The sequence below is a fragment of the Cyprinus carpio genome, chromosome A6, assembly GCF_018340385.1.
Source record: "Cyprinus carpio isolate SPL01 chromosome A6, ASM1834038v1, whole genome shotgun sequence".
In the NCBI taxonomy this organism is placed as follows: Eukaryota; Metazoa; Chordata; class Actinopteri; order Cypriniformes; family Cyprinidae; genus Cyprinus; species Cyprinus carpio.
Genome location: NC_056577.1, coordinates 19733821 through 20221407, shown reverse-complemented (window position 1 = coordinate 20221407; position 487587 = coordinate 19733821). Strand labels below are relative to the sequence as shown.

The window sequence follows — 487587 nt, the reverse complement described above, 5'->3', positions numbered from 1 at the left end:
CATTGCTAACGCAATGCGTCACCACTGAGCCACAGGAACCTGTTTCAGTTTCAGTACATTATTTTTTATTTTCCAGTAAAGAGAACTTCCTATTAAGGAAAAAATAATATATTTGACTATAGAATTAAACCTTTTATATAGATATTACAGTGAAATCAGTCACAACAATTATAAGTTGGGAAAGACCACATCTGGATTCTCTTTACAGCAGCAGCTGAGAAATTCTTTGTTGTTTTTAGGTTGGCTCTCTGTATCTTCATGTCATGTCTTTCTTTTTAAACCATGTATTGAAAACAAGGTCAAGTGACTTGGTAAGTTGGTATAACAAGGCAGCAAAGATACAGTTGTAAAAATGAAAGTAAAAACAATATTTGGAAGAAAAACCTGACATTTTATTGTGTTTGTCCTAGTTTAATTTTCGGGTAATTGAACTGAATTTTATTATTATTATTATTATTTATTTTTTAAATTATTTTATTATTATTATTATATTACATTTTTCTGTTTAGGTGTTAAATAATATTTTTGACTTGATTAAAACCAGTTATTTAGATGTTGTGCTTATTTTTAACACCATTATGGTAAGTCAAAATTTGGAAAGACCACATCTGGATTCTCCCACTGCAGCAGCTGTACATAAGAGATTCTTTGTTGTTTTTAGGTTGGCCTTCTGTATGTTTGCATGCATGCATTCAAACCACATATTTAGAATCTAAAAGAGTGGAATTACTCATTCGGGTGCATGTAAGTATATGTAAGTATAGCATTTACTATTATGCCCGGTTTGTCTCTTATAATTCAGCAGCTCAAAAAAAAAAAATGCTCCGTAGGCATTACCTGGTACGCATTTGAATATTTAAATGATAGTAGGACTAAACGGAGACTGATGCATGGTGATGTAAGAGTGATGAGTCATGCCTCAGGGTCGAGTGAGCAGTTGTTGCAGTGACAGCCTCTGATTTGGGTGGGAGGCTGTACTGTGGCTGCTCACGCCTCTTCCATTAGATGAGTAACACCACCCCACTGGGTGAATAGTACTGATGCTCAAGTACAACTGCTTCAGCAGATGCCAAGAAGTTCTAGTGAAGTAAACCTACTCTCATCAGTAATGCAGTCCTCAGAGTTAAAATCCAAAATGAAGAAGATTTAATAAAAAGACACTGAAGGTCACCTCCTGGCATTAGGCAAGTGTGTGTTTATACAGAATGTGTGTGTGTGTGTGGGACCAAATGCAAACAGTCCCCACAAGGCAAACAACTTAAAGTGATAGTTCACCAAAAAACAAAATTCTGTCATAATTTACTCACCTAAATGTTGTTCCAACCTATGACCTGTCTTCTGTGGAACACAATAAGGATATTTTGTTTTGCCCAGTCAATGGGGTCGCAAACAACAGTGCCTGACTTTCTTTCAGGAAAAACATGCATGCACCTGCATTTTTTGTACCTATGTACAGTACCTCATTTATCATACTGCATGATTTGTCAACTAATACATTTGGACATTTGCATTGCATAATCATCTTTATAAGTATGGCTTTTCTGACATCGTAAACTTGCTCAGTAGCTCACCTCATATAGTATTGCACTTGAGTCACAATTAGAGCTCAGGCTTGTAGTGGCATGATTGCTTTAAAAAGCATTTTTAACTCACATTTGTTTCTGTTAACACTATTGGTTACATTTAAGAAAGGTTTTAGTTTAGGTGGTATGTTATTTTTTTATGTGATAGAGCATTTAGTACCACTCACAGATTTCCAATCTGCTGTAATAAAATTACCAACCTAATAAAATGTTGCCACATTCATGGTCACCTGTTTTGGATAAAATTGCTTTAAATGCCACTCATTGGACATTTCACTTTGGAAGTGACATGAAAAGTGCATGAAACAACATATTATTTTGCAGAAAGGTCACCGCCGGCATGTTTTTTTTTGTTCTTCCAGTGAGTCTGGGTTGGACCTCCTTTTGGAGATGTCCTCATTTTTTATTATTATTATTATTATTTTTTTTTTTTTTTATGGTAAAGGTGTAGAAGGTTTTATGTTTAGGTTTAGGGTATGGGTTAGGGTTAGATTAAAGAATTTATAACTAGATGTATATAAAAACAATAGAAGTCTATGATGAATGTCCCATTTAGCCAAGTATGTGTGTGTATTTCAGGAACGTTTTCATCACTTCTATAGGCAGAAATTATGTTTTCCTTCTTTACTTTTCAGAAAGATTTAAGAAATGCATCTGTATTTTTCTGTGACCTACAGTATGTTCTTCTGCTATTCCAGTGAACTCTGTAAACACATGTAAAAAACAAATCTTGATTTCTAATCTAAACAAGGCCTCTGTGGGGGTGATTAATCGCTAGGCTAATTGCTGGTTGGTTACTAACTGTGTGTAATTGTGTCCTCTGGGACCCTGATATCCTCCTGCTTTGTCTAGAGTTAATATGATGTGTCTGAGAAATCTAATGCTGTCTTATTTGTCAAGCTCCATCTGTCTACAATGTCAGTGTGCCACGGGGTGAGAAGATTTCTAAATAGATGTTCTTGTCCACAAACATTTATAAAGTACTTTTAAAGTGGACTAGAAGTTTAGATGGACAATACACAAAATATCATAAATAGTACCTATAAAGCATTTTCTCATTGGAACTAAAATGCTTTAGTAAAATGTGGGCCGTAAATGTTTATGCATGAAAGCTTGACCATATTAAACATCTGTGTGCCCGTTTTGTCACCTGAGTTTTGAATCAATGTGTGTGCATGAGAGAAAGAGTGCGCATGTGAAAAACCAGACACAGGATAACAGATGGTCTTGTTTCTTAATCATGGTCATGGTGCTTAAGCACTAAATCCTCAGTGGAACAATACAACCAGGGTTTAGCTTTAGGCTTTGCCTGACCACCTCAAACACCCGCCTTTAGTTACTGACACATTCCCTGGCCTTGTCCTAATTCCCTGAGTGGTCACCCCAACCTTGTCTTCTTCAGCCGTTATTGGGGATTTCCTGCCATCAGTAGTCTGAGCATCTAATCATTGCTTTATTGCTAAGTAGTTATTCCAAAGCCGATTATGGAAATGATCAGTGAAAAACACTCATAAAGGTTTAACCACCTTGAAGTTACTGTGTGCTTTCAACATCTGGAAGATTCCTTAGTGTCTTGTCAGCCAAATTAAACTCTCAAGATGAAACTTCTAATGCATAACCTTGCATATTTGAATAATAGACTGATAATCATGTGGATCTTTCAGCTGTTCATTTATTTCGTCATCAGCATTGAAAACTATCCAGTGTTTCATCTGTATATTTTAGATTTGTAGACATTTAAATCTATCTAATAATATGTCATTGCATGGTGTATAGTTTAAGATGACTGTTCAAAACAATAAATGTCATTGTTAGATATTTTATGTCCATGTACATTAGCCTTATTGGATATTCACAAGTGAAAGAACTCAAACTTTAACCAACTTTATGTACTTTAGTTTATTTGTGTGACTTTAGAGCTCCCTACAGTTAAACCGGGAAATTAACGTTGTAAATAAATCACTGTTGTAATTGCAGTGGATAGATTTAAATGTGCATTTGTTGCTGCCTTAAAGCAATTACTTACCCGCTTACTAAACTTTACATACTCCAAGAACAGATGTTTACGGGCAAGCATGGGAAAGAAATAGAAGTCATTATCCTTATTCATCATTTGTCAGTGTAATATCAAAACATGGTTTTAAAACTGGCATTTAATAAAAAATACCTACAGTTGCTGTAATAATAGGTAATGTACCAGCCAACAACCAACATATAAATAGAAGACTTCCCATAGTAATGTGTGAAAACAACAATGAGTTTGTGAGGTGAGATGAGGTAAATTAAACACTGCAGTTAGGGTTAAATAATTTAGACAATTATGGGAACGATGTAATTATGTCAGCCTGACAGTTAGTTTGTAAAGGGCCACTTAAAATCTATGGCTTGTAATTGAACATCCATAAAAAAAAAAAAAAATAATAATAATAAGATTAGACATTGTACTATTTTATGACATCCAGCTGAATCAACAGACACTTGCTCACAGCAGTATGAAAACGGACATCCTCTTTACATCGTGTGGTGCATCATTGTCTTTTTGACCATGTGTGTGAGTACAGTATATTCAACAGAGTGTCCGTTTCTGCAAAGTTCCTTTATAAAAGCACTTGGAAAAATTGTGACAAGACAAACACTGCTCATCATATGACTCTGAATCGGGGCTAGCTTTCACATAGGGAAATGTGTCACAAGGATGGCCTGAGTAAAGGTTTTAAGTCAAAAGTCCAAACTTGTTTTTTTTTCTAGTGTTGTTTAAAATCAACATATTTTCACTATATTTGTTTTCTTTCTTTACTTCTTTATATATATATATATATATATATATATATATATATATATATATATATATATATATATATATATATATTCTTTTTTTTCTAGTTCTGTTTAGTTTTCTAGGTAAAAAGTGAACAACATAATGCACACTGGCACACATTCATGTAAAGTCAACTGTATAACGAAGGTTATTGTTAATCAGAAATCTGAACCATGTTCTCAAGACAAGTATTTTTTGGATGGGGAGTCGTCACAATTATCATATAATTATAATATAATATAATATAATATAATATAATATAATATAATATAATATAATATAATATAATATAATATAATATAATTTAATAAAACATTTTTGTAGGCCAAAATTTTTGTTCTTTATAATTGTTATAATTAACCAGTAAGGTTGGAAATGTTAAGGAAAGAGGTTTTTTTTTTTTTTTTTTTGCAGCCAATGCTTAAATGTATCCACTATCCACCGATAATATAGGTTAATGGACTTTCAGAAACAACCCACCCTAAAAAAAATCACTGTCGTTAAAAAAAGGTGACAACTTGCCCCAATTTCCACCATGGCTTTCATCAGTCTAAATGACTCATGCAGGAATGGACAAATGCTCTATTTGAACCAATGCATGGAGACGAACATAAAATAAATGCAGTAAATTGAGCATTCATCCTCATATCCAGTGACTTAATCACACGTATCCCACGTCTCAGTGTTTATAAGCGCTCTTGTATTGGAGATCCTCCTCTGCTTTGACAGGCACAGTGAACACAGCCTCGAGAACGAAAGCGCGTGAAAACCGCCTGCGTCTCGCCAAAGAGAGAGCGAAACCGAATCCCAGCATCTTTTTAATGTAGTTGGAGAGCTCGTTGTTTCTGCACGGACTCCGTGAACCAGTTCAGACTGTCTGAGAGCAGCAGTGTTGAAGGACAGAAGCGGAGCGGGTTTCTATACCGGGACAGAAGATGCTCCACCTCATGGGTTATACACACAAACACGAAAACACAACGGCACAACACTCGTGTTCTTGATCACGAGTTTAAAACGGGATCTTTTTGTGCCTCTTTTGTCTAACACGTGCAAGAAAGTGGATCCGTATTTGAGGTGAGAATATGATTCTCAGATACTTGTTCCAGCTTTTGTTCTATTGTTTACACTGTTGCCGTTGTTTCTGATATCAGAGTATTCTGTTTTGATGCGGGAGTGTGTGTTTGCATCTCCGGATTCTCAGTTGGGATGCTGAGGGGCTGTTCATCAGAATTAGCCTATTCAGTGATGTCTGATTAAGTTGCTTTTTTTAGATTTGATACCACCACGCATGGCATAGGGTTTTATTGACCATTAAGAAAAAGTAGGCTACTATGAACGAGATGGGTAGTTTTTGAGTAGGCCTACTGTTTTTTCTATGACTCTGTCTCCGTTTGTACAGCAGCATAACAATGTAGTCTATTGTAAGCAAGTGTTCGTTCGGAATCAAAAGAGTTAATTAAAATAATGCAAAGGCAGCTATGACACGGGGAATTCAAATAAAGAAGACCACAAGATAGCCGTTATGGAAGGAAATATTTCAATTGAATTCATTTGTAAATTCGGTATTTTCTCATATGAACGGAAACGGAGTTGTTGGTTTTGTCTGCTGCAAGGAGCGGGTTTTTCGAAAGTCGGGGCGTCGGTGTTTTTCATTCTACGAACACTCTTTCTTTCGCTCGTTCACGGAACGTGGAAAACCTGGGGTGGAATTGGATCCGGATGGTTACAGAGAGAGATGTGAAATCTCTGTGGTTCCGGTCCATTCATAAAACTGTAAACTGATTACAGTATAAAGTATACTGTAAGTATACTGATCTGTATACTGTAGATTGAAACAGAGAGTGGCTTTAAGTTTGTTTCTTAATATGCATTCTTATGCAATCTTGTGTTTTCATTTTACATCATCATCAACTGTTGAAGTTCAATTCTGATATTCAAGAATGAAAGTATAGAGGATGCATGAAAGTAGGCAACCCAAATGTGTTCTTGATATCAATGATGCAGGGAATGCAGACTTGAGAGAATCAAACCATTAGAAATCCCAGGACTCATTGCGGGAATGACGTACTGAAGCCTGTAAGTTTTAAACTTCAAGCTTAAACTTCTCACTGCAAGTTTGCAAATACGTGGTGGCTTGTAAAAGTAAACTTTTGTCATTTTGTTTGATATAGTACTAATAAAGTGATAAAGACCTGGAGAAATCCTGCCGTTTTTATTAGCTTTTTAAAAATAATCTTAACACTGACCAAGCACAAGTATTATTACATTACATGTACACAGGCCTACTCATTTATGCGAATACATGCAGTAAAATAAAAAGATCGGATGGTCAGCTTCCCAAAAATGTGTTCTGTGTCCTTGTGTCCTTCCAAATTTGTTCTTTCAAGGTAGTCTGCCAAGACCAGTCTCCACGAGAAAGCAAGTCGGTTTTTCTGTTTTTCTGTTTTTTTTTGCGAAACTAAATAACTGGCTAATGTATGTCTGAAATGTAAATTAATCAGTATTTAATGTAATATTATTGACCAGTTACTTATTATCACTTAATAATTATTGAACTGTTATTAAAGCAATATCACACATGCAACTGTGTTTTACTGAATATCAGCATGTCTGATTATCTGAGGTTGCATTACATGCTGATCTTGTTCATGACAAACCATTATAAAAAGAAAATGAGCTATTTTTATTTCAACATCTTCGGTGTGATTATGCTTTATTATGATGGCTTTATTACCAATTAAAGCGAAAGGACACATTGTAGCTGAATGGAAGTTTCCTATATGTAAATGGATTTAAACAGAACACAACCATTAAAACATTACGTGCTTGAATAGGTACAGTAAATGACTGTTATGGGAAGAATCACTCCTTTCATACAAATTTGTCTAATTCTAGTGTATTTATTCCCTCAGTATTTAATCTAATGCACCAGAAATATTTATCTGTCAGATTTAGCTTTTCAGTCTGTTGCATGCATTCAGTATCCAGTTGTACTTGCTTTCAGTTTGACTTATTTATCCATGCAAAATGTTTGTTTAAAGTCAGTGCAATTATCCTTGCAATAAAATGATGATAGTAGAAAGAAGTAAGCATTTGTTAAACCCTGTTTTGCTCGTTTGAAGTCGTCACTGCTCGGCCAACAACAGCAAAAGTGAAGTGCTGTCAGCTGGCAAGGCAGTGAGCCCAGGGAAATAATCCCCATCTATCTCTGCATAACCACATTAGATTTCCATCTTTGTTTTCTCTGTAATAAATTGGTGTGTGGTTTTCTAATATGACCACATTAGACTGTTTGTGTCTTGAATAGTTCTACTTTCCCCCTTCCATCCTGTCACATTTATGTCACACATTATCTGCACCTTGTATTGTTGTCAATATACATCTCATTTCGACACAAGTAAGATCTGTATTGCTGACACATAAAATATTTACTTATCTGCTGGCCAAACATATTAAAAAAGCCCTTCAGTTCAGCAGTGTTAGGGCAATTTCTCAAACAGAATTGAAGCAGAAGTGGCAAACAAGTCTGATAGATTCTTATCATGGCATCTCTATATGGTGTTCCACAAGGAGCTGTTATGGGTTCTCATTGTAGTTTCCTTAACCAGCTAAAATAATATATAAACATATTAAGTTCCTTCAGTAGTTAATCCAGATGAAATAATCACATTTCCATATAATTATTATCACTGTTCACATGACAGTCCAGAGGCTCCTTCTTAATATTACACATATAATTTCTTGGTCCTAATCATCACAACCTTTGCAACTTTCATTTAGTAATTTTAGTAAGAGTGTATATGACAGAGATCATATGTGATTTAGTTTGCCCTCCTAATGCTACTCGGCTTTTCTCCTATTCTGAGGCTTTCCTCATAATTACTTGCTCTGTTGAGAGAAGCATGTCTGCTGCCATCATCTCATGGACAATCAATCAGACCTTGGTTGAACAGATGGACACTCAGTGACACAGGATAAAGGGTTTGCCTGATGAATTTCATACCAGAATAACACATTCACTGCTTGGCTTTCAGGAATGTGTATATTTTTATGTGTGAGTGTGGGGGATTGCTGTCACACTCAACTGAATGCGTGCTGTGAACATGTGTGTGTGTGTTATGAGGTCTGTGTGTAACAGACTTGGTGAATTTGAATGTGTTGCTTTCCTAAGAAGATACCCAAGGTCTTTTCTTGTAGTTTGTACTGTGTGCTTTGATTTCTCATGTATAATTGTTGGTGCAGAACCTACACTACCTCATCTGTTAGACCTCAGCACATGGCAGCTGTCATCAATCTCCCTGATTGTTTGTTCACTTTGGCTAATGAAAACCATACATTGCATTACTTCGGTCCATTGTCGGAAATATTATCTAGAATACAGAATAAACCTCTTTATTCTTCAAATATGTATTCGTTTCTTTGTTTATTTTGTGGTAGGGATTGAAGAGGGACACAATGAGATTGGCAGTTTCATGCCTTCTATTTGGCAAAAAATAAAATAAAATACAAATATAAAGGCAGAAAGTCTCTTGAGGGTGGCTATAAAGACTCAAACAGAAGTCAGGCATGATGACCTCCAATATGCAGATGGAATGGTTTTGTTGTTGGTCCAGAGTGGCAGGGTCAGGTGGTCATTGGTTAAGTGGTTTCCCAGTTATATTGTGCTGTTTTGGACCTCAAGGACAAGTTCTTCGTGCACAGAATCGGCATGATATCCACACTGCCTTTAGCCCAATATAGTTAGTTAAGAGTAGGTTTAGGGTCTTGTCAGCTCAGGGCACCTTCCACCACTGAGCCAGAACTGGTGCTGAGATTGAGGGGTTTTTGCAGTGGTGTCACAGTGCAATAAGCAGCAGGTGCATCTCATTACACTCTGCCAGCAGCACTCATGCACCTCCTCATTGCCACAGACTCCTGTTGTGAGGTTGGCCATGGGCTGGTGAGGGGAGGGTCAGGGTGACATTAATTATAGGGTTTGCTTCTCTGTCTGTTTGCATATGCATGAATATGTAGATAAAGGTCGTCCTCAAATTTTCCAGAGATGGGACTTTGTCTGTATTTACTAGCTTTGTATTCACATTTAACATAGAAAAGTGATATTAGGGCTGCATCTAACATAAATTGTTGTAACCTCTGGCAGTTTAAAATATTACATTTAATTTATTAGTCTCCTTTTCCTTATAACATCTCTGCTGTAGCTTCATTTTTATTGGGCATTAAATGCATGACTGACATTTAGAGGAACTGTAAAATGAATGGTTTGTGATTAGGGAACCTAAAAGGCCATATAAATTAACTAGGTCACATGTTTTTGCATAATTTTATGAATTACAAAAAAAGCTAATTGTTAGACTTGTCTTGAAGGTATGCAGATATTTGTAATATTAAAAGTCAAAATCAAATAGAACCCAAATCAAGCTGACTGTCTACACTGGATACAGACAGTAGACAGATGTCCATTGAATTTCTGATGTGCGCAGTCCACACATTTGAGCTACTCCTGACAACAGGACTGAGAGTAAAGAGTAAAGGAACGTTTTCTTTGACACGTCTGGTCTAAACAGCAGCCTTCAGCGTCGGTTTAACAAATAATTTAATAAAATCATGTCAGAGGATTATATTGTTTGCAGATTGTTGGAGGGTTTGCAAAGAATTTTTTTTTGAAAGATGACACAGTGGCCACTGTATTAGATCTGACAGCAGTTACAGTACTTCGCAATTCATAAGTAAAGCCAAAACTGTCAATGACACTTTTGCAATAGCTGAGGGTGTTGATACTTTTTTTTTTTTTACTATACATTTATGTTAGGTAATCAAAAACCGTTTACTGACAGGCCTTAAAATGGATCAGAATTTGCAAATTTATTACTTTTTTGTGCAAAAATTAATTAACATGAATGTTTTTATTAATGAGTTCTCATGCAGACAAGTTTAGATTGCAAATGAAATCGAGCAAAACAGCCTGACAGGCCACTGGGAAGGAAGAACACACAAACTGCTGATGTTGTGCAAAGTTGCATGGTTGTGGTTGCAAGCATGTTGGTTTTAGAGCTTAACTGAAATGGGGATGACACAACAATCTTTTTTCATCTGCCTTAAGTTGCATTAAAGATAACAATGACAAAATAACCATTTCCTCTTACAAGAAATGACCACACATGCAAACACTGTTCTCTGTAGATTGGAGATTCTTGCATCAGTACAATACTTAATGGTCTTTAGAAAACATAACAGTTTCTAGTTGCCATTATGTGTCCTGTAGGTGTTTTTTGAGGAAAGACCCTAAGAACATTGTCTTATGATGCCATGTCATTGTAATTGTTTTATTTAGCCTATTTATGTGCTAAACCAAGTGATGTGTCCTTTGCACGAAACCTTGGGAACACAGCACATATTAGCCAGGAAATATTTGTCAGCACTGGTGATGGTCTACTCAGTTATTTTAATTACTTATTTAATACAGTTCAGTAAATTTATAAAGGTAACAAAGGCTGAGTTTTATTCACTTTTGATGAGATAAGTAGATGCTTTTTATCAGCTGTGAATTTGCCTCTGTTTGAGTGGCATTTTCATTAGTTTACTCTAGACAGAATTATTGGATCATTCTTCACATCAAGATTAATCTATTTTATTTTCCTACTGGAAGTCTTACGCAATCATATCTTTTGGGCAATATTCAGCTCATTTAAAATTTAGTTTTGGCAGGTAATGTTATAAATGCAGAATCTTTATAGCTTACGATTGTATTTTTTATGGTCTATGTGTATGTGTTTAGAGTATTTGCATGTATTAGTAAGTTAGTCAGGGTGGTTGGCTCTCAAACAGAGAGAAGCCAGATAGAGTATGAGCACATGATGGTTGATCTGTGTCTGTGTGCCTTTGGCTTTCACCATTCACATGAAAAAAATCCCTGTTTGGTATGCTGTCACATTATGTCTCAAAATGCATGTTAGCTCATACTGAAGAATGTTTTGCATCATTGACTGACATTTACGTGTTATGTGAATTTCTATGGTACTGTTTGAAATTACAAATTTTAAAAATACATTCACGTATATTTGCTGAGAATGATTTTTTATTTTATTTTATTTATTTCCATGTACATGTTAAGCAGCCATCATAAATCACCCCTGTAAGCCCAGAAATGCAGCCAAGATTTACAGCAAGGTTTAACTCAATAAAAACAATGTGCTTCATTGTTATTGATTAAAGGAGCTTTTAACTGAGAGTCACTGAGCTTAGTGTTTGTGTTGAATGTACATGACAATTGAATCCGATCAACTGACAGTTTTCTTTTGTAGCAGCACAGTGCACAGTTCCGGCCTGACCTGATTCACTGTGGTTTTAACAGTGACAGTGATTTGAAAAGCTGCTGCTGAGATGATTTGTCTTGATCTGAGCTTCAGACGCATGGAGAGTCAGATTATCTCTTTAGATTTTAATGCATGGAAGTATATTAACAAGAAAAAAAATATGTATTTACTGTGGTTTGGCAGCCTCTGAATTAGGACCCCAATTATTCAGATTAAAAATTTTAATAAAACCCTAGGTTCACAGTTTGGCTTAAATCATCTTTGTTAGAAAATGATAAATGCAGAGGGAAGCAGAGACTGGATGTGCAGAATTAAGCTAAAGCCAAAGAAAATCCAATCCGTGGCCCTGACAGTATTATGAAACCAAAAGGAACAAGGTGGATGTTAAAAATTTTTTTTACAGTCAAATGGCATCATTGATTGGATTCTAAAGGGCATGCTTTGTTTTCACTGAACGTCTATAGTTAAATCAATCAAGGTGGATGTTAAAAAATTTTTTTACAGTCAAATGGCATCATGTGGAAGGCCAGAGGAGGAGTCTCCGATAGTTAAATCAATCAGGTCTTTAGGAGACTGCATGATGTAAATAGAAAACAGTATATTCCATTAAAGCTTCAGATCCTGCATGTGGATAATTAACTGAATCCAAAATCCATCCACTTAGCTTTTAAATCATACAGAAAATGGAGGAGGGCACATAATGTGGTGTGTAGTGGCTGGGTCATGTTTTACTCTGTGACGAGTTATAGGCTTGTGTGTGTGTGTGTGTGGAGAGGAAACCTGTTTTTTCCACAGGGTGTCTGGAAGGAGCAAATACATCATGATGAGGCTGGCCAAGCTGCTCCATTTGATGCCTGCATGTGTGACCTTTGAGAATTTATCTGGTTTCAGCTCTGCTGTTATAACCTTTAATTGATTATTAAATAAGAAAGCTGCTCCGAGATGGTTTATTGGGGAATTGTGATAGTAAATATGTGATTGTACTATTTTCTTCATAATACATAGGCTGTGGATGGCCACAAGCATCAAGTCATATAATAATGTATACTAAATGAATGCGTTCAAACTGATTGGCAACCTTCCGGTCTCTCTTGTGAAGCCAACAAGGACCTATGTACTATTTTCTTCGAGGCTGGCTCCAAAAAGTCAATTTCCCCATGTTACTTACAGCAGAAAAAAATTTTTCTGGGTCCAAATTTACAGCTTGTACAAAAAGTGGTTTTGGTCTATATAGCTAATTTTGCCCTTCATGACAACTGTGAGGGGGGTGAATTTTTTTATAACTCATCCATTTAAATTATATTGAGCCTTAAAGTTCTGCATAATTAAGGGCGAGCCACTTGAGTTACCACTGTCGAACTAGGTGGGCGTGGTTTCCGCAAACAGCCCCTGCCTCTTTGCCCATTTTCGATTAACCGGGAGTGACGCGTGGTGAAGCGCTGCCAAGATGGTGACGGCCCGCTTCGCCCACTTTGAGCTTCAAAAACGCTCTTCAGGAATCTACTGGTGACATCACGGACACTACGTCCATGTTTTTATACAGTCTATGGTTCAAACACACACACAACAAATAAACACATTACCATTCAAATGTTTGATGTTGATAAGTCTCTTAAGCTCAACAAGGCTGCATTTATTTGATCAAAAATACAGCAAAAATAGTAATATTGTGAAATGAAATAAAATACAAAAAATACTTTTTTGATGAATAGGAAGTACAAAAGAACAGCATTTAGTTGAAACAGAAATCTTTTGTAGCATTATAAATGTCCTGTCACATTTGATCAATTTAATGCTATGTTGCTGAATAAAAGTATACATATATATTAGTCCTCATGTTTCTAGCAAGTTTTGCCTATAGGGTAGTAAAAATTGTGTTGAATATTGAGATGTCGATTATGATGATATTTTGATGAATAAAATTATACATATTTATTGGTGCTTTTAATGCCATCTAGTAAAAATTGTGTCGACTATGCAGAACATCCCAAACCTAAACTGACAAATCGGCCGCAAACTCTATTCCTATTGTGATCACAAACTAAATGCTGGATTTAATGGGATTTTTTGAAATTTTTTTTTGTTTTTTTTATGGATTGTTTTGTTGGTCTTTTTTTTTGTTGTTTTTCATTTTTTTTTTTTTTTTTTTTTTTTTTTTAAATTTTCTGGTTGAAATGTTTGAATGTGTGCCTGAACCTAAAGCATTTGTTCCTGTGAGAGTCTGCCCAAAGTCCAGCCAATGCTGCTCAGGTTCTGCTGGGCCAGATGTTGAATGCTTCTCTGCCAGCCATTTCACTATACCACAATGTCAAATGCTGGCAAGAGAAAACAGCTTGGCATGTTGCTCCCAGGTGTACCTAGAGTGTCATTCTGAGATGTCAGTGGAAATTGTGCCCTAGTTGTGTTGAATATTTCATGTTGTTGTCTGGCGGTGGTTTTGGATTTTCATATAGTGGTGTAAATGTTTTTTTTTTTTTTTTAATAGAGAGACTGATCGGGAATAGGGTGTCTGTTACATACTGTGTAAAAGCTAGATTTTTCAATCTACCATAAAATATCATATACTAAAATATCATATAATAAAAATATAAATTTTACATTAATTATTCTCGAAGTACAGGATCATATACTTCAGTTTAACTTTAGCTTTATTATTAGCTTTATTATCCAGACCCCTTGTGGTACCGTCACAGACCCCCTGGTATGATGGAACAAGAATTTCTAAGTGTTGAATTAAATTTGTCTGTTTTCATACTGTCCGATTTGCCAACTTGCACCATCTGGTGTTCACCAGTACATGAGATGAAACGTCAGTAAGTTTAATAGAAAACAGGATTAGAAAAGCACATGTGAAGAAAGGGACAGAAATACTTGCGGTAGATTTAAAAGAGCTGGTAGGAGGCAGTAAAATGCATGGATGACAGACAATTCCACTTGGGAGGATTTTCAGAAAACACCTTGTAATTAGTTGGAAAGCGCAGTTTCAAAGCACCTTGTCCTCTTCCCAGCCACCGGTGACTTCAAATTGGTGCAGCAGCTGGCTCAAAGGTAATGATCTCAGAATATTTGTTGCAGAACATGCGCTGCTCCAGGGACCTTCTGTTTGCCGTGTCTCTGCTTTTACGTTTCTCCATACACGTTCTGAGCAAATAATGAGAGAAGGTGACGGATGGAAAAGGAGTGGGAGGATAAAAGAGGGAAATTGGGCTAGAAACAATGGAAACAAGTGGGAGAGATTGCACAAAATGGCCAGACAAAAAGAAAACTGCTTGTGTTTTTCACAGAAATGTAAGAAGACAGTGTATAACAGAAGTTGGGAGAGAATGAAAAAGATAATGGAATCACTGACAGAAAGGTTTCCACAGTGGTGTGTAAACCCCAGAAATGATCTCCTTTGGGATATTGTCTGACTATTTTCTTAGCAGCAGAATGCCTGTCTGTGGTTTCTAACAACATTCATCAGTTTTTTTTTTTTGTGCTATCTATGGTACATAGGGCTGGTCAAGATTGTGTATATTCACAGTAAGTACTAGCAATATGTGAATATCACAATGGATTTTTTTTTTTTTTGGTGATTGAAGGGGGATAGTACACCCATAGTACACCCATAAATGAAAACTGTTATTATTTACTCATTCTTATGGCCATCTAAACCTGTACGATTTTATTTCTAGCTATGGTTCAGAAAGACATTTTGAAAAATTCTTTATAATTTTTTTTTTGTCCATGCAAAGTCAATGGGCTTCAACATTCTTCAGAATGTCTTCTGTTGTGTGCAGTTACAGAAAAATACATATTATTAATCTACATTATCTATTAAATCATATTATAGTTAAAAAAATAAAAATACAATTATAGTTGACTGAAAAAAAGCTTTTTAAGCTACACATTCATAAATATAGATATCAAACGTCATAAAAAAGACTGAGATATAATATTTTAACTCCCAGCCCTACATATTTACTTATTAGGCTCAAATAAATAAAAATAAAATGAAAAGGTTTTGTTCTGATTTTGAATTAATGCCTGCCTTATTCTTCCATTCATCTTAATAATCCTCAGTGTTATTTTTTCTCTTGTGAGAAACCTATTTTAACGCTGTTGAATCCTGTAACAATCACCCATGAATCTTCAGTTTATTGTTGCTGGCCAGCTAAGCCTCATTGCTGAATAGAAAGATTTTACATAGACAAAACTAGCAAGTCAACATTATTTTCTTCGCTAATTGACAGCAGACCACAGATGGCATTGATAGAGCTTGACTTGTGTTTAACTATGTTTTTTTACAATATTTTCAGCCTAAATAGGGATTTATTTTCATTGTATTTATTTCAGTGTAAATGTGAGAGTAGCTATTCTGTCACACCATATGCTCATAATGATGTTCATTTAAAAATTCTGGACATTTAAATAACCATGCCCTGTCAACCGCCCACAAACACATGCCCACACAAACATGCACATAAATATATGCACACACAAAGAAAAGTATTTATAATATATGCGTTTCTCAACATGTAATCTTAGTTGTGGATGAGGTGGCACTGGCCTTTTTGAAATGAGCTTATGACAGCAGCCATAATTCTTCTACTCAGCTTGGCAGCTTGGTTCTGTTTCAACTTGTAAAACTAACTAAAGCTTTGTCCTTTGAAATCAACCTTCCCTTCAGCTGCAACCGCTGTACATTTACATGAAAATGCAGTGGAAGCAGGCTATCTTTAAATAGTCTTTAAATAGATTCTTTTTCTTATCCAAATTGCTCTATATTTTTGTTTAGGAGCAATTATATTTCCAAGTTACAATTGATGGCTAAAATAAACAAGCCTTATACAATACAATGAACTTGATGACTTGAAGACTATTGTAATGATAACTCAGATAAAGGCTATGTGATTTTATTTATTTATTTAATGTTTTTCAGGCAGCAAGCATTTTCTAGCATTCTGGATGTTCAGAGCAATTTTTACAAACTTATTTTAATGTTCGTTTGAAGTTTCATCTGCCTCAGCAAATACTGTATATATGCACAAATACTGTAGCTGCTAATAACAGCTGTAATATGCAGAGAAACTATGATTCAGAAATACAATTAAGTACAGCCCTAAAGGCATTACTTGCATGACTAAATGTCAGTAAACAAGTTGGTGTCATTTGGGGGCAGAGGCTACATCAGCTTTGCATCTGCTGTTGAAGTTTAGCCTCTGGATGTTTAATCTTAGGATCAGAGAGTGATCTATAGATTGTGTGCAAAGTCATTCTTAATGCCTGGTCTTCCATTAAGTAATCTGCACTTCATGTTCTTGGCACTTTTCAGTGGGTGGCATATTCAAGTTTAAATATATATATATGTGCATACTAATTACTTCATCATTAACCCTTAGAGACCAAGTTGTTTAGTGATTTAACATTATTTTTAAATAAATAAATTAAAAGAAAGAAAGAAAGAAAGAAAGAAAGAAAGAAAGAAAGAAAGAAAGAAAAAGAAAGAAAAATGTATCAGTTTTGGCAGGATAATATTTACAGTTTCTATCGGCCACACAATGTGGTCACTGCCAAGTAGTGGTCAATGCCAGTGGTCACCATTGGTGACTGTTATGAATCAAATTTATGTGGGGGAAAAACTATGTATTTGAGTTTCATTTTATTAAATTTATAATTAAATAAAATTTTCAGAGTTCATAGATATTGCATGTTATGTGATATTGCATTTGAAGGGATACTCCACCCCAAAATGAAAATTTTGTCATTAATCACTTACCCCCATGTTGTTCCAAACCCGTAAAAGCTCTGTTCGTCTTCGGAACACAATTTAAGATATTTTGGATATGGATGTGGAGGCTTGTAGGCTTGAGACTGTCCCATAGACTGCCAAATAAATAACAGTGTCAAGGTCCATTATGGGTGTGGTAGTCATAGTAATAATTCTGCATTTGGTGTTGTGGTTTGGGTTACATGAAGCGATGGGAACACTTTTTGTAGTGTGCGTGACACTTTTTGAACTGAGATTTTATGGGTTTGGAACTACATGGGGGTAAGTGATTAATGACAAAATTTTCATAGTAACCCTTTAATTCAATCATGGATATTGCGAAGTCTAACAGAGAGTTGCTCTGAACTTTCACCCTTCTAACTTACTGGAAACAACTGCAACTCTAAATAAGTTTTTTCAGGTTTTATACCATAGGTCAGTGAGGTGTGGAAATGTCCAAAGATCAGGAAACCCTAGAGAGTGTCAGAGGCCTGGTGTGAGTTGAACTTACTTAACCTTCAGCTTTCTAGCTTACTGAGAGGACCATTATAAAGGTTAAAGCTTCTGCTGTAGGCCTCTGTCTAAACATGCGTTTTCAGTGTGTTTTACAGTGGGGGCAGAAATCTGGAGGAATATTTCACTGTCATGAAAATATCCAAATTTAAGCCCCTTAATTTGCTGAAAAAAAATATTCTTAATATTAATAAAGAATTTGATATCATTTTTGGATTTGTAATTTTAAGAAGTGATTTTAGGTTTTAAGATTTAATGAAAAAAAATATTCTTTAACAATATAAGGGTTAAATCTCATAAAAGATGTGTCTGTGCTTACCATTCGCTCACAATGTCTGCCAGTACCACTTGCTAGGATATAACTAGAAAATGTTTAGATGAAAATTGATTGATTGATTCAGTCATCACTTCTGCTAAACTGTATTTCTGGATGGGTTTTCATGTCAGTCGTAATGGTCTTTAAGGTACATTGCAGAACCTGACCTGATTCGTGTTTGACTGCATTCAACAGAACATGCTGCATTCATGTTTAAATAAATAGCATGCTATCAACATGTAGCTGTGAATGCTGCAAGTTGAATGGGTTGAAAATAAGTTTCTTTTTATCTCATATCACCTACTATCACAGTCAGTCACAGCAATTTGCTAGTGCTGTATATTTTCATTTGGAAGTTTATAATAAATAATCATTTAAATAATCACACATAATAAAAATGCTAATTAACACTTAGGATTAATGTTTAATATCTATAATTTGGTCTGCCCATTAACAGCATCATTTGATTACATTGATGATGTAAGTAATTCAGTCTCATTGCACTGTTATCAGGCTCAGTTCTGTTGACCCTCCTCCTTATGCAGGGTTATGTTACGGTGGAACTAATTGTCAAATATCCAGTCCTACACGAGTATGTGATGTGTAATTAGGTTAATTACAATCTTCACTCTATTATGAGCCAGAAATTGGAGGTTAAGTATCTAGAATAATAACAAAGAGATGAGTAAATCTCTAGCCAACCTGCATATTCACATTGAAGAGGCACAGCTACACAGAAAAAGATAATTGATACACACATCAATTTAATTTAGAGAATTTCTAATAGAATGAGAGGATTTGGTTAAAAGAGTAAGCATATAACATAAAAGTCACTGTATGATAGTATATTCTTGTGTGACAGAAAAATTAACCAGTTTTGCATTTTTAAAAATTCTCCAAACATCACTGTTTTTAGGTTCAAGCACTCTGTACTAATATAATGTACACTCACGTATAATACTACTAAAATATCATGATGCTAACCTTTATCACCATACCAAAATCTCCTCTGGCCAGAAAATGATTCATCTTTTTTGAATCACTTTGAGGTCAGAGACTGCAGAGTACACTATTTTTTAAAAGGTTTTTAAGTGATCATAAGTGACTGTTTTTTTATTTATTTTTTTTTTTTTTTTTGCTGGAGAAATCCAGTCATTTCAATAGGTATCTAAACAGCAGTGACTTCTGTGTTAGGACAGAAGATATTAGAATGCATTTAAGTTGGTCAAATGGATTTGCTGCATTGACCAACAGAAAGTAGCTTGGTTTGAAAGTGACTTCTGTGAGCAGTATATATATTGCTGCACTATTGACAATAGACAATGGACATTTTTGTTTGATAAATTAAAAAGAAAATGTGACCACACATTCATTTGTTCAAACTCACAGTTTGCTTTATGTACTACCAACATTTTTTTTAGATTGTAGGTATAAAGATATTATATTAATGAATAGTTTTCATAAATTTTAATTCAGATTTCAAAGTTATTTGGGTATATTACAACCCAAAATTATAATTGGGTTAATATAATTATTCTGATTACTTGTGCATTATTATGTCCTAACAATGAATGCCTGACTCAGAGGTATGAGTTTCACTTTAGTGCAACATTCTGTATTTTGCTTGCAACAAAAAAAAACAAAAAAAACAAAAACAAAAAAAATGGGAAAAGATGCTTTTTAGTTCCAAATGGTATAGTTTTACCATCTGCTAGAGGCTAACATTGTCTGTTTGAAAAGGTTATGATTTTGTAGTCCTTGAACAAAAAATAGTTTTGATTGCATTCTGTTGGCAAAAGCTCAGATTTAATAGTAATTGGTTTTGATTTAGTTTTGATTGCATTAAAAAAAATAAAAAATGATAGCATGTGTCTAATTACATTACCTGATTCCGAAGATAGCTGTAGTGGTGTTTTTTATTGAGAACCATGTCCCATCTGAGAGCAGAATGCCAGTGTGACTGGTATCTACTGGTGAGATTACGTCAACTGGGAATCGATTGCACGCAACACATTAGATTTAACAAACAGGAAATTTCCATGGTACTGTACCTTCATATGCATTGATTCCTGTGTTCTTCTGACGTCCAGGAACTTGTTTCTACCCTATAGGGAAGACTTAAAAAGACATAGATGTACAATCACCAGACCTGCTGGGTGCAGTAAGTCTATCATTAACTTTTTAACAAATCAGATGATGACACCTTAAAAACTGGATAAACTTTAGATACGCTCTGGAACTGCTTTCACAAACTTATTTCCCCCTGAGTCCTGGAGCCCTTGTTTGTGTGTTTAACAAGCTCCTGTGCTGTTTAATTTTTGCTGCTGGTGTTCTGTAATTGATGCCTCCTGTGTTTAGGTATTGAGTTTGCAGACTGTTGAGTGACAAACAAGTTCTGCCTTTCCAATCCTTGTCACTTATTTTTTTAAAAAGTCTTTACTTTTCTAATGATACGTTTTGCTCATACAACAGTACAGCATCTGTTCCTTGCTTCTGCTTGTTTGTTCTTTGATTTGGCGTTGGCACACTGCTTACACTGTGTGATGAAAAGCATTCGCTACAAGCATATTTTGCAGACTGGAGTTTCTGATGTCAGGGTTTCTTTGAGGGATGTTATCTGTGCTCGGTTAAATGAAACTGTGGTGCATGGCTGACCATCAACCACACTTTAAATCTAAGCAAGCCGCAAAACGAAATAGTACCTTTGACCGAAAGAGCCTTTCTAATCGGGAAGTTTGAGCTGTATGATGTAGTTTTTTCAAAGAAACATTCTCATTTGCTTTCATTAAAAGAACTAGAAGTCAGCCATATGTAGAAAACAAGCACAGTACTGTGCAAATGTTTTATGGTCCAAATGAGGATGTTTTTTTTTTTTTACATATTATTATATTTCAGTTTAAGGTTTAGTTCAGTTTTAGTTTTTATTTACTGTATTTCCATTTAATACAGGGTGGCCGCGGGTCCTTAAAAAGTCTTAAAATGTCTTAAAGTTTTCCTAATAAAAGGCCTTAAAAAGTCTTAAAATGTTTATTCTGCTTCAGAATAAATTTTACACAACCAGAAATTTCGGTGATGCTGTGCTTTTGTGGGGTTATTTTGTATGGGATATTGTCTGCAGATATGAAAAGTTTGCTGTATATCTTAATAATAAATATCATTTCTGACAGCAGTATATATACCTTTTTACATTTGACAAATTAAATATTACATTATACAGTACGTACGTAAAATAATATGTGTGATTTCCATCAGAGGTTTGGTCTTAAATTTCATATCAGGTGGTATTAAAAAGTCTTAAATTTAACTTGTTCATATCTGTAGACATTTTTTCTCGCTTGCTTTAGTGTCTTCATGTAATTCCAAGCTGACTCTATGAGGTTGAGATCAGGGCTCTGTGTGGATCATACCATCTGTTGCAGGATTTGCTCATACAAAATCTCACCAGATTATGAGAGTATTTGGAAAATAAAGGTTTGAAAATTTATTTTTTTCTTCTGAAACTCTAAACCAAAATAATGTTTTTGTTTGTTTGTTTGTGTTTTTTTTTGTGTGTGTGTGTGAAGCAGTCATCTACTATTCTTAAACTGTGGTTCATTGTCACTCATGTTCTTAGCATTCATGTCTAATGAAACCTAATGATACCCCTTGGCCCTGTCTGTGTTTTCTATGTGTATCTTATACCAGTTCAGAAGAACCACTGGTTTGCTTCTCTCTGGAGGTATTGTGTTCTCTTTACCAACTGTCCCGGTAATAATTGAGCGGAGGTGATTCCAATTAACTTGTGTTGCCGTGTCCAATTTTTTAAAACAAATTTGGGCTTATTTTCCTCAAAAAGTCACTTTTAATATGGGAAGTAATGGCTGTCTCTTTATATCTCTGTGTTACCTCTTAGTTTTAAAGCTCAACAGAAATGCCGACATTCCCTGATACACGTAAGCCATTTCTCCTCTTACACTCTGGATTATTGCTTGCTATACTCACTGGAGAAATGGAGAAGAAATTCCCTGCTACAAACAGGTTATTAAGGAAACCTAAATTGCCTCACTGGAGGGGAGAGCAGCTCAGTGACTATGAAGTCATTTTCACTGAGTCTAGATTATTAGGACAGATTAAACACTAAAGACCCATTATCCCACCGTAATCATTAACTCTTTGGTTTGATGTCCAAATGGATGTGCGTGACTCTCACTAAGCATTCCCATGGGAATTTTCCCTATTCTAAAAAAATACACAAAGCAACAAGGAAGTATAGCATAGCAACAAAATATTTCTATGAGTTTGTGATTATACCATGACACAAGGATTTCTGCTCCAGTAGTTTTTCATTATTTGTCAAAGGCTATGCTATATCATCAATTTTCTCTACTCAAGTCCAAACGTTTTAACCCTCATCTGGTCTGGGAAGTATATTTAGGTTTCCTCAATGAACGTTCGCACAATGACTGGCCAACTGTTAGTGACTCACAAAACTGCAGTTTAGAAACAGTTCAGCTTGGCAGTGCCCCTAAATCAAATATAAAATAAAGAACATCCAGCTGGCATTTAATTGTGGTAAATACCTTTACAAAACTACTAATCGAGCACAAGTATAAAAGCCAAACTCACTTCCAAATCCAAGATTATTGGAACAATGAAGGAAAGTTTAGATAACCAAAAAGATTTTTATATTTGTATAAGGAGTTTTGTCAATACATTTTCAAATAATAATACTTTTGGATGGATGATGCCAGAAAAATCTGATGATAACTGCCATGAATGAATATTTAAAAAGTAGTGTGTGTGGATTACTGTACTCCATTGCTCAAAGAGAGAGAGAAGAAGCAGCAATAATATTTATCTTTCTAAAACAATGCTTTGTCTCATAGAAACATAGTTTTTTTTTTCAATGTTGTCGCTAGCTCCGCTTCATTCAAACAGACTGTAACTAATTGTGTTTAACCACTGAAACATAGAGTATGTATGTTTGCTTGAAGGGGCATTATACATGCTGCCTGTCATATGTCAAAACATCTGGCAAAAGAAGAGCTTTAGTCACAGTAATTATTTTCAGGATGTCAGAGCCTTTCATAGAAGAACGACAAAACGACAGCAGTGGGACCAGATTGTTCTGTTGTTCAAAGGCTAATGAGAATAGACTCATCAGTGTATATCAGGCTGGTTTAAAGCTCAATGTTGTTGGAAAGTGAGCAAAGCAAGCGAAGCACAAAACAACACACTTGACCTTTATGTCAAAGAAAAAAACTAATCATATTTAGAATTCCATTAAATTTATTTGTGAAGTGCTTCTTGCGATACTTGTTATTCCAATGCAGCTTTACAAAAAACAGTGGCAAGAGAAAAACTCCCTCAGATGTTTGAGAAGATGAAAAAATATATACAGCCACATACAATTATTGATAATATTAAATAGTATGATGCTTAATTGAATATTAAAACAATGACTAATACAATACGAATCCATGCAAAATGCAAATATTTGCAATATCCAGATAACAAACAAGTGTGGAATTGAGTAAAACGTCTATGTGAGAACATAAAATGTAAGGAAAGACAGGATATGAGATTCCCAGATGCTGACATATTTGTTCTGCATCTGTACAAAACTTGTTCTGCATCTGTACAAAACGCTGATTAGCAGGGGGACGTACTGTATATGGATTCAATGTGGATGGTAATTTACTGGCAGTGACTCACCTCCATTTCTTTTGTAGGCTGGTGATTGGGCAGATTGCAGCAGCTACAGTATTATGTTAGAACACATTTATCATTCATTTACTCTTTGAATGGGTAGAGGTGAATAGGTAAATAGGTAATTGGGGCCTGGAGTATCTGTGAAGCTGATGTTTTTCCTGATGCTGCTGTGCATGTGTGCATCCATTCTTTAAATGGATAAGAGAGGTTTGTGAGACTCCTGGGCTGTGATAACAGAGTTGAAATGTAGACTACAGACCACTTTGAACCTCTCAGCTAAAAGGGTGTTTTTTTTCAATTTTATTTTCATTTTTTTTTTCAGCTTTAACTTTAAGTTTTAACTTCTTGGCTTTCATTCAGCCAGACAACTTCTTAAATCTCATTTTGTGATTTTTACATCTCACAATGTCATTTCTGTCATGAAAAGTCTCTGAGAGTTTGGCATGGTAATGTACAAGACAATGTTGATGTGTTTGGTCTTGGTGGAATAGATCTGCTACGCTGCTGCTGCGGCAGAGCAAGTAACGAGACTCGCTACAGCCAATACATCCACAGATATGCTGCTGAGCATGTGAGAAATATTGCTGCTGCACATATAACATACATGAAATCACCCCATAGCAGATCTATACAGGTGGAGCTGGGGAAGGTGGAGGGTTTCTGAAGCGCTACAGCAAGCGCTAGCCAAATACATGAATGTTGAGCAGCAAGCTCATTGGCTGCTGATACGAATAGAAACCAATCAGCTGTACCCTGTGAATAATGATATCATTATGTCAGACTGAGTTAGAACATATCGTACTGCGCTATCTAGAGATTTATGGCAGAACTTTGGATTTTATTTGTCTTAAAAATGGGACTTCATGTGTAACAATTGCAATTTTATATCTATATATTTTTTCTTATTTTATATCTCTCAGTTGCCAGTTTTACTTTTTACCCTGAGGCAAAAAATGTGTTTCCGTAGTTGTAAGTATTTTTTTTTTTATGTAATTTTTTTGCACTGATAATGAACAATTCACAGATTTCAGAATCACAATGAAATATTGAGGGCAAGTGATTGGTTGTTATAAAATGTACATTTCCACTTTGAAAACCACCTGAAATGTCCTCAAAAACCCTTTTTGGGGCTCACTGAAAAAAATAATAATGGACTTCCCCTTTGTAAGTTTCTAAAGATGAGTGACTGTCATATAAATACACACATGGCGCCAGACTCCTTTACTCGCTGCATGAATTCAGTGACATTGGCAATATTTAAAGCAAGCTCTTATTTTCCATTAGACTCGACAGGCCATCTAACTCCTTCTCTAGTTAATGTCAGTATGGCCAGGCCGCGGGGAGCACACTGACAGGGTAAGAAAGCAGAGGTCAAATCAATAGAAAGTGGTTATGGAATCATGTTTTTAAGGCTTTCAGCTGTTGAGAGACAGCTGCCATATTCCCAGTTCCCCACGGCCTGGACTGTCCGTTGCATTGAGTGGCTGTGGATTGAGCTAGGCACATAAGTGGCTGATGGATTGACAAGAGAAAACAAACTTAAAGAGATACTGAAGAGAGAACCTTGGCAGTGGCTGCAGACAGATGCGGCATAAAAAACAAGATGTTCAGTCAAGTTCATTAATGTTTACTTGGGGGAAAACACTTCTTAAGCCACTACTTTTGAATTATTATTATTGTTGTTGTTGTGTTTCTTGATGTTTTTTTTTTATTTTGCCAATAGAATAAAAAAAATTGACAAGAAGAAAAGAGAGAGGAATGAGACTGGCAGGCCGGAGTTGAGCTGAGTGTAAACTACTGTAGAGAACATGCCGAACAAACGTGTATTTCTTTTATAAATCTAATGCATTCTGACCTGTGATGTGCTTTCATTCAGACAGTGTTCTTGCTGGGGTTTTTTTTCTTCCTCCATAGAATCTTCCTCAAATTTAATTTTCAAAAGCACTTGGTGTCTCTACAGTTGAGCAACTCCAATTTACAGCAACAGCACATTGTCAATTTATTATTTTCCTGCTGGTTAATGCTGATTTTTGAAAATCACATTCAAACTTGTTTGCAATATTTCATACATTTAGAATCACATATTTGCTCAGCTAAAACCAGCTCATCTTTATGATAATTCTCATTCAGTACACAACCATAGGAGAGCAGGATCCTCTAAACAACCCTTTACTTGTACAGTTTTCAGAAAGACCCATCCCAGAACATCTCAATTATAGACTTGTGTAAATAGCATGATTCGGTAAAATGTACTTATACAGCAGTAAAAAATGATTGGAAATTATTAATATGTGGGATGGAATAAATAATGATATTGCAAAGCATTTTTATCTATCATTTTTTTGTTTGAAAGAAACACAGTATAACATACATCTAACTTAAGACATTCAAAATTAGGGCAACATCTTTCCACTAGTAAATTAAAAGAGATTGTGATTACAATAACATTAGTGTAAAAAAAATCTACAATGCACTTTGAACTATTTTTCTTATTATTTTCATTTTTCATTTTAGGGATGTGAAAGTGCTTCCATAACAGTCTCTGTACTGGGATCTCATCTTAAGATAATTTTTGCAAGTCAGTTTAGACAGGCTGGAAAAAAATAATAAGTGCAAGAGCTGATAAAGAGGTGACTGTTAGGGTTTAAGAGATGCTTGTCACTGTCGGACTGCAGACAAACTGTGCTACTCTCTTTATCACTCTTATTGAGAATAGCATAAGGCTTTCCATCTTAACATTACCCTGAGGCATCTCTCTCACAAGCAAGCAAGGTCAGATGTTTTTTTCTTTCCTCTGTTCTTTCTGTCTTTGCTGCAAAAGGTGACTGTGTGGGTTTGTGTTGATGTTTTGTGCAGGAGTGTCAGCAGAGCAGGCCTGTGCAAGACAGGGAGAGGAAAACTTCACAGAAGATGAGGAAAAGCCAGAGCGTTCTGACTGTGTCACCTAATGAGGTGAGTATAGCTGTACAGAATCATGTATTTCCAAAAACTACTAGCTGATTGACTAATGTGTGTCAGTTTTTGATTCTGATTGGTCAAGCGTTGACATTGAGCAGCCAGGCATTTTGTAATTATCTAATTGGTTTTGTAAAATGAATATTTTTTTGTATATTTTTTTTCCCCCCACAGCTCTGGTTCTTGAATTTGATTTAGTTTAGATTAGTTTAGTTGTTTACAGGGGAAATACACATTAATAAACATGGCTGTAAATGTGCCAGAATAAGCCAAAAAGGCTATATTTCATCTGAAGTCCCTTGACAGAATGTTATAAAGTTACCCTAAAAAAAAAAAACCTAGTATACAAATACACACACAAGAAGAAGAAAAAACATGATGAAATACTAAAAAAAAAAAATTACATGATTCCGCGTGGAAATCAAATTAATATACAATAATAGGCAGTTATCTAAAACAAAATATTGTGCCTAATATGAGGTACGAGAGATAGTGACAGGAGAAAGCAAATTAATACAAAGTCGTCTTAAATCAAAATATGAATATAACGTATTAATGTTGAGTTGTAACCATTTTTTAACCTTTTCACTGGTGAGTTTAAAATATTCTAGCTGTCCCCCCAGCGTGAGTTTTTTTTAGGTTACCGTTATTTTAGAACGTTTCCCCATATGTTTCCATGGCGACGCGTCATGCTTGTCACGTGATACACCGCAGCCACGAAAACACTTTATGACAGATGGATCCCTTTTATTTAGTTTTTCCTTTTTTATTCAAAATATTCACACATTTGCTTATCTTATATTCCGATTAACAAATATGTGTAAGTGAGTGGGTTGTGTCGTTTAAAAAACATCATAAATGAGCTTGATCGTGATCTATAATGTAAGAGGGGCGCCGCCATGTTTGTTCGCTCTGCAGTTCAAAGAGTCCTGTCAGATGCATTTACAACACGTGAATTCATCAATTTCTCCCAAAATACATGCAAGTAAGCGGCTGGTCCATAGACATCCGTGTGTATTTTATAAACTCTAAATGTATTGTTTTACTGGTACTTATGTGTTTTTAAATGTCTGAAACCTAAAATAAACATTATGTGGTTAAAAGCAAAGGTGTATGACAAGTGCAGAGCGTGTCTCAGCGCCAGCCAAAGCGCAAAAGCAGTTTGAATTTGGCAGTTATGTGATGTCACTGAACATTCTAAATCCCATATGTGAGACCGTATTCCCAGGGGCACAGAAATAAAAATCCCACATGTGTGACCGTACCACTCAAAGGGTTAAAATCAAACTGAAAAGAACTGTATGTATCTAGTCTTCTAATTGTTGATGGGATGGAGTTCCATTCCCTTGCGGCTTTGACGGAAAATACAGACTGACTAAATTTAGAATAATACAGTCCCCTCTTTCTCCACTCCTTGTGGACAGATGTGCATTTGTTTTAATATTCACATACAACCAAGGATTTTGTTAATTCGAGGAAGTTCATTTGCGACTTTTGACACACTGCTTTCATGTTTATAAATAATAGTGTCATCCGCATACATTTGGATGTTAGTGTTGGGACAAACGGATGGAAGATCATTGTTATTTAACGTCAAAAGCAATGGGCCAAGAATAGATCCTTGGGGAACACCTGTGGATATACTTAAGGGGGCTGATTTACAATTCTGTTTTCTGACGTATTGTGTAATTGGCTGTACGCTGCACCAAGAAGGCTGATTTTTAGTCCACTGTGACTTGTATCACTCTGCTTGTCTGTATTTCCATGTTCCAGAAAACTGTCAATCTGTGCATTAGTGTTGGGGATTTTTCAATGACCCTTTATTAAGGTTACATCGTTACACCACTTTAGGTGGCAACAAGTAACTGTCTTTATGAGTAGAGTTAATAGTTCTGTCTCAAATGACAAATTATACATTATGCACTTGACATTTACTGTTGCTCAACAAATTATTCAACAAAAAACAACTTACCTCACCTTTTGGCCATGAAATTTCAACTAATGTGACCACATCATTATGCAGTGATTTTGTTATCCAGCTTTAAAGTCTGATGGCTCCTCTTCAGCTAAAAGGGATAGTTCACCCTAAAATGAAAAATTGATGTTTATCTGAGGGCATCCAAGATGTAGGTGACTTGTTTCTTCTGTAGAACACAAATTATGATTTTTAGCTTCAGGCGTTGCAGTCTCTCAGTCATACAATGCTTGGCAATGGTAAAATAATCTATGAGAGAGAAAAAAACATGCACAGAAAAATCCAAATTAAACCCTGTGGCTCGTGATGATACATTGATGTGTAAAGACACAAAACGATCAGTCTGTTCAAGAAACTGAACAGTATTTATATAGTTTTATTTATTTTTTTTTACCTCTGAGACATCATCTTCTTCTTGCTTGCTTTATGGCAGATCGCAGACTTATAAGTGCATTACCGCCATCTATCCCTCAAATGGCCCATTAACACTCTATCTACAATCTCAATTAGGAGTGTTACTGGTCCACTTCAGAGATAGGTTGCGGTAATGCCCTTATAAGTTATAATTATCTCTTTAGATATGATGGTTATTGCCTAAAATGGCTTTATAATGGTTGTTGCAAGCATATGTAAAGACAAGGATGTCAAGAAGTGGATATATATCCCTGAGGTAGGGAAGAAAATGACGTGGGAAGGAATGGGGAAAGTTAAAAGGAACCTAGAGGAGATGGAGAGGTGCAGGGAAATTGTCCTTAGATAAGAGCTGATCCAGTGATCAAACCATACAAAATGTTCCTTGACAATCAGACTGTCGGAAGTTGTGTGTCTGTAAAGATAAACAGTGGAGATATACATACAGCATTTCCTTCATCTCTTACTCAACCCCTAACTTGTTAAGTACTCTATTTGACTGTGCAGATCTCTTTATCATCTCTGGCTTCCTCTTGGTTTGCATGCTGCCTGACTTCCTGTATGTGTCTTGTAGTGTTTTCAGCAGCTTTTGTCTTTGTGGTCTTTTGTGTCATGTCAGTTGACCTTGCAAAACACCATCCTTATTACAGAGGATGTAACCAAATATTCAAGATTAATCAAATGTACATGTTTAATTAATAACAATCATTTTAAATTACACTAACCACTATTTACTATATTAGAATATTAGAACTATAAGGCCCTCATTATTACTAACCTTGAGCTAACAAACATTTCCATCTTACAAAGCAGTACACAGTAGCTGGTGAATATCAATGCCTGGTGAAATTTGGAAGCAGTGTTTGAGGATTATTTAAGGAAATAAACCAAAGGTCTCTTTTTGACACATGAAGATTAAAGATTTTAGTAGGATGTTTGTGTTAGCAGGATACTTTTCAAGGAAATCATGACATTCATCTTACTCTCACATTCACTCATAGACAAATGGGTACTGTCATCACACTTTAAAGACATTTTGTTGTTGTTGATTTATTGCAGAAAGAAACATGAAGTTCAAAGAGAAAATTTGGGATTTTTTTATTTTTTAATTACTAATACTACTGCTAATACTACTAACCTAGCTAGAATAAAAGTGTACAAATAGTAATATGTAACAATGTTATATAAGGCATGAATTCACCAGAAACTCAAATTTTAAAACGTTTATGACTGATGACACTATCAAAACTATTAGCTACTGGCCAGCGTTTTTCACATCTCATTTGCATAACATTGAACGTTTCTCAACTTTTTTACACTTTCCTTGCTTTCTCTGCTTTTTTATCTCTCACACAATTCCTGTGGGAGTCTGTCACTCCCTTAGAGGATAAATTGAAAAGGCTCTGCACACTCCATCCTAGTAGATATAACACATACTTTTTCTATCAGCACATGGTAAGTATAAAGCTGATCCTTTATCAGCACTCTGATTTAACTCTGCACCTGAACTTTCTTCAGTCTATTTTCTTTGATGAGATTGTTCTTTATGTGCTGCAGTCTGGTCTGTGGCCTTGGACCCATTACATTGAGCTCACAGAGCTGTTTAAAAATTGATAGAGGCTGTTGCCAATGGCTGACATGATTAAGATTTGAAACGCAATTGATTGATTGTGTAACCACAAGGCCCATTCAGATTGAATATTGAATAAACTGTAAACCGCAGAGCACTATCAGACTCAATATTTGTGAATTTATATTGCAGAGAATTCTGGTTGTGGAGTATTTGAGTGTGTAAACATATGTTTATGCTGTATTTTAAGGCATCGTGGACGCAAATGCTGATCTAATATCCAAGTATTTTAATTTTGCTGCCACCTAAAATACCCAGTTTTCCAAATTTAAAGGCAGCGTGGCATGCATCCTTCACATAAAATGCAGTTCTATTAAACATTGAGATGAGTTTTGTGGAAAAATACATCTAAAATGGCAGGCAAGGCAAAAGATATTATCAGTGGAAAACTTCTAATCAGTTGAACTGAGTCTTAACTTGAGTGACTGTTTTAAAATATCATAAATGCATTGAGAACACAGCAAAATAAAAAATAAAAAATTCAATGCATAATCTATTATATCATGAAATTATTAAAGATTAAAGATTTTAAAGAACCTTATAGAAAAGTCCACCCAACTTTTAATAAACTAAAAGACTGAACGGAATCGAGATAAGTTTATGTTTTGAAATAGTATGATATAAGCCTCGTTTTCTGAAATCACGTGACATGGTCAGTTTGATACACACTGTGAAGCAATGATTTGAAACGAAAAATTTGATAAGCGTTCGATTCAGGTTATCGTGATCATCAGCAAAAACTGAATTGGCTTGAATGGCTTTACTGCAGAGCAATTACTGTATGCAATTAAATATGTCACTGTAATTTGATGGTGGATGTGTTGAATAAGCTGCCAGCGATCAAAATATTGATTGTGAAGTCCCTAAAAAATGGTAATTTTGAGAATATGTTTGAGATCGCGAACATGAGCCAGATGCTGAATGTGCTGGGGAAGTGCGTTCTGAGGTTGACAGGCAGGGACAGTGATAGAAAAATCATCTGCTCAAATTGAACCCTTCTAAGCTTCAAAAGGTAACCAATTTTTTTTTGCCATTGCAGCAGTTAGAGATCCATCCGTGTTGGATATATTGGTCCAGGTCGTTAAAGACCCGAATATGTAATAATGATTGGCTAAACATCCATGCATTTAAGGGTTAAAGGTCAGCTGATCATCAAGGATCACCCCAAGATTCCTGACAAACTCGATGGGATTATCTTTGATGAGCCCAGTTTTGTGTTAAAGTGTTGGTGTAATGATTGGGTGTATATGTAGATGTAAAGTTCTGTTTTTTGGTGGTTGGGTTGTGTGTTGTTGTGTTTGATGGAAAGATAGATGTCCGTCAGGCAATCTGAGATCCAAGCAGGTACCATCATGTGGTTGAAATGAAAGGTAGAGCTGCGTGTCATCAGCATAGCAATGCATGGAAAAACCATACACCTGAATGACGGGTTCCAGTGATGTAGTGTATATAGAGAAGAGGAGGGGCCCAAAAACTGATCCCTGAGGAACCCCAGTGACCAGTTGATGTGATTTGGATACACCCCCCCCCCCAAGCCACCCAAAAGGACCTACCTGTGAGGTAAGACTCAAACCAGTGGAGTGTAGTTCCGTTGATGCCCAGGAATGAGAGGGTGGACAGAAGGATTTGATGATTAACAGAGTTGAATGCAGCAGATAGATCTAGGAGAATGAGAACTGAAGATTTGGGCTCAGTCCTTGCACTCTGTAGCACTTCAGTGACTGACATCAAGGCGGTTTCAGTTGAATGTCCACTTTTAAATCCAGATTGGTTATTGTCCAGCAGGTTGTTCTGTGAGAGGAAGGAAGATACTTGGTTGAAAACAATGTGTTCAAGTGATTTTGCTGTGAAAGGGAGGAGAGACAAGGGCCTGTAGCTTTCAACAAGTGAGATGTCTATTGTAGGTTTTTTTAAGCAGTGGGGTTACCCGAGCCTGCTTGAATGCGGTGGGAAAAATGCCTGTGAGAAGAGATGTGTTGATGATATGTGTGAGTGAAGGCAGAAGTGCAAGGGAAATAGCTTGTAGGAGATGTGAGGAGAATGGGTCTAGAGGAGAATAGGAGGGTGGATGGAGAGAATAAGTTTAGAGACTTCATCTTCTGTAAGAGGAGAGAAGATGGTCAGCTGTGTGAGTGTTTGCTGAGAGATCCTGGCTGAGTCGAGCTGAGAACTGACTGCTGATGGATGTGGTTTTGTTTGTGAAGTGATTAGCAAAATTGTCAGCAGTTAAAGAGGTGATGGGAGGTGGCGGAGGGGGACAAAGGAAAGTACTGAATGTTTTGAAGAGTTTGCATGTGTCTGATGCGCTGTTGATCTTGTTATGAGGAAAGTCAAGAAGGAGATTGGTGGTGCGGAAGAAGGTAGATGTAGATTAAAAGTAATAAAGAAATGATCCGAGACATGCAAGGGTTTGACCAAGATGTTATCTGTGATACAAGTGTAAAGATGAGGTTGAATTGGTTACCTGATTTATGGGTACCTGTGGTGATGAGCCGCCGAAGGTCTAAAGAGGCTAGGAGTGAAAGGTAAGTACAATAAGTGAATGATACTACTGTGTCTTGTTGGTGTCTTTGCTCGGTTGAGTCGCGCAGGTAGAGTCGCAGGTCTTTACCTCATCAGTCTTCACACGAGGGCTGACACTTCCATGCCAGTGCACTGACTTCACTTAATTACACAGCTTAACCCACTTGAGTGAATACAGCTGTCCATGCCTTTTGTAGATTCTAATTAAAGCTAACAGCAAACAACATGTACAATCAGCATAAAGTTGTAAATAAAATAAGCTGTAAATGAATTAATCCTCCCTACTAGCAGATATGTATTCTAAATGACAGAAACAGAAATCTGGTATTAAGCAAAACACTTGCACACTCTTGCCGTGTCCACTGACAAATCGCTTTGATGCACATGATAAAGAAATATGCAAGAATGAGAAATTAAATCGCAGGACGTGCTTGATGTTAAAAAGAGTTATTCAGTGTAATAAGTTGTGAAAAAGAACTTGATGCGATACTCACAAACTGATTGACGCAACGCCCCCCCCACGCAACCCCCCCCCCCCCCCCCGAAGATGCACATTTTTCAACAACAAAAAAAAATTAATGAACATTTTAAAGGCAAAAATCACATTAAAAACATGTATGCTGTGTATTTTTATGCTTATTAGACTATCACTCCCATGTGCCATGCTATTTGTATTGTGCAAGGATTGCTGCCTATGTAGAGCTTGCCAAATTAGTCACTTGTGAGGTTTGGTTAGGATGCTGCCAGAAAGAACTGCCTATTGTGTATTGTGTCTGGTATTCCTGGTTTCCTGCTCAGCCATGAGATGGATAGGCACAGATCCAGCTAGAGTGCTCTACTCTTGATCTGCTGAGCCTTCCTCTGTGCTCTCTGCTTTCCTTGCCTCTTGCTTCTGCATTTTCTCTGTGCTTGTCACACATTGATGCTTGACAAACCCTCTTGTTAGCAGCAGGATATGTGATAAAATACATGTGTTTGTGCAATCTTGTGTCGGGCTCATCTGATAAAGCCACAGAAACAGTGACATAAATATCAAGCAGCAGCAGGATTCTTTTTAGTAAAAGGAAGCTTACATTGGCAAATTATTAGTAACATTGTATGCAATGTATGCCAGTGTTTTCCAAAGAATTCTGTGTTTTGCATTGAATATTTATGACAGTTACTTCTGGTCCTTAAATTTGACTGACAGAGTGGTGTACCAAGACAAAAAGAGTGCAACAGCTGGGTTCTGGAAGTAAAAACTCTATAGGTAAATTGATTTTTAATGATAATTTATAGACATTTAAAGACAGACCTGTAATTTTTAAGATGTTAATTAAAGGTATATATTTCTATTGAAGCCATTTGTTTGCATTATTTCAACTTAGTTTTTAAATAAAAGCTGAATTTGTGGTAAAAACTACATTAACCATTACGCTGTATTCCACCAATCAGAGAGTGATTTTTTCTGCTTTGGCTTTATTTGTGACATTCATTGGTGGAATAAAAATAATAGTAGCTTGAAAATTAAGTCAGTCAGATGTTGATTTAGTAACCACTCTTTGCAATTCAGTTTATTTTAATGATTTGCCAGACTGAATCTTGTGAATTCATGAGTCTTTTAGAATAATTCATAAAAAGAACCCAAGTCAGTTGCTTGTCAATCGAACTACACTGTCACATGTATTTTTGAATTCTGCATGCAGCCCTCAAGGACAACTCCATAAAAAGTCAAGTTTTTTGTCATTATTATGCAGTACAGTCTCATTTTTGTCTCGTCATTTTTAATTCAGACTGCAAACTCATTCATAGCTCAGGTAAATATTATTTATTTTACTTGGTTCTGGAGATTCAGCAGCATCGGTTGCAGTGAAAGTACTGCAGGAAACACAGGTATGTCCAAACATACAACGCCATATAATAATAACAGTAATAAAAGTAACAATGGTGAACGGTAATAGGGATGGGCATTTTAAGTATTCGCTGCATTTACAGCCAGCAAAGCAACATGTAGTAAAATTTGAAAAGTGTTTTTATTTTTCATATTATAATTACAGATCAAATATTAAAATATTTTATTATTTGTGCACACCCCTAAACGGTAACTGGGTATACTAACTAATTTATTAATTTTGTAATTCACAAATAAGAAACACTGTGGCAGGTGTCGATTTAAAAGTAGGGCTGTTGCCAGGAAATGGCAAACTAATGGAACAATAAAAATCCTCCCTTTGACTAGTTTTCTCAAGCATGTTGCCAAATAACGTGTACCTTGAACGTACTTTGTCTAACTATACCAAAAATGTATGAAAAAAGGTTTTTAGTGCATATCAAAATTTGCTCAAGAAATCATGAAAATATACAGTTACAATGTTTTCTTTCAATTGATTTGAGTCAGTTTGGCATCAAATGTAATGTGATTTTCGGTAATCAAATTCTGGCAGCAGCAGTATAGTTTTCCACTTGGGCAAACAATTCATGGATAGCTTTTCTTGAGCATGAAATCATCCACAGGCCAACAAACCAATGAGAATGTGCAACAATAATGACGAGTCATAGCATTAAATGGATGCAGAAGATCTGAATCCCTCTGTTAGCTTTGCAGAAAATGTCCATTGTTTGGCAAATAAATATACAGATTTATGGACAGTTACATACGTATTCCCAATATTAATATTGATTAGGCAGTCTGCAAACTCATTCTCACGAAGGGCTTGGCTATACAGAACAGTAACAATATGTGTATGCTTGACTTTTAAAAAAACATTTCGAAACATTAATGTCTGTTGTATATTGTTGATGTCGTTTTATAGTTGGTAGCCTTTGCTGGTTGCCCTTTTGTCATGTCAGGGCTTCACATAGCTTGCAGCTGGGGTTAGCTTGCTGGAGTTTCACCTTGCATGCCTGAGAGTTTGTCTTTGTGTGCTTTTGGATGAAAATCTTTGGGGTGGGCTGTGAAATGAATTGTCCCTAGTCTGTGTGTAGTTCAAACATTAGGTCAAAAAGTGCACTTCTGTTTCCACTTCATTTATGTGCAGTGGGGACACAGTCTGGATTCTTTCATGTCTGTCCCTGTCTGCATGTATCTTTGGATAATTTTCTTAGTCACTCTGTTCAAATGTTCTGCCAGTTTGCACTCTTCGTTTGGGGATAGATAGCCTTTTCATTTACTGTGTTGTGATGTTGCTTCTGTCCAATGTTTGAGGTATTTCTCTTGTTTGTGTTTCAGTAATTTGGCTTGCTCAACTTAGTTTTCATTAATAAGTCATGTCTTTGACTAAGTCCTTGAAAGCTTAAAACTTTGTGATGGAAGGTTTGTTTGTCACTATTTTTAAGTGCATATGGAATGGCTATTTTAACTGTTAGATATTAGTGGATACAGTTCTTATTCTGTTACAGGCATTATTTAGAATTCTGCCTGCAGAGTCTCTTTTGGGTCTGTCCAATTGATTGAACTCTTGGTTTATGAGATGAACCCCTGAACTCACATCCATAGTGTGATGTGTCTCTTCTGTCTCTCCAGTCACATTTAATGATTCTCTTTATCTGCTTCTGCATAATGGGACTAATAGTCATTCACAAAGGTACTAAACATAGTTAAGCTACTTACCTCATTATACAGGATTTGTTATAGGATTACATATAATTAGTTATGAAAGTATGTCTTCTTTACACTTGGGTTTTGCATATAGAATCATTTTACTGTAGACATATGCTAGGAATTTCAAAAGTTGATTAAAAAAAGTAACAATAGCAGTCTTCATACAGTGCAGTACAGACTTAGTTCTTCTTGCTCAAAATGCTCATCTTGGTGAGGTGGTAATGTATATATTATTATTGGTATTAAATGACAGTATTAATAATAATTGTCATTATTCAATATTAACTTTAGCATTAATATGGAAAATACTTGAAAACTGCTTTTTATTATTATTATTATTGTTACTTTAAATAAAACATTTTAGTATTAAACAACAAAATAAATAATGGTTGTCATTATTCAGTATTAATATTGAACAAAAAAACGAATAATAATGCAATAACTAATAGTAATAATAATAATAATACCAACAGTAATAATAATAATTACTTACTGGAAAATACTTAAACTACATTGAATTATTTTTAATGTAATGCTTATTAATAACATTATTATTATTATTATTATTATTATTATTTATTACATAACATATTAAATATAGGAGATAGGGTTCAGTAACATTAGTTTTTTTGTTCTCGTGTTGAAAACTATACCATTATTGTTATCAACTGCAGCAGTGGTTAATTTTGTAGAATTTTATTGAACTCCATGAACTGAACTAAATGTGTCAGATAAAAGAGACTTAGAAAATGTGCAGAGTGGTGGGTCACCAGCACTGGAAATGAGAACTGCTGCACTACTGAAATTTTTATATTTTGGCAATCATATCTTGTGCTGTTTAGTCCATAAACGTTCTGTGTGTGATGAAGCACTTTTCTCTTAAGTTTTTTTTCTTTCAAACAAAGTCAAAGAGAGTCAAGCACCATATGGTCGAAGGTATTTTGTTTGAGTGCCTGTGCTTTGGGTAATTTTAGTTTGAAGGAGAAAAGGTTGTCCGTAGAGCACGGTGCTGTTTTATAGCTTAAAGCGACGCTGCATTAGTCTAATGAATTAAAAAAGAACGTGGTCTCGGGTGACTGCAGGCGTTGACTGGGAGCTGACCGCAGAGTGTTCCAGACACAGGGAATCTCAGGAGGTCACCTTGGTCATCCCTGGTCTGGCTGATTGCTCCGTCGTGCTCCTGTGCTCTCCCTCTGAGATCATTTGGGGACAAAACACTGTAATTCTAATGTACACACTCAGAAAAAAGGTACAAAAGCTGTCACTGGGGCGGTACAGTACCTTTTCAAAAGGTACACTTTTGTACCTTTTAGGTACTAATATGTACTTTTAAGGTACCAATATGGACTCTTTAGGTAAAAAGGTGTGCCTTTTGAAAAGGTACCGCCCCAGTGACAACTTTTGTACCTTTTTTTCTGAGAGTGCAAAGACAGGTCTGGGCCAATGGGCTGGATAACATCAACTTAGAAGGACGCTGTCCAATCACAACATGATACGTTTACCATGAGCTAATGTTTGGATCAATCAAATACAGATTATGTCCTTTGCCAGACGACATGAGCTCATATAGATGCATCTAAATCTGCAAAATATCTTCATATTTGACCTTGACTGGAGGGGAAACTCAAAACTGTGTCTAAAGGACACAGTAATATTTCACCCCAAAATGAAAATTTGTTGCTGTTTTGAATACAGCTACAAGTAAATCCTACGATTTTAAGCCTAAATACACATGAACACAAGAGCATCATAGGGTATCATAGAAGTGGTCAAAATGTACTATATTCCGAGTCATCTGTAGCCATAACATTATTAACTGAAAATCTTCCCTTGCTGTGAGCTGTTAGTCTGATTAGCACTACCACTGCACAACTGAATTTATGAATTAATCAGAATGAATCAGTATGATTGATGTTGTGCTCTGACTCAATTCATTCACATAACGAAGAGCACTTCTTGTACCCTCTCAAAGGAGAGACAGACCAGTGAATAACAGGTTAAAATCAGCATGAAACAGAAGTTGTGATCATCTTTTCTATTGTGAGTTATATCTGAGTGAAATGGCTTCTCAAATGAGAAAAAAAATATAGTGTGGGAATTGATCGCTGTTAAAAGTAGGGTGGGAATTTGTTAAAATTTGATTGGATTGTTTCTGTTTGCTATTACTGCAATCTAATCACTAAGGTGTGAGTGACCCGAAGGGTTAATATCATTAACTAAAACTATTAAACAAATATTACTTGACAAAAAAAAAAACAGAATAGTCCATTTTGAATAGTCAATTTTGATTTCATGGTGACTTAATTTTGTCTTTCACATAAACCTATTCTATGGCATCAGGAATATAGTACATAGGTTACACAGATCACTTTTATATTGGTTTTATGGTGCTTTTGACTCCATGTTAGCCTCTGTAACATCTGTATTTCTAGTCACCGCTAGTCAGGGCATGTTTTGTTAGAAATTACATGTCTAAGGAATGGAGAATATCCCTATATGTGTGTTTGGAAAGTTCTGAACTTTTCTGGAGCGTCCATTTCAGAGTATTTTGAAATATTGAAATCAACTCTGAGACTCTTAGCATGATTCATCCACAAAGATAGCAAATTGTTCCCAGCATTCAAAGTGAGCATTGCATTTAAGGACAAAAACAGCAAAGTGAAGTACATGAAAGTCCCTGTTAAAGGAGCCACATTAAGAGGAAAAAAGTCTTGAAGGATAAAAAAATGGGATATATGGGGTTGTGGAGTGGATGACTTATACAGGTATTTCTACAATTTGGCGACGTATGGAGATCTGATCTGTAATGCATTTTCTATTAGGTTAGGGCATCATTTTGCCTCAACCTGCACTGTTTTCAAAGGAAACCCTCCCCTTGAATTGGCTCTAAAGAGGGGTGTTGGAGTGTTTTCTTGTCTTGGCATCCAGAGCTCTGCATCTTTGTCTGTTTAGATGAGCTTTTTAACAACTCTGGTCAACAGTGTTCTTCTTCATAACATAGAGCTCTGTTCACTTCTGAGAGTTTTCTCTTGTGGTCCCTGATAGATGATGCAGAAAAACTTTTTTCTGCATCAGTTTCTTTTGCTTTCCAGCCAGTGTTGGTCTGCTATCAAACATCTTCAGCTGGCCACATATCATGCTCACTACCACAGTGTTGGACAGCACAGCGCACAGCATAGTGTGAATGGTTTTACATGCACAAAGCTTAAATATTGGATGTTGTGTATAAGTAAATTAGAAATTAATAAATACATACATTATTGTTGTTGTTATTATAATTGTTATTATGTATTTTTATTTATTTTTCTAGTAATGCAATTTTCCAACCATCTGGGTATCACAGTGTTAGCACTAATTTAAATTACTTTTCTAGTCTAGCTCTAATTTTTAGAGCTTTAAAAATAGAATTATTATAGTTATAAAAAAATATGAAATATTATACATGTATATTAATAAAATCTAAAATCAAATATAAAAAATGACTTAAAACTTTGATTAATTTACACTACTTTTTGAGGTCTAAAAATCATACTTTTTTAAATAGCCTCACACAGTATATCCAGGTTTTCACTGGTTCATAATTAAAAAAGATGTGCTTTGTCTTATTTTAAATCATTTTAAATCATTTGGAGGCTCCCTTCAGTAGTGTGCTGAGGCCCTCTTGTGGGCCCTGGCCCTGTGGTTAAGAACCCATGGTCTATCTATGTGCATGTGTCTCTTTGCTGGTATAATGAAATGCTTTTACATTCTTTATACATCTTTGCTTTACTCTCAGAAAAAAAGGTACAAAGCTGTCACTGGGCTGGTAGATGCAAAAGCTAAAAGGTACATCTTTGTACCTCACTTATCCCTAAATGGCACATATTAGTACATTAAGTGTACATATTAGTACCTTTTGACAGTTATGTACTTTGTTTTTGAAAGCATATGGTGTCTTAGAGGTTAGCTGTTTACATGTTTGTGTGTGATAAAGAAAGATAAAATATTCCAGTCGCATAACCTCAGTTAAGAATTCAAATTGAACTTGAACCAGCAAATATGAGTCATTTGTTGGTGAATCTGACTACTGGTTGTGTTTATATATTTTATGTATGTGTGTGTGTGCACCTCATGAGGATGACTAAATCGAAAGAAGTCTCTGCTTGTCATGGTTTTTCAGTACACACAAATGAACAGCGTGTACGTTGGAACAGAGCGATAAAGGAACATTTATTAGAGCGACTACAACATGTATCAATCAATGCAGTGTTTCTCATATCTCAGTTCTGTGGGGGAGTTTTTAGTCTTTCCCTTTCCTTACAAAATGTACAATGGAAGTATAATGGTAATACATTGGCTTTTAGGTGGTAGTACTTTTGCTAAGCAGTATTTTAATATTCATCTAAAAAAAAAAAAATATCACACACAAAAAACACAACTGTACCATATCACATTTTTGTGCTTGTTTTTAGTATTTGACTGTGAAGATTTACCTGACACGTCTAATCCAAATATTTGAAATATTTATTAGAGCTATTTTCTGCTTTATTGCATTTAGAGCTTTTGTTTGTACAACAGACTTCTATTAAATGCCATTTTATGTATTTTTAAGAAACAGAAGTTGAATGTTGAGTGAAAGGCGCTGGCACCCTCTAGTGGTTTGAAATTCTTTACAATGTCTTCAATTGTCTTATTCATTAAAATTCTTTAGTCCACTGAAAGCAGTTCCCCTTTTTACCCTCTTGTTTCTCTTTCTTTCTCACTTTTTATTTATTTTTTTATATTTATTGTATTTATACAGCTCCTGTTTAACTGGTAGAACATGTACAATACAGCCATCAAAATAGCCTTAGCTGCTGACATGGCATCTACCTACCTCTTTTTCTCACTCCAGGACAGTAAAGAGCCTCCGGACTGCAGACTAAGTGAATCTTTCACCTCTTCGGGTTGCACGCTGGGAGTGGACCTGCGGCGAGGGCGGCGCCGTTTCTCCGGTAACCTACAGTTGCCTCCTTTATCATGGCGGCAGACGGAGAGGTCCCGCAGTCCAGATGACGAGATCATGGCAAGACCAACCACACTGCCCTTTATTACACCCCCTCGCATTGACATCACACCTGTGGACAATGAGTGGTGAGTCCATGTCAATCAGCTCCTTTCACTGCTCTTCCACTTTCATTTCAGAAATCTAATATCTTAAAAATTATGTGTGTAAATTGTTTGATGTTAAGGAAGGGTTAGTAAGCATTTTGTACGTTTTAGTTGTTGTTGTTTTTGTTTTTTTTGTCTTGAAGAGTGTAAACACTATGGTTCTGTGGTTCATTAATAGTATTGTTGGACCTTAAACAAAACTATTTGGAAACCATTCATTTTGCAAATCTTTGTGGGTAGGTTATAAAAGTTTTATATTATATGAAAATAGGCTATATAATACACTTCCATTCAATATTTTGGGGTTGGTAAGATTTCTTGTTTTTGAAGTTTTAGAAGTCTCTTATGCTCACCAAAGCTGCATTTATTCGCATTATTACATTTGTAAATAACTGTTTTCTGTTCTAATATATTTTAAAATGAAATTTATTTCTGTGATGGCAAAGCAGAATTTTCAGAAGCCATTACTCCAGTCTTTATAGTTGTTCATAAATCATTCGTATACGCTTGGTGCTCATTTGTTGCTCAATAAACATTTCTTCTTATTATCAATGTTGAAAATATTTTTGCTGCTTAATATTTTAAGCGGTGATCTTTTTTTAAAGATCTTTTTGTGTGTGTGTGTGTGTGTGTGTGTGTGTGTGTGTGTGTGTGTGTGTGTTTGTTTATGTGTGTGTGTGTATGTATGTGTGTTCAGCAGAAAAAAGAAACTAATACAGGTTTTGAAGGTGAGCAAATGATGACAGAATTGAAATTTTTGGGTGAACAATTTCTTTAAATGTTTTTTTTCTAATGTACTTATGTCTTAGGATCTTCAATATATTACATATTACATATATATGGACATCCCAAATAGCTGCACGATGAGAGATGAAATATATTAGTGTTGCTTCCAGCACTGGTGATTTAAGCTGCAGCTGCTCAGTCTTGTTGCCATGAGGAGAGGGAAAGCTGTCTGGTTGTGGTTGGCAATACAGCAACAGTTGGTTTGTAATCATCAATCAATCATTCATCCTTCAGTGTGTCTGGTAAAAAGATGTGATTTGACTTGCAATTACTTGACTTGCAAAGATGTGAGTTGCAATTAGTGAGTTACAATAGCTTGATGGGCCACAGCAAATGCACCAATAAGACCAGAATACATTTGTGCTTGGATACTTATGATACTTGATAAGTGTAACCATAAATTAGATTTTTTGTTTTATCTGCCTGAAAATAAACAGGTCTGATTTTCAATATTTCAACTTTAGAGCATGTCAGTTTGATGTGTTTGCTAAATGTTTGCTAAATGTATTGAGTTGGTAGTTGTTTGCCAGTGGAGGGCAGCATTGTGACTAAAATACATCATGGTTCCTGTTCTCAGATGTTTCTGTGTGTGATACCTCTGGTTTAGTAAACCTCATGAGCATTCATCAGTTTGGCCCCTAAAAACACACCCGACCCACATTTGTCATAAAATGTATTAAAATAGGCAATTTCATTTGGATGTTAGTCTCATTATGTTTATTTAAAGGAATAGTTCACCCAGAAACATAGATCTAGGTGAATGTCACGGCCACTCTTTTCCATAAAATGGACTGTCAAGCACAAAATGACAAAAAGAAAGTGTCATAAAAGTTAATCACACCACCCTATACCAGGTCTTCTAAGAGAAACAGACCAAGATTATATCAGTTTTCACTGAAATTTTTGACATCTCACTGAAAAAGGCAAATTACCAGTGAAAATAGTCTTAAATTTCAGTCTGTTTGTCACAAAAGCTGTAGTATGACTTCATTTCAGGTAGAATGCTGGATATAGAATAAAGAATATGTGTATTAATAAAAAAGGTACAATGCTACTTATACTTTATTTTGGAGCTTAACAGCCCCAGTCATCCTTCATTTCCATTATATGGTAAAGAATGATTCTGGCCATCACATTTTGTGTTTCAAATTAAATCGATTTTATAACAACTTGAGGTTGAGTAAATAATGAAATAATTACAGAATTTCCATCACTTTAAATATACTGGTTCCTTTTTTACTTCTACACAGGTTCGCATATATACATTACAAATTTACACACACACACACACACACACACACACACACAAATTTACACACACACACACACACACACACACACACACATATATATAATTATTTGCCATATCTGTGTGTGTGTGTGTGTGTGTGTGTGTGTGTGTGTGTGTATATATATATATATATATATATATAGCATTTATTATTTGTCCTGCTATCTCACACTCTTTCATTTCTGCTCTTGTGGAGCTGTCCATTTGATGTGTGTGTCAGGAGAATCAGGAGACAAGGTTTAGGGAAAGTGCTTTATTTGGAGCACAATTGTTTTCCTGCTGATGTGACTCCATTGCAGATTGATTTGGGAGCTCCCAGGTGGCTTTATGGGCCAGGCATAAGCAATGATGCTGGAGGACAGATACTACAGGGCACTGAGCTCTCTGCCAAGCGAATTCATCAGTGACTTTACCCACTTTCTTGGAACTGAGCACTCAATTGTATGTGTGTGATCGTGAGAGAGAAAGAGAAATTTCTGACATCAAGTCATGCAGACAGTGTGAGGCAGATTCATTCAGAAGTGCCATTGCACAAGACCCCAGGGCAAGAGACCTCCTCACACTCTTGTGTCCGGGTCAGATCGAGGTCTATTTAGTCCTAATCTGTCACTTCCTGTAGGATGAATGGCTGTATGGTGTAAGAACATGTTCTGCCTCTGTGACTTTTAGTCATCAACATCTCTTAGAAATATTAATGTACCATCCTGAAATCTGCATGACTTTGTTTTCTGAGGAACACAAAAAGAGAAGTTCAGCAGAAGGTTGTAGCTTCTGTTTTCTTTTCAACAAGGCATGAAAGGACCAGTATACCATATTTTGAAGGTCAGATTTTCACTCAGAAGTGAGCTACTTTACTTAGTAAATCTGACAAATCCTCCTTTTGGGGACATCCTCATTTGTTAAAAAGATACAAAATACATTTTCTTTTATTTTCTCTTTTTGTAAAACTGAAGAAAGTGTTAAATTAGGGTTAAGTCTATGGAATGTTTCCATTTATACAGCTAAGTTAAATCGCTCTCTCTCTCTGTGTGTGTGTGTGTGTGTGTGTGTGTGTGTGTGTGTATGTTCTTTCCCAGTCTGTGTTATTTTCTCATTACTTGTGGCCTTTCTTGTGGAAGATTAGAATCAACTTTCTTAAAGGCTTTTGATTTTGTCAGTTGATGGTGTCCTTCAAAGCTCTTAGTGGACGATTTTAAGACATCTCCTTTCATATGACCCTTCACCTGAAAATGCCAGAGGAGCCATCAGACAAGAGTGAAGATGAAGGATGGCTGGGTCTCACACACACACACACACACACACACACACACACGCACCGACTGTACCATTAGAATGTGATCGCACTGTGGACTGTGGTCATAGTCAGACATATTGTGTGTGTGTAAACAATTTTGAAGCTTTTGACTTTCTAAGTTCGATTTGTGTTTAGAGACCAAGTAATGGAGGTTCTTAAATGTATAAACAGCGTATTAGTTTACAAAAACTAGAAAGCGATTAGACTAGATATTAAATGATTTGGGCTGAATAAATGGCAGAAAATTGAATTTCCAAGCACTGTAACTATATCCAGCTTTCTAAAAGATGTCTTTTCGGTGCTGTAAAAATAGATCCATTTAATCTCCTTGTAGCTTGATACATTATTTAATATGAAAGGCAGAAATCACAACTGATGCACTCAGTGTTTGGAGTGAATCTTCCTGGGCTTACAGATTCACAAAATACTTAGCAGCACTGTGCAGGGTGAGAAATGTTGGGAGACGTTTACGAGACAGCTTCTCACAAATTGTAATCCTGTGAAATGATTTAAAATTTAAGTCTGCAGGGGTTGTATTTGCCCTCGTTCTCATTCTGTCACTAAAACTCATTTTCCCTCTCATCTTAGCTTTCTATTTTTCCTCATAATGTCCCTGTTGGTGCCCAGAATCTCTTATCCTTTTTACTATATGAGCTAGCATTGGGAGCCATATGAGTTCCCTCATCGCAGCAGTCAGCAGTAAGGAAATGTCTTTATGTAAGACCTTCAGTTATGTAAGACCTCTTCACTAAGACTCCATCAGTGAATAGGCTCACATCTCAGAAAGGTCAGTCAGAGTGACTTGATCACACTTCTCGTCATTGAACTCGGTGCTAGACTTACATTACTACACAAAACACAAGGTTTGGATTTCACAATAGTAAAAACCCCTACAAAGAATAGTAGTAGTGGTAGTAGAATAATAGTGAATGTGGGATGGTAACCCAAAGTTTATATGTTCAAACCCTAGCAGCAGTGACTCATGAACTGTCACCATTTAGCAAGCCACTTTACTCAAGGTTGATCCCAGAGGACTGTCTGTTGGATAAGGAAGTGTTTGCTAAATGGAAGACCCATCACCTGCAGGGTCCTCAAAATACAGTTTACAGATTTGCACTGTAGTTTTGTACTATGGCATTAGCTCCCTACAGGGTAGTTTATATGTCAATAAATAGAATAGGAGTCCCAGTTTCCCCTCTGTGGGAGTCCATTTACCACAGTGGGGCAAGATCTTTACACTGCAAAAACTGCACTGAAGCCATGTTATTCCCGTCTTTAGAAGATGATCCAGTCAAAAGTATGCTTCCTTTGTCCACATTATATTCGTGTAACACTTTTCATCATCAGCACAGTCCGTTGACGTCTACATACACTTTGCATGGACTCGAGAACATACAACAGCACATGTGCGAGTGATTTGAGTGCTCCAGAAAACAAAGGTCCACTGGGTAGTGCATGAGTTCTGAACATGTCCAACAGCACTCATGCTTCATGTACTGTAGTATATGGCTGATACTATAATTTATTTTATTTTATTTTAATATTTTATTTTATATATGCTGAACTGTGTGCTAGATGGAACAGAACATGAAAATGAAGTGTACCCAGGCTCTAAGGTTTTCTGAAGAGGAGGATGTTTAAGATTTATCAGCTAGCCACTGAGGTGCCTCAAGGTTCAGTTCTTGGGCCCTTCCACTTTTTGACTTACACAACCTCATTTGATATACACAACCTCAATCATAGTGTCTCAGGTGACCAGTGAATTTTTATGATGTCCCTGTTTAAAGTAAATGCAGTAGAATATCAGAATCTCAATCCAGTTTAAACCCAGATCTTTACTTGCTAAACAAATGGAATTTAAGTTATATATCATAGGTCCTCTGTGTTGAAAGATCCGTCAAAACAGCTAATAAAATATAGGATTTCACCATCTGTTCCAACTTTTTTGTTTATCCTTTCATTCATGATTTTTTCCTGGTCTCATTACTTTCTCCTCTCCTTCGTCTCCATGGTGAAGTCCTGGCTGCCAGCAGGTGTTGACTGGCAGGTTGATAGCTGGCTAACATACTTCTATTCTTCAGCATGTCTCTATGAGAGCCAGAGATAATCCTGCTGTGTTGCTGTCACACAGGGTGAGCGGTATGCTGTTTCACGTTCAAATGCGCTTTGAAAGGTATTCTACAATTCATCTCCAGAAATTACATCACGGTTCTGTGATTTGTTTCATTAGGTGTTTATTGGTGTGTATGTCTCTAGGTGTTTATTGCCTTTTGACTGAACATCTGAACACAAGTCACATGAAATGTTCTTTAAAGGAGCTTATGTATTGACTTTCATGGGTGGTTGATGAAGTTCAGCATGTTCAGTTAAAGGAATGTTCATTGAAGGAATTCACATATCATTTTTTTCTGTATTTTTCCTCTCTGTTTTAAATTGCTTTTGATTTCTTTCTATATGTATGTTCCATTTAAATCATTTTCTCTTTCTAGCTATATTTATGTCCCCAGACACTGCTAAATCTTGGCTTAAATTGCTTTTGATTTTTTTTCTTTTATCAGTGTCTTGAACGCCTCTGAGCTGTGAAAGGGCAGAAGCCCTCATCAGAATTCAGCCAGAGACACCCATCAAACTAAGCACAGCTCAGCCAATCAGTTGCAGGGAGGGGCGGAGCTTTTGCAGTCACTATGCACATTCTCTTAGGGCTTTTTTTTTTTTTTTTAATCCAAGGATCTCAAAGCTATTCCATTTATTTTCAAAGCAGGCAGCACCTGGGGTAGCAGTATTAGGTGCGCTCGGTCGTTTTCCTTCCTCCAGGTTTCCTCCCTGCATCAAGTGAAGCTCTGCCTGGTAGTTCCTGAAGAGAGGAGCCACTGATGGGAGAGAAGACCTGCTCTTGCCCACTGTTGAATAATTTAAGCTGGAGTTTCCTGGAGCTGAGTGAAGTAAGTGAAAGTCTGAGGAGCTGCAAAAACAGAGCAGGAGGACTGAGTGGAAGAAAGACATCTAAATAAAAGAACGAACAGTGGACATCCAAAGCAGTTATGTCTGTATAGGAGACATATAGGTCTTTTTTCTCTCGTTTTGCCTAAAAAGAGAGAGACAGAGAGAGGTTTGCTTATAGAAAAAGAGAGAGAGAGAGAGTGTTTTTCTTTTTCTTTTTTTCTTGTTCTCACAGGAAGGAGGTGTGACTACACTGACGGGGACTGCTCTCAGTGTGTCAGTGGAACTGAACAAGGCAGGATTATTCTACTGCATTGCCGAAAGCCTAAGCTGACAGAGGAAGCGAGAGAATAGAGCAGCTCAAGCGCACACATTTATTCCTGTCTGACACACGAAACATCCGCCTGCATGGCATAACCTCTAGTTGACTGAGAGAAACGGAGGGAATAGTTGGTAGTGTGACCCAGAAAGAGCGAAACAAGGCTGTTTCGAACCGCAACATCACCATGTCATCCAATGAGCTGAGTGCTCCGGAATTGGACCCCTGCATTCGTACCTTTAAGGAGCACATGCATTTGGAGCTGGAGCCTCCGAGATTGGGTGCCGGCAACAAGCGCATCACCTCCCCCAAAATATCTCCCCGCAGCTCCCCGCGCCTCTTTCGCAAGCTCATGGTTAACAAGGGTGGCCGCCACAGGCGCCGATTCACCGTCGCACACACCTGGTAAGCATGTCTGGGGTATGATGGGTAAAGAGTGGCGGATCGCAAGAGGAAGGGTGAATGGCGAGGGTTTCAGTACTACATTTTTTGAGTTTTTGTCATGAATGACACTGAATTAGTTTGGGTAAATGTTAATATGGGTCATGGAGGAGTGATGGCACTGCAGGTGTGATTATTGCAGTGCTATGACCAAAATTAGATCTTAATGAGAAAAGAAACTAGTGAATGACAAGTGATGTGTCGACTGCCAGAAAAGAGGAAACAACAGGGTAATTCTGTCAATGTGAAATGACATATTGTGATGCTCTCTTGCAACCATTGCAATCTCCTTTCAGGAACGAGTTAAGACTGTTAACTCTTTCTCTGCAAACTGCTTTATAGATTTTTTAGGCATTTTATGCTAAAATGGCAGACATGAATTTTATAGGCTGTTGGCAATGTCAACATAATAGCCTAAATAAACATAACCTAGTCAAACCTGAAGTCTTTCAAAAAATGCTGTGTGTATACATAATATGTATTATATGTTCAGATAATTTTGCATTGATTTCTTAATATATAGCCCAATGTAAATATATAATATATAAATATGAATACATATAATGTTTATATACTGTATGTGTATAATGTTATTTTTTTTTCTGATTTTGTGTTAATCTACATGTTTCAAAATGGATATATGTGTTTGTGTATCTATATTTGTATATCAATATCTTAATATCTAGTTCAAGATGAAATATTATATTTATAAAAATATATTATAATTTTACAAATGTAATGTATTTTGGCATTGGACTGCAGTGGATGCTAAGTAATTGATGTTGATGCAAAATAAACTCTCCTCCATATTAATTATTTGAAACATTCATTTAGAAAATGAGTTGCTATTCTTGTCATTTCTTGTAAAAGTGTGGCCGTTCAAAGCATCAGCTTTAAAAGAAGGTTTTGCATCACTCATAATAATAACATAGCAAGAGTAATATCCACTCTTATCGCTTACTGTAACAAAATGAAAGCTTTGTGTCGTGAGATGCTTCCTGTCTATTGGAGAGATTGGATCAGTGTTAGGAGGATGTGGGCAGGATATGATGTGACACGGAAGGTTTTTATCCTTTAGTAAATAGAACATTTGTCATCCTGTCTAGACTCTTGCTACAGTTATGTTTTTACTACAATGGAACGGTGAGTTGCTTTTTATGAGAGATCTTATTGAATCCTCTGAAAAGTGGTCACCGTGTGCAAGAATATTTCAGATTTATATTCTAGAATGCAAGGTAATTGGTTTCGTTTGCAAGATAAGCATTAAACTTGTGATGTAGGTGAACTGGATAAGGCTTTGTGCTTGTTTTAGTGCCCAGAATTTAAACCAGTAAGACATGTTATTCTTGGAACTGAGTCTTGGATGTTCCCCACACATGTACCTCTATGGGAGGACTGTCTAAAAGGTGTCCCTTCTTCTGCTTAGTTAGCTAGGCAGAGTGTGTTTAAGGTTTAATTTGTCGGGTACAATACACACTGTGACTGGATTACACCGTGAAACATGCACAGCCACCAGCATGCATTACTCATCCAGACAACCATTAGACACAGACGGAAGAGCATTTAATAGAGGGAGTTTAATGGTGCAGACTGCAATAACTGCAGTGATTTGTATGATTATAGTGGTTGAGACTTTTAGCACCTGCTGCGCACAGCGTCAATGTAAGCGCACACTTTCAATCTCAACCATTCCTAAATTAAACCAAAAATGGAATCAGAGTGATTTGAAATGTCATAGCAGGTCTCTAAAGGAATACTGTAGCCTTGAGTTATGGTTCTCATCCTTTCAACTTGTCTTAATCTAACAGATTCAAAACTGTGTATAGAGAAGTGGTTTTCTTGACCTAGATGTAACGTCTAAATGCAACCTGAATGTCCTCAAATGATCGGATGTAAACTTTTGCAACTCATCAAACATCTTATCGCAAATGTGCATTGTGTGCATGGTGGTTTCACATCTTGTGCAAAAGAGTATCTGAATTACTGTGAGTGGAGGTTCGTGTCATAGTTCTGTTTGTGTTTGGTCCTCCTTGCCATGTTAGGTAACACACACCAGGAATGGAGAGAGGGGGCAGGGCTGTCTTGAGGGAATGAGCTGGTGCATGAACATGGAGGTGGAGAAAAGACAAGTGCAGTCGTGTGGAAAGTCACTGAAGAGAGTCTCATCCCTTAAGGAGAAAATGGAAGGATAATCTCTGATTAACCTTAAGTGTGTCTGAATGTGTTTTTGTTCATATTAGCCTCTCTGTCAAATATAGATATATTTGAGAGTAGCAGGAAATTATTGGGGGAGAGAGTGGCAATGGGGTTGGGACATGAGCACCACTCAATGTCTTTAATATGTGCCATAATCGCTGTGTCATGTCTAGTAATTATTATACCATATTCTAATTGGCATGACAAGCAATGAGCACAAGATTATGTAAAACTGAGGTTCTGTCTTAATCAGCTGTGACAATTAACATGACGTTTTGTTGATTGTTTTTTCTTGATCGATTTTTATTTTTGATCCGCTGAGTAGCCCCACCCACACTGACATCACATTGGCCCAAATTTCAGCCATTACTCCAGTCTTTGGTGTTGCATGATCCTTCAGAAATCATTCTGAAATGCTGATTTGGTGCTCAAGAAACATTTCTTATTATCATCGCAAAATTGTGCAGAGACCTGTTACTTTTTTTTTCTTTTCTTTTTTTATGAGTGTAAAAGAACAGCATTTATTTTTAAATATACTTTTTTTGCAACATTATAAATCTCTTTACTCTCACTTCTGATCAGTTTGATGTGTCCTTGCTGAATAAAAGTATTAATATCTTCAAAAAAAGAAGAAAAAGGTTTTATATGTGTTAGGTGTGAAAGACAGTTTTATGGACCAATGCGAATGAACACTTAATTTCCCAGAATGCCTTCGCTTAGACAGTTAAATTTCTTTGAAATGCAATTCATTGCAAATTCTATTTTCTGTCATTTCAATTCAAATTCCAATTCAACTTCTTGTGGCATGTAGCCAATTTAATTCAAATTCATGAACTTGAAGAGAGCCAGTTCTTTAATTCAGCTCTGCTTATTGAATCACGTGATTCACATCAGTGTGAACAGACAAATAACTTGTTGCTTGGTCATGACACGGTGAATTAAGAGATGGTTAGACAATTTTCTTCAGGTTTTGAATTTGAATCTGAAGATTATCAAACACACATTTCAAAAAGGAAGACTGCAAGGCAGATGTTACTAAATATATAACGATAACATTCCCTCGGCTATACTGTATCTAAAACGAGAAAAATCAACATCCTCCCCTTTTTCATATAATCTGCTTTCTTTTTATCTAATGAGATATTCTTTCATTCTGCCTCCCCAGGGCCTAATATTTGGATCTGTTCCCTCTCTCTGTGGTAGACATCATAATGCATTAGCATACATAAACATCCAAAGCATCCTAAAAATGTTTGGTACGGTCTATTAAAAGTTAAGCAAACAACTCCTTTCCGTTACTCAGTTCCGTTACTGTGGCTTTGGTGCAAAACCGAGTCTTAAAGGGTTTTATTCACATGCCATTTTTGGCAAATGCAAATGTCTCTGCATCACTTTAAACTTGGCTCAGTGTTTGCATGAGGAAATCTGATTTTAAACCTAACGCTGCGCTTATAAGATTCTTTATTTGGACACATCAGTGACTTGCATTTTAAATGGGCCAGTTGTGCTAATTATGTTGGCGTGTCTTGTATTTTGTGTTGTAAACTAGCCTTCCTGTCCCCAGTCATTCTAAAAGTGCTTGTTTACTCTGTGTTGTGCAGCGTGTCAGTGTTTATCAGGCCGCTGGACTGGAATGGTTGATATTCAGAACAGTAGGAGAAAAGGAGAGATTTGTGCACACACACACACACACACACACACACACACACACACACACACACACACACACACACACACCCACACGTGCAGAGCCTCATACATATTTGCTTTCTTTAATATGACAGGCCTGAATCAGATTCCATGGGGTTACATCTCAGCTCTTGACATGTATCAAGAATGTGTGCCTTTTAGTGTGAAATTATATTTTGTGTTAAGCCAAGCAGATTTTCAGATTTTATCTCTTTTTAGTGGTGCATGTACATTTTATCTTTTTGTGTCATTATTATTAACTGTTAAAGGAAATATACTGTATTGTGCTAAAGGTGCTGTTATGCAGTTTGGTTTGAATTTCATAACTTGTACAAAATGAATATGCTTGTGTTGTGCTTGGATTTTTACATCAAGTACATTTATATATAAGGCTGCATTTACACTGCAGGTCTTGATGCCCAAATCCGATTTTCTGACTGTATCCGATTTTTTTACATCATCTTTTAAAAGTGACCCGTATCCGATTTTTGCATTTACACTATACACTGCTGAAACTACCAAACGTAGACGTTCTGACCTGGAAAATGAAGTAAAACAGCACGAAATACAATGGATGCAGATGCAAATAAAATTATACAGTGTTTTGCTTTCCACAATATTTTGAAAAGTCAACAAAAAAAAATCAGCAAAACATTGGTCTCGTACGGCGGAGAGAAAAAAGCGCGCTTAAACCGTGCCTCCCCATATCTCGTGACATGTCTTCAAACACAGATTTATTTTCGTAACAACCCTGCATTTTTGCCTGCACTGTCTCTTCGCCCCAAAGACTTAAAAGACATGAAACCTCCGCATTGCTCCACTGTGTGTATCCTTCGTCCTCCATCGCGCCTATAATCAGTCGTGTGATCTCAGTTGGTGGTGTCCACCTGAGTTGACGTCACTTTTTTAATGACGTACAACTCGCATTTACTGGGGAATATCCGATTTGTCTGCTTACATGGCACACGCAAATGCACGTATCCGATTCATATCCGATTTATTACCACATATGAATGAGGCCTGAATCCGATCTGAGAAAATCGGAATCCATGCGTTTTTTTCCTGCTTACACGTTCACCGGTCATATCCGATCTGTGCCACATTAGAGGAAAAAAATCGGAATTGGGTCACTTGAACCATGCAGTGTAAATGGGGCCTAACTTGAATTTCTCACTAATACTACTTGATCGATTTGCTGTTGATTTTCCACCAATGATGTCACTTCCTGGAAGAGATGTCATTAAACAACTGGTATTTGTTAGTTAAGGGGATATTTACAAGTCTAACTGCCAGTCTAGTTTGCATGCATAGCACCTGACATGGAGATAAGGGCAAAAGCAGTGAAATTATTTTAAATGTACCCATATTGTGATATTCTGATGAAGAAATACTATCTAATATGATTCCGTCTTTAAAAATTGTGAGTTTAATACTTTATACATTATAAGAAGACATTTGATGGGGACATGAACATGTAGAGAAACAACAGTTAGGAAAGCAGCATGGTCGATAGGCATATTGATGACTTGCTTTTAGCACAAAAAGGGGGAGGGTGGTGTGGTCTTTTAACAAGGTGCTGAGTAACAGGATAAATAGAACTACAGCACAGCAACACTCTCACTAGACATATACAAGGTCAAATGCCAATTGCTTTTAGAACCGTAGCGACAGTTTACCAGAAGCATGGGCTAAGTTAAATTAAGTGCACAAGTGAAAGGGTTTCAGCATCTCCTCTTCTCATACTATTGATGTTGCAGTTATGTTGGGTTAAGAGTTCAAGATAATTTGCTGATAAACAAGTTTGCTAACAGCTTTACCACAGAGCCGATCCAGTGTTGCACACACTTTAGATTGAATTAGTGATTTCTGTCCTCACATTCTATATTGCCATCAATAATGCTGATGCAAACACACACACACACACACACACACACGCATGAACGCACACATGCACACACACACACAGTTCCTCTGTTAGGCTTTCAGTACATTTAATTAAAGTTGTGAAAAAGTGTGTGTGTGTGTGTGTGTGTGTGTGTGTGTGTGTGTGTGTGTGTGTGTGTGTGTGTGCATCAGCATTATTGATGGCAATATAGAATGTGAGGACAGAAATCACTAATTCAATCTAAAGTGTGTGCAACACTGGATCGGCTCTGTGGTAAAGCTGTTGGCAAACTTGTTTATCAGCAAATTATCTTGAGCTCTTATCCCAACATAACTGCAACATCAGTCGCATCAGAGTCATTTTATTTAAGTGGGGCTCAAAAATTTGATACCACTAGTGAAAATGCTTCTAGTTTCTAGTATAGTCATTTGCTTGAGCTCTTTTCACCTTATAATTATGACTTTTGAACCCAGCTGTTGGGAAGAAAATGTTTTGCCAACTTTGTAAGAATAGCTAGGTGACCTTTTCACTTGCCAGTTGTTGTTAATGCACCTCGTTCTCTGGATCAGACATTTTCAGGCTGGTAGACTCACTTTTTGCCAGTGAGTTAATCAGTCTCCAGGGCTGAAGTATCTGGAACCATAATTATAATGCTATCTTTCACAAGAACGTTGGTCAAGGCCCACATAAAAAAAAAAAAAAAAAAAAAAAAAAAAAAAAAAAACTACAGTTGTAGTTTAGGGTTTGAGAAGATGTTTCTTTCAATTGATGTTACCAAACAGACCATATCCTTAAAAAGGAGTTTTGAAATGACCTGCAAAAAATACTCTCTCTCTTTCACTTTACTGAAGTAACAACGTAGTAGACACAGTCAGGTCTGTTTTCTGTACAATTTCATGTTATTATATGTCATTGTTACTGTTTGCAATGCATACAGGCTTTAAAAACTGTACTAAACATTGATGATTATAAGACTGTTAAAATTATCTGCTCAAATTATCTCCTCAAATGAGTGATTACTGTTTACTGACACCCATTGCCAGCCTCCATCCCTCCACCCATTTATTTTGCTGTCTTCTAGATCTTTAATCAATCAAATGTGTCTCAGACAGAAAGTAAACACTTGTGACATTCATTTTTGTCAAAGCCGTGATTAGGATATCAAAGTGGGCTCAGCAGGCTGGACAAGAAAAGGCTGTGAAATGTAGAACTGCACAGGAAGAGCTATTATAAATTTAAATGCTGACGTTGATGATGCTGATGTCATGCTTGCCCTGGAATGATAATCTTTCATTGGCTGCATGGATTTTGTGAGATAATAGCAGATATATGATTTGATGCTAGACTTATGGTGTCCACTATGTTGTATGCAAACTAACCTTCTTTTACAGTAACTGCCATAATTGTTCCTGATTTTTTTTTCTTTTTAGATGATTAATTAATTTTGTTCTTAAACATGGTAAGCACACACAAGAAAGATTAACTCAGGACTAGTTTGTGATCTGAATGTAGTTGTCTTATCGACTCACCTGACTTCCTTTACCATGACAGCAACTCCAAGGAGAGTTGCCCTCACACTGTAGTGTGGGACCATTGCAGCATCTGCCATTGCAGTGGTTCTGACATGAATAAACCAAAAGCCAAACACACTCTCTGCTCTTACTTTTGGTACATGTGTGTTTGTGTACCAGAGGGACACATTAACTAATGGTCTGCTCTAATTTACTTGAGACATCACGGCGCTGTTTACTCTTTCTATTTTGAAGTTCAAGCAAACACTTCTCTCTGTTTCTCTCTCTCCATCAAGATCTCCCAAGCTAGCCAGAAATGTATTGTTATTGCACACTTTTGCACACTTGTATTTTTATCTTCTCTATGTGGAACTGTGTGCGGGGGGAAAAAAATCATCAATTAGGATGAATAGGAATGCCTAGCTTTCTTCAGGTACACTACTGTTCAAGCATTTAGGATCAGTAGAATTATTATTAATACGATTATTAATTTTTTTTCTTTTTTAAAGAAATTAACACTTTTGTTCAGCAAGGATGCATTACATTGATCAAAGGTAACAGTAAAGACTTTTACAATACTGTATATAAAAAAAAACATTTTTCTAATAATTTTTTCAACTTTCTAATAATAAAAAAATCCTGAAAAAATTATTTAATCAATAATTTTTTGACATTTTAATTTTTTTTAAAACATTTAATTATAAGAAGCATATTAAATGATTTCTGTACGATCATGAAACACTGAAGAATGGAGTAATGGCTGCTGAAAATTCAGCATGGCAATCACAATAATAAATTATATTTAAAAATATATTCAAATAGAAAACAGTTATTTTATATTGTTATAATATTTCCCAATATTGCTGTATTTTTTATCCAGTGAATACGGCCTTGGAGAGCATAGACTTCTTTAAAACATTTTACCGACCTTAACTTTTAAACAGTAGCCTGTCATAGACCTCCTTGGTTTACTAATCAAAATAGGACCCGTAAAGAGACTGTTTCTTGCATTTTATGTGTCCTTGCATTTCCAGAATGACAGGTGGACTTTGAGTCATTGGATGTCAGCTGTAACGCCAGATCAGTTTGTCATCCTCTCCAGATTGCCAATGTGAATGCCAAGAGATTTATTAGGGGCTTTATCTGGTCTTTGATTCAAAAGCTGTCACTAAATATGCGCATGTATCCTTTTATTTGATATATGTTCTCTTTTAATCACTACAGACTGATGGTACATGGTACGGTGCAGTTTTCTAGTGCCTCGTTAGTTGCTGCAAGATCCAATTTTGCTTCTTAAGAAAGTCCACCCACTCCCTCAAGAAACTCTTAGCGCTCATTAACAGCCTATTCATTATGGAGTACTTACTGAACATATGCACACACCACAGGTGACCACTCTATAATGTACTCCCAAATCACAACTATAATTAGAGCAGGGAGCTGAATTTGGTTTTGTTTTTTATCTTGCTTTCATTCCCTGTGCCCACCACAGCACAGACACAGAGCTGTCTGACACTCTTGTGGGAATGTGTTTCCGCATTTGTGGAACTGAAAGTCTAAATTTATGCAACAAACTGCATCATATACTTGTTTAAAGCAAAATTGAACACTAGAGTGCCACTGTGGTCATTTCGTAAATTTTTAGCAGTCATTATTCCAGTCTTAAGTGTCACATGATCCTTCAGAAATCATGTAATATTCTATAAATTAAGTTAGTTATTCTATAAATTGTTAGTTTTTAAGTGCTTTGAGGTGATGACATATCTATTGTGCAAGAAACCACACTTGATTAGCGGCACAGTTGAATATTAATTAATAATCGATTGTCTGATAAACATAATTTGCATGAAAAGGAATAAATGTTGTTGGTGTTTTACTACCGGTTCATTTCAGCTGAAACTTGCAGTGAATTGTATATATACAATAGGTATATTTTTGGAGTTTTGCAATGTTTGTAGATTCCAGTGAACCAGGGTTGGCAAATTTTCACTTTTTCTTGCAGCTTTCTCATTTTGAAAAATCCCACAGCCAGGGACTTGAATTGGTGTGTTTTTTCAATATAATGTCTTTTCTGAAAAATTTCATAATATTAAGCCTAATGTACATGGAAAGAAGGCATTTTTACTCTGTAAAGTACAATGACCTTGTTAAATAGCGTATGCATGACACAGAGCTAGACTGTCATAGAAAGAAGTTTAAACTGGTTTACGGGTGTTTGGTTTACCCAGGTTTTTGCATTGCTTAATGAATTTGCAAGTCGTTTTTCTCCATTGATAATCACAATGTAGCTTTCCATTCCACAATAACATGGACAAGTAAGGAGCCACATTGCTCTTTCTGAGCATGTGTGCTTGTATGTGTGTTCCATGTGTATGTGTTAGCCTCCTACACTCAGCAAAATCTGTTTATTGCTCTCCAACCTTTGTCCTTGAGTCATGCATGTGTATTTATGTCTCCATACCTTTGCTTGTCATGCGGATGGATTGTTTCTTCTCAGTATATAAGACCTAATTCCTAGGAACCGAGAGGAAACCAATGTAAGTCCCACACTCAGTTGCTGTAGCTGAAGCATCGGAATGCACGGGATGGCAACACACACGTCATTTAAAGGTCATCGTTTCACATTTCTCTGGTGGAATGCTGTGATACCAAAAAGGTTTTCCGTCCTCCTGACTGGTGTACAATGCAAGTTTGGGTAATGGTATTAAAATTTCTGAGAAAAATGTTGAGTGGAATGAGATTTGCATTCTTTGGTGGATATACAAGTCCTTGCAAGAGAGCAAATTAGAATTTCTTTTAAATACCTGAAATGCTGCGTGACACTCACTACACTCATGGCACTCAGCAAACCTTACCATTTAAAAATGTAAAGGCAGCTATAGAAGAAGTCTCTTATGCTCGATATACAGTATTTATTTGATCGAAAATACAATAAATGATTACAATTTAATATTGTAAATGTTATTAAATATTCATATTACATTTTCTTTAGTTTATTAATATTATATTATTACACTTTAAAATATTTTTTTTCTTTCTTTCAGAAATCATTCTAATGTGCTTATTTGTCTATACACAATAAATAGTTTTATATTGTGATATGTAACTGTGATGCTGCCAAAAAACTAAATTACAGTGTGCATTTGTAGGGAAAAAAAACACTTGTTTAGACAATCATAATATATATATAATAATATATATATCATAATTAATCATTCTAGGGTGTATACTTTTTTTTTAAATATTAAGTTTACGGAAACAAAAATAGCACACTTAAGGATGAAATCTCCAAAACAACTTTAAATAGAGTCTCTCCAAAAATGTTGTTTAAAAGTCTCAATTAGAAGAGACAAGTAACAGCAGGGTATAACTTTGGAAAAGTCATGTTTGGAACATATATAGCATATACTGTATAGCCGTATTATTCTAATTGTGTCCTCCATTTCATTTAATATTAATAACATATTGTTTACAATATTAATAGTAACATATTAAGTAATATTAGAAAGAGGAAAACATCATGTTTTCATTTCTAATTAGATTACACAGTGGACTAGCTTTTCATGTTGAATATATGCCATAAATCAGAATAAACAAACACACACACATATTAGAGTATGAGTCATAGAGTTGAGAAAGAAAAACACATTTCAGGAATGTGTTTACATGCTTCCTCAAGCGGCTGATCGTCTGTGTCCAGCATCTGATTTAATGAGCGTATATGAGAATCCCTCAAAGAGGTTAATATGCACACACTATATAACATATGTAAAAAAATGAAGAAATATGTAAAATGTAGAGAAACACTCTCAGTGGCAATACGAGAGAAAAAAACGAAGCTTTTTAGATTAAAGTCTTCATAACTAACAGTTGAGGTAAAATAGTATCTCTGAGCTATAAAGTATGTTTTTTACTGGCCTATTCTTTTCAGGGATGTCCAACACACACAAATATAGACCCTCAGTATGGTATTGGACAGGTCATCATGACACTAGGGGAGGTTGATGGCTTCATTCACCACATGCTGAAGCTCCTGCCATCCTGCTACAGTTTGTAGAGTTAAGTACATTCTTGTCTCATTATGCTCTTTGTGTGTAGGTGGATCATCAGGATAAATGAGGTGCTTCACTTACTTTTCGACAACAACATGCAGTTACAGGTGTTCAGCTGAAACATAGACACACTAATTTGGAGGTGTAATGTGTGTGTGTTGCCGTGTTCACGAGGTAGCTGTATTGGGAGGCAGCTTTTAGCTGGATGATTTATTGGGCCTGTTACGTTTCAAATGAATGCAATTGAGAATCAGTCGATAGCAGCGGCTGCTGTGTCACGCATTCTCGCTTGAACCTGTTACCCAGAGTTCAGCTTAAATATGATTCAGCTCCTTTGGGAGCGCAGGAAGTGAGAACAATGAGAGAAACACAGATACTGAAGAATAGTGGGAGTGGATAAAATAGATTTCAGATACACACCGAAATGGCCCTTGTTGGTTTCCGTTTAGTTTCTGTAAATCAAAAACAAGTTTCCTTTTTATTGCATCACATGGAATACAATAGATACAAAGGAACCAATAGCAATAGAAGATTTGCTTTGTCCTCTTTTCTGTCTTCCACAACACTGGCTAAATCAAACATTTAGTTTGAGCACAGCTGGATGCATGTTTTGTTGATGAGAAGTGTTTGCTCATGATTGCTGTTTGATGGAATCTTAGCTCAGATTGCCAGCACATGTCTGGTGGATTAGGTCACAATGTTAGGTTCATTATTAATTTGGGATGATTATTAGGTAATTATGTCTAAATTAACTGGCTTTAAGTGAAAAATGGTTTAATATTAAAGATGAGTTTGAATAAATGGGTTACACCTATTATAATCAGGGTCAGATCAGTTAGAAGTAGCTTGTTAAAGGGATTTTCACACAAAAATTTACTCACAATTATGTTGAAATCAGTGAGGTTTTTGTTTTTTCTGGATCCCACTGAGACAAAAACAATTTTTTTTTTCCGCAGAAGAAAGAATGTAAGACAGATTTGAAATGACATGAGGGTGAGTTGATGATTTGTATTTTTGGATAAACTTTTTTTTTTTTTTTTTAAGGTAACTTATGCACATTTATTTTTAAACAGTGTACAACAGGTTACATATGCCTGCAACATTGAGAACACGTGTAATAAAAAATCTAATAAAAATATTTACAGCGTATTTAAGTCCTTTGCTTGCTTGCCAGAGAATGTTTCATGATGAAGTCATAAAAAGGCCTGTTTGAAAGCTTACTTTTATAGTGAAAAAACATGATAGGTCAGTTTAGTTTTTTACATGTTGAGCCATGCATTTTAATGTGATTAATGTGAGAGGTTAATGAATACTGTCTTTTATCAAGAAGAAAACCACCACAATTGCTATGTGGGATATTTATTAGAGGGATTGAACATTTACGGATGGAAAATGCTGAAAAAACATTTGTTTTTGTTTTTTTGCCTTAGAAGAAGCTGCTGAACAGTGGCAATTTTTAGACTCATGAAAAGTGAGGTCTTTTAGTTGGATAGCCTGTCATATTATCAATTCAGACTTGGTGACATTTCAGCAAAAAAGTTCTTTGCCCACAACATTTTTTTTTTTTCAACCTTTTATTTTATTTTATTTATTTTTTGACACCAAAGATATTGATGTATTTCTGTGTTTTATAGTGAACCATAAGTAAGCACACCATAATTTGGTGACAATTTGAAAGTTATTAAGATTTTCTTTATTTTTACTATATTTAGGAAACCATGAAATGAACTGACAAGTGCAGTTTTCCTTCACAGTTTTTCCCCCTGTTGAAACAGGAAGACAGGATTATTTTTTGGTCACTATAATTTTTGGTCCATTTTCCCAGAAGAGCATAAATCTGCTTAAAATGCATAAATCTGCTAAAGGTGTCAACGAGTAAATTAGCATTTAGACAGTCTACAAATTTATAGACATTGACCAAAAGCTAAGGCAGAACTCACTTCACTTGACCTCCAAAAGACCTTCAGCGATTTTATCATGCTTCCTGTTTGAACAAAAACTGCTTCACCACAAAGCATCCAAACCTTGCCGTAAGTTTGACTAATGTTTAAGCACTAAAATTCCCCTGTGCTCTGTTAACACACCATTTGATTAACAAAGAAACAAACAAATGTTTAAAATCCCTTCACTAGCTACTCTATCCATGTTTAAGACCCAAGGCACATAAAAAATCATATCACATCAGACATTCATTTTGAGAGACAAATCACTTTAAGATGCGCCTGTGTTTACACTTACTCACTCACTCACTCACTCACTCTAGCAGGTTGTGTATCTGGCTGACCGCTGGTATCTCTCCTCTTTACCTTAATTTCTTCTCTCAGGAACTGTACTCCATAAACCTGTTGTCATCGCTGCCCTTCTGTTACAAAGGTTTTCCTGACTCAGGGATGTGAGCCAATCGGTTGATCTCTCATTGGTGTGGGTCATTCAGTCTGAGCCCCTTTTGTCATCCATTTTCTTGCTGAAGCTTTTGCACATCCTGTAACAAGTGTTCTGTAACAAGCTCAGTGGCTCGAGTCCCTGCCCCTTTAATCACTGCTGCTAAAGTTAGATCTTGGTGCCCCTGGACCTCGATTTCTACCGAGAGGCATGTCTTCTACCATTCTTCTTCATATAATTATATAAATAAAATGTAGACCTAAATTGCCATTCAAAAGTCTGTGGTTGGTAAGATTTTTTTAATGTGTTGAAAGTCACTTATGTTCACCAGAGTTGCATTTATATGGTTAAATACAGAAAATAACAACAAATATTGTCAAATATTATTATAATTTAAAACATGTTTTCTTTTTCATATATTTCAATATGAAATGCATGCATGAAATGCATATGATTGCAAAGCTGAATTTTCAGCAGCCATTATTCCAGTCTTCAGTGTCACATGATTTCAGAAATGTGCTGATTTGGTGATCATGAAATTTCTTATTATCAATGTTAAAAACAGATGTGGAAACGGTGATACATTTATTCAGGATTCTTTGATGAATAGAAAGTCCAAAAGAAAAACATTAATTTGAAATAATTATTTTGTAACAATCTTAAAAGTCTTTCATAAAAAAAACCCAAATGCTTTGTAAGACATAGGCTAACAATTTTGATTATAAATAATGAGCAGTTTACCCATAACGTACCTAATTATTTCATATTTTAAAGTAGATAAAAAATATTTCTTTCAAACTATTTTTTTTCTTAAAAGTGGCTGTTTTCTCATTTAAGTATCCAGACAGAATATTTTCATTACATCAGTGCCTATGACCTTCCAGCTTTGTCCTTGCTAATATCATAAATATATGGTGTGTGATGACAGTGTTCATTACATTAAGTGCTCAGCTTAAATAATATGAACAAGTAATATTATATAAACGGACATTGATTTTAATACAGTTAATTTTATCAGAGCATATCTGAGCCATTGCCCACAGGGGGATCAATTAGTATCAGCCAAAATATTTTTAAACTGGTGTGCAAGCTGAAATTTTGCTGATCACAGCGTCAGTTTCTCAAGAAAATTGCATTTTAGTTTAGTGTAGAGTCGTGACTGACTGTGGCCATAAATAATTCAACATACATGTCACTCTGTAGTTTGACTCATGCAAAGAGGAGCAAAGTCTAGGCCCCAGAGAAACAGGTGGAACAGGTTGAACAGCAATCTATTTATGCCTCTATTAATATGTGGGGCAGGCCATTCCATGCCCCTCTCGGCCCTAATGTTCCTCGCTGCTGGGTAAAGTTGCTGAACCCTGTTCACAGACGGCACCAGCTCGGCCAACTGCTGCCATCTGTGCCACCACATTTGCAGTGTTCCTGAACAGAGAGGGAGAGAGAGGCAGGCGGGAACGGGGGCGTTTGGCAGCAAGAAGAACAGTGGCATAACAGACCCATTGACGGCACATGTGGTGATAGATGTAGTGATGGATATTACTGCAGAGAATCGTTTGAATGATGGTGATGATGATGATGATGATATTCATGATGATGAATATACAAAATTTTTTCATAGACATGTTACAGTTACTATTACATTATCCTACTGGGATCTGCCTGTCTGTCTGTCTCTTATTTTAGTAGTTTATATGCTGTTGTAGTATTTATAAATTATTTAGAATTATTTTACTAATTAGCTTTTATTTTTATATTTTCAGTTTTTATTTGGAATTTTTGTGTAAGTTTTAATCAATTTATGTGCTTTTGCCATTTTTATTCTTTATAAAGAAATATTTCTATTTAGCTAATAGCAAAATTTCAAATTTTAGTCTTTTTGTAAATTATTTATATATGTTTTATGTATTTTTCATGGGGGGGGGGCAATTAATGAAAACAAATAAGTAAAATTAAATAATTGCTTAATTAGCTGTTATTTTTATGCTTTCCGTTTTTATTTTTATTTTAATATAAATTTTAGTTATTTTGCGACTAGACACATCTATCTATCTATCTATCTATCTATCTATCTATCTGTCTATCTGTCTATCTGTCTATCTATCTATCTATCTATCTGTCTATCTGTCTATCTATCTATCTATCTATCTATCTATCTATCTATCTATCTATCTCTGCCATAGTTGTGAAAGTCATTTGATATTAAATTATCTTTAATTATAGATCCATCTGTTAATGTCATGTAAAAGTGATTGCTGTTCAAGTCTGTGTTTTCATTTAATTATCACACAAATGTTTTTTTTTTCTTTTTCATGCCTCTGATCGGGGATTAGGTTAGTGCCCACGTCTTCTAACTCTCTACAACTTGTTGTCTTGTTCTCCGTGTCTTTCTCTCTTTCTTTGAGCTATTAGTGAGTGAGATCCAACTCTTACATAAGAGGAGGTGAAGTTAATGAGATGGGAGTTATACACTCTTACCTCTGGCATCATATATCACTCTGCAATAACACTACTGAGGAATTGGCATGGTGTGGCCGCTATTACTTATGCAGAATCTATTTCACTGCTGCCGTCAAAGTGAGGCAATAAGCCTTTTAATTACAGGCTGCTAATACCACCTTCTAGAAATTACCATCTACTTTTGTTGCACAAGCAGCTTCTTGGGGCCACTCAGCTTTGTTTCTCTTGTCCCTGTTCAGTAACATAACATTTAAGTTTTTAATGTGTCTCATAAAAAACCTTTAAGGGGGGGAAAACACGGACATGTTTTGGAGTTGTATAGAAGTCGTATTATTAGCACAATTTCATCAGCGGCTGCTACTTTGTATAAAGATCCACAGAGCCAATTTCTTGTTCACTTTTTATCATTGCAAATGTGTATCTAATGTATTTTTAGCTATAGGGTTTTTGTTAAGTTCCACTGAATTGCATTCTTCTTTGGGTGTTCCAATTCTGTGGCCTTTACTTAATGTCTTCCATTTCATTTGCCACAACTAATCAAATTGAACAACTCTGTTTTCCACTAACAGTGTCAGGGACTTTTGCGGTGAAATAGCCATTGGGGAGGAGAGATAGGAAACATTGTGGGTGCAGAGGTGCAAACAAATCAAATCTAACGTTGCAGGTTCAAGCTCACCAAGCCCATTTCTAGCCACTGATCAATATTGTATGGCAGGTGTAGGTACCGGAAAGTGGTACTAGGGATGGCCGTAAGGGTTACCCTGGAAACAAGCTCCATGGCATTTGCGTCCTATAACCAACCAGACTGTTCACCCAGAGGTTAATTGTCTCTTGTCAATACTGGAAATGGCAAAATGGATAGTGTTTGATTTCACTGGCATTTACAATGTGTAAAGACTCTTATGTTTAATTTGATTCTATATTCTATCATGATAATGAATGTTAACATGTCTAATGTATTGAAACCTGATATACAGTTTAGTGATTCAGAGAAGGAGTTTTCTTTGTGCAGCGCTATAGAATTCGTTTTTTTGATATTATTTTGTGGATTACTGTTTTTTATATCCCATCGCATTCCATATACAGTATATATATATATATATATATATATATATATATATATATATATATATATATATATATATATATATATATATATATATATATATATATATATATATATATATATATGGATTTTCTTGTGTTTATCTCTTTGTTATCTTTAAGCTGCTTTGACAGTCTGTATTCTATAAGCCTCTACAGAAATAAAGGTGACTTGAATTCTTGGAGAGAGATATAGTGAAATTAATACTTTTATTCAGCAAGGATTAAATTTATCAAAAAAAAAAAAAAGGACAGTAAAGACATTTGTAATATTATATTACAAATATTTCTGTTCAAAATAAATGCTGTTCTATTTTTAAAAAAAGTATCAGTTTTCACAAAAATATGTTATTTGAGCACCAGTATTAATCTTATATTAGTATTTTTTTCTGTATTTTTAACGAATAAATGCAGACTTGGTGAGTATAAAAGACTTTCAAAAACATACAAAATCTTACCAGCCCCAAAATTTTGAATGGTAGTGTAGGTAGGTAGAGTAACTAAGGTGTTCCACTGTTGTCTAATGGCCTTCTCATTAGCCCTATCTTCTTCATGTTTGTGCAAAAATATTATAATTCAGACTTAATCGTACATTACAGAAGAACCATGCAAAATATTGCCATGTGTTGCAGGTACTGGAATTTGCTATCATATGCTAGGTGTGATTGACAGCCGCATACTTTGATTGTTTTCCCTTCCCTCTGTTCTTCACCTTTGATCCAGTTTGTCTCTATTTGGCAGGCATTTCCTGAGATTTATGAGGCCATTTTTAATATCCATTCACCGACTTACTCCACTCAGTAATCTTTCAAGTTTTACTACGTGTTCTTTTAAGAAAATTGCTCATGAAATGAATCTTATAAATCCCTTCAAGGCAGTACTTATCAAAGGCTACCATTTATAGTCACGTATACACTGTCTACACAGACACAGACTTCAAATGTTCGTCCACTTCTATTCACCCAAACAGCTACATTTGGCACTGTAGCCTATTTTTTAGAACTTCTGGTTTGCATTAGTTTGCTTTCTTCAAGTACCACTCACAGAAGTGTGGTGATGGCTCTCTTTGTTTTCTTAAAGGCATAGTTCACCTAAAAAGGAAAATTCTGTCATTGTTTACTCACACAAATGGAGTTTGACAGCCTCTGGTCACCATTCACTTTCATTGCAAGGAAAAGAGCAGTGTCAACATTTTGCTAAATTTATCTTTTTGTGTTCTATGGAAGAAAAGTAATACAAGTTTGGTAAACAAATGATAAAAGCATTTAAATTTTTGTGAGCACTGTTCCTTAAAAGTGGATGATGTGAGAGCTTTTAGAAAACAGTAAAGTGCCCTTTCTTTTGAATCTTTTAAACATGGCCATTCTTTCCATTTTCGTAATTTGCTGAATTTCTCAATGCCTTTTGCAGCATAATGATTCTTTGAGAAAGAAGAAAAGCCTTAAGTTTGTTAAAGCTCATTTCAGTTCTCTACTCATTCAAAGGTCTGCACTCCTGCCTGTACAAAGAAAAGGGTTTTCGGGTGTGGTATTAATCATTGGTTCTTGCACAGAAAGATCAGTGAAGTTGGCTTTACTTTAGCATTGTGTAATAGGTTATAGTTTCTGTGGCGCTGGAGACTCCAGGAGATGTGATGTGACATCTCCTGTATGTGGAGGGGGTGTAACACTGGTCCACCTGGGGGTATCAGACAACAATGGCATGTGGAAAAAGGAGCCTTTACACACACAGTCTTCACAAAAGAACCATCGTCACTGATGATGTCATTCCATCACTGAAAGCTTTCCTGGGTAGTGCTGGCACAGATTACGATGGGATATTTTGTCACAGCACTTCCAGCCAACATATTTTATAGTTAACTGGTACTGTTCCATTTCAGCTAACAATGCTTTTCTATTCCAGAAGGTATTTTGAGATGAAATCACATGCATGCTTGCTGAGAATGCATTATTTTTTTTGACGGTGAATTAGAATTACATTGGCCATATGCCACAGGAATTGAATTAGAATTGCAGTTTAAAGTACAGTTTTTTTTTTTTCAAAAGTAACAGATTTTTTATGTAATTTTACAACAAAAAAAAAAACTATTTCAAATAAACAATGTTTGTTCGAACTTTTTATTCAACATTTACAATAATAGTTAAAAAAAATAAAAGTATTTATAATAATAAGAAATCTTTCTTGAAGCACCAAATCACCATATTAAAATGATTTCTGAAGGATCATGGGACACGGAAGACTAGAAATGGCTGCTGCATCACAGGAATAAATTACATTTTAAAATATATTCAAATAGAAAAGTCATTTTAAATTGCAGTTATATTTGTAATAAAAAAAAAAAAATTATAATAATCTTGCTTACCGCAAAATTTTAATATTTTGTTCTGGAAAATGAAGAGTTTTTCCAGCTTTTTTTTTTTTTTAATGTAATGAAATATAGAAACTAAAAAAGTAAGTGTCTGTCTGTCTAATTGTAGTTCTGTATCCTGCTTGTTACCAGCAAATTCAGGAATCAAATTCAGTTCTGAACAACGGCTAATCCTGCTACAAAAACCATCACACGTCCGACTTTAAAATCATAGAATTCATGTAACCAGATAGAATATCATTTTTAACCACCATCATCTTTAAAATGGGTCATTTAGACCTCTAAAGGGAATTAGTTTGCACTTATCGTGATATTTGCAGTGGTTTAATTCTAACATGAGAAGCGTTTGGAGCAGTGGCAGTTCTCGTGTGCTCTGAAGTGATTGTTCCTCTGAAGATACATCACGCTGAGATGAGTGTTGCTGAGTGCACGCTTCACTCTTCTTGGAACGACCCACATTTTCCGCTTATACACACAGCACTCTGCACTTGTAAAATGTATTTCGAATTGATTAGGAGAATATCAAGAGTGATTTAGCATAGTATTTTATTATTGTAATAAATATTATTGCAAAGAATGTAATTGCATTTAATGATAAAGTTTTATTAATCATTTAATTCAATGAAGGATTTTAGAAGAATCTGTTAAATGCTGTCCTTGTGTATGTGATTGTTACACAGTTTTCTCAAGTATAAGAGGAAGTACAGGGGAATTTTCTGAAGGGGCGATCTGTCCAGATGAGAGATAGAAAGGAGAAAGAGCAACATATCAGTCATCTGATGCCTTAGAGTCATGGCAACGGAAAGATCTTTTGTTTAGCTTGCGTCATGCCCAGTGACTCGAAAGGGCCCAATTCATCACAGACTTGCAAATTAGCAAGCACATATGCATGTCTGTTTCTGTTTGTTGGGTTTGAAGTTAAATCTACGGCCTTTTGTCTGCAAACAGGTCAAATCCCATTTTGTTGAACAGATTTTATACACATAGAAAGCCTACCAGGCACACATCATACATCTGATGCAGGTCGTCCTGTGCATTTAGCCAGTAAGAATCATCTCAAATTGCCACTAAGAGACATTCATTGTGAAGTAGATTGTTTAATCTATCTTTGAGTGATGGTGATCATTCTATTCTGCATATTGTTTTCAGTGTATTGGTTTGTAAGTGTGAGTCATATGCTTATTAAATAAGTACTCCACAGTACTCCATTTTATATATTATATATATATATATATATATATATATATATATATATATATATATATATATAAATATTAATAAAGCATAATGCATTTGTCTTCATGAAATCATTTCCATTTATAATATAAGTTAGATTTATATTGGTTAAGGTTTAAAATGCTTTATTTACTAAAGACCCACTAGTGCTCACCAAGCATTTATTTGAAAAAAACTGTAACATTATTATAATATAATTAATTGTAATAATTGTTTTCTATATTAATACAATTTAAAATGTTTTTTCTTCCTTGTGATGGCATGGCTGAATATTCTTCAGTGTCCTTCAGAAATGTTTCTAATGTACTGATTCTGAGCCCGAGAAACATTTCTTATTATTTTTCAATTCGAAAACAGTCGTGGTGCTTGATAGAGAAAAGGTGATACTTTTTCCATGATACTTCAATGAACAGAAAGTTTTAAAGCACTATAGTGCATGATAAATCTGCCTCTGAGTTACATTAATTTGCAACTTGCATGTCCATAAAAACATGCATCTAAAAAAGACAGTACTCTAAATATACTATATTCAGTATTACACTATTTATTATAGATTAAGATTACGTGTTGTTATCCATGCAAACCCTCAGGAAATCAGATCCTTAGTCATGTAGCCAAATGTGTAATAAATTTCATGACGATGAGCTAATGTTTCATCTTCTGGGAAAACATTGCCTCTATTTGGTTGTATCACTATTTAGCACTAGTTCTGGGTCCAGAGGTCATTTCAGAATCACCATCAAATGATTCCCGTGGGTTTGACGCAGCCTTTGTTTGTGAGTTGGCACTTGCACCTCTTTTATGTAGGCTAGTTTATTGGACGGGTGTGCTATCTTGGCCTTGTTTCGCAGTAATCTGTTAACCCAGCCAATTAGTGTGGCAACAGCACACCATCCACATTTGTCATCCACACACATGCACACACACAGAGACCATATACCTGGGTCAGATTCTTGCAACATTGCCAATATCTGTACTGGTGTAAAGCACAATCCAGTTATCACCTCTAACCACAGAGGAGTACATGCTAAATACATAGTAATGAAATTGCATGTTTGGTATATTGCAAACAATTCTTATAGTAATGTCAATTGGTCTGTATAGCAATTTGACCTACTCTACTGGAAGCCACTGGATGTTGTAAATATGTGTTATCCACGTGTTACGGATATTAACACATGCAAGACACACTAGGTGAAGATTTGCTTTGGGAGGGGCAAAGTCACAAACCTGGTTGCCATGGAAACAAAGGCAAAACATTAAAGGTAGTAAGCGACGAGGTTGCGTGATCGTGAGCATGAATACCACGTCATTGAAGTGTGGTGACGTTGTTTGCACTTCATCATGAATGCTGTGGATCCGCTGCATCCAGAGGATCCAAGTTTTGCTAGTGATTCATAGTGCAGCATGTGTGAATCATCTTTTATTTGCTGAACAAAGCCACAGATGACGCTTGAAATGACAGGATTTTGACTGGCTGGATGGATGGTTGTGTGTGCGAGTTTGACATGAATGTGAGAAAAACTTCAGCATTCTGCAGATAATGCTGAGTAAACCTCGATTGTGTTTAATGTTAAGGTTTTTAGTTGCAGCATTAATATGGGTACTTTGACTCAGAAAAACACAACTTACAGCAATAGGATGACCAGGTTTAGAACAATATGAGAGCGAGCTCTTTAAAAACAGGATAGTGTTGTACACAGCAGAGTTAATCCTGTCAACAAAATTACTGATAGAAATGTTTCATGTTGAAGGTTTTTTTTTCTATTTGTCAGTGTTAACGAAGAAGAGATGAAAAATTATTTTAGTATTTAATCACAAAACAAATTATATTTTATTCATTACCATTCAAGTTTGTAGTACAGTAGTAAGATCTTTCAGTGTTTTTAAAAGGAGTCTCTTCTTACTGCATTTATTTGATCAAATACAGTAAAAACTGTAATATTGTGAAATAGTATTACAATCTCAAATAACTAATTTGTATTTGAATATATTTTAAAATATAATTTATTCATGTGATAATCCTTATTCTAATATGCTGATTTGGTGCTCAAGAAACATTTCTTCTTCTTCTTCTTCTTCTTCTTCTTCTTCTTCTTCTTCTTCTTCTTGTTATTATTATTATTATTATTATATTGAAACCAACTGAAACCGTGATACTTTTTTTTCAGGATTCGTCTATGAATATAAAGTTGAAAAGAACAGCATTTATTTGAAACAGAAATATTTGTAACAATTGAAAAGTCTTTACTGTTAATTCAATGCATTCTTGCTGAAATAAAAGTATTAATTTCTTTACAAAATAAGAATCTTCCTGACCCAAAACTTTTCAACTGAACTGTATATATATATATGATATATTTTTGGTAATATAATTGACAAACATGAATTGACAATGAACAATCGTGCATTTAAATAAATTAAGCTTAATTAATAAATATTGAGGGGGAAAAATATGTTAATTGTTAGTTTAATATCAAGTCAAACCTAATGCATTAACTAATGTTAATTAATTTAACCTTATTTTTAAATTTGACATTATTTTAATCATTGTTTTTACAATGTTTGACAAATTATTTTTTTAAATAATATTTTACAATATATATTTTTTTCTTTTAGTCTGACTCCTAATAATCTGTTAACTCTTTGTTTAATGTGATGAATTCCTGCTGACATGCAGGTTTGTGCATTATGCTTGGATGGAGAGTGATCTTGAAATGAGAGAAAACACAGACGCTCCAACAAAAACCTCTTCTTGTTCCAGCCATAATCATGCAGCTTTGCTCCCCGCTCCACTTTCACTGCACACTGCTCACATACCATACTCTGGATGTATGGACACATGGTAGAAAAGATCAAAATGAGATCCTCTGCCAGAATGGGGTGACTGGACATTTTGTTGATTCAGGAACACCTGAATCATTTTATATGGCCATTGTTCAATTCCTCCTCCAAAATTGGTTCTCTGACCTAATCAAATGTCATTACCTTGGTAGCAGCGTATCATTCTCAAACAAATTGCTTGTCTGATGGGCATATTTCTATGGTAGTTTGATTTTAGTTTTTTCAAAAATTGTCTAATGATGCCTCGGAGACAAATTCATGCGCATGAAGCACAGTCACCTTGACAACTTAAGCCAAATTCAGAGTGAGTTCAAAAGCACAGTTGTACAAATCTGATTGGAGACTGATGGACCATTATGTCTGACGACCGATTGCTTTTGTCCTTGCGTCAAAGCCTAGCTGAAGAAACTAAAGACAAGTCCAAACAGAATATGGAATAGACGTTGCCAACAGGATAGGCCTTTGGCAAATTTGAGTGCACTCAGCTTTCATTCCTTGAGTACATATGTGCAACAGCTGTGTTTCATGTTCCAGCCTTTTGATAGCCAAGTCTGTCTCTAAGATGAATTTCCAGCATGACTTTCTGTGTCCGAAACAGGTATCATCTCAAGGGGTTTTCTCAGCATCTAGGCATTTTGATGTCCTCTTCTCCAACAACAAGAAATTAACAAAACCAATATGCAATTTTGATCTAACACCTGCATTTTGCTGTTAAAACGATTTCCTTTTATGACAGACTAAGGTAACTCAAAAAACAGAAAAAATGTTACAACTGGGGCTGTCGACTAATTATATCAGTTTTATTTTTTATTTTTAATAATAATAAAAAAGCGTCATTCAGTCTAGTATGATTAATAATCAGGCACTCCAATGTGAACCAGTTAAAAAAATAAGTAATGCATAATCAACTTACAAAACCTCTCAGCCTAGAGGTTTTTTTTTTTTTTCATTATGCTAAATATGTAAGTATATGTGACCTAGGGCTGTCACAATATCAGATTTTCACTACACGAATATTGTGGCCAATTAATTCAAAATAATGATATTATTGCAATATCTATAGAAATTTTCCAAAATAAATGAAAAATAATGCTATCAATCAATCAATCAAATCTTTACATTTATTTTGGGTTTTCTCTTTTTATCCAGTGAATTTCAAAATATGAGTGTAGGGAGGCAGAGAGAGTTTGTAACCATAACCCTACAAAATCATACAGTACAACAAAAAAAAAACTCACTGTTGATCAGCACTTCCTGCAGACTTCCTTCTCCTTTTTTCTGTTTTATGGCTGGTGGCCATCAGCATTAAGGTACCATTATGTTTTAACATGATTTTCATTATTTTTTAAATATCACAGTTAGCTGTGTTCTGGACTGAGTCTCAAACCTCCCAGTCACCATGTAAAAATAGCTAGCTAATGCTGCTGATGTTGTGTGCTTTAAATGATTTATGGCAGCTAACACTGTGTAGCTGTTTGGTCAGCTGTGCTCCGTACTGAGCCATTTTGAGCTGGTAACCATGAAATAGCTTCAGATATGATTGACAGGTGCAGTTTTACTCCATTTTAATTCACAGACCTGTTTCTTTAAAATAATCATCTCTTATTCTTCTCTTAAATATCATTTTGGTCACACAGATACTGATAATTCCTGATATCTTGAGCCAACAATTGTTCACACATTCAAACATATATTGTAATTGTTTCATATACTTTTCCTTTTTGACGTATTTGTTTTATGTCTAACATCTTTGGAATGTGCTTTTGTTTTCACAGCTGTCTTTCAGACTGACAACTTGTGAAATTGTGGTAGTTATTTGAATAATTCACAGATCAATTCACAAGCTAATTGGAAGGCAATTATATTTTTGTAATATGCAATCGTTTTCTGTCTGTGTATAATTCTGAAACGCAAGGACTAAATATTTAAACAGCTGTTAAAGGGGGTGTCTAATGATATTTTCTGACTTATTTACATTGCTAAAGAGTTGGATTCTCATGCTAAACATGACCAAAGTCTCAAAAAATGAGTTGGATGTATGAGTGAGTATATTCTGTAGCAAATACACTCCTTCAGGGTCCGTATAAGTTTCAGAAATTTTTTTTTTTTTTTTTTTGAGTATGGCCCTGTACATAATAAAGGGCAAAATTCCTTGTATGGGCACTTTTCCACATCAACCAGAGTGAAAGCAAGAGCATGCACATCAACGTGCTTCAATCAGGAAGTTATCGGGATCTGATTCTGGATCGAATATATATGGCCGGATCTGATTTTTAGCCATAGTTAATTTAAGTGAGTAAACTATTTGTTCCTGTTTTATGTCGATGTCACAGCTTGCAGACGATCTCTATAAAAAAGCTTTGCATGCCCGTGGTTGACCTCATACAACGACGGGTTAATTACAGGTTTTAGGATGTTTTTTGTGTGAGTGTATATTTATGTATCTTTATTTTAAATCTGATTATTTTGTTCTATGTTCGGATGGATGCAATACTACTCTATAGGTATTCGTGGTTAGCAGGAGATTGGCAGATACTGTGTGTTACGTCCACTTTAAAGGGGTCCTATGATGGTGCTAAAAAGAACATTATGTTGTGTATTTGGTGTAATGCAATATGTTAATGTGGTTTAAGGTTCAAAAAACATTATTTTCCACATACAGTACATTATTGTTTCTCCTCTATGCCCCATCTTTCTGAAACGTATACATTTTTACAAAGCTCATCGTTCTGAAAAGCGAGGTGTATGCTGATTGGCCTGCTATCTAGTGCGTTGTTGATTGCCCGAATGCCTCAAGCGTGTGTTGGAAATGTTACGCCCCTCACCGTACTGTAATGCTGTGTCCTGGCGCGATGAGACAAAACCAATAAAACCCATTACAAATGAGGCATTTGTTGCATCCAGTGGGGACATAATTACTGATTATAATGACTTATACTGTGTTTTTACGCGTTGTGTTGCGTATCGCGCCACGTAAACATAAAACCATGTCTGCATTTGTGATTGGAGAAACTACAAACAACAAGCGCTACTCTACACTGCTCAAAACTCACATTTGAATCATCACTGGCAAATCGTTATGCAAATCTTCCCCCATCGTGACATAGATATGTGGGGGCGTGTTAGAACGAGCCGTTTTAGGTAGGAGTGGTTGACTCTTAACTTTTATAAAGAATATCTCTTTGGATTTGAGACTTTAGTCTTTGCAACTTTAGAGATCTTCTTTATGCACCAAGAGTTTGTAACACTCCAAAAAGAAAGGAAAAGTTTAAATTGCATCATATGACCCCTTTAAGAATATTTTACTGTTGCAATAGGAGTCATGTTTTGAAGAAAAACTATTTGTTGAAAATTTCATCTCTTTGAACAGTATCTTTGAACAAATCTTAAGAACAAATCTTTGAACAAATCTTAAGTGAATGAATTGATCTGGTTCACTTCTCATTCATGCATCTCATTCTTTAACTGAATGAACTAGGGCACCTCATTCATGAATGAACTGGGACATCTTGATTTTGAAGAAACTGAATGAACTGGGGCATCTCGTTTGTGAACGCTGATCTGTTGAAAACTGTCGTTCTATTTGTTAGTCTCATTCACAACAAGGAGAGAAACAGACAGAAAATTAATAATGTGTCAAAAATGACTGATGCAGTACACAAAATGATATAACGATCTTATTGAAACCTGGTATTGAAATTTATTATGGCTATTATTCTTGTTTTTTATTCAATTCAATTAAATTCAAGTTTATTTGTATAGCGCTTTTTACAATATAAATTGTTGCAATGCCACATTACAGAAGTTTCTACAATATATACTTTTTATTCTTTAATAAAAAGTAATGCTGAGCAATTTTAGCAAATTTGTAGAGATTCACATTTTAATAATGAATAATAAATATTGTGAACGACTTGAGATTCACTCAGCTCACACAAAAAGTCACCGACTGACACAAAAAGTAGGCAACTGGTGTTTATACAGTATGTTACTTGCAGAAAGAGCCAAAGAAAAAATCAGCGAAAAAATGTGAATTGATCTTTTTTGTAAACAGACTCGCTGAGATGAGATGAGAATCAAAATCCCTACCATATCAGAACCTAAGGAGATTTTACCACAAGCTATTTTTAGATGAGGAATGTTTCTGAATAAAGAGATGACAGCTTGCACCACATATAATAATGAATAAACATTTGCAAGAAAGGAAGAAGTGCATTTACTTATCAACACATGTTGACACTTAGCTCAAAAGTAACAACAAACACAACATCAGTGCAAATAATGCAAATATCAGTAAACAATGAGGTGGTAATTAGCATGATTTCTTCATACTGTGGTGCATGCTCTGAAAAATAGTGGGAGAGAAATAGATGGTGAGGTAGGTCAGTAATTAACGAATAATTAAAAAATGCCACTTCATGTTGGAAAAGTTCAATGAGTACAGTACTGTTCAAGTTTGGGGCTGGGAAGGTTTCTTTAAAGGAAGACTCTTATGCCAATTAAGCATGCATTACGTTTTTTTAATCAAAAAATAGAGTAAAAACAGTAATAGAGTAAAAACAATAATATAACAGTAATATAATAGAGTACAAACAGTAATATAACTGTTTGCAGTTGTAATATATTCAAAAATGATAAAAATGAAAAAAATTTAGTCGTGCTGTAAAAGCTGAATTTTCAGCAGCCATTACTCCGGTTCTCAGTGTCACATGATCCCTCAGAGATCATTCAAATATGTTGATTTGTTGCTCTAGAAGCTTTTTTTTATTGTTATCAATATTAAAAACATATATAAATATATATATATATATTTCAGGATTCATTTGGAATGTTGTAAAATGTCAGTTTTGATAAATTGAATGCATCCTTGCTGAACAAAAGTATTATTTTGGATTATTATTATCATTATTCACATCTTACTGACCTCAAACTTTTAAACCGTAATGTAGTTCACTTATACCATAGCTTTGTATTAGAATGCACCCAAAAAAATAGGTTTCCAGAATCTAAATAAAGCTACAATAACAATTTAAAAAAAAAAAAAAAAGAGTCCTAAATATAGAACCGGAATAGGGCCAGAGATATACTAAATAAAGGGATCATCTGCAAATCTCTCTCCTTTAGAACAGAAAGATACAACTATAATGGATTTTGGATAAAGCATAAATCCTCTGAGACTGTCATCACCACAGAGATCAGCAGGGCATCTGGTTTTTCATTTTCTAGACTGTTACCATGTGTACAGTCTACTTCTTGATAAAATCCATCAGAGTAACATTTAAACTGTGGAAGAAAAGTAGGTACATGTCTTCTGTCTCTAAGTGTGACTGGAAACAAACTTACCCACTGTGTGATTTCCCCCCACACTCCGGATCTTCTTGTTTACTGCTGAGCAGAGACCACCGTCTTCCTGTTTTGAAAGTAAAGAGTAGCGGTACACTCAAGAGACACTGTTTCTGGCAGGTGTGAGTGGACCTATGATACTCAACCCCCTGAGGAGGTAGAAGCGTGACCGACTGACAATGCAACCAGAGACTCCCGCTAACAGATACAGTAACCCTCTCTCCTTTGCCCAGAGTCCCTCCAGCGTTTTTGACTTGTGGAAGGATGAGTTTAGAGTTCAAAAATCTTCCTTTGGACAACTCCTAAATCTGTTGGGAATTTAAATATGATGGATTTTAATCTGTCGGACAACAAGAGCTTTCTAAAGTCCTGTCTGAGTCTGGGTACCTACTCATACCGCCGGCACTCTTGGGTCTGGTAAGCTGGAATGTGGGTGTAAGGTTGTAACCACTGCAGCCACCTGTTCTTTTGTTTGGATTAGCTGACTTAGCTTGCGTAAATTGTAATGGCAAATCAAACTAATTTATGTTCTAGGTGCACAGTTGCACAATGTTTTGGGAGCAGAATTGGCTCTTAAACTTTGTGCCATCACAGTTTTAAGGATATCCATTCATTGTATTAGAGGCTTTTAAGGATTTTGAAAGCCTATGTGCCACCCTTTAACTCTAGCAGACCGAGATCCAGGTGGATGGGGTTTAATTTTATTCATGCAGAAGAGAGCGCTGCCTTGAAAGGATTTTTCTCCAGTAAGACTAAAAATGTCTTCGAAAAGAGAGTGATTTATTATTAAGTAGTCTTTTGTTGGTGTTTTATGTTTTTTTGCTATTTTCTGTTCACTCTCTTTTAGCTCAACATATTCTCATTGCTCTCTCTCTCATTGATGGCGAGGCTTAATGGAAGAGCCATGGTGCTTGAATGGGTTCAGTTCGTGGTCGATTTATTGTTTTTTCAGTATTTTTCAATACATTCAATTTAATATAGCAGTATATTCTATATACTGCAATATTCAGTATACTTGTCTCCTCTCTGGCCTACAAAGAACTAAATAGGAGGTGTTTCAAAATCATTTCTGAAGCTCACATGGTGATATTCCTTCTTTTTGTTTTGTCGGTTGTTATGAGAGTTGCCTTGGATGTTATACTTGGATGTTATACTGACAGCCGATCAATATTCAGTGAGCCTAAAATATAGGGGTTAGTTTGGTAATATGTGTCATTTTTGGCTGGTCATGTGATCTCAAAATGACTGCCCCCATGAGGGTGACCCTTTCCACCTAAAAGAAGAAATACCTTTAATTAGTGGATATTAATTGTGTTAATTCATTTCAGTTTAACAATTTAGTTGTAGATCAATTGTCGTAAGAGTGAGATAGACTGTTGCTAAATGCTTGTGTTGTGTTTGACAGGATTAGGTGCGCATGCTCCCCTCAAACCTTTTGTTTTAGAACTCATTTGTAAAAGTTGCACACTGGCACACAGAAGGCAGCTGTCATGCCTGCACAGCAGATCAGCTTACAGCATGCTCTGTGACAGGGTCATAGAATACTCTGCTCTGTGCATATCATGTCCAACAACAGCCCTGACCCCTTGAACGGTGTAATACAAGTGTCTGATATGGAAAAAGCTTTATTATATTGTTACAGCATACATTCAGAAAACAGTGACGGTCAGCGTAACTTGTGGATTGAACTAACCTTTGCTGTTAAAAAGAAGGAATCAACAAGGACTTACAGTTTCCATTCTAATTATTGCATTTAGGTAAGAAAATGTATATATGATAGTATTTGAATCATTCAGTACTATGGAATATATTTCCATCTAAAAGTACCTTTATTAATCGTGGGCAGGTTAGGGCCATAAACTCCAAGTTGTTGGATATGCAAAAAATAATTAGATAAATCTCATTCTGCTTTAGTGTGTCAAGGTTGTTTATTATATGATATTATATTTTTTTATTTAAATAAAATATGTATTCAATAAAATATAATTTACATTTATTTTAAAATAATGAAAAATAAAATATTTAGAATCTAATTTATGATTTTTTTTCTTCACCATATAAGAAGCAGGGTAACACACAGTCAGTCACTATGATAAACACACAAGAAAAAAGTAGTACAGCTTTTACTGGCCTGCTCATGGGATATCCCTTAAAGTACACATTTTACTCATAGTGAGCAATTTTATCAACTCTCTGACAAAGCATTGATATTTGACACATTTCTATTACCAGTTCAGCCACTTTTTTTTAAATCGACCCGAAATGTAATTCACAGCTCTGCATCCCTATATCTCCACTCTACCATCTCACCTCCAACCTAAGTGAGATTTGAAATCGACTGCATTACAGATGGAACTGATCCCAATGCTTTAATACAGTCTATTTGCTAAATTATGGAATACATTACGCATTAAGCAGCAGACACCTAATAGGGCCACATTACTCATGAAAATAAGAAGCAGTTATGGGTCATTTTCATGATCAGCAGGCAGGTTTCCTAGTAGCTGAAACGTCTCAGTTACGTATGGTAACCCTCGTTCCCTGAAGGAGGGAATGGAGACGTCACGTTGGTGACCCACGAATTGGGATATCACTTCGATAGACCAATCTACTTTGAGTGTAAACTAAACAAGCCAATGCACATTGGCATGCAGTTATTGCATCTAGCTGCCACTGATCACAGCGTGAGTATAATATGACAGTAGGTGCAATGCATTACAGGTTTTTGCTGAGGAGGCTAGCCGGTGACCTGGCGGCTCAGTGGTGGTACAGCAACCGTGGCGACGGGACGTGATGTCTCCGTTCCCTCCCTCAGGGAACGAGGGTTACCATATGTAACCGAGACGTTCCCTTTCAGTCGGTCACTCTCAACGTCATGTCGGTGACCGACGAATTGGGATCCCTACAAAAGCACCATGGGTGCTGCCCCTTCCAGTGCCCTGTGCGAGCCTCCTGAGCCCCTATTAGGTCGGGACTCGGAACAAGTAGTTCCACTCACCATTGTCAAAGCACTACCTCACTGGGTGAGATTGGATAACACTGGGAAAACTTAACCGTCCCGCTTGGAACAGGGACGCTGCGGAAGCCCCATCCTTCCCAAAGGAGTTTTCGGAAGCAAATACACATATAGCATCCGTTTAGGTGTATATGGAGAAATTTGAGGTGATTAAAACCCTCTCAGAAAGGCAGAAGTCTGCTGTGGAAACACGGGCTCCAAGGCTATACCGTGGCCTATACACATACGAGTACCGCTTAGGTCTCAATATGGAACCCAGCCTTCCATGGTTCTCACAGATTCATCATGAAGGATGTTCCACCGCTTCCAGCTGCCTAGGGTGATGGAGGATCTCAACAGGGTCTACAGTACGGACACTCTGGAGCTGTTTTAGCAAGCCGACACTAACTCTCGGTGCTACTACCCGTTTGAGGTTAGAACACTGGAGGATACCGGGTCTACACAAAGGCTATAGAACCACAGGGCACACCCTGTGCCTGATAAGCCAGGGTTATGGCATCCACAATCCAATGGACCATCCTCTGCTTAGAGATGGCATTCCCCTTCTGCCGGCCTCTGTAACAGACATAGAGCTGGTCTGAGGTCCTGAGGTTTTGTGTCTGGTCTACGTAGTGTTTCAATGCTCGGACAGGACAGAGCAAAGCCAGGGCTGGGTCTGCCTCCTCCAGGGGCAGCGCTTGCAGGTTCACCACTTGGTCTTTGAAGGGTGTAGTGGGAACCTTGGGCACGTAGCCGGGCCGGGGCCTCAGGATTACCTGGGAGTCAGCTGGCCCAAACTCCAGGAGTGGATCGTAGATCGAATATGCATGCAGGTCCCCTACCCTCTTGATGGAGGCCAGTGCAAGCATGAGTAGAGTTTTCGATGAAAGAAACTTTAGCTCAACTGAATGCAAAGGCTCGAATGGGCCCTGCTGTAGTGATTTTAGCTCTAGAGTCAGGTCCCAAAAGGGTATAGAGGGGGGCTGGGAAGGATTTAACCTCCTGGCCCCTCTAAGGAACCTGATGACAAGGTCATGCTTACCTAAAGACTTCCCATTCACGGGGTCATGGTACACAGCAATAGCGGCAACCTGGACTTTGAGGGTGGAGGGAGACAGCCTTCGCTCCAGCGCTTGCTGCAGAAAGGAAAGCATGACCGCAATCGGGCATCTTTGGGGGTCTTCTCAGCGAAAAGAACACCACTCGACGAACAGATTCCACTTCAAGGCGTAATCATGTCTCGTAGACGGTGCTCTTGACGAAGTGATGGTGTTCACTACCTCCTGGGGTAGGTCACCTAGAACTTTTGCATCCTGTCCAGGGACCAGACATGGAGTTTCCAAAGGTCTGAACGCGGGTGCCAAACGGTGCCCCGTCTCTGAGTGAGTAGATCCTTCCTTAGAGGAATAGGCCAAGAAGGGGCTGTGGCGAGGAGCACTAGTTCAGGGAACCAGGTCCGAGTGGGCCAATACGGCGCCACTAGCAAGACTTGCTCCTCGTTCTCCCAGACTTTGCACAGTGTCTGTGCGAGAAGGCTCACTGGGGGAAATCCATATTTGCGTAGGCCCTGTGGCCAGCTGTGTGCCAGTGCATCCGTGCCATGTTTCCCCTCGGTCAGGGAGTAGAACAACTGGCAGTGAGAGGTCTCTGGAGAAGCAAACAGGTCTACCTGAGTGGCTCCAAACCATCTCTAAATCAGCTGGACCGTCAGGAGATGGAGTCGCCATTCTCCCGGGAGCATTGCTCAAGACATATTGTCGGCTATACGGTTGAGCAGGCGTGGAATGTGAACAGCACGAAGTGACCTCAGAACCTTCTGACTCGAAAGGAGGAGGTGGCGGGTGAGTTGCGACATGCAACGGGAGACTTGTCGGTTGCTGTACGCAACGGTCGCTGCGTTGTCCGTTTCGGACCAGCACATGCTTGCCTTGTAAGTGACCTTTGAGGCGGTTCAGAGCAAGGCATACTGCTAACAACTCTAGGCAACTGATGTGCCAAAGCAGCTGCGGGCCCGTCCAAACCCCTGAGACTGCATGCCCATTGTACATGGCCCCCCAGCTGGTGGTGGAGGCATCCGTGTAAACCACAGCATGCCTGGAGATCTGTTCTAGGGGCACCCCTGCCTGGAGGAACATAAGATCTGACCATGGGGTGAGGGTTTGGCGACAGGCCGGTGTAACTTGGACCCGGTGAGTGCCGCGCTTCCACGCCCACCTTGCGTGGCGAGAGTTTGCTCTTTTCCCAATTAACCCAAAGGCCCAACAGGCTGAGATGCCAGAGCACCAGGTCCCTGTGCTTGCACAACTGATCCCGAGATTGTAAGAAGTTGAGAATGCGAAAACCCTGCTCTCTTAGGGGAGCAAGAGCCACGTCTGCGACTTTTCGTGAAGACACGGAGAGACAGGGACAGCCCGAAGGGCAGGACCTTGTACTGATAAGCTCGTCCTTCAATCCTTATCATGCAACCCTAGTTTTATATGAGGAACACACCATAAGTCATTACAGTGTGTTCTTCGTACAGAATTATCAAATGGTTTCAGATAAAGCAGGGTTTTCATTTCTGGGTGAACTGTCCCTTTAACTGTTCCTCTCTCTCTCTCTCTCTCTCTCTCTCTCTCTCTCTCTCTCTCTCTCCTTAGCTGTGCTCTGTCTCACACCTGTCAAAGGACATCACATCTGTGAATAAATCAAAGAGATGCATGAAGTTCCTATTGGACTTGTTAGATTAAATTAGACAGAGCAGGTAAACAAAGGTCTGTGCACTTTGATTAGAAGTGAGAGAGTGAGTGTGTCACATTAATCAGTGAAGTATCCCCTAGAGTGACAGGTATGTGATGTTATGCAATGATTCAGTGATTTTCAATTTAAGACATTTAAGATAAATATTTAGTTAATGGTTCTCTATCATTGTATGTATTATTTTAAGGTGGTTCTATTGATAAGTGCTCACACAGATTTTGTTCAGAAGTTCCTGTTTATTCATGTTTACAGTGGGAGGAAATTAGTGAGAGTCTAATCCTGTCAATAACAGATTTGGAGAAATTGGGCACTTGCTCAATGAGAGTTGATAAATACAATAATCACCACAACTCCATCAATTAATGCCTTGTCAAGTAAAAAGCTGAAACAAATCCATCAAGGCATTTTAATTTTTAAACCGTTGCTTCTGGCCAAGATACAAGTCAAGTCCATAATACATGCTAAATGACTAAATGTAATCCATAATAACACTTCCTCAAGTAAAAATGTCCATCCCTAGTTGTCGTCCCACATTAAAATCCACTGCCATATTTGTTTAGAACTGTTTTGGGCTGTCTTCACTTGTGAATGGTGGTCAGTGCATAATTCAGCTGAGATAACTTTTTCACTGAAGAAAGCAATAATATGAAAAGAGGACTCGTATGTTAGCCAGAAGCAACACATGCAGCCTTTTGCTTTACAAGACATTAATTGATGGACTGAAGTTGTGTGGATTACTTGTGGATTATTGTGATGCTTCAGTCAGCTTTTTGAACTTCTGACGGCACCCATTCACTTCAATAAATTTCTCCAAATATGTTCAGATGAAGAAACCAACTATCTATATCTTGAGGGTGATCTTAAATATTAAGCAAATTTTCAATTGTGGGTCAATTATGCTTTTAACTATATATCTGAGATATTTTGGGCACAAGAATCAAAAGCAACCATACAATATATCCCAAATACTGTTTCATATTGGTCATGATTCCCAGTCAGTGCCGCTCTTTGTATTTTGAGAGATTAGACTATTAATTTAGGTCATAAATTGATTAAGTCTGTGCATCAGTAATGAATCATTTGACATCATATGATATCACAGATATCATATTGAGACTCACAAACTCAGTTTGTTAAAATGCATTTAACTTACCTACTTTGATGTGACTTGATATAGATTTTAAGGCTATAACTATACTTCATAAAGAAAGAGTAATACTTCCATAAAAAAGAAACTTTAAATCCAAATATTGTTGACACCCTTATACATGTTTTCTGTTCCACAGTTCCTGTAGACTGCTTGAGGTGAAATTATAATCAAGGATAATTTGTAATCAGTTTACTTGTGCACCAATCAACCCCAGACACCGTCAGAGAAATGACATTAGAACTGAGAGCTGGTGTGCTGCTGTCCTCTCTTTGTCTCCCATCTGTCAGTGCTTCTCAGGTATCAGGGTGTCAATTATGGAGGTTAGTTGTAAGTACCGGCTCAAAGTAACCTAGTAGGTGAAGTCTGCTTAGTGATTCTGGACTGTTCTGATTCTCCTTAACCTGCTTGTAGAAATAGACGGTTAGTCAGCCTTCTGCTGCTGTTCATGCTGCCAGAGATGAGTGTCTTAGTGGGGTAGTTCAAACAAAAATTAACATTGTCAACATTTACTCATTCTCAAGTTGTTCTAAACCTGTATGAGTTTCTTTCTTCTGTTGAACACAACAGAAAACACTTTAACGAATGTTGGTAACCAAACAGATGACAGTAAGACGAGAGACAAAAAAGCTACAGAAGTCAATGGCTATTGTAAACTGTTTGGTTACTTACATTCTTTAAAGTGTTTTCTTTTGTGTTTAACTGAAAAAAAAAGAAACTCTTTCGGTTTTAGAACAAGTGAAGGGAGAGTAAATAGTACATTTTCATCTTTAGGTGAACTATGCCCCATTACATCTGTTGGATTAAATACAATATGTTATTTTAGTAATAATCAATTGTCAATTATATTAATGATCAATTACCTAACATAATCTGCAATACATCAAAATAAGTGCACAAGCTTACACTTCACACTTTATTATGTTATGGTTAATGTGTGAGAAATGTGTAAAGTGGGATTTTCTTATATATTTGAAGATGTAAAAAATATAAATGTTAATATTATGCTCTTGATATGATCTTAAATTTGGTTAAACATTTGAAAGACTTTGACTTAATTAAAGTAGACGGTTTTGATATTTTCTTGTGTGCCAAGTGATGAGAAAATGGCATAATTCATTGTAAATATCCTTTGTAAACATATATAATTTACAAAGAAGTATGCCATTTTCTACTTATATATGTTTGTCATTCTACAGTTACATGCAATGTTTGTTACATTGTTTAGTAAGTTAAATTTCAAAGAATGGGAGTTTTCATTTATTTAGATTCATTAAATGTAAAATACTGTAATAAGGGGCAGTATAGATCAAAATATTTTAAGAGGATTGCAGAAGCAATATTACTCAATATGAGTCATCAGTTTGAAGTTTGATCTGTTAATTCATTAATATTACTTAGTTGCTTATTATCTCTTCATAATTAAGTTAAAATAGCTCAAATTATCATAAAAGACTCAGCAGGCAAGGTATTCATTACATTTAAATTAAGACTTACTTGAGTCTTGATTTTCTTTATTTGTAAAGTTCTGCCATCTAGTGGGCAGTACAGTTTTGTCAGCATTAGTAGTATAGCATTCTAGGTTTCTGTGCACTAAAAACCCTTGAGCCCTTAACAGCCATGTCATTTTGGATGATTTTATAAAAAAAAATAAAAAAAATCATTAAAATAATTAAATTGATGACATTAAATACGAAAGCATATTAAATAACACATTTAAATTAGACTCATTTTGATGAATGACGTTTAATTGTTTCGTTTCGACAGGCAGTTTTGTTAAATTTTTTCACACTGAGTCAGCTCTGAATTCCCACTGTTTGACTCAGTCTTTTTTTCCCTATTATCATCAGTTTTAAGGCAGACAGATCTTCCCATGCACTGCCATTGTCTCCTCTGCTCCTCTGCTCAGCTCAGACTTCACACTTATAAATTGTTATGTCTTGTGTCAAAGTTTACTCTTTTTAGCTTCACGTGTCCCTTCATTTCCTCTCAGCAAACTCATGGACGAGTGAGCAACTTAGCATTGCACACAACGACGATCTTTAAAGGAATTGTATATGATGACTAAAGATCACATGAGATTTTCAAGGAACTCTTTAATCATGCAGCACGTCATCACACATAAAACAGTGACTTGTAAAGTAGGAAAGACTCGTAAGGGGGAATGATTGGAATGTTTTGTGATCCTATAATGCAAAACACACTTCTTCTCATTGATGAGAAGAATATTTCCTGGAGTGGATTTCTCTTTTCTTTTGGACTGTGTTTTACTATGCGTTACAAAACTCAATGTGCTTCATGTTCCACATGCTCATAAAAAAAAAATATAAATTTAAATTTTATAAAATATAATTGCATACAGTGTTGTTTCAGTTGTATCTTTATTTTCAGTAAAAAATAAATAAATAAAGCAGCGGTCTGTCAATCTATACTTGATGCTCTACTCACTTGCATTTATATGCATGTGAGGTAAAAACAAGACTAGAAACACAAGCTCATGCAGTTTTGTCTTCCGCTGTATACCAAAGTTCGGATTTGATAACCTCTGACCCGTGAATTCACTGAGACATTTGACCAATAGAGGTTGTAAGTATCTAAGTGTTTTGTTTCCGGTGATTGCAGCTTAAGAAACTTAACAATCAGTACATACAGTACATACAGACATACATAAATAATAATAATAAATCTAAAATACAAAAATAAATTTACCTTTAACTCTGTCTGAACCGAAGTTTATTAAATCTGTTAGCTGTCAGTCAAACCATTATGCGAATAGGCATATACGTAGTACAGACAGAACATACTAAATAATAAACAAAATTCTGATGCAATTAGCTGATAATTATTTGAATATTTTTGACTAAAATCAGTCGTTTTAGTGAATTTAGGCATCACAACATTATAATGTTCAATACACAGATTTTTATAATTTATTTTTTAATAATTACATTTAACAGTATTATTAGTATTATTAAATCTATTAAGATTTTTACAAATTAACTTTAAGTGGGCAAAGGTTAATAAAATGTAAAAAAAAGTGGACATGAATATGCCATTATCGACATACCAATATATATATATATATATATATATATATATATATTTTTTTTTTTTTTTTTTTTTAATGTCTGTTTCTCTATAGTTTATGCTTTAGCAATAATTATTAGTAATATAATTAGGTCAATACATACAAATTGCAGTGTAGTAAGTAACCCTCAGTGCTCCCACACAGTATTGGATGTACTTTGTGGTAAGTTCCTTGTCATTATAGCTCAGAAGTATCACCACAGTTCATCACTGAATTAGACAGCGTTTCATTTCAGAAGACGCAAATAACCCAAACTATTTTTACACTTCTTCAGAAGTATCCCTACCATGATTTGAGGCATTCAGAAAAAGATAAAACATATGAACAACCCTTCTGGAATGTTGTTTGTTCATCATTAAATCAGAACATGTGTTTTTTATTTTATTTATTTATTTATTTTTTTGTCTACAAATGCCATTTAGGAATGAAACTTCTCATTTGTTCAGACATTCCGACTCCTTGCTGAGAGCTCCGCTCCGGGTTTCATATGCGGCCGTGTTCTCTCTCAAAGAGCTGAGTTGAGTGGTAGCACAGCTGGACTTCAAAAGGAAGTGGCCATGCGGTGAAGTTGAGCTCTGTGGGAGGGCACTAAGTGTTAGGGGAGACTTGCAGGGGAGACGCTACTAGAGCGCGCTAACCAGCACAGCGGTGTGTCTCAGGGCCATGCTCCGCAGGTCACCCTGCCACAGAGGCAGGGTTCACTTTGACTTCAGTGAGGAGGTAGTGAAGAGGCTGCACACCACCACTTTAAGGTTAGAACTAACCTCTTTTTCTCTCTCTGTTATGTCTCAGACTCTGTCTGGTTCACATGCTTCCACACACTCTCTCTTCCTATCTATTTTTTTTCTGCTGGCTTATGTATGCAATTGCTGCAGCTACACATCCAAAGTACTACTTTAAATATGGGCCACGCTTTGTCCATCTCTCAGCCTGTCTATGTCATGAATTTCTGTCCCTTTCTTCAGGACCCTTGTCACACAGCGATCAGATGCCATGTCCTGTGCCATATCTTTTCTCATGAACCAGATCTTCATCTATAGTATCACTTTCTGTACTTTTTCTTATTCTCCCCCATTTTTCTGGGCTTATTTTTGAGTTCCTTGTGATGAATTGTTGTTTTTCAAGCAGTTTGTGAATGTTTGTAAGTAAACTGAGCTCTGTGTTTATATAAGAGTCAAATTGTTCACAGCTGTTGTACATTTTCCATCAGGTTATTGTGTGTATGCACTGGACCGCACGTTATACGCACTCTTTGCACCTCTACTGTAATTTCAAACCTGAGACCTGTTCTTGCTTAACTTTGTTTAGGTAAACATTACCACAGCTTTAGCTCAATTCCGATCTAAAATAAGCTTCCCGAATGATAACATTTTGCCCTAATTGGGCAGAAGATTGGTTTTAAGTACCCTTTCATGAGATGTTTGGAAATGGGTTTTGCATAGAAATCACTATTTTATTTTATTATTTTCAGTTCAGTGTTAATTTAGTATAATGGAAATACGTTTATGCTGTTATACTATTATACAATAATATACTATTACAGTTTTTTTTTATATTTTGAACTCTTTTTTTATTTTTATATTTTCCATTTTTATTTTAGGGTAAGGTTTCAGGATATATATATTTGTCATTTTGTTTATAAATTATTATTTCAGTTTTAATTTTAGTTATTTTAGTACATCAAGCTTAGCTAAATAAAAATAAGACGTGGCCTTTGCAACTTGCTGAAATAAAATAAACAGGTTATATATATAATTTTATTTTACTTTAGTTCATGCTTATTTCAAGTTATGCACTTTTAAATGGTCTTATTTTTTATATAATAACCTTGATTCAGTCATTCCGTAAACGTTCAGTGTTCAAACTTTTAATCAGTTCTGCTATTTGTTACATGCTTCAGTTTTTCCTTGTGTACTGTATGAGTGCACTGTTTCTTCAGTTATGAATATATCTTTGTGTCAATCTGTAATGCATGTTTATGTAAACTCTAATTGTCAAACAAATGAATCAATGAGTTTGTGAACATCTGTGTTTACACACAGCCTGCTCTGACGTCCGTCATTGGAGACCGTGTCCAAATGCCAACAAAGATAATCTCCACGTTTGGTGGATTTGTGGTATTAGGCAGAAATGTGTGGCTTGAAACTGGGCTTTTTGAGATACTTTTGCCTTTTAAGTGTTCAGTACAAAGATTTTGAACTGAACACTTCAAATATACTCATGCATATACAATATACAAAACATGTTACCGTATAAAATTATTTATAAATGATCTGACATTTACAAATGACTTTGTTTGGTTTAAACTTGTGTATTCTGGTTGATTAAGTCATATTAAATCGCTGTTAGTTTAATAAAAAATAAATTAAAAAAATGACAAACTTGTTGTAATGTATTTACTATGTCATACCTTTAATGTTACAGTATGTCTGTGTGGTTAATGATCTGAACATACTGTACAGGTTAGAAAAAAGCAAATATAAATTTGACAAGGCACCAGCAATTGCTCCAGGGGTGTTTCTCCTGCGATTGTCTACTAAAGTTGGCACAAACAAACATTCTCTTGCATACCAACTGATTTCTTCAAAACAACCACGTCATCTCAAATTATCCCCAGAGTTAGGCATCTGTTTGTTCTGAAATATGTCATGGAAAAACAGCATTCTGCATTTTTGAGTCTAATAGACAGCCATTTAAAGCAGTGTCCACAGCCTTGAATATTCTCAGAGACCGGATCATATGAACTTCCCTCCTCTGTCTTTGAGTTTCTGATGCCAGAGTAGAATCCATTGCAACTTGCCTTAGAAGTCTCTTCTTCCCCACAAACATGTGAGCAAATCCAGCATTACAAAAGATCTACATTGTGATGTCTGATAATGTAGTAATTTAGTTGCTCATATGTTACAGTGAATTCCATTTTGTAATTTTGTCAAACAGTTCCAGTAACAGACAGAGGAACTGAAAATGTATGTGAGGCAGAGAGACCTTTATGATTTGAAACCCATTATAATTTCTCATTGTATAAAGATAGACGATTGTTAGAGTGGAGGCGAAAACACTTAAAGCAAAGTAGACAAGAAAAGGATGTCTTTTGGAGCTGCTCTACGTAAACTATTTTTGTGTTGTATGTGCTACCAGACTGTGACTCAACAGCAGTCACAGGATACTTAGATGCTTACTGGAATCAACATCATCTCCTTTTTGTTTTATGGTGAGAATATAAACACTAAACATCTTTATTCTACTTAATCACTGAAAAACATTTTCATTAGCTTAAATCCATGTGATTATTCTGTCGCTGTGCAATTATTAAAAATCAAAACAAGTGAGGCAATCATGAACAAAAATGTCAGATCTTAACTTTAAAACAAGAGGATCTTTGATGAAAATGGTCAACTCTGATGTCAAGTATTATTGAGCTCAAAATTGTTGATGAGTAGTGTCGTTATAGTTGACTAAATCTAGAACTATTAAAAATAGTTATTTCAGTATCGCAATAAAGCTGCAATAAAATATATTTATTTAAATAACTCTAAATTATACTAAAATTAAAAATGTTTTCCTGGCAACGAAGTACTAAGTACTAAAATTACTAATACTAAAACTAAACTAAAAATTAATTAAAAAAACAAACAAACAAAAGCTCATAACAAAACTTAAGTTGAAAGTAAAAATTGCAAATATAAAATCAAAGTATATAAATAATATAATACTAATGTAATAGTATATAAATAATATTAAAATAACACGGCCATAGAGCGATAATGGAGAAGCTTTGGAGTATTTTGTGTCCTTTAGTCTCTTTTTGATTGTTCTTTGAGGCAGTCTATATGCTTGTGTTCTCCTAAACATAGACAGAATTAGCATTTAGCAGATATTTAGTTCTGATTTAAATATTACAATCTATTCTTTCTCTTCTTGGAAACAACTCAAATATATTTATGGCTCATCCTGCACTGTAGATTTTTGTCCAATCAGATGCCCTCTAGAATTAGAACATCCCTCCCCCAGAGCCTACCAAGAAGTAGCAAATCATGGTTAATGGTTGTGATGCAAATGAAGTTGGCAAATGCCTAAACTTCACATCATAAATCATCACATCATAGAAAACTGCACTCATCAGTGGATTTCATGGGGTCTTTAAGTTGTGAGATGTTAATTTGGCCGTGTTACAAATTTGGCCATTTTACAAGTGCTTAACTTGTTGTACTTAACTTATGATTGTTAATTTCCTGTTAATGTAAAGCTACTATCACACTTTACATGAACTCTGTAATTACAGTGTCATGGGAATCAGAGGTACTGGTTACAGCTGAGGTCAGAGGCTTTTTTTTCAGTCTTGACCTCTCTAGGGAGCTCAAATGACCCAGAGTGTATTCTGCTTTAGACACGAAAGCTACTTTATAAAAATGCCTGTCAGTCTGACATTGAAAATTTGTTACAAAGAATATCCATTTACCCTTGTGCGCTCCTCATTTGAGAGTCACACTCATGGTCTTCACAGTCAAAAGTGACCGGACACCTGAAATGTAATTTTTTTTTTCTTCAGTAAAATCAATCTAATACATTTTTGTTCAATAATATTTTTTTCTTTTGAGAACATTTCATGGTACTAAATAATATTTATGCAATAATAATGATCTTTTTTCCCATTGAAAATAGTACAACATTTTTTTCCCTAATTTTTTAAAATTATTTTTCAATTAATGCAGTATTTCAGATTAAAATAGAGACTAGGCCTTTGAAATCCAATTTCTTAAGGCAGAATAGCACCTCCTGGTGAGAGCAAAAAAAGAAAAACCTGTAATTTCATGGTGTGACCACTAGATTCCTGTATAGGACGCTATAGAGAGGCTTGTGAATTCCCTAATTGTTTTTATACATAATTGTTTACTTTTATTAGGTTGTGGATTTAAATATATATTAAGGCATTCTCAAAGACTACTTTTTGTCAAGATTTATATTTTTTGTTGTTTTAAATGTTGATTTGAAGTGTAGTTTTTTTTTTTCATTATTATTACTACATTCAAACCTGAACATAGAAAGCACTTTGTTACACAAAACATTAACATTCTATGAAAATGAAACAAAAATGAACAGGGATGATTTATCAGAGCTTCATCCTTCTGGGTCTGATCTGATTTTAACCTCTTATTTCAGTCTTCTGACTCATTTTGGCAATATGGTTATAGCCATACCAAATTATTTGAGTATGTATAATTCTGTATGTGTGTGTCTGGGAGTGTGTGTGAGTAAGTGTGTGTGAGTGGATGTATCCGTTTTACACTCTTGATGTTTAAGAGTGTAACCCCTTCCTTGCTGTCCACTTTTTTACTGTATTGTAGTCAAATTATTGATTTTATTTTGCATAGTTGCATTGCTACAGTCACATCAGTTCATAGGTGTGTATGTGTGTGTACAAGTGTGTGTGTGAGTTGGTGTGTTGATTTTGCACTCTAGATGTTTTAGAGTTTCACCCCTTCATTGCTGTGCAATTTTTTTCTGCATTGTGGGGTATTTGTAGAACGTACACATAAAAATGTTCCGTATTTTCAAATTTTTTCCCAATTCCCATTCATTTCCTATGGTCTGTCATTTTTGACCGAAGACCATGAGTGTGACTATTTTTTTACGACCACTTAGCTTTTTCGAATCATGCCCTCAATATTTTTTTTGTGTTCACATACCAAGCCACATAAAAGTCACCAAGTTGCGTACACTTCTGGTGAAGCTACGATTTTTAGAAATTCAGAAATGACCGAAGACCGCACAAGGGTTAAAGGATACTTAATAAAAAAAGTGCAATAAGAAATGCCACTCTGTGAATCATTTTCACAGTGAAAAAAACACAACTGCCAGTCAGTCAGTTTCCGTGCAAGTGTTTTTTCTAGCTTTGCATCAACTGATTAGGTTCAGTATTTGATGTTGAGTCAATGGCGGGTTTTGCTTTATATCATAAAGCCTTCTATACAGTGGAATTAATGATCAAGCAGGCTGAATGTACTGCATATCGTAGGGACAGAAATCACCAAAGTGTAAACCTGTTTCACAGAGTTTTTTGTAAGCAGTGTTGTTTACTGACTTGTCACGCCCTTCCTGGATGTTCACACTTAAGCAGTGTAACATAAGCAGTAAAGAACTAAGTTGTGTTATAACTATTTAATATTAATGAGTGTTATTAAAGACAATAATCAGTGTAGTAACAAAGAAATCACTTTATTTTCTGTATAGAGGCGCAGCAGCAGAAATGTTGCTGCTTCACTTACGTGTTGCTGGTGCATGCAGAGAGAAACGAGCATTGCGGACACATCAGAAAATCTCTTGTGGTTTTCCTTTTTCGTAGTGCAGTGTCTAGTGCAGTCATATCTGACTGATGATCTCATTTATCAAATAAGCATTTTGGTTTATTCTTTTCAGTTGTATTGTACTTTTGTGTAACAATAACAACAATATTGATAAAAAACTAAGTAGCATCTGAGGAAACTCAAGCATACTGTACTTCATAATGCATGACAAGAAACAACTGCAACTTAAACAAGAAGAACAAATACCAAAATGGGACAAGCTACACTGCAAACAGAAATACATATACAAAAGAAGGCACATACGGTGGCGAGAGAGCTCAACGCACTGCAAATGAAAAAGCACATGCAAATAGAAAAAAACCCCTGCAAATTAAGGAAACATCTTCATCAATTTAACAAAACACACGCACTGCAAATACTCACAACACAACCAAATATAATTGGTAATTGCACATTTCTTAATTTGAAGGTGTTTTTTAATTTGCAGCACATTGAGCTTTCTCGGCCATCGTAAACACAAGATAGAAACATTTGCAAAAAATGACGGATGAACTGATTGTAATCACAAGACAGAGGCAGAATACATAAACACTTCAATAGGACCAAGTAAACAGATGCTTTTATAACTGAGTTTTGAAGATGAAATTTCACAGAGATGCCATGGTCAGGGAATTCCAGTGTCTAGAGGCTGTGGTGCTTTGTCGATTTATTGTCCAGGAGGACAATCTAAACTTCTGAAATTACATACCTAGAGTATAAACCAGTTGTACAGGCTGTTATTTAAATATGTTATTTCCCAACAATTATCCATAAATTCAGATCCCATTTGTATCAAAACCTGGGTTAACATTCTTATTTACATATTTGAGGTGTCAGTGTTATTAACTGATTAAACACAGCACACAACCTGTTTATATTAACTGTTTTTCGCTCTTGCACATCACTTGCACTTATTCCTGACTGTACGATCTAATTTGTCTTGAATACATTTTCTCAGACCATGACTGCAAGAAATGTGCTTACCCTTTTTAAAAAATACAAGTGTGAAACATTCCTTTGCTGGGTTTAAAAAGGCGATAAACTGGGGTTAAGTGCAGTGTGAAAAGCACAAATGCTGTTGAAAATGCTGTTGATGGTTGTTGTTAGTGGCCGGCCAACAGGAAAAGGAGGCACAATAGGAGGATGTTGATTTAGTTTTAGCTGCTGGTTGTCAGACGCCGGACCTCTGCGTTGATCAGGACATTCAGCAACATCTCCATAACTCTCATTATCATTAGAGAAATATTCTAATAGCATTATCAAATTCATGCATGTACAGTATGTGTGGTGTGTGTGTTGTAGTCAATTTCCGTTTGTCAACAACAGCAAAACAAGGAACTGTTTTTCAATGGTTCTCCTATTCCCTAGTTTACTTCAAAACTTTTTTTTTTTTACTTTGAGACTCTCCAGTGTTTGGAGCAACAGTGAAAGGTCACCAAACCTCTGGCGCTCTGAGCGTAAAGACCATCGCTACTTCCTCTGAAATCACAAGCACATCTGAAACGAACTCAAGCGCCTTTTGAAACTGTTTATTTGACTTGAACGTAATGTGTTTCCCCTGCTTCTGTTCTTTTTGATGTGGGCTGAGACCATCTCCACTATGTTTCCTTATGGTTTGGAAAGATGAGAAGTGCTTCCGCCCCATGTGCTGGGAATCTTTGAGACTTTCCAGAGCTCTCCGGTCCCAGAGGACAGCTTGTGTATTTCTCCAGAAATTTACACTAAGCCATACATAACTTTGAATCTTAAGGATTGCCAAGGTGGATCAGTATTGACTTGTTTTTGGTTTCGAATGAACAGTCTTAGTCATCAGTAAGAGAAAAGTGTGTCAAGTAGTAGAGATAATATTGTGTATGTTAAAATGACAGCATTCCGAAACAATTAAACAGATGTATGTGTTCTTACCTAAATTTTAATGTTTTTTTTTTTTTTCTGTTTGCAGTTTTGATGTGGAAAATGGGCCGTCTGCAAGCTGTAGTCCTTTGGACCCCCAGGCCTCACCAGGTTCTGGCCTGGTTCTGCACGCAAACTTTCCCAGCCACAATCAGCGGCGAGAGTCCTTCCTCTACCGCTCAGACAGTGACTATGACCTCTCACCTAAGTCAATGTCTCGAAATTCTTCTATCGTCTCAGAACTGTAAGTAAAGTTGGTTTTTGTTGTTGTTTTAAATGTGTTAAGAGCTACCTTTTATGTATTGAACCTGTTGAAAACAACATCTTAAACCAGCCTAAAAGGGTTTGCTGGGCTTGTCTTCCAAACTGAACTGGTTTGCAGGCTCCTAGAGATGTTATATCAGCCAAGACCAGCAAACACTCATAGGCTGGTTTAAGCTTTTTTTAAGGGAACAACTGCATAAAACACTTTTTCTTTTGTACTTTTTCAAATAATAATTACTGAATCATCTTCACTAATGAGTCTTGGAAGCCACTGTAATTTATTTGTCACCATAACTAAACCATCCAGCATCTAGTAATCTGAGGACTGTTTAATATCCCTCTTTTTTCATCAACACTAATATTTCTGTTTCCAAACATTTCTGCGGGGTAAAGGTGGAGGCGGGGCTGATTAGTGGAGTTGATTTATGCGCTACTGCTTACGGCAGTGAGATTTGCATGCCAGAACATATCTCAATCAAGGCCTTATTTCTCAAGCCTTCTGGCAGCTACTGGCTGGAATTATACAAGAATGCATTTTCCAGAGAGTTAGATGCCAAATATCTGTTGAACCCTGAGGAATGTGTTGGATTGTTCTTGGAAACCCATTTTTTTGGTGCCATTTATGGCCCTGATAGTGAAAGGAACCTCATCTGACAATTGAGTCTGATGAGTGAAATATTACTGACTGAAACTAGATATTTACCATGACAAAATGCAAGACGGGAATTTAGCAAGACCGTATAAGAGTTTGCTAAGCCATCTGGTTGTTGGTTAGTGATGTCAGACGGAAAAGGAAAGTCATTTCAGAAAAAGAACCAGTCTTCTTTCCTGGATTAAAATTAACCAATGCATTATTCACAATGAGATCAAGAACATCTATTTAAAAAAAAAAAAAAAAAAAAAAATATATATATATATATATATATATATATATATATATATATATATATATATATATATATATAGGCTCAGTTTTGTTTTCATGTTGACTTTAAATGATAGTGTTTGCTTTGTTTGAGTGTCGACTTCTCTAGATGTTAATGTATTCTTACTTGATTACAGGCATGGGGATGACATGATAGTCACACCTTTTGCTCAGGTAAAAACATCAGTGTCATGTTTCTTTAAGGATTGCATTTCAGATGGACATGTGCTTGGTTTACCTCCCAGTTTTTTTATATTTCTGTCTTTTTCTAGGTTCTAGCAAGCCTTCGAAGTGTCAGAAACAACTTTACTGTCTTGACCAACGTTCAGTGCGCATCTAATAAGTGAGTATTATTGTAAACAGAATCTATATCTTTATCCAAATAGTCTTAATCCAATAGTCCATTCAAATACACTAAATTCAAACTTTTTTGTCTTTGAAAAATAGCAGATTTTTAAAGGATTGTTTTTTTTTTTTCGAAAATAATAATTAAATCTGTTCTGTTGATTACAGAAAAGTTTGCAAAATATTTTTGACTTGTCCCACAGTTAAAAAAGATTGGCTTACAATTAGTGTCTACTGGACAAGGCATTGCAATGTAATACAAATTCAAAATTAAAATACATATATTAGACATTACACCACAAAACTTTATACATGTTTACATGAGACTTGTGTAATAGAATTTCTTACTGTCCTTAAGAATAAAATCGCAGAAAGTTAAATCCGATCTTTTATCTCCTTTGACAATATATAAAGCTACCAAACCTTGTCACTTTCACATGATACATGCAATGAAACCAGAGAGGAATATGATGGAAGTTAACTAGCCACAAAATACTGTTTACATGAACCAAACTCCACCAACATGGATTACATCAGTAGCACAGACCAAATAAAAGCTTAGAACAGTTTTCTTAATGCTGCTAAAAGTCTTAAAAGCTCAAATAACACACTTGTATTGTATGAAGTGATTAATATAAGTTAAGCTTTATAAAATGTAGTTATATTAGTGTTAATTTAATGAAAAATATTTATAGTTATTATTATTTATATTTTTTAAATACAAATTAAATGTATATAGCCTTTTTATTTATTTATCTTTTTGACAGTCCATTCTGTTGTTTGTAAGAGCAACCACAAGAGGGGAGTCTTTCCAATCATTTGTTTTATGGACTCGGCCACCCATGCACACTGACATTTCACTAGAGCCATTTTCCACTTAACATGTCACCAGTTTTCAAGATTTCAAATCCTAGTCAAAAATCAGTTGTCTATGGAGAAGATTTCCACATGCCCGGAAATTCCATTTTTCCACCTGAGCCATGAGGTAAATGTGGAAAAACGTGTTTACTTGCTGTTATTTATGGAAGAACTATTTCGCCCTTCCAAATAACCATGAACCTACGTCAGGGCAATTATACCGCACTGTTAGAGGCTTTTATTGGGCTCTTCACTAGTCTGTACAAGAGCAACCCAGTTCAGATGAACTTGCAAAAATTCTAAGGAGGTATTTGTGGAAAAGAGGACACAGAAAAAAAAATATTGCAAAATGTACAGGCTTGAAAAGAGCTTCGTTCATTCTTCTTTAATGTGGAAATATGCTCTGTGCTTTGACATTATGCATCCTGTTACAGTTAAAGATGATGCAAAAGAATGGCACGCAGAAGTGTTTGAATTGCAGGGGTTTCCTGCTTGTGTCGTAATTGTTTGTTTGTATTTATTCAGCTGCATTTTCAGTAATTCTTCAACATTTCCTTTTGCAGGAGGTCCCCTGTGTCCAACCAGCCCCCCATCACCAGAGTGTGCCTACCTGGTAAGTCCTATAACTTAACACCTGTATAAATGTATTGAAAATAGAGTCCATTCAATCAACAATTACCCTCGCACACCTGTAGGAAATCAATAGTTGCATAGGATAAAAGACCAAAAACAGCTCAAACATCAAAACAAAAAAGAACGAATCCTGCAAACTATCCCTTCTTGTAAATGTATCAAAAATAGATGTATTCACAACGTTTCGATCCTGTGACCTTCATCAGGCATACACGACCCTGATGAAAGTCATAGGGATGAAACATTGTGAATTCATTTATTTTTGATGCATTTGCAAGTAGGGAAGTGTGCAGGATTTATTCCTTTTTCCTTTGAAAATGGGGTCCAAAATCATAGACCACTAGTTAAAATCCTTATACTTGGCTTTTTTTAAACTTATTTAAAGGAATATTAAAACGCCTTAGTGATGGATTTGTTTCAGCTTTTCGCTTCACAAGATGTTAATTGATAGACTTTTTCAATGTTTCAAAATTCTAAAAAAAATTATTTGTTTTCTGGGTTAAACGTGTCAAATCCTAGATATTTAGTATTTTCTCTTTAGATTAAAGGCATTTCCCATGCTATTAAAAATTACTACATCTTAAAGATCATGCGTTTGTGTGTGTGCCTGTAAACACGTTTTGTTGTGCTGTCTTTAAGTTTATTTTTAATGATAGAGAGACCTCTTGCCATGCTACGTGACTGCCCACGCCGTTGCCCTCTTGTATCCCTCATCATCACTCATCTCCTCCGCAGCTTCTGCTGATTGGCCCGGCAGTGTTGAAATGTTTAGTAGACTCACATACACACACATTCAAGCACGGTGCCCATATTAGTGGCTGTTTTGTCTAGTTGCACAGAACGTGTTAGACTATAGGAAAAGGCCATGGGTGCTACGTGTTGGTCTCTCACATGCATGCACACCTGCCAAATATAATAACACAACGGACAACAGGCCTACCTCAGCAGAAGGCTTTGTATAATGGGTGGGAAAATACCTCATAGCTCACTCTCTGTCCTTGAGGATGGCTCCCAGTGTGATATCAGAGAACACAGAACTCAGAGATTTCAGAAAAACTGTAATCTATGCTAACTAAACAGATCAAGGCCATTCACTGGAGCCTCTATTATACAGCCCAAACTGTTTTCTTAGAAATGTCAAGAAAACCTTGGCGGGGTGAGGTCTTTTCTGAAGAATAATAAAAGAGAGAGTGTTCACATTTAGAGAAGAAATAGAAGAAAGAGCGTTCATAAAAATGCAATCTTCAGCAGGTTCTGTTTAATAAAATGCAAGAATATTATGCAATTGACTGTATTCTTGTAACACAACCTTATGTATTAAATCATAACTCAAAAGCTATGAAACAAAATTAGCTTTGACAAAAGTTTGTGTAAGAGTACTGTATACTGTAAAAAGTATTTTTTGTCTTGTTTTTCTGTAAAATATCTAAACATTTTTAAATCAGGATACCCTACTTTACCCCATTGACGTGTATTTTTTCTTAAGTATAACATTATACTGTAAAACAAATCAATAAATAAATAAAACAGAAAAGAAAATATTTTTTGCAGTGTAAAAAAGTAATAAGATTAATAATAAGTCCTGATCACATTTTCTCTCCTCTACTATCTGTATAAATAAAAATAGCAAAAAGATTCAAAATAAAAAAAATGTTTAGTAACTTCAGAGAGCACTCTGGGGGGACATTTGTGTCATAGAAAGAAAAATATGCTCGAAAATGTATAGAAAAGGTCAAACTGTTAGTACAAAAACTATAGATTGCTGATATTTGACCTGTATACCCTTACGAAAAAGAAGTTTATTCAAGTGTGCTATTAGTATACTTCTTTTAAACTAAAAATAGGAAAGTATGCTTTTAGTTTACTTTTTATGTACTTCTCAGAAATGGGCTTTATGTACTTCTCAGAAATATACTTAAAATGACATTTAAGTATACTTGACTTATACTTACAAAAAGTCTAAATATACTTGAACTTTACTTAAGTATACTTAATAAAATAAACTTGAAGTATACTACTTTTTTTTTGGTGTGGTTTGTTTTGTTTGGTGTATTTAGTTTGGTTGATTCACAGTTGAAACAATATGTTTCTAGGAAAGATGGAAAAATCAAATAGAGTGGAAGAGAAGGGATATAGAATACTGTCTCTGTGTGTATCATTTATGTTCTCGTTCCAGTAGGAAAAATAAAGGGGACATGAGTTCAACTCCATGTAACACTGTGTAGATTCAGTAAAAGGCTGAAAATGCACTTGTAACATCAATAATGAACGTCAATAATCAGGCCATACTGCATTAAGTCTGGCCCACCGCAAAAGTGTAAATGGTTAAATCTTCAGTGCGTAATGTGGAAGAAAAGTGGAAAGTGGCATTCTACTGAAGCTAAGAGAATGAGAAATGCAGTCAGTGTGAGTTCCTGTCAGGTGCGGTTGGTTGTGATTGACGTCAGTCAGCTCGAATGCGGCTTTGTTGACTTCCTCTTAAACCAGTTGGACTGAGATTCACTTCCTGATTCTCTTCAGGCTTGATCGGTCTCTGATAAGTTCCTGCTATTATGCTGCCAGTTGAGTAAAACGTCATACATACTCACTTCTTAGTAAGCTGTTCTTTTTTAATTATGTTGAAAATATGCAATAGTCATGCACAAACAATGCAAAAAACCCTGCCATTGCAAAAGCATAGATACTTTCTCTTTTCCAAAATGTAGTGCGCTGCCCACAGAGATATATTTTAAGGGATCAAAATTGCTGTGAGGTTGATGTGAGGTTGTTCTAAATTAGGCTTCCTCCTAAAACACCTTGTTTAGCAAAATTCAAAGACAGCATCATACAGTATGTATTTTTAACAGATAAGGCAATCCTAAAAATGCATTGTAATGAGCAAAGTATATAAAAAAAGATTCAATATAAAAAAGTAGTGAAAAACAAAAATAAGAAAAAAAAAAAAAAATTATTTATTTTTGTATTTATTTATTTATTTACAATTTTTTGTGCTAAAAGTGCTATCAATGTTTTTATCATATATTTCATTAGCTGATAAAAATTGCTCTGAAAGTGATTCCAACAATATCGTTCCATTGTGTCATTATTATTATAGCCTTGGTGTGGACTACCCTTTTCTCATAGAATTTAAACGACTAATTCTTTATAATTATTGTTATAGTTATTATCCTTGGTGTGAATGGGCCTTTAGCATAGCAACATGCTAATGTCAAACTCCATTGAAATTAATACAGAGTCTGACTTTTTGTGGCTTTTTGTTCCTTCCTGTGTAGAAAGTTCCAAATAGCTTCTATGACTGTTAGAGGCAGTTCACACGGATCGTGTTTTATCATTTCTCTGCCCTGCTTCTATGTAAACATGAAGTAGATAGAGGTGTTAGCGTTCACACCTCTCATCTTATCTTGCATCTTGTAAAAAACATCATAGTAAAAAAGGAATTCAACTTAAAAAGTTGATCTTACAAGGTTTTATTTTAACTCCACTGCCCTGTGTCTTGTGTTTTTAAACACAAAAACGTGTCCTTTGAATCACCTTTTAGAAAGCAGCAAGGCAGTTGACTACATTTTGGAACAGAGAAAGTGTCTGTTTTGCAATGAAAAGGCTGTCTAGTTTTTATTTATTTATGTTTTTAAATGCAGATAGAGGGACTAATCTGAAAGATAACAATGACAGTAATCTCCCATTCACAATGTAATCCCCCAATGCATGCAGACCTGTAGTGATGTAACCATATCCGAGACAATGAGACTGAGCCATTGACTTACTGCCTGCACCTAAACTGCCTCCTGTGTGTCATACAAACAGGGTCATTGGGCAGGAAGGAGAGCGCAGATTTTTCCTGTTTTTCCCATACCGCTGGAATCCTCCGGAACCCAGGAGGTGTTTTTCAGTGAGCGAATGTTAATTCCTCACACACGCAGGTCGTGAGATGAACTTGTCTGTGGCTTAATGACCAAATGGAGAAAATAGGATGTAGACTGACAAATACCATTGTCTTCTCTTTCAACACAAACTGATATAGACACACACACGCTCATAATGACTGCTGGATCAGGTGCCTCTGATTTGTTTTGCTTTGTATATACAATGAGCTGAGAATTAAAAATTAATAGTGTGCATTCCTTTTGTGACTATAGCGTCCGCAGAATACTGTATAAACCAATGAGTTTTTCCAAATTAGTTTATATGTGTTTTAAAGGTTCATTTGTCCATGATTTGTGGTGTATGTGGAATTTGTTGTGATGGCCAGAATTTCTAGATCTCTCTGTCTCTGGCAATGGGAATGTTTTCAGTGTTTTTGTGAGCTCAGGAAAGTCACAGGTAAGACTGTGCTATTCTTCATGCTGAGGAGAGCAGACATGTTAATGACTGTGGCAGCTAATCTAGGGTTAGGACAAGACGAGGAGGAGATTTGGATCTTGAGAACTGATCATAGATCAACATCTAGAGTATTTACAGAGAAGGCAGATTAGCCCTGGAGTTTTTATCTTATGGCCTGTGAGAGATATGTTTCAGAGAAAAATACAGTAGCAGTGTCTGTTTGACTATAGTTTACTCTATGAGATTAAATCGTGGCTGACATTTCCGCACGTACATATTTCTTTACAGAAAACATCAACATTTATGAAGATTGCATCACTCGGGCAGAGCCAGTAGAAGGGTTCATGGCACATTATTGTTTAACAAACTATGAATTTATGCAAGGGAATCTATTAGGTTCCTTGTTCTCACCTTCCTTGATCTTGGTGCTCAGGGACTTTCCGATAAAACTTTTACTTGTTATAGAGCATAATTCAGGGTGTGGAAGCACACAGTGAACTTACATAGCATGCACACCTTACATGTGCCTGTAAATGTGCTTGCCTACAAAGGTTCACTCACATTTTATTAATACACCACATAATTTAAATTTTTTTTTTTTTTTCATTGAAACATTTACTGGTGTATTAACATTAAAAATAATCAGATAATCTGACAGATCCAATTCTAAATATCTAATATCTAAATATTTGCTTAAGTTCTGATTCTGGCAAATTATCAGTGCTGGTACTACTAGGTCTCAGTGCTGCGTTTGACACTGTTGATCATAACATACTACTAGAGAGACTGGAAAACTGGGTCAGGCTTTCTGGGATGGTAATCAAATGGTTTAGGTCATACTTAGAAGGGAGAGGTTATTATGTGAGTATAGGAGTGCATAAGTCTAAGTGGATGTCCATGACATGCGGAGTCCCACAAGGCTCAATTCTTGCACCGCTCTTGTTTAGCCTGTATATGCTCCCACTAAGTCAAATAATGAGAAAGGACCAAATTGCCTATCACAGCTATGCTGATGAAACCCAGATTTACCTAGCCTTATCGCCAAATGACTACAGCCCCATTGACTCCATCTGCCAATGCATTGATGAAATTAGCAGTTGGATGTGCCAGAACTTTCTTCAATTAAACAAGGAAAAAACTGAAGTCATTGCATTTGGAAACAAAGATGAAGTTTTCAAGGTGAATGCATACCTTGACTCTAGGGGTCTAACAACTAAAAATCAAGTCAGGAATCTTGGTGTAATTCAGGAGACAGACCTTAGTTTCAGTAGTCATGTCAAAGTAAAGGCCAATTTATACTTCTGCGTCGAGTGTACGCCGTAGTGTACGTTGTAGACTACGCACGTAGGCGACGCCGTCGTGAGCATTTATACTTCTGCGTATGTCTGTTTTGCTCTGCAGTTACACCGCCGAAACGCTAGTTGACGCGAGCGGGTTCCACTGTGTTTACAGTCCACGAATTCGCTGCCGTCTGGCAGTCTTTGTAATCTCCCGAAGAGGAGTCATACAGATGGCTGTATTTTCTCACTTCTTCAATTAATCGCTCGGTCACTTGGTCCATTTCCATGTTGGCTCTTCACTGAATTTCGGAATTTAAAAATGGCGGGCGGTCCAGAGTGCAGAAGATCATTCCGGAAATGCGTAGGAGGTAACGTGATACTACCAAGCCGACCAATCACAGATCTTGCAGTCCGCGTCGTCGCAACGCGTAGTTACATTTTTGAGGTGGTGCGCGTCAGGGTACGGCGAAGGGTACGACGTATGGTACACGTCAATGCGTATGCTACGCCGTACCTACTACGCGCACCCGACGCAGAAGTATAAATTGGCCTTAAGGGTGGACTACTGTAATGGTCTTCTCACCGGCCTTCCCAAAAAGACCATTAGACAGCTGCAGCTCATCCAGAACGCTGCTGCCAGAATTCTGACTAGAACCAGAAAATCTGAGCATTTTACACCAGTCCTCAGGTCCTTACACTGGCCTCCAGTTACATTTAGGATTGATTTTAAAGTACTTTTACTCATTTATAAATCATTTAATGGCCTAGGACCTAAATACATACAGTAGCAGATATGTTCACTGAATATAAACCTTACAGACCATTCAGATCATTAGGATTGAGTCAGTTAGAAATACCAAGGGTTCACACAAAACAAGGGGAGTCTGCTTTTAGTTATTATGCCGCACGCAGTTGGAACCAGCTTCCAGAAGAGATCAGATGTGCTAAAACATTAGTTACATTTAAATGCAGACTCAATCTGTTTAGCTCTGCATTTATTGAATGAGCACTGTGCAATGTCCGAACTGATTGCACTATATTCTATTCTTAACTGTTTTAAATTAATTTTAAGTCTTTTAAATCAAATTTTAAATCATTTTCAAAGTTTTAAAATTCCTTGTTTTATTGTTGTGATTATTTTTATTATTATTATTTTCTTTTCTTTTATGTAAAGCACTTTGAATTACCATTGTGTATGAAATGTGCTATATAAATAAACATGCCTTGCCTTGCCTTGCCTTGCCTACTCATCACGTCACTCAAAACATTTACTTTGCAACATTTATTGTAATATACTTATGCATATTCAGTACTTACAGGAATACATGAATTCATGAATACCTTCAAAAGTTAAACAAAGCACACGTGAAACACTTTTATGGGAACTTTTATGAAGTTTATGAGGGAGAATGTGTCATGACATTTTTAAGATGTCATTCATCCGAGCATTGTGTCAGTATAATGAAACGATTAACAGAGGGTAATGCGCAAATTAACTTCATGGCTGTTTCCTTATCATATCCTAGCTGGCTTGCGCATTCACACACATACAGTTATAAGGTAAGCTTACTGTTACAGAAACGTAAAACGTAAATATGTAAGATTATAGAGATGAGGAACTGTAACAATAAAAAAGTGCTGTCTGCAGCACGTAAGAAGCCACATGACTGACAGCTATAATGTGTTCACAGAGTACCTAGAGAAGGTCAGTGCAACGTTCTTATCAGCTGACTGGCCTAGTGTGGGATCAAGCTGGCTGACTCTCCTCACTTGATTAAAAAACAAGCACTTTAAAACATAAAATGCCATGTTTTTTTTATTTTTGAATGGGCAAACAGTCTACCCACGCTTCTCAATAGAAAATTATTTAATTACTCTTTACTTTACTTCAAAGTTGTCTCATCTGTCATAACCTGACAAAAGTGATTCTGTTTGTTTGCTTAGTCATTTTGGAATCCACGGCTTTCCCAGCAGCCAGATCCACCTAATACGGTGCCAGGAAGCTCTGGTCAAGGACACCTTGACCAGTGTGCAATTAATTTTAATCTGAAATGATACCAGTGTGAGAGATTCACCCTGAAAGAGCTACCAAACAATGTTGCTGTGGAGATAATTTCCTGCCATTGCTCCATGAGCTAGATATAGTGACACTTCCAGTCACAGGACTAGTCAGGGTGCACAATTTTAGGCTCTCCATATTTGTTTGTGCTAGACTTGCTGAGGAGTCACTCTTATGTCCAGTAACTATCCATTTCCTTTTCCCCAGGGGAAATTCTTTCTTTTCCATTATGCTATTTTCTGTCACTTTCAGTAATGGTTGTCGAGGTCTATATTTAGGTTGAATTTTTCATTGAACTGTCACCATTTCAGAACCAGTTACTCATACTGTAGTTGCCCCCACATTTTTGGACTGCATTGTCACTTTGAGTAATATTGTCTCTGTAAAAAACGTCTGCAACATGTTCCTGTTTATTATTTGTATGGTTTGTTTTTGTAGTAGGTCTGCCAGTTGCTGTTCACATTGTAGTAATGCATAATTTTATTGTATTTTTTGGGGAGTGTTACTTTTTGTGTCGTGCCTTTGTTTGTAAAGTCAGTAAAACTCAAATTTACAATGCAGAATATACTATAGAACAGTAAAGTATTTCTCACAGTAGCAGTCTTTTCTCCATCTTGCTGACACTTGATGACAGCTCATTTATATAGTTAGTCTTTTCATGTTTTTCCACAAATCAACAACTCTCATTAAATACTAATGGTCTCTGGTCATTTTCAACAGGCTTCAGATGTTTTGAGGGAGAAATGCCCTGGAAATGCTTTCTGGGAAATCCCTTCAAGTTCTCGCCTCAGCGCTCTTGTGTGCTTAAGTTATTGAATATGTATGCAGGTAGTTCACGTGCCACACGTCCAAGCTTGACCCACAAGTCAAGCTTTGATCCATAATGCTTACGTCAATAGCAGCCTATTCATGCTGATCCTGAATCAGTTTCATTTTTTGTGTTTTATAATAAAGTGGAAAAGATCAGAACGTGGCTCATCTAAATCTGATTTTGCGTCAGAGCTTGAGGAATGGCTTGCTTGTTTGGGCTTAATGGTTTAGATTAGGATTGACAGGGCAAAATGTGATCCTGATCAAAAATGTTGTAGGTAGCATTCCCTCTGAAATTATTTCCTTGGCAGGGGTTTTGTTGGCTAATGATTTTAGCGTTAATGGCTTTAGCTTCAACAAAACACTCAAACTCCTCATCTGGTATTATCTGGCAGGGGTGTTTTTGGAGGTTGTTTTCGCTGGATATCACAATGGTGGTCTTTATAGTGGTCCACCCAAGGGAGTGACAACCTGCGTCAGTGTCATCGTCACAGCTATTGGGGTCATGCTTCAGAATGGCACAAGAGGTAATGCCTCACATGTAAAACTGCAGGTTTAGCTTGCACATGATTGGAAATATTGTGAATTGAAATGGGACTTTGGAAACTGAGCAGCCACAAATGTTTTGGCTAATTCCTCTGTTAGTTGGAGACATGAGCTTAGATTTCCCTTCCGTATTAACAGAAATGAATGATGGTTTATGAGAGTATATTATTTTTTTTTATTTTTTTTGCCAACACTACATGAATAAAGTTCAGCTCGCAGCTTGATGGAAGACAAGAGAACCCAGGGTGAAGGAAGGTCTTTATTAGAGGTGAAGATTATGAAAAGCTCCAAACAATGAGCTTTGTATTTCCACTTGCTTGCTCATTTACCACAGGAAAGACCATAATAAAACATTTTATGATTATGACCAGGAAGAAAGACAGACTCTTCCTGTTTGTTTTGCACGGATATGCAAAAACACGCATACCTGGTTTGCGCTGTTGTTTTGCATCTCTTTAATACATAAAAAAGATGCAGAATCCATCCATTTGAATATGTGTCATTACTCATGTGATTGTGCATGATATTTGTTTAGTTGGTGGGTTGCAATATTGCTTGACACAATGGGGTCCAAATGTTTGAGATAAAATTGAAGATTTGTATTTATTTTTATTAGTTTATTTATCGTGGCAGTGTATATTAATAAACATCTGTAGTCCCTGGACAGAATCTGGAATGTACTTTAAATCTTAAAATAAAATGTTAAGATTTTTATTTTAAAAAAAAAATTGACATACTGTAAATGACTAAAAAACATTAAAGATTTTCCATAATTTATAGGTCACTAATAAACTAATTTTGTGAAATAAATAAATAGAAAGAAAGAAAGAAAAGTATATTTGTCTTTTGGACCCAGCAGTATAAATCAATGTATCTGCCAAAACGTCTCGGCCATATTCATTCCAGGAGAGGAACTACATACTTTATAGTAGAAACCTCTTGAAAACAACATGGTACCTCTGGTCAAATCATTTCCATTCATCATCTACCTTAGACTCGGGTGCCATAGCAACCGCTCTAGCAACAGCCCACCCAAACAGGCAGGGTCTGGCAATAAAGTGGGAAACGTCAACAGAATGGAAGCCTTTGAGGCTGGAAGACCATGGTGGGTCAGTGATATTTAAGTACACAACATCCTTACCCAGTAAGGGCCTTGTAATGTATCCTTGTGACCGTATCTTCATTTGTCTTCGGTATTTGACTACTAGCAGACTTAACTGATGTATTCGAGTGTGTTTGTGTGAAATGTGGACATGTCATCACAGCCTCTACTGCCTGACTGATGTCTAAAGTGTGTGTTGATTCTGTGTGTGAAAGTGTGGAATGCAACACTCTCTTCCCAAAGCCCAACTGGCTTCAGACCCCTAGAGACGGCGTGACTTCATCAATAATATTTTCAAACACCCCTGGTCTCCAGCAAGTGCGTCATGCACGTCTACATTATGTATTGATGCACCTTTTGCCCATCTGATATCCTGACAGATGGCATTTATAATAAATATATATATATATATATATATATATATATATATATATATATATATATATATATATATATATATATATATATATATATATATATATATATTATTATTATTATTATTATTTTTTTGGTTGTTAATAGCAGCTGGATTCACTCTGAACTCTTATAAGTCACCCCACATTGTTCCACTGTGTAATAATTATAGTATGGAAGATACGACCAAACCTCCTGCGATTGTCTAAAGACATTTTCAAATGCCTTAATAAATATTATATATGATACACCATTGACATCACCTTGGATTGTTCAGATGCTCGTACTGAAGCACTAAAATGGGTCTGTTGAGACACGGGCCTCCTAATCTGTTTTGCTGATATATTGCAATGGCGGCACAAACCCTTTTTCTCTCCGAGGAATATTTCACAACTCAACATTATCTCTCAATTTACATAACTCACCGTTCTCTTTCAGTTTTTTTTCTAATCAAATCTATTATACTTTTATAGAAATTTAAGGAATGTTTCTCACCAAATACAAGACACTTGGATCATTTCTTAGTATGTACATATATTTACAATTTAAATAGTCAGATAAATTTGAAATGTACATGAAATGTAGGGATATTATAATGTTCTAGTAGGCTATGCAAATATGATTTTGCAAATGTTCTTGTGTTTTGTGTGTTAGTAGCTAGAGATAATTATTGATTCCATTTGGATGCCAATTTGTAGATTTTGGCAAACATATGGTTAATTTGTTTTATTTGCAGTTTTATTTGTTCTGACTTTTCCCCTCTGACAGTTAGGTTTAGAGGTGGACCTTTGCTTTTTTCCAAATTTTTTTTTTTTTTTTCTATACAAATCACATTTTACAAATTCATATAAAATCACCTCCCAGAGGCGCAAAAAGGGGGTACGCAGTCCATAGGGGCGCCACTCGGAGGGGGCACCATCTTCCCAGAATCATTCTGTGAAAATCTTCTTTAATTAAATGTTATAAATAATCAAAATTTAGTTGTTAAAAATAATAATGTAATACAACATTTTTATTAAAGGGCTGTTTGGCATTGTAATGAGTTCAAAAATGTATTGATTATAATATTATTTATTATACATATCAACCGTTCAACTGAACTTTGATCGTACTTTATGCTACTTTTCATTATAAGTCATGAAGTCATTCAACAGTAAACATTGTTGTGATTAACGTTATAGGCCCAATATCAGTTCATTTCTTAGTATCTCTATTTCTCCAAAAATATTAAAAATAAAAACTTGCCATATGTTTGTGAATGAGCGTTTGATTTACATTTGAGAGAAACTGAGAAATTTGTTAACAAGGATGCAAACTAGTCAGCTTTTTTTTTAGTCAGCTTTCAAAAACTCTTGCTACTTCATTTTTCAGTACAAAGCAATGCTAAACTTTGACAGAAAAGTGATTTTAAATGTTATAATAGTGATTTTATAATGTGTAAATATAAACCAAAAGGCAAAACATTTGAAAAGAACTAAATTACAGGGTGGAAATGGTAAATGAGACAATGAGCGGTCCTCTGCAGCCATTTATTTGTTATAGTGGGAATATCATGGCAGTTTCATTTTAATAGTGTTTAATTTCCACCAAGAGGCAGAAATCTACCACTAAAGCATGTCAAATTATCTATGAATGATCTCTAAAAGTAAAAATGAAAAAATTCATGTGTTCTTTAAAGTGAATTTTATGTATAATTTTCTAATTTTATATAAAAATATACAATAATATGAATAACTTTGAGGCAAATGAATAATAATAATAAATTGCTTAACTGAAAGGTAAGCAATATTACGTGTTTGAAAATAAAGGTAAAAAAAATAATGTGTTCTCCTATCTTTTTTTTTTTTTTTTTTACATTTGTTTATTTTTGCTATGTTATTGAAAATGGGGGAGGGGAAGGGGATTCACAATTTTTTCACTCCTGATGAGTTTGTATCCTTCCATGCACAAGCTAGTTATTGGGTTTTTGGTCATTGAATTGCAGACAGTTTTCTGTGAGGGTTAGTGTTAGGGATTTATTGGGTTTTTGGTATTTGAGTTTGAGGCAGTTTTATGTGATGGTTATTGTTATGTTGTATGTTATAAAGTGGGGAGAGTGATTTTTGTTTAGCCATTTCAGAATCCACATCTTTCTCAGTAGGGATTTTCTATAGTATGGCGGCCTTTTTAGGACATTGGTTTATTGAACATTGCATGTCTTAAGATGAATGATTTGGCATGTGGATTTGTATTAAACCTCACCATCTGTTACCAGCCCTGAGCTGCTGATTCACATGTTAGCAAGAGTCAGTTTGTGAAATTGAATACAAAAGTGTTTTAAAACTGACTTTAAACTCCCTAACAGCCATTAAAATCAGTGATGCAGGAATTCAAGCTTGAGAATTCTCATTTCAGTTGCCTTTAACAATATGTCAGATTCATTTTGTTGCTGTAATTGCAAAGAGTTTCTCTTGCTTTTTATTAACTCTTTTTCTCAATGACTTTAGTGTCTCCACAAAGCTCACGCATAGTTAATCATGCCAGTAGGAGCAAGAGGTCTATTGCTCATAAACACTCTGCTATCTTTAACCACAGGGATAAAGGGGCATAGCTGGAAAAGCAGAGATATTATGGGTCAGTCAATCTGTCAAATGTTGGTGTCAGCTAGAAAGAGTCAAGTCTTTTGCTGTCAGTCTGTAGACCTAATTCTTTAAAGTCTCAAAACAAAAAGTGTGAAGTGTCAGTCAGGGATTAGCATCTTAGATAATCAATGCACTGACGTTTTCCTTTGTATATGAGCAGCCTTTATCTAGACAACAGTGTTGATTAATCTATAAGCAAATGTATACATTTTAAGATGAGAGGTATTCAATGAGAAGAACAGATGTGAGCTGAGACTGCTGTCTGAGGGAAGTCTGTCTCAGGTTTTAGCGTTGGCTCTGCTGTGGTGCAGCTTTTGAAAGCTGTGAGCATGCACCCTGCTAACTATTTGAGTTATGCCATTGACGTCAGCACAGCCATAAAGCAGACAAACTGCCCTTCCCCAACGAACAACCCTGCCAAATGGCCTGCATGTCTTCAAATAAGCTCAAAGAGAAAGAAAGAGAGAGAGAGAGAGAGAGAGAGAGAGAGAGAGTTAGGAGTAGATGCTTTTGTTTGGGTGTTTTAATCAGATTTAAATCTTCTATGGACAGCTAGGAAAAACAGTCTCCAGTTATTTAAGAGAACTAAGACAAAAAATGACATTAGTGGCTCAAAGTTTTATTTCCTTCTCAGAAAATCAGAACGAGGAAATAAATCACAAATACAAATATCTGTGAGTCAACTTATTGGAAGTTGTTTATGCCATTGCAGGTGAACTTACAGGTTTGTTAGTTATCTTTCATTAGAGAGGCCTTTTTAACATTCATTCCAACACAAGCATACTTTCCAGTTTTGAGAAACATTCACGTAATGCTTCACATTAGACAACACACTATTATACTATACCGACTTCTCACAAATTTTACTTAAAGGATTAGTTCATCCAAAAATGAAATGTTGTCATGGTTTATTCACACCCATATTATGTTGTCATGTGGTATGTTATGTGAAAACAAAATATATATTCTATACAACAAAAATCAATGACAATGGCTCCAAAAAGTAAATAATATATATATATTTTTTTATATTATTAAGTATATATAAAAAATGTCCATTAATGTTAGATTTGTTAGGGCATATGCTAATCCAGTGATCACTTGCTATCTCTGCTCTTGTGTTTTTGTATTCACTGCCATTACTTTGCCCCGCTGATGGTCATAAATTTGCCAGATGAGCAGATAAATTGTGTGACTGAAACAGATGAATAATTTAGAAAGAAAAGAAAAAACAGTGACGGAACGGAGTGGTGAGCATGATGACCGCAGGTTTGTTTTATTGCTGTGTATGCTGTAAAATAGTTTTTAGCTTTTAGTTGGTAATGACTTGTCTCCACCCAACTCCCCTCTGCCACCCTTTATTCCACCCTAGTTCTTTCATTCATATGGATTTCTTTATTGACCACAGATGAAGTTACACGTGAATCCAAATGGCATTTTTGCACCCTTTGTAGGGCACTGTGGGAAGGGCACTGCTACCCGCAGGGTTGTTTCAAAACATATTTGAGTTTTTTTTTTATCGATTTATTTGCTACATGAATCTTAACATCTATAAACATAATGTTTTGCATATAAATGCTAAACGAATAAAGTGTCAGTGACATGTAGTGACAAATACGCACATACAGTATGAGACAGTAACATACAGTATGAGACAGTAACACTCTGCCCTTGTGGGTAGGACATCATAATGTTTAATTCCAAATTGATTTCACCCATTATCTGGCTACGATTCCAAAGTCATTAAAAGTCCAGCTGGTATCCATTAAAACGTCCATCATGAATTTCTTCTAGCATTGCACATCATACTGTATGCTACTGACCCCAGATTCCCTTAGGAATCTTCGTTGGCTGTTCCAGTAATGGTATGAGTGAAAGAAAAACCAAACCTGACAAAAGTTAGAGCTAATTGGGTTATGTTGGCTTCCTAGTCTATGGTAATGGGGTTGGAATGGGTCAGCGAATTACTGACAACAGCCCTATTGAGGTCTGTCAATACTCTAGACTTTGGTGGCAGGGTTCAAGCCAGGTGAAAGGACAAAGCCTTCCCTGTGTGTGTATGTTCACTTTACCACCACCAGGACCTCGTGAATACAAGTTTGTATGATGTGTGGTCGCTTACCCCACGTCCCCTCACTGAACTGACTATTGACTCATGAAATGCTGCTCATCAATTCTGAATTTAATGGAACAAATGTGGAAATTTCCAAATGCCACTGTCAACAGAGTGATCTCATTCGGATTCTATGTGTTTGTACATAAAGTGAACAAACATACAGTTTGCTACCTTTGGACAGACACTGAAATGTAAACGATTAACACATTGACAATATCTAAAAAGAATTCTAAACAAAGTTTAGAGAGATACACAACTAGTGTCAAATCAAATGTTAACTTGTTTTATTAATTTCTGCTCAGTTATTATAAATACATTAAATCAACCAATCGGTTTCTACAAATCTAATATTCTGTGAAGCTTAAAGGATTCATAAACATACATATGTTTCAGTACAGGGGTAATAAAATGCTTTCAGAATATTACAATTGTATTGTAATTGTTTGTTGTCTTTTGTTAATAATGTAGCTATATATAAAGCACAGCTCACACATAAGACAGTTTAAAAACAAGGTGGTTTCTGTTGGGTAATACGGTGAATCTGCATGACCAACTTAAACCTGTTACAAAACCTTGTGCTAATCTTCCTCCTCACACAGAATTCTTGATCATGTGGTTTCCTATTAAAATGACCGGATTTCACAAACAGATATTTAAAAAAAAAATGCCAAATGTGACAGCACCTTCATAATGAAACTTTACATATATATACCTATTTATCAATACTAATGTAATAATATTGATTGCGAACATGAAAACCATTGTTTTCATAACTCCAAATATGGACTTATTGTTGATATCTATTGTTTTCTAGCTCTACCTGTGTTTACAAGTGATTTTTTTATGTCCTGCTATGCTTTTCATTGCCTTATTGGGCAAATGTGAGTTTTTTAGCCTGGAGATGTGTGAAGAGGTGATTCTGACCATAACTGAACAAATGGGTGTGAGGAATGAGGAGAAGGGTTTGGATCAAGACTGGGCAGGAGTTTTAGACCACTGTTGCTTGGTTCTTTGTGTGCCATGCCGTTTCCTATAGTTTTCCTCTTGGCAGTTATTTTAGCCAGTTTTAGTTCTTGATTCTGAAGCATACCCTTGTAAATGAGTTTGGAATATGTCTGGAATAGTTTTAGAGAGGCGGATGGACAGCTCCATGATGGAGAAAGAAGAACTGAGGGGGCTGTTTTACAACACTCAGGCCCTGTAATTTGGATGGATCTGGTCCCTGTCTCTCTCACACCCACACAAATGGAAATGGGGCCAAGTTTGTATCACAAACTGGAACAAAAAAATAAAACATTTTATGTTTTAACAATTTAACATTGAAATTATGAAACTGAATTATTTGTAACATATTCTAACCTTTAAATGAAAAAAAAAAATTGGCCCTCAGTAACTCATTGCTCACTGGCGGTCCTTTGCCATTTTCTCTTTTGAAAATATGGCTTCAAAGTCTCGTGTTTTGTGTGGTCTAACATGCCCAATTCAACAAGCACCCGTTTCAACTTCTGCGGAGGACTCCCATTCATGTGGTCGGGTCGTCTCACTGCGGTCTTTTCCAGCACTCTTCGTTTATTCAATGTGTCTGTTGTTGAAGTCCTCAGAGCCAAAACAGTGGCTTCTGCCTCTTAATGGAAAACATTTTTTTTTTAAACCAGTTTTATGCTTCTCAGAAAATTGGCATGTTGAAACCACCATAAAATGAACTCATGGAATGTCCCACATAGTTCTATGATGCTCCACTGTTGCATTTAAAAGAGCATAACATCTGTTGAGAGAGGTTGTTGCATCATAAATGAGTACAGTATCATTTTTGTGCACAGAATTGCCTTTCACATTCACTTTGAAAAATCAAGAACCTCTTGTGCTTCTTTGCCACACTAAAGGCTCAGAAATGAAGCTACTGAATCTGCTGTAAAATGTGTTGTCTGTATGGCTCTTTGGAGGTCAAAAAACATATGTCAGAAATTACTGACACATTCAGTCCTCACAATCCTACACATTGCTGCATGGACTGTTGAGCAATATTTTGCTGTGAGATCCACACCAGTGTGGGTGCATAGTGGCCACAAAGGGGGCGCTCTGGAGCATCCTCTGAAACCTACAGTACAGTACAATGGCAAATAAGACATCTTGTGTCAGGGGTGTCAAACTCAATTCCTGGAGGGCCAGAGCCCTGCAGAGTTTAGATTCAACCCTAATTAAACACACCTAATCCAACTAATCAAGTCCTTCAGGCTTATTTGAAAACTACATGGTATGTGTGTTCGAGCAGGGTTGGAACAAAACTCTGCAATTTGATTGAACTGAGTTCTATTTATTTTTTATAGCACTTATGACAACAAATATTCTTTCAAAGCAGCTTTACAGAGAATTTTACCAGTGAGCAAGATGACAATGTTGATGTTGAGAAGCTCCATAGAAAGATACTAGACAGACTATTCTTAAAAAGTATGTATGGAAGAAGATATGATCCTACATGTATTCTAAATTACCAGTACATATTTTTATAAAGGTTGATGATTTGTTTTAATAAATAAAAAAATAATATACTGACTTTTTTCTAAAGAGTCAATCTTCTGGTAAAGAGTCTCCAATCCCAAAAAAATCTATATATTTTTTTTATTTGAATAATATATAATGTGATTTAAATGATATTGTTTGTGTTCCTTAAATTCAGCAAGCCATTAGTTTTTCACTGCTGACAGAGAGAAACCCATTTGTTACACTCTTTCACAATGTCCTTTGGCTACAAAAAGCTTTTCCAGAATTTCCCCAACTCTTTCTTTCTTTTATATCTCTCTCTCGTCTTACAATCAGAACCAGAAGAAGTGCTTTCTTAGTAGGTCCATTGAGATTTGAGATGACGTCAGTGGTCATACTTCCTCTTTATTGGAATTGCTATAGTTTATGCTTCCACTGCTTGACTAAGCATTGAGACACTACCCATGAATTCAGGAGGGGCATAGATGAAGGAATGAGAGAAAGAGAAAGAAAGGAAGAATGACACATGGAAGCACATGCTTTCAAAAAACTTCTCAATGCACATCGGGGAAACAGACACACACACCACATCTGACAGCTCACACACATATGCACAGCACTCAGCCATGACTTTAACACCCTCAAACGACCAGAAGACATGATTTGATATTTGTGATCTGCAGTAACCTCAAATGACACATATGCAAACAGTTTGTGGCCGCAAAACCCAACCTCTCGGCATGCTGATACTTTTTCTTATAACACCACACCTACGCTTGTCCTTGAATGATGCAAGTCAAGTTCACACATATCAATCTATCATTTATTTATTATTTTTGTTTGTTTGTGGATCCGTAGTGGCAGCTTATTAGATGAGATCTGTCCTCTTTTGTCTGTAATTAAATGACCCCATGGTATGTGGGTTACTGCAGCATGGCCATATGTCCACATCTTTCCTGGGCCATTGCCTCCTTTTTCCGAATCTGCTAGGACCGTCGGAGCTTCTGTGTCTGTCTTTCCTGCAAGTCTCGAAGGAAGAAAACGGGGAAAAACCCTTCTTACGCACATGTGGCCAGACACCTCACTGGTCCTGTCAAACATGCTTTGCCTCATAATGACAGATTTCAGACCCAAGACTTGTGCGCACATCACCTTTTCAGAGTAGTGTATGTATAGAAATAAGAGGAGACAGAAATGCGAATTAAATAAAAAAAAAATATATAAACTTTACAACATAACTGTACTTTGCAATAACAAATAAAGTTAACTAAACCTTATACCATAATGTTTAAATCAAGTCAAAATCTATCTATCTATCTATCTATCTATCTATCTATCTATCTATCTATCTATCTATCTATCTATCTATCTATCTATCTATCTATCTATCTATCTATCTATCATTCTACTGTATCTATCGTTCTATCTATCATTATATATATCCATCACTTGATATATAATAGTATTATTTACAGCTGCTTTTGTATTGTCTTTATTTTTCTATTGAACATAATTCAGTAATAGTTTAGATTAATTTAGATTAGACTGTTTAAACCAATTCAAGTATTTCATGTAAATATTCTCTAAAGCTAAAACTGGATATAACTTTGGGACCTGAGTCTTATCTAGAGACAGGAATGTTAGAGACTTGAGGGTGGTCTTTTGACTTGGGTCAGTAAGCAACCACCTAGCGACCACCCAGAACACCCTAGCAACTATATACCAATGCACCACAAACCACTCAGAACACCTCAGCAACTGTATACCAATGCTCTGGCAGCCACACGCACACCCTAGCATCATGGCAGTTTTTCATGGGCATGCACTATTCACATTTCCTTTAGAAATATACAAATGTGGTTATGCTTAGCTGCTCTCTTTTAGGTATAAGGCTGGTTTTGTCTAGTTTTGTGAAAATGTAAACCCTTTTTCTAACTTTCCGACATTGCTTTGGTGTTGTAGTCTACAGGTACCTCTCCATATGCTAAAAAATAGAAAGAAAAAAAAAGAATGGCCCACATCAAAGAGCTTTTTTTCCCAGTGTTCAGAGAGCAAATATGCTTGTGTGGCTTTGAGCATGTGGAGATTAGAGAGAAGTATCATTCGACAGGGCCCTGCTAAAGTTCTACTGCTGTGTTGTTCTGCAACTAGGAGACCCACCACAGCAAAGTCAAAGGCACACAAGGGCTCGTCTGTGTCCCAAAGCCACAGGGCACCGATTCACCAAACTCCCCTCTACTGTAAACACATCTATGCTTCAACAAGATCCACACAAACACAGCTTACTCCGTTGCTTCATACATTTCTGGGGTGTGCAAGGAATGATGCAAACCCATTTACGTACATCTTGACATTAATTTAAGCGCATGATAAAATGTGGTGCTGTGTCATTTTTTGTGTCTGTGTAAATGTGCTTTTTGTTGCTTTTGTTTCTTTTGTTGGGTTGAACAGTATAGTACAGACTTTTGACACTATTTGATTTATCTCATAATTATTTAAAAAGGTATTTGTTTCCAAGTAGATTGAAAATGTTTAATATAAAAGCAAATATTGTAAAAATCTAATAAAAATGAAAAAAAATGTATTGTATACAAAGAAGAAAATTTCTTTCTTTCTTTCTTTTTTTAAAATATTTTTTATATGCACCAATATAACAAAAAAACAGCAATATTTCCCAAACACACTAGCGTTCAAAAGTTTGGGGTCGTTAAGAATTTTTAAAAGTTTTACAAAGAAGTTTCTTCTGCTGACCAACTCTGCATTTGCTTGATCAGAAATGCAGAAAAACAGTAATTTTGTAAAATATTAATTAAATGTAATAGCTCTATCTTAAAATATTTTGAAATGTAATTTTGTTTTGTTTTGTTTTGTTTTAGGAATGTTTGACTTTTAAAAAAATTGCAAGTTTTATGAAAACTTTTAAATACATGCAAAATGCAAAAATTCCATGCAGGGCAAAAGTGAGCAGTTTTGAGTGATGCAAATGAATCTGATTGACAGAAATTAATTAATCAAATTTACTGAAGTTTGAAATAAAGATGCTAATAAAATGTCTTCCAGAAAATTGGCATTTAGGAAACCTAAAAAATAAAAATTTTAAAAAATTTAAATAAGAATAAATGAAATCATTGAGATGCTGCTAAATTGTACATTTCCATTGAAATCACTGTGAATATACAGTGAATATTTGTGTCTTAAAATGTGCATGTATTTTTAATTTAAACATGCATTTTTGCAAGATTTCTGCAAGTGTTTTTCACAACAAGAACGTGTGTGTGTGTGTGTGTGTGTGTGTGTGTGTACAAGTTTATACAGCAAGCTTTGCAAAGTAACACCCTTTTTTTCTCTCTATTGACATCAGAGCATACAAAAGCCAGAAATGATAAAAAGGGGAACTGATGAGAGAGAGAGAGAGAGAGAGGGAGAGAGAGAGAGAGAGAGAGAGAGAGAGAGAGAGAGAGAGAGAGAGAGATGCCAAACGGGGCAGTGAAATGAGGAAGCACAGAGCCAAGAGGCTGCATCACCCCAACACAGCCAACTCTCAGACATGAGTGAGAGTGGCACGCAAAGAGAGGGTGACACTGAGAGAGTCAGGAGGGGGTGAGAGGAAGGGGCACGAAGCCAAAGAGGCAGTATCACCTAGCCACAAGGACCAGGCCAATGAGAGGGATCAAGCAGGGGGGGAAATCTCTCACAGCTAGCACTCAGAAGAACCCACTCTCACTCTCTCATACAGTCTGGGAGTGTGTGTGCGTGTGTGTGTGCGAGCCCAGGATGAAGGATAGTCTAGCGGGCTGTGCTGGAGTGGCCGTGCAGCAGGATTTTCACGGTGCCCCCCTTTCTGTGTGTCTCTGTCCAGACGAGTCCTACCAGAAGCTGGCCGTGGAGACCATGGAGGAGCTGGACTGGTGTCTGGATCAGCTGGAAACCATCCAAACATACCGCTCCGTCAGCGACATGGCCTCCAACAAGGTGAGAAGATGCAGCACATCACTTTTAAGAGCTCCTTTGGAAGTTGTAAAAACTGTCAGAGGATGCTTGTGCAGTAAAGCGCGTTCAAGAACTTCTTCCTGATAGTTTGTAATGCTTCTGTCAACGGCCGCTTTGTGAATGGGGCTATTGAGAGTCAGTCCTCATGCAAGTTAGTTTGCATTCAAAATTCAAGCTGCTGTTTTCTAGTTTGCTTTTGGAATCTATTTGAATATGCAGAATATACACTCGATTTTAAATTTTAAGGTTTATTTTGATTTAGTTGTGGTGCATTTTCCAAGGTATTTGAAGTACAAGGCCTTCGAGATGCCACATCACTTTATTATCATAACAGTCTCACACATTCTCTGTATAAATGTGTTAGCAAGTCTTCCGAGCTTATTGAACAGGTTATAGCATGTCTTTTTTACAGCACGTTTTTCCACACCCCTTTGTGTTGCTTTGGAAATGCAGTATACTGCGGTGTGCTCTGAAATTGATTTGATTGACAGCTTGTGGGCAAATTTTATTAACAGTGAGGTTTATCAAGTTAAATGTTAACTTTTTATTAGGAGATCTATTTTTTTCCCTCTTTTTAGACTTGAATACATGTACAGCACTTAATTGCATAATCAAAGCAATATGATATACAATATAAATAATTTTTTGAAACACAAATAGCCTATTTTCTCATAAAACCTCTGCTTATATGACAAGCACAATATTTATCAGTGTTACAAACTCGTATGTACATGTTTCAACTTATTTTGTTTATCATCCGTTTTTACTTACACTATGTGTTGTTTTCACATCTTTGTCAGTGTCATCTTATGTGATACACTGCATATCTCCACAGTGTGTGTGTGTGTGTGTGTGTGTGTATGTCCTGCAGCTGTGACTCAGGTTTCCTGTCTCCTTCCTAAGCACTAGCCGGGTCCAGACTACAATAGGAGTGAGTGCTGTATGGCATGGCAAGGCCGCACTCCCTGTTTGTTTCTCCCTCTGCTGACGTCAAACAAGCATACACTGCAGCATGGGGACTTTTACTGCAGACAATAGGGATGAATACATACACACTAACTCCCGCACACACATTCAATCATACAGATGCTTGTACTGGAATTCTCACTGTTAATAATTTTCATAATCATTCATTTTGGCCGGTTTTCCAGTAAAAGTATAAGCATTCTTAAAACATGAGCATTTCTTTTCATGGAAATATGCATGTTAATACTTTTTATTAAGAAGATTTAAGAAGATTATTATTAAAATGATTTTGACCGGGGGTTTTTTTCTTTTCTTTTTTAGGGCAGATGTATTTACTTATTTTTGCATAAGCCTCACTATATTTTGTCAGACTTATTCTTAAACAAGAAGAATTTAAAATAAGGTTTCTCAAAAACTTTTGTGCACAAATTTGCATATTAAGTAAAATGATCAGTCTAAGGATATAAATATATAATTTTACTGGAATATGTTCATGCATGCAGGCCAGCAATGAGATGCATGCAATAATATACAATATAATACATATGCAAGAAAATGGGACAATTACAAAGCCTGTGACTGTGTCATGATTGGCTCAAGACACGCTCATATGCTAGGAGCTTTTGTATGAGATTGTGGAAATAACACATAAAGATAGCCATCAGAATTGTACAGAGAATACCAGGACATCTGACCTTTTGCTACCCTTTTAGACGCCTGTCCCTGATATTTAGCTGTATGTGCATATGTGTGCATGTAAAATCTATACAGTATCAGCTCCAGGATCTCTCTGCCAACATACATACATATATATATATATATATATATATAATATATTGTTTCAGTCAACTGGACATTCCAGTCAAGATAGCAGAACTGCAGACTCACTCTTTTTGTTATAGTTGTTTAAATAGTCCATGGCCAAATGTAGTCACTGAATTGAAAAGTTATGAGAGAAAACATGGTTTATAATACATGAACATTTCCTTTTTGGACTATTTTGATAAAGTTCAGTCACATTTGATCATATGTTTATAATGAAATTCCTATGGAGAATTAAAAATAAACTTAATGTAATATAAACCTAACATCATGTTTATATTACATAAAATCTTTTTTTAAAATTGCAGACTTCCCAATCTTGTTAAATTTTTGAGATTTCTTTTAAAAGTAACATTAAGAGGGGACACTTATAAAGTCCCCAGGAGAAAGCTCAGGATACATAAAAGTTTCCACTTCCCTTCTATATGTAATCTCATGGTCTAGAAGAAGAAAATGAAACATTAAAGATTTCATTTGTGATTATCCTTTGGGTGCACCTTGTAAACGTTCTAAATTTTATAACTACCATTTTTCTTATTTGCAAGTCAGGACGTCCTATAGATCTGCATATGCGTGGCAGAATATATGTTTGCTCTGATGCCTTCAAGAGATTACATCAGTTTGCTTGACCTGATTCTAGAGCACACTATTTACCCTATAAACTGTTGCAATGTGGTTAGAGTTCCAGTGTATGTGTGTGTGTCAGAAGGAGGCGGTCCCTCTGTGAGAGGGGTAGTGTGTATACACTGATACACTCACACACTGAAGGATAGTCAGCGCTCACAGCTCAAAATTAGTCAGTAACGTTATTGCGTCTGTCAAACGCCAAACCTTGAGACTCAAGACAGCCAGGGTGACACAAACTCACAGCAAGCAGGACTTAGAAAACTTAACTCACTTAAAATGGGAGCTTGCTGCTTTGAGAGGAAAGAACAGAGAAAGATCGGAAAAGTTAACTGCTGGAAAAAGGTGAGCCTCTATTTTATACTTATAAGTTGTTAGTGGGCTGTTCATTTTTGTTGGAAGTTACTTGGTGGATTTTTCAAGGACATAACTATTGCCTAAAGTAACTTTTTTAAAATTTTTATTTCTGAATTCTCAGGATGTGTGTGCTTTATAGATGTGAAAGTGAATTCCTGAAAAGGCTTATTTTTTTTGCACAGGACTTGATTGTTTTGAGAAAAGTTACAAATGAGACAATGTGTGGTCATGTAAGCAGTGGTCTTTTAGTTATAACTTTAAAAAAAATGAGTTGTGCAGTCACATATTTATAATATAAGCCAGTCAGAGCCATGTAATATTGAACTAATGGTCTCAAGTCAAACTACTGTTAGTTTCTAAAGATCCTGCATAATTTGTTTGTTGTAGACTGAGAGCACCAGTATCAGCTTGCATGAAAATTGTTGTTAAATTATGTGTAAATGTTCAGTTTGTGCTTTTTTTTCTGATAATTGAAACACTACAAACTATCTTCATCAATTTTAAAGTTCCTTTCTAAACTTTAAGTTTTCCTGTCCCTGTTTTCTGTGTGGATATAATTGAGACTAAAGCAGCTTAAAGTATTTTAGCCTGTAATTTAATAACTAAACTGTGGCCATTTGTGGCTTTTGTACACACACACATTTGTGCACATTGAGAAATTCAGAGGAAGTGAAACGTTGCGCTTGTATCCTCAGGCATTGTTGGTTTGTCACACAAAGAGCTGTTGATTTCTTCAGGAGCTGTTGTGTCATTATTGATGTTACCGTATGAATATACCGGAGAACTCGTTTGTCATCTCAATGTGCGTCACAGTCCTTCAAAGTTTTCTTCCAGCGATCATCATATACAGTATCAGTGGTTGTTAAGAATTTGCAGATTTTGCAATTATGTGCTTCTCAAGTGACATCATTCAGTGCCGTAAAATTCCCACAATTTCTGACCAAGAAACAGATGGGGGGTTTCCCACTAGATGATATACACAAGACATTTCCTGTAAATAGATGTTATTAAAAAACATCAGTGTATACAAGTTTTATACAAGTTTGAATACAGAGAGAGATGTGAAAATAAGAATATAGACAATGGAAGAGCTGTGAAGAAGTGAAATGTATTTTGATGATTGATTGACTCGCCTGTCCTACATCAAACACATTGATACATTAGATAAGGTCATTATGGCAGTACAAATTAATTGAACATGCTGCCGGCGAACAGTGTGAGGTGACTGCACAAAGCAGTAGCTCACTTAATATCTGTGGGTATATACTGCCCACTAGTGGAGAAAATAAAATTGCATCTAATTGCTAATTATTCCATTCTAAAGAAATGCCCAAATGAAAACTTGCAACTACGTACATAGAAATTTTATATGCATATTTTCTGCCAATGGGTAGTTGACATGAAATACATTTGGGAAGCATGTCCTTTGGTGTCTCAAGCCATGCTCTATGAAACTATTTTAAAAAGCAATTTGCTTATTATTTTTTAATTATAATGTAGCTTTTATGAGGTAATGTTAACTGAGATACTGAAGGAAATGTGGAGAGAATATTTGTATTAAAAAAAATTATGACCGTGTAGGATCATTTAAATGAATTACTGATGTCGAAAAGGTACAAAAAAAAAGGGAATCGGTTACAGGACAGAAAAAATGTCAACAAAGTGTCAACTATGATTTCCTAAATAATTTTTTTTTTTTTGCCTCTAAATGCCTTACACGGGGAATCAATGTTAGGTGATAGAATCGGTTAGCTTTAATCAAGTGTTTGAAGGGTCTTTCTTTGAGAATAAAATTCCCTTCATTCACCCTTTACTCTTCTCAGAGCAGAAGTGAGTGCACATCCGCCCCACTACAGCCATGTTTCTCACAGGGCTTAGAGAGACACACTCACATGGATTTATTGATATGGATGATAAGAAGAAATGTGAGGCGTGGAAAGCAGCCCGTCTTTGATATGTCACAGTTGTTTACAGCTCTGACTAGACGTCTCGCGCATCGCTGAGGAACCCCCACTGCAGCATAATGCAGAGATTCTCGCTATTTTCCATTTTTCTCTTTCCCCCCTCTTTCCCTTTCTCCCTCCCACTCTCTTTTTCTCATGAAGGTGCACAAACACAGACACGCACACACATTTCACAGTTCGGAGAATCCAAAATCACTGCATGAATTCTTTTAGCTTCTCAAATCTGAGACCAACTTCTATGTGTTAAGGGGCGAAAACAGGCTCAGTTGCAAGTAAATAACAAATATACTGTTAAAAAAAAAAAAAATGATTATTAAATAAATCTAAGATTATTAGAGAGAAAAAGTAAACACTAGATACAATGTTAATTTCAATATTACTTGCTGTTTCTTTGTAATTATTAATGAAATTTACTAGCAATTTTTTGAGTGTAATTTGTTTCAATGTAAATCATTTGTGTAATTGTGCTTCTAGTATGGTTGAGAAATGCACCATTTTATCCATCATAGGTGAGTGTGATGAGGACAGCATGGTCTGGTCTGCTGTTTTTGGGCACTATAAAGATTGTCCATTTGGGAAAAATTATACAAACACCATATTCACTAAGGGTTTTCCCTGTCATTGGACTCTGCTCCCGGTGGCTTTATCAAGGACAGCTCATCGATTTTGGACATTTGCCTTCTCCCCATTCTGATGAATTGGGGGTTGATTTGGCAGATGTTATTGAGACGCAGTGGTGTCCTCGTGATTCCTGGGCAGCCATCTTTGGAGGCTGGGGAGGGAGGGAAACCTCAGCGGCAGCCCATGTCACATGATGCTGTTGCCATGGCGTTGGGATGTTGGTGTAATTGGTGTTTGGATGTAGACGGAGAGGCAGAGAGAAAGAGAGAGAGTCATGGGGGGTGTTGATGTCACCGAAAAAAGACAAAGAGAGGCAATTATCCAAGTCTCCTCTCCCACCATACTCTATGGTAAAAATAGCACAGAGCACCATGTGAAACATCATGCATTGTGGGAATGCAATAAAGAAGGCTGACCAAGCCTGAAAAAACCCAGACTCATCTTTGCAAGCGCTTAAAGTTATTCTCAATTAGGAATTCCTTAAAGTCTATAAATTGTTCCCAAAAAGCCAAGAGCGTCCTTAGATCTCCCTGTCTTTTTCTTCTCGCGCTTTCCCTACATAACAAAGCAGGGGCTCCCCCCCTCCTCTGCCATCTCTATGTCAAATCATATGTGCCTGTGGAGTGTGTTGCTGGGGCTGACAGACTCGAGACCGGGGGAGAGACGTGTGAGGGAGGGGGCGAGGCAGAAGGAGAGAGAGAAAGACAGAGCAAGATGATGAGAGAGTGCGAGCGTACTGCAGCAGCGGAGCGGCACTAATCCAGCAGAGGAAGACCCCCCTCCAGCCAGATGAGCATCCCAGCATTTTTTTTCCTCATCCCTCCCTCCCTCTGCTCCACTGCTCCTTCATCTCCTCCATAATTCACTGGCACTTCCAGACCCTCCGCTTCGCTTCCAGCTCCGGCCACCGCTCTCTGGATCATCCTCCAACCCAGGACGGGTGTTCCCATCCGTTGTCGGCCACCGCTCGTATCTGCAGCCATGGACAGTCAACGGCAGAGCGATTCGGCCGAGAGCTGCCATGAAGACAGCTTGTGTCTGCTTTTCAGCTACTAATCCATACCAAGCAGAGTAGGAGAGGAGAGAAGAGGGGATTTTTCGTTTTTCCCAACCAGAAGAATCCCTTTCATCTGCCTCTCTCTGGCTCTTTTCCTTTGTGGTATAGGAGTGCGCTGTTGTGGATTTCGGGAGATTAAATACGATCCAAAATGCCTGAGGCCAATTACCTTCTCTCTGTATCCTGGGGTTACATTAAGGTGTGTATGGTGGCTACTGAGCTGTTTTTTGGTCTGCTTAATGGAGGTTGGTTTTGGTTCGGTGATTGTTGGTGGTCTAGAGAGACACTGAGGAGGAAAACCTACAGCAAGTCTCGCTGTGTGGCATCCTGTCCTGGAATGTCTAGATCTGAGTTCCATTTTGAGCAGTTCTTTTCAAAACAATCTGTTGTATTTCGGATGAGATGTTAATTTGGATGTCATAAGCACAGTTATATAGGTTGTTTTTTGTGATTTATCCCCTTGAACTAATGAAGCTTAAAAATGAGATGTGGCGCAGGATATGGCTGCCGTTTTTTGACTTATTTAATTATATATGCATTTGTTTATTTATTTCTTGCCAACATTGCGTCTTTTGGAACCACATCAGTGCTTTTGGAACTTATAGTCATACATTATATGTGGGGAAAAAATGCTAAAGAAAAATATTACTTTAAACTTGGCAACAGTTTGAAAATCGCAATTTACAAATGAAATCTCAACCAGTGTCTTCCTTGTCTTTCATTATTTATGCATTTGCATTTTTTTACGCTTGGTATGATGTATAAGAGATTTATTTAGAAACAAGATAACTTAATGCATTCAAATTTATACATAAATATTTTTAAATGGAGATATCACGATTTAAATATATTAAATATTAAGATATTTGATACGATTTTTATAATATTTATATTTATTATATTATATATTTGGTAATATTTAACATTCTGTACCCCATAACAAATTGCGGTATTGTTTGTAAATGCATGTCTATATAAAGGAATTTTAAATATGCCATTTTGCAAGACTTTGGAAAATGTCTGCCTTACTCAATGTTGAACCTTTTTAATATTTTTGACTAATGATTCTCCCTCTCTATCTTTTCCAGTTCAAGAGAATGTTGAACAGGGAGCTGACGCACCTCTCTGAGATGAGCAGATCTGGCAATCAGGTGTCAGAGTTCATCTCCAACACCTTCCTAGGTAATCACACACATATTTACTCTTGCACTAAAACACCCGCAGTCATCGCTAAACATTGGCTATATACAGTATGCGCCATTGTGGATTGAATTTAGGCTGCGTCATTTCTAAAACTGTTTAGACTCACTGATGCTGTCTATCTAAAAGCTATAAAAACAAGGAAAAATAAATCCATTATTTGTGAAAGTGTTATACATTAAAAGATAAAACATGGAGTAGGCTACAAAGGCTCATTTTGTTCGTGGAATGCCATGAGATGGCATCAGACTTTTGTTTCTGCATGAGGAGAGAGATCCCCAATGCAGCATTTGGAAAAGAAGAAGGGGAGGGTGGAAAGGAGAGTAAAATTATGGGAGGTAGGAAGAGACGGAGGGGGATGGGATCCTGCTGTAAAGCAGTGCTGACGGTGGAACCCCACAGCACGGAACATCCAGGCAAGAGAACCTGTGACTCATGCAGCTCCTGTGCTCTCATCGAGACACCATCGCATACCCCGTCTAAACACACAAACACTCATGTACCTTGCCGCAGTCTGAGATCCCATTTAACTACAAAAAATAATTTCTTAATCATATTTTTTTCTTGCTTACTAATAAAATAGATTTTTTTTCTGATAAAAAGGCAAAAATGAAGATAACAAAAAAAAAATGTTTTTGCAGTTTAAAAAGGATTGAGATTTGAAATTTGATTATGAAATCTGCAAAAATATTGGTGTCCATTCTGATGGTGTACAACTTTGTGGCTGGATTATTTGGGACTAAAAGTGTTTTGATTTTTTAATCTGGGATTAAATGTTAGCTGTGAAACATCTGTGCGCTGCGTCACGTGTGGCTGCTTTCTTTATGCCTCTGTGATTTCGCTGCCTGCATCAAAACAGAGATGAGATTAAATCTGACCCGGACATAATGTCTCTTTACTTTTTTTCTTGCCTTTTCTGAAATCTTGGATCTGTGCCTACAGTCTGTACACGTGGCTTGCCTTTGGTTGTATGCTTTTTAAATGAGAAGGAGACATGGAGTGACATGTGACGGAGAATCCTGAAAGGAATGAGGCGGAGAGGCGAAAGGAAAAAAAGAGCTCTGATGGATGTTTATGAGAAAACAAGCAAATTGGCTATAATGAGCACTGCGAATGCTCCGTGGGATCAGATAAGAGGCATTTTCTCTTGATCAGGCATCTTTACCGCAGGAGAAGAAGAGAAAAACAGATAGAGGCTTTTGAGATGAAAGAGAAACAAGTGTTCCCTCATCCCCATCCCTTTCCGTTCCGTCATCGTAATAGGATGCCTCGTATTTCTTCACTCAGGATATAAGCCCATCTGAATGACTGCGGTGCTGATTTCGGCATGGGTTCATGTTTAACGGAGACATATGAGTGAAGAGGATAATGACTGTAATGAATTAACCAACCCTCATATTTCACCTCCTCTCATTCCCCATCAAGCCAGCGGCTATTACCAGGTGTTATCGCAGTCTTTCAGCTACATGCCAGAGCTTTATGGCAAGAGAGAACAACGTTATCTGCAGTAATTGAGAAACTGGAAATAAAAATTCAGTCCACTCGCAGCCTGTGGCTCCTTGAGACGGATTTGGATTAGCATTTCCACGAGGAATCCCTAACATGAAGGTTTATAGCATTATCAACTGCATTTTCACCCAAAGTTACGCCTTTCCTGTGTGCCCTTCGTTGTTTGTCAGCTGATATCTCCTGAGGGTTGACCTTTGGAGATGCCAAATGAGGCAGACACGGGCTCCCGTGCAGTTTGTTGACAGGTCTGTCACAGTGAAAATGGAGAGTGGAATTAGAGGAGAAGAAAAGGAGGGGCAAGCCCCGCTTGAATAGCTCAGTGGCAAAGTTGCTGTGAATTGGGTGTCTGTTCTGCCGTTCAAGGGCAACAGATCCTGAGAAGCACACGCACTGAGTGCAGATGTGAGCTATTCAGCTGTGGCACAGCACCTGGGCAAAAGGCGTCTGCTTACGTCACTAAGGGAAACACAATACATGGCTACCGGTTTCCCAACAATGGGCTTTTGTGTGGGCATGTATGTGTCTCGTCTGTGTGCAAACTACAATGAAAAGATTGAGTAATCTGGAATGCGATCTGCCAACAACTGACAGGGTTGTGCATGATCGGTATAGAAAGATTTGAGGACTATCACAGTTTCATGGTGACGAGTTAGTAAACGGTCGTTTTCCACATTGTCTGTGGAAATCTGAGTGCAAGGTTAGTTGCCACCAGGAAAGTGACCAAAATCGTTCTAATCATTTGGTTCTTGCTGTTCCTCACAGACAAACAGAATGATGTGGAGATTCCCTCGCCTACTCCTAAAGCCCGCGAGAAGAAGAAAAAACAGTTGATGACTCAGATCAGTGGTGTGAAGAAAGTATCCCACGGGCCCAGCCTCAACTGCGGCATCGCTCGCTTCGGCGTCAAAACTGACAAAGAGGATTTACTGTCAAAGGTAAGCAGAAGATTGAATGCTTGCTCTTTAGTGTGTTCGACTGAAAATTTCTGTTGATCTCATTCCACTTGTGTCTTCTCTTTCCAGGAATTAGAAGACCTGAATAAATGGGGCCTGAACATCTTTACAGTTTCAGAGTATTCTCACAACCGGCCTCTCACTTGCATTATGTACGCCATCTTCCAGGTCAGTTGTTCCTCCAGCCTTTCTTTTGCCTATGACTTCCAACATTTTGCAACAAAAATGTCACATGGTCCAAGATTGTAATAGTATTGCTTCTCTCTGTAACAGGAACGTGACTTGCTTAAGACATTTAAGATCCCGTCAGATACTTTTGTGACATATATGATGACCCTTGAAGATCATTACCACCAAGATGTGGCCTATCATAACAGTCTTCACGCTGCTGATGTGGCCCAGTCAACTCACATTCTGCTGTCCACACCTGCACTAGATGTAAGGACAATTTTTTCTTCAGGTGCAATTTTCAGAGTTTTCCCTCAAAGGATTTCATATATCTCACCATTTTCAATTTGTCCTAACAGGCTGTCTTCACGGATCTTGAGATCCTGGCAGCCATTTTTGCAGCAGCTATTCATGATGTGGACCATCCTGGAGTTTCAAACCAGTTCCTCATCAATACAAGTGAGTGTTCTCAATTCCCACCCTACTATCAGCATAAAGTTAATGGAGACACTTCATTTAATTCTGTATTTATTCATTTTAAACAGACTCCGAGTTAGCGCTCATGTACAACGATGAGTCCGTTTTGGAGAATCACCACTTAGCAGTGGGCTTTAAACTTCTCCAGGAGGACAATTGCGACATCTTCCAGAACCTCACTAAGAAACAGAGGCAGTCACTCCGAAAGATGGTCATCGACATGGTGAGGTTCTTCCCTTCTTTCTTTCTTTCCTTCCTTCCTTCTTTCCTTCCAGGCCACCTGCTTTCATTGACATTGCAGTGATTTATATGCTAACATATATTGTTCAATGTTTCCTGTTAACAGGTACTGGCCACAGACATGTCCAAACACATGAGCTTACTGGCCGATCTGAAGACCATGGTAGAGACGAAGAAAGTGACAAGCTCAGGAGTTTTACTCCTGGACAACTACACAGACAGGATACAGGTACAGGTCTTCCTGTTCTCCTTCCCTGTCAATGAATGATTCATATAAATTAGAGGAACGTAATGATTTGCATTCGTCTAAAATTGTGATGTTATTTCAGGTTTTGCGGAACATGGTTCACTGCGCCGATCTGAGCAATCCCACCAAGTCTCTAGAGTTGTACCGCCAGTGGACTGACCGCATCATGGACGAGTTCTTTCACCAGGGTGACAGAGAAAGGGAACGTGGCATGGAGATCAGCCCCATGTGTGACAAACACACTGCCTCGGTGGAGAAATCACAGGTTAGTTATTGTTTGATTCGTATGGTCTCTCCTGGAGTACCATATTTGAAGTACCTTGCAACATCTAATGCATTTTTCTCTCTTCAGGTGGGTTTCATTGACTACATCGTCCACCCGCTGTGGGAAACCTGGGCCGACTTGGTGCATCCAGATGCCCAGGATATCCTGGACACGCTGGAGGATAATCGGAACTGGTACCAAAGCATGATCCCCCAGAGCCCTTCCCCACCCTTCTACCAGCCCGACAAAGAAGGCAACGGTGGTGGTTCAGGGCCAGACAAGTTCCAGTTTGAGCTCACGCTAGAGGAAGAGGACTCAGAAGGCACGGAAAAAGACGAACAGAGCCAGGGTGATGAGGAAGAGGAGGTGGAAGAAGAAGACAGAGGGGAAGAAATGGAATCCACTACACACATCCAGATAGTTACCGAAGACGCATCACCTATCGACACATAGGACTCAGTGTCTCTTTATAGGCGATAGTTGTTTTTTCCCTTGCGAGAGGAGCAATCTTGCAGTTGATGCTTTTTAAAAAGCCCACATGGGGTGCTTTTTTAGGCCCTCATGGGAGGAGTATGTCTTGCCCTCCTTGCACTTACGTTTGGAGACAGTTTGGTAGGAGCTCTCAGGAAATAAATGCTGCAGACATTTTGGACCTGAACAATTGACAGGCGACTTTGATAAACATGAAGGATTGGGGCCAACGTGGACAGTGTGCTTGTTTGTTTACCTGCCGGTGAGGAGTAGACACTACTGAGAGGATTTCTCTTTTTTTTGTACCAACACAAACTTTTTGTAAAGCTATGGTTATGTGTTTTGGTCAAACACGAACTACTGAAGAACAAGTATTTGTAAAGAGAGAAACTGTTTACTTTTCTGTACCATTTGTCTAAAGACTGTGTGCCTTTTTACTATTGTCTTTTTAATAGTCTTTTATTTATTGAACACGTTTTAGTATAACTGTACGTTGAAATGTTTTCATTTTCTAAAGCAAACCAGACCGAACATGCAGAATTGTTTTTTATCTACGCTGGAGAGAGAACTTAGTGTCTTCCTTTATTTGGCAATATAACTTAATAATCCAAACATCTGACAAACTATATAGAAACAATGACAGAGGCACTCTCTGTTTATTCTATCTACATTTGTATCGGACTTTTTAAATATGAGCACAAACTCTGTTTATTTGGATCCGTGCATCATCCCATCCACATTAGGATAAAAAAAATCTGTGTTTGGTAAATGCATTGTTGCACAAAAAACTTTAAATGCCCTTAAATATGAAGACCCCATTTGCTTAGATCGTAAAACAAAATACAAGCACCCCCCAAAAAATCCAATCACTAGGGGTCTCATAATGTACTAAAATCAAAGGGAAGCCAAAGCTATATTCACTTAAACGTTAATTTGCATTCAATTCATCATAATTGTCTTCCTTACAGCAGCCATTTTTCATTCTTCCCATCATACCTCAGAAAGCAGTCTAAACTAGCTTTTGTAGCTTTTCTACACACTTTGATACAGTACATTTCCTCATTTATCTTCTGAATAAAACATCTTCTCTTGTGATTGGCTTAATTTTAAACATAGATGTCAACTGATTTCTTTCCCCATCTTGTAGAACACCAAGATATGATTAAATTTTTTTTAAAATTTACGTCTGCTGTAGTACTTCAACATTTACACTTGTCAGATTTCAACATGCCAGTTTTGTAATGAATCTATTGACGTTAGCATTGTTGTCTCATGCATTTTGTCACCAATAACGTTTATGTATACTTTGAGGTACTTTAACTACCTTACACTCAAAGTCTCAACAGTTAATGGCCAAAGTAGCATGCAAATGTACGTTAATGCGCACATATATATGTGTGTGTGTGTGTCTACACATTACTGTGTTTGTGTGTGCAAGCGTCCGTCAGGTCATTTTATCACCAGCCCACACTTTTCATGACTCCTTCCATTCACTTTGTTTCTATGCGCTCAGATTGGTCCTCTACTGTTTATAACAGTGTATTTATTACCGTTAACTGTACATAAGAAATAATGTTTCTTTGTAAATGGATTAATTTATATGCACTTGCATTACCGAAAATTGGTGGTGTTTCTTGTGTAGTGGGCTCTTGGACTGAGTCTGTTTTATTTAGTAATATTGTTTGTTTTAATATAAATAAATATATATTATATATACTGTGTATGAATATATTGCACAATTTTCAACTGCCCAGAACAGTAGCCTATGAGACACGCGACCCATTGGTAACGGGGAGAGTCTGTAGATAAGACATAAATGCATACTGTAGATGTCTGTCAGATATTAGAAGCTTTGTGTATCACTGTTTGCTGTAACATCGATAAATCAGTATCTCATGAGATTCTCACACAGAAAGTGGCCCTCAAATGTATACAACATTTTGAATGGAGATTGCTAAAAATGGCTCAGAAGTGGCCTGTAATGCACATTTACAGGAGATGAATTGGTCACTAACATCACAATCTCTGAACACCAATGTGAAATCGATATAATTACGAAAATGTGACCTTCTGTAATTATTTGTGCTAATGTGAACTATTTTTCTGACCTTGTTAGCAGTTTTAAAATTCAAATTGTCAGTATAACTTTGTTTATCTATGTTTGAGATCTTTTGGTCCGATTTGCGTCCAAAAGGATTCAACAGAATTAGTGCTATCTGCATGAGGGATGAGTTTTTATCGTCTGGTTATCCCACATTGTTGCAGGTGAATATTCAATGTTTCACACAATGTATGGTAATAATATTGTATATTGTGTTCAATAAAATCTGAAGCTACTTTTCTATGAAGTGATTAAAGACAAAGCATGAATATACTCTCTGTTTTAATGTCTTTCTTTATCGCTTTTATGTTAAATGAATTCTAGTTTATTTAAATCAATCTCCTTTTGAATTCACCCAGTTTATCCATTTGATTGATTCTAACTATATAATACAATATAACAGTAAAATAAATGAATAGACATAAAATATTATAATATTACATACAATATATACAATACCTTTTAATTATGACATAATATGTGCATCTTTCATTTAGGAAAATGCCATGATTTCAACAATAATAATTTTTTTAAAGAAATTAATTCTTTGATTAGGAATGGAAGCATTATATTGATAAAAATGACAGTAAATATATAAAAATTTCAAATAAATGCTGTTCTTTTAATCTTTCTATTAATCAAAGAATCCTTAAAAAAATGATCACAATTTCCACAAAAAAATTAAGCAGCACATCTATTTTCATTGATAATAAGCATGAATTATTTTAAATTATGTTATACATACATAATGCCATGATTTCAACAATAATAATTTTTTTAAAGAAATTAATTCTATGATTAGGAGTGGAAGCATTATATTGATAAAAATGACAGTAAATATATAAAAAATTCAAATAAATGCTGTTCTTTTAAACTTTCTATTAATCAAAGAATCCTGAAAAAAATTATCACATCTATTTTCATTGATAATAAGCATATATTATTTTAAATTATGTTACACACACACACACACACACACACACACACACACACATATATAAATACTGAACTAAACGAGGGAATAAATGAAACACACCTGAGATCAATGAACACAATCAAACACAAGGGAGAAACTGGGTCACAAGGAGCATGTGGAGAGAAAAAGACACACAGACAGTCCATAATACCAGCTTCATATATTAAATACAAATAAAACATACAGTATATTATGTGGAATCTTGATCTTAAATGAAGCCATCAGATTTGCATTTGAACCCTTTGTGTGGTCGCCTTGTTTGATGTTGAATCCAGCGTGACAGGTCACATTGCATCCCGTGAATATCAGTCCTGAGCTGTTCCTCCAGCTAAATCAGCCCTCAAATGACACAGGCCTGAGTAAAATCTCTGTGTGAATCATTTTGAGACCTTTTGCCCAGAATATCAAGAATTTATGTAAGGCAAGAAAGGAGAAAGTGAGATAGTCTGATGAACATAGGCCATTTCAGGCCAGGATCCTTCACATTTCATTTTCATTTTAAACATACACACATATATATACTGTGTGTGTGTATATATATATATATATATATATATATATATATATATATATATATATATAGATATATATATATAGCAAAAGTAAATTATGGAGGCATGATAAAAACTGGGACATAAAGGTGCTTAAAGCTGAAGAGTACACAAATCTTGACCTGTATGCATTTATTCTATTAAAGTATGTTTTCAGTGAATTCCGCATATTTATAGGAGAACCATAAGAAGAAGTGCCTGCCATAAAATAACTAAGTATAGACACATTTCTCTCTCTTGTTCAAGCATCAGTAATGAAGGTTATCGACAAATGTTATGACTTTCAATCTGTTACTGTTACTGATAAATGCATGAGGGAGTGCTGTATATACTGCAGGACCTCCATGTCAATCGATAACGATAAAGATTTGGAAACATCATGCAGAGTGCTCAAAGAAACCCCTGAGAGTGTGTTAGCCTTGTAAATGAAGGCTGTAAATCAGTCCCATGATGGCTAGCCAGAGCTATTTTTAACCTTCAACCAATTAGGAGAAGAGACTGGTGACAGTCTTTCTCCTTGTGAGTTGATGCTCAGTGTCAAGATGTCTCCCTCAGCATGCTCTCCAAAATCAATTGAAAATGAAATCCATAGTACACTCAAGCACACACCGACATAAATTAGTGCATTTATAAACAGACCCAAACACACACAAACATGAGGAATATTTGGGTGGTTTAGTCACAAAAATAAGCCTTAAATATTGCATATTATGAATTTCTGCATGGAATTAACATGCTATCATGGTAATTCATAACTATTTAACATTTTGGCAAATCAGAGGCCAATTCGCATGATTTTTTTCAGTCTCCTTCATACGTTTTAATATGATCTGCTTACACTCCAGTTAAGTTTAGGAGTGGACCTTAAAAACATGAGGCACAGCAAAACAGGGTGGACTCAAGATGTGATTTCTTGCTCAAGAGTTTCACCTCAGTCATTGTACTGAGGGTGGAAAAGAGCAGTGGTTATTCCCTCCCTCCATCTACAATTCCTGCCAGATCTGAGACTCGAACCCACAACTTTTGGGTTACAAGTCTGACTCTCAAACCATTGGGCCACAACTGCGTTTAGCTTGATACAGGAAAAACTGATGAGTCTAAAGATATAAAATTTCCATTCTTCTTGGAAATTTCCCATCTGGAGTCAGACAAGGGGCTTGGTGAGACCTCCTTGTTTTACTGTTTATTGTTGTGACAAATTTGGAAATCACCCCAGTGACAGGCCAAGAGTTCCAAAAATGGCCAGAAACGGCTGTGTCTTTTAAACTGGCCCATTTAGAATTGTGAATTCAAAAAGTCCTTACACAGAGAGAGTTTTCTTCAGTTCTGTCTGGACAGCAAAATTACATTGCTCCTCTTTCTTCATTTCTCCCTTCCTCGCTCCCTCACTCTCTGTTTGATGTACTTAACCAGAGAGCGCTACGAAATTCATTTTCCACACTCATTAGTTGCGGGTCAGCAGTGCTCCCTCACTGGGTGCTCATGCGGCAGCTGTCTAGGCTTCCAGCACTGATGGTGTGTCAGAGAAGATTTTTCCAGTCTGCGTGCTGGTTGGTTGATTTATTTTATTGCTTGTTCACAGTTGCACAACAGCCCATGACATCATGCCTTACTAGAAACAAGCAGTTTACAAGCAACCTGATACTTAGGTAAAAAGAGTTGATATAAGAGATGTGTGGATGTTTTGTTGTCTTTAAATAATTAACTGTCAAACAAACAATATAAATACAAATAAATAAATGACAGGCTGTCACATACTGTATTTAATACAATTGTTCATTTGCAATAACTGTTGGCCAAAACAATTAATGGATTTATTTTTCCACATCAAGAATGATACGCTATATTTATCAACTCATCTGACCGTATAAGTATTGAATGATATTTATTATTAATAATAAAATTATGTGACATGTTGCAGTATCAGGTAGCTGCATAATTCTCTAAATGATTCTTTCCCTACACCCACACGCCCCTGCATCCACTCAGCTGTGTCTTCTCCGGGAAGAAGGGCAGTGCAGTGAAGCTGGCAGACAGAGGGAGGGATGGATAAAGCAGGGAGAGGAGGAGAAGTAAGGGAAGCCGCTCTCCCCTGGGGGACAATGCTCTGCCTCAAATGAGGAAACAAAATGCTTTCTGACATTTGGTGGATACAGCATGTGCCTGGCCTCAGCTGGCCCACAGAATGAGTGAACACACACACACACACACACACACTCACTCACTCACTCACACAAACACACGCAAATTAGGGTTATGCATAAAACAGTGATTTAGAAAATGCACTCACTTTATCCATCTTTATTCTTCATTTAGTGGGTTGGAATGTGTGCATGATTTACGTAATATATCTGCAGTGGTAAAAAGTGATGTGAACGTTCTATGAGAACCTTATATGGCATTTTAAGAAGTCGTGCTTCCCCACAAAGGAGAGAGAGTAAGAGAGAGATCATATCATGAGTTGTGACCGTATGATATAATGTTGAATGCTAATAATGCTCTGTCTCCCCTGCAGAACAGGCTGCGCTAGAACACAATGTCTGAGACCTCTGATGATCTGCAGTTACTATGACAACCTCATCAATGGACTGCATCTGTAACTGGTACACCTCAGTATTAAACTTTGGAAATTCCTAAGATATGAATCCTTGTCTTTTCATGTAAACACAAAGGCAAAAACATTTCACATTTACATAGGGGTAGGCATGATGCCATTTGACTGTGACTGCCTTAAGGGTTTTCAATCAGTCCGGGATTGCTGTGGTTACGTAATATGGATTTATTGATCTGTGTGCTCTGTACAGAGAAAATGACCCACAGCAAGCAGTGGGGAAACAAATGTACCCTTTATCCAAAGTCAGTTAGTCAAAATAAATATGCTTCAGTGTTTCCAGAATTTTATATTTTGGTGTTCCTTTATATGCATTTTCGACCTAATGGACAGTAACTGTAGCATGCCTTATATGAGAATCCTGACATTTTTGTCATAATTATTTCTGAAAGGCATGAAAATTTCCATCACATCTCAGATTATGAATTGTTTATTCTGTGTTGGGGAAAAAAAATAATTTGTGTTGCTAGCTAAGTAGCTAAATCTGGGACATGTTTAGGGTAAAGTTTCTATTTGTCATGATTTTTTTTTTTTTTTATGTAATCGTTAATATTTTTAATAAAGGAAAAGCAGTTAATTTTAGCCCAATACAACCACTATTTTCATTTGCAGCCATAGGGCTTGGGCGTCGTGACGTCATTACTTGGCGTGGCCGCCATGCTGATGGCCTCCTTTACTGCTACTCGGACTACTGCGCAGTGTTTAGACATACTCCCTCTCAGCCGTGTGTCTTAATTTGATTAATTAAAAATCTATTTCAACCATGGTAAACCGTTGCTGTATTGTGGGGTGTAATAGCGCAACACATAATCGCCCTTTGAAAAAAAATGGATTAACTTGCCACTGCTTTCCTGCTTGGAGGCGCGACCACGGAGACCAAGTGAGGTATAATATCTGAATATTAATTTATATAGCTTAAGTAAACACTGAAAATAAGGGAAATTTCCTGGGCTACTCATCCAAAAAACCGGAAAATTTCTACATCTTTCTGTTGCTGTCCCTCTGCTGACAGCAAAAATTCGTACTACAAAACTGCTGCATTAACTAAACGAGATTGTGAAGCTATGTCTAACGTGACTTTGCTTACATTGGTGTGAAATCCTGCTCTCACAACAACCACGCTGTTATCTTAAAAAGGCCAATATCACGCTAAGGTTGCTTTCAAGTAACGTTAAGCAAAACGATGGTTTGAAAATATCTGTTTTGCTGGAAGGGCAACTGTGTAGCAAAAGGACAACAGTCCGATGGAAGGGCTAACGGGATATTTTACCAGGAAAATACTACAACGGGAAGACAGCGGGAAAAGAGCTCAAATACATGAGAACCCTGGAAAAAAAACGGGAGGGTTGACAGCTACTAACTAAACTTTTGAAACACATAAGTTAGTTAAAAGTACATGTGAATGGTTGTTAGCACTAACGGTTACTAAACTAGCAACTAGGCGGAGTGCAGTTTACCTTTGTCCGGATTACTGTATACTGTTTGCCGGCTTTATGATCTGCAGCTCCTTAACCCATCCATTTGTGAACTGCACATGAGACTCCAATGACTTGTAGCTTCGGAACTGATCTGAAGTGTAGGCGCTCACAAAACAAACAAGGTAGCCGAAGATATCTGTAATGGAAAAGTTCGGCAGCAAGCCGTCGTCGGTGCTCCACTCTTTGTTGGGAATTTCATATGGATCCAAACCGTTAATCGTGCCGATTTTGTCCACATACCGATCCCTGGCATCCCTATTTAGGGTATCCCTGTAAATCCCACCTTTTCGCGATTTTAACATATTTTTTGTTTCTCCCAACTCTGTTTCTTCTCGTTCTACTTGCTGTGTGTTTACATTCACGACGCCATAAATTTGGGAGGCTGGTATTAGAGTGGATGGCGGGGTGGAAGCCCTATTAACAACGTAAATAATATGCAACGTAGCTTCAATATCACTTAACACTTCCATATATTCTCAAAAGCAATATAGGCAACATATGACAGTGCAGTGGAATCTATTTTATAAAGTAAATCGTGGATCAGGTAAATCTGTCTTTTTTTCACATGCATGTCTAATCACGTGGAAACAGCTTCCTCTCTCTAATAGCCGATATTAACCTTCCAATATAAGCCAGATTCTATATATTTACAACAAATTGCGATGTCCGATCTGCGCCTCGTCGAACAGTTTTTTTTTCATCTCTGTGAATGTTTGTAGTGGGAAAAGTTTGTTTATGTTTTGAAGGGCAGGTCCACACACACACACACACACACACACACGCACAGAGAGAGAGAGGCGGCGGCTGTTTTTAAACAGTGCGCGAAGCAGGAATCCGAGGAAATGTGGTAATGTGGATTCGTTTACTGTTGTGCTTTAAACTTGTTATGGGAGTTATGGGAGGAGGTTCTGTTTTCATTTAATGTGACGCTGTTTTATTTCCTCCTCAATATCGACAACGCAGTGTCAAATAGACCATGTGAGCTTTCGTGATACGCTGCACAAAATCATCAGTATATACATAGGCCTAGTAGTTAGTTCTGTACAAAAACCAACATGTAAACATCCTTAAACAAGAAACAGTTACTTTAAAAAAAAAGAAGCAAAACTAGCTTGCGCTATTATTTAACTTGTTTCCAGATAATATCTATATATATATATTGTTTTTCATACCCCATGGGTAGTTTATTTTTCTTGTTTATGCATAAACCCAATATTGAGGTTGGGCTATATATATATATTTTGGTTAGCTAAAGATTCAGTCCTTCAGTGTTGAAGCCATGGGTGTATATTTGACAGTCGGATTAGGGGTGAAGATGAATGTGGATTTGAGATGTGTGAGTCTAATTTGGAGTATTTTGGGAATTATGGTAGTTCTTACCATGTCTTATACACCCTTTGTGCTAGTGTACATAAATATGTTAAGCATGTTTTTTTTGTTTTTTTTGTGCATTAGCTTTTAAAGGTGGATTAACATTTGTGTTTGTGTCTACATAGGTGATGCAACAAGTGCAGTTGTGCTGGATCAGCCGGTTTATTCTCTGTTTACATGTGGGTTTACCTCATGGCAGCCACAACATGTTTCCTTGGATCCTAGGACCTCAGATTTCAAGAAAGTCACGGTAAATAGTTTGAACTGTATTACCCAAGGTAATTTACAGTTATTTACTTTGTTTTGGAGTTTGTCTGTGACTAAGCGATACAGTAGCTGCATAACACATATGATCATCTTCATCATAACCACTTAAAATACATAGATTCAAGCCTGCTAGTGTTAGTGATATCTTCTATTATTACAAGTGATAAAATGTTAAGACAAATTAAGGTTAACTTAATGAATAAAAATGAAATGATGGCCAAGGAATGATGGCAAAATCTGCTCAAGAAATGCATCTGATTTTCAGCACTGGCTCTTTTCAGTTTTAAAGGGATAGTTCTCCCAAAAATGAAAGTTCTACCCAAGCGGCAACCTCCTGCTCTCTCTCGTGAAGCCAACAAGGAAGTGACTAAAACACTACACTTTTAAGCCTTAAAGTTCTGTATAATTAAGGGCGTGGCCACTTGAGTGACAGGTGGATTGCCGCTGCAGTGCTGACACTGCCGTTGAGCTAGGTGGGCGTGGCTTCAGCAACCAGCTCCCATCTTTTTGCCCATTTTCGATGATCCGGGAGTGTCGTGTGGTGACGCGCTACCAAGATGGTGATGGCCGCCTCCGCCTACTTTGAGCTTCAAAAATGCTCTTCAGGAAACTAAGGGTGACGTCATGGACACTACTTCCATGTTTTTATACACTCTATGGTTCTGCCATCATTTACTCAACCTCAAGTTGTTTCAAATCTGCATGAGTTTCCTTCTTCTTTTGAGCACAAAAAATATATATTTTGAAGAAATTTTGTAACCAAAGATTGGATGGTATCCATCAACTTCCATAGCATGAGGGAAAAAACTTCTATGGAAGTCAGTGGTTACTGTCAACTGTTTGAGTACCAAAATTACATCTTTTGTGCTGAACAGAAGAAAGAAACTCATACAGGTTCAGAACAGCATGAGGGTAAGTAAATGATGACAGAATTTTCATTATTGGGTGAACTCTCCCTTTAATATGATGTCACAACACCAGGAGAATCCAAACTTATTCAACACAGAGGGCATAATTAATACACAGTCTCTTTATTAAAACTATGCACATTCTCAGTCTTTTTAAAAGCAGGAATGTCATTTCACTAAAAAGGAACCAGTGTAGCCAGCTGCAATAGAATTGACTGTAACAAGTAAGGACTTGTGCTGGCTATGAAATCGCCAGAGGTTTGCATTACTGTTAACATTGTGGAAAACATGCCGTGTTAGATAGCTTGTCAGATAAAGTGCATTAGTTTCATTAGATTCTTTCTATTTTAATAATGCATTGTGAAGACTGAAGAGCATGATGACAGCTTAAGTTGAATGGGTTAGTGTTTGTGGAAACCACTATTTGCAACACCTCCTTGAGATCTGCAGTACAGTACGTGACCCACTGCACACACTCAGCTCAGGTTTCACGTATCCAATATAGGGTAGCGTTTGTCCAAGACAAGACCCAGAATATGATCTAGTAACTTGCCAAGACATGCTTTCTGTGACATTACAAACTCTCCACTTTTTGCAGTCAGTACTCTTTAACTAAGAACATTGCTTACTCTTTATCTAACCAGCAATGTTTCTTGTAATGCTTCTTGTTCTTAATTATCAAAATTTATTTCTGTTGTGCAAAGATAACCACCCCATGATTCCAACCTGTAAAGTGTTGTCTGTGTCATTCTTTAGAAAGTAACCATCCAATGCTGTTAAGATTTCAGTAAACACCCTGTTTGAGGGACTTTAATTTGTAACAACAACTAAAACCAAAGGGCTATATACACTGTTTAATTGATTAATTTACAGAATCTGCAAGATGTGTATCATTTAAAAATAGAGGGACCACAACAGTTACATTTAGTTTTTTTTAAAGTACAGTCCTGATTATGCTATTTAACAGATATTTAAATGTTTACATTAATTTGTTTAATATTTAAATTTATCTTGTGAATTATGCAACGCTGCATTTTTCCCCCCAAGTTTTCTCACAGATTCATTTATATATATAATAATAGTTTCAAATTATGGTTACTGTTTTTAATTATAGAAAAAGGTCTCAGTGTTTTGCTGACACTCTTTCTTGGCTGCTCGCTCATGCTGTTCATGACTCCCAGCACACGATGAGGATCCATTTGAAGTCCGTACCATATTTACTCACACTTACCTGAGGAAATCTAACTGCTGGTCAAAATTTGTGACACAGCCCTGCAAAAGTCCACATTAAAGTGAAATCAGAATTGCAAAAAGTTGTCATAAGAAAGGGGGGAATGAGAGAAACTCTGAACTCTTGCAGTCACATAGCACAAATACATGATACACTTTGGAAACAAACCCTGTTTCATTTGAGATGTCTGAATGCCTAGCAACAGCTGTGCTATTAATTAAGCAGATTATGCAAGTGACAGTGATTCAAACCCACTGTAATTTAAACAGCAATGCTGCCACTGCGCAGACGTTTTTGCTTGTTCTCATTTCAACTTGGCACGACAGAGTGACATGATGTTGCAAGGTGGCTGTAACTGAAACCAAACCATTACATACGTCATACTTGTCATACCGCCATCGCAACCTCTGTTGATCCAGTCATGATTCCGTGACAGTTGCAACATCTGGCATTTGCCTGACTCCTTTCATGTCCCATAAATCAGCACTCTATTCCAATGAGCGTTTGGCAGGATCCTGTGACCTTGATTCTCAAGGTTTAACAGCTCCACGTATTTCTACAAAAGCAAAGTTTGGAAGAGCAAGGAAATGGTTCCCCAGTTCATCTTAGAAAAGGTTCATCACAGAGAATGAGGTGAGGGAGATCAGCAGGATTGGCCATTGTGTGGGACATTTAAAACAGTTGTGGGTCTAAACACACACACACATGGACAGCACATTAATAGAATGGAATACTGGATTTATTGTATTTCTACTGTGCCTCAGTATATGGTACATTTAAGTTAAACGATTAGAAGCCTGCTAGAGGCCCTCACCAAACTTCCAAATGGGACACAACAGGATGATTTAAATTAATATATAGCAATAGCAATTAATATATTTTTTAAAAATCCAAAAACTCTGGAATCACAATATGACACACTCTTTTTTATGATAAGAGACTGAAATCAAGCAGTTTGGTCATAATTACAGAAGTAATCCTGGATAAAATAACCTATGCTCTATAATATTAATGTTTGGCTGCCTTTATTGTGTTGGACGATAGATTTAACAAAAAAAATTAAAAAAGATCAGAAACAGATGGTTGGTGGTTGGCTTTGGGCAAGTTCAAATTTGAACTGGTCTGAGAAGGCCAGCAGAGGAAATCATTACTGTTTAGCCTTGCTGGATGAAAAAGCATTATGAAAGATACTGGAATATTCTTGGTAAGCTTTGTTTCATGTTAGATGATTCAGTCTTTGAGTGGGTTGAAGCCTCATATACTCAAACAATTCTTGGTAAGAAAACAAAGGAAAGGAAACCCATTTTAATCTCTTCATCAGGTCTTTGTGCATGCAGAAATTTTTTCATAATGCTTTATCACATGCTAGTTAACTGGCCTACCAGCATAGTCTCTGCCAACTTTTTTGTGTGTTCCTTTAAAGCCCTATGCTTTGCCACACTGCCTCAAGGAAAAGAGCAGGCACAGTTGTTTCTCTTTCATGTGTCAATGAAGATTTTTAGTGTGTAGGAGTGCCCTACATACAGGTTCCCTAGTGTTTCTGTCGGATATCTCTCCTTCTAGCACTCCAATCTCATGAGATCCGACCCCTGAGATGACCTAACCAATGTGGGGTCAATCTGAGGGTCATACGGCGGAAGTGATTCTTCCTCTGAGTCTAGAAATAGATCTTGGCAAAAAGTGTCAGTTCACTGTGAATTTATTTAGTTTGAGAAATCCCACATCTATTACAGAGACCTGGTTATTTGCACCAGTTAGGCACTTCTCCGTCACTACATACGCACAACCCAAATTATAGTATCCTGTCTTGAATTAATCAAGTCATGAATTGAGTTAGATAATGAAGAGTATGACAGAGGGTCAAGGTGGACAAGCTCCATTTTATAATGATAGAGACAGTAGAAAGGCAGAAAACAGTACTGAGGGATAATAATTGAAAATTAAGTCCCTTAAGTCATTTCACTCAGCGGCCATCTTTGGAATCTTTCATGTAAGTATAGCTCCTATCTTTTTGAATGGGGAAGCATCCAACTTTCCAAAGCTGTTCACCAAGCTTTCAAATAAACATCCTATTTGAAATCACCAACAAAATGTGACAACAGTTGTCTCATAGATGTTGTTTCTTATTCTCAAATAGCATTAAAAAAAAAAATTTTCAGGCTAGACTAGTCTTATACTGGGAGCTGGATGAGTTTACCAATAAGTGATTGGCACATTTATTCAGAAAGTGGAACTATTCCACCATATTGTGCATTGCACTTTTTCCCATTCATAATTAACACGTCTGTGTATATCCAAAGTCTTTGCTTATACCACTTATATTGCACAAAATGCATGTAAAGACACTGACTGAAATGTACGGTACATTATGTAGTAAACAAATATTTTTCAAGTAGATGATCATTTGTTTAACTTGTCTTTATATAAATAACATGCAATATTAAAGGAATAGTTCACTCAAAAATGAAAATGTTCTGAAAATGTACTCACCCTCTGGCCATTCAAGAGCTTGTTTCATCATCGGAACAGATTTGGAGAAATTTAGCATTGCATTTAGCACTTACTCACTAATGGATACTCTTCGATGAATGGGTGTCGTCAGAATGAGAGTTCAAACAGCTGAAAAAAAGAAGAAAAAAAAAACGTCACAATAATGCACAAGTATTTGATATGACTCCAATCCATCAATGAATGTCTTGTGAAGCGAAAAAGCTGCGTGTTTGTAATAAACAAATCCATCCTTAAGATGTTTTTCACTTTAAGTTGGTTCTTCTGCTAAGAGAGTCCTCTATCTATATCTCTTTGTTGTCTCGTCTGAAAAAGGACAGAAATAAGCACAGATCAAGCACTGTTTATAAGCGAAAACAGTCCAAAACTGTTCTAAACAAATATGCCGTTGGATTTTAATGTGAGAGGACAACAAGTGATGGACCTTTTCACTGGAGGAAGCGTTATTATGGATTATAGACAGATTATTTTGACAGAAGCAATGGTTTTAAGTTAAAATGCCTTAATGATATTACAAAAACGCAGCTTTTCACTTTATAAGATGTTAATTGTTGGACTGGAGTCATGTGAATTACTTGTGAATTATTGTGATACTTTTGTTACCTGTTTAAACTCTCATTCTGAAGGCACCCATTCACTGCAGAGGATCCATTTAAGTGATTAAGTGATGTGCTGCTAAATTTCTCCAAATCTCTTCAGATGGATGGCCTGAGGGTGAGTACATTTTCAGCAAATGTGCATTTTTGCATGAAGTATTCCTTTAACCACACACTAGCCTATGCAGTTAGTGTACCCAGTTTATGGGAAGTATACTACTCTGCTTTAGGTGTGGAGTGAGGGAGATGCGGGAAATGAGATCAGGGGAGGGGTACAGAAGTACATTTACTGCCTTGTTTATTCAGGCCTAAGGTCTCATCTAGAACCGCTAACTGCTGTGAGTAAAACTAAATATATACAAACACACACACACACACACACACACCGTATAATGACACCAGACTATTAGAGGTCCTAAACTGAGACTCTCTCTAGAGAATTTAAATTATAAGCTAAACTTTTCCACTGTCTCATTCTCAGCTTTGCTCCCAGGGCCAGTCAACACACTTGACCTTCTATCCATTAATAAATCATGTGAGTGAAGATTACAAAAATCTTTAAAATATTAATTTATGTGATGCTGATTGATTGGTCTAGTGCAGCATTCTGTAGTCTTGGTACAATGACCTCAAAACTGTACATTAGAAACCTGTTCCTGACAAGCAGTCAGGCTCATGGCTCTCAGAGCACTTTCTTCTCAGTAATTTCAACTAATATCAGTATTTCATGGCCATCTATTTATTTATTCAGCAAGACGTCAGTATAATGTTCAGTCTGCTGCTCAATATGGCAAAATAAACTCCTTCAGGATGAGGCAGTACTCCTTTGCTTCCGTTGGGGTCCTGATCACCCTTTCTGGCTTTATTTTGTGATAATGACCTGCTCACTGTGCATTATTCTTTTGATTATGTCTTTTTCCTATAAAAATATGTCTAATAGCATCCGTTGGTTATAGAATAATAATTTATTGCAGTCATTGAACTACTTTAAATGATTCTTTAATAAGGTGAAAAAATATATTGCTTTAAAGTGTTTGGCTTTTATTAGGTCGTTCCTACATTCTCATACGTCCTCAAGCTCTTTTATCTTAGTTATACATCTTTTTTGAGTATTGTATGAGGAGACATTTTGAGACATAGAGTAAAGAGTTTATTGGCACTAATAGAAATAGGAGTAAAACATTAAAATTTTAAAGTGCTATTACTGTGATTATAGATTTGGATAGGATTGGGAAATAAAAGGTTTTGTTGAACGTGCAGTTATTTAAGAACCCTTTAAGTATCAGTCTTATTCATTCAGCTTAGTGTCTTCTTAGACTAACTGAAAGTGTCACTGCCATTTCTTTCCTTTACTGTACAGTACTTTTCTTTTCTTTGATTATTTACATTTAACAGCAGTGTCATGGCAAACATATCTGGGGGGTGGGGGGGTCCTGTGAGTTTTGAAAAGAGGGTGGAATTCTGTTTAAATGATTGTTATGTGTAGAATATCTGATCTGATTGGATTGTCTGAACTTATCCATGTGAATAGGTAATTTCTGCCACAGGGATCAAGACAAGCACATTTTTTAACAATCTGAGAAGACACATCAGTCAGTCTGAATGGGCATTTCTGTCTGTACTTTCCAGACGGGCGTGCAAAAAAAAAGACATCATCTACAATTCTATAACGTGGTGGGTATCTTATCTCCTCACAGCATTTACAGGCACTGCTGATTCAGGCTAGCTTGCACTGAGATCAGCACACACTAATGAAGTCATAGCCTCTCTTGAACCCAGAACTACTGAAGGATAACTGTTAAGCACGTCTGCTTGGGTGGAAAGTCCCCACGTCTTCATAAGCTTTGTGTAACACTGACTCTCGTTTCGTTGCCGATGAGCGACGATGATTACGGGAGTGAACCAAACCAAAACAACATTCCTGGTGCAGAGCGATGGCACAGATTAGCAACGTGCTCGTCTGCTCCTCTCCTTTGCCTACGTGCCGTTTGCCAAGCAATGCCCTGTAGAAGATGAACGAGGGTCATCTCACACTTTCACACACCCTCATCAGCTCACTTCCTGCCTACTTGCTGACCAAGGAGTTGAGCTAGAGAAGCTTTTAGAGCATATCGCAGCATCTCATATCAGCAACAGTTGCTGCATATCAAACTAAAATACAGAAAAAAGGTTAAAACGAGACTTAAGACACTTAGACTGTAACTCTGATGGTTGTAAAACTTTTTATCAGTATATGTAAGCGAATGACCCACATCACCTCTCGTTTGTAGCACTGACTTTGTTCTTTAGCTTTAATGGTTCTGACTGAGATGAAAAGATATGAAGTTATTCTAAACAATTTTTTACATCTATTACTGGAATTCGTCCTTTGGTTATGCCAGTGAGTTGTGAAGATATAAATTTGTGTAAACACATCGTTATTAAAAAGTCATTCTTAGAAACTTTTTTTTTTTTAATTGATACAGATGATATGTTATGAATGATGATAGTATTCTATATATTTTTGTTAAAATGACTTTTAAAATGTAATCTTTATTTTCTTTTTTCAAATAGTACTTTGTCTCTTAAGCTGACCATGGATTTATTTGATCAAAATATAGCAAAAACAGTAATATTGTAATATATATTATAGTTTAAAACAACCGTTTTGTATTTTAATATATTTTAAAATGTAAGTTATTCCTTCTGATGGCAAAGCTACATTTTAAGCAGCCATTAATCCACTTTTCAGTGTCACACGATCCTTCAGAAATCATTATAATATGCTCATTTACTGCTCAAGAAACATTTAATATTATTTTTATCATTATAAATAAATGAATAAATCTTAATAACCCAAGACTTTTAAATCAAAGTATATGTTAAAAATGAAGCACTGAGAAATTCTGTAAAATCCGTCATTTGAAGTGCTAAAAGTACATTTAGGGATCACAACACTACAATGTACAGTATAAAAAATGACTTTTAATCTTGCTGAAATTACTTTTATAAATTAAGACAAACATTTATTATAATAGAAAATAAATTTAAATCTGTTTTTTAATACCAGTAGTGGTGAAATATTTTTTTGTACTTTTTTGCATTTTATTTAGTGATTTCACTGGAACAAAGAGCATTCAGATGAGAAACGCTGTGCACGTATCAGATGTTGCCCCCTATGTCTGCTGTGATAGCCTCTGGCTATATTTATGCCCCCTAAATAGGGATCTATCAACGCCTATGGGTGGACTTTGTCTTGAGGGACAATCACACCCAGTGAGACGGGCAGTTGTGGGCGGTTTTGAACTCGGCAGCACTTTGGGGCCCATTTTTTGACTCCAGCAGCACCGTGGCAGAATTACACGTTTACATGTCGAGCACACCCTCCGAAGATCCCCAGATAAGCAGCCATTTACCAAACAATTGAGGCCAAACAGGTGCACACCCAGCATATGCAATCACCCATTTCTAAATCAGTTTGTAGCTGCTAGTGTGCGTCGACGTGAAGACTAATGGTGCAGACGCCCAGAGCCTGCCTGCCATCTATTGGAGACTAAAATAACACTTGAGGGGGAAAGTAGGTCAGCAAATGTGGAGAAGGAGAGAGAACTGCAGGAGAAAAACCAAGATGTGAGAGAGAGAGAAAGAGAGAAAGTGGGATGAAGGAGACAGAAGGGAGACTTGAGAATATCACTGGCTACATATTCTGTGTCTCTCTCTTTTTTTCTCTTTATTTTATTTTTATTTATTTTTTTTTACTGATTTGTCTTCTGCTGTATCTGTCTTTCTGTCTGTTTAATTCTTTCCCATCCCATATATTTGCCCAAAATCTTATGACAGAATAGTGTCATCATAGCTTCAGTCTCCCATCAATCATTGAGAGGTGTTTTACAAAGTATGTGGTTTTTGATAATAACTAGGCCTTATCTGACAGTAAAAGGCTCTTTTATTTGTACATAACAGAAGAACATAAGGTGATTGTATACCAGCAGCAGCAAAAATACCAGTTAGTTCTTTTAATTAGTTTCCAGTGGACATATATGGACATGCAATCTCTGTTGTATCCTTAGCACAGTTTGAATTAAAAAGTAATTCTCACTACAGCTATTTTACTGAAATCAGGAACAGTTTCTGTTCCATTAATTTGCAGATACATCATCTTCTATACTATGGTACATTTTGTTTTTCTGGTTAATTCAGTCAGGAGGAAACTTACACATTCTTACCAAACCAGAAATGAAGAATATCAACAGAAGGGGTATCTGTTATTTACATAAGGATTTTATTTTATATTTATTTGATTTAATATAATATAATATTCTATTTTGGTCTAAAATACAGAGAATTTCTCATGTTGACTAGCTGACTAGCACAAGGTGGCAGTGTTGCACTGTATTGTTTAGAATTGCACACTGCGTATAGTATATAATGTATATTGCCTTCTATTTTTTAAGAAGCAGTATTGAATATGCAACCATTAATATTTTTAAATGGTGGGGTGCTAAATTGTTGCCAGACCTTCAAACAATTAATGAGATGCGAGTTCTGTCCATTTATCATCTCAGAAATATAAGTATGTTTGCTTCATTTATAAGTAGGATTAATTAATTTTATTTTAATTTTAAAGGTATAATTAGTTCATTTTTAAAAGTCTGATATATACAAGAAAGAGAGCTAATGTTATTTTGATACTTTTAGTTTATTATATGAGTTGATATTATTTACATTTAATTTGCCAATCTGCAATGTATGGTCAAGTTTAGTGCATTGCATTGTGGGATACAGTATTACACAGTGTGCTCTGTTATATACTGCACATTTTAGCAAATATACAGTATATTCCATACATATAGAAAATTTGGAAACTTAGAACATTAGTAGGGTGTTATTCTTAGCCCAGGATTCAATTTTATTGATATAATACACGGATTAACTTTTTTTTTTGGCATGCAAAGTGATTTTTATGTTCAAAATGCAATTTACAGAGAACTCACTAAATTTAGCGAGTATATATTTATTTATTTTTGCATTGAAATAAGAGCAAACATATACCATAAACTGGCTCTTTATTGAAATAAGTCATTTGAGAGGTTTATGTTCTTTAAGTATTTAAGAGATATACTTGAATAATGATTTAATTATAAATTATATAATTACAGCTTCAAATAAACAAATCCGTGAAAAGAAACCTGACCTTTCAAATTGCTTTTCAATTTATTAACTCTACACTGAGGATTATCTCACTTTTCACGGCATTGGAAAGTTATATAAATATGGCCCCCCGCAAAATGTCACTGACCCTTACATGTCCACAGAACTATATTACATAACCAAGATCTTTAACAGACACATCATGAATCTGTCAAAACTACTAAAGCAAACTATTGAAGCAAAACTGTCATAACTTGTGTTTTATTTACAATGGCTGCAGGGACAAGTAGTCAACAGCAGGGGGATTCATTTATATTTACATTTGGACACTTTTATCTAAAGCAACTTATAGTGCATTCAACATAAATTTTTTGAAAATGAAATCCATGCTATTGGCATTGTTACTGTCATGCTATACCAGTTGAATTACAGGAACTCGTTTTAATTTGTAGCTGATATTTGTGTGTGTGTGTGTGTGTGTGTGTGTGTAAGATTTATTAATGCAGATTCACATGATACTATCTGGGTTCTTGTAATTGTGTGCTAGTGTTTGTCCTCTGCAGAGAAATAATTGGACTGTTCTGCCCTGTGTGTTCTTTCATGTTTCAGATTGCTGTCTATCTGCTTCCAGTTTCTTTGACACTCTCCATCACAGTCCCTTTCATCTCTTTACTTAGCACCTAGAGGCGCTGCTGATTGTGTCTCATAGAGACTGATAAAGATGACTAAAGAGCCTCTTAGGATAGTTATTGAAACTGTGTTGGTGTGGTAGCATCATTTTGTATGCGTCTGTGTGCACGTATCTGCTCTACTCTGGGTCTCAATGTCAATCTTTTTCATGATGTGTTACTGAAGTGCTATTTTTTGTATTGCACAGTACAGTATGTTGAGTTCTGAAATTTTTTGGTGCCAGTTTTTTACTTTGGTGTCCCATGACTTTTGTGAAAGCACTAGAGGTATAAACTCAACAGAAAAGTAACCAACTGGAGCATGGCAAATAGGCAGTAAATACATCAAATGTCGTATCCCTTATAAAAAATGTTATTGATAGAGAAGTTTTGGCTTTTCGAAAATCCAACTATTCATACTATATTTTCTGAAAATAAACATTCTGTTGGTTGTATTTTTAATTTTGAACTCATTAAAAACATATATTTTAGTCCAACATTCTACATATAACCTATGATTCTCATTTTGAGGTGTCTAAAGTGGAGGTGTTCTATAGTACACTCATTCAGTCCCATAATGCACAGCAATGAAAAGTGTACAGACAAAATGGTCTCATCAAGTGAAATGTTCTTGCAACAATTTTATCAGTGTCTGAATTCGCACTATATAGAGAATAGTGAATGAGGCAATAGGTGGTGATTTCAGATACAGTTTGTTTATTTATTTGCCTTTCCTCCCTTTTCTCTATTTTTCTTACGTTTGAGTTATTTATGTGTGTGAAAGTAGGTGTGTGTTTACCCCCACCCTTTTACTCTTTCCCACAAATATCCTTTGACAAATATTTTGAACCCAGGCGGATTGGGAGGATGTTGACAGAAGTTTGTGGTTGATGGTAGATGGTTCATGATTTGTAGCATTTTAAATCATGTTTAATTGTAACCTCATGTGTACTGTGTATATTTTGTCTCTGTTTTAGCCACACTGTTGTTCAAAAGTTTGGTGTGAGTATTTGTAATTTTTTTCACTTTCACTCAGCAAGGATGCATTAAATTGATCCAAAATAACCTTAAAATATTTATATTGTTACACTGTTAAAATATTCTCTTTCAAATAAGTGCTGTTCTTTTGAACTTTCTATTCATGAAAGAATCCTGAAAAACATTTTCAGCTAGTTGCTAGCGAGCAGCAAGTTCAAACTAGACGGACATTTAAGGGATACGTACAGTCATACCACTTATTACACAGCATTTGACCACATAAATAATTATGGCAATAAGAGATATTGATTTGGGATTAAACTGTTTTAAAATCTTAATAGTTTGTTATCTTATAATCCATTAAATTGTACAAAACAGTAGTCGCAAAATGGCAGCAGCTGCACTTGTATGAAACGACAGAGTGGGTCCGTGATACCCGGATGACAAAATTAAAAGATGAGCGTGTGTTATCAGCTTTTACCTGTTGTTATTGGGGAATAACATACCTCGGAATGTCACAAGTGACCATTCAGAATCAAGTATTCCACAGAGCCGTCTAATAATAAGCAATATCAAACTTCAAACTTTCAACATGTTTTAGACATGTTTCTTGAGCAGCAAATTATGGCATTTAAAAAGCTATTCATACAGAACGATTTCTGAAGGATTATGTGACACTGAAAACTGGAATAATTGCTGCTGAAAATTTAGCTCTACCATTGCATGAATAAATTACATTTTAAAATGTGTTCAAATAGAAAACAGGGTTTCACTTTATTTTGATGGTCCCTTTAACATATTCTGTTGACTATAAGTAACATTGCACCTACATGTCTACTAACTCTCATTAGAGTATCAGTAGAGCATTAGTAGACTGGTAGGGTTAGGGTTAGAATAAGTTGACATGTACTTACAAAGTTACTTATAATCAGTCTGTTGGGAGACCATGACAATAAAAAGTTAGCAGATATGATGCAAACAGTCTACTAATAGACTGATGAGAGTTAGTAGACATGTAGGTGCAACATTACTTATTGTCAGCAGAATGTTCAAAAGGGACCATCAAAATAAAGTGTTACCGAAAACAGTTCTTGTAAATTGTAAAATATTTAGCAAGATAACTACTTTACTGTATTTTTGATCAAATAAATACAGCCTTGATGAGCATAAGAGACATCTTTAAAAAACATAGAAAAGTCTTACTGACCCCAGATGTTTGAACAGTAATATAAAAATATAAAACGTGATTTTTTTTAAATCTATTTAGATGTTGTAATATTGCACACAGCAATAACATCCATTCAGTTAGGGTTCTTTCTGCTTCTAAATAGTGTGTTTGTCTATATAAATCTCTCTCCTACTGCTCTGTTATGAGAGCAGCCAAAGTCTGTTTTTCTTGGCACTACTTACTAATAGCGACACGCTGAATAAAATAATGTCAAAGTGAATTGCAGAAAAATAACAGTTTATTCTTATAGTTTACTGCCTTAACATTATGATTAGACCTTAAAGGGTAACTCCACCACAAAATTAAAATTTTGTTATTAATCACTATCCCCCCCCCCCCATGTAGTCCCAAACCTAAAAGATTTGTTCGTCCAAATCAGCATAGCGCAAATCTGAGCAGTACACAGGCGCCGGAAGACACAGAAGAGCGTACGCCGCCTATGTACTGTTCAGATTTGTCAAAATGGTGCTACGATGATTTGAAGAGACACAGAGGAGAGGAATTGTTGAATAAAGTCGTTATTTTTGTTTTCTTCGTGGAAAAAAAATTATTCTCGTCGCTTCATAATGTTACAGTTGAATAACTGATGGCAGATGGACTATTCTGACAATGCTTTCATTACTATCCTGGACCTTGATAGTGTTACTTACTTGGCAGTCTATGGGACAGTCTCAAACCTACCAGTTTTCATCCAAAATATCTTAAATTGTGTTCCGAAGACGAACGAAGCTTTTATGGGTTTGGAACAACATGGGGGTAAGTGAATAATGACAAAATTTTCATTTTGGGATGGAGTGTCCCTTTAAGGCTTTATTTACCAATATGTGTAAACACGCAGACACAAACACATGTGCACTTGCACACTGGAAGGATAAGATCAGGTCCACTGGGAGGTGTAGCGGGGTTATAGAGGTGGGGTGAAATGGGTGGAGTGGGGGAGGGGAGGTATTCACAGACAGCATCTGCTGTAATAGAGTGGTGTGATTCTGGGTATGTTTTGTGGTAGGGCAGACTGTGTTGAGGCATAATACAGATTGAGAGCGTTTTCAGGATTGAGAGGAAGCTAAATGTGGGTGGGTGGGTATCCCCATCAAGGTTTGGGTCTCTATGGACTGCATTGTGTTCAGACAGGTGGAAGACTACAGACAGAGGGTGCTAGACAGACCGTGATAAGGGAAAGAGACGCTCACATGGGCCAGAGCATGACTTAGGTGAACAGAGACTTGAGAATGAAACAGCATCTTGTCTTAACCATGAGAATAAAAAGAGTGTGTCAGGGTGGACAATAGCCACACAGAATACACTCATATTTGTTTTCCAGTCCTTATGAGGACTTATGTTTAACATTTAAATGCTTATTTAAAGAAATGTTAGAATCTTGCATTTTCAGTTTTTCACACACGCACACACACACACACACACAGGAAAAAATTATCAGACTTTCCACAAAAATATTAAGCAGCACAAATGTTTTCAATTCATAATAAGAAATGTTGAGCACTAAATCAGCATATTACAATGATTTTTAAAGAAAAATTCAGCTTGGCCAGCACAAGAATAAATTACATTTTAAAAAATATTTAAAAAAAACTATAAAAAAAGAAAATTGTTGTTTTAGATTTCAATGCTATTTCACAATGTTACTGTTTTAACTGTGCGTTTGATGAAATAAATGCACGGTGAGCATAAGAGTCTTCAAAAACATTAAAAAAACATTACTGACCACAAACTTTTGAATGATAGTGTACATTATACATTTTATATTTATAGTTTTATTTAAAAAAAAATCATAACATTTTTAAACTTATTGTTTTATATCAAGTAAAATTCAAGAATATGTTCCTCACAAAATGATCAGCCCTATTTAAAATTTTATCAAAACTGCAGCCGGTGCTTTTGTGAAAGAAGTAGCATTTTTTTAATCCATCCAACCTTTTTTTGTCTTTTCATTACTAATCCAAAGGGAGCGACCCACCTCCTCATAATAAATGAATCACCAGCCCTCACACAAACACACAGCCTCCCTCTCCTCCCCTCCTCCTCTGTCACAAGTCAGTGTAATGAGTGCTGGCTCCACCCTCCATGGGGCAGCTACTGTTTCTGTCAGATGTAAAGTCACATTGATTGATTTGCCACAGAGAGAAACAGGCAAATATGCAAGCATGGGCTGCCAGCTGAGTCTCAGTGTGTACATCTACAAATGTAACCGCAAAGAAACTGTATCTCAGTCTGTGTCTGTTGTCATGGACAGTTTCCTGTGTTTTGCTGTGCGGCACCCAACGAGCCATTAATCCAGTTCCTCTCTGTTCTGGCAGGAGCAGCACGCTGCACCATAACAAGGTAAGCTGTGTGCTTGTGTGAGTGTGTGTGTCCATGTATGTGAATTCCCAGTGAGGACACTGACAGAAGCGATGAACTACTTGCCATGTGACATGCAGCAGTGTCCGCGGGATTGGCTGAGCTGAATGATGACGTCAGCAAGCTTTCCTCCCTCCCAGCAGCTCTCTCTCTCCCTTCCCTCCCTCCCTCCTTCTCTCTCTCTCTCTGTCTCTCTCCACTCTGCTTTTTTTCCTGCCCTCTTTTGAGCATCCTTTGGTGATCGTGTAGACCACAGCCGCAGTGGCTAGAAGCAGCATCCATGGCCTAAACGCGGAACCCTAAAACATCCACCGGCCTGTCGTATAAGGGACACGGGGACTTTAAACCCGAGGCTGGAAGTGTAAATTTTTTTTTCTTTCCATCTGGTAACCAGGGGCTTCTCTTTTCCCCTCCTCCCATTTCAGGCTCCTTGGAGATAGAGGAATGCAAATCTGCAATCATGATGGAAGGTGAGGGCTTGGTCTATATTTATCTTATTGGCTCCTCTTTGCCTCTCTTTGCGTGTACGGCCCGGTGTGTGCTGACTTTAAATGCCATAAGCTGTCCATCTATTTTGAGCAGCTTGGCATTCCGGTAACTCAATATAGAACTGAAGGTGCTGGATATCTCAAATATAGAGACACATTATCACATACACACAAATCTCATATGTACACACACATATATGCATTTGTACTCTATTGTACAACAGCAGGCATATATGCAGTTTTTTTTTCTTTGTGTTTTCACCTAACCCCCCTTTAGATGGCTTGTCTTTGTAAAGGATTATTTGGATTTTGCAGTTACGGCTTATGTGCCCAGCTGGCCGCCTCTGAATTCTCTTTGTATATAGAGTTCACACACATACTTACGTACACATCATACTGTAACGCAGCACTCATTTTTAATGGTGCCTGCTCAAGGCCGTTTCTTCAGAGGGACCTGTTCGTGTGTGTAATTCAGTGTGTGCATGTGAACGCCGCTGTCAGCTGTGTTTTGGAGGAAGAAACAGGGGATGGATTGTTTCACATGTGTGACGGAGGTTTTTATGTAACTGTCAGCCTGACGAGAACTATCATTTATTTATAACATTGGATCAGATAAACTCAGTATCATGTCACCTGTTCCCAAACACTCTTGTCTGTCCTTTTGCATGAGTGATTCATGACATTTCTGATGTACAATCATGCTAAATCAAATTCTAATTGTTGAAATCAGAAGACTAGTGATCGGTTAAGGGGATTTAAGCATAAAATGTTTCTACAGTTTACCGTGACAAGAGTAAAATGGCATGCATTCTTTGTGACATCAGTTTATGTGTGTCATCCACCCTTTGTATATGGATTACAACGTGTTATGCAATTTATTGAGGCATGTGGAGAAACATCAGAACAAACTTGTTCACTCATTCTGTACATCTGCTGTATAACACATACACATACACATATGAATGTATATATGTACATGTACGTGTGTGTGTGTGTGTGTGTGTGTATGTGTATGTATGTATATATATATGAAGGGAGTATTAAAGCAAAAATGAAATATTTTAGGTTTTTTAATGTTTTTTTTTTTACCTACATTATGTCTACAAGGACAGTAAATTCACTAATATTCTGAAATCACTTAATAAATGATGTCTTAATGAAACTGTAAAACTGCAGAATGTTTTCTGTGAGGGTCAGGAAAAATATGTTATCATTTGCTCAATATAAAACCTATAAGTCAGCTGAGGTCCCCATCTTGAGCCAGCCTTTAGGTGTTAAGTAACATAGTAGCAAAAAGTAAAAGCGACAGTCACTGATGCCTCAAATAGATGTGACATAGAGGTGAGTCTCTTAGTGTGACTAGTACAGGCTTAGCCATGCGTGGATTACCTGAAGGTGTAAAATAGGAAGGTAATCCACTTCACCCGGTGTTTTCAAAATGATGCTTCCAGCCTGCTTTAACTCCCAAGCTATTTTTGCCTCTAATCAAGTCTGGTTGGAGTTGCCTTGTCCACCTTGATGAATTGTGAAAAAAGATAGTTTGTAGTAGGTTAATATGCATGTAGGGCTACTAAGATACTCTTTCCTGAGGATAGGAAGAGTAGATGGGCTTTCACACACTCAGTTTGAGTAAAAGGTCAGGTATTAGGCATTTGTTTGTGGTGCACTTAAAATTGGTTGTTTCTCTTTCTTTCATTTGTTCATTCACTGTGACTTGTTACATTACAGGGATATTTTGAAAGATTTGTTGACCCTCTAATTGGTTCCTCCTGAACCCCAAAATAGATCATTTGAGATACTTGAGTATATAACAAAAGGATGACAGGATCTGACACTATTTCTTACCTCATGACACCAAAAAATATTATACGTTCAAATTAACATAATACTTTTGTTTTATTATATTTTCAAGATGCAGCTAGTGTTGTTTTTATGCTAGATCAGTGGCATGTGGTGCACAATAAGCACATGTAAGCCACACTTATGTATGCCACATTCAACCATTAAAAGCTCTTGCTTGTTATTGCAGTGGTTCCTTAATAATTACCATCCATTTCGAGGTGAAACAACAATTAGCTTGTGTCATTACCCATTATATGTCTGCTCTGTCTGTCTGACACCAATTGTTAGTGACCCTGGCAGTGTATGGGTGGGGTTAGATTGAGCTTTTAAATAGAAGGGTTGCCTTATAGACTGCTTTAAATAGTGCCAGTGGTAGTGAGTATTTCCTGTACAGAAGCAGTTTTGCTCCACCCAACCCCATGTCAGGGATACAACAAGGGATTTTTACAAAATATATCCATGATTATAAAATTTGCCTTATAAAAAGATAATTATATACATTATTAAGACCTGCATATCATACTACTTTAAAAAAAACTATAATAATATTATTACTTTTTTGTTGCTACTTTTACAAGCAGTATGATTGTTGTTATTTGTGTATAAGGTAGAGTGGCAGTACGATGCAGGAAATACTACATTTTGTAGTGCGGTGAATAATTTTTATTTTTTTTTCTCATGTTGTCATGTTGATTTGTATGTTTATAACACCAAAGTATATTGGTTTTAACTGCTGCAGAATTCACAAGTGAAATTAGTGAAATTTAGTGAAATTAATTTCCTGTAGTCTATTAGAGTGTTAACTGTGCAGTTTTGTCTGTGTGCCATGTGGGAGTCGTAAAAGAATAATTCCATTACTTCTTATTGTTCTGCTTTTAATGAATATATTAAATTGAGTAAAGACTAGCTGTGAGTGCTTATTTGTTACTTTGTGTAGGAGGCTTAGAGAATTCTGTGAGTAATAACAGAAATGTACATACAGGCTTTCTTAAAGTAGTTGGAAATTATTTTGTTTCTGCAATATAAGGCAAAATCATCAGCCAACAAACACAAAGTCTGTTATGTAAAGTCATGATTTACAATCTTGTTGAGTGAATATAAGCATTGGCCAATTATATGAAGTACTGAATAAACTGAGAACTGTGACGTGTCTTATATTTTAGCCAATCAGAAGACTTTGAGCTGCTTTCTGCCTGTTGATCTTTGTTGGGGGCGGAGATTGTAAAGAGGGGGCGTGTCTAACTCAGTGGCTAAATTTGCTGGAAATTCCAGAAGGTCTTAGAGGCCATTCACACAACTCATTTTTGTTTTGAAAAACTTTCAAACGAGAAATAATAATTTAATAAAATTAATTAAATAATATAAATTAAAATATGATACAATTGAATCTGAAAGACTCAGAGAGAACCCCAGTGTCAAAAACAAAAAACAAAAACACATTCCTACAGATGACAGTAGAAGATGAAGTGGACACAGACAGCATGTGAAAGGTTCTTACTGTACTGCGGCGAGACAGAGGCCGGCTCTGGTTGTTTTGGCAGTAACTGGAGATGAGCTGGAGCTGTATTTCCCAGCAGGCTAAAGCAAACAGTGGCTTGGCATCAGTCTGAAGTGGAAGAACATTTTTTCACTGATCTCATGATGTCAGGAGCATCCCAGTGTTATCAGACAGTACTTCTATAATGCGTATGAAGCATAGACAGGGCTCCACACATGGAGAAGTTGTCAGGGAAGAAGTTTGGATTCACTGAAAATGTAGTTCTTAACTGGTTTTGCTTCAGGACTTATAAATATCAAACATTAAAATTTATGAATATTACCTTATACAGAAAAGGCTCAACAATATGCAGAATTATTAAGGTGACAGGCTAAACTAAAAATTGACATCCTTGATAACATTATAAACATGGGCACTTTGTATGAATTTTATTTTTTTAATTTTTTTTTTAACCCAGTGTCTGCGCCTGTCTGCACATCAGAAGAGCCGCTGGGCTTTCAGTTCACTGCGATAACACTCTCCCCGCCCCCTACTACAGAAACACTGCATGCTTTGAAGAATGAGGGCCTTTGTTCAGTGGCAACAATAGATTGGTCAAAGAACTAAGATGAACTTTGCGAAATGAGGGAAGAAGCTGAACTCGTTACATGAATGAGTATATGAGTTTCTAAATTATTCGTGCATGTGCTTGTGTTTAGAACACGAGTTGATTGAAAATACAAGCATGCAGTATAGTATATTGGATAGTGGTTTGATAGTGCACATGAAGCTTGGCAGAGGTGTATTGTTTTGATTAGCCAAACAAAACATTATTAATAATACAATTAATTTAATGGTTTCAGCCCTGGACTACAGTTTTTGTTGTGTGAATAATTGAATTTTGTAATAATTGAAATTCTGTCTTGAACTGACTGTGTACATTAGCTTGTATAGTATGAGCTTACAGTATAATGTATTTCTGTATGTTGTATTAGTTAAAAGTGGTGGAAGCCAAATTATTATTAGCAACCTTGCCCAGGTGACATCATTCTCAGGGAAGTGATTTTATTGTGTGAGGGAAAACAACAGCAAACATTTATATTATCAATTAGTTTGATAAATAATGTGATGTTCAATTAGTTGATTGTCTCACTCTACAGCATTCCATCCTGTTTATTGTAATTACATGAATCAGTCTTATAACTTTAAAGGGATACTCCACCCCAACACAGAAGAGTTAAAATTAAAATATTGTCAGTCCTGAGCTTGACCAGAGCAAATTTATGAAAGTCTGGAATGTGCTTTTATTGAAATGCTTATATTTAAACAACACAGCCACAGGCTTTTTCTCTCGTTTAAAGTGTTCTATATAACTGAAAATCAGTTACTGACAGCAATTACTCGTCTTGCTATTGAGGCATTTAATGTACTCCGTTTTTAACATTATTCATTAATTCCCTGTGTTTGCAAAGGAGTGTGTGAGTGGGTGTTTACGTCTGTATGGTTCCAGAGGCCCCAGATAAGAGCTGTTTGCCAAATATGACCCTGGATTACCTCATTTGCCCCTAAAAGCAACACAGGGTAAGCGGTTGAGAGAAAAAATGCTGTTGGAAACATGGTGACAGGAGAAAAGAATAGTGCTGCAGTGGTTGATATGTTATTTTAGAAGGAGTGTGAGGAGAAGTTCTGACAGTCACATTGGTGGAAGGGAGAGGTTGATAGGTTGGTGATATGGTACTGAAGACATTTGCCATGCCATTTACTTTGTAGTCTGAAGTACTTCAAAGTCAGTTTGATGGTTTATGTGTGATGTTAGTGTTTTGGCCAGCTTAGCTGTCTCAATATATAGTACTGTTCAACATTTTGGGGTCATTATGATTTCTTTCAATATTTTTGAAAGAAGCATCTTATGCTCACCAAGGCAACATTTATTTTTTTCTAAAAAAAAAAAAATATGTAAAATGTTATTACAATTTAATTAAATATTTTTTTAAATATATTTAAAAATGTAATTTATTCATGTGACGGTAAAGCTGAATAAAATAAAATCTTTTGTTACAATATAAAAGTCTTACTCTCGCTTTTGATCAATTTAATTTGTCCTTCCTTTATACATTCTTACTGACCACAATGTGTATAACCACAAAAATATTTTCAGTATTAATTTTCATAATTATTTACTAGTTTGAAAAATTTAATTCATCACAGTACAGTGATAAATGTGGGGATACATGTGGAAACACTCAGCACAGAGTACTTCACAAAACATTTCCTGTTTACAGTATTAGAGGGGATTATATCTTTGTTTCCTTCCTCTCTTTTTACTGGTTTGCACTTTGCAAAGGTTAAAGGTGTGTTTGAAATGAACTTTTTTACTCACCAGCCAATTTAGCAGCTAATGTTTTGCATTAAAGTCAAATGAAATAGAAATAAAAACAGTTCTCAGTGACTTCTCTTTTAAAAGATTTTTGTTTTATTATAGCTCACTCCAAAATGAATGTTAAATGGTAAACACTGTAAAGTTTAGTGAAAATGCTGTCAGTTCATAAAGTTAGTTCTAATTCTGGTTCTAATCCTGGTTGCAGGAGTTGGATAGACAAGTTGTGCCACTACTTTAAATACTTAAAACAACAGAAAATACAAGATTGTTTAATGTTTATTGCATTTATGGTAGTGGAAGCCATTAAATAAATAAAGATGAACTGCAAGAGAGTGACTTTAAAAGAGTTACTTCCATTCCTTATTGATTAACTATTTGTCCAGGCTTATTTATGCAGGCCTTTTCCTGTTTCCCTTCCAAACAGTGAAAATGTGTATGTGAAACGAAGTGTCATGTTCATTCAAACTGCAAACAACTTCCTCCATTTGGTTTGGTTTCATCTCGCCTATAGGGCACCACAAAAGCCAGAAATCACCAGTATAACCTTGAAAAAATGGTGCATGATGCCCCTGTATGTGAATGTAAACTTCAGTTATGATCCTGTTATTATGTGAAATTGTTTATCGGTTTAAATGAAGGTTACTTGAATGTGTGTACTTTCCTATATGACCCTACAGTTCAGAGCACTGTTATGCAAACAGTAGACTTGCCTTAGAGCGAAAAAGCAATTTATTGTCATGCCACTGTGCTCTTTGTGGGATGATGATTGAAAGCATTAGTTCTATTGCAGGAAGGACAGATTAATAACTTCTGAATGGACCTTGCCTATGATATAATAGGAAAGAGCATCTGTCATCCAGACACATGTATGACGCATTACAGAGAAAGGACCCTTGTTGTCTGTCTGTTTGTGTTCATTACACATGAATTTCTGTGACATATGTATTTATTTCCACATGGGTAGGAAATTTATTTCTGACCATTTTATTTTAATCATATATGTTTCGGATATCTAAACAATCATGTATAAATTTCCTGCATGGCTGTAAATTCATGTGTACCTATGTCAGATGACAAATCTGAATGAGCTGTGCCGCTCACCGTGGGCTGGACTCTCTCACGGATGGCAGATATGGTGCTGATCCATTCAGAGCTGACTGGCTGCATTATCAGCTAAAGCATGAGCATGAGCTGCTCTCCAACCATTGTAAATAAGAGATGATAGTGTGTGTTTTACTGAAAAGGGGTTTGATAATACTTGGCATTTTCCTTAAATAGGGAACATAATAAGTTGCTTATAAGTTTGGTCTAGTTTAACAAATGATTAGTGAAGAGAGATGGCATTGTAGATCATCAGCCTCAGAAGGTCAAATTAGATATTATGTGAGTTACTTTAATTTCTTTTCATTATGTGAAGATTGCAATATTTGCAACCCTGTTACTTTTTTGTTTTTTTGACATACTGTAAGCATTTCATAAACATATAGAAATTAAGTATCTGCTTGTCACGTTGTTTTGTGAAGAATACTATTTCCACATCCAAGCCTCTTTCAATTAACAATATTATCTCAACAGCCATTAATAAGCATTGTTTTATCATATTACATTTTTAAGATAAGCTTTTAAAAACTCACCTTACTGTCTCGGGGTCATGGCATTACGGACACCAATATTTTAATGATTAAAAAAAGATTTTGGTATGGAGATAAAGGCTAGAATCATCATATTTTGCTAGTATTATGGCACACCATAAGTGTATATTTTAACACTGTTTTTGCTTTCTTTTGACATCTGACCCAGAAACGATGACACATGACATCAGACTTAACAAGATATATGAAAAAAAAGTGAATTAAAAGACCATATTTTATCAATAAACATTTCCCATAAATTACAGAATTTATATAATTATATATTTATATATAATAAATACATTTTTCAAATTAAAACAAGATAATTACCAATCACAAAATTATGTCTTTGCTAACTAAAATTAGTTAATAATAATAATAATAATAATAAAATAGTTCTTGACACATGGCTTGAATGTTAATTCCACAGATTATTGCAAATTATGCACTGTTTTTATGAATTTAGCTGTTGGATGCAGTGAGGAAGGTCAAAAGGTGGGACAGGCCAAGATCACCATTTATAAGGGATACACATATTTTATGTTTAAAACTAGTTACTTCTCATTAAAGGTTAATTTTCTGTTAAATAATTGTATAAACAGATTTTTTTCCCCCTAGATGTAGCCATATCAGTGGCAACTAATTTGATGTGCAGGCCATTCCATGTGTAACTGGGCTTCAGATGAGTTAAAAACTGACAGAGGCTGTGGACCCCATGCTGCTCTGTCCTTGTCCCAAAGATGAGTCATCCTGATTAGGTTTCATTACCTCCCTGCTCTAGACAATAGAGGCTCCATTGATTTTTATCATCAGCAGAGTGGATCAGGAAAGAGAGCAGGGCAAGAGAACAAGAGAACGAATCAGCAGAATCTGAGCATAAGGCATTGTGCAGCTGCCTTGAAATGTGTGTTGAAACTGGAGTTTGTGTGAGCCTCTCAGAAGACAGTATAGATACTGAAAAACCAGAGTCATTCAAAGACTGGGAAGCAAAGCAGAATGTTCTGATATTGCTGAGTGCTGCTATATTCATGTAACATAATCCATAACATTATTCACTTACAAAGTGCAAGATTTGTTCAACTAGTGGTACAGTTTAGATCACCACACGTTTTATATCAGTAGGCTTTAGTAATATCAATACAAGTTGGTTTACAGTGGTACAGCATTTGATTGGCCAAAAATCATTGTAATGTATGCCTGATAAAAGTACAATCGTGTACAGGATAGGAAACCTCAAAGCTAAAACAACTAGGCTAAAAGCCAAAGCCATGAAAGAACAGTGCTTAATTTTATTACTGTAAAGCTTAGGTTTTGTCTATATTAGTGAAAGTGAAAGTCGTGACATTTGCCAAGTATGGTAACCCATACTCGGAATTGGTGCTCTGCATTTAACCCATCCAACTGCACACACACAGCAGTGAGAAGTGAACACACCGTGAACACACACCCAGAGCAGCAGGCAGCTATATCCAGTGCCCGGGGAGCAACTGGGGGTTCAGTGCCTTGCTCAAGGGCACTTCAGCCATGGGTATTGAGGGTGGAAGAGAGCGCTGTTCATTCACTCCCTCCCACCTACAACTCCTGCCAGCACCGAGACTCGAACCTGCAACCTTCTGGTTACAAGTCCAATTCTCTAACCATTAGGCCACAGCTGCCCCCTATAACGTTTCTACAGTCCTAATGGCAAGCATGTACACAACTGACTTTCTCAAGTGTGGCATGAAGAGCATCAGCTGGTGAGACCTGAAGGCTAAATGAGCCCTTTGAGAAACCACACTGCTGCTCTCTCCTGTCTTTCTCCATCATGTGAAATGTATGCAGATGTTTTATCATCAGTAACCATCTCTTGCTGAAGGGTTGGATTTGTACTTATATTATTGTGAGTAGTGTTTTTTATTAAGTAATTTTTTCTGAGTAGAAGTGGAGCAGTAAACACTATAAACATATTCAATATAAAACCATCTCATTTTTATGATCTTTCTTTTTTTTTCAACTTGTTCAGCGTTTAAAATATATAGCATTTTGCTGATCCCACTTTCTTAATCTGGTGCCAGACTTTTGTTTATGCCCTTTTAACACTCCTCATTTCAAATACCGATTGCAAGCATAATGAAAAAGGCTCAGTATAGTTATAGTAGATTTTTAATTTGTTGCTGCTGATATAAAGATGTTTAGAGATTATACTTATCATTTAAAAAAAAAATTCCTGTACTATCTCAGTGTGGGTGGTGGAGGAAAAGAGCAATCTGGGTCCGCATGGACCAAACCCATCACAAACACAGTTGGTGCTGCGCTCAAATACAGATGACGGGAACTCCCATGTGCAAAGTCGAGATTAAAGATAGAGGTTAATGTAAGAAACCCACGGACACTCCTTAAAAAGCCACTTCCATGGGGAAAGTCATGAGGCAAAGAGAGAACAGTACTTACAGACAGGAAACTGTAGGAGAAAGTTTGTTTTTTCTGTTTCGAAACAGTTCCTGGGATAGGGAAAAAATCATAACATCAGACAAATTGGACTTGATTCCATGTTACAGACCAAGTCCAAACACTGCAAGGAGTTGACCTAGAATTTCCTGTGATATTGTAGTTCTAGGTATTATAGAAAAGTAGTTTTATAAAACATGAAATGGAAATTCACCCTATTTTGCATCCTAAATGCATCTTATTACGGAAGCCCATTTCCACCATGGAATAAAAACTGGTCACATTTTTGTTGAGGGAGCAATTCTCACTATTAACTGACTAAACTACAACTTTTGCCTTAATAAACTCATAATGTGCTGCTTATTAATAGTTAGTAAGGTAGTTGTTAAGTTTAGGAATGGGGTAGGATTAAGGGATCTAAAATAAAGTCAAGTCACCTTTATTTAAATAGTGCTTTTAACAATACAGATTGTGTCAAAGCACTTTACAGTATTGAATAGGAAAGGAACCAAAACTCCATCAGTGACAGAATGGAGAAAAAACCTTGGGAGAAACCAGGCTCAGTTGGGGGGCCAGTTCTCCTCTGGCCAGACGAAACCAGCAGTTCAATTCCAGGCTGCAGCAAAGTCACATTGTGCAGAGGACTCATCTGGTTCCTGTGGTCTTGTCCCAGTGGCCGTCTAGGAGATAAGGTCTTCACTGGGGATCTGTCTTTGGGGCTCATCTAGTAGTCCTGGTCTCAGTTGACATTCAGGGCTGTCGAGGTCATCTCTAGGTGCTGATCCACCATCTGATCTGGATACAGACGGGATCTGGTGGCTACTGTGACCTCGGAATAAGAAAGAAACAGACTAATTTTAGCGTAGATGCCATTCTTTTAACGATGTAGCAAGTACATTGTGTGTTTTTGGAAGTGCTCCCAGTTCTGGTTGTCCTAATTAATGCAGCCTAAAAATCCTTTAACGGATTTTTATATTAGAAATGTGTTAGTGTGTTATGTGAATCGTTTGAGATGCTAAACAATTGCATTTCAATTAGGGGTAGGAGTTTATATGAATGTCTTTAGATAAGTTTATTTGGTGCTTTTTTCTTTTCATCTTGCCTCTGTATGATGCATATTAAAGTTCATAAGTGCAGCGCTGTTTTGTTTACAGCGGAAACCAAGGAAACAATTTAAGCGCCACCTGCTGGCAGAGAGTGAATCTGCATTTTCACCTTGTCTACTGTTCTGTGTTATGCAGATATTTTGAAATTATACAGTCTAATTTAGATTAAAAACTGCTCATGTTGCATGTATGCAGCATCTTTCTTTGGATCATGATTAAAATGCAGTGGTTGCCTCAGCACAGACAAAGCCTTATTTTGCTTATATGAAGAAGCTTATTTTATTTGTGTTACTTATTTATTTGATTTGGGGCTTGTTTTAAAATGCCAATTTAGCTTTGTTATTAACATTTACATTATATTTAAATTTTGTCAGACACTTTTAGCCAAAACGACTTACAAATGAGGACAATAGAAGCAATCAAAACCAACAAAACAGCAATAATATGCTAGTGCTATATTAGTATTTTATTATAGTGTTATATTTAAATTTTACAAAGAAATGTGCAGCATTTTGTCGAAGCAATAATAAAAGGAAACATTTAATTTATAATTTGTCTTAAATCTCTTTTTGTTAAAAATAAAAATTGTGAATTGAATCGTGAAATCAAAATCATGAATCACGAATCGTGAGTTGAGAAATACTGAAAATATTGTTATAAATTGTAGCAACACCTCCCCCTTTACCTTTTGGACTCTGCTCATGACTTTGACCTTTATAAAAGTAATCTTGGTGGGTGAACTCATTTAAAATAATTTCATCATCTTGTTTTAGCCAGGTTTCTTTCTAACAGAGCACACCTAGGTTATGATTAATGATCAAATTATTTACAAAAAGTGCTTTTGTAGAAAGGGACCTGATATTCAAAAAGCCAAGCTTTATCATTTGTTTATCCGTATTATATCTGTTTTTCGTTTGTTGAACATCAATTAAATTGTTAGGTACACAGACCTTGTTACTCTTAAATTGGTTTGGACATTTTTTGTATTTTCTAGTTCGGGTAGTGTGATATCTAGGTGAAAGAGTCTCTATGTGCTGAGAATTAGCTGATTTCTGTGGCGTGAGGTGGCCAGCAGATGGTCGGTTTAGCCACTCTGTCTGCTTCCTGACCTGGGCCCCAGTTAGTTAAGGACAAACTCTAAGACTTTGTGCCATATTTCTAGAGAGAAGAGCGGCACCACCCCAGGAGGGATGGTCAAGTAGAATAAGGCATAATTTTGTTCTTTATAAGTACTAAAAAAAGCCAATATGCTAGTATTGCATATTGTATGTTAGCATACTAACATACAACTAGTTAATAATGAGGACTGATCCTTAAAATAAAGTGTTTCCAAGGAAATTCTCACAATCAGGCTTTGTTTCTCACAATTCAGTCAGAATTGTGAGATGTAAACACAGAATTGTGAGATTTAAACTCAGAATTCTGACTCTGTTTTTCTCGTAATTTTGAGAAGAATTGCAAGAAAAAAAAATCAGAATTGTGATATTTAAGCTCGAGATAAAACGTTGCTCAAAATAATGTCATTTTTTTATGTAATTGTGAAAACCGATATGATTATCCATATGATGAAAATATTGTGTTATTCTTCCATGCATGTTTTTATTTATTTATTTATTTAATCAAAAAGCTCACTTTTTTTATCAAAATGTTGCAACTCGATCATCTCAGATGAAATTACAGACTCCTCTCTAGTGATGTACTGTATGGTGGACTTATCCAGTCATAACCATTAACCTGCTTAAACCCTGTTCTTTTCTTAAAATCAACTGAAAGCTTGCATTCAGATCTGCCTCCATCCAATCAACGAATGATGGATAGAACAAAGTCTCCAACCTAGATTTTGTTTCTTATTCAATAATATATTTCACTTGGATATATGTCAAATTGCTGTTGTTACTTCAGTTACATCATGACTTTAAGCTAACTAGCAGTCTTTTCTCATGTCTAATCAGCCATTTGTGTTTTGTATTGAACATTATTTAAACAAACACCTATTTTATAGTTTCTTGAAAATTACCATAATTGCCCAAATCATTTTACAAGTTATTATACTTAAAATTTGTGATAGGATTATACTGTATAAAACTGTCTGTGGCTTAGCAAGTAGAAAAATGAACTGTAAATGATGCTGGGATTTTTGAGCTTGTTGATGTTGCATTGAGGCCGAAGCAGCTGATCTTTTAATGTTCAGTGTGTGCAAGCTTCCCTGTGCTGTGACTCTCTCTCCATCTGCTTCTGTGTCTCATGACACTCCATCTGCTTCTTAACAAAGAATCTTCATTCACTGCCAGTATTGAATCAATTCCATGTGAAGATTGTCTTTAATAAACAGGATTTCCATGTAGCAGAGCTGACGCAGTGAATCTTAAATGGCGTCTGGCTGAAGATGAAGCCTGTGGTCTGAAGAATCAAGTATGTCCAAGTGTGGTTTTGATAGACCAGTGTTAAAGGAGCTACATTAAATCTGTAGCTCATCAAGTTATAAGCTAATCATAATTTGAAGTAGTTCCATTACTACATTGTAAAAAATTATTGTAAATCTATTGGTAAAAGACTGTAAAAATGCTATCGTAAAAACCTATTGATTGGTTAACGATAAGTTCCCTTACAATATACGGTGAAAAACTGTAATGGACATTTCATGTAATTTTATGGTAAAATACAGTTTTTGAAGTGAAAAAACAGTGGTTTAATCCTGTACACTTTAATCCAGTGTAATTTAGAGTGAAAAAACGTAAATTGCCATCCCCAGTATTCCCTGCGTTAAATTTCACGTTTTCCTCTTAGTTTTTTTTCTTATCAGTTACGTTCATTAGCGTTGTGTTACATCAACTCATGAAATATATCAGCTCATGAAATACGTTTTTTTTTTAATGTAGATTTAAGTTAAAGCCGTAAAACCTAAAAAGTTGCCTGTAGTGCTTTCATACTAAATAATATAATTTAATTAGTTGCATTGCTTCTTTTTTGTTGCTAACACTGTGACTTAATAGTTTTTCTCTGCTATCACCTGCTACAGTTTTTTTTTTTTGCCAGTCTTACAATTGATTGCCATCAGTATTCATTGCGCTCAGACACTTGGACAAAGCCATTTGGTTGGATGTTTCGCTTGCAGTCAGCTCAAGGACTTGGCACATGTCACATACACTGGCACAAGAGCTGTACTTCTCCTCTTTAGTCTTACACAGAGTGCCCAGACCTCCACCAGATCTGGTGTGATTTAACATAATTGCTCCAGAGCACTTCAATTTTATTTTTACCACTTATTATTTAAAGAGTTATATGGTAATTGGCAATAATGTATAAATTATTTAATTTTATTTTGTTTTATTTGTGAAATATCAGCCAACAGTTTCTGAATCCTCGTCATTCTTGTCGCATTTCACTTTATAAGCTCTTAGGAGTATTGTTGCTAAAATGTACTGAATTTCTAACCTATGCTTATGACTTTGGGGATCATGCTGTGGTCATCACAGCTTATTTTTGCACTTATTTTTGGGACATTCGCCTGTACTAGAGCAGGTTGCTCAAGGGAATAATGGGGGTAATAGTGCCATTTCCTTCTAGAAGGCATGTAAACCTGACCTTTATGGATGCTGTGCAGGAATATATGAAATACGGCGGACAGTTGTTAAACGTCAGTGACTTAATTGCATATTTCTTAGTAGAAATGAAGACATATTTTCATATTGTCATATTTTTTCCACCAACCACCCATTGTAGAATATCATGAAAGTTTCTTAGTAGAGAGAGAGAATGTTACGCAAACATTGGCACTGTTAACATGAATTAAATTTAAGAGCTATTTTCTCTGTAAGAGTTTAATTAATGTCAAAAGACCTTTTTGTTAGCATTCAGTGATTATTCATATAATCACTGCTTTAGCAATTCCATTAATCCATTATATTACAAGATAAAAGTACAAGTGAGATGTCATGATCCTCTTTTGTCCCCAGAGTGTAGGAACAAATCTTTACAGCCATTTCCAATGTGGAGGTTATTTTACATGTGCAGGTGCAGCGAGTGTTTACTGTTCGTTTTGTAAACACAATTATTCTGCGTGACTGTTGGTGGATTTCCATAACAATGGAAAAACGGGCTCCACTATCCTTTTAACCAAATGAGTTGGCCAGGTTTAAGTGTTTGTTAGTCATAACGTGTCCATGCAACGTGACTGGGCATTGTACTTGACTGCAAGTGAAGGAACCCAGCAGAAAAAAAATATCATTACAGCATCTTAGTAAACATCTTCATAAAACAGCCAAAGTGAAGTGGATTTCTGAAGAGGTCTTCAGAAAGCATGAGATTTACATTCCACTGTTGAGTGTTTCCTTGGTCTTCTCCAGGGAAATCTTGCCCCATACTTCTGCTTGTTTTGTTTGTTAAGATTTTGTAACTTTAAAGTTGTAATTTTATATTTAATATAGCTTACACTGTATTTTAGTTGTGACATGACTGAATATGTGGTTGTATGAGTCACACTGGCTGCTGAAAAATGAGCTTTGACATCATCACAGGATTAAATCACACACACAAAAAAACTATTAATAATTTAAAATAAACAGTTATTAAAATAGTTATTACCAATAATTATATGTTAGTAACTATATTACTGTAACATTAAATGTAACAATATTACTGTTTTGAAATAGGTAAACATTTGTATATAAAATATTTGGTGAGCATAAGAGCCTTTTTTAAAAACATTATCAAAATTCTGACCCCAAACTTGGCAAGCTTAACATACTGTAATACGTACGTAATATCCACAATCTTTTATTTTAATATATAAGGTATTAATACAGTAAATTCAAAGAGATACTAGAAATAACAAGGCCATTAACACAATCTCGATTGTAATGTTTGAGAAAATAAATGTTATGCCAAAGATTAATATAGCTTATACATGTTTTTGTTAGGAGAAGTTATAAAAGCTTTATCAATCTTTCATGAACAGTTAATTTAGTTGCATTCACAAAGAACTGAACACAGTCTTTTCAATCTTGTATATATGTTTGCAGAGTGGAAAATGCATAATGCATGTTATAGCATTGAGTCTAGAGGCAGACTTGGCAACCCCATTTACTTCATGTTCAACAGCTTAATAGGGAGAGCCGTTGGGTAATAGTTTTCTCTGTGCTGGCAAAACATGAGTTGCTACAAGCTATTAGTAATATCAGCCAACACAATATTTTCCTTTCTTCCAGTACTATACTTTATCCTTTCAGGAGTATTGTTGCTGAAGTAATCAAAATGTGTTCATTATTAAAACATTATTATATAATTTTTATTCTTTAAAACTGACATTTTTGGTGGTATAGAATAGTCAATCATTTTATTAGGTAACCTACCTGCTGTTTAAAGTCACCAACTGATTATAACTGCATTTCTCTCAGAACCTTTCCTTTAGGTTATTGCTTGTTTGTGTGCTCAGCATTTTTTATTTTATTATTATTTATTTATTTATTTATTTATTTATTTGTTTGTTTGTTTGTTTGTTTGTTTATTTATTTATTCATGAACCTCAAGATCTGATCTGGCTATAAATATAGCCATCTGTCTTCAGACTTGTTAATGAATATTCTCAGATTAAGATCTGCACTCTTGGGTTCATTGTAGCTGTGCGGATCATTACGGAACGAGTTTAAGATTATTGCTTGTGCTCTCTGATCTCTTCTCTCAGTGTGATAGCTCAACTCTCCAGATGAACTGATTGTTAAGCATTAATCCCTGTCTAAATCAATCTGCCATGCTACCTCTGGCAGCAATATATTAGAATTGAAAAACCCGGCAGATTTATCTTAGTGTCTCTTGTTTGTTCTTCTTTATCCCCTGCTGAATACCAGTAGGAACTGGACCCTGCCTTATTTACTGGCCTTCCTCTGAAGTTGCAGGAGTTATGTTTATGATGGAAATGCTCTTGTTTATGATAGGTGCTGTGATACTACAACCATTTAGAGGCGTAATGAGAGGGAAGATATTTCAGAGTTTTAATAGTTTTCTGCCCTTGACCCTTTGATGACATCAGAAGTTTCACTGTTCTATAATAGGAAATGTCATTTAAATTCATGCATTTCATAATGTTACTTATTGTGTGAACCCTTTTCACAGACTGTGAAGATGTATTTTCATAGTTCACTTTGTAAATCTAGCAAAAAATGTTTATATTTTTATTTAAAAAAAGGTAAAGTACATTTATAAGACTATACTTTGTATTATATTTGTATATACTTTGTATTGCATTATATTACCTTAGCATTACATTTTCAGAAAACTACTTAACTGTTATGTGTGAGTGTTTCTAATAACAAGTTTGATATCTTTCTCTCTTTGGACTACCATAATCAAGTTTTCTCCCTCTTTTAAGAAGACATAGAAATTTTATTTTTTGATATTAGATCAAGTGAAAATTCAATATATATATATATATATATATATATATATATATATATATATATATATATATATATATATATATATATATATATATATATATAATATTTTTTTTTTTGAAAAATTATATTTTCAAAAGTGCAGTTTCCTTCACCACTATAGAAGTTTACCTTACTATGATGACTTCTCCTTCTGAGAACCCTGCAAATGTAAAAAAATGTTTGCTGTATTTCTTCTGTTAAATGCAAAAGGAGTTATTTATAGTAGAATGTCCAGTGCTCTTCTATACAATGAAAGTGAACATTTTCAGTGTGACATCAAAAGACTTGAAATATAACACAAAGGTCATACAGTTATGTACACATTTTATGATGCTTTTTCCCCTTTAACTTTTATTTTATAATAGAGAACAGCATGAATATTCTGCTTAACATCTCCATTCAGGTTTGGAACGACATTAGGTTAAATAAACAATGACAGAATTCATTTTGGGTGATTTTCTCAGTGTCATAACTGAATCATGTGCCTTAAGGATTATCTTTCTGGCTTTCCAAAATGCCTCTGTTTTCCAAAACAGTCTTCTGTCTCAATGTTTACTTTGTCTTTGTCTTAGTGATGAGCACAGGCCATTCTTTCTCCTGACCTATTTTCCCCAGTGGTGGACATTTTTCCTCTGGGGGGTTGAGATTTCAAGCAGAGTGTGTCTTTTGAGTATGTGCAGTCATTTATGAGAGTTTGTGAGTGTGTGTGTTGGTCTTTCGAGCACATGGCGTACGGTGAAGCCACCTGGACCCAATTAAGGGAATAGGCTGTTTGGTTCACATTTTGTGCTCGAAGCTAATGAACATTTTAGGTAAAATGACAGAATAGATGATAAGGGCTTTCTGTTAATTTGTGCAATTTTACAGTATGTCGACTCCACATTTTGGAGTGGAATTTGAAGTATATTGTATATTGGTGCTGATATTGGTTAATACAGATCTATAGACAAATCTATACAGTGCATGCCAAAACCCAGCTGTTTATCTCAGTTCAGCTGTTATGGAGTTCTCTCTGAGAAGCTCAGTGGTCCATTTGTTAATGAATAAGAGCTCTTACAAAATTAAAAAGTACTATTGTAATACCATGTTATTTTGAACTGTTGATGTACCGTGATAATACTATGTATTTATGACCATGTAATGAAATGACATGACATGAAATGTCCATTTGCATCATGGCCATGATAAACACCCAAACACAACCCTGATCTTAATGTATGCTGAATACTTATTCCTTTTTATCTGTCTCTCTTTGTATCTTTTATATTAGAGGATATAATTCAACAGTGTTGTTGATTTGCTTTGTGAGGCCCCAGCTGACTTTGAAGCTTGACTAAACTATGCTGGTACATTGTTTTGCTGTTTGCTGAGTTAATGTTGTTGTTGATTCAGTAGTCAGTTGTTAATTGTTATATGGTGATTGCTGATTGTCATCATTATTGAGGTCTGTGTTTGTCTATATAAAACTATTGCACATTGTTTTTGCTTTGCAGGATGTTCTCCTGTTCAGAGGAGTTCTCTTTTGTGAGTTCCCTTCACACTGTACAGTATATATATTCATAAAGAATTGACTGGCAAATGAATGCCTATTTTGGTGTATATATAATATATACACGCACAAACACACAGACGTGTTTTAAAAATTAGGAATAATTACTATTTAAAATATTTTTAAAAGATGTCTCTTATGCGCACCAAGACCATAATTACATTATATATAATGTATTTATAAATTTTTTTTTTTTTTTTTCCTGTGATGGCACAGCAGAATTATTGTTATCATCAGTGTTGACTACAGGTTTTGCTGCTTAATATTTTTGTGGAAACCGCGGTACATTTTTTTCAGGATTCTTTGATGAAAAATTAAGTTCAAAAGAATGGCATTTATTTAAAATCTTTAGTAACATTATACATGTCTTTTACAGCCACTTTCAATTAAATTAACGTATCCTTCATTTCTATATTCTATCTTACCCCAAACTTTTGAATTGTAGTGTATCATGGTTTCCACAAAAATACTAAGTAGCAAAAACTGTTTTCATCTTTGATAATAATAAAAAATGTTTCTTAAGCACCAAATCGGCATATCAGAATGATTTCAGAAGGATCATGTGACACTGAAGTCTGGTGTAATGGCTGCTGAAAATTCAGCTTTGCATCACAGAAGTAACTTACATTTTAAATTTTATTAAAAACAGTTGTTTTGAATTGTAATAATATTTCACAATATTACTGTCTTTACTGCATTTAATTGTATTCTAATGTATTGTATTTTATACTGTATGCTTTTATATGATGTCATCTGTACTTGGAAACATGGACAAAGTTCTTTGTGATGAAATATTGCCATGTCTCTAGCATTAACAGTAGTGTTTGTTGGGTAAAAAAAAACTACAGGAAGCTCTAGAAAAACTTTCTTAGCTATAACAGCAGAAAGAAGAAAACTAATCTTTCTGAAACATGAGTTGGACTGATGTCACAGGTGATTGCCAGCTCTGTGGCACCTACAATTAATCTTTGTTGTTTTTAACCACTACTGTTTTTCTCTGTAGTCTCTAAAACCCTAAATACCATCTATCTTTATTTTCACATATCGTCTTCTCTTTTCCTGTTTGCTTAAGTGTTGTCCCTGGACGGTTAGTGCTGTCATTTTCTCTGGCCTTCACTTCATGAGTTAGCTACTGGTAATCATGTTACCACTTCCATCATCATGCTTACATATGGAGCATATTATTTTCATAGCCATTAATTAGTGTTATGCTGTGTTTAGAAATCCCTGTTGTCAAAAACTGGACTTAAGCCATCTCATGGGGTTAGCTTATATGGAAAGTGTGACTATGTTCAGAGGCCGTAATCTGCTTTAGCAGTGTGTTTAAATGCTTCCAAACTGTATTGATATACTCACTGTAGTTGCTTTTGTGTTTTCCAGTATGTGGATTTAGGTGAAATTGTGATATGTCAGGGTTCAGATTTAAAGCTTGATAGAGCTTGATATATGTGAACCAAAAATGATGCAGCAGTGCTTTTTTAAGAGCTCTTTTGACTTAACAACACTAACACTAACAACAAAGTAGCAAAAACTATCATGTTTTGCAAAGTGCCATGGTGCGAGAAACTGCTAATCATTTATTGACATATTTCAAAGTATCATGTTGCTATTATTTGATGCCACTATTGTTTTATGGTACCTCTGCAATTCTCTTTTGTAAGGGTGGGATCTGTTTTTATCAAATTTACGAGCATGGAAATCTTCCAACAGCCTTGAACTACCACCTATTGTATAGTGAATTACATCCCTTAAGTATATTATTCATAGCAAAACAGTTATTTTTTTTCTGCCTAAAATAGCGTAAACAACCTAACCACTAATTTACATTAAATCTTAATTGCTTCAAACCTGTCTCAAGAGCTCTTTGACTATAAACATATTATTAATCTATCCACCCTGAAAGGCAAAACTGCTAGATTGCTTCAGTAGCATTATAAAGACTCGCATACCATACTCTACAAGAAGATCCTGATTATGTAATAGTCCACTTAACACAAACATAAAGGTAAATGCAAAAAAAGCCTGATTTATATCAGAATTATTCTCCTAGAGACACATCATTTGAAATAGAGTTGTCAGCATGTTAAGTTTCAGGTATTCAAGGAGATATAGACAGTATAAGGAAAATGCCCTTAACTGATAATTTTGTAACTTTTTGAGGCTACTACAGTTGCTCCTCCTGACTTCTTTTTTAATTAGACAAAAGGAACATTTGCTTCGATGGAATGTGTAAAAAACAGTGGAACATGTAAGGCAAAGAAAAAGTAGGCACGTAAAGGCAATGTCTGGGAATTTTCTTTGATGGCTCTGAGAAATAGATTCTCTCTGTCTTCTTGCTCTCAGCCAGACAGCAGCATTAAAGCCTGTGCATGTGTTAGGAAATATTTAGTAAAGATCAATAATGCCATCCACCATGTTGGAGCTCTCTGTTGCTGCAGATGCTTGACTGGGTCGATGCCTGACTCAGAGCCCTGCAGGCCCCATAGCTGTGAGGCGGACATGCCCCTGCTACACAGTCATGCGGCTCGGGACAATACATTGATGTGTAAAGACACGAAAGGATCGGTCTGTGCAAGAAACTGAACAGTATTTATATAGTTTTTTTTTTACCTATGATTCACCACAATGTCCGAACTGTCCTGAGCGCATTCTCAACTGCCGGCACATGACGAGTCTTCTTCTTCTTCTTCTTGCTTCACGGAGGATCACAGACTTTAAACTGCATTACCACCACCTATCTCTCAAATGGACCATTGACACTTTATTTACAATCTCAATTGGGAGTGTCAATGGTGTTGAAGAAGAAGACGCATCACATACCGGCTGTTGAGAATGCATCAGGACAGTTCGGACATGCGGTGAATCAGAGAAAAACAATATAAATACTGTTTAGTCTCTTGCACAAACTGATCGTTTCATGTCTTTACACATCAGTGTATCGGCACGAGCCACAGGGTTTCTCAAAGCTGTGATTCCCATTCACTTCCATTATATGACTGACACACTGCAACGGTTTGAGTTAAAAATCACCTACATCTTGGATGCCCTTGGGGTAAGCAAATAAACATCAAATTTTCATTTTTGGGTGAACTATCCCTTTAATGCAAATGTTTTCTGTCTCTGATGTTGGTGATGCTGAAATCAATTTTGTATCAGCAGTCGGCAGAGTGATTCAATAATGGATTCAGTTCATTGTTTGATCTGAAATGTCATTTGACTTTGGACACGAGCTGTTTCAACATTCTCTCTATACAAACATCCACCCACCTACATTCACACACACACACACACACACACACACACACACACGCATGCACGCATGCACGCACACACACACACACACACACACACACAAAGGCACACAGATACAGACACACCCACAGTTACAGCACATTTGTAAATTCATCAGATGCCATGTGTCTGTGTCTCTTAGGATGTACTGTGTTTTTGTGACAGTGTTTTTGAGCCATATCAAATCAGACAACTAACATCATCTCCCCACACCACAGGATTGAAAAAACGTACCAGGAAGGCCTTCGGGATACGGAAGAAAGAAAAGGACACTGACTCTACGTAAGTTTTACTAATTTATATACCAGAAATTTACCCCTAAAGGCTGATGTATCATATTTGATATGAAAAATTTTAAGGCCTCTAAAATATCAACATGATCAAAACCTGGCTGAAAAAAACTTTTTTACACAGCCTTATGCCTTCTGACATCTTGATTGAAAGTTTAAACTTTTAGCAAGAAAAATGCCTTTTAGTATAATTCTAAAATCGTCCCCCTTCAGGTCATAGTACATGTGTCTTTATTTCTATTTAGTCTTTCCTGACAATTTATTTATTTTTATTTTTTATTTTTTTTATAAGTTAAAAGTAAGAATAACTTTTATATTTTTAGTATAATTTAAAGATGAATATTTAGGTTTACTTGCTTATCCGTTCTTTTTTTTATTATTATTATTTTAATAATCATGTTAAAATGTAATGAAATATGATATAACAGGCTTTTTAAAAAAAAACAAAAAAAACTTTTATTTGTACATGTCTTAGTCATCATTATATTGCATTGCATTATGTTTTTTCATCCTTGATAAAAATACAGAGATTTTAAATATAATCTTGCTAAAACCTATAATTGGGAGATACAGAGTGACAACTGATATTTAAATGCAATTTATGCCAGTAATATTAACATAGATCTCATGGTCATTATAAACTGTAAGAATTATATCTTACTTTTTGGCCTTAAAAATATCAGTAACTGCACATATTTTTGCTTAATGTGGGGCTCTGAATAAAACTGAGGTGTTTTTTTCTCTCCACAATTATGACCTCCATATTCTCTTGTAGCATGCTATATGAGCTGTAAAGGCTTAATGTATTGAATATGATGCTCAACAAAAGCTCATATGCAACCTTTTTAAAGATTTTGTCTAAAGTTTCAATTAACTGTTCCATTACAAAAAATGGAAATGAAAAAATAGTTTGTCTATTATCTCATATGTCAGGCTTTACAGGATTAATTAATTTATAATAGTAGAGCTTCCTAAGGCAAGCTGATGGAGTTCTCACACAAACCCATCAACACAATGGAGCATTTGCTGCTTGCACACTATGAATCCCTGTCTCCTGCTTCAGGGTGCTAAAAATGATGGCTGTTTTGAGAGTGTGTGTCTGTTTGTTTGGGGAGTAGTAAGGTGTTTTTTTTGTTCATAGTGGTGAATGGTTAATTGCTTCTGTGCTTGAGTTGAGAAAAAAGAGAGGCTTGCATGTTAAGTGGGTATTAAATACATCTCTGTCTCTGTCTTTGTCTCTTTCTTTTGTTTTCTCTGTTTTTAGGGGGTCACCAGACAGAGATGGTGGAGTAAGTACCGCTTAATTTGCAGCATTGTTTCAAGAGACAGATTTACTATTATTTGTATTTTGGAATTTGAATTTACGTTTGTTTTCTTTAGGGCTGCCAAAGTTGATGATTAACATGCAATTAATCAAATGTTTAACATTATTAATGTGTGTATTCATTTCATTCCGTTCATTGTGATTTCTAAGAAATTATGTAATTATGAAATGTTCTGAGCTAATTGGAGCTAATTAGACACACACACAAACACAAAAGACCCTAGCAGACCACCCATTTATCATTTATCACCCATTTGTAATGATGAAAGACATTTTATGGGTAATTTATCTATAAAATAAGCCCAGACAAGTCATTTGCATTCTTTGTATGGTAAAAATTATTTATGAAAGTGAAAAAAAAAGTGAAAGTGACGTGACATACAGCCAAGTATGGTGACCCATACTCGGGATTCATACAAGGGCACCTCAGTTGTGGTATTGCCAGCCCAAGACTCGAACCCACAACCTTAGGGTTAGGAGTCAAACTCTCTAACCATTAGGCCATGACTTCCCCATTATCATCGAAGATCAGTAAGAAAAATATGTGCTCACAATGGTTTAGAACAATTTCAATGCAAAACTGATCCCAAGCATTTTGTTTTAGCATGTCACGTTTTGACACAGAATATGATGTGCATTTGATAGCATTTTTGCTTCTGACAGCCAAAACAAAAAGTCTTGTGTTATCCCAGGGGTCCTCAACTCTGGCCCTCAAGGTCCACTTTCCTGCAGAGTTTAGCTCCAACCCAAATTAAACACATGAGCAAGTTAGTCAAGGTCTTCAGGAATGCTAGAAAGTTACAAGCAGGTAAGTTTGATCAAGGTTGGAGCTAAAAAAGTGGATCTCGAGGGCCAGAGTTGAGAACCCCTGTATTATCCCTTAATCGCAAGAAAAACTGCCACAAAGACATGATTCCTATCTTCCTCTAGCCAGATTATAACTATTTGTTCAATGCTCAGATGATTGTCACATGTATGAATGATTTTTAAAGTTAGAATTATGGTCAATGACAAAAGAAAATGCAAAGATAACCCGGCTGTTTTCTGCTACATCTGTTGGGCATTTTACTACATGGAGTAAGCAACAGAAAACTACAGATTTTGTGGGAAAAAAGCATATTTATTTATAAACTAATCATTTAAGAAAAATCTTGCAAAAAAAAAAAGTGTGTGAAAGTGTTTTGTTTTGATATTTTTGAACTCAGCATCATCAAATTAGGTAATGTTAGGCCTGTTTTGCAAATCAGTAAAAAAAAAATTTAAAGATGCAGGGCTGTGTAATAAGTGGTAATGTAAACAAGTTTTTTCATGTGAAGCCTTATTGGAAATATAAATAATCTGACATGGTGAAAAAGTTTAATAATACAAATGATATCTTTATTTTCTGTATGATGGATGTCCATGGCACAGGAGCCCCAAGATACTGAATCGGTACTGAACATAGAGACAGCATAGTTATATAGCTTGAAGTCTAACGCTAGAACTGAATACTCACTAAGCACCTGTAGATTCCCCCAAGCGGCACCCCCAAATAGGCCAAACTCATCTAATTAGAAATCAGTGATTCTGAGTGATGTTACTAAAGTTGTGTTTTGATTTGCTCAGCCACAGAAAAAGACCAATGGGGCTCCAAATGGCTTCTATGGGGAGATTGATTGGGACAGATATGTAAGTACATCATTTTTAATACCTTGATGATGATACTAAGCAAAGCATGACAGCCCAAGTCTGCTACATTAATGGCAGTTTGTTCCAAAAAATACCATCCACTGCATTTGTAATACTGACTGACTTCAGTTATTTTCTTTTGCAGAACTCACCTGAGGTTGATGAAGAAGGATATAGCATCAGACCAGATGAGGATGAGGGAGATATCCTTTAATTTTGCCATAAATTATTGTGATTACACTTTTTGAATCTTTTGATTTTATCAATAAGCAATGAGAATTGTATTGTCATTTTTAAAAAATTATAATATTTTTTTGTGAATGAAAATGAAGCTGTGATCCCTTAACAGCCCTCCACCAGCCCCCAAAGAAAAGTCTTACTTTTTCTCCTCCAGTGAGTCTGAAGAAGAGGAGGACCACCGCAAAAAGTTTAAGATCAAAATCAGACCACTGCCAGCAGATGCTAACATTGCAGCTCCCTCGGTGGATGAATTAAAAGCTTCTATTGGCAACATATCTCTGTCTCCCTCGCCTCTGGTGAGTCCAGCCAGTGTAACCCATGCATTTCAAGCTTATGATGTTGTTTCCTTTCACTTTTCTTACTTTAATATAACATGACTCAATAGTCTCTGCTGTGTTATATGTGTTAATGGTTTTGTATTTTGTACTTATTTTGACATCTCTTAGAAAAATATATTGCGAAAATACCATGAGGCTTATATATAGTGCTGGGCAATAAAACGATAACTATTATTAAAATGATAACATGAGTTCAATAAATGTTCGATATAATGTTTATGCACCAAAAAGTGTAACAAAACAGTGCTTCTATTTTAACTGAGCCACACGGACCATTTATCTGCTTGGCACAAAGTTCAAACGGCAGTGCAGCGCGAGCTCACTAGAGCAGATGCGATTACTCGCTGATAAGTCTCAGTCATGCGAGTACTAAACAGAGCTGTGAGAGCCAGTGTGAAGCGCTTGAATTCAGCGAAGAGCACAAATGACTCTGTGATTTAAACTAGTTTAAAACTGGATGAAACAGTGCTGACAAACAGGAGAAACACTGTGTCCAATGGTACAGTCAGAAGGCTTTTCAATCTACAAATCAGCATCGTTTACCATAAATTTACATCTACCTGCACCATGGTATTGTGCCAGAAATGTGGGTTGTTCATATCGAATTCTATTATATTATTAATGCAGACATGTATTAAATGTATTAAAGGAGTAATGGAATATAATTACAGTTGTGATTAAGCAACAGCATTTGTGTGCATTTACACTAAATGTATTTAGACTACTGTTTTTAATACAAATACCTAGAAACCATATAGTCACATTTTTACCATGGTATTGAGGTGCTATATGTGTGGTTTTAACCATGGTTATCCTGATCTAAATGTATGCTACTATGAAAGACCAATGGTTAATTTGAATAAAACTTGCATAAAATTTCACCATATATAAAAATCAGGTTGTTACAATATTTACAGATGTTGCTGAACATAAATGAACATTCCCAAAGACACATATAAGATATATATATATATATATATATATATATATATATATATATATATATATTATTATTATTAATAATATTGCAGCCGGCACTGCAAAATTTGTTGAAGATACACATCATCAACACAAACATGTTTCATGATTTTAAACAATATCACTCATTAGAATATGCACAAACTAAGAAATACATTTTTCTATTGAGATATTTATTTTAAGGAAAAATGACTGGAAAAGTGTAAAGAATTCAAAAACGTGAAGTGTTTGTAATGTTCTGACCATAAAGAGTAAGTTAAAACCACTCTAAACGATCTGGTTTCTACAACTATCACTTAAGAGTAAAAATCTTAAAAAAGTGATATGAAAAATTTTACCGTGATAACTTTTTTGGCCATATCATTTAGCTCGGCCCTACTTATATATTATATGTAGATATATAGTATTCCATGGTACTTCTACAGTGAATGTATACTTTTATTTATTTTTTTATTCTTTTGCTGTTATGCTGTGAGTAAGCCTATTGGGTCAAGATCACGCCTGCCCTTTCTGATTCGTATTGACTGTAACTCTCAGTGCATGTTTGAGAGGCAATTTATGGACACGTTGTGTTTGTCAGTAAGGAGAGGAAATAGCTTGTTGCACTGTTCCAGATTTTATTTGTACTGTATAAGGAAGCTCATGAAATGGAGGAAGTGCTTTAGGTTCTTCATTAACCTTGTCAACTCAATTTTATAGTCATATAATGACAAAAGCCACAAGCCAGACTTGGCTTACAGCACAAATGGCTTGTTTTTTGTGTGAGTGTTGCATGTAGATGTGTAGTTAATATAAGGGCTATCACACTGTGGAGGCTGTTTCTAGAGAGAGCAGCGTGAGCAGTTCAGATGGAGCTGCCTGCCGTTTTAGTAGTCCAAAAACGCCTACCTGCCATTTCACTAAAAACATTTTTGAGTTTCAGCTGTCTGTATGGCTGCATCCTATTAGTTAAAGCTGTTTTAATGAGCTTTAAATGAAGGATGAATTAGGATGTACCTTGAACAAGAATGTCTTTGTTGGTGTGCCATATATACTGCATTTAGGAGATGTCTGTGTGGTCAACCAATGTCTCAACATTCTCCACTGGATAAAAACAAACTCCTTTAACAAAACAATATTAAAAAGATTAATATTTTTATTTTATTCAACAAGGAAGAATTATATTTGGCCAAAAGTGGCAGTAAAGACATTTTTCAATATTACAGATTATTTTTATTTCAAAATAAATGCAGTTCTTTTGAAATTCACAAAGAATCCACAAAAATATTAAGCAGCGCAACTGCTTTTTAACATTGATAATAATAATAAATGTTTTTCGAGCACCAAATCTGCATATGAGAATGATTTCTGTAGGATCATGTGATGCTGAAGATGATGATAATAAAGACTTGACTTGACTTGATTAACGGCTCCTGAAAATTCAGGTTTGCCATCACAAGAATAAACTACTTTTATCCATTTTAAAATATATTAAAATAGAAAACAGCTCAATTTAAATTGCAAGAATATTTCACATTTTCACTGTATTAAATACATGCAGCCTTTGTGACCATAAAAGACTCTTAAAAACATTACAAAATGTTACCAACCCCAAACTTTTGAACAGTAGTCCATGGTAGTACAATGGTACTTTTGGCACTTTTGGTACTCCTAAGCATCCATCAGATTTTACTATAAAATATAAATATTCGTAAACTCACAAAGAAAGAATATTCTGAGAACATCTGATTCATATGATGTGTGTGGTTGAAGAAGATGTCCAAACTGAAGTACTGATTTTTAATAACTTTTTGCTGGGGAAGGCATCTGAATTTCTTATTACGGAGGTCATTCAGATGAGATATGGTGTAGATGAGTCTTATCTGACTCACTATTGTTATCTGGAGTCAGAGTGAGTAGGAGTTTCAGGTGGAGTCTCACACTGAAGTGACTCCACACACTGTCTCAATAATTCAGCTTGGAAACTGGGCACAATGACTCCACTGCATGGAGCGGCAGGCATACTGACAGAGCACAGGCTGCCAGGCCAGAGCATGCCACATGATGAACTTGCACACTAAATTATTCATGCACACAGATACATGTAATTCCGTCAGTATGCTTTCAAACCCATTTTTGTGTCTTGTCAATTAATCTTACTCTGATCTACAACTCAGGACCACCTACTGGGGTGTTTCTTTTTCTGCCTTGTTCCTAAAATTAATTAGCACTTAGATTGGTCTTTAACTGTCACAAAGTAATTATCTTTCCTGGGGTTTTCATTAGCTCTTATTCCCAAAGTTAAATTTGAGTTTGCACGTTTATGAATTGCTCTCTCAGTATGTTCAGTGAATGCTAAACCACTTCAAACTTTGAGCACTTTTGTGTAGTTTATTTAGCTATAGGTAGCTTTATGAACTGATTGCTTACTGATTGCATTGTGCCTGTTGTGGAATATGTAGTATGAAATAGTTCCATTCCTGGCTTCTTAAATCCATGATAAGGTAACAGTTATGATCTGATACCCCCTCAGTGGATCGTTATTCTTTTTATTTTTTGATTCATTTATTTTTTTATATAACAGTGTTGTGTTAACTAATAGGCCAAATTCACATGAACTGGTATAGAACTGTAGTGTGTGCGCATATATATTATACACTGCATTCATTAGTGTTAAAAGAATTGTTGCCAAAAAACAACATGCCTGGAACATATTAATTACTGCAATAATGATCCAGTTCTAGACTCTTAAGCTTTTGCTTTTTTAAACCTATATATGACGTTGTCTTCATCGTTATATTCTGTCAGGATTACTTAATAATGTAGTAAGTTTAGCATGCTTGAAATTATAACTCTAAAGCATGTATTAATCTCATGACATTATATCCCGCATTCAAGCATGTATTATAACTAATCCTGACCAGTTAAAATGATGAAACTAAGACATTGTTTATTTCCAAGACTACATTGTATACAGTATACATTATTCACAATTTTTGCATTAATCTGCAATAAGCAGAGTGGCTATAAAATGTGCAACACCATATACATATACAGTAGCATACATGTTGTTATATAACATATAACAACGATATATACTAATGGGTTTTATGTTACTGTGCATATTTATCGATTTTAAGATGATGGAGACAGGAGCATATGTGAGTGAGTAAGATAAAATATTATTGATATCGTAGAGAGATGGCAGAATTGTTGTCATTTATGATAGATGTCCACAAACATATGCACATCCAGGGTGTGAGTGGTCTGGCTTCTCAATATGTATCGGCGGATCTGATGTGTCAGTGTGTTAAGGGAGCTGCACAGCCACACACACACACACACAAAAAAAAAAAAAATATATATATATATATATATATATATATACACACACACACACACAAGGATGCGCTGTTTCTACGTGTATTTAGCTTTGATTTAAAAGAAAGAAAACAGTGCGTCCTTGTGGCACGGATGATACAGAAGAGCATACGCAGCATATGGTGATATGAAGAGACACATAGGAGACTGTTGACAGAGACAAAGGAATTGTTGAATAAAGTCATTATTTTTGGTTTCTTCGCTTACAAAAAGTGTTCCCGTCGCTTCATATAACCCAGATTGCACGTCTGATGGCAGATAGAGTATTCTGACGATGACTTTCATATGTTTTATGGACCTTGACACTGTTATTTACTGGCAGTCTATGGGACGGTCACAGGCCTCCCGGTTTTCTTCCAAAATATCTTAAATTTTGTTCTGAAGACGAACAAAGCTTTTACGGGTTTGGAACGACATGGGGGTAAGTGATTAATGACAAAATTTTCATTTTGGGGTGGAGTATCCCTTTAATTAGAGCTTTGTAGTCTCACCAATAAATCATCAAGACAGTTCCAACATTTTCATGACATTTAATTCGTGGACTGGTTCTTCTTTAGGCTCAGTCATCGTTGTTACTGGAAATAAATTTACCCTGTGTGGGTCAATCCGGACGCCAAAACCAAGAAGTGTGAAATTGGCCTATGGGGCTGAACAGGATGCTCAAGCAAATAGAGCTTTGAAAGCACCACAAAGATAAAGTTATGTTTCCATCACAGTCTATGATTTCCATCCAGTAACACGATATTTGTGATAAGCATCTAGGAATACACTACTATTTAAAGTTTGGGGTTGTTAAGATTTTTAAAAGTGTTCAGTTGTGCTTCTCAATATTTTTGTGGAAACTATAAAAAAAAATGCAGGATTCATTGAATGCAAAATTCAAAAGAATAGCATTTGTTTGAAATATAAATATTTTGTAACAATATATTGTAATTCTTCACTGTCACAATTTTAATGCATCCTTGCTCAATAAAAGTATTAATTTATATATGTATGTGTATATATATATATATATACATATATATATATATATATATATATATATATATATATATATATATATATATATATATATATATATATATATATATATATACAGGTGCTGGTCATATAATTAGAATATCATCAAAAAGTTGATTTATTTCACGAATTCCATTCAAAAAGTGAAACATGTATATTATATTCATTCATTACACACAGACTGATATATTTCAAATGTTTATTTATTTCAATTTTGATGATTATTACTGACAATTAAGGAAAATCCCAAATTCAGTTTCTCAGAAAATTAGAATATTAATTAAGACCAATACAAAGAAAGGATTTTTAGAAATCTTGGCCAACTGAAAAGTATGAACATGAAAAGTATGAGCATGTACAGCACTCAATACTTAGTTGGGGCTCCTTTTGCCTGAATTACTGCAGCAATGTGGCGTGGCATGGAGTCGATCAGTCTGTGGCACTGCTCAGGTGTTATGAGAGACCAGGTTGCTCTGATAGTGACCTTCAGCTGTTCTGCATTCTTGGGTCTGGCATATCGCATCTTCCTCTTCACAATACCCCATAATTTTTCTATGGGGTTAAGGTCAGGCGAGTTTGCTGGCCAATTAAGAACAGGGATACCATGGTCCTTAAACCAGGTACTGGTAGCTTTGGCACTGTGTGCAGGTGCCAAGTCTTGTTGGAAAATTAAATCTGCATCTCCATAAAGTTGGTCAGCAGGAGGAAGCATGAAGTGCTCTAAAACTTCCTGGTATACGACTGCGTTGACCTTGGACCTCAGAAAACACAGTGGACCAACACCAGCAGATGACATGGCACCCCAAACCATCACTGACTGTGGAAACTTTACACTGGAACTCAAGCAACGTGGATTGTGTGCCTCTTCTCTCTTCCTCCAGACTCTGGGACCCTGATTTCCAAAGGAAATGCAAAATTTACTTTCATCAGAGAACATAACTTTGGACCACGCTTCTGACACTGTCTGTTGTTCAAGACTGGCTAGACACAAGGAATGCGACAGCTGAAACCCATGTCTTGCATACGTCTGTGCGTAGTGGTTCTTGAAGCACTGACTCCAGCTGCAGTCCAATCTTTGTGAATATCCCCCACATTTTTGAATGGGTTTTGTTTCACAATCCTCTCCAGGGTGCGGTTATCCCTATTGCTTGTACACTTTTTTTCTACCACATCTTTTCCTTCCCTTCGTCTCTCTATTAATGCGCTTGGACACAGAGCTCTGTGAACAGCCAGCCTCTTTTGCAATGACCTTTTGTGTCTTTCCCTCCTTGTGCAAGGTGTCAATGGTCGTCTTTTGGACAACTGTCAAGTCAGCAGTCTTCCCCATGATTGTGTAGCCTACAGAACTAGACTGAGAGACCATTTAAAGGCCTTTGCAGGTGTTTTGAGTTAATTAGCTGATTAGAGTGTGGCACCAGGTGTCTTTAATATTGAACCTTTTCACCATATTGTAATTTTCTGAGATACTGAATTTGAGATTTTCCTTAGTTGTCAGTTATAATCCTCAAAATTAAAAGAAATAAACATTTGAAATATATCAGTCTGTGTGTAATGAATGAATATACAAGTTTCACTTTTTGAATGGAATTAGTGAAATAAATCAACTTTTTGATGATATTCTAATTATATGACCAGCACCTGTATATATTATGGAAATTTTGGATAAAAACTATATTTGTGTTATATCCCAAAATGTTCATAAAATATAAGTAACTAATGGTTTTTTTTTAGGCAAATCACCCTAATGTCTGTCTTATACTTTCTTTGTGTTTTAATGTTGAAAAAGTAACACACTTTAAGCAGTCTTATTATGACCTCAGTGACTGAAATCCACTTTGTCCCGTATATTGGAACGCCTGGCATTCCTTACTCATGAATTAAACATCAGTCACATGCCCATCCTGTGCCATGGCAACATGTGCGTAAATGTGTAACCATGGTGATGTATTAGCCATGAATACTCATCAGAAGAAAGTGTGAGCAAAGGTTGAACAACTCTACAATAGATAGCGCTCTCCTTCTATCAGAGTAGTGTGATAACTTGTTCAGCTTGTTGTATTCTCTACTGTACTTCACCTGTGTAGTCAGAGAAGAGATATTGCATCCAGCCAGCCATCCAAAGCACAGGAAGAGATAAATGTAACGTCGGTGGAGTTATAGTCGAGTGAAAACAAAGCCATGTGGGTTCTTTATATAGCACACCTCTCGGCCAGGTGCTGTGTTCCAGCTGGTATTCATGTTTTATTGATAAGGTTTGCTTCTTTATTAAGCCCCTTGTATTTGGGCTGTCATCCAAAAAGAGTTAATAATGCTACACATGGGAAACACTGTGTGCTCAGAGCTTGTTTGATCATTCGACAGTCTTAGTTCCAAGCTGTGTGACAGAATATAGACATGTAGCAAGCTGGAGGGATTTTTAAAAGAAAGAGTTGAACCCAAACTAACAAAAAATTGTCATTTGCTCACCATAATCTTGTTCCAAACCCTTTTTATTAAATCCATGGGAATACATATTTTACATTGTTCAACCTTTTCATAATGGAGACTAGAGCTGTGAAGCTCAAAAAAAAAAACATATTTCAAAAGACCATAAAGCCATAAGGCTTGTATGCTACATTATAAGTTTTCTAAAGCTGTCTATTCATTTTGTATTAGGGGAAAACACCAAAATATTCATGATGCCACATGCCTGTCCACATTTGTAGTTGCTGTATGAAAAAGAACACTGGAAATTTTGTACTTCCATTCAAAATTTTGGGGTCAGTATTTATTTATTTATTTAAGAAAGAAAAAAGAAACTAATACTTTTACTCAACAAGAATTCATTAAATTGATCAGAAGAGCTACAGTGAAGGCATTTATAGTGTTACAAAATATATCTATTTCAAAGAAATGCTGTTATTTTAAAAATTTTCAATTCATCAAAGAATTAAGTAAAATGTATCACAGTAAACAATAAAGTCATGTGGTTTGGAAGTAATTAATATATAAATTAAAATATTTGGGTGAAATATTCCTTGAATGTGTTAAATGAGCATGTGGTTGATTTTTTATTGTTAGTAGTGTTCATCAAATTACAAGTAGCCTACAGACATTCATTCAGGTCACTCACTGAGATCTTGATCTGATGCCACGTTTCACTGATCTCCTTATTAGCTGGGATACTGTGTATACTATGTGCTGGAGGCGATATCTGTGGTTGACACTGAAAAACTGACAAAATGGGTTTGCACAGTGTTGTATCATACTGTGAACTGTGTCTGCCATGTCATTCCTCTCAAATTCACTGTAATGTGTTTGTGCATGCTTACCATTGCTATACTAATGTAAATCATACTCCCTCTTCTTCTGTCTCTCTACCTACCTGTCTGTCTATTTCTGTCTGCTGGCTGATATAGAGGAATAGTCCGGTAAGCTGTTTATACATTGCCTAACTCTTCTGGAGTGACATCTTCTCACGTTTCTCGTATGCCATGGTGAAGGTTGCATGCACTATGTTTGATATGCCATTAAGAACTGATCTAAGGTCAGTTTGGGTGTTTAGGGATGGACTGGTGGGTGCTGAAATGGACAATATATTGTAGAGATGTGTAGAGACTATATGTGTACTATTCATTCATGGACAGGATACAAAATAAATTTCTAGTTTCACCATGGGACTGAGAATTGATTAATTAATATAATCTGACTACTTTTTGATTATTTTTGATTACTTTTGACCTAACACTCATTTATCTCATTGATTGGAATAGGATAATCTTGTACCATATTGATATAGAAATAAAAAGAGAAAGAAAATATATTCTGTTGTTTATTATCAGTGACATGAAGTGCATTAAACATTGGCCTACATTATATTATATTAACTTCAGGGGTTTCGTAAGTTGATGACAAGCTAGTAATAAATCAAATCTTAAATATATATAATTAAATACATGTAATCTTGTAATCAATAATAAAGTAACTGTAATCTGATTATTAGTATTTTAAATTTAACATAATCTAATTACAAGTACTTAATTTGTGGAATCTGATTATGAAATCCAGATTACAATTAAATTACTACCCAGTATATTAAATGATCTTATGTTCTTGGATCCTGTGCTTGTACATAAGTTTTTTTTAGATGAATGATTAATTTTGATTGTTCTTTTGCATCTGGGGTTTATACAAGTTTTACTTCAATTTTTTTTAAAGTTTATTATTTGAATTAATGGGCAGCCTTAGTCATCAGCCCAACTCTTACATTAAAAGTGTTTGGTTGCATACTGGTCTGCATGTCTCCTCTTGGCTCTGATTGGTGGTGACCATTACTTACAGTCTATAGGATTAGACTGCCACTGGCACATCGCCCTAATCACTCAGAACTCATGAGCCCGACTGAACTCAAACCCTCGTTCCTGGACTTTATCCTATATGCTATGAAGAAGGGAGAAATAGGAAAGAAAAAAGAAATATGAGGTTAAATCGGAGTGAGCAAAAAAGGATGTCTACGTCTAGAGTGGATGTCAACAGAAAATGTGTCCTTTCATTTCCATTCTGATTGTGAATTTGGTGCAGGAGTATCATGACCACAATTTTTTTGTTTGACATATCTTTGACGGATTTCTTCATAGTGACTCGTGAACAGTACATACTTTCTATACTTTTAGATCCTCTGAAGACTAAACAGTGCTGAGACAAGCAGCACTGCACAAGTGCACCGTTGGCAATATATGCATAAATACCATTTTTAAGAATAGCTGAAATCTGGAAAAGTGCCTTCTTGAACCAAATTATTTATAATAACACTAACATAAGATGAGACCTTTATTGGGATGTGAATGTTACTCTGACAGTTACGTGAAAAATGTCCCTCGTGCCATTCAAAAGCAAATGCTGAATTTTGTATTGGAGCATTTAAGGACAAAAAAGGCAATAAAAGTATTATAAAAAAAAGTGCTCAAAATGACTTTGTTTCATATTTTCTCCAGCTGTATGATAGTTTTATATGATGAACAGATCAAATTCATTATTGAGTGAAACCCTTCCTTGGGTTTCAAAATGAAATAATATTTTAATGAAAATCATTATTAAAGCACATAATAAAGGTAAATGTTTAGGAACAGAGGTTGCTTTTGATCAAAGTCTGTATTACTGATTTATCACTTTCTGACCAGGTGTCTCTTCTCTCTTCCTTTTTGCTGGTCACAGAAACGCAGCCCGGTAAGTGTCTTTTAACATTATCTTTCTGTTCCTAAAGTGCTTGAATCACTTTGTGATTCAGTTGAAACAGTTATACAGAAACAGAACTTTTGAATTTTGAAGATACCTTTGTTAAAAGATTAGATGTTTAGAGAGATATGATACTTCCATGTAATGATATTTCTGTATAGAAATGCAAAGGTCAGGACCAGTATGAGTTTTTTATTATTAAAGTATAATAATGACTACTTAGTTAACTTTAGCACTTTTATTCAAGTTCTGTTTCACTCATCTGTTCTTTTTTTAGCTGATTAAAATGCCAGAGTGAATAGAAATATTGCTTACTCGTGTGCTATACACCCATGTGACCAAAAATGCTTGTTTTGGAGATCAAACTAATGCCTTTTTATCATTTGTAGTCTAGATGTTGTAGAGCCTTAGCATGAAGCAAGTTCTTCATCTAAATTTGATTATTATCTAAATCTGAAACTATTGTCTGAATAATCCTCTGAATAAAAGATTTAATATTTTAGTACAAAGAACTGAAAAAAGAATGCTGTGTTCTTGTATTTGAAATTTCCAGGCAACATGAAGAACCTGATGTAATAACATTTATGACAGTGTTATTTGTTACTAATGCATCAGTGAGTCAGATAAGATTGTTCACCACCTGAGTCAATCAGAGGAATCAGATCTTCTGTCAGCTGTAGAATGCATTATGAAACAGCTATTTACAAGGCATCGAGGCAATGTCTCTGTCTGAATTTGACTCACCATTCCCTTGATTAAATTGACCTAAAATGCACTCTTCTCAGGTGATGAGCGATATGGTGTTATGAGCTTTTAGTCTTATGAATGTTTTGGCCTTCTGTTTCAGGGGCTGGCAAAAAGAAATACTGGTAAGTATATAATGCTATTTGTTCTTGGGTTTATGAGTTTGATGTCAATTCAAATCTGACACTAAATAGTTGTCTGGAATTAAAATGTGAATATAAAGGTATGCTTGCATGTGTACACTGTAAAAAATGACTGTGATTTTAACAGTAAAAGACTGTAAAAATGCTACAGTAAAAACCTGTTAACTGGTTAACAGTAAGTTTCCATACTATAGTCGGTGAATAAATGTAATTACATTTAATGTAATTTTACTGTAAAATACTGTTAAAAATACGGTTTTGGAAGTTAAATATAAAAAGTAATTTTGTATAATTTACATTGACACTCCCAGAATTCCCTGCATGACACTTCATATTTGATGTTTTTTTTTGTTGAAAAAACATGTTTCTTCTGAGTTTTTTTTATTTTTTTTTTATTTGTGTACATTAGGGTTTAATCATACATCTAATGTTGTTAAATGAATGTTTATTGCATTATTTCAGTATCATGTGTGTCACCATGATGGGGTTTAGTGTTTGCGTGAATGACACTGTGCATCTTCTATATACAGTATAAGTATTGCCCTCCTCAGCTCGTATAAAAGCAGTTTGTGATGAGCTTTGGTTCATCATGTGATTTCTCATCACCACCAGTTTTTGGTGGTTATCAGTGCATTACAATGGTTCAAAACATATATTAGTACTTCAATATGATGGTTTATTAACATTACATCAGTTAATGAAATACGATATTTTATTGTGAATTTAAGTTAAGTCTGTAAAACCTAAAATGTTGCTACCATATTTTTTATGGTGAAGTTCTGGCAACCACAGCTGCCGGTATTTAACATAAATGTAACAGATTTTTTTTTTTTTTTTTTTTTTTTTACAGTGTATGAGTAGGTGCAGTTTATTTGTGTTCATTTGATCATGCTGTTATTCTCAGGTGAAGAAATTGCACGACCAAGACGTCCTGTTCCAACGCCAGCACCAGCTCCCGCCCCTTCCCCGACACCTGCACCTGCGCCCCCTCCTGAGCCTGCTAGGTATCTATACGCACACTTACAGACTTAATGAAACAGTAATTTTGTCTGTTGTTTCCATGTTTGTGAATGTCTAAAACTCAGGTTGCTTTTTGTACATAACATTTAGGTGCAGGTAAATTACGTGCTGTTCAATGTTATAAAAGTTGCATTTTGATTCTAAATGTAGTGGTAAATATTTGCAGATTATTTTATTGTCTGCAAGTACTGCAGTATGCCATGTCATTGTGAATTTGACAAAGAAACTGTTAACCTGAATGGTATTATTCTGAGTATGGTGCAGTGTAAACTGAAATGTGTATCATTACATGTAGATGGAACAATTTGTGCTGGAACTAAAATGTCTGGAATTGAAACTAAACATTATTTTTAACAAATACAAATAAAATAAAAAGCATTTATGCACTGTTTAACTAATTAAATTATAGAAAACTTAAATTGAAAACTAAAACACAAAACAGAATAAAAATAAAAAAAGTTACATTTTAGTGTGGTTATACAGTATATAACCCTGGTTGTTGCGACTTAGCGTTGTTTAAACATTTGTGGATGTTTAAGTGAGTCTAAATGGATTATATTAGACAATTTGAGAGTTGCAGCCTGGTGTGCATCTGTGTGGATGAGTCATGCAAATCTGGCTGAATTCTCCTCCATTTCAGTAATAAGAAATCTCCAGTGCCAGAGGATGCAACAGCCTTATTCGGCCCTCCTCTGGAGACAGCCTTTGATGAGCAGAAGACCAGTGAAGGTACTATTTAATGAAACAGCTAATTACTTACCCCTTAGTGCTGCTTATAGATGTTGATCTTTCATTTATAAAATCACTGAAATTTAAACATTCACAACCCAGCAGAACCCGATCACAGCCCAAATTCTTTATGTTCATGTCATTCACTTGAACAAAAATTCATTTTTCTATGTCATATACAGTATGTCTTCAAGGGACTCACAGAGGATATAAAGATTACTTTTTTTTTTTTTTTAGCTAAAAGTATTTAAGAATACTGTTTGATTGTATGCTTCTATAATCAGTGCTGTTTTTGTTTTTTTTAAGCTTTGTGTATCGTATACTACAGAACAGAATATTTATTAGTGCCTCCCACTCAATTCCATTTGCAGCAGTTGAAATGAAATCAGTTCGATTTATGACAGAAACAGGGATAGAAAAGTGTTGCATGGTGATTCCTTCCTCTCTGTGAGTCACACAGTTAATTCTGCTCCCCCATCAAATGTGTAACATGTCCTCTTCCATAAATTAGTGGTGATAGAGGAACCTGAGGTTTGGGGTGCACCCCTGCCTGAGCAACACCTAGACTCCTCTCTGGCAAGACCTTTTCCTACAGGAAGTAAGTCATTGCTTGAGTGGCATGATTGCCATCATCCTGGTATCATAAACCCATACATTCCAAAACAGTGAACGGTCGTTTGAGTGGAAAAATCATGATTGCCTCCAAATTTTTATTTTAATAACTTTCCTTTTGGCAGTCTCCATTAACCTACTAATTTCTAAGTCATTAGCCAGAAAAACAGACAAAATCCTAAGAGTCATCCAGCTCATCTTGTACTCATGTCATCTGGTGACGGTTTACTCAACATGGCCTATTTTTATGTCTGCCTAAACCTCTAAAAAGCTATATGACACTGAGCCTAATATATGGGTTGGTGTAAGCTTAAGGCTAAATGAAGTTTGGCTTGCTAGTAGTAATATATTTCTAAATGTATTTTTACATAAATTTGTCAATACTAGGGCTTGCATGACTACTAATATTTTTTACCCGTCTAGGAAAGTAGTCAACTGCAAAATGTGTCCGTGTTTACCTTATGTAAAAGAGTGAAAGACTGGTCTGACAGCCAGCTGGAAAGTTTGACTACAGCTAACATGATGCGGGTGAGAAAGTTTAAAATTGTAAAGCACTCCAAATGTTTGCCCATTACAAGTTACTACTCAAGGCTATTAACATGCAGCTGAACTGGGATGCAATTTGCCAGCAGAGGAATTATCTTCCTGTTGTCGCCACATAAAGACTAGACTAAAGACCGCTTTATTTACCCATTATACCGTGTGAGAATCATATTAAATGTGATACTATAAAGACATGTTAAAAACCATTAAAATAATAATAATAATAGAAAAACAGATTTGTCATTGTTAAAAACTAGGAATGTCAATACTGACCAGTTAATTGAAAGCAGAACAAAATAGTAATGATGTAAGCTTTGGTGTTTGTGCTATTAAAAATACAGTGTTAATTAAGCATATTTATTACTTTATAACCATGTTGTTGTTTTTAAAGCTCTTATAATTTTTTTTTTTTTTAATTCTATCAAATTTTCTGGACCTCTAAGCGACCTTGTAGTCCCATGATGGTCCACAGGCCCCAATGTGAAAACCTCTGGACTAAAGGACTAATTGTAGAAATTATAGACTAATTGATTAGTCTGTGCAAGCCCTAGTTAGTGCATACTAAACAAATAAGTGAAGTTTATACATATATTAACATGAAAATTATGTATCGTCCTAAATAATATGAAAATAGTGTGAATTAGTAGGTCACAAAGAGTGAAGTGTTATCATAGAGTCTGAGCTATTCATCCCATGACACAGTCCTTCTATGTTGTCCCTGACTACCTGAATGAGACCTTGCCTTTGCATGGTGCTGTGGGGCATGGAGGTGTGGCCTACGGGGTCTTGGGGGGTGTATGTGAGAGCTTGTCTCAGCCGCACTAATGTCATTGCAGCTCTGCCTCCGCTTCCGCCTAAGAATGTGCCGACCTCCCCCCCTCCGATTGAATCTGCTGCTACAGAACTTACCGGTAAGATGCCCTAAACACCCAGGCTTTAGTCTATACCAGGGGTGTCTGATCCTGCTCCTGGAGGAGCACGGTTCTGCAGACTGTATTTCCAGTCCCAATTAACCACACCTCAACCAGCTAATCGAGGTCTTGAGGAATGCTAGAAACTTTGAGGCAGGTCTGTTGGGGCACGTTGGAGCTTAACTGTGCAGTAAGTTGGCCCTCCAGGAGCAGATTTGGACACCCCTGGTCTATATCAATATCTGACCCTAACAAGTGTGTGTCTGGATTCATTTGTGCTTGTCTTTTGGTACTCTGGTCTTGTAAATATCTCTTTTGTAGGGTAGATCTTTACTTGGTATCTCTTGCCTTCTCCTTTGTCTTTCCTTCTGCTTTTAGTCTGCTTTTCATTTTTCTCTTATGATATCTATGATATTTGTGTGGTTCCTGATGCAGATGGGCATAAAGAAGTGGAGACCTTGCAGAGGCCCTCTATAACTGATCTAGACAACATCTTTGGCCCAGAAGACTCTTCAAAACCTGGTGAAGATGTTGGAGATAAGTGGGTCTGCTTCAACGATGAGTCACCTAAAAGACCTCCTCTTCCTTCAGAAGGAGAACCAGCACCTCCACTCCCCTCATCTCCACCTCCCCCAGCAGAACCAGCACCCCCATTACCTAAATCACCACCTCCATCAGAGGAGCCGAATCCTCCTTTACCAAAATCTCCACCTCCTCCTGCAGAGATGGCACTTTCTCCTCCTTCCATTAAGTCACCAAAGGATAGCCTCCCACCTGTTCCCAAAGACACCACTCCTTCTCCACCAACTGTCCCGCCTCCTCCGGTTGAAGAGGCCCCACCCACACCGAAATCAGATGATCTTTCGCTCTCCAAAGGAGACTTTTCGCTATGTGCTCCCCTGACAAAGACCCAGTCAGACCCAACCAACAGCCCGCCAACCACTATAGAGACAAGTGAACGCACAATCCCTTCACCCTTGGTTTTGAACCAAGAGGACAAGAAGAGCCCTGAAGAGAACCCAACAAAAGAGGACCCAAGTGAGAGCAGGGCTTCACCCAAAGAGATTGGTCAAGGACCACGTTCGACACCTCCTCCTCCTCCACCTCCCACATACAGGGCAGTAGTGTCATCGCCAGGGCCCATCCCTCCAGCTGGTACGAGTGGAAATGAAAGTGGTGAGTTTTATCTAAGAAAAACCTGTCAACCAGACCATCGGTCACAGGACATTTAAAGGTTTAGATCACCCGAAAAATAAACCTTGTGTCATCAAAATTTCACTTGTCCTTTGAAACCTTTATGAGGTTTTCTGTGGAGCACAAAAGGAGTTATTAAGCAGAAAGCTTTTCTCTTTCCATTTATTGAAAGTGATTTCAGTGAATGTTTCAGTCTGTTCCTCACACAAAGCTATCATATGACTTCAGAATATTTTAAAGTTGTATGGACATTTTATGATGCTTTTTGGAGCTTGACATCTACTAGTCCCCATCCAGTTTCATTGTATGAGTGAGAGCAGCTTAGACGTTCTGCTAAACCTCTCCTTCTGTGTGCCCTTGACAAAAGAAAGTCGCTCGGGTTTTGGCATTTCATTGCCAAAATAATTGCTAGTTGCAAACTTGTTTTATTCTGTTGATAATTTTGAAAAGGTTTTTAATTTTGAATAACTAAACCTGCCTCTCACTGTTAACATAGCCAAAGAAACTGGTGTTAAAAAAGGAAAGCAAAAATAAATGATTAGTTGCAGGCCTAAATTTTAGGTGAACTAACCCTCAAACAATGGCAACCAGCAATATAAAAAAAATCCACATTATGGAAAAAACAAATTTAGATTTATAGAGTATACTCTAAGGCAATAATCAGTAACAAAAGGTTCTGAATGTTGAAATACATATAAATTTGGTTGAGTCTGAATTTCAAGTCGTTCTGCTCCAGTCACCATCATGTTACATGTACTATATATGGGTTTTTACAGGAGCACTGCCTCAGTAAGAAGGATGAAGGGTATCTGACACTTTTTGCCTCATTGTTTTCTATATATAGGCACATTGAGTCATATTTTGGCAGTTTAAAGTTTTAATATTTTTGTTTTCAGTGTTTCTGTAATCTCTGCAGGTTTCTGTGTAAAGTGTGATGGTTCTCTTAAAGTTTTATTTAATCTGAGCAGATGGGCTTGTATACAGTAGTTCATTTCTGAGGCTATTCCAGTCAAGTATCATACATTCTTGAATGTACAATCATTTTATTTGAATTGATTGAGTTTGATGCATGTTACTCTTTGAACGGCTTTGCTTTAATGGAATACTGTCGCTCCACAGGCTCCTCCTCCCCTGCACGTCCCTCTACACCATTGGATACCAGCAGCTCTCCCCCTCCCCCTCCCCCTCCTCGGCCACCCTCACGACCCAAACTGCCTCCTGGAAAACCAAGCGTAGGGGACGTGGTATGTAATAACATAAAACATTTACAGTACTTTCAAATACTATTACGGTGACTGTAAGCTTCCTACAAATTCTTAATGTCACTGAACTTTTCATAGACTATGTAATTTTTTTTAACTTTTATAGGTTGTCAGAACTCACCCCTCAAAATATCAGACCAAGCCTAGTTTGATATTTACTACCCATGTAATATTCTTTAAATAAAAACCTTAAGTTTAGTGAAACAAAATACAAGAAACTGCCACAGCGTGCTTTGTGTAAATTTCCTCCTGATCATCTGACCAGAATGACCAACCCCTACTCTTTTATTACTAACTTCCCTTCTGTCTGTTCTTCCTTTTCCCTGCTTTTCCTGCCAGAATCGGCCGTTCAGCCCCCCTGTACACTCGTCAAGCCCCCCTCCTTTGGCTCCGTTGGCCCGTGCAGAAAGCACCTCTTCAATCTCCTCTATCAACTCTCTGAGTGCAGCCACCACTCCCACCGTCGGTAAAGAGCTCTCCGTGTCTGTGTCAGGTGTGACTTCATTTCCCATCATTCTCTCTGTTTTGCCATGCCGCTCTGTCTATATGTGTCTGCTCTGGAAATTGCCTTTCTAACTAGAATTTGGCATAACAAGGGCATCTGTTTCTCAAGGGCCTCTGTTTCTCAGTATTTAGCACAGTTTGAATTCACGGTCTTAATATTTTCACAGCTTTTGAAAGAGGAATCAACTCTTTATGGCAGAATCTGTGGCTCATTGTTGATTACAGCAGTACACTTATAATGGAAGCTTGACATTAAAGCTGCCAGCACAGCCAATAAACTTTTAAAATATACAACTCTCACAGTACAAATCATAACTAATGGAATGGATGCTTGATAGCAGACTGGTGTGTTAAAACTGCACACAGCCTTGTCTGTGCAAAGTTATATAACTCATGTCTGCAAACTCCACTGGTTTTGCTGATACATTTGGTTACTAGAAAATTCTCCATATAAACAGGAAGTCTCACATCAAACATCATTTAGACACATTTAAAGTTTAATCAAAAATGAATAGTTTTATTCTCAACCCTGATTGGATGAGCTACAGTTGAAGCTGGTGAAAAAATAATATATTGTAAATTATTGTAAAATAAAATAGAATAATAATAAAAAAAACACACCTTTGTCCAGAAATTCTACATTAATTCCATAATAATAACAATGTTGCTTGACAACTGTAAAATCCTACAGTTTGGTAATTGAACTATTTTACTTGGCAGAAGAATTATAGCAGTTATTATTAATAAAAATAAAACATTAATTAAAAATGTCTTTTATCATATTGCTGTTGCTGCTGTTGTATTAAATTATACATTTTGATTATTTTTATAAGCTTATATTTTATGTAGTGATCAGCAGCATTCTTCAAATTCTGTCCATAAACATAAAGTTGTAAATAACCCGGAATATTCCTTTAACTCGCCAAAGACTGTTCAGCATTTTTAACACATCTGTTTTGAAAAGTGTTTTTATTTCTTTCCTCTACTTTTGTTATGTTGATTACAGTCCAACACTATTTGCCACAGTATTTACTTCATCCATTTTTAATTCTTTCTGTCATATTTTGCTCTTCACATCCATAAAAGATGACATGCCTGTAGCTCATCATGCATGTTAGAGGTTGCTTCGCCTGTATCAGTTACGCAACATCTTATAGTCCCTGAAAATCATCTGTCTGGCTGTAGACTCTTCAGAAAACTCAAAGAGCACCACCATCCTGCTTGAACAGATGAGACAGACACACACACATGCACATAGCCTCTCAGTGTTTGAAGTGCTGTCTGGAATTTGGCCCAAGTGGCTGCAGAGCTGATCAGTATGCCTGCCATCACACTAGTTTGAATGGAGAGCTCTCTGATGTTGCACCTGGGTAAAAACATTGCTAATATCATCATGCTGCAAATTTCGAGCTTTACTGCCACTTGATTTTAATCCTCACAGGTGAAATCCACATCTTTAAATTTTGTCATCAACATCCACACCACATATGCTGCGTTTCATTCAGAGTCAAATTTAGCATATTCCTACTTGATATTTCCAACCATAAAGTGCATGATGCTTGGCGGATAGGGAAACAAAATGACTTTGCCCTTATCATTGCAGTCATTTAATTGTCAATAACTCCAATATAAAAAGTAAAAACATATAAGAAACCAGATAAAAATAGGAACAATTTAATGTATTAACAAACATACAAATATGTTTATGTATGTATAATATATGTCCATCCTAAAATCTGACAATACATGGTAATTACTTTACAAATCACATCTTCTCATTGCTTAAGTGATCTTCATGTCATTCATAGTCCTGGTCCTGGTTTTGTCTGAAATTGTATCACCCCTCTCCAGCACAGTAGAAGTCCTCACATACTCTTACCTCTTGTGTCACTCATTACTGCCCCCTGTTGTCTTTCATCCCAACTTCAGCTACCTTCTCACATTGACATATCAGACATGTAGGAATATACAGTATATGATATACTTTTCACAAAATGCAGGCTCTAGCTTCCTACATACACATTGCACAGATGATGCCAAAAGCACTTAAGTAATAATTAAAAAAAATGAAATGAAATTAAATTCTGTCATTATTTATTCATCCTCATGTTATTCTAAACCTATTTGCTGTTATTTCTTCCATGGAACAAATCTGAAATGAAATTATTAATTATTCATTAATAAGAAAATATTATAAAAGCACCATAAAATAGTCTGTATGACTTTTGTTATATTATAATTTGTGTGAGGAACAGACTGAAATGTAAATCACTATATGCTGACAATCTTCTTCTCCAGCAAGGATCATTAACCTCAAGAATCACATCAGTGAAGAGTACATCAATAACAACTTAAATTTCAGTCTGTTCCTCACACAAAGCTATTGTATGGCTTCAAAAGACATTCCCAAGGACTACTGCTGTGATACAAGACACTTTAGATACAAACATCATCTTAATGAATAAACATAAATGGAACATAGTTGGCAGGATGTTGGCATTTAGAATTTTGGGGAAAAAATTAACAGTGTACAACCCGTATACTGTTATTTTATTTTAAATTTTTTTCATCAAGAGGGTGTGACATAAAAATGTTCCATTTTGGATGATCTGTTCCTTCGAAGGTTTAAGTATAAGATGTGTAACTTCATCCTTGAATCTAAAAGCTGTAATTTGTATAAGCAGCTCAAATCATCTCCAGCTTTCATCTGTCCTGATATTAAACGTAAATGAATCAGAATTTTGAAATATTTATAAGACCATAATTGTACACTCGGAATCTCCTTGATTTAAAAAATGTCGCTTCTCAGCTGTCATTGCACATTAAAGTAGAAGTTTGCACATGCATTGTTATTAATAGTAACTATAAATCTGAAGCTAATAGTAGCTGTATGTCACCTTATTTTCATAAATCGTGTCTTGCTTCAAATAAAATGACTGATAACTACACAAAGATTGAATTAGATTTTATTTATTTATTTATTTATTTATTTTGCCCAGTGTGCTGTTCAACATTTGTGAATGTTTCACATATCATAGTCATCTCCAGTTAATTGTGACCGTCTTTGACCTTTGACCTGTGCCCCTGGCCTCCATCACTGTGCCATATGATGGACCTGTGTGTGACTCACGCTACTGTCCTTCTCTCCCCCTTCTCCTTCCCTGCCTCTCCTCACTCCCCCCATCCTTGTACCTCGTCCCCCTCCAACACAGAGACAGACCAGCCCTCCCTCGTGTGGTTTGACAGAGGCAAGTTTTATTTAACATTTGAAGGTAAGTTGGGGTTAATATCTAAGGACGTAGCGCGTGCACACTCAAGTCTCATCTGACATCTGACTTCCCCCTTTTTCTCACATGTTCGTTCTTTCATCAAAACCAACTGTGACACATTTACTTGTTTTCCAAACATCTGCTTTGCTCTGTATCCCTGCTTTGCCATTTAACTGTTCATCTTACAGTCATTGGCAGGTTTTCTTTTCTTTCAAGGATCATCGTATTTTTACCTTTGTCACTAATACTGTGTTTTTTCTCGTTCTTGTTGTGGCTCTTCTGCTTTGATCTCATAATTTTGACTTTGCTCTTGGATCATAACACTATGATTCAGCTTCAAATGCATGCCATTGAAGCTGAGTGTTTTCTGTTTCAACTTCCTTTCTTTTTCTCTTCCATCTTTTGCATATATTACACTTATCCTTGATTGTTCTTATGAATCCAAATTAATTAAATTGCATTCAAATGTAAAATTTAAACTAGAATAGAAAAAGTTTCATGTGAAAAAGCATAAATTGTGTGTGTTTAAAAAGAAATATTGAAAATTTGGATGGTTTAAATTTTTAAAATATCAAGTTGCATCTGCTAGAAATGGTACTAGATCTATTGTTGTATAATTTTTTCATGGTTACAATTTATAAAGATGCAATCCCGCACACTATCAATTCTTGCTAAATATTGAAGTTTATTAACAAAAGCAACGTTTCAGTCCACTGACCTTCATCAGGCATATGGTTACAATTTGAAAAATTTAATTTGTAATCGTGTATTGTTACGGTTTTGTGTAATATCTGAAATTGTTGAAACAATGTGCATTTATTGTTCCTCAATATTACTCAAATAATCAATAAGGAACTGAAAGCATTGGAGCTGGAATCTGCTTTAGAATCATTAAATTCATTGTAATTCTCATCTCACTCACACAAAACCAGATTTAATATTTCTTAAAATAAAAATATATTTTTTTAAAAAACTGTTAATTTATACAGATATGCTTAATGGTTTTAATGCCAATTTATTTACAAGTGTCTTTGCTGCTTACTTAATTAAATTCAACCATATAAATAACTGCACATTTTTACTTTAGTTAAATGTCATGCCTGAGTTTTTTTTTTTTTTTTTTATTCTTGAAACTAGTTTGTATGCCCCACTAGTGAACTGCTTTGGGAACTAATGCTTGAGGTGAAATCTAATCACGTTTGGCCTATTAAACATTAAATAAAATTGAGCAAGCTTGCTTTTACTGACTAGTCCTAAAAGTGTGGTCAAACAAAGTAAACAGAAAATAGAGTCCATCTGCTGATTGTCTCAAACTAAGAGATGTTTTGTTTGTCTATTTGTTTGTATTTCCATCTTTCTCATTCTTTGTTACCCATGTATTTGCCTCCATGTTGTATCTCAGTGACTGATTGAAATTGTGTTTTGTCGTAAACACACTGTAACTGCGTGTGTTTCTGTTCTCTCAGGCTGTTCTCGAGGGCCCAGTCCCCTCACCATGGGGGCCCAGGACACACTGCCTGTTGCTGCAGCTTTCACAGAGACAGTTAGTGCCTACTTCAAAGGAGCTGACCCCAATAAGTATGTGGCAATCTCAGAACCATGTTAGCATATATGTGTGTGTATATATATATATATATATATATATATATATATATATATATATATATATATATTTGAATTGATATATATATATATATACACAAACCCGATTCCAAAAAAGTTGGGACACTGTACAAATTGTGAATAAAAACAGAATGCAATGATGTGGAAGTTTCAAATTTCTAAATTTTATTCAGAATACAACATAGATGACATATCAAAATGTTTAAACTGAGAAAATGTATCATTTTTAAGAGAAAAATAAGTTGATTTAAAATTTCATGGCATCAACACATCTCAAAAAAGTTGGGACAAGGCCATGTTTACCACTGTGTGGCATCCCCTCTTCTTTTTATAACAGTCTGCAAAGTCTGGGGACTGAGGAGACAAGTAGCTCAAGTTTAGGAATAGGAATGTTGTCCCATTCTTGTCTAATACAGGCTTCTAGTTGCTCAACTGTCTTAGGTCTTCTTTGTTGCATCTTACTCTTTATGATGCGCCAAATGTTTTCTATGGGTGAAAGATCTGGACTGCAGGCTGGCCATTTCAGTACCCGGATCCTTCTTCTACGCAGCCATGATGTTGTAATTGATGCAGTATGTAGTCTGGCATTGTCATTTTGGAAAATGCAAGGTCTTCCCTGAAAGAGACGACGTCTGGATGGGAGCATATGTTGTTCTAGAACTTGGATATACCTTTCAGCATTGATGGTGCCTTTCCAGATGTGTAAGCTGCCCATGCCACACGCACTCATGCAACCCCATATCATCAGAGATGCAGGCTTCTGAACCGAGCGCTGATAACAACTTGGGTTGTCCTTGTCCTCTTTTGTCCGGAAGACATGGCATCCCAGTTTTCCAAAAAGAACTTCAAATTTTGATTCATCTGACCACAGAACAGTTTTCCACTTTGCCACAATCCATTTTAAATGAGCCTTGGCCCAGAGAAAACGCCTGCGCTTCTGGATCATGTTTAGATATGGCTTCTTTTTTGACCTATAGAGTTTTAGCCTGCAACGGCGAATGGCACGGTGGATTGTGTTCACCGACAATGTTTTCTGGAAGTATTCCTGAGCCTATGTTGTGATTTCCATTACAGTAGCATTCCTGTATGTGATGCAGTGCCGTCTAAGGGCCCGAAGATCACGGGCATCCAGTATGGTTTTCCGGCCTTGACCCTTACGCACAGAGATTGTTCGAGATTTCTCTGAATCTTTGGATGATATTATGCACTGTAGATGATGATAACTTCAAACTCTTTGCAATTTTTCTCTGAGAAACTCCTTTCTGATATTGCACCACTATTTTTCTCCGCAGCATTGGGGGAATTGTTGATCCTCTGCCCATCTTGACTTCTGAGAGACACTGCCACTCTGAGAGGTTCTTTTTATACCCAATCATGTTACCAATTGACCTAATAAGTTGCAAATTGTTCCTCCAGCTGTTCCTTATATGTACATTTAACTTATCCGGCCTCTTATTGCTACCTGTCCCAACTTTTTTGGAATGTGTAGCTCTCATGAAATCCAAAATGAGGGAATATTTGGCATGACATTTCAAAATGTCTCACTTTCAACATTTGATATGTTATCTATATTCTATTGTGAATAAAATATAAGTTTATGACATTTGTAAATTATTCCATTCCTTTTTTACTCACAATTTGTACAGTGGTCCCCAACTTTTTTGGAATCGGGTTTTTGTGTGTGTAGGATATATATATATATATATATATATATATATATATATATATATATATATATATATATATATATATAATATATATATATATATTTATTTATTTATTTATTTATTTATTTAAAAGCATGCATCAGGTATTTTAAAATGTACATAGTGTTTTTATGTTGATTTTATGTAATTAAAAATGACATTTGCACCATTTTAAACAAAACTTAAGACTGAATGTACCTGAAAATATCAAATGGTGTAACTGCCAAAGAATGAGAAATATTAAATATTTTATCCACCTAGATTGCAAGCATACTCATAGAAATAAATACTTCATTTAATCTAATGAGGTGTAAGACTAGATTAAATGTCTAGTATACATTTAGTCATTTAGACATAGACTAAATGTAAATTGTAATGCATTTTTGCAATATTTGGCGGGACATAATTATGCTGAAAACATCTCATAAGTAATCTTTGACAAATTATGTAAAAATTGTTAAAAACCATGTTATTACAATAAACTAGATGATTACATTTTATTCCACATTAATTTTCCTGTATATAATTATATTTTTAGGGAAAATACTGGTTACGCCAATTGACACAAACCAGTTACACCACCTGACCATGTTGCTTCTACAGCCAAAGGCCATTGTTTGAAGAAGACATTGACACTGAAAATCAAGCATGATAGTCAACAAGTTCAGCTGAAGTGGTTTTATTTATTTTTTTCAATACTGAAAACAACATCTGGCAACAAGAAATCATCATAGTGATGAACAGTGAAGTCATGGCTCGTATTGTAATTACAGTTAAGAAACAGTATCTGATAACAAGAAATCATAGTGATGAAAAGTGAACGCATGTCTCGTGTTGTAATTTAAATTTTCGTGTTGTAATTTTGTATTGTAATTTCGTATTGTATTTGGGGAATCTAACACAATTGGGGGGAAAGGGACTAATTATCGTATTAATTATAAAATATCAGAAATGTAATGTATTGTATGTTACAGATGTAAACTTTTATCACTGAATTTATGTTAAAATGTAGACACCCACTTCATTCTACAACATTATTAAATCATGTATGTATATATTACATTATATTATATGATATTATATATTGCTTAAAGGGATAGTTCAACCAAAAATGTACTCACCCTCAAGCCATCCTAGGTGTATATGACTTTCTTCTTTCTGACGAATACTGTCAGAGTTGTATTTAAAAAGGTCCTGGCTCTTCTAAGTGAATGGAATAGAAATATGCATTAAAGCTAAACATTTCAAAAACAATAAAGTTGTGCAACATAATTATTTTATCCTAGACTTACAGAGATTTAATGATAAAGTTGTAGATAAAGCACCACTTTCTCAAAAAAATATAACATTGAACACTTGAAAATAGCTCCAAGTAGTAGGTTAGTTTATATTACATCTTTAATAAGCATCATAAACTAGTGATGTTTGACTAAATTGGCCCCTAACAGAAAGCTTGTAATAGGAGTCAACCAGTAACCAGTTACACCATTTGACATTTTAATTTAAAATCAAATTTGACAGGCATTGTCATGGACATTTTTTTTTTCTCTGTAGAAACTGAGTCATAGCATAATATATGTATATATGTATGCATACAGTGCCCTCCACTAATATTGGCACCCTTATTAAATATGAGCAAAGGTGGCTGTGAAAATAAATCTGCATCATTTATCCTTTTGATATTTCATTCAAAAAATTCTAAACTATCATTGAAGTAAAACAATGGAAAGTGGAGGAAAAATCTCATTATGTTTTTCTCTAGTTCACTTTGGCCATAATTATTGGCACCCAATTACTGCAACGTCATTTCCCCAAGATAACAGCTCTGAGATTTCTCATATAATGCCTGATGAGTTGAGAGACCATGAGACTATTCCTTCATACAGAATCTCCTTGAGAATACCAGCTCCAGCTATAGGGTTCAGCTCAGGGAACTGGGACGGCCATGGCTGAAGCTTCCTTTTGTGCTCAGTGACCCATTTTTGTGTTGATTTTGATGTTTGTTTTGGATAATTTTCCTGATGGAAGCTCTAACCACGACCCATTATAAGATTTCTAACGAAGGCAGTCACTTTTTATCTGTTGGTGTTTGATAGAATCCATGATGCCATGTATCTGAACAAGATATCCAGGACCTCTGGCAGAAAAATAGGTCCATAATATTAAAGATCCAGCAGTATATTTAACCGTGGACATGGGATACTTTTTATCCATTTGCACCAAACCCATCTGGTGGGTTTACTGCCAATAAGCTCTTTTTTTTATTTTTTCTGACCATAGAAGCGAGTCCCATTTGAAGTTCCAGTCGTGTCTAGCAACAGAATATGCTGGAGTTTGTTTTTACATTCGCAAGAAGGATTTTTCTTGAAACCCTCCCGAACAACATGTGGTGATGTATGGGCTGTTAGATTTTTTTTTTTTAATTTTTAGGCTTTCTGACCCCAATTCTCCAGCTGTGATCCTTGGAAAGTCTTTGGCCACTCAAACTCTCCACCTCATTGTGCATTAGGGTGATATAGACACATGTCCTCTTCCAGGCAGATTTGTAACATCTTTAGTTAATTGGAACTTCTTGTTATTATTGCCCTGATGGTGGAAATTGGGATTTTCAATGTTTTAGCTATTTTCTTACAGACACTTTCTATTTTCTTACAGCTCAACAATCTTGTTCTGCACATCAGAACTATATTCCTTGATTTTACTCCTTCTGATAGATGATTAAGGGAATTTGGCCTTTGTGTTCCTTATATTTATAATCCTGTGGTGCAGGAAGTCATGCCTTTACTTAGTTCCAATAATTGTGGCCAACATGCATTGGAGAAAAACAAGTATTTCATAATGTGAGTTTCCTCCCACTTTTAATTTTTTTACTTCAGTGAAAGGTTAGAATTATTTGAATGAAAGATCAAAAGTGAATTATGCAGATTTATTTTCAAAGCCGCCATTGCTATATATACACAGTGTCCTCACCTAATATTGGCACCCTTGGTAAAGGGGGGCTGTGAAAATAAATCTGCATCATTCATATTTTTTTTTTATCTTTCAATTAAAAAAATAAAAAAAATAAATTAAATAAATTTATCTTTCAATTCATTTCAATTCATTCTTATTCATTGATGTACTTTATTACAGTATGTAGGGTCTCTTTATATAAAATGTGTTTTTTTCTTGACATTAAGACATGGGCACTGGAATAAAAATAAAAAAAAGCCAGGTCTTGAGATGCTTTTTTTTTTTTTTTTACTTCTTTTAACTTGAATGTCTGCTTTCTAGAAAACCAGACATTTCCATCTAGCACGTGTTTTCATAGAAAGACAATGAAAAAGTAGTGCAGTGAAAAGGAAAAAACTTGTTCTGTGTGAATAGCCCTTATGAAGCGTTTTATTGATCACTCTGTTTCTACACACAGATCTTTACTTATGTATGTGTATAATAATGTCACTTTCTAGTGTGTGGTGAAGATCACCGGAGAGATGGTGTTGTCCTTCCCAGCAGGCATCACACGGCATTTCGCAAATAACTCCTCGCCTGCTGTGCTAACCTTCAGCATAACCAACTACAGTCGTCTGGAACACGTCCTTCCTAACCCTCAGTTACTGTGCTGGTAATAACATTCATCTAACATCAACTACAACAGAACCTTCAAAGACCATGAACTCCATCATATTTATTGACTAGTGATAATTATATATTTCCTTATCAGTCACACAAATTAAGCAGCAGCCATCAATATATGATCAGTTATTGCTTATGGACTTTCATAATTAGTAATGTGATTACCAAGTGATTGGTAATGGAAGGAGAGTTGGTAACTTACGGTAATACTTCAGTATAGCCTCAGTGTGAGAATCACTCCGTACAGTCAGCTGAGGGTGACTCACATACTGTATGACTAATCACATGTAATCTCCACACTTTTGGAGAAGTGTGTCATTGTCTCCTTTTTTTTTTTTTTTTTTTTTTTTTTTTTTTTCTGAGGGGATGTGATCATTTACTGATCTTGCAAAAGCATTCTTGGCTATATACACTACTGTTCAAAGGTTTGGGGTTTAGTGCAAAATATGATATGCTCACCTAGGCTCCAATTATCTGATCAGAAATACTGTAAAATGGTAATAGTTTTAATAATTTAAAATATTAAAAAAATGTAATTGATTTCTGTAATGGCAAAGCTGAATTTTTCTCAGCCATTACTCTAATCTTCAGTGCCACATGACAGAAATCATTCTAACATGCTGATTTGCTGCTCAGGAAACATTTCTTTTTATTATCAATGTTGAAACCATGATATATATATATATATATATATATATATATATATATACAGGTCCTTCTCAAAAAAATAGCATATTGTGAAAAAGTTCATTATTTTCCATAATGTAATGATAAAATTAAACTTCATAAATTTAGATTCATTGCACACCAACTGAAATATTTCAGGTCTTTTATTGTTTTAATACTGATGATTTTGGCATACAGCTCATGAAAACCCAAAATTCCCATCTCAAAAAATTAGCATATCATGAAAAGGTTCTCCAAACGAGCTATTAACCTAATCATCTGAATCAACTAATTAACTCTAAACACCTGCAAAAGATTCCTGAGGCTTTTAAAAACTTCCAGCCTGGTTCATTACTCAAAACCGCATTCATGGGTAAGAGGTTAACCCAGAAGGCCATCATTGACACCCTCAAGCGAGAGGGTAAGACACAGAAAGAAATTTCTGAACGAATAGGCTGTTCCCAGAGTGCTGTATCAAGGCACCTCAGTGGGAAGTCTGTGGGAAGGAAAAAGTGTGGCAAAAAACGCTGCACAACGAGAAGAGATGACCGGACCCTGAGGAAGATTGTGGAGAAGGACCGATTCCAGACCTTGGGGGACCTGCAGAAGCAGTGGACTGAGTCTGGAGTAGAAACATCCAGAGCCACCGTGCACAGGTGTGTGCTTTTTTGAACCAGAAACAGCGGCAGAAGAGCCCTGACCTGGGCTAAAGAGAAGCAGCACTGGACTGTTGCTCAGTGGTCCAAAGTACTTTTTTCGGATGAAAAGCAAATTTTGCATGTCATTCGGAAATCAAAGGTGCCAGAGTCTGGAGGAAGACTGGGGAGAAGGAAATGCCAAAATGCCTGAAGTCCAGTGTCAAGTACCCACAGTCAGTGATGGTCTGGGTTGCCATGTCAGCTGCTGGTGTTGGTCCGCTGTGTTTTATCAAGGGCAGGGTCAATGCAGCTAGCTATCAGGAGAATTTTGGAGCACTTCATGCTTCCATCTGCTGAAAAGCTTTATGGAGATGAAGATTTCGTTTTTCAGCACAACCTGGCACCTGCTCACAGTGCCAAAACCACTGGTAAATGGTTTACTGACCATGGTATTACTGTGCTCAATTGGCCTGCCAACTCTCCTGACCTGAACCCCATAGAGAATCTGTGGGATATTGTGAAGAGAAAGTTGAGAGACGCAAGACCCAACACTCTGGATGAGCTTAAGGCCGCTATCGAAGCATCCTGGGCCTCCATAACACCTCAGCAGTGCCACAGGCTGATTGCCTCCATGCCACGCCGCATTGAAGCAGTCATTTCTGCAAAAGGATTCCTGACCAAGTATTGAGTGCATAACTGAACATAATTATTTGAAGGTTGACTTTTTTTTGTATTAAAAACACTTTTCGTTTTTTATTGGTCGGATGAAATATGCTAATTTTTTTGAGATAGGAATTTTGGGTTTTCATGAGCTGTATGCCAAAATCATCAGTATTAAAACAATAAAAGACCTGAAATATTTCAGTTGGTGTGCAATGAATCTAAAATATATGAAAGTTTAATGTTTATCATTACACTATGGAAAATAATGAACTTTTTCACAATATGCTAATTTTTTTGAGAAGGACCTGTGTGTGTATATATATATATATATATATATATATATATATATATATATATATATATATATATATATATATATATATATTAGGATTCTTTGATGAATTGAGAGGTCAAAATAATTATTTATTTGGAAATTAAAAAAGTAACAAATGTCTTTACTGTCATTTTTGATCAATTTAATGCATAATTTCTGAATAAAGAATTTTAAGATTTGAATGCACTTTCAAATTTCCTACAGTGACACCACGCAGCCCAATCCGAACTCAAAGGAGTTCTGGGTGAATATGCCGAACCTGATGACCCATTTAAAGAAGGTGGCGGAGCAGAAACCACAAGCAACTTACTACAATGTAGACATGCTGAAATATCAGGTGAGAACCTCAAAGCAACACTGATTACAGAGACGTAAGAGTACTTGAAGTCGTTGGATTTTAAAAAATCTAGAACTGGTATTTACTTCTCAATTGGTTTTGCTTCAGGACCCAGATTTGATCTTGGACATCAAGTAGTGACCTAGTAAAGTTCTGAAATTGTTAAGTTGACGAAATAAAAATGTCATTTTAAACAAACTAATAATAAAATGAACATTTACCATTTCATCCAATTTTGTTTTTACAAGAATGAGGCTATGTCATTAACACTTCATTACCAAATATGCCTCAGGTGTTACAGAAGGGCCCACAGTCCACTCCTCTAAATCTAGCAGTGAGCTGGAGGTGTGAGCCCACCAGTACTGATCTGAGAATAGACTACAAATACAACGGTGGTGCCATGACCACTCCTGTTGCCCTCAACAATGTTCAGTTCCTGATCCCTGTGGACGGAGGCGTCAGCAAACTGCAGGCTGTGCTTCCTCCAGCTGCCTGGTGAGAGAAGGACTGGATTCTTCTATTCATTCAAAAATATAATTGTCATTGTGAAAATAAAGCATTGTGATTGCACTAGATTGCAAGTTTGAAAAAATGATACTATGACGTTTACTAGATTTGGAGGAAGAATATATTTTTTTATTGCTATGTTTATAGGAATGCGGAACAGCAGAAAATCTTATGGAAGATTCCAGATATTTCTCAGAAGTCTGAGAATGGAGGTCAGATTCATGGTTTTTTTATTGTTTATTTTTTCACTTTTGTTTTATGTTTTTTAATATGCAGTTTTTTAGGAGTTGTATGTTGTTTTATGCAAGGCTTCATTTATGTTAATTTATAATCGTTTTATTATGCTGCTTAATATTTGGGAATTTGGAAATGCCAAAAAAACAGCATTTATTTGAAACAGAGACATTTTGTAACATTATAGATGTCAAAAATTTGACTCCAAACTTTGGGACGGTTTAAACTATCTATTATAAATAATAATAAATTGATTGATTCTCTTTTTTTCATCCACTCTTGTTTTATGTCTTCAGGTGTGGGTTCTCTGCTGGCCCGTTTCCAACTAACTGAGGGTCCCAGTAAACCCGCCCCTGTGGCAGTGCAGTTCACCAGTGAGGGCAGCACTCTGTCAGGCTGTGACATTGAGCTGGTTGGCCTTGGATATCGTTTTTCCCTCGTCAAGAAGAGGTTTGCAGCAGGTGAGTTATGCAAGCGACATCTGTTTTGATCATTAATTTACTAGGAATCTTCTGGAGAGTCCAAACTTGAGGTTATCAAGGAATTGTGAAAATAGTTACGCTGTGTGTGCTTTTATCATAGGAAAATACATGGCAGACAACTAAACAACACCATGCAAGTCTGCATATTTTGGACCAATTCTGAATATTTAAAACACAGGACATGACCCCAACTTGACCTTATGGATGAACCTTTGTAAATGTACAATACAGGTGGACCTCACACACACTCCAGAAGTATTATTGTAAAATTGCATTGTAAAATGTGGACCGTTTTAGGTTGTACTTCTTCTAATTGTGAACTGTATTCACTTTGCAACATCAGTTAAATGACCTGGGTTTGTTTGTAAGGTTAAGCCTCTATTTCTGTTCAACGTGTTATTGGCTGTGCCTACCTGAACCTGAATTCTCTGTATCCTTCTCTAAAAGTGATACTGAACATGTTTTTATTACTCTATGCATTCAGTTTGTTAAAAGTATCAAATTTTCGAACAAGGTAGCAAAATAGTACGATGAACAACTGACTGTCTAAAAGAGGAATGAGCCTCTGCCACAAGATGGCGCTATACTGTTGCATGTAATATGAGGTCTGCATCGGATTTTGGTATTGATCAAGCTTATTTAATTGGAAAATGATAATTTTACACAAATTATCATTTTGTCAAATATTTTGTGTAATGATAGAAATTATATTTTGTCAAATCTGATGCTTGCAAATAGACTCAAAAAAAAAAAAAAAAAAAAAATGATTTTCCTCAAAAGAAAAATCATTTTAAATGGAAAACGTATATCTTGAAGGCCGTTTGGTGTTTTCTTGTATTGTTAAATAGCCTTTCTGTTGTTCCCGAAGGGACAGTGTTAGACATCAGAGTACATGACATCATTCTATTTTTATTTATTCATGATTTGTTGTATAAAAAAGGAAATTAAACAAGTTACACTGTATATGAATAGACTTTGAATGGTATCATAATTTAAGATCCTTGAAGTTTTTGACTTTTTGTTATCTGTGTAGTTGGGTAAGCTGTGTACAGTATAATGCTGAGGTATAAATTTATTTCAGATATAATTTTTTTAACTAAAGTGCAACAGAAAATTTATGCTATATTGGGTCGGGGGTGACATTTAAAAGAGAAAACGAAACAGGATACTGTATCTTAACTAGATGCGTCATGCTTGATGTTATTACAGTGTTATGTATAGCAGCACTATTAGTTCAACATGGATTGTCAGCTTTTGGACATAAATTCTTTTATCATTCATGCAGATGTGTTTGTATCCAGCCTGTCCCCCGCAGCACATGTTATTGAGTGTCCTGAGCATGAGCCCCTGCGCTTCAGAACATCTTTATTTTGCAAATGGTAATGGTCTCTGTGAGATGACAAGGTTCTCGAATGGTTAAATGACCAAATCGCTTTTTCTTTTCTTTTCATTTATACGTGTATCTCCAGAATTGTCCTTTAAGAGAAAATAAGCTGCATATTTTTTAAATGTTTAAACCTATGAATAAAGTGAAAAATATTGTTTCTTGTGGAAAAAAATGAAAAGGAAAAAAAAAAAAACACTGTGTTACTGTTTAACTTCCCAGATGTTCAATGTCAAGAACAAACATTTTGGTTACATCTTTGAGTGTCTGATGTAGACGTTGTGATGGTTTGGAGAAGAATATACTGGTGCTTTGTGATTCATAGGTTTCCATCCACATTTAACGTTAAGGATGAGCGCCACCATCCGTTAACCCTGCATTGCATATTTTCTGAGCACTGTAACTGAAGGGTTTTTTATTGCACTGAGTTCAGTCGAAGAACAATTTGGAGTCTTGTCAGCTGAAAGAAAAAACCTATGAATTTAACTGCGTGTAATGCTTAATCAGTGTGTCTACATGGTCTAAAGTGAAACGTCACTCAGATGAGCAAAAGAATTGAGAAAACTCATATCAGTTTAAATGTATGTGGAGCTTTGTGTGAATGTTAAATTGCATCAGTGTGTGTGTGTGTGTGAGTGAAGTTGTGTATGTGTAAGAGGAAGAGTTTGTGAGTGTGCTTGTGAGCACGTGTGCGTGCGTGCGTGCATGCGTGTGTGTGAAGTTGTGTATGTGTAAGAGGAAGAGTTTGTGAGTATGCTTGTATGGGTGTGTGTGTGTGTGTGTGTGTGTGTTGTCTGGTAACTGTAAATCATCTCCTCCCAGCAACATGTGTAAGATGTGTTTGTACAAAAAATGTTAACAAAGATCTGAGATACTGATATTACTTTGCTCTTTCCAAAACAATAAAACATATAAGCCTGATAAGTGGATGTATTGTGTTATGTTTAAAATTTACGAACTAATATTACTGTAAAATATTATGCCTGAAATGTAATAATATAATATAACATTATAATACAGAATGTTTTAATATAGTTTCATATCAATACTCAGTTACCTGTAGGTCCAAATTGGTTTAACCACCAAAAACTTATGAAGGAGTCTGACGATAAAATATTGTGAAATCATACTGGTGATTTTCAGGTTTGTTTGGGAAAAATAAACACCTTTGATGCATATGCAATAATGTTTATTGACAAAGTTTGCAAAATACAAGTTACAATTACAAACACTTTGAATGCAAGATTACTGCTGTGCACCTCATTATGTGATTTCACTGCTGTTGGTAACTTGATATGAAACCACTTTTCATGGTGCAGCTTAGAGTACAAGTGAAGCAGAATGATCTAATCCCAAATTAGACATGCTTTTTACATAAATTAGTATCATCTACTAGCAAATTAAGATGTTATATGAATTACAACTGACTGTACACTTAGAGTACACTTACAGAGATGTTCATATTCATCTGGACTCAATGTGGAAGAAAACATATGGTGAGACAAATAGAAAAACACAGGTTCAGTTCTCAGCAGAGCAATGTGAGGTCACTTTTCTTGCAGCCAAACTGACAACAAACGGTATTCAGGTCTCGCCTGGTCAGGTCAGATCCCAGACTCTCACTAAGATCCTCAGAACTGCTTAGATCTCCATTAAAAAACCCTGTGCAATGACAAACACAAAATACAAAGTTATGTTTGTGACTTCTGAATCTACAGTACTCAGACTTGAGACATGTTTGCTGCACTGTGAATATGACAGGAGTTTTCTGCATTAACTCCGCTCGTGTCAGTCTAATGGGAATGTAATATCACCAGACGTTGTTTATCTAGTGACTGCAGAAGACTTGTTCTCACTGATACAATTAAAGCAGTGCTCTGTTAAATATCATCAGGCTTTAAGGGTAAGAAAGAAGAAGAGATGCTTAGATACTCATACAATCATAGGTCATTTGCAGAAACTTTTTTCTTAGCAACTTATAGAACCGTTTTAGAAAAAATATAAATGTCAAATAAGCAGTATATAAAAATCTAGAAATAAAAATACATTCTAGTTTTCTATACTTTTACAAACTAGAATGTATTTTTTCATTGCTTTACTGTATATTTGACAAATTTAAATATACACATACTAAAATGTTATTATATATTTAATATTTTATATATAAACAAACAAATAAAAAATGTATATAAATATGGTAAAATATCACCAAATATTGACTTTTTTTATACCTCCCATCTCCCTTTTTCTTATATAATCTGAATTGCCAGTTCTTTAAATTATTTTAGACTTATTTAATTATTAATCTGGATTCAGTTAAATTTAAGAGAATTTCCAAAGGGTGACAGGGGCTGTTGATAGAAGAAATAATATATTAGTAATAAAATCCTTATTTACATACGACAATTATTATTTTAGAACAAATCATCTTTTTGTACATTTGTGGAATATTTCTAATGATTGCGTTCACATGATTGAAATAATTAACTACTATTCATTTTATAAAGAAAGAGGTTTAATCTAATACATTTTCATAGGGGAGAAAAATACTTTTTTATATATAAATGAACTAGATCTGTTCTAAAGCCCAACACTGAAACCAGCATTTAAGGCACATGATGATGTTTTCAGAATTAGCATGAATCTCTGCTATAGAAAACTCACCTTCCATATCCTGCGGACTGCCGAATCTCCTCCACCTGGAGCCCCCACACGTGTAGACGATGGCACGGATGAACTCTCGGCCGCACAGCTTTACTGTGCTCACATCAGCCTGCACGTCTGACACACTACACGCAGCCCACAGCAGCAGGACGGGCAGCAGTAGTGCAGGAGAATGAAAACTTGTCATAGTGGCTTCAGTGTGAACGTGCTCCACCTGTTCTGCTCTTGTGTTTTTCCCTCTGTCTCTCTAAGGTCCTCTCTATCTTCTGCCAAGTGCCAACCTCTCTCTGGTCTGGCGAACGTCTGATTAGCTCATGAGACGTGACCCCAATTTATGGCGGCATGTTGGACAGCTCACGCTGGACCATTCCAGTCTGTCCAAACTCCGCCCAACACTTACTCGATCCCCTCAAGTCAAACAACTTTGATCGGAAAACAAAGGGCAGCAGGTATTTAGGTGCTTTACTGCCCCAATCTGGAATGAAATTACATCCTTAGGGACAAGCTGTTGTCTCTTAACATCTCCAGTTTAATGGTCTCACTGCAATGATATTCTCCTTAATGAATGGATAATCTAGTCACATAAAGACCAACGCTGTTCCCCGAGCAAAACAGATGTCCACTATCTGCTTATGTGACCATCAAATTCTGTTCCCTTAAACCAAGTTGGTCTATGAGAAGAAGTAGTGCAAATGAGCAATATGGCTATAATCCCAGCCATTATGGTTTTATGGCTGATGATTAACAGTGTGATCTCTACTGATAAAATAACATGTGCCTGTGGTCAATACAAGGAAGGATAACAGGAAAAATATTAAGCGAAAAGTTTTTTTATCAAAAAGAAAGAAAGAATTTGTTTCCTGAATTCAATTACAATTTCATTAACAGACATTTGGTATATAATATAATTATAAATGAGATTTTGTGTTGAAGTACATCCATGGCACAGTAAGCTATCATACACTTATAAGTAAAAGCTGACATTCATAAATATTGCTTGAATTATTATATTTACCTTCCATTTCTTGCTATATTAAATTAAAAATGACTGCACGACATAGTGAATATAATATAATATAATATAATATAATATAACATAACATAATATATTACAAATTTCTCTTAATTACATTTTCATTTATTTCAAAAAGCATACTGAACATAATTTATAATATAATCAAACATCAACTTTAGTTTGTCATTAATTCCAAATGTCAGTTAATAACATTTTATTTTAATTCAGAAAGCATAATATAATATAGTATAATATAATATAATATAATCAAAACAATATTTATGAACATCAACTTGTCCTTCAACACAAAATCCCATGTGGGAAGGTGTTTTAAAATGTAAAATTACCATATGCCATATGGATAAAGTCCCATATACATTAGTAAACAAGCAGGATCCATTTCCTGTCATAATGTCACAGCTGTTCTTTTTAAAAGCTCCCTTATTTAAGCTGAGTTGCATCTTCATCGCTAAATTGTTTGATTTGTACTAAAAAGCTCAGATGATAGATTTTTCAGAGACGTTAGAGAGAAAAACAGTTCAGTAATGAGTCATTTCTAAAAGTGTGATGTGGTCCTCATTTTGTAGATAAGCTGTAATGTGTGGCGGCCAAGTGGAAATAAAACTGTCTGTCCATTACCATAGAACAAACACTTACATTCTGTCTGTAGTTCCCATGGATAAAAACAAAACAATACCATATGACAATACAGTATAGTACTTTGACTATTATTTTGGGAAAAAAATGTGTTCTTTACCAATCAATGCCTGAATGCAAAAGTGTTTGAAATACAAGCCTGTTATCTCCAAAATTCTTTGGTTTCATTTTTTGCAATATACAGTACATTTTATTATTTTTGTTAAATAGTTTACAAAGCGATGATTTTATAGTACCTACAATGATTTTTAAAATGCTTAAAAAAATACATTAACCTAATTAAAATTACAAATAATTCACCATACTGTAATTTAGTGTAAGCTTTAGACATTTAGTGTAGGTTTTTACACATTTACCTAAAAAGATTGTTTATTGTATTGTAGGAGTATATTTATTCCTACAAAGAAGCACAATAAGGCACAAACAGGCAATGTGCTGTAAACCCACTGTTATGTAAAATGGAGTCGCTCAGTCTGCCAGAGAATATAAATTATGATGATGGAGAGGTAAAGACAAACAGCCTGACCCTCCTATGCGCCTCCGTCAGTCTTTCCTAATGTGTGTTGACTGGACAGTGTGGACCGAATTACATCCTCCAACATCTCCACCTACACAAGAGATATAAATGATTTCCACATTTGAGTAAATGGGTTACTTGGAGTATGGCACGGATCGAACAACATGGAAATGAACAGATAAGGCCTCACCTGTGTGCTGTCTCCATCTGGCAGGTTCTTCAGCTTGTACACAGTGACCTGCCCCTCACTGTCCCCCACCAGAACACAGTCTGTCTCGGGGGTGAACAGCAGAGCCGTCAGAATTCACTCCTGGACTGGTCATGCTGACAATAGTCGGGTCCAGAATGTTAAAAAATGGAGTACACTGTAAACTTCTGGACAGAAAGACTGAGCACCAAAAATTATGTTAAAATTAAATGATAAACCCATAATAGTGGTTAATAACATTATTATTATTATTCAAAATTATAGGAGTTATTGAACAGAAGAACACAAGATCTTACCTGCTGACTCTCAGGTCCCAGAACTCCACCTTGCCCTCACTGACAGCTCCAAAGACAGTAGCACAGTGTGGGGATCACATGATATTAAACACAACTTTCTGACCAGAAGTGAAACCCAGCACATGTTTTGGGAGGTCCTGCTTCCACAGATAAACAGTCCAATCTGAGGAACAACTTAGGAAAATTTCAGGACAGAACGGCAACCATGTTACCTTATAGACTGGACCCTGAGGGAAGGTGCAGAGTGAATAGATGAAAAAAAGGAAAAAAGTTTAAAAGCTTAGAGATACATAAAGAGACATGAAGAATTTTGCAACAACAAGCATTTAAGGCACTTTAAAAATGAGACAAACATTTTTACGTACTGTGTGGGCATTGCAATTTTTCCAAGAATTGCTCATTATGTGAATAAGAGCACTTGTGAATATGACCTTCCTCTGTTCCAGCCAGGTAGATTTTTGAATCCTGTAAGACAACAGCATGAGCTAACAACAAGTCTCAATGTAGGCCTCACATTAGGATGGAAACCGAAACACAGCCCCGGAGCCTGGGATAAGATCTTTGGGTTCCACCGCTGGTTGTTCATTATCATATTGGGCGACTTTAGTTTCATCAGATCTAACTCAAATTACAAATTACAAATAAGTCAACATGGCTTAGACATACAGAAATGAAGCTATTTTAACTAAAAGCAGCTAAACTTGTCAGTTTTGTCTCAATGTATCCTCTTCATATATATTTAACACAGTCCAAGCTCCAAATATGAGTAAAAACCAGCTTTGGCAGGTATATAAAACTGTGTTATATAAATAAATACATATATACTGTACATACAGTACATAAAGGTTTCATGGTCTGTAAAAAATATTTATGGCCGGTAAGTTTTCTCAAGTCACCGACCAATGGCAGGTGTGGCAAAATGTTAGTTTTAGGCCCTGTTTGTACATTATTAAGGTGTAGTAACGTCTGTTTGGGAACTTTTCTGTCTTTATTCAAAACTCCCAATCACACATATTCCTATTTAAATAACTGGATTTTGCCTGCAAAATTTTATAGAGCATAGATAAACGTGATTGCTCCTTGATACAAATATGACTTTTATTATGGAATTTAAGGCTTTTTTTTTTCTTATTTTGAGTTAGTTTGAAAAAATAAAAAATAAAAAGGTGATTAAATGATGACTTTTTTTTTTTTTCATTTGAACGTACCAACACATTCCAGGCCTTTTTATTGGATCCATTTGCTGATTCTTCCTTCACCTGATACAGAGATGAGCATGTCCCCATTATCCTCTCCAGCCAGACCTGTCTCATGATCAACCCATCTGAGCTGCCACACTGGACATGAGTGCATGTCAGCGCAGTCACTGTGTACACAAACAGTGCTCCAATATTGCATTGACTTCAATCCTGTCAACTCAAAATCAGATTCAACAGCATTATAAGCACTAAAAAATAAAGGTAAGATCTGTGGCCAGTTATATAAAATGCTTAGACTAGTCTTACAAGTTAAGCATCTATTTTTTTTTTTAAGACTGATCATCAATGTTCAAAAAATCATTGATCATCACTGTTACAAAAAAATGTAGATTGGTCTAATTTGAATTAAAAATGAGTCATTACCCCTAACTGCTAGTTGGTCAAACTAGTTCTTAAGACACAGTCTTAACAAAAGAGGCTAAGTTTATGCAACTGTACAGTATAAGGATCTTTGTAATATTTCTTCAATAAAGAATTTTAACAAAAATACAGTTTTGATGTGCATTCGCTCCATAAAGGCACCAAATGACTTTCAGATTATAGGTCAGTGATTCTCAACTGGTTATTTATGAATTTATTTACATTTTTGTTTTTTAACAAGTGACAACATACTGTAGTACCAAAATTTTTATCATACAGAAGTAAACAAAAATTACTTAAAATCACTCATGGAAATGTATAAATTATAGTGAATTCCATATCATAAAAAACAAATGCAATATGCAAAATGACATAAGTGTAAATTACCAGGCTTAATTACCAGGGGGTCACAACCCACCAATTGAGAACCACTGATGTATAAAAGCCAATTGTAACTATGTTACAACATTTAACTTCCTGTAGCTGATGAAAAAAAGAATGTTCAGCCCCACCTGCTGTCAATGATGGGTGTCTGTTCTGCGATCTGTACATTATAGATGGCAATAGTGCCATCATACATGCCTACTACCAACTGATTGGCATTACAAGCTGAGAAATCCAGCGCAGTGACTCCGCTCTGACAATGAAAGATTCGGTCAGGCCACTGAAAGACATGAACAAACCTATTTAAAAAATATTCACAGAAACATAAGATGACATGACATGCTAAGACATACAAACACAGGGAAAAAATACAGTGGCTAAAAAAAGCTTCTGTGGCACTTTCACCACATGTATGAATGTTTCTGCATTAGATTAAAAAATATAAGTTTTATTTATTTTAAAGAAACATCAAAAACACACTTTTCAATAAAAAAAAACAATATGTGCAGCATTTGTTTGTCATTTGTTTGCACAAGGCACTTTGTTTAGTATATTATTATCTTTAGTATATTTTTTACACATTTTGTATGACTGTGATGTATACATTTTGTATGTCCAAATATTATTTTTGGGGCCACTGTAGGTGAACACTGCATTTATATGACTCTTGAGGCATCTGTGCAAATAAAGTACTTAATAAACACTGTTGCACTGGCTAAATCTGCTATTTATTTCCACTCAAGTGTGTTTGAGTGGGCAGAATACCGTGGGGTTCTTCAAAGACCAGCAGCACACAAGTCCAGGTTTCTGATCTTTGAAATCAAGCTGTCCATATCCCAGAGCAAGAAGATCCTGCAGGGAAACATGTCGTTCAGTGAAGATAAAAACAAAACAAAAACTGTGGATGAAATGTATGGATAGTACTTGGTTTTTCTTGTTTCTAGGTCATACTGCTAACATTTCGCCCCATGGTGAGTTCACACTTGAAGGCCCAGAGATGCTCAAGGAATGGGCTCAAGGAGTTTTTTTAGACTGCTCTGTTCAACTTTTCTCCTCCATTTTTGTCTGCACACAGTCTGGGTATGTTCAACATTGCAGTATACATATTCAAGCAAATATAAAAATGTTTATATCAAAATATTTCAATACAGTAACATAACAAGACTACTGCTCCATTTAACTTCTGATCTGTTTTCATATCAAAGATGCTGTACAAAAGACATTACCCTCTATTACAGGCAGCTGTCTGTATGCAGCAAGCTTGGGCCGGAAGATATTGGCCAGGACCACTCTTTCCATCACGGCCAGATCCTGCTTGAATTTTTCCGACTGTAAGATCAGCTCAAGGTCTGGTTCTTCCTCCACCGGAAGCACACAAGTCATCTTTTCAAGATGAGTGCTTGAGCCACTGACTGAATTAATAGGATGGAAATTAATGTATTTTTAACCATTATCATATTGTAGTGTGAACAAACTTAATTACTTGTTTTACAGAGCCAAATATGTAACAAAAAGAAGAGAAAGGAATAATTTATTTTGGGTATGTGTGTGTGTGCAGGGCCGTCCTTAGCTGACGCGGGGCCTGGTATATAATTTGGTATAATAATAATACATAATTACATAATATGAAATGAAATGGGAATCATTACTCTATATTAATATTAATTGGTAAAAAATAATTACCTGCACTGGTGGTGCTGAACACAGTGCTCTGCTCAGGACCACTTGGCTTTAGCAGGTGACTCACTGAGGAGGAGTCTGGGACAGTCGCCTTATTTCCTTCAGCAGAAACCACAGTGTTTTCACTGACAGTTTTATTGCAGAATGAATCATACATGTCCCAAATGGTGGACATGACAGCTGGGTAGAGGCATTAAAATTTGCATTTAAATAACAATGTAGTGACTTTTATTTTAAGGGCAGATTATACAGTAAATGTACTTAGTATTGACATTTTACCTTTGTCTACCATTATAATGCTATCACTTTGGGCCTCCTTTGTCTTGGTGCATCATTAAATGTTTGCATTCAGGGCTCAACATACTTATCATTGCCCTGTCTGTTTTTGCACAGCTCTGTGTAAACATTGTTTCTTTCCCTTTAAAAGGCAAGAACAAAACACAGCCATATTAGTATCATGGAAAAAGTGACTGAGTGTGTCGAGCTAGTCAAAATAAATACTAATAAACTGAATGTCCAACAAGTCAAATGTCATCCTAGTTAACAGAATTAACTAAATCTTATTACTGGCGAAATATTATAATAAATGTGACTCACCTGGCTGCTTCAGCATCCTCTGAATCTACTGACAGGGATACTGTAGGAATGTCCAGCAGCCAGATGGTCTCTGTCTCAGTCAAGTAACAATCCACCACCCTGTCCATTACGTCCTCCCTGACCTGCTCTTTCACTAACATCTGTATGGAGCAAACACACCTAAATGTAGAGGAATGTCAGAGTGTCACAATTAAAAATTAATTCATCAGATAATGAATGAGGAAATTTGGCAAAAGTAAAAAAAATATAATAATAATGACAAAAAAAACCTGAAAGACTGCTGGACAAGTCTGGTTTCACTAACAAGTCTTTAATTTAATCAGTCACTGATTCTGCTCTCTGGCTTGTTTTGCTGAAACACTCCCCAAAAAAAGACCTGACATGATGCAGAGATCACTTGTTTGTTACTATAGCAACAAAAGAGGGATAGTTCTTTGCGGTACTTTATGGCATTTATGTTCACTCAAAGTGCTGCAGACAAGTAATATTTGGACATTTACCCTCAATTACCTTGTAAACGGTCCAGTAAAGCTTGCGTTGGTGGTCTGGAAGGCTACAGAGGGAAAGTCTGTCATGGTAGTCCATGATGTATCATGTGCAGGGAATATTTTCCCTTGTTTAGGTTGTAAAACCCCAGGATCTGGATTATATAATATATGAGGAGTGACATTCTGCCCATGTTCATCCAACACCTTGTTACTACAAATAATAATTAAGTGTTTAATTGCTCTGTTGTTATGTATAAACTTACTTATTGACTTTCAGAGCGGGTCTCTTCTGTTTGACTGTTGTGTTAGACAGGTTTTACACTTTTAAAAGCGAGCAATAAAACAGACGCGTTTGGCTGGATCGCAGAACAACAAACCGGTGCTCAGACTTCTTGTTTGAAATGACCATAGAAACAGACTCCTTCTACTAGTCTTCCATGCAGCAGGCGGCGGTGTGGCGCAATAGTAAGCTGCACGATTTACCAGAAGAAGAAAGGTCATCATGTCATATGTAGAATAGTTTGTTTTTATTTATGTGTACAATCAACGTTTTCTTATTAATGATTTCAGTTCCATCACACACGATTTTATAGATATAAGCAGGACGCAAACCTTAGCTTACGGTAAGTTTGGTATTTTGTCGTCTGTGATACAATGAGCATGTCTGTTTGCTTCTAGCCAGTCACATTGACAACGAGTTAATCAGAACAGAAGTACCAAACTCTGAAGCTGGAGCTTTGAATTCATTTGTTTGTATTTGTTTCGCCTGAAATGTACAGCTTGACATAGTTCACATTGAGATAGTTCACCTTCAGTTGCTGGTTTGTACGAATAAAATATAGTCTCTCTCTCACACACACACATAAACATAAAAGATATTCTGAGGCACGAATACCTTAATCCTCATAATTTTATGAATCAGTAAAGCATATAGTAGATAAATGTTTTTGACCATGTCTGAAATTTCATACATTGAAAAAAAAAAAAAAAAAGCAAATTTTTATGTATAACAGGCATTTAATTTCTCCATAATTTTCTTCAGGTGCATACACTGTGTGAAATAATCGATTTTCCACTGTAAACCATACCTTTGTTTTTTCATGCTTTTCTTGGTTTGTTTTTTCATTAAAGTCTCACAGAATTTGAGTTGTCAAACAAATGGAGGTGTTTATGCATCACTGTCATCACAAGCTCCCAACCCTCCTGTCCAGGACTCTCTTCAAAGCTGTAAAGAGATGCCACATCAGCTGTGCCATTCAAACTTCTCCCCTCGTCTCTGTCCCTTCCAAACCAACCATTCCACCACCACTCGTGTCTCGCCTCTTCCAGCCGTCCAACTTCCGGGAGGGTCAGGAGGGAGGAGACTTGACCTGCCGCAGCCAGAGACTGATGCTGCAGACAGGACTTATCCATCCCTCCAACCCTGGCTGCTTCTATTACTTACCGGTCGCTCTGAGGTCCATGGAGAAACTGGTTCGGCTCATTGATGAAGAGATGCATGCGATCGGTGGGCAAAAAATTGACATGCCGGCATTGTGCAGTGCAGAACTCTGGAAGAAGAGTGGCCGCTGGGAGCTTATGGGGAAAGAGATGTTCAGGTTGCTTGATCGACACAATGCTGAATACTGCCTCGGACCGACTCATGAAGAAGCAGTCACAGAGCTCTTTGCTTCCCAGACAACAATATCCTACAGGAAGCTGCCACTTCTGCTGTACCAGGTATTAAAAATGGCCTTCACTGATGCTTTTGTTAAAAATAGGGCTCAACGCTAAGGATTTTTCCGATTTAGGTTGAAATTTTAATTGCCTAGCCAAAATTGCCACAAAAATAAATAAAATGAAAAAAAAAAAAAAATAGTTATTGTTTTTTGACACATGTGACCTTTTATTCTAATAAATAAGGTTATGACACCAACATTTTAGATAGCACTAAAATTTCACATTTCTCAGTTCCACTTTCAATACCACAACAAAAACTACTAGCCTAACTAATATTAAGCTAGTGAATTATTAAAAACTATTAAACAGTCAGTAATAAAATAAGAACAAATAAACAAATTACAACCAATAGCATAAATAAATACAAAAGAACCAAGATACAAATGGATAAAAAAAAAAACATACTTGCCAAGATTGGCCTGTTGACATAATTTAGTGTGTATTTGTCTGTTCAAGAGCAAGAAGATTCAAAATAGTACTCAGTTCAGTATTTGCATGCTGTCTTTGTAAACTTTTGTAACAACATGGCAATGGTCCAATCGGGTCAGTAGCAGTTCTGTCAACTGTCCCGAGTATGTTTCAATTCATTTTTCCTAGGCCATCATGCAGTTCTTACTGTCAAGCCCTGACTACTTTTTTTAGAGATGCTTCCATGTAGGTCTGTTATGTATATATGTAGATAACATGGATATGCCTTGCAGGTAACGCGCAAGTTCCGTGATGAACAGAAGCCGAAGTTTGGGCTCCTACGTGGCCGGGAGTTCTATATGAAAGACATGTATTCATTTGACATTAATGAAGAGGCGGCTCTTCAAACGTACCACTCTGTGTGTCAGTCCTATGGAAGGATATTTGACCGACTGGGCTTGAAGTGGGTGCAGGTACAGGCTGCCACCGGCAACATTGGAGGCACACTTTCCCATGAGTTTCAGCTGCCTGCAGACATTGGCGAAGACCAGTTACTTGTTTGTGGGAACTGTGGCTTCTCTGCCAACATTGAAACCATGGAACAAGGCCAGACTGAGTGCTCACAGTGCCAAACAGGCACACTGACTGAATCCAAGGGCATCGAAGTGGGGCACACTTTTTACCTCGGTGCAAAATATTCACAGGCATTTAAGGCCCTGTTTGTTAATGCATCCAATGTGCCCGCAGTGGCTGAGATGGGGTGTTTTGGACTTGGTGTCACTCGAATACTTGCCGCTTCAATAGAGGTGATGTCATCTGAGGATGCTATTCGCTGGCCTGGGTTGATCGCTCCTTATCAAGTGTGTGTCCTGCCACCTAAAAAGGGCAGCAAAGCAAATGAAGCCACACTAGTGGCTGAGAAACTGTCTCAAAGCTTGGGAAACAGTCTACCCAACTTGAGAGGAGAGGTGGTACTGGATGACAGGGTTCAGATGACCATTGGAAAACGACTGAAGGACGCAAAGATTTTAGGATATCCATATGTGGTAGTGGTAGGACAGAAAGCTCTGGAGGATCTGCCCAGCTTTGAGGTGATTTGTCAGCAGAGTGGAGAAACCATGTTCCTTAGTAAAGAGGGCCTAGTGGATCTTTTAAGTAAAGCTGAAACTATCTAATCTAGTTTTATTTAAAATAAATAAATATATATATATATATATATATATATATATATATATATATATATATATATATGTTTACATTTTAAAGGCTACTGATGTTCAGGCGAATTCAATCATTGCTTGTGTCTATAATAAAAGTATGAGATGTGGAAATCCCTCTTATGTTATAATAAGGAAATGCTGATAATAAAATGGGTTTGTTTGTAAAATTTTTTGTCATTTTGTTCTTGTCAATATAGAGCCACCAAGATTCACTAAGTATAATTAAATTAAGTATAATTTAAAGCATTGCTAAAAAAAAAAAAAAAAGAGATGAATTCAGTAATGATAAGTGTTGAGATAAGCACCAAATTTTTTAATGGAAAGTAGCTAAAGCCTGCTCGAAAAGTAGCTTGATGATGCCCCCCCAAAAAAAGAAGAAAAAAAGCTATTTGCATCTACAATTAAAAAAACAAAGTTGGGGTGGGGGGGGGGGGGGGGTGGTTGTATACTGATTCCAAAAGTTCTCAAATGATTCCTTTAGATGGGACATTTTACTGATATTTCCATTATTTTTTTTTTTTTGAGAGAGAGAATTTTTCATTGTTTAAAACGTTTTTTAAAATTTTTCATTGTTTAACTCGCATAGAACAGGAATTCTGACAATTATGTCATGCCTTTCTAAGATAAATAAATGATGCAATCTTCATTTAAATACATAGTCAATGTTTTATCAGCAATTGAATTTATATCTCTTAATTACAAAGTCTTTTGATGTCCTTGAAAGATATCCTGTGGTATCATTGACTTCATTGTCAGGCGTGAAGTAGCTTTTTATTTTACTCCAGACCAGCTGGTGGCAGTAATGCGTCTCTCACGTGTGTTAAGCACGTTCATTTCTTACATTCTCACATGACAACTGAATACATTACAACTGAACCTTTTTTTTTTTCTCCAGAGAAAGCCAGAGCTCTTAAGGATGAGGGGAATGAGTACTTTAAGGAGAAGAATTATAAGAAAGCTGTAGTGTCTTACACAGAAGGACTGAAAAATAACTGTATGGATATTGAACTCAATGCGATTTTGTACACCAACCGTGCAGCTGCGCATTTCCATTTAGGTCAGTCAGTATTCCCCCAAACACACACACACACACACACACACACACACACACACACACACACACACACACACACACAGTTGCCTTGTATATGTCTCTTAAATAATTAAGGTTTTCCTTTTTGATGCATGCAATTAACTCTTTTCTGCAGGGAATATGCGTTCGGCTTTGAATGATGCCACAGCTGCAAAGAAACTGAAGCCAGAGCACATTAAAGCCATAATCAGAGGTGAGTTGTGTCTATAGCTCTTAGAAAACAATTTTTTTTTTTGTACAGAAAATAAATATGTACATCTGTGTAATTTTTTGTGAATGTATTTAGGTGCACAGTGCTCAGTGGAGCTGTGTAATTAGGCAGGAGCATTGCAATGGTGTGAGGAAGGTCTCATGCTGCTTCCCACCGACAAGAAACTACAGGAGCTGAGAGCCACAGCAGATAAACAGAAGGTAGAAAGGCCTGACAGGAAGATCAAAAAGTTTTGGGTGAACTAATCCTTTAAATCCAGAATGGGTCACCCCAAAATGAAAATTTGCTGAAAATGTAGGCCTTTTCCCCCTCAGGCCATCCAAGATGTAGATGAGTTTGTTTCCTCATTAGAACACATTTGAAGAAATATAGCATTACATCCACCAGTTGATCTTCTGCAATGAATGGGTGCCGTCAGAATGAGTCCAACGGCTGTTAAAAACATCACAATAAGCCACAAGTAATCCACACCATGGTGCATCAATCTTGTGAAGTCTAAAGCTGTGTGTTTGTATATATAAAAAAAAAAAATCAATAACTAAGGAGTTTTAATTTTAACCTGTAACCATAAACCTTCATAAACCATAATAACACTTCATCCAGTGAAAAAGTCCATCCCCTGTTATCCTCTTACATCAAAATCCACCGACATTAGTTTAGAACCGTTTTGTTTCACTTGCAAACAGTGCTTGATTTGGGCATATTTCTCTCCTGATTCAGACAAGACAATATTTTCACTGGAGAAGGCAATATTATGGATAGAGGACTCATATTTTAACAGATGAAACAGTTTAAAATTAAAAACGTCTTAAGGATGGACTTGTTTATTGCAAACACGCAGCTTTTCACTTTGTAAGCCCAGGACTGGAGTTATGTGGATTACTTTTCGATTATTGTGATGCTTTTATCACCTGTATGGACTCTCATTCTGACGGCACCCATTCACTGCAGAGGATCCATTGGTAAGTTATGTAATGCTGATTTCTCAAATTCTCTTCCAATAAAGAAACAAACTCCTCAAGCCAAATTTAAGCAAATTTTCAATTTTGAGTGATCTATTCCTTTAAAGAATTTTAGAATATACAGAATTAATGTGATAAAGTGATTGTAATGTAAACAGATTAATATGAAATTCCAGTTATTACAATTAAACTCTTTATTTTATTTGTTTGTAATTGTAAATTGCAGTCTTCTTATTTGCAAATTTATTTATTCTTTCACTACCCAACTGTATACATATGTTTCTGTTTTTGTTTTTTTGTGTTTTTCTGTGTTTGCTCCTGTGTTTAATGTATTGTTCTTGTAGAGAAAAGCTGACAGAGATGCCAGAAAGGCAAAGGTTAACGCGAAGAAGGAGCAGAATGAGAAAGAAGCATTGTTAGCTGCCATTAAGGTACTGAAGAGGCAAAGTTTAATTATAAAAAGTTTTTTTCTTTTTTCTTTTTTTAAAAAAAGAGCTAAATCTTTAATGACTCTTTTTTTTATTATTATTATTTTTTTTTTAGGAGCATGGCATTAAACTTCTGAAGACCGAGCCCTCTCAAAACAGGGGTTCGGACAGAGAGGATGATGCTGCTGATGGAGGTGCATCAAGATTATTCTTTAAATTAAAAATCTGCATATAGATTTGATTTTTATAGTCACTCATTTTGTGTTGTCCAGCTTCATGGACCATTTGGCAGTGATGTTTGGTGAAGAGCTTCCCCCCTGGGATTTAGAAAGAAAATATCAGCCTCAAAACCTACAGGTCAGTATACAAAGAAATTTACAAAGAGACAAAAATAACAACACTGGTGGACACCTTTTTGATCCATACCCGTCCTCTGATGCTAGAATTTAAATTAGATGTGATACCAAGATACCAAAAGATTTGCTTTTTTGTAACCTCAATGCTTTTGATTTTTCAGCTGTTTCTTGAGGATCCTGATAAAGGAGACCTTTATCGAGTTGATCTTGAAAAGTCACTTCTTGACATTCTTCAGCACCAAAAGTATTTCAGAGGAATTTCTTCTAAGTAGTTTTATCACTGCTTGAATAGGTCTCTGATGTTTTCCTCTCTATTTTGTTCTTTCCAGGTGCTCTGTGAAGGCAGGAACACCTAGTTTCATTGTGCTGGTATCAGGCTCTCCATTCTCTAAGCAGTTTTTATCAGGAAAAAAGGTCCAGAGATTGAAATGATGTTCTGTTTGGACCTTAAAAGACTTTAAATGCCTTGACTATAAATCACCCTCCTGCTGTTAAGCACATTTCTGCTCACCTCACCCCTTGAGAAAACTGCAGATTGAGGCAGAACTTTGAAGTGGATTTCTTTTGCGGCAACGTCAATGATTCACCTTAAAAGCATGTAAAATTCCAACCCCCACTCATTTTTGAGGGGGAAAAATTTATTTGATGTGCAATTTGAAATATAAAACGTATCACAGGTGAAAAAAACAGATATAAAACATGGAAGATTATTTCTAGATAGTATTTTACTCTGCGTTTCTAACCATTGCTCATTACAAACTGGTATGACTTAATTTCTGCAGTGGAACACACAAGAAAATCCATTTGTCTTCCATTTGTGTTGACAGAAAACAATGAGACATTTCTTAAAATATCTTTCATGTACCACAGAAAAAGGTAAGTCATATGGTTTTGGAATGTCATGAGGTGAATAAATGACAACGGAAGTAATTTTTAGGTGGAGTATTGCTTTAAAAAAAGTTTCTGGTATGATAAAATAAACTAGACTCAAAGATGTTGTAACCTTTCAGACAATATTAATAACCAGTGCTGGACTGATATATTGTTTACTATTTAATGTAGACCTTAATTACTGAGGTTTAATTAAAACCACATAAAACAATCTGTGATTTAAATAAAAATATACTCATGATGAAGTTGAGTTGTCATGCGGATCCAATAAACCATACTTTTTCAATATTTATAAGGACATTTTTTTATTGCAAGATATTAACACAATTTAAATTCGTTTTTTTTTATTGACAGCAGCATTCAAGCTGACATGAACCACACATTTGTGTAAAACTTGTCCAGCGTGAGAATGTTGAGGTTTACATGATTCATTACACAAATGTGCTTATTTTATTAGTGCTTATTTATTTGTTTACTTGTAAATGTAAATGTTTATTTACATTTACAATGTGGTCTCAGGTTTGTGAACCCCATAGTACATGTCCAGGCTTAAACACTTATTTCTTGTTTAACTGGCTCTTTATGCTTTTTGGCATAAAAAAATGCCATGAAGACAACAATCCAAAACAATCTTTTGGACTTTAACACCATAGTAATACATTTAGAATTTTAGAACACATTTCCCTTGTCCATCACTCAGCATTACCAAAATTGAATACCTCTAGTTTGAAATGAGTAGCTACATTATTGTTAATTCCTGTCTTAACATGCATAACTCATGGACATCACATACGTAATTGCCCATCAGAAAATTATCTGTAGTCCCTTCCCATTGTTCCACAGACTCTTTCAGATAGACATGGACCTTCCCAGGGAGAACTTTTTCCCTTGTGGCTGTACGCTATTCAGCAACATTCTAACCACTTCCAACCTCCCCTTTCTCACCAGATCTTTTGAGAGCTCTGTCACCTCATCTGTGTGTGCTCGGCACAGAGCCTTCAACTCAGTCTGAACAACGTTTGCTCCATATCGCTCTTCCGCCTGCTTTAAACATTCCTCTAATTGGATTATAGCATGACCCGTGTCGTTCCCACTCTGGGTGAAGCTCACTAGAATAGCCTGTAGCATGCAGCGCAGGACTTCCGTGTCTTGGACGCTGGGAGGTTCCAGTTCAAGTGCTTTCTTAAAACAGTCAATGGCATTCTGCTCCTCTCCTTTCAGCAGCAGGCAGCGACCCCGCAGGAGCTGTAGTTTAGGGATTGTAGAGCCCAGAGGACACTGCAGAGCTTTAGATAGACTGACCAGGGCCTGGTTTATCGCCATCTCATCGACCAACATGCTCTCCTGCAGGGCGTCCACACCCATGTAGTAGTAAACCTGAGAGATGGATATATTCGGCTCTTAACTATTAGCTTTAGTAGTTGTTAAACTATACATACAGTATACAAGACTGCATTTATTTGATGAAAAATACAGTAAAAAAACAGTAATATTGTGAAATGTGTTCTAATGTGCTGATTTGTTGCTCAAGAAACAAGAAACTTTATTCATCGAGTATTATTGATCAAATTGATAAAAAGTGATAGTAAAGTCTTATTGAGCATAATGCTTTCATAACTACCTGACCCATCTCCAAATGAGTCCTCAAGCAGGGTCGCACAGCCAGAACACGTTCCAGGTCAGCACGGGCCTCTTTCAGAATCTGACGGTCAGGAATGCCACCTTGGCCGCACTTCGCTTTATCAAGATCTTTTGTATATAGCGTAACACCAAGCTGGAGAAAAAGTTTCAGATGGCAAAGAATACATATTTTGAGGAGCATTAAAACTATTATAAACAAATCTTTTGCACTCACTAAAATATTTGTTTGCTAGAAAATACACTGAAATTTAGCTTTTCTTTCCACATTGTATTAGTTCCATCACAACGTTTGGAAGCGAACACATTCATGAGAAAACGCAAAAGCTTTAAAACTATTTATTTTCTCCCATCTTTTTTTTTTTTTTTTTTTTCTCACCATGTCCCTTTAGTGGCATTGTATGAATGTGAACTTGTGTAATACACAAACATTCCAGCCAATTAAATGGAGAAGTTCTAACATAATTGATTTTTTAAATGCAATAAAACCCACGCATAGTGTCCATACACTTTTTAACATGAGTCACAAAATGGGTGTTTCTTTGACTTTGCAGGAGCAGATGTTTTTGTCATCCTAGTTTATCCTATGGTGTTATTAAAAAAACAAATACACCGCTAATTCAACATATTCAGTGTCTGAGTGCTTTCATCTACAGGCACATAAAAAACGAATATGAAAAATCTTAATGAATTGTTGGGTGGTAATCAAGTATTTTGCTTACCTTGGCGCGCATGCAGTATGCCTGCCAGTTGAATTCTGCATCAGGCAGGACACTCAGGGCCATGTTACAGATACCTGTGGCCATCTCCAGTTTGCCTGACAGGAAGAACACGTTTGCTAGCCTGTTGAGTATGAATGCATCATCCGTGGCGAGTTTAATGGCCTGTGGAAATCAGCAGTGAGAACAAATCTAATCATTTAGAGCCTTTTACACTTCGTTATCATTTACATTGTCATGGTATTATTAGCTTTAATGCATCAGCATGTCAATTTGTCAGCTTATGTTTAATCATATTAAAACATAAGCCTAAGCACGTCTTTCTAACACCTGTATCAAGAAACACGTTACACGTCACGCCCATACATGTTGTGGCTACAGAGGAAATGTGTGCCAATCATCTCAAAACTGGAATCTGATCTATTAGCTTGACCACAATATAGCATTCTACATTTTTCCAGGGCTGAAATACAGTACCGATCCGTAACATGTCAAGGGGTCACATCCAGAGAACCCACAGTCATGGACTGACATTGGCACAGTGGAGAACTCCTCCATCTGCTCCAGCATGAGACCAACGTAACACCAGGCCATTGCTAGAAAGTAGAGAACAGAGATACAAAGACATTGTTTTAATGATTCCTTGACATCTGAGATCTGCTAGAAGACACTGATCAGAGGTCATATAAGAGCCAAGTGTGATAAGTAGAAACAAAAAACCGGAAAGGTTGGTCTGTGTAACCTTAACAGTCTCTTTTGTATGAAGCCCCACATGACAAATTAGGAATTCATTCCCACAAATTTGTTCCCTAAATGTATTAATTCTTTCTCTCATTTTTTGGTAATTTGTGACCACATTGTACAAATTTTATTCGTACATTTTATTTAAATTGTGGCCATGGTTTAGCTATATTAAAAACAAGGGACACAATTAGTACAACATGGCAAAAAGAAGTAATTAATAAGTTGTAGGGATGATTTAACTAAAATGAGAAAACGAATAAATAAAATGTAAAATTGTGAGAATAAATTCTTAATTCGTGGCCACAAAGCTTCATATTTTTGTATTACACCAAGTTGCAAAAATGCAAACATGAAAATATAAACATACATCACATTTGGAACTTCATATCCAACATTTGCCACACATTTGCATTATTAGGACATTGGATCTTGCAACTGGGGGTCTCTGAAGACTATAATCAGTTCTTTATCTATGGTATTATCTACAGTATATGAACGTGGGAGCTGACTGTGTTTACTGCTTTATTAAAAACCTTTATCATATCTACTCGATGAAAATTACCTTTGAGATGTGTGTTGTCAGATTTAAGAGTCTCTGTGAGAAGCTTGAGGCCCTTGTTGAAATAGTTCAGTCTTGTGAGATCAATGTCTATCGAATCCCTTACAATTCCATCTAACCTATTAAAACAAATAAATAAAGGTTATGATCAGCCTATTATTGTTTCAGTTCATTATAAGCAATGTCTGAGTTGCCTTAAATGCTTAAATAAGCAGTAATATGTTTGATGATGTTAAAAATGAAGCTGAACAGGTAAATGTCAAAAATACTTAAGTACCTTATGTAAATTGTTGCCATTTTGAAATACCAACTTCTTTTCTCCTCTATTGGTATCTGTCAGAAATAAAAGGACAGAACAGAGTTAACTACACACACACACAAAGTCTTTTAAAATAGGGTCCAACGTTCATTTTTAATACTCATTTTAATAATTATCTGATATTCTCATAAAATATTAGATAATTTGACCTTTATATAACAAGCCAAGTTTAGTATATGTTATATCACATGGTATGACTCCCCAAAAATGTAATGATATGTACTGTATTGTACATAAGAATATGTGGTGTGCTCACCAGTTCCTCTCCATAATCGAGTGCGCGGTTATATAACATCAGCGCAGCTGTCAGTCTCTCCTGTAAAACTTCGTCCCTCTCCAGCTCCACATCATGAGGATGTGTGTACGCCTGTTCAGCCAAGCACCGTGCTACCCTGAGCCTGCAGTCTGTCTGGTTCTCCCCCATCTCTGGGCCCATAAGGGCAGCCACACGTTCCATACACTCCCCCTCCTCCACTTCGCGACCCAGGCGTTCATATACGTAACCCAGGTTGGCCCAGGCGTTGAGGTTTTCTGGATCCTCTTGGCAGATGCTGTGAAAGGCCTCTTCTGCCATCTCCAGTTCATCTACATGGAAGGCCAGCAGGCCCAGCATATTACGCACAGCATACTGCAGTCGTCCCGTCTCAGCTTCAAGCTCAGCCCTGAGGCTTTCGCGTTTGAGCTGGGTGTCCCGGTGCCGAAGGGTGACTAGTCCATTGGGTTCACCATTCAAATTCAGCTCTAAATGAAAGTGGCCAGGGATGTAGGCCATCCCCTCAATCAGAGACTCGATGTCTTCTTCTGTGCTGTCCTCCATTGTCCCCACACACTTACTGACAATGCCTGACTAAGACAGAACAACTTATATGTGGGACAGGAAATACAGGTTTGAAGAGGAGGAGAATTGAGACATGAGTAAGGAAAGATGTTAAACATGTGCTTTCTTGCTTCCTGTAACAGGTTTCTCCACCCCAACGTTGTGCTTTTTACATTAACTATGGTAATTTCAAAGGACAACATGGGTGTTTGCTTCAGGAACTGTGTAAAGAATGAGTCTAACATTCTGAATTTGAATGACACACCTTGGTATCATGTAGGGTTTGCCATAGCCATGAATTGGCCAAACAGGAAACCACTTTAAATACTAGTCGTGAAAGAAATCCTGCAATCCTCTGCATGTAAAATAACATTTAAAATGCACTGTGTAACTCTGTTGTTATTTCACAGCTTCCCGAACTGTGTTTGAGTGAAAAAAGTTCTTAGGAGTGAAATAAATGTCACCAGACATGAGGAAGTTCATGTGTTCTGATGAGCATTTTGATAAAGATTTCCTTGAGTTTATCTGAACTGGTTTAAGTGCTCTCAAATATGAACAATTATTATCAGAACTGTAAACTTCAACTCCTCCTGTTGTCATTAGACCTTAAAGGGTTTATATATATATATATATATATATATATATATATATATATATATATATATATATATATATGTCACAGTGAGTAATTTTTTAATATATGAAAAAAAAATATTGATATTTTTAAGCAATTCTACATAAAAGTCTCAGTTTTACTAAGTCAGTTGATTTTCATTTTAGGTGCAATTTCCACCATGACCACTAGAATGAATCCTTTCTTTAAATATAGAGAAAACAGTGACATGCATAGGAATTCTCGGTCTTAGATCATGGAAGAAATCATTTTGCGTCAGCCAAGTAATCCAGACATAAAAACTGTGTCAGGTTAATAAAAATTAATTTCCCAATGTTGTTCATCATCTTTGTCAAAAATATCTTGAAACAGTATCCTTAAGCAGATGCATATAGATGTGATTTTAATTTTTAAATATTGACATATTACCATCTGGCTGGTAATAGGTTCATATCATGACAAAAGAACCTTCAAGGTGGACTCAGTGCTATATATTAAGCTCCCATTCTAAAGTACACAAACGAACAGTGACACTTTTATGGTTACCTCAGACTGGAAATATGGGTCTGTTGTGTGAGGTTCTCCTCACACTCCTGTTCTGTTTTTGTCCATGATGATTAAAACAGAGGGGGATCCTCTTTGTGTAGCCAGCAGATGTTTAATGATGTCATCTTGACATGGTCTTGGCCCTGAGAGAACATAAGTGAGACACCGGGCAGAGTAAGGACTCATACTTCTTGTCTAAATCTGCATTTAATTTCTACTGTATATGTAACTACACACAAAACTGACTAAGCATATCAGCCATGTGGTAATATGGACCACAAACCACAACTTTTTTCATTAGTATGGAAAATAGTGACAGCTCACCATTTACTGTTCTGACGTACGGTTGGAAAGCAGATTACAGATAGCTATTTTAATGGAAACATTAAATGTCATTCTAGAATGTGTTTAGCAGACAGTGGTGCCTGATATTCAGCAGTTCCTGTCTGAAAAGAAACTTTTCAAAATAATAATTTTTGTGTATAAATTATTTTAATGCAGACACTGTGTTTAGTAGCCTACAGTTAGTTTTTCGTCTTTTATTTACGAATGGGACTGATTAGTTTCTTGTTTGCATGTGTTCCCAGTACACATATCACATTCAGATTCATATGAAGGAAATGTTCATGGAAATATGGCTAAAATATCATGTAGAGAACTTAAATACAGTTTATAGTTAAATCAAAGTTTATATTTAAAATACATATTTACCTAGCTTGAAAAATATTTGGATTTAATGAAATTTGTAATTATTTTGTAAAGCTGCTTGCATCATTAGCTTACTTAGCTATTATAGCCTAGTGATTAAGGTAACACTTTACAGTGTCCTTATTACAATACATGTGATCTTACTATATTAAAAACAGTTAATTATTTATAATTATAACCAACTAACCCTAACCAAGTACATGTTGTGAATTTATATTTCTCAGTAGCCTACTTAAATGTAGAATTACACTGTAACAAGGACACCTTAAATAAAGTGTAACCATGTTTCATTATAATTGCATGTGATATACAGGTATAACAAGGACTTTTTTATAAAGTAGACCTTATTTAACTAATTGAATTGAATTGCTAATTTCTGCGGTCGCGTTTACTCCGTTATTTACGGCAGGGAACTTCTGCGCTCCGCTCGCTCGCCTCGCTGTCATGCAGGTGGAATTCAGTCCAGCAGTCGTGTGATTCGAGCACATCAGGACAGACATTCAGTTTGGAGAGATCTCCTGTCCAAACCTGACTTCATCTCCGAGCATCACATCCACAGTTTACCTGATCATGGTCACGGCATTTTCAGCACAGCCAAGGAGATTGAACAGCACGCAGATCGCATAGATTTGAGCGACGAATCTTCAGAGAGACTCGCATCATGCTCAGGTGGTCTGTCTTTCCCACTGAAGGAGAGCATATAGGCTGCATTTGGGAAAGAAAACAGTCGTGTGAATGTTTAGAATATTAATCAGGTATGTCACTCTCGTGTGTGATGATGCTTTCAGCTCAGTTAACGCATGTGACGCGTTGTTGATGTTTTTTTTTTACCAGACATAGGCGGATTTCAGCAATAATAGCCTACTGGATGACTGTTATGTGTTTACAAATAATCACAGGGTGTTGCGTAAGATTTTTTTAGGCATAATACTGTATATCAGTGTTAATCATAACTTAGTCATAGAGTTACATTTTTGAATCCAGAGCAATACTCAAGCATTTCTTTTCTTTTTTCCCTCTTTTCTTCTAAATAGATCTTTTTTATAATCATGGAGGAGAGCAATACCTGTGAATCAGTCCCAGATTTAAAGGATCTGGAGTTGAAAGTGGGGAGAAAGACCCCAGAGGGGCTCTTGAAATGGATGAGAGAGGAGCACAAAATGATCTCTCATCATCAGACTGACAATAATGAGACTGAGAAGAAGGGCCTGGATGAGAAGATCCGAAAACTTAAAATGGAGATGGTAAGAGCCAATTCTACATCTCTTTTGCTACTAAACTAATAAATTAATTTCATTTACTTCCATCAAATTTATTCTTGTGGTTATTGATTTCTAAACTGTATTTGATAACCTCACATTTATACTGTATATCTTAAAATTCACTCTGCATAAAATGAATGAAGAGTGTGACAACAGTCAACAAAAAAATGTGTGTATGTGCTAGTTTTATAAATGTGTGTGGATGAATCTCATAGCAGACACGCTACACAGTGAGTTTGTTTTCTCCTTTCTGATGAAACATAAAGCCTCTGGCTTTTTTGATTCCTTGTTTTTTCCTTGTCACATATTCCAGTGTAAAGCTCTTCTACTTATTATGATTGTATCTTTTCATAACATAATTCTCAAGAAAAAGCCTGCAGCATGTTGTTGTTTTCTGATTTTGAAGGGTTCCAAACCACATTCCACAAACCAAATCATCCAGAAGCAAACAATTTTCTCACAGTATGCCAAACAGTAAATAGTGCATTGTAACAAGACCCTAAAACTGTCATGCAAGCAATGATCTTTTTAATGAACAGATGAATTGCTTGCAACCACATGTCTGTGATGATGTTATAGTGAAGGAGTTGTGGTAAAAGATTTGCTGCTGGTTTCAGTGTTCATGCTTCATACTGTAACTTTAAACTCTCAGGGCGGATATGTCCATGGTTGTATAAAGAATTGTTGTAGTTAGGGAAATGTGCTTGTTTCCCTGTGGAATGCAGAGCCATTAAGCAAATGGACCCTGATGTTGTTGCTATTGTGCTCTTTACTGAGTGGGAGACTTTGTAAAAGCCACCAAAGCTGTCATGGATTATGCTACTGCCAGTTGTATTTCTGATTTTTGGAAAGCAATGTTATTAATTTGCCGAGGATACCGCTGTGATGATGTTAACATGTCAGTGGTTTACTGCATCAGCCGATATCTGTGTAGACAAGCCTGGATGTGGTTTCAGATAAAAAGGTGAAGGGTGCTAAAAGCATGGTATGCTTTGCCAAACTGTAGTTCAACAAAATGAGTAATTGTACTGTAATTATGTAAAACATATAGAACTAAAATTTACATATGATTTACAGGCTTGAAACAGAAATGTACAGAAATACAGAGAAGGAGATTGCAAGGTGATCCACAGAAATTAACAGGAATATTATTCTTATAATTTTTATTATATTTTATTATTATTATTTACATTATTATGCTTTCAATCTCATTTCTATTTTATATTAATGAAGTTTTATTGTCATTTTCAATATTATATACACTGCCGGTCAAATCAAAAGTGATTTTGTCTTTTACATTGTTACAAAAATATCTAATTCAAATAAATGCTGTTCTATTCTTTCTATTCATCAAAGAACAAAAAGTGTGTCATGATTTCCAAAAATATTAAGCAACACAGTTGTTTTCAACATTAACAATTCTGAAGGATCATTTAACACTAAAGACTAGAGCTTTGTCATCACAGGAATAAATTAAATTTAAAATTATATAAAAACAGATAACAGAAGATAGTAATTTTAAATTGTAATTTTTACAGTATTTTTGAACAAACAAATGCAGCCTACCTGATCATAAGAGACTTTGTTCAAAAATATTAAAACATTTTACCGACCCCAAACATTTGAACGGTAGCATATTTTTTCTGTTTGACAGCCCTGTTTTTTTTTTTTTTTAAGTTAGAAATACAAACTAAAAATGCCTAAAAAATTTTGTGTAATACCTTGAACATAGGTCTTCATTTATTAAAATATCTCTATAGCTCCTTTTATTCGTTTGGAAAGGAATACCTCACAAGGGGATCATAATATTAGGCAGAGTCCATGGCATCGAAAAGTTTGAAAAGCCCTGGCAATAAGTATTATGAGTATAGTTCAAATTCATGGCAGTAAAACACTTTATGGTACAACACTGGCTAGCGACTTCCAGGTAATTTCACAACATAGCTTGCTTCTAGAGTTGATTTAGAGTTTTAGTGTTCTCCTGTTGCCATTTCTCACTGTTCCCAAATAGTCATGAGCTACAGCAAGCCAACTGTCATTGAACTTTACCCTCACACTGTGACATTGTGACCCATATTGCTGCAGTATAGTGACACACACAGAGAAAAAAAAGACTTGCATATCATTACAAAAATGATTGTTACCTGACTTTAAAACATTGGAAGTAACTGGGAAATCAAACAGCTTGTTATTTATGTCACCTGTGATCTGCGTGAAGATAGAGTGAGAGATGTGTCCTTGATGACTTTGAGCATCTTGGCCCCCAGTGAATGCACCTCTCTCTCCCTGACTGACACAGATGGGAAACACCGGGGATGGTGTGTACTGACAGATGGAGGAAAGGGAGATGACTCTTCCAGTCTGAAGAAGGGGAGGGAGAAAGAAAGAAGCAGTAATGGTGAAAGGGAGAGTGGGAGGACGTAGAGGTTAGGAAGGAATGCAGAGAGATAGAGTGTGTCGTGCTAGATGAAAGGGAGAGCAGTGATGTATTTCTGTTTGTATTTGTATTTCTGTAAACTCTGATGATGCCCTGTTACTGTTTCATTATGCACATATCCATTAATTCAATTCAAATGTATTTGTATAGCGCTTTTCACAATACAGTGTTTCAAAGCAGCTTTATAGAAAATGCATGTGTCTACATTAATTTAGAGTGATCTGTTATCAGAAGTGAATGTGTCTAAGTAATGTTTATTTCACAAATGAACAGTTCAAGATGATAGAATCATACAGTTAGCTAACATACCTTTATAACGAAGCACATTTACTGTATATTTATTGTTTGAATCAATCAGCCAAATGCAGTTCTAAATCTGAACATATTAATAATCTTAATTTAACATTAAATACAGTAGCTTTAAATAATGAAAAATAATATAGCACTAGAAATATTCTGCTAGATTTTAAATAACTCCCCAGTTACTATGTTACATAGCTCTCTACTGTCTACCGTCATGGCAGAATTGCTGTTTTGAAAAGATTGGGAGTGTTTATACAGCTGACTTAAGTTTTTACTCATCCAAAACTATCTACGGGTCACTATGGTCTCTGCAGAGGTGCGTAACTGGAATAAAATAGAATAAAAAAATACTAATAATAACACATGAATATCTGGTGTATTTTTCCCCTGTACTTTTAATTTTTAACCCTGACTGTAAAATGAGCACCATAATCATAGTTTATATGACTATGACTATCCATGTGATGGATGTGTGATATGGCAAGTTTGAATACACCCAACTTGTGTGTACTTGAACATATTCAACATAGTTTTTGGGTGAACGGTTACTTTAACTGATTAGTTTGTCTAAAAATTTTATGCAGCAGCTTTACTTATTACAGTATTTCACAGTATTTCACATTTCACAGAATGTGCAGAAATGGCAGTGTCAGTGTTTTTCAGATACCTGACTGCATGCTTAAATCCTCCTCATCTTTGAAGGGCTTTTTTTGCATTATTGCAAAATAAACTGAATGCTGCTGTATAATATTGTAATATATCTGTGCCTATTTTAACACTACTACTGAGTGATAATATATTTCTTTTAACACGCACATAGAGCTACGTGGTGTGTTGTGATACTTAACAGAGCAGGACACCACAGCATGGAAAATGAGCTCTCCAGAATTCCAGGGATTAGAACACAAGACGTATGAGCTATGGTTTTAAGGAGTGGGAAAATGGAATTCTTCTGGCTTTGAGAATCTCCAGTGTGAGCCTCAGACACTGTGGAATGTTCTCCCTAAGGAGAGTCTGTGGGTCACTGTGTGGCTCGTGTGGAAGGATGGAAGCTATATACGATTATTGCAGTGCACTGTATTGCATGGGGTTACAATGACATTGTTTTCATTTAGTCTCAGCAACTCTGGACTGAGGTGCCGGCATAGAGCAGAGTTGTTACAATCTGTTCTCTGAATCTCTCTCGTCTTTTAGCCTATGTATTTACAACTTTCCCTATTTACTGTAAAAATGCTTGTTTATCTTTGCCTTCTAAATTCAGCTTGATTTCCCCTCCCCCTCTCCAAGCCTCATTTGTTCTTTTTGTATCCCACACTCTCTTTTACCGAAATGTTCTCTTTTGGTTTTTTTGTACTGTAATTACTGTGGTTAACGTCAACAGTGCACTATATGGCCTTTAAATTACACAGATGATTGGATGTATAGGATAAGAGTATGCTGTCCATTTATGGCAGGCCCAGTGCACTTAAACTGATTTATCCCATCTTGTTTTCAAGCTGGTCCTGAATCTATTGGCATTTAGCACATTAATTCACATTTTGACATCTTTCTTTTAATCAAAAATGGTCACAATTTGTGTCAAAAAGTTAATTAAATTGAAAATGAAAATTCTGTAATTTTCTCTCTGTAATGTTGTTCCAAAGAAGTGTGTTTCTTTTTTTTTCTGTGGAATACATAAGGAAAAGTTAGGCAAGGCGGAATCACAGCCTTCATTCACTTTTACAGTACGGAAAAAAAAGATGTAGTGAAAATTATTGATGACTGAGAATGTCAGTTTCTGTTGTGTTCCACAAAAGTAAGTAATATGGGTTTCGGAATGACTTGAGGGTAAGTAAATAATGACAGAGCTTTACTTTTTGGGTGAACTGTTCCTTTAAGAAGTGCTGTGTGACCGTAGCTGATGGGGTGCAGACAGGGTAGTATCCGGCATGGATTGTGGGAGCCAAAGTGCTGTGGCCTTCAGAGGAAGCACTGACTATTTGATGAGCAGCATTTTATGGGCTGGAGAGCTGTTCAGTCAGTCAGAAGAGTTCAGGACTTTGTATATCATGTTACATTTAGTAAATGTCTAATTTCCTGACAAAAATGCTTCTCTGCTGCCAAATGAAGCTTCATAACATATTTTTAAACCAATGTTTGACAGATATGTTATAAAATGAGAATACATTACAAAAGCATGATCTAATCAAAAGTCAAAAGACCAACTGAAGAGTCAATAGCATCCATTTTTACTCTTAATATGGCCCAAGAGGAAGCTAATCATGTGAATGTTGAGCATACCTATCTATCTATCTATCTATCTATCTATCTATCTATCTATCTATCTATCTATCTATCTATCTATCTATCTATCTATCTATCTGTCTGTCTGTCTGTCTGTCTGTCTTGATCATTTAGGTGGATGGATACTTAATTTACTTTAATTTCATTTTTAATTCAAGCAGATTATAGTTATTAATATTCGTTGCCCTCAGAAGTAAATTCATTCTTTTGCTACAGTTTAACTTTTATTTAGACATTAAGTTTAGATGTGTCAGATGAAAATTGCTTAGGCTATTTGCTGTGGAGAATAGGAAGAGTAGAGTGCTTCACAGGAATGGATATTGTCAGGAAGATCTATAAATCTCAACAGCATTTACAGTAATGGACCTCCGGCTCTGTATTCAGTACAGGACTCCAGTCATGCTTGTGAAGCCCAGATTTAATGCAACAATCAGCACTAATCAGAATGCATTTCGAGCATTTTTTTAAAGTTGTCACACTTCCTAAATGACAAAAAATAACTAAAAAATAAAGCACCAGTGGACTATATGACGAAGCACTATATTCTAAGTCTTTAAGAGCCATACAATAGCTTTGTGTGAGGAACAGACCAAAGAACTCATTTCCTCTAGCAAATCAAATCTCATTCACATTATTTGAATATTCACATATTCAAATCGGGCACATTGCAATATTTTAATATATGCATGATATGACAGCATTTCCATTTTTGGGTGTAATATTTCTTTATACAGTTTTAAAAATAAACCATTTTGGGTTCCCTAAAGACCCTTTCAGTGAACAGTTCTCAAAAGAACCTTGATTTTCTTATTATGAAGAACATTTTAATAATCTAAAGAACCTTTTTCTAATATGAAGAACCTTTTGTGCAATGGAAAAGTTCCATGGATGTTATTTGTTTTTTGTGTGTGTATAGGTTTTTTTTAAGTATGATTATTTTAAAAAGTGTAGCGTATACATTCGTTAAACTATTAATGATTGTTGAAAAATGTCTTGATGGCAATGTGTATTTCCTCTACTCAGGCTCATCTACGAGCAGCAGATGTCAAGATCTTGAACCAGTTGCTAGCACTTCATGAGGGCATCGAGGCAGTGAAATGGCTTGTGGAAGAGCGTGGTGCACTCACCAGTCGCTGCAGCAGCCTGACCAGCAGTCAGTTCAGCTTAGGGGAGGGTCCCGACACCTCATGGAGGAGCAGCTGGAGCAGTCTGCAGGACCCCCATGACAAGCTGGACAACATTTCCATTGGCAGCTATCTGGACACATTAGCTGATGACCTGGATGAGTACTGCCCCTCTAGTGGGACTGATTCAATACTCTGTGCCACCCCTATGGGTACTGGAGGAGGAGTGGGAAGTTCCACTGGATCTGGAACCAGATCTCAACAAGTCATGTCCGATGCCCCTAAAGAAGATGCTCAGGTTTGGAATAAAGCAACTTCTGATACAACGAGACCGTACCAGCCCAACAAGACCAATGGAATCCTGGACAAAGCAGTGAAGCAAATGGTCAGACCAGATTCACCCAGGGCTTGTCTCGCTGAGAAGCTGGGGAAGAATCTGAGCCCTAAATTGAAACCCTACAAGAATGGCAAAGTTGAGTTGGAGAGCTGCAAAATGAATGGCAAAGTTCAACTGGAGTATGACGCACACTGGCGTTGGGTGCAGTCACAGGATGATGTGACGTTTTTGTGATAATATATGCATGATCAAGCCAAAGGTGTTGATGGGAGACTGCTCTGGTTCTCTGTTCACCACTGAGCTTTTGTTTGTAGACTTTGATCTTTGATTAATTTGAGGCCAGCTTCTCTGATCTCCTGAAAGGACAGAGGTTAAGAGGTCAGCAACAGAAAAGAATCAGGAATGGATGGAAAGAAGCTTAGACCCGTGGGGAGTCAGAGTTTAAAAATCCTGAATTAATGACAGTTTACTCTGTCAGGTTATGTAGATGTTTAGAAATGCATGCTTCAAATGTAGATTTCATATGAGATCATAATCTTTTCTTTTCTTTTCAGCACAACTATTTATTGAATCAGTAATTCAGGACTTTATTTAATATGTCAGTAGATACATTTCATTTAAATGATGTAGTTTCAATTCTATGTGCTTAGATCATTTTAAAACAGTTCTCAGAAACAATCAAAATATTGTGAACTATTATTACAATTGAAAGTAACTGTTTTCTATTTCAACATATTTTAAAATGTATTTATTTATGTGATGGCAAAGCTGAAGTTTAATATTAATCCTTAATATTTTTGTGGAAACCATGATACTATTTTTTTTTAGGATTCTTGAATGAATAGAAAGTAAAAAACATTACAAATGTCTTTACTGACACTTTTGATCAATTTAATGCATCCTTGCTTAACAAACTAATTTATTTCAAAAGAGTGCACAAATGCTCACATTTGACATTTCCTTCATATTTTAAAGTGGACCAAAGTTTGTTTAGCTAAAACAATCCAAAAGCTTGAAACCACAGCAACTTATTTTGTTAAAATCAGATTCAGTAGATTTTTTATGCTGTCTGGCCATTTTGTTTGTCCTTTCTGCTGATTACAATATGGACAAAATTAAGTGCAGTATTTGCTCCTAAACTGTAGGGAATGTTTAAAGCATGCTCCATTTTGCTACCAAAGTCTTAAATCACCTCAGAGTGTGTTCCTTTGAGTTAACATTTAATGGTCAAATAATAAATCCATTCTGAATACAAAGCATGCATCTGTTACAATGTGACCTTAAGTCCAGAATCAGCAACACCCTTGAGTTGCCTTTGACGATTAATTATACAATCAGAATGCCATTTTTACATGTATATAAATCATTAAAAAAAAAAAAAAACCTGCTTTACTCTGTTAGAATGCTTATGTAATCAATCAGTAAAAATGCTGTATTGTCAATCTAATCAGGTAAATTGTGGATTAGCTTTAAGTAGGATCCTATTTTGAAGTACCGGTTCATACTGGTTCTATTGGATTTGCAAATTAAATGAGCTTGTGAAAACACCTAACAGGAAATTAAGGATGTCATATGGCTTATTCCACTGCACAGATCCAGTAGAATAATATTGCTCATACAAACGCATGGCCAGTGGTTGTGCTGTGATCTTTGCATTTGTGATGTCTTTTCTGGTTATTTAAAAATTGAGCACCCAAAGTGCACTTTTAATTTAAAGTTGTTCAGATGACTAACTTTTACCAGTTAATCAAGTTCTATATGTGGTGTAACTTGGATATAATCCTGCATTGCCTATGTTTTGTATGCCAAAAGAACTGCATTGATGTATATTTTTTTTTTTTTTTATTATTTTTAATTTTTTTTTTGGTCTAATGGAAGAACTGAAAATGCTATCAGTATTCAGCAATTTAACATTTAGTGTGTTATGTAATAAAAAACTGTACTGTTTTTATGCATTCATCTATTTTTGTTCAGAAAAAATGAGGACTGCATTTATAACGGTAACTTAACTCAGACTTTCTCTTTCCTCAAACACCCACTTTCAGTTAATAATGCCTGTGCTTATAGGAAAGGGTTTCCATGACTACAGAATATGTGTGTAACTTATGCGTGTGTGTCACTGACAAATCCCAGAAGCCACTGTGTGAAGAACTGGATTATGGCAGGAATAGGTGAAGATATTGGAGTGAGATGGTGAAGCTGATCAAAGAAAAGTGAGCAGGTGCTAAAAAAATGACAAATGGATTGGTTAGAGAGAGATGAAATAAAAATAGAAATGGAAACAGCAGTGGTCCTGAATCACATGCGGCCAGGTGAGATCAGATGAGAGGCAAACAAGTACCTACAGTGAGGTCTGAATCTCAGACCACAAGTGAAAATGTTTTGCTTAAAATTTAGGATTTTTCTAATGTAGTACATAGTCTGTAAAAATGAACATTATTTTGAATGAAAAGTGGGAAAATGCACAAAATTTTCAGATATCTGTTTATTTCCTTTTAAATTAGATTTTAGCTAACCTGCATAGCTGAATTGGAGGAAATAAAAATTACAAAATATTTTAGAAGCATTTTGAATGAAAAGTGAGAAAAAGTCATTCTCTATATAAAAATTTCTGTTCATTTCCAGGTTACAATTAGATTAGATTGGAGTACAAGATGCAGACATAGCTAAACAAGGAGCCCAAACTGTTATTATATATAATTTTACAATAATATATGTTATACATATTTGCACAAATCTCACACACACACACAAAACAAAAAAACAAAAACAAAGGAAAGTTGCACCAGCTAATAAAACGTACATTCAGAGTAAACAAAAAGATATTGCCTCAGTGCCTCAAACTAGTTAACTGGCTCTTTTATTCTCATTTATTCAGCCATATTAAAAATTATGATTTGTCCTATTCATATTTCTTTGAGTGATCTCATGAAATGAGCAGCATATAACCAAAAGTCAAGAAATGCTGAATGTTAAAATGGAACCATCTTTTTCTTTCTTCAGTGGCAGTTAGTTCATCTGAAAAACAAACAATCAGCTTTATGTTGAACGTAACTTGTTTTAAAACCATTGCATTGGCAATTTTGGTGGTAAATACGACATTCCTCAGCACAGCAGGATGTAAAATCAGCTAATGGGTTCCAAATGAGAGATTTTTTTGTTTGCTTTGTTTTTTCGATGCAGTGTACCTTACTCGACACTGCTAACCACACAATAAAGCATCTCTGCACCTATAAAACTTGTTTGTGTTTAAAAAAAAAAATTGTGTGCTGACAGCATAAATCATGTACAATTGTCAAGTGCAGTTTTGGTAGCTGTCTAGCCAAAAGAAAATGTAGGCCCTGACATTTCTTGACAGTTTGATTATTGCACAAACCAATCATTGGGCATAGTGTTATTTTCATGCGATTGTGTTTATTCCTTAGTTTCATTATGTGTAAATTGGGCTTGCAAGTGGTTTCATTATGGGTATATGGCATTTTATTTCCTAGTACTTCAGCAAAATTGTTGGCAGGTATGTATACATTTGATGCCAAAGCCTGAGAGTGTTTTCCTTCAAGTTGTTGTCTGCTATTTAAATCAGCCCACCCATTTAAAGAAATTATATAGCCAATATTTTTGGATGGTTAAGTTGGTTGCCCCATAGAGGAGGACAGGAAGAGCCATATAAGAGCCATATACTATAGTACATGGTACTTCCTGTCCTCCTCTACAGGGCAACCAACTTAACCATCCAAAAATATTGGCTATATAATTTCTCATTATACACATATTTACACATATTTCAAAATTATATTTTAAGTCAGTAAAAAAAAAAAAAAAAAAAAAACTTTTAGTAACCATGCAGTGTCAGTAGTTCAGACCTCACCTCATGCCTCCCCACTAACACATACACACATGCACCCAACCACCCAATTTATAGACTCAGTTACATAACATCCCACCTCATCCTGTAAAAGTAAAGAACTCCAGCCAGAGTGACTAGCATTTACCTAAATTAAAGTCACATATACTGTAAGATGGTTTAAAGAGGCTTTTGACTTCTTTGGAGACCTTTGTAGGAATGATTTGCAGGCAATGGCAGCTGTTTTTCTTTGGGGAATAAGGAACATAGAAGACGATTAAAGAAACATACTCCTCTGTTTTCCTTCACTACCTTTGATGTACTGCCATTTACCAGTGCCTGACCACTCCTGAAAGAAGGAGGTCTGGTCAGAATTTTCACACAATTTCTTTGCTTGTGTTTCATTTACATCCGGTGTGCCCAAAGAATTGAAGGAAATGGTTGTGGAAAATCCCTTACGATAAAAACAAAGTATAAAAAAAACAGCTTGAAAGGAACAGCAAGAAGGCAAGATCCAGTCATGCTGGGCAAACATTATATTGCCTTCCTAGAATGTGCTATTGAATTAAAAACACAACACCACACTACTGTTCAAAAGTTTCTCAGTATAATAAGATTTTTTTTTTTTTAAAGTCTCTCATGCTCATCAAGGCTGCATTTATTTGATAAAAAAATCTATATTGTGAAATATTATTGACATATAATTACAATTTAAAATAACTGATTTCTATTTTTTAAATATATATTTCAAGTGCAATTTATTCCTATATTGGCAATGCCGAATTTTCAGCAGCCATTGGTCTTCTGTGTCACACGATCCTTTGAAAATCATTCTAATATGCTGATTTGGTGCTCAAGAGATTTTTTATTGTTGACAATATTGAAAACAGTTGTGTTACTTAACCTTTTTTTTTTTTTTTTTTTTTTTTTGAGGAATAGAAATTTCAAAAGAACAGCATTCATTTGAAATAGAAAACTTTGGTAACATTATAAATGTGTTTATGGTTGTGCATGTCTTTATGGTTGGAATGGTGTATATGTTTGGTTTAACTTAATGCAATAATGTAATTGGTTTAATGTTAACATATTAATCCGTATGACATCAGTATTTTACCCTGTGTATCCATAACAAAAATGATCGATGCCTACTGTATATGTTTATGACCAATTATACTTTGCATCTGAGGCTGCAGCTATTTGATGAACCTGCCTTCTAATGAACACTGGCAATGTCTGTGCCAGTGTGCAAAAACAAATATTTGCGTAAATACAAGAGGATTCATTTTGTCTAGATGAGAGTTCACCACTAACCACATCGGCTGTTTAAATGGCAGAGTACAGTTAAAGTACAGAGACAGTAGGATGCTGATCATATTCCAGAAGCCACTGGAGGGGCTTGGTGGGGTTTTAGCCACAGAACGTCAGCACTAGGGCTCCAAAGATCACAAAAACCGAGGGTTGGCGGAAATGAGCACCATATGATTTGTAGATAGGGAACAAATATTGGGCCCTCATGCACAGTGAGGACATTTTTTACTTAATTTAATAGTGTGTACGCAGCAGATGATTTCATACAAGCAAAGAACACATATATGTGGTGGGTTTAAATGATAAATGAAATATGAAGCAAACAAGATGTCACAAGGGCAACTTGTGGGGGCTTGAGCTCATAAAATATTAGGTTTTCAATCATAATCACACTTTAACTGTTGCATTACGTGTTTTAATTGATTACATTTAGCTGAAAAGTCTATAATTGTCTTTTTTAATAATGGTAGGTTCCATTGTTACAACTTCAGTGTGTATTTTTCCATCTTTTCCAGCCTTCAGTTGTTGTTTTTTTGTTGTTTTTTTGTAGCCAAGCAATCAAGGTCTTTTAAGAAGTATAATAAGTCTAATAAGGTCTATTCAAAATGTAAAAGATATGATAGGAATAGCAGAAATACTTTAAGCAATTCAGTCTCCTTACTAATCTGTGCAAATCATGTTTATCTGACTGCTGTGGATGAAATTGGAGTGAACATTTATTGGTGCTCACACATATGCATATATGTGATATTTACATCATGTCATAAAACTGACATTTCTGTTAAAGACTGATTTATTAATTTATTTCAAGGATTCTTATGAGAGCTTCCAGCATTTATTCTGTGAGTGATGACATTTGACTATTTTGTTATTGCAGGTTTTGTGTATAATTTTCAGTTACAGATTCCATTTGTGTGCTCAGCCATAATTTTCAGAAAAGCAGCCAAATACCAGGAAAGGTTTTGGCACCTGTAGTGTGGAGTTAAATCCAGTGATTTACAGTGGCTTTGATATCTGCCACGAAATCTCATTTTCCATTGTGGTTGTCTGTTTGTGCAGCTTGGTTGAGTAGTTTTATCCTTGAGTCACTCTTGTTGATTGAAAAAGAAAGAAAGAAAGCTTTAAAAAAATGCTAGTATGGAAAATGACATAAAAAATATGTAGAATGTATCGTATGAATCACTCTATCATAAAATAATGAGGTCTATTTTATATATATTCAGCCACATTAGTCACACATATATTTACATAAATGAATGTGCAGAAGTGTTTTACAAACTGATAGAATATTGTAATAAAGCTCCAGACCGTGGGGCTATCCAGAGCACAGAATCGCTTTAGCTGACCACATCACACAAACAGTAACACTGTAAGTCTTTCCCTGACTGTGGCCTAACCACACTTGGCACTCTTTCCCGGGCCGTTTTGTTCTGGCCCACAGATAAACAACACTATCGATGGGGAAAGTTAAACTCTGCTCTGTTTTTCTTTCAGTTGTAGTCCTTCAATTTTAGTGTTTTTTTTTCCAGACATTCAATGTAAGGTACTTATTCTTGCAGTCAAAATGTCTTTATTGTTATTATTATTCTAGTGACACCATCACCTTGCATTTCTTAATGTCTGTTTAGTTTAAGAAGTTACAAAATGGCATTTGATGTTCCTCAAATGTTATGCAGAGGTTATTTAACACTACTGTACAGTCAGTATATATATATATATATATATATATATATATATATATATATATATATATATATATATATATATATATATATATATATGTACATAAAATAAATAAATAAATTTATGCATTTAGCAGATGCTTTTATCCAAAGCGACTTACAGTGCATTCAGGCTATCAATTTTTACCTATCATGTGTTCCCAGGGAATCGAACCCCCAACCTTGCGCTTGTTAACACAATGCTCTACCACTTGAGCTACAGGAGCAATTTGTATTTTTATATGTATTTTCCAGACTTCGTGTGTGTGTGTGTGTGTGTGTGTGTGTGTGTGTGTGTGTGTGTGTGTGTATGTATATGTGTGTATGTATATGTGTATATGTATGTATGTATATGTATATATATGTATATATATACGTATATATGTATATATGTATGTGTATATATATAGTATGTGTATATATATATGTATATATAGATATATATGTATATATATATATATATATATATATATATATATATATGTATATATAACAATATGTGTATAACAATCATTTGGAATATAATTTATCGTTTTTGTTCTATAATAATAATAATAATTATTATTATTATTATTATAGAACAAAAATGATAAATTACATTTACTGCTATTTATTTGAGTTTCACATTCTAGTCATCTAATCATTTGAACTTAATAAAACAGAGCTAGATTTGTTCAAATGTGGGACAAACTCTTCATCCTTCGATGTGTGCCAGTCAAAAAGGATGGCCTAAATAGAAGCCCTTCAAGCAATGTGTCTGACAGCACTTGTCCTGTGCCAGTGTGTCTGAATGGGCCTGTCCACAACCTCTTACATTCAATTAGACAGAAACAAGTGTGCTTGGTGCAGCCTGTGCTAACAGCCAGTCTATTGGCTTCCTGTTCACAGTGAACACACATTAGACACAAACTCTTAAAAGTTCTTCATCAGTGCTCAAACCCTCACACCTTAAATGTTATTGACCTGAATATCAAGCTTCAAGTCACACAGAGTGTATGTGGGTGGGAAAATCACCCCCCCACCACCACCCCACACACACACTCCACCAAAAAAAAGTGTCTTTGTTATTGGCCTGTCTCTTATTGGCTCCTCCTTGACCTTAAGAAGTCAAGGGCCAAATTTCTAACCCCCACTGGGAGCAAAACTGTTTTTGAGAGAAAATTCTGAGATAGCAAAAGAGAAAAACAGACCTATTATACATTTTAGACACAGAGTAGCAGTCATTTTCAAACATTATTTTAACTTGGAGAATTTGTCCAAAATTTGACATATTTTCCAGTTTTATTATTATTTTTTTTTTAATGTCATTTAATTTGGTTTTGTTTATTTGTTTCAAAGGCTATTAGTTGTGTAATTTATAAGCAACATTCTACAGTTTTATTTATTTATTCACTTATATTTTGCATGGCAATGACCACATGTTGGATAATTTCAGCTTAGAAGCTTTCTACCTAACCTTGACTGATAAATCAAATCGGATACTGACGTTTATTTTCATGGCTATTATGAAATCAATGAACTGTTTCCTGGGAGGCGAGGTGCCTGCTAGGAAAATATTTATGTAGAAAGAGATAGTGGCTGTTCTCCAGACAAGCCAAGTTTCTTTGGCCTTTTCATTCCTGTAAGACTTAGAGAGAGGGATCACATAGAGCCAAATAAATAATAGAAAGTTTGGCATTTGTTAATGATTCACCTATAAACAGCACTTGTGCCTAGCAGTAGGAAATCTGGGTAAAGAAATTGTAAATAAAATTAAGAAAATTTGTAATATTTCCTGTTACAATTAGAATTTACTTAAATAATATGTTGGGGGGGGGGGGGGGGGGGGGGGGGGGGGTTATCATATAGCTACACTCAAATGAGATGAAGACTGGGGTCATATCAGCGGCCTTAAAAGGGATATCGGATGCAAAATTCACATTTTATTTACATGGTATCTGCATATTAATGTGTCTTAGCAGTGTGTGGACACAACCATTCAACAATTATAAAAATCCATTCACTCCTTTTTTTATTTCCCCAAAAACTTTGGATGATTGCCAAAATCATTCTCTTTCCTGTTTTTTAACACCAGTCAACCACAACAACTCTTTTAAAGGACAGAGGTGACCATCTGGTATGACAGTGACAGGAACAGGAACAAAAAGGACTTCATTAAAATACAACAGCAAATTCATATGCATTACTTACATTTAACATTTAGTCATTTTATCCAAAGCGACTTACAAATGAGGACAATGGAAGCAATCAAAAACAACAAAACAGCAATGATATATAAGTGCTATAACAAGTCTCAGTTAGCTTAAACGCAGTACACGTAGCAAGGGCTTTTAAATAATATAATAAATAAAAAGAAAACAGATATAATAGAAAAAGAATAGAGCAAGCTAGTGTTAGAGGTCTTTTTTTATAATTGTATAATAAATGAAAAGAATACAAAAAAGATTAGAAAGGTAGTTAGATTTTTTTTTTTTTTTTTTTAAGAATAGAATTAGAATAGTGAGATTACTTAATTGCATTTATTGACTATTTCAGGCAGCAAAGCCACTGGGGGTTTTGCAACACAGGGTGTTGCGGCAGACTGAATATGGGTCATGCCTTTTAGGGTCTCTGTTGGGGATTTCTGTATAAAACAGCTTTATTGGCAGAAATACAGAAAGATAGGCCTAGCACAGTGCCGTGTATTTCAGCTTGTGCCAGCGGCTGAGCACATCATACTGTAAGTCAATCATCCATGCTGTGCGTGAGGCCGTACGTCACTCACTCCACTGACAGGGAAGATGGAGCACAGGACTAATTAAAAGCAGTACAAACTGAAGCTTACAAGGGAAATTGATAAGGACTGTTTACATACCAGGCTTCCCAAAATCACTGTGATTTCCTAACACAGTGGAATGTGAGAATGATTGATGGAAAAACAAAATACTCCCTCAACAGCTGCTTTACCCATTAAGAACACTAGATAGTAAGAGCACAGAGTTTCTGAGCCTTGAGTGGTTGAAAAGATAAGATTGTCCTGATATTCATTTCACCTTAAAATGAAAATAATGTCACGATTTACTCATCCTTGTGTACATTACCATTTTTTAATGCTTTTGAAAAAAGTTCTTATGCTCACCAAAGCTTCATTTATTTGCTCAGAAATACAGTACAAATGGAATTTATTCCTGTGTTGGCAAAATTGAATTTAGTGCTCAAGAAACATTTTTATCAATATTGAAAACAGCTGTGCTGCTTCATATTTTTGTAGATGATTTTCTTTTCTATAATAAGTATTTTAAATTAAAATAATAATAATAATCTTACTGACCCCAAATTTCTGAATGGTAGCTTTATGAAAAAAAAGCACATATTAGTTTGTCTTTGTAAAATGTCAACAAGCTTATTTTTTAAAAATTATTTTTAATAGAAAATTAAATTAAGATTTATTTATAAATGCATTTCAGTTGACTGCTGTTGTGAGAAACTCCGATACAATTTGATAATCATCTCTAATTTGTGGTTTTTGTAAAACAAACAAATAAAACCTTCAAAGCTCTCCATGGAAATTTCTTTAATGAGAGGTTTTATGCTTATGTGTAGCTTTCAAGATCATTAATGATTACAACAGCAATTTTGCTCTATTTTTAAACAAACAGCACAGTTTTCCTGTTTCTAATGTTTCGATTTCCACCTCATTAACGTTCCAGATCTGATGCATTTGAACTAAACCTGCTGTGCCTGGAAAAGTGCTAGAGTGGACCGGAATTATTTAGCTGAAGTTAATTTAATCACCCCATGAAATGGTTCATTAATAGTCCTGCTGTTAAATATTGCATAGCGGAAAAGAAACGACATAGCAAAGGATGAGGAGTAATATGTATTTAAGGATTACTGTGTGCAATTTTGTAGTCTACAACATTGTTTTTTTTTTTTTTTTTTTTTTTTTCCTGAAACACCACCAAAACACAACTAAACACAGAAGCAGGTTTGAGACGCCACCTTCTGGACAATTTAGATTAAAAATCTGAAGGAGTACAAGCCTTTAAAAACCTAAAATCATATAAACCTGACATCAGTACACTAAATGAATAAACCAAACCAACAATCGTATTGATCTTGAAAGATCATTTTCGCAAAATCAGCTGCACTTTCACGGTTTAATGCTTTTATCCTCATAAGAGAGGTAACACTGCAGATGTTTTTACAGACAGCATACAAAATTATATTTGTCTGTATATTGAAAAGTACAAATAATAATTAATATTAATAATTTTAATAGAATAACAGCACAAGGGACAATGACAACTGCAACAGAAGTGGATCAAAAAAAAGTGACATTTTAAGTAAATAACTTTAAAGAATCAGGTAACAGAAACAAAATCAGCCAAAATTTCCATTCTACTGTACGTCAAAAAAAAAAAAAAAACACTTACAGTAAGTGCTATTTGTTTTAAGCTTTATAAAATACATTAAAAAGCAGGGAGCATTTTTATTTCCTTCAAGGAAAGTACTATAAAATAAGTTACAGTACAGTGAATTTGTCTAAACTGACTTTGTTCCCGTCTTCCAGCCTTAAGTAAGCGTAGACATCGAAATATCAGAAGTACATCGTACAGGAGTAAAAAGATGCTTGGTTCTTTTATAAAACTGTTATTTCCTCCTTTAAACAAGCAGGAAAAATTGCCAAGATGTCAATAATTACATAAAATATAAGTGTACGTGTTCATTAGTACTACCACACGTACGCACACACACACACACACACACACACACACACTCACAAGTCACAATCACACACAACCACACACACGCTTGGTTTGTACAGCTTTCTGTTGTTCGAATGTTGCATATCAAATAACTTTTAATCTTTGTGCTGAAATAACTACATTTTTGTTCTAATTACTTCATGGGCATGAATACAAAAAACAAAACAGACAGATTCTTCATATTTGATAGTGTGGCCTAGGGGGCGCTCACACGTCGTCGGCTGGCAGAGGCGGGATGTTGAATCTTGGTCTAGTAAAGAAAGCCATCTTCTCTCTGCAGCAGGAAAGATGAATACATTTAGCATTTTCTAGAAATGTCACGATAAGATCCCTACGAGCCGAGTAAGAGATAACTCACTTGAACGTCTGCACAGGGAGGGGCTCTTTGTGGCTCTGGCCCCTCATTTGCAAAACCTCTTTTGAGGCCTTTCGCAACCTCCTCTCAGCAGCTTCCTCCTGCCTCTGCTCCTGTCTACTCTGCTTGGCCTGCGAGAGAGAAATGAGGGAAAAGAGAAAGAACTGATCAATTAGAATTGTGATTTTAAACAGAATTTACAATTCAGTGTTTCCTCTACTTATTTAATTCAGTCATAGTTTTAAAAGCATGTGTTTAAGACTGTTTGCACATTTTCTCTTAGGAAGTCTGGTTAATTGGCGTTCCACCAACATACTTTGGAAAATGATCAAATGACAAAACACTAAATGCAACAGTTTAATTATATATGATTTATAATAAATTACACACAATCATTAATTAATATAAATAAATGGTAACACATTACAATGTGAACATAAGGTAATTAAATATTAAATTAAGCATAATGTTAATTCTTAAGATACTATTGTTCATTATTAATTCATGTTCCTTTATAATATAACTAAGATTAAATTTATACAGCTTCATCTTAAAAATGAATGCCTTTCAAAATGTTGGGTCCAAAAAGCTTTGTACTTTTTTATTATAAAATAAATTAATACTTTTATATAGCAAAAATGCCCGAAATTAATCAAAATAACAGTAAAAAACATTTATATAGTTACAAAAAAATATATTTTATCTAAATTATACAGAAAACAGTTATTTTAAATTGTAATATTTCACAATATTGCCATATTTTTTATTTTGGAAATGCAGCCTTGGTCTGCATAAGAGATATTAATGTTAAATGTATACAATTTGAAATGTTAAAAATGCACATGTAGAAATGAACCTAGATTAATAAATATTGTAAAAGCATTGTTCATAACTGATGCATATATGTTAGCCAATGTGTTGCTAAATGAAAATACATGCTAAATAAAGCTGTAAAAATGTGAATTTGGAAAGTGTCAGAGTGAATGGGCAGTACCTGTCTCTGGGCCTCACGTAGCAGGTTTCGGAAATGCTCATCCCGCAGGGCCCAGTGAGGAAGGTCCGCGGGGCCACGGGGGCCCTGCATGGGCTCCTCCAGCCGCAGTTTGAGCTCGCGCAGTGTGGCCAGCTCTTCGCTCAGCTGCCTCTGTCGTGTACGGCAGGCCTGGAGGTCCAGCTCCAGGTCCAGAGAGGTACGTGTGGGCTGCTCAGCCAGAGAGGAGCGGTGAGACTGCTGCGTTCACGTAAAAAGGACACATAAGTACACTTCCAGAGCAAAGATGAATAATAAAAATGTGTGTAAAACAGCAACATCGTCATCATTCCAACCTGTTTATATCGCAGGGTTCGTCTCTCTAGAGTGTTTCTGATAAAGGGGGATTTCTTTGGTAGAGTAGAGCTATCACTGTCACTTCTATACAACTGTGAAGGAGGAAAAACATCATGTGAAGGTGTTTTTTTTTTTCTTCATTGACTATGTTTGAAGGCTTTGGACAGATCACGCATCACTAATCCACAGTGTGTGAAGTGTGTGTTTCTTCTTACCCTACAGACATACTGACTGCGCGCTCCAGGAGAAAACGTCTGAGATCTGACTATTGTGCTGCTACGCATGAAAGGTGAGCTGTGACCCCAGCGGCCCGTCCTTTCCTTCGGCCGCATTCTCATTGGCTCTGGGAGCACACCTTCTGTGTTGGTCGCCTTGTCCACCTATGGTAGGAAATACAAAAACACAAAATTAATTTGTTTAATCATCTATTTTATAGTTCGTTGTTCTTCTGCTCTTCTCTTTTTATATATTTAGCAGTGATACATAAAATGTATCAAAAGATACAGTAAAGATTTTTACATTGTTGCAAAAAAAAAAATACTTAAAGGTGCTGTATGTAAGTTTTTGAGTCTACTAAAGCAGTGGTTCCCAATCCTGGTCCCGGAGAACCCCCAACACTGCACGTTTTTGGTGTCTATCTTATCTGACACACACATTTGAGGTCATGGAGTCTTCACTAATGAGCTGATGAGTTGACTCAGGTGTGTTTGAATACGGACACATCTAAAATGTGCAGTGTTGGGGGTTCTCCAGGACCAGGATTGGGAACCACTGTACTAAAGCATAAAAACACCATAATATGTTTGTAGATATTTAAGAAACATGCTAAGTTAACATACTTGTTTATCTGAAAAACATATGCTACTGTGAGTTATTCTCCTTTGAAAATGTGCGTTCCGGGCTGGAATGTCGGTCTCTGTTTTGGTTTGTGAAACCAGTCCACTGCCAGTTTACCCAGTTGTATTTCGGCACACTGGGTTGCCAGTTGGCGGAAAACACAGTGTATTTCATTTCATTCATCGTCAAGTGCACTCGTTCCTGTTGGTGTCATCAATCTGGCAACCTGCGTGTGCTTAAAGTCTGAGGAGGAGGGGCCGCGTGAAAAAACCCTCTCTAATATTTTAAATTTGGACTGCAATACCTAGTTCAACCACTACCATGTTGTCAATCCTACATTACAGCACCTTTAAGAAATTGCTTTTGTGTTTTAAATTCATCAAAAAAAAAAATAATTCACCAAAAAAATCACCAAATATTAGAATGATTTCTGAAGGATCATGTGACACTGAAGACCGGAGTAGTGAAATCACAGGACTATATCCTATATTAAAATATAATAGGTATTTCTCTTTACTTCTAATACTTTCTCTTGTATTGCACCCAGGTTGTGGAATTCCCTGCCTTTTCCTATTAGGAATGCTCCGACTTTTGATTGTTTTAAGAAATTACTCAAAACATATCTCTTTAGTGAAGCTTTTAAGTTATAATCTTACAGTTGTTGTTGCCATTGTTGTAATTGTGTTGTCATTGTGATTGTTATTATGGTGTAGTGTTGTTTCTTTTATTATTGTTGTAGTGCCTTGAGTGTAAGAAAGGCGTATTACAAATAAAATGTATTATTATTATTAATAATAATAATATTTCAAAATATTACTATTTTATTTTTGATCAAACATTTGAGACTTTTTAAAAATAATTACAAAAATCTTACTGACCCCAAAATTTTGGCAAGCAGTGTAAGTCTCAAAAAGAAAATCTCAAAAAATAGTATTTTTTTTGTTTTGTTTGATGATGTGAATTACAACAAAGTATTATTTGAATATCCTGAGTGTGTAAACAAAACATTTTTAGTAATTATAACAGAACCTCAACAGACAAGCGAACCACAGTGTTTAAGATCAGAAACGTGTAGCTTGTATTTAAAGAACTTCTTATCAATTTGTAAGAGGAGAATTCATTCAGTTGCTATGACTTCTGTAACACTTTACAATACCTTTACTATTGGATTTCTCTCTGCAGGCTGGAGACAGCGTCTCGCAGAGTTCAGGCAGATACCTTCACCGCAAAGACTCTCAGGACAGGGAATGACAAACGCTGTACTGTTACTGCAGCCGCTGTCCACTGACTCAGCCTGCCAACTCCTAAACCACACACAGCGCTTAGAACACACAAACTCTGAAACATCATCTGATATAAGTGCTCTTACAGTCATAAGCTCAAAGGTTTATTGGTTTATAGAAAGACAATGAGTGTGTGGACCTCTCAGAAACTGCTTCTCCTTGCTCTCTCCCCTTTCTTTCCAGCTCCTCTTCACTCCTCTGTAACTCTTTCTTCATCTCCTCCAAATGAGTCACCACAGACACCTATTCAAAAAAAGGCAAGAGAAAAAACTTGTTGTTGGTATTTTTAACTAAATATGCAGAGACAACTAAAAACCAGTCATTTTGTAGGTTAATTTCTCTTGTAAAGTGTAAAAACTGCTTTAAACATTGTTCTGTTTGTTCACAAAACCTTTATAAACATTGGCATAAAATATTTTTATGTTTAATGCATATATATATATATATATATATATATATATATATATATATATATATATATATATATATATATATATATAATTTTATTATCATTAAAATTATAAAATTATTCCTATTTTTTTTTTTCAACACAAACTATTCTTATCACAATTTTGAGAAGATGGTTAGTGAACTATTGCATTTTGTGTAGGGCAGCAAATTGAGGTCATGACTGAACTAAAACATGGGAACAATTCTCTGCATCCCATATGCGCAATTTCAGACAAATGATTTCTTTTAAGAGAGAGCTCTTCAGTGGATCTTCAGTAATCTCTGATAATGCTTTAGCCAGAGGAAGAAAAGTCTCCAGTGCTGTCATCTCACCTCCAGCTTGCCTTGCCCTTCATTCTTCTCCTCTTCATCCATGATGCGGTTGGGTTGACTGTGGCGTCTGTGCTCAGGCCTGTGGTTCTCTGTGTTGTGGATATGCACTTTAAGCCACTGGAAGAGCATTTCAGTGCTGCCTGCACAGTCTGTCAGCGAGACGTGAGCAGAGCCCTGAGCCACAAACAGATACGGGTCAGTTAACATCTCATAGCTGACAAGCATGAAACATATAAAACATATAAATCTAAGGCAGATAACATGCTTTAAATGCTTTTTTTCTTTTTTTTTTACATGCAGTGGGGTCCAAAACTACTTCTAATTTGCATATGCATGCAAAACATTTTATTGCTAATTATACTATCTGCATAATAATGATCTAAGTGAATATTAGTCTAACCAGTAGCTCCTCCTGGACAAGGGGTCCTACAGCGCAGAGGTTTAACTGTAATGCATGGGCCCCGGGGCCTCCAGCGCTCAGGGGGATACGGAAGCCCTCATTAAAACTGAGAAGTGATTGAGGCTCCTGGGCCTTACAGCAGTAATATGTGCAGGGCCGGCTGGAGTCCACCGGGAGAACATGAACCTTCACAAATCTGAGAGAGACAAACAAAGAAAAACGCTACTCGTGAACGTCAATGTGTAAGTGTGCATAAATTGTTTCTGCAGAGGATATCACTGCAGTAGAGAAGGATGAGTGTATTAATGGAAAGCTGATGGGACTACTTACACTTTGCATCCATCTCTAACAGTGGCCTTGCTTAAATTTCTCATCTGAAGGACATGCAGCAGCAAAAACATGCCATTCGAATCATATCTGTAAAAGATTAGTTAATAGTGATTTGGTACATTATGATGAGGGAATGAGTGGCAGGTATGAGTATGACAGGGTGTGGTGCTTACAAAAGACCAATCTGAATCTGAACTGGATCTGAGGCTGGGACATCTTGAGTAAAACTGACTTCTTCTGATTCCTCTGTCCTACTGGAAAGAGACATTTTAGACATTTATGAATAATTATAACACTAAAACAACTTAAACTGACTGCATTAATGTATATATATACACAATAACTGATCAATTATGTTGAACTACCTTTCTTATCTTTTTGAAAGAGTGTCTTATGCTCACCAAGGCTGCATTTATTTGATCAAAAATACAGTCCAAACTGTAATATTGTCAAATATTATTTCAATTTAAACTAACCGCTTTCTATTTGAATTTATTTTAAAATATAATTTATTCTTGTGGTGGCAAAGCTGAATTTTCAGCAGTCAGTGCTCCAGTCTTCAGTGTCACACAATCCTTCAGAAATCAGTTTGTGCTGCTTAGTATTTTATTTTATTTTTTTCAGATGAACAAAGTTTTGTAACAGTGTAGAAGTCTTTAATTTCACTTTTAAACAATACATCCTTGCTAAATACAAGTATTAATTCTTTCAAAAAAATCTGTCTGACCTCAATATTTTGAACAATAGTCTATATTTCTGGTACAAGATATAAAAAAAAATGCATGATATTTAACACACTCTAAAGAAGGTACAGGCCAATGGGATGATTATGAAAATATTCTTTGTTAATTGATTTTTTTTTTAAATGTCCAATAATTGAGGGATTATGGAGATACAGTGAGTATTATTATAAGACAACTTTAATAGTATTTTTTCTTTTATAAAATATTCTTTCCTTTATAGTTTTGGAACAACATGAGGGTGAGTGAATGGAAGACAGAATTTTTTTTTTTTTTTTTTTGTGAACTATCAGTTTAAAGTCTTTATCTTTATTGCAGAATCTTCTCTCACCTTCTACTCCAGGCTTCAAACACCCCACTGTCTGTTGCCAAAACGTCTTCATTTACTCCTGCAGACACTCGTCTTGCTCTTCTGCTAGTCCTACTTGCACTTTTACAGCGCAGGGTCACTCCTATACATAGTCACACACACACACACACACACACACACACACACACACACCCACACACACACACACACACAAACACAAAACAGGAAATTCAAATCTTTTTAATTAGAACAGTGTGATTTAAACTTTTATTGCTAAACATTTTAAATGTACAATAATTACATGTTTAATTCGGGTTTCTCTCCTTAGAAATGAAACTAATGGCTTAACATGTCAATTATGAAAAAATTTAATTAACTGCAATTAAATATTTTAAATCAACTGATCAGATCAATTTGCTATTCATCACCTGTGGAGCTGTGTGTTCCTTGGAGAAGTCCATCTCTATGGCTCTTCCCTTCCAGGAGGTGTGCAGAGGCTGGGATTCCCGCTTCCCCTTCCCCAGGAAGAGTAGTATGCTGCTGAGATTGAGTCTGATTCCGTAGTCCTTCAGCCAGCAGACCCCTGCTGGCCACCTCCATGTACTCCTCTGTCATTTGGGCCAGAGGGCAGTCCTGGGGGGCCGAGTGGTAGGTGGTGTCCATGGGGGAGCTGGGAGGGGAGAGCGAGGAGAGCGAGGACCGAGAAGAGAGAGAGGTGAGAGACTGTGGTGTGTCGTGGGACCGTTTTGGGCCAAAGGCTGAACCATCTCTACTGTGGGTCTCCAAGGGGAGAAGGTAGCGGAAAGATGGGTCCAGAACATCAGAGCTGCCTTCTGTTCGTTCATACTGGGGCAGGCCGTAGATGTCGGTGAAGCTGATGGAGCTGAGAGAACCACGGCTGGATGCCAAAGAGCCACGACTGGAAGCTAAAGAGCCACGGCTACTGCTGGAGGACACCGTCAGATTACTGGTTGACAGGCTGCACACACAGAGAGAGACGTGGTTAGACATATTGTATTTGTCTTTGTGATTTCATCATTTTCATCATCTTTTCATTAAGGCTGTCAATTGATGATATATTCATATTCAAAAATATATATTATTTGATATGCTGGTTGTTTAAATCAGTCCCAATAATCACACTGTATATTGTATCAATATTTGCCGAGAAAAACAACAAATGATAATAAAAAAAAGTTTTAGAAACGAGGCTTCAAAAGTCAAATGTTTATTTTTGTTGAACAAAAGTATACTGGTGGCTTGCAATCCATACTTTTTTAAATAACATTTTATAATTAATATAAATGTAGATTCATTTAATATTATTAAACAATGTATTAATATTGTACTAATGTACTAATATAATAATAATAATAATAATAATAATATGTATTTATATATATATATATATATATATATATATATATATATATATATATATATATATATATATATATATATATATATTATATATATATATATATATATATATATATATATATATATAGGGCTGGACAATATATCGAACGATATGATCATGCGCATATTGTCAGTAAAGCCGGTTCCATGATTAGCGGTAAATCCCCATCACCTGCTTTCAAATGGAGCTGCAGTTAATACACAGAGCCGTAGTTCACTGAGAAGCTACGCTATATCGAGTTCATTATTGAAGATGAATCGCCTTTGATAATGAACTCAATATAGCGTAGCTTGTCAGTAAACTACGGCTCTGTGTATTAACTGCAGCTCCATTTGAAAGCAGGTGATGGCGATTTAGCGCTAATCATGGAACCGGCTTTACTGACGAGATGCGCATGATCATATCGTTCGATATATTGTCCAGCCCTATATATATATATATATATATATATATATATATATATATATATATATATATATATATATATATATATATATATATATATATATATGACCCTGGACCACAAAACCAGTCATAAGAGTAAATTTTTTAAAATTGAGATTTATACACAATCTAAAAGCTGAATAAATAAGCTTTCCATTGATAATGCAACTATTTGAAAATCTGGAATCTGAGGGTGCAAAAAAAAAATCTAAATATTAAGAAAATCACCTTAAAAGTTGTCCAAATGAAGTTCTTAGCAATGCATATTACTAATCAAAAATTTTGTTTTGATATATTTACAGTAGGAAATTTAAAAAATATCTTCATGAAACATGATTTTTACTTTACCTATTGATTTTCGGCATAAAAGAAAAATCAATAATTTTTACCCATTCGATGTATTTTTGGCTATTGCTACAAATATATCCCAGTGACTTATGACTTATATATACACACACACTCGAACTGTCAATGTGACATTAATTTACCACAAACAAGATTTTTTTTTTTTTCCTAAAATTTATATGTGTGTGTGTGTGTGTATATATATATATATATATATATATATATATATATATATATATATATATATATAATTTTTTTTTTTTTTACTTTATATTGGTTGTATTTAAATTTATTGCCATATCAGCTTTATCTATTATTACATTATTACATGGCAGATACAAATTAAATGTTCAAATAACTGTACTAAATAAATGTGCCAAACAGACAGCCCTCATTTTGATTTATGCTTTCTGAATCAAGTATGTATGAGGGCGTTCAGGTCATGTGTGTGATGTACCTCTTCAGCTGAGAGTGTAGATAGGTGGTGATGCGGGTGGCTTCCTCGAGTTGCCTCATAAGTACATTCCTCTTCTCCTGCTGTAATATCCTACCCAACACACATTATGATAAAGATTTACCACATTTAATAAATACAGTCAGTTGGATTTAACCAACCGTTAGATGTCTGCATGATCTCACAGAATCATAGACTGTATATCACAAACGCAAGACTGTTTGTTAATATGTTTGATTGTTCATTGTGCAAAAGTGGGAATGATTTAAGCGCATCATCTGCGGAAGATATAGTATAAGATTTATGTAATCTAATTTTCACCATCATAAGAAAATGCAGTTTTACCATTTTATGGCTCCTAATGTCACAAAAAGAAGTGGATCAATATCCATAACATAACAGAAAAACATGTAGGTGGGATATGGAAGCTGATATGTATACTGACGTAATATGGCAAAACAACCCCTATACGTCTCAGATCTAAGATGCTCATAATGAGCAGATCAGAGCTGGAACAAGTACATCTGCTTTGTTCAGTGGGGAAATGAGGGGTCCCTTATTTACCTCTGCGGGCATTTACAAAACTTTTACTGAAATATTTTGTTTGGAAGATTTCCTGATAACAAATACATAAGTCTCCCACCATGTTTTGAGTAGAGGTATATTATGTTGATGGGAAGTGCATTTCTTTATTGCCATGCTAGTGCAATTTTTTTTTTCCCACATCAATGTAACTTGGTCTACAGACCCTGCCAAGTAGCCCCTCACAATCCCTCAGAATTCACAAACTGAGATACAATTGATCAGCTTTCTTTTAGAAGACTACACATGCTTAAACATCTACAAAATCTATCTAATGAGTCTACTCTTTTACACAGACATGACTGTGTATGAAGAAATAAAGCAGACCTCTGATTGGCTCCCTGACTCTGGACACTCTGGGCTTTCTGCACCTCCTCCTCCAGCCTGTGTTTCTCCTCCTGCAGCTGGAGCAGCGTGTCCGGGGAGTGCTGCTGCTGGCTAAGAAGAGTGATCTCCTGGAGTAGGGCCTCCTTCTCCCGCAGCAGCAGCAGACAGTCCCAATCCCGATCGACTTCTGCACGTCCAGACCAGCTCTCACTGTCCAACTGAGCCAACTGATGCTGAATACTGGACATCCTGAGAGACAAGGGATCAATTTTAATGTCTGTAAGCAGATACATGCAAGAGCAAATCAAATAAAAGACATGATGAAATGACTGGGTTCACATATGCTACACATGATTTGTATTAAAGTACTTCAATACTAATCATATTAATGTTTAAAAGTTTGAGGTCAGTACAGTTTTTATTGAAAAAAAAAATTAACATATTCAACAAGGATGCATTAAATTTAATCAAAAGTGTCAGTAAAGACTTTTACACTGTTACAAAAATTATTTTTTTTTCAATAAATTCTGCTCTTTTGAACCTTCTATTCATCAGAATCCTGAAAAAGTATTAAAATTCAATATTAAAATATTAAAAAACAATATTAAGCACCAAAACTGATTTATATAATAATGATAATAAATTAACAAGTGTTTCTTGACCAACAAATCTGCATATTAGAATGATTTCTGAAGGATCATGTGATACTCAAAACATTTTAAAATATATTGAAATAAAAACAGTCACTTTAAATTGTAAAACTTTTTTGTTGGCTCTTTGGGAAAAATTATTTCAAAACTGAAAAGAAAGAAATAGTAAAATAAATAAATAATGTTATAATGGTATATAGGAATAATGAACATAATATTGTGAATATGTGTATGTGTGTGAGGGTTTAAAAGTACTGGCAAAAGCATTAAAGAACAGACAGAGACTGCAGCTTTATGTCTGACGTGAGAAATTGTGTTTCTGCACTTTTGGAGTACAGATATTGTGACTCAGTCAGAGAGCATGCAAGTTTCCACAGCTTTCTCCTCTCTCAACTCCCTCTCTTTTCCCCTTTCCCCCCTCACTTCCTCTCTCTCTCTCTCTGATGTCATAAATGGCACTTTACGGCCAGCTCTGTTGCCATGGAAACATGCATCTTGTAATAAGGTTTGCATGGAGCCACTGTTACAGCACAGAGGCCAAAAGCTACAGCATCAGTTCCTCCTCAAATATATAGAAGACTCCAAGTGCAATGTATGCCACATCAATCCACCACTCTACTTTAATAAAAACCACTAAAATCTACAGTGAAGTAGTAGCAACATTATTACATGGCAAATCCAGACAAGGTTTCCCTTAAAGGCAGTGGACAAGCCACATGACAATTCTTTCAGGAATCACAGCCAGCCTGAAGTTTCTTAGTCAACTACTTCAGCTTCTTGAAATCACATGATTGAAATCAGGTGATATTGGGAGGTGTGATACTATTTTCATAGTGATCTGAATTATTTTTACACAGTAGATGAAAAATGGGTGGAAATTCATATAATAACATTAGCTTCTATGCATATTTAGTAACCACAATATCATATAGATACTGGCCAGTATCTGACCACCTAGCATCTGCCAGAACACCCCTTAACAATGCCATATGGCAACAACAACCTCTGACAATATATTTCCGCAACTGCATAAAAATGCTACAGAGACAACCAACTTTTTTTGGCAGCCCAGGTTCAGGAAAAAAGATTCTCATTCATTTTTTTTTCCATTGGGATTTAAAGAAATTCCTCAAAATGTTCTATGCCATAAACCAAAACAACCAGCTCCAAGATGAATCACAACATTATGCATTTGAAGCAAAAAATATTTCAAAATTAAAGAAAAAAGTTAAAGGCAGTGTACTTAACATCATGATACATTACACATTCCATGATGCACTGCTAATTTTAGAATCAAATCAACATTCTTCTTTTTTTTTTTTAATGCTGAAACCATAGTGAATTTTGAAATGTGAAATGTTATGCAGTATGCTATATGTCTGTTGTTCATAATAGTTATGCATTGCATATTTGCAAATCCACTTACTTTTTCTTAGCCTCTTCATACTGCCAACTGAGTTTGACTCTGTCTGCAAGCAGTGATGATTCCTGGGTGCCAAACTGTAAGAGAGAAAATACCATTATTAATTATTGTGCATGATGATTGTAAATGCCTCTCTGTGATGACACAAAATTATAATATCAAATATAAAATAACTGAAACTTCAGTTCAACAAAATCCTGACAAACCTCTCCCATCAGATCAGTCTGGCAGCCAGTGTCCGTGTATTGTTGCACACTACAGGAGTCACCGAGGGTTTCTGCACTGTTGGCCACTTCATTAATGGAGTCACAGAAGTTCAGCGTCAGCTTGGCCAGGCTCTGTGCACAACAACAGAATAACAAATTAAAGAGATATTCATAACAGAAGTTCTCAGTGATCACTTGTGGCCACGAGATGGCAGCACCTCTTAAAAAAAAGATATTTGAGAGGGAGCTGAAGGTGTTGAAATGACTAACATAAAATTAGACATTTCAATATGTATTCAGCGAGTATTGATGCATTTAGTACACAGATACAACTAAACTAAAACCATACGAACTAAAGACTATAACCATAAGGAAACCTTTGCTATTTGAAAAACTAAATTTTAACTGAAATAAAATTATATATATATATAATATATATATATATATATATATATATATATATATATATATATATATATATATATATATAAAAAAAACATTTTATTTCAGTTAGTTGTCAAAGCACCATTTCTCATATAGTTTTCATTTAGTTTAACTTGATGCACTAAAATAAACTAAAAACTATAGACTGTGTGTTCTTTATATATATAAACAATAATAATGGGACAAAAAATTAATAAAACCCAAAATTAATAAAGCTTTAAAATTATAAATTGAGAATATAAAAATAAAAACTACAATAGAAGCTTAGTTATATTAAAATAACACTGACATGAATTTCTGTCTGCAATACATTTTTCTTCTGTAACAACAATTCTGAGTGAATTATTAAACTTTATAACACTACATTTTGTGTTAACTTCTGTTACTTTGCCATTAAATTATAGAATACAATAAATATATATATATATATATGTTTGTATATATATATATATATATATATATATATATATATATATATATATATATATATATATATATATATATATATATATATATACACACACACACATTTTCCTGTTTCAAAGAAAAATCTATAAAGATGATGGGTCTGTCTAACCAGGATGAGGTCCTGCCTCTCTTTCTCGCCGGTGCTGATGGCCTTTTTAATGTTGCGCAGCTCGCTGAAGATGGCCTGTGCTTCATCTAGTTTGTAATTGGTCTGACTGCTGGACATCTTCCTGTCAATTCTGCTCAAGACAACAAACAAGGAAAAAAACATCAGCATGTTGTTAATCTGCTGACATGAATTGTTAAAGGGCTACAGTGAGCAGAAAAGAATAGAACAAAGTACAAATACACAGGTTTCTTTCTTACACACAATAATGCATTGGAGGTCTAGCAGATCAAATCAAGCACTAGACATATGCCATCATTTCAAGTGACTCCCTGTTAAACACTATTTGTTGAAGCACCAATGAGTCTAAACATAGACTGACATTGTGTCCATTCTCCATGCACCAGGATATGTATGCTCATAAACATCTACATATGGTTTAAAGAATCCTCATGCTGCTGAACTAATTATAAAGAATTAAACTAGCAATGACATCAGAGTTTATTTACGACAAACAGGGTGTTACTCCACCAGAGCCAATCCAATCTCACTGCTCGAAAACAAAGTTAATATACCACCATCTAAGACATACAGTATTGTGTGAGAATGTTAAAGAGAGAGGAAACAAATCGGACTATTGCTTCTGAAGAGAAACTGTGAGAGATGGCAGTGGGAGATGTGACCTTAGATTTATTAAAACTTGCCTTGTGTCTAACAGACGGGTTAACCATTTATCCGTGTTAGAAAAATATTGTTTTAACTTAAACCAGCTTCTAGTCTCAAAGGTATAATAATTAGGCAAGTGAAACCAGAGAGCACCGCACTAAAACCCTCCCGTCGGGGAATGTCTGCCTTCTAAAGCACCAAAGCACTGTGGGATATATATCCTCTGGAGTGTAATGCCTGAAATGTTGGGTATAGAAACAGGATGCCATTCTAGAAACAGAAACAACCAGCTAAACTAGCTAAAAAATGCCTTAAAGTTATAAAAATGCCTTTCAATGCCTCATTGTACATCAGTTTGCACGGGAAAGCATTATGAAATATTTTGCAATCTCAATATACTACTGAACGGCAAAAACAATAACATCTTCAGCTTTCATACAGATGATAATGGACATGAAATTATAATAAATGAAATATATGAGATTGAAAGTGTTGAAATTGATGGTTGTCTTCACAGGAGTGTCTTTCATATCAGTGTGTCTCTGGTGTACAGCCTGAGCTCCTGCCATAGGCCACTTCCTGGAGGCCACCCTCCTCCAACAGCAGGTACTGTCAGCTTGCTGCCCTGCCTCTTCCTCTCCGCACAAGCAGGGCTTTGTTTACCCCCTTCAAACCTCCAACCTTTCAGAGCCCCGCCTGACCAGGACCCAAGTCTGCCAGGCTACTACGGACATCTGCCCACTCCATCCACTCCAATATCGCAGTAATAGAGCCATTCCATAATATATATATATATATATATATATATATATATATATATATATATATATATATATATATATATATATATATATATATATATATATATATATATATATATATATATTATGTATAGTGTGCATATATTATACACACTACCATTCAAAAGTTTAGGGACAGTAAAAAATTTAAATGGTTTTGAAAGAAGTCTCTTAAACTCATCAAAGCTGCATTTATTTGATCAAAAATAGGAAAAATCCAAATTAAACCCTGTGGCTTGTGATGATACATTGATGTGTAAAGACACAAAATCACTTTAACTTTAAAATTTCATCACTTGATTCTATAAAAACAAAGTCTTTGGAGGGTGTCTCAAACAGTTTTGATGCAACTTTGACAGTACAATGACTGCTGCCAGACACTAGCAACACATTAGCCCAAAACTCAACTGAACATATGACTGACTTCAAACAAAATAAAATTTCAATAAGGAATCACAGGTCCCAGGCTCTGATGAGTTGTGTACAGAGGGAGCTTTTATTTTCTTAAAGTGCTGAGTAAAGAGTTAATCTTGCTATTCTGGGAGCAAAAAGAGTAGTGTTCTATCTAAGAGATAAGGGCCCTCACTGGGATGCAGGAAGCAGAGAGGAATTTGCTGCAAGATATCTCTGCGTTTTTTAAAATGCTTTCAAGCACTTTTTACCCCCTCCTCGTCTCTTCCCACCCCTCCTCTCTCTCCCTCTCTACTCTGGACTCTCACTCTTTCTCTGCTTATTGAGCTTTTCCTGCCTTGGCAACCCACAGTCAACTGGTGCATCCTCTTCCTGAGGTGGAGTCTCCTTTTCCAGACACACACACACACAAAAAGTTTTTTGTGGGTTTAGGTAAAATTCCCCACACACATTCCTGGACCATACATTCATGAAAAATGCTACACAAACATTACAGAACAGCCAACAAACAGCTCCACTGGTTATTTAAAACACAGCACCCTAAATACTATTCTGTTCTATTTTAGCATTGAAAACAGTATGAGAACAGTACATTTAGTCAGACACGAAGCAGGTAATTAATTCAGATTTTTTTTTTGGAGTTTGGTATCTGGTAACTGTTTGGTTTGCTGCTCCACTGAACTGAGTAATAGTGAAATTTGGGCTGAAATTAGCCCTGAATGCACTAGCTACACTGCTATACTAACTATAAAGACCACTTTGTCTAAATGAAGAACTCTGGCAAAATATTACTGAGGTGTTAGCAAAACAGCTATTGATAATTCTCACACTTTGGGTAGGGTTTGTTTGAAAGTACCAACCCAAATTAACTAAAATTTTGCCTAAATGTTAAACAAATGACTCCATTCACATTTTGATTTGTAGCCAATTCATTATCCACACAAATACCCACATTAATTTTACACTATTAAAGAAAAATTGATGCAATTATAAGATGAATCAATGTATCAGTGTGTTTCACCATTCAAAACGTAACCACCTGCTGTTATGTATTCTCTAATATCTGCATGTAGGATTTGTAATATTTTGGTATTTGGTATATATAAAACGTAAAGCTCTGAACCAAAGCATAAAAACAAAACTTACCTAAAACTTTAAAACTATTTTTTCCTGCCTTGAAAGCACCGGCATTTCCGTCTTTTCTACTTTTTATCTACTTTAATGAAAGATACAACTACCTTGAAACAGAAAGAGTTTCAGCCTGTTTGGGATGATTTATGTCAGTTTATGCCACAATCACTCAACGGTGACGATTACTACAAACACTCACCCAATTCAGATGCACTTGGACAGTTTTCACAGCAACTATTTGGTTGCTCCTTATGAAAGCTATACATGAACATTGAAAATTTGGGGTTGGTAAGTCTCTTACACTCTGCATTTATTTGCTCAAAAAGAACATGTTCTACTTTATGTAATTTCAAGTAAATCTGCTGTTGTAAGCATATTGTGTTCTTTAAAACTACAGACTCAGTATGAGGGTGGTGATTTGAGCAATAGAAAAGACCGATTCACTTTGTCATAACTGAAGTGTTGAAATACAGAGTGACCTCATAAGCTGCGTCTCATTTGATGTGCATTTACTGAACCTGTCCAAGGAGCAAAGTTTGTGGACACTTGGAAAAGCTTCAGTTAAAAGACAACTACCCTAACAGAAACATGAATAAACAGGAAACATAAGACAAAGCAGGAAAATAAACTAAAGACAGGGTGGGGTCATGTATTATAAATCACGAAAAAGATTGGGGGCAGGAAGGAATAATACAATTTTACAATATTCATGCATGAAAAAAAAGGTGCATGGTTGTCAGGGTGCTCCAAAGTAATATATATATATATTACATTCTTGTCCCTTTTCACCTTCTAGTTGTAATCTACCAGGTTAAAATCATAACCTTAATCGCTAACCCTAAATATGGCCTGATAGTGATGCTTGCCATAACAAACGCCACTAATTTCACCCTGATTTGTAAACTACACATGCTCTGTGTGTGCGGCAGAGTTCAACTCAGTTTGACTCACTCCTGTAGGGTCTCCACTCCCATTTCCTTGTACTGCAGCTCCTGTCTCATCTGTGCCAGTTCCTGTTTGAGTCTGGAGAGCTGTGGACACAAGAGCCACTCAGTCAATACACATCAAAACACACAGTGGGATTCCCTTCAGAGGCACCACTGCAAAAAAAAGATTAAGTCATCAGCATAGATATGTTTAATCGTTCCCGACCCGCCCAACATACACAGAAACTTAAAACGACCTTAAACACACAGCCCTCCCAAAACCACAACGAAGGAATGTAGGGTCATTCAATATGCAGCGAAAACCATCAGACATGTAGGTAACAGGCCACAGTAGACCAACCATGACATAATATAGGGTTTATTTGCAACAAAACATTTATTTTTTTTTACACTTTTTGATCAGTTATGATAAAAGTCTTTTAACAAATAGTTCGTAAATTCCGTTATTATATATTTTCTCAGGCTAAACCCGAATTTTGTCATACAACAAAACCACTAAGACTAAAACCATATGACAGCTTTGAGTATGGAACGGAATGAAATGCAAGAATCAAACCTGAAGCAATGCCATGATGAAAATGAACTAGCTGTGTAAATATTCTTCTAGATTTCTCCTACTGTATTCCAATGAAAACAAATAATATGGTTTGGAACTACAAGACAAAAACTTTTGAATTCTTACATCTGGGTGATTTATTCGTTTAATACGACAGATTTAGTCAAGATTTAAAGGTAGTATTTATCATCCTCAGGCCAGCTTTCTGACACAATGAGTCTTCCTGTAGTACCGCACTAATTCATAGAGAGGCCTAACAAGCTCTGCCCTAGAGAAACACTGCAGTGAACCCAAACCTAGGCCTCTTCTTCCTAAAGGTACCCACCTCCCCTCAACACACATATACAAACACACAATCAACACCACATATGAGGGGCCCCTGTCTCCCCCCTTGGGCCTGACGTATGAGGCATTGTTCTGTGAAGATAATCACCTACCCGCTCACGCCTACAGGCGATTTCCGCTTTGATTTGGTCAGGGTCATATTTTGCATTTGAAGAGGAACCAGAGTGAGCTATGAGAGAGAAAAATGAGTCAAAAAAAAATTCACAATCACATCTTGCTCATGTGGTGCAAATAACTGTACCTTAGTATTATGCAAATACTGTAAAAGTCATTTAATCCAAACCAATCAGAACTATTCGAATCTCAAGCTAAGAAATCAGTACATCTGCCAAAGAGTACCATGGTTACACCGTTTTATTATTAGATATGTATTAGTTCTCTTATGCTGTGCCCAAGTATATACTATGACACTGTCTTTCAGTACCGTATAGTAAAGCTACATTAAATTAAATTAAATCTGTTACAAACACACCATTGTTTTGCCCCAGTACTTTTTGATAAAGCTGGATATGCGTGTAAAATAAAAAGGATATAAAAAGTGAGAAAAACAGAGAGAGAGAGAGAGAGAGAGAGAGGGAAGTAGTGATTTCTGCTTTGGTTAGGATCACTTTTTGAATTTAAAGAGGATTATTCATAACTAAAAGTACAGAAGAAATGTAATGTAATTAATATATAATTGATGAACATGTTTTTAACTTCTGGATTAAAATCTATTTAGAAAAAAATATTCTGCTTCTATTCTATTTTTATTCTGTAAAAAGAAAAACCTTTTTCAGCAGTTCTGCATAAGTTTTTTCTTTTAAAAATTTTACAAAAACTGCTTAATAATCTTAATAATTTTAGAATTAAATATTTAATATTTATATTAAAGGGATAGTTCTCCCAAAAATTAAAATTCTGTGATCACTTACCGTCATCTAACCAAACAGGTTTTTTTTTTTTCATACTATGGAAGTCAATGGCTACCGTCAATTGTTTAGTTACCCACGTTCTTCAAAAGATCTTCTTTTGTGTTCAGCAGAAAAAAAAGAAACTCATAGGTTTGGAATGACATGAGGGGGAGTAAACAATGACAGAATTTTCATTTTTGGGTGAACTATCCCTTTAATATTAATAATATTAATGCCCATACCATTAATAACAATAATACCCTTAATATTTTATAATATCAACTTTTTCTAAACAAATCAAAAATATGTACATTTGCCTGGAAGTGATGGGTATGAATAAATGCGCTCAAATGTTTTAGTGAGAAACAGGAAGTAAGAGCAGAACTGATGAATGGTGGCAGGAAAGGGAGGGGAAGGTGAAGGGAAAAGGAGGGGTGAGCTGGACTAGAGGAGGAAGGGAGGAGGCCATGGAAGTACGAGTGAGGAAAGGAACAGATTGCAGCCAATGAGTGACACTGAAATAAGCCTAGAGTAAGAATGACTTCATTGAAAACCTCACACAATATGACTAACAGACTGGTGTGATGTTAGACGGCTGAATCAGCAGTGTGTGTAATGTGAGCGTGATTAAAGTGAGATGTGATGCGTGTCTCACAGCTGGTGATTGAACGGTTGTCATCCTGAGTGAGCTGGTTGAAGAGTTGCATCTCTTGCTGTGCCAGCTCGAGTCTTTGCTGTTTGATCTGATACATCTCTTTCTTGGCATTGAGAGCCTCCTGTGCCACCACCAGGTACTCTTTTAACATGCGCTCCTGCTCCTGACGCCATTGTGTGCGAGGGTTCTCTATCTGGGTTGTCTCTGTGTGAGAGAAACATAACCACAGTATTAAAGCCATAACCCATGATAGTACTTCAAAAATAAGTATTCGATAACCATAAGATGCACATATATTAGAACAACAGACAGACAGACAGACAGACAGACAGAGAGAATGATAGACAAACAGGCTGACAGACACAACAATAAACATACAGATGATGAACAAAATGATGGAGAGATAAAACGATAGACACAGAACAACAGACATGATGGACACAACAATAAACACACAGACAGCCAATGATGGAGAGATAAAACGATAGACAGAGAACAACAGACAGACAGATAGATGGACAGACACACAACAATAGACATACAGACAGACAGAATGATTGACAGATAAATGATTGACAGAACGATAGACAAAACAACATACAAAAAAAGTGGTAACACTTTAGTTTAAGGAGCAATTCTAACTATTAACTTGTTGCTTATTAGCATGCATATTACTAGCATATTGGCTATCTATTAGTACTTATAAAGCACACAGTAATGCCTTATTCTGAATCTGCATGACCATATTTTAGATCCCTTAATCCTACCCCATACCTAAACTTAACAACTCCCTTATTAACTATTAAGGAGCAGCTAAGTAGGAGTTAAATGAGGCAAAAGTCATAGTTAATAGTGAGAACTGGTCCTGCAAACTAAAGTGTGATCATGCTACTACCACGGTTTCTGGACATTGTACCATGTTTATACATGTTTTATTATTTCTTCATAGGAGTGTCTCAAATAATACACTGGCTATAATATTTGTGTGTGTGTGTGTGTGTGTGTGTGTGTGTGTGTGTGTGTGTGTGTGTGTGTGTGTGTGTGTGTGTGTGTGTGTGTGAGACTATTCACCATTTAGTTATCCACTTTCTGAAGGCGAATTGTGCTTTTGAATGTAATTTGGAGGACTTTCTCTGCAAATATTGTTTTAGGTGATTATTTGGTGATTAACAGTGTATCGTGTAATTAATTCAACTCACTGACAGCTCTAGTTTAACAACTGACCAGATGGGCCAGACATGTAAAATATGACATTTAAAAACAAAACTAAAAAGCGCAACTTACTATTGATGTGGTCGATGTAGTAGACGCCCACCTGCTGGTCATACACCACCTCCCAGCCCAGAGGAAGCTCATCGCCCACACAGTCGGCAAAGGTCAGGGGCTTGGTTATCCTACAGGAATACAGAGAGAACAAATGTCAGAGTTGAAAACACCTCAAATCTGTGCAGTACAGGAATATTTTGGAGAACTTGCCCTTAACCAGCCAGTGACAAAAAACAACATATTAAACTCAACACAACAGAGTTGAGGCGTTATAATAACTAAGTTGCTTTTGCTACTTTTTTACAACACTGTGCGATATGCATCAGGTATTTCTGGGTTTCTAGAAGCATGTGTGCAAAAAACTATTTTGTAGAAAGACTCGCATTGGGGCAAACAAAGCTGTGCGGACATTTGAAGAATCTGGAGCATTCGCTCCTGAGATCGCTAATGAATGTGTGTTCAGTCAGTCAACAGCTACCGATCTCCTCACCCCAGGTCAAAAATGTGTGTAATATAGGCACTGCAGGAAGAGACGGCCCATAAACACATTCCACACAGCAGAAAGCAGGCCTGCCCTACGGCCCACAAACACAAGTAGGACACTGGATACTGCACAAATCACTTTTCACACTTTTAATGAACCACATCAATGTAATGCTCAAATATCTCACTGAAATAATCACTGTATCCCTGTGAATATTCGATGTTGAAAATACTGGCACTGAAAAATTAGGCTGGTTAACCTAAGATATTTAATAATAAAGTAGTCAACATTTTATGAATTCAATTGTTTAGACATGTTGCTAAAACAGATTTTATAGGGCCCTAAGTACCACAGTACTGAAAGACCTCTATGTTCATGTATCATGCTATTTAGTACTGAAGGTTATTTAAATAAAACACCATTGCATTGCCTTGTTTAGTTATTCAAAAACCATAGTGGTACCATAATACTATTTGGTTGGTGGGATAACATGATCAAGTCAAATTTAATTGAGATGAATAGTGCCTTGCGTATCTAAACATTCCCTGGAGGATTTTAACTTTCTTTTTATGCAGTTAGAGTTTTTCATTGGTTTTTAATCAGACAACTTTGCTGCTTTTTCCATCACAGTTTCCCTCATTGGTTGGTGGCGTGTTGGGAAGAGCTTTAAAGCAGAGGAGGATTCCAGGTTCAAATCCCAGTCACCGTGCCCTTGAGCTAAACACTTAACCCCTGTTTACCCCGATGTGCGCTGTAGGACTGTGTGTGCTTTGACCCTTCTCTTCGTCTGTGTCAGATAACAGCAGGGTTATGAAAAGAATTCCAGGGAAGCTGTGGAAACAGTTAGTAAAATAAGCCCTTAATTCCAAATACCTTTGTATCCAAATTAATAATTGTCAGACTTCAATTGGATTTGAATCAGAAATGTCTAGTGCATGGTGATTTTCTTTCTGAATGTTCTGACGATGTTCATTTCCCTAAGGAGCCTCACCAAAATGGCCTCAGTTACTGAAAATCAACGCACTTAATCAAGTAAATGTGCTTCACTTTTAAAACATTTTGACAATTTTTGAGATATATTACAGGCTGGCCCACCGTATGGACTTACATAAAGTCTGCATGCTGTGGAGGCACATGAAATATGAGAGGAGGGGACCGATGAGGAATGTTGAGATTCCATGACCCCTTGGTTGGAATTACCATCATTAACACATTTTTGACACACCACTACAATTAGTGATGTTAACAGCTTTTCTCCATTTTAAAGCAGTTTAGCACATAACTAGTATCCAATGGCTTTGCCTTGCAAACTGGACTAAAGTAATCAAACAAACAAACCATCAATTGAAGCTGTTTTGTATTTATCAAGTATACAATGGATTTGATTTGTTTGTTTTACTAATGTATTATTATGATTATTTGAGTTTAAGTAATAATTTGTTGGATTTGGTTGAACACCAGCAAGAAAAAAAAAGAAAAAAGATGCTTTACAAAAAGAATGACATGATTTTTTTGAAAATGTGAAAGAAAGCACTGAGAGTACTCCGCACTGAGAGGTGGAATTACTTAGCACACACACAGAATGGTCACACAAAATCCCAATGCATGGGCAGCCATTTATGCTGCGGCGCCCATAGTGATGCAATCCCTGCGATTTGGTATTGAGGGTGGAGAATGCAATCATTACTCCCCCCCCACCACAAAAGAGGCAAAACTCGTCACAGACATGGATGTCAAGACATGATTTTTATGTTATTTGCAATTTTTTTTGCACAAACATTCTGGAATGCTCCCAAAAGACTGCATGGGATACGACACAAACAGCCATAGATATCCACATGAATAGGCTGTTAGCATGTTAATTAAGGCATATAACTGGTAAAATCAATAAATTGTATATGCACTGTCAATGCGGGCAGTTCTTGGCCAGAAAAAGTTTACACGTTGACCAGACCTTGTGGCATTCAGTCAATGGTCCGGTTATGCTAGACTAGTCTGCCGAGTCAGCTTTTGGACCCCTCTACACATGGCATTCATTCAACACATTCCATAAAGCCACAAAAAACTTATTTTTTAAATGCCTTTAGAGTTCACTATGTCACATAATGCTTTTATATATATCTTTATGTCAATAAAGAAGCAATTAGTCATTGAAATGTTCTTGTTAAAATAAAGTACAACAAAAAGCTTTACTGAAATTCTTTCACTATTCAAATCTATAAAAAAAAAGAAAAATAATAAACAAGACATTACAGAAGCTGTGGCACATTTGTCAATGTCTTAAAATAACACAGACAAGGGTCTGTTTGATCATAATGCTTACAACACAAGCCAATACAAACATAGCTAAGACACAAGAGAAAACGATCACTGTGGCAAACATATCATCAAATTACAAAAATCTCTTTATTCTCCCATCAAATCTTTACTGTAACATCTATGTCAACCCTGGAACAGAGCCCAGAACGAGGTGCTGTTATCTCAGTGCTTTGAAAGATGGAGATGAATGGGTTTGTTAGCAGGGTTATAAAGTATTGTTTGAGGGGATTTGAAATGCAGTGAACTCTATTTATTTATGTGCTTTGGTAATCTATTAAAATAATCTGTGCTTATTCTGAGTCACATTTGACATGATTATTAAGACTAATTAATTAAGATGAACTATGTACTTTTTGCAGCCACAAATCAGAACTGCAAAAATTATGGTTAAAGCAAATGTCTGGTTTTTGCCAGTGCAAAACAGAATGTTGAGTGTTTTAGGTTGCTAGGGTGCTCCTGGCCAAAGTCAAAAACACTTTCACCTCCAAGTCTCTATGGGTCTTTTACTCCTGGCATTAATACGCGTTTTCAGCTTGGTCAGATCGTGTTCAGATAGCATTTGACCACATTAAAAGACATTATCACTAAAGCCACATTTGGTTTAAATGAATTTTCCAATATTAATCTAATTATTTCACAGCATTACACTTGGATACACTTTCATATAATGAGTAAATGTTTAAAATGTTTGAGTCTTGTAGTGTGCACTTATCCTTGGAGGTCAACAAACAAATGGCTTGTTTATAGTCTTCTCTTGACATTCAGCTTGGATGGAAAAAGTATTTTTACATCAAACAATATTACACACATCACAATTTGTAAGGAATGAGTAACAACAAAAACATAGAAGTTCTATCTGGAGTTTTAACAAAAGCCCAGAAGCTGACTTTTTTACAGTACCAGGGCTTTTGTTAAAACTACAGATGCATCTTCCAAATTTTTGCATTCCAATTATTCTCGCACATTTGTCATTTGGATCGACAAAGGGGAGGTGCCAAATTCAAAAGCACATTATGGGAAGGGTTGCAAAGGGGTGGAAAATTTCCAGAAACTTTCCAAAAATCCCTGGAATATTCCAAAAAAAAATCCTGGAAAGTTTCCAAAATTTCTGTAATGTTTCCGAAATTTACTGGAAATGTTCCACCTTTTTGCAACCTTAATCATGGGTGTTGTAGACTTTGGCAAAAGGGAACACCACAGCTCTTTTTCTGTTTTCTCTAGTCATATAGCACCAACTTAAAAAATAAAAATAAAAAGATTCTACTGCATGGACAGTAAAGTTTTATTAAAAGCCCATCTTCCCAGCAGTGAATTCCCCCTTTAAACAAAAAGATAAAGAAACAAAAAAAGAAATCAAATAGAAATAAATCTAGAGGGGAATTATATTAGTAACCATGAGAAGGCAGATAAACACAATGTGTCTGAAAGCAAGTTCCAATATACATTCATCTGAGAGCATCTGAAAAATACCGAAGCATTTAGGAAGAGCTGGGAACTCCTTTTCTTTAAAACCAGTATAAACATGCAGAAAACAAGTCAAAGAGACAGGAAAAGAGCCGAGTTACTGAGCTTTTCACCAGGTCATGTGAAAATTCACTGCGTATGAAAATCAGGATATGTTTGGTTTCTAAATGTTCTGAATGCAACAGCAGTTATGGCCAAGGGGTACATCAAAGATAAGGCTGGAAGTACCGATGCCCTCAGTTCAACATACTCTGTTAAGGGCACAATAAACAGCAAGCTCAGCTTGTGATTGTGACACAACAGGCAATTTGATACTGAACTAAATTAAACAATATAAAATGGCATTTCCATTTCCGTTCAAAATTTGGGGTCAGTTCATTTTTTTCCCCCAAAAAAATACTTTTATTCTTGCTTTTAATATTTCTATTCCTCAAAGAATCTTGAAAAAAAAAATGCATCAGTTTCCTCAAAAATATTAAGCAGCACAACCATGTGTGGTCAATTAAATCTTTTTCAGCTTGCATGCTGTCTCTCCATGTATAATTTTCTTAAAAAAAATATGCAAATATGTAAGGAATATTTTCCTATGATAATCATTCCATGCATAAGAGTAAGATCTTATTATAAATGGTTGCCTCGTATCCACAATGAACTGGAGCATGTAAAACAGCTTTACACATATAGATAGAGTCTTGTAGGAGTTATATGTTATAAACAAATATTATGTATAATATAAATAAATATTATGTCTTCCAGCTGGTAATATAGAATAAAACTAAATATTCAAAATAAAAGATTGTAAACAGTTCAGAGCATCAACTTGAATTGACTAGTCTTAAAGACCTCTATACACCAAGACTCACAACCACAGGCAACTCACTTCCCACAATACAACACAGCAGGAAACACCACATACACAAGCTTGATGTCCATTTCCTAAATCAGAACTACAGCTTTACAGCAGGTCTCCTGCTAGGTTTATCGAACTCTCCCAAGAACAGAAGAAAAACATGTCCCATGTAGTAGAGATTCTCACACAAACTGTAACATTGGACATAATGTGAGACGTGGACCTCTGACAGGAAACAGGACCACCCCACATTCTCACCAGGAACCTTGGGTCAGTTTCCTCTTTCTGCAATGCTTTCAAAACAAAAGAACACCAGATCTCAAAATTTGAACTCTGAAATCTGCATACACATACATTTTTCATACTTAATGACCTGAACGAATCACTAAAGTCATGAATATACACCATTGGTAACTCCACTGTACATCATCATCTGAACATTTTCGGCACCTATTTTGAGTTACGCGATATGCTAAATGTTTTGAGTTAACGATATGCTAAATGTTATACACACTGGCAGAGAACAATCATCATAACGCTTCTGCCCTCAGTTTCAATTCGGCACTGAAGTTACTTGCAAGTTTCTCAAGCGAGTGTTTTCTTTCAGTTCCTGAGAGACCCTCTGTGCTCTGAGAGAGCTAATCTTCCCATACCACGCCTTTTCTTCCAGAGAGGAAAGCTGCTCTGCCAGAAGGAGAGGTCTCGGAGTGTTTAGTGGGCTGAATCCCAAAACGCGTCATAGGCAGAAAGAAAAAGAGTTACGGGCCCATGGGTTATTTTAAGACTTGGGAATTTCTCAAATACACTCTGAGCAATGCAATTTGTCTCAATTTTTTAACCAAACGGAGAATGGATGTCAAGGCCATTTATGTAGCACAAACTTGATTTTGAAATTCATTTAAAAAGTTCAGCTTGTTAGTTACTAATGGTACTTTCACATTTGGTTCGCTTGCCTGGTCCGAACCCGAGTTCGATTGCTCCCCCCTGCCCCTGCTGGACTGCGTTCATATTATTTTAATTGGGACCGAACCTCGGTTCATTTGCGTAATCAAGCCAGCAGCTTTTTACCCCTTGCTTAGTAACGACGGCATAAGAGAAGGCAACAAATGCATAACATTGCTCTCTGCACTTTTATATTTTTAAGTTTCTGAACCGTAAGTTTTGTTTACAAAGCTTCGGTTCATAATGGCACTAGGGATATGCCGGTATCAAATTTTCCCGTTGCGATTAATTGATAATGTTTTGTCACGGTATACGGTATTATCACGGTATTGAAATTTAGTTTTAAAAAAGTGGTCATAATACAGTATAACAGGTTAAATAACTTTTTTCTTATAACAAAAATAACTGAACATTTAAATACAATAAAGCAATACAGAAAAAATATATAAAAGTTAAAAGTTTTACACATTAAAGTGCAAAAGAACTATAAAGACCAATAGGTATCACTTTACAATAAGACATCATTAGTTAACCTTAGTTTAATGCATTAACACAAGGCAAGTTTATTTATATAGCACATTTTGTACACAATGGTTATTCAAAGTGCTTTACATAAAAGAAAGTAAAAAAAAAAAAACATGAAGAAAAATAACCTCAAAAATAAAACAAGCGATTTAAGAACTTTGAAAATTATTTAAAAATTGACTTAAAAAGAATTTAAGACAGTTTAAAAATAGAAAAATGATTTTACATAAAATTTAGTGCAATACATAAAATATAGTGTAATCAGTTCGGACATCGCATAGTGCTCATTCAATAAATGCACAGCTAAACAATGAGCAATAGCTACATTTGCTACAGAAGTTACTAATCTTTGTTAAAAAAATACAAGTCTTATTTCATGCTAGCTCATTAAATAGCACAGTTGCAACTTTCAATTTTAACAATGTGTTATTAAATATTGGAATACCTAAGATTAATTAATGTTCAGAAGAATTTTTCATTGGCAGTTTGTTAACTAAAGAAGCTCTAATGTAAAGTGTGAATGAACAATAAAGAATCAAAACACTTTCAAACAATATCTAGGGCATGTTGTAGTCCAGATTTAAAAGAAAAAGTTTGAAAATAAATAGCCTATTAAGTCTAAATATCAAAGTATTTGGCTCTGTGATGAACACCATAGCAAATCCAAAAATCTGAATGGCTATTTAAAATTTTTTAAAAATGGTTTAGAAAGTAGCAGCTGCTTTATTAATGGGGTTTACAGGGTAAGGGCTGCAGTTTAGTGCCATCTGCTGTCAGAGAGTGAATGTGCTTTCATTCAGCGCGTCTCTCACGTGTTCCTCCATGTGCTTCTCTTACGTGCTTGTTTACATCAGAGCGCATGCTTCTTTCAAGCAGCATACAGCGGTGTTGTGCATCATTGACAAGTTGATGGGAAAATTATTCTTAAAATGCATTCCAAATTCTGAATAATTTGTAATATATAATTATTCACAGTATTTAGAAGTGCCCACGATAACAATATCGTGCATATTCATTACCGCGATATATCGCATTACCGAATACCGGCACAAGTCTAAACGGCACTCACGTCTGTCTTAAAAATATGCACTGCAAATGATCTAAAGAACACTGAAGGCAAACCGAAATGAGATATACAGCTCTCTGTTTGCAGCGCGTCAGTCACACTAGTAAGGAAAGTGAGTGAAACACAGACATTTTTATCAAATAATATGTTATTAATAGCGGTTCACTTCTGCGATTTGGTACGACTGCATTCACATCAGCAGTGAACCGTACCGGAGTTCACATGAACCGAACCCCAGACAACCCATTTTAAGCAGACTTGGGTACTGTTCGCGGGTGCGCACCCGAGTTTAGAAGACAGCGTTCACATCATCCAAACAAACCGAACTCTGACGTTAATCGAGCCCGTGTGCGCACCAAAAGTGCTAGTGTGAAAGCACCCTAAATCAGTCTACAAGAGGAAATCATTTGGAACTAAACAAGTCTCTGTCATATTCTGAACACTTTTGAAATTAAAATAACCTCACGGGGTACACCTTTTGGGATTGTTTTCTCTTCATAGAGCAGTTTTACTCCGGAATCCTCCTACAAGGAATGTCATAGAATTTCACTCTGGGTGTACAGGCCAAAATGAAAAGCAATTTAGCACACAGCGCACAAGTGTCAGACATTTGCTAAATCTATAATCATCTACTCCCTGATATTTCCCAGGAGATATTTCCATCCAGAACAACACACTTTTCCCTGGTGGGAAAGGCATGTGTAACTGGAGTCTGGGCCGTAGGTCCAGGCCTCGTCTGGACATCCACCCTGTCGCTTCTTCAGCTTGAGCCGTTCTCAACAACAAAGGGCCGGACCAGCATTCTGCCTGCAAATTAAGATGCTCCTAAACAACAGGCTCTGCATTCCTCATCAAGAATGTGTTTCTCTAAAAATAATATACCCAAATAAACTTATAATAGTAGCCTGGAGGCAAAGTTTTAATGCTACTAGAGCACCAAGCACTTCTTTCTCAGTTCTGCAAAATCCAGTGGCAGAACTTTTGTTTTGGCAACCATATGTTTTTAAGAAGCATTTTCATTTGCAAGCTACCATTACAGGCGTCACCTTTCATGTGGGCTGATCAGCTCTGTATAACTTTATGAGGACTTTTTATTGGCTTAATTAATTCACAGCCTTCGTTTAGACATCTTGTCGCTATGGCACAGCGCAGCCTCTCCTCTGCGGTTTTACGTTTAATTGTTTAATGGCTTGCTTACCAGAAGAGATATTCTATTGTTAAAAACATCACCACTTTACAAACCAAAAGTTTTAAGGGTAATGGAATAGCTTAGATGCTGCTAAAGTAAGTGTCATGCACAAACTCAGCACTTGTTTTCATTGAGTATACTATATCATCATCATCACCATCACAATCAAGGCACAAAGCATCTGAATTAGATTTAAAAACAGAACAGAACAAAACAAACAAAAAAAATCTATAAAATAACATTATTTTCTGCTAAAAAAAATTAAGAAGAAGAAGAAGAAGAAGAAGAAGAAGAAGAAGAAGAAGAAAGAAGAAGAAAGAAGAAAGAAGAAAGAAGAAGAAAGAAGAAAGAAGAAAGAAGAAGAAAGAAGAAAGAAGAAAGAAGAAGAAAGAAGAAGGAAGAAGAAGAAGAAGAAGAAGAAGAAGAAAAATACATACAGATGGTCCTTAAATTCCAAGAAGACACTTATGGCTGAGCTACTTCTGAAACCATAAACAGCATAAGCGGTTGTTCTATGTACAGTACATGCAGAGATCCACAAGTGTGAATCTAAAAATTGCATTCTCAGTTTAAAAGACTGTATCAAAACTATTAAGGAATTTCAGTTATGTTGTTCATTCATGTCCCGGCAGCTGAGCGCATCAGACAGCACCGGACAGACGTCTCCTCCTATCGTTAAATACAGCATCTTATAGAAATAGGTTGACTATAAGTAGCACTGCTGAAGAACATCCGTTCTGACACATTTAGATATAGCCTTCCCTCCTGCTATCACTCTCACATCGAGACAATGATAAACAGGGAAAACTGTGCAATAAGAAATAGATAAAGGGAAAATTAAATGTTTGAGAGGAAGAGAAAATATTTCAGTGGGAATCTCACAATGCCTGCCAAGAACATGCCCTAAAGATAATTTTTCTGAACTAACAAACTAAATTAATTCATTAAATTACATTTCCCCCACATTTTTTTTAAATGACAGTTAGGTAGGAAAATGTTCTGAATAATTCAGAAATTTATACATAACAAAAGGAATGTTCCTAAAATTTTCAAAATATAAGAATGTAATACTTTATGTCCTTGTTACATATTACATGTACTTACTATAGTAATAACAGAAAATGATGCATAACTACATGCCCTGAACCAAACCCTAATTCTAACCCTAAACCTATAGTAAGTACATATTATTAATTAATATTACTCAGTACTTAAATACACAATTACACTGTAACCAGTGTTAGGTGTAACGCGTTACTGTAATTAAATTACTTATCCACTGAAAAAGTAAAGTAAGGGATTACTGCTCATTTTTAGGTAATTTAATTACAGTTATGTATAAAGTATTTGCGTTACATACAGTAAATCATTTCAGCAGTTCTAAAATCAATATTGAATTTTAAATCTAAATTTACCGTCTAAAGATAAAATTGAATGCAGCGTCTTTAAATCTCTGCACGCCAGCGCATTCACTTTCAGTTTTTCCTGATTCACAGAGAAACCTTAAATACTCATAACAGATAAGACTAAACTCAATCGAATCTAAAAAGGGCCTACTTTTATTTGTGTACACTGACAACAACAACAAAACATTGTGCTTTTGCAAAATAAACAAAACAAACAGGGTGCAATTTCTGCCGTCTGTCTCTGTGAGCAACTCTTTAGATGTCACAAACTTAGCGAATATTTGGCACAGAGACATGAGAAATATGTCTATAGAAAGCTTGTGTCCACTTTTAAATGAACGAATTCAAATCGAAAACGAATATTAGCTATCTGAAATCTGTAATCCGTATGAAACTAAAGTGAGGCACAGTCTTTCCCGTGTCTGAGCTCATTATATGCAACCACCTGTGCGCAAACGCCCTCATCTAGATACAAAAAAAAATAGATTTAAAAAAAAAGTCAAGATTCGTCTAATTTTCATCGTTTTTGAAAGAAGTACTGCTATGAGGAATTTATTTCAGAAGAACAGCGCGATCTGACATGGCTTTATTTAGCAGAGAAGATAATTTCTGTAATTTATACTTACCTACATTAGTTAATGTGTTATTTTCACATAAACCTGTACTAGAGCTGTGCAATTAATAGCATTCGATTGTCATGCGCGTCTCGTCAGTAAAGCCGGTCCCGTACTAAATCAGCATCACCTGCTTTCAGATTGAGCGGCTTTCACTACACAGAGCCGTAGTTCACTGACAAGCTGGGCGATATCGCGTTCGAAATCGAATGCGATTCATCTGCGATTATGAGGGTGATTTTGCCTAATTGTCAGTGAAATACGGCTCTGTGTAGTGAAAGCCGCTCAGTCTGAAAGCAGGTGATGCTGATTTAGTACTAATCACGGGACCGGCTTTACTGACGAGATGCAAATGACAATCGAATGCTATTAATTGCACAGCCCTAACCTGGACGGATTTTACTATTTGGGCTTTTCCTGAACATCTTGCCAAACTGAAATGTATTATTTAACTTTTCTTAAGCTTTTTTGTTATTCAGATATGTTATTATTCAGAGTATTTCTATTTGTTAACCAAAGAGTGTTAAAAAATTTTTTTTTTATAAAAATGTTTAAGTAGCCTATTACAGTTGTATTAAAGCTAAAAGGCTAAACTATTCTATGTTCGACTCAAATTGAAAGAATCAAGAGTTTAATTTCTATTAAGGTTTATAGGGATTTTAAGATGTAGCCTAATTAGCGATTTGAATAATTAAGTTACTTATTGAGTAACTAAGTTACTTTTCAGACAGAGTAATTAGTAAAGTAATTTAAATACAATATTGATGATGTAATTAGCAATAGTAATTAATTACTTTTTAAAAGTAACTTACCCAACACTGACTGTAACAAAGCTACTGTAAAATAAAGTATAACCTACAAGAATTCTTATATAATTTTCAGAATACAATATTTATGGTGAAATATGCTCTCCTGGGCTCCATATTTGAATAATTTTAAAGACAGCTATGTCTGTTGGATGTGTTCTTGATCAGGTTTCATTAGGCTCACCCAACTAGACTAGACTGGCTTATTGCCCAGCTTGTATGGCACGCTGGGTGAACCACCCCTTCTGCCACCTCTAAATGAAATTAATTTGACATAAATTTTGTTATTTTATATAAATGTATATATTTAAATTATTACAAATACATAAAAAAAATACATGAAGTTACAAAATCACATTTCACTGTCTGGTTATGTAAGCTAGTTGGACAGAAAAAGGATTGTTGTTGTCCTGTATGTAATAACATAAGCAACACAGCATAACAAAAGTGATATATTAGCCTATTTTAGCAAGATGAGTGATAGCTGCATAGATTTATATTTTGCATATTTCCTCTCTTCTTTTATACTTTTTTTTGAGGTGACATTAAATAAAGTGAATAAAGTGAAAATGAAATGAAAAGTGTCAATTGCGCCATTAAATTTTTTTTTAATTTAAGTGTTTTTACAGCGTTGCACATTGCTACCAATCACACACGACTCTGTTGAGTTTATGAATGCAGTGGCCAATCAGAGGTGTTCAGATGACTTATCATTGAAATGCCAGAGTTTTGTTCAGTGTACACGCTCGCGATTGAATTTTGTTCTCTCGGGAATACTCTCATCATAAATAACAAAGTGCAGATGTGCGCATGATGTAAGTAAGAGATTCATTTCACAGACCGCTTTAAACTCATTTCAGACTAAAGTCAGCCATAATGTTCTTAGCTTGATTTCTGTATGCTATATTTTTTTATTCACTCTTTGAATAACTGTAGAAATGAAAGCGTAACTTACAATGCTTTTACATTGTGATCACATTAAATACAGTGGGTATAGAAACTTGTGAAGTTAGTTTATAATGTTGGTATTTTGTTGGTTTTCTGCTTTAAATTAATAAGGTTTTGGTTTTTGCTTTGTAAATTTTTTTTTTATTATTGAGTGTTATAACATCCATGTAAAAGATATAACACCGACATAAAGTAAATAATAACATAAATAAATAAATTAAAAAAACAGAATCACTGAGGCTATGTTTGCACGACAATGATGTAGTCAAAAACTGAAAAGTTTTTCCCTTGCGTTTTTAAAAATTTTCATGTATACACGACAACATTTTCAAAATGATTCACGTTTACACATATCCATGAAAGCGGCCAAAAACGCTGTATTACATATGCCAGGCCAATAGTTGGCACAGTCACCTTGTTAGTACACAGTTTCAGTTTCAGTCCCCAAAATGCTGTTTTCATGTAAACAAACATGAAAAACGCATAAAATGTTTCCCGTTTTTGGTTGAAAACGTCGTCGTGTAAATGGCCCCTAAGTTGGAAAAAGTATCACCCCCTCCTGAAAACTCAATCAGGTGCTGATCAACCTCTCAATGGCACACAAAACCATCTGACCTTCAGCTGTGATCAGCTGTGGCCATTTTGATTCAGTGTTTTTTGATTGATTTGTGTGCTCAGAATGAAAGGAGCTTTCCTGGAGCATTTCAGCCCTTGGTAGTGCAACTGAAGCAAACAGTCAACTATGGGTGGCAACGCACAGTCAAAAGATCTCTGGGATAAAGAGATAAAGTTGTGGACAGGCACAAGTCAGGAGATGGATACAAAAACATTTCAAAGGCTTTATCAGTGCCTAGAAGCACAGTGAAATCTATTATTAAGAAGTGGAAGGTATTTGGTACAGCACAGACCCTCCCTGGATCAAGATGTCACTCCAAACTGGATGAAAGAGCCAGGAGGAAACTAGTCAGAGAGACGACACAACTTCTCCAGACGCACACTCCGAGTCCACATCAGGTTAAATAACCCACACGATGATATTGACATGATATTGATGTGCTTTGCAAATGAGTGGTAAAAACCCAATCTCACATTGTTTTTTTGTTTGTTTGTATTTTTTTCCTGTTGCAGGCGCATGCCTAAATCCGTCACTGTTATTACCTAGATTAGAGGACAGTTTGTTTTTTCATAAATGTAGAAACTGTTCAAATTTTAAGTGAGTGACGGGACATACAGCCAAGCATGGTGACCCATACTCAGAATTGGTGCTCTGCATTTAACCCATCCAAAGTGCACACACACAGCAGTGAACACACACAAACACACCGTGAACACACACCCGGAGCAGTGGGCAGCCATTTATGCTGGGGCGCCTGGGGAGCAGTTAGGGGTTCGGTGCCTTGCTCAAAGGCACCTCAGTCGTGGTATTGCTGGCCCGAGACTCGAACCCACAACCTTAGGGTTAGTATAGGATGTTTTCAGAAACTTCCAATATTGGTTCAATATGACATACACCAAATTAGGATTAGGCTAAGGTCATAAAGCTTGCGGAATAATTTCTCAGAGGGGTCTTGACAGTGTATGTGTCTGTGATACGAGTTTGGGGCAAAGTGTGGCAAATTTATTTTTTTCTGGCACTCAATGGATTTCTTCAGACAACCATGCGTTAAAATTCCTCAGTCAACAGCCCTGACAAGTTTGGTACATCCTGCTAAGCTAGCATTCCTGGCATGATTGGCATAACCTGTATGTGACCAAATGCATCTGGCATGTCTGTGTCTAATAGTTTTGGTTTTAAGCTTTTAATAGGAAAATGCTAACCCGTTAAAATATTGCTGAAATCACTGATTTCACACTGATTTCATTCTGTCACACAAGGCTGTTAATTTTTTAGACTGTTCTGAAATTAATATTCACCAATCTTTAGGTTGGAACTGAAGTCAAAGAAGTACCCATAATGTGCTAATACTTTTTAAAAACTGGTCTGATAAGCGACAGAGCAAACTGTCCTAAATATATGACATAAACCACAATACATGCAGCCTTGACTGAAAGCTACAACCACACTGAGCAGTGTGACAACAGGAATCAGATGATACTCCCACTCACAGCTCATCCCATTTAATCAGTCCATGCAATGAAAATAAATGAAAATAAAACATGGGTGCATCCCTAAATAACATCTAATACAATGAATTATTATATTTAATTTGCTGCAAATAAAAAAAAGCTGGAAGGGACAGAGCTAAAGTCTGTTCAAAGGGTTAGACTGTCTCAGTGTCTTAAATCACATACTTTTAACAACCCATTGTGACTGGAGTTTTCCCATTTACTGGAAACAAATCAACATCAAATTAAATATGGAGTCGGTGTCTACCTTTAAGTCCATTAACAATAAATTAATGTAAGAATCCAGTTGGCTGTATATTTCTCTAAACAAGACATTGTTATCCATGGGGTCATGATGCCCATCCAAAAATGGAGATGGGTGTACAAGAGATTTTTATAACCTGTATCTTAAAGTCGATCATACACACATGAACATCTTTTACATCTTTTGAGCATATTTTGTTATATCATGTGACACTGAAGACTGGAATTCATGCTGAAAATTCAGCTTTGCAATCACAGGCATACATAATTTCAAATACATTCAAAATAAAAAATATATATTTTAAATGACAATATGTCATGATATTAGTTTTACTGTATGATCAAATAAATGCAGTTTTGATGAGTTGAGACTTTTTTTGAAAAACATTACACTGTCTTACCAACCTCAAACTTTTTAATGGTAGTGTACGTAAAATATCCAGTTCTCTTACACCTCAAATATAACATAAAAGCAATACATCTGTTAATACACACAAGTGTCACTGACTCAGTGATCAAAAACTGCTGATACTGTCTGTTTGCACTTATTTGTCCAAAGCAAGACTGAGAGCTAGTTTGCATTAGGACTATAAGATTCAAACTCAACCTACCCAAAAACATTTTGTATGCTGTAGACCAAAAAAGACATTTGATACTTGTGCCTTTACTATGCTATGCTATTGTAATCTCTCATAATATAGAGCCTGTGACAATACATTGTTGTCAATTCAGTAAAGAAACTTTCCAAAGAAACACACTCCACATGAAACAAGCCATGTTCACCAACCCCCTTTTAACAAAAAACTTGCCCTCTGTTAACTGACATAATGAAAACACCAAGAGAAGCAAAATAGCACTGAGGGGTTTGCGCTCATGTGAATAACCTTTTGGTGCTGGCAACACAGCTTCTACTTTCCAGAATAATTGAATTTGGTGTGCTTTGTGACCACGTATAAAGGCTTCCCTTTGCCAAGCGGCAGGCCTGGCTGTGGCCATTGCATAACAGAGCCTGTAAAGAATAAAGGAAGAGCCGCTGGGGCCTGGGGATGGAGGGAGGGAAGATATGTGGGAACTGCTGCCTCCATTGGGCAGCTTCGTCTGGGGCCGATCACGGCCAGAGTCCCTCAGGCATTAGTGTAAGCATGCCTGACATTGCACTCATTCCTGAGTCACTAAAGCCTCCCCACAGAAACTACACTGGACGAAGGAGATCGGACACTTAAGGAGTCACCTTAGGAAACCATGCAGTGGACAGTCCTTACGGCAAACGGACACAGGCAATATTCGCTGTTTACCCAACTATTGTCTTGCCGAGGTGAAGCGCCCTTCCTGCCACAAAGCCCCACTTGTAAACAACAGCACTAAAGACAATACCAAAAATATTATATAAAAAGACCTCTTTTGTGTTATTGAGATTAAAGATTAATGTTCTCAAAAGAACGCCAGGGATGAATTCCAAAATGTAGACTTCTTTTTTTGCACATCCAGCACTGTGATGTTTGCCGCTCGAATTGCAGTCATGTGACATTTTCAAGCCATGACAGAAAAGCAATACCACAGAATATTTTTTCAAGCCTTTTTCAATGGAAGTCACGCCCACCTAAGAATGATAAAAACTTTACAGATACATTCTAAATGACAGCTTACCAACAATCATCTTCACAGAAAGAAACAAAAATCTTCAGCATTCTTGTTGTGCTTTTAGGACTTCAATTATAGCAAAAAATAACTAATGGTAACATGCAGTTAAGAAGTATGGGGCAGGTGCTGGAAGATGGCACGGTTTCACAGAGGAGCTCCAGTGGTTTCCCAGGTGACTGAGCAGTGATTTCACACACTAATTCCAATTTTCACTACAAGCTGTCACTGTGCCTGAAAACCCCAAAACTTATGTTCACATGGTGCACAGCTGATGCTCAAACAAGGTGGTGGTGTGAAACATCATGCCCATTAACAACTTCCCTTCCTTCCAATATTTTAGTTTTTTGAAGAATCTAAAAACCGATGAGCAATTATTTTGTATTAATTGAATTATTATATTAATTACAATTTGATTTCTGAGGTAGGACCATGCAGTACCTCAGATAAACAATGTAAAGCACTACAGGAAATGTCCATAAATGCAAGTAGAATCAAAGCTGAAACTTCAAGAATTATGGATCAAACTTTCAGTTTTCATGGTGAGTTCTATTCTGCTCTAATGCTCGTGTGCCTCATTTATCCTTAAGAAATTACTGTACTTCAATGAAGAGTCAAGATCTGATTAAATGTACCAACCGACCTAAACTTTTTAGCATCAGAAAATTTGCATCTGCATGTCAACTTGAAATAAATTCTTTACTATCAAATTTTATACTTAAATACTAAATATGTTCAGCCCTTTCACTTTTTGGTGAAATAAAATAAATTAATTAAAAGGTAAATACATATATACATAGGGGTTTCAAAAAACTAAATGCAAGTAAATGTCTTCAAAATTGACCCCCAGACTTGACTAACCTGTTCTGGGAGAACAACAGTCAGTCTTGACAGAGATGCATTCAATAATAAAGTCTACAATGGGCAAGACTGTAATCAGTTTGTAATGTAAAATACATTTAAATTAAACACTGTTTTAAAACTACAAATTTAATTTAACTCTGACTACAGTCAGAGGCATTAATAAAATAATAATATAGTGCATTAAAAACTCTGATGCTTGATTCACTGTGGATACACTTATTATTTTCAACTATTTTGAGTTGGCGATAGAAAATGAGGGAAAAGAGAGAGAGGAAAAGGGAGAGAATGTCATGAGACCAACTTTAACTCATGTCGCCCACATGAGCGCCCCAGTTCAACGTGTTATCCTCCTCACACATCCACCTCAACATCTGCTGGATAACTCCTTACCATGTTTTTCTTATCTAGATTCATTTCAAGCTACCCCATTCCTTCTCTTGAAAAGGAGAAGGAAAGTGGAAGGAGGGCATGAAAGATGCTTTGGAGTGAAAATGAAATAGGCAGAATGCAACACAAGAGCAATGAACACAAAAGTAAAAGACTTTCAGTTTGTGTGGGATGTTGCAGCGTCCATGACTAAGACAGCAGTGTAATGTTAAGAGGGATAGTTCATCCAAAAATAAAAATTCTGTCATCATTTACTCACCCTCCAAACCTGTACGAACACAAAAGATATTTGGGAAAATGTGAGTAACCAAACAGTTTCTAGTCCCCACTGACTTCCATGGTATTTTTCCCACACTATGGAAGTCAGTGGGGACCACCAACTTTTTGGTTACCCACATTCTTCAAAATATCTTCTTTTATATTCTACAAAAGATAGAAATTCATCACACAGATTTAGAACAACTTTAGGGTGAACTATCCCTTTAAATGACTGACAAAAACTTATAATCACTCATTAAGAGGCTAAAATAGTGTTTTACTCATAATACTACAAAAAGTATTTATTATTATTATAAAATTACGTAGATATTAGTTTTGAAAATGTAATAAAAATGATCAGTTCTCAACACAATGACACCATAAAACGAGAGTCATACAATGACAGAACTGCCTTTGAGCTGGTGATCTACTTGCTCATTGTTTTGACACAAGTGACCATACAAATTAAGATGAAACCATGTCAACTACCCTAAAGGCAGCAAATCCCCTCTATTTAATTTACACAAGGCTTCTAGTTAACTCCTGTTTAAATGAGTTGTGCTGAAAGGCTGGTTTCTCTGCTTGTGAAAATACAGACCTCACAAAGCACATCCACACTGCTTTCCCAGCGGCCCAACTAGCATTCCATACATATTTGCACATGGAACTCTTGGAGCTACAGTTCAATTCTCTCTTTCATTTGAACACTGTTTACATTATGTGACCACTTTTTAAAAAATAAAAAATAAAGGGGAAAAAAGACATGCTTTTAATAACTAGTAGTATTAGTAATGTGATGTGCCTTTCTACAATATCTTAGGGATACTGAAATAATGGTGTAAACGGTATCCTCTTGATATTATAAATTTTTCATGGTGCCAAGAGAGAGACCTCCACACATTTTATGATTTTCCATATGATTTATAAAAAATAAAAAAAAACTGATTCTATCCTGGCCCTGTACTAGATTCCTGTTACAAGCTATCTAGATTTAGCCAACATAGCTAATGAGGGAAATTATGTGGATGACACAGAGTCAGATGCAAATGTGTATCTTTTATAATTGACTGACAGTCATGATTAGCTAAATTGTGCAACAATGATAATCAGGGATCTAAATGTTAGCAAATAAGGTAATATAAGGCAACTCAGCTCAATACCACATACAATTTGATAACACTGATCAATTCAAATACGTTATTCCCAAAACTTAACTCAGTCATAATGGTTAATGGTTATCCCTCATATTTTAAATGGTCTAATACTAATTAGACTAATACTAATAATAATTTTGTTCTCACAGCTTTCATAAAGACAACTCAGCATCTGACAGAATATTATAGTATGCTTATTAACGTCACTCAGCTGGTTACATTTATCGTAAACAGAAGTGTTATTCATTTTTATAAATTATATACTTAATATTCTATATATCATTAAACTTTTACATTATATTGCAGATTATAGATTTTTTCTTCCAGTGTTATATATAAATTTAATAAAAACAGATGTCTAATACATACATATATGTATTTATATATATATGTATGTGTATATATATGTATATATATATATATATATATATATATATATATATATATATATATATATATATATATATATATATATATACACACACACACACACATCAACAACAAAGTTGTTAAATACAAATCCAACCAAGCGCAATGCATTACACTGGATACTTTTTTTTCCAGAGGAATAGTTATTGATGTGCAATCCAGAAACCGATCATATTATTTAGAGCTCCTGTGATAGTCAATTAGCATGACAAGCCCAAAGAAAGAATAAACAACCAGCCATGTTGCACTGTGTCAGCTCTAGACTGTGGAATGAAAACACTTCCATTCCTAACTGTGCAACTTCCCTCGCTTCTTAATCATCACTTCAATCTGAGCCCCCGCCCTCTACAACCAAACAATCATCAAACTTCAGCCAATAAAGCATGCAGCCCCTCTCCCGATCACTTTTACCTGTCTCTGGGGTCGATCCATGAAGTCTGTCGAGTGTTGTGGTCAATGTAAAAGACTCTGCCATCATAATCCCTGGCTTCCTCCCAGCCCGGGGGCAGCGGCAGCTCCGAGCTCTCTCTCCGCTTACAGCTGCTCACCCACGGCATAGCGCTGCTGGGACGGTAGGGGGGTCTGACCCCCTGCCTTTACTCCAACAACAAATATATCTCAACTTTCTACTGCATTACAAATGTTTAACTCCCATCGACTCTCGGAAACAGAAAACTTCACGACGAAGAAACGAGCGTGGGTCAAATCGACACAGGCAGTCCTGCATCCACCTTTTCCAAAAAGTTTTGCGGCGCTCTCATGACTCTGTGTGTCGGTCCTCCATGTTTGACTCTATCTACCATCTTTCATTCCACACTGTCCATATTCGGGAAGGCGTATTTGCATAATCACCGCCCCCAAATGCTTACGTATATGAAAGTAAGCCAATAATGACGGTCGTATGATTTCGGGACTGTTGTTGATGGTTGTTGAAGTGGATGCAGTTATTATTAATATTAGTATTAGTATTATTAGTAATAGTAGTAGTAGTAGTAGAGTGTTAATAATTATAATAAATATAATTTATCAAAGCAACGTTTATCTCTTTGAAAAAAAAAAATACTTGTTTATATTATGTTAAGAAGACTAGTCTCGTCCAGGATAAGGGTGTATTAAGAGAAAAATGTTTAAAAGTAGCCTACTCCTAACTTAAACACATTTCGTCTCGTGGTAAACTGTTGCAGTCTTTGAATATTTCACGTTACAGGAATGAGAAGATACTGTTTTTGCCTAATCACAGAACTTCAAACGCTTCATATGTGCTTGAATTTGTTTTCATTTTTAATATAAGAGCGCCATCTAGCGATAGCAACTTTCAGTATTTTTTATCCTTTACATGAAGCATCAGCTATAGATGTGTTGTAATAAATAAAGGGGAGGCAGCTGCTATAGTTTTAACGCTGTTGTGCATCATTGCTGATCTACAACAAACTTACCTGTGTTTAGTTTTGTTGTTTTCTTGTCACGTGAATACTATCCATAATTTGCCCTTTTTAGACTTCCAGCAAGAATTGTGGTTTATCTCTCTAGTTTGTCAAATCAAAATTGTGAACATTTATTTTCAGTGTTTATTTATGTATTGATTGATTGTTTGTTTAATTGGTTGATTGTTTGAATGACTGACTGATTTATTGATTTTTATTTATTCATTTATTTTTCAACAACAACCTGCCCTGGCTGTGACCCTGGCTAAATCTGGCATATTTTAAATTGATTTTATGTGTTATTAATGTGTGTTGTCCCTGAAATTAACCTGTATTTATAAGCCTATATTAAGTCACTGACATATTGTACTTTATTGCCTTACCATATACACATTTAAAAACCTTTAAATTTTTTCTTCATATAAATATTTAAATAAATTATTGTAATCCCCACATTGTATCTTTTCAATTATCTAACCTCTAACATATAATACTTACATCATAGATCAAACCTCTGGGTGCCTTGCCCACTCCTTATCTCACTATTTCCTGTGGGATAAAGTAAATCTAACTTTTGTTTTCCTACTCGTCTCACTATTTAAACACATTAAGCTACTCTGTGAACATTTAAAAAATGAAGTTATAAACTGTTGCACTTGCCTTTGTATGCTGTAGTTTATACTCAGCCTACATTTTGTCAAACCAATTTAAATTAAAAAGAGAAAGATCATACCGTAGGTTTGGAATGAGAACTATTCTTTGACTATAGGAAAGTTTATAAAAAAAAAATTACATTTAATTAAATAAAATCACAAAATCACATGTCTGACTGCAAATGTTAATAACTAACTGTAATCAACATCATTTTCAGACAAAGTCTGAAATGTGTATGTTAATTATGTGTTTGTTGAGAGCCAACTGTGTGTTTGTGGAGAGCCACTGTATTGCGTCACAGATTTGATCCTTCTACTACAATACGTGGCATTCTGTAAGTCTGTCTCAACACAATCTCACACGCTGCACAAGGCAGATCTCAAACCAAACGAGACAGCCTCATTCTTAAGGTAACACACTTTTCCTTGAATAACTGATACATTTTTATGCATAGCAATATAGTGCTGACATAAGTATCAAAGTTCCTCATGTCAGAAAACAATGATTTCTTGCACAATGCTTAATTGCACTGATATTAATTGTACAATATGTCAAAACATTAAATGAGTGTAAGACCTTTGAAATAATAATAATAATTTTTAAAAAAAGGTATTCTTGTTCAGGTTTCTAATCAGAAAGGTTGAAAAGGATAATTGTTTCACAGATAACAGAAAAATATGGCGGGATCAAAACGTCTGAAGCTACATTGAAAATTCAGCTTTCAAAATCTAATTTAAATCTTGAAATTAGCAGTAAAAGCATTTTTAATGTTTGTGTAGCTCAACTGGTGGAGCATGACTAACAACCGGGGCAGTGGAAGTTGCTTTAGATAAATGCTTCTGTCAAATACATAACTGTTAATAAATTGATGGAAATGGAAATGTTCAGGGTTCTTAACCATTTCTTGATCTGTACAGATGATCAGATTGAATCACAAGATGCCCTCATTCTCAAATCACGCTGGATAAAGGAAATTAATCATGAAATTTTATATACAATTGAGGAACATGTCAAATTCTCAAATTCATGTTCATTTTTGATTCAACTTCTTACTCCAACAGTTTTGTTTATAATATAATCTTTAATGAAAACCAATTAAAAAAGGAAACGTAAAATAAAAATATTAAATTAAATTAAATTAAATTAAATTAAATTAAATTAAATTAAATTAAATTAAATTAAATTAAATTAAATTAAATTAAATTAAATTAAAAAGCAAATTCTTCAATTAAAAAAATAAAAATAACAATAACAATGTAGGAGTTACATTTGGCAGGCATCAAAGATCCCCGGTTAGGTACAAGTTGCATATTTGGTGTGCTCTCCTTTGCGCCAAAGAATGGACTGCCAGGCACTTAGCTTATCTCTCACCCATTCGTTCCTTGGAAAAAACTCTGTAAACGGTGAAACTGTTTCTTTCTCTTTTCCCATTGCAACTCCTATGGCAAATGCTGGTGCTGATATCAGAGAAACCAATGGAAAAGATACAAACAAATTGTAATGAGGTAGTAAATTCTAAATATTTTGTCCCTTGAAAATGACATCAATCGGGATTTTAATGGCATCCTGTCTACAGTTTAATGACATCCCGTGTGGCCTTTAGTGTCCTGAATAAAAGGATCTTTCTCTCTCTTGCTCTCTTTCTCTCTCTAAAAAGGATCCTAGAGGGCAGGGCCTAAAGTTTGAGTGCCCTCTCTCCCCATGTGCTCAGTTCCTCTACCTCTTAACCTCAGATGATGAGTGCCTCTTACTGAAGACCGACAGACTGTGAAGAACTCTACAGTATCTGGATCCAAGCTGCTACTTCTGTTCTTCTCACTCTCTCCTCCATTCATTTCTCATTCCTTCTCATCGAGAGGAGGTTCTTGAGGTGCCAGCCAAACCTGAGGGCCATCGGACCCCAAGAGGTAACCATGACAAACCCATGCATGGTGTTTTTGGAACTGCTAGGGATGCTGGTTGGGACGGGGGGCTGGTTTTGTTCACTGGCAGCCACCATCATGCCTCAGTGGTTGTCACTTTCTACTGAACTAATGGGAATGGAGAGCTACGAACAAGGGCTTTGGGAGGCTTGCGTGATTCAGGAGGTTGCTGGCACAGAGTGTCGCCCCTATGACACTATCCTAGGCCTCAAACCAGAGTTTATGCTGGCCCGTGTTCTGATGTGTGTTTCGGATGCCACATGTCTTCTCGGACTTCTCCTCGCCATCCCTTCCATGAGTCAGATCAATTGCTGTAAGAGTGAGGAGGGACAGAGGACCAAGCGAGGTTTGAAGATCACGGCTGGCGTGTTTTTATGCATCGCTGGATTGTTTGTGCTCTTTCCCATCTCCTACATTGCTCACGATATTGTTATTAAGTACTTTGATGAGTCCATACCTCACGTGGTGCCACGTTCAGAGTTCGGGGACGCGCTGTTCATCGGCTGGGCTGCAGGACTTCTTGATATTGTGGCAGCCGTGCTTTTTTTCACCTCTTGCTCTGAGTCAAGAGACAGTGAACGATATCTGGTGTATCACGATCAAAGGCAGCAGATCAGAACCATCGATGGTTCAAGAAAACACACTGAGTACGTTTGAGGTACATTTGTCGTGAAATTCCTATTAATGTTAATGGATCAGGAAAAAAAAATAGATTTTTTTTTCTTTTTCCATTTCTTTTTTTTCCTCTGAAAAATGTTTATACTTACATTCAGTGTATCAATCAATCAAACCCATGAAACAGGTAAAGCATTATCATGATGCATTTATCCTTCAGTATCTGAGTAGTCTATTTGATTATTTGTATTATCTGTAAAATGTCAATATTGAAAAGTTACCAATATGTTTTCAATTGCCTTAATAAAGATGTAGTGATTTTTTTGTTGCCATTTTGTGGATTATTGTGGAATTTTTATCAAAAATATTGTATGCCTTAATATACATAATATGTAAATTATATATACATATAACTAGTAAAGAAAAGGGTAAAGGTATGATTTTGGTCTTCTTTATTTTGTGTGCATTTCTAGAACTCAATGCCATCTGCAAAAGTAATACAAGGGGTGCTTCTCAATCAGAAGGATGTGTCCTGGTAAGGCTGCATATCTCGGATGCCACATCACCAAGCCAAAAATGATTTTGGAGATGAAGGCATTATGTTTTCTTTCTTTTTTTTGTAAAGGATTCACATAATGCACAACTATGCATAATGTACACTGGAAGACCACAGATGATTGTCATTCCATGTACTGCATTATTAGAAAGTCAGTTAATATAAAGTATTCTTCAATTTATAATTTGAATAGTATTTTTATGCTATGACCGTCTCATTGTAGCGTTTCAATTCTGAGCAGGACCGGACGGACACATCATCACAAGGATGCAGCCTTCCGCTTGAGAAAAGCCCATTGTTTGGGGATCACTGTTTGTAAACAGCTCCTGGAAATCAGCTGGTACTAACCCAGAATACTGTTTATTTTAGTAAGAAATAAAAGATGCTTATTTACACGTTATATTATGCACTATTTACATAAAGTGAAAAACATTCAGTGATATTATGAAGTTATGAAGCGATGGTTTTACTTTTAAGCAATGATTACTTTGAAATTTGCTCTTATTTGAGATATAGTTTATTGATATAATCTATTTTACTAGTGTTACAGTTATCAGACTATATTAAATTAAATAAGTTTTCATTATAAGTCTACAATAATAGAGATACATATAAACGTTACTTATAACAAAATAAGGCTGGTTAATTTATAGTAGTCTTGAGAGTTATGAATAAAAATATAAAAATTCCCCCATAGTCTCTGCTGCGTGTCCTCTGAGGAATGCCAAACAGTGCCGCCACCTCCTCTCCATCATTACTCTGATTTGACCAGGTTAGGAGCAGACAGGGCGCTCCTTTCCACGGAAATACTGCAGCAGGTAGGCCTACAGTCCCACCCCAGATAGAGCTCAACCAAATAATCACATCTCGACATGAAGATGACCCTGTCTTTTAGAAAACATTCAGTAAGATTGGAAAAGGTAGATCAATCAAAGCACATACACAGAAAACACACTTACACTTGTACATTTCTTAAGGCATGATGGAAATATGGTACATGGGCAAAACATTCTCAGACTTGAAGGCGCCACATAGATTGTACCCTGAACTTCCTGCGATGGATATTGATAGGGAAAATGAAAATGGGCGGCATGTTTAGACTTAGATGTTTAGCTATTAACACTCATTTCCAGCTTCTGGTTGGGAGGAGACGTACCCTGGGCTCTCAGAAAGGGGAAATGGTGTGTCTTCAGCTCATTAGGAACAATGTCCTAATGCAGCTCACTGCAAACAATCGGGAGTGAAAGAAGCTGATAAACGAACACATGCAACTAAATTTTAAACATGCAGGATAAACACCATTCACAAACAATGTATTTGTTTATATATTTGTAAACTGTGATCTCATAATTTTCCTTTTAATAACTTTCTCTTCAGAGAACAATAAGCAAAAGAACACAAATATGCTTGCTGCACTATTACTGAAAATGCAATCCATTTCATGCAAAGTCTGATTCATTCAGTGAAAAGTAATCACATCACTCATGAAATAAATGTACAGGAAAATAGGGATACTTACAATTTTTCAAAACACATCAAAAATCCACATTGATACTCTTTGTATTTTTTCATTTATTTTTTCAAAAGAATGTACTCTCTCTCTTTCTTTATATTTGATTGTAGTTGACAGTGCATTAGTTGACTTGTGTATTTCTTGTGAAGTTGTCAGCCCTGTTAAAATAATTTCCCCCCTTTTCAATTAACAAACAAACAAACAAATCTATTTTTATGAAGCAACTTCCCAGGCATCATCCCAGGCTTAGAATTATGTTCCAATAACTTGCAGTTGCAGCATATTAAAGAGATGGCAAAATGCAATTTAAACACATTATATACCTAACAGAATCTTTGCAATATTACAAAACTGTTTAAAATCACTTTATCAAACTGGAAAAATAACTGTTTCAAAGATAAACCTTACAGTTTGTGTCCAAAACGTGGCATTTTAAGCAGTAGACTATTAACTGCACCGATTAGTAAACATATTGCTGTGACTATATATATATATATATATATATATATACACACACACACATATGAATATAAACTTAGACCACAAGCTTAGAAAACTGCTTTAAGCAAGCATGTATGTGAATCAGACAAAAAACAAATAAACTGTGCAGCAGGTTTAGTATACAGACTTGTAATAAATGTCCTCAAGTAAAATTATACCATCAAGTCCTTAATATTTGGTGTTACTCATTGAGTTTATACCCTTTACTTAGTTGCTTTGCTAAGCAAAAGGGCATGAACATAACAGCAGAGGGTAAAATGACCTCTGTGTAGATGAGATACAAGCTGCAGCTCAAGGCCAGTAAAGATACTTAAAAGAAATAACAAGATAGTCTAAAAATGCCAGTGGTTTCTCACAGGTGAAAATCTGACGCAGGTGGAAAAAAACAAACAAAAAAACACTGCACCAGCTGTGCTGATCACGCAACACTCCCAGAAGTGTGATCACATGCACACCCAGCAAATGATCACACAACACACCCTGCAGTACACACCCACAATACACCAAAACTGCTTAATTATTTTGAAATATTACTATTTTTCATAGCCCATTTAGTGCATATTTAAGCAATAATATTAATAATAATAATACTTTTTGAATGCAATTGATTATTAGGAATCCCTGTGAAAGACTCTCTCTCTCTGTAACTCTGTGCACAACAAACCACCATAAACTAGTGGAAATTGGAATTGGAAAATCTGTTATTTATAATCATTATGACTCCAAATGTTCTATAAATTGGTAAAGATGGTTTTGACAGACACAATTGATGTCCACAAGCAAAATGACTGTACAGAGATATTCTTAATCTTTGGTTTTGCTCTAATCTCATCTGTAATCAGTTTATAATCCATAAAGCAGTTAAACTTTAATTAAGGACATTAAAAAACCAAAGGGACAGTGTGCTACCTTTGGTCCTTTAGATTTTCAAAAAAGTGCAAAAAAGTGAGATTTATACAATTTGGAGCAACTTGAGACAAAGTAAACGATTAACTGTTCCTTCAAAAAATACAATTAATGGAATTATTTTATTCTACAACAAAGAAAAGCACCGTTAAACATTTTTAATCTTCAAAAAAAAAAAAAAAAAAAAAAAAAAAGCACTCCAAGTATATTGTTTTATTTGTCATGACTATGCTGAACACTGTTATGGGAATATTCACTGTTCAGCGGACTCAGATATTGTTCATTGCCCTTCACCTTTGTCCTTACTTTCTTATCACAGTATGTGTGATAATATAAAAAGTGTTGATATCATGTCTCATATGCTGCAAAAAAAGAATGGGGTTTTCAGCAAAGAAACTCTATTGTTTTGATATCCCTCTTCCATCCTTTTGAGGCACAGGCCGTTTGTTTTGTCTGCCAGTATACTAACAGACTGTTGTAAAGGAGGTTCCACAAACATCATGCGCCACTCTCGGTCACATGAGAGCTGAAACGTGTTTGTGCTAGTTGCCCTCTCTAAGATAATGCTTTCGTCTCAGTCTTTTATTGGCTCTTCTCTGTCAGGATGTTTCTTTCACCTCTTTCTCAGAACAAAACATGTCAAATCGACAATGGCCATGGGGATCCATCCTGGCAGACAAATTCTTATGAACCTTAACACCTCTTCTTGTGGATACATTTTGGGGTGTTTTAGATGGTTAAATCATCAAAACTCTTAAAGGGACCTCGATGGACTGAACCAACACCGAAAACAAAAAGCACCTTTAATTGGCAATAAATTATTTCCCTTTATCAGAAGAAAATCATGTAATATCCAATGGGATTTGTCAAAATTAATGTTCAATTTTAACAAGATTAAATGTTGGCAAGTAACAAACTCAAAGCCCATGGGGGGTGATGAAAAACACATTAATAAGGGCAAGTATCAAGCTGTGAAATAACAGTAAAGTTCATTCCACTCATGGCAGGGTGAAATCAACTTGTCCCCGCTCTTAGTCCGCTAAATCATATCTTAAATCAAATTCAAGATATTTTGCGTTAATAGCTTTTTATTGGCAGATGAATGTATGTAAGTAGAGTCTAAACAACAATGCAAAATAGTTCATATAGCACTACTCAATTTTTAATCAAATGAGATCCAAAGATCACTTTTACTTTAAAATAATAATGATATAAATTAGAATAATACATTAACATGTTCACATACATGTACTTTATACAAATACACACACTATTAAAAGTTTAGGGTCAGTAAGATTTTTTGTTTTAAAGAATTTGATACTTTTATTCAGCAAGGAAACATTAAATTAATTGCAAGTGACAGTAATCATGATCTTTTAAGAATCATGTGACACTGAAAACTGGAGTAATGGTTGCTGAAAATTCAGTAAATTAAACCATTACCCCATTTTTTATAAATATATTATATATGACCCTGTCTGTGAAATCCAGGCTATAGTCTCAAACTCTAATTATGAGATAACAAGCATCAAAGTTTGATTTCAACCATTAATTTCACTATGATTTCAATCTTTGACATGGCCGTATACTCAGTCAATATTAAAGATATAAAGGTTATATTTTCACAAAATGTTCTACAGCTTTATATGATTTTATGTAGAAATCAGTAAATCACAAAAAAATGACTTTAGCAGGGTGTTCACAGGCAGGGTCACTTATTAGAAAACGTTTATTATTAACATTATTAACATTTAACATTTATTACAATGTTATTACTGTTTTTAAGCTTTTTTTTCCCCATAAAATAAATGAAGCTTTGGTGAGCGTAAAGCTGAGTTCTTTCAAAAACATTGAAAAATCTTACTCCCCCCAAGTTTTAAATGCATATATTTACATTACAGGCATTTAGGTGAGTATACTCTTATAGCATTGTGTGCCCTGCACATTATATAACAATAATAAGACAGCTTTACAAGTCCAGTGTTATATCATCTCATAAAAACATATTAACGATTTGATACCAATAAAATTGCCTCAAAGTGTTTGTCTTTATTGCTATTAATCTATTATATAATTATATAATTATATAATTCTATCACATTCATTTAAATAAACTGTATCTAGATATTTGGTTCGATCAAGTTCTCCTCAAACAGTCAAATATTTTAAGAAATTGTGTTTAGAGCCTTCAGTGTCCTCCATCGAGTGATACACTTTATTATTCAATCTTCTTTGATTCATAGGCTGGGTTAATCTTCCCCTCATCCATACTCTCTTCAATTCAACCAAGAAAGCCTTCATCCCTTGGATTTTTGTCAAAATGTCCCGTTTCTCCACTTGTTTTGGGATACCTGTAGCACAGTAAGAGTAGTCCACTTACAATGAGCAGGCCAGCTGAACCGATCCCAATCCCAATCCCTGGACCGACTTCCTGTTTTACTGGAGCAGAAGGCAAGTAGAAGTCAGGTGGGAAGTCTATTGTGAGATTCGCTAGTACAGAATTCATATTCCAAAAGACTGGCACCAGCAAACACACTGCAGTTAGCCAGTATAAGGAACCCGCCATCACAAAGGTCAGTCTGACATGCCCGTTGTCAACCCCAAAGATGGCATTTCTCACCGCATGTCCCGCCACCAGGTTTGCGATCACCCCCACACCAACAGCAACCATGCAAAGCACCTGGGCAGCTGCTATTTCTAGTGGAGTGAATGAATCTGTAAGGCTGATGCTTTTGCAGATCTCAGCCGAGTCTAAAATGTGGCTGTTGAAACAGACACGCCACACGCCCACCGAGGCCATTCCTCCCGTGATGACTGTCTGATTGTCCACGTACCATATCCTCCAGTCGTTCACCCCAGAAACAGAGGCTGTCATTATCCATCCTACAAACCCAAGCACCAGCCCTGCAAACTGCCGATGGACTGACTGGGCAAGGTAAGCCATTGCTAAAACAGCTGAGACCCAACACCAGGTGGTGATGAGTATTTCCTCCTCAGGTTTACACACTGTCCTTCAGCACCATGGCTACATCGCTGTCATAACACTTCTGTCAGATTAAAGAAAAGCTATTTTAACCTAAAAAGTATATTATGGAAAAATTTTGCATAAAAAAATTAATTCTACACACCAAGAACACCCCATTCCTAAAATATAGAGGCCACTAGTACCAGTCAAAAGTTTGAGTTTAGTAAGATTTTTTTTTTTAAATAATTATTTATTTTATTCAGCAATTAGTTTGATAAAAAGTGACAGTAAATACGTTTACGTTGTTACAAATATATATTTAAAAAATGCTGTTCTTTTGGACTTTCTATTCACATATGATTTCCAAAAAAAATGAAAAGACAAATAAAAAAAGGAATGATGGAGGAATACAAAAAAAAAACATACAACTATTGTCAACACTGATAAAAAGAAATGTTTCAGCAAGATTGATTTTTGAATCTGAGGAATTTGTGACACTGATGATAGGAGTGACGACTGCTGAAAATTGATATTGCTGAAAGCTTTTTTACTGTTTTACTGTATTTTGATCAAAGAAGAATTCTTAATTTTATTTTATTTTTTTGTAATCTTACCGACCCGAAACCTTTAAATGGTAGTTCATTTATTCATATGTAAAGATGCATTTATACTGTGTTGGAAAAAATAGTAAGCATGATATTACGTACACAACATGTGGTAAATGAAATAATTAAAATCATTAAATTCGAAATGATAAAAATTATAATACAAGTAAACAATTGACTTTTGTATTGTTATTGTACCGTACTTAAGCAAAAGAAACTGAAATAAATTAAATGCCAAAAAAAAAAAAAAAGTAAAATATTATTTGTAAAATATTTAACTTGTTTTAAGAAAAAAATCTAAGGCATTTTTCTATTGAAAGCTCAAGGAAAAGATATGATTCTTTTTCCTGGGATGTCGATAGAAAATTGACAGTAAATATCATGATTTCTGACCAGTCATCACAAAGTAAAAAGATACAGTAATGATTTCAAATGAATGTTAAGCTTTTTACTGAAATTTTCGAAAGGACCACAAACACCCCCTCTGGATTTTTTTATGGGCTTTTATATCTTTTATGATATGACAGTAAAGAGAAAACAGGAAAATACAGGAAGAAAGCAAGAGGAATGGGACATGACGCACATCAGATTGAAACCTGCATCCCAAAGTGCCACAGCCTTCTTGACAATTCACAAAACAAGTAAATGTTTGGAATATACAAAGTTCTTCCTTTGGACACAAAAGGTCAAAGTCAAGCAACCATTTGAGACCGAAGAAAATGCTTTTCACATGTAGTGTTTGTGGTGATGAGCGATGTTTCCAGAGGGAGGAAAAAGCACACTGTTGAAGGTCAAGCACAAGGCTATGCATTTGAGACCAGGCAGAGGAGGAAAGAGAGGACAAGAAGAGAGAGATAGATAGATAGAGAGAGAGAGAGAGAGAGAGAGAGAGAGAGATGTAATATTTCCTGCCTGGCTCCCTGCACACCTGGAGTTATCCTGTTCCAGGATAAGCTGAAAAGTCATTTACAATAATCAGTTTCTTCACGCACAGGAAAACAAAAATGGCAGAAATTAACAGAGCTTTGGGGAATTGATTTCCTTAACACTTTACCCACCCACACCCCAGTAAACAACTCCCCCATATTACATAGCCAAAACATGTCATATTTATTGTTGCAAAGTGTATTAAGAGCATTCAGTTGTTGTAGTTATGACCTTTTCACTATTTCCAGAAGTTTCTCCAGCTCTTGTTATCCACAATTTTAACTTTATAACCCCATCAACGTTTGTGTAAAAATTGAGAATGTATTTATACATCCTTGGCAATGTCAGTAAATAAACCTGCTTACCTGAGAAACCTTTTGAGCTCTGAAGCATCTTCTAAACTGTAAATCGCTTCATCTAAAACACAGAGCTCCTCACCTCTGCCGCTCATACCAAACTAGCGGAAATCACAACTTTGAGAACAGACAAGTACAACTGTGGTTAATGATTAATGTAGAATATTCAATAAATGGATAAAACAGGGTGGAGAGGACCAATGCCAAACAATGCTAATTACTCTGAATTACCTTCTGTTACCTTGCCTATTGCTTCAGCCTTTCCAGATGGTCAGCTAAATATAATGTATAGTTGTTTTGTAGATTATTCACTGTGAACGTCCCTATAGTGTATGCATATTCACACAATGTACTGTAACGTGTTATTTGCGTAGTTTTATCTAAAGTTTCACCTGTAAACACAAGCAGGTCACAGCAGGGGCGGATTTAGTGAATTTGGGGCCCCAAGCAAGTATGGGAATGGGGCCCTATACATTTGCACACATTTACCTATAGATCAACCTCAAGGTTCCTTTTTTGTCATGATGCTTGCTGCTGCACAATGGTGCCACTTTGTTGTGTCCAATGTTTCTACATTTTTTATGTACATGTTATAATGGGATTCTTTAATTTACATTTACATTTATTCATTTAGCAGACACTTTTATTATTTCATGTTGTAGACCACGAAATAGTAATGTTTTAACAAAAAACTAAATAAATTATAAAATGATAAACCTCACAATTGAACCTTTAAACCATCTTTTTAAGAAAAGGGATGAATTGGAAGTATAAATTATTATATCATTTAAAACGGATTTATGTGGGTCAATTTTCGCATTGGTCTGAACAAAAGTTGCAGACTGGATTACTAAAAAAAATGCACATTCATTCTCTGCCAGTAGGAGGTGCTTTTGGAACGTCAGAAATATAGTGTTTTCCCCGGTAATGGCTTTAAACAAAGCAGCTCAGCTCATAAATGATACTTTATCAGGTAGAATGAAAATGTGATTGAAACTTTTTTCAGTTCCCTTTAGAGGTTCATTCATATAAAAACTTAAATTAGTAACAATGAGAAAATGTGAAAAAATATAGCCTATATTGACGAGGAAAGTCCACTGATGAGTTACCAGCATAAGCCTACATTTAATTTGTCATTTTAACTTAGGGCTGTCAATCGATTCAAATATTTAATCATGATTAATCGCATGATTATCATGAGTTAACTCATGAATAATTGCAATTCAATCACATTTTTATCTGTTCTAAATGTTCCTTAAAATACCCCGGTTTCACAGACAAGGCTTAAGCTACTCCCAGACTAAAATACATGTTTGAGCTGTCTCAACTGAAAATATCTTGCTCTGACATATCTTAAAATATGTCAGTGTCATTGTTCTGTGTCAAGATGCACACCTGGAACATTTTCTTCTAAGGCATTTTTGTAAAAGTTGCTTAAATATCTTAATTTAACTAAGGCCTAGTCCTGGCCTTTAAGTTTTGAAACCAGGCCTTTAAGTTTTTAATCTAATTAATATGGAGAAATATGGATGCTTTATGTAATATATTTTTATTATTAGTGAAACCATAGTTAATAGAGCATGAAGAGTAGACATGTTTCATAGGTCATAGATGTTTTTCAAAGAACTTGTCTATTAGACACATAAAAAAAAAAAAAGAAATACCACGTTCTTATTACTTCTTTCTTTGCATTGAGCAATTTACTTACAGTACACAAACCTGTTTGTGTTTCCGCAAGACAGGGCAGCTCATTTCTGAACATGCAAAATGTACATTTATCATTTATTATTACATTTGTTTGCCTCTCTGTGACACATACCTACTGTTTTTTGATGCAGCTAAATTCTCGAAAATGTTTTCATTGATATATTTGACTGTTTGTTGTCAGATGACGGGATGAATATGAAATAGTGACTGAAACACGACCCATTAAGACTAACCAGCTCTCCCTTCCAAGATGTTAATCTGTACAAAAAGCCAGATTTATAATCGTGCCGTCGTCTGATAAATTTAAACAGGCTACAGACAAGTTGAAGACAATAGCTGTGCTGTGATTTCGGCTATTCTGCATGTAAAATTAGAGAAGCGACATATCTGTTTTTTAACTGTAAGCGCAGCTCCTTTCAGCCGCTCGCTGAACAGATTTTAATATCATATTTCAAATGATCAATAAAATCTGACAACAATGACTTCATTTTTTTTTTTTTAGTTACATCCACCTGACAACCAGTTATGGAGTTTTGTCCTCTGTAGAGGACATTATTTTTTCTTCTCTGAGACCTTACAAATCTGCATGTCCTGTACAGAGCACACTCAGGGCTTTTCAGAAATACACAATGTTCGGATGTTTAACCATGATTAATCCCTCTTGGTCTTTTAAAATGGCTGACATTAGTGATCAAATTCAACATATGACAATATTTTTTATTAAATCTGACTAATTTTCCAATTGTTTGTCATAAATCAACATCTCAGGAAAATGTTATGGGGTTTCAAATCAAAATATGACTGTTAATGATGTTATGATGTTACAAAACAGGACGTTGATTTCATGTCCGCTGTAGAGGACACCAGGACTAAAAGCATGTTTATTACACATTCTGGGAGACACAACCAATAATTAGTGGGAGAGATTTTATTTTTATATTTTTATGTGAATATTTTATGTTTTATTATGATATTGTTGATTATTATTACTATCAATCACTTCTTATTTCATTACATGTTCAACCAAAAACAAAGTAATATGCAAATTACATATACTTTATAGATACATTGTACATAATGGGACAACCTAGGCATTTTACTCATGTTGCATATATATCAAATCATTCTGTTATATCTAATTAGAGAATCATTTTTATACAAAGTCTGGTATATAAATAAAAATGGATTGTGGATTTAAAAGAAAAAAAAAACAGTTTTTGCCTTTCATGTCTATTTATGTCTTTTTATTTATTTTAAAAACAGGACTTTTTAAAGTCCTGGTGTCCTCTACAGAGGACATATCATAAAATATAGATAAAATAAGATTTTTTTTTTTTTTTTTTTAAAGCTCTGAATAATGTAATGACATGAAAAAAAAATAATAATTTAAATTGTTCACTGATACAAATAATGTTGTATTAACGTGCCACTATAATAACACTAAAACATAATTTCTTTATTATGGATTGTGGATTGTTTTAAAAAACTAATAATGGTATATTTAAAATTATGTACACTTACATAAGAGGAACAGTCATATTAAAAAAGTATTTTACCTCACAGATTATCAGACACTTTTGTTTGTAGAATAAATTAATCTTGATTGACAAATACATGTGCTATTTCTGCAATATTGTTGGAAGCAATGAATATGTGCGTCACTGCATCCATGCCATAAGGTCAGTATATAATATATAGTAACGGTGGACCAGCTTGAGCTCTCACATGAAAGACAGGAATTCATTGCATGCTTTAAAAGCCCTCCAAAATAATGTCACTGTTAAAGCAGCTAAAAAGTTATATTTTATGCTACAATCAAGTAAGACATGCTATCTTTTCTGTGCAATGCATCTTTTAAGAAAAACACTTGATAATTAAGAGGAACAATGTCAAATGCAATGCACTCATGATGCTGCTTTTCATTAGCTATCTGTAATACTGTCACTACTTAATATATTACATGTTGTGTAAGATGTAAGTTGTATATGATGCTTTTTTCCCTTCTTGAGTATATTCATTTGTTCACTTTGAGTCCATAAATTAAACATCAAACCACAAATATATTACAGAAGAAATTATAAATGACACATGCACATGACTTGGAGTAAAAGGCAGCTGGTATTTTATAGACAAGCACTGGATCCTTAGTGAAATAATATTTTAGAGTTTATGCAAGTCTAGATTCTTTAAACAGCAGAATACTTACAGTCAATCCTAATTCTGATGTTACAATGCATTGTATGGTGAAATACATCTATAAAAAGCGCGCAGACTAAAGTGGTAGTTTGCTTGGCTAAAATAAAGTGAAAGAGTACAATTCTAGCCTATTCTAGTTATATACAAAGATTCAAAAGGCTAAAATAAATTACTAAAAATATAACTGATTTATTTTTAACATGACCAGGAAAGTGACACGTCATTTGAAATAATGCACCATCAAAAAGTCATTTTCGGAAGTTAATTACAACCTCCTGGGGTAAATAGAAACACAGCTTACATGTGCAAAGCTTTATGCCACTGGGATTTGAGTGTATGTTTGAATCACAAGTGTTTGTATTGGCGTTCAGGCAATAGACATTTTGAGGTGTCTTTCATTGCCCTCTAGTGGTTAAAAAGATACAGCACAGTGAGTGAGCAAGACATACAGAGTGTCAAGTTTTGAGAGCACATAGGGGCAAAAAGGGCATGATCTATTTAAATAGATGTGAGAAAAAATTTAAAGCGTCTTTTAAAATGTATTATTAATTCACCATATAATTCTATGGGTCGTGTATCATTGAAAGGTCATGAAAGTATAAGATCAGCCGACAGGTGATTTGGTCAAATCACGATCTGAAAGTGCCCAGCACTTTCATGAGTCATGCCAAAATGCTGTCTGCCAGGGCAGACGAGGACCACTCAATATATGACCAGAATGCAATTCCATTGGCAGTAAATGGAGCACATTATGGACTGCTTTGGAACCCTGTTATTAAGAGTGATCACTGCATGAACTGTTTTTTAAGTCCTCAGTTGCTTATCCTCTGGTCCATTGGGAGACTGTCCATCAGACAATTGAGCTGCTCCTCCCCGAGTTTTATCTTGTCCTCAAGCTTTCGTTGCTCTATAATAAGGGCGGATTTCATCTTCACAAAGTGCTCATAGTCAGCCATATTCTCCTCTGACAGGTAGCTGGCCAGGATGTCGTAGACCACCCGTTCTCTCCTGTCCAGATTCTCCTTCAGCTCCTTAGCATCCTCATGTTGACGGATCAGAAGTTTGCGTTTCTCTGTCAGTGTACGCTGCGGAATGAAAACGAACGTTTTCAATCAATATCAAGTTTTTGTCAATCCTCCACAACATCAATCTCAAATGCTTTCCCAAATCCCTCTTTTTCAGTCTCACCCTCTCCTCCAGTGAAGCGTCTTCCTCCAGGCTGTTCAGGGCATTCTCTACTCTAGCCAAGCGTCCAGACAGAGACAGCAGAAGGTTGACCACTTTATCAAGATCTCCAACGAACATACGGAACTTTTCAAGTTCATTAGGCTTGCAAACACCCTGTACGATGGCCTCAACTTCCTCCCCGAGAGCATTGTTGTCCTGCACATCCTCCTGTAGACTCTCCTGAGCTTCCTTCAACACCTGCAACTTCTTGCTGAGACTGTCAATCAACTCTTGCTGCAAAGAGAAAGATAAACATGGACAAAGTCACCTGATATAACGGACTAATAAGAAGTATCTTACTGTATCACAGATGTGTTGCTACAGCATGTTAGTACCTTCCTGCTGGCAAGATCACTTTCATCGTCCTCCTCCAGCTCCTCCTCGGAGCTGTGTTCCACACTCTGTTCCTGCATGTCCTTCATCTTAATCAGCAGCTCTGCTTTGGGTGCAGATGTACTGTAGTAGGTTGAATTAGTCCCTAAAGCAGTGGCTGCCACCGGGCTGTCCTCCTCTTTCCTGAGAACCCACAGATTTTTGACTTTTATGAGAAACATAAATTGATCATAATATAAACAACTGATCCAAACACCACAGAATTACTTGTGACATTATTAAAAACAAACAAACAAACCAACAAAATCAATGATGTGAGTTTGAGGCGGGATTATGCGTTTGCCCAAACAATGGCAGACAGGGGTGAGTTTAAGAATGATTATTTTCACCCTTCTGCTTCAGTGACTTCAGATTTACACAAAGTCTGCCAGATTGCTAGATGAGTCAGTGCCCAATATTTGCAACAAGAAAAATAAACCATGCTTATGAATGATAACTTGAATGAAAAAGTAGAATAGGAAAGGCTACAATTTAAATATTCACGAAATACCCTTCTCAGATTTCTTTCTTTTTTTTTTTTTTTTTTTTATGAAAACCACAGTAGGGCTCAACAGCGACCCTGAACTACTGATTAAAAAATCAAAAATAAAAACAGAACATCAGACACCCAAGCTCAATCTGTCTTCCTACTCAACAGGTTTGCAATTAAGGGTAAATTCTCATAATAAATAATGAAATACAAATTTGGCAAACTGGGGTAGGAAATAGGAATACAGAAAGTTTTCAAGTAAGAAATACTGACTTCTCTACAGAGTTGCGAGGAGAGAGCGGTTTAGGTGCAGCTTTCCTGCGCTGTTGGGCCTCCTCCAGTAACTGCTCTCCCTGAGGGAAAATCCCCTCCATCAGATCCATGGTGGTCTTCATCTTACTCTGGTCTAAAATGTCCACTAGGGACTTGTCTTTGTCCATTATGTCTCTAGCTAGCTCCTTTGTTTTTTTGTCATCATCTGACTGCGAGGGATGTGAAGACACTCCGTTGCTGCTTTGATCTGAAAAAGGGATCGTCTGCAGGCTATGTAACGCATAAGATACTGGGTTCATGTTGGTTTGTGGACCCTGGTCTTTCAGAGGACCCATATCTGCTTCTCTCAGACCAGGCCCCTGGTCCTTTTGCCTGGTGTACGTACAGAACAGAGAGTATGACTGATCTGGGTTCCCCAAACTCTGAAGAGGAGTTCCTCCAGGTCCTTGAGAGCTGACAGGGGTCTCGATGGGCAGGTCAAGATATTGTCGACTTTCTTTTTCAATGTCACTCTCGAAGTGAACAATCTTAATGGGAACTTTCTTCACTGATGTGTTCTCATCTTTAATCCTATCCATCCTGAAAAAAATAACAACAATGAAAACAGAAATATTATTCTGGTGAATGAAAGAAATAAAACATAAGAAAAAACAGGGAAACTAGGCAAAAGAACAAACACAATAGGAGCAAGCAAAACAATTTTCATGGGTATGATCTGTGTGGAAAAACATGAAACTTGATCTTTTACTTAAGGCTAGTAGGCTTTGCATACAGGAAAATGTCAGTTCCTGTGACCAAATCCACGCATATCGTTAGGAATCATACAACTATATCACTGAAACCCTCCTGTCCAGGTTAAAACCTTGGTTTTCTCCAGGTTTCTGATGACTACGGACTGTAAGACTGCTAAAAAGTTCCCATATTCCAAAAAACAACAACAACAACAACAAAAAAAAACCCCAGAAATTATATTCTTCAACAGCCATTAGTCGAGGTTCGACTCTTATGACTGATCTGCAGAACTGCAGTACACATGGGCAATCTGCAGTAAGGACACATATGAATAAGCCCCTTGTATGTGCATGAATACAATAAAGAGACAGTCAGAGAAGCACTGTCATTAAATTACTGGGCTGTAGGGAGAGTTTCCAGCGATGGTTTTAAGGAGCCCAGCTGTGGTTTGCCAGTGGAAATCTCCCTGAATTCCAGCACAGACCTGAAAGAATTCCTGAACGGCGGAATTTAACTCTAAATAAAGAAAGTCTTACCTTCCAGGAGCTTCATCCTGTATGGAGACAGAGACAGGGGGCTTGTCAGTCAGCCTCTGGGGAGCAAACTGGGGCGAGGGTGAACGCTGCCCCTCCATGGTGGGCTGGGTCGGGCCAGCGGTTTGTTGAGTGGGCAGGACAGCTGGAGGGGGAGGAGGTGGAAAGGGAGGAGGCACAAGCTCTTCTTGTAGCTCCTCCTCCCTGGTTGGCCCTTTGCTGTGCTCTGAACCCTTCCAGGGAACAGAGGCTGAAAGAGGGGCGGAGCTTTGATTGTTGATAGGAGAAAGTGAGGCCAAGACTCCTCCTGATGGTCCAGGCTGGACCTCCTGAAATTTGCTAAGAGGAGGGGGTGTGCCCTCAGGGTATTTGTACTTCTCCAGATGGGGCAAGAGAACAGAGCTCTTGTTTTTGGAGAGGGTTGAAGGTTCACTGCAAGTGCTATGGTCAGAGAAATGCGGTGCAGTTTTATGATGACAGGATGGAGGATCTAAAGTCTTTTTCTCCAGTTCTTTAGTCAAAGCCAAAGGAGGTTCTTCTGGTTTCTCCTTGCATACGAGTTCACTGTATCCTTTTTCATGTAACCTAAGGAAACAATGGACAAATTAAGTAAAATTTGTAGAAAAATTCTTAATCTACCAATGCATGCAATTAAAGAAGATTTATCAAAGGCCCAGACTCTGAATTTATTTTGTCCTTTTTGGTGCACAAAGCCTCACTGTGTTCAGCGTAAATCGATAGGCAGGCAGAGATTTCTCCAACATTTCACCATCTCTCCATGGTAACTCCCAGGCTGGATGTCATACCCTGCATATTTCTGTTCCCACAAGCCTGTCATGCTGTGGAGAATGAATGATCTTTCCTCTGAAGCAACTGGCAAAGAGAATGCTTTTCCCATCTTAATCTTGATTGTTTCCGTTTATGTTTTATATTCTCCCTTGTCTACTCAGATTTATGGAGGGCAGGGAGGAATAAGAAGGCTATTGTGTGAATATTTTATAGAACATTGCTTGAGAAAGAGAAAATTCACTAATATTACAACAACCTACAAAAGTAACTTTAAATGAGATATTAAAATGCATTTCTTTTTTTAGACTTCGCAAGCCACCTATTACAGATGTCTATTAGAGATGGGTGACGGTATATATTTATACCATGCAACATTAGAAATGTGTCAACTGATAGAGATTCTACTGTACAATAATTTTGGTGATACCTCCCATAGTCAATATGTGCAAATTAATTATACCAATTTAAAAATCTACTGAACTGCACAGAAAAACACTGGAAACTGAATTACCTAATGGAAGTATAGAACCAGCGGCTGTACTCCAAAGAAAGAGACAAAGAGATTACAGAAGAGTAAAGTGAGTAGCTGTAGAATGGATAGTGGTTATACTACAGTTAAAAGTTTGAGGTCTGTAAGATTTTTTTAAATGATTTGAAGGGAAGTGTCTTATGCTCACCTAGGCTTTATTTATTCAATCAAAAAAAAAAAAAAAAAAAAAAATTATATATAATATATATATATATATATATATATATATATATATATATATATATATATATATATATATATATATTATCAATCATTACTTCAGTCTTGAATTTCTCCTGATTTAGAAGTTGATTTAGTGCTTAACAAACATTTCTTATTATTAATGTTGAAAACTGCGTAATATTTTTGTGAATATTAGGGGTGCACGATAAATATCGGATGATAATTAATGTGCATCTCGTCAGTAAAGCCGGTTCTCTAATCAGCGGTACAAGCTGCGCAAATCCACGTTCATTATCAGCAAGCATGGATTTGCACAGCTTGTCAGTTAACAACGGCTCTGTGTAGTAACCGCTGCTCTATGTGAAATCACGCACCTGATGGAACTTACCACTGATTAGAGAACCGGCTTTACTGACGAGATGCGCATTAATTATCGGCCAATATTTATCGTGCACCCCTAAGGAATATATGAATATAATATCAAAGAACAGCACTGGAATATTTATTTATTTTTAACAATGTAAAAGTCTTTACTCTCACTTTTGATCAATATAATGCATCCTCACTTATTTAAAATTTTAATTTTGAAAAGTGAAAAAATCTTACTGACCTAAAACTCTTGGGCAGTGTACAAAAAGAAGACAAAAGGCAAAGTGCAGAAAAATGAATGAAGGAAGCATCAGATGCAGAAATACAGAGTATGAACTTTTAGAGTCATTCTCAATGTTATATGATTCATGCTTTCATTGCAGATGTCATTACATTAGTAAAGAATGCATGCATGTACTTTCTGATAGTATAGTCTAACACATGCATTTGATCTCAACATGAACTGGCACGCAGAACGTCTCCGTTATAATACCATGTAAGCTTTTGTCCACAGCACCCCACCTATAATCAAACATCAGTCTCTTGCCAACTTCCCTTGCTTGATAAAGTTCATATGACAAAACATCTACCAGTACCAGAAACGTCTAATGGAGAGACATACCAAACCTCTCTCCACGTGGATAAGCAACTCTATGTTTTCATAGTTTACTAAGCATTTTACATGCAAACACTGACCTGTATTCACCAATTAAGTAAAAATAGAATGAAGCCAAAAAAAGAATCGTTAATGGTAACTATAAACTAAGAAAACAACTCTTACGTTGAATCTTACAGACTCAGGAAGACTTCAAAACTACTCATGCTCATGCTGCTGTCCATAAAAAGTCCATAATCCAGGTACTCATGCTTCTGTCCATATAAAGTTGCTATAAAACAACTAAATAGCAATCCTTGCATTAAATATGAAACTTGGCTGTATGAGAAGCAGCGCTCACCTCTGATGATTGGGAGTTCTCACCTCAGCGACAGGTGCTTCCTGTAGCCCTGAACATATGTAATCTCACCTGGGTGGGGCTAAAATGGTTGTAGCTCAATTGAAATGTTTCCAACTGGATTTAGTCCACACTAGCTGTACTTATAAAGTCAAGAGTTGCAAAAAAGTTTTCTTACATTAGAAGTCTCTGTCAATATCACTTACTGAAGTAAAGAATTCTTTCAGCTAGGACTTTTCAGCTAGGACATTCGATTTTTATATGTTTGCACGCAAGTAAAATGACTGAGTGGGAGACAGGAAGACTTTGACATTTAAACAACGATTTCTAAGAAATCTCATAGCGCTATGAAGTGAAGATGCAGGTCTATGGTATAATTCATAGTTGCTCTCCACAGCACCTTAATTACAAGCAAGAATCAAGACAAAACCTTTCATAGGGGGCAATTTACAAGGCTTTAGATGATTGATGTTTGGCGGTAACATGCTTATTGAAGTTTGCTACTCCTTACGTCTACACATAGAAGTCTAAGAGAATGACCCAGGAAAGCCAAGAATGATTATTTTATAAAAATGAAAATTTTAGATAAATATTAAGATAAATAGGTAGGTCATATGTTACACACACAACTGGAAACTATCTGTGACACTGGAAAATGATCTTGTTGCTGTTGTTTTGAAAGAAAGAGTCAAATTAGTGGCAATGTAAACTAACTGAAACATTAATTTGCATCTCAAACATTGAGAGTACATATTCAATTTGATCTGAATTACACTATTGGAGCCCCACTAACAAAGTTTGCATGTAAATGGAATAACATCCCAGCCATCAATCCCTTATCCTTACACTGCATTTTCAAAGGAAACAGTTTTTTTTCATTTTGTGTGTGCTAGATTATTAATTAAAGAAGATGAGAGGTAAAGTAAGTGAGGATCAATTTAACATGTTTCACAGGTTAGACATGAAAAGACGTGATTTCAAAACTTGCCAAGGTAACTGGAGGTCATTTCATGCCCAGTGAACCATACTATCAGGCTGTAAGTTCTCCAACAGTAGAACTGTAAAACTTTAACTTCACACAGTTAGTGCTACTTTCTTTCTGTGCCAGTTTGATACATTATTCAAGCACAAAATATACAAACAAGCCTTCTATTCTTCATCCAGATAGTTTTAAAATTCAGAATGTTCGGCATTAAGAATTGGATTAAGCATTGAAGTTTCTCCATAGTAGGAGTACAGGGCTACCATTCATGGTTCTTTCAGGGTAAAATGCAATAGCAACTAGATTACATGCACATGCAGAGTAAAACTTGAATTAAATCCTATATTTGCAAAGTTTTACAACTTTAAAATATTGAAATGGGGCAAAATCTTTAAAAAAAAAAAAAAAAAAAAGCCCTTTACAGAAGTAGGAAGAGCAAAAATGTAATTTAGATTGCTATTTTACTCTTTGGCCTTATTATGAATGGACTTATTGGACACTTCCTATGTCATACTCTCGTGCCTACAGCTCAAAACCATCTTGTTGAAATAAAACCCAGTCAATGAGGATAGCAGTGCTGTCACAGCTGGGCTAAATCCCAAGGCTGCAAGGACTATAAAGAGTCTACTGTTTGTCTTTGACCCAATGAGGGCTGACTGATGGCCCAGCTGTGGATTTTCGTATGCAACAAGTTCAAGATCAGAGCCATTAACACTGGAATAGTTTCGCCGACAGAGTCTCAGCCAGAACTGTTGGCACTGGTATCATTTCCATTACAAAGGGAAGAGCTGTCTGATTTAGTTTTAAACATGCCCAGGAGTATCATGATAATCATAACAACAACAACAACAACAAAAGTGCAGTGATATTCAACAAGCACATTAAACTTACATATTATCTTTTTACTCTTTAAAACAACTTGCAAGGCAATGGAAAAATAAAAATACAGCACTTACCTTGTACTATTCTTATTCTGTTCGCAGAGATTTGTCTCAGGTTTGGAATAGTCAGCTGACTTCTTTTCTTGAACTGGAAGTTTCTAGGAGGAATATAATACATATAAAATGTAACTTCCTCATTCAGGTATTAATATCTCAACAACTGTTAACTTTGGCTATTTTGTGAATACAGATTTTTTTAATTACGGTCTTATTTGTTTGACATGATTGTGTGATCTTACTTGCAACTTTCCTGGTCTGAGGGTGTGACTTTTTGTACTTGGTTTAATGTTTGACTAAGTTCTGGCCTTTATATTGCTATCATTGCTATTCACTGGGGACATAATTGAGACTCAAGTCACTTTTGATTTATAATGGTTTCTAAATAAAAACAGTACATGTTTTGAAAACAGTTTGCACCAATTAGAACAATAACAATGGAATTAAATCACCGAAAACTGAGAAACTTCATTAAATATGAAATAACCAACCTTCCCATAGAGGTCAGCAGAAGGGGAGGATCTAGATCTTTCATGCACACAGATGGGGTTACTCTGTCTCTCATTCCCTGTATCAAGGATGTTATCAGCAGAGTGATATCGTCCAGATACCCTTGTTTCGGCTGCTTTCCTTTGGATGTTCCATTTGACTTCATACTCTGCAAAGGTGCCAAGTCGCTTTTGTTCTACCATGGCTTGTCGGTTCACAGAGTGGGGGCCATCCTGACCTTCATTAAGGTGGTGCTCTATGGGGGTTGAGCTTTCACTGTTTCTCTGCCCTGCTGTGTCACTCTTTGCAGAATAATGCATGCCTCCCGACTTGGACAGTCTGGTGTCTTCAGATATATGCAGGTTTTGCTTTGGCATAGGCTTAGGGAAAACTGGTTTCCCCGCTGCCTCAAATAATCTGTGCCGATTTTCCAAGGGTGGAGCATTATCAGGCACACTGGAGCGCTCATTAACTCCTACTTCATGAATTTCATCTGGCTCAGAAAAAGACTGAACTTTCTTTTCTGCAGAAAACCGTTTGCGGCTACCAATGCGAAGCACCTGATTACTCCCTGAGGTGGGTTTGCTAGGTGGGACCTCAGAGACACCTGGAAGCGGAGGTGTGTCTTTCCGAGTGGGACCCTCAGTACCTGGATGCTCAAACAAGACTGGCTCAAGGTCTTTTCTCCTAAAGGATGTAGCCTGGAGGACTCTGGCCTGGGCTTCTTTCAGATGGTCTTTATATGAGCTGGAAAAGCAGCCATCCGAGGAGGGAGAAGAAGTTCCAGTGGTCTTCCAGACAGCAGGATCTTCTACAGCTTCAACAGGACTTTCTAAAGTGGCTGAGCTTTGACTCTTTTGAAGCTGGGACCTCCTCATCTGGATCTCGTTGCGCAAGGTGGTGGCAAATCGGTCACTTCGTCTTGCCTGTTTGCCACTCTGACGGTCAAGGGCTTCCTGTTGTGCACTTCCACTGTTGATCTCATCTTGACAGTCGTCATTGTGCTCTTGGGCCAGAGAATACAGCATAGGTGTTTTCTGGGGACATATCTTTGACTCGCTTTTAGTTGGAAAGGGTTGTTGGGAGTACTCTTTAAGATTGAGATGAACAGCACTTCTCCTGTGCTCGGGTTGCTTACTGGGAGGATAACTACCAGAATGCTCATTTGAGCTAGACACATGGTGTTGCCTTTGGCTCCCTCTCAGTTCAGAAGGTTTTGCTGAATCAGGTATATTGAAGGGATTACTTGGAACAGAGAAATTGCGAAGATAGATGTCAATTTGTTTGAAGGAGGCATTATTGTCTTTATGATCAGTATCATGGTGCTGTGACTGAGGTGGGAAATAGCGGTCTTTTGCTCCTCCTTGTGAACCTATGGACATCCTGTCCCGTCCACTGTGTGACATTTCCGAGACTGAAGAATCTTTAGAGTCATCAACTCTCACTAAAGAAGTCTGGGACATTCCCTGAGCGATATGATGAGCGGTAACTCCAACATGACTGGACAGTGATGCAGCTGGCCTTCTATTTCGATTCTGGCTATTGAGTTGTATGTTGTTGTTTGTGGACAGCTCCTGCATACTGCTAAAGTAGCCACTGAATGGAGGTTTCAGTGCTGGTATTGTCCTAGTTTGAGCGTGGAAAGTGCCCTCATCGCTGTACTGCCGTGGATGGTATGGAACATAGGCATATGATTGATGTCTATCCCTGACATCTGTCGTTGATAGGGAGTATGTCTTGTCTGATGACATACGGTGTGGATACTGATGATGTGCATCAGATGAAATGTAGGGATTTGAGGAATCATTTTTGGAGTGCAGGTTATAATCCTGTCGACCCTCAAGACATGTCTCGTTGACTTGGTGAGACCTTTGCATACTTTCATGAGTTTCTCCTGCCTTTTGTAATGCTTTTACCTGAGGCTTTAACTGGGCATGAACACCAAGGCCCTCAGAGGAGCTTGTGATCAAACCCTTCTCATGTACCTTGGTAGCTGCAAAACTATCACTGCGTGTCGGTGGAGTGGGAGGTGGGGTGGAGGATACCGTGTTTTTCTTCATATCTGGGACATGCCAGACAGGTCCAATACTAACTCTTCCAGAGCTTGAATGCCGAGTGCCTGGCTGTTCTTCAGCTTTTGGGGTCTCATGGCTAACTGAACTTGTGACATGCTGCAAGTATCCAAGCCTCTCATCTTGTCGTACCCCATCGCTTAGGCTTTGGCTATGCCTGCCATTGCTGTTCCTGCCACTTGAGTCCCACTGATTAATTTTGTACAGCATGTTCTCAGTGGAAGCAGCATTTATTTTGGACAGTGTGTAATCTGGGGTTCCTGAGCTTGTAGAAAAGGAGCTGTATGCAGAGTCTCGTTTACCACCACCCAAATGTTCAGTGCTGTTATTGTTGGACTTGCTTGGGGAAAGACGGCCAGGTGGACAGGGATGAGAGCTATGCTCTAGGCTGTCCATACTACCCAAAGAGCTGAACTGATCGGATACTCGCCGTAGATTTGTTTGCTCCCAGCCGGCTGAGAGTTCAGAGGAGAATGAACTAAGAAAAACAAACACATTTAAAGAGTGTTTAGGCTGTATGAACAAATGCAACTGCAGTAAGCCAAATGAAAAGATTCTGCCATTCAATTTATATGTGAAAAGGAAAAATATAGTCCTTCATCCCTAAATCTTTACTGAAAGAAGCAATACAGACAGAAACAATTTATTTTCTGTCTCTCAAATTACCTTGCATCATTTCTTGTTTGCCAGACTGGTGAGGGTGTGGACTGGTTTTTGGCTTCTGAGTGGCTCTCGTTGAACTTGGTGGCATGCCAGGAGTGAGGTCTGCTCATGGGTTCATTTCTCCTGTGGGCAGCAAACAGGAAAGAGAGAAGGATAGAAAAAGAGGTAGAGCAAAGGAGGAAAGATTAGAAAACAAGGCAATAAAATGTTGTTTTGTGAACAGCTTCAAAACGAATGGCAAACACAGATCACCAAGCAGCACTACAACAATTCTAAAGGATAGGAGAGTGTCAAAACATGGTAGATGATTATGGATGTAGTGTAATGATCATGGCAAGAGATAGAGAAGCAGCCTGTGAGCATGCCAATGTTGAACTCATTCACTATAAACACAAAGTTTTTCAAACGTCAACCACGAACAAAGGCAAAGCCTAACAAATACCTACAAACACCAAGTTAAATATCTTTAAACCATAGTTCCACGCTCGCAACACTCATATAATGGCAACATACCCTTTAAATCGGCCCTTTCTGGATGCATGAAGTGAAATAAAAATAATATTTAATTGTTACTGAAAGAGCCACAACAATTAAACAGAGCCTCTTAGACGTCACATACATTGTCCTTATGACAATATCAGCAGTTCAGTGCATATATACACACACACACATACATACACATATATATATGTATATATATATATATATATGTATATATATGTATATATATATATATATATATATATATATATATATATATATATATATATATATATATATATATATATATATATATATATATATATATATATACAGGTCCTTCTCAAAAAATTAGCATATTGTGAAAAAAGTTCATTATTTTCCATAATGTAATGATAAAAATTAAACTTTCATATATTTTAGATTCATTGCACACCAACTGAAATATTTCAGGTCTTTTATTGTTTTAATACTGATGATTTTGGCATACAGCTCATGAAAACCCAAAATTCCTATCTCAAAAAATTAGCATATCATGAAAAGGTTCTCTAAACGAGCTATTAACCTAATCATCTGAATCAACTAATTAACTCTAAACACCTGCAAAAGATTCCTGAGGCTTTTTAAAAACTCCCAGCCTGGTTCATTACTCAAAACCACAATCATGGGTAAGACTGCCGACCTGACTGCTGTCCAGAAGGCCATCATTGACACCCTCAAGCGAGAGGGTAAGACACAGAAAGAAATTTCTGAACGAATAGGCTGTTCCCAGAGTGCTGTATCAAGGCACCTCAGTGGGAAGTCTGTGGGAAGGAAAAAGTGTGGCAAAAAACGCTGCACAACGAGAAGAGGTGACCGGACCCTGAGGAAGATTGTGGAGAAGGACCGATTCCAGACCTTGGGGGACCTGTGGAAGCAGTGGACTGAGTCTGGAGTAGAAACATCCAGAGCCACCGTGCACAGGCATGTGCTTTTGAACCAGAAACAGCGGCAGAAGCACCTGACCTGGGCTACAGAGAATCAGCACTGGACTGTTGCTCAGTGGTCCAAAGTACTTTTTTCGGATGAAAGCAAATTTTGCATGTCATTCGGAAATCAAGGTGCCAGAGTCTGGAGGAAGACTGGGGAGAAGGAAATGCCAAAATGCCTGAAGTCCAGTGTCAAGTACCCACAGTCAGTGATGGTCTGGGGTGCCATGTCAGCTGCTGGTGTTGGTCCACTGTGTTTTATCAAGGGCAGGGTCAATGCAGCTAGCTATCAGGAGATTTTGGAGCACTTCATGCTTCCATCTGCTGAAAAGCTTTATGGAGATGAAGATTTCGTTTTTCAGCACAACCTGGCACCTGCTCACAGTGCCAAAACCACTAGTAAATGGTTTACTGACCATGGTATTACTGTGCTCAATTGGCCTGCCAACTCTCCTGACCTGAACCCCATAGAGAATCTGTGGGATATTATGAAGAGAAAGTTGAGAGACGCAAGACCCAACACTCTGGATGAGCTTAAGGCCGCTATCGAAGCATCCTGGGCCTCCATAACACCTCAGCAGTGCCACAGGCTGATTGCCTCCATGCCACGCCGCATTGAAGCAGTCATTTCTGCAAAAGGATTCCCGACCAAGTATTGAGTGCATAACTGAACATAATTATTTGAAGGTGGACTTTTTTTGTATTAAAAACACTTTTCTTTTATTGGTCGGATGAAATATGCTAATTTTTTGAGATAGGAATTTTGGGTTTTCATGAGCTGTATGCCAAAATCATCAGTATTAAAACAATAAAAGACCTGAAATATTTCAGTTGGTGTGCAATGAATCTAAAATATATGAAAGTTTAATTTTTATCATTACATTATGGAAAATAATGAACTTTTTCACAATATGCTAATTTTTTGAGAAGGACCTGTACATACACACACACACACACACACACACACACACACACACACACACACACACACACACACATATATTGTTTAGTATAGACATGACTGATGCAGATGAACTATTGAACAGGGTTCCCACACCTTCCTATAAATTCCCAAACTGGATAAGGATTAATAAATATATAAGAAAGATTTTCAATTCATTCGGAATTGAAATTAAGGCCTGGAAATCACAATTTTAAAATTACCTAATATTTCCAGGTTTTTCATGATTGTGGGAACCTTGATTAAGTAATGTAGAGGATATGCAGGGTGGAAAACTAATAGATGCAAATCTGAACTTCCGATGGATGACATCACAAGGCCATGGAGGGAATATGATTGTAGATCATTATGACATGACTGGGTGGTACAGGATTAGAAGTGGGTTTTCTTGTGGATACATTGATACCATACCTCATGGAACTTCGTAAAATCTTCGTGAGAAAGCTCCGGGCCATATGCACGTCACTCTCTGATGGCATTTTCTGTGCTACAATATCCACCATTTTCATCCTCCTGAAGGGAGTTAAAAGGGGGAGGGACACATAGTCGGAATCTCTGAGTTCAGTAAAGTTTGACAGGGACTCTAGTGCTGAATTCTAAATGGAGACATGAAAAGCCATCTCTGTGATGGGAAAATACAGACATACTAGCATGGGCCACAACACTGTCTGTAATTAGTCAAGCATTATACGCAAGAACGCAAACACAAAAATATCCTTGCGTAAAAAACATAAGCAATTCAGACGAAACAACCACAAAATGTTATACTTAAGACGTTATATACCGTATGAAAAATACACTGGAAAAACAGACAGTCCACATAAATGAAACCTGTGTTTTTAATGGCTATGCCTGAGTTGAGAAGCACATGCACAAAAAGACTTTAGCCATTCAGAAAAACATTAGTGCCAGCACTGAGGCAGGATTTATAAAGGAAAAAAAACCTTAAAACGACACAAAACATTAGTCTCTCTCTCCTCATGCCTATAACATACTGGCCAGAGATCTGCAACTTACAAATGCTTAGTGTGATTAGTGGACATAGGGAGACATCTTGTGGTTGAGGTTTAACACAACCACTTCATGTGACAATGTATGCAAAAAAAAAAGTAAATGTGAGAAAAAGTTAAAAAGCTAAATATTTCAAACTCCTGCCACTTCTTTTATATCAGTGAGTTTAGCATGAAACATTTCTCAGCATGTTGCCCAACTTATCCCCAAACTAAAGAGTCCACCCACACCTGACCTGTGACCTTTAAGTTTTGAGAGTTGAAAACATTCCTGCCGTTTCTGAAATTCAGTTGTTTGATTTAGTGATAGGACTGTATCAAACAGAAATCCATCTCCTTGAATTTCCAAGAGTCTAAAACCCAAGCTTGTGCAACTCTCCATGAGACTGGAGGGGTTAGAACAACAGTCATAGACATGCAGTGCTACTCCATTAGACCATGAGGTCAAGTGCCAGTCACCCTCTAGCCAGTAAACAGTAATAGACATTCTTTGAAATACTAGGAAAATAAAAACTACTATGCTAACCCAAATATCCTTGACTCCAAAACATTTGCTAAAATCACCTTTGGCTACCCAAGCTGATGTTGTCTAAAACAAAATGTACATGTAACGTCCCTCTCACAGGTTTAAAAGATGGCGGAAGAGATTAAACAGCAAATTATGGACAGAGTGGCCCAAAAGACACCCTTTGCTTTTGCTCAATGCTGCTCTCTTTTCCTGTGTAAAAGTTTCAAGTGTGTATATGCTCGCCACACATGGTGCTGGCTATTCAGATGCTAATGACATTCTCCACATTAGATGTATTGTCAGGGCTACAGCTGGTCTAGCACAGATATGCCAGTGGTCCGAATCAGTGGCGCCCAGGCGGAATAGAGGCCAAGGAGGGGGGTCCGGAGGGGAAAGTCCCCCACCAATGTTTTCAGAATAAGGCATGTTCAAAAACAAACAAATCACTTCTGAAAAGACAACAACCTCTTCCAAAGCCCCATGCAAATCATTCAGCTTGGGTAAAGAGTTTACATCCAAATCTTATTCACAGGATGATCCAACATGAATAAAAGGTGTTTAAAAGACACCTACATGAAAGATCAGCAAGCTTTTGAAAGGGGAAAAAGCTATTATTTACTTATATAAGGTTTTAGGATCTGATCCAGTGTTTGAAAACCATCAAAGGTTGATTTTTTTTGTTTTGCAAAGATAAATGCAACAGGTTTCATGAGGTCAAGTTAACATACTATCTACTTGTTTACACATGGCCAGTCATCTGAGGGACAAGCTGCACCAAAGCTTAGATTTCACAAACAGTAAAATAAGAGAAGACTAAACAGATGCCAAGATAAAAGCAAAGGAACAACAACAGGTGTGAGACAAAGACGGCAAATGAAAACAGACAACAAAACGTAAACTTCTAAACTCACCAAACAATCCCTCAAGCAAGCAAGTTTGCCAAACAGGTCCCTAAAAGAGTAGACCTGAGACGCTTTGATGGATGAAATGGTACTGAGAGTCCGGGTTTGCTCCAGTGGACTCCCCAGGCAGCGCATTCCACATTCACATCAAAGACAGGCCAGGACAAAGGGCCCTCCATAGACGGCCGGTCCCGGACTGCAGTGTGAGTCTTTTCAACCATCCACTTCTTCCATATGAAAGACTACAGAAAAAGGTAGCCTTGAGGAGCCCCATGTAGAGAGCTGATCATACGAGCCTTAGCACATATACTCTCATATCGACTTCCAATGCCTGTGTGACTGTTGCAGTGAGGGCAGATCTCTACAGGGATTATGGTGATTTTACCCCGGGAAGGAAGGGGGGAGGGAATGAGGATAGAGCTGTTGTCATAGCCAGTCTCCTTGAAGCAATCTAGCAACTTCTGTTTCCCTATTGGCTCAGGGATGGTATGCTAATGAGAAGTCGAGAGGGCCAAATGTTCTCACTGAACCCCTCTTGTGCAGTGGTCCTCTGTTTCTTCTATTACTATAGCAACAGGTTGATTTTTGCAGTCTTAAGTGAGCTGATTTGTGAAGTGAAGCAAAACCAAAGAAAAAGATAATAATAGAACTAAATTTTAAAAGAAAAAAACTGTTTTATTCAAGCAATAACCCTCCCAACCCCCGAAACAGATCATGTGACCTGTAGATCACTCCAGGTCTGACAAAAAGAAAAACGGTTTAGAGATCTCAAATAATCAACCTGTTCGCTTTGTAAACCAGATCTCTCAAGAGTAAAGCTTGGCTGTGATCGGAGCTTGACCTACAAAGTTTCGTGCTTAATTAAACCTTTTTTTGGCATCAAAACAAGTGGTCTGGTGACAGGCAAGAAGATTACAGAATTGTTTTGGCCTATGCCTGATGGGCTGGCTTTTACAAAATCTTTCACAATGATCTATTGTGAACCAACTTCTCATCCATGCATTCCAGACAGGAGGCCATTCCTAGGCATTAACGCTCTCATAATTGCATTTTTCTTGCTGCCACAAAAAGGTAAAGCAGGCAAAAAGATTTGTAAACTTGTAGAAATTTGTAAAGCTCTTATTTTAGAAAGAAAACCCATTCTAAAACCATCCTGTCAGCTGTTGTTATTCAAAGAGACAAGAGTAAGTGTTTAAGGAGAGATATTCAGCGCAATGTCCAACAAGATCTTATCTGATCCAGCTTGCTTTCCTCTCTATCTAATGGAAATCGCACTTTGTTTAATGTCATATTGGACACAAGGGGATACCGCTAGAGTTTTGGCTGCATTGGAGTCAGTTATTCATCTGGCTGTGGAGTGTCTGCACAAAGCCTTTCTTCTGAACGCATCCCAATCAGCCCGCTAATACAGGGCCAGGAGAGGCCAACCGTGAGGTGCCTGTAATGACAGGCACATTCCTGAGCTTCATGTCATACCAGCCAAAGAACCAATAGCCGTCTAGTCCCCTGCTGAGTTCACAGCTGTCTCTTTAGTTTGGATGTACAGTACTGTAACAGCATAAAGCATTTCTTAAACTTACACATACTACAATTAGGGCAGAACAAGAAATTCATGGCTTGCTTACTCAGGGTTTCCTGCATGTTGATGTGATTAAGGATGCCCTTGGTCTAACCTCAGCTAACAGTGTAAGAAGCAAGAAATTTTCACAGTAATCAAACTTCGGTGACCAAAGGACTCTAAATTTATTGCTAGATGCCAAAATTTCATGGAAACAGTAAGTGCAGGAGACTGAATCCTTCTGTGCAAAGTTTTACATTCCAAGAGACTTAATATGACCTGTAGATCAACATTTGATCACAATAGACTGAGAACAGGGATTACCTTGCAGTGAACTGATATGTTACTGAGATTAAATAAACAGCTTGCATTACATTCATACATTCATTCTTCAGAAGAAAATAAACAGTTTGACCTAATCTGAGAAAAATTAATGAGAACTTTACCTGGTTTCATTCAGAAAACACAAAGCATGTCACAAACTCTTGCAAATAATCACAGTTATATAGCTCATAAATCTGTGTTTCACATTGGGAAGACATACCTGATTCTTACTGTTGGTACATGTGTAATTAAGCAACACTGAAGACTTTACATTAAATTTTGCAATATATTTTTATAAATAAATTACAAATAAAAACTTTTACAACACGTTTGAATCTAGTTTATATTTTGATTAGCCCTGATATACTTTACTCATCAAACTTAAAAAGTCTGAAAAAGTGGTATTCATGCAAATTTTGATTTCATTATGCATCATAAAATTACTTATGAATTATGAAATAATTAAGAAATAAGAATACTTATGAGATCATGAATTTGATGAATGTTTCAACCCAGAATTGTTTGAGAAAGAATCACAATGAATAAGTGAATCATAGTATGCAATTTTACAAATGACACATATTTGGAGTAGAAAGTTGTAGCTACTTTGTGTTGATATTAGGACCAAAACTAACACCAATAGTGTTGAAACCATTTCTGGTTAAGCAGCCAAATCCCTGAGCACCATCTTTCCCATGTACCTTTCACTTTCACAGGCTGCTGATGTAACAGGTGTCATAGCAACTAAAATATCACCACAGCACTGTAGGAGCTTATCCAAATTATTGTTTGAAGCTGCTTTCTATAAAGCCAAGCCACCTTTTGTTAAAATATGACCTGAGGCATTTTTTTTTTTACATTTCAAATAAAAGCACTGAAACAAATCAGTCAGATTTCTCAAGTATTTGGTTCACCCTTGACTGAAGTGCAATAAAACTGTAAAAAATAAGTCATGAAATCCAGACACTACAAAACTGAAAACGTATGGAAACATTTCAAAACTTTACATACCTCAATAACACCTGTACAAAAAGTCTGAGCCCACTACGGCATCTGGTTTGATTCAGTCATGATGTGCTTCAAAGACCAGCTCTCATTACTATGGTCATCCGTGTTTGATTTTTTTCTCCTAATGTAAGTACTTGTGAAAACAGCAGCTCTTCCTTTAAGGCTGATGAAATGTGTCTAACTCACGGGTGTCAACTCACCTTGCCAATGGACTGTTCCACAAACCATTTTAAAAAAGGGTGGATCAAGAATTAGCACCACATGAAATTTCTAATTAAAAATCACTTTGGCATTTAGATGGCCCTAATTCAAAAGTTGCAGTGTGAAAAAGAAAACAAGAAAGCAGTTTTACTGGATCACTGAGCACATCTATAAAACATACACGGATGATTTGACTCCACCCCTGCTGTGGTGTTCAAGTTCAAGTCATCCTCCCTCAGTTAATGCCATAGGAGAGATTTACTAGTACTAATTGGATTCTGAAGCTTAGAATGACACAGCTCTTGTCACTAAAGCCACACACCTTTATTACGCTACTGGACATAAGCATAGGGATCACATTGCAGCCATACATTTTGGCATGTCAATACACGTTCTTGAAGGGCCAATTACTTAATGCATCACTTTAACATTTAAAGCTACATTCTGTAGCTGGAATATTTAGTCCTTTAGATGCAGTTTAATAGCTAAGTATAAGTACTTACTAAAAGAGGGAGGAAAAAGGTTAATGCCGTTTTTTTAAGCAGGTTTTTGGAACAATGCTGCACCCAAGTCTGTATTTAAGTCAATGGAAGAAAGAAACCCATTCCAGGTGTATCCTGCGAAAATCATTAATTACTGACAGTTGGTCTATTTTAAGAGCTATGTGGATTCTTATCTTCCTTTAACAGAAAGCTTACAGGAAGTGTAACACAAATGTCAACACAAGCCCAAAAATTCAAGGAATGAAAATAGCAATGTTTCTTAGCTTTTGTCATCCCAGGATTATTCATTCCATCTACAATACCAGTGTACAACATTGTTCACTAGCCAAATATATAAAATAGAATATTTATATAATACATAAAGTAACTCTCTCTCTCTCTATATATATAGTGTGTGATCAATATTGAAGTAAAAATGGCAATATTGTGAAATAGCCTGTTATTATAAAATAACAGTTCTAGACTTTTTTAGAATAGAAATAATGAATATGAATAAAGTACAAAAGAGGATTTATTTAAAAAAAAAAAAAATCTTTTGTAGCATTATAACTTTTGATCAATTTGTGTCTTTGCTGAATAAAAGTATTATAAAGTATAAGCTATAATGTTTTGAGAAAAAACACCCCATAAAAACTGACATTGTACACACACCGACTCGCTGTGTATTTATTTATTTAAAGGGATTTGTTCGCTAAAAACAAATCATTGAATCTTTGCATTGTCCTTGTTTTTACTCACACTATTGGCACTGAAGGTTTTTGATTTCCCCACCACATAAGACAAAAGGATTTATCACACAAAATGTTCAGCTTTTTTGTTAGACAACTTATTTTGTGCTATCGCACACAATCAATGATTGTGTTATGGCTCTTGGCCACTAGGTGGCAGTAGTCATTCTATGTGAGAAGCTGCCTTGTGGCCACAGTAGAAGGACTGGCCTCTGAATGATCTGTTCATAACAAAAGGTCTCTTGGGTCAGTAATGTCAATAGAGCATTCGAACACATCCCAGTTAGAAGAAAAAAAAAAAAACACCCTCTGTTATTGTCAATAAGCTATGATGAATTAAACATGCTCTCCTGAGGTCTTTTTCCAAACAAGGTTTCTGAGAATAGTAAATAAATCAACAAAACTTTACAGAGAGGATCATTTATGAGAATGACCAAATCTGAATCACAGAGATAAACATTCTCTTTGACAGTTTCACCGGGAATTCAAGGTCATTTCAAGACAAGCCAGTTGGCAGACGTTCCTAAAACAATAACAGTTTACGAAAAGATTTCTCTGAATCAGTCACAACAGAGGAACACTGATCATCACTCCAGACACGCCTCTGTCACATGACTGCCTCCTCTCATCTGTATTCCAGTTTCAAGGACTTTATGTGAAGTCACGGTTTGTTTCTAAACCCAACAACCGCAATATTCATGCAGAGCATGCACAAATAATTTCTGACTTTTTTTCTTTTTCAATCATACTTTTGAGAATTGTTGCCTCTTTTTTTGAGCAAAACAATCTGTATGTACATTTCTAAATCGAACAATGGTTCTCAACCTTTTTTGGCCCAGCATTGTGAAATATAGGAACATTTATGAAATTGTGTTTGCATAAAAGGGTGTTTTAAACTGCTCAAAAACTACAGTAAAACCAGCAGCCAGATTATTTCTACATCTGTGTTATTAGTTTGTAGGGTTCTTCTAACAGACAGTCCATTTCTGATGCTCTTTTCTAATAATTTATAGTTAAAATGTTCTTTCCCCCCTTTGAATCTCCTCTTCTTATTCACCAGTTCCAGATGTGGCTTTTTCTTTGTAACTCAGCACAAAAGTCTAGCATCCCAGATGAAACTGCTGCCTTGCATATACTTTTCAATGAAGCTGCCAGCTGAGAACCTGTAAGGTATCGCTTTCTAAAACTAGAGACTCTAATGTGTTTGTCCTCTTGTTATTTGCGCATCTGAACCATCCACATACATTTCTGTCTGGGTTAAATCCTGTTTGCTGCTTGTTTAAAACATCAGTATGTACACTCATAGAATAGACTTAATTTCTTGGAAACTTTTAAAACCAGATTCAAACTTTGAAAAACCCAATTAAGTTTGAAACTGGGTGTTCGCTGACTGAACACAGATCTTGTATTACAATTTCCACACTTTTTAAGTAACAGTACTATAGAATCAAATAGCTCCTATTTTAGCACCAGACAAGACAGTCTGTAAAAGTGTGGATGAGTTATCTAATCCACAAGCAGCAGACTTCAAATCCCATTTTAAATCACACTGACCATAATCTCAGTATCTCTGTAGTTAGATTACCTTCTCAGTGGGGCATCTGGGCACACTGGCATTCACACGCTCAACTGTGCATCATGCTTTGAGTGACAATATTTAGTGTGTCATAGGATAAATTTCATTCACCCAAGTGTTTAGTAATCATGTTCATTTAGGTTAGTTAATCTATTTAATCACTGTGTGATATTTAGTACTTTGTGAACTGTAAACGTATAAACAATTGGAATGCGTAAAAAACAGTTAATGTAGTTCATCAGTATTACCCAATATTTTATTGTGTAAATATAATGGTTACAAAAGATGACTAATTAAATGTAATTTGGTGTGTCATGCGGTAAAAACCAATACATGCAAACCAATTAAAAATGTTTTCAGTTACCAGTAGCTTTGTAGAAATTCACAGTCGGCAATGATTGATTTATTGCACAAGCAAAAGTTCACATTCATACTTCATACATGGGAACAGTGAAAAGTGAATAGCACTGTGCTGGTCATGTGATCTCAAATGGCAGCCTCCATAAACAGACCTGCTTATTCTAATATTAAACAACTTTTATTAGACTACTGATATGACAGCACTGTTAAATAAAAAGAATACTATTAGGAATCATTTTGTTCATTTAAATAAAGCTAAAATAAAATAAAATATAAAATACAAATGTTAAATGAAAAACATAAGCTTAAACAGCTGAAATGAAACTTTGATTTGTTGCCTTGGGAACTAAAATAAAAGACGTTTATGTGGAAGTAATAAAGTTAATAATCTAAAACTCAAATAAAAATAAATTTAAGTTGTTTTTTAAAAAAAAATAAAAACTTATAAAGGAGAAAAAAGTATACCAAAAATTTTAAAATTAAAATGAAAAATAAAAGCCAATTTAAAATATTAATAAATATTATAAAAGTATATAAATTATACTAAAATAACACTGCACAATTCTTCATCTCATGTGACCCCTTTTGAACACTTTAGTATTTCATTTCTTGGTATAAAATAGTTTAGATAGGAAAAACTTTTATTGTAACAAATATTTATGAAAACATTTATGACATTGAACAATGTATCCAGGCATACAGATTAGTGTTGTGTGATATGGTCATTTTTCAAATCGTCATATCGTTAGCCCGTGAGATCGACGATACATGATATTATCGTGCATGAGTGGAGCAAGAGAGAGACTCTCTGTACTTGCCATAGCATAACTATTTGGTGTTTTAAACTGCACAGGTGCGCGAGATTGAGACTATGGAATCACCAATAATCAAAAAATATACTTTCAAACATGCTGATAAACTAATGTGAAATATAAAAATACTATATTTAAAACAGCTAGTTCATATATAGTTGGATACAACTGTCATACCGCGCATCCTGTGACAAATTTGCAGCATTTGCGCATGGAAGTTATCAGTCTAAATGTTCTGCAAAATCAGTCAATGGTGGAAATCAACAGCAGTTTAACACTAAATATTGGACATAAACGAACACTGTAAATAGAAAGTATTTAAAACAGGTAAGTTCATATATTTGGAGTAAAGTTAAATTGAATGGATGCATAAGTCATACAGTGCTCCGGACCGTGTGCCCCATGACGAGCCCAAAGCAACCCCAACAGAAACGAATGAGATGCATTTTAACATAACTGTGGCATTAAACTCAGTTAGTGAGGGCTCGTTTAAAATATTGCACATATATAGGCCATTCAGATTACTTGTTAAAGTGCAAATGAAATGCCTTATTTCTGCAGACGATGTAGGCTACGTCTGTTTGTGCTTGGAGACTCCTTCACCGGCTCTAATTCTCATTTGCGCACGTGTGTTTGAAATGTGGTGCTGAAGTGAAATAGCATTTTTATTTTAAACTTAAAGGATTAGTTCACCTCAAAATTAAAATTCCCTAATAATTTACTCACCCCAATGCCATCCAAGATATCCATGTCTTTCTTTCTTCAGTGGAAAAGAAATTAAGTTTTTTGAGGAAACAATAGCAACCTATTTAGTTGGTTGCCATTGAAGTCCATTATATGAAGAAAAAATCCTGAAATGTTTTCCTCAAAAAAAAAAAAAAAATTATTTAAAATTTAATTTATTTTTTCACTGAAGAAAGAAAGACATGGATATCTTGGATGGCATTGGGGTGAGTAAATTATTAGGGAATTTTCATTTTGAGGTGAACTAAAACTTTAACCTTCCTCTGATTCATCGGTGTGATTGGCAAAGGACAAAAAAGCTGGAAAATATCCACCTTTTTCCTGACGTGAAAATGGGCGTTTGTAAATTCTATGGGTCTAGCTGCCGGTCTCATTTGCGTCTAGCTATTTTTAGATGTACAAAACAGTTTGTTTTGCTGCTTGATATTGACAATTGATGTGTCCTATCATATTATTTTAATCTGTTATCTTAATTAAGAACACACTGGTTTGTACTGCAAACAGTTTTACCGTTTCCTGCACGTGGTTATTCTCCACGTTATTTACCTATAGGGGCTAATGAAACGGAAGTCTCACCCATAGGCTTACTTCCGCGTTGAGGAAAAAGGTGGATAAGGCGCACCTATCATGAGGCGGCGACAGCACGTGTGATTATCCCGGTAGTTAGGACATTGCACAAGATTTGTGTCAATACAGAAAACATTTCATCACTGGATAGGTTTTGTTCGTTTATTTAAAGTGTGGTTTATGTCAGCTGAATGTGCGGCACGCTTTTCAGAGAAGATAAGGCAACGTTATTTTAGTACAATTCACACCCAGCGGTAATTCAGGGGAAAAAATCTCTGAATGCTTCACGTGAAACCTATCATCATGTCAATTCTCAATTGATTTTGATGGTAATATCAATTTTGTTTAATATGCGCGAGGGAGGGAGAGCTAGACAGTTTGAAGACTGTGAGAGTGCGCGCGCGAGGCCGGAGAAGGGTCTCTCTCTCTCTCTCTCTCTCTCTGCTCGTTCTCTCAGTAACATGCGCGGGCACAGCAGTCAGTCATCTTATCTACATCACTCACCGATCAAATAAAGCTTTACCACTCCACGCCGGTTCTGTTACTGAAGAATCCAACACGAGACAACGATATGGCGCAATCACACTGTTACATGATTGGCTGGTAGCGTGTCACTCCCTACATTGCTAGGTTACCAGAGAGCGAGTGCCTTTGTTCATGCAACCAAACTTTCTTCGCAACCTCTTGTTTCTTCCGACGAAGAAAAAAAAATATATCGAACGTTTTATCGAACGCATTTTTTATTGATATCGATTACATGTCTATCGCGATACATATCGTTATCGTTTTATCGCCCAGCCCTAACGATACTATCGTCTATCGGCACAACCCTAATACAGATGGCCTTGTTCCACCATAAATGTAATGTTTTCTATTTGTCCAGTGCCTTGGTCATGCCAAACTAAACAATCTATCTCCAGCTCATGCATATTAGTTTCAAATGAAGTCAGAGTATGCAAAACAGGCACTGCCTACATACTTCCTATTTCCTCATTCAAACTCTTAATTTGTTTAGGCCTTTTTTCAGACATGCAATCTCTTTTAAAAAGCACACTGTTAAAAGCCACACATCACCATAATGGTACAGATCGAGTCACGTGGTGTGCCGGGCTCAGGGTCGTTCTGGTCACAACCCAGTGATCTGCCTCTGGCTGACTTGATATCTGACAAATTTTTCTTGCAATTATGAAGAATTATGACAATGACACCCACCACGACAGGTTTTTAAAGCAACATGAGGGTGAGGGTTACGTTATGTAACAGTATGTTATCACTGCAGCTGAATAAACAGAAGATTTTACTGCTTTCATTGATTCAGTGTGACTAATAAACACACGACTATGACAATATATGGTTTATTGGAGTTCTTCTTATAATTTTCTTTATAAAAAAGTATATAATAATGCAATGCCGTTATCACCGCTTAGAATACAATGTAAAGCCTGTGTTATACTTTCCACATGAGCGATCTGGATGCATTCACGGACAGTGCGGACGCGGACTACTTGTATTTATACTACCGATTTTTTTGCGTAGCTGGTCAGAGAACTACGGCTCTTTGTAGTAATTGCTGCTCCATGTGAAAGCAGATGATGGAGATTTACTACTGATTACAGAACCAGTTTTACTGACAAGATACACCAAGCCTTGTCTGATACTAAAAATCTGTGTTTTACTATATATTGTTTAGTACCTAAAAACTGATCTGCTTAAAATTTTTGTTGAAACCAATTATACTTTTTCAGATTTATTATTATTATTTTTTTATATATTGAAAGCTCAAAATAACTGTATTTATTTGGATCACAAAGTTTTGAACTGTACAAGAGCAATGAGATTCACACCTCTTCACACTGCCCACCCATGCCCCACCTTCTACTGTGGTCCGGCAATAATTTGTCATCTGCTCTCTGTTTGCTAATTCTGACTCACCACCCAAAGAAATTATCCACTACAGGCACAGGAAAATACAGGAAAATGTATGCACAGCATTATCACAGCTACAAATAGTAAACTATTTTTGTCCACTTGAGTGTTTAGTTTCTCTTGATTTAAAAATCCAAACATCACATTGCGAAACATTCCTTAATTATTTAGTGATTACTCTAATCCAACTGAATAGCCTGTGAGTAGTTACATGTCTATTTAATAATGTCAACCACTTATCCCTGATTGCCTAATCGGACCACATTCATTTCACCGTTGAAAATATGAAACCGTGACTCAATCCTTGGTTTTGATGTCACCATACACAACCCCCATTTTATTTCGCATCTACAATAAACATTACTCCAGTAAAAAAATGCACATGCCAAAAAATTCCATTGCTGAGAGACAAGAAGTGGGTTTAATCTTAGCTTCGATACAAACTGAGCTTTAAATTCATAACTCTACTACAACTACTGTGAATTGTCAATAGATATTCAAGTCACCTTAACGTAGAATCCGAGTCACCTTCTATCACATGGCAAACCTGCAGTAATGACTCTGTCTGACAGATAAACACAGGCAGTTTTTCTCCCTAGATAACATTGTTTGTTTAGCAGTTACGCTGTAATGCGACCAAACGCACTTAGTGTTTTCCAGATAGGCCAAACTGAGACAAAGAGGAAAGTGTTTGGCACACAAAGAAGTGGACTGACCAGCCTGCTCCTCTTCAACTGCAATGAGCCAATGTAATCAGGGGTTAAAGCCAAAAAAAAAAAAAATAATATCCTGAGCTTTACGTTTTTTCCAGGGCTTGGGGGTTGCGGGGGCAGACACATACTCAGGGTTATTTGGCAAACAAAAAAAGAAAATGTTTTTCCTTGAAACTAATTAATAACATATCTGCCATTGCCATTAGCTCTTGACAGGCTCAGACTACAGATTATGGTGGTACATTTGAAACAGCAATACCAAGAAAGGTTACTCACTACAGTATGGTGCAAACACAACATTTAGGATGCTTTTGATATCAAGTTTTGCTGGTTAGCTTTGTCCTTGACAGGGCACAAGATGACCTACAATCTAAAACATGAAATTTTCGGAAATTGATTTGTTCAAAGGAAATAACGGTAAATTAAATACTAGGAAATTAATATAAAATAGGAAATATACAAAAACAGTCTACTACGGAAAACAATAGTTCAGTTCAAATAACAACAACAAAAACATTAAAATTATCCAAGAACTGATAACTTAAACAGGGTTTGTACAGATACTGCAAAATAAAATTCCAGGACTTTCAAGGACTTGCACTACTTTTTTGGTTTTCAAGGACTAAAATCAGTCACATTTATTAATCAATATTGTTATTATCTTTCAAATTCTAATTAATAAACTAATAAAACAAAATGGTACAAATAAAGTGCAGCACATGCAAATAATGCAATGACTGTGGCAAAGTTAACATTTAAAAGAATACTATGGCAAAGTTATCGCTTTCCTTATTCAAACTGATTTTTTTTTTCATGAATATATGATTGACCTGAAGACTGAAAGCTATGTCATACACTTAAAAAATTATGAGCTTCATCACGTTCATAGACACTAGGGGTGTGACAATATACTTAGCTCACAAGGTGAGACAAAATGCAAATACTTGGTTCATTAGAACGAGACAATGTTTTAATACTTAAGCAATTTTCAAATTACAAAATATTTGTCTTTTAATCACAAAAAGTAAAACAATGCAGTTGTATTTTTAAATGTTTTATCTAAACTAGTGCTTAACTAATGATTATTTTGCTAATCAAGTAATCTGATATTTTTTAAGATTACAAATCAGTGACAGCGCTACACTGGGACTAGGGGGGGCTATAGCACCGTCAGAATTTTTAATAGCCACGGTTTGAAGTTTAAGTCTAACTAATTTAAAGTCCCAATTTTCCTTTTGTTTCCTCTAAGAATGAATGAAATTACAGAATTTTAAGAAAAACGCAACAACAATTGGGTGATCTGATTATGAACAATAAACACAAACTGTGCAGCAAGTAGTAAAAACAATTGCACAAATTGTATTCTGCAACAATACAAACAGTGCAAATGATTCACAAACTACACACAAAATGAGTGAGAAATATTCAGAGTGCAGCAGAAAAAACAGTGCAAATTAACTTTACAACTATACAAGAATTATTTATTTAATATACATATATATATATATATATATATATATATATATATATATATATATATATATATATATATATATAATTATATATATATATACATACAATATATACATATATATATATACATACATACATATATATATACATACATACATATATATACAAAATATATACATACATACATATATACATACATATACATATATATACATATATACATATATATATATATATATATATATGTATATATATATATATATATATATATATATATATATATTTATATATATATATATATATATATAATATAAATAACCGATCCGCTGGCTGTAATCTGCTTCAGAATTGATTCTACCAGGACATCGCCTAGCGACGGGAAGACATAAATTCTAGTGCTTTATCAGATATGCACCACTGTTTCATCCTTGTTTTCGGTTTGTTTTATGTCAAAGTACTCTGTCGTGTGTTTTTCATGCAAATGTGTTATTTTGTGTTTGTTTTCATGCACACAAGACAGACTTTACTTTCACTTTGCGTTTGTTTATATTTCCAAAGAAATATGCTAAATAGTGGTTCAAAAGACCAAAACCTATGTTTATTGGTTGAATATGGGACAGTTTGAACCAATATGGGCATGGGGGTGGGACTAAGCATCAACAATTGTTCCTCTGTGGCTCAGAGGAACTAAATGCATTGGTTTCTTCTGACGAATCAATGTTGTCAAAATGTGATGACGTAATCACATCCAATATGGAGCCAATATCCAAATGGGAGAAATAGGATATCTCCGAAACCTGGAGAATCTCTGCTTTATGCCACTTTATAAAGCATTAAGATAGGATGTTGTTCAAAAGTTATTAAACATTTAAGAACAACAGTTATTTTTAGCCGTGGGCGGCTCTATCGATCTTTGGAGGTTAATTTGATTATATTAATATATAAAGTAATGATGAGGCAATAATAATTGGCCTCTAATAAAGTATCAAAACCAAGTACGTGATTTTATTGAACAACACTGTTAAATACACAATGTAATATGCCTATATTATAACAAATACCTGCAGAGGGCGCCAACGGCCTGGTGATGTTTCATGTGATTCAATGATGTTTAAATCCATTTAATTTTAATATGTGGCCAAATTCAAGGTCAGAAACTTTTATTTTAAAATTGCGATGTACAATAAATCGCATATTTAGAAATATGTTGTCGTATTCTCCTGTGTTGACATAGGTTTAGATGATTTACATTACAAATCAAGTGAGTTTTCCCAGATGAACATTAAGCAACCCAAACTCACCGCATATACAGAGGAAGAGTTTAGCCCCTTTCACACACACAGTCTTCACTGGTAAATTACCATTAAGAGATCATGTGTGAACAGGACCTTTTCAAAAATCCCAGTTAATTCGTTCTGGCAATAGTATCGTTCTTGTGGAAATGACGTGATTACTCTAAGCTGTTTACAAAGCTCTCCTGCTTTTTTAAGAGCTTTTCTATGTAAATATGATGCTAGATGAAAATCTTTGACCATTGCGCCTCGCAGCTTTTTCAATGTGTCACGCTCGAGACCCAGGCTTCTTTTCCATTCATCAGCTAATGCACGTCTCCTGTTTATAAGAGCAAAAACTTCTGATGGGCAGGTATTGTTAGTTTGACTGAGAGTGAAAGCTGTGTTCCTCTCATACATTGGTAGGCGAACTCATGAACTCAAACGTGATATTAAAAAGTGTTTTTAAATGTAGGACAACTTTTTTTTCCAGCAGCCAAACACCGCACGCCGGAGATCCGGCACGGTGCTGGAGAACTTTAAGCCCTGTGTAATGCTTGTTTAACAGAAAAAATACTGTGCATTTCATAATGCATATTTTTCTATATAGACAAGATAAAATCAAACCTGAAACAAACTAATTTATCTCCACCAAGATTAAGTGTTGCTGTAAACATATGCATACATTGCTTTCAATGTGAATTCTCACATTCGGAAAAGAGCAGAAGTCCTGAGAAAACTGATAACAATCAGACCACATGAATCAGGACCAAATCACTTCATTTGCATCACAGAGTCAACATGTGCTCTCTACCCGCAGTGTCCACTGGCTGAGAACCTCACTTCCAGCCCGCATGCAAATCTACTGCATCAAATAGAAACTTTAGAGAGGGTTGTTTAGTGAAAACAATGTCTGCTTACTTTAATGTTCAGTAGGTAGAAACGTCAGTAGAAACAGGAAGGATAGCTGGGTACAGAATAGTTCTGCCCCCTAATAGTCGACGAGAACAGGCTTGGTCGACCAAAATTTTATTAGTTGCTTATTTGCAGAAAAAAAAATTCCACAGGAAGTTGTGTGGTCACGCAGTCCGTGACGGACAGATCGTTAACGGCTGGTCTTTGTGGAAATATAGTAACTTACATCCAAACTTTCGCCTATCATTCATCAACCCCAAATATGACTTATCAGCTGAAATATGAAATTAGTAGTTAATGTTAACCTAGAAAAATGTGCGCTGTTCAAGTGTCTGTGAGTGTCGAAGCTGAACAGTATCGCACTCACAGCATGACAGATGGAGGCGCTGGTGTGCTCACTTGCTCTTATATACTCTGTCATTTTGCTCATACAGATAAAAGTAATACATCTTTTGAATCTGTAAAGCCTCTACGTTTATTTGTGTGCACTCACAATAACAGCAAAACATTGTGCTTTTGTGAAATAATGAAAGCAAACAGGATGCACTTTCTGCCGTCTCTGCCTCTGTGAACTTGAGCGCGAAACTCGTGCATAGAGCTGCACGATTAACACAGAGAGAGCAGTTACCATGTTTGGTTAAGAAACATCCTCACAAACTGTCTTTTCAACTACACAGTATTATTTCTGTCTTACAGTCATTTATTTTTTCCCAGAAATACTGGGATAAAGTTTATAATTCAGATATAAACATTGATGTCTAAATGGCAGCGATCAAAATAGAGTAAATCCCCTTTTGAAAGTAACTGCGCTTCAAATAACATTTGTCGATTGCATTGTTTTGGCCCTAGGTGGTGACAAGTGACTTACTTAATTATTCGTTTAAAAGAATCGTTCAAAAACGCTGATTCATCCAGTAATGAAACAAGTGAAGTGTTTCCCCTGAAATGCTGATCTTTCTATTCATCAAAGAATCGTGAAATTCATGAACTAAAGTGTTTTAAATGATGATAATGATAATAGTAATTATAATAAAAAAATGTTTCTTGAGCAGCAAATCAGCATATAAGAATGATTTCTGAAGGATGTTTGACTCTGAAGACTGGAGTAATGATGCTGAAAATTCAACTTTGATCACAGGAATAAATTACATTTTAAAATATATTCCAATAGAAAGCAGTTATTTTAAACTGTAAAAGTCTTTCACAATATTACTACTTTTGCTGTATTTTGAATAAAATAAATGTAGGCTTGGTGAGCAGAAGATAATTATTTAAAAAAACATAAAAATTCTTAGTTAAATTTTGGACTGGTGGTGTATATTAAAATGTTTAATAATTCATTCAAATTAATTAGACACTTTTAAATAGACACTGCAGCAATAATATTTTGTCACACATTATTTTATTTAGTTCAGAATCGTGGGAGAATCGTGATCTCTATTTGAGACCAAAAAAATTGTGATTCTCAATTTATCTAGAATCGTGCAGCTCTACTCTTGTATACTTGTCTTACAGACAAGAAAAATATATCTATAGAGAGTGAAATGCCTACTTTTAAATGAAACAATTCAAAACAAAAAAATATATATATATATATTCTTAATCTTACTGTATTCCCTGACGCATTCATCATCATTACTTCTGCCAGTGTGTGGTGGCCAACTTTATGCATGCGCTCGAGCACTTATAAGGCTATGTAGCAACCATCTACGGACACCTTGGCAATTGAATCGCCATTGGCTAGTAAATTTTTTAGTTTACTCACCAGGCTGAAATACTATACTATACTATACTAAATACATATATATATATACATATACATATATATATATATATATATACACACACACACACACACACACACACACACACACACACACACACACACACACATATACACACACAGGTGCATCTCAATAAATTAGAATGTCGTGGAAAAGTTCATTTATTTCAGTAATTCAACTCAAATTTTGAAACTTCTGTATTAAATTCAGTGCACACAGACTGAAGTAGTTTAAGTCTTTGGTTCTTTTAATTGTGATGATTTTTGGCTCACATTTAACAAAAACCCACCAATTCACTATCTCAACAAAATTAGAATATGGTGACATGCCAATCAGCTAATCAACTCAAAACACCTGCAAAGGTTTCCTGAGCCTTCAGAATGGTCTCTTAGTTTGGTTCACTAGGCTACACAATCATGGAGAAGACAGCTGATCTGACAGTTGTCCAGAAGACAATCATTGACACCCTTCACAAGGAGGGTAAGCCACAAACATTCATTGCCAAAGAAGCTGGCTGTTCACGGAGTGCTGTAATCAAGCATGTTAAAAGAAAGTTGAGTGGAAGGGAAAAGTGTGGAAGAAAAAGATGCACAACCAACCGAGAGAACCGCAGCTTCACAAGGAATGGACTGAGGCTGGGGTCAAGGCATCAAATGAACATACTTTCCATAAGGCCAACAATTCACAAAAAATGTTTTTTTTTTTTTTTTTTTTTTATTGGTCTTATGAAGTATTCTTTTTTGTTGAGATAGTAAATTGGTGGGTTAAATAATGAATTAAATGTAGCCAAAATCATCAAAATTAAAAGAACCAAAGACTTAAACTACTTCAGTCTGTGTGCGCTGAATTTATTTAATACACGAGTTTCACAATTTGAGTTGAATTACTGAAATAAATGAACTTTTCCACGACATTCTAATTTATTGAGATGCACCTGTATATATCTTCTTCAGTCTGTGTGCGCTGAATCACACAAACATGTATGTATATGTATATATATATGTATGTATATGTATGTATATTATATATATATATATATATATATATATATATATATATATATATGTATATATATATATATATATATGTATATATATATATATATATATGTATATGTATATATATATGTATATATATATATATATATATATATATATATATATATATATATATATATATATATAATATATATATGTTTTTATAATGTTTGTAAAAGTACAACCATGTATGAATGCATATTGGTCATTTTAATTGAACTTAGGACTGATGCTGGTGCTTTTTTTGGTCATTCAGTGTTCTATGTTTTTTTTTTTTTTGTTTGTGTAAGTACATGTATGAATACTAATAAGAAATATAAAAAAATGCACTAGGATTAATGAGCTGCTGGTGCATGAATTTTTTGGTCGTTTCAGTGTTCGCTGAAATAAAAAAAATACTGATAAGATATAATTAGATAATAATAATTATGAAGAATTATGGAACTACATTATTTTATTTGAACAAAGAATATCGTTTACATACTGCATGTTATGTAAGACTCTCTCGAACTACACTGCGCATAAAGGAAGGCAAGCGACGGCACTATAGGATGGTACACCAAAAACACAACACTGCACTGTGCATGGGTTCATGACTATATCACAATCTTGACGGAGAGGGAAACTCTGAAGTGTGCGTTCGGCTCGAACTGTGCTAAACTTATCGCTAAAATCCAAGAAGAATTTATTAAATCAGACATCAACAGATTTAGTTGGGATTATGATAGAGGGAGCGTACAGCATTTAATCAATTAGCAGATTATCCAAAGGCGACTTACAAATGAGAACAGTAGAAACAATCAGATCAACCAATTAGATTGCCGATTGCACATTAGTTCTGCCCACTACCGAAGAAAGCGGCAGTTATTAAAAGCTGAAGAATTCCAATGGAACTACATTATTTTGACAGCAATTTGTTGTTTACATGTAGATGTGTCTGTTGTGTATGTTATGTAATGTTACTCTATGTATGACTCTATATTGTTTACATGTAGCTGTTTCTATTCTGATTTTTGTGTAAGAGTCTATGGCTCACTATTGTTTTTGGCGTGTCACCAAAAACACAAACACAGGTGCACTGTGCATCCATTGAGATGAACTGAAAAATATCACAGATCGCTTGACGGAGAGGGAAACTCTGAAGTGCTCTGTGTTCGGCGGTGCATCCATTGAGATGAACCTGTAGCAATATGGTCTGTGCTTAAAACTGATATCACAACTCCTAGCTTCCAACTCACACAGCTGGCGAGAAAAAATCCCAGAATTTATTAGTAATTGCTGAAGGCTCAATAATTCCACATCATGTTAGTCACCCAGAGTGAAATGCGAGCAACTACCGTCGGGTCATCTTTGGAGTTGCATAGTTGAGTGCAAGTGAGTTTATGCTCGCAATGTAATGACGTCATGTAGATGGAAGATGTGTAGGCAATTCAAGTCTCATTAGCATGATTTAAATGGTTTATTACTAAACATGTGATAACGACTACTAGCCGACCAGAAAAATCTTTAGTCGAGGGCAGCCCTAGAATATACACTATTTGACGTTTCAATTAGAAAAATAATATATGCCATGTTACTGGAGCTAAAAAATACTTAATGTTCACTGACTACAAATGTGACTGAAACCCTTAACATTCACTTTCCACAGACTGTACCATGTTCTAAATACTGTATTTAGAAACTGAATGATTACCAATTTAATTTTTCATACAAATTCAATGAAGTTATAAAAAAAAAAGAAGTTATACCATGTAATGAATAGTACACATTTAAGATTCTAGGTCAATAATTAAATCATTTATGACAAACAAAAATAAAAAAAACATTAAGTAATACTTCCAGCATATACTTTCAGTATACAGCTGTAATGAAAAGTAAAATTGAATTGAATTGAACGGAATAATTTTTATTTTAGCTTTCTATTCCTCTTCCTCACAGTGTTTGCTTGTACAGTAAGTGCTAGAAAGCGATCTGGCAGAACTGGACCATCAAGCATTCAACGGCTCCCTCAGCGTCATATGAACTAGTGATGCAAACAACACCAATCCCCATCGGCTACACTCAATCAATACCTATTTATTCATTGGTGTTTCTTCCTAACAGGGCAATGCAATATTGATGGGAACACAAATAATCCTGCTCAAAATATTCAATCCATCTTTTAACATGTAACAAAAACAACAACAAGCAACCACAAATGTCTTTCCACTGACATGAAGAAATGTCAAAGACCCTGTTTACACCTGCCATTAACATCCACTTTTGACAATCTGAACTGAATGCCAGTGTAAGCAGGGTCCAAAATGTTTTGCTAGCTAGATCCTTTTATTGTGACCTCATTCAGTGGTAGTATGCATGTAAACATCACTGTGGTATAAACGCTATTCCACCCTGATCACCTGCCAGTCAATCACTGTGCTGAAACAAAGACCTTGTCAGATGGCTTTAAAATGTTCAGTTAATATAGCGGCTTGACTAAAATAAATGAGCATTCTGCTCAAAATGTCCCATCTGCAGTGAGATTAAAATTTGGAAGTATATTTGCAAGCACCAGTCTGTCTGTGCTTGAGTATCAACGTGCAATAACACACTGACGTAGAGAGTGATGTATGCATGATGAGGTCACAAAATCAGGGAACCTCCCCTCAAAACCTATACAGTCTCTGATACGTATTAGGTGAAAGTAGCTTGACCACTTAAAATCAGATTCCACAGATAGGTCTTGATCTCAGGTGTAAATCGGCCCAAAAGTGCGGTTGAGTATCAATTACCTTTTCACCATCAGGCTGAGAGTCTTGTGGGAGCTTTTGATAAGGCAGATGGCCTCTTGTCTGTAGCCGTTGAGAGAAATGTTGTTGACGTTGACAAGTTCATCTCCAGCCTGCAGTCTCGCGGTCGCGGCCTTGCTGCCCTCTTCCACCTGTGACACGACAATACACTCAATCAAATCTCTCTCGTTTCACGACCATACATCACCTACAGATGAACTGACCTGTACCAATAGCTCTGCCTTTGTTGAGAGACTGAAACTAAACAAACTATGACAATATCTGTACAAGCATTCACCTTTTGTAAATGACCTAGCCACTGTCAGGTAATGCAGTGCGTTTACATTATATTATATTAAGCAATATTTTTTGGGATTGGGATAATTTGAGAATATTTTGCTGAGCGTGTTTTTGTGCTAGCCTATTGGGGACTTCCTCAGTCTTTTCATTCATTACTCAATTCATTAAAAACATCTGATTCATTCAGAAACGAAGCAAGAGACTGTCTTCATGATTGAATCATTCACTCAAATGATTTGTTCAAAAATGCAAATTCATTCATTAATGAAGCACAGCTTTGTGTTGCAATGACTCTACTCCGTTTTTTATTTGAAACTATTTTTATTGGCATTCTAACTGCATTCTGCAGTCAATGCATGGACTCTCAAGGCATGTTTTGTTTGGTTTTTGCAACACGAGTGACATCTCACACATCATTAATACAACAATGCACACCTCTCCTAGACACTTCTATGATAAGAAGTGTACATATACTGAATTACTGACTGTATGAAAGAAACCAATCTGATTTTATCATGTGCAAAAGGACAGTGTGGACAATCAGTCCTAAAGATCCGATTTAAAAATCAAGTGTGAGCAAAGTCTTAGAGCATTTCCTAAAGAACTGCACACAGTCAAATGCCAAATACATTATTTGTTGTGTTCTACCCTTAAATGACCACATGAGAAAGGCATGTTCACCTTCTAAATCAGCACAGGGGGGCAAGTCATAAGCTTTCCACATCAACACTTTACTTCCAGAACCGAGCTAAAGCGAGTTAATCATAAATATTCTGTCATAAAGAGCAGATTTCAGGGAACATGTAGCCAAATAGGGTGTTTGGTCTAAACTAAAGTAAATTCCTGACATGATATGTAATACTGCTCTATCTTCCACTAAGCCAGTTACCTGCTATTTGAGCCTAAGTTGTTCATTATTTACTTTGCAGGTATGTCTATTACTCATCAAACATGATTCTCTCTGGGGAGATAATATTCATACACAGGCTTGTACTTTTATCATTATATGTTGCTATTAGTAACATACCATAACATTTTTAGAAGGTCAACTTTAAGCTCAAATAGACAACAAACCTTGAGAGATTATTCTTGCTTGCTTTATCACCAGCTGTGGTAAGATTCAAGAACAAATCGGCCCTATAATAAACTTATCTTACTGCGTATACGTGCTCAGTCAAGAATGCACAAATGTGCCTATTTTAGTTATTCCTTTGTTGCATGCGGTCTTCCCTCCATTTATTATTTTAAAAGCAGCAGGACTCTGTGACATCCTGACCCGAGAGCCCCCCTCGGAGTTTATATAAAAAAGGGAAAACTTTAAGCATGCTGAAATAAGAAGCACTTAGAATAACCTCAAATGTTAATGTTAAACAGGCATGCATTCCGCACGATACTGAGAGAATAAATGACTTAGAACAATGGAAATGTTCACTAGAGGTATCAGACCCACACAAACATAGCAAACACAGTCGGAGTATCAGGGATACGGGTGGGGGTGTCATTTAATGGGAATGTGAGGTAAAGGCAGAGATGAGAGTGAAAAAAAGTTCTTCTCTGTATCATGCATATGCGTGACCTCAAAACGCATCTGCAGAGTCCAAGTTGAGACTGAGTCTGAGCTCAAGACAAGACCATGACAAAGAAAATACGGTCTTTGACTCAGACTTGAGTACGGTTTCAAGTACTACAACATTGACTACCAAATTCACACGTCATTTACATGGTACTTCAAGGTTTGTCAACGAACACAATGGTATTACCATAGTACAAAAAAATCAGGATATAAATCTATTGGATTCACTGTTTGTGCATTCAAAAATCATTTTAGTAAATACAGAACTATTTCAATTAACAATTCTATTTAACTGGATTTCGATTCCATTCAAAAGCCATATTTGCAAATTCAGAACCATTTTATTCTATTTCATTAACAACTCTATTTTGTAACATTACAACACATTTATAAAATACTTCCCACTATTTCTTAGACAAGAATTGAAAAAGAGAAACTAATTCAGACATCAGTGTCTATGAATCAGCATGATCTGATCATTTGAAATTGATATTTATCACAAATTCACAATATTCATTTCATATCATTAATGGGTAAGGCAATGCATTCCACACATTTGTTGGACCTCAAGAATACAACGTAAGCAAATTAATATATAATAATTAATTTACAACATTGTTTCTGTTTATTTAATATCAAAGAAAGTGGTGCACAACGGTATTTATACACGGTGTACATTAAAACATGGATGAAAATATCTTGATTGTATGGCATTCCTTAACAATAATGATAATAATTTGAGTACTGGACCATCAAAGTATATTTTCCAGTACAATAGTAACATTTTTGTCATAATTTAAACCAATAATTAATAAATAATAAAAGTTAAACCAAACTTTTATTTTGGTGGACTGTTGTGCAGACCTCATATAGTAAGACAGCAGGATGAACTGCGTCACTCATTCATACAGACACACAGAAATCTTTAGCAACATCTAGATGTAGGCTAAATATAGGAAATTACTCAAGATTACCAATATTGTGGACACATTTTTTTTCCCCATAAATATTTTCCTGCTAAAAATGTATTGTCCATCCCTACTCTATGGTATTTATGTAAGTGCATGTGTAATACCATGGCTTTTTCCAACATGTATCATAACCTTAGTACCAACTTGGAGTATTATTTAAATACCATGGTAATGGCACCATGGCTCACTGTGTCATGTGCTAATGGCATCACTACAGCCTCAACAACCAGGTGGTATTTTTCTAAGGAATATTTCAAAAGCTTGAAATGTTCCATGACCTTGCAGTCTCAGCGTGGGGTCTTGAGCACGGGGTGGGTGAGTGGTGGATGTGGCTCAGAAGAATGTGGGAGTTCTGCTGACTGGTATCCTTTGCTCTATGCTGACAGAGCACTGAGCTTTTCAGCTACTTTACAGCCTATCCTACTGTGCTCAACACACACACACACGCTCTCTCTCAAACACACACACACACACACACACACACACACACACACACACAATACTCAAAGTACAAATATTCTTCCAAGAGACATCACCTCTCCACAATGGTGCCATTGTCAAATCTTGACAATGACGGTACATACAATACACACCGGGAGCTATAACAGGACTCTGCCTGCACAGAACAATAATATGACTAAGGTTTTTTTCTTTCTTTTTTTTTTCCAACTGAACTTGATCATACACTAAAGAATCTGAGTCGACTCCAGCTACAACAAAAGTGCTGAACTGTAAAGATTAAACTCTTTTGGATGAACACTGTATCTTAGCAAAAACAAAAGAGCACAAGCTCCTTGTAGCTTTGCATCAGAAATGCATCTAAATTCCTGCCCCTCCAGGCAACAAAATAAAGACTGAAAACAGGATTTCAAAAAAGAAAAAGAAAGATAGTTTGCTGCAATTACATTGCATATATCGAGAGGCCTACATCCAGACTCTTAAAGAGTGTTACTGAGTGTGTTTCAGGAGAATGGACAACCCTTGTATGTTCAAAATATCAAGAGAATCATATATATTGGGGATGCACAATGTAATATATATAATATTTCTTAATTTATTTGTATTGTTATACTGAATATATCATCTGACATTGCACATATCAGTTTAATTGTGCATGATCATTTCCCTTATTTTTACACCAAGACTACATTTTCCATCATCTAACACTCACCATCATCTAACACTCACTTTAAAGTTAATTATTCAAAGAACTAAATTATCATTGTAATCTTTAGCAAATCGAAAAATTAATATCAATCTTTCATACTGCACATTATAATGTTGCAATGCCTAAATTATAAAGGACACAGTGTGATTTTTATTTATTTATTTAATTCTCTGTGAAGAACTGCACTACCCATAATTGCTGTCGAGAGATCCACCAATAGAAGTTGCTATTACTGTGTAAACTGGAAATCAAAGCAAATTAACTCAGCAGTGACTCCCATCAATTGCATTTACATTTAATCATTTAGCAGACACGTTTATCCAAATCAACTTACAAATGAGGACAATAGAAGCAATCAAAACCAACAAAAGAGCAATAATATGTAAATGCTGTGAGAAGTCTCGGTAAGTATAACAGTACACGTAGCAAGTTTTTTTTAATTTTTTATAATAGAATAGGAATAAAAACAGAAAACAATAGAAAACACTAGTGTTAGAGGGTGTATTTTTTTAAATTAATAAAAAGAAAACAAGTATATAGAATAGAATTATAAAGATAGTCTTAGAAAGTCAATTGTTTTATAAAAAAACAAGTAGTTAGAAAAGAAACAGAATAGAGTGCAAGTGGCAGAGGGTCAAAGTTTTTTTTTAAATAAATAAAAAGTAAAGTAGATCAAATAGAAATAGAACAGAGCGCGCTAGTGTTAGAGGATCAAGTGTAGATGGAAGAGAAGTGATTTTAGCCATTTCTTGAAGACTCCTTGGATGGCTGCTTGGATTGAGTTGGGCAGGTCATTCCACCAGGAGGGAACAGAAATGACTGTTAATATTGCAATAGAGTCTCCATACAACCTCAAACTACAGCATATGCCTGAATAAATTGCAATAAACTTCAAATGCATTATTTTATGTTTACAATCAATAACTTGCAGTCAAAGGATTTTAAGGGGGAAGTCGTGGCCTAATGGTTAGAGAGTGGGACTTGCAATCCAAGGGTTGTGAGTTCGAGTCTCGGGCCGGCAGGAATTGTAGGTGGGGGGGGGTGAGTGTACAGAGCTCTCTCCACCCTCAATACCACGACTGAGGTGCCCTTGAGCAAGGCACCGAACCCCCGACTTCTCCCCGGGCGCCGCAGCATAAATGGCTGCCCACTGCTCCGGGTGTGTGTGTGTTCACTGCTGTGTGTGTGCACTTTGGATGGGTTAAATGCAGAGCATGAATTCCGAGTATAGGTCACCATACTTGGATGTATGTTATGTCACTTTCACTGAATTCCGAGTATAGGTCACCATACTTGGATGTATATTTAATTAAATTTATTACTCCAAATTGCAAATTCAAAGTGAAAATTCAAATATTTTTAATCAAATGCTTGATTCAAGGCTTCAAGAATTTTTTAAATGCCTAATGGAAACACACTTACAGATATAAAGCTGCTTATAAAATGTGGCAATATCCGTTGTACAAACTTTTCTTCAGACCACAAATGGTTGTTGTCTCCATATCCAAGGACAGCTTACACAAAGCGGTTTGTTTCTTTACACAAATACCCTTATTTTCACAGCAGCCTTTGGCAGTTTGGTGCAGTCTAAACAATAGATGCGTGCGCATGTGTGCATTTGCATTGAGCAAGCTTTCAGAAAAGATAAGAGCAAAGGTCTTGAAATACTTCAAACCATGCAAAGTGAGGTTAAATACTCTTTCCTGATACTTCTTACTCTAAACATGAACAGACATGTACTGTAGAGTTAAAAGTCAAGCTCTTTGAAGACAAAAACTAATGAAATATGGTCTAAATTTGACTGCTTCCTGCCACTCCTCAAGTGAAGTAATTATCGTAAAAAAGACTACCATTAGCAGACTATCATTAATGGCTTTCAGTATGTGGGTGAAGGGTTTGTTGGCACCAAATTTTCTCTGAACAGGTCGGGGTGTGACAGTCGACTGATGAATCCTGTTATCGACAAATAGGTTTACCATTTCTCATTAAATGGCTGCTCTTTTACGGTCTCTGTGTGTTGAAAGACGGCATAAAATGAAAAACAACAGAGGTGGCATGTGAAAGGCTACACGGTATGCTTTAGAGAGATTATTGAGAGGAATTAGCAGATTTGTAATTTGTTCCATTTTTCTGTATAAATACTCTGTTTAAATAAAGCTGCTTCCTGCAGCCCTCTTTCAGCTAATGTATGGATGAATAAGGTAAAAACTAACAGCTTCCTTCTAACACAGTTTGCAGCAATAAAAAAGGCAAAAAAAGTCCCATAGATTTAAACTGAATGGCAGATCCGAGCCATATCTAGGAACCAGAACATCAACCACCAAGCAACCACTCCAAAAACTCAGAACTGCATATCCTGGCAACCACCCACAACACCCTAGCATCCATCAGCAGAATATAAATATAGATATTAAAAAAATATCTTTGAAAGAAATTATGCATTATATTAAACTGATCAAAAGTGACAGTAAAGACATTCATAATGTTTCTAAAGATTCATATTTTAAACAATTCTGTTACAATATATTAAGCAGCACAAGTGTTTTGACCATTGATACCAATAAGAATTTTTTTTTTCAGCATAAAATCAGCATATTAAAATGATTTCTGAAGGATCATGTGACACTGAAGACTTGAGTAATGGCTGCCGAAAATGTAGCTTTGCCATCACAGGAATAAATTACATTTTAAAATAGAAAACAGTTCTGTTAAATTGTAATTATATATCAGAATATTTCTGTTTTTACTTTATTTCTTATCAAATAAATCCAGCCTTGATGAGCAAGAGACTTCTTTCAAAAGCAAAAGTAGGTAGTTTATACGAACACATAGTTCAAATCAGAATTAGCCACAGACCACATTTCATCCAGAATAAGTGAAAATGCCTTTGCTAAAAAGTTACTGAAATTCATACAAGTATACCGATAACCTGTCACCAAACATGTTACAGTGACCTCACTTTGTGTCAATTATTTTAAGAATTTAGTAAGACCATAGAAGGTTTTCATCCTTCACTTACAAGACGTCAAAGGCAAACTGAACTTGCCCAGGTTCCTTTAATCCAATCTAAATTTATCCCAGATGCTGTATCATGCAAGTCCAACTGGATTCAGGCTGTCAAAGATAAGTCAGTACATTTGGATAATCAAGCAAAGCTTCAACATTCCTGTGCTGCTCCTGGCACTGTCAGTTTGCCTCAGGAATCACAGAGAAATGTAGTGAGACAGTCCACTGAAAAACAGAGTGAGCAAAGAAAATCAATAAATAAACTACACAATAATTAACCTGCAAACCAACTAAACGCCTTAAATTCAACCTTGTACTTCTGTAGCTGAGGTAAAGTTTTCCCAAAAGTTTACTCCCTCATTTACATATTTTTATCTTTTCCTCTTTTGTGGTTTAATATAAATATCAGGGAACAGTCAGCTTACAAAACAGGCTTCTTGAAGTTTCTGAACACTTGTCATCAAATAATTTTCTCATCAATATAGTATGTCTGTCACTTGATGTATGAGGTTTGGATGAAATCCAGACCACAATAATGAAATGTCTACTTTCACAAAGACCAGTACAATGAGAAACAATTGTTAAACAGATTTGACGAATCTTAGAAATGACCTCAATTCACAATATTCATTACTCACATAATATTTAGGACAGCTAAATAATATCCAAAAAAATGAATGTTGAAAACAGCAAGCCAACAGATAAAAAAAAAAAAATAATAATTTGTTATTACTTCTGAGCTAATATTACCCACAACCTCTTGTACTATAAAACAGGAGATACACTTTTTCCAGTGTAAAAAAAGTGCTTATGGGCAGGAAGCTGAAGCAGTTTTTAAATATATGAACTCAATGCTAACACAAATAGCAGTTTCTGTGATAACAAGACAATTTTATGACCATATAATGTCCCAATACAAGTGCTGTCTTACTGTATACTCATATATATGGACTTTTTCAGCAAGAGTATACATACCTCTACCACATACCTCTAGCATGTGAATTGAGATGCAGCCCATGTTTACAACTGGCCTTTGTTCGTGTAGTTTTCATAGATGATCTAATATTTAGGAAGAACTGAAGGGAAGTGCTCCACACCCAATTGGCATACACTTGGTACAGAATTTTGGTCATACTTAGTAAAGGTCATTCAATTGTTTGGTCTATGGCACTTGTACTAGAACAGCAGGTTGGTACAAAAACACCGATGTGCCAGAAATAACAATGGATTCACAATTAATATTTCAATATGATGAGAGTCAACTACACGCAAGCGGTGGAAACCTTTTACCAAAGTCATGTCACTCTGCGGCCATCTTTGAAACGCCTCTTGGGCATCCAAGTGCAACTTCTATCTCTTTGAATGGGGATACATAAAATTCTACAAAACTGTTCACTAGGCTTGCGATTAAATTTCATATTTGAAATCACCAAAGAAATCTGATAACAACTGTGTCATAAATGTTGTTTATTTTGCTCAAATAACATTATAAAAAGCTTATTATAGATCAGCCAGTGATCAGCCAGTGTGCATTCGCAGAATGTCTCAGAATGCTGACTGTTTCTATAGCAACCGGGGCGCTTCTAACGGCAGCTGCAGTGATGCGCTGACTTTACCGATTACCTCCTTCATTCAGAAGGTGGGCCTTCCTGCGATTGACCGGCCATACTGAGCGTTGCATTTTTCCCATTCAAAACTATACAAGTGACACGTCTTGGGTATTCTATAGTCTTTGTTTTTACCTAGAGAATAAATGGATACAGGTAGAGTGTTTTGAAAAGTATGAAGGTTCTGGTTTCAGTCCTTTATACGTCTTTATATTGGGTTATTGGGATATTATAGTGCTATACTGAATTTTCCTTTGAGAACCAAACAAACAATTAATAAATCAATCTATCAAACATTTTTTATACTGAGTTTAAGTAGCATGAGGTGAAGTTATACATTTCTGAAAATACAAATGTATAAGGAAAAAGAGATAACACTGGTCTCATAAAATACAGCAAACAAGGTAGAAACAAGAACAAAGCAAAAAATCAGTTAAAGAAAAAACATGGAAAAATAATTTAACACACTTTAGATGGTTATGAATCAAGGTAAAAAACCTTGATGAAAACAAAGACACAATGAAGCCTAAATCTCGAAAAACAGGTGCAAAGGTTATTTTACGGCAGGATTTGCCATCATATGATCCAGTGGGAACAACAAGTGACATCAAGCGCATCAACATGGGGGGTAAAAAACTTCAGTACATTATTAACTACTCTTACCAATTCCTGAAGTGTGACAGGGTATGCAGGACTCACAGAAATGGTTCTTGGCAAATAAACATCCAAAGATGTGAAAAACCACACTCAGTCTTTAAACCACCCTCTGAGAAACTGTGTTCTACCAAATCAAAGGCTTCCATGAAATGACCTAACTTTACGTTTTAGCTCCTTAAAGACCTCAGCAATGGCAGGAATTTACTTCTGAAAGTCACATGCACCTCAAAACTACAGTGTATATAGGGATGGCCACCAGAGTTTTAGAAACGGTCATGTTCTACCTTATTTAATATTCTCTATAGCTAAACGTTGAGCTAAAATTGGCTAAAAGAGATAGACCTACAAGCACTTAATGGAGAACATAGGCATCCTATGCTGAAAGTAAGAGCAAAGAGTATTCTTTCCAAATTTATCTGCAAGGTCCTTCAAAGTTGATAAGTAACCAGAAAAGCACACAAAAAAGTTTTGGTCACTGTTTAAAATGAGTTGCTGAAAAACTGCTAGAGACCAAACTGCCATTTCCACAGCCATATAGCCTATACAAAGTACAAAACATTAAAACTACAAAATACTCATACTGACAGATGTTGATATAAGGCTACATTCTAAAATTTGCCAGTTGTTGTTGGACAATGGACATCCTTTCAAGCAATCACAAAATATTTAAATATGTAATCAATATGTAAGAGCATCTATATGCATCATAACGCAACAACAACATCCATATACACTACCGTTCAAAGGTTTGTGGTCAGTAACATATTTCTTTTTACAAGAAATTAATTATTTTATTCAGCGATTAGATTCATCAAAAGTGACAGGAAAGACTTACATTGTTACAAATATTTATATTTTAAATAAATGCTGTTCTTTTGAACTTTCTATTCATCAATGAATCCTGAAAAAAAAAGTTAAGCAGGCGCAGCACAACGGTTTTCAACATTGATAATAATAAGAAATGTTTCTGAAGGATCATGTGACACTTAATAGTGGAGTAATGGCTGCTAAAAAAATCAGGCTTGCCATCACAGGAATGAATTACAAGTTAAAATACTTAAAATAGAAAACAATTGTTTTAGTTGTAATAGCATTTCACAATATTAGGGAAGTAACGATTAACCGCAAACTGGTTGAAAATCGATTCAAATATGTGACGATTCAAATCGGTTGAGATGCTAAACAAATTGCGATTCAATTAGGTGTAGGAGTTTATATGAATGCATATCTGAGGGGAACGTACTGTCTTTAGAGAAGTTTAAATGGTACTTTTTCTTTTCATCTTGCCTTTGTATAATGCATATTAAAGTTCATAAGTGTAGCGCTGCTTTGTTTACTTTTGTGTTTGGAAAAACCAAGGAAATGCTTTAAGTGCCGCCTGCTGGAAGAGAGTGAATCTGCGTCCCATTCAGCTCTTCTGCCGTTTCTGTTTCATGCAGATATTTTTTATGTATAGTTTCACAAAACTCAAGTCAAACCATTCTGTTTTTGCTTCAAATTTTGAAATTAGACAAACTAATTTAGATTAAAAACTGCTCATGTTGCATGTATGCAGCATTTTTTGTTTGGATCATGATTAAAATGCAGTGGTTGCCTCTAAATTTAAATGTAAAGAGCACAGACAAAGCCTTATTTTGTTTATATGAAGATATTTCTTTTATTTGTGTTATTTATTTGATTTGGTTTTAAAATTTCAATTTAGTTTGGTTATTTACATTATATTTAAATGTTGTTATTTAGCAGACGCTTTTATCCAAAACAACTTACAGATGAGGACAACAGAAACATATAAGCAATAATATGCAAGTGCTATATTAGTATATTATTATAATGTTATATTTCAATTTCACAAAGAAACGTGCAGCATTCTTTCCAAGCAATAATAAAAGGACAAGTTTAATTTATAATTTGTCTTAAATCTAATTTTGTAAAAAATAAATAAATAAATCGTGAATCGAATCATGAAATCAAATCATGAATCAAATCGAATCATGAGTTGAGTAAATCGTTACATCCCTACACAATATGCTTTTTTTAACTGTATTTTTGATCAAATAAATGCAGCCATGGTAAGCATAAGAAATCAATAAAAAATTATACAGACACTAAACGTTTGAACGGTAGTGTATTCACAACTGTAAAGGTAAATGGTCTATAAAATTATAGAATTATTAAATTCCACATGACTGGAAATTAATTAAATAATAAATAAATACAAAAATACATAATATATTTTATTTAAATTAAATACATAAATTAAATTAATTTGATTAAAATTATTTAGAATTTCTGGTACTTCACTATAATGTGCATCTCTGTGCATGTTATCATCAGATTGATGCATAGCTCACATTCTCATGTCAGTGTACAGTGTGGGAAGGGGTAATAAGAAGTTACTAGTGTACTCATTCTGTCCTGTTCTGTCCTTCACATAAAGCTAATAATAAAAGTCACAAATACTTTCTATGACTGGTCTAAAAAGGTTGAAAACTACTGGATTAGACCAATGCAAGGGACCTTTGTTTTAAATATTAGCAAATTAGGTAAGACCTGTCTAACTCTATTTGCATAAGTTTAAGCCATAGTATAGTTTTGGTTTTCCTTTAAAATGTGCTCAAAATACTTGTTCAAACAAACAACTGTCCTCTCTTTACTTTATACAGCTTTCTAAAGGCCTTTCTGTTAAGTATTTCTCATGACATAATCTATAGTGGTCAACAAACAAAAGAGAGCTTTAAACACCAGCTCATGACCAGATTAAGATCACCTGAATATTCTGGTGCCCTATGCGGCATCAAAATGAAAACTGTATTTTTCTATACTACGCAACCTCAATTTGATAGTACAGATTAAGAATGAATGCTCAGGTAATGTGCAAGTGTATATCCAGACAGCTGTCTGTTCCAGCCTCTATTACAATACCTGGTCAAGAAGAAATTTCTTTGCTTGCATTGCCCATTTTTGAGACCTGCACTTCCTCCTCAAACAGCTTTATTTGAATGTTACTTCCTTGTTAGGACCTAATGACTCCAAGAAAGTAAAACTTCCTGCAGAAAAACATTCTTGCGTTGGCCGGGAATCGAACCCGGGTCAACTGCTTGGAAGGCAGCTATGCTAACCACTATACCACCAACGCTCTGTGGAACTCCATGACTCACGCTGACGAGAAATGGTAGAAGGGAAGCTACTTCTCAACTGCTTCCAAACAGACAAGCTCAATTCAATTAAAAATTAAAAAGAGGAACATAAGTGAAGTAAATAAAGTTTCAGTATTAACAACATCTCTGAATAAATACATTAACACAGATTATGAGCAACCAATGCTTTGTCATCTTTAATCTACATTCATTAAAATAAAGATTTATTACACAAAACGTTTTACCAAGTATTATCATCTGTAATATCTGTTTACAAAGTATTATTGTATATGATTTATACAAAATAAACACACACACACACATATATATATATATATAGTTAATAGCATAATTTATCTGGCTTTACAACAGCTAGTCTGAAGAATCTTGATGTTTGTGTATGCTACAAAGCTTGTTACACTGAGGTCTCTCACAAACAATAATGTCCAGGTTAGATAAACGGTCCTGGGGTCACCCTGTCCTACATGTAGTCGACACATAACTTACCTTGGTTATGAGAAGAGGTTCTCCGTGCTCCAGTCCACCTCTCAGGGTAAAACCCCACGGTGCTCCCCCAGTAAGAGTCACATCCACCACTTGCCATCCCTCACCATTACCACGATGTTCATCAAAACTCCCAGATCTGTCCGAACTGTAAAAGATCCTGTGATCTCCTTCGGGAAAGCCAGAGTCTTCAGGATATTGGTTGATCGTGTCCATTTCATACACATCCGGTGTTCTGAAATATTCGGTGTCTGAGATTTTCGGTGACGCTGGGCGGAGCTTACATGAATATTCATGAGTTTCCTGTTTCGCGTTAAAGCGTCTCTGAAAATATTAGTACGTTGTCACTGAAACATAAACGATTTTAAAAAAGGTATGTTTTAGCGTAGAATGACATTATGCTTAGTGTATTGTTGTTTTTATTACTATTGTTAATATGCAAAATAATTTAAAGATTGTGATTGTCGTAATGATTTGCCTGAGGTAGGCTATGCTCCAAATGAGCCTACAACAATTAAGCATTTTTATAATATTAAGAGTCCTTAAAATGTGTCGTTTAATAACTGTTCCAAAATGTATCTGTTGTGCCATAATAAAATGTATGATGATTATTCTGTGTCATTCCTAATCGTTTGCTCAATCATTCAAAAAAATGTTTTTTAATAACAAAGCAAAAGATGATTTTTTTTTTTAATGCACACATGAACTGGAATATAAACATTCTTAATCTCTGTATTTATTTATTTATTTGTCTAAAAAAATATACATTTAGTACATAAAATGCACTATATATGCACTATATAGTTAAACAAAAATGTACAAATGTCTTTATACACTTTATTATTGTTTTTAATCATATACACATTGTGGTGCACTTGAAAATCATTTTGACTCAAATGTGTATTGGTCAAGTTTTGAAATCCACAACCTTGCAGTACTTTAACAATTTTTTGCTTATTTTCTACAAACTTATAACAATTAAAATGTTTTGTAGTTTAATAGAAAGTGGCTATATCAAAACATACAGTAATTTGTATATTTTCATTTCAAAGATAAAAGTAGATTGCTTTTGCTGAATAAAGACTTCAACTGATGCGGTGTTAAAAGTTTTATTAACCGATGTGGTGAAGGCATTACATAAATGACATTTACTACACACCTGTATAAATATAAAATACATGGTCATGTTTTGAAAAAAAAAAAAAAAAAAACAACTGTGAAAGCTACAGGAGGATGTAACAACTTGTATATGTGTTCAGGGATAGGCCTACTGATCAACATAAGCAAGCACATGTTATATGATTTCTGTTGTAAGTAAATTATTAAATACATTATTAAAGTAAATTCCTATATGAACAAGGAAATGGCAAACAGAAATTTATGCACCATGAACAAACTCAATGAAATCAGTCTAAATGTTGGGAGAAGAAAAATGCTTTCAAATCAATGGGATCATATTGTTTATACCACTGCAGAATAAGCCATTCAAGAATGACCCACATGTTTTTAATATTAGTGGAATATCCACCAACATGATCTTTTTTACAAAACCCTTTATCCATGAAACATGTTTTATTAGGTTGTGCTTGGTTTGATTACCTTTGATTATCTTGATTCCAAAAGTGTGGATTTCAGGAACAAAATGTAGTAAAAACTTTAAAAACTGGTTACATAATACAACATTTGTATCAAATAGTAGGCTATACAAGTTTTTTTTATTTTGCATATGATTTGTTTAACTATTACACTGATAAAGTACACATCCACCATCCCCTGCATCAGATAAAAAAGCAAAAGTTAATTCTGAGAACGTTTACGCATGTCTTTATGTATGTGTGCAATAGTGGCCTCATATATAACTTGACAAAAATATAAGTCTCCCCCATTAGAAGAGCTTCTGTAAGCTATAGGAAAACAATAACAGGCAAAAGTATCAAACTCTGTTGATTTGTAACAGATATATTAATTACAAACAAACAGCTTCTCCACATGAACTGCAGGCTGTCATGCACTTCCATGTGACACCTTTTTTAAGGAGAAAAAAAAAGTTAAATAGTTGTTACTACATAAGAGTCTTTATATCGTTCTTCATTTCTCACCTTACAGTCTTACAATACAGTGAGCAAGTTTGTGCCACCATATGCTACACAACTTCAAATGACATACATTTAATAGCAAAACAGAGGAATATGAAAAAATATTTAACAGCTACTGGCCCATTTACTTGTAGCGTATTCTAACGATAGGCTGCTTCTGGCAAATCAGTGGCTGTAATCGTTGAGTAAACATTTAAAACAGCAAACAATAACATTTTGTGCACAAACGAACAATTATATTCAACATTTGCTTATCTTCGTTAGAAGCTGAAACGTAATTAACCTACCTTGTTGAACAGTTTTTGTGATCCGGTGAAAACGTACTAATATTATCAGAGTCGCTTTAACGCGAAACAGAAACACATGAATATTCATGTAAGCTCCGCCCAGCGTCACCGAAAATCTCAGACACCGAATATTTCAGAACACCGGTAGAGCTAACGTTAGTCAGCTAACCGCGAGTCTTAATCAACAAGTGGATGAACTCCGCACTTTACATCTCTTTCCTCAGCCACGTTATAAGTTTTCCAACCGTTGTACGAACCGAAACAAATACATTTCCTACTTTGTTTTTAGCCCAACACAAAAAGTACTGGAGATGAGGCTGAAATGCTGGACGGCAGAAGGCTGATCTGTTGTATGGGTTATGTTTACAGGAGGGGTAGAGCTCAGTCTACCTGTGCGCTCCTCATCAAATATGATCAGAGATCAGCAGCGACCTCTACTGTTCACTGTGTGTGGCCGCACTCTTTTCAATACACTTACGAATGAAGTTACCTTGAGTACACTACCTACAGAGTAGAAATGCATCCTTCATATCTCCAAAAGTCTTTGGTTTTGTTATATTTATAAAAGAAAGACACAGCTTTGTCTCTCCGGACAAAGCTGAGCTCCTGGAGGCGCGCCGTGGGCGGAGCTAAAGATTGACGAGCGCTTTTGCACCGATTGCCAGCAAAACACAGACATTTGATGCGTTTCACTTACCATCTGCAGTACTCATGACTGGGATCTTTCATAGCTGGGATCCTTCAGTATCAAACGATGTGCAATTACAGTGTCGAACTGGGCCTTGTTTATAAAACGTTCGTCAACAAACACACTTGTGAAACTCCATTGCTTCCGGGGAAAAAAAACAAAAACAAACTTCATCTACTATTTACATAACGCTGGGTTCTTTAGCAAGCTGAACAAAGTTGTCTTTCCCTTAAAACCAAAAACACACTTCTTTAGAGACATTCTTCTAGAGAGCATGTACCGTTCAGCGCAACCAAGTGAAGCGCGTTGATGTGCGCGATCTCGCTCTCACTCCAGACTATGCGTGCGCGGGCGCGTTCTTCCGAATCACTTCGGTACTTTTACAATAAGTGATTATTTTTGGACTATTGTAGCCTGTTCGGGTCGTCACCGCTGCGGAGTAACACATACCTGCGTGAATCGCCATAGACATAAACTTGGGAAGTAGCTCCGGTTAGAATGTTCTTCCGCGGGACGCGTGCAGTTCTGTTTATAAACCGCTAGAGCGCCAACATTTACATAATGCTGCTTTAATATAATAAGACACTATAGGGCTGTGACCAATCAAATGAAATCAGTATCAACAAAACCGATCTTTCCACTGCAGACGAAAAGGACACAGCTGAGTCAATGGCATTTGAGACAGTTTATTGATGCTGAAATGTTGCATGAATGCATTTACACTGCAAAATTACAACTACATAAATAATGTTATGTGTTTAAAATGTTTTTATTTAATATACCAATATGTAATGTTGGGAAAAAAAGAAGCTATTTTTAAATATGAAAATAAACCGCCAGTAGGTGGCAGCAAGTGACTGTCTTAATGAGTATGTCATTGAGTAGCCTAATTCATTCAAAGAATTCGTTCAGACAGATGATTCATTGGAGAATGAGGCAAGTGCGTGTCTTTATGAATGGGTTATTGAACTCTTGATATATTACTACTCGTAGTTTTATATATATGTAATCGCCGCACAGCAAATATAATAAAACCAGAAGAATTATTATAGCCGAAATTTCGGTGTTTCCCTAGTTAAATGTTTTTAATCAGATGTTAGTTTTCCGGTTGGGCAAATTAAAAATTCTCTCAAAGAAATTCGAATACATGGCTGACTTTATTTAAAAGGACGTTTGATTATTACAAAGAAATTAAAATAAATAAATACTGCCAGTGAGTTTGGCAGTGAGGGGAAGGGTCGTTCGAACTATTATTAAAATATTTTTAAATTAAAAATACATAATTGGTACAGTATAATGCCGTTTTGACATGCTTTTGACACAATGTTAGAAAATGAATCTTTTATGAGAATTTGTCTCACTTCAATAACATAAATCAAATATGGAAAATAATATATTCTCACAAATCTAATGTAGTTTTCTCACAATAAAATGAACCAATACATTTCAAAGGCATATAATGTGATATCTGCTCCCAGAGAGGTCACTCATGGTCCTGTTCATAATAGTTTTATTTCTGTGAAAACGAGTTCCCAGTGGACATCACTTCGTTTTTCTTTTCTTCTTTGCCAGATATGGTTATTGTACAAGTACTGTCTGAAGTAGCCTACTCTAGCCTACTTCTGAAAGCATGATATGCCTCAGAAGTATATTATGATGCATGCAGACTGAGCTGCCCACTTTCTTGGTAAAAAAATAAGTAAAATAAAAATCAGTTTTGTGCTAATTTGGATAAATGCAGAGAAAAATAATCAGCTTTGTTGCTTGCAAAGCAAGGAAGACAATCCTCTGTTCTTGCCAGAGGGAACACACACATACACTCTCTCTGTGTAGGGCTTCTGTTGTGCCTACATTATAAATCTAATATAGTCTCAGTGAAAGTCTATTGGCAGCTCAACCTACCTGTTAAAAGTTATGAGATGCTATATTGTAAAAATTCTGAATTCACAGTTCGACATAATATCATAAAAGGGTTGTTATCATAAAGTGTTTACATTAGTTAAATTCTTAGCACCTTTATTTAGGTTATACATTCAAACTCATTTAAAGTTCAGCATATGTTTGTTGAATATGAAAGAATAAAATTACTGAATTGAAAAAAAAAATACTCAATTGCCACATGAGTGAAGTGACCGATGAAAATTACTAATGCAGCACCAATATGGCTCACCCATTTATTTCTTTTTGAAGATAATTAGGGGTGATTTCTTAATAGAAACCTATTAGATTTTTAAGAGTTGACATATGTGGTTAATTAGCATGAATATTACACATGAATTTGAATATTGCATATGAAAGGCTTATGTCTTACAGAAAACTACCTAAGAAACTATCACCTGTTTTAGATTTATCCATCATTTCTCAGAAGATCTTAGTTGGACTAAGATCTGGGCTATCAAGAGAGGGTCATGTGGAAGGTACAGCAAAACTTTTTTTTTTTTTAAGCACTAGGTGAGAAAAGCAAGCAAGTCTATCTGTAGTTTTATCATCAATGACAGCCAAAAAGCAAAAGAGCATTCACACATTCAGCAACAGGTCATTAGAGACCTCTAAACCAGTAGTTTTTCTCATCAGCTCTCTCCATGCTTGCATAAAAAGAAATTAACCAAATTGCCACGTGAATTACCACATGAGTAATAAGGTATTATTACATTAGGATTAGAAACTGCTTGTATATCTATGTCAAAGTAAATAAAATCAGGTTCCATATGCACACATTGGTACAGAATGGTTCTCTACACCAAGCTTGTGGGTTTGATTTTCGGGGAACATACAAACTGTAAAATGTGTATCTTGAATGCCATGCAAATTGTTTTGGATACATGTCTGCCAAATGTTTAAATGTAGTAAAGCTTTACTGATTTTAGTGACATATACCAATAAATAAGACAAAAATGAGATAGACTTAAATGCCTTTTTACAGCTCACAGTGCAAATTGTGGTGTCCATGTTTTTCAGACTTTTATTTACACTGTATCAAACATCTCGGTCACATGATGTTCACACAAATTACTTTCACATTAAAGTAATAGTTCACCCAAAATTTAACATTTGCTGAACATGTACTCACCCTCTTGTTTGTAATAAACAAATCCATCAAGGCATTTTAACTTCAAACCGTTGATTCCTGCTAAAATAGTCTTCTATGTATGATATTGCTTTCAACAGTGAAAAAGTCATCTTATCTGAACCAGGAGAGAAATATGTACAGATCTAAACAGTTCTAAACAAAATGTCTCTCAATAAACTGTAAATAAACCGGTATTTTTTTTTAAATGTTTACCTCTAACACCCAGAGGTAAGAGGGATAGACAGAACATACTGTTGACAGAAGTATGGGTAGACAGAATACTATTTAATTTATTGCTCATAAAAACCCCACAGAGACAGGACCAATGTACTCTATCTCTGCATTCTGTATCTAAAATTAACAATGAGCATTGCCTATAAAATATATAATTCAAGCTGGTCCAAAGTCAAGGACAAAATACAGAATGAGCATGAACATTTTTAAAGAGTTTTTAGATTCATTCCTTCTGCACTGTACTTCTCAGAGATCAGGCTGTTGCTAAGCAACTGTAAAATAAAGCAGAATCCTCTTAAGTCAGACAGTCTCGTAACAATTGCTGTACAGTGCATACATCAGTGTTCCATGTGTGTTTCTCTCAGCTGATGCTTACTGTAATATAGAAAAAGAGAATGTAACTGAAGTCTACTTATTCAAGGAATGCCATTCAGACTCTCAGATACTGTATAAGTGTTTTTGCCATGTTGATAAAATCCAACAAATGCTTGAAATATAATATTTGATCGTGAGAAAACTGTCAACTTCACTGGTGGTTCAGTCTTTGTGCTTATTCTATACTGCAGTGTCCAAGTTTTACTCTATCATTAAGTGCACTATACCTGAATGAATGCTGTCTTGTGTTATCAGTTTTATCAAACATATACTGTTTATGACATGTAAAGTCATTTTAAAAGTACTACTAAGGCTTCTAATGACTCATTGCATAATATAACATAAAGATGCTATTTTTATTAACTAGAAAAAAATGTTTATGAGTAGATCCCCACTGTCACTTTATATAATGCAAAACAACTTCCAATAGCTCAGTCTAAACTAAAATACATTGTAGACCATTCACTATATTGCCTATTATTTATGATAGAAAAGAAATGCAACATTACTGTTGCTCGCTGAAAAGGAAAATGTATTTAGCTCACTGGTGTATTTTGTGCATGATCCATAGTTGCCATGGTAATGATGGCTGATACAGTATAATGAATATCACAGAGCATTAAAGTGTAATGTTCTCACTGCTCAATATTTCTAATTTTCACACACTACAGGACAAACGATATAATGACAAATAGTCTACTTATGCATTTGAGGAGTGTTGGATTTCAAACTAGGGTAGCTACAACAGCTGATTTGGCAAGCTCCTTTCACATTTACATTGCAGTTGGCAAATGTTTATCCAAAGCATTTGATATGTATGCATTTCATCAGTTCATGCCAGGGATGTCCACTGCTGCTATGTACTATTGTTTGAACTCCCCTCTCTGACTAAGCCCACCTAATCTGACTTTTGTTTTGTGGTTACTGATGTTGAAAAATGATTTTTACATTTGAAATACCTAACCCGTCGTTTTGTCTTCTCTTTGGGGTCTCAAGCAGTCTTTGGAAATCATCACTTATGATCGCTCGGATTGGGTCTCGATCACTAATGCTGAAATAAAAACCAGGAATGGATTCAGAGCTGGAGCACAGAACACTGAGCGGAAAGGAAACCACTGTCACTCCGCTCCATATGGGCTACCACTACCAGACTATCTTCTGAGTGTGTGCGTTAAGTGGTAATATAGCATATCCAATGCTTAATGACTTAACTTGCCATTTTGTATGAATTAACTTTTCTTATTACCGAACTCTTTAGTAGGCCTACTTAATAATGTTAATTGCCTGCCACCTTGTGCTTACTGCCTAATGACAGGACGATTGTGCCTTAGTAATAATAATGCTTGAAAACCCCTAAAAACCACATGTTTACAAATGTTTAGATTCTGTGCTTTTTATAAAGGTTCTTGAGTCCCTCAACAGATGAGCTCGCGGCAAACTCACGTGGCCTGTAAACACATGCGCGAGCAGGAGGTGCCATGCCATGAATAATGTGGCGCGGCAGAGAGCATAATTTATGATTTGAGACATAACGCAACTTCATAACCAATCCTCGAACTCAGGAGTGAAGCGTAGGTGAACTTGTTTGATTGACGTCGTGGGAGTCCGTCCGCAGACCACCGTATACACGCGCGCAGCCATTGCACTGAACCGCACCGACGATGCAGAGAGGATGGAGACGATCTACAAGGAGGGCACGATGGTTTATAACATAGAGAATTCTGTTGGTTTTCATTAAAAACGCCATCCACTGTTATTTCCACTGGAATTTTTGGAAGGGAGGGATCCGAAATCCGAAAAACGTCTTTTTTCTAACCTTATTCACTCGGTCCCAAAATGGTCAAACTGCTCCAGGCGGTACGTACGAACTGAGTGCATGTTTTATATGTTTCTTTTGCTCCCTAAAGAATGCGTTTCATTATAATACCAGCGCTTGAATGTTCATGCATCTGCACTGAGTCGCAGCTGGCTGAAATGAAAGTACGCCCACTCGAAGTCAGCAGTAGAGCTCTGCGCATGATGCGGGTGTCATGTCTCGAATGTTCAGATCCACCTCTGATTGAGTATTGATCTCTCTGTTCCAAAGGAGTTCAGGTGCATAACGGGTTTTTGCTAAGTAGCACAAGTTAACATAGTTGTTCGCAGTCTTTCCGGTCATTTTTAGCGTCAAAACATTATGAATTTACTCAAAAACGCAGTCGCATGTTAGTCCAGGTTAAGGTTGGCACTGTTGCTTGTAAGGATTACTTGAGTTAATTTACACCTTTAAATGTGTATGCTTAGGTTTTATTACCCCAAAAAGCCTGCACTTTTCAGCAACAAATGCACTGTCTGTAATGTCATTCACTCACTTGTCAGAAATGTGTAACGGTGAATACAGGTAAAGTGGGACACTTTAAAATATTATGTCATTTATCTGTTTTTAAAATATAAACCAAAATGGCTGCATTAATGTCAAATCATTTTAGTTCATGGTGCGCTGATTTCTGTGGGGTTTTAAATGCATATTCAATAGTTAACCCCTTAAATGTCACTCACATTTGTGAACATAGACGTTAAAATGCACAATCCAAACTTACATTTTATTAATTCATGAACTAAAACATTTTGTAACATGATTTTGATGTGCCATTTTCATGGTAATGCAATGTCTGATTTGAATGGTTTCCAAAGGATGGATTTTGAGATTTTAAGTTTTCAAATGATATATAATTTCTGATGATTTCTGAAGTGTGATTTCTTAAGAAAATGGCAACAAAAAATACTTTTTGTGACAAAAGTCAGAACTCCTGTTAAGATTGAAGATTTTTGAGGTGCACTCTTGTCATAAATTAATCTATTACTTTTCCTGCATCATTTTTCACAAAAAAAACATTGGTAAAATATCTATTTATAAATAATTATTTTACTATTTATAAAACTCCTATAGGAGTCTTAGACCTTTCCAACAATATATAGTTTGTCATGATTAGATTAGGATTTAACTGTAATATAGTGAAGTATATTTTGGCGTTCCACAGAGGTGACAGAACATTTAACAGAACCATACATATGTATTTTGCATATTTGTAAATGTGTAAGGGACCTCAAAGATGTTCAGTGCATTCTTAAGCCAGAATATGAGTATATACAGAACACTTTGAGAAACTAAAGTGACATTTTATACAATTTATGCGGTTTTAGAGGTTTGTTAGTCTTGTCAGAACAGCCTCCTTATTTTATTGCAAAATAATTTTGAGAACTCCATGGGACCAATTTGATTGATTTGTGTTGTTAAATGTTGAAGTGAGAATATTTAGCCTGCATAATAACTAGCTAAATAAATAACAGCAAAGTGGTTTAAGCTTGCAGGTTATTAAATGTGTTTCCAGAGTTTTCTGAGAAGGGCAAACTCTAAGAGTGGGCGAATGATATACAGTAATCACGAATTTGAATTTAGTGCAAAAGTTGAAATTGATTTCCTGTAGATACATTGCCAAGAATTACTTGATTGTATTTTGTTAATAGAATTACTATACATTAACATTACAATATACTGTAATTTTATACTCAGTTCTTCTCACCTATATTATTTGCTTTTCTACAAAGCTATGGTCAAAAATGCAGGATTGTTTCTAATTTTGGTTGCATGTATAGGTCAGACAAATAAGCATTTAGACAGATACATACAATAAATTTATTTACATTAAGAGTTTATTCTATTTAATCTATTATGATTAATAGAAAACTATTTGGACAACAGAACAAAATAATTTTGCTTGATGGAGCTCAGTGGGCATTTGGTATGCACTTGCCTTGATTTTAAATGTTATTTAACCAACATGTATCTATTAAATAAAGTAACATCCTCAATGTCTGTATACATAGTTTGAAATGATAAAAAGAAAGAACAAGACTTGAAATCAGTGCCTTTTAGAGGCTCATCTCTCCCTTACACTTTCACCAAACCCTAGGAATATTTTCCTCTAGAAATCCATCTGAAACCATCTTGACTGGGCAACAGGCCAATAAGAGTCAGCTAAATTATTTGGGTCTCATGTTGAGCAAAAGCAGAACATATTAGTAATACATTATAGTTTAAGTTCAGAATGAAGAAACCCTTTTATATATATAATAATATATATATATATATATATATATATATATATATATATATAATAGTCGGGTGAGTCACAGTTGTGATGCATTAAAATTTATTCATTTTTATGCGTACAGGTCCATTTGAGGCTTCATGTTTCAGAACATATTATGATGATTTTAGGATTAATGATACATAAACAGACCTTGTTTGAAGGAAGCAACAGAGCAGGGACTGGATCGCCTTGATAAAGCCAATCAGATTAAAGTAGGTCTTCTGTCAACTAGGTCACCCCGACCTACATAGCTTGTCCCATGGAAAATACTCAGCTTTTTTAATCATAATGTACCTATATCAAGGAGAGGCGTTTATTAAAATTCACAACATACAAAAAAATTGAGGTGTGGTTTACCAATACAGATTTATGTGTGTAGTCAACATCAGTTCATGCTTTCTTCATTTAGAGATATTTATCACTAAATAAAGTACTTATAGTGCTGAGACATTAGGCTAAAGTATGACTGACCTGCTGACAAATGTCATTTTTAGTTTTTAAATTTTTTTATCAGTTTGTGAAATATCAGTTTCGGCTTTTGTTTCTCAACCCCCCCCCCCCCCCAATCGCAATTCTAATCACAGAACTGTTGGGGCTCCAAAGTTGAAAAAATAAACTAAACTACATACAGTTGTTTTAATCAAATTATTAATTTAAAGCGGTTTTTTAACATAGTTTCATCATGCCCAATATACTACTGCTCTTCAAGCATTTTTAAATATTTGTATTCACATGTAGTTTTAGGATTTCTACTACAGTTGCTGGATAAAATCATGCCATATGCTACTCTAAGTTTTTACTCTTGATCTCTCTCCTTTACACACGTTTTCTTACTCTCAATAGTGGTGTGGAGAATGGAGGCAGCCAGAGCTGGCACTTTAATTCCATGGTGCTTTTTCCTCTTCATATCTGTGAGCGGGTCGCTGCATAATTAGCTGCAGATATCTGCACAGGTTTCCATGGTGCAGCATCATCTCTGTGTGAAAGGCCTGCCTACACATAAACACTCTCTCACACACACATACACAGCAGAATGCTGGAGGTTTAGCACTTTATTATAATTATCGCCTATTATTGCAGATCTGGATCACCCTTACTCACTATGTGACTTCACAACTAGGAGCAAAGCAATGCATCTGCTGTCTTCTCAGTGGACATAATGGTTCTTTGTTGAAGTGTTTGTTGAAGTGTTACTTTCCCATCTGTTGTGTGTTGTGCTGTGGTTTGCCAGTCATGGAAACACCCACAAGTTTTCACCTTTTGAATCATCGCTGTATATAAGAATGTCTGTGTGATGCAGAATTTTCAGCACTTGCAGCGTAATCACTGTTCCTCGATGACTTGTGGTCTACATCCTACTTAGATTCACCTCAGGAACGTAACGCTGAGGTTATGAAGAAGCGATATTTGCTCTTTCTGATTCTCTGTCTGTCTGTCTGTCATGATTCTCTGTATGCTGGAAGAAGAGACAGTTTTTCGGCATTTCAGTGTTGTGTGGGCGTCTGCAGTGTAAGAGCTTACTCTGCGGAGAGAGAGGCAGAGAGTGGGGGCTTCCAGTTGTGCTCTACTGCAATGGCAGACTGAGAGCGGCCCCTGCTGTGTGTGAGGAGGGTGACTGACAACTGATGGAGATTTCTGAAGAGCTGAGTAAAAGTTATTCAGCATACTTATCCACTCAATCAGTCATTCACTTTTCTACCTGCAGCAAGGGCATTAGCTCTGTAGCTGTATTGGACCAGTGGTGTGTGATGGGGTTTCTGAAATGAGGCGGCGAAGTCACTTCTCTGGAGAAAGTTTTTATGTTCCAATATGAATTCATGTTCCAATTCTATTTGATGCTTACAGTTTATGGCTTAAGACATATGGAATGTTATTTTACCTAACACTTGGGATTGCTGGCAACCAACAAATACTATTTATACTTTTATGAATATAAATCTGATTTATTTTAAAAAGTATACAATTTTGTTTTAGGAAGAAGTCACTCACCAAAGTTGCATTATTTGATCAAAAATACAGTAAAAACTGAGATATTGTGAAATTCTGATAATTTAACTGTTTTATATTTTAATGTATTTTAGAGTAGTATTTTCTTCTTGTCTGCTGAAAATTATTCAATTCTTCAATGTCACAAGATCCTTCAGAAATAATTCTAGAAATATTATATTATTATAAATATTTCTTCTCATGAATACTGAAAAAAAATTTTTATTTGTTTGTTTTTTGCGGGAACTGTAATTTTTTTTTTTTACAAAGAACAGAATCTCTTAATCACACAATTTATTGAGGTCTTAAAGTAAAATTGTTCATTTCTTAAAAAAAAGAAATAAATTATTGACCCCAAACTTTTTAACAATAGTGTACAGTTGTAATTTATAGTAACATACTATTTATTAAAACCAAGTTACATGAAGTTACTCTGTGTTTGTTAGAGTTAGTGAAGTTCGAGATACTGTAGTGTGTCCCATTCGTCGTTTTAAGTTAAAAAGGGCATTCACAAGTGCTCTTGTTGGTTTGTGCTTTCTTCATACATTTTTAAAGCTAAATATTGCAAAGGAACAAACAAACAAATAAATAAAGTATTAATGTAAATTGCATAGGGGAATATTAGTAGGTTTGAAATTTATTTAGGGTCATGCAGTTTTGTACTCTATGTTCTTGTTTTGGAAACTTCTTTCTTAAATGTTACACTGTTACCATTAGGTAGGTATTAAGTTTTTGAATCTAAATGCATAATGCATGCAATGTTATTGAAGAGTGTGTTATTCATAGTGGAGGTGGGATCATTGGAAATGGGTCTATTGGACACACAGGGACTAATTGTGGGTTTGCGGCAAGCTTGAGTAGACCGCATCAAGGCAAATCAATGCACCATCTCCTACTTCACAGCTTCTTATTAAAACAGTCTAGAGGCAGGCTGACTGTGGGAGGAGAGAAGAAATAGGGGGGTTGATTCCTGATCAGACCCCCCCCCCCCACAAAAAAAATAATTTGTTGCTTTATCTTATTTGTCATTTGTATTCCAACCGAAATGTCTTCCCACACACAGTTGATGACGCAACATGACCTGTGAAGAGTCACACATCACCAGGAAGGATCACGTTACTCAAATATTCATAGATCTTTTTAAAATTCACAAGCTCTTTGCTTTGATTTTTTCAACACACAAGCAGATGTCACAATACTGTAAATCCACATCAAAAGTGTTGTTTTTAAGATGGCATTACTGTTCCCAAATAATTATGTTCATAATATAATGATAATCTAAACTAAACGAGGAAGTGGGGAAACTTTAACTAAATGATAAAGTTTCCCCACTTCCTCGCAATGAGAAATATAAATTTCTTAGATTTTCAGGAAATATTCCAGATTCCACTTTAAACTATTATGCAGTAGTTTGCACAGAGAAACTTGCAGTTTTATTTGCATTATGTTTATGCACAGTGGGGTGGAATAGCCTCAACTCCTAACTGGTACTCTATATGCAAACCTGTAAAGCAAAGCTGATGGTGCTTTTTAATTAATACTTTCATTCAGTAAGCATGTTTTATTAAATTAATAAAAAAAGTGATTAAAATTTAGTAGTATTACATTCATATATCAATCATAATTTACGATTACAATCACTAACAGACACTTTTGCTGTAAGCAGTTCTTTATGGCTGTTCTCTGATTTGTCTCTGCCCACATGCAGGAGATATAATAAAAACAGAATTAAATCCCTTAGAAACCATGTAAGTGACTGTCATTCGGAATGAGTTTTATTCACTGATAATGCACGGCTGCAGTTTATATACAAATGTTTTTTAGCAGCAAGAAATCAGATTTCTTGTCAAAGATCTTATTTTTCATATCAGTACATCTCATTGGTGAGCATATTTTCAAAAGCTATGGCCAGTTACAAAGCTTATCCAGCGGCAGGAACACCAACTAGTGATCAAGAGTTGCACTAAAACTGCTGTGAGTGTGAACAGGACATAAGAATATTGTAATAGCCAGCTGGTATATTAGACTTTTTTGTGACCATGCTGAAATTAGGTTGATCTATTATGGTCTTATAAGGCAGACACATCCTGTGTTGGCTCAACTCTCAGAGCCTCTGAAAAAACTGGGCCACAATCTCTGTCACCACAGTGTGCTGGCCATGCAGTGACACAATTTCAACCTCTGCCCAGGTGGTGGAAATGTGTTATCATTTCCAGTGGGCTTTTTTTCCTTCGATGTTTAGAGAGATGCTATTTTGTGTTTATTTCCCTCACCTATTCCCAACTACAAAATATTTGACTGCCCACTACTCCATCAGGTAATATTACAGATAATGTTAACAAAGGTTATCTGCTGTATTATTATTGAGGTATTAATCAGAAATTAACTTTTGTGCTCCATGTTACAGTGTAAAATGCTTGTTATTTAAAAAAAAAAATGATACAAAAATACAGTGACAAATTGTAAATGTTAATATCACATTATATGTAATTTTACTGTAAAATTTACTTTAAAATTTGCAAGCAAAAACTATGAATTTCAGTATAGTTCACTGTGAAAACACTGAAAGGACATTCCCAGAAATCCCTGCATAACACATATGATTTATTTTTTATTGATTTTTTTAATATATTTCATAAACCTTTATTGCATTATTATTATTATTATTATTATTTGTGTCATTTCATAAGTTAAATCTCTAGTGTTTTGTTTTTAAGTGTATGTTCCCGCACACTGTATGTGTACAAGTATTGGCCATGCTTGATGGACAGGATTTTGATAGTTGAAGTAGACTGGTATATTACCATTGAATAGAGTTTTAAAGTTGTCAAATATTCAGGTACCAATGTGTGATGCTGTAATGCTGGAAAAGTTGTCACCATATTTTGTTATGGTGAATTTTTAGCATTTTGCAACTGTTGTAGATAACAGGATAGTTTTACTGTGTAGAAAGAAAGTCAAGCAGGTTTGAAAGGACATGAGAGTTGGATTTTAACTTTTGGGCAAACTATCACTTTAAATAATGAGAGATGAGAGTTTGTGAGAACTGAATGAATTTGACAGAACCCTGCCCTTGGTTGAGCATGTGGCTTGTACTTTGTGTCCTTGTGTTGTTTTGCTTTTCCTGATTGTCTGGTCACTGGTGAAGGTTGACAGGAGTTAGTTACAAATGTAGACAGAGTGAGAGAATGCTTACATTATAAGTAGTTTGGACAGGATGACAAATGCTGTTTTTTTGGATTTGGTTTACAATGGTAAGGTTCCTTTAAATGCCATTTTATAATATGCCCTAAAAACAGAAGACAATAATGTTACAGACACTATTTAAAAAAAAATATTATTTATATTTTTTCCTTTCTTTGTTCTAAGATCTTGAGGATCTTCTAAATTAGTATTCTTTCTTGATCGGTTCTTATTGTGCTACAGGGCAAATAAGGAATTACTACTGAACCTAAAATGTTCAAATGAGCTGAACTTCAAGTGAATGAGAATGCGAAACTAGGGCAAATCATAATGTACTGGATCCATATACTAAGTGAACTCTTGCTACAGTATCTATCTTGAGCAGATGGACAATGAGCAGATTAGTTTGAGTTTAATCACAAATTACATCGCGGAAGCATTTCTGGAAATTATTGTTATATTCACATTTTCCATTTTAAATAAGATATAGGAACATAGAGGAATGTAGGCCTGGACTGAAGTGTATTGATCTGTCTCTGTGCAGCAGATGGAGCCATGGCTGCATTTTGAAGCGTTTCAATCAGATATGTGATATTGCTATTTGGAAGCAAAAGCAAGCTATTTATATAATCAGAATTCAAATGACATGTCATTCCAAACATGTATGACTTTCTTTAATCTGTGAAATACAAAGGATATTTTGAAATGAGAAAATGTCTCAATGAACAATGTTGTTTTGGACCCCTGCCCCTCATTATATGGACAGGGTTCTTTAACAAATTTTTGCTTAGGCTATACTACTCAGAAGAAACAAAGTCACACAGGTTTAGACTGACATGAGGGTGATTAAATAGTAACAGAATTTTAATTTTTGGAAGAACTATCTATGGTTTTGAAGATATGTTTATATTAATATATTCCATCTGATACAGGCTCTGGCTTACATGTAGGGCAGTGCGTATCTCATCATCTTTTAGCATGGAAATAGAAAATGGTTGATGGTTTAAAGTCAAAAGTAATCCACATTACTGACGGTGGCTATGAAGTACAGCCAAAATAGTAGATTAGTAAGCACTTAAGTATGTTTGCTTTAGTATCTCGTTACCATTTCCACGATGCACACGCTGTAGTCAACAGTAGATTAGAAAATGACAGAACTTAATTCATATCCTCTGTCTTGCATTTTTTCCTCTGTAGCCTGCAGTTTCCATGGCAACTCTGTGTAGCATGAGCGCTTGTCAGCCCACTCAGGCAGGCTTCGCTGTGTGAAGTCACAAATAAAACATTCTCTCTGTTCATCTCACCATCCCCACTGCAGTACAAACACAAGCACTTCCTCCTGACTATACCAGTTCTAGAGATTCATACCAGTCCACTCAATTTGTCCTCCTTTGTGAAAAAGTGGAACTGTTGCAAACCGCTCTGTGATAATGTCAGGCTTGGTAGGGCTTAAATCTGCCATCATGTACATGTATTTGCAGAAGCAACAGAAGTTTTCAGTAATGTTTCACGTCAGGCATTGAGTGTACTCTACAACACCTTTTATATTATAAAGACTTTTATTTTTAAAGCTGGGATTGTCAAGCTTCGGGAGTATTTGATCTTGAACAGTAGCAAAGTATTTTAGACCATAAAAAGTATCCTGTCTTCCTCTGTTGTCATTAGGTTCTGTCTTATATTTCATATGCAGGAACTTCATAGTGTCTGTATTGTCTGTATCTTTACTGTATTCTTTAAGAGATATGAGATTTACTCACCCTCATGTTTCTTTCATCTGTGGAACATAAGATATTTTGAAGGATCTTCATGCGGGTTGTTTGCATGTAACGGCATTCATAGTGACCAAATGAATAAAAACACACCATAAGATAAGACTTTTGCACAATATTAAAAGTCTTCTAAAGCCAAACACTAGATTTATGCGAAAAACAAACCAAATTTAAGTCACAATTTATTAATAATCTTCCTTTTCATTGAGCTGTTAACTTGAAAACTGTTGCAAATGGTTTACTGAGTCATTGAATTATACGTGACTCATGAACAAATCAGTCAGAATCAGTTGAACAATGAATCATTTGGTATGATTTGTGAAACTGAATACACAAGTTCACTGCACAAAATTCACAGATTCACTGATCTGTTTTGTCCATACAGTGAAATGCAATGAAAGTTAATGGGGTGCGAAACAACATTGTCTTTCGTTGTTTAGACTATATATATGAAATTATATAAAATTGTTTTTTGGATGAACTATCCCTTTAGCAAGTAGAAGTTTAAGACATTTAAGGACAAATATTATATTGTCTGGCTCAGTGGGTTTGTAGCATTTTGTGTGACTGACTGCATGGTCCCTGACGGAACCTGCTGGGTCATTTCCCAACCGGGAGGATGAGATTTGTAGTTATAGTCTTTCATTCTGGCTGGCGTTCATTTTGTCCTCTGTAACTGGACCTGAGGGAGGAGCACAAATAAAAACCATAAGAAACACATTTGCTTTGTTTTTTCATTATCTAGTTTTATTGCCTGAAAGCTTGAATGTTTAAACAGGTCTTTCCTTAATTTAGAGTACAATTTTTCACCATGTGCTGACAAAATGCAGGGGCACCAGAAATAACAAAGTAGGCCAGAGCAAAGCATTCTGGGATGCCTAGACACCCTTTGGGTGCCATCAAGAGACTTTTGTCTAATTTTACTCTCTTGCATGGCTGCCTGTTTTGCTTCTGAAGAAGTTTTGCGATATTGAGGGTTTACAGCATCTTTCAGGCTTCAGTCCCTCTGGTTAATATCTAATTTGGTCTTTTTGAACTAATGGGCTGTTTATATTTTATGTTTAGTTGATAATAATTGTGGAATATCCAAGATCATAGCTGAAAATAACTTAAAAAGTCAATCTATTATGAGAAGTACCAAGCAACCTGTAAATTAAAATATAAAATAATTCTAGGTGAATTCATTTTGAAGGATGCACTGAAAATCACATATTATGCATTATAATGCACAGGTTAGCAAAACGCATAACATATCAATTCCGTTTAAAATACACCTCTTCTTAAAACACAAAAATGCTGCAGGCAGGTGCAGGGGATGAAGCTCTTGCTCTGTGAGAGGCCATATGGGCTGCGTGATGCCTGGAGGTGCTCTCGTTCAAGTGACTCAGTGATCTCATCTCCTCACGTGGCAACTCCACTTATCCTCAACTCTCTGCCGTGGGCCGTCAGCATTAGATGCAGGAATGATTATGCGTACCCTGCTGTGCTTCATAATAAACATTCATGATGTGTTTTAGCATTTGTGCTACCACGCTAATGTGTAGCACTATTGATGGTACATCCCAGAAACAGAGGGCCTTGGGGACGATTGCTCCATTTTCCCCTTCCTTCTGTTTATTAATTTATCTGATTTATTTGTGCCATGCCTGAGCTGAAGACAGCTTAGCTGTAAATGAGTGCAAGGTGCTTCGGTGAACATTTGTTTTTGAAGGACGTATTTGCATTTAAAAGATTTTAGCCTCTTATAGACTATTTCCACTCTGTTCAAATCATGTCAGATGATTTTCCTTCAATTATGGGCACTTTTGACTATGTGGAATTTTAAAGCCCCTTAAAAATCACTAGTTTATTTAATTTGTTTACTAGTAGTAAACTATAAAATATTGGATATGCATGCATTATATGAGAATTCTGTTTTCTTTTCTTCCACACAGGGTTATTATTATTATTTACTAAAAGTAAAACCATATATTTTTTACATGAAATAAACATTAACTGAATAATTTCACGAAAGTAAATACATAATTTTCACAAAGTAGTTTTTCTCTCTTTGATATATTATTATAGTTTAAAAAATTTCATCAGTCAGAGACACATGTACTTTTATTGTATTACTTTTTATTTATTACTTTGCATTCACAAAGTAACTGTAATAAACAGATCTAAATGAATTGAATGTTTTCAGTCCACGTATCTTTTCTGTGTAGAGAATGTCCTCATGATTGAATGGAGGTTGGATTCCACTTGGTATTCTGCCTCAGTTAAATGTTCCCGTTAAGCTATACATCATCATTTGTAGGATGGAGACTGGGCCCCTTCTCCTCTCTCTCTCTGTTCAATTCCCTTAAACGTTGCTCTTCCATTATATAGAGTGATTGAACCTGAGCTTGGCATGTTTAAATGCTGCTGTTTGCCATACTGTGCGAATAACAATTATTTTTCCCAAAATTGATCGTTGGCTGTGTGCTCCCCTCAGGAGATGTGATTTAATTACACTCCGTCCTCTCTTGGTTAAGGCTTTTTCATCAGAATGCTCCCGCGTACCATGGGAATCCATAAGCATGAGGTCACTGGCTTCACTTCCTGCTGAGCCGATCTGGACCTCAGGTGTCGGAAGCTAGTTGGCATTTGGCAAGCGTACCAAGCGTACACCTGGAACTGTGATTTTGCTGTTATGATGACCATGTGATCACCGTTCCCGTTCAGTGAATTCCCATCCGTCATTTAATTATTTATTTTGCCTTTGAGTTCTTAAAGGAATAGTTCACCTAAAGATTTTAAATAAATATTCACAGATTCAAAATGGGAGCATGGTAGTTGTGTGTGTGTTTTTTAATTTCCTTTATTATTTAAACTTTTCTATTTTAAATGGACTGTTTACATCCCAAAGCGTCTCATTTTAGGAATGTTAGTTTATTATATGTTGTTTTGTTATATGTGCAATTGTATATGTGGAGCAGGAGCTGCCTATCTTGGCCATGACAATTCTGTTAAAAAAGGTGTTTAATTTCAGTGAGGTTTTTCTTCTGATTAAATAAAGGTCAAATAAATATAAAAATAAAAAATATTTACTCACTCTTATGTTATTCCTAACCTGGATTCTGTTGTCTTTTTAAATACGAAAGGAGAATCTTCACTCTGCTCGTTTCCATATATCTGTTCATATTGATGGTTAAGTTGCAAAAATGGAAAAAATGAACCTTAAAAGTCATCCGTGTGACTCATGCACTGTATTTCAAGCCTATTGAAGCCTTAAGTCATGATACACTGATATTTTCCCCTCCAGTGGCCTGTTAACTCAAATGTTGAAATGTTGCAACTGGATCGTAAAGTCTTGAGAACCAAATAAGTGAACGAATAACTGTTTTGAACTGGATCAGGTTCACAAATCACACTGAATGATTCGTTCACTACTCAACTGAATCTCTCATGAATCAATTTCAACTCACTGACACAGTTCAGATTGTTAGAACAGTCAAAGCAGTCATATTGTCAGCTAACTGGAGGAAAGATTATCAGTGAATAATGACTTAAATTTGGTTTATTCATCATATAAATCTAGCGTATAGCTTTAAAAGACTATATATTAAATATACTGTATCGCAAAAGTCATATGGACCACTTTTATGGTCATTTGGAAAATATGCAAAAGACCTGCATGGAGATTCTTCAAAATATTGTCTTTTTTTTGTCTCTCATAAGAAAAAGTCAGACAGGAGTAAAAAATTACAGAATTTTCCTTTTTTAAATGATAAGTCAATTATTGCTACAATCATTCTACGACAGTACCACATGCTTCTAAATTTAACATCTACTAATTTTTTACCCCACCAAACATAAATAGTAGACGCTTTTGTGTTTTGTTTGTATTTTTGAGGGCATCTTTATAAATAGTTGCACCAACATGGCAGGGTGTCGCTGGCATCACTCACATAATCCCCTTTATCTTTGTGCTGAGGTTGGCAATGATTTTCCGCAACTCCATCTCTAATGCCTATGAGTCATGCTTCCTCATTTTGAAGGTATGTTTAGATCCATTGACTAGTTTATATTGAGAAATGATCAAGCCTTCTTTTCCTGTCATATCCGTAGTCGCTTTGTAGCTGTGCTCCCTGGGACCCAAGGCACATGGCTTGAGGAATGATAGTTGCAGAGGGATTATGTGATGTCCCTGAGTTGTGAAATTTGACTGTGTTAACAATTACATGTACTTCAAAAAGAACATGAAGAGTTGAGGAGAATTGAGATCGGTTTGTACTCTGGCACCCAGTGAGTCATAACACAACACCCGCTCTGCTTGTATGGACAGTGCTTTGATTAGATGCAGTAGAAATCATGTGTATTGAAGAGGCATAAATGCATTGTAAAATTCATACAAGGACACATATTGTGAAATACAGTTATATTTGTGATTCCAAACCAAAGGTTTTGATTTTACTTTTGATTAAACCTGTAAGAAATTATGATTTAATTTAAGTAATATTATTACATACATTAATATTAGGGCTATAAAAGAACTAACTGTGGTTATATATTTTTTCTTTTTTTAAGGAAAGAAAGAAAAATGTGTGAAATATATTTTGAAAAAACTGCATAAATCTTCATAGTAAAATATACATTAGTATTCAAAATTTTGGGTCAGTAAGTTTTTTTTTTTTTTTTTTTTTTTTTTTTAAGAAATGTAATTTTTTTATTCAGCAAGGATGCATTAAACAGATTTCTGTAAGAAGAATTTGGTAAGAAGTGTTCTTACATATCAAATAGTGTCAATGCAGCTCTTTTGAATGATCAGGGTTTCCACAATAAATATTAAGCAGTACTGTTTTTAATAATAATTGATAATCTTAGATAATAATAATAAATATTTTTGAGCACCAAATAATCCTATTAGAATCATTTTACAAGGATCATGTGACACTGAAAACTGGAGCAATGGCTTCTGAAAATTCATTTAATTGAATTACATTTTAAAATATATTCATATAGAAAAACATAGTTATCTTAAATTGTAATAATATTTCATAATATTAAAATTTTTACTGTGTTTTTGATCAAATAAATGCAGCCTTTTGAATGTTATCATTATATGCTACTTGGTGAGACACTTTTCTAACCCTCAGTATAGCTTTTTTGTGTGACTTTAATAATATTAGTGTTAAAGCTTAATTATAGGCATTCTTTTTTCCTAAAAAGGAACACATTTCTGGTTTATTGTCAGTGAATGGGCTGGTAGATGTAGGCCAAAAGAGTTTATACAACATATATTCTATTAGATTTTTAAGATGTAATACAACTTAATGGGAAAAATTGATTATATGCACTAAGTATGTATATTTTATTTGTATCAAAAAGTCAGATTTATTATTATATTTTAGCACATTGCAGGAAAAAAAAACAGTTCCTTCAGGAAACAGCAGTGCGAACATATAACACAGCAATCAGCAAGTAATGTAGTAAATTACAAACAATAAATACGTACAAAAAATATAACGTGTGTTGGAAGAAATAAAATGCACTGTTCTACATGTATAGCCACTCTCTGTTTTTATAGTGTTAGTTTTATTGTTGCATCATTGTTGTAAGCTCCAGATATTAATTATTTTAGGTGCACTCACTCATGCAGTTCCTCAGATGTGATTTACTGCTCATCATCTTAAATCTCCGAGAGCAGTTTTGACCTGCAGCAATAAATCTGTTTACTTTAATAGTGAGCTGTTTTCACATGCTGATCTTAAAAGCTGTTCTGTTTGCCACCAAAAGTATGTTTGCGGCAGTGCTAAATCACATGGAAATGATTTTGTGATTTATATCCTAAACTTATTTAGAAAATAAATGTGCAGGGATAGTTCTTGGACCTTGACCCATATTTTCTCAAACCCAGTACTTTTCAGGTCAACATGACATCAAAATGGAATTTGGTTCACAATCTTAAAGGGATAGTTCAACTAAAAATGAAAATTCCGTCATCATTTACCTCAAATCGTATAGCGCTTTATACAATACTAGTTGTGTCAAAGCAGCTTTACAGTGTCAAACAGGAAAACAGATTGTCAAAAATACTATGGAATACAACTATATGGCTACCCACTATTCCTTTAATACATATTTTTCAGTCATATTGAGCAGAATTTATCATAATCTCTAATCAGAAAGAAATAACTTGCTCCACTCTAAAATGACTCCAGAGACTGAAATTGTGGCAGTTAACTTTTATGTATAACGATTATGACAATAATGGCAAATATGTAAATATGCAAATAACTAGTAAATATAATAAATAAAATAAAATAAAGTATAAAACTTGACTTCACTCTACATTTGTTTCTTCTTGAATATCCTGTTTCACTAGGAAAAAACATTACATTATGAATGTCAAATGGTTTACTTGTGTAAATGCAAACCCTGAACTTTAAAAGAGACTTTAAAAAAGGATTCAGCCCACATTCTGCAATTATGCCATATACAAATTATACTGAATATGTGTTAATTAGGAGTGTTTTCTCCTTGACTCTGTCGACTCTGAAGACAATTTTGCATGTAAAGTTTGAAATCATTTGCTAAGAAGAATAACAATGTCTGTTTTTCTGTGTTTTGCAGGTGTATCTGGAAACAAGAGGCAGCCTCTTTCGGTCAATGTGCCAGGACTGAGAGTGTAGCATGGGCAATATAACAGGAAATGCCATCAGAGTCTAGTGGCTGGCAGGATTTGGACAGGAGGCTGAAGATGAGGAAAACGTGAGTGTTTGCACACAAATGAACTGGGTGGCTGTCTATTCCCACCAGTGATCATCTACACAAGTCCTGCCTGCTCTGGGAGTCTCTACAGAGAGTGGCCAATAAAATCTACAAAAGGTCATTCCATTTCTACTTTGGTAAGTGTGAAAAACCGCAGAATAAAAAAGCAATATATTAATAATGACCCTGCTGGTGCTGTCTGTCTGTGCTTTTTCTTTCATGAACGTAATGTTCTTTGTTCTGTTTCAAATCAGTGGTTGGGTTTGTATGCTTAAAAAAGAATATGAATGCGGTTTGAAGGAAATAGTACAGTATATCATAAGTGCTGTGGTTGAGCTGGTCTTTGTTCTGTGCCTGTTACTGTTGCTCTTCCTGCACAAGTTATGGCTTCTGTCGTTACAATCCAAATGGCTCCATAATTTCCTGAGGTCATAGAGGTCTGTTGAATGGTTGAGTGGACTTTTGTAATAGGTTCACTGAGCTTTATTGCAGTCTGGATGTGAGACAAATAATGCCATCATTTAAATTCTGGCCTTGCCCTGCGATCAAGATTGGTAACAGCTGGACACAATTGTCCAACAGTTTCGATTTGGGGGCTATAGAAATATTGAGTTTGTAGCTGAACTCCACTGAATACAACAGATGGGTGAGAATAGAAATTATTACACTGGACAATTCTGGATACATTTTTATTTACTTGTTTATTTATTTAGTTGAAGCTGCTCTTATTGAAAAAGTGGTGAGATTTTGTGTTACATTTGATCATTTGATCATTTTGTTAGTTTCATAATAAATAATGTATGTTGGAAACAAGAGCAGGGTCAAAACAGAACAAGTTATGAATTGTTGCTAATGTAGTTCTGAGGTAAAACAGGGTGAAGTTTGTTATGAACAGGCTGCTTATTCACATTACAATTCAGTTCATTACTGATAAACCCATAATTCTGTTTAGTCTGACAACTTACCTATATTAAAATTCTATAATAAAGAATCTTTTCTATAAAATTCTTTAAAAGTATAAAAATTCCATACCAGAAATTTTTCCTAAAAGATGTTATTTTGAAATTTACATTTTTAATACAGTAATTTACCGCAATCAGTGTTAAAATAGTAAACATTATGACAACAATAGCAAATAGTGAATTTTTTTTGTCCAATAACTTACAAATGGCTGATATTAAAATTCTTCAATAAAAATATTTTCTAACATAATATTATATAAATATATAACAAAAAATATGTTTTTTTTCGAAGTAAATAAAAAATAAATTACTGAAATCTTAAGTCATTGGAAATACTGAATTTAGGCATCGCAACTTTATAATGTACAATATGAAAAAATGGATACTCATTTGAGATTCGCTAAGGATTATATGTAACAGTGTTATGTATTTATTAGTGTTTTTAATTATCAATTTAAGTGAGCTTTAGATGCTGGTAAAGTAATCTAAATGTAAATATAGGGTAAATTAACATGTACAATTAAATATCCAATATCAGCTAATATATCCAATATAATTTAAAGACATACCCGATATGATGCCATTAAATTGTGCATCCACAAATCTATTGTCATTCCTACTAATTTGGGCCATACTAACCAGCAAAACCCTGACCCCTTGGTGAAAATTCCTTGATGTATTTTTTTGGGTGAGTCTCAGTCTACTCATATGGACCAAATTGGGTCTGAGTGATTTACACGAGTAAGTGTCACTGTGAGAGGCCTAATGAATGGCTTCAGGAACACTTCTCGCTCTCAGCTATTCAGCAAGGTGTTCTCATTAGCACCTTCTCTTCTGTTGGCTTTGGTGAAGAGAAGAGAGATGTCAGGTTGGAATGAAATCATGCTGAATTCACCATGCTTTCATTTTTGACACACATTCTCCTGAATCCTTGTGAGACTATACTGCTGATGTTTTTGTTGAGTCATGTACGTTCTGACAGAGTATTCATTTTACAGTGATGCGCAATCGTACACCAATTATGCCTAAGATTACAACAGTCTAAAATGCTTAAACTGTATTAATTTATCAGGTGAAGGTTTCCATGTTTTTCCATCTATTTTGCTCTGCTTATAAACACCGTAATCCTGCCTTTTTATTCAAAGTGTGCATGTTTTGTGCATATATCCATTTAAGTTGGTCAAGACTGCTTTTTTGGTCTTTAAAGGGATAGTTCAACCAAAAAAGAAAATTACCCCATGATTTACTCACCCTCAAGCCGTCCTAGGTGTATTTGACTTTCGTCTTTCAGATGAATACGACCTGAGTTATATTAAAAATGTCTTGGCTCTTTCAAGCTTTATAATGGCAGTGAATGGTGGTTTACAAAATTTTTAAATAGTTATATTTTTCTTACACAAATGCGTTGCTTTTATTAACCCCCCGGAGCCATGTGGAGAACTTTTTATGTTGGATGGAGGCAGTTTTTTGGGCTTCAAAATCTTAACCCTCATTCACTGGCATTATAAAGCTTGAAAGGACCAGGACATTTTTTAATATAACTCAAACTGTATTCGTCTGAAAGAAGAAAGTTATATACACATGGCATAAGGGTGAGAGTAAATCTTGGTGTAATTCTCATTTTCGGGTGAACTATCCCTTTAAGAGCTGAGGTTACATGTTGCTAATGTGATATTTGGGACAGTTTGTTTCTCAGAATGCTCTAATTGGTTGTACAACAGGTGTCAGTCTAGCCAAGAAAAGGCTTATCAAACCTTTAATTCACTGAAAGAACACTGTTAGATTACTTATTGTCCTGGGCGACTAGTTACATGTCTGATTGCTTATTTTTACTTTAATTATTTTGTTGGACTACTTTTTATTTTTTTTTTTTTGTATGTGATTAATTTAGATGTTGACTGTTTATCAGGAAAAAAAACAGAAGGGTAGAAGGTTTATCTCTTTCAGATGGGGATTTCCTGACTCTTGTCCTGTTGGCCTTTGTACTAATGGGAAACTACATTATGGAAGATCCAAAGTGTAGATTAATGACGGGGTAACTGGGTGAAAGCAGTGAGTTAGAGGGAACAGCTCTCTGGAGATGGAAATCTTAAGAAAAATGTAATGCAATTGATCAAACTCCCACCCACTCTGAATCTTCATTATAATCCAGTGGAAATTCAGACAGTAAGGTTAAGAGCTGTGTCACTATTGGCTGCTCAATCAGCCTACAGTAGTTATATCTTGTGTTAATAGTGATGCTGAAATGAATGTGAAGTACTTCACATAGTATTTTGGCACAAATTCATCTGGCATTTGGTAGAAGCTGGCCAAATTAGGTAGATGCCAGCATAGGCACTCAATCTCATCCTTAAGAAAAACAAAACATTTATTATTTCACCTACATTACATACAGTTCCCTTGTAAGAATTATAAACATGGTTTGCCACCATACTGGAGTGTGTTTTAAGTGGTGAACTATTGAAGAGACACTTAGAAACCAATATTGTACGTTTTTCCTATTCAGCCTAATTCATGTTACTCATTCTACATAGTGTTGTGCCTTATTAAATGAATAGTTGCCCCAAAAATGTCAGAAAATTCTGAAAATGTGCTCACTCTCCAAGATGTAGATGTGTTTGTTTCATCATTGCATCAATTAGCATCTTGTGAAGTGTTAATCCATCAAGACATATTCAAATCATTGCTTCCGACAAGCACCATTTATTAGCTTAAAAAAGTCCAGAGAAGTTCTGAACCAATATGCAAATACTTTGATGTGAGAGGATAACCGATCAGGGACTTTTTCACTCAAAAAAAGTGTTATTATGGATTATGGTATTTTGTCCAGAAGCAATGGTTTAAGGTTAAAATATCTTAGTGGATTTGTTTCCTACAAACACACAGCTTTTCACTTCATAAGAGGTTAATAGATGGGCTGGAGTCATGTAGATTATTTTTGGATTATTGTGATATTTTTATGAGCTGTTTGATCTCTCATTTTGACGGCACCCATTCACTACAGAGGATCTATTGGTGAGCAAGTGATGTAATGCTAAATTTCTCCAAACCTGTTCTGATGAAGAAACAAACTCATCTACATCTTGAATGGAGTAAATTTTCAGCAAATTTTCATTTCTGGGTAAACTAGTCCTTTAATAGAATTCAATGTTTGATTTTTATAACATTTTTGTATGGCCCAAGTTGGTCACTATACCGCGTTAGAACGTTTTGGACCAGCAACAAACAAACTAACATCAAATTTCAGAAAGAAAGCATTATGCAGTATTGATTCTACAACAGAAATTCCAAGGTATATCATGCAGCTTTTACAAATGTTCCTTTTCTGCCGCCACTTCAGATATAACAGTTGTCTAGTTTGAGGTCAGTATGCACTGTTCTTGGAGGGGAGTTCAGGGAGCACATTGTAGTTTCAATGTCTGTAATTCATAGGTTTTTTTGTGCTGTGTCGCAAAGTTTGATATAATTTTCTTTATAAAAGTCATACTTATTAATTAATAATAATATGATAATAATAGCCATGATATACCCCCCCCCGCCACAAATTTACACTTGCACTGTCACCTGTGGTGGTCATGATCATCCTCTGTAGCTCTTTTCTAATTGGTTATCCTGATTGGTTATACTAATTACCTATACTAGTTACACTATAATGTTACAACACTCTCCTACATATAAAGATTTAGGTCTAGATAATATATTAAGATCTCATTTTTGGGATGATAAAATTTCAGAAATTATATTGTTAATAAAACAAACTGTTTCTCTGCATGAATAGTGCAGACAGAACTGTGGCTAAATGTGCTTTAGCTTTTATTTTCAGACTCCTTGTGAGTGGGACTATGCCACGTCTGTTTTGGGTTTTGTTCACATTTAGGTTTTCATGTCTTTTATTTTGTTATTCTCTGTCATGGTTCCTGTTTGTGATGTGTTTCCTTGCTCCTCATTTGGTCATGTCATGTGATACCCTCGTCTGTATGTTATGTTCTGACCAAGCGGCAACCTCCCACTCTCTCTTGTGAAGCCAACAAAGAAGTGACTTAAACTGTAATTCGTCACCTGGCCACTAGAGGCTGGCTGCAAAAGGGAGTCAATCCCATAGACCTCCCCATGTTAAAATGATAAAACTTTACAGCAGAAAAAAAACATGAATACAGCCTGGTTCAAAAAATTATTTTGGTCTATATAGCTAATTTTGCCCTTCATGACAACTGTGAGGGGTGTGATTTTTTTTTATAACTCCTCCGTTTAAATTATATTAAGTTTTAAAGTTGTGCATAATTAAGGTGTGGCCACTTGAGTGACATGTGGATTGCCGCTGCTGACACTGCCATCAAGCTAGGTGGGCGTGGCTTCAGCGACCACCTCCCGCCTTTTTGCCCATTTTCAATTATCTGGGAGTGACGCACGGTGAAGCGCTGCCAAGATGGCGACGGCCCGCTCTGCCCACTTTGAGCTTCAAAAACGCTCTTCAGGAATCGCTGGGTGACGTCACGGACACTACGCTCATGTTTTTATACAGTCTATGGTTCTGACTGGTTTCTTGGTTGCGTCTGTCATTTTCTCATTGGTTGATTTTGTCATGTGTTCCCCTTGGACAAGTATTTAAGACCTCTTGTTTACCTTGTTAGTTTTTCATGTATTAATGTTATTTCCCATTCTGCTGATGTTGAGTGTCATTGCAAGGGGGGTTATCTACAACTTTCCTTCAGTGGACTATTTATCACAGCCTAATTCTATTGTCTGGAGTATTGCAGTGCTCTATGTATCAAATTATGCAATTATAATGATTCCATTTACTTATTTTATACACTACTTTTGAGAATGACAGCTCCCTGCTAGCACTTAGCCTACAGCTTACGTGTCATTTGTTACAGACATGTTTCAAGAATGGTCTTCAGACTGTCACATTTTGAAGAACTTCAAGAAGTACAGTACATTTCCCCATATATAAATGCCAATTATGATGGCATACATATGACAATAATTTGATTTAGATGTCATGAAATTTTAAAGTATATTCTTTTTTGATCATTCACAATTAAAATTCACAATTCACAATTTTATATATGCCCCAGTTTATTTATACAATGTAAAAATATGTACAAAAAAAAATAAAAAAATAATAATAATTGTAAAAGCCAAATTAATTCTGTAAAATACAGCAAAAAGTTAAACATATTTAATAAACAACCTGTACATTTTTCAGAACTGTAATTTGCAATAAAAATAAATAAAATAACACAATAAATAAAATAATAAAATACAAAAATAACTAAAAATATTTTAAACCGTAAACCCACATCATGTTTTGTAGCTTTAACATATACTGACAGCCATCATAACCTAAATTTAACCAATTAACATGAATTTACTGTAGCATTTTTACAGTATTTTACAGTTAAAATTATTTTTTTTAAATTGCCTTACAACATACTTGATGTTTGACTGTGTCTGCCGAACACTTTGACCGAAATAGTTGCTTTAGGACCAGAACTTGTGTTCATTTTTAACAACAAATTTCAAATGAGAAGAGTGAAAACTTGATTTTACATTGAAAGAAAATGTATTGTTAATGGATTGCTTCCACTCAGAGGTCACCCTAATTACATTCAGTCATATTTCCAAAATGACTGGCTTCGGGGCTGGCAAAGATGAAGATGCCGTTGAGTCATGCTAATAGATCAGACGAACAGATCTCCCTCCACGGTCTTATGTAGATCAGTGGGACTTGTTGCCATGGCAACAGCGGCAGATGGAGCATAGCTACACCTCAGCAGCGTGGACAGGAGAGAAAGCTTGGAGTCCCTGAAGAGGCAGTGTGGTAGGTGGTGTAACACTAGTTCCTGCAGTCAGCCCTCCTTCTTCCTCTCAGACACCCACTCTCAAGCCTTACCAGTCTCTGTGTCTGTTACTTCTTGTGAGTAAGGTCTCATAATGACTCTTCTCCTGATCAGTCCGTTGATTGACACATTATTGAGATTCATAAACAAAGGAAATTCATTAAAGTCAGGAAATGTAATGCTTACATAAACATACATGCATGTCATGAATCGAGCTTCTATTTGGAAGGTCATTAATTTTTCACTCTATCTCAGCGTAATCTCTTTTTGTTGTAGGCATGTATTTTCTTATCATGATAATTAAAAAAGTTGGAGGGCTGTGTAATGCAATCATATAGGGTAATAAAAAACATCTTTGGGCCATGAAATAAAATATTCTGTGCACAACTTAAGCTTTTGAAATGGCTTAGAAAAAAAGCAAATTGTGTTTTTAACATTACATAATTCTCATATCTACGGCTAGATGAGATTTGTGTGGTTCAATCCTGTTCTCCTTCATAATGTTTCCATGACATTCCACTTGGATTGTCTCCATGACATCCCACAATGTTTCCATGGTACCATGAATACCTAAACCTTTCTGCCAGGTTCAGATATGTAAACCAGGTTCAGTTCATACCATTATAACAGATAAATAAATAGTAAGTGCATACAATTAAAATATTAAAGTTAATTTACAAGGATTTTTTTTTATTATGGCACTTTTATATACAAGGGATTGTTGTTGTTGTTTATTTTTTTTAGTAAGAAAAATGTTACTAGATTTTTGTTTTTATATTAAATTAGTCAACTAGTATTAAGCTAGCTTGCTTGTTATAAAGTCACAGTTAACTGTTTTAGAAACTTCATTTACATGCTTTTATGATTCTTTTCCTTTTCATATTTTATATCAGAATATTTTATTGTTTTACCATTTAAACTCAGAATTTATATGTTAAAATATGAAAATGCAACATAAAATATTAACATTTTAAACTCAGGAGTGAACTAATCATAAAACATTAGTGTGAAAATTATTTACATATATATTTATGCAAATTATGATTAGCTGTCAGTGGCATCATTTAGACTTCAAAAAAAGATAATTTTATCTCACAAGTCTGACTTCTCAGAACTGTGAGTTAACATCTCACAATTCTGACTTTTTTTTTCTTCTCAGGATTGCCAGTTTATATCAAAATATAATGTCAAAATTATTGCGTCCATACAAAGAGTGCTCAGAGTTCAAGAATCACTAAAATCAGAGTTTTGTTCTCAATACAAGTCTCTCTGTGTTTGATGATTATGTGAGAGTTATTTGAGAGTTTTCTCATCATCAGCACTCCTGACTGAGGTTTCACACTTCCCTATCTCTTGCTGAGGCTGGCACAGTCTCAGGATTGCTGGTGAGGCCTGTGGCTTGCTTGTAGTCAAACCTTCATTATACCAGCATGGCAGCACATATCCAGTCTGTCACAATGAGGCGATCCCCTGTGCTTATCCGAGTGGATATAACATCAAGTTGAGGATCTCAGGACCTGAACAGTGTTGCTTTCAGTGTGTTTAATGTTATGTAAGATGAGATAATGCATAGTTAAAAATAATTGCATTTCATTTAGTCAAGAGGATCCCTGTAGTTTTTACATTTTACACTGGAGAAAGAATGGAAGGATCAGTTGAAATTAAATACATTCAAATCTTGCCTTTTATTCTTATTCAAACTTATGAATTTGAAAGCGATTTTATCAACAAAGGACCATCTCTCAGTAGCAGAACAGATAAATTTCCCATGACACTCCATGTTCTGTTGAAAATGGCTTAAGAGCTGATCCAAAGAAATATCTTTTTTTCTTGCATCATGGTGCAACAGAGCAGTGGTCTTTATAAAAAACTCTAGAGATTCTCTGTTGCATAGAAAAAGATGTTTGCTTAGCATATTACTATTTCATGACACCAAATGTACTGCACTGAGTGTGGCAGGGCCCTCAAGTCAACACGTCACATGACGTATGAATGCATGTACTAAAAAGTCTGTAAAAATAGGGTCTAATGTGCTGTGTTAATATGAAGGAATCTTCCATATTGATTTTTCACAGGTATTGTACTTGTCTTTTGAATTACACATTTTATAGAGTTTGAGGGTTAAAGGAAATATCTGTAAACTTTTTCTCTACTGATTACTTCTTACAGAATCCAGGGTTGTACTGTGTTTGGGTTCTGAAAAGGGACATTTTATATAAAATATCTGATTAACATTACAGTTTCCCTGCTGACGGATTAACAGCAGATTCGTCATGCCCATTCAAACTGTTGGTTTGAGCCAAATGTTTGAGCAAGTTTTTTGTCATTTTGTCACATAGTTTAAGAAATGTTTGTCTAAAATGATATAATAGAAATTTTGAATGTCTAAATTTGTTCAGTCAAGTCAAGCTTTACCAATTTATCAATGCTTTCCTGTACATGGTTGACCTTTAACTTTGTGTTTTTAGTGTTTTTTAGGGGTATATTTGGATCACTGATCACATTTTAGATTATTGTTATTATACAGAATTATTTGTAAATTATTTTATTTCCATCTTGATGGAAAATAAAGCTAATGTATGTGAATTAAATGCTGCCTATGCTGCTTAAATGATGCTTATGGCAGAGTTGTTCATGATCGAAAAAAGTCTTAGTACTCTTTATGAAATGCCACATCTGTACAAATCTTTTAAGAGACTCAAGAAAGAGCATTCAAGCACCTTACAAAAAACAACCATTCATTTACAATTTGTTCACTTAAACAATTTGATCTAAAACACTGTTTCATTCATAAACAAAACACTACTATGTGCAGTCTGCTTTAAAACATTAACGCTATTTTAAAAAGCAAAGAAAACGGGAATAAAAACATGTATGACTTGATGTAGTGTCACTCTTAACAAGTTTGGATTTCTGGGCACAATTAAAGTACATCACAACACGGCTATCTGATTTGAATTTATTATTATATTTAAATATTTAAAAATGTCCATTTTTGTTTTATTCTTGTGCTTGTTGAAAAAAAAATGTTTTTGTATTTTTGGATAGATTTTGTTCTCCATTTTGCTGTCATTATTCGTGCCTTTCAAAAGATATTCAGTTTCTGGTACATCCATTACTCTCATCCAGACAAATCAGATCAGATGTTTGGTTTGACAGACCGTAGGTTTGAAAGGCTAATCCTGTTTCCTGTCTGGAGTGATTTCTGGCTAATAATTAAACAGTAACAAAGGAGACGGGAAGACAGTGGCTTGGAGCACCCCAGAGACAGTTCTTGGAATATTTTAAGCATAGATTTGCCAAATAGAATTGCCCTGCCAGGCAGACAAGTGATTAACCAGTCTGCCTCAGACAGCTGCGATTAGGAGAGATATGTGGTTATGCAGAAAACATTTGTTTGCATTTAAATCCATTTGGCCCCATGCAGTTGTCCAATTCAGTTCAGTAAAGGTGAATTATATTGTGTTGCAATTCTTGCTTTGGGCCTCAGGATTCCATGTTACATTCATGCCATCTGTTACACAAGCTGATCTGACACAAACATGCATCTGTTCAACTAGTACTGTATGTTAACATTGTACTGGAAACTAGCCCCACCTGAAGGGACAAATCACAATGTTAGCTTCAGAGTGCATCTATGTGTTGTGTAACATAAAACATAATAAAAAGAGAGAGAAAATATACCATAAAAGATAACCTGTTACTTAAAAGGCAGTGTGCATGTGAATTGTAAATACTGACAGACTGAAAGATGATGATATTCTTGTGGAAAAGAGTTAAACTTTACAGTTGTTGTGACACCTGCTCCATATAATGTGTGATATTAGGTGAGTAATCAGGGGTACAACAATCTCAGTAACTTTTTTTTTCCCAGTATGTCCAGTGTACATTAGATTTGAATGACTTTTTTTTAAAAAACTAGAAATTTTAATTTTGCTTTATATATAGAAACTAAGGGTCAAAAGTTTAGAATAATTCAGATTTTTCATGTTTTTGAAAGTATTTTATGCTCACCAAGGCTGCATTTATTTGATAAAAAAATACAGTAAAAAAAGTAGTATTGTAAAATATTATTACAATTTAAAATAATTGGCTTCCATTTAAATATATTTTAAAATATATATTAAAATATATCTTACTCCAAACTTTTGAATGGTAGTTTATCACAGTTTCCACATCAATGTACAATGTTTCAAACATTGCTAATAATAGGAGCTGTTTTTTAAACACCAAATCAGCATATTCTAATGATTTCTAAAAGGATTGTGTGACACTGAAGACAGGAGTAATGGCTGCTGAAAATTCACATTGCCATTACAAGAATAAATCACATTTTAAAATGTATTAAAATAAAAACAGTTATCTTAAATTGCAATAACATTCCACAATATTACTATTTTGTGTTTTGGTAAAATAAATGATATATACATATACTGTATATTACACCGAATGTCTATTGTAATTCAGCCATTTTTGGTCAGTTTGGTCATTTTTGGTCAGTGCCTTTGTCTTTGTGGAAAATGTGCTTAGCTGACAAAAGTTGCCATCCTTTTTGTAATTGTTTTGCTCTGATTGAAGGAGCTGGACCTAGTTCTTAATCCTGTTGTCCTACACTTCCTCTTCAGGCACTTTATCCATCTCCTCAGCTCTCACCCAGAAAGAATGGAGAGAAGGAGGTTGCTATGGCAACAGAGAGCCCACAGGGAAGCTAAGCACAAATAGTGTTGCAGGGTTGAGATTCCCGCTTCAGATGAGGTGCAGAATTGTGCTTCAGAAGCTTTACATAGACAGTATAAATATGATCTTTCTTTTCAATTGTGCATTTCATTTAATAAGATGTATAGTGTCTCCTGCTTGGCCTTGATATAATAGAATTCTGTTGTCAAGCCTGTGTAATGGAACATTAGATAGTGACTGTATTTTGGAAACTCTCTGAGTCTGCACATTTACACCTGCATAAAGGATAAATAGGCATGTCATCACAATGTATTCTCAGGTGTTGACAAATATTTCTGTTTTAGGATATGTAGACATACCTTTCATCATTAGATATGCTCAGGTCTGCCACACTATCAGGCCTTTTTTTGTGAATAGAAAATATTGCTTTTAATAAGAAAAAAAAAATATTGACAGGAAAAGATTTTCCTTTTAAAGTTATTAGCATCGGTGCTCGGCTATGTGGCTATGTGACTAGTTTGCTAGCATTACTTCCTTAGCAAAAAGAAAGGAAAAAAAAGTCAGTAAAAAACATTTTCATTGCAAAAATAAATTGGTATTCTTAGGACAGATAAACAGCAATGCACCTTTGGCACAAAGACAGCACATATGTTTAAGTGAAATGACACCACTGTTGCTACTGCAGGTATATTTTCACAACTTGAACTTTCAGAGCCATGTGACACAAGGACCAATGGCATTTGACCTCAGTGAAATTATGCTGAAGAATACACTTTATTCAAGACAGAAATCATGAGAGAGTTTTTTTGACTAAGTTGAAACATTTTGGAAAATAAAGGGTCATTTTAGTTTCACACTGGGTGCTGAGTGCATTTTTCCCCTTTCTGTTTTTTCTCCCTCTGTATTATGATGTTGTGTGACACCAAGGAAAGGTGAAATTGAGTTGTTATGACTGCAATGTCTCTTCACAAACAATCAGTTTTTTTCTGATATTTTCGGAAGGAAATGGTGGGGAATGAAGACGGCCATTTTGGAATAGCAGTAAAGAGCCTCGGGGGGCCTTTATTTTTGAACAAAAGTATTTTCACCTTAGTGAGTGGAAGAGGGAAGTAGTGTCCAGACACACCTGCGGGTCCAGAAAGTGCTGTAAAAGATACAGGATGTTTGCAGGGAGAGTGGAAAATCCATGAGCAATACTCAGTGGTCATCATTAATAACAAAAATGCTCATGTTTTGCTGTTGAATGGCTGTGGTTTAAGGTTATGACCCTTTATTGTCTTCCTGTGGCTCAGTGGTAGAGCATTGCATTAGCAGTGCAAAAGGTTGTGGGTTCGATTCCCAGGGAACACATGTTAGGTAAAAAATGTTAGCCTGATTGCACTGTAAGTCACTTTGGATAAAAGCGTCTGCTAAATGCATACAGGTGCTGGTCATATAATTAGAATATCATCAAAAAGTTGATTTATTTCTCTAATTCCATTCAGAAAATTAAACTTGTATATTATATTCATTCATTACACACAGACTGATATATTTCAAATGTTTATTTCTTTTAATTTTGATGATTATAACAACAACTAAGTAAAATCCCAAATTCAGTATCTCAGAAAATTAGAATATTGTGAAAAGGTTCAATATTGAAGACACCTGGTGCCACACTCTAATCAGCTAATTAACTCAAAACACCTGCAAAGGCCTTTAAATGGTCTCTCAGTCTAGTTCTGTAGGCTACACAATCATGGGGAAGACTGCTGATTTGACAGTTGTCCAAAAGATGACCATTGACACCTTGCACAAGGAGGGCAAGACACAAAAGGTCATTGCAAAAGAGGCTGGCTGTTCACAGAGCTCTGTGTCCAAGCACATTAATAGAGAGGCGAAGGGAAGGAAAAGATGTGGTTGAAAAAAGTGTACAAGCAATAGGGATAACCGCACCCTGGAGAGGATTGTGAAACAAAACCCATTCAAAAATGTGGGGGATATTCACAAAGATTGGACTGCAGCTGGAGTCAGTGCTTCAAGAACCACTACACAAAGACATATGCAAGACATGGGTTTCAGCTGTCGCATTCCTTGTGTCAAGCCACTCGTGAATAACAGACAGCGTCAGATGCGTCTCGCTTCAAAAAGGACTGGACTGCTGCTGAGTGGTCCAAAGTTATGTTCTCTGATGAAAGTAAATTTAGCATTTCCTTTGGAAATCAGGGTCCCAGAGTCTGGAGGAATAGAGGAGATGCACACAATCCATGTTGCTTGAGGTCTAGTGTAAAGTTTCCACAGTCAGGGATGTTTTGGGGTGCCATGTCATCTGCTGGTGTTGATCCACTGTGTTTTCTGAGGTCCAAGGTCAACGCAGCCGTATACCAGGAAGCTTTAGAGCACTTCATGCTTCCTGCTGCTGACCAACTTTATAGAGATGCAGATTTAATTTTCCAACAGGACTTGGCACCTGCACACAGTGCCAAAGCTACCAGTACCTGGTTTAAGGACCATGGTATCCCTGTTCTTAATTGGCCAGCAAACTCACCTGACCTTAACCCCACAGAAAATCTATGGGGTATTGTGAAGAGGAAGATGCGATATGCCAGACCCAAGAATGCAGAAGAGCTGAAGGCCACTATTAGAGCAACCGGGGCTCTCATAACACCTGAGCAGTGCCACAGATTGATCGACTCCATGTCATGCCGCATTGCTGCAGAAATTCAGGCAAAAGGAGCCCCAAAGATTTCTAAAAATCCTTTCTTTGTATTGGTCTTAAGTAATATTCTAATTTTCTGAGATACTGAATTTGGGATTTTCCTTAGTTGTCAGTTATAATCATCAAAATTAAAAGAAATAATCATTTGAAATATATCAGTCTGTGTGTAATGAGTGAATATAATATACAAGTTTCACTTTTTGAATGGAATTAGTGAAATAAATCAACTTTTTGATGATATTCTAATTATATGACCAGCACCTGTAAATGTTAATGTGTGTGCTCATGTCTTTATTGAAGTCATCTAACACACAATGGAACTGACTGATATGTGTTTTGTTTGTGTACATCTCTGTCACACCTTTGACTCTTGTGGATGTTACTGTTTAGGCACATAAAAGTCTTGGCTACAAAGTTTTTACCCACATGTGTAGGTTTTTACCCTAAATAATGAAAGAAAGAGTAATTAGAAGACATTATTATGGTTTGGGTAGAAAGTTAAAGCTTTATGTAAGGTCTAAGAAACTCCCTTTTGACCCTGATTTATGTTGGCTTTAAACTTTTCTGTACTTTCACACAAAAATGTCATAATTTTTTCCATGTCATTTCAACATATCTTTTGTTTCCAAAAAGGACAAAAAGCACCGTAAAAGTATACTGAATAAAAAATTTTTACCTACACTGAACAAAATTATAAACGCAACACTTTTGTTTTTGCCCCCATTTTTCATGTGCTGAACTCTAAGACTTTTTCTATGTACACAAAATGCCTGTTTCTCTCAAATATTGTACACAAATCTGTCTAAATCTGTGTTAGTGAGCACTTCTCTTTTGCCGAGATAATCCATCCACCTCACAGGTGTGGCATATCAAGATGCTGATTAGACAGCCAGATTATTGCACAGGTGTGCCTTAGACTGGCTACAATAAAAGGCCAATCTAAAATGTGCAGTTTTATCACACAGCACAATGCCACAGATGTCGCAAGTTTTGAGGGAGCGTGCAATTGGCATGCTGACTGCAGGAATGTCCACCAGAGCTGTTGCCCGTGAAATGAATGTTCATTTCTCTACCATAAGCCGTCTCCAAAGGGGTTTCAGAGAATTTGGCAGTACATCCAACTGGCCTCACAACCGCAGACCACGTGTAACCACACCAGCCCAGGACCTCCACATCCAGCATCTTCACCTCCAAGATCATCTGAGACCAGCCACCCGGATAGCTGCTGCAATAATGGGTTTGCATAACCAAAGAATTTCTGCACAAACTGTCAGAAACTGTCTCAGGGAAGCTCATCTGCATGCTCGTCGTCCTCATTGGGGTCTCTACCTGACTGAAGTTCGTCGTCGTAACTGACTTGAGTGGGCAAATGCTCACATTCGATGGCGTCTGGCACTTTGGAGAGGTGTTCTCTTCATGGATGAATCCCGGTTTTCACTGTACAGGGCAGATGGCAGACAGCATGTATGGCGTCGTGTGGGTGAGTGGTTTGCTAATGTCGACGTTGTGGATTGAGTGGCCCATGGTGACGGTGGGGTTATGGTATGGGGAGGCGTATTTTATTGATGGCATTTTGAACGCAAAGAGATACTGTGATGAGATCCTGAGGCCCATTGTTGTGCCATTCATCCACGACCATCACCTCATGTTGCAGCATGATAATGCACGGCCCCATGTTGCAAGGATCTGTACACAATTCCTGGAAGCTGAAAACATCCCAGTTCTTGCATGGCCACCGGACATGTCACCCATTGAGAATGTTTGGGATGCTCTGGATTGGCGTATACGACAGCGTGTTCCAGTTCCTGCCAATATCCAAAGGAGAAGTGCTCACTAACACAGATTTAGACAGATTTGTGAACAATATTTGAGAGAAATATGCCTTTTGTGTACATAGAAAAAGTCTTAGATCTTTGAGTTCAGCTCATGGAAAATGGGGGAAAAAACAAAAGTGTTGTTTATATTTTTGTTCAGTGTATATTTCCCAGAACAAAGGATAGCCTACCTTTTACATAGGTCAACCCCAATAACAGGGCATTTTGTCACACTACATAGGGTAAACTATCACACAATCTACCATTAAACAGCCTATTAAAGGCTTTTTAAATAGAATTTCAAACAATAATGAAGCACAAAAGTATAACAAATAATTATCCTCAATGACACCATTGTCCTGAGAACATTGAACAGCATTTTGTTTACTACATTGAATGTATAGTGTGGATTATTTACTTGTTTCCCTGATAGAAATGACAAAATATGTGTATCTTCCCCCTGTATGTCCCAATCTATTTCACTTATGAATCATCTTAATAATCACTAAATACTTTATTATGTGAAGAGCAGGAGGCTGAGTGTTTGAATGGAAAGTGGAGAGTGTAGTGGAAATAGACATTGGGATTAATTATGATCAACTCCCTTAGAATCTATATATTATCATGGGTCTGAATTCTTTTAATTACTCTTCTGTAAAAAGTTCACTTTCTTTTTCACCTCCAAAAATAATCTGTTTGCTCATAATTGAAGATCACTGGAAATGATTGGATATGAATGCTGAGCAGGATAACAAATACCTTTGATGAAAGTGTAGAGTACTGCTTTGCTGGTTCTATATTAGAGAGGAATATATATATATATATATTCTTATCAATATCGCTAAAAGATATTTAGTGTTTCATGTAAGGAATGGTTTGGTTATTTTAAATGGTTTGATCAGTTTAAAACTCGCAAACATCACTTTCTTGTTCAATTTTACAACCATTATATCATTTTTCGCCTATGGAGGTTAGCGGTATTGTAACCATATAATTTTAGGAGCCTTGATTCTAGTTTGATGAATTAAAAATAACAGTAATATAAATGAAATAATATGAATGTTAAAGGATGTAAAAAGATCATTAATCTCCCTGTTCCTGATAAACTGATACATTAATATTCTTCCCCCTTTTTTAATGGTTTCTCTTGTGTTTGACTAAACTGGCATATTTAGTGTCATTTTATTGATATGTTCTGTTCTACTGCATTCAAAAGAATGTCTGTTAGGTAAAATAAGGTGAAAGAATAAAGAGACAGATCTCTGGGTGTGTAATATATTTCAGTAGCAGGTAAATTTCACTGTCACTTCAGAGTGTTCACTTCAGTTAGCTGATTTGACAGTCTTATGAAACTGAGATGACATAAAGCTTCTCGCTGAGGTGCTATGCCAAGATCCTGATCTAAGCACTAAAGGGACCCAGAAGATAGAGATGGGCTGTGCAGATCTTTAATGAAGTAGTCAATACTTGAATATCTCAGTGGGGATTTTTATGGAACCAAATAAATAAATAAATAAAAAACATGCAAATTAGCCCAGTGTTTGTCAGCATTGTACAACTTAAGCCTGCATGGCTTACAGACATATAAAGTATTTACATCTGAGCATTAGAAAGGTGCATGTTAGATGCTTAATTTGCATAGTGGAGGCCTAAAGCATGTTCAAGACTGATGCTAAGTTTAGAAACTACATTTTCTTTCAATGTAACATTTTCTTTTTATTTAGAAGCTACATTTTCTTTTATTTTTGGTTGATATTTTTTAAAATTCTGAATAATGAAGAATATTTTTTCGATTTGTTGTGAGGTGTCAAAGAGATGTTCACCCAAAAATAAAATAAAATTCATACATAATTTACTCTCTCCCATATTGTTTAAAAATTGTATTATATTTTTCTGTGGAACATAAAAGAAGATATTTGGAGAAATGTTTTATATATACAATAGAAATCAAAGGGCTCCAATGTTGTTTGGTTCACAGCATTCTTCAGAAAATCTTCTTTTATGTTCTACAGAAGAATGAAGTTTATAGAGGTTTGGAACAACATGAGGGTTAATGATAGAATTTTTTTTTATTATTATTGTGACCTGTACCCATAGTATACATTACTAGTATGACATTGGAAGGACAAAATGTTGTTCTGCAAACATTATCCTGCTAATCGACATGCATCAAGTATTATCTTATAAAATCTGTTTTTACTGTACACTTGAGCAATTCCCTGTCTGAGTAATGTCATGACCTTTAGAACATAAAGGAATGTTAAAGAAAATTGTCTTTGCTTTCAAAGCAAGTACATAAGAATGGCACTTTGTTATTTTTTTAGGTAGTTAGACCACAGAACAATCATAAGACTGTCTTCATATATATATATATATATATATATATATATATATATATATATATATATATATATATATATATACAGGTGCATCTCAATAAATTAGAATGTCGTGGAAAAGTTCATTAATTTCAGTAATTCAACTCAAATTGTGAAACTCATGTATTAAATAAATTCAGTGCGCACAGACTGAAGTAGTTTAAGTCTTTGGTTCTTTCAATTGTGATGATTTTGGCTACATTTAATTCACTATTTAACCCACCAATTCACTATCTCAACAAATAAGAATACTTCATAAGACCAATAAAAAAAAAAACTTTTAGTGAATTGTTGGCCTTCTGGAAAGTATGTTCATTTGCTGTTCATGTACTCAATACTTGGTAGGGGCTCCTTTTGCTTTAATTACTGCCTCAATTCGGCATGGCATGGAGGTGATCAGTTTTGGCACTGCTGTATGGAAGCCCAGGTTTCTTTGACAGTGGCCTTCAGCTCATCTGTGTTTTTGGGTGACTTGTTTCTCATTTTCCTCTTGACAATACCCCATAGATTCTCTATGGGGTTCAGGTCTGGTGAGTTTGCTGGCCAGTCAAGCACACCAACATGGTCATTTAACCAACTTTTGGTGCTTTTGGCATTGTGGGCAGGTGCCAAATCCTGCTGGAAAATGAAATCAGCATCTGCATGAAGTGCTCCAAAATTTCTTGGTAAACGGGTGCAGTGACTTTGGTTTTTAAAAACACAATGGACCAACACCAGCAGATGACATCGCACCCCAAATCATCACAGACTGTAGAAACATAACACTGGACTTCAAGCAACTTGGGCTATGAGCTTCTCCACCCTTCCTCCAGACTCTTGGACCTTGGTTTCCAAATGAAATATAAAACTTGCTCTCATCTGAAAAGAGGACTTTGGACCACTGGGCAACAGTCCAGTTCTTCTTCTCCTTCGCCCAGGTAAGACGCCTCTGACGTTGTCTGTGGTTCAGAAGTGGCTTAACAAGAGGAATACGACAACTGTAGCCAACGTCTGTGTGTGGTGGCTCTTGATGCCTTGACCCCAGCCTCAGTGCATTCCTTGTGAAGTTCACTCAAATTCTTGAATCAGTTTTGCTTGACAATCCTCATAAGGCTGTGGTTCTCTCGGTTGGTTGTGCATCTTTTTCTTCCTCACTTTTTCCTTCCACTCAACTTTCTGTTAACATACTTGGATACAGCACTCTGTGAACAGCCAGCTTCTTTGGCAATGAATGTTTGTGGCTTACCCTCCTTGTGAAGGGTGTCAATGATTGTCTTCTGGACAACTGTCAGATCAGCTGTCTTCTCCATGATTGCGTAGCCTAGTGAACCAAACTGAGGTGTTTTGAGTTGATTAGCTGGTTGGCATGTCACCATATTCTAATATGTTGAGATAGTGAATTGGTGGGTTTTTGTTAAATGTGAGCCAAAATTATCACAATTAAAAGAACCAAAGACTTAAACTACTTCAGTCTGTGCATTGAATTTAATACATGAGTTTCACAATTTGAGTTGAATTACTGAAATAAATAAACTTTTCCACGACATTCTAATTTATTGAGATGCACCTGTATATATGTATATATACATATATATATATATATATATATATATATATATATCTATATATATATATATATATATATATATATTCAGAATAGATTCATATATTGTATGTGGACTTGTAAGAGGAAAATGTAACGGAAGTCCTTGATTGAAAGCATGGAGGGCAAACCAAATTAAAATTAATTTTAGAAGAAATCATTTCAAAATCAGGAAGGTTACTCTCAAATGCACTTTCACAAGTTCACAGTTCAAGATTCAAGGTACTATCAGGACATTTTTTATCCAGTGGACAAATGTATAAAATAAGTAAAATTTTATTTAGATTTTTCTGAAGAGCTGAACAAATATTTAACTAATTATTTGCTGAGCATAATACATTACTCAGATGATAAATTACATGTTATGATTTGGGAAAGCTGTGCCTCACTGGCTTTAAAGAAACATCATTCTAAACATGTTTCCCAATAATTCATGTATTGTCTCTACATTCGAAGGTGTCAGTTTAAGTTGAGGTTTCTTGGCTAAAATAAGATGCAGAGTGGATTAGACATTATGGTAATAGTCAAAAATAATAATTTGGTGGACTTGATGAACTGAAAAGGTAATGATCCTGAAGAACACTTTTGGTTTCTTGGTTTTACCAGTTAATAACTGAAGTTGATTCTAATCAAACTCTAATCATCACAATGACAGTGAATTTGCTTATCTTTGGATCAACTGATGTTTATTGTTGTTCTTATAATTGAAATGATGTATAAGACAAGAACGACATATAGATCCCTCCATACCAACAGTGTAACAAGGGAGGTCATAACATTTTTAGCTAACAATATCAATAGACCTTTATGTCAGACAACTTATAATAAGTTGAACACAGCATAAGTAGAATAAATACAAGTATAAATACAGATGGGAAAAAAAACAGTATATTGTTTGTGGGACATATGCAGTGCAAATTAGAATCTCATTAACGCTTTAGTCTGGTGTTGTATCCTGAAGGTGACTTTAGTGTAACAAAAAATGGGATTTAGGTAGGCTGTCTGAATTAGGGATTGGGCTGTTATTCTCATTCTTTTTAACTCAGACTATATGGTCATGTAAATACGTGATTTAAAACGTGGTTCACTTTGGTATGTCACAATATGCAAGACAAGACTATCACAACCATTTCATTAAATTGGCCTACAATTTGCCAGTCTGCTGTAAACAAGAATTAACAAGATGCTTTAATTATGGTCCAAAATTAAGAAATTGCATAGTTCTACATGACCAGAACAAGTATGTTTTATGGAATAATATGTAGAAAAAATATGTAGAAAATGATCCTTGAAAGTAATCTCAGAAATAACCACTGAGAGATCACGCCAATCATAAGTAAAATAAAAAGTGGCCAGTCATATTCTTTGCTTAGCCAATCACAAGGCTTTTGAGGCACTTTTTGCATGTCAGTCATTATGCATGTTCACATCATTCAGTCCATATATGGGAAACCGAAAGCTGAGAGCGACTTGAACATGGAACAATTTTCTTGTTGGAAGGATGTGAAAATGTTCGTTATTTCTCATCTGCCAACAAAGGATTACACAGCCAAATGTCCTAAAAGTAGGCTAATGAGAAGACAGACGAAAATAAACAGACCAAACTGCCGCTTGACCAAAAACGACTGAGAATGTAAAGCTTTTCATTGCTGAAGGAAACTGAGAGCTTCAAGAATGTTACACAGGTTGCTTTCCTTCTGCATGTAAGGTAAAAATATTATGGTGAGCCACCAGAGTCCGAAGTCTTGCTGAAGTTCTGGATTGTTCTGGACCCAATTTGCAAAATAGCTCAGATGAGAACAATAACACAAGTCGACTGTCTGAAGTTCAGGATGGAGAGGAGCCTGTCGTCACAGAGTAGCAACTCTTAAAAAATATAGCTTATGTGGAAATAGTTTTATGAATTGTTGGCACTTTATCTAACATGCATGTAAACATGGTCAGTATCATCTAAGAATGGACTACAAAGTTTTGTGGCTAACAAATTAAAGTTTTAATGGTGTATTTAGTTTGTTGTAAATCTTGGTTTATTTAGTTCGCATGGTAAAGTTTTGCAGTGGTAGTGAGTAGTGAGTGACATCTTAAAAAAAAATAAAACAAAAAAATAAAATATATAATATATATATATATATATATATATATATATATATATATATATATATATATATATATATATATATATATATATATATATATATAAATTACATCAAATATATTCAAAAAGAAAACACATTAAAATTATTAAAATTTGTAATTAACAAAAAAACAATGAGCAGATGGGCGCAATAGTGTCGTTTGCGAGTACCGGAGTCACGTCATACCGGTTTTCCTCTCTTTCTCTGTTTCCCTCTCTCCTCCGTGCGCTCTCTCTCTCTTTCAGACCACTCCTCTCTCCTCTCTTCCGATCACCCCCACTGATGATCCTCCTCTCCGGTACCGGGGACAGAGTCTCGCGCTGCGGTCGTGTGAGCCTGAGGGACTGGATCCGCTGTTTTACCGCGTCGGATTTTGACCCGTCAAACAGAAATAAAGGACAAGATGGATAGAATACAAGAAGAAACGTGCGGGCCGTAGCTACAGACTCTATCCCGTCGCGACATGTCACTTGTCATGACAGAGCCGTCTATGAGCTTCACTGAATATGCGTAACGAGAGAAGCAGATACGATTTAATCGTTGGCAATGAACTTGAATTTCCATTCCTCCACATTAACAGGAGGACATGGCTCAACACACATTCTATTCCTAAATGCTTTGGAACATAATTCCTATTTTTTGCATCATCTCAGTAAGACACCAGTAGAGCAGTTTGTCAGTGCACAGCGCATTATGTCTGTTCAGTGCTGCATTGATGTAAGGGAAACGCTGGAGCGGAGGACAGACCGAACCGTCGTGTGATGTGACTCGTGTCTCAGCACCAGATCCGTCCTGGGATTACTGCTGGAGTACCAAACGATCTGTAGAAATAAGTCTAATGGACAATTACTCAACGCTTCAGTGTAAGTAACCATACCAAGTCGTTTTAATGCTAATATTGAAATGGTGGTGTAACTGGTAGCTAATATCGGGTAATATTCACTTAGGTTACAACAATCTAAAGGCCCCCCAGTATAAATGTGTTGGTTTCTGCTTACAAAGTGAATGTAGATTGAAATAATTCATTAATTAATTAATTAAAAAAACAATATGTTTATTGAATATTAGAGCAACACAATTAGTTTTAAAGAAATTAATATAAAGCTGTTTTGATTATTATTGGGTATATTTCCCTAAAACACCCTTTTAAAAATAAATACAAATATTTAAATTTAAAAAGATATACAATTTATTTCTTTAAAAAAGTTGATGAGGCCACAGGATCCAGGAGGGGCTGAAATATTATTCTTTTGAGATAGTAGCCTAAGATGCTTTTCTCAGGAACAAATTCAAAATAAGCATTTCATTTAGCCTGTTTCATATATTGTATAAAAAACTTATTTGTAACAAATCTTCCTCCTCTTACAAACTATCAATCAATTTAGTGGTTTTACTCCCGCTCCAGGGATTCTCACAAAATGTAAAACTTATATCAAACTAGTTAAAATTTGAATTTGGCAGATTTTGTCAAATTCAGTCTTTTGTCATTGTACGCAGTGACCTTAGAATGGTGTTGCAGTGCATAGTGACAAACAGGTGTTTAAGTGCTGGGGTGGTGTCAGTTGGTATCTAGTGTTTTGAGAGACAATAAATTCAAAACTGCCTCTTACTTTGCCTTTTAAATTGATTTGCCTGACTGCTCTTACAGTATACCCCTCTAAAATGTTTTACAGATTCACTGCAGCTTTACTTGTAGAGGTTAAGTTAGTTTTGTATGATACCTATAGCATCTCATCACGACTCAGTAGCCTGGTATTTAGTAAAGTGATTTAGAGCTTGACATGTAGTCAAGGGATTTCTCACAGTCTTTATATTTCTTTATTCAGCATGATACAGAAAAGTGCTGTGAAAACTTGTGGATATGACATTCTGCCATAATATTCTATATTGTACCTTCTGATACTGTACAAAAAATGTGATGTCACATCCCAAAATTGCATTACTCTTCTTCATATGATCACTGCATTAAATCATCATACTGTGACCTCATTAAAGGGGACATAACTCACACAGTTTCTGCCAATCTCATGTTAATCTTGAGTAAAACCAGCTTACTAAAACCACCTATTTATTCTTGTGTGCCATTCTTCTTGTAATTTCCCTTATTGCCACAATTTATCCTATACGTCACAAAACACTCATTGTTAAGAGTTATTTTATTAGTTAACCTTGGCAATGATGTTATGTCCATCATCCTGCAGTTCCTGGAACATTTAAGCAGATATTTCTTAGCATAACTGCTGTGAATGTAGTTTCTCAGTCTGCTCTGAAAGACAATGCTATTACCGCTTACATGCTAAGCTGCCATATTCTGAGAAGGTATGTATGCCGCAGATAAATTGCTGGACAGGTGTAAGCAGATTAGGGGTCGCAGTGCCTCGTTCTGCCAGAGAAATAGGAGCATAGCAGGCATGACGGCTGAAGAAAAGCTGTGTGGCATGGCCGGTGGAGAGATGTTTGTATGATGGGTCTTGTGGCTGTCAGGAGATAAATAGCCCTTTGCTAGCAGGGGAGGGAGTTTGAAGACTTGTTGGATCTGTTCCAAGAGCTTGGAGAGAGCAGGGGGGATGGAGGCTATCGCCAAGGGCACTGATACGGACTGTCCTGCTGCCAAGTGCCAACCACTGTCTGCATATATATATATATATATATATGATTTCTAAGATTTTCAAGGAAGATGCCTTCAATGCAGCTATCTTCTAAAGACAAATAGTCAGCAGAATAGGATCAGCTTGTGCTGCAGCTGGGTTTATGTGTCTGAATTCGGCCTTGTACCTGCTATGGTATGTCTTATATGAATAGATCTCAATTGTTACTATTGTGACAGGACTTTTCAAAAAAGAATATGATTTCAAACGTTCTGTTAGTTCTTGTAAAGATTCTGCCAATCATAAGCTGTGTTGTCATTAAGAAACAGTCAAGTAGTAACATTTGACGTCAAAGTCACATTTTGGATGAACTCAAATTTTTATTCAAAATCCATGAAATTAGACTTTGAAGTATTAACTCAGAATGATCAAGTACAAAATTGAGACTGCGGGGAATACTCACCAGCCCCTGTGCTTGAATAATTTAATTATGTATGCTTGATCAAAGCATGGAAGCTTATGGGGACATGCAGAAGTTGTTATTAAAAATTAAAAAGGTTTTAGTTCTTTTGAGTATTGTTGGTGGTTCACTAGGGCCATGTTAAATTCAATCCATTTCTTTCTTGTAAATATATTGGTTTAATGCATGTGTAGGCCAGTATGTTTGATGTTCAATTTGAATCAAATCAATATTATGTCAGTTTGATGTCTTTTCAACATCAGTTGCCCACTGGAAGGTCTGTATAGGTTTTATTCGTTTGAAATGAAAATAAGAAATGTTGCCTTGGTAACTAGCTGAAATAATTTTTAGAATAATTCTAATTCATTTCATTTATTAAAAAAAAGTGTGTAACCTGTCCCTAATAATATTTTATTTTTCATTTTTGTACAATTTTTCTTTTGTTTATAGCTTGTCTGAAGCTGAATGATTATCTCTGTATTTCTGGAATATGTTATGATACTGATGATACTGATATCTGATTTTGAAAGAATACAAGATGAAACATTTTATGCAATATTACTATCCTTAGATGTTTTGCTCTTTGTATGCTAGTGCAACACAAGTAGGACTAATGCTTTTCTTCATGTTGCCCAGAGTTTAGTCCAGTGGTCTGTAGCCCACTACTTCCATTTACCATTAAGGTGCATTATAGTACACTGTGTCCTGTTCTGCTTTCTAAGGGTTTCTTACAATGAGGACTATTTTCACAGCTTCAGGCTACCATTACATCAAGCATAGAAGTGGCTTTATAAGATACGTCCAGGAGCTAGTATTCAGGAGCTAGATGTCCTTAGAAAATTGTAATTTGCTTTTATTATATTCCTCAAACTGACCCTGTCACTCCTTTATGATTTCTGTAATAGTAAATCTTTATGGTAATAGGCTTTATTAGCTAAATGGGCTTTATATTGACCTACATAGCATCAGTTCTTTCAGTCTTTAATGTTTTGCTTGAGGTTTAATGTAACATTGTCAGAAACCATTCACAGGCCTGTAGGCAGTGACAAGAAAGAAACACAGTTCACTCCATTAGCAGTATGTCTAAGGACATGACGCAACATTTCTTTCCCACTCACATATTAATTATACTAGTCTCCTGAGGTTTAGAGCTTTGCTGTCAAAACTGTTTGGTGTATAACCAAAGTTTTTTTCAACGTAACTGGATGTTTTTTTGTAGAGATGCACTTCTCTTGGCCGATTCCGATTTCCAATTTCCAATTTTTTTGTAAGTGTGACTTGCTGATGCCAATTTTTGCTGATTCCGATTTTCTTTCTAATAACTATAATTGACAGCATATAAATAAAACAGATCTCATTTCCCACTGTTTAAATTATAAATGGTAATTTTCCCTAACCTTATTAAATGTGTCATCTTTCACATCAAATTCTTACACTGTTTGAATTAATTTAGTTAGAATAATAAGAAACTGGTTGTGGAGGTGTTACCATTCAAATGAAATTAGTATCAACACACTCCTGGAAAAACAGAAGCTGCATCTGAAATGGCAATACATGTATTTACACAGACTGTTTGATGAAGCTGAGGTGCCATAAATGCATTTACACTGCAAAATTGCAAAAATGCATAAATAATTTTATAAGACTAATGTTTTAAATAATTTTTTGAACATACAAATAAGAAATGTTGGGGAAATGCAATGTTACATTTAAATATGAAACCAAACCACAAGTAGGTGGCGGCAAATTACTGTTTTAATGAATGAGTCATTTAGTCATTCATTCAACCAATTTATTCAAATGGCGCATTCATTCAGAAACAAGGCAAGTGATGATGGCACTGTCTTAATGAATGGGTTACTGAATCATTGACTCACTCGATTTGTTCAAAAATGTGGATTCATTCAGTAACGAAACACCGCTGCGTGTTGCTGGGAGACACCAAACCGTTCTGCTGTGGCTTTGATTGGAACTTTTTTTCGAAATTTAAACTTTCAAAATTATTTTGCGAAATTGAGCAAAAACACCCCGTTTACTGATCATAACCTCGGTTCCCTGAGAAGGGAACGAGATGTTGTGGACAGCTATGCTGACACATTGGGGAAACACATTTCTCCTTAGAATACTGAAACCTGATTTGCTTAATGCCATTTGCGAGTCCTATAGAAAAGCAAACATATATAAAAACAGCAAATTCTGTTAGTATGTCCTGATAACGAAACAAACATGAGTTCAGGGGCTATAGAGCTGCTGAAGCCATAATGCAGCAATCAACGGACTCTGTGCTTTAGAGAATAAACATACAAGGCTCAGCAACCATGACCATGGTGAGAACTATATAGCTGAATGTGCATGTGGGGCAGGGCCTTCTATTCCTGCAGTAGAATGCGAAGCACAACAGCAGAGGTAATTGCAGTCTTAACAATAAGAAATCTTACCTCATTGTGCTGAAAATATGAAGACCAAACATCAATTGGTAATGCTGAACATTGACCCATGCATTCATATATACAGTATATACCTTAATAGGTAAGGTTGCATACATTGTTGTATCACCCGCAGCACTCATTAAGTATATAGCGATTTGGGTTTAAGAAAAGCGCATTACAAATAAAAAAAAATATGTATTATATACAGTTCTATAAATGGGATTGAAGAAGGTTTATTCACTTTTGTGTCCATTTTGTGGGGATGTATGTGAAGATGTGCAGAACTTGTTTCTCCTGTAAGGGGGATTTACGATCATTCATACTTTGATAAGAGTAAGGGAGACAAAGCAGTTCCTGAGCAGGAGTTACTGTATGTTAATGTTACCCACAAGAGGTAGTGTTATTTTATCTGAAGACAAAAGGTGTCCTTTGTTGTCCACAAAACCTGATGAAATCAAGATGAAGCTTTCCAGTCATCAACTGCCGTCCACTACATATCACATATCGCAGTATGCATCTATAACTTTCTGTGAGTGCTGTTGCGCTCATTTGTTTTGGTTTCTGCATGAGTCTCATTATTACTGTACATTATCATTATATAAATACATTATCAGTCACCATTTACACTGAATGCAATAAAATCACAATCACTCTTGCACAAAAAATTTTGGCGGCCAAGTTTCAGTGCTTCCCTAGTTATTTTTGTTATTGACGTATTAATCAGGCTTTTTGTCTGGTCGGGCAAGTAAAATTCTCTCTCACTTGCCCCTTTAAAATAACTACTTGTCCCAGACAAGCGTTAATCGATCCTTGTGGTTACCCCACAGTTTACTTTGGCCCTTCACGTATTACAGATTGCGAACATTGTGTCATCGCTATTGTTTTGTTATTCTATTTGTTTATACTGTATGGGCATTTATTGTTATATGAATGTAACATTCAGAATTGTAATAATGTATTACATGTGAAAATATTATTAATATATATAACATTTTAATATTATATCCACTCTGGCTTGATAATCACCGGCAACTAAAAATATAAAAGTCATTCTAATTTTAATTTAAACTACAATTGTCAATAGAGGAGTTAAATTGTAGTGCACATTTGCCATAAACAGTTTTTTTTTATTGTTCCCATTTAGGTTACCTGACTAAACATTTCTACAGTTCATATTGTCACATTAGGAACAACCAGATGTGATTAAGAGGAATTGCAGAGCATTTGCATTAGAAGAGCACAGGTGCAAACTGCACAAACAGAGATAATGTTACACCCCAGCACTTTGCTGCAAGCTGGTTTGTACAGTTGTGCGTTTAGAAACAATTAATGTAGGACCATCAAACACCTGTTTAAGCTGTATTGTATTGCAAATCACATATGAACATATCAGTAAATAATCATTTAAATATTGTAATTTATTAGCTGTTTTCATTAGCAGCAGCAATGAGGTGAAATCAGGTAAATCAGACCACAGTCATTAGGCCCACTTTATCTGAATTTTTAAAATATTTGAAAGAACATGTATCATTGTTAATGTTTTAAGAGTTATGTTATAATAAAGCAGTTTAGTTGTGTGCACTTTAGGCTGGTCTTTGCCATGCGGCATGCGGCTAAAAAACATTTAACATTCCTATAGCGTAACATTCTCTGAGATTAGAGAAACCCAGCAGTCTCTCACGCAGGAAAGAAAGCCCATAGGGCCTCATCAGAATCAAAATGCCAAGTTAGGTACAGACTAAACAGTCTGCTGATAGACACACACACACACACACAAAAATATTTAAGTGCATAAAGATAAAAAAAGTGATTTTTTTTACATTTGCCTAAAAAAAGGATGTTGGACTGGCAGGATGTTGTCTCTTTATTGCAATAATCAAATGTGACTTTTTTTAAAGATGATTTTTTCCCTCTGCTTTGATCAGTGCATTAGCTCTTGGTGACTTGACAGAGCACAATACAATTGAGATCTTATAAAAGAAGCATTCAAAGATGGTTTCTGTTAGTTTTCAAGTATGGATGGATGGTGCTAAGCCTTCTCCGTGCTGAAGTTAGGCTGCACCTGAGGGCTTTTATTCAATTTCTGGCAGGAGATGTGGATTTTGCTGTGAATACTCTTTTTATTCATTTTTCGTTCATTCCATTATGACTTCTGTAGATCAACTACTTTTTAAATTAAATAAGTGATATTACTTTTCTTTTTACTAATAATCACAAACAACATTGCTCTCAAAAACTTTTGCATTGACGCTGTATCATAATTTCAGCAGTTGCTGACTGTTTCACTAAATGTAAGAATGTCATTACTTAAGACGTACATATTGCATTCTGTTTTGCCATTTGAGAACACACACACACACACACACACACACACACACACACACACACACACACACACACACACACACACACACACACACACACACACATTTATATATATGTGCATGAATTCAATGTTTTGGTGAAAAAAGAAAGAAAGCATGGATCCTTTTTTATTAAGTTTTCTATAAAAATGTCCATTCCTACTTAGTATTTTCATCTTCATTAAAGTTACTTCTAATGCACTGCTCGACTGATATGAGCCTGTACTTCGGTAGCATTGTAAAACATTTTATTTTACTTAAGGTGAGTGTGTAGCTTGTTAAATGAAGCTCCACTTGAAGTAGCCTCACACTTTTTCTCTTCTCTAATACTGAAGCAATCAGAAATAAGTAGGTCACTGTTAAATGTGCCTAAGAAATAATATATGATGTGATAAATCCATGCATGGGCTGCTGCCGCCTGTGGACTTTAATGCACTTCATTTAAACACCTTTTAATTCAACCATTTAAACTTTCCAGATGAAGTACACGGTCTTTGTGGTTATGCTTAAGAGCATCTCAGTCTGTGTTTGCGTTTGTTGAATTGAATTCTTGCTGACACATATGTACATACTCATACAACAATGCCTTGAGTTTGACATAATCTGTTGAATTTATATTTCATTAATTAAATATTTAAAATTGTAAATATTTTTCTTCAATTCATGAGAAATATTTAATATGTTTACAAATTGGGTTTCATTATTTTTATAATTTGTATTCACAGATTTTTTTTTTTATTAATAGAAAATGCCTTATAATATTTTATGTTTCTCACAGTTTTTCCTCATACAAAGCTATCTCAAACTGTTTCTGGCTGTGTACAGTATATACAGCTGTATTTTACATGGAAGCATTAATATCCTTTTCTGCTACCTTAAGATGGGAAGTTTTCCTTTGGCATTGCCTTCTTGTATCAGCCTCAACACAATAAAGAACAAGAAATTCCCATTTTCCCATATGTAGGCCTGTGACCACATGACTCGGTACTAAGTCAGTTTAGTGCGGAGAGTCAGAAGGGATTACTCTTTCATGTATAAGACCATACAAATGGAGATTTCACATGCAGTGCATCATTCCGTTACTTGGGTCGTAGTCTTATGGCTCACTGTGTCATGCGTGGGATCCTAATTACATAGACTTGTCTTTGATTGCTGGCCAGTACTTTGCTTACAGTACTGTTTGATGTTCAGTTGTGATTAGTGTACATTTTTTAGATCCTTTGTGTTATGAGAAAGGATTTTAGAAGTGGAACATTAGTACTATGACACACATTTTAGATTCTAGATTCATTTTAGAATCTTGTTCACTTGACTATATAAGTACAATCCATAGTTTTTTGACTATATGTGACAAACATAAAAATAATCATTAATTTCTTGCAAAGATGATACTAAGGGAAAGAGGCGGACCACCCCTATAATTTGGATGAGAATAATAGCAACAAATGTAAAAACATTTATCACTAAGAGACAATATCTCCCCTATAGTGAGAAATATATACTGTACTAAAATATATTTGCCTAATAAAAATACCCGGCAATTGTACTTTTGGTATGCTAAAGAGGTATACTTTAAAGTCACAAAACTAATTTTGTGCTTAATGCACTTTAATTTTTGCAAAACTAGTGCTAGGAAGATATACTTATGTACTGTATATTTGATTGTGCTAAAATGGAATTATTGCAAGTATACTTAAGGTACACTTTAAATATCTTGCATTTAAAGACTGATATTAAACAGAGATCATACAATCCTTATTAATAGTGATATTAAAATGCATTTAAGGCATAATCTTAAGAAATGTGCATTGTGCAATAAAGAAAAAAGTTTTTATATAATTTTATATCAGTTTGTCTTGAGTGATATGTCAATAAATATGTTTATGGAAGTATACTTAGTATGAAATAAATGTGTTTTAAATAAATTATGGCATAGAATTTTTTTACTAGGGTCACAATGGCCACATGCACTTCTGTTATGAGCACCACTAAGAAACAAAATAACAAAATATCATACTAGCAGAGCAGCATTAGATAGCATATTATCATTATTAGAAATGGCAAACACTTTATTGCATTATCTTATGAAGTAACATTAGTACCTTGCTTAAGCTCAGGTTTTAATAATAGATGAGAGTGATAAGGTCAGTGACATAATGCTGGAAGCTAGGGAGGAATTAATGAATTGTGAGTAAGCTCCAAATGCAAGACATCTTTGCAGACTGTTCTTATTCAATCTAACGTAGCAACTAGAGCTTAAAGTCAATGTGAAACAAAATAATCAAGACAAAATGTAGAGTGGGACTTGATTTTTTTTTTTTTTTTTAATTACATTTATGGAAAGACATGAACCAATATCGTCACAAAAAGGTGAGGACCATAATTTAAGAAAGTAATTAGGGTCAACTTTGATTTCATGTGGACTTTAAGGTGTACTTTCTACTTCAGATCTGTTCATCTAAAAGATACCATGGAGCAAATTTTAAGGATATCTTTGTTATTTTTCAGATTGTAATTTTACAAATGGTGGTAGGTGCTGCCTATTGGGAGTTTTCCAGCAAAGCATTTTAAAACTTTACTGCTTTCCATTATCTCCAGCCTGTGCTTGCACAGAGGGCTCATGGAATCTCTCAATTCACTGCTAGTGCACATGGTCCATTAACTCGGCACAAGAAAGTCATTGCAATCAGCTTACCATTTAATTAGTTTTTACTGGGGTGTTTAGGAACTTGTTTTTCTTTTGAATTTCATGAATACTGCACAAAGTGGGAAATTAATAGTTGTCACCCTCTATCAGCTTGCGAACGACTTCCAATATCACTGGTAGGCCCATGTCACAGTGTTGTATAATGCTAGTGAGATTACTGTACTTGTAAACAGACTTACAGTGCTGGGTTGATGACTTATAAGCCACCAGCGTGAATGTTGTTTGCTTATCAGGCCTGAGCCTGTGGCATTCTGATTCTTTCCCGTATCAAGACCATTGTAGTTTAACATGGATGCTGCTGCCTAAACGAGATTATGCTATTTCTGCCTCTGTTTTTGCATCCACACAATGGCATGTCACACTACATTTCACTTTCATTGTATTAGAAGCAGCAGTTATTACAAAAATAACTTGTCTTAAAGGAATATTTCCTCAAAATGAAAATTCTGGTGTTATTTACTCACCCTCGTTCTATTCCAAACTCACTGTTTTTCTATGAATCACAAAAAAGATGCCATTCTCAGACTCTTGAGGGAAAGCAAGAAAGATGCAGGATTCCAAGGGTGAGCTACCTGTTCTATTTCCTTTCTGTCTTGTCTAAAAAAAGCTCTCTCTCTACTGTCTTGTGTCCTGGATCTGTCTCCATTAGTGCAACTGTCCTTGGGCCCCAAGATCTACATAGGCAGCTAGGACTCCCTTCCATCAAGGTGACCTAAAATACCCATATCTACATTGCTTAGCCCAAACTTTGAGTTTTGTGCATATTCTCTTGGTGTTTGGCAGCACGAATGGCTCTTTTATCACTGTCATTGTGTCTAATAAATCTTCAGGATAGTTACGCCAGAGTGTTTTAACTTTATGGGACAAAGCTGTGCTGTTTTGGGTCCAAAACTAATTTCACTTTAGATTATTAAATAAGCTATATTAGCTATATAACAACTTTAAATTTTTGATCTGTTCATCACAAAGCTCTCGAGTTGTTTTGGAAAACATGCATTAGTTGTACAGACTAAGTTTATGAAACTTTTTGGGAATTTTTACACAATTTTGGATCCTCATTATCTTTCATTATTTACACTACCATTCAAAAGTCAGTAAATTTTTTTAAAGAAATCAATTATTAGTATTGGTATTTATGTCAGTCTTTTTATCATTAGTATTAATATTAGTTAGTTAATAGTTAATTAATATAAATTTTGGTAACTTTATTTTAGGGTCTTTTAACTATTTGCTTATTAGTATGCATATTACTAGAATATTAGCCATTTATTAGTACTAATTAAGCACATATTAATGCATTATTCTACAGGACTAATTCTACCCAATACCTAAACTTAACAACTACCTTACTATCTATTAATAAGCAGCAAATTAGGAATTTATTGAGGGAAAAGTCATAGTTAATAGTAAATAAGTGTTCCCTATTCTAAAGTGTTCCCTAATTTTCAATTAATTTTAGTTTTAAAGTGTTGTATAAATTTCATTATTCAGTATTTTCAAAACTATTAACAGTATTATTTACTCATAACGTAACATTGTTACAAAAATATATATTTCAAATAAATGCTGTTATTTAGAACTCTTCTGAAATTCATGCATCGGGTTCCATAAAAATATTAAGTAGCATAACTGTTTTCATCATTAATGCTAATAAAAAATGTTTCTTGAGCACTAAATCAGCATATCAAAATGATTTCTGAAAGATCATGCGATAGTGAGGAATTAAATTACATTTAGTGCCACAGATCATTGACCGAGGTTTTAAAAAAACAAACATTCAGAGAAAGACCTCAAAAAGAGCATGCAAATATTGGTAAATACAAGAGCGTTGTTAACCAAATCATTCACACTAAAATCCCTAGAGATACAGCTGTTTAAAATATAGCCCTGTAGAAGTACATTTAATTCAAAAGAGTATGCTTTACCATTATTGATTTCGATTTGTAATGAAAAAGAAAATCCAAGAAATTGATGCCTTGCCAGTGGATCATTAATTGATCCTGAATTTAAAGCCGTGGCTCTCTATTTGCTCTGCTTCGGGACGGATAGCTTTGAAAATCCCAGGGGCATATTTGTTTTCCTGCATGTCTTCTGCCTCTGATTATTGGAGAAAGCCGCAGTTACTGCCAAATAGCCGTGCCTCATGCTGAGGCAGCAGTGAGGCTGATCTTGAGCAGTCTTGATCATTGAGAAGGAGAAATGGGGCAGAGCCAAGTGGACAGAAAGCAGGTTGCCTGGTCATCATAGCAGTTATGTCCAAACAGTCGTGTCCTTTTTTGGAGCGGTTCAACAATGTCTCTGACAGCGCATGGAGAGGTTATGAGCATTTGTGGCTTCAGTATGCTTGACTTATAATGCCTACCATCAGACACAGAAGATTCATGTTTCATCAGCCAATTTAGCCATGAATGCTTGTGACAGATGTCTCTACAGGATACTGTTTTTAAAATCAATCCACTTTCCTTGACTGTATTTGCTATGCTTTGTTAAAGCATGTGATTGACCTTCAGCCTTTCAAAAGCAACACCGTACTTTCTCAGCAAGTCTGTCCAGGACAAATATGCAAATCCATTTCTGTTACCTGCTGTTCCATTGAAAGCTGGCCCTTTATCTCATTATTTTGGTGCATGTCATGAGAGAATGACACTTTGTGTACATTGCTGGCAAATTATAATGCCAATGATAACATATTGTGCCCTATTAAAATGCACAGCCCACATGTGCCTTTCTTTCTAGCTGCCATTTTGCCTTTGTTGTCATTTTGTGTAATGATTTAAAATACACAGTGTACCTGATTTTTTTTTTTAACCTTCCAGTCACAGACTGGCGTGTCTTCATATTGTGTGATTGTGATTCAGTTGGTGTGCTATAAATAGGCCTAAATTAAATCTGCTTTTATAATCTACTCGATTCCTATGACTTCTTTGTGACCTTTTTGAATCTTCTAAGTTTCAGCTACCTGGACTTTCAATGGAGGGACAGAAACCTCTCAGGTTTAAAAAAAAAAATTGTGTTTTGAAGATTAACCAAATTTTATGGGTTTGGAATGACATGAAAGAGAGTAATTGATGACAGATTTTTTTTTAACTGTCGTTTTAAAATCTTAAAGGGATAGTTCACCCAAAAATGAAAATTACCACATGATTTACTCATCCTAGGTATATATGACTTTCTTCTTTCAGACGAATACAATTGGAGTTATATTAAAAAATTGTCCTGGCAGTATGGTGGTCGTGATTTTAAAGCCCAAGAAAAGTGCATCCATCCATCATAAAAAGTGCTCCACACAGCTCGGGGGGTTAATAAAGATCTTTTGAAGCAAAGTGATGTGCTTGTGTAAGAAAAATATCCATATTTAAAATGTTATAAACCGTAATCTCTAGCTCCCACTAAATATCTTACACGTGTTCACAAGAAAGTGGCGTTCCAGCGGTGGACGTAGGATGTAGGCATAGGGTCAGTAAATTTTTGGCTGAACGATCCCTTTAATCTGATCAGAGACACATGAAAAGCTTAGTCTTGAAAGATTTATTTATTTATTTAGGGACTATGAAGAAGTTCAATAATTCTGTCCTTCTTAACTTCATTATGACCCATACATTCATTGTCAGTTTTGTGATTCATCTCACAATCAAATCTGAATGGCAGAATTCTTTCACTTTTTATTTTTTGTATGCTGAAATATACCTTTTTGGATGTATAATCTGACAAAATCATATTACTTTTTGTGCATGTGTTTTCTACATCTATGCCAGGAACTCTATACATACGAGTGGTATTGCTCTGTAATTTCATTACAAATGGTATGAAGATCAATGAAAATAGAAGTATGCTGTTACTGCATGCAGATGAAATTGTAGCAATATCAGCAAAATTGGCTTTGGAACATAAAATTCTGGTCATGATTTTATTAAAACAATAAAATATACTTCCTGTTCTTATAAATACCCTGACATATTGAGGATCTACAATAGTGCAGACATCTCGGGGAGTAGTTATCTGTCCTGATGTGCAGATGTGCTCATAGAATCCTCTGTTTCCCCCTTGAGCTTAACTGACCTGAGGCAGGACTCCCACGAGATCAATGTCAGACTCACCCACAATAACAGAACCCACAGACTCACACACACAGCTCTGGAACAGAGCAAATGCTTTATTTTAATAAGAAAAAAAAATGGTAGTTTTAGTTAAAAAGTGCACAAATTTCCAGGATTTTTACTTTAAATTTAGTAGTTTCTTCTTACATTAAAAGTTTTTTTTTAAAGATATTCAGACTAAACTGTGAATTCAGTATTTGAACAGTTTAGAGCTGTTTACTTCTGTTGTTAATTAAATTACTTTGAAAACATAGTGTTGGACAACAGTGTAAGTAGTGTTTTATTTGAATTCACATTGTGATGTATTTTTTTATTTTATTTAGTTCACTCTAAAATGGAAATTCTGTCATCTATTCCTCACCCACATGTCATTCATAACCAATAAACCCATTTTTCATCTTCAAAACAATTAAAGATCATTTTAATGAAACTGTCAAGGGTTGTCGAGGACTGAGGACAGCAAACAGAGATGCATACTTCCAAACAGACTTTACTGAGAATACTGATTTGGTACAACACATAACATAAGCTAATCACCAACAATGAAGAGACTCAAATAAGGAGTATAAATACACACATGGTAAATGAGGGAACGAAACAGGAAGGATTAACTAATCAAAAACCACTGTAACTAATGAGAGTTCATAACAGACATGACAGGAACGGAACTAAACTGAATATAATCATGACAGAAATTGAGATTTCTGTCTCTCCACTGAAAGTCCATTCCACTACAACACTGATGCTTCAAAAAGTCCATAAAGAGATCCATAAAAATAAAATCCATATCAAACAAGTTTAATCGAAGGCTTCTGAAGAGACACGATCGCTTTATATGATGAAAAGATTACATTAATTCACACATAAACATTGATCAGCACACATACATAAAGCACAACAAATATGAAAATAGAAGAACAGGAAGCTCAAGCAGGTTTGAAAAATGCCTGTCTTGTAATGCAGCTTATTACTAGAAAGATTAAAAAACTATATAAATACAATTTAGCTATCAGGCATTCCTTTAAACTTCGTATAAATATAGACTGATATTTATAGCCTGAAGTTTCCTGGTAGCCTGTTACAAAGACAACAAAGAACAACTCTTGGCTGTTTTACCCTCATATATACCTATAAACTTCATATTTTCAACATTGAAAGTTATAATAACTTTGACCTTTATATGTGGATCATATTACTGACTGTGAGAAGAATGTGTGAAATTATTGTAAAGAAATACATTTCAGCTTCTAGAGATGGTTTCCTAGGAAACAGTTTTCAGCTATTATGAACAATATGTGTCAGGCTGGCCCTGAGAATGCAGTTGTTAGATATACATGCATTTTTAATGTCCATACAATACTCTTCTTTTATTCCCTTTAAGAGTGCCTTTCCTCCTTGCTTCAGTCAAATGAATAACGTTTATAAAACAGAAGAGATGTTAAAGTCTCTATGGCAGGGTTAATGTAAACTCAATCACCAGCTGAGGACTACACTGATAGCATTTCATCTTGGGGCACCTCCGCTCTCTGTAGATCTTGTATTATGCAGCCTGGCTTCACCAAAGTCATTAGAGCTATCCTCCACGGGAATGAGAGTGAATTATTGGAGATGTCTTTATGTGAGCCGACTGAAAGACAGAAATTAAGCCATTTTGCTAGAGCGGAGTTGGGAACTTGTGAATGTGTCCTCTCGCCTTTGCAGAAGCAGCTCTTGCGTCATGCAGTTTCCATAGCACCCTGGGCAGATCTGGCTACTCGGTGTAATCGCTCAAGACTTTGCTTGTGTATGTACTCTGCTGCTGGCTTTCCTATTGGATGCAAATGTTGCTCTGTGTTGGATTTTAAGTCATTAAATGGATAGTTCTGGTTGTGAATGCTGATTGGTCAGTACAGTGATCCAGCCGTATTATATTCCACGATTCAACAGCTTTGACCTGTTTACCAGATCACTGTGTGGCTCACATGGTGGATCGTTATTTTATGTTGCATAGCAATGTGCTGTTATGTCAGAGACCGTTTCTGGTGTAAGAATAGCAGGTGATAAAATAATATTTGAATGAAATTTTTTGTCCTTAATATTTTTGCTGTTTTATAAAAGCAAGAAGACACTTGAGATGCTGCTGTATTGTAAATGTAATCACAATATAGCTTGGCCTCAGTTTTATGTGAACAACAATAAGTAATTTATTATTTGATTATGTAGAGGTTTTGGTATCTTATTTTATTTATTCCATATTTTTTGTGTCTTTAAAACTGCAACAGTGCTGAATTGTTGGATGAAACATCCAGAGCTGTTGTTTTTGAGCTAATGGATAGTTGACATGAAATTCTTTTAGAAAGTTGGCATTTCCTGTGGTGTGACATGCAATACATGATTTAAAAATGGATTTTGCTTTTTTTAGCCAGCTTTTATGATCTTCAAAAGTATAGGTATTCTGTGCAGTCTCTCAGTTTATGAACTGAGACTGCACAAAATACTTGAATTGGAAGAAATGTATCACCGCAGGAGAATTTAAAATAAAATAATTTAGGAAAATTTGATTTAAAAAAATGAAAACCTTTTAAAAAAGTAAATGGTGACCAGTTACAGGTCATACGATTGCCCTCCACTTTGTCATCTCTGCATTCACACTGTAAACTAAAATCTTGATGTTGATTTATTATTATTATTACTGTCTTTGTCGTCAGGGGGCTGCCTTAATACTGCTTTTCATTCTTTTAGAGTTTAACATGCTTTACTTTTCATTTTAGAAATTAAAAGATAGGGTGAACATACTGTACATCCTCTTTTTCCTGGACATGTCCTGGCCAGGATTTCTAAATTGCCTCAAATTACATTATATTTTTGTGTATTTGTATTGCTTTGACTGTTCTCTGTAGAAACCACCTTATCACACGTCACAACTAGTTGATTATGTACAATCCCTGAACGCTGTTGGTTAAACTACTTTTCATCATTACTTTCAGCAAGTATGAAAATAATAGGAAAACAAAGCCAAAACCCAGACATTTTGGGCAATTTAAAAATCTCAGCTTGGAAATGTCAGGGAAAAAAGGCTTGTACAGTATGATCACCCCAATAAAAGACAATAATATTCTCTCAGATAATAGATCCTGCTCTCCATTTTTCCCATGAACCAGAGTTGAGGGTGCTCTCATTACCCGACTTGTGGCATGTGTGTACCCACAGCAAACTGGCAAACACAAGAAACAGTGGATGATTACAGTAATTAATTTGTCTAATGTAGCAATCAACCAAACATTTCCTCCGGAGGAATAATAATCCCAATAATGAGAGGAAGGTGCTTCAAATGCACTTAATGAAAAAAATGTTCTGTATTCAGAGGAACGTTCAAATAAACAGATGATATTAAGTATCAAGTTTTCACATACATCTATACAATACTTGTTTTTTTTTTTCAAATATGTTTGTATTTTTGATATTATATGGTGCTTTGGTAAAGCACAGTATTCTGGAAACTACAATCAGTACACAAACAATTTGTTGTGACTGATCAACGAGTTGTACTTTTTGTATACTTGAATAATAAATATAAATTAAATTAAGTTTATCATGTTGCCGAAAACATATGCATATGTATTTTACATCTGCAAGTCCATGCGTAATGAAGGGGTTTGTTTTGACCAGCCAGTTATTCAAATTAGCAAATTATACATTTTGCTCAGGCAGGAAGAACAAATCGTCACCGGTTCTATCTGCATTCTGAGCAGTTTCGAGATATTGAGCTTCAAAGTTTTTGCATTCCATATAGTGATATGGGATATGGGGATGAAGTCTATTTCATACATCAGTCCCAAAATGTACACAACTTGTGTACAAAAAAAAAAAAACATCACATAATTTAAATAAGGCTGCATTTACATTAACAATCAGGACACGGCGTGTTTGCACTTGACAACATCAAGTGACTTAGTGACAAGTGACTCCTCTTTAGAGAGGAGGCGGGGTTTTGTGTGACATTGACCTGCGAATGCAGATATGATGGCTGGATTGCATTTACGTTACACTAAGATCCGATCACATTGCGTCCTCGACTTCCTCTTTACCAGGACATGCTGAACGTAAAACATTCCTAAGTATGTTTACATTTGTCTTTTCAATGTGTATGTGGACAACATCTGGATACAGGTCACATGTTAATGCCAATTCTAAATGCAGCCGAAGTTGTCACAGAATATTAATATGTGAATAACTAAATTTTGACAAAAATGGCATATAGAACCTTATAATTACAAGGTGACGAAATATCTTTGCTTTAAATTCAGGTATATACTAGGAGTGAAACGGTTCTCGGTAAAAAATCGAACCATACCGTTCTTCACCCACGGTTCAGTGAAGACTCCAAGACCTCAACTGTGTGTGTCAGATAAGAGAGACAACAAAAATGTGCAGTGTTGGGTGTTCTCCAGGACCAGGTTTAAATCTGACAATGCATCTGTAATATGACTTGTTAAAAATAACATCACATAAAACAGACAGAGGTCTGCTTATGTATGTTTCTGTCAATGGATACGCATTCTGACTTCACAATACATTACAACAGTGGTTCCCAATCCTGGTCCTGTAGAACCTCCAACACTGCACATTTTAGATATCACCCTATTCAAACACACCTGATTCATCGGTTCATTAGTGAAGACTCCAAGACCTCAAATGTGTGCGTCAGATAAGAGAGACAACAAAAACGTGCAGTGTTGGGGGTTCTCCAGGATCAGGATTGGGAACCACTGCATTACAACAACAGCAATGGAAAAAAAATAATTAGACAAACCAGTCACTCTTTGTAAACTTTGTTCAATGCGAGTGCCGTATGCTGGAATATGACCAGTCATTTATGCTGTCATCACCCGGGTGTTGATAGTGCATGTGCGACCTGAACAGTAAACATTGCTATCTGTTTAAACTAAACTTACTTAAGCCTTGGCAGTTTTGAACATTCAAGAGCCAGAAGACCCAATGCGAACTCACGCGCACAGTGAGATTTGTGTGTGTGCTCATACGAAGCACCAAACCTGCGTCTCAGAGAGCGCACAAATATTGAGTTCTTGAATGGTTGCTTGAATAGACAAATTCACACAAAAATTATGTCAACATACCCATTTTGGTGAGTATCCTAGATAGTTGGTTGAATGCACAGTATCAGTGTACTGGATCCGTGCATTGTCTTAAAGTTTTTAATGTTAATTAAACAACAAAAAATCAAGGAAATCACTCACTGCTCCGGACTGAATAGCTTTTGTAATTTTAATAAGGATTAATCTTTGATTTATACAGTCAAATATGCAGTTTTATTTTACATTTGATTGCTTCGATTTCTGTACCTTAAAACTAATGTTAGACCTACCTAAAAACCCTGAAAAGCACTGTTTATTTTATTTGTATCTTTGCTCTATGTTATTTATTTGTGCGGTTGCTTGTAGTTAGTTTTTTTTTTTTTTTTTTTTTTTGACAGTATAGTGCATTTTTTCCCTAAACATAGCACATACCGGGCCGGAACGAAACTTTGACTCTAAAACCGTGATACAAACTGAACCGTGAGTAATTTGAACCGTTACCCCCCTAGTATATACTGTATACTACCTTTCACAAATTTAGGGCTGTTTTTGAAAGAAGTCTCTTGTGCTCAACAAGTCTGCATTTTTTTAAAATAGCTGTTTTCTATTTTAATATACTTTAAAATGCAATTTCTTCCTTTGAGGACAAAGCTGAATTTTTGGCAGCCTTTACGCCAGTCTTTAGTGTCACATGATCCTTCAGAAATCATTCTGATTTTGTGCTTTAGAAACATTTCTTATTATTATCAATGTTGAAACCAGTTGTACTGCTTAATAATTTTTTGGAAACTGTGATACATTTTTTTCCCCAGTATTTGCTGATGTTTTGAATTATGTTGGACCCCTCTGTATGTTGCTGTATACCAAGTGTTCCCAGTGCAGAGATGCAGCTGCATATCGTCTGTTTATTCCAAGCGCATGCTCATCTGCTGCTTTAAACTCTCTTTAAACTATTTTACTGATATTTTTACACAAACAGAACATACCATAGGAGATTTGGCATGGTTGTATGTTGGTATTTTTTTACGTTTTTTAAACATCTTATGTACCAATGTGCAGATTACAGTATTTTAACACCTGAATAAAACATCTACAAAAGTTGCAGATTGATCTAGTTTTGTTTCCATTTTTTTTTTTTTTTTGACTACTTAAAGAAAACATACCAGATAGGTATTTTCACAATGTTTCCAAAACATTTTATTTTGATTACTTATTTTTTTTATTTAAAAATGTATAATTTTTTTAAAAACGTTGTATTACAACATTACCTATTTGCAACCACACACCATACAACATTGTGAAAAGTTGTAAAAACCTTTTGGATTTGCTGGGTTAGCATTATCAGTTCCCAGGATCCAAAATGAGGGCATTGAAGAAGGACCCATAGGATCCATACAAATAGTTAGAGTTCACATACAAGTGAATCAGATGAGAAATATCTTCTATCTTATCTGAGACATTTTTATTTTCTTGTGGGTTAACATGACTTTATCTTATCAGTACCAATCATCTCTCTCCCCAAGCACATCTCCTAAAAGAAAACCTGTTATCTCGAAGTCGATGTTTAGCTATCCCACGATCCCTGCGGAAACGTTGTTGTTTTTCCTTTCAGATGGTGGCTGAGAGTTCTCGACATGAAGTGGTCATTCAGATGGAAGGATGTTAGATCTTAAGCCTGTAAGGAGACCAGATAAAGCAGATACAGCAGTCTAAAGTAATATTGCATGTTTTTGGAGTGGTCTTGTGAAATAATTATGCCTCCCTCCAGACATTTAGTCTATTTTCATCCGATTCATTTGATTATAGTGTCACCTGTCCTGTAACTCTTCCTTCTTCTTGGATCATTCTTGCTTATTGGTTTATCTACTATGCAGCACCTCTCAAGAGGATGTCATCAGTGAGAGGAAGTGACATGTTCATGCATTCTTATAGAAGAAAGTTTGTATTGAAGTTTGTATTGACCCATATGAGGAACTTCATACGCTAAGGTAACAGTTTACATTAAGGTCCCATTATTTTACGTTAGTGCATTAACTATCATTAACTAACAAGCAATACATTTGCTACAGTATTTATTAATCTTTCAATAATCTATTAATGATGTTCAGTTCATTGTTACAGTAGTTCATGTAAGCTTACAGTAGGTCCATTAAATAATATTAACAGATAGCTTTTGATTTTAATAACGTATTAGTAAATGTTGAAATTAACATTAAGATTAGTAACTGGCTTAAAGTTTTTCATTTCTAGTTCATGTTAACTAATGTTAATAAATGGAACCTTATTGTAAAGAGTTACAATATTAGTTGAAATTTTGTCATTTTAACTTAAACTAATAAACTTAATGTGATGCATATTTTTAAGTCATACATAAATGAAACATATGGTTATTATTAACTATTTGCATCTATTTGATTTTATTTAAATCATAAAATTATATTTTCAAAGTGCACTTATTCAATGTGCTTTGAATCAGCATAAATCAGTTTATTGTGAAAACAGTTCAATTTAGTTAAAAAGTATGGACATGGTTAAATATGGCTAGCTGTGAAACAAGCAATATTCATTTAGTTAAAATATATGACACTGACTGAAACAAACTATATTTGTGATAAATCGGGTTATTGTGTATTTAAAACACATACAGTTTATTAGCAAAATTACATAAATTTTACCTGTTTCTTATCTCTTTTATTTACGCATGACTGACAAAAATGCATCATATTAAGTTTATTATTTATTTTTGTCTATGTACAAAATGTGTAATCCAAATAGATGGATGTTTGTATATGCAATTCAATTTTTTAAAATTTAGGCGTATATATACAGTAACAGTATAATATTTGATTGCAGTGTTCAAGCAATAGCAGCCTAAAATTTCCACTCTCTTACACTAACTCTTCCTGAAATTTTAATCTCCAGAATCCTCTGTGTAGTCGTTCATCCAGAGCTGCTGCTTTTCTTTGTTGAGTGGAGGTTGTTTTAATTATCAGTGACACATTTGCATTTGCAAGAGACAAAGGCACTCTGCATTAGCACAGCTTGTCTTCCATTTCAGACATTATTCCCTAATGCCCTCTCAAACATTGTTTTAGCAGCACGTTTCCATCCCTGAAGAACATTACGATTCCCGTCATGTCTCTTCCTTCTCTTTGACTTCTTGTCAGGACAGAGGCAGTAGAGACATATCTCGTCACAGTTGATTGATATAAGCAATTTTGTGTTATAATGCTTCCTTTTTCCACTGACTGATATTTGCAATTAGCTCCCTGACGGGTTTCTGTCATGGGTGTTAAATGAGCTTTCATGATAAACTAAATCAGATAAACTGCTTTGATTTATGTCACAGGTTACTGCACACTGACACCTCTGAAGTACAGCATTGAGCCTTTATGTCATTGTCTTTGTCTTGTAGGGCAGATGTTAAGTTATCAGTCACCTTATGATGCTCAGCTCATGGTTCAAATTAAGTGGATGTGGTTCATTTTATGAGGGATCTGGTTTGGTTTGCCTTATGTAATTACAGCACTCTGTCCAGCAGGATGATTTCACTTAAGATACGATGTTGATATTCATTTACGAAAGTCAGATTGATGAGAAATTTGTGATTCAGAAACCTGTGACTGTGCAGATACTGTCTTAAATGTAAAAGATGTGGTGCTGATGAGGTGTTGTTTGTGCTCATTTGGATTCAGGTTTGTTTGAGTCTGGCATGTTTTTTTTTTTTTTCTTTGCTCTAAATTAAAGGGTTAAAGTATATCATGATTCATCCCATTTGGCTTTAATGAAAATAATAAAATCTGTTTTGCCTATTGTGCAGTGATTGCAATATCATGATTGGAGACAATAAAATGCAATTTAGTCAATCAATATGTAAGTGAAAATTCAAATGTTTATTTTTACAAAATAAAGCAAATTGGTTTTGTATCAGCTTGCCTGAAAATGATTATATTGCAACAATGACTGGCTGACTGTTGACTATCCTGCTCCTTACACCAATATTGCCAAACTAAAAAAGAAACATGAACTTGAAATATTGATTTGAATTTATATGATATTAATAGTTTACTTGTCAATTACCTTGAGAAATATAGTACATTATTAGTCTGCCTAGCAGCAGCACATGCATGTTACAATATTAAATATTATTGTTGTTGTTGTTGTTTTTAATTATTTAACTATTATTTTAAATGAGTGTTATTTAAAATTATTTATTTATTTTTATTTATTATTTGCTACTACTTTTCAATGAACTAGTTATCTAACATAACTACAATACTAAACACATTTTTTTTTAGTTTTATTCATAATTTTCTGACTGTTACCTTTTTTCATTCTTCAAGCAATGTTTGTCTATTCATGCTTTATCTGGAGACTCCTGAACTTCTAACCACATATCAAAAGGTTTATAATCACTTTAAATTATACATTTTAAAGTTATAAATTTTAAAGTATAAATTTTAAATTAAAAATTATTACCTCAGAGGCAAGTTTTATAATTTGAAATGCAAAATGGCACCAATTAGCTATATCAGTTTATGTTGACAGGAAAAGAAAGGGATCATGGAGTGATAAAAGAGTCATGAAAGGAGTCAGATCCTCAGTAAAGACTATGAGAACCAGACAAGTCCTCTGAACAATCTGACTTGTGTTGCAGCCTGAAATAAAACCACACCATACCAGAGGAGAACTGGCCCCCAAACTGAGCCTGGTTTCTCCCAAGTTTTTTTTTTTGTCCTGTAATGGATGGAGTTTTGGTTCCTTTCCACTGTCGCCTTTGGCTTGCTTAGTTGGGATCACTTAATTTCTGGCAATATTGTCGACTTGACTGCACAGACACTATTGGAAGAGAACTGAACTGAACTGGACGCTGACACTGGATCAATGATGAACTGCCTTTAACTGAAAAATTGACTGTTTACTATTGTCCTCTTGCATTATTGACATACTATTTTCCTGTTTTATACTTAAAAGCTGCTTTGACAATCTGTATTGTATAAAGCACTATATAAATAAAGGTGACTTGACTTGACTTAAAATTAAAGCAACACTGGTCAGTTTCTGTGTCCACTTGTCAAATATAGAGTTTAGCAGTCATTACACAAAAATATTTGACTGTTCAATGCCACGACTGACCGATGAGAAGCAAGTATTCCAGAGAGCCGTGTAATAAACAAAGATAATGACAGCCTATCGTAAGGTTCATGGATAATAAAAAGCTCAACCTCAGCTCGAATAAAACACAAAGCTTCAGACAATTTCTTTTTCGGACCAATTATAGAGACACAGTGGTACTCTGCAATTTTTTTGGACAATGCTTAGCATTTAAACTATACCAGCTTCAGTTATGTAGAAAGTTATTTGTGTGAATATGAGTGTGTGATTTACTGAATCAGCTATATGTTTGTGAGAATGTGTTATTCTGTCATAAACTAGAATATTCTTTTCTTTTCTCTTCCCACAGTGCAGTGTCTGGAGATGACTACTAAGAGGAAGATCATCGGCCGCCTGGTGCCCTGTCGATGCTTCCGGGGGGAGGAGGAGGTTATCTCAGTGCTGGATTATTCACACTGTAGCTTGCAGCAGGTCCCTAAGGAGATCTTCAGCTTCGAGCGCACTCTAGAAGAGCTCTACCTTGACGCCAACCAGATTGAGGAGCTGCCTAAGGTAAATTGTCAAGTGTCAGCTTAAACTTGCATAATATCTGCCAAACAGTGGATAAATCAACTCCTGAACATCATCTTGCACAGCAGTGTAACAGTACACAAAAATGGTGCAAATTTAAATATTACTGTAATTGTTTCCTTATAAAGCACTTAAAGTTTACCTCAATTGAAGTTTATTTATATTACATTATTACCATTTGGTATTTCATATTGGTTAAGGTTTCTTTCTAATGTATCTATAACAGGATCATGGACAGCTCCCATATTGTGTGTGCAAAGCTGCATATATATATATATATATATATATATATATATATATATATATATATATATATATATATATATACTGTATATCTCAATGGTGTGCTGTGGTATTCTGATATGAGGAGGCAAAGTCCTCAAAGTGTTTTTTTTTTAATTAAATGTAAATTCATGTCCCAGTCAACATTACTTACACTCTCAGAATAGAAGAAAAAACAATTCTATTTTATATTTTTACATTAACAGTGTAATCAATAATGTTTATTAAAGCCAAGTGTTTTTAAGCATTTTACATTTATTCCAAAATAATAACTCAAGGCAGTAAGAATTGAAACTAAAATATATTTTATTTGTGAACTTGTTCAGCTATTCTTTTTAATAGTTAACTTTAAAAAAATTTTTTTTTTTTTGGGATCATCAGTCATCAAAGCTTGGTAAATACTGATCACATATACAGAGATTCACTTTAAATTTCACAAAGCTAATTACTCAGTAAAAACTCCCACAGATCATGTTTTCATGCCATTTTAAGTCTTATTTTGACGTAGCAAAATTGCTATATCTAAGTGTATGAGTTGTTTACTTTATTGAATTAGTCTTCCCATTAACGCAATTACATTCTTTATTCAGACTGATTTGCAAATGCACACAATAATACAGGAGGCGGGATTTATCGTATGAACCAATCACAGCCAAACATAACCATATCCAAAACAAAAATCATATTCAATCATATCGCGATGGAGGCATTGCCTCCTCTCACATGATTTTACACCATTCATTCTCAATTACCCCCCATCAAACTCACCGCATGCTTTAGGGGGTCAGTTAAAACTCAATGGGCTCAGGGGAGGCTACAGAACTGAAATAAGTTATTTCTCAATGAATTATTTTGGATTAATCAAAAAAAATTACAAATCTAGTATTCACTTCAGTGAATAAATTGATTGAGACTACAGGATGGTTTCAAACTGATTGTCAGCTCAAAAATACCACACAGATTGTGATTCAAAGTTAATATGGTTTAGTTTTGTGAATTTATTAAAGAAAATCAAATCAAATAGTACTGAATTAAATGGAAGTGAGAAGTAATGTGAGGTTGTGGAATATTTTCTTCTAATTTGTAAGCATTTTAAGAATTTGTAAACATTGACGGTACAAATATAGCATGGCACATTAAACTTTAAATAACTGCTTGTCCATCTGTGGGAATGCCACTCTGGGTGTCCTAAGTCACCTATAAAAAAGCAGAGCAACACAGAAATAAAAGAGGAGCTAAATGACTTTAGGAGCTAAATTACGGGTGTAAAATTTGGTTTTTTTTTTATAACCAACAAGCAAGGATGAAACGGACAAAGGATCAAAAATGAACACATTCTTCAACCAAATCTCCTTATTTCTCTCCTTGTCTCTCTTAGCAACTCTTCAACTGTCAAGCACTCAAGAAGCTGAGCATGCCTGACAATGACCTTTCCAGCCTGCCAACCACCATCGCCAGCCTTGTGAATCTAAAGGAGTTAGATATTAGTAAAAATGGTATATCCTTAACTGCATTTATTCTATATTTGCTTACTTAAATCTGTTTTGCCAAGCAATTTTTTGTGCCGAGCATATTGGTATGATTGTATGTGATTGTACCTTTATACACATGTATTAACATGGTGAAACTGACACTGTTTCAGGTATTCAAGAGTTTCCAGACAACATAAAATGCTGTAAATGTCTATCAGTTGTGGAGGCCAGTGTAAATCCTATAGCCAAGTAAGTAGAGCTGCTCACATTTCTTAAATCAGAAAGACTGGGAACATTAATGTTTGATAATTGTACTATTATATACGTATAGGTAGCTGACAAATCCATATAAATTTATTTAAAATATTATGTGGATTTTATGTTTGGTTAAAATTTTATGGTCAATCTTTCTTTAATAATTTTAATCAAATTTTTCTTTACTAGCTTATTTAAATGTTGTGGCTTTTAAAAAAAAAAAGTGAGTATTTCATGTCCCTTAAATATGAGATAGTAAAAGCTGCATGTGAAATAATTACAGTATTTTTCTTTTTCACAAATTTTGCCATTTCTTTCAAACACTGTTTCTGTTTGAATTTCTTCATTTACACTGCCTTAAAATGTAAAGAGATGGAGCTTTGTTTTGCACATCTACTATGGCAGCTGAGCAAATAAGCCAATATTGATATTTGAATCTATCATCACTTCAAATAATTGCATTAATATATAAAACTCTTCTTTTATTTTCCTGAAGAGGATTTCCTATCTACAGTTTACACAATATGAAATTGATAATTATATCATACAATACATGGATTTGCTGTATTTTTTCTCTTCACTCTCAAATGGAAGCAATTATTAGTTTTCCTTATTTGGGGAGCTGGGGATAAAAATACAAAGTGATCATACAAGCAAAAGCTAGATGTTTTCATATTTCATGTAAAAAAAATTAATCCACGATTAAACATAGTTTTGAATTCTAAAGCACATTTGTACATTAATAATGCATATTGTAAGTAGACATCATGCCTTGAACCAAACTTCACTCAAGGAGAGATAAGACATGCATTTCTTTTTTTATCTCAATGTATTTGTTTGGCCTTCAGTGCTGAGCTTCAGATCTTTGATTTAGAAGGTTATGTTACAGGATCAAACATTCAGGATCCAGTGCATGGTCTGCAGAAAGCCCTTTTCTTTATATTATGACAAAATCAGCCCTCAAGTGACTCCATTTACTGGGATACTAACAGGGCTAGTGGAAGGGGAAGTGTAGAGGGATTACAGATGGCTCTCGCCACTCCTAAAGTACTTAACGCTTATCAAATCCTAAGGGAACTGGCATTTGAGAGGTTCTGATCACCTCTCTGTTACTGCAGGCTCCCAGACGGCTTCACCCAGCTCCTCAGCTTGACACAGCTCTTCTTAAATGACGCCTTCCTTGAATACCTGCCTGCCAATTTTGGGAGGTAAGAGCTTCATCTTGGGCGTCTTTGTTCCTGCTCTGCTGGGAATTGTGAAAAGGCTCTTTAACACACCTGTCTGAGTTTGTCTCGTTCTTGTAGTTGTCATCGTAGCATTTTTATTTTTAGATGTTATTTTGTATCCGAGGAGCAGCATGGGGCTGATTCTGGCAGTGATTTGCCTAAAGCTTTCATGAATAAATGGTTTCTTGCAGCTCATATTGGGTTTAATGATGAATGATTATTTCATTTGTATTGGGGAAAAGGGGATTTATTATTGCAGCTGACATTGGTCAAGGGTTGTTGCATTTACTTTTGATAAAAGTATCTGGGGAATTCACAAAATATTAATTGCCCTGACAATACTGTGTATTTGCACGGGCTGCCTGTGTTGTTATAGAGCTTGATTCATTCTCTTTAAGCTTTTTTAGAAGGTGATAATAATGCAATGTTAATTGCGCAATGTCCAGACAAATAGTCCTAAGTCTGAACATTTATAGCAAGAATGATACATTCATGCTGAAATGATTGACATTAATTTAAATACTCGTGGTGCAGCCAAACAGCGCCTGGTTAAAATGCATTGTGAAACATTTGTAATATTTTTTTGTGCTCAAATACCAAATTGATTTGTTTTTTCAGATTATCTAAATTACGGATCCTGGAGCTTCGTGAGAATCATCTGAAAACTATGCCAAAGTAAGTCAGTTTCATTTTATTTCATTTCATTTCAAAGTAAGTCACTTTTATTTCTTATGAATAATTCTTTGGTTTCTGCCAACATGGGATCAATAAATACATGCCTATATATTTGGTCTTTGCTTCATAGTAAGTATTAGTTTCTGCCACAAGGCATTTTGATTAAATTCTGTTTGAATTTCTTCATTTACACTGCCTTAAAATGTAAAGAGATAGAGCTTTTGTTTTGTACACCTACTATAGCAGCTGAGCAAATAAGCCAATATTGATATTTGAGTCTAACACCACTTCAAATAATTGCATTAATATATAAAACTCTTCTCTTATCTTCCCTGAAGAGGATTTTCATTTAGTTTTTTTATGTCCTTTAATAATGTGATTTAGACACAAGTTTGTGTAACAGACCCAGAGTAGCAGAGTCTACAATGTCATTTTTTCACAGTGGGGAAAACCTCTGGACCTCTCTAGAGAGGGACACATATTGCACACGATGGTTTATGTTTGCTGACTTGTTCAGATGTTCTGGTTCAAGACTATTTTGATCTGCTAGCAATAATACCGCTTATCTTTCCGTCAAAACCAAACTGAGAAAGCGGTGTTTGTTCTCATAGCATACTGATTGAGGGCTGTGTTTGTGTATTTGAGTTTAGAGTTGCAGAATTTTCTTTTTGGGGTGAACTAGTTCTTTAGAGTGCATTTAATAATCCATAACGTCTACATATATTTGAAGTGAGTTTTGTCATGTTGCAGGTCAATTCATAGGCTGTCGCAACTGGAGCGGTTAGACTTGGGAAGCAATGAATTCTCTGAACTGGTAAGAAAGATGTTCTCCTATTGAACACTTTTATCAATGAGACAGCTGTTACCTCACTCAGTCTTTACCCAGCATGGATTTTGGCTTAGGGGGGATAGAGGAGGGGGGGTAGGGGAAGCTATTGCCTCTATTCCCAGAGTCTCTTGTCAGCTCTCTAGTGCTGCACTGCGTTGGTTGCATCATGCGCTGATCCATTATTCATGAGTTGGTTCAAATACGCAGCGCTTGCCATGACAGAACGTTCACTACTGAGCTGCATTTAATTGGCTCACCCAAGCTGGAGTAAACAATAGCAAGGAATTTATCATATGCTTACCAGGTAGCCCCTCTCACACATCCCCATAGCTGTTTCTTTCAGTGCTTTATGCTGGAAGCATTGCATTTATTTATTTGAGTATAAATCAATGAGGAGGTCCGTGAGCAGGCAAGCTACTGTGTCTACAGGAACTGTGGCAGTTGAACTCCAAAGTAGCCATTAATAGCAGATTTTTTCTTTTTTTTTTTTTTTTTCAGTAATTGGCTTTGCTCTGTGATAGTTTGAACAGGAGCTGCTGGTTGTATTTAAAACTGGTCCATTCCAATAACTATGAAACATGTTTTAATAATGGCTGGTAAAAGATTTTAAGCTAGGGTTTGCCAATAAATCTATATCTATATCTCTCTCTCTCTCTATATATATATTATATATATATATATATCTATATATATATATATATATATATATATATATATATATATATATATATAAACTTCACAATAAAAGCTATTGTCAAATACACACTGAATCTCAAATGTCTTCATGACAAATTGGCAAAAAGAAGGAATTGAGGAGTAAATTGTACTTCCCAAATAATTTTTAAAACATTATTACTGTTATTAGTTTTGTTGTTGCAGATTTTGCAAGGAATATCGTGTAACCAAGATATTTTTTTCATATCTACATTTATTGTTGTGGTCTATCAAACATGTGGCAATGCAACTCCTTCCCTGTTAATGGTGTGAAACGAATATTATGATATATTAGTATATGAATATATTTGGCCATGTCATCCAGCCCTATTTTAAGCTTCCCAGTACCAAATAGGTGGAGTTTATAGAATTGTGAAATTACTTTTAATCTTTGTGTCAGTGTCATATACACGTTTGGAATATCCAGGGCACTTTGTCCTTGGGTGATGAAAAAATGCACGTGCGCATCAATGCTTCCAAAGGGAACAGATGGTTTGGCATTACAGTAAGCATACTTTACTGCTCAATGCCTCCAAGTAATAAGAAAACACTCATCAACACTTTCTGGTACTGCTGTCTGGACTTTCAGCCTCCGCGTCCCACTTCAGGATGACTTTTCAAATAACTTTTGACCTTTTTCTGTTGGCAGCCCTATCATTGCTCTTTTAATTTGATCTCAGCTCCATATCAGATGTTTTAAATATCTCTGATAATAATGATGTTGGAGTTGTTGTCCTTTTCAATTGTGTCCAGCAATTCTAAACATTCTGAACTTTATATATTTTACATAATGTGTCATTCCATGTCCTATTAGTAAATGACGGAATAAAAAACAATTTTGGTAAGAGTACTAATTGATTTTAACTGCATGTTTTTATTAGTAAATGACAAAATCACACAGAAAAGCCTTGTAAATGAACAGATGGTTAAACAGCTCATATAATATTTAATTTTAATTTTAGGCCCTATTTTGTACTCTATTCATGAAAATACCAAATATTTAATGAGAAAAACAACAGTACATTAACAAGCAATAATCTTCAACAGAAATGTTACTCATTGGTTTCCTCAAGCATTTTTGGGTGCATTGCATCATGTCAGGTAATCATGGCATAGAAGGCGCACAGCCTGAAAACAATCATTAGTTTAATTTATAATAGCTCTGTTGGTGTCATGTATTTTTAGGCAGATATTTCTCTCTAACAGCACACAGCACACAATGAGTGTTGAGAGTAGAGCACTGGTGGCACTGGAAGCGTTTATCAGGATATCTGACTCTTGCTGTGATGTTGGCAGATGTTTGCTGGTGTGGTGCTCTGAGCTACAGATAGTTTCTTAATTGAAGTCCTTGCTGAGGGGATCATGAGAGGACAGATGCTGGGGCTCAAAGGGAGAGAAAAGCAGAGAACAGCCATTAAGAACTGACTGAGTCTGTGGCGCATAGGGGATTTGGGTCTGTTGAAACCCAATTTAAAACAATAATTTGTTTTTGAAGCCTCTGGAATGTTGTGAAGATCGTGCTTTTATTATATAAGAATTGGTTATTGGTTTCAACACCTTATAATGTTTGTGTTGACTTTAAATGATTCAAAGGATGTGCAGCAAAGTGGTTTGATTTAATATTTGATACTCACTCTAAAGTGTTTTTCTGAAATGAAAATAGGCTCCAATGTTTCCTTTTTACAGTAATGTTTTTTTAGATATCTTCCATGATGCAGAAAAGCAAATCAAGCTCCTCTGAGAATTTAGCAGACAGTTCACAATACATTTATTACCACATACTGTATCTCTGTTTAGTAGTTGTTTTAAGCCCCAGAACCATGAAAATGTGAGTTTTCAGTTTGGGGCCTTTATTTCAAATATGTTGAATGCATTAAACATTGTACTTTTTTTGCCAAGGGAAATACTGTATGATGCACCTTGAGAAGAAAAATGTTTTTAAAGTTTTTAAGCTACCATAATGATTCAGTTAACATTCATAAATTGCTGTTCATTTTGAATGCAAAACTGTATTTATTCTTCTTTTTTTTTTTTTTTTTTTTGGTTATGACCCTCTTTAATGTTACAGCCAGATGTGCTGGAGCAGATCCATAGTTTAAAAGAGCTGTGGTTGGACAACAATTCATTACAAACCATACCAGGGGTAAGCAATTTCAAAAAATATAATAGAATTCCAGAGTGAGCATCTATTGCATGTACTAAATGTCAGCCCTGTTATAGATTTCATAAATTTAAAATACTTTTAAAGCTTGGATTTATGAAACATTTTGTCATTATATTCTCACTCTCATATCATTTCGTCATATAATATGGGGTTGGAAGAACTTGAGTGTGAGTATATGATGAGAACCTATTTGGGGGAACTGTTGGAATTTGACAATGACATTTTAGTACTCTAGTACTAAACTATAATATATGTATAAAGCATAATATATGATTACATTTATCTCCTTGTCATCTGCTGAAGTCTGTTGGGAAACTGAGGCAGTTGCGATATCTCGACTTGGCCAAGAACAGGATTGAGAGTCTAGATGCAGATATCTCCGGCTGTGAGTCCTTAGAGGATCTCCTGCTCTCCTCCAACATGCTGCAACAGTTACCTGATTCAATAGGTGAAGTTCCACTGATTATTTTTGTTGAAATATTTGGGTTTTAAGTTTTCAGTATAAGAAATGGTGTGTCTTTACAACGTTAAAACATCTTTCACAGGAAAGTTGAAAAAATTGACAACATTAAAAGTTGATGACAACCAGCTCACCTCACTGCCTAACACCATTGGAAGGTTAGTAACTCATTTACGACTCATCCAGCTGTGTAAAGGAAAAATGACAAAGGCAGAAAATACCATCTTAGATCGTAATCCCTGTTGTGGTTTATAGCCAGTGGTCAGTACAGTCTTTAATGACTTGAACCATTCTAATATATATATATATATATATATATATATATATATATATATATATATACACAGTTTTTTTTTTTTATGATGACATTCGATGACATTGCACTGTAGCTTGTACTCTCTGTATTGGATTATTCACTGAATTGCCATCTGGTGCACGACATAACAATTCTGCTGTCATTCTGGCAGTTTTTCTCACCTCAGCATGAGAAAATGCTAAAATGCTGACTGTCAACTTCAATGTGACTCTCAGCAATGTTAGCAATGTCTTTCCATCTTTATTACCTATATTAGAGGGAAAACGTGTGCAGCCAATAGGAAAAAAACATGAGATTCTGAAATTAAAGTGTACAGTTAATTAAAAATCCTAACTTTTAATCATAGTATATTGTTTATCCAAAATGTACATTTGATACCTCATATTTGATGCCTTTTAGCTATACCTAAATAAATAGTTTAATCTTCTTTCTTTCTTTTTTTTTGGTCATTCTACAAAATGAGTGGCATTTATGTCTTCCATACACTACCATTCAAATGTCTGGGGTCAATATTATTATTTTATTATTATTACTATTATTATTATTCAGCAAGAGACATTAAAAAAACTGTCAACCCTGTAACTTTTCTGATGGCGTAATTATATCGCAGCATATATTAAACTTAGTTAATTAAGACTGAAAATATTACCTTATATTAGTCTGATAAAATCTTCCTCAAATTAATTTTACAAATTGCCTAATCAAACTGGCTAATCAGTCTGACTTAGGATTTTTAATGCAAAACCAATTGAGAAATTCAGGGACGAGGTGTATATACCATATTTCATAGCATCTTTAAATCAAGAGGTCATATTTTTTGCAGACTGCCTTTTTCATTTGTCATAGCTGTCACCACTACCTCATTCCTGTGATACTATACTCCATGCATCTCTCTTCTTGGTTTGTCATTGCTCGGTTCTGTGTGTTGTGTTAATCAAACATGCATCTTTAATGGGCACCTCAGTGCACGTGGCAAAAAACCGGGTAAGTAGACCAGCGAGTGTTTGTATTCCCCACACGTCTGCCACAGCATGTTTATTTAGGCAAGGGCATACCTTTGCATCCATATCTCGCTTAAAGAGACACAATGAAATCCCTGCATATGGAAGGCCAGCTGGACCAGTCTGCTAGAACCAATGTTGGACTAATGACCTTACTTAGCTTAACAAATATACATCGACCTCTTTCAAATTGATTAAATTTAAATAAGACAAAAAAAGTGGGAAAAGAACTAAAGAACAATTTACAGGAGGATTGCAAGGGGGAAAAAAATCTTCCAAAAGATTAATGTGAGGTTCATTACTAAAAGTACTGAAACTTGTTTGACTCAATAAACACTGTGGCATATTCCAGATCATTGTAAATGTTATAAACTAACATAAGGATTGCTTTAAGAGCCCAGTATTTTGTAAGATAAGAGTGCTATTTACAACTACCAGAATTGTATTGCAGTATAGCATATTTAGTAAATTCATCATCAGTCCCTTTATCATGTCTTGTTAATTCATACCTTTTTTTACGTGGAGACAATGGTTCCACATAACTCATAATTCTCATTTTCTATTAACAAAACTCATCTTAAAATTATGAGCCATAGATACTGACACTACTTAAATTCAATGTACTTAAGCCTGGATATTTTGTTTGTTTGCACATTGTAAACATTTGAATGGGATGTTAGAATGTGAATTCCTTATTAAAGGAATAGGTTGTGTTTCATCATTTACTCACTATCATTTTCTTCCAATCTTCTATTCTTCTGTGGAACACTAAAGTATAAATGTTGAAGAATGTACTGGTCGCTCTTTTCCAATGAAAATGAACAGGAACTGGACCTGTCAAGTTCCAAAATGACAAAATAGCACCATAAGCATCATCTGTACTGCATAGTCCAAGTCTTCTGAAGCCATACAATTTGTGTTAATATGAAGGGATTTTCCGTATTGGTTTTTCATAAGTGTTTTACCCGTTTTAAATTATGCATTGAATTGTGTTGGGTTTTAGGTTGAATGTCTGTAAACTTAACAGTAGGGCTGCCCCCTTATAGTCAGCTAACCATTAGTCGACAAGAAGAGGCTTAGTCGATCAAAGTTTTATTAGTCGCTTAGTCACAGGAAAAAACAACATTAGCAACATTACATGGTTTTACAAGTGTATTGTGCGGAGTGTTTTCAAGTGTGTTGTGTCTTACAAGTGTTTATGTGGTTTGTGGAAGTTGCGTCTTACAAGTGTTTATGTGGTGTGTGGAAGTTGAATAGTCACGTTCTCACTGCATGACAGTTAATTTGGAGGCACCGGTGCGATCATTTGCATTTAACTTAAAATACTCTGTCATTGTGCTTTTGTAAAATAAAGAAAGTAAACAGGGTGTGCTTTCTGCCATCTAGGCAGAAAAAAATTAACCAAAACTCTGTGCTTGCCTGTGCTTATATATAAAAAATATATATCTATAGAAAGCAAAATGTCTTTTAAATGAACCAATTCAAATGGAAAACAAATATTTTCAGATTATGTAATCCGTTTGAAACATGCACATCCACTGTGGAGATGGCAACTCAATGTCATCTACTTCATCACTGCAGCCAAAAATACAGAAAACCCTAGTTTATCAATGAATTATTATAATATTAAGGCAGTCTTCTTGCTGTTTTTTTCCTGACACATTCATAATCATTACTTCTGCCAGTGTGCTGTTGCAAGTTTTATGTGTGCGCTTGAGCACTGATAGGCTATATGCAATTAAAGGTTCATTATTATGAATTATATGGTTTATTAATATAAACATGAAACTGCTAAAAATGACTACTTGTCGACTAGAAAAACCTTTAGTCGAGGGTAGCCCTACTTAACAGATAATGTCCTAGCAGAAAATTACCAGTTATCTTTTCTGTGTTTCTATTGATTTTTTTTTTTTTTGGGGGGGGTCCTTGCAGTGTATGATTACTTGTGAAAACTATACAGTGGTGCTATACAGTATATGCCTTTGGAGCAAAATTTTTGTAAATAATCAGTTTAGGTCTGTTCCTCACACAAAGCTTTCATATGGCTTTAGAAGACTTGAAAAATAGTGTTTTTTTGAAGATTGACAGCCTGTACCCTCATTCACTTTCATTATATGAAAAAGAGTGTACAAAAAGAAAAAAACATATGGGCTTGGAATGACATGAGGGTAAGCAAAAACAAGCAAACTATTCCTTTAAGACTTTGTTTAAACCTGCAATTTAACCTACACCCTAAACTTTTTTAAAGAAGAGTTATTCACTACAGTAGAGGCAATTATTTCTTTATCTGCTGACCTTTAAAGAGACGTCACATGATGTATATTTAATTTATCATCTCATAAAGTGTTTTCAATAAGCTTTCAATAGGAATTAAGCAACCCTGCATAACTGAACACTCCTCACCTGCTCTCTCTTACATCTGCCAGTTTATCACTTTTAGAGGAGTTTGACTGTAGCTGTAATGAGCTGGAATCCCTGCCTCCCACCATTGGCTACCTGCACAATCTTCGGACATTTGCAGGCGATGAGAACTTCCTGACTGAGCTGCCCAGGGAGGTGAGTATTAGTGTTATGCACTTTCTACAGAAATAATAAGGGAAGCAAAGTCACGTTCTCTATATATATTACCTCTCTTTGTTCTGAAAATACATCCTAGACCAGCAAAGTTGGTTTACATTGGTTGCCAGTTTAAATAACAAGTTTAAGGACATTTAGGTGTGTTCAAGCTGGTCTACAACAATACATATATATATATTTTTTTAACAGGGCTCAGAAATTACTTGGCAACAAAACCACTTTTTCAGCTATTCTTTAAAAATTTGGGGTCTTATAGATTTAATATGAATATGTAATACCTTCATAATATCTTAATAGCTTTTATATTGATAGAAAAATTTTTAAACACTTAAACTAATGTTCAGAAGTTTGGGGGTTTTAAAAGAAGTCTCTTATGCTCATGAAGGCTGTATTTATATAATAATAATAATAAAAAAAAAACATTAATATTGTGAAATAGTACAATTTTAATTAAAAGCATTTTCAGCAGCCATTACTCCAGTGTCACATGATCCTTCAAAAATCATTCCAAAATGTTGATTTGGTGCTCAAGAAACATTTCTTATTATTTTGTTGATTTGGTGATAGTTGTGCTTTTTTTTTTTTTTTTGGAAACAATTTTACATCTTTAATTCAGGATTCCATGATTAAAGGAAAGCATTTATTTGAAATAGAAATATTTTGTAAAATTATAAATGTCTTTACTCACTTTTGAACAATGTAATGCATCTGTGCAGGGAAAAAAGTATTACTTAAAAAGAACAAAAAAAAAAAAAAACTAACCCCAAACTTTCAAACAGTAATATATTTGCTACCCAGAGAATCCAGAAGTGACAATGTTTGCTGTGCAACACACAAAGCTTTATTAAACTATAAACTATAAAATAATACAGCACATATATATTTTTGCTACCACATTGTGAGATCCACTCAAGTGGCTGAATGCAGGACAGCCTAAATCTGTAAAACCAAATGCATGGTAATGTCCTGCTGACCTTCACTTGCTGTATTGACAGAATACAAGAGTCAGTTTACCTGAGAGAAAGATAGAATGCTAATATTCAACAAAAAAAGGCTGACAAAATTGCACCTTACCAGAGCTATCATATCCTATCCTGTGCTGCAGATTGGAAACTGCAGGAATGTCACGGTCATGTCCTTGCGCTCCAATAAACTGGAGTTTCTGCCTGATGAGATTGGACAGATGACAAAGCTACGTGTTCTCAATCTAAGTGACAATAGGTAACACCAGATGTTCCTGTAGTTTTTTTTTCTTTCATTTTACACCCTGTGCACGCATTTGTCAACATTCGTGCCAACACATGATCTGCAAAATTGTATAATGAATAAAAGATGAGATGATATTTGCTTAAAGTTTAGAAAGTGCCTCTTTAAATATCTTATAGGTTTGATGAACAGTCCCAATCGGTTCGTGTAAAGTAGTGAGGATGTTTATTATTTTCCATAATAGCACAGTAATAGGGCATGACATCAGAAAAGTGCTTGTCGTTCCCACAGGTTAATTAAGAAAGCTCTTTATGAGCTGTGTGGACAGTTTCGATGCTCTGACTGCGATTATCTGGAAGCAGAGTAATTAAACTTAACCAAGACTAAATGCGGCATAGCCATTAGAGTGTCTGAGTTAATGTGGTATCTTAAGTGTACAGAATCACCACAGATCTTCATAAGATTTAACTACACCAAATAACTCTCTCCAACAGTCTCATCTGACTTTAGCCATGTTTTGCCTTTCTAAATTCTTATGAACTAATCCTTTATGTTCTGTTTTAGGTTAAAGAATCTTCCCTTCACTTTCACTAAATTGAAAGATCTTGCTGCACTCTGGTTATCTGACAATCAGGTTGTTATCTGGACTTCTTTTTAAATTGTGTACAAAGTCTTAACTACACAGTATTTGGACCACTTTTTAACCACATTGCATGAACAGTTAATTCAGTGCTGCCATTGAATAAATTTGATTTCAACTAGTAGTTGTATTAACAACAATTCCCTTTGTTATTCAGTCCAAGGCCCTTATCCCCCTTCAAACAGAAGCTCACCCTGAGACCAAACAGAGAGTCCTGACCAACTACATGTTTCCTCAGCAGCCCCGGCACGATGAGGGTAAGAATAAATCAACCGTTTCTCTTTTCTTTGACTTTATATTTTACTGGATTTAAACTGGATGGACATGTGTTTTCCATGCTGCAGATTACCAGTCTGACAGTGACAGCTTTAATCCCACTCTCTGGGAGGAACAGAGACAGCAGAGGATGACGGTGGCATTTGAGTTTGAGGACAAGAAGGAAGAAGAGGACAACTCAGGAAAAGTGAAGGTCCCCTTAAGAATTACAATGTGAACCTCTTGGGCCCTGTATACACCTGGTAGTAACATCCATCTCAATTGATCTGAACACAGATGTTAATATCAGAAAAGGGTCATATCTTACCCACATGGGCTAAATGCTGTTCCTAAAGAAGTTATTTCCTAACAAAATTAAAATGATAAATCAAATAATAAATGAAACTCTCAGAACAGAAGGAGCTGTTTCTCTCAAAAATGAGAAATCAAATGATAAAATGCAATTTCATTTCCTAATTCAGGGAGGCATGAACTGTATCAGAATTTGTATTTGATATTTAATTTTCATTATTAAGCCAGTATAAACCTGTCATAATTAAATTGAGTGCTCAAATGCTCAACTGGACATTGCAAATGGTAAATCAGATGCTCAAATTATAAATCAAATGCTCAAACCAAACATCGCAAAAAGCAAATCAAATTCTCAATTGGACATTGCAAATGATAAATCAAATACTCAAATTATCAATCAAATGCTTAAATGGCAAATAATAGATCAAATGCAAATAAGAAGTGTCAATCAAGTAGCGTGGGGAGAGCTTTGAGACACGACAAGCACAAGTGAGGGAAATCTGCATGGCAGGGGGAGCTGCCACCAAGACCTGCCACAACTTAACAATCCGATAGATGTGTGTGAATGAACATACAATGCAATACGGTCTCCTTCTATTGTTTTGGCACCTTATACAACATATAATTTCTTAACTTTTACCCCAAATGCAGTGAGTCCTGTTACTAGCAGGAGCCACAAAAGCACGCACAATAGCACAATAGATCAATATTAAACATTTACCAAACTCTTTTCACCTGCCTCAAGACCTCTTTACACTCTGATTCATGCACATGAGTAAACAGAGCGCTGTACCTCATATTTTATTCCCTTCTTTTAATCCATAATGTAGTGCACATCCCGTGGCACCTAAGTGTCGCTCCTGCCCTAGAGCAGTTGTTTTCAGAATTTGAGTTATTATTTAATCTTTTTAGGCATTTGAATTTTCATTTTCATTTTGTTAGGAAAAAACTTTCATATCTTTGCTCTATCTGCAGGTTGAGATTAATCTGAAGCGCTATCCCACCCCTTACCCAGAAGACCTAAAGAACATGGTGAAGTCAGTGCAGAACCTGGTGGGTAAAACCACTCACACCCTCAACACTGAAAAATGTTCTTCTGGGACCAATATGGAGCTCCACAGCCAAGACAAGTATGAGCCCAAGTGGCCCATTACTTCTAAGGAGGTAATGCTTCTTTAGCTTATTTTATTACAGTGCCTACCTGGGTTCATAGATCAATGTCTCTGCAATTTAGCTACAAAGTGCAATTTATATATATATATATATATATATATATATATATATATATATATAAAGGATAGATCAGATTCTGCATTTTTATTAGGCGAGCCACATTTGAAGCTGTTGAGGATTTTAAACATGGGTCCGAGGATCCTAAAGCTTTTTAGGCATGACAAACTTAAAGGTACAATATGCAATTTTTGTAAAGCCGGAGCTACTTCACTCTGTGTATGTATATGATGAGTCACGCAAGTACTGGGCTACTCCACAGCCGTTAGCATCCTTATTTAAAATAGTCTAAATATAAACACATATTATAGTAGCACTGTAGTGATTCAGGATAAGAAAAAAACACGTTTTGGAAGATGGATTCATGATTTTGAGCAAAAAAAAAAAAAAAAAAAAAAAAGTTACGTAGTGTACCTTAATTTTTTTTTTAATATACATTTGAATGTTTATTACAATAACCGTAAACACATATAATAATACTAATAATTTATACATTTAGAGATAATTTTATATTAATTTATTATATTATAATAAATATTATTAAATCATACTTTATTATATTATAATAAAAAATTAAGAACTATTTATTAAACAATTGTATTTATTAAACAATTATGTTGCTGCAGTTTTATAAAAACAATCAGAGGTAGTGTGTTATGGTGGTTATCCAGGGTTAAATGAACTGTGACTGCAATGCACAGCCTCTTGTGGCTTATTCTTTCTTTCTTTATTTATTTTTTTATTTCGAACAACAACCAATAAAATAAAAAAAATAAAATAAAAATAAAGTAAAATATGAACATACAACAATTGTGTTACCACATAAATGCAATATCAAAAATAAAATTACATGTGTTCGAAAAGGAGCGGGCTGAAGCAAAAAGCTTGTTATTTTCCCACCCCTTATATAACCATACAAAATTCCATCATCTATGAATTATCCCACCACATACAACATATCCTTATTGCACAACAACCATTAAACAAATACATTAAATAAATAATAAATTAGAAAAAATATCTTATAATCAATCTTTTAACCCACCCTCATTATTCTTGTTCCACCTCATAACCTTTTAGTAACTTATTAAATATCCTTTAAAGTCAGAGTTTATTTTGTCATTGAATCATGGGACACTTGTAGATTAGTGGGCATTCTTTTGCAGGTGACAGAGCGAGAGGTCAAAGACTTTTCGAAACAACCAATGTCTGATCAAGGCATCATCCTCAACTCAGCCATTGACATCCCAAACCGCAAAGACAAAGAGGATCTGACTGAGAGCTCGGAAGTATGATGAGTTTTCTCTCTTAATTATCTCTCTTTTAAATGCTAGATGCCTTTATCCTTTTAAAATATTTATGCAGCACAGTATCTTGAGATTGCAGCTTATTTTAAGCTCCCTTTAACCTTTCATAGCAGTTATAATGATAAATTATTGTAGATACAAAACACATAGGGGATTTCCAAAGTCAATAATTTTGAAAGAGAAGGATGAGAGTGTGTAATGAAATTTAGGCAGTAGTTTCTTTGTTTTTGAAGGCCTGGTATTTGCATCTTCGGTGTCCTCGGAGTCAGTTCGATTGCATGTATAAAGTAGAGTGTTGAGTAGTGCGCAGAGTGTGTTTGTTAAAGGTTAGTTGAACCTGCCGAGATAAAATACACAAAGATCAGTGCAAATGTTTCATCTCTCACAGCCAGCAACCTCCCTCCCGAACCGCCAGAGCTGCAGTGTTGTTTAGAACACAGGATAACGTCCATGTTATTAACTTTGCCTGTGAATATTAAGGCAGAGCTGGTGCAATTAGTAGTGAATGTCACAGTAAACCTTGTAGTATCCTTCATTTTTTAGTAACTCACTTAAAAAAAAAATCTTACTATTATTTATTTACTCGAGATCTAGACCTGCAGTGTTTTTACTCTTGCTCAGTCTTCAGTTTTATATCCTGTAGCACTGCTCCGGATACAGATGGGAATCTTTTAGTAAACAAAACTAAAGGTCAGCGTGAAATATCAAGAACACTCTGAGGATCCATTAAAGGTTCCTACTGTATATGAAAATATGAATTAGAATTCAGGAATGCTAAAATGATTTGAGTAAACTATAATAAATCTCAAGGAATTATGCAAACACAGCTACATTCATAATCCATTCATTGATGCCAGGCTTTTCTACGCTTGCAGTAGCTCTTTGTTTAGAATAGCATACAAGTGCATGGTGTATTGTGTCCATCGCAGCTTGGCCTCACACTGCTTTACCCCCCATGGTCTCAGAGACCCCCGGCTAAACTGGAGCTACAAATATTCCTATTATTATCAGGGTTATCGGGACCTTGGGAGTACCAGTGCCATAAACCTCATGTTTCTTACACATTCTTTTCTTTCTAGACCATGAGAATCCATTTTTGTTTGTTTGTTTGTATATATGTATGTATGTTTGTTTTGCTTAGATTTCTTTACATCGCGTCGTTCCCAAGCCTCAACAGCCAGAGAATACGAGCCTGGCCGTTACTTCCTCTTCCTGTTTCTGCCTCATAGTAAGTGGCTGAGAGACCAGACAGCAGAAAATCAGCTGAACATATGGGGTGGCTCATTTCAACTGCCTTCAAAGCAAATTCAATTCATTTTCTCAGCACCCCCATTGTGGGTGAAACATTTGTTAAATACATGCATGGGTTTGTTTCCCATAATCAAGTCAAAAAAAAAAAAAGGTTACATTTGGTGACTCCCAGTCCAACCGTTTCCAGCATAACGTCAGTGTGCAGGGTATGGAGGGTAATGCAGGGTAAAGGAGACTGTCCAACCTTGCAGTGTCATTTAAATTTGTTATTAAAAATTGCTGTCTCTGTGACATTTAAAAGAAATATTCTAATTTAAAATATATTAATAAACAATAAATTATAAATATTATTAAACAAAAAAATTGTATTAATAAATCTAAATTATAATTACTCTAAGTGCTTTTCACCATAGATATTGTCAGCAGCACATACTAGGTGGAAAAAAACTCATTACACCTTTATTTCTAGAAGAAAATTAACAAACATTCAAAAGACAAAATAATTTTTGACTGTATTTTTATGTATTTTTTAAAGGAGTCCCTTACAGTCAAACATACTAAGGATTTATTTAATCTAAAATACAGTAAGAAAATACTATTTTAATATAAAATAATATATTTTAAAATGCATTTTTTTTTTTCCTGTGATGGCACAGCTTAATTTCCAGCAGCAATTACTTAAGTCCTCATTGTAACATGATCCTTCAGAAATCATTCTAATATGCTGATTTGGTGATGAAAAATATTTCTTATTATTAAATTTGATAAGAAATTATACTGTTTTTCAGGATTCTTTTCTTCAAAACAACAGCATTTATTTGGAATATAAATATTTTGTAATATTATAAACGTCTTTTACTGTCAATGTATCTTTTCTGAATGAAAATCATTTTAAAGTCTTATTGAATCCAAATTTTGAAAGGTAGTGTATAAGAGCTCTTTTATTCCAAAAATTGGGCTCCCCTAAATTTCATTTAGTGTTTGAAAGTATGAAAGCGTTAGCCTGCCGCATTTATTCACACAATCACATTTCTTTTGACCTGTTGTGAGGGAGCAATGAAGAAAAAAGACAAGATGAGTGAAAAGATGAAGGCAAAGAAGGGGAGAGTGGCTGTTCTGAGAGAATCTTCTGATATGACTTCCCTCTTGCTCTGCTGCCGGTTGTGTGAGCCAGCCTGCTGATGTACAGTCAGGTCTGAGAGGTGTGAGTTTTGCCATAGACAGCTGTGAGAGAGCTGAACACAACTGATTTGCTCCTGGGGGATTTGACCAGACAAGCCAGGACAAGGCCTGTGAATCATAACAGTCTATATATTACTAATGATGAATCTCAACTTGATGTTGAGGTTTGAGATCACACTCTGTTACTTTTAATATATCTTTTCAGTTTCAGCTTTGTTTAACTTTAAGGTCATTTTGGGCCAGTGTTTGCGTTTTAGAATCATGAAACTGTCACTGTAATATAATAAAGAAATTGTTTTAGCATATTCTAAGAATGACTAATTTCAATATACTGTAAAAACTTTACAGAACCTAAATACTAGCTACATTAATTTGTCTGCAGAGGGATTTCATGTTTTAGCTTACTGATCTTTTTTTTTTTTTATTGGAATCTAAACTTTATGCTTTCGTGTGTCTTAATGGCTTAGTTTTTCTAAAAGAAGATCCTGCCAAATAGAGTTTTATATAATATGCAATAAGGCAAACAGATTTTCATATGTTTGCAGTTAGTATAGAAACTGGATGGATAATTGGATGTTGACATTTGGAAAAAAAAAAAATTGACGTATAGTAGTACGTATATTGACATAGTGACCTTAAATTGAATTATAAATGTCACCTTATAAGTTTAAGTATAAAAAACTTTGTGTTGCTCGATCTCTGTATTTAAATGAAAGAGTGTAATTTGATTGCAGGAAAACCACACTACACTCCCCTTGTGTTTTTTCATTCCTTTATATTATTAATTCACTGCAAATTTGACACTTGTGTTTCCAGGACTCCATGGGAGGCTCCCCTAATGATATCCGAATTTCTGACATGAGGCCGACTTTGGTAGAGCCAGCAATGTATAAACCAAAGGTTGTGTTACTGGGCAAGGAAAAAAAAGGTTAGTAAGACGAAGAAGCCTGTAAGTTAAAGGCAGCATAAAATCTGTTTTTTTTTAATGCATGTTGTTGATCTTATTGAGAACAATTAATTCTTTGACCTCATCTTTTTTAATAAAAATATTATAACTCAATCTACTCAGTGGTGACGTATTTCAGACTTCTCCAGTTATTTAGTCTGCTAAAACTTCTTACAATCGGCTGCAAGCTCGCATTCACACCTGCCTCCATCCAATCAACAACTAATAGATAAAATCAAGTCCTTGCCCTATACTTTGTTTTTATTTTTTGATTATGTGTTTCAGTCAGATGTAAACTATTTTACCTTGTATACCTTTATACCTATTACCTTTTTTTAATGCATTCAGAGTCAACTGATGAGTCTGAGCCAGACAAAATGCAATGTTTAAACAACAGCGGATCATCTGCCACTTATTCAGACTACTCGCCCTCCCAGGGATCATCTGGCTCCTCCAACCCACCTGGAAATGTCAGTAATCTGCAAACATCTGGGAAAGAGGGGCCCTCACAGACTCACTGGACTAACAGGTTGGCAAGAATTTAGTCACTGCCACCATTCATTTATATGAACTAATAGACCATCTGTGCACTCATATGACATGACAGTTGATCAAACAGTTTAGATATCCAGCTCACTGACTTTTGGGTGGCCCAAAACTGACGTTGTGTCACTGTAATAGTCTTGCAATTATCATCTTGAAATAAACATCTCTGCCGATAATCCAAATTTATTCAAGCAAGTTGTAACGTATCAGTTGCATATATATATATATATATATATATATATATATATATATATATATATATATATATATATATATATATATTTATTTATTTATTTATTGTTTTTTATTAACAGAATTGCGTTTATATTTTTACTACTTTAGTGCCTTTGTGGCAGCATCCTGAATTTGCTTTTTTATTAGATTAGAATTTTATATATCTCTCAATTTTAATTAACAAGAAAATGAAAACAGTTCTAGGTGAGCTTTATCTGGGCATTTGTTTCTTTCAAAATGTCTCTATTGCTCACATCACAATTTCTTTTTCACTCAAAGTCAGGCACAGCAGTATGGCTCTTGCTGTCATCTGCAACTGAAAATCCATCCCTGTTGCTCACAGTAAAGATTTATTATATTAGTACTGCTGAAAAACTTAAAATGATCACCACTTCCACTGCCTGTTCTTCAGAAGAACTCTTTGAGAGATTTCTTTTGATAACCTTGCAGAAGTATTACATGGGCAAAATTCTATAAACATTGAAAATCTATTTGATGAGGATAACAGTTCAGTCAACCACAGTGATATTTTCTCAACACTTTTCAATTTAAACATAAATTAGACTATATAAGGTTTATTAAGAGAGCTGTAGGCCCAGTTAAATTTAATTTTCAATAATTTATCCCCAAGATTACATGAAGACATCAGGGTAGTGGCAGCCTATAAATAAATAGAAAGCTTAATAAAATAAATTTGGGCTGTACTCAAAAGTTGCAGAATCAGTCCCAAAAAGGAATATACAAGGAACTAGACAGTTACTAAGATTGCAATGCTTTGCATGTAAAGTAAATATTTTGATATTAAGGCTTTGACATGAGGGTCTATAGGGGTTCCTGGTGTTTTCTGAATGCAAAAAATCTGACTTTACGTGTATATATATATATATATATATAGATAGATAGATAGATAGATAGATAGATAGTCTATATAGTCAATATATATATATATTGACTATTGAAAATTATCATCATAAAATCATAGAAGTGGTGTATTCAAGTCATTGCATTTATGTATTTAATTTGTATTTAATGTATTTTTGAGTCAATTCATATATCCAGACAAAAATGAGTGACGTCATTGACCCTATGTCTAAGTTAGAATTTTATGATATTGAATGTGCTTGTCATATCAGTCCATGGGCATATTCTTGTTTGCACATTTCTTTTCTATGTGCACTGATAAAATCTCAAAAGTATTTTGTCTGAATACATCAACAGGCTGGCTCAGTCTTTTCCGAAGCCCATTGACAGTAAGCCCCTTCTGAGCCAGCGGGAAACACCTCCTTCCAGCACGCTGCAGCAGCGAGGTGAGAGGCGGCCACTCAGCGACACCTTCGACAGCTGGAACAACGCCCCCCACTATGATAACACAGGTTTTGTCGCAGAGGAGACGCCTCTTAACACTCCGAGCAGCAGTGCTGGAAACCCCATGCTAGGCTCAAAGCCTCGAAGTGCCTCAATGGCACATGGCCGGCGGCCTCTCATGAGACAAGAGCGTATTGTGGGAGTTCCTCTAGAGCTCGATCAGTCGCAACACACTTTCCACAATGTTCGCACCACCTCTGAAACTGAAGTGCCTCCTCCCTCTAACCCCTGGCAGAACTGGACGAGGACTCCCAGTCCATTCGAGGACAGGACAGCTTTCCCTTCCAAGTTGGAAATTACTCCAGCCAACAGCCCCAATCCTGATCGTAAGGACTTCGAACAGGAGATGGGAGAATTACCCGGCACTTTTCCCTCAACTGGAGCCTGGGGGTTTCTGGACACTACAGACTCAGGGACGGGACGAGGTCATCCCAACATTTCTTCGCTTGTCCAGGGTGTAAAAGAACCGAACAAAATAGGCACTTTGGTTGTTAGCAAGAGTTCTGAGAGACTTTCGCCAATGATGAAGGAGGTAAAAGCTAAATTTAAGAAATCTCAGAGCATAGATGAAATCGATACTGGGTCATACAAGGTTTACAGCATCCCCTTGGACAGCTACAGTTCTAGCATAGAAAACCAGGGAAGTGTTGATAGAGCAGACCTCTCTATGCCTCTAGAACAGAGCATGTCAAGGAGCCAATCTGCTCCAATGCTGGACGATGATCTGGATGGCTTTGGTTTGAAAAGCTCTCAGCAACAGAAGCCTGCCATCCCAAAGAAAGTTTACCATTTTGACCAAAGCTTCAACCCACAAGGAGCCATGGATCTTATGAAAGCGGAGAGGAGAGTTCCTCCGCCATTCCCCAATGCCCCTGAATATGTAAACCAACCCGGGAAGACATTGCCAAAGGAACTTGTGAGCCCAAGAGGCTACCGAGGCTATCCACCAATGGAACAGATGTTTTCATTTGCTCAGACTGCAGTAACCGATGATGCCATCAATCCACAGCTCTCAGTCCAGCCTCAGCGCTCCAGGCCGGGCTTCCTGAGGCGCGCTGACTCTCTGGTAAGTTCAACAGAGATGGCGCTGTTCCGCAGAGTAGCTGAGAATCATGAGCTGCAGCTGGCAGAGCACTACAACAGGCCCCAGCAGAGCATGCTGGAACAACAAAACAGCTTGTCTACCATCACTGACACCCAGTTCCACAAGAGGAATGGTAGGTATGACGAAGATTACTCGTCTTATCAAGAACCCAAAAAGCCAATCATGGGTTACCCAACCAAGAGTCTGACACAACGTCGCCCCCTGTCTGCACGGAGCTACAGCACAGAGACATATGGGGCATCTCAGGCAAGGCCAGTGTCTGCCCGACCCACCATGGCTGCACTGCTGGAGAAATTGCCTTCAGATTACAATCTTAGTACATGCATTGAAAAGAGCTCTGAAGCAGACATGAAGATGAGACCTGTCCCTCAAAAACAAGAGGACCCGACCTCCAAAATGCCAGTAGATTGGAGACAGCAGCTGCTTAGACACATAGAAGCAAAGAGGCTAGACCGGGTGAGTAAACAAGCTTTGCATTTTGTTCTTCTATATAAGTGTTTGTTAGCTTGGACTTTATACAACCTCTTAGGAATTTTCAAGAAAATAAATTATTTTATTTCTTTTAAAATGTTTAATTCTTTTAAATCATTCTTTTATTCTGTCTTTATGAAGTTATTATATATTTGTTAATAATTGTTGAGATCTCAATAACCAATGTTCTCAGTTTAGTTTTGTATTATGTACTAATATGATTTTATTATAACAAGGTATATCTTAATATCTTAGTAAGTGACTACATCTTTCAATCTTTTATATAATATGTTTGGATGACACATTACAGACAAAGCTTAAATGAAGGCTTTTTAGTGAATAGACTCATGAACAGTGAGGTGAATCTCATGTGGACCATCAAGAAATGTCTGGGACATATTTCACCCCAAAATCCAAAGAAAATAAAAGGTTTTTTTCTCACTTTTACGGTGATGATGATTATGAAGGAAAATTAATTTACCTGAAATTAAATGTCACAATACCAAAAATCCTCAAATGGCTTCAAATTCTTTCAGCAAAATATCTTTTTTTTTTTTTAATTGGGGTGGAATATTACCCTGAAATTTCTTTCCTGAGATTTACCCAGTTATGTACATTCACCATTGGTGGTGAGCCTTTTTTTCTGTGTGAGTGGAATACAGTACTACTGCATTCTTCATTGTTCACATAATTTAGTATCACACTGCTGCTATTAATATTCTGTAAATGTAACCACTGTGTATCACTAATGTGTCACGTGGGCAGTAATGACGTACTGTTGTTGTTCTGTTTGTCAAGCTTACTCACTCTGTTACAGCAATGTGCAGTCCAGTGTATCCCCAGCCACAGCCTTTTGACCTTTCTGTGTGGCACACCCATTCACTCATGTCATATGGTTGTTTCCCTCCAATCAGAGCGCTGTCCTTAAGCACAACACAGTAAACTTCGGCATGCTGTACTCTGGAGGCTATGCTGCACCGCATGCCAGCAGAAGCATGACAATAAACTTTTACAATAACACAAAGCATGAAAACCAAACAACTCAGTGGCTACCTCTACCAAATGTGAGTATGAAGCAACTTCAGCCCCAGTTTCAGCATGAAGAAGTAAAACATTTGAACATAACATCTCCTCTGAAGACCTTTTTAGATCTCTCTCTTTTGAGCGACTTCTGCTTTAACTTCTAAAACAGTGGTAATATAATCATTTTTATGTACACTATAATAGCCTTTCTATAAGGCAGACCATCTAACACATTTCACAGTTTAACACTTATCTAACACTTCACCTGTTCTGAGTTCCACTAGGCTAGACACCGTCTCTCACTGTGATGTTAAACATATATAGGTGTTTTCTGTTGCATGTGCTCAGTCTTTGTGTTTGGTCTATGCACTACAGTCTTCCTCTGTCTTTAACTCACAGAACAAAACAATCTGTGACCAACAGCAGAGATACATTTATGAAAGGCCTTCTTGATCTTTATAAAATACAACCAAATGTCAAATTTAATCAATCACATTTAAACAGTCAGGGGTGAATTCACTAAATGTTGACACTAACAGTTCACCAACCTCTATTCACTTATTCACCAACAGGTGATTGGTGAATACTGTAAGTGAATAGAGGATAGTGAACTGCACAAATCAAGTTCAGCCAGGTGCTGAATTAGCTCTGTGCCATGAGTTTTTGTAATTTCTTTTAATGCAAACATGCCTTTTTGAAAATTTGTTTCAAATTAGTTTCAGCATTCTTTCAGCATTTTAAAGTCTCTGGATTGCAGTGGGTGGTGCTTGTTGCAGGAAGTTAGTTGAACAAACTCAGAGTAGGTTTAAAAAAAAAAACTGGTTTAGATCAAGTTCAGTGGACGCACAGTGCTTGCTATAAATGTTGTCAACTCAGGGTTTGTCCTGAGTTTAATATTAACTCTGGAGTGTTAATAATTCTGAAGTTTAAGATATTATGAAAAATATTTTGAATTGAAATGCATTTACAAGGCAGAAAGAAACTCCGCTGCTGCCACGAACATCTGAGAAGGTACTGTAGTTGAAGTAAAATATTCAACAATTTCAATGAGAGTGAATCAACAGAATTTATTTAATTTACTCCACAAAAAGATTCAAAGAAAAAAAAAATGTGTTGCACCATTATCTAATTATCTTTGTTTCTTTAATGAATTGGACACAAAATGAACTACGCTAAAAAAGGCCCAAAAGCCCATTAATTGATGAAAGCATGTGAATGGAAAGCTGATGAATAACAGTAGTGAACTGATAGTGTCCTTCTCAGTCTTGGTTCTTTAAAACATGTACATTTTAGAGCACTGTTTTGAATTCTGCTTGCTGACAGCACCATATCCTTTTAGACACCTTCACAACAGAGCAATATATTAGATAATGGACAAGAAGTGGTTTCTCCGAATGGCCAGTGGGCCCCGTATTCACTGGGACGAAGAGACGTGCCACCAGAGAACATGAATGTCATCAAAAAGGTATTGATTTTTTTTATACAGGATGTTTTTTTTTTTCAATGAATCAATTCATAATTTATTCTGTGATTAACTCAAAAATGATCACTGAAGTGTAAGTTTGGCATATCTTATATGTTAAATTGTTCTTGTAAAAAAAATAAAAATAAACAAATATAACTTGGGTCTGTAAAAGAATTTTAAAAAGAAACATCTCAGTTATGTATGTAACCCTTGTTCCCTTTCAGTCGGTCACGTTCGACGTTATGAATGGGATCTCGCCCGAGAGCCCAATCACCTTCGAGTGGTACAAAACGAGCCAATGGTACACAAAGTACCTTGGTCTGCGGGATTTGCATCGCGAGCTATATAAGGAGCAACGCGAGCAACTCGCATTCAAGCTTTCGCTTCGGAGCCGAGCACATCGCTTGCTGCTATCACCGGAGTGTTACAAGCAAGAGCTGGTGTTGGGTGTGACGGCGCGATTCAGCGGTTCGTCTGGGTTTCCTGCGTCAGCTCCCGCGTTCCGCTGAGTGCTTCAACACCTCTGAAAGAGCAAGATTTCTTTCACAAAAAGAGATACGGGCCGATTTGCGTCTTTTTAAAGATGTCATTTCGCCCGTGCGTTTCTGGGTGCGGTCGATACATCGCTCCTCGTGACGGTCACGATCGCTGTGTCACGTGTCTGGGCTTTCAGCACACTGAGACTGCGTTCGTGGATGGCTCATGTTCTCATTGCGGGGACATGACCATCTCGGCGTTGAGATCGAGACTCGATTACCTTAAAAGGTATAGAGTCCCCTCTGCCACACCCCGTTCTAGCTCTTTTTCTCGTAAGAGGGCTACTTCGGCTGGTGGCCAGGGTGATCTGAGGGTTACTGTGTGGGCTTCCCCGAAGAGCCAACCTCCTCGGACCACACCCCCCTCACATACGCCGCAGCCGGTTGAGTTTCCGGATGATTTTGCTGGACCCTCTCAGGCTCCTGACATCTCATTCGGGGCTCGCGAAGAGGACCGTATGTCGATCGCCGCATCTCACACGGCGGGCTTGAGTCCTCGGGAGATGAGGGTTCGGCTGCGTTGCCTCCCTCGGGAGTGCCAGCGTTGTCCGAGTCCGATCCCGAGCTGACGGCCGTGCTTTCCCGGGCAGCAGAGAGCATCGGACTTGAGTGGAATCCTCCGCCCTGTCACGAGCGCTCGAGGCTGGATGATTGGTTCCTGGGGGCTGCTCATGCAGATCGCCAGCACCCCCCTCTGGTTCCTTTCTTCCCGGAAGTGCACCAGGAAGTAACCAGTTCATGGAAGAAACCTTTAACTGCCCGAAACCGTTCTGGTACTTCCTCCGCCTTCACTGCCCTCGATGGCGGGGCGGCCAAGGGGTATGCTGGGATTCCCCCGGTGGTTCCACTGAAACTGTTTCAGAGGCTCCTGGGGCATATGGCGTCCGCGGCGGCAGTCATACCGCTCGGGTTACTCCATATGAGACCGCTTCAGCACTGGCTTCACGACCGAGTCCCGAGATGGGCATGGCAACGGGGCACGCTCCAAGTGACCATCACTCCAGCCTGCCGCCGAAACTTCACCCCGTGGTTGGACCCCTTGTTTCTACGGGCCGGCATGCCCCTAGAACCAGTGTCCAGACATGTTGTTGTGTCAACAGATGCCTCTGCCACGGGCTGGGGTGCCATGTGCAACGGGCATGCTGCATCGGGCTCCTGGACAGGACCCCGACTTCAGTGGCATGTCAATTGCCTCGAGTTGCTAGCAGTACGTCTTGCTCTGCACCGCTTCAGGGCCCTGCTGAAGGACAAGCACGTTCTGGTCCGTACGGACAACACTGCGACCGTAGCGTACATCAACCGTCAGGGCGGTCTACGCTCCTGCTGCATGTCGCAACTCGCTCACCATCTCCTCTTGTGGAGTCAGAAGCATCTGAGGTCGCTTCGTGCCATTCACATCCCGGGCAGGCTCAATCGTGCAACCGACGAGCTCTCACGGCAGCAGTCTCGCCCCGGGGAATGGAGACTCCACCCCCAGTCGGTTCAGCTGATTTGGGAACACTTCGGAGACGCTCAGGTAGACCTGTTTGCCTCTCCAGAAAATTCCCACTGCCAGTTGTTTTACTCCCTGACCGAGGGCACCCTCGGCACGGACGCCCTGGCACACAGCTGGCCGCTGGGCCTGCGCAAGTATGCGTTTCCCCCAGTGAGCCTTCTTGCACAGACATTGTGCAAGATCAGGGAGGACGAGGAGCATGTCCTCATGGTTGCGCCTTTTTGGCCCGGCGGGACCTGGTTCCCCGAACTTGTACTCCTCGCGACAGCCCCTCCCTGGCCAATTCCTCTGAGGAAGGACCTAGTTTCTCAGAGATGGGGCACCCTCTGGCACCCACGTCCCGATCTGTGGAACCTACATGTGTGGGTTCTGGACGGGTCACGGAAGGTTTAGGTACCTTGCCACCACAGGTGGTAGCTACCATCACTTCAGCTAGAGCCATGTCCACCAGACACGCCTATGCTTTGAAGTGGAACCTCTTCGTCACTTGGTGTTCTCCCTTCGAACCCTTGCTCTCAGTAGATCTAAAGTTTTTATCTTTGAAAACTGCGCTCCTGATGGCTTTGGCTTCGGTGAAGAGGGTCGGGGACCTGCAGGCATTTTCAGTTGACGAAGCGTGCCTAGAATTCGGGCCGGCTAACTCTCACGTTATCCTGAGACCCCGGCCTGGGTACGTGCCCAAAGTTCCCACCACTCCTTTTAGGGATCAGGTGGTGAACTTGCAAGCGCTGCCCCTGGAGGAGGCAGACCCAGCCTTGGCACTGCTCTGTCCAGTATGTGCGCTTCGCACCTATGTGGACAGAACTCGGTGCCTTAGGACCTCAGACCAGCTCTTTGTCTGTTACGGAGGCCAGCAGAAGGGAAAGGCTGAGTTCCTCAGTCAGAACCCTGGGTTCCTCCAGCACTGTTGATGTCCAACACTTGCGTACATGCCCTTTGGTCAGCCCTGTGTGGGACTAGGTGCCTCCATGTGTTGTTTACCCTTTTCTGGGTAATCCCACGTGTGTATCTCCACAGTAAGTCTCTCTGCAGCATGTGTCTTTCCCTTGGCAAGCCCCTTGCCAGCTCTGTCGTTGAAACTTCCACCCTGCGGGCTGGGTACCTCAGAGTTTTTATGTATCACCGCCTTGGTAGATACCTGCCTTCGGTAAGTCCTCCCACGGGCAGGCGGCCTGCTAGCATACGTCCAGCTGGAATATGCTACCCAGTGTATTCTGTGTGAGCTATAGGCCCTCACTCGTGCTGGCCTCACGACAGGGTGCTATCACTCACAAGGGTCGCTGGAAGACAGCCATGTGGCGTTTTTGTAAGGGACCCCATTCGTAACGTCGAACGTGACCGACTGAAAGGGAACGTCTTGGTTACGTATGTAACCCTCGTTCCCTGAAGGAGGGAACGGAGACGTTACGTCCCCTTGCCACATCGCTGTTCCGCTGAATGGCCTGGTTCACTGGCTCGGCTCCTCAGCGAAGACTTGAATGCGAGTTGCTCGCGTTGCTCCTTATATACCCGCTTTGCGGGGCGGAGCTCGCGATGCAAATCCCGCAGACCAAGGTACTTTGTGTACCATTGGCTCGTTTTGTACCACTCTAAGGTGATTGGGCTCTCCGGCGAGATCCCATTCGTAACGTCTCCGTTCCCTCCTTCAGGGAACGAGGGTTACATACGTAACCAAGAAGTTCCCTGAAGGAGGGAACGGAGACGTCACGTCGGTAATGACCAATGAATTGGGATCTCGCTTAGAGAGACCAATCCAGTGTGTGTGTAAACTAAACGAGCCAATGCACATTGGCATGTGATGATTGCATCCAGCTTCTGCTGACCACCGTGCTAGTATACAGTAACTAGGCAGCAGGTGCAACGCACATTCAGGTTTTTGCTGAGGAGCCAAGCCGGTGACCTGGCTGCTCAGTGGTGGTACAGCAGCTGTGGCGCAAGACGTGACGTCTCCGTTCCCTCGTTCAGGGAATGAGGATTACAAACGCAACGGAGACCTTTCAGTTGGTCACTCTTGAAGTCACGTCAGTAATGACCGACGAATTGGGATCACAACCAAAACGCCATGGATGCTGCCCCTTCCAGTGTCCAACAGGAAAGCCAGTCACTGTTGTCATAGTACTATGACAGATGGTATCTGTTGAGATTGAGAACTCTCTAGAGTGGTTTTAGCAAGCCAACACTAAACCGGGGCCTCTTGGTGCTTCCAACCGTTTGAGGTGAGAACACAGGAGGATACCGGCTCCACATAAAGGCAATAGAATCTAGCGAACGTGTTTGGTGTCGCCCAGCCCATAGTTCTATAAAAATCTGTCTGCGAGGTGCCACAAGCCAGCACCCAGAAGGATGCAAAACTTCTAGTACAGTGCGCTCGCACCCTGAGCAGGCAGGGCACACCCTGTGCCTGATAAGCCAGGGTGATGGCATCCACTATACAGTGGGCCATCCTCTGCTTGGAGATGAAATTCCCCTTATGCCGGCCTCTGTAACAGTCAAAGAGCTGATCTGAGGTCCTGAAACTTTGTATCCAGTCTACATACCATCTCAAGGCACGGATGGGACAAAGCAAAGCTAGGGCTGGGTCTGCCTCCTCTGAGTCAGCCAGCCCAAACTCTAGGCACGATTCGTCAACCGAGAATGTGTGCAGGTCCCTTACCCTCTTGATGGAGGTCAGTGCAAGTAAGAGCAGATTTTTCATTGATAGAGACTTCAGCTTAACTGACTGCAGAGGCTCAAATGGGGCCTGCTGTAGTGCTTTGAGCAATAGAGACAGGTCCAAAGAGGGTATTGAGGGGGGCTGGGGAGGATTCAACCTTCTCTCCCCCCAAGGAATCTGATGACTAGGTCATGCTTCCTTACCAACTTCCCCTCGTGGTTGGCATCAATTGCAGCCATATAGATTTTAAGGGTGGAGGGAGACAGCCTTTGCTCCAACCCCTGCTGCAAAAAGGACAGCACGACTCTGATCAGGCATCTTCGGGGGTCTTCTCGGTGAGAAGGGCACCATTCAACAAACAGGTTCCACTTCAAGGCGTAAGCGTGTCTCGTAGACGGTACTCACGCCGAAGTGATGGTGGCCACTACCTCTTGGCATAGGTCAGCTAGAACCTCCGCGTCCCATCCAGGGACCAGACATGAAGTTTCCAGAGGTTGCCATAGGGTGCCCCGTCTCTGAGTCAGTAGATCCTTCCTCAGAGGAATCTGCCAAGGAGGGCCTGTCATGAGGAGCATCAGTTCCGGGAACCAGGTCCGGGTGGGCTAGTAAGGTGCCATGAGAAGGACCTGTTCCCCGTCCTCCCTCACTGGGGGAAACGCATACTTGCGCAGACCACGCAGCCAACTGTGTGCCAATGTGTCCATGCCAAGTGTTCATTCGGACAGGGAATAAAACAACTGGCAGTGAGAAGTCTCTGGAGAAGCAACTGCTAAGAACTCTAGGCAGTTGATGCGCCAGTGCAGTGGGCCCGTCCAAACGACACTGCATGCCCATCGTATGTGGCCCCCAGCCAGTGGTGGAGGCATCTGTGTAAACCACAGCATGTCTGGAGACCTGTTCCAGGGGTACTACTGCCCAGAGAAATGCAAGGTCTGATCACGGGCTGAAGGTTTAGGCCGGTGTGACTTGGAGCTGGTAAGTGATACGTTGCAACCTCGGGACTCGGCCATGAAGGCAGTGTTGAAGCATTCTCATATGAAGCAGCCCCAGCGGTGTGATTGCCGCTGCCATATACCCCAGGAGCCTCTGTTTCAGTGGGACCACCGTCCTGCTCTTGAATATTTTCAGGGGAGAGTTTGCTCTTTTCCCAGTTGACCCAAATGCCCAACTGGCTGAGGTGTGAGAGCACCAAGTCCCTGTGTTCGCACAACTGATCCTGAGACTAAGATAGTATGAGCCAGTCGTCGAGGTAGTTGAGTATGTGAATGCCCTATTCTCTCAGGGGAGCAAGAGCTGCCTTCGCAACTTTCGTGAAGACACAGGGAGACAGGGACAGACCAAAGGCCAGGACCTTGTACTGATATGCTCATCCTTCAAATGCAAACCGCAGGAATGGCCTGTGGCATGGAAGGATCAAAACATGAAAGGACACATCCTTCAGATCGATCGCTGCAAACCAATCTTGGGGACGGATGCACCCTAAGATACGCTTCTGCATGATGGTCTGAAGGAACCAGCGAGACGGACTGGGGAGCACTGGCCATGCACCCGAACAAGTGGCACCAACGGAACCACCAACGTACCCACAGTGGGGCAGCGAAAAGGAACGCAGGGACCCAGCCCGGGCATCTCGTAGTGGGTCCAAAGTGGGGTCTGCGTGTGTGCAACACTTACCTGAGTTCGGGCAGAGGATGTGTGAGTATCATAGTGGACATTGCATGGCCCAGAGACCGCGAAGTGACCTTCATCGCTCGTAGTGCGAGGTCAGTAGTGGTGCGGAGCTCTTTAAGAACTTCTGGGTTGTGCCCACCCTCGTGCAGGTCCTTCAGTGCCTTGGCCTGATGAACCTGCAACAACGCAACTTCTCCGCAGGCCGCATAAGCACTGCCGGTCAGGGCCGATGAGTACCTACAGGCCCAGCAGGGGAGCAACGGCTTGCCCCGCCAGGTGGCAGCGGTATTTGGACCGCAATTGCATCGCAACGGACAGCTCCACTGGAGGGACTTCCGTATACCCCGCGCTGCCTCACCGTTGAGGGTGGTGAGGGAGGATGAGCCACCAGGGTGGTTTCTGGCAGTAAAAGGTGTTGCCCATGACCCAGTGAGCTCATCATGCACTTCCAGGAAGAAAGTCACTGGGGTGGGGCCCTGAGAACCAGTGCAAGCCACCCCGAGAAACCAGTCATCCAGCCTCAAGGGCTCAGGACGCGGTGGAGGCTTCTACTCCAGCTTAACCCTCTCGGCGGCCTAAAAAATTGTGTCTTTAAAGAGACGTCCACCTGTGACTGCTCTTTTAGAGATTGGTCTTTAAGTGTGCTTAGGTGCACAGGGTAGATGGTCGCCTTCAACACAAACAGGGAATAGTGCAGCCTGAAGTGTGCAACCCACTCGACACCATAAGAACCACCACCGCTGAAGTGCCGTATTGGCCAACACCAGAGCTTTCCAAGAGCGCGCTTCTAGAAACTTCACTCTGCAGCAGAGAAGTCAGAAACAGAACGATATAACCACTTAGCTCCGAAGCGAAAATGCACCTAGTTGCACCTGCTGCCTAGTTATACTTACGCTGCAATCAGCGACAGCTGGATGCAATCATTGCATGCCAATGTGTATTGGCTCATTTAGTTTACACTCGAAGTGGATTGGTCACTCTAAGGAAGATCCCAATTCGTCTGTCATTACTGATGTGACACGAGTGACTGACTAAAAGGGAAATACTTTTATTCAGCAAGGATGCATTAAAGTGACAGTAAAGACATTTATAATTTTACAAAATGTATTTATTTTTTTTATTTTTTTTTACTTTTCTATACAATTTTGAGCACAACACATAATAAGAAATGCTACTTAATGGGGTCTATTATGCTCTTTTACGATGTCTTGAATTTGTTTTGGAGGTGTACTAGAACATGCTCGCATGCTTGGTGGTTCGAAAAATGCATTATTTTTTACATAATCTATTTTATTACAATACCTTTCTCCCCATCCTGGCACAAACGTCTTGAATAGTTCCGGGTTTGATGAAGGCCCGCCTTCCGAAAAAACAAAATGTAATGTGATTGGTTAGCTGTCCCAGTGCGTTGTGATTGGCGAACAGCTTAGACGGTGTTTCAGTACTGCCCTGCCCCTTGCAAAAGCAGCAAGTTCCTCTGTCTGCTCCAGTTTAGTTAAGGATGGCGTCAGTATTGACATATCAGTTTCACCTGGAATAAGACCCAGAGAATATTGAACAAGAGGATCGCGCAGAACCTTTGCACACACGGATATTGCAAGACATTAGAGTGGTAGTGTTATTGTTATTGTTGTTGTTGTTTTTTGGCTAAATCACTTCTTAGATAGGATGTCAACAACTGCTTAAAAATAACTGCATTTACTATCTACAGATAAGTGCACATGTATTATTTTTATTGTTATTTAATTCTAACATTATAACATCAATTGCAGTGAAACTGTTATACAGTTGAGTTTATTTATACCATAGTTCAGTGTTTCCCAGGCAGCATATATATGCAAACTCAATCTCTGCCAGCAGGAGGCTCTATTGGAGTGGTAGAGATCAAGGTTTCTCCGGTAACCGCTGTACACAAGGTAGCGCTCAAAAAACTGCTTTATCAGACATTACTTGCAAGATTAAATGAAAATGACTTTTTCTGAAGACAGTCAGTTTCCTTCAGAAATACAGTGATGTAAAAACACCTGTACTCAATGTATGGAAAACACTGTAGTCTCATAATTGCAGTGTAAATTCTGAAGATTACATCATTGTCCAGTATTGTACTGTAAGCAATTTATTATAAAAAGGTTTTCATAATTGTAAAATACATATTTACATACATAATTATTCAGGTGCATGTGTAATAACTTTAATATACTAATGGGCTGCTTTGTGATATCACAAAACCCGGAAAACAAACGCTGTAGTCCAAACGAGCCATTCGTTGTAGGTCTTGAAAAGGGATTTTTTTTTTATCCTGCCCCCGCCCATATTCACAGCGGCATCCGAAAAAAATGTGCATGTTTAAAGTCTAGTGTGACCCCCACTTCAGTCAACGTTTAACAATGCGTTTACGATAGAAATGTTAAATGACCGATAGCTATATATCCAGTGATGCAAACTACTCAATTTTTTTTTTCTCAAATATGGCCATTTTGAGAGAGAGAGAGAGAGAGAGAGATGCGTATATTGTCTGCATCTGTGTCTCTCTCTACAAACAATGAGTTTAGTTACTTAAAAACAGCGATTTTACCCCCCTCCTTGCTGATACAATGTAGTGATTCAGAATCGATTAATAAAAGTCGTGTGGCAGCACTGACAACAAGTTTATGAGCTTCTGAATGTTACTTTTTGCACAGCGCGATCTCAGAGGCGTGCATCAATTAAAGCAGCGCATTAATACAGAACAGTGATTAAACTGAACTTTTTTAATGCATTGGCCTTGTCACACGCACACATACAGTGGTGTTCAGTACGGTCACACTGTATATCTGTTATTCAAGAAACTTTTGTTGTTTAAAAAACAATTTATGAAAAAATCTTCAGAAACTATTTGCATGAAAATCAAATAGGCCTATTGTTTTTTTATTGTATCATTTAAAAATGTGTATGCACTGTACAAAGCATTAATGCATTCTGTATGGGTGGGGGGGGGTTTGGCACAGTGGTTAACCAGAAAAATAAAAAATGGCACGTCATGCCGAAAAGGTTGCAGACCCCTGCTATATATCCTAAAATTATCACTACCTGGAAAAAAAGTCCAGCAAAATTATCTCTACCTGGTCTCAGATAATAAGATAAATCATCACCAATCATGCTAAAACTTTCTCAACTCTAAAATGGTCTCTCTCTTTTTTAAATAAGCTGCCCTGAACTGAAATGATTCATTGCATTTGTCTGGATCTCATTATAGTTTTATTATTTCCACAATGCGTTTTTAGAGAGTCACCCACATGTCTCAAAGTATTAAACCCTGACATGTTTTACTCTTTAGTTTCTACAGGCTTACAGGCTTAACCTGTTCTCTGTGCAATAGACACCTCTGTTGTATCGTGATTGCCATATTAATTTTTTCAAATGCCAGGGTTAATTACTACCTGCTGTCGTGATTCATTTCACAATGCATGTTCCCGCTCGGTCTCCTTAGCAACCTCAGTCTATCGGTGAATGTCTTTAGGTTGTCACTCGATATTATGGAACATTTTGCTTCTGCTGACACATTTAGTGTTATAAAGAAAAGTCTAATTAAATTAATACATCAAATAGGGAAATCAAAATGTCATAAGGTCCTGTGTAGCTAATACAGGTTTTTAGCTGTAATGATAAAAAGGCACTTGCCATTTGTCTAAACTCTACTTCATTACACGTTTGCCTAATGTTTGCCCACAGCCTGGTGTTCACAATCCCCATCAACAACAGACTATGATGATGACTTCAGCCACCCCTTCTCACCGGACGGCCCGTGACCAGCAGTATGAGGGGGCCATCAACAAGGTCTCCATCCAGCAGTACCAGTCACCTCTGCCCATGCCCATCACCACCACCAGCCCCCGGCCTCAGAGTGCCCGCTGCTTTATCCAGACTAAAGGCCAGAAGAGTATGGATGGCTTTCCAGAGCAGGTACAGGTCATCTCTCAGAATAAATGCCAAGAAATGGGCAGTTGCAAATGAGTGCAAGAAAGAAGACCAATCAAGATTCATGTCATGATCATGGAATATCAATACAACATTTCCTTGTTCTTCAAATATTCAGAGGGTTGTTAACTCTGAATCTTCTACTCCTTTTAACTAAGTCTGTATCTACTTTCATTCAGATACATTTGAAAATGGCTTTTTCCATTTCAAAATGAGTTCCAAAAGTTGCTTGTCCACACTGGAACATCAGAAAACACTTAAATCATCTTACTGTGCACGCATAAAACATAAATCATGCATAAAACTCACTAAAATGATACAGAGAGACAAGACATAATAAAGTTCTCACAATGTTCTTCTGACACAATAATTTTATTAGAAAAATATCCAAGGTTAATGTCACACTCAAAATAGCTATTCCATGTCTGAATTGTATGGAAACCCATTTTAGCCACTAAATTAAAAACAAAAAAACAAACATAAAAAGGTAATTGCAACCTTTCACAATTTGAACTGGTTTCCCACCTTTCTGAGAATTAAAAAAAAAAAAAATTAGAATTGCGATACAGTATATAAACTCAAAATTCTGACTTTTTTCCCCTCATGATTGTAAGTTTATATCTCACAATGCTATTTGTGTGTGTGTGTGTGTTTGTTTCTGACATGAAATAAAAAGGGTAATTGAGACTTTTATCTCACGTTTATATTTCGTAATTCTGACTTTTTTACAGAACTGCAAAAAAAAAAAAAAATAGATAATTTGCAATTACCCTTTTTATTCTGTAACAAAGCTTGTATAACCATAGATACAGTACATGTCAAAAGTTTGGAAACATTACTATTTTTAATGTTTTTGAAAGAAGTCTCTTCTGCTCATCAAGCCTGCATTTATTTGATCAAAAATACAGAAAAAACAGTAATATTGTGAAATATTATTACAACTTAAAATAATAGTTTTCTATTTGAATATACTTTAAAAAATAAAATGTATTCCTGTGATGCAAAGCTGAATTTTCAGCATCATTACTCCAGCCTTCAGTGTCACATGTAACATCCAGTCTATCACATGATCATTTAGAAATTATTCTAATATTCTGATTTATTATGAGTGTTGGAAACAGTTCTGCTGCCTAATATATTTGATGAATAAAAGGTTAAAAAGAACTGCATTTATTCAAAATTAAAAAAAAAAAAAAATATTTTCTAATAATATAAATTTTCTTTACTATCACTTTTTATCAATTTAACACATCCTTGCTGAATAAAAGTATTGATTTTATTTAAAAAAAAAAGAAAGAAAGAAAAAATTACTGACCAGTAGTGTATAGTGTTATTACAAAATATTTATATTTTAAAAACATAGCTTTTTTTTTTTTTTCTTTTTTTTTTTTAATTCATCAAAGTATCCTAAAAAAGTATCACATGTTCTGGAAAAATATTAAGCAGCAGAACTGTTTCCAACTTTGATAATGAATCATCATATTAGAATGATTTCTAAAGGATCATGTGATAATGATCCTAAAAATTCAGCTTTGCATCACAGAAATAAATGATAATTTAAAGTATAATAAATTTAAAAACAATTATTTTAAATTGTAATAATATTTCACAATATTACATTTTTTTCTGTATTTTTGATCAAATAAATGCAGGCTTGATGAGCAAAAGAAACTTCTTTCAAAAACATTAAAAATAGTAATGTTTCCAAACTTTTGACCTGTACTGTATATATGGTTACAGTATGAGTCACATGACTAAACATCATCGTTTTCGAATACCTCGATTTCCACAGTCCACACTGCAACACGAAAAAGGAATTTAAAAATGTATCCATTTGTAAGAGTGTCTTCAAAAAGCTCACTTTTCTAAGGACAAAAACGATGCTTCAGTGTGGATGAAAGGCCAAAATGCAGAGAAAGAGATGTTTTTTCAAATGTATCCAGATGAATGTAGACGTAGCCTTAAACCTGAAATTCTGTTTTATGTGGTTAACAGCTCTGTGTGAGGATCGAGAAGAACCCTGGTCTTGGTTTCAGCATCTCAGGAGGAATCAGTGGACAGGGGAACCCCTTCAAGCCGTCGGACATGGTAAGACCATTTCACCCTCGGTTTTAAAGGACAGAACATAATGTAATATGCTAATTTCAGCATTTCATTCCCAGAAATCACATTAAAAATGATGCTTTATATAGAGCAAAGTCAAAGCCATCTCTCTTCAGTTAGTAAAGTGTGCCTCTCAGTAGAGTTACCATGGAAACATGCGCTACTGCAATGCACAACCTTGCACACCAGCTGACTGCATTACCTTTTAACCTTTTCATGTCTTGGCAACATTTGGCGATAGTTAAAACAAAAGTGTTTTGTGACTCAAATGTTGCTGAAGTACATGGGGAAAAAAAGACATTCTGTTTCCATTTCATGTGCAGCTTTATGTTAGGAATGTGTACTAATATTATACTGTGTTTAGATAGGAATTGTCCATTTGCATTGAAAAGTGTCGTATTTTTGTTTTGTTTTATTTCCCATAAGGTTTTCAACATAGCATAAAGATTGCTTGTGTTGTGTATTGTTGCTTTGGGGTTCTTCTAACAAGTCGAATCCCTGTGAGCCCCGAAGAAATGATGTAAAGTTTGATGGACTCTCAATATGTGGCACCAATAATAAGACTTTATATGTGTTGACATGGCACATACTGATGGGTCCCACATGTAATTTAAATCTGTATGCTTTATAATCTCTGCCTTGATACCAGCACAAAAACAGTCAGTAACAAATATTTTTTTTTTTTATTAATCTTTTGTTTTGCAGTTTAACCTTTGCATTTATTTTTTTTTTTTTTTATTAATATAAACAATGGATTAAAAAAAGGTTGGGACACTGTACAAATTGTGAATAAAAACAGAATGCAATGATGTGGAAGTTTCAAATTTCAATATTTTATTCAGAATACAACATTTATGACATAACAAATGTTTAAACTGAGAAAATTTATCATTTTAAGGGAAAAATAAGTTGATTTTAAATTTCATGGCATCAACACATCTCAAAAAAAAGGGACAACAATCATGTTTAAACCACTGTGTGGCATCCCCTCTTCTTTTTATAACAGTCTGCAAACGTCTGGGGACTGAGGAGACAAGTAGCTCAAGTTTAGGAATAGGAATGTTGTCCCATTCTTGTCTAATACAGGCTTATAGTTGCTCAACTGCCTTAGGTCTTCTTTGTCGCATCTTCCTCTTTATGATGCGCCAAATGTTTTCTATGGGTGAAAGATCTGGACTGCAGGGCTGGCCATTTCAGTACCCGGATCCTTCTTTACGCAGCCATGATGTGTGTAATTGATGCAGTTATGTGGTTTGGCATTGTCAGTTTGGAAAATGCAAGGTCTTCCCTGAAAGAGACGATCTGGATGGGGGAGCATATGTTTTTCAACTTGGATATACCTTTCAGCATTGATGGTGCCTTTCCAGATGTGTTAGCTGCCCGTGCCACACACACTCATGCAACCCCATAACATCAGAGATGCGGCTTCTGACTGAGCGCTGATAAACAACTTTGGGTTTCCTTGTCCTCTTTAGTCCAGATGACATGGCGTCCCAGTTTTTCCCAAAAAGATCTTCACATTTTGATTCGTCTGACCACAGATCAGCTTTTCCACTTTGCCACAATCCATTTTAAATGAGCCTTGGCCCAGAGGAAAAACGCCTGCGCTTCTGGATCATGTTTAGATATGGCTTCTTTTTTGACCTATATATTAGCCGGCAACGGCGAATGGCACGGTGGATTGTGTTCACCGACAATGTTTTCTGGAAGTATTCTTGAGCCCATGTTGTGATTTCCATTACAGTAGCATTCCTGTGTATGGGATGCAGTGCCGTCTAAGGGCCCGAAGATCACGGGCATCCAATATGGTTTTCTGGCCTTGACCCTTACGCTGAGAGATTGTTCCAGGTTCTCTGAATCTTTGGATGATATTTTGCACTGTAGATGATGATAACTTCAAACTCTTTGCCTTGATATTGCTCCACTATTTTTTCGCGCTGCACATTGGGGGAATTGGTGATCCTCTGCCCATCAGTGATTCTGAGATACTGCTCTTTTTATACCCAATCATGTTGCCAATTGACCTAATAAGTTGCAAATTGGTCCTCCAGCTTTTCCTTATATTACATTTAACTTTTTCCGGCCTCTTATTGCTTGTCCCAACTTTTTTGGAATGTGTAGCTCTCATGAAATCCAAAATGAGCCAAATTTGGCATGACATTTCAAAATGTCTCACTTGCAACGTTTGATATGTTATCTATATTTCTATTGTGAATAAAATATAAGTTTATGAGATTTGTAAATTATTCCATTCCTTTTTTACTCACAATTTGTACAGTGTCCCAACTTTTTTGGAATCGGGTTTGTAGATGAAGGTAATTATTTTATAGATTGCTGTGAATTTAGGAGAGAAAAAAAGAGAGAGAAACAAAAGAAAATCTAAATCCAGATTAAAAGGCAAAGATTCTAAATCATAGTCACCATGTGGTTCCTAACCTCATATCACTTTTGACTTATAGGGTATCTTTGTTACTAGGGTACAGCCTGATGGACCTGCCTCCAACGTTCTTCGACCAGGGGACAAAATTCTGAAGGTAACACTGTTCTCCATCACATTGTCCCACAAGCTGTGACAATGCATCTTCCGCCACACTGCCAGTGGAGGGCTTTGCATGTGGCATTAAATGTCCAGTGTGTATGTGTGAGTTTGTGTCTCAAACAAGTGTGCATGGACTTCTGTTGTAATGTTTGTCCAACTTTGACGTGTTATTGTCCTCTCTGATTTAAAAGAAAAAAATGTTATAATATTTTATACCTTATAGTCTTAATAGCCTTAAGTCTTACAAGAAAATAAAATGGCATGAAATAAATTTTACATTGAATTTGAATTTTATTAACAATATATTACTAAATGAATGGAAATCAATGAAATGGACTACCAAATACCTCAATTTGATATTTTACATTTAACTTTGTGACACAGATTGAATAATAACTCTATATATACTGTATACTATACAGTATAAAACAAATTGGTGCTTGGTATGATCTAAAAATACAGTAAAAACAGCATGTTAGCTTGTTAATGCATTTACGAATGTTAACAAATGAGACCCTATTGTAAAGTGTTACCAACTATTTATTGTCAAGGTTGAAAAAAGTTATGCTGCTTAATATTTTTGTAGAAACCGTGAAAAAAAAAACTGAATTTATAAAAAATAAATAAATAAATAAAGTAACAATGGAAATCTTTACTGTCACATTTGATCAATTTAATGCATCCTTACTGAATAAAAGTATTAATTATTTTGAAAAAAAAATTATATAATATATACACGTATATAAAAAAAGTAATATAATTATGAAAATTGTAGAACATTTCCTAAAAGATTAAAAATAAATTAAGTACCAAACGAACAACACCCAAGTCTAAATTGCTTTTCAGATAGTGTCTGTCTTCCATATTTTGCTAAAGCAAAAAGCCTGGCATTGCTGCCTAACTACAATCCAGCCTCTGTGTGCCTAAATACAGTAGCTTTATGGAAAGTTATTGGGCTGTCTGGTTTTATGTGTTGCTGTCAGTGTGCGCCACTAGAATGGCCTGCAGAAAGCAGCTCCTTCTTTTTCCACAGATCCAGAGTGTCTAAACACCAGCTTCTTTCCACCTTCTCTCCTTTTACAGCATGATCTCCTGTGTGCATCTCTCTCTCTCTTCTCTCCCTCTTTATCCTCTTTGAGCTAGGCCTGTTCCCAGCCCTCCTGTGCTGCCTCCCTCCATCCGTTCCTCCCTCCCTCCGTTCCTCCACGCCTCTCCCAGTTCATTTTGTTTACCATGTGCTTCATTCTTGCATTGCAGGCCAACGGACATAGTTTCTTACACATGGAGCATGAAACCGCAGTGTCTCTTCTGAAGAATTTCCCGAAAACTGTGGACTTGGTAATCTTAAGGGAGAGCACAACATAAATATTTTTATAGTTTAAAGACTTCTCACCCAGATGGAACACAGGAACTTGTACATCATCTTTTTATCTAGGAACAATTTTGCCAATTGCTGGACCAATGGCAAATTCCAATGCCAAATGTACACTAGAGGACATATCTAATAACGTTACATATGGCTTACACATTCTACACAAACATTACATTGGTTGAAATCTTTTGTTGATGTTGCTGATATTCTTCTTTATCTCAGCCTGTGGCTGTAAGTGGGTGCATTTTTTCCTGCTTATTTATAATGGCGTATTATTTTGTACCTATTTTTCCTAGCAGCTTTTCGGTTTAATCTTGGAGCATGAAAGCACATCTGCTTTTAAGGACATTTACCCACCATAACACTGCCTCAACTTTGTAAATGCCTTGTGTAAATATATACATTTACGACTCAAATGTGATAAGAGTGTAGAATGTGAATGAAAGACGCATTGATGATTTTCTAACACATCGATGAGTTTTTGTAACAATTTAGAAGAGACATCCTTCTCATGAAAACAACAATTTAGGGAAATCAAAAAAGTCCCCTTTTAATCTCGATAAATGATAGCATTCTGTATTTGCACAAATCAAATGACAGAAAAGATTCCCTAAGCAATATTTCTTCTATTTTTGTGGTTTTCCTGCAGCACCCTCTATTGGTAGTCATGGATTTTTGAGGGTGGGGTCTTATTCTTTCGTTAAGTAATGTGAATGTACATTTCCATGTTTTTTTGTATTGTTTTGTTTTTTAAATTCCCCATGTTCCTCTGTTTGCTGCCAGGAAAATTCATACATATCTGGCAGTTTATTGGCAACACAGTTTCTATATAAAAATTTACTTTCATATCACAATACAGTTTAAGTGAAAGAAAAAGGCAAAAAAGCTCAATTCCAGTTGCTTTGTTGTTATTACGCTGCTTTAAGGTTTTTACATATTTTTTTAACGAAACAACAAAGGGAATTCCTGTCATAATAAAACAGACTAAATACAGTGTAAACATGCAAGGCTGTACTGATTAGAGCATGCTTTCAATCTTAAACTTGTTTTATCAGGATGCTTATTAGGGGTCTATGTGTTTTGGAAAAACTTTTTAAATAACCATCGTTTAACATCTCTTTTGGCCTTTTTCCCCCCTTTTAAATCAATCATCATTGTGATAAACAGTGCCATAATATCCCTCCAAAAATTCTGGGCATGTTTCAAATGTTGCTAAAAAATGTAGCATTTAGAAGGAGAGTTTCGAGCCGAAATGCACTTTGAAAGACCCCAACACAACACTCCCTGCATTTAGCTTCAGAGAAATATTGTTGATTATTAAAGATTATTATGGATGATGCAATTAATTGTTCAAATACTATTGTGAAAGAACATTTGATAATGATTATTTTTACTAAATGTTTTCAAATAATGGTTTCTAATATATTGATATAATTAGCTATGCTCAAATTGTTAACTTTTATAAAGAACACAAAACCAGTGTATGGACAGAGAGTGAGATTGCGAGTGAAGGAAACATTAGAAACAAATATGTACAAATCTTTCTAAAGTAATTGTGAATTTGTGTCATAAACATATGTATATGAATATACAAATGGTCATTTTTGTATGTGTTTAAAGACCTATTGAATATAAAAGGTAATATATGGTACTATTTAGTCTAATTGCAGTATTGATGTAAATAACTATGAATGGAGATTTTAAATAATTTATTCCAATAGATTGTGAATGTACTTAAAGCTTTCTGCAGTATTAAGACTTACTGAACTTGAATGCTGTTTCATTTTTGTGCAAAAAGTAATTATATCTCGAATAAATTATTCAATTTAGTTCAAAAGAATTAGTGACAATTTATCATATCATTTATTTGCACATGCAAGTTTACTCCTTCCAATTATTTTCTGTATTACCGCAAATATGTAATTGATGACATATATTCTGTGTCTAGAATGCATTTTGCAGATGATATATGTACATATTAAAAATAAATTTTAGTTAAAAAAATTTTAAATAATGAGCCTGTATAAAAAGGAGAAGAAAGTCCAATGCTGTTCAGCAAATATTGGAGCCATTTTCGGCTTTGGAGTACAGAATTTTTTCAGTATCTAAGAGGTGTTTTGAATAATGTATCTTTATTGTACAAATAATAAAAATGTCACTATTGTTACTACTGGTCATTCTGTGGTCCTTTATAGATGATAAAATGCCAGAACCAAAAGTCTTATATTCTTAATTTATTAGTTCTTTGATAATTGAAAATATATACATTCACAGTGAAAAGCAATTATAAAATTTTAAACTTGAACACAAACAGCTTTTTTTTGTTCATTTAGTTGCCTTTCTCTTAACTTCATTACAAAGCATGCCAAAGTTTTGTTTATAGAATTCTGTAATTACGTTACAATTTCAGTTTTAAGGGTAGAGTGGCAGATAAGGTGAATTAAAACAAGTGGCAGGAGATGAGTTATTGTTTTTTTTTTTTTATACAGTCAGCGAGTGCACATAATCAAAATGTTATGGCACAAGAATTGAACATTAATCAACAATGGTTAAAGTTACATTAAACGTGAAGATTATGTTGGAATACGACTTCGGAGATACTCGAGGACAGCATCAGTTCCTTTACTAAGGATGGCAGCTCTTGGATTACGAAAAGGATTCCCTTCAAGCATTAGAGTCCTAAAGACATAACATAAAACATAAGATCATACTAAACTATCAGGCTCAAGTCTGCAAAGACCTTTGTCAGGTCAATAGTAGTCTCAGCCTTAGACGTCACACCCATGGACCGTTGGCTAAATGTCTGATGCATATGGGACACAAAAGTGGAAACACTTCAGGAGTGTCAAAGTCGTCATCGGATTGGTTGAATTCTACAGGATATACGGGAGACGTGTGTGTCACGTTCTTTAACGTTCTGTCTGGAAACAAAGATGCCGTGGCGCCAAACCCCCTCACGAAAGAAGAAAGCCGTTGTGTTTACAACTGTGACCAAGAGCGCTTATCAGGAAAAACTAAACACTGGAGTTTAAAAAGTATGTGAAATATTTAAAGTTCACGGCATAGAATCTTTCAAATATGTCAGAGAGTTTTATACACCGGTCTGTTATTGTGGCGAGATTTCCACGCCCCGAAACATGACGCTGAACGAAATCAATAGTGATTGGTTGTTTGATATGTCGGTGAAATGGCCTCAGGGCCAATGAAAGCTGCCATGAATTCCAGACCTTCGGCCTTCAGTTTGAAGGTCTGGCTACACGAGACTATGTAAATAGTAATCCGTTTTCCAAAGTTTTTTCCACTTGAAAGACAGATTTTCAGTTGAACAGCACATTTGTTCTCTGTAAAATATGGAGTCCACAGTTTGCTAGAATCAAAAGGAAACATCCGCTTACCTCAGACTGGTACAGTCGCCAAGTTCTGGTGGCACTTGCAATATATCATTATTGGACAGATCCAGAGTACACAGCCTATTTAGGGTCTTCATTTGGACTGGATCAATGCCTCCAACTTGATTCCTTGATTAAAATGGTCTCAAGGGATGAGATGAGGTACAGCATTTCTGGGAATGACTTGAACCTAAAGAGAAATGTAAATTACTATTCAGACCACAAAAAACACCAAAACAGTGATATTATTTATATTTAGTCAAACCCATTTGATATATTTACTTGTTTAACATGGTGGGGTGATACTGGTAAAACTACCTATTAAAAGATACTAACACTTTGCAGCTTGGTTAAGCCTTCCAACTCCACTGGCAGTGAGATCAGTAGATTGTTTCTATAAAAAATAAAAAATATAAACAT

At 36.0% G+C, this 487587-nt stretch overlaps 11 protein-coding genes, 1 non-coding gene and 2 pseudogenes across 42 annotated transcripts; 7 read left to right on the top strand and 7 right to left on the bottom strand.

The window, feature by feature from the left end:
• The first annotated feature begins 5107 nt into the window (after positions 1-5107).
• On the top strand, positions 5108-135613 carry LOC109106633 (cAMP-specific 3',5'-cyclic phosphodiesterase 4B-like). Of its 5 annotated transcripts, XM_042758343.1 has the most exons (17): positions 5108-5475; positions 26840-26935; positions 41931-42169; positions 96584-96778; positions 97861-97897; positions 97996-98066; positions 99490-99539; positions 121168-121280; positions 128798-128891; positions 131181-131353; positions 131441-131539; positions 131645-131809; positions 131899-131998; positions 132085-132239; positions 132363-132485; positions 132586-132768; positions 132856-135613. In XM_042758343.1, the coding sequence occupies exons 2-17, from the start codon at positions 26894-26896 to the stop codon at positions 133219-133221; spliced, it is 2205 nt and encodes a 734-aa protein (XP_042614277.1). In that variant the 5' UTR covers positions 5108-5475; positions 26840-26893; the 3' UTR covers positions 133222-135613. The 5 variants fall into 5 exon arrangements, with proteins under 5 accessions (XP_042614277.1, XP_042614278.1, XP_042614279.1 ...); XM_042758344.1 differs by lacking the exons at positions 5108-5475; positions 26840-26935; positions 41931-42169 and adding an exon at positions 48740-49222; XM_042758345.1 differs by lacking the exons at positions 5108-5475; positions 26840-26935; positions 41931-42169 and adding an exon at positions 78602-78745.
• A 6053-nt stretch (positions 135614-141666) lies between these two features.
• On the top strand, positions 141667-217637 carry LOC109106630 (SH3-containing GRB2-like protein 3-interacting protein 1). 8 transcript variants are annotated; one of them, XM_042758334.1, is made up of 28 exons: positions 141667-141803; positions 142453-142577; positions 158093-158181; positions 158625-158669; positions 181043-181106; positions 182379-182403; positions 183849-183869; positions 184044-184106; positions 184252-184309; positions 184464-184642; positions 193441-193452; positions 195236-195247; positions 196104-196125; positions 197048-197147; positions 197804-197892; positions 198404-198490; positions 199884-199958; positions 200394-201134; positions 202272-202396; positions 202754-202907; positions 206131-206190; positions 207654-207764; positions 212964-213120; positions 215637-215769; positions 216062-216264; positions 216424-216488; positions 216807-216971; positions 217093-217637. In XM_042758334.1, exons 4-28 carry the CDS (start codon positions 158660-158662, stop codon positions 217113-217115), a joined length of 2754 nt encoding a protein of 917 aa, XP_042614268.1. In that variant the 5' UTR covers positions 141667-141803; positions 142453-142577; positions 158093-158181; positions 158625-158659; the 3' UTR covers positions 217116-217637. The 8 variants fall into 8 exon arrangements, with proteins under 8 accessions (XP_042614268.1, XP_042614269.1, XP_042614271.1 ...); XM_042758335.1 differs by lacking the exons at positions 141667-141803; positions 142453-142577 and having other exon boundaries at positions 157968-158181; XM_042758337.1 differs by lacking the exons at positions 141667-141803; positions 142453-142577; positions 183849-183869 and having other exon boundaries at positions 157969-158181.
• Positions 217638-219543: 1906 nt separating this feature from the next.
• Positions 219544-221498, bottom strand: insl5a (insulin-like 5a). The gene is made up of 2 exons (XM_019120012.2): positions 221041-221498; positions 219544-220038 (listed from the first exon to the last, which is right to left on the bottom strand). The coding sequence occupies exons 1-2, from the start codon at positions 221225-221227 to the stop codon at positions 219905-219907; spliced, it is 321 nt and encodes a 106-aa protein (XP_018975557.1). The 5' UTR covers positions 221228-221498; the 3' UTR covers positions 219544-219904.
• Positions 221499-222802: 1304 nt separating this feature from the next.
• LOC109106629 lies at positions 222803-228965 on the bottom strand (annotated as a pseudogene).
• A 1-nt stretch (position 228966) lies between these two features.
• LOC122145321 (probable proline--tRNA ligase, mitochondrial) lies at positions 228967-232010 on the top strand. The gene is made up of 3 exons (XM_042758333.1): positions 228967-229124; positions 229633-230220; positions 230922-232010. The coding sequence occupies exons 2-3, from the start codon at positions 229660-229662 to the stop codon at positions 231801-231803; spliced, it is 1443 nt and encodes a 480-aa protein (XP_042614267.1). The 5' UTR covers positions 228967-229124; positions 229633-229659; the 3' UTR covers positions 231804-232010.
• A 640-nt stretch (positions 232011-232650) lies between these two features.
• On the top strand, positions 232651-236034 carry LOC109106230 (annotated as a pseudogene).
• An 83-nt stretch (positions 236035-236117) lies between these two features.
• On the bottom strand, positions 236118-240624 carry LOC109106231 (tetratricopeptide repeat protein 22-like). The gene is made up of 7 exons (XM_019119613.2): positions 240025-240624; positions 239727-239782; positions 239453-239568; positions 238624-238742; positions 238150-238311; positions 237411-237563; positions 236118-237166 (listed from the first exon to the last, which is right to left on the bottom strand). The coding sequence occupies exons 1-7, from the start codon at positions 240583-240585 to the stop codon at positions 236639-236641; spliced, it is 1695 nt and encodes a 564-aa protein (XP_018975158.1). The 5' UTR covers positions 240586-240624; the 3' UTR covers positions 236118-236638.
• Positions 240625-242868: 2244 nt separating this feature from the next.
• On the top strand, positions 242869-250966 carry LOC109106229 (leucine rich adaptor protein 1-like). Its single transcript, XM_019119608.2, has 3 exons — positions 242869-243207; positions 243487-243696; positions 249761-250966. The coding sequence occupies exons 2-3, from the start codon at positions 243502-243504 to the stop codon at positions 250430-250432; spliced, it is 867 nt and encodes a 288-aa protein (XP_018975153.1). The 5' UTR covers positions 242869-243207; positions 243487-243501; the 3' UTR covers positions 250433-250966.
• A 10000-nt stretch (positions 250967-260966) lies between these two features.
• LOC109106222 (protein WWC3-like) lies at positions 260967-303262 on the bottom strand. 3 transcript variants are annotated; one of them, XM_042758330.1, is made up of 23 exons: positions 302845-303262; positions 282739-282848; positions 281455-281658; positions 280002-280078; positions 279013-279092; positions 275057-275186; positions 274036-274167; positions 273833-273906; positions 271757-272005; positions 270851-270940; positions 268613-269163; positions 268206-268326; positions 267308-267388; positions 267135-267221; positions 266805-267000; positions 266405-266578; positions 265761-265864; positions 265495-265642; positions 263717-263881; positions 263501-263593; positions 263169-263405; positions 262178-262305; positions 260967-262093 (listed from the first exon to the last, which is right to left on the bottom strand). In XM_042758330.1, exons 1-23 carry the CDS (start codon positions 302988-302990, stop codon positions 262027-262029), a joined length of 3444 nt encoding a protein of 1147 aa, XP_042614264.1. In that variant the 5' UTR covers positions 302991-303262; the 3' UTR covers positions 260967-262026. The 3 variants fall into 3 exon arrangements, with proteins under 3 accessions (XP_042614264.1, XP_042614266.1, XP_042614265.1); XM_042758332.1 differs by having other exon boundaries at positions 263169-263402; XM_042758331.1 differs by having other exon boundaries at positions 267308-267385.
• Positions 303263-304830: 1568 nt separating this feature from the next.
• Positions 304831-307380, top strand: LOC109090266 (putative claudin-24). 2 transcript variants are annotated; one of them, XM_019104075.2, is made up of 2 exons: positions 304831-304921; positions 306169-307380. In XM_019104075.2, exon 2 carries the CDS (start codon positions 306425-306427, stop codon positions 307088-307090), a length of 666 nt encoding a protein of 221 aa, XP_018959620.2. In that variant the 5' UTR covers positions 304831-304921; positions 306169-306424; the 3' UTR covers positions 307091-307380. The 2 variants fall into 2 exon arrangements, with proteins under 2 accessions (XP_018959620.2, XP_042614262.1); XM_042758328.1 differs by lacking the exon at positions 304831-304921 and adding an exon at positions 304930-306016.
• A 4710-nt stretch (positions 307381-312090) lies between these two features.
• Positions 312091-315516, bottom strand: LOC109090946 (claudin-34-like). Of its 2 annotated transcripts, XM_042758327.1 has the most exons (3): positions 315387-315462; positions 315023-315048; positions 312091-313571 (listed from the first exon to the last, which is right to left on the bottom strand). In XM_042758327.1, the coding sequence occupies exon 3, from the start codon at positions 313466-313468 to the stop codon at positions 312806-312808; it is 663 nt and encodes a 220-aa protein (XP_042614261.1). In that variant the 5' UTR covers positions 313469-313571; positions 315023-315048; positions 315387-315462; the 3' UTR covers positions 312091-312805. The 2 variants fall into 2 exon arrangements, with proteins under 2 accessions (XP_042614261.1, XP_018960322.1); XM_019104777.2 differs by lacking the exon at positions 315023-315048 and having other exon boundaries at positions 315387-315516.
• A 3667-nt stretch (positions 315517-319183) lies between these two features.
• On the bottom strand, positions 319184-372324 carry LOC109090267 (protein Shroom2-like). 10 transcript variants are annotated; one of them, XM_042758326.1, is made up of 13 exons: positions 368898-369120; positions 355975-356123; positions 333695-333796; positions 331388-331405; positions 330878-330997; positions 328142-330689; positions 327669-327751; positions 324208-324282; positions 322911-323492; positions 321643-322221; positions 320843-321023; positions 320469-320741; positions 319184-320365 (listed from the first exon to the last, which is right to left on the bottom strand). In XM_042758326.1, the coding sequence occupies exons 1-13, from the start codon at positions 369108-369110 to the stop codon at positions 320093-320095; spliced, it is 5196 nt and encodes a 1731-aa protein (XP_042614260.1). In that variant the 5' UTR covers positions 369111-369120; the 3' UTR covers positions 319184-320092. The 10 variants fall into 10 exon arrangements, with proteins under 10 accessions (XP_042614260.1, XP_042614254.1, XP_042614251.1 ...); XM_042758320.1 differs by lacking the exons at positions 324208-324282; positions 368898-369120 and adding an exon at positions 371975-372324; XM_042758317.1 differs by lacking the exon at positions 324208-324282.
• Positions 368318-368389, bottom strand: trnag-ucc. Its single transcript has one exon. It is a non-coding gene; the product is annotated as a tRNA-Gly (tRNA).
• Positions 372325-377095: 4771 nt separating the features above from the next.
• Positions 377096-485945, top strand: LOC109088960 (leucine-rich repeat-containing protein 7-like). Of its 7 annotated transcripts, XM_042758311.1 has the most exons (28): positions 377096-377501; positions 393313-393587; positions 440723-440925; positions 442604-442721; positions 442868-442946; positions 444071-444160; positions 444797-444853; positions 445604-445667; positions 448465-448539; positions 448864-449008; positions 449106-449178; positions 452764-452893; positions 454020-454135; positions 454685-454754; positions 454918-455017; positions 455105-455229; positions 456303-456491; positions 457724-457846; positions 459006-459092; positions 461114-461225; positions 461592-461772; positions 463242-464949; positions 465879-466028; positions 467327-467452; positions 477519-477749; positions 479760-479852; positions 482327-482401; positions 483664-485945. In XM_042758311.1, exons 3-28 carry the CDS (start codon positions 440737-440739, stop codon positions 483769-483771), a joined length of 4614 nt encoding a protein of 1537 aa, XP_042614245.1. In that variant the 5' UTR covers positions 377096-377501; positions 393313-393587; positions 440723-440736; the 3' UTR covers positions 483772-485945. The 7 variants fall into 7 exon arrangements, with proteins under 7 accessions (XP_042614245.1, XP_042614249.1, XP_042614244.1 ...); XM_042758310.1 differs by lacking the exons at positions 377096-377501; positions 393313-393587 and adding an exon at positions 415737-416402 and having other exon boundaries at positions 455105-455223; XM_042758309.1 differs by lacking the exons at positions 377096-377501; positions 393313-393587 and adding an exon at positions 415739-416402.
• Positions 485946-487587: the final 1642 nt, after the last annotated feature.

What these genes read in the sequence shown, in the direction of transcription:
- LOC109106630 (XM_042758334.1), top strand. An exon ending in GAAAAGGACACTGACTCTAC is followed by an intron (nt 181,107 to 182,378) that starts GTAAGTTTTACT and finishes CTCTGTTTTTAG; the next exon opens with GGGGTCACCAGACAGAGATG. An exon ending in TAGACATGCTGAAATATCAG is followed by an intron (nt 215,770 to 216,061) that starts GTGAGAACCTCA and finishes AATATGCCTCAG; the next exon opens with GTGTTACAGAAGGGCCCACA.
- LOC122145321 (XM_042758333.1), top strand. Translation starts at nt 229,660, where the DNA reads ATGGAGGTGTTTATGCATCACTGTCATCACAAGCTCCCAACCCTCCTG. An exon ending in TGCCACTTCTGCTGTACCAG is followed by an intron (nt 230,221 to 230,921) that starts GTATTAAAAATG and finishes TATGCCTTGCAG; the next exon opens with GTAACGCGCAAGTTCCGTGA.
- LOC109088960 (XM_042758309.1), top strand. Translation starts at nt 416,378, where the DNA reads ATGGACAATTACTCAACGCTTCAGT. An exon ending in AGTGTAAATCCTATAGCCAA is followed by an intron (nt 442,947 to 444,070) that starts GTAAGTAGAGCT and finishes CTGTTACTGCAG; the next exon opens with GCTCCCAGACGGCTTCACCC. An exon ending in TGACTGAGCTGCCCAGGGAG is followed by an intron (nt 452,894 to 454,019) that starts GTGAGTATTAGT and finishes CCTGTGCTGCAG; the next exon opens with ATTGGAAACTGCAGGAATGT.
- LOC109090267 (XM_042758326.1), bottom strand. Translation starts at nt 369,110, where the DNA reads ATGGACACGATCAACCAATATCCTGAAGACTCTGGCTTTCCCGAAGGA. An exon ending in CAGAATAAGAATAGTACAAG is followed by an intron (nt 324,283 to 327,668) that starts GTAAGTGCTGTA and finishes TCCATTCTACAG; the next exon opens with CTACTCACTTTACTCTTCTG. An exon ending in CCTCGCAACTCTGTAGAGAA is followed by an intron (nt 321,024 to 321,642) that starts GTCAGTATTTCT and finishes GTGGGTTCTCAG; the next exon opens with GAAAGAGGAGGACAGCCCGG.
- LOC109106633 (XM_042758343.1), top strand. Translation starts at nt 26,894, where the DNA reads ATGAGGAAAAGCCAGAGCGTTCTGACTGTGTCACCTAATGAG. An exon ending in TCTTCTATCGTCTCAGAACT is followed by an intron (nt 96,779 to 97,860) that starts GTAAGTAAAGTT and finishes ACTTGATTACAG; the next exon opens with GCATGGGGATGACATGATAG. An exon ending in GTTCAGTGCGCATCTAATAA is followed by an intron (nt 98,067 to 99,489) that starts GTGAGTATTATT and finishes TTCCTTTTGCAG; the next exon opens with GAGGTCCCCTGTGTCCAACC.
- LOC109106222 (XM_042758330.1), bottom strand. Translation starts at nt 302,990, where the DNA reads ATGCCGTGGGTGAGCAGCTGTAAGCGGAGAGAGAGCTCGGAGCTGCCG. An exon ending in CAACCGTTCAATCACCAGCT is followed by an intron (nt 280,079 to 281,454) that starts GTGAGACACGCA and finishes TCTCTCTCATAG; the next exon opens with CTCACTCTGGTTCCTCTTCA. An exon ending in CTCCCTGTGCAGACGTTCAA is followed by an intron (nt 262,094 to 262,177) that starts GTGAGTTATCTC and finishes TTCCTGCTGCAG; the next exon opens with AGAGAAGATGGCTTTCTTTA.
- LOC109106229 (XM_019119608.2), top strand. Translation starts at nt 243,502, where the DNA reads ATGGAGGAGAGCAATACCTGTGAATCAGTCCCAGATTTAAAGGATCTG. An exon ending in GAAAACTTAAAATGGAGATG is followed by an intron (nt 243,697 to 249,760) that starts GTAAGAGCCAAT and finishes TCCTCTACTCAG; the next exon opens with GCTCATCTACGAGCAGCAGA.
- LOC109090266 (XM_019104075.2), top strand. Translation starts at nt 306,425, where the DNA reads ATGACAAACCCATGCATGGTGTTTTTGGAACTGCTAGGGATGCTGGTT.
- insl5a (XM_019120012.2), bottom strand. Translation starts at nt 221,227, where the DNA reads ATGACAAGTTTTCATTCTCCTGCACTACTGCTGCCCGTCCTGCTGCTG. An exon ending in CAGTCCGCAGGATATGGAAG is followed by an intron (nt 220,039 to 221,040) that starts GTGAGTTTTCTA and finishes GTCATTGCACAG; the next exon opens with GGTTTTTTAATGGAGATCTA.
- LOC109090946 (XM_019104777.2), bottom strand. Translation starts at nt 313,468, where the DNA reads ATGGCTTACCTTGCCCAGTCAGTCCATCGGCAGTTTGCAGGGCTGGTG.
- LOC109106231 (XM_019119613.2), bottom strand. Translation starts at nt 240,585, where the DNA reads ATGGAGGACAGCACAGAAGAAGACATCGAGTCTCTGATTGAGGGGATG. An exon ending in CATACTGCATGCGCGCCAAG is followed by an intron (nt 237,564 to 238,149) that starts GTAAGCAAAATA and finishes CTTTTTCTCCAG; the next exon opens with CTTGGTGTTACGCTATATAC. An exon ending in CTCATTTGGAGATGGGTCAG is followed by an intron (nt 237,167 to 237,410) that starts GTAGTTATGAAA and finishes TCCATCTCTCAG; the next exon opens with GTTTACTACTACATGGGTGT.